Source organism: Protopterus annectens, chromosome 3.part0, assembly GCF_019279795.1.
Source record: "Protopterus annectens isolate FY-2018-M chromosome 3.part0, PAN1.0, whole genome shotgun sequence".
Classification (NCBI taxonomy): domain Eukaryota; kingdom Metazoa; phylum Chordata; order Ceratodontiformes; family Protopteridae; genus Protopterus; species Protopterus annectens.
Genome location: NC_056731.1, coordinates 1540761469 through 1541338184, shown reverse-complemented (window position 1 = coordinate 1541338184; position 576716 = coordinate 1540761469). Strand labels below are relative to the sequence as shown.

The 576716-nt window shown below is 40.1% G+C and overlaps 1 protein-coding gene and 1 pseudogene across 1 annotated transcript; one reads left to right on the top strand and one right to left on the bottom strand.

Moving 5' to 3' along the window:
- Positions 1–233347: 233347 nt before the first annotated feature.
- On the bottom strand, positions 233348–512605 carry LOC122796832 (zinc finger protein 84-like). The gene is given in 5 exon segments (XM_044065575.1): positions 233348–233773; positions 233776–235914; positions 391987–392109; positions 475308–475434; positions 512512–512605. Coding segments are annotated over 5 exon segments (2511 nt in total). The 5' UTR covers positions 512524–512605; the 3' UTR covers positions 233348–233663.
- A 57446-nt stretch (positions 512606–570051) lies between these two features.
- LOC122797106 lies at positions 570052–571071 on the top strand (annotated as a pseudogene).
- Positions 571072–576716: the final 5645 nt, after the last annotated feature.

Genomic DNA, 576716 nt, shown 5'->3' with positions numbered 1-576716 from the left:
TATAAATAAATATAAAACTGCACACAACCTACAAAGCAGAAACTTTAATAAATAACAAAGTAAAATAAAATAAAATAGGTAAGCGCTTAAACGACTCACAGGCCGCTTCATCAGACAATACTAAAATTAAGGTCATATCCTTATATAGTGCTATGCATTTATCATGTTGTACAAATAAGCCTTTAAAGAAATAAATACTCATCATAAGCAATAAAGATAAAACATTATAAAACAGTTAATACTAGAGTCCATGTATAATACATCAATAGATAAATAAATATTTAAAAGTCTCTAAATCTGTCATGAATATTTCACAAAATATATAATACATGTTTAATGCTTGTGTTTAAGAGGTTGTGCTTTTAAAAAAAGGTTTCAGGGAGGACATATTATTTAAGCCTGGAGGTTTCTCTGCATTAAGTAAAAGAATCCAGTTTTGTTCAGCGGCCTCTGTACGATTTTCTAAATCACCATCTCTGATAGTATTATAAATAATTTCTAGAACTAAAAATTTAAAAATGTGAAGAATCCGTGTGCATAACATGGTTAACTAATGCATTAGTTGCCTTTTTATTTCTAATGTCTCTATTATGATCTAAAATTCTATCTTTAAATAACTTATTGGCTTTCCCTACATAATATGCATGACAAGTTTGGCAGAAAGCAAAGTAAATAACATTTTCAGTTTTACAGTCAGCAAAATAATGTATGGAAATTTTAAAATGACAAGTGGGGTGTGTATAAATAGCATGATTATAAACGTACTTACATGCAGAACTAACTGTAGAGAGACAGCCACAACTTCAGTTGAGTTAATATTCAGTGAAAAACACAAATAAATTAATTAAATACAGTACTATATGCAAAAGAGCAGATAAAAGTGTACTTAAATTCACTTGTACATCCAGCTGATTCCAGGTAGATGTTAGCCGGCCAAAGTTCTGATATTAAGCAGAGATAACTAAAATGTACCACTTGTATAAGGCAAGACAGGATGTCAGTGATGAGCTGAAACTACCCCCCCCCCACTGCTATCAATGGCTACATAAAAATTACCTGCTGTTTGTGGATGACAGAGCATTGTGTGGACAATATTGGCCTAGAATCAGCCTTGAAGGGTACTATGTGTTACAAAATATATTTAGCAGCCATTATATTTGCATTCTACAGCTATTACAGTGTTATGCTTCACTGCAGCACCTTACCTTACAGCCTGAATGCATACAGTTGTACTGCAATGGTGAAATCAAGACAAACCTGATGTACAAAATTTACCTTGTTATTATTGGTAGTGGTTCATGTGTTATTGCAGAACAGTTGGCATTATTCATTTCTTGACAATCAGCTCTAATTCCACATGTATTTCACTACAGACTTTATTGTATATGCTTTCATGCAGGTTCTGCTACTGTCTCGAGTTTTTATTCCACAACAGTTGTCATTATTCAGGTCTTGAAATACAGCTTTACTTCCACAGTTATTGCACTACAGACTTTCTTGTATATACTTTAATGCAGGTAATGCTATTATTTCATGTTTTTATCACACTACAGTTGGAATTATTCATTTATTGCACTACAGCTCTAAGTCCACATTTATTGCAATACAAGCTTTAATGTACATAGTTTCTTTCAGGTAATGCTTTACTTTTTCTGGCTTATTTTGCTACAGTTAGCATAATGCATCCATACTCACCACACTCACTATGCAACCTGGCCAAGTGCCTGGCATATGCCTTGAGGATGTGAGCCCTCTCCTCTGCAGTTGCTGAGAGAGAAGCACATCATTATGCATACCAGTTTAACATACATTAAGATTAGATATTGGTGGTACAGAGTTAAAAGTACTTACATAAATGTGGGACATACCCTGCCCAAAATCTTTGGACCCAGGTGTCCAAGAGATGCCACTTATGTCTCTTCAGGTCATCATGTTGGTGTCATCACTGCTCACCTGTGCAGGGGATACCAATTGTACTTGTGATTTCCCTTGCCAGCCAGTCCCAGACCTCCACCTTGCACTCTGAGCCCTGGTAACCTGCCTGTAGAAGCCAGCCTTCATGTTTTTTTACAAGGAGTCCAGCCATGACTCTGGACTCCAGGATTCCCCAATGCTGCACTTGAAAGTGTGAACATTCACCAATGCCTGCCATAGTATCACTCAGAGACAGAACTCCAATGGATTACACTGTATTCCCACCTATTGGGGTTAATATCACCTGTTTTCCTGCCCTTACACACCATTGGGCAACATTTAAAAATGATGCACGTTGCTTAGCATCATGCAAACCACCACAGCTGAGTTAAGCAATGCGAAAACCTGAAGACTCATATGCTTAGCAGTTCTTAGTTCTGTGTAAACCAGTCAAGCAGAGCCAATCAATGCATAAGCATTTCCAGCCATTATTGTGTTTATGCAGTGCTTAGCATGGCTTACTGGAGTGCAGTGGCCCAGAATTTAAATATAAGTGGTATAATTTGTAATTCAAAAATAGATGCGTATTTCCCCTACCATGTATTCAAACCATGCACCTACTGCTCATGAGGCCATACCTCTATCCATTTAGCTACAAGGATATGTGGAATTCAGCTATACCTTTACATATACCTCTCAGCTGGATATAAGCACTGCTGAGCACTGCACCGCAAAGCGCAAACCTGCTCAGCTATGCTTAAACATGACCTTTAAATAAATAACTAATTGCATCCAGTTTCTATTTTTAGATGTCTGGCAGGTGTCTCAGCACTGATTAGCACTGCTGTGCTCTATGCTGTGCAAACATCCTTTAAAAAAAAAAACAATAAAATACACAATTGACATTATACAATTAGACAGTGCAGGGAGTGTCTTAATCCTCTGTGGATAGAGTTGGCACTACACTCCATACACTGATTCAATAACCATGTTCTACAGCTCCCCTTTGGCAAAGAGCCATGATTAATATGCATGGCACGCTGCTGAGGGGGAACCATGTACACGGACATGATAGCATTCCATTTAGGCTCAACTCTGTGCCTACATAGAGTTTATTAAACTCGTGGGATAGTCTATCAAAGTTATAGATAAACACAGATGGCATGGTTAATGAACATTGGCTACATAGACTGAACAGGCCTGCCATTTGCTACTTTATAATTAACTGTTGCTAGTTTGTAATCAATTGTTTATGTTGTCTTGGGTGTTTCCATTATCTTTCTCTGCTTGATTTACAGCTTACTTACAATAGCTTGCATTTATAACTTGGCTGTGGCTGAAAGGGGCTCTAGTGGTCAAGTTCACTTATCTAATAAGAATAAATAAAAAAAAATGGAGACATAACTCTGTACAAAAATTAATCAGTCAACATTTGCATGTTTAAGCTTAAACACATCACAATATATAAAAGCATGCAGCAATATCATTCAAACCTAAATGCAGTAGTATAATAAATAGTTGATGGTAAACTACAACTTTGTAAAACTATACAATCCTGCGTAATGGATGCATCCTCTCCATCCACCTAAATAAACAAATGTTTATTTTGGGACCTCTGAAAACAGAGACTAATTTCATTCATCAATAAATGATGCGATGTCAACTATGCCAGAGAGAACAGGGCAGTGCATGTATAACATATGCTAGCATAACTGGTGTTTTGTAAAGAACTCCATGTCATTTGAATGTCAGACTGATTTGTACAGATGCTTGTGTTAAAATGTATCTGTAAAGTTGCTTGTGTTAAAATGTATCTACAGTGGGACCTGCTGGACAAAAAAGAAATATACATGTATGCCAGACTGTATTGTAACTGTTGAAATGTATATATGTTAACAAAAGATGCTAGAAGGGAAGGGGTTAAGCTCAGCCCAGCTAACCTTAAGCAAATAGGCTAAAATTAAAAGACTTTGTTTAGGCCATAAAGATTTTATCTCACAGGCATGAATGCAACTGGAGATGTGATGTCTGGGCTGCTCTTATGGTCCTTAGTGGTAAACTAATTGCTACCCTGAGTGCCAACGAATGGTTGGTTAGTCTCTAGAGTAAGGATGAAAGGGTTGGAATTGTTTTACAGTCTCAAGATGATGGAATAAGCCATATCAAAGTTCTAGATGTATATTATGAGATATTTGTGCTAGATCCTGGCTCAGCTCCTAGTTAGGGGGTAGTGTTGGAACCACATAATCAGGTGATCAGATGTGATGTCATTCTGTAGCCAGCATGGAATTGTATTTAGATACTAGTGAGAGATCAAAACTAGACTCCAAAAAGAACATACTAGTGAGAGATGTGACAGATGACACTCTGCACTCTGTTTTGGAACTGACAAGACCACTCACCCACTTTATCTTGCTTTGCTTTAGTAAGTAATTTAAATAGGGAACATTAATTCTTTAGTCACTTAGGAAAATATAGTGAGGATTAGCTAAAAGTATTGTTTTGCTGAATCTGTCTGAGTGTTTCTATCTGTGCTATGTTTTATATTTCCTGTGAACTGAAACTCTGGCGTTTATTGTGAATAGATATTCAGAATTGCCATGTTTATTTGTTTATTAAATATATCTAAACATATCATTGTGGATGGTCTTTTAGAAAAATATTTAACCTTTGAGCGTAAGTGCATTTATGTAGTGGCACTGTAGCATCACACTCCTGAAAGTCTTGCCGATTGGTTAACACTAACATTTGTATATGTATTAATTTTACTAAGAGTAATTGGATACCTTATAGTCTGGGTGGAGGTGGTATAATGGGTAAATCCATGCCAGCCTTTCCCAAGTGTGTGTGTGTGTGTGTGTGTGTGTGTGTGTGTGTGTGTGTGTGTGTGTGTGTGTGTGTGTGTGTGTGTGTGTGTGTGAAAATCAAATCTCAAAAAGTGTTTGTGTCACCTACTTGGAACAAAGTCATAGAGCACTGATTTCTGCAGAGAGAAAGGTGAAGTCATATTTGGGGACTGGCAAAAAGTCTAGCCCCAGGACTGGACTGTGCTCCCTGTGTGCTCTTAATAAAACTGTGCCTGGTGGAGAGATGCATCTGAAAATACTGTGTGTATCTATTTTTGTCCTAAGTGAACATCACCACAGGTGTCGATAGTGAAGATTGAAGCTCCTTGATTACTGGCCTAGAGGAGGGATGTCACAGATGTGTTAGTGAATTTCACAAAAGTAGGCCATGGTACCCAAAAGATCACAAATCAGGGCCAACGCCATGGCATACAGGGTTAAAAACCTAACAAAACATAGACAACCTGGGTTTGATTAGAAGACTGAGTCACTGGCAGGAAGGAACGGGCATGCCCATCCTTTGGTGGGGACATCATTCAACTAGCTGCTTCCTGTGGGGAGGTGTAGTCCATAGCAGCCCTTGGACATAATAGGCAAATGTGGGAGAAGGAGACTCGAGTAAAGTCATTCAAAAAATTAAAGGTAGAAGCAGTTGCCAGCATGATGATCTTAAGATCCATGCCTCCCCTTGCCTTGAATCAAAGAAAATATGGGGGTGGAAGGAGAAGCTGGTATACCCAGCAATCAGTAGTGCACTGGAATGACTAGAAAGGATGAAGCAAAAAGATGTGTTTGGGGATCACAAGCCAGATGCAATTAAATGAATCCTGGAAATATAGCATAGTGAAGTACAATGATAAGACAGACCCAGGTTTGTCACACGACCATTACAATATCTATTTATTTATGTACGTATTTATTTACTTACTTGTCTGTCTTTGTTTACTATGAGTGTCTGACTGGGCAAAACCCATATTCAAAAGAGGGTCATGGAGAAAAGCTCCAACAGATACATTTAAGATACTCATGAAAAAAAAACATTTTTTTTTAGGATGATAAATTACAGATAGTTTTTAGGACATCTAGAAACAAAGAGGTTGTAAATAACAGAGTGAAATGTAGAAAGATTCTTTATAAAAGAATAATTGACAAATGATATTTAATTATGCCTTGGCAAGAATTACAACTGACATGGAAAGGACAAAAAATGCAAACAACAATATTTAAGTAAATTTATGAAATGGAATATGTATGGAGATTAACATTTAAAAGGATGCATGCAAAAGCAAATGATATATAAGAAGAACTGTGGAGTGGAAGAAACAACTGAACATGTTTTTAAATGTGCAAACAAGTCAAGGAAGTATGTCAGTATCTTAATAAAGAATATGGGATGTAAATATGGGTATGATTATTTATGGTGTATATACAAACAGTTGTAGTTATGAGACTGATAAGTAAGATACAAAGTATATAGTGCATAAGGTGCAATGAACTATCATTACAAAAAATTGTGGGATGTTCAAATGATTATGGAAAAACAATGACAAAATGGTTATGGCATAAAGGGTGGGCTGATCAATAAGACAGATGTAATATGTATGAAGGAAAGTTAAATATATATTGGTACTGTAAATATGTGAAATGTACATGTTAATAAACTATGGTAAACATTCTAAATACTGTACTGAAGAACAATAATTAAGCAATAACCCATGGATGGGTCTGGGCAATGCTGGATTTACCTACGGTTGGTGTGGTTTGGTCACGAGGGGGAAGCCCAAGTGACCAAACAAAGGCAACAGTGGGTAAATCCAGCATTGCCCCACACCCAGCTGTGGGTTATTGCTATTATACAATGACATTATTTAAGAAAAAAAACCTTACTTTTCTTAAATAATGTCATTGTATAATGACTCCGTGCTACCCTTCTGCAGGTATCCTGGGGCATTTCTGATGTTCTGCACATATGTAAGGGTTGTGTTTCCATGCTTTCGCAGTACATCAATGCTGTACAGAGGTAGCAACGGAGAAAGAAGATCTCCATTGCTTTTTAAGTATCTCACTATATTAAACGAGTTTAACATAACGAGATATCTTTACAAAAAGCAACCAAGAAAGGAAGATCTCTGTTGCTTTTTTTAAATCTATCTCGCTATGTTAAATGTAACATAGTGAGATATCTTTAAAAAAAGCAACAGAGAAAGGAAGATCTCCATTCATTTTTTAAGCTATTAAAGCAACGGAGATCTTCCTTTCTCCATTGCTACCTCTGGACAAAAAAAAAATAAAAAATCAGGGGATATACTAATGGAAAAATATCTGATCGACCGGACCATTTTCTGTTAATATATTCTTTTGGTTTACAACGGGCACGCTGGTTGGGTTGGCCAATCAGCATGCTTGTTTTTGAATGTTTAGGGCCAGTCATTGTATAATAAGTATAAACCCCCATGCTCTAAGCGCCATGGGATCTTTTACATCTACCTGAGCTATTTCCAAATAAGGAAAATGCAGCCTTAGTTTAATGTCTCATCCAAAGGGTAGCACACAGAAGTGCAGCCACTCTTAATGCTGCACTGCAGTATTAGTAATAGGACATGAACCCAACTACCTAGGGTGGGAAACCCATTACCCTCTGATCTTCCAGCACAACAGGTGAGTGTGTTTCCTTTTGAGCCACTGATACTCATTGACAAAGATGTGCATATAATGACACACCATACCTCACAACAGTCCAGATTTTTGCCTCATATTTTTGTCTCTTCCTCATAAAATGTATGATTTTCTGTCAAATTACTGGGATGATCTGAGGACTGAACTCACTAAATAATGAAATGCATTTATGTTTCAGACTTCATACCCATTAGAAAAATGTATGCCAAGACAAATCCTGTTATTCTAGCAACTTTCTAAGTTTATAAGAGCAGTATTTAAAATCTGGCCCTATTTTTGGACTTTTGTCCCCCCATTTTGTTAGGCTTTGTCCAGATTTTTTGCACTAAGTGGTTGAGGGGTATGTGACGCACTATAAGAGATCACAATTGTAGAGGAGCAAAGAAACTGTCAGGCAGCTGTGACAGTTCATTACATTTATTGTCAGGCACATGAACATAATAAGCCTTCAATAACCACATCTTAAAAACAAATGAAGGGGAAGAAACAAGAAAATAGAAGGTTTGAACAAAAGGGTATCACTATAATAGATTCAAGATACACAGCTATTGCAGAAGTATACAAATCTGGAGCAAATTTCAGGCCACATATTATAACCACATTAATTTGTCTTCCCTGCAATGGGATTCCAGAAAAGAATAAATCTAAAATGGTCAACCTTGACATTATTAAGTTCAAATACACCAGTTTCATGGAAATTTATGAAGATACCCAGAAGTCTAATATGTACAATAAAAATAGTCATATACACATCCGTATGCACATTATTAATAGAATATTTTAAAAACATGACCACATTCCTGATATCTGGAAGCAAGCTATTATAGTCCTCATCTAAAAGAAGGTCCTACCCTCATCGTAATAATAACAGAAAGATAAGTCTCAAATGCATTCTGTGCAAAATAACTTTGCCAAAAGAATGTCTTGTATGTTTAACTTCATTTTTATTATTACTGAGAAGGCAACTATCTCTCTTTGTGAAGGTTTATATGGTCTGTGCGGCTTAGGATGATCTGACTAAAGAGTGTGTAACAATTCCCTATGATGGAATTATACATAAAGTCAAGGTTCTGCAGGCAATTAAGCCAAAAATGACTTGAGGTCCACAACTGGCCTCATGCTCATACACACCAGGTAAGAATTATAATACTCCTATTCTTCCCATCATCATTTGAGACTCTGTGACACTTGATATTCTTTTATGACAATTTTTTGCTCAGAGGTCAGCACTGCCTCCAGTAATTACCTCACCGAGTATGCAGTTGAAGGTGCGTGCGTGTGTCAAAGGCAGCTGAATTGAATGTCATTTCAGCAAAAATGTTTCAGCAAAGCCCTTACAGTAACAGTTAAGAATTCCCTTTTCTCCCATGTTGTGTGACTTCAGAGTAGGTATATTTAAGTTTAGGGGTGAGGGATGTCCCCCTATGTGGGGGGTGCATGGGGACTTGCCACACTGCAGAGGAAAATACTTTGAGTATCACTGAAAGTTCTTTGGTAAAATATTTTCAGAGTATTTACATTAACAGTCACATAATTTCACAGATGGCTGCAAACATGGAAGCTTAGCCTTTTCCCACTGACATGACTTCCCTTCTAACAATATTTAACAGTACAGTATAAATGGTGCAGTAAAAATGGCCTTGCTTCAGTGTTACAAATGTACTATTCAGGCAATTAGGGGAAAATAAGCAACAGTTTAATACACTATCAATGGGCAACAGTTGCAGATTGACTATATAGTTAAAGACATTAAAGTCCTTTAATATGATGACCTTGCCTTGGATTCCCCCATTAGCTGATACCATCCAAAAAAACACATGTATTTTTTACCCACCTGCTCTTTTTTAGAGAAGAGAGCTGTGCCACTGATGTAAATTACCTCTTTATTTAATTATTTTTAGATAAGTTATAAAATACCGTTCCTTATTCTGTAACCATCAGGGAAAAATAATGACCATGGTCCCCAAGGCATGAAGAAACAGTAAGCAATATAGCAAGTATTAACAGCAGACTGCCCACTAGGTATGCTAGTGGCTGTAAAAATGCAATGCACAATATGCAGTGCCATTACTATGGGTGCATTAAGACTATTACCCTCTTCATAGTGCTTAGGTCACATTACCTAAAACTCATACTGTAGCATAAATTTGACTAGATTAGCATGCAGGATTTCTTCCATGCTGTAGTGCACTTCTACAAGTTGTACTTATATAAACACGTACTGTACACCAAGCACAACATACATTAGTTCCCTTGCCCATATGTACTTTTTCTTGAAGCTGTGGGCATGGTGCTGCATGCTTCTGTTTGCCCATGGGAAATTTGCCACAGCCAAATGTTTTTGCATCTGAATGACACTTCAGTTGTGTATCTCCAACCAACTGTACCTCAGGGAACTATCTCACTGCCTAGGAGCCTAATACCACACTGTCAACATCCATATGGCAGTTATAGTACTTTTGCCAGTAGTAAATACATACTGATAGCTGAACATAAATTATATTTAGTGCTGAAGACTAACAGATGCCAGTGAATGACGTTTTAACTAAATTTTTAGGGAAACAGAGAATTGGAGGAGAGTCAGAGAAAGAAACCATGGAGAGAATATTTTGGGTGACTAATGCAGTATCAACCGTGGAAAGGGAGCCCTATAAAGAAAAAAGTGGCTACGAATTGGATAGTGCATAGCTGTGCTTTTGTTTTGGGGGGAGGTGCTGAGGAGTACTGTTCCATTAGGGTAGAGCTCTGGTATTTCTTGCAGCTGTTTCTTGTTGAGTTGGATTCAGATGCTTTTCCTTGTAAAATGAGGGCTCCATATCACAGAATCCCTCTACCCCACTGCTGGCTTCTAGTACACCATCCTAAGAACACACGGTTCTAATCCAAAATAGTGCCAATCCAAAAATTCCAATAGTTTGGCAGTGCAGATGTATAAAGCCTGGGCTATTAATGAACTGCTTCATGTGCCCAAGCTACATGGTTTGATTCCTTCCACTTTAATTTGTTTCGTGTATGACCCTGAGTAAGTACCTAAACCATACAGTGCTTGGGGGACCCACCTGAAAAAAGGCAATTTGTCGAGTAGGCTTACAAAACACATAAATAAAATAAAATAAATAAAAGCATAAGATCCTACCCTAGTAAGAAATATCCCATAAAATACATGCACAGTATCCCAACCACATTCAGCCCACTAAAGTATGAGAACACTACCCCAACAGCATTAATCCCTCATACAAAAGCACTAGGCCCCTACCACAACAACAAACAGAACTCAAAACATTACTACACTAACACAAAAATCCACCCCCAAAAAAGCACTAGGGCACAACCTAAGCACACAGCCTTTAAAGCACTAAAATATTACTCTAGCAACACAAAACTGCCCACCAAAGAAGCAGCAGGATTCAACCCTAACAAAAAGCAGCCACACAAAGCACCAATTATTCACAACACCCCCAACAAAAGTAGAAAGACTCTGTGTAGCTTTTATATTTTATCTTCACATTCTTCAGTCAACAACAGAAGGGAAGCTCGGTGGATAGTTAATAAAATTAGCTGTTTGCTCCATCTCATCACCTATCTATTTGTTTGATTGTCTTTGCGTGATATGCTGCTTTCTTGTTAAGAATTGCAAAGAGATGCTTCAGGATCACATTGCCACTGACAGAAGTGAAACCAAGCCTCAACATTTTTGTCTGTCACTGTTTTGTCAGAACACTAACTTAACTCATATTTATACCATTTGCATGGAACATTGTGCCCTAAAAATGATCTTGGGGCTTTCAAGTTCCATTTCCATATTTCAACATGGCTTGCTGAATCAAACGGTAATATCATTAACATATTGTTATCATGACTTGTTTCAAAAAATCTGCTCTAAACAGCAGATAAGTATGAATTTCACATCCATTTCCAACATCTCCGCACCATAAATTTTTCCAGAATGATAGGGTCATCACAATATACTGTAGCTTTTTCTCCAGTTTCTGTAGCCATTAGTGTCCAGTATACATCTGTTCCTCTTTTTTGATTACTCAGCATACAGTAAACCAAAGTTCAATGTGCCACACCCAAGGTCCTGCTCCTCCACATGACCATTTCATAATGCACAACCAAAACAGACTGCTATAAAAGCATGAAAGCTTTTTGCTGCAGGAAGTAGTCATTTCCTGAACCTCAATGTGAACTCTCTCTCCCCGGAAACTACCCCCATTGAATTCACTACCTTCAAAGCTGCATAACTCAGAATGAAAGCAATAACTGTATTTGCCTTTTATCTTAAGTACTGTAACTTCAGAAGCAGCATATTTACAAACTGTGATATATGGGCAGAGATCCCAATTTATTGACACAAAGGGGAACAGCTCACCTGCAACAAACATTTCATTTTCTACTGTTGTTCATTACATATGCATTGATAGCATACCAGGTGTCAGTATGCTGTTTCTCTGCATGCCAATCATGGCAAGTATGAGTTCAGAAAGCTAATGCAGATGCATTAGAAAACATGTTATAAAACCAGTAGTGAGAAATGCACCTCTTTTCTTATTGTTAGAAATGGTAACAGAAATTAAGCAGGCAAATAAGACAGCAGCATCAAGAGATTTTCTGTGCACTAGGGCATTGTTTGTGTTAATCCATAATGGCTTTTCAACATTAGAACTATAACAACCATTGGTACTTTAAGCTTGTCTCTGGCATTGTTTGCATACATCAATAGATTTTCTATGCACTATAGCATTGTATTAATCAAAAATGGCTTTTCAACATCAGTGATATAATAGTCATTGGTACTTTAAGCTTGTCTTTGGCATTATTTGCATGTTATCCAGAGATTTTTTTGTGCACTAGGGCATTGTTTGTGTTTATCCATAATAGCTTTTCATCATCAGTGATAAACTGTCATTGATGCTTTAAGCTTGTCTTTGGCATGTTTACACATATCTGGAGATTTTCTATGCACTATGGATTTGTTTGTGTTATCAGTAATGGCTTTACAACATTGGAGATATAACAGTCAATCATTGGTACGTTAAGCTTGTCTTTTGAATTGTTTAAATGCATCAGGAGATTTGTTAATTGCTATGGCATTGTTTTTGTATATCCAAAATGACTTTTCAACATTGGTGCTATAACAGTTATAGGTACTTTAAGCTTGTCTTGGGCATTGTTTACAAGTGTCCATACGCAGAGTAGTTAATGTTGCTGCACCATAGTGTTAGTTTCACATTACTTTGAATGGGGTGCCTTGCCTATGGAATTAGTGTATCCACCCCACACCTTTCAATCTATAAGTGCAATTAATCTGGATAAAGCAAAAAATAATGTGGGGATAAAACCCTAAAAACGAGACACATTTTAAATATTGTTGTTGTAAACTTAGAAAGTTGTTAGAATAATAGGATTTGCATCATCGTATATTTTCTGAAGAATAAGAAGTCTGAAACTCAAATGTATGTCATTATTTAGCAATATCAACCCTCAATGATTTGCCAAAAAATCACAAATTTTATGAGGAACAGATTAAATATATGAGGCAAAAATCTGGACATTTGAAAGGTATGATCAACCCTGTGGCATAGGTGGTTTAACAATCCCACAAATTCCATGTAGGTGTGTTGACTAGTGTGTGTGTGTGTGTGTGTGTGTGTGTGTGTGTGTGTGTGTGTGTGTGTGTGTGTGTGTGTGTGTGCGCGCGCGAGCTTGGGTCTATATTATGTCCACAAAAAATGAATTAGCTGAACTGCATCTACATTGAAAATGCAGTTCAGTGAATTGATAATAGTGAAATCGCAGTACAGTGAGGATCAGAAAATTTGCCCTTTCCTCAATGTAGTGCGATCTTAGAGTTGGTATATATAATTAGTGGGGTGTGGGGGGCTGAATTCACTGAGCTGCATTTTCAATGTAGATGCAGTTCAGAAAATTAATTTTTCGCTGACATAATATAGACCCTGTGCACGTGTGTGTACGTCTACATGTATATGTGCATGTATATAAGTGAGTGGGCTATCACCCTATCCAATGTTCTATGACTTACAATAATTGAGTGCCATGATAGGCTTCAGCTCCCCAAAGATCTCAAACTGGATTAAGTTGTTAATCAGATAATGAATGATATTCGGAAATGCTATACTTGCAGCAAAATTTAAGCAATAGGACAGTTATCATAGTCTGTACTATTTCATGACCTTCAGGCTCTTCTGGGTAAAATCTGATGTAAAGTAATGAGACACAATGCAAACCTGTGGATGTCAAAGCATATTCAAACCTAGCAAATCTGCTGGGTATTGTCTGTACTTATACAAGGTTGCTAAGGCCTGGAACTCCTTAACTATATCCATCAGGTCTGTACCCTCCCTCCCATCTTTTAAAACCACTCTGAAAGACTTACTATCTAAAATATGGCTTTGTTCTTGCTCAAAACCAGGATATACTATATCCTTAAATGTGAACTAACATCATTTCATTCCTTATACCTCCTTACTTTCCCTTCTTCACTTACTTCCTTACTGAGTTTCTCTCTAAATATACCATAATCCTGTTTTTCCCTCACTTCATATTGCAGTCCATATTTGTATTAGACTAACTTACCTTTAATTTCTGCAGAAATTGTCTAAAATTTCTCTAAATATTAAATGATTATCATATACCTTGCATCAATTCTTAACCAATGTTTTTATATTCTGTCTAATTTGTTATAATTATTTAAACTGCAGATGTTTTTGTTTTATTTTCAAAGATTGCAAAATTACTGTTTTTAAAATGTTTTGCAATAATTTGAAGCTTCTCTCCCTAGGCTTCCACTGAAAATGGGCTTCTACTCAGTCAGACTTTCCCAGTAATCAAATGTCAATAAATAAATAAATGTTTTGTACTATATTCTGAAAAGTACCAAATAGTCTCCAGTATCATTTCAAAACTTTCTTTGTCTACAAAACTGTTACTCTGTAAGTGTTTGTAGTGTACTGTTACCATGCTGATTACCATGCAAGTCTTAACTTCCTTGTGACCATTTTAAAATTATGCAGATTGCATTTAATTTAATGGAACACCTTTCCCACTCACTCTCATCTTGCTTATATGTAAATGGAGAGCAAGAACAATTTCATTTTCATATGCTCATGCCTATATTATCTGTTGTGGAATATCCATACTTGGACATGCATTGTGCTAAACATCCACTAACCATCTTAAATGACATATATAAATTCATACTTATGATTTCTGTTATACTAGAATGTATATATTGGGCAGCAATGTGGCACAAGGTGATATTTAGAAGCACAGTATGCACTGTGTACCAATGGTGCACATTAGAAATCCTGGACCAAACATAAATGCAGTCCATAAACATGCCCCAATAGTACTCAACATTAACTTGTGGATAAGTACACAGCCACACAATGGCACCTATTACATATATGCAAATGAGTCCAGTATGCAAATAAAGCCAGTGCAGCATTGATGACTTGGAACACAACTCACAAAGTATGCTAATTAGGTACCAACATGCTGCTTATAGCTGACCAAGTGCAAAACCATCCATTAATAATAGGAAATACTATCATGTCTTATGTTCCAACAGTGCCACCAACTTAGTGCTGTATCAACTATTTACTAGGCAGTGTGCATAGCAAAGATTAATGAATATCATGCTGCCAAGGCAGGAGAGGGTTGATTTCTTCCAAATTGTTTGAAAAATACAGCACATCCTGTGTAACATGTGCAGAGAGAGGAGATACATTGTGGTATGTGGCAGTCAAGAATCCTGCAGCCCAGAGTTATAATGGTAATGACAATCTTACCTTTCATAGCATTCGAGAGGTTTACTGGTGATACCACTTGGATATTACAGACAGCTGTCAGGTTAATCCTACAGCAGTGCTTTCATTATCTGATACCTGATGTAGGGACATATATATGGATGCCACAGACACAGCTGTAGTGGCCAACAGTGATACAAGGATTTCACTGAGTATACCACTTGTGAACTATACTTGGCACAATGAATGCTATGTACATCATGCTCAGGAAGTATAAGCAATGATACATCTGTCTATATTAACTAGCTGGACATTATTCCTTCACTTGTCAAAAGGCTTGTGACCACAAAGGTCACATCATAGATGGATACAAATGTCATCCACATTGTAGTTCATAGGTTTATAGTTTATAGGTTCATACTAGGCTAACTTCCCTTGTGGGTCATTTTAAGCCTAGCCAATTACCCCATGTGAGAAACAAACCCTGCACATTGTGTTCATAAGGTAAACACCTTAACCATTATGCCAACCTCCCTCCCCCTGCCATGATGCCAATATGTGGCACCTTTGACAATAATCTGACCCAATATGGTCAGTTTCTAGGTGATATCAGGTATCCCTTGGAATCATAGTTGCTCATCACAGTATGACCACCCCAAAGAAACTATACTATAACACAAGAGGGATAAGGATATAACTGAATACATGCTTTGCAACCTTAAGCAAGCTTCCATTGCCTGGACCTTTTCTACAGAGACATGCAGTAACCACTAGACAAGGCATGCAAGATATTCAACACGTCACACATTATATAATGTGACACACACTCCCCTCATAGCACACTTCATAGCAGATGATCAGAGATACCCAAGGGATGTGCAGGATGACCCACCACCTCCAACACAGCCTTGACTACTGTCATGACAAACACAATCACACCAGATGAACAATATATTGATTCAGCACCTATTTGTATAGTGCATACTGTCAAGAGTAAAACAGCAAAGCTATGTACTTTACCAGTAGACACTATATGGACAGTACATGCATGCAGTTGTATGTAGTAAATCAATGTAATTGCAGCACATATGTTAAGGTAATACATAACAAAAGGGTTAAGAGTTAGCACAACATCATTCCAAAGATATGTGTGGTATAAATCAAGGATAACACGTACAAGTCCCACAACTTCACAAGTCCCTCAGTTTGTGACTGATCATAAGTCCAGTAAAAGCAGATCTGTATACCACACTGATTAAATTTGTCTACTGGTGATCTACCATCTCCATGCCCTCTAGGTGTTCCATTAATTCAAGCGTTTTTGCGCCACGGACCTCGGGCTTCTCCAAAGAATGCAGAAAATACAAAGATTCAAGTGGAGCAAACAGTTAATAATGATCCAGTACAGGAAGTGACATCGTACATCCTAAGGTGTCACAACTTCTACTACTATAGTGTAACCTCAACAGTGTATCATATAAATAAATTTCAATCATGCATTTGTATAAGTACATGCAGTATGTGATAAAAAAAAAAAAAAAAAAATAAAATTCAAAAAAATAAATAAAAAGCAGCCTAATAACGACCACATAAAGATGACAGCAAATGTCAAGTAGCAACTCTAGGCAAAAATAACAAGGTATACACATATGTCAGTCTGTTAAAACGACAAGTGTTAGCTAAAATAACCTTCATGTTAATATATAATTGTAAGACTACACTAAGGCCAACAGCCTACTTTAAACAAATTGTTAAACCTGTAGGTAAATGCATAAGGAAGTAGAATAGTAACAAAATAACAGAAAAGTCTAGGTGTTCCCTTTTATGTTGGAGAAGGCCACTAGGCCCTACCTCTCTGAACTTGTATGCTAGGTATGGGAGCAGCACCCATGCAACATAAAATGACACAATATTTCACAATATTTCACATTATTTATGTTATTTGCATAACATGGAGATGAGTGTTGTGCATATTGACATATGTTTAGTGCTTAGAATACCTGTATGTGAAGTACCACCAGAAATAGCCCCCAGTTTGATCCAGAACACTATTGTACAAGGACATCACCTTTGTTGTCACCTGGGACAGCAACAGATTGTCATCTATGAGGATGTACACATTGTATAAATGTCGCAGCATGTTCAGATGTAGATGGTGTGAAGATTGGGGAAAGATGGGCGAAGGCTACCAGCCTAGTCAAATATAATTTGATACATAATTCTATCATTTGTATATATAAATGTAAAATACAGGCTTGTGTTCTTAGTAAAGAAAACCCTATAAAATGTGAACTTCAAGATTGTTGCAACATTGCCATCTGCTGTAAGGAAAACCAAGCCAAGCATTTCAAATGTTCTTTGAATTTACAATTATCTAAATGGTGGTGCCAAAGTGGCTAGCTGAACACATTTTTTCTATTGTCTTAACTTAAGCAATGACTGCTGGAGTGTTTTACTGTTGTAGTTTCCTGAGCAGGTGTTAGATTGCTAAATAATGCAGTTTGTTGGCCTGGGAACTCCAGACTAAGTGTCAGCATGATGTAATGCATATACTGGGAAAACCTAAGAGTCAAAATGATGTAATTTGGGAGGGACTTAGCAGAGCTGTTTGACAGTGAGTTTAAAAACTATTGTTGAGTGAGAGACTGTAAACATTTTGTTATGGACCATCAACCCCATCACTGCTTATGCTCTATATATGTATGTAAGTATGACTGTAGCACTGTGTTTTCTCTTAAGAATAGCTGAAGATTAGAAAGTTAGATTGTGTTTTTTCTTTGGCATCAGACCTGTCCTACTGTATTATGTTAAGTTTCTGTGTGATCTCTGAACACTTTAGATATATCTGTGGTGTAGTAGTATTGTCTTGTGTTTTAATTATTTATTATTAAATATTTTAAAAACCTTTACCTGTGGCTGGTTTGTGTAGAGATAAGTAGGCTCTAGTGTACATTGCATATTTATAGAGTTTATTGTAATAAGCCACTCTAATAAGCCTTAGACTGAACAGTCACCTTACCAATTGGATAATAATATTGCACAGTAATAATTGGACACCCTTTCAAGGTCCTTTGAGTAGCTGATAATTATTAAGCTCGTGGTGGCAGTAATTACTACCATATAGTCTGGGTAAAGGGGCACAGCTGGAGAATCTGTGTCAGCCTCTCCCAGGAGTGTCTGTGAAGTTGTATAAATACTTATCTCAAAGTGTGTGTGGTGTGTCAGCTACCTGGGCAGGGACATGAAGCACTGGTGGGACAGAGAGGGTACTGGAGGTTAGCTTGCCAGCTAGGCTGAGATTTGGACCCTATAGCTGTGCCAGTGGGGAGTCTTACTGGGGACCTGGAGAGCAAGGGAGCAACCAGCCCCAGACTGACTGTGATCTCTGTATGTACTTAAGGGAAATTGTACTTCACTGTGTGTATTTGTTATCCTTTCCTCTTATATGAGACACCCTCCCTGGTGTTAGTGGTGAGGATTGAGGCTCTTCAATTGCTGGGCCAGGGCATGGTCGTCACAGATGGCATCACTGTGCACATCAACATGGTTGGCTTCAGATGTTGAACTACCACACTGTGGGCTTTGCTCATGTGTTGCTACTCCCATCATGTCTTGTCCTGTCTCTCTAAGGGTCATCACAGCTAAGAGACAGGGAAGCACTGTTGGTGAGCTATTCACTTGAGAATAAAGTGCATGTGGTGGGTCATCGCCTGTCTGTGACCCATCCACTCTCTGTTTCAGAGGCTTAGCAAGATCTTCATGTGTACTGCTGCAACCATGACCACATCCATCTGTGACATGAGACTCTACAGCAGACTCTGACATGATGATGGTAACAGTTGCTTCATCAGACCAGTCCAGCTCCACATCATCCAGGGAGCTGCCCCTACCTTGCTATGCAGTAGGTGCAGTGCAGCAGAATCTGTGAGGAGTTGCAGTAGTCAATCAGGCAGATGTTGGCCACTTTAAAGATAGATACTAATCTAGACCCTAGACAGCTGTCTGCTGTGGTCTTTTAGGTGATCATGTGCAGTTTGTGACTGTATGGATGGGATGTGCAAACATATCATAGTATACCATAGAGTAGTGATATGAACAGCCACACTATCCTATCATCACCTGGTTTACCAATACCTGCACACACAGGAATCCTAGTGTTGGAGACCCCTGGGACAAAGTTCAGCAGAAAAGTTTCATAATAATAAGTTCCTTTGAGGCCTTGATGTCCCACTACCCAGTACCTGGAGCAGGTGTGTGTCTTATGTCTTACAGCTGGTCTTTCCATCATATTACTTACCATCTTCTGATATTAATTTCTGAGATAATCATTATACCAATGCACTTATACCAGCTAGTACCTCAGTTTATCTTTTCTGGAATAGTTCTGGTTTATTCTCCTTAGACATTTAAGAAGATTTCATCTGCCCAGAGAATGTTCACTAACCCCCGTTTCCTACTTATGAAAGTTAAACTTCCATTTATATCCATACGCTGCAAAATAATGTACACAAAGCCATTCCCATCTACTGAATTGGAATAGATCTCTAATCTAACACTACTAATACTATACAACTATAAATATACATTACCAGCTTATTTACCCATAAAAGCATAAGAGTGCTGAACATCTTGTAGTTGTTAATATATGTATGCATACACATAGTATTTTTTATGGCTCAGTAGTAAGTAAATTGGATTTAGATAGCTAGTAATATGCATAGAATACCCAATCAGGCTAGTGTTGTAAGAAATTTTATGAAACATTCAAATAGGAATGGAGGTTGGCATAATGGTTAAGGTATTTGCCTCCCAGACACAACATACAGGGCTTGATTCTCACCTTTGAAAGCAAACATTTGCTAGGTTTAAAATGGCCCACAAGGCAGCTAGCCCAGAATGTACTTACTGAACCTGTAATTTGAAATTGCAGATGAGAACTTTTTAGTTGAGTCTGTATGAGACTGACATAAACATATTCTGTGTTTTACAATGCAAAGCATAAGTCAAGTAAATGTGCACACCTGGGCTGGCACATCAACTGCATGAGCCAATTGTGCACACATGCTCAGCTCACACTACCACTGGTCAGCAGCCAGTAAGGGATGACTGGTAGTACAAGATACATAATAAAAATTGAGTCCACAATATACCCACATGTTTATATCTGCCATAGCTTTGGAACATATCTTTGTAACAGATGCATCAGTTAGCTTGCTTATTTATATATGTATGTATGTATGTATGTATGGGTCCCCTTAAGATTGTCAAATTGCTGTAATGTCAAACCATAGATCACCAAGAAGAAAGCATCGTTATTTTAGAACATTAAACTGTTTGCATGGAGCTTGCCGTAGGGAGAAATTCCCATTCACTTCAATGTAAGTGCTGTCTCGGAGTTGGTATATTTAAATAGCAGCGGGTATGGGGGGGTGCAGGAAGGTGTAGCCCCCCCTCCCAGGGTTTAAATCTAGTAGTAGTCCCAAGTAAGCAGTGCATTTGTGACAGATACACTACTAAATAAATGAATCATTTAGAAATTTGACAGTATAATAGTGTATGTGTTATTATTTACACATTTACATGTTTATAACAGTATTACCTTTATTCTGCCAACTGTAAAGTAGAGGTGGGACTTTGTTATAAATATTCCACTTATCCAGTCACTCTTTTCTGTGCAATGATGTCCTTATGCATAAAGTAATTGCTACACATATTTTTCTTTTACCTGAAAAGTGATTACATAAGGCAGATCATTGCCTTGCAACATTTGTTTGAAGTAACAGTATTTTTAGAAGGGTGGTAGGAATGATTCTAGTTGGCAGAAAAGTTTTAATAGAACATTTCAAAAATATTTTGGCTGAAGGGGAGGACACAAGAATTGCAATGTATTGTCATCCTGAGTGCTGAAGGATTATGGGGAGGGCTTGGGTTTTATCTTAACTTTCGGAAACAGGCAGCATATATGTATTGTTTAGTAATTATAAAGGTAAAGGTGTAAAGGAGTAAAACTGCCCTAACTGTGGCAAGGAAACATTTAGCCCTTTGGAGGGAAGTGTAGTCGTGTTCTGTTCTTGTAGTGTGTTTGCATAAAAAAATGAATACAATAAAATAATCTGTTTATTGTGGCTTGAATATAGATTACATTTTGTGTAGAATTTAGGGTAATTTGTGATGCTGAAGGCACAGCAATAGCAAACATTATTTTGTATTGTTCAGCATATTAACATAGTTGGCATACTATCATATTTGCATGCAATATGTTTGGCAGGTATGACCATTTATGGACATGTTTACAGGGGTTCATTGTGTACAGTATATGTCGTGGGACATTTTGCTATATGGGTTGTCCAAGTATATGTCAACATATTACATCTGCTGAGCACAAGTATCCTACTGGACATAACTGTGCACAGGGTTAGTGTTTCTTTGTGCTTGGGTACTGCAGATTATAATCAGAAAGAAAGGGTAGCCTGCTCCCAAGAGCAAAGAAGTGTTTCTGGGTGCAGTACAAGATGAGTCACAGAGGGCTGTGAGGCCTGTACAGACAGCTGCAGGAACATCAGACAGAGTGAGTAGATAACATTTTCAATAAGATATATTCGATACAAACCTGCCTGCAACAGAATAAGCAATCATTACTAATTAATTATTTTATTTTGGTTAGAATCTTGAATGCCCTCATAGGGGAGACATCCTGATGGAATGGTGTTTCCTTAGAATTTATCCATAATGCAGTGTGAGGGCCCAGCTCATGGGGTTAAGTTACCTTACAATGTTTTGTCAGATCCTAATTCCATTCATTTTGAATGGAAACCTTGAAAAATACTATTATCTTTGAGCATTCTCAGTACAAATCCATTCAGTAGATTGCAGTGACTCTATCAAATGTGTTTCCTCATACTATGTTGTGTTCCACATTCTGTTAAAACAGCTTACAAAAATGTTAACAAATTGACTGCTAAGATAACACAGTTTTTTTATAGACATATTTTGTGAGTTTTCAGTTCCTGGTCAAGTTACTCCTCCCATCTGCCCTCCCTCAGTCAGCAAAGAGTATCATATGCCCTGCCTTGCAAGGTTCATCTAGTCATCTATGCATAACAATTCACTTAGCCGGGTGTGCTGTTAAAGAAGTGTTGTATTTCTCTTCAGTCCTGTCAACTGATAGCACTTTTGTATAAAATAAAGTTATAAATGAATGTGTCAACTCACTGTATTGGCAAATCTAACCATACCTTCAAACAGGGCTGCCAGATTTCTCACAGGACAGGTAGGGACAAAAAAAAAAGGTCCTTCACTAATTGAAGACCAAAAAAAAAAGGGACTTTAATGCGGAACACCAAGCAGTTCCGCATTAAACACAATTAGCTCCGTATTTGGTGATTTTTGATTGGCTCGTATGCCGGTATACAAGCCAAACAAACAATCGCACAGCAGACCCTCTTTTGTTCAATGCATTACATCAGGCAGTTCTACATTAAACAGAAGTAACTCCATTTTGTGATTTTTTGATTGGCTCGTATACCGGCATACGGGCCAATCAAAAAAAAAAAAAAAAAAAACAAAGTGGAGGCTGTTTTGCTGGGATTTTAACCTGCAGTGCAGGACTCAGGAATCTGGCTGATGATCCCGGGACATTACCGCTTGCCTGACAACCCTGCCTGCAAATGTGGTGGCCAGTAAAATGTTCAATTTGAAATGCATACTTGCTGCACACTTAGTTATATTTACACATAGTAACACTGTTTTAGCAAGAAGTCAACTGTTATTTCACCCAGCGCTTTCCATAACAATGAAATGATATTGTGTGGTTATTAATGGATACATCACAGGCATTTGATGTGAACCTCTACTTGTGTATATCTTCTTAGAAGATGTTTTCATTATGGAATATCTTTGAGGTTAAACACAATGAAATGATAATTGTCACCGTTTCTACTTATACGCACACAAGTTATGACAATGTTAACACTGACTTGCAATGTACGCTGTTAAAACTATTTAAATTTACACTTAGCCAAACTTCTGATTGTCACTTGCAAAACAAAAAAGCCTAATGCAAGTAGCACATGTTGCAGCATTGTCTTTTTTGAGCTACTTAATGTTAAATGAGCAACAGTTTAACTTTAGCCCATCACACCTGTTTGAATTCTATCAATCACTGCTCAGTGTATCCAACTCCAAGCTATGCTCACTTTATTTATGTATTTTGTGTAAGCAACCCACCATCTCATTCTATAATCCTCCATTACTAACCCCTCTCATATCATATAGATATGTTCACAAGTCTCTGGCACACACTTATCAAACGAGTACCATGAAGCATGGAGCACTGAGCACATCGCTACATTCAGATGATTTAGTGTCTTATGGGAAGCAATGCATGAGCTACTGTAAGGTCACATGACCACCAGAAGTTGCAGCATCAAACACATAACAACAACATCTGGCAAACAACCGGACATATAACAACAATGTACTTACAAACCATAAGACAATATGGCTTAACCTGGTATGTGACATTAATAGAGCCTACTGGAGGGACAGATTTGTCTCCCAGAGGCTACCACACCTTTTGAACAAACTTCCACTTCATGTCAAACAGAGCACCTCACTGACCCTCTTCAAAAACAATCTGGATGATTGGATGGGTAACCATAAATTCACACCGGGAATTCCACCTGTGTCCCTCTTGGATACGGGCATTAGGTGGAGAGCATTGAAATAAGGGCAGAACTTGGCTAGGTTTGTAAGGGGCCTATGGCCATTAGCCTAATAACTTCCTATGATGCTATACTTCTATGCATCTTTCTATAAAGCAAAGCTTTGGCTGCAAGGGACCAAAGAAGACACCTCAAAGCAGACTAATCAGCATATAACTATACCAGCAAACAGAGTGCACAGGCAGCCACCACATGTGTAACACACCATACAAGGACAAATTCTACAGTCCAAACACACACACACACACACACACACACACACACACACACACACACACACACACACAGTGTTTGCCAACACCCACAAACACATATACAAATGCCCTTTTTGTAGTACCACATACCCACTGACACATGCATATGCACACATCATAGATGCATATAGAGATATGGAAAAATAATCACATGAGGGGAAAGGAAAGTTTATTGCTGATGTGACTTAACTACCTAATCAACACTATCATAGCCTTTTGAACAAAGCCCCATTTTATGGACAGATGTGCAGATCCTGTGATTCACTAATATATGTGGTGTGTGTGTGTGTGTGTGTGTGTGTGTGTGTGTGTGTGTGTGTGTGTGTGTGTGTGTGTGTGTGTGTGTGTATGTGTGTGTAGCTGTGTGTGGCCAACTGTGTGAAGATGGGTCTTTCTATATGAGATATAGATATTAAGAATAGTGAAGTAGAGATTTACAGAAAAAAAACTGTGGTGAAACTTGACTGATACTGTTGTGGTAATCAACAAGTGTCAGTGTAGTGAGTCAGCTCAGTTGGTTACCACCTTACAGCCAGGTAGGCATTGCAGTGTGGAGAAGCAAACAGTTCTCTGATATGCTAATACATTGCATATATATGTGTTTAGCACAGATGGTGCAAAAGTGCTTAGTTACAAGTGTACCAAGGCAAGATGATTGTAAACAACACAAATTAGTTTTAACTAACTGGAGAGGGACCTGAATAACATAATGAAAGAAATGGCCAAATAAATTACTGTACAAGACCCACATTGGTTATGGGCCCTGCCATAACTTTTGATTTAAGTTAGGCCATCTTTTTATTTGCCTAATAACAGTTGTTCTGAAGTCTTGCTTTTAGTAGAAAACGTTATGTCAGTATAGATTAGAAAACATATTTCACACGAACAGTATCATTTTCCTTTCCATTCTATGATACATTTTTTTCAATCTTGCTGTTTGCAGCTGTGGTGTGTGCATCTGATATGTGGTATATGGTACAAAATGGTATTTATATGCATGTCTGCGGGTGTTGTATACTGCAAGTATGTGTATCTTAGTAGGTAATGATCATACAACCAATCCATACACACACACACACAAGAGAGATACGGAGGCTCTGATCAAAAATACCAAAAAACAGCAGAGGCCACAAAAGCAGACACCCAAACAACTACCACAAACTTGGTTTTTGACTTTTGAAATCACCAATTGATGAGGAAAGGCAGTCCATACAGCCTACCTCGATCTGGCGAATCTCGATACAATAATACCACTCGGGTCGGGTATCATTGAAAATCAATCAAAATGTTATTAACCACATCACAACAAAGATGGCTGCAACTGGCTGAGTGACAGAACCCACAGGGTCACTCTTACTTGGCATCTACTTTCACCACAGTACAGGTTATGACAGAAGATGTTTGCAGATGACAGTGAACTGGGGCGCCCGTAGCCGAAAACGAACATCTGACACAGATATCCTTCAGAAGGGTCTCCACAGAAAGGATAACTGGTGCCAGAGCCCCAGCCTAAAAGTTAAATGTATTGAGTACAATGCCCCTTATCTGACCCGATGCCCACAGCAGTTGGAGGCCACAAAGCAAAAGTTCCTCACCAAAAGGATAATGGGAAAATCTGTCCTATGCCTATAACTGACCACTGAAGAACTCCATTCAGTCGCAGTCCGCTGCTCGCTGAGGTGACCATGCCTGAGCCTGACATACAAGGCCAACTCCAACAGAGATGATGAATATGCTTCACCCTCAAAAAATCAAAAATCATCAGAGCCACAAGGCGGAGGCTTTAAATAATTATTAGCTATAATTGGGACGCGCTGGGGGATGAAGATTCATCACCCAACTCTCCCTATGCTGTGGAACAAATGTCCCGGTGTATGGCAGAGCACTGCTGGCCTTTCAAGAGAGAGAAATTGACCAATGGATGGGAGATCGTCGGATATACCCCAGGGATTACCTCAGTGTCACTGCTCGACAGAGGCACAGCAAAATAATGGTATTTATGGGGTCATTAATGTTTAGTTATTGATGAGTTGGCATGAGTTACAGTGCTTTGTTTAGTCTCTTGCTATTGCAACATTGCTTTATTGAGAGATGTAATTCGTTGTATAGTTTGTAAGCACATTGTTTGTGTGTGCCCATTCATTTCCCAGATGGTGCTGAGGTTGTTGTTGCATGTTTATTGCTCTACCTGCTGGAGTAATGACCTATGCCTGTGCATTAGTCCTCATTAAACAGTCAGGCATCACAACATAGAAATGTGGCTAGTGTTCTGTATTTCTTGTACTCTCAATATGTGCGTGTCAGTCAGTTTTACATGTCTGCCTGATTCAGAGGGATGATGCAGAACTGAAGAGTGGGCAAGGTGGGTTGCCTGCAAGAACTAAATAAATATAGTGTGCACAGTCTGGAATTGGATACACTGAGTAACAGGGAAATAAGTTTACTACTTATCCCAAAGTTGCAACAAATGCTGCCTGCCATAGGCTTTTATTTCAGTTTGCAAGTGATATTCAGAAGGTTGGCTAGTAGTAAATTTGAATGGTTTTAACAGAATACAATAGCAAAGCACTATTAACATTAACTATTAACATTAACTGAACAAAGTGCATACAAAGCGCATACAGATAGGGTCAATGGCAATTGGTATTCCATTTTGCTTTATAAGGAATGCATTGAGTGACCTCCAAAATATTCAGTAATACACATATCTTCTGAGATATATAAAATAAGGAAACTGGAGGTTCACATTAGAGACCTGTGAGATACAGATTACTAAGCACACAGAAGCATTTCACTGCTATGTAATGCTCGGCATAGAATAACACAGTTGAATTCTTGCTAATGCAATATCACTGCATGTAAAGATAACCATGTAAGCAGGCATTTCAAACTGAACATTTTACTGGCCACATTTTCAGAATGGTTATATATGCCTATACAATGAGCTGATACATGCATTTATGACTATTTGCACACCATGCTAAGTTTATTGTTATGCATAGGTGGTAATTTAATTGAACCTTACAAGGCACAACATATGATACTCATGGTAACTGAGGGAGGAGAGATGGGAGGAGTAACATGGCCAGGAAGTGAAAACCATGGCCGGACTTATGCATATGCCAAATAGACAACAATGTAAGGCACTATGCTTGGAAAGGCATTTTATGGTGAATTTATTTTTTACAACAACAAAATATGTAGTTCCATTGCGCTAAAAATAAATAATTAAATAAAACACGGCAAATAGATTCCACAAATCATGCCTGTACATTAGTGTGATGGCACCCTGCAGGGGAGGTGATTCACTTGACTTGACCATAAAAGTCAATGAATCCATATCACATTAGACATTCACATTGTAAAGTGATCATGCTGATTAGAGAGAGGTATTTACTCTAGTCAGACAGAAACCATCATTTTTTAATTTATTTATTTATTTTTTTAATTTAAAAGCACATCTTCTTCTTTCGGCTGCTCCCATTAGGGGTAGCCACAGCAGATCAACTGTTTCCATTTCTTTATTTAAAAGCACATAAAGTTTCTAATAAAAACATTGCAACTTTCTGCCTTACTACTTGACTGTTTAGGGAAATAGAAGGGACATACAGAATTCTGGGAATGAATGGTGTGAGACAGTAGCAGTGAGTTAGGTAAATTCTATTTTTTTGTGATAATGGTAGTGATCGACTAGATATTTTCGGACAATATTTATGGCTTTGCAATGTGTGTGTAGCAACCTGGAGTACTGTAATGTGTGGCAACTTACATGTGTAGACTGGGATAGCAAGGTGAAACGCATTACAGGGCCATCAGATCTCATGATTACAGCTCCTGGGTAGGGGTTGGGCATACCTCTCAACTATCCCTTATTCTGGTGTAGAATATTTCTTTATCTCTCCTCATCCCTAGTAAAACTGGTAATTTGGGGAGAAATGTGGTAGACTACACTTAATGACAATATTTAGAGTTACAAACTTCTTTTGCTTCAGAAAATGCATGTCATTTCACATTTTCTTATTTACTTCAACTCATGATGTCAACAGTACTAATATTTTAAAAAGTTATTTGATTATTTTTAGATTTGTCCTGATTAGCATTTCTGGAGCATTTCTCCCCGGGCCTCCGCTGAAAACAATTATAGAGATAAGAGTTTGTGGTTGGCTGGATGAAAATAGCATGTCATGTGAACAGTTTTAAGCAGTCAGTACTATCTGGTTTAGAAGGATTGGAGTGTATTTGTGAGAAGTAACGCTATTCACGGGGAGAGTATGTAGATGTAACTGCTGAGACTGTCTGTGGAGGAAAATGACTAGCTGTCTGCTGTTGCTTATTATTCTGCTTTGCTGGACTAGTGTAATTTATGTGAAGCAACTTGGAATATTTTAATGTGTGACAACTATTTTATTTCATTTTTTAAAACAAATGTGAAATGTGTCCCAGTTGCAAAAAAGGTTATCCTTTTTTAGCACAATCGGACATCTGAAATGAATATACTATAACAACTTGCTGAAGGTTGTCTGAATGAAAGTATTTGACCTCTTGTTAATTTCTCAGTTTATAGTCATTTCTCAAAGGGATAAATGTGTCACAGAATATCCAGATCTTCAGAGCTCTTAGGGGCCTGGTGGCCCCCACACATCCAGATTGTATAAGTTGATTTTGACATAGGCTAAGTTGTGGTCTCCATCCTGTATCTCACCTAGTATAAAATTAGACCTGCTCAGAGGCATGCCCAAAAGGTAACTGCAGCTTGTATGGAGAGCTGAGGTTCATAGGTTCAAAGGTTCATAGGTGTGTACTAGGCTAATGGCCCTGGAGCCTTTACAAGCCCAGCCCATAGGATTACCCTGGCATCGTGCCACCCGACCTTAGTTCCTAGTGCCTCTGTCGAGTAGACCCACTGGAGTGATCCCCAGGGTGAATTTTCTATTTCCCATTCACTCATCAAGATTTCTCTTGAAGAGAGCCAATGAGGTGCTTGCTTGACATGTAGGGGAAGTCTATTCCATAGCTTGGGCAGTCTCTGGGTTATGAACCTGTCCCTCCAGCATGTTCTGTTGATTGTGATAATGAGGTTGAGGTCTCTAGAGCGTGTGGTGTGGAGGGATTGGGATTTCTTTAGATGCAGCATTTCTAACAGAGCTGGGTCAGACATGGCTTTGTAAGTCAAGCAGTGATGCCTCTAAGTAGGCAATATGAGACAGAGAATAGTTGGAGTTTTTTGAGTCTGTCCATATAGGACAAGTGTTTAAGGCCTAGGATCCTCTTTGTGAGGTACTTTTGTGGCATCTCCAGTTGTTTCAGGTGTATAGTGAGGTAAATGCCAAATGGGACATTGTACTCAATGACTGGCCTAATGAGGGAAGAGTACAGGGAGACAATAACCTCTTTCTTCCTGGATGCAAAACCCTTAGTAATGAGATGTACCACATAGAAGGACTCTCTGACCACAAGGGTTACGTGGTGGTCAAAAGAGAGGTTGCTGTCAACCTGTGTTGCCAGATCTCTTATAACGCCTTCTGTGTTCAGTGGACTACCATCAATGTGGGAATTCAAGGGAACCAGGTTTTTCCCAAGGGGGATGACGACACATTTTTTGGCATTGGGCTTAAGGCCACGGTTCAGACACCAGTTGTTGATCTCATTGAGGCCTTTCTGTAGGATGTCAACATCACTTGTGGAGTTAATAATAGCTTCTAACTTGCAATTGTTTGTGAACTTTGTCAGCCAGTGTCCCTTCGTGTTGGCCTGAACTTCAGAGAAGTAGATACCAAACAGGACAAGACCCAGAACTGAACCCTGTGGGACTCCACTCATGACTGGTCAACAGTCTGACTTGGAGTTAGCTACTTTCAAACTGTGGGTTCTATCTGTGAGCCAGTTTGCAGACACCTAGTGATATAGGTGTTGATGCTTAACTTACTGAGTTTTTCTATGATTCCTGAGTGGGGAATGGTATCAAAGGCCTTGGCCAGATCAAGGTAGGCTGCATGAACCACCTTACCTTCATCTACAGCTCTGGGGACTGACTCAGAGAAGTCGACCAAGTTGAGCAGGCATGATCTACCCTTCACAAAAACAAACTGTGTAGGCTCCAGAGTTTGGAGATTCCCTATATCCTTGTTTATTAGGTCCATGATGATGTGTTCCATTGCTTTGCATATCAGACTCGTCAGGCAAATAGGATGATAATTCTCAGGGTCTGTAGTCATTCCTCCATTGTGGAGATGGATGACTATAACAGTGTGCCATTCGGTAGGGACAAAGCCTGAGGTGAGGCTGTGATTGAACAGGGCACACAGGTGAGATGCCAGTTCACTCTGTAGTTCATAGGTTCATGGGTTCATAGGCTGGTACTAGGCTATCCGCCCTAGGGCCTATACAAGCCTAGCCATAACAATTCCCTGGCTATTTCTTCACACACTATTTACTTTCCTGGACCCCTGTCTAGCAGGGCAACTGATGTGATCCCCAGGGTGAATTTCCTTTCTCCCATCCAATCGTCAAGGTTCCTTTTGAAGAGGGCCAAAGAGGTGCTCAGCTTGACATGTATGGGCAGTCTATTCCAGAGTCTGGGGACTCTCTGGGTCAGGAACCTATCCCTCCAGCATGTTTTGTTTATTGTGCTGACAAGGTTTAGCTCTCTGGAGAGTGTGGCTCTGAGGGATTGGGATTTCTTTAAGTGTAGCATGTCCAACAGCTCTGGGTTTGACATGGCCTTGTATGTTAAGCAGAGATTGCCTCGGAATAGATGATATGCGACAGAATATAGCTGGATTTTTTTAAGGCGGTCAGCATAGGGCATCTGCTTTCATTTAGTGAGGTATTTCTGTGGCCTTTCTAGTTGTTGCAGATGTCTTGAGAGGTACATACCAAATGGGGTGTTGTATTCTATAATGGGTCTAATGAGGGATGAGTACAGTGGGACAATGACCTAACTTTTTCTTGATGAAAAGCCCTTAGTGATGAAGTGTGCCACATAGAAGGATTTCCTTACTGTTGTGGCGATGTGGTTATTGAAGGTGAGACCACTGTCCACCTGTGTTCCTAAGTCTCTTATCACACTTTGGTGTTTAGTGTACTGTCACCTATGTGGTACTTCATGGGTACATGTTTTTTCCCAAAGGGGATAACTATACATTTCTTGGCACAGAGCTTCAGCCCATGCCTCTGGTACCAAGCATCTGTTTCTGTAAGGCCCTTTTGTAGAATATACACATAATTTGGGGATTCAATAATGGCTCCCAGTTTGTAGTCATCTGTAAACTTTGTTAGCCAGAGTCCCTCAGTGTTGGCCTGTACTTCAGAGACGGAGATGCCAAACAAGAGAGGTTCCCAGGAATTGAACCCTGAGGTACTTCACTTGTCACTTGTCTGGAGCTGGATTTGGAGTCAGCTACTTTTACAGTGTCTTTTATTCATGTTTTGTAGTATGCCATCTGTTAGGGGGTATCTATGAAGAAGGAACTTGCTAGGAAACATTTATTCATATTTTGTAGTATGTTGTCTACCGAAGTGTATTTATGAAGAGGGAGTCAGGTAAGAAACCTTTATTTGTGTTTTGTAGTATATCATCTGGTAGGATGTATAAGGCATCATCTATTAGGGTATATAGAGCAGTTAATGTGCTCCTGTCACACCAAGAACAATGTTCATGTCAAGACAGAACCATGTATGATTGAGTATATATTTAAAGAGGTGGTGACAACTTAAGTTTTCAGCTATTTTCTTAGGGGATTAACAAAACTGATGTGATCAAAAGTCCTTCAGTTTTGAGGGTATTTTTTTTTTTTTTTTGCTATAGGTTTTACGATAGGTATTTTCCATTGGTTAGACATGCATATATTCAAGCACACACACACACACACACACACACACACACACACACACACACACACACACACACACACACACACACACACACACACACACACACACACACACACACACACACACACACACACACACACACACATGCATGCACACAGTAACATACCTGTCCCTGGGTTAAAAGAATCTCCCTGAAATGACCTCTTATTTTTCTCCATTCCTCATAAATCATGAACAATCAGTCAGTAATGCCAATCATTATAGTTTCATTCTCTTATTGTTCAGAAAATGCATCAGGATGCAAGGCCTGTTGCTCTATTAATGCCCTGATGTCTAGTGCCCCACGATATTCCTATTATGCTGCAAATCCTGAAGTAATTTAGTGTAATATCTAAAAGTTCTTGGTAACAAGTGCCCTCTCCCTAGAATCGCAAGAGTTTCTCATTAGTTAAGCAGAAGTTAAAGCTTACACAATTTTTTATGTATGTACATCGTGTGGGCATGAACAATTTTAGATTCAATAAACTCCATGTAGCAGTGTGTATTCGTGCGCATGCACATAAAATTACAGAACGTTTTGTGCAATGCAAATTTTGGCTTTGGTAGCTGAATTTAATGCAGATTAACCAAGTGGAGTGATCCAATAACCCATAATGCATCTGTGTAGACTCTGTGTCCATGTTAGTAGTATACGTGAAAATGTTCTACATACAGGAGTGTACACGGAAAGAAGGGGGATTTAAAAATCCACAAATATGGAGAGAATTCTCCCGAAAAGGTAAGATCCCATACATAAATGTTTGATTCATACACTGTGGATGCCTGAAAACAGCAGGGATTATGTCAAATTAATATTATTATTTTTTTAATTTCTGCATGTTTGTGTTATGTGCCACATTGAGCAAACATGCTTAACATAAAAAATATGTAAAAGAACAGTATAATGTACTTTAGAAAAAAAGTATAAGACCTTGCCTCGGGTCTGCACAAACTTGTCGTCCTGTTAACCTGCTTACATGGCTACGAACCATGTAGTTTCTAAGCAGTCAGCACGAGTATTATGCAAATAAGGGGGACATGCCATGGATGTGTTGAATACCTAAAGGGAGCAACCATGTACAGATATCCACTTCGTGTAGGTTCCTACATGGTGTTTATATTCCCAGTGGATGTGGACAAGAGTTTTTTGTGCTTAATGTACATGTTTGAGCAGTGTGCAGCTTGCTGTAAATGGTTTGGCCATAGCTTAGTTTTTTGCGGGATCAGACCACCCACATCCCAGTCATGAGCTAGACAGCTATAAATAGAAACCGAATGTATTCAATTAATATACAGTTATACATAGCTATAGTGCATGACATTGGAGTACAACCCAGCAAGGCACACCAAAATAGGGCTTTTAAATCATGTCAATTATATCCTAAGCAGGTGAACTGCATCATAATTAGTCAATCCCACATGGTGGACCTACTCCAGAGCTGTATAAGGTATGCATACACCCTACATACTGATTCTCCCTCAATACCTCTGAACCATTGGAGTAGAAACTTGGAAATGTTAACTGAGATAATGCTAGGGGCTACTGCAGATATTCTATATTTGTATGTGCTAGATGCTGAAGTCAATGGTGCTTGTGCTGCAAACAATAGGCCTAGGCCAAAAAGGAGAAGGGTGTTCAGGCCCAGGGTAACCTTCCAGGAGTCACATGAACTGGAGATTGTAGAGCACTACAGGGTAGACAGGGACAGATTACAAGAACTCAGAGAGCTCTGCCGGAATGTGTAGCCCTTAAGATACTAGCTACAGGTACTTATCAAATACCAACTGGGGATATGATGGGGGTGTCACGGGCATCAGCATTCAGGATACTCCACCAGTTCCTGGATGCTAAGTTCCCACATGCCAGTGAGCACATATCTTTTCCTATTTCCCCTGAGGTGAGGGCTAGCAATATGCAACAGTTCTACCATGTAGCACACTACCCTGAAGTAATAGGTGCCATACATTGCACTCATGTATGCATCAAGGCAACACCTGGTGAGCAGGGTAGGATCTAGGTTAACTGCAAGGGATTCCACTCCATCAACTGCCAAGTCATGTACAATGCCAAGGGGATTATCATGAGTGTGTGTGCTTGCAACCATGGCAATTATCATGACTCCCATATCTGGCACACATCACAGCTGTACCAGATGTTTGCTAGGGGGACATCCCACAGGGCTATTTATTGGGGGATGCTGGCTATGCATTGGAACCATGGAGGATGACACCCATCAGAAATGAACACACACACACACACACACACACACACACACACACACACACACACACACACACACACACACACACACACACACATGGAAGTTTGCAATAATGAGGCACACGCACAAACTAGGAACAGCATTGAGAGTGTATTTGGGCTTCTCATGGTTCCAGTGCCTAGACCTATCTGGTAGAGTCTTGCAGTATACTCCATGCACATGTGCCCAAATATTCACAGTATGTGCTACACTACATAATCTGATCATGGTTAAACAGCTGCAGCTGGATCAGCAGAGGGAAGGGATACACAGCCCCCCCCCAACCAGTACCCCACAGCCACAGTCACAGAAGGACACAGAGGAGGAATCCCCTGCTGATGTCCCTGTAGGCAGACTTAGGTTTGCTCTGTATGCCCTGGTGTTAGCTAAGAGACAATGCAAAGCACATTCTCTGACAACCTAGAAACCTAGGGACTAATACCTTTCTCCTACTCACATACATATATTAAAATTGATACCAGGCAACTCACGCATCCTGTACCTAACCATGTATTGGCTGTGTACTGCTTGCATCAAAGAGAGAGTCATCCTTGAACTAAACTTGTGTCAACTGCTGCATTTGCAAGGTAAGTCTGTAACCTACACAGTATTCTGGTGGATTATTATATGGCATTGTAGCTAAGGACCTGGTACATTATGCAGGTAACTATAGTGGGGTATCTGGACAAAACTTATATTCACATGAGAATGCAGACACCTATTCCCCAATCATGTCTTCATTTGTAATCAGTAGGCCTTATGCATGGAATATTCATGCAGTCCTACTGCAAAAGATTACTTGTACATCACTCAAGACATATGGTAAAAAGTGAGGTTAAATGATAGTCAGACTAGGGTGTATCATAACAGAACATGTGGTTTGTTCCCCATCCCACAAAGCAGCAGTGTCCCTTGTGATGGTGAGAAGGGTTCTAATCCAGAGGTAAGCAGATATTTTGGATGTGAACTAGTAATAAGTTGCATTTTACAGACTGATTCTGTGTGTGCTATACTATTATTAACATATTTCTTTTATTAATTCCACATTTGCATGCTGCGCCACATGTCTACAACCTATTTAATACGTCTTAGCCAGTTTGTGCGAAGCGTAGTAGTGGAGAAGCAGTGACAGAAGTCAGATTGCAAAACAAACAAATCCTGGCCTAGAGTTGAGTTAGGAGTGGGCTGGAGTCTTAGGTTATGTAATAGTAAGTCTCTGATGTGAGCAGTGTGCCTCCCATTTGCACACTGCTTAGCAATGCACAAACAGGTCAAACTCTGCCAACGTGCATGCCCATACACTTAGTTAAGCAGACACAAATCCATTGCTCCTCGCACAATTAAAAAAAAAAAATATATATATATATATATATATATATATATATATATATATATATATATATATATATATATATACATATACATATATATATATATATATATATATATATATATATATATATATATATACATATATATATATATATATATATATATATATATATATATATATATATATATATATATATATATATATATACACATACATACATGGGTCTACTTCATTTAATTGAAAACTCATTTCACTGAAACTCAGTTGCCTGAGCACAATTCACTGAAAGCTCACTTCAGTGAAAACTCATTTGATGGAAACTGATTTCATCGAAAGATATATATGGCCTTTTCCCCACTGTAGTGCGATCCTGGCGTTACTATATAAAGTAAGAGGGTGTTGGGGGCACAGCCGCCACACATTGGAGGGTGTAGTTTGGGTATATATTTTCTTCTGGTAAGAGTTATCCATTGGACTTGTATGTATCCATGTCTGTGGTTTAAAACATTTTAAATAGGTGGGGGTCTACGCTCCCCACCCTTACTTTGATGTTGATGTTAGTCAGAGCATTTTACAACAGCCTGTGGGACACTGTTCACTTCTCTTCAACAGACCCTTGCTTGTGTATACGTCACAACAGGCCATGGTTATGCATTGGCCTGACAGATGCATACATGTAAGACATTAGTGAGTTTATGGTGTCATTCTAAGGTAAAACAGTACCTGACAGTGTGGGATAACATGGTGGATTGAGTACGCTGCTTTGCCAGGCATATGATACTTGCCTGAACCATAATCCCTTTATTAGTCATGGTCGCAAGAGCTGACTTACATATTTGACAATGTACAACTCGAGCAAAATAAGGGTCATGCTGCTAAAGCCTTGGGATTCACAGCATAAAACACTCTCTGTAGGCACTCTTTGCAGTGAAGATGTGGATGTCTGTGCAGTCACAAAAACTTGTTCAAGTTTGTAATAGGTACTTTGGCCTTGCAAGGCTACAATGCCTTTCAAACAACCAGACAGCAAATGAAAGTTGTGTGAACTAATGTGGGACTACAATTACATGTTCCAAGAACTTAAATGTACAGTATGACATGCATAGGACTTGCTGGAGAGACAGGAACATCTCTCAAATGTTGACACTCCTGTGCAGTAGGCCTCACATCCATGTCAAGCAGAGCACCTCCATTACCCTGTTGAAGGGCAGGCTGCATGAAGTGCTGTAAAAATGTTATCTAACATGGATCACTGCTGCTGTGGTCCTTGCTAGACAAACCTTGGCCATCTATGTCATCTGATTTTGGAACATTATACTGTGATGCAACAGCTATGCTCATAATCTCCATCAGATTGCTACTCTAGTCACATCCTATGAACCTCGGAACCCTGGGCAAAATACAAGCAAAGCTGAACATTATACTGTATTATTATTTTGATGACATTTGTCTTTTGTGCTGACATACAATCCTGTGCTCTGACGTTGATGGGTTGATTGTAGATGTGTGCCCATAGGTTTGTACTACACAATCCTAAAAGAAAAATGTAGATAGTTCCATGAGACACATTTCATTGTCTGACTCCACAGCCCTTACAACAGCAACCATTTTAACAGACAAACTATTATACTATCCACAGTATAAATGGCTAAGTACAATATCTCTAAATGACCTTTATAAGTAACATGTAAACAGCACCAGCAGATGAAAGCCTTTCATAATTATGCAGATAGTCACCCTGTGCATCAGACACATAGCTTTATTTCCCTGCATCCATGAGATACATGAGAGGTATGTGGCAGTTATCATCACTTGCACATGATGTTTTGTGGGGGGGTGCAGGAGGCCTAGACTGTCACAATAGGTTGTCAAGCGTGTGTGTGTGAGCAAGCAAGGGAAGCAGGCAAGATGGACCATGGTAATGGTGTGTGTGTGTGTGTGTGTGTGTGTGTGTGTGTGTGTGTGTGTGTGTGTGTGTGTGTGTGTGTGTGTGTGTGTGTGTGTATCTGTAGGTGCCCTCAATATGACATTGGTGTGTTACTGTCTGCATGAACACAGCCAAGCTCAGTGCTAGCCTTACATGTCTGTATGTTTAATAGCTGTAACTGTGAATGGTAGAGCTGACAGTTCATAATTTCCACCTCCCAAATATAAGAACTGGCTCTGCCAGGAGTTGCACTGGCACCATACTTCTCAACTGTACACATTTGTGCAGAATGTCCAGATTTTGCCTCATATTTTTGGTCTATTCCCCATAAAATTTGAGTTTTTTTTGACAAATCACTGGAATGATCTAAGGATTAAAGTGACTAAATAATGACATGCATTTGAGTTTCAGACTTCATATCCTTCAGAAAATGCATGCTAACACAAATCCTGTTATTAACTTTCTAAGTTTATAAGAGCAATATTTAAAATTTGTCCCTATTTTTGGGCCTTTGTCCCTCCTTTATGGCAGGCTTTGTCCAAATTTCTTGTGCTAAGAGATTGAGAGGTATGACTGGTACCTTCACATCCAGGTTAAGATGCTGTGCTACTACCTGAAGGTGACTGATGTCTATTGGGCATGTGCCCTTCATGGGAATGCCAAGGATCATAACTCCATAAGCTGCTATGTCTTGGTGTGGACAGCACACTCGTCTCTGAAGCACTGGATGTACTGCCACTACAGAAGCATGATTGGGCTTGGCCACATTGACTCATCAGATGCATTTTCTGACCTACACCCATGAGGCCGAAGTTAAACTTTAATCACACATTCCATCACAGACAATGTGCGTTCCATGGTAGATAGGTCAGACCTATCTCATTCCACTGTGTCAGTCAAATGATCTAGGGTATCAGCAACACAGTGGAGGCAGACACAGATGACAGACTGTGCTGCATCCATAGCCCTGAGCATTCACCTCGACTTCCTTTCTGAATGTGCCTGTGCCTCCATGACATCCCTAATCATATGCTGAGTGACATGGAATGAGACACCTACAACAGGTAGTGGAGGGAAAGCAGGCATACTAAGAGCACTCTTATCAATATGCCTGTTTAGAACCTCATCAGCAGTTTGGCTATGGCCAGTGTCAACAGTCACTGAAGCCACAATAGCCACACCTCGCTGTTCAATGTCCCCCAATCTCTGACTGTGCAATATCTGTGGCCTCAGGGGACTGGGTATGCGTAGGCATACTGGCTGTCTGTGGTGATAATGTGGGTAGCCGAGGGATGTAAACCTCTGTGTCAGATTCAGCCTCTGCAACCCCCAGCTGTGCCTCAATTTGGCCATCATCATCAGAGTCTGAAGAGACACTGGCATCAACCTCCATAGTCAACTGTGATAAAAAGGAAAAAGTAATACATTAATACCGGCACTACTATGCTCTACACTACTATGGTGCAATATATGTTAAGCTGTATACACTGCTGTCACTACTACAGACTTTTTTAGCATCATAGGAGGTTTCTAGGCTATTGACCCTGAGGCCCTTATAAGCCTAGCCAAGAGTTGAGGCCATGTTTAAACAAGTCAGCACCCAATGCCCCTGTCCACCAGGGTCATGGGTGGAATCACAGGGTTGTATTTTCTGTTTCCCATCCAGTTATCCAGGTTGCACTTAAAAAGGGGTAAAGAGGTACTCTGCTTGACATGTAGATGGAGTCTATTCCACAGATGGGGGAAATCTCTGGGACACAAATCTGTCCCATCAACAAGTCCTGTTGATGTCACAGACTAGGCTGAGGCCACGCATGCAGGTTACTCGAGTGCAGCTTGACTTGCGGATATAAAGTAGTCCCATCAAGGATGGGTCCTTGAGCACCTTGTATGTCAGACAGAGGTCATCTCTGAGGAGTCTGTATGAAACTGTGTAGATGGATAGGGCTTTTAGCCTATATGTGTATTGTAGATGTTTGTGTCCTTGTATTTTCCTGGTGAGGAACCTCTGTGGTCTCTCCAGCTGCTGCATGTGCTTTGTGAGGTACATGCTGAAAAGGGCATTGTACTCAATAATGGGCCTTATAAGGGAAGAATACAGGGATGTTATGACCTCCTTGTCTCTGGATGAGATACTCTTACGTATGAGGTGCGCCATATAGAAGGCTTTCCGTACAACAGAAGGAACATGGTGCTCAAATGTCAGGTTGCTATCAACCTGGGTGCCCAAATCCCTCACGACTGATTGCATGCTTAGGACATTTTTATTAATGTGATAATTTGTGGGGACATCACTCTCCCCAAAGGGGATGATGATGCATTTTTTGGTATTCAGTTAGAGGCCATGTTTCTGGCACCAGGCATTTGTCTGAGTGAGATCCTCTTGGAGGATGTCCACATCATTAGGAGAACTGATGACAGCACCCAACTTGCAGTCATACGCAAACTTGGTCAACCATAGCCCACTGGTTTTGGTCTGAACCTCAGAAAAGTATATCCCAAATAACAGAGGCCCAAGACCAAACCCTGGGGTACGCAGTTCGTTATGGGTCTACTGATAGAGGTGACTTCCCCTATTTTGACTAGATGGGTTCCATCAATGAGCCAGTTTGCTACCCATCTGGTTACATATGGATTGATGCCTAGTTGAGAGAGTTTATGTATTATGCCACAGCGAGGACAATTGTCGAAGGATGGCCAGGTCAATGTAGGTGGTGTGCACTGTCTTCCCCTCCTCCATGGCTTTGATGATTGTTTCAAAGAAGTCAACTAAATTTAACAGACATGATCTCCCCTTGACAAAGCCAAACTGTGTGGGATCGAGTGTTTGGAGGCTGTCAGTGTCCTTGTTAATGAGGTCCATGATAATCCATTCCATGGCCATGCAGATCAGGCTCGTTAGGCTGATGGGTCTATAATTTCCCAGATTGGTGAATGGTCCACTTTTGTGCAAAGGGATGACAGTGGCTGTCCTCTACTTAGCTGGGACAAAACCAGTACTCAGGCTTTGGTTGAACAGGGTGCCTAATGGTGCTGCATGTTCCTGCCAAGTTCATGTAGGATGCAGCCTGGGATGTTATTGGGTCCCATGGAGGCTGTATGTTTTGTGTTTGAGAGAGCAGTGATGACCTGTTCCCTAGATATAAGGGGAAGGTGGCAGGTACTGGGGATGTCCTGATTTACTGATGGAGGGACAGAGAGGTGAAGTTTTTGCTGAATTTGTCAGCCAGCAATATTGCTTTATCTATGGCATTTGCATATGTGGTGTCCTTGACCCCTAGTTCTGAACAGATTTGGGTCCTTCCTTTGAGGTTGTAGACATATGTGAAGAAGGTCTTATGATTGTCTCTAGTAGATGTGGCCAATTTGGACTTGAAATTTGCTTTGGAGGATTTCTCTAGTGCTCTTATTTCCTTGTTTAGGCAAAGGAAACATTGCATCCAACTGGGCACCTGCTCCTTCTTGGTCTTGGACAGCAATTTTTTCCTTTTGTTATAGAGGTTATTTATTGCAGATGTCCACCAGACAGGTTTACTTTTCCTTGTGGAGGATGATTTAGTCCTGTCGGGTATTCCTGATTCCATGCAGCTATATAAATGCTTGTATAGTGCGCTGGTGTAGTTTTGGATATTGGTGCCAGTTCCTACAGAGGGGAGGGGGCTGTGAAGCTGTTTATACCATCCCTCAGGAGGCTGTAATCAGCTTTGCAGAAGTTTTTATATCTGACCCTAGCTAGATGGAGATTGGGGGAGATGGTGACTTTGAAAGTGACTGTTTTATGGTCAGATCTTACCAGGGACGGTGATACTGTATGGATGCTGCAGTGGTTTCTCATGTTGGTTAATACCAAGTCCAGAACATTTTCACCTCTTGTGGGGGTATCAACTAGCCATTCCAAGATATTGCATTGACAAAAATCAAGGAATCTCTGGGCATTTGCGTTCTGGCATGTGTAGTTCTTCCAGTCTATGTTTGGGTAGTTAAAGTCACCCAGGATCAGGGTAAAGGGTTGAATCTTGATAGATTCGAACAGGTCCAGATAGGCAGAATGGGCATCTTGAGTCAGATTTGTGGGCTGGTAGCTAGTTATGATTTGAATAATGGTCCTGTCAATGGTAAACTGCACCTGAAGTGTCTCCTCTGCATCATACTGTTTGACCAGCCTGGAGGTGTGTATGTCTTTAATATATATTGAAACTCCACCTCCTTTGATTTTCCTGCCCACAGTTTAGGGTTTGAATGTATGATAGGATGAGTAACCAAGTAACGCTGGTGTGCTCTCCACAGCTTTGAAGCAGGTTTCTGTGACTGCACAAATGTCAACATTTTCCAGAGTTAAGAATGTTTGCAATGGGTGCAGTTTCATGTTTAGACTCCTAGTGTTTAGCAGCATGACCTTTAATTTGTGTTTTGTTGAAATTTTTATGTTGGTAGTTTTAATCTCATCACTTTTCCCAAAAAAGGCATTATGGGGTGAGACAAGAACTTTTACCAGATGCCTGTCTGATGCAGGCCATCTCTGGCAAAGCATCGTGGACTGTCGAACCTATCTTCCCAGGCTGTCAGGTACTGGATCCCCCTGGAATGACACCAGAAACTAAGCCAATTGTTAAAGTCAATCATTTTCTGTTGTACTGAGGCATCATTCTGGGTGATGGCAGAATGTTGCTTAAGGCTAGGGACATACCTGCCTGAGACACATAATAAGTGAGCTCAGTCATGTCTCTCTTCATATAGTCCAGGGAGGTACATCTCAAGTCATTTCACACCAACATGGACTATGACCTCTCATCCTCAGATAATAGGACATGTGGACATTATTTTCTAGCTCTAATCTGTAATGATTTGGAAATAATTAGTCAGAAAACAACAATTTTATGGGGAAATATATATATATATATATATATATATATATATATATATATATATATATTAGATATATAGATATATTATGTAAATGTGGACATTATGTAAAAAATCTGTACAGTTGACAGCTATGACAATGTCCTGACAATAGTTTGCAAATCAGTCACTATGGTCATACCTATGAGGCAGACATATGTTTGTAAACTAGGGACAGTCAGAAAATATCTGTACAGTTGACAATTATACACACACTACATCAATTCAGCCAGCAGGCCTACATTTCTGACATAAAAGTATTCCGCTTACCAGCAAGAGGAGCGTGGCCTCTTCCAATTCCTGATGGTCCTGAAAAAAGTTGAGGGAGAGGTAATAACAACAGCACCGCATGTTAAAGTATAACAGGGTGTAATGCATCCAATAATCTCATATCTACAGTAACTGCAATGTTAAAAGGTATGTGGGTAACAATCTCTATATGAGCTAACTGCAGCTAACTTACCCCCCTCCCCCAAAAGAACTGACACTCATGTAAAACTATATACACCATGACAGGATGAATGCACCAATATTCTACTGCTGATTTAACTAAGCACACCTGGACACTTTTCTTGAAAGGAACGGGTGGCACCCATGTCCACAACATATTGGCTGATGGATGTCTGGGAGCTGTCCTGTGTAGCAAGGTTTGCCAGAAGTTCCTCTGTGGCAGTGAGAGGAAGTACTGCTGCAGGCCCATAACCAGTGACCTGACGATTCTTGGCCACATCAGCTGCACATTTCCTTGCTGCATGGATCATGTCTGTGGCACGGTGTTGTACCTGCTTGTAGCTATGATTTTGATGGCACATGGTATTGACATTGTGCACCAGTTCATCACACAGGGCTGCATGTTCTGACCTATTTGCCCTCCCTCGAGACAGCAAAACTTGATAATGTTGTCGCAATGCCTCAATGATGAGGTAATTTTCTGCCTCAGAAAATGGTGGCCTTCAACGTGCATGCATAATGTTTACTTGAATTACACAGAAATGAAAAGACATATAAGGATCACATATGCAGTGTGAAACTATGTAGAGATGCAGCAATAAAGGAAGGCTCTCAGTATTCACTGCTTGATTACACATCTTATATTCAGCTCTGGGCCAAAAATAAAAAAAGCTGTGGATGCAGCGAGGATAGTAGCAGTAGTGAAATATTCCTTTTTGTGCCATGACAGATACTCACTATGTTCACACATTCAACATAGCAGTCTATTGTAGTGTGCCCCATAGCAGGAAATATACCCCCCAAAAAAAAGAAAAACAACAAAATTGAAATCACCCAGTATTAGGGTGTTTGGTTTGTTAGAGATTATAAATATAAGGCTGAAATTAATTCTGTTGTAAATATGCTGAAAGGTAAGGCATAGGCTAAAAAGTGTACTTGAATATATGTATACAGTTTAGCAATGTAAATTGGGCATTCATACTATATGTATAACAGACAGGCTTCTCTTCACAGCATCAGAAAAGTCTAAGAAGGCAATACTGGAAAGCAAGAGGATGGCGCACCTGTGGTCCCCCCTCCCCACTCCACAAGCTTCTCAAGCCACCTGCCCTGGTAAACCCCACCTGCAAAGCTACCCAAGCCTGGTCTGCAAAGCTATGGGAAGGCCAATAAATGGAACTCATAAATAGAGACATAATGGACCTCAGACATTGATCCTATTGGACAATTAGAAGCTTTGTCTATGGGCAGGGTTGAACTTTGTTGACTTGCCTCTTGAAGTCACATGAGCCATTGATGAGGTCAAGAGTAAGGCAGTTCCACACAGCCTACTTTGACCTTGCAAACACTTCCTCAACCTCGGTATCATAGAAATCCTCATAGAAAGTAAAACTAAAACTATGTAACACCAAGATGGGCTGTAAACTGCCACAGGACAGAAAGGACACAACAGTTAGGGGTGGTGCTCAGTCTGCTGTTGTCCGGGTCACAAGGTCACGGTCTCACGGGGTCCAGGGCTGCCTCCTGGGCCCCCTGGCATCTATATTTCAGAAGTGCAGGCAAACATAAGGGATTAGAGGAAGTTGACTGAGAAAGTTTGCAGATGACTGAAATATAGTTGATCCATCAGACACAGATATTATTCTAGAAGAGTCTCAGAGAAAACAGATAACTGGTGCCAGAGCCATGGCCTTAGCCTTACGCAAAAAAAAAAAAAATGTATAGTCATACCCTTTAAAAAAACCAAGAACAACCAGTTATACATAGGTGGTCAATCATTAAGCACAGAAAGGTTATCAGGGGGACTGGGGACCAAGTTGACAGTAACCTTTTCTTTGACACTCACATTGCCAAAGTGGTTAGGAGGACCTTCTACATTGCCCACCTCCTATGAACCTATAAGTATCACATGCTTTTCTCATATTTGCAGAACAAATATCTAAACGCAGCAATATGTGATGTTTTTTCAATAGGAACAGAACAGATGTTTCCTTTCATACTTCTGTTATTCTGATTGCGTGTATTTGTGCATTTTCACATCAGCAGAACTGCTAACAGGACAATAGAAAAGTCTAAAAACAGACACTATGTGACTTCCCACAAAAGGCCAAAAAAGATACCTAGAGGAAATAAAGTTATAATTCATATCTGTAATGAAGGAATATTTTGTAAATATGTGCTACAAACTGACAGAAAGAGTATGTGTTGTTTGTTATAAAAATAAATTATCTGTAACTGTGCTTATAGCTGCAAAATATATTTCATTATCAGTGTGCAATTTGAAAGGCTTGGTGCTTTAAACAGACTACAGATGGAGTCATGCAAAGCTCTGTGTCTCTGATTCAGCAGTAAACAGCACAGCAAGACTATGTGTCTTAAGACTTTGGATCCGGCACAGCATAGAAGCAGTGCAAAATAAAATACATTTTTCATGGTTGTATATTAATATTTTCCAGTATGTTTAGAAAGGTGTAGTGAATCTTGGGGCATGGTCGGGGATCTGTAGCAAGCTACAATTTGGATTGCAGTCTTACCTAGTGTTAGTTGCACCTGGAGAATTTCAGACACATTGTGTTGGGCAACTAACCTGGTGGTGTGAATATCCTTGGTGAATATGGACACTCCTCCACCTTTATTGCTTCGATCCTGGTTTGGTGGCCGAAAAGTGTGGAAACAGGCCACAGTTACTGCACAGATATCAATGTTCTCCATTTTTAGGAGTACCTCGAGAGAGTGCATTTTGAGGTTTAGACTTCTAGCATTGAGTAGCATTACCTTCAGATTTTGCATGCCTGTACCTGTTATGGTAGTGGATTTGTCCTTTGAACTTTGCCTAAAAAGGCACTATAGGGGTGGCAAGAGCCTTAACCAGTAACCTGAATCCCAGGGGTGTCAGGTGCAGACCATCTCTGGCAAAGCATCATGGTCTGTCGATCATGTCATCCAGGCAGACAGATACTGATCCCCTTTGAATGACACCAGAAGCTTAGCCAATTGTTGAAGTCAATCATTTCATCCTTATATTGTGGTATCATTCTGGGTGAAGGTAGGATGCTACTCAGGGTTAAGGTCATACCTGCCTGGGCCACGTGATCCAAGAGCTCTTCCATGTCTCTTTTCATGTAGTCCAGGGAGGTACGTCTCAAGTCATTCAATCCAACATGGACAATGACAGAGTCATATTTGTACTTGTTGTGGAGTGACTTGAGTGCATGAGTTATGTGGTGGATCCTGGCACCCGACAGGCAGCTCACTGTAATTTTCTCCTTGTTCAGTCTGGTGAGTGGGACATCAGTGTGGCTAACTATAGAGTCACCTATGACTAAAGTGTTAGGTACATTGTTTTGCCTTAGGGGCTGTTGCTGGGTGACACACTTGTTGTGAGCTATGTGACATTTTGGTTGTGATTGGTGTTTGTGTTTCAGCTTTGGAGGTCCTTGTTGCTTGGGCAGGTTACAGTTAAGGGCCTCTGCATATGTGGATTTAGTGTTGCTATGTGTGGTGTTGGTGGTGTGAGTTTAGAAGGGCTATGTGTTGCTTGAGGTGTAGTGTGGGTGTTAACCTTCTCCTCTGGTCTTGTGAAGTTCAAGTAAAGTTGGGGCTGAGCAGATGAGGGTGGAGTCATTTGCATACTGTATAAGAGAAGCATGCTTGGTGGCTGTGAATACATCTTTGGTGAAGAGTGAGAATAGTAAGGGACCAAGGATGGAGATATTCCTAGGGTGTTAGGATTTGTACAAAGAAAAATGCATGCAATGAGTAAGATGATTTAAAAAAGGGATGTTATTTGGGTGTAAATAATGGTGTTTTTAAGTGCCTGTTGTAAGGGTGTACCTGGATTTAGCACTAAGCATCTACAGAGCAGGAGAATGCTTAGAAGTGAGGTAAGGCATATTGTGAAACTGAAAAAAAAGTTTAAGTGGCAATGTTTGGTTTTAATTGCTGTTAAATTGTTGATTTTATGATGTAAAAGAGTGACAGGTGTTGCATAATCATGGTTTTGTTGCAAGTTGATGTTTGTCGAGGGTTAATGTTAGATGAGGGTACTGATGAATGCCTGGTGGGACTTATGCTATCACTAGATGATGATTGTGTATTTTGATGGGTAGCTTTCACGTGCAAAAAAGTGTGATTAGATTTGGGGGCATTCAGAAACAGACAGCACACTGCATTCAGAAAAAGCAGTGCTTGAGTTGTGATGTGCAAGTAGGGTCAACTCAGAAATACATGGAGCGCAATCATACTAGTGAAAAACATCACAGTATGCATCACATTCAAATGACCACATGATGCAGTTGTGTGATAATATGCTAATAAGAACCACTGTAAATGCTAATGGTGAAATAAAACATGGTATAAACATATACAATTAGTGTGATGAAGCACAGTGATCATCTTTTCTGAATATCATAATTTTTTGATAGACAGGTATATCGTTTTCACTAAGTTGCTATCAGAAGCATCTGTTTTAGTAGCTGGTTAGCATGACTTAGTTTTTGCCTTGGGAGCCAATGCCCATGCTGTTGTGTGTCACAACCCTCTACACGACTTAAGAGTCTCACAACAGCTGACATACCATCACCTGCATAAATAGGACATAGTAGATCACTACTGTGTAGACAAAGACATCATACAGGAGCTAGTAAACATTTGCTGTCCTTATTTGGAATCAAGGGGACATAAAGGCTTTTTATACCAGTGGACAAGAAAGTATGTTATAGGTTCATAGGTTCATAGGTTGGTACCGGGCTATCTGCCCGAAGGCATATATTAGCCCAGCCACATTGTGCAGTATTTACTGCCCCTTTAGTAGTTCCATAGACCCTTGTACTAGCAGCTAGTACCCTTGGCCCCTATCTAGTAGTGCTGTTGGTGTGATCCCCGGTGTGAATTTTATGTTACCCATCCACTCATCAAGGTTCCTCTTGAAGAGTGATAGTGAGGGGCTCTGTCTTATGTCGATCGGGACCCTGTTCCATAGTAAGGGAAGTCTCTGCGAAGGAAATCTATCCCTCCAGCATGTTCTATTCATTGTTGTGTTGAGGTTTATATCCCTAGAGCATGTAACTCAAGTAGATTTGGTTTTGCTAAGATGGAGCATGTTCAACAATTCTGAGTTGGACATGGCTCTGTACGTTAGACAGAGATCACCTCTGAGAAAGCGGTATGTAACAGAGAACAGTCTTAGCTTTTTCAATCATGCTGCATAGGGCAACTGTTTGAGGCCAGTAATCCTCTTGGTTAGGTACTTCTGTGGTCTCTCCAGCTGCTGGAGATGTCTAGCCAGGTACATTCCAATTGGTGCATTGTACTCAATAATGGGTCTGATGAGGGAAGAGTAGAGGAGCACCATTACATCCTTAGATCTTGATGCAAGCCCTTTCGTGATCAGATGGGTCACATATAAGGATTTTCTAACCACTTTGGCAACATGGTTATCAAAGGAAAGCTGACTATCTACTTGGGTCCCTAGATCCCTTATTTCTTCTTCAGATTTCAGGGGATTACCTCCTATGTTGTAGTTTGCGGGTACTCTGTTTTTTCCAAAGGGGATTACTTCGCATTTTCTTTGCATTTAGCTTGAGACCATGGCTTTGACACCATGCATCAGTCTCATCTAGGCCCTTCTGGAGGATCTCCATGTCGGCCGGAGTCTGTATAACATCAACTATCCTTGCTATGGAGGCATTTAAGCATCCAGTGGGAGAACCTTCAAAAAGGATGTAAACATTAGCCTTGCAAATATTACAGCAGTTGATTGACATAATCCTGTAGCATGTGCAGGAGAATATTTCATTTCCACAGACAGCAGAGGAGAGAACCACCATTATACAGACTTTCTATGTCATTGCTCATTTCCCTGAGGTCCTAAGGGCCACTGACTGTACCCACAATGCTGTCAAGGCCCTACCTGCTTCATATGTCATCTAATATATCATCTAGGAGTGCTTCAACTCGATCAACTTCAAGGTAGTTGGCAGTGCACATGGTATTATGTACAGTATGACTGTACACCATCCAGGTAGTTTCTATGATACTAATGTTTGATACATATGCAAACAGTAGTAAGGTGACTATTCATAGGACCATCTAGTTGGTAAGTGTACTCATTGCCACCCATAGAGTCCAGTATAGCCCAGCCCCATGAACATGGGTAGCAGATCATTCATAATGGTGTCCACAATTATATGTTGTGGATCATGCTGGATATGACTTAGAACTGTAGCTACTGAGCTACATCCACAGCACCAAGACTGTGGTGAGGATAGCATATAATGTTGTAGTGTTGCAGACAGGTAGCATCATCAAATGCATGTTCAGAGTGCTAAAGTCCTGTTTCCACTGTATGGCTACATCTTGTAGTGTACTGCAGTATGCTCTAGAAACTGAAGCAAAATATTTGTAGCCTGTGCCATGCTTCATAACAATGTGCACTGAAAACTCTTACAGCTGGAGAGATGATAGCAGTGTCTGATATAGCTGTAGAAATAGCAGAGCCTCATGTGGTGGGCCTTCTTGTGAGACAGTATTGGGCACAATACACTGCAGCTCTTGTAAGGAGGTGGCATGTGGTCTAGACCTGGCCATGAATGATTAAGAACAGAATAAAACTTTTGCATTCATTAACGCACCCAGCCTGGGTATTACAGCACATTTACAGGTCACACTGTGCATCAAACATTACCATGCCTATATAAACCACTGGATTGGGACTGGCACAGATATCATCATTGGTACAGGTGGGATGGTACACAATGATAGAGGCAAACAGTACTAGCATTGATGGAAGGGCTATGGCAAGAGTATGCAGTAGCCACAAACATGGTTAGTATGTCAGGGTGGTCAGGGATCATTCCTATATTGATGAGGTGGGGCTTTCATGCACAGAATGCTGGCTGGATGTAGCCTGTGATCCTATAGTGTCAAAACATGAAGCAGCTAATCCATGTGATGGTGTAGCACATCATGTGCATGTACATAAATGTTGCCATAGGGTTCCTACATAATTGTTGAATCCACAATCAACTAAATGAGCACAGGGATGTGTTATCTATAGTAAGTCTGCATAAGAGCAGGCTGGCACTGAACTGCAGGATGCTGAGTGGCTTGTTTTGTGAGGCATGCCTGCAATGGAGGTGGAATGGCATCATCCATGTCCATGGGAGTGTCTTAGGCCAATGCTAATACTGAACATGAACAGTGTGAACAGGACAGCCATCTACAGAAGAATGTGTGTCACCCATATAAACCTGGAGTTTGGTCCTATAATGCATCATCTAGCATAACTATGGTGGCTGTTTCCTCACATGCACAAAGATGCACTAATGGATGCTTACTGGGCCACCACTTACTTAGCATGAGTGTCTGCAAGTTCCTATATACCGTGTCCCTCTACATGTTTTGCAGAATGTCCTGCAGTCCCTGCAGTGTTTGCAGGTGCACACTCAACATCCTCTGGAATGGTGTGATGTGTATCCAGCTGTGTGTGGATTACCGACTTGCATATCCAGTAAATGATGCCAAAGATGAAACCTAAATCAAGGAATGCTTTGTAGCCATGATGGTGATGGCCATCTATACACCTCACTCCCATGCTGTGTGCATACATTTCAGAGGTATGCAGTCTTCTAATGCCATCTGTTGTGGTAATACTTGTATAGCAGGAGTGGGACTGATGTGGATGGGATGGCCTTTTCTAAACACAAGTGATGCTGCATTCATAGGTTCATAAGTTCATGGGTACTTGCTAGGCTATTGAGCCTAGTAGATCTTTAGAAGCCTAGCCATGCATTCCATGGCATTGTAATTTTACCACAAAATAATATAGAACAGTGAAACATTTACATGATTCCTCATTCTGAGCTACACAGTCAGCTTAGCTGTGGGTGACATGAGTTTGCCTCCATTGTTATGATTGCTGAGAGTGTCACTGTGCCATCAGACTATGCCATATGCATGGTGCCATCATCAGCAGCCTCCAGACACTTGCTGATATCAGGCATGTGTCAACCTGTTGTGCTGTACCTTCTGTCAGTGGCATCTATGAATACATACAGATAACATACCCGTGACAATACTGATACATATTTGTAACTCCATGCACTATGTGACACACAGACTGTAACATGTCAGTCCTATACAAAGCCTATGACCGCAAGCATACCTTGTGGTGCAGATCTTCTCTGTTGCAGCCTTTATGTTTCTGGATGGAACGTGTGTGTGTGTGTGTGTGTGTGTGTGTGTGTGTGTGTGTGTGTGTGTGTGTGTGTGTGTGTGTGTGTGTGTGTGTGTGGATTGTTTGAGTAAGACATTCGGTGTCTCACATGAAAGGCACATGCCACTATTCATGTCATACATCCAATAAAGATACTCAAGTAGTCATCACCAGCACATCCTGCACAACCAAAATACTGTCAGGTTTCAGGGTTCTCTCAGTTTCCTTATTAAAGGACACCAGGATTTCCTCCAGCTTTGTGAGACACCTCTCTGGCCAATATGTTTTGACAATCTCTTGTGCCTTGGACTTGAAATGCAGTGACATATCAGTGATCTTACAACACATTTGATACATCATCCTCTTACAAGTGCTCACTACATTGATGTCCTGCACCAGTTTATGTCAACTCTGATTCTTGAAGGCCTTGGCTTCTCTGCCATTTCAAGGATTCACCTGTCATGTGTGCATATGGACTAGAGTAGCACCTCTTTTCTTGACTGGTAAACTTCTCCAATCATTAATGTTTCTTTGGTACTATGCTAGGGCAGACTTATCTGTTACATTTGTGGATCAGTGTTAGCATACATGACCATGCATACTAGCCAATGCTTGCCTCCAAACAGTCCCCAGCACACATGTTGTGAGCAGATCCTGGTCTGCTGTTGTAAGATAATTGTTTTGACACTGTGCCATACTGTGCAGTGGCTGGCATGTTCACCATGCTTTACTGCCTTTGCACATGTGCCAGTAGCACAGTCTGTTTCTGCCATACTGGAGGACCAACACTGTGTGTAGGATGTCATGCTGTGTGCATCTGCCCCCGTGTATAGTACAAACATGGCAAGATTGTACCTGAATCTGCCCTGCCAAGATGAATGTTCCTTTCACAGAACTCTAAATGTTCTGCCTGCCCTTTGTACATTATCAGGATGAACCATCCCCCCAGAATAAAGCTACCTGTCCTACCAGCTTCCTTTTCCTGATTAGATTGAGCCACAATGTACTGTTGGTCCGCTGACATGGCCTGTGTAGTACTGCCACACATACTGTAATGCTGTATGTCAGTGTCTATTGCTGTCATACCCCAATGAATTGTGACTGTAACCCTGAGGTCCATTACCAGTTATCCTATGTGTTGTCAGCTTTATTACATGGCCGTAGGCTCCAGTATTCACTTCATTCTGATTCTCTATGTTTCTTGCTATAATGAGATCACCCGTAAAATAATAACCACATTTCATATGGTGTTAAACATGGGATCTTAGCACAACTGTTTATCAATGGGTAATTTAATGTGACATTTTATAAATCATGCCAATAAAGTAATTAGTCATGGGCTGGCAGATCATGTATGATGTGTGCACCTGAGGATCCCAGCTGCACTAATTGCACTTTGTAACATACTAATGACCGCAGCCATTGTATCACTTGGTTATCCCTTTTGCCTGTTCATGCGTTTTGAAGTGATGTAGGGTGTTGATGCCTGTGGTGTCTAGTTGCACTAGTATCACTTTGCAACAACATACTAACAAAATGCATTGCACTACTATTAATGGGCATTGTGCCATCTGCTGACAATCAATGCACATCATGTGGTGTCCCTAACATGTGGCCTGACACTTCAGCTTCCATTTTAAGACCTGGACTTGACCATATTACTGGACATAGCCTCAGCAGAATCATAGGTTCGTAGGTTTATAGGTACTTGCTAGGCTACTGATCTGTGAGCATCTCAATAAGCTTAGTCTTACATTTGCATGGTAGTTCTTTGCCCTTATATTTTACAAAAGAATAGCCCAGAGGCAGTCAGAAGAAGGGCATTTGCTTGTCACTGTCCATGAAGAGCATGGGTACTAAGCCAAGAGTGAATTTTCTGTTTACCATTCAATCATTCAAATTATATTTTAGTATTATATTTAAATAGAATAACAGAATTACTTTGCTTTACCTGGAGTAGAAGACAGTTGCATAGAAGAGACATTCTCTCCTCTTCAATGTGTTCTAATTATATTGTAAAAGAGTTTGAGATCTCTTAAGCAGGTGTTCACACTACCAGTGAACTTTTAAATGTGCAATAGGTCTGACAGTATAGGGTTTGTTGAGGATCTATATGCAAGGCACCGGTCACCTCTCAGTAGCCTGTATGATACTGAAAAAGTGACAAGGTTTTGAGATGGTCTGCAGTGTTGTTGATTTTTCTTTTTTTTACTGAGAAAGCACTGTGGCCACTCTGATCATAAGAAGTGTTTGGACATGTACAAACCAAACTAGGCATTGTATTCAGTGGTCAGCATGGTGCGAGCCAGGTACAGTAGAATGATTACATCCCTGGACACAATACCTTTAGATATAAGCTGTGTGATGAAAATTGACTTCCTTATATTAGTGCTAATGTGGTGATCAAAGAGCAGTTTGTTGCCAACCTAGGTTCCCAAACCCCTGACTATGGGATTAACTTTAAGGAGTGTGTTGCCAATGTGAGAGCTATAAGAGAAATGATGTGTACTGATGGATATGATTATACTATATATCCTGAGCAGTCACAATGTAAAGGAATAACAACTTTTGTCTGGCTTGCAGAACTTGTATGGTCAGAACAACTTTACTGTACTAACTTTACTATTTAGTTGTATATTGCTGGTGAAATTTTTTTGTCATATAATTTTATTTAAGTTCTCTTTGAATTCTGTGGTTACTGTTTTTGATGATTCTTTTCTTTTACAATATTTTATTCATTTGAAGCCGAATATGGATTCCCTAAATGAGTATGCAATTAATGATTTGCTAATGCACAAATATCTAGTATAGTGTACTAAATTATATGCATATTTAAAGGTAAGAACTGATAACACTGGTGATCTGTTCCTCATGTCAAAAGTTGGATAATTTACTTACCATTGTTATAAGTAAATCTAGACTTGATGATGATTGCACTTGTGCAATTGGCATGGCTTGGAGAACTGTTGTTTCATATATTAATGACTGGACTGATTAAATAAATAATGTTAGGCCTAGAACAAATAGAACAGATTTAGGAAGTGATGTATGTATTGTCTGCAAAGATCATTCAACCCCCATGAAACAAGACAATGCCAAAGACAACTTTGGAATTCTGTATGCAAGTATTTAGCAATTTGAGGATCCAGTTTGTTAAGAAGGAAACAAAAAAGAAAGAAAGGAAGAAGTTCACAACAAATAACAAGGAAGAAAAAGAAACTGATTATTGACTGTAAAGGAAAACCTTCAGTCTACAGAAAAAGGCATCATTTTTAAAAACAGAGAAGGTAGACAAAAGAGGCAAGGGGCAGGTGAAAAACAAGAAATCAAAACTGAATGTGAAAGGATTGAAGAACATTACCGTAAGAAAAAAAGAAGAGAAAGACAGATGTTGACTTCATGACTCAAGCTATGGATTTACAATACCAGCTGGATGAGAATTTAATACACAATGAAAACAGTGGGATTAATAAGACTAATGGTGATGAAGATCTATCCTTCATAACAATTGATAGAGCAAATATTACTGTATTAGAAGCTAAAGATTCTTCAAGTTGGCAAGCAAAGATATTTTTGTAATTGGAGATTCAGTTATTAGAGGAACTGATACTTATATCTGCAGAGACAATAATGAACATTGAATAGTGCTATCAGGGGCAAAAATAGGAAATGTGAGACAAGCCCTGGAATGCCTTACTGGAAGGAAGTATGGATCATTTTTTATTCATGTTAGCACAAGTGATATCATCCACATTTAGTAGGGAATTGACAGCCTTCTTATATGGTATAGCTTGTACTGGCATTAGGACATATTTTTCACAAATCACCTATAGAAAGGATACTGAATACACCGTGAATGGAAAGATTTTTGGGGTAACTACCTACATGGAAAAAATGTCCTCTTTTAAAAAATGGAAATCTGTAGAGCATCCAAGCCTAGTTTTGGGCACACGTGTTCAGACAAGAAGTTGTGCATTTGTCAAGATAAGGGAAGAGAATTTTTGCAGCAGATATTTCACAATATTTGACAAACGCTAGGCAGGATTTTTGCCAGGTTGAAAATCTAATAGTTCACAGATAGCAACATTTGATGTAGCTCTGATACTTGTTAATGCTAGGGGCATTAATAATAAAGTTTTTTTTATTGGAAAATTTGCTACGTTCCCACAAGATTGATGTTGTTATTGTTTGTGAAACATGGTTAAAGAAAAATGACTGGAAACTAGTTTAGTCAGGGTATAAATGTTTTTACTGTAACAGACATTCTAACAAAAATCAGGTGGAGATGTTATGATGGGGATTAAAGATAATTATAAACCTGTAATTATTGCATGTTCAGTGATAACAACAATAGATTATGTAATGAAAAGACTTTTGGGGTAAATACATACATGGAAAAAATGTCCTGTTTTAAAAAATGGAGATGTGTAGAGCATCCAAGCCTTATTTTGGGCACAAGTATTCAAACAGGATGGTGTGCATTTGTCTAGATCAGGGAAGAGAATTTTTGCAGCAGATATTTTGCTACGTTCCCACAAGATTGATGTTATTGTTTGTGAAACATGGTTAAAAAATGACTGGAAACCAGTTCTGGCAGGGTATAAATGTTTTACTGTAACAGACATTCTAATAAAAATTAGCTGGAGGTGTTATGATAGGGGTTAAAGATAGCTATGAGACCTGTGATAATCACATGTTCATTGAAAACATCAATGCTATAGACTATGTAACTGTGACAATAAAGACAACCCTGGAACATATAACAATTGTTGGAGTGTATAGACCACCAAAGTCAAGTGCAGATGACCTAAAGGAATTCATACATTTCTTGCATGAAACACAGGAGGGAAGAATAATATTAGCTGGGGACTTAAATTTACCAGAAACAGACTGGAATAATATTGATTCAACAACATTAGTAAGGAAATTATTCACAATGTATATTCAGGAACAACAATTGCTTCAGACTGTAAAAAAACCTACCAGGGGATGGAACATACTAGACATTGTTTGTGTTTCTAAAGAAATTACTGTTACTTCAAGTCAAGTTTTACCACCACTGATGCGCAGTGATCATGGGGTTATAAAGGTTAATTTGTTGCTAGATAATTCTGCCAAACTGAAATCTAAACCACTGCACAGAAGGTTAATTACAGATTACATGGAAGCAAAATAGTCACTATGTAAAACTGACTGGAGTGAAGTGTTCAGTAGAAAAACTGCAGATGGAATGTAGAACGTTTTGAAAGAGAAATTGTTTGTTTGAGTGCAAAAATTTAAAAAATGTTTAACATCAGGATCTAGACATACAACATCAAGGGGATATATTTCCACTAGAACAAGATATCTGATTAAGGTGACAGACAAAAAATATAAGAAATGGAAGACAAGCCGAACTACAGCTTTGAAAACTGAAATAAACAAGCTGGACAAACTGATTAAACATAGTGTGAGACAAGATCAAGAAAAAAGTTGAAGAAAATGTATATAAAGATATTGAGCATAATAGGAAACACTTTTATAGATATATAAGATGTGGAAGGAGTAAAGACACACACATTGATAAACTGTGTGCAGATTCTAAAATTTATTCTCAGACACAACAGATTATCGATATATCTTATGCAAAACAGTTTGGCTCCACAAAAGGTGAGATAAGTCATTCTAGTTACATCCAGGTAACCCCAGATACTGGAATCAAATTAGATTATATTGAAAAAGAACTGCACAAACTGTATCCAAACAAATCACAGGGAGGAGAAGGAATTAGTAACAATGACCTGAGAACACTTCAGCAATGACTTACGGTACCATTATATCTATTATTCACCAGATCATATAAATATGGGAAGATTTCTCAAGATTGGAGACATGCACTTATTAAACCTGTCTTCAAGTGAAAAGGAAGTAGGACAAACCCATTGTCATATAGACCCTTAAGTCTACTTTCATGTTGTGGAAAAATAATGGAGAAGGCAATATTGGATAAGTTATTGTCAGAACTAGACAGGTTGGGACATGAAACCATATATCAGCATGCATATGTTGAAAACAGATATATTACCCCCTGTAACATGACTATAACGATATAATAACAGCTATGAATGAAAAATTGCGCTGTGATGTAATTTATATAGATTTAGCTTCAGTATTTGACAGAGTCATACACAAAACACTGATCAATAAATTAGTACAACTAGGTACTCTTGATAAGATGGATAGCTGCATGGCTTACAAATAGGACATGTCAAGTATCATACAGCAACTGGACAGGTGAACTCCTTGGTTACAGTCAGGGTGTCCCACAGGGCTCTCTCCTAAGCCCTTACTTGTTTTGATTGTTATCTTTCAGACCTAACTTTTTCATCTGAGGTGTTCTATAGTCTATATGCAGATGGCTTGACATTGGGTAAACTGATTACATGTGTTACAGATAAGGCATGTATGCAAAATAACTTGACTACATTCACCATTGGGGCACAGGAGAAAAATATGCTGAAAAACTAATCAAAAACTAAGCATATTAGATTTGGGAGACGCAAATTGAAAGGTGAATATTTAATACAGCACACAGTGATTGAAACTGTAGACTCATTTAAGAACCTGGGTATATGGATAGATTCAGCTATGAGTTTTTCTAATCATATCAACCAATTGGTTAATGATAGTTATAGAACTACAGGTTGTATAAAAACATTTATAAAGTCTAGGGAATCAAAAATGATGAAGTCATTGTTTGTTAGTTACATTTCCCCAAACTTGAGTATGGAATGACAATATGGAAACCTTATAAGAAAACAAGCATGAGTAAAGTGGAAAGAGTACAGCAGAAATATACCAAGGGCATCCATGGATGTGAAAATTTAACTTATTATGAAAGACTAAAACATCTGAACGTGTGCAGTCTCTCTTATAGATAGATATCTAAGAGGAGATATTATTCAAGTATATAGGACATTTAGAAAAAACTACCTCTTGGACTGTTTGGGGTTATCAAAAACTACTAGAGAATCATCAGACAACCTATATAGAAGATTGTTGCTAGGATGGCCCCCCTGTTGTAGAAGGAAGTAGTAGTCCACAAAAACAACAAAAATTGATTGGCCAAAGAAGAGCTATAAAGACAGCAGAGTGGACTATTCAAGATAAGAAAGAAATTATGTATTGTTACTATTATGTAAAAAGCCCAGAATTTCCAGACACAAGATATACAAAACGATTAAGAGAAAAATTAGATGAAAGAAAAATGATCCCGCAAGAAAAACTGTCACACGCTTCAAATAAAAATTTGCTTTCATTAATACAACAGATTTTTTAAAAACAGTGTATAGATCAAGAAACTTTGATCTCATAGATTTGTAGATTAGTACTAAGCTAACTGCCCTTGCAAGCTATTTTAAGCCTAGCCAATTATCCCTTGTGAGACTCAAACCCTGCACTTTGTGTTTGCAAGGCAAACACCTTAACCATTAGGCCACTCTCCTAACCCCCTAAATAAAAGAGCCTCTGCAAGGCTCAAACCCAGTACCCTACACACTAAAGACAAAGTGATCTACCACTAAGCCATGCCAGATATTTCAGAGGCTTCTCTTTGGAAAAAGAAGCCTCTGAGGAAGTGAGAAAATATAAACAACAAAACCTAGAGATATTTGAAAAATATAAAAAAGAAATATGGACATGGAAAAAAAGAGAGATTTGATATGGTGCAATATTTATGCAAAGGAGAAAGCCAAGTTAATTAACATACAGAAGGCAGTTTCAAAGATATTCAAAGAAAAATACAGGCAAAGGCATCCAGATATGGAAAATTTCACAACAAAAAGACTAAAAACACAAAGATTTAATGTAGAAAAGACAATTAGTTAAGTAGAAGTTAAAAAAATAGAAGTTGAAGTTATGGTGCCTGCTAAGTGAAGGATTTGATGTAGAAGGTTTAAAACAGACTACATCACAGCATGATGGAGTGAGTCCCAGAATAAGGAAAAGCAAGGAGATCAGGAGACATGTAAAGAAGTAATATGCACAGTGGAAAGGAAAAGAGATTTAATATGGTGCAATATTTACGCAAAAGAGAAAGCAAAACTAACTAATACAAAAAGAGCAGCACCAAAGATATTTGAAGAAAAATATAGGTAAAGGAATCTGGATATGGAAAATTTTACAATACAAAAATAAGAAGACTAAGAGGAAAAGGAGAAAAAGAGATTAGTAATGGAGATGTCAAAGAAATAGAAATTGAGGTAATGGAACAGCTGCAAAGAGAAGGATTCAGTGTAGAAAATCAAATTGCAGAAAGCACCACAACAGGATAGAGCAATGGATATCCAAATTAAGGGGAAACCAGTGGAACTGGAAGCAACAGGTCACGTGCCATATCAAGATATTTTGGAGCCTTCCACAGGAAATCAGTATAAAAGTTCACTTGAAGCTAGAAAGGAAGGAAATGAACAGGAAACTGTGGGAACTATGATGCAGTCAATGTTGAGGAGAGAGAGGCCAGTTAGTTCCCATATGACAGAACAACAGATGACACAGGATGAAACTGAAGAGAATGTGTCACAAGAAGATGCTATAGAACTTTCTATAGAATGCCTGCAGGAAATGGAAAACAAGGGATGTGCTCTCAATATGGAAGAAAAGGAGTTAAGAGAAGAGTTGCTTGATTTAATAGACAAAGACAAATATATCAAGATCAATGAGAGAAATAGGCTGCAGAAGGTTAATAAAACCCCAAAAGGCAGAAGCTTGATAAAACAAATGAACACAGTAATTACCACTGTCCATAGAGACCCATGCGATATAACAGAAGTAAACAGAATATATTACTGTGCTGCTAAATTAATAACTGATAAAATTCAACCACAGGAACATAGGGTAGAGAGGGAAAAGGGGGGGCAAAAGCGAATACCATCATGGAAATATCGAATAGAGAAAACTATAAAGCAGCTAAGACAAGAAGTCTCGTTGTTAGAAGATTATAGAAGAGGGAACCGATCAACAAAAATATTAAGAAAGATAAATGTGATAAAAAAAATGCACAGTATTAGAACAGACCAGGATCTATTATGTACTATTGGAGATAACAAACTAAAAATTTCAAAACAGGCGGAAAGACTCAGAAGATACAAAGATAAATATAAGGGAAAAGCACAAAATAAGCAATTTACTGATGACCCAAAAAGTTTTTATAGAGAATTGGGAAATAAGGTAAAAGGAATAGATAGACCGACGAAAAAAAGAGGAAGTAGATACATTTTGGAGAAGTATCTATGAAGATCCTGTGGAACATAACAAAGATGCTAAATGGATAGAAGAAGTAAAAGAACGAATAAGAAGTTTAAAGGTGCAGAATATGAAATGGGATGAAATAACAGCCAGAGAGATTGAAACAAAGTTGGGAAAAGTCTCTAATTGGAAAACCCCAGGCCCAGATGCAGTATCCAACTTTTGGCTTAAAGTATTAACTTCTTTACATGAGGATCCCCATAGCCAGCAAGTTTGCCTTTTAACATGCTTTTCATTGGCAGGTGATTGCCTCTTAACCAATCTGTGGTTCTGAAATGCTAATTGCAGCCAACACAGCTGATTTGCACTATCATCAGCAAATGACATGCAACCACTGTACAAGATATAAGTAATTCATGTAGATTAGAAGCCCTTTCTGCTATGTAGTGCTGTAAATTACTGGAGTGAGGAGATTACATCATCGCAGAGAGTAGGTCTGTAGCCACTACTTTTACATAGAAATTTGTGTGCTACAGGCTGCAGCTGCTGCTGCAGGTAATAGGCATAGGCAGTGAGTGTGAACACTTTGGAGGACAACAAGCTGTGTCAGCCTTGTTGTAAAGGTAGAGCAGGGTACCCATTCCACTCCAATTAAAGCATGTGTTTAAGGTATGTATGTTAGACAATGGTATCATTAACAGAGTACTAAGCAACATGTTTGTTGTGCCCTTGAGCAGCATAGGGGATAAATATAACATTATGTCCACCATTTGGGCAACTGTCAGGCCACATGTTACAGTCTGGTACTCATATGGAAAATGTATGCTGGCAGTCCTTGTTACAAGGGGCTTCAGATGTGTATGTTAGTTGTGCAGCTCTGCTAATCTGCACTTTGAGTTTGAAAGGATTGTGTACTGCACTCTGATATTAGTGGGCCTCATTTGTGTTACCTGATTTAAAATCCTCTGTGAATGCATATTAATGCATGACGTGACACTTTATGCACTTATAGTTTTGCTATAGGTACATGTGAAGTGTTTTCCTATCTATAGGCCTGTGACTTCCATCAGTGAAAAGCAGACATTTCATTTGAAATGCATTGTGTGGATAAAGAGTGCATGACTCAGTCATTAATTGCTAGCTTCACAATAATGTAATTAAAATGCTACACACCACTGGATTTGAACCCAGGACTGCATGTGTGGCAAAATGTACTGTTTGCAAGACATTTAACAGACTGAGATACTGAGTCACTACAGTAGGTGTATTTCCAAGATATAAATACACACATACAGGCTGTGACATACTTTTGTACAACCATCATTATGTGCATGGCATTATATGGATGTATTTCTGCACCATGGTCCCAGTTGAAAATGTATTTTGCCAGTAAATGCCTTAGCAGGTGTATTTATAAATTTTGCTGATAAAAGGAGACATTTACCTGCTATTAGAGACCTTGCTTATATCCATTATTCTGTGTTTGGCTTTCTAGTGGTATAATCTTGTACCAGACTCCAAGGTACTTTCCCAATTTTTCCATTACTTTTTAAGCATGTTTACGCGATGTGGCATGATGCACAGCTCTGCTTATATACACTTAATGAGTGTAACTTGCAATTATTGTTTTGCTTAAACCACCTGTTTTAATTAACAGCTGTGTGGTGTGGCAGGTTAATGCAATGGTCTACAGGTGCAATAGTCTTGGGTTTGAAATACAGGACAGGTGTTTATTTTGTACGTGTTTATTATATTTAAAACATATACATCAGTATAGCTCCATTTAGCTGAGCTTAGCAAAGCCGAGTGATGCACAGCATTGAGCAGCGTCATGCTAAAAATATATAAAGAAAAGAAAAATGGGAGATAGAAAAGTGTTGAAATGGTGTGCAAGCAGGGGAAAAATATAGTGAAAAGCAGGTAGGTATGTGCAGGAAGGGTATAGGAAAGAATCATAGCTATCTATTTCTTGTACAGCAACATCTGTGCACTTTGACAGAATTTGTAGATGACTTTGGACTCTCACCTGCAGAGAGAGTGGTGAGGACAACATAGTTGCATTGTTAAGCCATTTGGACCAAATTATGTGTGTCCAGCAGACGTGTGTAAAATGGAGAGCTATGTATAGGACAATTTTTTTTTTGGGGGGGGGGGGGACAGGTGCCTTTTTTTTTTTTTTTTTAATTTGAGAGTAGAATGTTGGGGAAAGGACATAGGTACATGTTGGCGGAGGAAAGTTGGGTAGGTAAAGAAGCTTTTGCAGACTGACAAGACAAAAAAGACAGCACACATAGGTGGTGTGCGACACAAGAGGGGGTGAACATCTTGGATGGGGATGGTGTTGTGGAATCTCAGTCCAATGTGCCTCCACAAGGTAGCAGCATAAGTCACATTCCACCCATGGGACTGTCAGCACTGATCCATCACTGACCCGAGGAAGGAAGTGGTGGAGGCTGGACTCTGGGGGCTGCCTGCCCCACCAGAGTGGCCAGCATGCTCTCCATCTGATGCAGGCATCATCCAAAACCATGGTAGATGATCCCATGAACCAAACCTGACAGTTCATCATAGGTTACAACTCCCCCTCCACCATCGCTCCCAGAGGGGGGGGCGGCCCCGTCCTATGGCACAATACTACCTGACATCACAAGTAGTGCAGGGACAGCAGAGGGGGCACCACCAGGCTGAGTTCCAGATGTGCTGGAACCCACTGCCACAGCCAGAGGAGCAAGGTAGACTGATAATGAGGAACCAGCCAACCTTGACATGCTGTAGTAAAGTAGTTATAAAAAGAAGTTATGTACTCACCATAACGTTCCATCTGAGTAGATACTTCATTTGTCTGCAACCTGTGGGATGTCGGATCCGACCTCGGATCCGATCCGGCAGCTTTCCAAGCTCCAAGATCCGAGCTCCTAGCTCCTCCCCCCTACCCATAATCTCCTACTACCAACCACATTACCTCAGATCGGTTATTTTGACTTATCAACTGAAGACGGAGACTAACTCCAAGGAGTAGAACACCTTACTGAGGTTCGGGGGATGGCAGGGGGGGGGTTGGTTGCAGACAAATGAAGTATCTACTCAGATGGAACGTTATGGTGAGTACATAACTTCTTTATCTGAAGTAGTTACTTCATTTGATCTGCAACCTGTGGGACAGAGTCCCCTATAAGAACCTGGGTGGTCCTTATGGAAGGATATTCCGAAGCACCGCAAAGCCAAAAGAAGCCCTACTTCTGGAGATCATATCCAGTTTGTAATGAGAAATTAATGTGTGGGATGAGGACCAGGTAGTTGCTGAACAAATATCGTCTACTGGAACTCTAGACCAAAAAGCTGTTGAGGTAGCTACAAATCTCATAGAATGAGCACGGACGCCAACTGGGGCTGGCTTCCCAGATGAAGTGTATCCCAGTCTAATGCACTGACAGATCCAATTTGCCACAGTCACCTTAGTAATTGCCTTGCCCATGGCTGATTTTGCATAAGAAATGAACAACTGGTCCGACTTGCAAAATTCTTTAGTCCTGTGCAAGTAGAAATGCAGTTGTCTGTGTATGTCCAATTTATGCAACGTGTATTCACCCTTATTGTGAAAATTTGGGAAAAATACAGGAAGATTTATAGATTGATTGATGTTTGATTCTGTAGCCACCTTAGGCAGGAAGGACGGATTAGTCCTGAGGGACACTCTATCTTTGTGAAAGATAAGGTATGGATGTTTGACACACAGAGCTTGTAATTCTGACACCCTTTTAGCTGAAGTAATCATGACTAAGAAGGCCGTTTTCAAGATAAGAACTTCAGCGGAACCGAGGCCGCAGGCTTGAAAGGTGGTCTCGTTAAAGCTTGTAAGACCAGGGTGAGATCCCACGGGGGAACTACCGTCTTGACAGGTGGCTTCAAAAGAAAGACACCTTTTAAGAAGGTTTTGCATAATTTTGTGGACGCTAAGGAGCCTATGCCATCCCCTACGTGAAAATGGGAGATGGCCGCCAACTGCACTTTAACTGTGGATGCACTTGCTCCCTGTCTAAAAAGTAGGGAAAGGAAGTCCAAAATAGTAGGAATAGGGACCATAAATGGGTCCAATTCTTTATCCTTGGCCCAAATGGAAAAGCGTTTCCATTTACTGTTGTAAAGTTTTCTGGTAGATGGTTTATGAGCCACCACCAGAATGGCCTTAACAGGGGATGAGATACCGGGAGTCCTCGCCATTAGTGGAACTGGATCAACCAAGCAGCCAGTCTGAGATTGACCAGGTTTTGGGTGTGGCATCTCGTTGGGTGCGAGATTAGGTCTGGACTGGGGTCCAGAATCCATGGGAGAGCCACACTGTGAGACTGCAGAAAGGGGAACCAGATCTGTCGAGGCCAGAATGGGGCTATGAGGATAACTCTGCTCCTCAACTGACAGGCTTTCTGGATGAATTTCATCATAAGTGGGAGGGGAGGATAAGCAGAAAGAAGACCGGGAGGCCAAGCATGGACTAAAGCGTCTCTGGTTGTCTCCCCCCTGGGGGGAAGTATTGCGAAGTACTCGCTGCATTTTGTGTTTAAAGGAGAAGCGAAAAGGTCGTAGCGAGGTTGACCCCATTTGAGGAAGATCTGCTTCGCAACAGACAGATTCAGAGACCACTCGTATGGAGTGAGGAATACTCGGCTTAGCTTGTCCGCTAATATGTTGGACCGTCCCGGAATGTGCATTGCTATCAGAAAGCGGTTGGTGGAGATTGCCCATTCCCACACTCTCATGGCTTCTCGACACAGGGGGTAAGATCTGGTCCCTCCTTGTTTGTTTATATACCAGACTACTGACATGTTGTCCGTCTGGATTGCAATAGTCCCTAGAGGAAGAAGGTCGTGGAGAGCTTGCAACGCCAAGAGCACTGCCCTTATCTCTAGTACGTTGATATGCAATGCGGTCTCTAGGGGAGTCCACGTGCCTTGGACGGATTTGCCTGAATAATGCCCCCCCCACCCGAGGCAAGAAGCGTCCGTGGTCAGCGTGGCTTTGACCGGGGGAATCACAAAGGGTCTCCCTTCTCTGAGTTCCTGTGTCTGCAACCACCACAGGAGGGAGTACCTGCATACCCTGCTCAGGGGGATTGGCATGCATAAGGGATGGACTGACAGGGACCATGGGACTTGAAGGGTCCATTGTAAAATGCGCATTCGCAGACGGGCATGCAGAGAAAGACCGATAGCCACTGACATACACCCTAGTGCCCTCAGGACTAATTCCGCTGGAGGAGCAGGACTTCAAAGGAGGGCTAGTACCTGAATCGATAAACTGTTCAACCTGACTGGTGTTAGAACAACTCTGGAGATTCGTGTGTCTAACCTGGCCCCTATGAATTCTAGGGCTTGAGTGGGGCACAGGCAGGATTTCTGTACATTCACTGAGATGCCTAGGTTGTGGGCCAGAGACAGAGCATAATCCCTTGCTACACAAAGCTGGTGCTTGTTGGTGGCGGTGAGGAGCCAGTCGTCTAGGTAAGGGAAGACCTAGATGCCCTGGAGTCTCAGGTGGGCTGCAACCACTGCCATGACCTTGGTGAACACTCTGGGGGCTGAGGTGAGGCCGAATGGAAGAACCCTGAATTGATAATGACTGGCTCCGAGCCGGAAGCGGAGAAACCTCCTGGATCGTCTGCCCATTAAGATGTGGTAGTACGCATCCTTGAGGTCTAACGAGCACATCCAGTCGTTCTCCCACAGAAGGAGAGTGACCATCCGGAACTTTTCCTTGGGTATGAACAGGTTCAGGGAGGAGAGGTCTAGGATGGGTCTGAGGTCCCCCATTTTCTTTGGCACCAAGAAGAACCTGGAGTAATAACCCAATCCAGACTGATCTGGGGGGATGGGCTGGATGGCTCTTTTTCTAGCAGCTTTGAAATTTCCAGAGCCGCCGACTCCCTCTGATCAGGTGGGACATCGGGGAGACGTCTGGGTTTGGGGGGAAGATTTATGAAAGGAATGGAATAACCTCTGGATAAAATCCAGAGCACTCATCGATCCATTGTAAGGGACTCCCAGTTTGATAGGTGCTCCGACAATCGCCCCCCCCGACTGCCTCCAGAGAGGGACAGTCTGGCAAGCCCTCAGGGCTGTTGCGCGGGTCTGTTCGAGAAAGGTTCTCTGGACCCGAAATTACGCAGCCCCCCTCTGCCTCTGGGCCAGCGTCCACCTTGTCCTCCTCTGCCTCTAGAGGACAAGTGGTCCGCAGCAGGATGGGATTGCTGAGATTTACGGAACCACAGCTTCTTTTGCCCCCTCTGATTCTGGGAGAAGGATCTTTGGGGACTAGAGAAGCGGACTCCAATGGTCAACAGCGTCTTCCCATCCTTTTCACTTTGGACCAGAGTGTCGTGAACCGTACTGCCAAACAAGGCAGAACTGTCAAAAGGGGTGTTCGCAAAGGACGCCTTGAAGGGTTCCATGAAGTTGCACAGATGGAGCCAGGAGAGATGTCGCAAGACGACCCCAGCTCCACTAGCTCTAGCGGCTCCTTCCGTTGTATGGGAGAGCAGCCGCATAGACATATTGGAGATAGATTTTAGAGTGGCCATTCAAGTCTCAAAAACCTTTTTGTCTGGGACCGACATGGACTCTGGGGGGGGGCTGCAGCATATTCTTTAATCAAGTCTCGCTGTAGCCTGATAGTATGTGCCATGTAGTTCAGCACCCTTATGGAAAAGGTCGCTGAAGCAAACATCTGCTTCCCAATACAGTCAAGCACTCGAGATTCCTTATCCGGTGGGTGAACCGAAGAACTGTCCTGTGCAAGTTCTTTCTTGGTGGCCGCCGCCACCAACATAGCATCAACGGGGGTTCCTTTGGACCATGAAGGTCTGTCTGCTGGTGGGCTGAGGACCTTATCAGGGCATCTAGGGATTGGCTCCACGGTGTTGGGCTCCTTCCAAGCCCTGGTGGTAATTAAGTCCACCAAAGGGTCGGCTGGAGGGGACACCCAGGAGGTAGATGGGCCTGCCTCAAAGGCCTCCAGGAACACAGACTCATCAAGGGAGGGCTTTTGGGCAGACCACCCCCCTCTGATACGCAACATTTCCATGATGTCTCGAAAGGAGACATCTTCAGGGGGTGACCTTGGGGAACCCTCAGAATCATCTAAGTCTGGGTCAGTGGTAATGGACTCGGGGGAGTCCAGGTGCCTCCTTTTGCACCGATGTTTCTGAGGGGCCTCCTCGGCGGGACTGTCCGAAGAGGACTCATCCACGGGGTGCTGTTCCTCTATGGGAACTAGCTGGATGGCTTGGGCAGGCTGTCCAGACAGACGGATAATGGAAGACAGACCCTCATACAGTGGGGGTACGGGTAGATCCGCAGCTCGGTTCGGGGATCTGGAGGATCTCGACAGTACCCTCTCCACTACCTCGAAAGCCAAAGGAGAGCCACTCTCGCCAGCCTCTGAAAGTAATCTCCTCGGCTCCGAGGAAGGGATCGGGGTCGGAGCCGACGCAGTCGGCGCCGAGGCAGAGGTGTGCTCCGATGCCAACAGTGCCGAAGACACAGCAACTCCCTCGGATCCAACGCTCAGCCCTCGGCCCTGAGAGCTTGGATCCGACAAGCTCGAAGGTATAGATGGAGTCAAAGAGACTACAGCTATCGGCGTGGACAATTCCCCAGGTCCGAAGGGGCCTGGATCCGATAACTCCGAGACCCGAAAACGAGTAGGAGAAGGAGTGATCGGGGCAAATATGGGGGGGGAGGCAAGAGCATCCCCATCTGCATTTGGGTCTGTAAAAATCTTCGCATCATCCGATCCATGTCCGCTTCGGAGATGCTACGGGTCGATCTCGATGAAGTAGTTGAGGCGGGCCGGGAGGGCCGCCTCGAAAAACTCGAGGGAGACCTATCCTCCTCCTCTGGCTCCTCTGAAAAGGAGGGTGAATGGCACTGAGAGGAGGGGGATCCGGAGACCCTAAAGGGAGATTTTAATAATTTCTCAGGCGGAGCCGAAGGATGAGGTTCGGCTCGCCTCTTGTGGGACTTATGTCCCTCCCTGTCTTTGTGCCTTTTCTCTATATGAGAAGAGGTACCAGTTTCCCCAGAGCTTGTACCCGACAAGGGAGGTTGAGTCCTGGGTAAAGCTAAGGGGATAGGTGGCGCTGAAGCTGCTGTAGCAGCTGGAGCCTGAACGGGAGAGGAAGAAGAAGCTGATTCCTGGGGGAGCTTTCCCGCCAGGATCAGCTTGTTCCTCCTATCCCGAAGTGCCCAAGGGTTGAAGGCCGCACAGACCTGGCAGGCCTCTGACAAATGGGCTGCCCCCAGACACAAAACGCACTGAGTGTGGCCATCAGCAGGAGAAAGCTTGCGGCCACACTCAGTACATTTAGAGAAAATGGCCTTGGGCCCTTCAGCCATTTTTTACACACACACACACACACACACACCCAAACACTAGGAGGGGGAGGGGCGTGAAGCTACACAAAGTTTAACCAAAAGGGGAAAAACTAGTTTAAAGGTGTTTAAAAGGGAATTTTAACACACACACACTTGAATTTTAGAAGTTTTTGAAGAAAAAATTAGCAAAGATCTCACCAAGCCAGGAGCTCTTCACAAGGATGCATCTTTAGCTGCGGCAAAAAACAATCTGGGGTAATGTGGTTGGTAGTAGGGGATTATGGGTAGGGGGAGGAGCTAGGAGCTCGGATCTAGGTATATTATGTGTAACACAACATTAAGTAACATAACAGGAAGTATAGCTATACCACAAAAGAGCAACTCCAATGCAAACCTGGAACATTTTATTCCATTAGGTATTCAATATGATGAAATTGACAAAAAGTCCACACAATTGTCTCTCTCTAGTGCCTCGGCAAACTTGCCTTTACAGAGTAAAGATTTTTGCCATTATTTTCACTCCCCTTTTATACAAATGAATAAAAACACTCCCCTTCAATTATTCAATCAATAAGACAATTTTAAACAGAAAAATTAAAGACATACTGTTATTATAAAAACCTAAATAAAATTATAGTCTTTATAACAAACTTTTCCAAGAACAGTCATGATTCAGTCCATTAGGTCTAAGCGTGTTAAATTTTAATATAAGACATAATTCTTTTTTTCTTAATAATTGTTTTACATACTGTTCACTAAAATACATATTATTTTTCTACATTATCCAGTACTGTAACATTTAACCCATCTGGTATTCCCCCATGATAATTATAAAAATGTAAAGTCAAGGGACTGCTTTCTTTATTATTTTTAATATCTCTGACATGTTCTTTAATTCTACACGCTAGAGATCTTTTCGTTTCACCCACATAAAATTTTTTACAAGGACATTCAATGCCATAAATAACTCGTACTGTATTGCAATTAAATGTTCCCTTTGTAACAAAAGAAACCCCATTGATTGTTTCAAACTGTTGGACTATATATTTACAGATGGTGCATTTTCCACATTTTTTAGTACCCTGATATTTTATTTGCCTCATCATTGGCATATTTGGTATCTTAAAACGGCTATGTACCAGAAAATCCTGAATACTTCTGCCCCTTTTATATGAAAAGCTGACTCTCTTATTTGTTAAAAAATCCACTTCTGTATTAAGTAGATTCCAACTACATTCAACTCACTCTTTCACACATTCTGATAATAAAGAGAAAGTTGAAACAAAATGCACAATATCTTTAGAATGACTACATGAACTAAAAGGTCCTGTTTTTCTATGCTTAACTTCATTTTTGACCTTTTTTAAACTTTCTTTTAGATTCTTATCTTGATACCCTCTTGCTTTAAATTTATTATAACTTTGTATATATTCCTTCTCTTTTATAATGGGATTACTACACAATCTATTCACTCTATCAAACTCCTTATATTGAATAGCCTTAATGGTATGTAATGGATGATAACTAGTTCCATGCAATACTGATCCAGCTCCCTGAAATTTCCTGTGCACCTGATATTGCACTGATTGCCCATTGTGTCCTGTTAAAGTGACGTCTAAATAACCAACTGTTTTTCCAATTTGCAACCCATCAAATGTAATACCCATGATATTACTATGCATTTCCTCAAGAAACTGCATTACATCTTCTTGACCCCCTTTACAAATTAAGTCATCAATGAAACGATAATACCTATAAACATATTTTTTAAAAAAAGGGTTAGTATATATATACTTGTTCTCAAAATAACCCATAAATATTTTGGCATAGCTGGGGGCAAAAGCAGCCCCCATTGCCGTGCCCTGTTTTTGTCTGTATAATGTTCCATTGAATTCAAATATATTATTATTTAAACACATATTCACTAACTCCAGAATATATTCCACTGCTGGAGTATTACCCATATAGTATTTGATTGCAAATAATCCATCTTCATGTTTTATGCTGGTATATAGTTAATAAGTTAAGGTTAGTAATAACCAAACCAATATTAGCATTAACAGAATGGAACATAATATTTATCAATCCAAATACATATTAAGGTATATTATGTGTAACACAACATTAAGTAACATAACAGGAAGTATGTTAACAGCAAGCCAGTATGAATTAAACCACGAGACCAACAAAACAGTTAGTTTAACAAAATATGTTAATATTAAATCATAATAATAAATAATAATAAATGAAAGAAGATAACGGGGAGAGAGAGAGAAAAACATGCCATTAGTTACCTTGCATGCAATATCACTAAACAGTGTACTACTTCATACTTCTGCAGGTGTGCAGTGTCAGTTGTGAGTACAGTGACTACAATTCTCCTATAGCTGATGTAGCATGTACATACCTCTCAAGCTTTTAGCATGGGACAGTATTGGCCAAGCACTAGCAAATGCAGGTACACAACTACACAGAATTGTTTCACATAATGCAGACTTACATAACTACCAAGGTGTTCTGTAAATGGATTTGAAAATATATTGCATTCCAGGTAATCATTTAACTTGTAATCATGAAACAGACAGATTAGGAAGTTGTAATTACATTAGGAAAAATTGTGACAGTTGAGACGTATGTTTGTGTATATTAAGTAAACTAGACAACCGTCATGCCTTAGTTGGCAGGCATGGGTGTAGAACCCAAAAGCTGTGACTGCAGGGGACATCTGCAAATAATGTAACAATTGGCTGCAGCAACTTAGAACAGAGAAGCAATAAATACAGCCATAATGCAAATATTAAGACAGATTTATTTAGGAAAATACAATGCTGCTTAATACTTTATAGGTATTGGTGTTTATTATCTGTGAAGACTACATACAATATCTGCCCATAAAGTGGGCTACCTCACCCATATACCTTTTGTTCCTGGAGTCAGAGGAAAAGAGAGCATTGTGTAACTGAAATTGGCCTGGAGACAGCCTTGAACTATGCTATGTGTTGAGCAATACGTTTCTCAGGCCATTACTTTTGCATTCTACAGTTATTATAGTTTTACACTTGACTGCAGCAAACTTACTGTACGTATAATGGAAAACTCTAGTGTAATGATGTTATGACACCACAATCCTGCTGTACACCATTTTGCTTACTGTTATTGGTATTGTTTAGTGTTTAATACAATACAGTTGTTATTGTTCATTTATTGCACTACACTTTAAATTGCCCATTTATTGCACTACAGTTTATATTGTTTATTCTTTATTGCAGTACAGTTTTTTTATTATGTATTGTTAATTGCACTACAGTTAGCGTAATATATCCATATGTACCACACTCATGGTGCATCCTGGCCAGGCACCCGACATGGGACTGGATGTTGCAAGCCTTCTCAGCTGCAGCTGCTGGGAGAGAAGCAGAACATTATGCATACCAGTTTTGCACAGATTCAGCTGGTCTTTTAGTAAAATATTGGAAGAAATACTTACATATGTCTGGGACATGCCCAGCCCTTGCCTCTTGGACCCAGGTGTCCAAAGTTCTCCTCTTTCTACACTTCAAGTCATCATAGTGGTGATAACACTGCTGACCAGTGTGGGGGGATACCAGTAGTACTGGCAAGGTCCCTGGCCAACTGATCCCAGGCCTCAGCCTTACATTCTGATCCCAGGTAATTGCCCTGCAACAGCCTAGGTTCATAATTGCATATAAGGAGCCCAACAAAAACCTTGGACTCCTACATACCCCATCTCTGTGCCCCAAAAGTGCGTACCCTCTAACACCACCTGACATATTGACAGTTTGAAAGACTCCAACAAGTGTTGCAGAATTCCCACCTATTGCCCTTAATATAGGTTATTTTCCCACCCTTACACATCATCCAGCAACATTCAGAAAAGCTCCTTGGTGCTGAGCATTGTGAAAACTCTCACAATTGAGATTTTAGAGAAGCTTAGCAATGCACAGATAATAGTAGCCTTTAATCACTTTTAAGCATTCCTAAGGATCACGCAGCTCTTACAGATGCAAAAGTTATGTTTTTAAATTGAACAAAAATGTAGATTACATTAAATAAATGGTATGTTTGTTAGGGACTCGAACCTAAAACCTACAAAGCTTTAGGCTGGCAATCTATCAATTTAGCTACTTGGATAGTATACAAACTAATATACTTCACATATGCTACTAAGCTACAGTGGTGCACCACACAAATGGGCTTAAACAAAAACAGAAATAAATAATAAATTACATCCAGTTTCTATTTTTAGATGTCTGGCAAGTGTCAGCTGTCAATGTGTTAGCATGGCTTGGCATTGCTGCACTCCATGCCCGGCAAACAGACATTAAACTAAAAAAAAAAAAAATCAACAAAAATTAGACATTTAAAACACAAACTACTAATTCACAGCACATTTCAAAAGCAGCAAGGAACATTACAGGGAGCTTCACCATGTACATAATAACATCTGATCAGCCTCAACGCTTCTACCTACATGGATTCAATATTGCTTGTTACTATGCTCTCCCTCTACAGCATGCCATGATTAATATGCATGGTGCACTACTGAGGGGGAACTGTGGCCGTGTACATGGGTACATTCCATGTAGGCTCTACATGGATCATATATGGATTTTATTGAATCCTGGGGATTGTCTTTGTAGCATGTTGCTTTCTGGGGGATTTGTTTTTCTCTATTTCCTCTGTTGCTGTTATAAAATGTAGCACATATGACTGACCATGTGCATCTGTGTCCTTTTTTTTTTCATTTTCCATTACTTTTCATGTCAGTTTGTTGCTTAGATATTTCCTTTTATTTATTTTTTTCCTGCAGGATTAACCATGGTGCACATTGAGGTAATGCAGCAACTGCCATGCTCTGCACTAACTGCTGCATTCTGTGTCCCCTCAATCCTCAGGCTGTCTTTCTGCAGGATGATGAGGTTCACCTCATGGAAGGTGACCTGAAGGGAATGTTGGTGGCCTCCATTATCACTTCATTTTTGTGAGGTGTAGGCTCTTCATCAAAGACTAGTATGGAGAGACTCTTCTGAATCATCTAGAATTAGGTTTGGTGACTGATGAGCACAATGTGGAGCAAAACCTGAATATCTGTATTGGCTGCCTGGAATACCAGGTAGCTGGCTTTGTCTAACCATTAGGCCATCAGAGGATGAACTTTTCCATGATGTCAGCCACTGAGATAACTGATTGCTAGGTAGCTTTCTTTCTGAGCCAGTCAAGCAGGCTTTCCTTATACCACCCTATCCCAAATCCTTCTGCTCTCTACCCTTATGTATCACTCCCAATCTCTTATTTATACAAGCCTTCCCATCACCAGTCTTCCAACATCTATCAGTTTGCATCTCTCCATTGCTGCCCTCCTTATGTGTCAATATCTCTTCTGTCAGTCTTTGTGTTAAGTTTGATTTTTGTCCATGCTTCCCTCTTTCCTTGAATCTCCTTCCTACCCAAGACATCCCCATGCTATCTTCCCCTCTATCTTCCTTTAGGAAAAAATAAAAATGGGCCACAAAAATGTACTTCTTTTGCCACCTCCACATCATTCTTTCCATCTAATTATCCTACTGAATGCCCTATCATTCAGTCTCCTCCCCATTTGTGTAATAAACTATGCTGGCACTTTGCTGTGTAGCCTTGTATGGGCTCCCAGATGTGTCCATGTTGTAGCTATAGGGCACTTTGATGCACTTGTTAACCTGCATAGCATTAAGCATACTACGTGCATGCTGACGGCCCTGGGTCGTGTGATCACTCATAGTGTAGTTGGCTCAGTTTTAAAGGTATTACCATTTTCACAACTACAAAGATGCATTATGCAGCACTATCCCCACATGCCATTACTTTGTCAGCACTTATGATGCATGCCTAATTTTGGCTGGATCACACCGAGTTAACATCACAATGTGAATTACAGAAGAATGCTCCCAAAAGATCTTTGTGAAAGTCATTGGCATGGTTTGCAATATTAGAAAATAATTTGAAAGGGTAGATAGTAAAGACTGAGTTCATATAATAATGTCTGGAGAAGTGAGGATTAAGAAGTAACATTATCCTAGGTGAGAGTGGTAGAATGTAACTACTATTTTCACAAACTACTTAAGGAGGTAATTAGCAAGATTGTGTTCTATTAATCTTTTGTTGGGCTTGAGTTTGTAGTAGTATTTGCTGGTAGACAGCTTGAAATCATTATATGGAAATAATTATTATGTTACATTAGTAGCATTACTTATGTTTTAGACTGTGATATGTAAAGTATATATTGTATAATGAGGGATCAGTCTGTTGATGTTTAAGAAAATGTTTCTACTGACTGATTTGTATAATTGAAATGGTTAAAATATGTCTAGTGGTTTGGAATGATTTGGTTTGGATTGTTATATTTCCAGTGCTAGATATTTGTTATGATATATCAAGTTGCCGCTTCTTTAAGACTGAGTCATATTTGGGGATTTGGTGAGATAGCGACAGTATAAAGATGAAGATTAATAGGATGGATGGGGGATTGTAGTGAGCCACACTTCCTCTGTCAGCATTAATCCATTTGCATGCTCAGTACTGAGACTACATTGGTAAAGCAGTGATAACCAGCTAAGGAAGTATATATGTTCCCACATTAACAAGCCTAATTAGATAAGGGGCAGAGTTTTTTTTTTTTTTGTCAAAAATAGAAGGTGCTATAAATGCAGGTCATGGTCAAAATGAGCTAATGATATTCAGAAAATACGAGGACCTAAATGACATTGAAATGAAGGAAAGAATAACAAATGAAATGAAAACAAGAAGACAGGCAATAATTTGATTGCTCCTCGGGCAACTGAAAAGGATAGCTGTGCAAGGAATTTACCATAAGAGTAGATGTTCGAGTAGGGTTACTGTTGCAGTAATCATCACTGCAAGCAGAAGCCAAGTGTCCAGCCAGATGCTCAGATATGTACAGTCTTTTCCAAGATCAAGCTGACTCCACCTTCCTAGTGACATTGATGCATTCCTAGTATAAAGGTGATATCAACCCTCACCATCTTTGTTTCCTTCTTGCCACAGAAAATGTACACGTCGCATGATCAGTGGTTGTCTGTCTGATGAAAAGATCAGACTTCGGACTTCCACAGTGGGTGGATAAGTACTGCATTGGAGATTTTCTTTCTTAACATATACTCCTAGTGTTTTAACAATGTGAATACATAGAATTGATTTAATGGTTAATATGAAACCAATGTTTGCTGGTGGCAAATGTCCACCTAAGAAAACAGAACTGTATGTACATGCAAGTGTCAGATCTCTCATAAGTATTTCATCTCTCTTTCTGTTTTGAAGACTCTGTCATCTATTCTTCTTCCTGGCTATTGTTTTCTAGACTGAACCAGATATAAACGTCCACCTGTGTTTACACAGCTTTGGTGTTCTCTTCTCCCCCCAAAATCACTAGCCAGTTTTCAGTGAAAAGGTCGAGAAGAGTATTGCCCAAGGCAGTAAATATATACAAGTCCTCAGATTAGAAATGGTCCTATACTGACTAGCTGGCAGGAAATAGACTGTTAATATCACTGAACTGCTATCACATTTTACTACTGTGTGATTTCTTGAGTTTCTGTCAGTAATTGTAAAGGCAGCTACAACTTCTACTGTCCTATTTTAGGTGATCTCATTATGTAAGGCAGAGTTCAACCTTCAGTAGCATGTATGATACCGAAAAAGAGTACTGAGGCTTTGAGATGGTCTGCAATGTTTTTGTGATTCAGGCTCTTGAGTTTTCAGTAAAACAGTATCGTGACGACTCCAGTCATGGCAAGTGTTTGAACAGGTGCAAACAAAATTGGGCATTATATTATGTGGTCAGTATGATGCAGGCCAAGTACAGTGGAATGATTACATCCCTGGACCTGGACACCACACCTTTAGGTATAAACTGTGTGATGAAAAAAGATTTATTTACAGCTGACATCTAATAGACAGTTAACATTAATGAATTGCTATCAAATTGCAATACTGGGTGATTTTTTTTTAAGTTTCCATCAATAATCGAAAAGGCAGCTGCTCCCTTTGAAAGGCTGCTTTAATCCACTCTTGTTATAATGAATCCCAGCCCAAATCCCATGGAAAACCTTCCAACTACAACTTCTACACAGTTAAATGACCTTAATAAAGGCAGCCAGCCTGTGGAAATCAGTGATTATCGTTAGTATCCATCCTTAGTCTGCATTACCTAGACACCATGTTATTATAGCAGTGTATCACTCAAAATGACAAGCAGCTAGGTAAGCTGCTATATATTTTAAGCATGAAACCACCTTTTCACTTACCAGATCTTGCTGACTTTAAAGGATTGAGCAAACACTTCACTACACAAGTGGACACTGATTGGCTTGCACCTGCATAGAGCTGTACTCCACTTCATTTCCCCAATTCATGAGGCACTTTCCATATCATTTAATTTATGCACTTCCATATCCACCCCAAAATATGACTAAATCAGTGCCCTTTAAAAGCAAACTACTACAACTAACAGAGCACATTCCTTTACTTCTAGAACACTTTCATTCATGCTTAAATCTATCCACAAACTGATACATCCCATATAATATCCATACAGCTTTAGTCTACTAAAACAACCTATTCTTTTTACCCCTTTATAAACCCAACTCTCTTAATTCAAATCCAGCTCAAAAAACTAAACCCTAACTGCCACAAATCACTCTTTCTATCACGTTATGACTTTACAACACATAACTGAAACCCCACTCAGAAACAACCTGTCTTTACCTCACCCTTTCAAACATCACTTCCCAACCGTCCCATACTTAAAACTGCACTAATTTTCCAGATCAACTTCCTCTTTCTATACACACACTACATCCATCCACCCACTCCCAATATACATCAAAATTACCCCGCATAGTACTACTTGACACTCACCATAGCAATCAATCCCCACTCCTCCCCAACATGTATACATAGCCAAACACCCATTAACTACCAAACCAGGAAAACTCTCCACCTGGCAAACATCACTACACCAACCTCACCCAATTCTACATACCAACTAAATTTACTGGTTTTGTCCACTTTTTAAAATCTATCACAAAATCTACCTTATCACTTTTATGATATACATATTACTTTTTCATTCCATCACTGAAGCCAGTCCAGGCCACACTACCATAACCATTCTCCACACACTATCACCTGGTCACTAATTAAAGCACAGCATCACTAACAAACTAGAATACTGGATTAGAGCAGGACCATATCCAGGATTTGGATCACAATTCTTATAGGGAGAATTTGAAGGACTGTTTATAGTTTGTTCTAATTGCTAGTGGTAGGGAGTTCCAAACGTTTGCTATGGATTAGGAATACAGAGATTGACATGAGGATTTTGTATGTTTGTATACTGAGAGCAGTTGTTTATCTTCTGATCTGAGAGATCTATTAGGAAGTATATATTAAGAAAGGAGATAAGAGCTGTACAGGCTGTTGGTTTGTTAATGATATTATGTACAGTTAAAATATGAAGGTAGGAAAGTTGATGGTGAAGTTCAAGCCATTTAAGGGAGTGGAGGGCAGTACAGTGATGGGTAAAGGAAGTTGCATTAGTGGCAACCTTAGCTATTTTATGTTAGCAGATTTCTAGTTTCGTTTTTAGGGAGGAATGTAAGTTTGTTAGGATTGGAGCCTTGTAAAGTAGGGTAGGAGGTACGTTTTGGCTGGAGTAGTTTTGGTGGATATGTTAAGGAAGTGTTTTTTCCTGTAGAGTATACCAAGTTTCTGGTGTTTATTTGTTTATTTATTTTTATGCTACTTTGGATATGTACAGAAGCAGCTCTTAAATGCTTTATCCCATGCATGGCTCCCCTCAAAACTATTTATATGACAATTCCATTTATTCTCATTAGGGGTAATAAATAATTATCAGCCATGGGATGGGTAAAGTTGATTTATAACTAAGTGGGATAAGTTATTTTCAACACAAAAAGGGAAAGTGAATAGGCTTAAAATTGCCCGCAAGAGCAGTTTGCCTAGTACTTGCAGTACCTATGACCCTAATAACATATGGACTTCAACAAATGACATATTCCTTAACACAGACAAAGGCAATCTCATTGAAGCTCGCTTCCCAGACCTGACAAAGGCATTTGACAGTATTGACCACTTCTTCCTACTTGAAAAACTTTTACAAAATAGGCATCGGCCCAAGATTGTACCCTTGCCCATCTAGTATCTCTCATTTTTGTCATTAAATTAAGATGTAACCTTAATCATCTACCTCTGATCCCATACAATGCTGACATGATGATTTTCAGATCCAGCCCCTACATTATAAGTACACAATCACTCCTTCAGTAACACCTTCACTCATTCCAGCACTGGCTCATAAATCACAAATTACTACTTAACCCTTACAAAACAATACCATGCTTTTTGGTACATCCCCTAAACAGTCACACACCTCAAGTAACATCAGTATATCAGATCTAAACAACGCCGACATATAATCCACACCGTCCTTCAAATACCTTGGAATTTGCTTAAACCAAATTCTCAATTTTTACTTACAAATTGAAAAAAATGAATACAAATTATCTAACTTCTCCTCTGGGCCAGCACAGTTTTGCTTTACTTGAACTCACCAGCAAGAAAAGTGGTTGGAGAAGAGATCCTTTTATCCCAGCTTGAATATAGCCTGACAGTTATAGTTGCTAACTACAAAAAGAACTTAGATGCTCTCTACAAACAACTGCCAACAGAATCTGCTGCTACATTATAAACTCAGTCTAGACAGAGCATCATTGGCTCACTCTGTCCAAAGCCAAGTGGCTCCCCATAAAACAAAGAACAGATCTTCTTGTTTGGCAACTCTTTAAGTTACTATATCCAGAAGCATACTTACTTCCTGATGCAAAACTTACTAAAAAATTCAACATATAGCTTTAGGATTCGCTAACAATTTACTTCTGAACTACATCCTACCAACTTGCACTACACTAAACACTCCTTCTCCATCCTAGTCCTGCATTCATCCATCCTACCAGTATAGGTAGGTATAAAGAAAAGTCTAAAAATTCTGGGAAAGGCACTTATCCTTGCACTGAGTGTAATTGTTGCAAGGATATAGTCACTGACTCTTCCTTTGCACTAGTTTACTTGGCTACTTGGATATTATGTCCAGCATTTTACGTGGGGAAATGTTCTAGAATGCTGAAAGAATGAATTCTAGAAAACAGGTCTACGATTAAAAGGAATATAGAAACAAATGCTTTGGCAAAACATATGTTGGATAAAGGGGCATGCATAGATCCAAGTTTAGGGTTATAAAACTGTTGCAGAAAAAATATAAGAGGTGGGGATATGAACAATAAGTTTGAAAATGCTGAGTTTGCTTGGATTTTAGAGTTGAATGCTGATAAGACTCCAGGTCTGAACGGAGCAGTAAATCTGAAACTGGTTTTGCAAAAAAAGCAAATTATGTTGCATTGATCTGCATTTCTGTATTGCTTAATTATTTAAATGATTAACTGATTTTTTGTTATGATTATTGGCTGTGTCAGATGTGTATATTTAAAAATGGTTTTGAAATCATGTTTTAATGCAATGAGGAAGGGGAAACCTGAACGCTTTGCTTTTTATGCTTATTAAATTAACAAACATTTCTGCTGCTCATTTTTTTGTTTTGTGACTCAGCTATGTAAGCAATTTGCTGGGTCTGTGTTATAGAGGTTTGCAACCTTGACTGCATTTACGGATATTCATGTTTGAAAAGTGGCCTTGGCACTAGATGACCTGTCTGGGTTAAGAGGGAAATCTTATGGCATAAATAGAATAGAAAAGACGTGTCTTGGAGATGCACACTGCAAGTATCAATTATTCCACTAGAGACTATGAAGAATTACAGGTGCACCTGCTTGCAGGGTGTGCAAGGCATTCTAGGAGCATGTCACTTATGGAAACGAGCAACTCCTCTCCATCATGTGCCCATTACATACCAAATCCTTGAGTAATACTGAGACATAATTGGGAAAAGTTTAGGCTTTAAAACTATAGAAAATATATTGATGGCTGCTTGGGTGATGGTATTGTGTGTCAGGGTTCTTTGACTGGTTGCCCTTTGTGGGGAATGAATAGGAGTTACATTTCAGTATTCGTGGTGAATGAATGAGTGTGCAGCTACAGTGATGGACATAAGTGTGAGAAAGAACAAATAAGCAATTATTCAATTTACTGTCTTTCAAATTCAGTGATATGAACTGCTGAACAGACATTATGTTACACTATCCAACTGTATCTAATTTAACAAACACAGTTTTGTAGTCATTTGACCTTCACTACTGAGATTTCTAAACTGATCCTCCTGTTTCAAATGTTCTGTGTCACTTGCTTACCCACTATAAATACCTTGTTGGTTTTAGCACCTATTTTGCTTACAATCAACTCACCTCATGGCTTTGATCCATCACATGCATTCTTTTTGGCTATAATTTTGTTTCTCACTTTTTACAATTTTATCAAAATGATTTCTCATATTATCACTTCTGCATAACTGTTTTGTGACACTTTTCTTATTATATTTAAAACTACGTTTAAGTAAAACTTTTCAAAGATGTTTCTAGTGTTTTTCATGTGTTCAGTAATTTGTGAGGCTTATTTTCTGCCTTTCCCTAGGATTCAGAAAGATCCTCACCATTCATTTAAATTGTGTACTACAGGCAGGTCAATTTATGTGGAATTCAAAGACAGCTATGACCACAATGAGAAATGCCTCATTACTGGCTCATTAACATATCTCTAAATCACACATGTTTAATACTTGCACTGTCAGATCTGACTACAGTAGTATTCTTTGTGGCAGTCCATGCATCACATTGACAAACACTCTCCCCTATACTCATGCACACATACCTTCCGACATCAATGTACAGATGCATGCACACATACATACAGACACACACAGACACAAAAAACAAGCCCATCCCACAGTCAAGCATTTGAAAATATTCACCCACATTGATGTTCCAACCCACATACAAATACCCAGACTCTCCATTCCCTACCAAAACCCCTAGTGCAACCAGGCAGACACACAGTCTCACACACACACACACACACACACACACACACACACACACACACACACACACACACACACACACACACACACACACACACACACTACCAAAACCCTAGTGCACCCAGGCAGACACACAGTCTCTCTCACACACACACACACACACACACACACACACACACACACACACACACACACACACACACACACACACACACACACACCTATCCATACACAAACATACAAGCATCCAAAACACCCCACACCCCCAAATCTTTGCTGAACCGGCTGCACTGCAACAGCTTCCATAGAAGTGAATGGGTGGCTGCAGTCTTTTGATGGCATTTACTTTTTCCTCCAACAGTTGCAATTTATGAACTCAAGTGATTCTCTGAATCTCTCATCAGTGTAAAGCAGGAGCATTTCCAGGTGAGAACACATGAATAATTAGTATAAGCTGCTCCCCTGGATTGCATGCAGCAATGTCAGTGGGACTGCCTACCATGTTTAATCTTCCACTAGTTGGAAACTCAGCAGTATTGCAGCCTAAGAATTGGAAGGATTTACAACAGGTGGAAAATGTCAATTTTTAAATCATCCAGCCCACAGAAACTCTTTCTGAAAAGTTAGTGATAAATATATATATATATATATATATATATATATATATATATATACACATATGTGTGTGTGTGTTAGCTTTTCCTTTGTTTTGCAGGTGATTTTACATGGTTTTCCTTTTTCTGTCAGCCTAATCAACTGACATGAACTAATTTCACTTTGATGTTAAATCTGATTCTCTGAGTAATCATTCTTGATATATCATATGATTTTGTGTTTTATTAAAGAGACACATAAATCCTCAGACTCACAATCTTTGTCCATGTATTTAATTCAATAAATAGGAATAAGTATTTTTGAGTTATTTACTACTTACTAAGAGCTTACTGATTTAAGGTTTAACATATCAGATTTGCAGTTCTTTATAAATGTGATATTAAATATCACATATGGCTGATTCAAATCTGTATAGTGCAAAAAGCAGAATTCTCTGTATGTATATCTCAGATTTTGTTAATGTTCTTAATTCGATGTTTGAAGGTCTATATTTTTCTATATGCTTTGCTTCTGAGTTTAGTGTTTAGTAGACAAACCCTGAGATTCAGAAAGGGTAAGTGCAAGCAGTAAAACCTAACACAAGTGGCCAACCCTTCATAGTAACCCTTCCTGATTCAGAAATAAGCCCACTGCAATAATTTTACATGATCAGAAGTGTCACCATGGTGGCCCATGATCACTCTGTAGCCTGAGTGATTCTGAGGAGGCAACTCATACTAATTAGCTATGTGCTCTCTCCCAGAAATGCATGTGGTAAACAATTTGCACTGATGTACAATTCAGAGAATCACTTAGCTGTGTAAAATATCATGATTAAAATACTTTAGCCACCAATTAAACTCAATGGGAGAGGCAATGTTATGGATAAACGTATCGAAGTTTAGTGGAGAAGTAGTAGTGGTGAGGGGTTGTGAGTGTGTTTTTGTGTGTAGCAGTTGCAGGGTTATGAATGGACTGGAATGACTGTGTATGTATGAGTGTGTGCCTTCCTCAGTGGTCCCAGTAGAGGGGTTAGGTAGGGGATCAAGAATTCAGATGTGGAGGGGGAGGTTGTGAACAAGTGTGTGTGTCTGTAGGTAGAAAGCGAGACAGAGTGTGTGTGTGTGTGGGGGGGGGGTTGAATGTCTGCATATGTGTGTGTGGGAAAGTAAATGAGGGGGGAGCCTGTGTCAAAACAATGTGTGGGCTGCCACTGATAACTCCACAAAGTGCTTATAGCACTGGTTGTAATTATGGGCAAGATATCCAAATCAGCCAATAAAGAAGTCATCTTCATTGCAGGTAGAGCTGTCTCTGGATCATATTTTACTCAATTGTGTAAGTTGATCTGTCTGCAGTAGTCCATTATGCAAACATTAGGGATTCTTTCTGAATACAAGGGATAGTTTTTGTGTTTAATGTGCTTGCTCAGCCTAAAGAGGGTTTATGCATCAGACAATACTTGTATGGTCTACATACAAGGTGTGTGTGTGTGTGTGTGTGTGTGTGTGTGTGTGTGTGTGTGTGTGTGTGTGTGTGTGTGTGTGTGTGTGTGTGTGTGTGTGTGTGTATCTATCTCTCTCTCTATATATATATATATATATATATATATATATATATATATATATATATGTGCATGTATACAAACATACATATATATTATCATCATCATCATCAGCCCCCTTTTTCCCATTGTTATTTTCTACATGGGGTCAGGGTATCATGAGACTGTCACTAGCTCTCTCTCGATTCAATGCCACATTCCTGCCTTCTTCAAAACTCATGCCTGACTGTCACAGATCTTCTTTTACACAATCCATCCACCTTTTTGCTGAATGTCCTCACTTCCTCTTACCTTCTTCCTGTCTGTCTCAAATCTTCCTCACAAGATTGTCTTCTGCTTTTCTGTAAATGTCCAAACCACCATAATCTATTCTCTTTGATCTTTTCTGTAATTGGAGCTACTTTGGCTTCTACTCTTATGTCCCCATTTTTTTCATCTGTTCCATAGTGTGCATCCTACCAGCCTTCTCAGGCACTTCATTTCCATCACTTCTAACTTCTTCAACTGTTCTGATTTACTGCCTAGGTTTCTTTAAAATACAGTAGTACTGGTCACACCACTGTCTTGTACACCTTACTTTTTAGCTTCTTTGGCATTCTTCTGTCATAGGCTACACCTGACATTCTATGCCAGTTGGTTGCAGCCCCTCTTATTCTAGCTTTGACCTCTTCATTCAGACGTCCTTTCTCCTCAACCACTCCTCCCAAATACTTGAAGCTGTTTACGTGTTCCATTATCTTCCCTTCTATCTCTATTTTCAGCTTCTTCTGATTTCCTCAATTTGCTGCCATTAACACCATCTCATCTGTGCATAGTTTCATCCCATGTGCCTTCAATTTTGCATTCCATTCTCCTATCCTTTGATGAAGTTCTAGCTCAGAGTCTGCCGGTAATGCCACACTGTCTGCATACAGCAACTTTGTTAATCTGTCCTGCTAATGTAATCCATAACAAGTAGGAACAGCAGTGGGCTCAGAGCTGAACCCTGGTGTACACCCACTCCCACTAGGAACCCCTCTGTGATGCCAAACACTGCTCATATATGAGGCATTGGGACCTTGTATATAGCCTGCACTAATTCTACCAATGTTCCTGGGACTTCAAACCACTGCAGTACTGCCCAGATCAGCTTTCTTGGGACCTTGTCATATGCTTTCTCCAAGTCTATGAATGTCCAGTGGACTCTCTCCTCATCTCTAGCTTCTTCTCAAGTATCTGTCTCACTGCAAAGATCGGATCAATTGTCCTGCATCCTGATCTGAATCTGAACTGCTCATCTCCCATGTTATATTCCTCTACTCTGCATATCTATTTATCAATCACCCCTCTAGAACATCTCCCATCTTATATTCTAGTACTATCCGTTAAGCAATCAGCCTCTCCAGAACTTTCATGCAATGTGATAGGAGTTTGATACCTCTGTACTGCCCACAGTTGTGGGTGCCCCCTTTGTTCTTGTACACTGGCATGAGTATGCTTCTTTTCCAGTCATTTGGGATACCTCTTTCTTTTCACACAGCTATTAGAACCCTCAGAAGCCATTTCTCACCTATCCCACCCAGCATCTTTATCATATCTGCTGTTACCTCATGAGCCTGCTGCTTTCCCTAACTTCATTTTCCTTAGCGCTGATCTTACTTCTTCTAGGGTGGGCCCCTCTTCTTCTCTCATCTTAGGCTGTTTCTGGAGCAGTACAGCTTCTGTGGGGTTTTCTTCATTCAGAAGCTGCTGGAAATACTCCTTCCATCTGCCTTTGATGGTGATGTCCTGTGAACTGGTTGTTGCTGGCATCTCTTATGAGGGGTGTCTGACTATCTTTTTTATCTTGCAACCTGATATAGTTTCTTTGAGCCACTTACTGGGTCACTTTCCAGAAGTTGGTAGAGTGCCTCTAATGCTATTGCAACTTCTTTCTTTGCTTCTTTGTTAGCCAACCATCCTATCTTGGTCAGTCTTTTCTATCTCCCACTTCTTCCTGCACTCTATCTTACTTTTGATGACTTCCTGGACGTCTGCATTCCACAACCAGATTTCCTTATGTACCTTATTTCAATACATGGCTCAACCACACTTTGTTGACCTTAGAATCTTCTCTGACCACTGCTTGCAGATGATTGTGCAAACTAGAGGTTCATGCTGTGTGCCGACTGTTTCACTGAGGATGACCTTTTCCTTACTAGGAGGAAGTCTACTTGAGTTGCATGTTGGCTACTCTTGTATGTGATCTTGTAACTGTCTTTCTATCTGAACCATGTGTTGGCTACTATCAAGCCATTTGCCAGTCAGAAGTCTAGAATGGCCTCTCCTTCTTTATTCCTGTTGCCCCACTCATGTAGAACCAGGCAGTCCTCATATCTTGTTCTGTCTGTCTGCCCTGATAAGTGCATTCAAGTCACCCATTATCAACACCAATTCATGTTGTCATGCTTTATCTAGTAAGTCCTGCAACTGCTGTCTGAATGCACTGTTTTCCTCACTATCACAACCCTTCTCTTGGGCATAGGCTGAGATTATGAATACTGTCCTAGCATTACACTTGGGTCTGATTGCCAGGAGTCTGTCTAAAGCCTCTCTCTCACCGCAATTCCTACACAATTTCTAGCCTTTCTCCTTCCTGAGTAGAAGGGACTAGACACCAGTAGTAGGGGCACATATACCCCTCAAATTATTAGCAAGAGTCCCTGGCATAGGTCAGAGTAGGCCAGGTCCTCAACCCACTTATCACCGTTAACTACCCATGCCCATTTTGGCAACATTAGTCAACATGACCAAGTCACCTAGAGCTATATTTTATACTGTTGAGTGGTTGTCTTTGCTATGGCATGCAGTCTGTGATGCATGTTTTGCTATCTTGAGGATACTGCGCACCACAGTAGATGCCCAAAGTGGTTGGTCTGTACAACACTTCCCCCTATAAGGCACCATGCTCCATTCATTGATCAGTTTGAGATGGAAACACTCAGCATGTTTTTCAGATGTGGGAAAAACCCCATGGAGACACAGGAAGAATGTGCAAATTCCAAACAGGCATTGGCTGGATGTCAGGATTGAACCTTGCACCTTGTGCATGGGAGGCAAAGAGCTTAACAATATACACACATATATATGTATATATATATATATATATATATATATATATATATATATATATATATATATATATATGTATATATACAAGCTTTCTCTAGTCAGGTGCCCTTCAACTGAAGTCTGAGGAATACAAAAAAGGACAGTTCTGATTCTCTGGCTGGAGCTCTTAACCTCTGGACGCAATGTGGGATAGATCTGTACACCCCTCAACTTTGAAAAATGAAGAACTACTACTGCTTTCAAAACTGTAGCAAGGGGCTAGAGGCTTGTTATTATACCACAAAATAAGTTCTTCCATACTGCAGTCCTGTCCTCAAGACCAAAAAAGCAGTACCAAAATTAATTTCTGCACCAACATTCAGAAATGTTGGTAGAGAAATAAATTATGGTACTGTACTATAGACTGATCTGCATCTCCCAATACTGCCCACCTAATACTTTGCTTCTGGGTTGACTGCCCTCTCTGCCATATCCTAGATACTCTGTTGTGTATATATAGATATATATTTCTGAGGATTTAGATAGAATGAGTTAATTATCCCTACTGCTCAAGAACCTGGAGATGTTACGACTTTATAAAACAAAATGCATTTTATATTTTTTGCCAGGTACTGCACCTTAAGTATCCTTAACCTGTCTGATATTTAGTTTAGTAAGGCATGTTAGACACCTCAGAAAGGAAAAAAGTCTGAATAAAATAATACAAAAGCAAGACAGAATATGAAAAGAAGAAAATAGGTTGGAAGAAAGGCAAGAAATTCAATGGGCCTGGTATGTTATGTGTGCTATGACAATGTTGATTAAAGACGTGAAATAAAGTTTGGTGCACAGCCAACAGATAGGCTGGGGTGCTATAAGCTGAGGTAGTTACCTGGAGAGCTTACATTCTCTATCTGTTGTAGACAAATAGATACCAAAATCAAAGTAGATGTCGAGAGATGAGGACTAAAAAGGATACTGGGCAGGAAAGTGGAGGTGGACCACAGAAGAGGAAGTCTAAAGAAACAGACCATGGGGTTTGGCAGAGTGACAGGTCAGTGCTGAAAGTTGAAGTGTAAAAGAGACAGAACAAACCAGGAGGCATCAATTTCTCATAAAGCCTATCCTCAACAATTGTCTGTCCATCTTTCAGCAACTGCTGCACCAATCCCACTGTCTTCTCTGCTAAAAAAATTGCCTCTTTTACCACCTACCAATTCTTTTGACAAAGCAAAGAAACATACCTATTGCTAAAGTTATTGACAAATGGCTCTGTGTCACAACAGAAAATGACTATAGCATTAATCTAGAACATCTTTATAAACCTTACTTCCACTACAAGAAAGAGTCTTTCCTGGAAAATTTACTGATTACAGTTTACCACTACACTTGGCTATTAGTTACCACTAACAAAAGCTATTCAAGAAAAAAAATGATGCTTGCAAAAATCTTTAAAAAATGTAAACACATAACAGAGCTGACATGCCTTTTACAATGTCAGAAAGTTAAGCAAAAAAGGCAATCAAATCTTATAAGATTTTAAAGAAAAGCATACTGCCCACCCCTAGTAACAGATGTGAGTTCATCTTGCGGGATCCTCATGAGATCTCAGGCAAGCTGAGAGCTATAATCCTTGCTGACATATCTTTGGTGTACTAGATCCTTATCCCAGAGGGCTTAGTCTCTAGTATACCAGTTCTTGGCACATTTCCCATGGGAGGTACTCAGGGCGGCATTCTCACAACATGGGTAAACCACCTGGTCATCCTAACCCAGACAAGTAGTGGCTAAATTCTGGGATGCTACAGATTTGCTGAGATCCTCAGATAATAATGGGGAATGAGCCCAGCCAGCTACCTCCCCCCACTTATATCCACAGTCTCATTATTTCAGTCATTACCACGTGCATGATCATAACGGAGGATATGAAAATAGACTGGTTTCATCCTCTGTTTCTGTTTTTGCTTCACAGTCACAGTTCAGCACAAGTCTACATTCATGCCACCATTGTGTTCCTTCAGTGGTCAGTCTCCTGATCCCCTCTGCCTTCACTCATGAACAAAATCCAAAGCTTACTTAAACTCATCCACTTGAGTTAGCTGCTCTCCTCTCACTTGTACAGTGCAATCCACACTTTATAAGAAAGAGATAATCACAACACCTCTTCACATTCAGCAGTGAGTTGGTTTAGTGTAGGCTGGAGATCACATACACATGAGAATGAGGTAAAGACAATGTTGTCCTCTGGACTTAACACAAATAATTAAGGCTATGAACTTTTTTAAGAAAGAGTTACCTAGTAACCACAGTTTGATTATCTCTGTTTCCATTTTTTTACTGCATGACTCTGAGTAAATCACTTATCCAGACGATGCTCTGGGACAGTTGGGAAATTGGGTTAGGACACTCGGTGGTCTCCTGAACTTAATGCCTATTAACTACCTATGAATTTATGAACCTATCTGCAAATAGCAAAGGTGTAATCCTGAAGTCCCCAAACTGGAAACTTTCCAGAATTTTGCCTTGAATTGGTATCCTGTCTGTGAAAATCAAAAACATGGTGAAGACAAGACTCATCCTTGGCTGATTCTCATGCATAACTTGCATTTGTTCTGCTTAATGCCAAGAGCATAGACAGTACTGTCACTCATCTCAAATAAAGGAATAAAAGTGACACCAATTTTCACACATTGTTCTGTTGTAGCACTTCTCTTAAGACATTCCAAGTTTCATGATCATATGCCTTCCCATTGTCCACAAACATATTCAGTGCCAGCAATCATCCATGAGACCTCCAAAATTTATACCTGGAATACGCATTGCTTCTCCTGCATCACAGGCTCGACTCATGGATGAAATCTTGTTTCCAACAATCTGCCATACACTTTCCCAGAGACGCTAAAGTTTTGACCCCTCTGCAACTGGAACACAACCACTAACCCAGTTCACTAATCCAGAGATACTGTTTCAGCCTGTCATACGGCAGTGAAAGTTTGGTCTTCAGCAAACTATAAAAGGCTTGTTCTGTAATGGCAACAAATTGCAGAAAGTGTTACAATGGAAGAGCAAAATCCATGTCCAATTCCTTAAACTCAAACCCCACTGCACAGCCCTTAAAACAACCAGCCTTCTACCATTCACCCAAATGCCATCCATCTTTTAATCCATTTTATTCTTTAAAGCCCTAAATAAGAAACACTACCTAATTCAGTGCCTTTCTTTCACCATAAAACTTTCATCTACAGCCTGTGTCCTCATCATCTAACCTTATCATTTTTGTTGTTCACCCCCATAATTTTTTCAGTATTTTGCATAAGATCTTTCTTGTATGAGTCCCAAAAAGCCTGTCATGCCCCTTTGCTAGATGTCAGGAGTTTAATAAGTTTTCACCTGTTAAAACTCCAACTTACATGATATGGAAATGCTTTTTTCATTAATACTTAATATTCTGTTTATCCTTGCCAATCTGCTTGCCTGGCCATGTATATTAGGGTCTAAATTAGATCAGCAAACGCTTAAACAAGCGAACGCTGATTGATCATCCTTAATTTAGTGAAAGTTAGAAATATCGAAGCAACAGAAACTCAATTTTTTTTCCTAGGGAAAGAATTTGGTTGTCCATTTCTGTTGCTTCAGTATTTTCAGTGCTGTGGTGGAAAGTTATAGGTCAGATTCAGGTAAATGTGCGATTGTGTGGATGTGAGTGTTAGGGTGGGTTAGGTGATTTAGGGTTAGGGCTCAGGTTAGGTATGTGTGCGATTGTGTGCACATGAGGGTTAGGGCGGATTTAAGTGAGTTAGCGTTAGGGAGCGAGTGAGGTGAGTGTGCGATAGTGACGGACCTTAGGGTTAGGGTTTGGGTTAAGGTAAGTGGATAGTTAGTGGTGTGCGCATAGTTTATTGTCGGGTTAGGTGTCAGATTTTAGGTGTATTTGTGTGGATTTCTGTTTGCTTGGTTTGCTTGTATTGTGTGTATGTGTTTTGGATCAGCAATTTTTTTCACTAGGAAAAAAATCACTGATCTGACAGTTCGAGATTGTAAGCTTTCGTTTACATAAGGTTGATTAATCAGCGTTCGCTGATCTAATATAGACCCGTATATTATAATTCATGCCATGACTACTAAGGCACCTACTTGTGATATCTGCTTAAAGCATGCTATGCATCTGTAATATACTTATGTAATAATCTGTATCCATACATATAGGATTCCCCATTTCTGTAAATAAGTGTAACTCACTTTGTTACAATGTTATAGCTGGAAAGGGGACTTTTTTGGTCAACCGCAATTACATTGAATAAAAACAAATGAATAAAACAAGGAGAATGATTTTTCAAAGGTGGGCAAAAATATGGCATCTTTCTAAGGAGCTGCTTAACCAGCGAGCTTTAAGACACATTTCCTTTTTCACAAGGTCAAGATGGGCAGAGATACCTGCAACAGACACGCTTATATTGAGTGAAAGAGGAAACCGTAACAAACTAAGTTGGCATGGAATATCTCTCTGTTCACTTAGCTACAATGGATAATGAGTGAAAGACTTCCTGCTGACTTTAACTTCCTCTAAAACTCTGACCAAGAGGTATAGCAGAAGCAGAAGCTCTAGAGAAGGATCCTTGCCTTGAACTAAAACTAGTTGTTACCACTATTTCAAAGAATTCCCCTGTTATATAGTGGGATAGTTGCCTGTACTGCCTGAGACTTGGTATCTTGAATGCATACCTTTTTCTGTAACCATGAGACGATGAAGATGAATCCTGTTTTCAATTGTTGATCTTTTTGATAAGGTATGGAATCATAGAGAACAAGGAAGGTATACAAAACTATTGCACACCATGAAATAGAACTGAGGCACTAATAAACTCCTCATTCGTTATTGGATATAGCAAAAGAAAAGAATGACCATTATCTCCTGCATGAAAAATAGGTCAGTCTTCCAGGTGTCACATTTGCTAAAGACTCTGCTCAGATGAAATGCAAATGTCCATAACTCCAGGCCAGAATTGGACATGTGACTTGGAGAATCAATCATCGTATTTACTTTGGCAGGATGTGAACAGTTAAGATGGCACTTTAGTTTATGGTACATTGCCATACCTAAAATGCCTTTCAACATATGAGGTTTGAACATATGCTACCCTGCTTGCTTATGTGCCAAATCATGACTTTGTTTTCTGACCAGAGCAGGAATGACTCTGGTTTAATTTCTACTGCTTCCTCCTATTCCAAAACTTTTAAGGCATCAAACAATGTCAGTAACTTCATCTGATTTATATGAAGCCTCATCTTTTGATATGTTCACGTCCCTTATATCAAGGAAGATCTAATATGGTCTCTTGATCTTGCTTCTGAAACACCCATGATCTAGGTATGTGAAGAGTCCTAGTGCAGCAAGGCTATCCAATTGGGAAGTCTGACAGGAGTATGTAACATCCTACAGCTTGGTGAAACAGTCTGAGACCTATGCATTTAGTGTATCTATTTTCACTGACAGTTCACAATCCACTGCACTTTTCACATCCTCAGTCATGCAAACGGCTGACATATTGCCTTAAATGCACAGCAGAGAATACATTTATCTTATACTTTGTTTATACTTAGGAAGCCAGTGTCATGAATTCATTGGCCCTCTCTGTAAGCAGGAGAAACCAGCAATGAAGAGTGTTTAACTAAGCCCCATAGGATGTAAGTCTTTCAGTCAGACTCAGGAGGACCTCTTTCACTTTATGGAGGTCCTGGTGCCTCCAATGAGGTAATCAGACATCAGTCTTCTACAAACGGGAAGATGTGGAGATTCTACCCTTATAAAGTGTCATCCACAATGGTTAGCTAAATATTCTGGGTGCTGCAGAGATACAGAATGACAGCATATGCTACAATCAATGCCATACACATCAGACTGAAGGAACCTCCAACAAATATCTCAGACACCAATGTGCCCGAAGACATCCATGATGCCTAGTGAAGCTATTAAGGTGCCCTGCTGCAACAGTGGCATGTCCATCCTGTAAAATCACCACACAAAATTTGAAATGCCAGAGGCACTCATTCAAAATGCTGCTGTCCATGATGAGAAAAAAGCTTCCAGTCCAGTCTGGAACTAAGAAAATTTTGAAGTACAATACTAAGCCTAGATTGCCAGAAGAAAATGCAGAACTTATTTTCCTTAGATGAAAAGCATGTGAACCTCTCCCATGAATGCTGTAGCAGTGGAACTATTCCAGACTGTAGTCATTTCTAACAGAGGACCAAGAATTTCCAAGTTGTGACTAGTCATGCAAATGTCTAGCACTGAACAGTCCTTTGCAAAGGCCCAGCATGCTGTGGCCACCTTCAGGAACCATCTTCTCCATGAATAACCCTGTAGATTACCCAAGACTGCAAATGAGTCAGCAGAATAGCCTTCTAGTTCAACCAGGACAGACAACAGTGCCTGATACTTATGGTCATAGTCATTCTATGTGGGTGCTTCTTCTTCCTAAAGAAGTGAGTATGTATGTATGGAATTAGTGAATAAAGACAATGACATCATAGAGATTTTTAGCAGTGTTCAGTGTCTGCTTTCCTAATTTGAAGGACCTCAACCATATCTTGAGAGATCTGGGCAAAGAAAGACTCATCCTGAAAGACAACGAGAAATGGCCTATCTAAAAACATCTTTAAAGTCTTACAGCCTTTTACAATTTGGTCAGTTGCTGTTGGTAACAATTTATTCTTCTAGACTTTCCAGGGGTGTAAACAGAAAAACAATGTGGAAATGTGAATCATAAAAATACTGGTAAAGCAAACAGCCTCATGTAGTGACACAGCTCCAGGATCAGAAGGGAGTCACTGGTCTTGGCAAACACACCTAAATCCAGTTCAGAAAAAAAACAAGATGCAAAAATAATCACAAATCTTGGTAAACAGGTACAAATCCAACTCACAAATCTTGTTCCAGGTACCACATGTATTTATCTGGACAAACATTGATAGAAGAGATAAAAACATAAACCAGGCCAACCACTTTCATCTCTAGTACTTGGGACTTCTTCAGAAATCTGATTACAAAGTTCAATTTCCTTTTAGATCCTTCATTTTTTCAGTTAACCAACTGCCTCTAAATTTAAAATCACAGTGTGTAAAAATGCAAAATGAAGGCTCTACTTAATAAATGATGAATAATACAAATAGTAATAATCACTGACAAAATATACTACATTGAAAGAAATAGAAAATGAAAAGATAAAATATAAAAAAGGAATACATACACTTAGTAAATTCAGAAACTGTGAACATGGTCCACCAGGTAAACTCTACATTAAAGATATGTACTATTTGCACTTTTAAAAATAATACATACAGTGAGTTCAGAATCTGTGAACATAATCCAACAGGTAAGCTCTGTATAAATGTAAAATGTCAAATCATAAAAACAGACATCACAAACTAAGAATACAAAAGTCCTAAGTACTTTGTCTAGAGACGCCAAACTTTCTCAAGGTGAATTAAAACATATCCAAAACCAACAAGTTAATCACCACCAGTATAAGATTTATAAAAAATGTATTAACAAAAAAATGTGTTTTCAAGTAAAAACAAACAGATCTGTGACCCAGAAGAATAATTAACCCTAAAACAACTGATTTTATAAATCTAATGCTTTTAACCTCAGTATGGAGGCAATAGAAATGCTGTCATTAATCCCTGGTTCAGTGGTTGAATTGAGTCTCACCTGCCAGATAAGTTCACTTTTTTCAAGTTGGGCTTCCCACCAACCTCCCCTAGGGATTTTCTTTATAATGTCAAGAATGACACATTTCTGGGTCACAGACCTGTATTGTTTTTACTTGCAAACGTTTTACTTTTGTACAGAGCTTACTTGTTGGATTACGTTCACAGTTTCTGAACTCGTTAAGTGTATGTATTCTTTTTAAAACTGCAAATAATACATTTTATCTTTTATATAGTGTTTACCTGGTGGACTATGTTCACAGTTTCTCAATTTGCTAAGTGTATGTATTCCTTTTTTAAAAAAACTACAAATAGTATATTTTATCTTTTAATTTTCTGTTTCTTCAGATGTAGTGCATTTTGTCAGTGATTAATATGATTTGTACTATTCATCACTCATTAAACTGAGCTTAAGTTTTGCATTTCTACAGATTGTGACTTTAAATTTGGAGGCAATTGGTTATCTGAGGAAATGAAGGGTTTATAAAAGAAAACTAAACTTTGTAATCAAGTTTCTGAAGAAGTCCAAAGTACTAGGGAGGTAAGCCCTTGACCTGGTTTATGGTTTTTATCTCTTCTATTGGTGTTTGTCCAAATAGGTATGTTTGGTAACTGGAACGAGAATTGTGAGTTGGATTTTTGCCCATTTACCAAGATTTGTGACTATTTTTGCATCTTGTTTTTTTCAAACTGGATTTGGGTCTGTTTGCCAAGACTAGCGACTCCCTTCTGATCCTGGGGCTGATTTGAGGCTGTTTGCTTTATCCAGGAATGTAACCATCACCTTAAGGACAAAACTGCAAAAACATCCTATCCTGACGTTGTTCTCTTACAGCCTCTTGAGGTTATACACATTACCTTAACTAACGTGAACTTCAGAGTCACTTATATTGGTCAACATGAATCTGGTGTAATGTATTGCTATAGTTGCATTAAGAAGAATTTGTAACTTCACACTTGTCTGCTACTATATGCATATCTGAAGTATTTCAAAACATTTGCAGACCATTACCTTTGCTTGTGTGCTAATCACTTATTGAATCTACGACTTCTACACATACTTCTGTATCCAAATCACCTGTATATAGCCAGGCAGTATATGTCATTTCTTAACTGCTATATTTCTTAATATTTGCAAATATTTCTTCTCCTTTCAGCAAGGGCAGTTGCTGATATGAGTAGTTATGGATCTTTCCTGTACCTCAATCAGCAAACAATAAATAAAAAAAGGAGAAGCTAAGTCATGTCTTCTTGAGCAAACATATTACTGTAACTGCTTCACTAGCCCTAGGACCAGCATGCTCAAAATTAAAGCAGACTATGTGATAGCTAACTGTAGAAATTTTGTGACAGTCTTTTCCAAATACTCCTAGATCCCAGATTCAGGAAGATCTACAGGTGTCTTCTTCCCATGTTTGCCTGTGATGTAGCACTCATTTTTTGCCTTACTTTATCACCTTATTACATAGTTAACGCTATAACTTATTAATTGTACTATTTCTGGCCACATCCAGGAATTAAAAGGGCAATTAAGACAGCTCACTCACTTGGTTATCAAATAAATTATGCAGTAGTCTTTGCTAGAAACCCTTGGGCATAGACAATATCTCAAATGTAGTATTATATTCGAATTGAGCGGTTAGGCCTAGTAACATCCTATGAACCTGTATATATATATATATATATATATATATATATATATATATATATATATATATATATATATATATATAAAACATATATAACACACACACACACACACACACACACACACACATATATATATATATATATGTGTGTGTGTGTGTGTGTGTGTGTGTGTGTGTGTGTGTGTGTGTGTGTGTGTGTGTATGTAAAACTTAATACATACTCCATAAGCATTTCTGAACAACAGGTTTCATTTGCAAATTCATAAAAATAAATACATTATTACAAGAAACATACAAGAAAATCAACATCTTCTTCAGTGTAATAAACAAAGCCAGCTGTTACTAAGTTAATTATGCTGACAGGTGTTTGATTAGATGTGTCTCAAACAATATCTGTACTTTATCACCTTATTATATATCCCATGACTATAACACAATACACATCAAACAATACACTATGCTGATCACATTACCAAGAATAGTATTTTTTATTTTCAGTCTGGTCCCCTAATCTTGCTATGACCAGCATTTATTCCTCACAGCCTTTTAACTGATGTTATAAGACCATTTTTTTCAAACACGGCAATGAATGGCCATCACTGTAAATACTGTACAAATCTAGTGACAATGAGTTACAGATTCGGTTCTGCCAGTGATTAACAGGGCAATGTGTTTTCTGAGTTTGGGATTTCAAATGTTATATATTGAGTAAGACACATTATAAAAGAAAAAAAATGGACAGCTGACACCACAAACATTTAAAATGTATTTTTTATTAAAATCTTTGTTAAATAAGTCAAATGATCTTGCAGATGCTTTTCAATAATAATTCACTTTACAAGATTGTAATACAAAAAGGACATATAGGGACAATTCAAAAAAGCTAACCAGTGGTCAATATCAACATTACTATGTGATTAGAAAATATTACCATAACAAAACAAGATGAGTGTGTGTATTTCAGTTTAACATTTTATATTAGAGGAGATAACAGAAGGCAGAAGGATTCATACCATAGCAGACAGATAAATGAGTTAACAGTGCTGCAGTTTGTTGAATGCATTTAAAAGTCTTTGCTACTCTATAAATTCCTGTCAAAAGATATAATGCAGCTCATGACCTGCTAAAGTGACAAATACTTTGCTGAGACAAAGACATTACTGACTGAGTGAACTGGAGTCAGACAGCTAAACATGTAGTGATATGGATTCGGTGTTACTCACCCAAGAAACATTCTGATTAATTAAGAAAGGTGAACTTGCTACCCCCATAGTGCCTTTTTTAGGCAAGGCTCAAAAGACAAACCCACCTCCATAGGTATCACAAGGGATAAGAAACTAAGAGTAATGCTACTCAACGCCAGAAGTCTAAACCTCAAGATGCACGCACTCGAAACTCTCCTTAGCATGGAGAACATCGATATCTGTGCAGTAACAGAAACCTGGTTCAGGACTCCCGAGAGCACCCCAGCACTACCAGGTTATACCTCATACCATGCTTTTGGTATCGATATTCATCAAAGATACCCACACCTCCAGGTTGGTGGCAAAGCATCAGAGACTATCCATGTGCAACTAACAGAGGGTAAAACTGCCTTCCAGTTTATAGCCTGCTACAGACCACCCTCCCAAACCCAGAAACCCCACTCGGCCTTCCTGAGAACACTGGAAAATATGAAGGTCACTCTGAACACCATTATATTCTTCCACTACCCAAACATAGATTGGGAGCATTACTCTAGCTCCAACACCCTTGCCCAAAGGTTCCTAGAATTCATAAACTCAAATGCTATGGAATAACTTGTTACCACTCCCACAAGAGGGGAAAACATACTGGACCTGATCATCACCAACATGGGGACTCTATGCTCCAGACGTATCCTCACTGGTAAGATCAGACCATAAACTGATCTCACTGGATATTCACATCCCACCCCACCCCCTGCCCAGAAAACCAAGGAGAAAAACTCTAAAGCAAATTTCACACTCCCCAAAACGGGGGGGGAATCCTTCAAAGCCCCGGCCTGTGGAAAATACAGCCCAGACCGCAGAATCCTTTATAAATGCATTCTATGAACACCTTCAGGAATGCATGGATCATGCAATCCCAAATAAAACCAAGACCCAATCCTCCAAAGGCAGACGACCTGTCTGGTGGACCCCAGCCATAAACAAACTATACAATAGAAGGAGGAAGCTACTACATGATAGAGCAAAATCCCAAGGAAGGCATCTCTGATCAGTATTAGCAAAAACTAAGGGCATTCAAAAATCGTCAAAGGCCAGCGAGAAAAATTGCACAGGACACTAAGGATAATCACAAAGCTTTCTTTAATTATGTTAGGAACCTGGGTGGGAATTCCCAGATATGCTCAGAATTAGTCCAAAATGACAAAAAATACACTGATCCCACAGACATTGCCAACATCCTAGCTGACAGGTTCAGCGCATTCCCCCCCCCACCAAAAGGGCAAATATCTATCCCAGCAGAGTGCTGCCCCCTGACATCTCAGATGCTCAGGTGGAAAGCAAAAACACAGCATCAATGGGACGAAGAGCTAAACCCAAACATAAAACTACTGTTCAATCTCAGCCTTACTACAGGATATGTACCCAGCAACAGTGGTCCTCTCCACAAAGGTGGTGCCTCAACGGACCCTGGAAACTATCGTCCCATAAGCCTGACTAGCTTGGTCTGCAAAGCTATGGAAGGATCATCATGGACCTCATAAATAAAGATATTGAGGACCTACAGACACTGGGTCGTTAAGGGCAGATCCTGCCTCTTAAACCTGGTTGACTTCTTTGAAACAGTCACCAAGACCATTGACGAAGGGAAGGTGGTCCACACAGCCTATCTGGACCGTCTTGATACAAGACATTATAGATAAGCTCACCAGCTTAAATATAAACCCCTATGTCACTAGATGGATTGCAAACTGGCTCAAGGACAGAACCCACATGGTTAGAATTGCTGGAGTCATGTCAGACTCCAAACCAGTTATAAGTGGCATCCCACAAGGCTCAGTCCTGGGACCTCTCTTGTTTTGTATAAATTTCTTGGAGGTACAGGCCAACACGGAAGGACTGTGGCTGACCAAGTTCGCAGATGACTGCAAACTGGACTCTCCAGCTGACACAAGCATCCTCCAAAAGGGCCTCATAGAAACAGACAACTGGTGCCAGAGCCATGGCCTCTAGCTAAATGCCAAAAAGTGTATAGTCATCCCCTTTGGCAAAACAGTGCCCACAAATTACCACATAGGTGGTAATCCATTATACAGAAGAAGTAATTAGGGACCTGGGGACCCAAGTTGACAGCAATCTCTCATTTGACAACCACGTGGCCAAAGTGGTTAGAAAAACATTTTATATAGCCCACCTAATCATGAAGGGATTCACATCTAGATTAAGGGAGGTCATCGTGCCTCTTTACTCATCCCTCATCAGGCCCATAATCGAGTAAAATGCCCCTTTTGGGATGTACCTTACCAAACACCTGCAGCAACTGGAAAGACCCCAAAAGTACCTCACCAAGAGGATCAAAGGGCTCAAACAGATGCCATATGCTGCCCAGTTAAAGAAACTCCAGCTCTACTCAGTGGCATACCGCCTGCTCAGAGGCGATCTGTGCCTGACGTATAAAGCCATGTCCAACCCGGAATTAATGGACATGCTGCACCTCAGATAAGAGACTTGAACCTCAGCACTGAAATAAACAGGACATGCTGAAGGGACAGATTCATAACCCAGAGGCTCCCTTCACTATGGAATAAAATCCCAGTCCAGGTTAGGCAGAGTCCCTCATTGACTCTCTTCAAGAGGAGTCTTGATGAGTGGATGGGAGATCATAGGTTTACCCCGGGTATCACTTCTGTTAGACAGAGGCACAGTATACTAACCTCGAAAAAGGGCATAGCAAAATTAATTTAAAATGGGTGGCGAAAGCCAAACATACTCTGGCTAGGCTTATAAATGTCCTAGGGCACTAGTATGAACCTATGAACCTATGAACCTAAGAGTTTCTGTAATGTACAATGGTCCCTTCATTTCATGCAGAGGGATGCACCCTTTGGACTCCAAGCTATTCTGATCTATTATATGGTTGCTTGATTTTGGGTGAGGATTCCCATTAAAGATTTTTTATCAGCCATGTTGTCCTTGAGAGGACTGTACACTTTTGGCATAGTGGTTCTCGACAATTACTTCTGCTAAGAATTCAAACAAAACAGAAAAAAGATGCCGCACCACTTTCTAAGTGTCATGTGTAACCTCAAAGTAGAAATGAAGTGAATATATATGTGACCCTTTAGATGAAACATTTATCCAGACCTGTCAACTCTATCTATTTTAGAGGTACACCTATTTTCAAGCCTGATTTACCTCTGCACATGACGTACCTATATTTGGTGGTATGTCCTATTTTCATGTGTGATTTACACCTCCACATAACTTTCTGAATTCCCCATTGCACAAGATTTTTCAAGCTGCTTAGTAAACAGAAAACACTACATGACCAATGTACAAGTGGCAACAATAATCTAAAGAAAGAGGGCACAGATCTTACATCACGTATTTTCAGAAACAAACATAAATGACTTTGTGAGCTAGATTTTTGCAATATCATTCTTTAAGGTCTACAGATTTTACAGTGTCTTTAAAATTATGTATGCATTTTCACATCATTTTTGTCACTCTCAGTTTCCCAGACTTGTGCTTCTGAAGTAGTCCACATTCCTATTGAAAATGGGGGAGTCATGTGCTTGTTGGTATTCACATTTTGCTAATTAGATATCCAGATTTTTGACTATATATGCATACTTTTCAAGAGCCTTTGTACCTATTTTCAGTGGCTACAGTTTGACAGGTATGCATTATGCCTAGCACAGGAGTTGAAAAACATATGCTGCCTAAGCAGATGGGTACACATTCCAGTCATACCTCTCACCGTCTAAGCACAAGGAATCGGGACAAATCCATAGATAATGGGGAGGCCCAAAATTACGGACACATTTTAAATATTGCCCTTATAAAGATGTCTCACAATAAACACGTCCAAGGCAATACAAAAAACTTCTAGTTTTCGGCATTGTCTCCTGTTGCACTGAAACTGAAAGATAACATTTCTTGTCCCAGTCCCCTTCAATAAACACATCACACAGAATAACATTTGATGACCTTTACTAAACTTTTATAGCATAACTTTGTTATCCAATATTTATTAATTACAACTGAAAGGCAACATACCTGATTGAATTCCAACATCCACATCCATGTAATGTTAATCAGGACAGCGTGACCTTGCTCATCCTGACCCAGTCAGCAGCGTCCATATCTCCAACTCACTTACTTACAAAGCAGAGTTCCACTACTCACTTCATTTACCACTTATTGAATTAACATCCAACTAAATAAGCAGTGTCCTTACCCCCACTTGCTTATTTATCGAGCCACCTTCACATACTCATTTTCCTTTCCCAATTCATTGGATTGACCATCGAAAACCATAGGGGGAAGAGAAGAGGGCACACCTGCCCCTCTTCTCAGCCCTACCCAATATGACAAATATCCACAATCTCCACTATTCAACCAAAAGAGGGAGGGAGGGTGGGTAGCAAGTTCACACCAAAGTGGGATTCCTTACCCCGTTACACTTGCATAAACCCCTCCCTACACATACCTCATTTCCTCCCTTTAACCATTTCCCCCTACCCTCCACTCCTACTAATGTATTTATCTAACCCCACTCTGAAGATGTCCCTGGACAAACTGGTTTGTTACCAAACCTCATTTATCCCAGTCCTCTTCAATAAACACATCACACTGAATGACATTTGATGACTTTTATTAAACTTTCATAACATAACTTCGTTATCCAGTATTTATTAATTACAACTGAATCTCATTTTAGCTGATTGAATTCCAGCATCCACATCCATGTAATGTTAATCAAGACAGCATGACCTTGCTCACCCTGACCCAGTAAGCAGCATCCATACCTCCAACTCGCTTACTTATGAAGCAGCGTCCCACTACTCATTTCATTTACCATTTTTTGAATTGCACATCCCACTTATTTTACTTTTGAAGTAGCGTTCCATTACTCACTTCATTTACCACTTATTGAATTAACATCCAACCAAACAGGCAGCGTCCCTACCTCCGCCTACTTATTTATTGAGCCACCTTCAAATACTCATTTTCCTTTCCCAACTCATTGGAATGACCATCCAAAACCAGAGGGGGAACAGAAGAGGGCACGCCTGTCTCTCTTCTCTGCACACCAGCTTGATAAGGCTGTTCCTCCCTCTTGCTGATAAACTTCCAACAACCTAGCGACCATTAAGACATTAGGTCAAACATCATTCGGTGTACTCCATCTTTTCTAACCAAGTTACATCCAAGTCATCACCTCCTAAAACCTTATCACATAATTAATGAAAATTGTCAGATACGTAAACAGCTAAAGCCCAACCACTGATCCCTCTCTTGTGCTAAAGTAGCAACCATAACCTCAAACCTAGCATAACCACTGCATATGAACTAAATCCTTACCTCACAACCAATGGAAGCCTTGCAATGACTCCTAGGGCATTACAAGCCAACTGGACAGCCAACACTAAGCCTACTGCCACTGAAAACCTTGCAAAGGCAATTGTATACCATCGTGCCACATTGACACCCAAATTTTTCCACCCAATGAATGTAAAAGCCAAATGAAATCTCTTTAAAGTCCATGCAATAACAATCTGACATCACCCTCACCAGCCATTATGACAAACTGTTTTAAATGGCCGTCATGGCATTTAGCCACCCAACCCCCACAAACCCTACAAGTTCTTTATTGACAACTGAAATGAACTGTAATCCCCAACAAACCCAAATTAACCTCCTACACCAGCTTAATACAGAAAGCAATTCCTCAATATCTCCTTAATCAAGTCCCCCCCACACAAGCCACCAACCCAACCCCCCCTAACATATAAACCCTATCACATACATAACAAAATATAAGCACCGAAAGCTGACACTTGACTAACACAACTGGACCCCTAACTGTTAAATAAACCAATGATCCCTTCAATAATGAAATAATAGCCATATGTTACAACTTCTGTATATTAACTAACTTCTCACTCAGTCTGACTACCAAAGTTAACTGTGTAATGATGCTTGAACATAACCTGCCTTAGACAAAACCAAAAACCTTAAATCCAAAGCCACATGACACCATACAAGGTCAAGTGTCTACCATCATCCTAACAGCAGCCCTATATAATAATGTCCAAAAGCAATCCTGCCATCACTCCAACTATCCAGTACAAGCATAGAATGTAATGACCATCCTGCCCTTTGCTGCATGACTAAATACCGCCATAACATAAATCCCTCAGAAGTTGTAATGCCCCTGAACTCCATATCCCAACATCTTTCCCTGCAGCAAAACCCTATCCTGACAATAGTCTAAGGCTGTCAATCCTCCCTGACCCCTTGCCCCCTACTAATCCAAACTGCACCAATACTGATATGACTTAATCATCTTTAAATGAAATCAAATTACCTGTAACCTTCTTATGCACCAGTCCAGCAACCGGAAGTCCCACCCCTGCCGAATCCCTTACCTTTGAAATTCACTTCTGTTGCTCCGTTTGCACTCCTCCTGTGTGACATCACTGTACTACTGACAACCATGACATCCACTGCAAACTGCCTCCACCATCTGCAACCTCACTGTGTAGCATTGCAGCAGCTAAAACCCCATCACAGCACCATCATCTGCAAAGAGAAAGACAACTGTAAATCCTCTGAAACGCATTAGTGAAGGTTCCCTCTTTTACCCATTTGATTCATAATATAGAAGTAAAAATGTATATCTTGGCAATGGAAGGAGAGACAGTCAAAGCTAACTCTGCCAATACATCATATCACAGAGCCTGTAATGGCGACCATGTTAAAGAAGATACTAAAACAGTAATTTCCATAACAATTGTCCAAGTTGTTCTTTAGAATATCTAAACTAGTTTTGGCATAAGTATAATCTGGTAGTCAATTCCATATATCAGCTACTCTCTCAGAGAACTAATCAGTACATCTCCTATTCCTATAAACCTTCTGCAGAGGTTGCCTGCTAATTCTCTACTACTTTTGATAGCTCCAAATATTCCCAAAGATAACTGTCTCTAGATGCCCTATATACCTGAATAAGGACTTCTGTTAAAATCTGTATGGGACACTGTACAAGTTCAGGTATTTTAATCTTTCATAATAACAAATGCCCTTTGTATATTCTACTGTGCTCTTTCCAATTTACTCATGTTTGTTTTCTTATAAGGTTTCAGTTTATTATCCCATACTCTAGTTTGTTTCTAATGGAACTTCTCCCTTACCTCTCTTCCCCCTTATGATGCTTGATGTTCTTAAGAGTGGAACAAAGGCTCAGATAAGGACCACTCCCAACATAACTCTAAACTTAGAAGACAGGGTTTGCCTCAACATGAATTCACTGACCGGAATGAAGTCTGGACCTCCATGCCCTGCCACCCACAAGAATACCCCTGACCCTCACTGCCTTAATCAGCACAGTCAATCCAATGAGATGCACACAGTAAAAACTGCTACAGTTTTCCTTAGCAGCTGGGCCCCGCCAAGATGTAAAGTAAGCAATAACATCACAACCAACTCCTCGCTATCAGCAAACGGCACATTACCAGGCTAACAATCCTTCAATTTACCCTATTACTTGCAGCACGTCCCAGTCTAAACAGCGAAAGACACCACTGTTTACTCAAACCACACTACTACCTAAGCCCCCTGCCACTGAACCCTAGCAGCTGGAAGAAACTGCAATGTATGCTTTGGCTAATGATTGCACTTCTCAAATCCTCCCAGTAATTTGTCAGAACAATAACTTTCATGAGGAACAGGCCAACACCCTGAACCAAAAGCTGGACAATCTGCCAAATTCTGGGCAATTGAGAAGCATCTCTTTACCTAGCCTTTATGTGTGAAGGAGGGAAGTGACCCTATATCACTTCCAAAGTGTGCCAACCCCCCCCGGTGACTGTTATGGCTTACTAAATGTTCATCAGAAACAGTCTCTAATTCCTGGATGGCTCCTGATTTCAGTACCCACATGAAACATACTACTTCTGTTGCCTCTCACCTCTTAGTGAAGCAGGAAGCCTGAAACTCAAACGTATATAAGCGTGCTCTGACAGCTACCCTCAGTGATTCACCAAGATGTGCCAGAAGACCATAAAATATGAGAAAAAAACAAAACAATAATACAAAATGTAGACAGCTCCAATATCTGTATGGCAGAGAGATATGTCAGTCATGCCTCTCACACCCACCCACCAACAGCACACTCCTCAGAGAAAAAAAAATACCACACATCACCATCACACCAAGGAACCCACACAGACCATGGCTTAGCCTTCCACCACCATCGTGAGTGCCAAACACCCATAACCGGCCAACAACCATTCTTCCTGGGGAATTCAGCACACAGTCTTACAATGCATGCACTGTGGCAATCATAGCTGTACCTCACTCTCATCCCGTGAAAAGCCCCCAACCACTGATGCTGAGGGAATACACCAAGAAAACTCAAATTCCGCTGATAGTATAAATTAAGGCAAATTCTTTCAACAGTCCTGCCAGCACTCCATATACTATTTCTGGCCCTTACAAGATGCTTGAAGTCACAACCATCACATTTAAGTGAATTAGAGAACAACTCAACTTTAAGTCAATAATCCTGATAAGCACACACTCTTCCCTTCTGCCTCACCCAGCAAATCCCAATTAAAAAAAAAAAAAAAAAAAAAAACAACCCAAGCCCCTGCAACACCATGGCCAGTGATGAAAAACCCAAGCCCCAACAATGTTGCTGCAGCCACTAGCACTGCAGGAGTGAACCGCTTTAGCATTGGATCCATTTTCCACATTCGGCTGCAGTCATCAAACAACAGGGAATCAGCTATCAACACAGATCTGCACAATCAGCCATACTTGTGCAACTTAATAAGGCACCTCCAGTACTCCATTTATTGCTCAAGAACAAGCTTATTTTATGAGTCACAAAATAAATAGTGTACCTTGGGTCCTTGATGTAAATCTGAGGCAAAACATGGGCTTTTGTGAGCATTTGCACCTTCAGCACTCCCCCCCCCGCCTTTTATTTTATATCTATTTAAAACAACATTATACCATGCATGCATGGTAGAAACCTTCTCCTCCCATGAAACTTGCAGCCCATGTAAACAGCCATCATGGCTCCCTCCAGCCCCCTAATCACCACTGAGAGAAACAGAAACAACTAACCTTTTCATTTTCCCTGTTGTATTATTTTACATATATAAGATGCTGCCGTACCGACAACTCCTCTCTCCACCTGAAACAATAACAGAAGCAGCGTCTTTTTTTTTTTCAATAAGTCAGTGATTTTTATCTTTATTAAGAGCAAGAAGTGTAGGTCTGTACCTCACATGAGCAGGATCAACCGCAAGGAGCCCATATACATTGTCTGTATCTTTCACTACCACTGATCAATTCAAAATAAAATAAATAAATAAATAAAAAACAGAATGGGCTTGTGATTTGGAGTGACAGCTAAAAATCCACCGCACATGTGAAGTGATGACCCATTACTCACGGGTGCCTCATGGTCCACAAAAGCACCTGCACCAATACAGAACCAGCAACCATCCTGGAAAAAATAATTTCCAACAACCCTGACAAGTGCGTATAATGGCACAGTAAAACAATACACTGGATTAGTTTCTTGAACCCCATTTATATAGAATTTTTTGATGAACAAGACAAATATTGAAGTATTTGTAAGCAGTAAAACTAGCGGACAGTTTTCCTCCACTAGTGTAATCTATGTTAATTTCACAACACTTCCCTAAGCATTTCCAAACTAGAAATTTGCTTTTACAGACAGACCGTGCTCCACTAAATGCACCACTTCTGCAGAAGCTGCAAGTAGTGTGCCATCACCACTATGGACATAATTACTGCGACAGAGGGAAAAAGAGGTTAAAAGGGGGACCCTACCTAACGAGCGCTGGAACAAATAAACTGACGTCACCCAGAGAACCTCTGCCTAACCAGTGCTGCTTTGACAAGCAACACCTGCACCAGCCCACAACACACTCATGCCCCATGTTTGAACCTGAGGAACCTGTACTCCCTCCAAATTGTGGATGGGCAGCACAAATCAGACCCTGTACCCTTGTGGTTAAGAAGCATCCAACTTAATTGGATGCCAAACCTGCCTCCCTGAGACCAATTGAAGATCAAGAAACCTTGCATCTCAATGGAAAGAAGAAGAAGGATTAAATAAATAAATAATTTATATACACACTCTATCCCCTTACTACTCACCTCCTCATGCTCACCACAACCAAGGCCTACCTGACCAAAGAACCCACTGGTCATTACAAACATGAGCCTGCAATATAGCTACTTCACGCCAAAGTGTGATTCCTTACCCAGTTACACTTGCATAAGCCTCTTAGGCCCCTCCCTACACATACCTCATTTCCTTCCAATCATCCTTCCCCTTTTAACCCATTCTTCCCCCCACCCTCCATTCCTACTAATGTATTTATCTAACCTCACTCTGAAGATGTCCCTGGACAAATTGGTTTATTACCAAACCTCATTTTTTCATGGTCCAGCCATAAAGTGCTTCAATCTCAACTATTCCTCTGAAGGTAACTTCTTGTGTTGCATTGTCCATTGTTAGAATATATACATCTAAACAGTTACAATAGTGTATATACAGTTCTGCTCAGTACTTTACAAAACATTTCTTCAGCAAACATCTGTACAATATGACATACAGTTCTAATAAATCTGTAAAACAAGCATCTTACATAAAGCATGCTGATATTCACAAATGACACACAACCAGTTACACAATTCCAGACAGCTTGGCTGGCAGTATCTCCTTCGGTCACACTTCTGTGTAAATCATATTAATATTCACAAACGATATATAATTATTTACAAAATACCAGATAGCTGGGCTGGAAGTATCACCTTTTGTTACACATAGTTATAAAGCAGAAATAAAAAAAAACACTTTACATACTGATTTACATATTCAGTGCACTATGAAACCTAAAATAATTATATTTACCATTTAAGGTATATCACTGTTTGTACAACTTACTGAATATTAAACTGTTTTTAACAGAGAATGTAGAGACACAAGACCTACAATTTGTAATAAAAAGGGTTACTACAAAAGAAGACACTATGTTGGAACAACTCTGTATACTCAGATTTATATATTTACTGTGATGAGCAAAGGCAATAGCAATATCAACAGTCATTTTCCTTAAAATAGGCAGCTATGTGAATCCTTAATAACATATCAAATGATGAGTGTGTAATGCACACACACAATACCTAGTGCAAACGTTATTTAATAAACATAAACCACTCACTAATCTGTAGATTTCTAGCCATTACAAATTTTCACAGGTAGTCCTATAAGCTAGAACACGTGTTTGTAGTTGACAGAAATGTTCTGGTAAATTTCAATGGATCCAAACATAGCCTGATATGAGTATCATAAGATAACTACAATGTATTGTCTTCTTAGCCAATTCTTGGCCACAAAAAAAAAGTTTTACCCATGATGACATTAAACAGATTAAGAATTATCCTTCTGCAGAAACACTTATTTACAAGGATACCCAGTAGACATTGATACCATTTGCAATCATGGATATTAAAGGTAAATCAATGTGTATACTGATTCTTTAAAATATGAGATTAGATAGTTTTTGTTGGGATTACAAAACCAAATTATATGTAATAGGTGTGCAACACCATTATCATTACATATGATAAAATTACAACATGTATTTACAACACGGTAAGGGAATTTAACAATTGCTGATACCATATAAGGAAATAAAAACAATGAAATAATAAAGTGCGAATAAATTAATTTTGGATAAGGTAATAACTCATACAGGTTTTGCCAAATAAATTTCTGCGTAAAAAATCTATGCATTTCTTTCAGGAAAGAACCATATTACCTGCCAAATATTATTTAGAATCTGTAATTATTAAGACATAAGAGAAAATCTGTTTTGCTGGATTTATTTTAATACAAAATAAAATGAATTCAAATATATATTTATTTTAATTGAGAATTGAGTTTAGCTTTATTTTGGTAATCTTGATCCAGCTCAAGAGAGGTGAAGCTAAAATGTTCAAATTCCCCTTTGACAGCATCACACTATTAGTGACTAGAATTATTTTACTTTTTATTGAATGTGAAAGGTACACATTCACTACAATAGGAAGCTGTTTAGCACAAAGTGTTTCATTTTTATTGTGATATCATAGTTCTCTAAATGTGTTTGTGAAAGAATGAACTCATTAAATAGATCTATTTCTTTAACACAGTCAAAGTCTGGAATAAGCAGTTTTATATAAGACAATAACAAAGTAAAATGTGCAGATTTTTAATCAAGAAATTAAATTGCATTAACTGAGCAAATCAAATCTTTGAGATCTTATTGCATGTGCACCTGTAACATCTTACTGGATGGGATGGATTGATAACATCCTCTTTTATTTTATTAGCACACTGGACTAAACTGAGATGGGTGAGTGATAAATATTTTGCATGAGTCCTACGTGTTTAATTTCAAGTTATATTTTTTAAGACAAAGTCCTTAGAATTGAGTAAGTCAGAGGATGTTTAAGGGAAATGTGGTAAATGTTAAGCTTTATTGTACAGTTAGAAGCACTACAATATTCCTCCACAACTTTAAATAAATATCTGTTATATATTTAGTATTATATAAATGGAACAGTCCATCTGCAAAAGAGGTGTTATTCATTTTTGTTGCATCAGACTTTATGCCCACATGGCTTACACCTTGCATAATGAGTGGTAGAAGATATAATAGGAACAGACATGGAGCATCCTTACCTAGTTCCTATTGTGACAGGAGCCATTTTCTTTTAACAGAAATTATATTATTGAAACTATGACTGAGTTCTTTTACATAGGCAAGCAACTTAAAGGAACACTGCCTTATTCAGTATATTTAGCAGTGATATGGATTTAAAAACTAATTGCAAGCCAAAAACCAAACAAAAGTTTTTTTTTTAATTTACATTGGACTTAAAGTTGAAAAGCAATTCCTTTTCTATTAGGATCATGGATCAATATGGGTCAAATAAGTCATTTACATTCACAGTATTCTTTAGGAAGGTAGTATCTTGTTTGATAGGAAGAAGTTTCAGATCCTAACATATAGGTTCATAGGTTCATAGGTTGGTACTAGGCTATCAGCCCTAGGGCCTATACAAGCCTAGCCATAACAATTCCCTGGCTATTTCTTCCCACATTATTTACTTTCCTGGACCCCTGTCTAGCAGGGCGACTGACGTGATCCCTGGGGTGAATTTCCTTTCTCCCATCCAATCGTCAAGGTTCCTCTTGAAGAGGTCCAAAGAGGCACTCTGCTTGACATGTATGGGCAATCTATTCCAGAGTCTGGGGAGTCTCTGGGTCAGGAACCTATCCCTCCAGCATGTTTTGTTTATTGTGATGACAAGGTTTAGATCCCTGGAGTGTGTAGCTCTGAGGGATTGGGATTTCTTTAAGTGTAGCATGTCCAACAGCTCTGGGTTTGACATGACCTTGTATGTTAAGCAGAGATCGCCTCTAAGTAGATGATATGCGACAGAGTATAGCTGGAGTTTTTTAAGGCGGTCAGCGTAGGGCATCTGCTTTAGGCCTGTGATTCTTTTAGTGAGGTATTTCTGAGGCCTTTCCAGTTGTTGCAGACAGGATCAGAACCCAATGCTAAGTTTGAGTCCCCAGCAAAAATGTAGGCATGGCTATCAAATGTTAATAATGTGTTACTGTTTGTCTAGCAAGGATAATGCTACTACCCTCAATCATAATACATTTCCCATGTGGGTTATTCTAAGATTGGATAATTTGAAAGGGAGATTTTTCTTGATGAGGATTACTGCATAATTCTTACTGGTACAGTTAAGCAGATATTAGCGTCCATTTGATAAAGAATATACCAAAAAAAAAGTTTCATTTTTAAGAAATCTGTACAGCAAACAGATTCCATGTTGAGATTTATTTGTCATTTAATAAATTATTTAATAAACCCAACAAGGTATAAGTTACTTTTACAATATAAGACGCACATAATATTGAACTGTATACTAGTTATAAAAGCAGTATGACATATATACTTAGATAAAGCTGACATGAGTATTCGGTGATAATACAAAAAATATAAATGGCAAACCAAGAAGCTATTGGGCCATCATGCAGATTACAAGAATATGATTCAAAATAGAAATGAGAAATAACTCAGCAACATGCTACTATCAAAGCTTGCTTATCAGGGCAATGTCTGAGTTCTAATTAAACTAGCAGTAAAAAAGTGCTTCCTTTAAACATGAAAGTAGTTAATGTCAATTCCAGTATAGAATACAATGGAGTCTGTGTAAATGGCAAAATTGTGACTGAAATTATCAAGTTAATACTGTTGTCAAACTGACAAATCATCAGACTCACTTTTGATAATACATAGCATCAACTGAATAGAAATCTAATATTAATAAATAATACTTTACAATATACACTAGAGTCTTGTACATATTCATGTGACTTTTGGAAGTAATGAGGCCTATGGTAGTTAATAGTTTTGATAGCCTTCAATATTACATGAAAAATTATGCTTCTTCATCTGGTCTTATCTAATATCAGATGCAATAATATAATGCAATTCACCAACACTCATTTTGAATACTATGTCAACCCATGAATGCTGCCAAGATAATCATAAGTCTTTTGAATACAATACCAAACATTTTTAAGTTTCAAATCTGCATTACAGTATCTTCCAACATTTATGCCAAATAAATAAAGAGCAGGAAAATGTTGCTGTGTCCTACAAGTAAACAGAATCATTTGGCAATCCAGCCAAATAATGATAGGTATTATACACAGACATTGGTGTTGTCCATTCCATCGGTTGACGAAAGTCCAAATGGCTAGGGTAACTGCCAACATTTCTTTCATGCTAATGTACTGTCTCTTCTGTCAAGCCCTCTAGCTCTTGACCATTAGTTTATCTATATGGGTTCCTCAAGCAAAGTGTAAGACATTGGTTTATCAGTGATTGGCATGGTTTGGGTGCAGGAAAAAGAAAGCCTGTGTTGTTATACACCCGTTCTGTAGACTGGTTGAACTTCTAGACAAACTGAATCACCAACATGCTGTTCAGGGACTGGGTGGCTGATTCCAGGATACACTGAAATTCCATAAGAACTTCCTACTGTATAGCCACTCTAAGGGAAACCATCATGACTGAGGCCATATACCACAGAGCTTTAAGAAATTGCCTCAGTGATATCAAAGTTAATCATGGCCTATGACAAAACAAGATCTCCAATGCAAGTCTTTCTTCTTTCAAAAGAAAAATACTTTGTTTTACACTGTATTAAAAGTTTCCCTGAGGTTTTATCTGATAAGACTAAGTGAGAACCCCAGTCCCTGCAGGTAAACATTTCTTTGTGATCTCCAGCTTCATGTGAACTCTAGTTCTGCTGGGGCCTGAAGAAGGCAACAGTCCATATATGGGTAGATGTGCACCCCTTGTCCTCAGACCACAATGAGCTTCAGGAACTTTTTAAATACTGTGGGTGCAACAGAGACTAACGGGCAAGGGAATCAATTACAAATGGTAAACCCCCAACCCTGAATATGAGATGCTTTTAGTAGTCTTTCCTACTTGGGACATAAAGATATACATGTTTCAGGTCTAACACTACAAAGAAAGCCCCGGGCATGTAAAAAAGAAGGCAAGGCTACATGACAGTTTTTGAATTTAGAACTTTCAAAAATAGGTTTGTTCAACTTGCCTTTCTGGTTACCAGAAACAGGTAGGAGTAGAAACCTATCGGTTATTATTCTCTAGAGACCTCTTCAGTGGTTACTTGGTCTAAATATTGCTAAGGAGTGAAGTACCAATTTAATCCGGTCCTTTGCAATGAGAAGCATCCCCATACAAAGTGAGACAGAAGTGAACTATTTTCTCTATCCATGCAAAATAATATTAATTCCCTGCTGAAATAATGTCTGCCCATTAGTGCCATAAATGGCCTAATCCGTGATCTACTGTGGGGCCAAAGAGCTGGGGAGATGGAAAGGTGGGACTGAGGACAAGATGGTTAAGTCAAGATTGGTCAGAAGGAATCACTGGGCTGCTGACCACAGATTTCATCACACTGTGCATTTTCTTCCACATCATCTTTGTTTTTCAGATGCCTTTTTTGGTTTTTGCCTTCTAGGCTTTAACCTTACACTTGTGTAAAAGGACAGATTTGAAAGGATTGCTTATGTTATTTCCGGGTATAGGGGATTGAAGGCTGCTTAATACTTGCTACCACTATCATTTTCTTTTCCTTAAAAATATTTTGTGTCAGGTTCCCAAACAAGAAATTCTTATTCAGAAGTGCAATGAATGGTTCCTCTTTAACAACTTTGCAGGATGGCATGTTTTCTTAATGTTTAATTTATAATAGTCACACAGAATGATGAATCAATCACACTGCAGTCACATTTAATAATACATTTCTGTACTTTCAAAGTCATTTATGAAAGCCTTACAACTTGAGTCTTATGCGAGGAAGTGCAGGATCAGCACTGAACTTTTCTAGTTACCTAAAGACCTCTTCTTATCTGGTCATGTGTGTCCTGTAGTTAATAGTTATGAAGGCATGGGTGGCTGGTAACACAGCATTACCCACCCCAGAAGTGGGTTATTATTATATTATGACATTATTTAAGAAAAGAAACTATTACTTTTCTTAATAATGGCATAGTATAATGCCTGTTTATGCCCTTCCAAGAGATGTCTGGCATCTACTGATGTACATAGGTACATCAGAGTGTAGCAAAAGCAACGGAGAAAGCAAGATCTCCGTTGCTTTTTTTTTATTGTTTTTGCTATGTTAAATGGGTTACCCATAGGATTACCCTGGTATTGTGTCACCCGACCTTAGTTCCCAGTGCTTCTATCAAGTAGAGCCACTGGAGTGATTCCCATGGGATGAATTTTCTATTTCCCATCCACCATCAAGATTTCTCTTGAAGAAAGCCAGTGAGGTGCTCTGCTTGACATGTATGGGAAGTCTATTCCATAGCATTGGCAGTCTCTGGATTATGAACCTGCCTTCCAGCTTGTTCTGTTGATTGTGGTAATGCGATTGAGGTCCCTGGAGCATGTAGTGTGCAGAGATTGGAATTTCTTTAGAGGCAGCATGTCTAACAGAGCTGGGTCGGACCCGGCTTTGTAAGTCAAGCAGAAATTGCCTCTAGATAGGCGACATGAGACAGAGATTAGTTGGAATATTTTGAGTCTGTCCATATAGGACAAGTGTTTAAGGCCTAAGATCCTCTTTGTGAGGTATTTGTGTGGCCTCTCCAGTTGTAGTTGTCTAGTGAGGTACATGCCAAATGGGTCATTGTACTTGATGACTGGCCTAATGAGGGAAGAGTTGATGGAGACAATGACCTCTTTTTTCCTGGATGCAAAAGCCTTAGTAATCAGATGTGCCACATAGAAGGACTTTCTGACCACAGTGACAATGTGGTGGTCAAAAGAGAGGTTGCTGTCAACCTGTGTTCCCAGATCTCTTATGACATCTTCTGTGTTCAGTGGACTACCATCAATGTGGCAATTCATGGGAACTGGGATTTTCCCAAAGGGGATGATGACACATTTTTTGGCATTGAGCTTAAGGCTATGGTTCTGACACCAGTCATTGGTCTCAGTGAGGCCCTTCTGTAGAATGTCAGCATCACTTGGGGAGTTAATTATGGCTCCCAACTTGCAATTGTTTGCAAACTTTGTCAGCCAGAGTCCCTTTGTCTTGGCCTGAACTTCAGAGAAGTAGATACCAAACAGGAGAGGACCCAGGACCAAACCCTGTGGGACTCCACTCATAACTGGTCAACAGTCTGACTTGGAGTCAGCTACTTTCACACTGTGGGTTCTATATGTGAGCCGGTTTGCAACTCTCCTAGTGATATAGGGGTTGATGCCTAGCTTAGTGAGTTTTTCTATGATTCCTGAGTGGGGAATGGCATCAAAGGCATTGGCCAGATCAAGATAGGCTGTATGAACCACCTTGCCTTCATCCACAGCTCTGGTGACTGACTCAAAAAAGTCGACCTGGTTGAGCAGGCATCATCTACCCTTCACAAAACCAAACTGTGTGGGATCCAAAGTTTGGAGGTTCCCTATATCTTTGTTTATTAGGTCCATGATGATGAGTTCCATAGCTTTGCATATCAGACTTGTCAGGCTAATGGGGTGATAGTTTCTAGGGTCTGTAGTCACTCCTCCTTTGTGGACAGGGATGACTGTAGCATTGCACCATTTGGTAGGGACAAAGCCTGAGGTGAGGCTGTGATTGAACAGTGCACAAAGGTGAGGTGCCAGTTCACTCTGTAGTTCATGTAGAACACAGCCAGGGATATTGTCAGGTCCCATAGAAGCTGTATTCTTGGCCTTGGACAGTGCTGTTTTAACCTGTCCAGCAGTAATACTGGGTGCCTGGCATTCTACTGGTATTGTGATTGGTCCTTTGGTGGGGAGAGAGGGATAAAGTTGGCACTAAATCTGTCGGCCAGTATATTGGCAATATCTGTTGGCTCAGTATAGGAGGTGCCATTGTGCAACAGATCCATGCAAATCTGGCTATTGCCATGGAGATTCTTTACATAACTATAGAAGGCCTTGGGTTGTCTTTACTATCTGCAGAAATTCTATTTTCATAGCTGGCTTTAGAGGATTTGATGAAGGATCTCAACTTTTTGTTGAGAATGATAAGGGAGTTTTTCCAGTCTTGGGACTTCACCTTATTTTTCATCAGTTTCTTCCTTCTGTTGTAGAGTTTGTTCATGGCAGGGGACCACCAGATTGGCTTCCTTCTTTTGGAGAAGAGCATCTTGGTTCTATTGGGTATGGCGAGATCCATGCATTTGTGTGTTTGTTCATACAGGGCATTATTGTATGATTTGGCAGTCATGCAGCTGTTCTCCAATTCCATGGGTGCCGTGAAGATAGCCATCTCTGTTTTTAGGTGCCTAAAGTTAGCTTTGGAGAAGTTTTTCATGGTGGTTAACTTTACGGGGGGGGGGGGTTTCCAAGGTGATTAGATTGTGGTCAGATCTAGCCAAGGAGGAGTTGATTATTGGTACAGAGCAATGGTCACCCATGTTAGTAATGACCAGGTCAAGGATGTTGCTACCTCTAGTGGGGTAAGAATTAGCTGGTCCAGGGCATTGCAATTAATGAATTCAAGGAAACATTGGGCAAGTGTATTGATATGAGTAGTTTTCCCAGTTAATGGAGGGGTGGTTGAAGTCGCCCAGTATGAGAGTGTTAGGTTGGACCCTAATATTCTCCAGGGTGCTTAGGAATGTGGAATGTGAATCTTGGGTCATGGTTGGGGACCTATAGCAGACTACGACCTAAATCGCTGTCTTACCCAATGTTAGCTGCACCTGAAGTATCTCTAATTCGTCATGTTGGGCTACCAGTCTGGAGGTGTGTGCATCCTTTATGAATATGGAAACACCACTGCTTTTAGAGCTTCAGTTCAAGTTCTGGGACTGAAAGGTATGGAATGAGTTATCTCCTGGTAGTGCAGAGGTGCTATCTGCTGCCTTGAACCAGGTTTCTGTTACAGCACAGATGTCGATGTTCTTCATTTTAGAGTGCTTTGAACAAGAGCATTTTGAGATTTAGACTTCTATCATTGAGCAACATGACCCTCAGATTGCATTTGTTTGTAGCTGTTATGGTGGTAATTTGGTCTTTGGAACACAACCTAAAAAAGGTACTATAGGGGTGGCAAGAGCTTTGGCCAGTATCCGAAAACCCAGGAATGACAGATGCAGGCCATCTCTGGCAAAGCATCTAGGTCTGTCAATCATGAAATCCCAGGCCGACAGATACTGGATCCCCCTTAAAATGACACTAGAAACTTAGCCAATTGTTAAAATTAATTATTTTCTGCTTGTATTGTGGTATCATTCTTGGTGATGGTAGGAGTCTGCTCAGTGCTAGGGTCATACCCATCTGGGCTATACAGTCTGAGAGCTCCTCCATGTCTCTTTTCATGTAGTCCAGGGAGGTACATCTCAGGTCATTCACACCCGCATGTACAATGACAGAGTCATATCTGTACCTGTTGTTGAGGGACCTGAGTCAATGAGTTATGTAAAAACAAAAACAGCTTACAGGAAACACATTCAGATTCAAGGTTTACTTGTAATGAACACGATTATACAAAACGTTAAGCACAATAATAAAAACATTTTTCATTTGCACTGAAGCAAACTTCCTCTGAAGACCTTGTGATTAAAAGCACCACAAATTTAAATTAATTACTCTGCTGACATCACAGATTCATTCCCATACTGCATTGTAAAATTTAAAGTTGTAGTTCATAAAATTCTTAAAACCACTCAACGTCTCTAAAACCCACTTTAAATTGTCAAATACCAAATATATTTTACAAATTATACAAACAATATATTTAAAATTGTATGGAAAAAATGTATATATGTAATACGTTTGTAAGTAAACATAAGTAACTTGTATTTTGAAAAATAAAAATATGTGCAGATAGTATATCTGGCACAAAGTATACAATGGAAATTGTGGGCCAACATATTATTAAATTTCAATGTAATATTAAGTCTATGTATATGCAAAAGTGAAGTAAAGTTAGGTGAAAGATTTTTACATATACATATAAAATTATATATTTTTTTATATATTTATATAAACATATATAAATTCTTATGTTTACTTACAAACATATTACATACATACATTTTTTCCATACAATTTTAAATATATTGTTTGTATAATATGTAAAATATATTTGGTATTTGACAGTTTAAAATGGGTTTTAGAGACGTTGAGTGGTTTTAAGAATTTTAAGAACTACAACTTTAAATTTTACAATGCAGTATGGCAATGAATCTGTGATGTCAGCAGAGTAATTAATTTAAATTTGTGGTGCTTTTAATCACAAGGTCTTCTGAGGAAGTTTGCTTCAGTGCAAACGAAAAGCGTTTTTATTATTGTGCTTAAAGTTTTGTATAATCGTGTTCATTACAAGTAAACCTTGAATTTGAATTTGTTTCCTGCAAGTTGTTTTTGTTTTTTCTTTACTAGTTTCTGTTTGAGTTTTTAGTAAATGAGTTATGTGGCAGATCCTGGCACCTGACAGGCAGCTGACTGTTACTTTCTCCTTAGTCAACCTAGTGAGTGGGACATCAGTGTGCCTCATTATCGAGTCACCTATGACTAGCAAGTTGGGCATGCTGTTTTGCCTTAGGGGCTTTGGTCGAGTGGCACACTGTTTAGTAGAGTTATGTGTCTTAAGATTAGTGTTGTGTTACAGTGGTCAAGTGCATTTCTGCCTTGGAGGTCTCTGCTGTTTGTGTAGATTTTTCTTGAGAGCCTCCGCAAAAGTGGATGTGTGGTTTGTGTTTTTATGTGAAGGTAGTGCTGGTGTGTGTTCTGGAAGGCTATGTGTTCCATGTGGTGTAGTGCAAGCGTTGACCTTCTCCTCTTGACCAGCTATTCTGGTCTTGGCGGCAGAGTGCATGGCTTCCAGTTTGGATATATAAGTGCATCTCTCACAAGTTTGTGTTGGGAGGTAAGAGGGCTGCCAGTGTACATGAGGCATTTGCTGCATTGCCTCAGGATGCCCAAGCTCAGCAGGCTAATAGGAGAAAGCACAGGGAACTGACCTTTAGACATGCCTGGAGGGGAGAGCATTAATAATAAGTACTGGAGCTGTTTCCTTGTAGAATGTTTAGTGCTGATAGCACTGTTGTGTGCTACAATAATTGCTACATGAAGTCTGCTAAAGTGCTAAACTAATAAGCTAGTAAAAGTGCAGGAGAGCAGAGAACTAGCAGAGTACTGATGAATGGAACCAGCTTAGTAACCATTGCTTCATTCTGGGCAGTAACCATGGGAACCACAACAGGTTTACGGCAGAGGTATGGAAATGCCCCTGGATCTGGTAAATTTAGTCAGATTTCTTTGATGTTGGGGGATCTGTCATCATGAAGAATGTTTTCCCAAAGGAAAATTTGTCTGGAGGGGACTCTGATGTGATAGATTGTACTTGTTTTCATTGTTATCATCATCATCATAATCATCCTATGCCAATGAAGACGAGCTGAGTAGTACAAGTTACACCCTCTTCCACTTGAAGAATCAAGTAAATCCTCTGTAGCTCAATTTTTTTTTTTAACTTAAGGTGCTTGGCAGCTGAAGGTGGAGGCTCCATCTAGGCTTCATTCTGAAAATAATTATTCAATTAAGTTGTTAAAATCTTGCAAATCCAGGCCTGCTGACACTTCAGATGTTTGATGTAAGTAGTGTGTGGCATTCCAGTGTCTATATTTCTGGGGTAACCTAGTATGTGCAGAAAATAATTCAAACTGCACCACTTATATAAGGCAGAAACTGAATAACAATGAAGTGAACTACCCCCAGCTGTGCTTCCTCATTAAATCATCCAAGGCCAACTTCGAAAGAAAAATAGCCAATGACTCTAAGGAAAACCACAAGGCCTTCTTTAACTATGTCAAGAGTCTAGGGGCAAACTCTCAGATATGCTCCGAGCTAGTGCATAATGGCCATAAATACACTTAACCAACCGACATTGCCAACATCCTGGCTGACAAATTCAGTGCAAACTTCACCCCCCCTCCACCAAAGGGGCTAGCACCCATCCCAGAAGAATGCGGCGCTCCAGATATCTCAGACATACAAGTAAAGACAGCCCTTGCAAAGGCCAAAAATACAGCATCAATGGGACCAGATGCTATCCCAGGTTGTGTCTTACACGAGCTTCAAAATGAACTAACCCCCCCCCATCTCAAATCACTATTCAAACTCAGCCTCTCTACAGGCTATGTACCCAAAGAATGGCATACAGCAACAGTCTTACCACTCCACAAAAGTAGTGCCACAACTGACCCAGGGACCTATCACCCTATAAGCTTGACTAGCTTGGTCTGCAAAGCCATGGAACGCATTATCATGGAGCTCATTAACAAGGACATTGGGAACCTCCAGACACTGGACCCCACCCAGTTCGGCTTTGTTAAAGGAAGATCTTGCCTCCTGAACTTGGTCGACTTCTTCGAAACAGTCACCAAGGCCATAGATGAAGGGAAGGTGGTCCACACAGCATATCTGGACCTCCCTAAGGCGTTCGACACCATCCCACACTCAGGAATCATAGACAAACTCACCAGCTTAAATATCAACCCCCATGTCACGAGATGGGTTGCAAATTGGCTCTCAGACAGAACCCACACGGTAAGAGTGGCAGGTGCCGTGTCTGACTCTAAACCAGTCACAAGCGGAGTCCCACAGGGCTCAGTCCTGGGACCCCTCCTGTTAGGTATATATTTCTCCAAAGTACAGGCAAAGGTGGAGGGACTGTGGCTAACCAAGTTCGCAGATGACTGTAAATTGGGTGCAATAATTGACTCTCCAGCTGACACAGACATCCTGCAAAAGGGTCTCACAGAGACAAACACCTGGTGTGAAAGTCATGGCCTCAAGCTAAATGCCAAAATATGCACAGTAATACCTACAAACTACCACATAGATGGGAATCCACTAAGTACAGAAGAAGTAATTAGGGACCTGGGTACCCAAGTAGATAGCATGCTCTCTTTGATAACCACATAGCCAAAATGGTCAGGAAATCCTTTTATGTGGCACACCTGATCACAAAGGGTTTCTCATCCAGATCCAAGGAGGTGATTGTGCCCCTTTACTCCTCACTCATTAGGCCCATAATAGAGTGCAATGCCCCATTTAGGATGTACCTCACCAGACACCTGCAACAACTAGAAAGACCACAGAAGTACCTCACTAAGAGGATTAAGGGCCTTAAACAATTACCCTATGAATCACAACTAAAAAAGCTCCAGCTCTTCTCAGTCGCTTACCGTCTGCTCAGCGTTGACCTATGTCTGACTTATAGGGCTATGTCAAACCCTGAACTAATGGACATGCTTCACCTCAAAAAAATGAGATCCCTCAGAACCACTCGTTCTAGTGACTTGAACCTATGTACAACAATAAACAGGACATGCTGGAGGGATAGATTCCTGTCCCAGTGACTCCCCTCACTCTGGAATAGAATCTCAATCCATATTCGACAGAGCTCCTCTCTGACCCTCTTCAAGAGAAATCTTGATGAGTGGATGGGTAATCGTAAGTTCTACCCTGGGATCACTTCAGGAGCCCTGTTGACAGAGGCCCAGGTTACTAATCTAATGGGGAGGCGAATGCCATCACTCTGTGGCTAGGTTTATAAATGCCCATGGGCAGATAGCCTACTATTTACCTATAAACCTATGAACCTATGTAGGGGATAGACAACTCCTCATCAAGGGTCTCTTTACTCATTCTGCCACATTATTGTGGATTATCTGAACTTGACAATGGAGGATCTATGAGTGTGGTCTACATCCTTTTGCCTTAACTACATCATCAATGCCAGACTAAGATTTACCATTCATAAGAATGCAGATACAAGAATGCTAACTTTGCAGCACTTGGCCTGGGAAGATGACTTTGTTACTAAGTACAAGTGTGCCTCTACTGTGGTACAACAGAGTCTGGCTGGAGGAATAGCTGCCCTGAGAGGATGTGTTAGTTGCAATCTGTGAGTATGCCTTACAGAAGTATGACAGAGGCTGGCTGGTGGCACAGCCACTTTCAGCAAAAAACAGGTAACCATATTCAGATCTTGTGATGGATGAAGAGCAATATGCTACTGTTTAACATCCATCTTGGGTGTCCTTGCTCCCTTGCCCTCCTTGTGGTGGTGCTCTTTTTTCTGCATTTTGTTTGGAATGGTTTATGCTGAAGCCATTGAAGAAAGTTCAGCTTTCTGCAAAGCAACCTCCATTTTTTTTGTAACAACCTTGGTCTCGACACAGATTTTTCTTCTCTGGTTTTCATATTAAAGGTCACACAAATTTGGCAATCATCTAAAATGTGAAGGCTAGTCTAATGTTTAAAAAAGACTTTATATGTGAACCAATCTATAAGATCCAATGCCTGCATTCAAGAAAAAAATGCTATTCAGGCCTACACAATGCACATCTCAGGTAACATATAAAGTTGCACTGGAAATTTCACCAGCATAAAAATGGAAGAATATGGAAATATATTAGCCAGCTGGGTACTTTTCTTTTCTTTTCACATAACTCTCAGGAAGGTAACTCAGGGGAAGTAGCCAGACTGGAAAAAAAATGACATTTCTTGCTGTGATGCATATACACCTGTGGTAAACTAAATATGGTATAGGTGTTTTATCCAATATGACAATGCATCCTTGCAAAGGGAAGGGTTAGCCTTTACTATTATGTCAGCAGTGTTCTAGAAGTTGGACTGCTCAGGCAGATATCCACCTTTGGCTAATTCTCATATATCAGAATTTCTATTACAGCAGTGATCTTTATGAAAAACATCTATGCAGTTTTATATCACTCACAAACAAGAAGGTGGGGTATCACATGAGTGGATTGTTTTCTTAAATTCCATAATTTATGTCCTTAGAAAATAATATAATTCATTAAGTACAAGACAAAACCTAAGGCAATACAGTATCATATTGGACTATACATCTTTGGATTTGTAAATTTAGAACAGTAGTTTTATCATTGTTATAGTTATAGTTCAGCTATAAAGTAGTATACTACTTTGACAGGAAACTACAATGTAATTTATTATTGCTTAGCTAATCTTAATCTTAAACATAAGCATGTATTTTTTAATCCGGGAATGCAGAATGCTATTAAATGTTATTTTTTTTAATCTATCCATGTGACATTGAAGTTCCATCACCTTTTGCAGTTCTCCATTACGGCTTTGTCTGGTATATTGGTCCTTTGTAACCTATGATTTTATTACTTTGCTTTTGTTCCACTTTCAATGCCTGAATTTTGATCTAAAGGATTGTAGAATATGTACAATTTCTCTATACAACTTCCTGCTGAAGGACGTTAACTTATCAGCTGATAGGTTTCAGTGATATTGCAAGTTCACTTTTTAAGGAAGGGTCATTGTCAGTCATTGGTATTAATTTATATTGTAAATAATCTGTCAATGGAGCTTTTCTCCTCCACTGAAAATGGGTCTAACACCCAGTCAGATGTTTCCAGTAAATGTCAAATAAATAAAGTAAGGTTTTCCTTCTTGTCAACCATGATTGTGTCTTTTTAGGATTTAACCAGGGAGTGCTTTTAGTCAAGACCAAATCATTATGAAACTGTCGCTAGGCAGAAGCTGTGTTCAGCATCTGAACTTGGGGAGTTTCATCTGGAAATCTTTCCTTAAATTGTCTCTGTGTGACTGATTATTCCTTCATTGTCTATCATATCATATATAACAACTACTGAAACTGAAGTTCTGATTGTATGGGATAATCCAATACCAACAGAAAACCAGATCTTCCATTCAAAATAGGGGTAGGATTGCATTAATCATTGAAATTGCTATGGCTAACAAGTACAGTGACATGTGTACTGAGATATAAAGTTATAAAATACCAGGATATGCAAGCAGAAACTAGAACAATAAGGAATAAGGACACCAGTGAGTTCCAATAGCAGTAGGAGCAAGAGGGTTAATAAAAAAGAATTTTCAATCATCTATAAATATACTGCCAACACATGTAACTCCATACCAACTGCAGAAAGTGGCAATTCTGGAAACATTAAAGATGTTGAGAAGAGAAATCTTAATAAACATCAAAGACTGTTTTATCTGTACTCTGACTTAGGAATGGGGTCCATTTCTATTATGGTGCTGCATAAACCTTAAACATTTTAAGAAAGACTTATGTTCTGTTTCATGTACTTAATCTATTCAGCATCCTACTTATGTTCAGTCAGAACTTCACAAAGCATTTCTCCAGAATGCCTTAATTTCTTCTGTTTATGTTGGCAGCATTTCTACTGTTGTTTTCTTATCCAGTTCCCTGGAAAATTTTTTGGGTCATCCCTAAACTGCTGTTTTTTTTAATCTTTTTTATTCTCTGTATATTTGCTAATGTGTGTGTATGTATGTGTGTGTGTGTGTGTGTACACACACACACACACACACACACACACACACACACACACACACACACACATATATATATATATATATATATATATATATATATATATATGAGTTTACTTTGTTTCGTTGAATCTCATTTCACTGAAATTCATTTCACCCTGAACACATCATTGAAGACACAAACAACTGAAAACTAATTTCACTGAACTGCATTTAGTATGTATGGTACTGTGTAGATTACTGTAAGGCGAGTAAAAGGTATATGCCCTTTTCCCCACTGTAGTGCAATCCTAGAGTTACTATATATAGTTGGGGGGGTGAGGGGCACAGTCCCCCACATTGGGGGGTGTGGAGGGAATTGCCCCCACTTATTCTGAGTACACATTGTCTTCTGGAGAATGTTAGCCAGTGGTGTTGTAACTATGCATGTGTATGGTTTAAAATGTATCATTTTGAAGTTTTTTGGTAAAATACAATATAAAACAAACAAGGTGAGGGGCTATGCCCCAACACACCCCAATGTGGGGGTCTGTGCTCCCCACACCTCTCTAACTATATATACTAACTGAAGGATCGCACTACAGTTGGGAAAGGGCATGCACTTTTTACTTGCCTTACAGTGCCATATATTACTAAGTTCAGTTCAGTGAAATTAGTTTTCAGTAATTTGAGTTTTCAGCGATGTGGTCAGGGTGAAATGAAATTCAGTGAAATGAGATTCAACAAAACAAAGTAGGCCCATATATATATATATATATATATATATATATATATATATATATATATATATGTGTGTGTGTGTGTGTATGTATATATAGTTTAGCACATATCTGGAACTGTTTTATTACTGAGTTTGTTTAGCTTTTCAAAGAGATTTCAGCATTCTTGATGTAATGACATTTCTGTCATAATGCTTTTACACTTGGTCTGTAGCTAGTGTTTCCATGGTTGCATTCTGTTTAGTACTTTTCCCCCATTACTGGTCTGTGCATTACTGATAGTACTTCATTTGCTTAAGAATATTCTTATACTTTATTTAATTTGTATAGTAAACAAAGAAACCTAGGTTCAGATCATACCAACTGCTTCCAAAAGGAAATGTTATGTCAGTATTTTGTTGTGAAGAAAAATCAGACTTGTATACAGCTTTGCATGTTATTTAAGCAATAACCCATGCTGGGGTGTGGATAATGCTGGATTTACCCACGGTTGGTGTGGCTTGGTCATGAGGCCGAAGCCCAAGTGGCCAAACAAAGACAACCGTGGGTAAATGCAGCATTGCCCAAACCCAGAAGTGGGTTATTGCTATTATACAATGACATTATTTAAGAAATAAAAATACTTACTTTTCTTAAATAATGGCATTGTATAATGCCTCCTTGCTGCCCTTCCACAGCTGTCCAGTATTCTGCGGCAGTTCTGATGTACTGCACACGCGTATGGTTACGCAGTACATCAGAGCTGTGTGTGGAACAATGGAGAAAGGAAGATCTCCGTTGCTTTTTAAAAGGTGTCTCGCTATGTTAAAAGAGTTTAACATAGCAAGATATCTTTAAAATAAAAAGCAACAGAGATCTTCCTTTCCCTGTTGCTTTTTGTAAAGCTGTCTCGCTATGTTAAATGAGTTTAACATAGTGAGACAGCTTTAAAAAAGCAATGGAGAAAGGAAGATCTCCGTTGCTTTTTTTTTTAAGATATCTCGCTATGTTAAACTCGTTTAACATAGCGAGATAACATCAATGGAGCTCTTCCATTCTCCTTTGCTGTCCAACAAAAAAAAAAAAAAAGACTTGTACTAATGGAAACATTTACTAATATCTAACAACCATAGACATTATATTTTATAACAAGCCAAGTTCTTATACTACTGTATTTATGATATGAAGTACAGTCATATACTCTGTTACATTTCTGGTTCATAATAGCTTCAGTGCTAAATTATTCCATTAATCACAATTTGCTTGTCTGGTTACTTGTTCATGTTGAGCCTTAATAAGGAATTCAATAGCTGATAGCAAAAGAATGTTGTTGTCATAAGACTAAACTTCCAAAAGAAAATATTAATATACTACAACTGACTATCTGGATGTCTGCTCCTGAAAGCAAAACAGCAGTTAGACCTTTCAACAGACATTAATTAATGACACCACAAGCTCCTATAAAATGCATTTTTTTATCAATTTTGCATGACCAAGCACTATTAAACTTAGGAAAACTGCAGCGGTACCTATGCAGTTATACTTGTTAAGTATTACTGAAATGTTTCCAAATATGGCAAAGGGGATAGAATCCATCTGTTTTCACAATAAATATTGTATCATCACCTGCTGAAAAGCACCTGGCCATGCTTCTAATGCCAAAGTGTGATTACCTAATATTTCAATGTAATGACTGACAGAGAAAATTTGAAGTTATGATGTGGCCCTGTACAAGTCTAAGCAGTGCATATATATTATAGTATTGACAAAGACATTTTAATAATAATGTGAAGCACTGAGAAATATGCCTATACTATAATTTATTAATTTGTAATTGTAAATAACCAGCTTGTGTTATAATGTGACGTTCCAGACTGGAGTGTGTGTGTGTGTGTATGTGTGTGTGTGTGTGTGTGTGTGTGTGTGTGTGCGTGAGTGTGAGTGTGTATGTGTGTAGGAGGAATACTTCCCTGCGAAATGGAATACTGGCTTGCTTAAGAAATACAAATGAGTAATTAAATGGAAAATGTTATTAAGTAAATTTGCCAAAAGTGTTACACAGAAAACAAACAAAAATGTGTACAATTTCAGAAGTATATATATATATATATATATATATATATATATATATATATATATATATATATATATATACACACACACACACACACACACACACACACACACACACACACATATATATATATATATATATATATATATATGCATGTACATATATATATATATAGAGAGAGAGAGAGAGCACAAAATGTAGTATATAATAATTGTTGCATTTCTGGGATCCAAATATGTTGTTTAACTTATAGTACAACAGTTAAAAGCAGCTACCAGTATGTTACTAGCCATTTTAAAGCTATGCTTAAACAAGTTATGGTATAAGCTACATGCCAAAGATCAAAAGAATAACTTGAACAATTATATACAGTCTACAGGCATGTAAACTAGTCTTTATTTTATGTCTCTTTTCATATTTTTTGCTACATTCTTGCTCTTAGTAACAAACATATATATTGACTGTTAATGTTTGTGGCTGTACCAGCAAAACCATTAACAATGTTTTTATTTATATTTGTTTACCACTGTAGTTTGGCTGGGTCAGCAAAAGATAAACAAAAGTAATGCACTTACCATAAATCTAAATCCTTTCATTCATGTTTGTCTGACATGACCTGTGGGTCCTTATCTTGCCTGTCAGATCCAACCCAGCAACATTAGTGCTCCAGCCTCAGGTCCCTTTAAGAATTTCCCTCTCACAATGCTTTGGTGCTCTGCGTTACCACATATCAAGTTTAATACCTTGTCAACACTCATACCAGCATAATAAACAAATACAGATATGCCAAAAGAAGCATTTCCATTGTCATCAACACAATGTTAAAAATTCTTCAGGTTCTATAAGATCAAAGATCAAGAAAGAGAGAAGGAGGGAGAGTTGTCATATTCAGACAGGAATGAAAAGCTCTAGGATTATAGCAAGTATATAACTTTTATAGTCTGTTCATTCAGTCAATCCAGTCTGACTTGTGGGTCAGAATCCCAAGCTACTAGAAATCCAGGCTGGCATCATGATGAGAAACTCTTGAGGAGCGAGGCACCAAAGGATGCTCTAGACCTAGAAATAGTCTATAATGCTTGACAAAAGTGTGCATGGAGAGACAAGTATTCACTGTACATACTTCATCTATCAAAGAACACGTGAAAAAGGGAGCAGAAGTTACCACTGCCCTGGTAGAGCCAACCTTACATTTACCAGGAAAAGGCTGGTTGTGTGAGGCACAGATGAAAGTAATGCAATCAGAAAGCCATCTGAAAAGTGATATTTTGCAAACTTTCTTAATGAACTTGTTCAGCGCAAAAAAAATAAAGAGCTGCGGATCCTTGTAGAAAGCAACTATTCTGTAAAGGTAAAAACTTAGTTGTCTATGCACATCCTTAGTATGGAAAATGTATTTGCCTTTGTTAGAATGATTCAGAAAAAATACTGGCAAATGAATGGCTGCACCATGTTTGCTTCAGAGGATATTTTAAGAAGAAAGGATGGATTGGTACTGTCCTTGTGAAAACAAAATAAAGGGCTGATAAGGAAAGGTCCTGGATCTCAGAGATCACCCCCCCAGTGGAAGTAATGGCTACCAAGAAAAGTGTCTGACATGACAGGGACTTTAATGTTCTTGAAGAAGATAATGCAAATTATATCTTTTTCGAAGGCTTTTAGTGCAACATTCAAATCCCAATGAGGAACAGTTTCTCTGATTGCAGGACTGAGTAAGAATACTCTTTTTAAAAAGGCTTTGCAAGGTTTATGCAGGGCAGTTAGAAGGTCTCTAATCTCCTGTATGAAACTTGAAATGGAGAACATCTGGGGATACTATACCGTATACCCTCACCATTTTTATTAACAACAATTAACCCCCCGCCACTAATAAAACCTAACAATTCTTATAAATTATTAATTATATCAGATAATTATGTATATTCCACATACTAAAGTATTCACATGTATAATATTTTGAAGTATATTCTTATTTTCTTAAAACACATAAAACAAATGTTATTTATAAGTTATTTTTAAATTTATATACAACAGCTAAGACAACAGTGGTTCGTAGATGTATTACAGAATTAAAACACAGATGGACATTAGTATCATTTCAGAATAAAGATCAATCTAAATTAAAATGCATCACTATGCTGTTTTGTTTGTGTGAAAATGTCTCCATTGGGTCTCTTTTGTATTGCAAAAAACAATAACGATACAAATACATAGATTCCCATAAGTCTAGATGAAAAGTAGTTTCCAATATTTTATCCTATACAGGAACATCACACTTTAGCATATTTTAAAATGCTAGTTATTTTCTAGTGATAGTAGGAGTAAGCTTTGCTGAATACCAATAATTTAATCAGCTTCATTGCTGTGTTGCCAAACACTAGAGAAAATACTACTTTAACAAAACTAGTAATAGTTCCAAAAATCAGCCACAAAGAGGCTATTTACGTACAGCTACAGAAATGTGTATTACTATTATACTAATTTACTAGAATAAGATACGGAAAATAGATACCCTATTAGCAGACAAACTTATGCAACAGAGGATATATATATATATATATATATATATATATATATATATATATATATATATGTGTGTGTGTGTGTGTGTGTAGAGAGAGAGAGAGAGAGAGAGAGACAGTTTTCCATTGTTAAAATGATTAGGTACCTGTACATCATAACTTCTTTCCCTTCTTTTTTTATTACCTGTATTTTCAAAGCTGTATGTCCTTGGTAAAAGTATCCAATAAATATATTAAGAATCAGTAAACTAGTGTTTATTAGATGCTATTTACTATCTTAAATAGCTCACAAAATAAACTACTATTTAGTGTAAGACCAGTAGGATGTAGTCTGTAGGTTCAATTCATAGACATCATTAATGCCATCAAAAACACTGATAAAAGAATTCAACACAATGCTTTTGAAGTTAGTGTGGTACTCAAATAAACCCAGAGCAGATCTTACTCAACATATGAGATTGGTCCTTAGGAGGGATAGGTTTACCCGATATAGAATTATTATTATATCATCAATGATTAAAACCTTCTGTTACTAATTAATGAAAACAATTCAGCCAGATGGAAACATTTTAAGAAGTTCTTTGTTTTAATATCAATACAGGATCCAATTCTAATAAACTCCAAATATTGAATAATCCATTTATTTGGATCTTAAAAAATATTTTCTACTGAATAAACTTCCAAATAACTTTCCCTACTATATGAAACTTTTATTAAAGGATTTCCAAAATTTTATATATTAAAATATGACCTATTGTTTGTGTTTGTGTCTTTTGGCTTTTCCCGATTAGGGGTCGCCACAGCGGAACTCCGGTCCGCTAATGATTGGCAGTTGATTTTTACATACCGGCTTGCCAGGCCTGACGCACAACCTTCAACGAAGGTACGCCCACTGACGCATGTCTCCACACCGAAGACGCTCTAGCTGAGAATCAAACCGGACAGCATCTTACTGTGAGGCGACAATGCTACCGCAGCACCACTTGATTTCTTATTGCCTACACAAAGGATGTTATATCCACTTCAAATTTTTCTGATAATATCTTGTTGAAAGACAAACATTTCATTTTCTGGTTTCAGCTCTTAGAAGGTGATAAATTAATCTCATTGGATTTCTTAACAACAAATTATGATTTAAACATAAATTCATGGTTACAAATCCAATTATATGGACAATTCATGATTGACAAAATCAACTCAATCCTTCCAAGTTCAAGAACACTAACACCTAAACTAATAAAAATGTTAACTGTTTATTCACTATGATACATCTACTAAATGTAAACTTTCAATTATATATAAAATAATCAACAATGAAACAAAAATATAATAGATAATTATTGGAATTATTTCATATCAAGTATATATACTATATATATATATATATATATATATATATATATATATATATATATATATATATATATATATATAGTATCAATATATATAATATACTTATATATATTTATCCATTGCTGGACGCTGCACCATACTGCACAAACACATACACACACACACACACACACACATACACACACACACACACACACACACACACACACACACACACACACACACACACACACAGAAAGAAAACTTAAAAAATATTTTATTACATATGCATACATTGATATCCAGCACTTTGACAGTGCAGGGAGTGTGTTACTCATCTTTGGACAAAGTAACATACTCCCTACACTGATTCACTAACCATGTTACACGGCTCTCCCTCAATAATGCACTTTCATTAATATGTGAGGCACGCTGCTGAGGGGGATCGTATACTTGTCCATGGCACCTTCCGTGTAGGTGTTCCACTATTTTAACATGGATTTTATTAAATCCCCAGGATCTTAAACACCCATGCCTCATCATCTTATTTGAATACGAGACAAGTGACAGCAAGCACTGAATAAGTTGTATATATATATATATATATATATATATATATATATATATATATATATATATATATATATATATATGTATATGTATATGTATACGTATATATATATATATATATAAGTCTCCTGATTATGATAAAAAATAATGTAGGAATCATCTAGGTGGACTACATCCTCAACTTAGATGGAGATTATATTCATGGAAATATATGAATAGAGCTTTTTATAAATTGGAACTGATCAGCAAAGAAAAGGTATTGCATTGGAGATGCAAAACAGAAACCAAAGCAAATTGGTCACATTTTATGACTGCATAGCTTTAAAGAAATTTTGGGAAAAATTAATAATTTTCTTCAAGCTTTTTTACAGACAGATTTAATTTATCTAAATCTTTGATTTTTTTCAATACCCCAGTTCCTAATTGTGTTAGAAGAATTAAACATGCCTTATTATGGTCTGTTTTGACAGTAACCAGAAAATAATAACAAGAAATTGGGAATCTGAACACCCTTCTCTATTTGCAGAATTCAAGAGTATTCTTACTGAACTATGTCAACTGGAAATGATGACTATTAAATTAAGAACTGCTAGAACATCATTTTCATACAATCTGTGGTCCAACTTAAAAAAAATTATTAGATAATTCACACATTGCTTAATGACATTATTTGTTTTATAGTGATTTCTTAAATGTATTTAACAGACACCGATGCAAATACTTTAGCTGTTCTTAATTTTATGTTTACGTTCTTTGTTTTAATAAGCAATTTCTTTATTGTATTTATGCAACTGATGTTGTATTGTTAAAAACCTTAATAAAAAATATTTTTTTTAAAAAAAAGGAAGAGTGGGAAGTGGAAGGACCAGCAGAGCCCTCTAGGAACCCAAAAAGAATGGCCCTGGTAAAATAAGCTCTAGCCCTAGATATCATATCCAACTTATAGTGCTTGGTAAAAGTATGCACAGAAGTCCAGGTAGCTGCCTCAAAAATTGAATTAGTATCTAAACCATTGAAAAAAGCACCAGAAGAAGCCACAGCCCTAGCTGAATGAGCCTTAACAGAAGAAGGAAGGCTCCTGCCATGAAAAGAATAACAAAAAAATGGGTTTAGATATCCAAGAAGAAATAGTTTGCTTGGATACAGCCAGTCCTAAAGATCTGGGATGAAAGGAAAGAAAAAGCTAATCAGATTTGTGAAAAGCTTTGGTTTTATCCAAATATAATCTGAGTTGCTTATGCACATACAAAGTGTGCAGCACCTTCTCATTAGCAGATTGTGAAGAAGGAAAAAAAGTGGGCAAATGAACAGACTGATTAAGAGACAACTCATTCACCACCTTGGGTATAAAATAAGGATTAGTATGAATGGGCAATCCGTCCTTATAGAAAATTATAAAACAAATGTGGCTGAGAAGAAAAAGATAGCCACACAGCACAAGGTTTGTCAGGAAAAGGACATTTTTGAGCAAAACGAATCTGGGTAGCCTTAGCAGAAATGGAGGGTGAGACTGCCTATGAAGAAAGGACAGGATATTAGGATAATTCCTGTAGGGACTTAAATAATTCTGTAGCAGCAGCAACATGCTCATATAGATCTTTATGGGGTATCTGTCTCCCATACTTGCTTACCCTTTCTGGATGACATGAACCCCACAAGCAACAATAAAAAGGGAAAAAAACAATAAAAACAAAATCCCAATGGGACACTTATCTGAAAATGGCTTGGTGAACCAGCAAACAAAATGAGCATTCAGACTGACGATTGAAGATGGCTTTCAGACTGGTAGCAAAGAAGTTCTGAGGATGGTTTGTCCAGATGTCACCATGTGCTGGCAGCATACATGTGATGGATGGCACACCCTTAGCAACCTAAAGTCCTTGGTATACTGGCCACATATCAGACTGCCCTTGACAGAGGAGTCCCTATTGTATGGAATATTGCAAAAGTGAAATGGAAGGACATCATTATTACCTCTTAGATTTTTAGTTCACTGAGACAGCTTGATGTGTAACATAACTTCCAGGTCTTCATCCTCTGAATTCTTGAGTTGAGTGTAATAGGAATGTTGTATACTCTTCAAAGCTAATAAATCATTCTTATGTAAGCAGAAAATAATGAATTACATTTAAAACTGGTCTGATGTAAGAATTAAATAATGTACAATAGTTTGTGGTAATATTTACACTTAAAATATATAAAACCTCATTTTCTTCATTGTTTGCATTTAACCTAAATGTCAAATTGCCTAACATTATAATATGGAAGTCCTTGTACTGAATAACTTTACTCAGGTTACAGTCTGCTATTGGAATAATATATTCTGGTCCAGCTGGTCCAAATAGCATAATTTCAAGTTTGCTATAATTAATATTCAATCCCATATCACCAAAACATTTTGACAGCTGTGTTTAATAATTATTAAATAGTAAACTGTCATTATTAGATGTTAAATAAGCACCAATCATATTATCACTAGCATATTTTAAGATCCAGTACTGACTACATGTTAGCAAAAAACAAAACATGTGTTTCAATAGTATTGGGCCCAATATGGAACTCTGTGGGACACCACTAACTATGTTATATTAAATAGAATACTATCTCTGCACCTTAATTCATTGTTCTCTACCATCCTTTAAACCATTCCACACAATGTTTGATATTCAGATTTACAACAAAATTGATGACAGCATGATTGGGCATTCTATCAAATACATTAATAAGAGCTAAGAAAGTTATGCCCACTCTAATATCTTAATCTTAATCAACTGCGTCACTAACAGAGTCATAACATCTATTAAATTATTGTGGATCTTCTTTAGTAAAGCCATGTCAGTACAGCAATCTATTGGCCTATTTTTTTATCATCTTCAAGAATTGATAGAAAGCATCTTTTAAAACTCATCCCAAATAATGTCATTAAATTGATAGTCCGATAGTTGTTAATCCTATCAAAGATTCCTTCTATATGTATAGGACTGTCATTAGCCAGCTTCTAGGCCAGAGGAACAATTTCTTTCAACAGCAATTTATTAAATATAACTGTAATAATACTCATGCATTTCAAAATAAAACTGCTTGGTATATAATCTGGACACATGCTGCTGTTTTTTTCATTCTTTTCATTAAATTTCAAGGCATATATTCAGTAATAAAACAGCCATAATTTATTTTATTAGGCAATTTAACTAACTCTTGTTTAGTCTATAAGTGACCTAACTTTACAAAATATTGACTAAATACTTTAGTTATGTCTTTATCTTCTCTGATATAATTATCAATAAGAACTGGGCCAATATGATTAGTATTTTCTTTTACAGTGGTAATTTGCATTAGGAAAACTAGACAGCTTTTCTTCATATGTACTTTTAGTGTGGTTTGTTTCTTTTGTTCCACTAACTTTGTTAAATGATTATGCCACCATGGTTGTATAGCATATTTTGATTTTTCCAGTAGTTACTGTTTACATTAGTCCAAAATCATTGTACAATTATTTTCAAATGTCTCCAAACAGTAAATAGCATTATATTCACAAACAGCATTCTATCTACTCAGTTCAAATTTATTTAATGTCAACTGGTCATTAAATTTAGAATAATAATGTCATATCATCACAGTATTAAACAAACCACCACAAAAAGAAACAGAGCACTGAAATGCTAAATGGTCAGTTTTCCAAAGGTTCTAGGGGGATGATGCTGCATGCATTACTTGGTATGTTAGTGAATAATGAATCCAGTACATTGTTCTACCTTGTGGGAAATTGTATCATCTACCTAAGATTCTTAACCAGCATTATGTCAAGGAACTCACTTCTGAAGCTGAGCTGTAGATCAAGACCCACTGAATATTAGGATAACTGAAGACCCCATAATAACTACACCCTTAGTGTCCATGTTATTAACACATTCAGTGAACTGCAAATGTTGATCAATATTCATATTAGATCTCCTATGGGGTGCCACTAAATTTAATGGTTGAGCTCCAAAACTAACAATTCATTAGCAAGGATTTCTGAATGTTATCACCAAATAATAATCTTGATTGTGTTAATTCATGAACAAAAATTAAACACTCCCATCAGTGGTCTCTGGTCATATATATGAAATTCGGTGACACAGATTTCCTTTCACTGCCAGTCCTCAAGTCATGACTAATATGTTGCATTGATACGGACAAGCCAAAGTAAACAATTGATCCATCTTACTGGGGAAACGTCATGCATTAGCACAATAAATAATCAAAATACTTATAGATCCATAATTTCTTCACTTCCTTTTCTTAACTGAAGAATGAAACCTAAAAAAATATTTCACCATATGAAGTAATTTTCTTATCGCTGCTTTCTGTCCTGTAAAACTTGAATGAAATTGATGCCACTCAAAATGTGCATTACTCCTATTTGCAGTTTTCCCGGGTAGTTATTACATTTAATGATTTATGTTCACACAAGTGTTTTAAAACCCATCTTATTCAGTAATTGGTTGAGCAAGATTTTACTTAAAGGTTTACCTTTTCCATCTTACATATCTAATAAATACCATCTATATATCGATATATATGGCTTGCCAGGCCTGACGCACAACCTTCAACGAAGGTACGCCCATTGACGCATGTCTCCACACAGAAGACACTCTAGCTGAGAATCAAACCGGACAGCATCTTACTGTGAGGTGACAATGCTACCGCAGCACCACTTGATTTCTTATTGCCTACACAAAGGATGTTATATCCACTTCAAATTTTTCTGATAATATCTTGTTGAAAGACAAACATTTCATTTTCTGGTTTCAGCTCTTAGAAGGTGATAAATTAATCTCATTGGATTACTTAACAACAAATTATGATTTAAACAGAAACTCATGGTTACAAATCCAATTATATAGACAATTCATGATTGACAAAATCAACTCAATCCTTCCAAGTTCAAGAACACTAACACCTAAACTAATAAAAATGTTAACTGTTTATTCACCATGATACATCTACTAAATGTAAACTTTCAATTATATATAAAATAATCAACAATGAAACAAAATTATAATAGATAATTATTGGAATTATTTCATATCAAGTATATATACTATATACTTATATATAGTATCTATATATATATATATATATTTATATATAGTATCTATATATATATATATATATATATATATATATATACTTATATATATTTATCCATTGCTGCACACTGCACCATGCTGCACAAACACACACACAGAAAGAAAACTTAAAAAATCTTTTATTACATATGCATACATTGATATCCAGCACTTTGACAGTGAAGGGAGTGTGTTACTCATCTTTGGACAAAGTAACATACTCCCTACACTGATTCACTAACCATGTTACACGGCTCTCCCTCAATAATGCACTTTCATTAATATGTGAGGCACGCTGCTGAGGGGGATCGCATACTTGTCCATGGCACCTTCAGTGTAGGTGTTCCACTATTTTAACATGGATTTTATTAAATCCCCAGGATCTTAAACACCCATGCCTCATCATCTTATTTGAATACATGAGACAAGTGACAGCAAACACTGAATAAGTTGTGTGTATATATATATATATATATATATATATATATATATATATATATATATATATATATATATATATATATATATATATATGTATATGTATATATATATATATATATATATATATATATATATATATAAGTCTCCTGATTATGATAAAAAATAATATTGGAATCATCTAGGTGGACTACATCCTCAACTTAGATGGAGATTATATTCATGGAAATATATGAATAGAGCTTTTTATAAATTGGAACTGATCAGCAAAGAAAAGGTATTGCATTGGAGATGCAAAACAGAAACCAAAGCAAATTGGTCACATTTTATGACTGCATAGCTTTAAAGAAATTTTGGGAAAAATTAATAATTTTCTTCAAGCTTTTTTACAGACAGATTTAATTTATCTAAATCTTTGATTTTTTTCAATACCCCAGTTCCTAATTGTGTTAGAAGAATTAAACATGCCTTATTATGGTCTGTTTTGACAGTAACCAGAAAATAATAACAAGAAATTGGGAATCTGAACACCCTTCTCTATTTGCAGAATTCAAGAGTATTCTTACTGAACTATGTCAACTGGAAATGATGACTATTAAATTAAGAACTGCTAGAACATCATTTTCATACAATCTGTGGTCCAACTTAAAAAAAATTATTAGATAATTCACACATTGCTTAATGACATTATTTGTTTTATAGTGATTTCTTAAATGTATTTAACAGACACCGATGCAAATACTTTAGCTGTTCTTAATTTTATATTTATGTTCTTTGTTTTAATAAGCACTTTCTTTATTGTATTTATGCAACTGATGTTGTATTGTTAAAAACCTTAATAAAAAATATTTTTTTTAAAAAAAAGGAAGAGTGGGAAGTGGAAGGACCAGCAGAGCCCTCTAGGAACCCAAAAAGAATGGCCCTGGTAAAATAAGCTCTAGCCCTAGATATCATATCCAACTTATAGTGCTTGGTAAAAGTATGCACAGAAGTCCAGGTAGCTGCCTCAAAAATTGAATTAGTATCTAAACCATTGAAAAAAGCACCAGAAGAAGCCACAGCCCTAGCTGAATGAGCCTTAACAGAAGAAGGAAGGCTCCTGCCATGAAAAGAATAACAAAAAAATGGGTTTAGATATCCAAGAAGAAATAGTTTGCTTGGATACAGCCAGTCCTAAAGATCTAGGATGAAAGGAAAGAAAAAGCTAATCAGATTTGTGAAAAGCTTTGATTTTATCCAAATATAATCTGAGTTGCCTATGCACATACAAAGTGTGCAGCACCTTCTCATTAGCAGATTGTGAAGAAGGAAAAAAGTGGGCAAATGAACAGACTGATTAAGAGACAACTCATTCACCACCTTGGGTATAAAATAAGGATTAGTATGAATGGGCAATCCGTCCTTATAGAAAATTATAAAACAAATGTGGCTGAGAAGAAAAAGATAGCCACACAGCACCAGGTTTGTCAGGAAAAGGACATTTTTGAGCAAAACGAGTCTGGGTAGCCTTAGCAGAAATGGAGGGCGAGACTGCCTATGAACAAAGGACAGGATATTAGGGTAATTCCTGTAGGGACTTAAATAATTCTGTAGCAGCAGCAACATGCTCATATAGATCTTTATGGGGTATCTGTCTCCCATACTTGCTTACCCTTTCTGGATGACATGAACCCCACAAGCAACAATAAAAAGAGAAAAAAGCGATAAAAACAAAACCCCAATGGGACACTTATCTGAAAATGGCTTGGTGAACGAGCAAACAAAATGAGCATTCAGACTGACGATTGAAGATGGCTTTCAGACTGGTAGCAAAGAAATTCTGAGGATGGTATGCCCAGATGTCACCATGTGCTGGCAGCATACATGTGATGGATGGCACACCCTTAGCAACCTAAAGTCCTTGGTATACTGGCCACATATCAGACTGCCCTTGACAGAGGAGTGCCTATTGTAAGGAATATTGCAAAAGTGAAATGGAAGGACATCATTACACTGAGACAGCTTGATGTTTAACGTAACTTCCAGGTCTTCATCCTCTGAATTCTTGAGTTGAGTGTAATAGGAACGTTGTATACTCTTCAAAGCTAATAAATCATTCTTATGTAAGCAGAAAATAATGAATTACATTTAAAACTGGTCTGATGTAAGAATTAAATAATGTACAATAGTTTGTGGTAATATTTACACTTAAAATATATAAAACCTCATTTTCTTCATTGTTTGCATTTAACCTAAATGTCAAATTGCCTAACATTATAATATGGAAGTCCTTGTACTGAATAACTTTACTCAGGTTACAGTCTGCTATTGGAATAATATATTCTGGTCCAGCTGGTCCAAATAGCATAATTTCAAGTTTGCTATAATTAATATTCAATCCCATATCACCAAAACATTTTGACAGCTGTGTTTAATAATTATTAAATAGTAAACTGTCATTATTAGATGTTAAATAAGCACCAATCATATTATCACTAGCATATTTTAAGATCCAGTACTGACTACATGTTAGCAAAAAACAAAACATGTGTTTCAATAATATTGGGCCCAATATGGAACTCTGTGGGACACCACTAACTATGTTATATCAAATAGAATACTATCTCTGCACCTTAAATCATTGCTCTCTACCATCCTTTAAACCATTCCACACAATGTTTGATATTCAGATTTACAACAAAATTGATGACAGCATGATTGGGCATTCTATCAAATACATTAATAAGAGCTAAGAAAGTTATGCCCACTCTAATATCTTAATCTTAATCAACTGCTTCACTAACAGAGTCATAAAACCTATTAAAGTATTGTGGATCTTCTTTAGTAAAGCCATGCCAGTACAGCAATCTTTTGGCCTATTTTTTTATCATCTTCAAGAATTGATAGAAAGCATCTTTTAAAACTCATCCCAAATAATGTCATTAAATTTATAGTCCGATAGTTGTTAATCCTATCAAAGATTCCTTCTATATGTATAGGACTGTCATTAGCCAGCTTCTAGGCCAGAGGAACAATTTCTTTCAACAGCAACTTATTAAATATAACTGTAATAATAGTCATGCATTTCAAAATAAAACTGCTTGGTATATAATCTGGACACATGCTGCTGTTTTTTTATTCTTTTCATTGAATTTCAAGGCATATATTCAGTAATAAAACAACCATAATTTATTTTATTAGGCAATTTAACTAACTCTCGTTTAGTCTGTAAGTGACCTAACTTTACAAAATATTGACTAAATACTTTAGTTATGTCTTTATCTTCTCTGATATAATTATCAATAAGAACTGGGCCAATATGATTAGTATTTTCTTTTACAGTGGTAATTTGCATTAGGAAAACTAGACAGCTTTTCTTCATATGTACTTTTAGTGTGGTTTGTTTCTTTTGTTCCACTAACTTTGTTAAATGATTATGCCACCATGGTGGTATAGCATATTTTGATTTTTCCAGTAGTTACTGTTTACATTAGTCCAAAATCATTGTACAATTATTTTCAAATGTCTCCAAACAGTTAATAGCATTATATTCACAAACAGCATTCTATCTACTCAGTTCAAATTTATTTAATGTCAACTGGTCATTTAATTTAGAATAATAATGTCATATCATCACAGTATTAAACAAACCACCACAAAAAGAAACAGAGCACTGAAATGCTAAATGGTCAGTTTTCCAAAGGTTCTAGGGGGATGATGCTGCATGCATTATTTGGTATGTTAGTGAATAATGAATCCAGTACATTGTTCTACCTTGTGGGAAATTGTATCATCTACCTAAGATTCTTAACCAGCATTATGTCAAGGAACTCACTTCTGAAGCTGAGCTGTAGATCAAGACCCACTGAATATTAGAATAACTGAAGACCCCATAATAACTACACCCTTAGTGTCCATGTTATTAACACATTCAGTGAACTGCAAATGTTGATCAATATTCATATTAGATCTCCTATGGGATGCCACTAAATTTAATGGTTGAGCTCCAAAACTAACAATTCATTAGCAAGGATTTCTGAATGTCATCACCAAATAATAATCTTGATTGTATTAATTCATGAACAAAAATTAAACACTCCCATCAGTGGTCTCTGGTCATATATATGAAATTCGGTGACACAGATTTCCTCTCACTGCCAGTCCTCAAGTCATGACTAATATGTTGCATTGATACGGACAAGCCAAAGTAAACAATTGATCCATCTTACTGGGGAAACGTCATGCATTAGCACAATAAATAATCAAAATATTTATAGATCCATAATTTCTTCACTTCCTTTTCTTAACTGAAGAATGAAACCTAAAAAAATGTTTCACCATATGAAGTAATTTTCTTATCGCTGCTTTCTGTCCTGTAAAACTTGAATGAAATTGATGCCACTCAAAATGTACATTACTCCTATTTGCAATTTTCCCAGGTAGTTATTAAATTTAATGATTTATGTTCACACAAGTGTTTTAAAACCCATCTTATTCAGTAATTGGTTGAGCAAGATTTTACTTAAAGGTTTACCTTTTTCATCTTACATATCTAATAAATACCATCAATATATTGATATATATATGTTATAATGCTGATTCCAAGTTGGTAAATAGATTTCAGACTGTTCCTGCTGCATCTGCATTATTGAAAAATTGCATTTTCCTCTAAAAATGATAAAAAAATCAGTATATGCCAAATGGTCCATTAATAAAAAGAAAACAAAATCTATTTAAAAACTTAATTAAACTAATCTCCTTCTCTGTTTGTTGCTCCTGCTGCATCACATACAGCTCACACATCTAATTGCAGATGCAACTGTTTATGTACTTGGAGCCCACCCAGTTGTTAGGCTACTGCCCAAAAAATAGCAGTAGCACTTCACAATTCATTTGCACTAGCACAACTGAAATAAAAAATTGTAAACTATTCCTGCATCTACACACATACACATTATTGAGATGTAAGACGTTGCCACACTCAGATGTGGAGTTGTTTATGTATTTGCCCCTATAAGGGGATGGCAGTGTGTCAGTGTACCCACTGCTGTACAACCTCGGAGTTGGTATATATAAGTGTCCCTCCACATGAGGTACGCATGGGGGCTTGTCCCATGAAAAAATAAAACAATGGTTTCTTCTGATGTTCTCTGAAGGTAGTTTTGATGGAAAGTTTTCAATTTTATTTTGTTCAGCAAAACTAACTTTGGAGAGTTGGAATAAAGTACAAAGTGGGATGTAGTACGCTCACCTAGTTAATAAATGATTAAAAATAAAACAAATACCTAAGTGTTAGCGACACAATAAGTAGACTACTTTAAACAGAAGCACAACTGTTATATGGTGCTTTATGTTCCTTTTCAAACTGTAGGGTATTGCATATGAAATCAAGTTGTCATTATGTAAAAGTCTGTTATATTATAATGCAGCAAAGCATTAGTTCCATCATCCAGAGGTGACTGAAAAAGAGAAGGGTCTAACAATGTTAAAAACAACATAAACTGTTGTGTAATAGAACATAGTTAAGAAAGCATAACATATCTTTATTACCTGTTTTGACAGGACTGACCACAGATTGTGTAAACATGTACGCACTTCTATAGTATTGCCATAAAATTATCACTGTGGTAACTAATGGGTTTTAATAGGTATGGCAAAGCAGATGTTGCAGTATGCTAGTATAACTAGACAGCTGTCATTTCACAAAGTTTCAAGTTTAAAAAAAATCTGTCAATGAGTAAAAAATAAAACTGACAGTGAGATGTTAAACCATTTATAATGACACATGATATAAGCACTATACTAAACTTCTTAAAAGGCATGAACTTTGCTGTGCACCATTCATTTTCATTATGTTCTAGTCAAAAAGGCAATAAAGGCACCTTACAAAAGATTCAGGAACACCCTTGTTCAAATAATATAAGCAAGAAATGTTCACTGGAATGGCTTATATTGAACACGTGACACTATGTTGCATACTGTGCAATAGCAGCATATACCCAGGGCTCACTGTAAAAAATATATATATTGTGACAATTGACAAAATGGTATAATGTAAAACAAGTGTATGATATAAAAATTCCAGTTTTGAATAAACGTCCACAACTGTATATGCCCAAATGTGACTTTTTTAACAAGTGCTTGACACATTGAGATGCACACTGTATTTTTAATGTCAATTCCTAAGTGGTAAAAGACATCCTAAGTATACACAACATGCTTACTACTTAAAATGACATCAGGTATTGCTTTGGTTTTATCTGTTCTCACAGTGTGAAATGCTGTTAGTCAGTTAGTAGACAAGTACTGCCATAAATAAGCTTCATAAAAATATATGTACTACAGTAAAAAAAAAGTACTTGTTTTTAAATGAAATGTATGTACAATCAATTCATGTATCTGGACATTGTATATGACTGTTAGTTTTGCAATGTCATTACCAAAAGAGGCATATAAAGCATGTTATGGCTGCTGGCATGCAGAAATGTGGGCCTACAATAATACAAATTTCTATGGTTGAAATTCCTGATATGTCCATGTTCTTTGTATTAACTTTTTTCATAACTTGTACTTCATAAGTCAAATGTTTGTATATCTAATAATGTGTCACCCATTGCTGTTAATCATATATATTGTACAAATACAAAACTCCTCCAGCAAGGAAGGGGGTATTGCAAGTCTAAAGTCTGGTACCTCTTTATCCTGTTTTCTCTAAGTGGTCAGCTAAGGTTACATATTTCTTAAAGCTTCCAATTGGAAGCTTGTGTGTTATGATCAGAGGGAGGTTAAGGACTAGCAAATACTGGTATCCTCCAAAGCAGATGTTCTTAAATTTGTTGAACTGTTCTAATGCTACTGAACAAAAATACATTCTGTCTTTATTTACATAACACAGATTATGCACTGTGTGACAAAATAGATAAACTAAAAGATATATACCTAGAGTCAACTCAGCCTGCGGTGTAAAAAGATAATATGAGAGAACAGGAACATTGTATTATGGGTATGCTTTCATTTGATGGTTGACAAACTTCAGTAAATTATTTTGTATCTATATATGAGCATGCTTTTATTATTGCAGAACCTGTTACTATAACTATTGTTTTGGTTTGTGCTAACAGTGAGCTTTGTTAATAAAGCAATAAAATTTAGTATATTTTTTAAAAAAAAATATGACAAGTCTTGATTTTGGCATTAAGTAATCTGGCCAAAGATCATGCCCTAGCTTGTGTAAATCATGTTCCAGAAAAGTATTCCAGATATTTGCAAGATCAGATTTCACTTAAATGTAGTTGTTAGATATAAATACAGTACTTTCTTTACTTAGGCCGAGAAATGCAGCCATATTAAAGCAGATGTGTACATTTAACGTAAACACAGTCAGTGTGTATGTCACATACAGATTTTCTAGACAGATCAAAAAGCAAACATTGGCCTCAAGTTCACAGTATTTCAAATACAGGTATTCAGAATGTAATAAATTCTAGTTTATTCTTTTCAGAAGCCAATGCAAACTGGGGGGGGGGGGGATAAGAGTGCAGGTTTTGATTAGTTTGACAAAGGAAAGACCAGCATAAATGATACATAAACTTCAAGGCAAAATAAAGAAAAAAGATGCATACCATAGCTCAAGTCAATGGTGGTACTAGCTTTTCAGGGCAAAATAAAAAAAAATAAATGCTTACCATAGCTCATGTCAATGTTGTTACTAGTTCTATAATAAAGGATTTCCAACATACCTATAAACAGTGTGGACATCTAGCACCAAAACAGATTATTTATCTGCCATTGTTTAAGGTTGAAAGAAATGATAATATTTCACTGTATACAGAAAAACATATGGAATAATGTACTGAATAATACGCATCAATTTCAGTTACAAATAGACCTTTACTATAGGGCATGAGTACAGTTATAATGTCAGGATTTGAAGGGGCAAAGGTTACAGCAGTGAAAAATTCTGAATGCAATAGTACTAAACTAGGTATGGAGATGCTGTCAGAGACTTCAATAAGATTTTATGGAAAAATAAAAATACTACAGAATGTACAGCAGTGACAACAGATGACACTCAAGTATTTGTGTGCAGTAGTTTGTGCAAATAATGCACATAATTTGAAAATTTGGTCATGACAGGAACAAGCAGATTCATGGGTTAAATAAAATAAAATCAGGTTCAACTGCCACAGCTGAGGTGAAGGCAGACAAGAATCAGAAACAGTATCTTATTCATAGGAAAACAAAGACAGACTGGAAAGGATATTTGAAGTCACATGTATAGCCAATAAGAAAAAAGGCAACAGTTTCAGACTAGTAGTAAATTTGCCATTCTGGAAACACGTTATGTATGGGATACAAGAAATGACAGTCAAGTTAAATTTGTAGAATAAGTGGTTTACAGTTACAAATCTGACAAATTCATTTTTATGTTATTGTTTTGGTTTGGCAGACATTGATAAGATCTTTGACTTATGGCAATAAGGTATTGCAATGCATAAATAATATCTTGATACAGATAGAGAGAAGAACATTTGCAAATATCAAATGGTTTGCAAGTTTTATAGACTGTAGAATTTAAAGTCAATGTTACATTTTAAAAGTGACAGTACAGTCAAAAAGTTCAGATCCCATGCAAGAAAGAGTGCAGCAAAAATATTATATGTCATTAAAGCCATAGGTTCAAACTTCACCTCAGGAAAAGAATCAATTTTACTATATGAGGAAACTTAACATACTCATAAAGAACAGACTAGTAACGTTCCAGAATCAGTTCAGTTCCAGCAATTAATGTGTATATGTAAATGGTTCAAGATTTTATATATTTCATGCAGAAGTTGCAGTTTACCAGAACACAACAGCTACACTAGAAAGTATCAGGGTACAACCCGACACTCTAATAATGGGTGATTTGAACTAGCCCACCATTAACTGGGAAAACTACTCATGTACCAACTCTTTTGCTCAACGTTTTCTGGAATTCATAAATTCCAGCACCTTGGATTAACCTATTCACACCCCCACCAGGGGCAGCAATATCCTAGACCTGGTCATTACCAACATGGGCAACCAGTGTTCCACACCAGAGGTCAATTCCTTGTTGGTCAGATCCGACCACAAGCTAATCACCCTAGACATCCACATCCCTCCCCCACACCCAAATAGGGGAAACCACCATAAAAAACTTCTCCAAAGCCAACTTCACACTTCTTAAGACAGAAGTGGCAAACTTCATGACACCCATGCAGACGGACAATAGAGGTACGACTGCTGAATCCTACACAAATGCACTTTATAAGCACTTACACGAGTGCATGGATCATGCTATTACTACTAGAACCAAGATGCTATCCTCCAAAAAAAAGGAAGCTAATCTGGTGGTCCTCTGCCATAAACAAACTCTACAAAAGAAGAAAGAAACTGTTGCAAAAAATGAGTAAAACCCCATGACTGGAGGAATTCCCTAGTCAACCTCAGTAAGAACCTGAGATCCCTCATAAAATCTTCCAAAGCTAGTTACGAAAACAAAATTGCCACTGACTCTAAAGACAGCCATAGAGCATTCTATAGCTATGTCAAGAATCTCAATGGCAACACTCAAATATGCTCTTGAGTTACAGCACAATGACACTAAATACACAGAACCAACTGATATTGCCAACATCCTGGCAGATAGGTTCAGTGTTAACTTTACTCCCCCCCCCCCACCCCCTGGAGGGCCCATCTCTATACTGGAAGAATGCAAAGTTCCTGTAATCACGGCTGCACAGGTAAAAAACACACTCTCCAAAGCCAAGAATACAGCATCCATGGGACCTGACAATATCCCAGGCTGCTTTCTACACAAACTACAGAATGAACTGGTACCCTATCTAAGTACCATGTTCAATCATAGCCTCACTTCAGGCTTTGTGCCCACTGAATAGTGCACCATGATGGTTATCCCACTCCACAAAGGGAGAGCCACGACAGACCCCGGGAGGTGGGATTACATCAAGGATTAGCTCTGAGCCCTTTCTTATTTGAAATGGTGATGGACAGCTTGACAGACGAGATCAGACAGGAGTCTCTGTGGACTATGATGTTTGCAGATGACATTGTGATCTGTAGTGAGAGTAGGGAACAAGTGGAGGAGACCCTGTAGAGGTGGAGATATGCTCTAGAGAGAAGAGGAATGAAGGTCAGCAGGACTAAGACAGAATATATGTGTGTGAATGAGAGGGAGGATAGGGGAATGATGAGGATGCAGGGAGTAGAGGTGGTGAAGGTGGATGAGTTTACATACTTGGGATCAACAGTTCAGAGTAATGGTAAGTGTGGAAGAGAGGTGAAGAAGAGAGTACAGGCAGGATGGAGTGGGGGGAGAAGAGTGTCAAGATTGATTTGTGACAGATGAGTTCCAGTAAAAATGAAAGGTAAGGTCTACAAGAGGGAAGTGAGACCAACTATGTTATATGGGTTGAAGACAGTGGCATTGACAAAAAGGCAGGAGTCAGAGCTGGACATTGCAGAGTTAAAGATGATAAGATTTGCACTGGGTGTGATGAGGATGAACAGGATTAGGAATAAGTATATTAGAGGGTCAGCCCAGGTTGGAAGGTTTGGAAACAAAGCCAGAGAGGCAAGATTATGTTGGTTTGGATGTGCTGATGAGGGATGCAAAGTATATTGGGGAAAAGATGCTAAGTATGAAGCTGCCAGGTAACAGAAAAAGAGGAAGGCCTAAGATAAGGTTTATGGATATGGTGAGAGAGGACATGCAGGTGATTGGTGTGACAGAGCAAGATGCAGAGGACAGGAAGAAATGGAAACAGATGATCCGCTGTAGTGACCCCTAATGGGAACAGCCAAAAAAAGAAGAAGATGACCTGAAGGTCAATGGGTAAACAAAGAAAATTCAGCAGTTAAGATTAATTTTGTAAAGGTGCAGAAAATAAAAAAATGCTAAAAAATTAGTACAGTGTCAGATTACTACTTTAGTTTCATGTGAGGTTATGATTAGGAAAAACAATGCCACTGAGGTTTCTGTTTAATTTAATAATGATGTTAAAGTGCTTGCATTTCACTGTAGTGGGTTATCAGTATGGTTACAGACTTACAAGTATTTATTAGTAACATATGTCTATTTCATTATACTACATTATCAGTAACATTCTTACAAGAGTTTCTTTATTAGCAACAGATTTATTTTGTGTGGAAAAAATAAACATAGTATCATGACAACAAGCAATGCTACCAGTTTATAATTTTTAAAGCTGCAAATGTTACTTTAATTACATAATACTGTTGTGTGTGTGTATTTGTGACTTTCAGATATTGCTACAAAAAGACATGCTGCCTGTTTTGGATATTTGAACAATTTCCAATTTGGTGTTCCTCAAATGCATGTTTTTCAATATAGTTAACAAATACCATTATATCTGCCACCCAGACTTGACCAGAGATGGGGGGGGGGACTGGAGAACCTAACTGTATGAAAGATGTATCAAGGGACTCTTAGACATTAAGACAGCTCTTCCAGTACTTCAGCAGTGACTGGGACAATGCAGAACAAGGCCTAAACTTGGCAAGAGCTGTGGTGCACAAGTCAAATGTCAACAGAAAGACAAGACCATCAAAGCCAGAAGTGAAGATTATTGTTTTTTTTCAATGTTTGTTGAATCAGTACATAAACAGTTAATGTTTTCAGTTATCTAAATAAATTATTCTTTACAGTTAAAATATAAAAACAATACTGTTAGAAACTTCTTGTGTTCTGACTGAAGAGTGCTCTCAAACAATCTGGAAATATAATAGCTAAGTATAATTCTTGGCACTTTAACTTTTCAGAGTTCTGCATTGTCTTAATTTTTGCCTGATTGAATTATTTTATATATTTGCTGACTGAAGTATTTTATATATTTGCTGGCATTATTTGTTGGTTTCTGATCTCTTCTGAAACTGCTCCTCCCTATTTCTGTGGTGGTGTTAAAGTTTATAAAACTGTTCTGACAGCTTTTTTGCTATCTGATTGCTTCAAGGTTTGCTGATTTAAATTAGCCCCTGTTTGTAAATTCCTGCATAGACTGTTAGAAACTCCTTGTGTTCTGACTGAAGAGTGCTCTCAAACAATCTGGAAATATAATTGCTGATAAGTATAATTATTGGCACTTTAACTTTTCAGAGATCTGCATTGTCTTAATTTTTGCCTGCTTGAATTATTTTATATATTTGCTGACTGAATTATTTTATATATTTGCTTTTTTTTTTTTTGTTTCTGATCTCTTCTGAAACTGGTTTTCTCACTCCCACCCACCCTATTCCTGTGGTGTTTGTTAAAGTTGGTGGCTTTGCAGTTGCCTGCCCCTACTGTAAATTAGATCTGGGACACTCCTCCCAGTCTAGTGTTCATTCTACCTAATACAGAGAGAATGTTTTAGAAAGCCAACCCACTTAGGCTCTTAACCTTGAATTATCTTCTGCTCCTCCTTCCTACCCTTGCACTTTACTAACAAAAAAAAATCTACTTGTGTTCTGACTGAGTGCTGAGTGTGCTTCTCAGTTGATAAATATATTTTTAGCACTTCTTAACTGTTCAGAGTTAAATAAAACAATTGAATTTAGTTCAGAATACATTTCAAATAAATTGCATTTATTTAAACTGTATTTGCTTTAATACTGCTACACATTCAAGTGTGCTAGCTTGCACTGCACTTGAATTGTTTTTAGTGCTGTTTTAGCTGCTTTCTGAAAAAAATCTAAGCTTGTTTCCTGCCTTTCCTGTAACTAGTCTAGTCCAGATGCAGATTTGCTGTATCCAGGACTGTTGGTAAGCTTTTGAGCTCCTCAAGCTGTTCTGTATTGGAGGGAAGCCTTCTAGCTTATCAGTGGGAGTGGTAAGCACTAGGTAACCTATCTACCACAAGAGGAGTGGTTTGTGGCCCATAAATTGTAGTTTATTGGCCATTTGGGCAGTTTTTTCCATCTCTTTCAACTTTCTGGTTTAAAAGCCCAAATTTGCACTTGTTTCCCAACTTTCCTTTAACTAGTCTAGTCCAGATACAGATTTGCTGTATCCAGGACTGTTGGCAAGCTTCTGAGCCCCCCAAGCCCTTCTGTGTTGGAGGGAAGCCTTCTAGCTAATCAGTGGGAGTGGTAAGCACTAGATAGCCTATCTACTACAAGAGTGGTGGTGTTCAGCCCAGAAATTGTAGTTATTGGCCGTTTGGGCAGTTTTTCCATCTCTTACAACTTTCAGGTTTAAAAGTCCATGTTTGCATTGTTCCCCACCTTTCCTGTACCTAGTCTAGTACAGGTACATATTTGCTGTATCCAGGACTATATTTAAACTTCTTAGCCCCCCAAACCTTTCTGTGTTGGAGGGAAGCCTTCTAGCTTATCAGTGGGAGTTGTAAGTACTAGGTAGCCTATCTACCACAAGAGGAGTGTTTTTGGCCCAAAAATTGTAGTTTACTGACCATTTGAGCAACTTTTCTATCTCTTTCTACTCTCTGGTTTAAAAGCAAGCATTTGTGCTTGTTTCCTGCCTTTTCTGTAACTAGTGTACTCCAGATACAGTTTTGCTGTATCCAGGACTGTTGGTAAGCTTCTGAGCCCCCCAAGCCTTTCTGTGTTGGAGGAAAGCCTTCGAGCTTATCAGTGAGAGTAGTAAGCACTAGGTAGCCTATCTACCACAAGAGAAGTGGTTTCTGGCACAGAAATTGTAGTTTATTGGCTGTTTGGGCAGTTTTTCCATCTCTTTCAATGTTCTTGGTTAAAAGCCTGCATTTGCGCTTGTTTCCCACCTTTCCTGTAACTAGTCTAATCCAGGTACAGATTTGCTGTATCCAGGACTGTTTATATGTTTCTGAGCCTCCCCAAGCCTTTCCATGTAGGAGGGAAGCCTTCTAGCTTATCAGTGGGAGTGGTAAGCACTAGATAGCCTATATAGTACAAGAGGAGTGGTTTCTGGTCCAGAAATTGTAGCTTATTGGCCATTTGGGCAGTTTTTTCCATCTCTTTCAATTTTCAGGTTTAAAAGTCCACATCTGCACTTGTTTTCCACCTTTCTTGTAACTAATCTAGTCCAGAAACAGATTTGCTGCATCTAGGACTGTTTGTAAGCTTCTGAACGGTGCCGACGTATGCTCCTCAATTTTTCCCTTAGACCTGCTAGTTCTCTCCTCTCCTGCACTTTTACTAGCTTATTAGTTTAGCACTTTACAAGACTTCTTGTACCAATTATTGTAGCACAGAAAAGTGTTGGCAGCACTAAACGTTCTACAAGGAAACAGCTCCAGTATTTATTAATGCCCACCCCTCCAGGCATGTCTAAAGGTCAGTTCCCTGCATCATGTACACTGACAACGCTCTCCTCTTACCTCCCAACACTCAGACGTGTGAGAGAAGCACTTATATATCCAAATTGGAAGCCTTGCACTCTCCAGCCAAGACCAGAATAGCTGGTCAAGAGGAGAAGGTCAACACTTGCACCACACCACATGGAACACATAGCCCTCCAGAACACACACCAGCACTGCCTTCACATAAAAACACAACCCACACACCCACCTCCATGGAGGTTCTCAATAAAATTCTACCCAAACAGCAGAGACCTTCATGGCAGAAATGCACCTGACCACCACAGCACAACACTAATCATGAGAGACATAACTCTCCTAGACAGTGTGCCACTCAACCAAAGCCACTAAGGCAAAACAGCATCCCCAACACACTAGTCATAGGTGACTTGATAGTGAGGCACACTGATGTCCCACTCACTTGGTTGAATAAAAAGAAAGTCAGCTGCCTGTCAGGTGCCAGGATCCGCCGCATAACGCATGCACTCAGGTCCCTCAACAACAGGTACAAATATGACTCTGTCATTGTACATGTGGGTGTGTGAATGACCTGAGATGTACCTTCCTGGACTACATGAAAAGAGACATGGAGGAGCTCCTGGATTGTGTAGCCTAGACAGATATGACACTAGCCCTGAGATGCATTCTACCATCACCCAGAATGATACCACAATACAAGCATAAAATGATTGGTTTCAAAAATTGGCTACATTTCTAGTGTCATTCTAAGGGGATTCAGTATTTGTCTGCCTGGGATGACATGATTGACAGACCTCGATGCTTTGCCAGAGATGGCCTGCATTTGTCACCCCTGGGCATCTGAATACTGGCTAAGGCTCTTGACAACCCTATAGTGCCTTTTTAGGCAGTGTTCCAAAGACCAAATTACCACCGTAACAGCTGCCAGCAAATGCAATCTGAGAGTCATGCTGCTCAATGCTAGAAGTCTAAATCTCAAAATCCACTCGCTCAAAGCAATCCTTAAAATGGAGAACATCGACATTTGTGCTGTAACAGAGAGCTGATTTAAGGCAGCAGAACGCATGCCTGCACTACCAGGCTATAATTCATTCCACACCTTTCGGCCCCAGAACTTGGACAGAAGCACCAAAGGCAGTGGTGTTTCTATATTCATAAAGGATGCTCACACCTCCAGACTGGTAGCCCAACATAACACATCTGAGATACTTCAAGAACACAAAACACAACATTTCCCCAACAACAACCAGGAACAGAATGGATGGCAAACATTGAAACAAGCCTGTATTCCACAAACACTGTCAGGCAATTAATCCTTGTAAAAAAATTTTTATTAATAAAAAAACCTCTCAAAGACCATAATAAAACACAAGCACCTAAAAGTGCAGTTTCATCTACAAAACTGTAGACATCTTCAGAATAAGTAGCACTGTTAACAAATCCATTTAAATACATAACTTTTGGCGCCAATGGGTACATTTGAAAAAATTAAAGCTATAGCTATCTAATTTCCATAAAATACTGTTGCGTAATATAACACATATTAAATACAAAGACAGTTTCGCATATTATACAAAACCAAACCATCTTAAAAAATCATCAATCAAATAAGATTAAATCAGCTATAAGGATAAACATATTAAGACATTTGTAAATAATTTATTACATCAAATAATCATGCCCTAGTTATTAAAATGGGCTTAACTGGAATATTATTGTTTAGTCCTGGGAAAGTGGTTGCATCCAATAGCAATTGCCATTTTACTTCCTTTGATCCCAGAATAGCCTTTATATTCCCACCTCAGGGGCTTTCCATAACCTGTTCAATAATACCAAATTTAAAACTATGATTATTCCCCCACTTCTCAATGTGCCTGTATAAGGCATTAGTTTTATCCTGCTTCCTGATCTTATATAAATGGTCATAAATCCAATTTTTGAGATGTCTATCAGTTTTTCCCACATAGTATCCTGGACATACCATACATTTATCTAAATAAATCACGTGTTTAGTATTACATTTGCCAATTTTAAATGCAACAGTAGTTCTATCCTTATTAGCCAAAACTACCTTATCATCCTCAAGTATGGCATGACATTGTCCACATGTCCCACACTTTCTAGTGTGGCCCACCCTATTATTCATCCTAGTATTCCCTCCACACTGTTCCAAAATACTTTTCAAGTTTCGTCCTGTCTTATACACAAAAACTGGGGCCTCACCCACCATTTGTATAATATTTTCATTGGTCATGAGGATATTCCAGTTGTGTGTAATGACTTTCTTAACCTCATTAACATAAGGACCATATTCAAGTATGCAAGCACGATTAAAATGTTTGTCATTGTTATTAGTTACTCTGTATGAAGAATTATGTACCATTCCTACACCAAGCAAAGGTTTACATTTACCTCCCCATTCTCTGATAATATATCTAGTAATATCATAAATTAACCCTTTGGGGTATCCCCTTTCACTAAACATTTCTCCACTATAATAAATTCCCTGTACCATATCCTCAAATTGTGAATACACTGTCCTTTCAAAATATTTCTCACTAAACCTCTTGGATGGTTACTGGAATATTCCAAGTAGGTATTGCTAAATTTCTTTTATATGGATATAAGACTTAAAGCCCGTAAGTGTATGACTTATCAGAGTATCCAAACATGCTATATTATTTAAATTGTAATTGTAAGTAAATTTCAAGTATACACTAGTATTATTTATGTATTCCATAAATTGTTTAAATCTATCTAAAGAATCATCCCATAAGATGAAAATATCATCCAAAAAGTGTGTGTAGTATCTAATGCTACCCATATACTCACTAGTAAAGACATGTGTATCTTCCCAATCAAGCATAACCAGGTTGGCAAAGATGGGAGCACAAGTGGCTACCCCTCTGGTTTGCCTGTAATGTTCACCTTCATTAAAAAATGTAATTATGATCCAATACAATAGACATAAATTCATCTAAAAGGCTAACATTATCCCGTCCAAGTCATTATATTTCCTAATACTACTGCAAAAGGCTTCTAAACCTTCTTGCTTGGGAATACAAGAAAGTAGATCAACCACATCTATAGTAATATATAATAACTCTTTTTTTCCATAAGTCAATTGTTAATCTACTCAAAAAGTCCCAAGTGTCTTCAATAATATGTAGGACCCTATTATAAATGTGTTTCAATCTTCTATCTATCACTACCCCTATAGGAAATGTCTTAGACTGACTACCCGACACTATAGGTCTAAAGGGGGGATCTTTAATATTCTTGTGGATCTTAGGTAAACCCACTATAGTGGCTAAAATGAGATGCTCAACTTTCATAAAATTGTATGTCTCTGTAGTAATTCTATTCTCTATATGATATTCTTCTAAATACTGGTCTATACGTCTGTATGCGATATGTAGCTCATTAATAGACACAACTACATAATTCCCAGTCTGATGCAGAATCTCATACATCTTGCTCACATACTCCATAGTATTGTATATATAACCACACCCCCCTCCTTTGTCGGGTTTCATAACCCATAATTTTTTCCTTTTTAAGTTGTTGTAAAACTTCACTTTCCTCCACGGTCAGATTATTTTTGAATGTTTTACTTTTTACACGCTGTTGCATCTTATATAACTCTCTAGTAACCACCTGATGATAGGTAGCAATACTGGGGTGTGTAGGGGGAGCAAATGTACTTCTTTTTCTTAATGCTCTGTCTTGCCCATTATTAAACTCACTACCTTTTCTGGGAGTTTTGTCATTAAAAAAATACTGCCAAGTTAAGCTTCCTCAAAAAATAGCTTAAATTCCATCAGAATGTCGACAGGTGCAGCTAACATTGGGTAAGACAGCAATTCAGGTCATAGCCTGCTATAGGTCCCCAACCATGCCCCAAAACTCACTCTTCACATTCCTAAGCACCCTGGAAAATATTAGGGTCCAACCTAACACTCTCATACTGGGCAACTTCAACTATCCCTCCATTAACTGGGAAAACTACTCATGTACCAATACACCTGCCCAGTGCTTTTGGGAATTCATTCATTCCAATGCTTTGGACCAGCTCGTTCTTACCCCCAGTAGAGGTAGCAAACATCCTTGACCTGGTCATTACTAACATGGGTGAGCATTGCTCTACACCAATAGTAAACTCCCTGGTTAGATCTGACCACAAACTAATCACCTTGGAAATCCACATTCCTCCCAGCACCTCACCCCACAAAGGTAACCACCATGAAAAACATCTCCAAAGCTAACTTTGGGGTCCTAAAAACAGAGGTGGCCAACTTCACGGCACCCATGCAAATGAAGAATGGTTACATGACCGCCAAATCATACACCAATGCACTGTACGAACACATACACAAATGCATGGATCTCACCATATCCAATAGAACCAAGATGCTCTCCTCAAAAAAAAAAAAGGAAGCCAATCTGGTGGTCCCCTGCCATAAACAAACTCTACAACAGAAGGAGGAAACTGATGCAGAATAAGGTGAAGTCCCAAGACTGGAAAAACTCCCTTATCAGCCTCAGCAAAAGGTTGAGATCCTTCATCAAATCCTCTAAAGTTAGCTATGAAAACAGAATTGCAACAGATAGTACAGGCAACCACAAGGTCTTCTATAGTTATGTAAAGAATCTCCATGACAATATCCAGATTTGCTCTGAGCTACTGCACAATGGTACCTCCTATACCGTGCCAACAGATATTGCCAATATAATGGCCAACAGATTCAGTGCTAACTTTACCCCTCTCCCTCCAATGGACCAATCACAATACCAGTAGATTACCAGTCACCCAGTATTACTGCTGCACAGGTTAAAACAGCACTGTCCAAGGCCAAGAATACAGCTTCTATGGCACCTGACAATATGCCTAGCTGTGTTCTATATGAACTACAGAGTGAACTGGCACCTCACCTGTGTGCTCTGTTCAATCACAGCCTCACCTTAGGCTTTGTCCCTACCAAATGGTGCACTGCTACAGTCATCCCTTTCCACAAAGGAGGAGTGACTACAGACCCTGGGAATTGTCACCCAATTAGCCTGATGAGTCTGATATGCAAAGCTATGGAATGCATCATCATGGATCTAATAACAAGGATATAGGGAATCTCCAAACTCTGGATCCTACACAGTTTGGTTTTGTGAAGGGTAGATCATGCCTGCTCGACTTGGTCGACTTCTTTGTTTCAGTCACCAGAGCTGTGGAAGAAGGCAAGGTGGTTCATACAGCCTACCTTGATCTGGCCAAGGCCTTTGATACCATTCCCCACTCAGGCATCATAGAAAAACTCACTAAGCTAGGCATCAACCCCTATATCACTAGGTGGGTTGCAAACTGACTCCAAGTCAGACTGCTGACCAGTCACAAGTGAAGTCCCACATGGTTCGGTCCTGGGTCCTCTCCTGTTTGGTATCTACTTCTCTGTAGTCCAGACTAACACGAAGAAACTCTGGGTGACAAAGTTTGCAGACGATTGCAAGATGGGAGCTATTATTAACTCCCCAAGTGATGCTGACATCCTACAGAAAGGCCTCAATGACACCAATGACTGGTGTCAGAACCATGGCCTTAAGCTCAATGGCAAAAAATGTGTCGTCAACCCCCATGGGAAAAACCCGGTTCCCTTGAATTACCACATTGATGGTAGTTCACTGAACACTGAAGGCATTATAAGAGATACGGGAACACAGTTTGACAGCAACCTCTCTTTTGACCACCACATTGCCTCTGTGGTCAGAAAGTTCTTCTATGTGGCATATCGCATTACTAAGGGTTTTGCATCCAGGAAGAAAGAGGTCATTGTCTACCTCTACTCTTCCCTCATTAGGCCAATAATCGACTACAATGCCCCATTTGGCATGTACCTCACTAGCCACTTGCAGCAACTGGAGAGGCCGCAAAGTACCTCACAAAGAGGATCCTAGACCTTGAACACTTGTCATATATGGACAGACTCAAAAAACTCCACTATTCTCTGTCTCATATTGCTCACTTATTGGTGATCTCTGTTTGACTTACAAAGCCATGTCTGACCCAGCTCTGTTAGAAATGCTACATCTAAAGAAATCACAATCCCTCCGCACCACATGTTCCAGAGACCTCAACCTCATCACCACAATCAACAGAATATGCTAGAGGGACAGGTTCATAACCCGGAGACTGCCCATGCTATGGAATAGATTTCCCATACATGTCAAGCAGAGCACCTCACTGGCCCTCTTCAAGAGAAATGTTGATGAGTGAATGGGAAATAGAAAATTCCCTCCGGGGATCACTCCAGTGGCTCTACTCGACAGTGGCACTAGGAAGTAAGGTCGGGTGGCACAATGCCAGGGTAATCCTATGCATTAGGCTTGTAAATGCCCCAGGGCCTTTAGCCTAGTACACACCTATAAACCTTTGAACAGATGTGCATTTATGCAGATTAGAGCTAAAGCAAGTATGCAAAGTATATGCTAACAAATTAGTGCTTTAATTTCAAGTTATGTTTTTATGTTTTTAGACAATTGTATAACAGTACTAGTTTTCAGTTTATGCTTTTATCTGTGTTCAGAGAATACTGGCAGGAAAGATATTCCTTTAGAGTTAGTTTAGTTAGTTTCCATACAGCCGTTTCAGGTGTCTGGTATAAATAGGTATCACTTTAGTATAAATTTAAGTGAGGTTTCTGAACATGACATTCATACTCAATTATAAATGTTCAGTGTAATACATTCCAGTCAGATTTTAGAATATAACATTTATATTCAGTTATACATTTCTATCAGCATTACTAGACAATTTACAACATGCATAAATAATGTGCATATATATTCAGTCATTAGTTTTAAGGGTAAAGTGGCAGAATTATTTGTAAGAGACTTGTTGAGATAAGTTATCTAAACGATAAGTAGTAATAGTTATTTAATACTCAAGGCATGACAGGTCAGGCTTAATTGGTTAATTTGTTACACAATACAGTGCACATTACATAATAATTAATGTACATTAGACCGAAAGTTAAAAAGATACTGACTGGGTATGCAAAGGTACAGATCAGAAATGCAGAAAGCATAGATTTTAGAAAATGTGCTTCTACTATTATAGCACATAGATATTTACAGGACATTTGCAACAAATTTAGAAGGCATACATCTATTACAGCACATAAAATTTAAAAAGGTAAATATGATTATTAGTAACAAATCTAGCTGAAGTATATGGTAATTATACTTCAACATACATATATTATAGGTACAAAAAGAGAATGTATAAATGGCTACATGAAATATTTATAATACCATTTATAACATGTTAATGAATTGCCCAGTTATAATTAAATCATAATGTTGAGACTTCAAAAGATTTTCAGATAATTAAGAGACCATAATGCTCAAGTGACAACTAGTGATCAAAATTATATTAGTTTGAGTAATCAGTATAGTGATAGTGCAGACTATATTAATAAATGTACAAAGCAATTACAGAAGTAAATCTGAGTTCAGTAATTTCAAAGTGAACTGTTATATTTCAATAAATCCCACATAAATACAGTTAGTAAAATAAATATTGCATAAGTCCATAAAATGTAAGGTCTGGCCTGTATCTTCATTTTATATTTCATATTTTAAAGTAACTACAAAAATAGACAATTCTTTAGGGGTCTCATAGGTAATTGTAAGATTAGATTTCACTTAAATGTAGTTTATTAGACATAAATAAAGTATTTGCTTTGAATAGGTCTAGAAATGCAGCCATATTAAGGCAGAGATATACTTTTAACATGCAGTTTCATAGGAAAAAATGTTTCAGCAACCTTCTGTCACAAATACTGATAAGAATAAAATGTGCTAACAGAATGTGCATTAGATTAAGTACAAACAGGCTTGAGAACAAAAGTGTAAAACTTGAAGAAAATTTACATTGTTTGGGTATTATTTAGGAGAAATATTTCAGACCCAGTAATTTAGTTAGTTAGTTAATTAGTTAGTTAGGACTGATACACAGAAAATCATTGCAGTGCAGTTATGAGAAGTTTGGTGCAGACACTCATGAGTGAGTGCAGAAGTCATGTCAAATATCCAGCACTCCAGAATGTTAATTATATTATTCAGGAGGAAAAGAGTAATTGTGAGTATAATGAGCGCAGAAGCTATGGATATTACTATTCAGTCTGTTTCAGTTTATCAGCATTGTTATTGGAGATAATATGATTTGAGTTGGATATTGCTGACTTCTACATCCACTGTACATAATAAAACATTCTTAACAGAACTACAGTGTATGCAGACTTTTATTTTGGAAGGATGAACAAAATATGGCATATAAAGGAGGTACTGGTACCTGTTCAGCACAGTTCTGGGTGATTAAAGACACTAACTCCCAGCCTCATTCCAGTTTCTTCCAGTTATTTTCAGTTTATTCCAGTATACTACAGTACTTTAAATTCTCACAACATTTTCAACAGGCATGCTTGTAAAACAAATCTTTTTGCTAGTATACAATCTGTGAAGGATGCCAGCCCAGCTAGGTATAATTTTGTAAACAATCTAGGTCATTTGTAAATATTAATATGATTTGTAGGCTATTTTTACAAATGTAAGAAAACTATATGTTATGATTAATCTATATGTTCTGTACTGAGCTTCAAGACTGTAACCACAGTGTACCCTGCTGGAAAACAGCAGAAATGTGTATAAACTATATGCCAATGCAAATGTATGTTTTCATGGTAGAAATTGGGACATACAGAGTTAACTTGCAAACTCTGAGAAAATAAGTACAGATTTGTATGACTGTGTGTTATCTCAGCTAGAGACAGAATGTCTGCAGCTGGGGCTTCTTTCTATTGTCTGGTAATAGATGTAATTACAGGTTTCCAAGGTAATTGTTTTACGACATCCAGCTTCAGGCAAGCTTCAAAGAAAGAATTGTCAGCTTCTGAGAGATAAGTATTCTTAACATAAACATGTTAAATTTTAAGTCCCTCCCAGCTTGGGAAACTTAAGCAGAGGTGAGAAGAATGATGTAATCTGAAATGATTCAGCAGTAATGTGTATTATCAATTTAAGAACTAGCTCAGAGAGAAAGTGCATTTTGCATTTTGTTCTGAATGCTTATAACATCACCAGCACTTTGCCTTGCTCTGTAAGTAATTTATTTAGATCCTAGTTTCTTTTTGGAGATAGATAGGAATATAGCATAATTAGTTAGATGTTTTCTGTTTTTATGCGAGACTGTCCTGCTATGTTATTTTAAAGTATTTCCTGTGAATTGTGAACTCTGCTGTCACTGTGCTGAGTTAATAAGTATTGTCTTGGTGCTTTTATTATTTATTATTAAATGTTTTTAAACCTTGTAATGGTGGCTGGTTTTGTTTAAGAGATATATAAGCTCTTAGAGTACTTGTATGTATTTGGTAACACTGTACAAGCCACTCTAATAGCGGTACACTTAGTCACACTTACTAATTGGATAATAGTATCATTGCACAGTAGAATTGGACACCCTTTGGTAATGGCCTTTATAGTAGCTGATACGAGTGGTTGGTGGCAGGTGGTATTACCATATAGTCTTGCAGAAGGGGAGATAGCTGGAAACCCTGTGCCAGCCTTCCCCAGGAGTGTCTGTGTGTTTGTATATACATCAAATCTCAAAGTGTGTGTGTGTGTGTGTCAGCTACTTGGGCAGGGAAACTGCAAAAGAAAACTTCAAATGCATTCTTTAAGCACTCTTTAGCATGCACTAATATGTCTTTAAAATTTTTTGTACTTGAACGTGTCCTTCTGGATCCTCGAGGAGGAGATTGGGAAAGTTATTTAGAAAGCAGAGAGTTAATTTGGCAGCTCAGATTAGATGCTTCTAAAAATCCGGGAATGAATGATAGCATTAGCATCAATAGTATATTGAAGGTGAAAAGAAACAAATTATGACTCATTGAATTTCAACATTATTGGTTCCCATTATATTAACTTTGTGGCATTAATATGAAAAATATTACAAAATTTTATAAAACAAAAATTATTTATTTAATGTGGATTAATTTGTTATAGAAAAAGAACAAATAGGAATTAATGCACCACACTTACATGCACACAATTTATGCAATGCTTACTATCTGTCTTTTTTAGTGTAAGAATTAAATGTAATACATTTTTAAAGTTTTAGTAATTTACCATTTTTTAATTATTTAAAATATATGTTTACACAAAAATTCAAGCAATCTACATTTTTTATGGTTTTAAACACATCAGTCAACAAGATGTATTTAATGTTTAATGTATAACATACTGTAATGCATTTTTTGGTGTATGCACAATTTACTGAGTGATGGAAGAACATTTACTAACTTCAAAATGCTCTTAGTAAAGCACTGTTGCACTTTAAATGTTGATCGTAATTAATTAATGATTTTAACAGGCCTATTAACCTGAATATATAAGCAGTACGGCCATAAACTCAATTTAACCTTGAAAAAGCCTGAGACTGCTCAGGCGAAAGCTCTTGGATTTATTTGAACTGTTTTTTGCCTGGTATCAAGAATAAAAGAATTGCGTGGAAGCTGTGTCCATTTGGAATTTCTATAACTTGTTCTTGTGGATTTACACTTTTCGTCACCACCTTTATTTTCCAACAGCAGGAAGGTTGGAGGACAAGCTCCTAGAGTTCACAATTCAATATTTTTTGTCAGAGTCTTGTGGTACTTCCTTTTTGGTTCATTTGGCTTGTTTTTTGTCTATCGGTTATTTACTTGGGCAGGGACACGAAGCACTGGTTGGACAGAGAGGGTGCTGGAGGTTTTGTCTTGACCACATGGCTGAGATCTTAACCCTATAGCTGTGCCAGTGGGGAGTCATTGGAGATCTGGAGAGAGAGGGAGAAACCAGCCCCAGACTGACTGTGATCTCTGTGTGCTTTTAAGGGAAATTGTACTTTACTGTGTGTGTACTTGTTATTCTCCCAATGTGCATGTCCCTCATTGGTGTTAGTGGTGAGGACTGAGGCTCCTTGATTACTGGGCCAGTGCATGGGTGTCACATATTAATTATTTGGCAGTGATGGGATATCCACATCAAATATTAAATTGTTTGATTGTGGTGAGGTAGCCACATCACATATTAATTGGCTTGTAGTGGTGTGGACACTGAATTCTTGTAGCTTGTGTACAGTGATCACTGAAGGTGTTTTTGTACTCTAAATCAGCCAAGCATTGAACATTTAGTTTGTATCACAATTGTTTTATTTCTTTTGTTAGCTTAGTTAGTCAGGGAGAGCAGGCAAGCATGTCCGCAGAGGAGTATGACAAGCTGACAAACAGACAATTGTCTGAGATGTGCCAGGCTAAAGGACTGGTACATGGAAATCTGACTAAAGCAGACATGACTGCAGCTTTAATCACAGCTGCATCTGAGTCTAGCAACCAGGAGTATGATCAGACTGGCCGTAGAGATGTACAACACTCAGGAATGGACAGCTCTACTTTTCTACAGAGGACTTAAAAATCCATCTGAAGCTAAAGGGACTCAAGTTGGAGGACAAGCATTTGGAAATAGAAGCAGCAGAGAGACTAGCGCATCTAGAGACTGAGGAAAATGAGAAACTGCAACATCTGCAGGTTGAGGAGAATGTGAAACTGCTACGCCTGGAAGCTAAGGAGAGGCAGAGGCAACATGAAAAGGAGATGCTGATCCTTTGCAAAAGTCATGGAGGTAATGGGGAAGGGAGTAACCGAACCCCAGAAGCAACAAAGGTGAGAAATTTCTTCCACAGTTTACAGAGGGGGATAACTTTGATGGTTTCATTCACATGTTTGAGAGAGTATGTAAACACTATAATGTTGACCAATGGCTCTGGGTATGGTTCCTGACCCCCTTACTCCATGGTAAAGCTATAACTGTTTTTTCCAAATTGTCTGACAATGACTTTTTAAATTATAATGTTGTAAAGAACTGTTTGCTAGAATGTACACTCACAGCAAAAGTTTAGAACTGAATCGAATTTCTATTCAGACTGCAGGACTAGAAATATAGTCTATCTTAATTTTTGCAAATATTGTAAAGTCTTTTATGTGGGCAACACTAATAGAATGCTCAAAGAACGCATTTTAGAACATATGAGGGACATAATAAACAAAAAGAAGAGTAGTGCCCTAGCAGAGCCTTAGCTAAACATGTAGAAGCTGTACCATGTTTTTAAATTTTCAATTTTAGAAGTTCTGGAAGACAATAGAGGGGGGTGACATTAGAAACAGAACAGAAGAGGCTGAGCAGAAATAGATTCTGCAACTAAATGCAGACAAACCCCAAGGCATTAATGAAAATGTTTCTTTGAAACCATTTTTAAAGGCAAGAGCCTTAAAGCAATACTTCCCTTCTACATGGTTCTATAGGCATTCACATTTGAACTTGCATACTTTTTTTAACAATTTTATGTCTATTTATGTTTTTTTCTACTATTTTTAAATTAATTGAATCTGATATAAATATTTAATTGTTTGTCTTAACTGATTGGTCACTTTGAAAGTATATATAGCAAGGAAGGCATGGGATGTTTTATTATGTCTGATGAAGTGACCTGGAAGGTCGTGAAAGTGCTCACTTTGTCCTTGCAATAAAGAATTTTCCTTCTACTGTGGCTGTTCGACTTTTTATACATACTATTTCTTCCACTGTTTACAGAGGGGGATAAATTTGATAGTTTCATTCACATGTTTGAGAGGATATGTAAACAGTATAATGTTGACCAATGGCTCTGGGTACAGTTCCTGACCCCCTTGCTCCATGGTAAAGCCGTAACTGTTTTTTCCAAATTGTCTGACAATGACTTTTTAAATTACAATGTTGTAAAGAACTGTTTGCTAGAATTTTTAAGCTAACACCTGAAGCTTATAGGAAAAAGTTTTGTGAGCAAAGATGCAAGGCAGATGAAAGTGTGTGTGAATATGTTGTCAAACTAAGCACTTATTTTCATAGGTGAGTGAGTGGATCTCAGGTCACCACTTTTGAAGGGCTGGCAGACCTTTTAGTGAGGGAAAGTACAGTTTTGTACCTACCATAAATGTAGATGTTCGAGTGAATACACTGCTGCAGTCATTACACTTGGGTTATCCTGCCGTCAGGTGGTTCCCCAGTCGGCCTGAGTTCCATAGTATTGATCCGGTGTCAGTTGCTGTCGCCTCCTCCCTGACGTCAGTGCGACAGGGGTATATAAGATGCAGCTGATGCCCTTTTCTTCAGTTTTTCTTGTCCCAGATGTCAGGTGCCTCTAAATAGGTAGGCAATTCCAATTGCTAATAAAACATACATAATAAAAGCAAAAAACAACTTACAGCTACCAGCAAATACTCCTCATAGGTAGTAAGGGTAGAAGACATAGGTACGTAGCAGCCAGTAAGAGGGGAAGGAACATCTACATTTATGGTAGTTACAAAACTGTACTATGTTCGTGTTACACTGCTGCAGTCATTACACTTGGGTAGAATCCCAAAGCTGAGGTAGGGTGGTTGGTTCTGAGGTAGGGGTGGCTATAAGGCCCTGCAGCACTGCAGTGGTGAAGCCAGCTCTGGATTTAGAGTATAGAGGAAGATGGTAATGCTTGGTGAAGGTATGTACAGAACTCCAAGTTGCTGCTTCCAAAATATCCTTGGTAGGTACTCCCCTGAGGTAGGCAGTTGAAGTGGCTGTTGCCATGGTGGAGTGAGATCGAATGCTGCTAGGTACAGGTTTTCCATGGTATGTGTAGCAGAAACGTATACAATGTCCTATCCATTTTGAGATAGTCTGTTTTGAAATGGCTTTTCCCTGTGCTCCTGCAGCATATGCTAACAATAATTGCTCAGATTTTCTGAAAGCTTTGGATTTGTCCAAGTAGAATCGTAACTGCCTGTGAATGTCCAAAGAGTGCAGTAGTCTCTCCCCTTTATTCTGTGGTTTAGGATAAAAAGTTGGCAGGTGAATAGTTTGGTTTAGAGCCACACTGGATACAACTTTTGGTATAAATGTAGGGATAGTTCTTAAAGACACCCTGTGTCCTGGTGGAAAATGAGGAAAGGTTCCACTGCCATTAGTGCCTGTAATTCTAAAACTCTTCGTGCTGATGTTATTGCCAGGAGCAGAGCAGTTTTCCAAGAGATATATTTTAATTCTGCTATGTTAGCTGTCTCAAAAGCAGGTAAAGTTAGTTTTTCCAAAACAAAGTTGAGGTCTCAAGTTGGAGTAGGTGCTCTACGGGGCAGTCTTATCTTTTTAGCCCCTCTGAGGTACTGTTTTAACAGAGGATTTGAGAAAATTGGTCGATCCATGTTGCAATGAGCAGAGATGGCAGAGGCATGGATCTTGATGGATGAGAAGGAGAGGCCTTTTTCCAGCATCTCAATTAAGTATTGTATTATCTGAGGAATGTTTGGGACAAGAGGGTCAAGGCTGTGAGCTTGGTTCTAGGCACAGAATCTCTTCCATTTATCAGAATAGGCTTTCCTGGTACTAGGCCTTCTGGCCTCCAGAATGACATCCATAAGTGCCTTGGAGAGAGGCATTGCTTGCTTGACTAAGGAATCTTCCATGCAGCAAGGTTTAAGGTCTTTAGCTGGCTGTGTAGTATTTGAGTGTTGTGCTGAGTCAGCAAATGTGGGATTTGAGGCAAAATCCAGGGTGGTGGTTGTGCTAAGCTCCTTAAGATTGCTGGTGTGGCCAGTTTGGTGCAATCAGGATCATCTTTGGCTCTTCTTGCCTGGCTTTTATGAGTACCTTTGGCAGGAGATGTGGTGGGAAAGTGTATACTTGTAGGTTCTCCCAGCTAAATGAGAGGGCATCAACTTTCAATGCTTGTGGATGGTAACTCCTTGTGCAGAATTTTTGTAGCTGGCAGTTTATTGGGGATGCAAACAGATCTATGTCCGGGCTCCACCATTTCTGTGTTATCATTCTGAATATTTGTGGATTCAATTTCCATTCGTGTGGATCCATGATGTTTCTGCTTAAGTCGTCTGCCAGTGTGTTTTTCTCTCCTGGCAGGAATTGTGCTTGCAGATGAACTTGAAGGTTTATAGCTGTGTTCCACAAGGTCATAGCTTGTCTGCATAGGGGGTAGGAGTGAGTGCCCCCTTGCTTGTTTATGTACCACATAACTGTGGTGTTGTCTGTCTTTAGCAGTAGTTGTCCTGGATGCAGCAGGTCTTTGAAAGCATTTTGTACAGCTAGCATCTCTTTTTGACTGATGTGAAGATGCCTTTGTTCTGCGGGCCACGTGCCCTGAATACATTTGCCTGCCATGTGTGCTCCCCATGTGTAATCCGATGCATCTGTTGTCAGTGTTTGCCTGGCTGTGGGTTGTGTAAAAGGCTGTCCCTTGTTGAGGTGACAAGCTTGAGCCCACCACTGAAACTCCTGTTGAAGGCATGGGATTAGTAGTATAACTGTTTCCAAACTTTGACAGCGTTGAGACCATACATTCTTTAGGTACCATTGTAGTTTCCTCATAAGCAGTCTGGCATATGGAATTAGCAGTATGCAGGATGCCATGTAACCCAAGGCCTGCAGAGTTTTTCTTGCAGGGAGTTGGGTCTTTGTTGCCATCAACTGAAAGTATTGAGTCAGTTGATCTTGCTTGTCTGGCATGAGATAAGCCATCTGGGCTGCTGTGTTCAAGCTGGCACCCAAGAATATAATCTCTTGTGTGGGCACTCGTTTTGATTTCTTTTCATTTACTGTGTACCCCAGGCAACTTTTTTTACAAACGCCCGATGCTTTAGAAGAATGTCCTTGCTCTCTGCTTGAATCAGGCAGTCGTCCAGGTACAGATACATTTGAATTCCTTTCTGTCTGCAAAATGCAATTACTGGTGCCAGGCACTTTGTAAAGACCCTGGGTGCAGTAGATAAGCCAAATGGCAGTGCAGAGAATCGGTAGTGCATTGAACCAGCTATGAATCTGAGGTATCTTCTGCAGTTTTGTCTGATAGGGACATGCAGGTATGCCTCCTTGAGGTCCAAAGTCACGAGCCAAGCTTTCTTGCCCAGCATAGGAAGAAGCTGCTGTAGTGTCAACATTTTGAATTTTGGAACATCCAGGTAAGTGTTTAGAGATGAAAGATCCAGAATCGGCCTCCAGGCTTTGTCCTTTCTTGGTACCAAAAAGAGTCCTGAGTAAAATCCTTGTCCTTGCTCCTGTGATGGTACCTGTTGAATAGCTCTCATATCCATGAGTGATGTAATTTGTTTTTGAGCCTCTGCCCATTGATTTGATGGCAGATTTGGCATTCCTTTTAACCTTGGCAGAGTGTGAAAGTGGAATCTGTAACCTTGAAATACAATGTTGAGAACCCATTTGTCTTTGGTGATCATTTGCCAATTGTGGTAGAAGAGTGCCAGTTTTCCTCCCAAGGGGGCTGCCAAGAGGGATGTGTTTGGCAGCTGTAGTGGGAAGTCATTGGAGCTGCTTTTTATATGATTGGGGCCTGTCTTCCCCCTCTTTCTGGCCTGATGCAACCCATTGTCAAGGCCTGTAAGGACCTTGTGTTTGACCTCTACCTCTTAGATGTCTGTATCTTCCCCTTTGAGGTCTGTCTGTAATTGGAAAGGAAACTAAGAAATGTCCAGAACCACTGACTGGTAAATACAAATGAGGCACCAGGTCCCTTCTTCACTGTAGATAAAACAATTTTTAATGTGCTTAAAGCGCGTTCAATTACATTACACTTTTCGTCAGTTAGTAGTAACCGACTTCTTCAGAAGCTCAAAAACAGTGGATACACATACTTCTGAAGAAGTCGGTTACTTTACCAGTCTGTAATTGGAAAGGACCAATTCTTAGTTGGCCAGTTTCTGCTAAATCTAGGAGGATGAACCTGTAAGAAATCCTTCACCGTTTGCATAGATTTTGCCTTATCCTCCATTTTCTTTAATACCTCTTCTGCCTTAACTCCAAATAACACATCCTGCTGCAAAGGTGCATCCAATAATTTTGCTTTAACATGATCTGGTAATGTATGTTCTTTTAACCAAGCATGCCTTCTAATGACAGAGCCTGTAACTGCTGCTCTGCAGGAGGCCTTTAGAGAATCAAAACCGCATTGCAAAGTATGCTTTCCCACTTGTTCAGCTGTATGCAATAAATCCTGCATTTCTTTAAAATTAGGAGGATCTGATTCTGGAAGCATTTTTTTGTTTTAACTGAGACTGTAAAATTGCTGATATTTTAGCATGTGAAACTGACAATTTAAGGCTCTCATTGCTAAAGTTGCAGACGTATATACTTTCTTTCCCCATCTGTCTAATGCTCTGGAATCTCTGTCAGAGGGAACTGGATTCTTGGCTAATGAGGCCTTAACTCCTTTGGGTCCCTGAGAAATAGTTTCAGGGTCAGCTACAGGGCCTTTATACAAAAATTTATGTGAGTCAGGGACTCTGTAGTATCTGTCAGGTTTAACAGGGGGTGGAGGTAAGGAATCAGGATTTAAGCTGGATTCAGTAGACACATCATCCACAATATCTAACACTGGTGGAATAGCAAGGGGTCTGTGTTGAGGTAATAAAAGGAAGTCTCTGAGCCTTTTCTTGGATTCTGAAAAATCCTGGCCTTCCCAGTGGAAATGCTCCCTCATGGTATGTAGGGTTTCCCCAAAGGAGTAGTCCTCAGGTGGTGAGGCTGATGGAATTGATTCCTCAGCATCAGAATCCTCATAAGGGGGTAAAGAGTATCCTAGGTCTGAGGATGAATCAGAAGAAATGGACACCTGGTCGGATGAGTCATAGTCTGCATCCTGTCTAGGCCTTTTATCAGGAGGAGGATGTGACCCCCTGATCAGAGTGATTAGGTCTTCAGCCATTTTGAGCATTTGTTTCTTAGGCATGGAGGCCTGCTCTGGAGAATGCTGTATTTGTTTCTTTGATTTTAAAGGAGGCTTAGACTTAGCTGAGGGTTTAATGCTTAACTGAGTAGGTCTGAAGACACCCTCTGAAGCTATGGGTTGCTCAGCCACTCCGGATCCCTCTGAAAGGTTAATCTCAGTAGGCTGAATAACATGTACATCCAAAGGCCCAGCCATCTCCACGTGGGAGTCAGAGGCAGCCTGTGGTTCTACAGAAGCAGGGGCTGTGAAGGCGCTTCGCTGAAAACTGGAGAACTGGCGACTGGCCTAGTTGAGGCTTCATCGTCAGTTTTGGGCCTCGGATGCCTATCCTTTTCTTTGCACTTTTTGTGTATTCCGGTCGTCAGAAGTTTCGACGGCATGGTATAATTGAATTTTCTATCAAACTAATGTTGGGCGAAATCAAACCGTTTATTTGTGCGCTTGTTAAACCTAGCACAAAACCGACAACCAGTGACATCGAGGTCTGGGCCAAGGCATGGCATACAATAGGAATGGAAATCCTTATGAAGTATTTGCTTCCCACAAGAAATACAGTTATTAACTTTTACTGACATTGGTCTGAGGCAAGAAAAAGTTTCCCCAACGGAGTACTTAGCTTTGTAGAAGACTTCAGTTCTGGATTCGGAATGAAATTCTCAGGAGACGGCTGACCAGCACTTGTGAACTGCTTTTGCTTCAGGCACCACGCGGCAAGAAAGACTGAAGAAAAGGGCATCAGCTGCATCTTATATACCCCTGTCGCACTGACGTCAGGGAGGAGGCGACAGCAACCAACGCCGGACCAAGACTTTAGAACTCAGGCCGACTGGGGAACCCAAGTGTAATGACTGCAGCAGTGTAACACGATGAACATCAAGCCTTTAGCACTTTGCCTGAGGACACAAGGATCTGGTTAGCTGATAGACAATGCCTTACTGTAGATGAGCTTGGGAAGAAGGGAGACCTATACCTAGCAACCAGGGCATCACTGCACAAGAAAGGGACACCCAGTGCTGTTCATGGGTCTAAAGGGACCTATGGATGGGCAGCCCAGACTGCCCCAACTGAATCTGTCAGTAGCAGGGGAAACCACTAGTTCAGGTACATGTCCAGGATCTAGGGTTAAATGTTTTGAATGCAATGAGTGGGGCCATGTAGCATATAGATGTCCATGGAGGCAATGTGGGGAACAAAAGGTGAGAGAGCCAGTAAGGGAATGACAAAATGCCAACAGTAGGTTGTCATGAGACAACAAGGGTAGTAAATTACCATCCTGCAGATGTCCTGATAAGGAAGGATTTTGATAATGCAGTGTGTTAATGCAGTTAAATGCAGTCAGGCTTGGAGACAAGCAAGCATGTGCATCTGGTAACCTGGAAGAGACCCAGACAGACCGCATACTTGCAGCCAGGACTGGTGAGGTGGTTATTTCAGGGAGGGAGCTACCCTATAGCACTGAGACTGAAAGTGAGCCACAGCTGCTTGTTGGTACTGATGTTTCCTTGGACAGAGTGACTGCAAGGGCAGAGGTGAGTAGTAGTACCCAGGCTAACAGTGAGGCACCATTGTCAGAGGATACCAGACTTCCTGTGGAAGGGAAGCTGAGAAGGATTACAAAGAGAGAGTTGAGACAGGTTCAGCTCTCAGACCCTACAATACAAGGCCTGATGCAGGTAGCTAGTGAGGCACTTGATTCGCAAGGGAAGGGGGAATCTCTATACTGGGACAAAGGGTTACTGTACAGAGAGTGAACACCTGAGGGAGGGCTAGAGGGTGAGGGAATACAACAGTCGGTAGTGCCTATAGCCTACAATCTGGCACTTCTAGCCATAGCCCATGATATTCCCTTTGCAGGTCATATGGGCATAAAACATACAAAGTGACATATTATGCAGAACTTTTATTGGCTTGGGATTTCCAGAGATGCAACAGGGTACTGCAGGACCTGTGAGCAGTGCCAAAAGGTAGGCAAGGCAGGAGACAAGGTGAAAGCTCCTTTGATGCCTTTGCCTGTGATTGAAGAGCCATTTCAGAGGGTAGCTATGGATATTGAGGGGCCTCGGAGTACCCCAAGTTCCACACGGAAAATGTATATCCTAGTGGTAGTAGATTATGCAACAAGATACTCTGAGGCAGTGGCTTTGCCCTCCATTGAGGTAGAAAAGGTGGCAAATGCTTTGTTAGAGATTTTTAGCAGGGTAGGTTTCCCAAAATGAAATACTGACGGACAGAGGTGCCAATTTCATGTCAGACCTGCTGGCTTTTCTGTGGAAGTACTATGGGGTTAAGCACTTAACGACCACCCCCTACCATCCCTAGACTATTGGTCTTGTTGAGAGTTTAAACTACACTCAAGTCCATGCTACGGGCATTTATATGCCAGTTTAAGAGGCATTGGAAGAAATATTTGCCCCATTTGTTGTTTGCTTACAGAGAGGTTCCCCATGAATCCACAGGTTTTTCACTCTAAGTTGCTGTAAGGGCATAGGGTGAGGGGGGCCCCTAGACTTAATTCGAGATGAGTGGGAAGGTGACTGTGAATCTCTCAAGGAGTCTGTTGTGGCATATGTCCTAAACATCAGGACAAGGCCCAGGGAACTCATGGGATTGGCCCAGGAGAACCTGGCAGAAGCCCAACAACAGAACAAGGTCTAGTATGACAGGAATGCTCATGCTAGAGAGCATGCTGTAGGGCAGCAGGGAATGGTTCTCATTCCTGTCAGACATAATAAGCTGCAAGCAGCTTGGGAGGGACCCTACAAGGTGGTAAGGAAGGTCAGTAATGTTAACTACATGGTAGAACTGCTAGGCAGGAGGCAGGGACACAAATTGTATCATGTTAACAAGTTGAAATCTTACCATGATAGGGAGGCCCTTGTGCTGAGTATTTGCTGTGGATTGCAGGAAGGATCTGAGGGAGATCTGGTGACTGATCTCTTCAGTGAGGCTCAGACTGACACTTCAGTGGAAGGGGTAGCAATGTCCCAGCAGCTATCTCCTACCCAGGTTCGAGAAATCTGAGCAGAGTTACAGGAGTTTGGGGATATGTTCACTGGGAAACCACGGTGCATCCATCTGGTGCAGCACCAGGTGGATACAGGACCCCAAAGGCCTAATAGGCAGGCCACTTATAGGGTGCCTGATTGAGTCAAACAGACTCTGAGGAAGAAGATAAAGGAAATGTTGGAACTAGGAGTAATTCAGGAGTCCAACAGTCCCTGGGCCTCCCCAGTCGTGCTGGTGCCAAAGAAGGATGGCAGCACCAGGTTCTGTGTGGACTACAGGAAATTAAATAGTCACACAGAGTCAGATGCTTACCCCATGCCTAGGACATATGAAGTCCTAGAGCAGCTGGGTGGGGCTAAGTATCTTACCACCATTGATCTTACCAAGGGTTACTGGCAGATGCTCTTGACTCACAGTACTAGAGAAAGGTCAGCCTTTGTGACTCCTTTTGGCTTGTATGAGTTCATAAAGATGCCCTTTGGGATGAAAAATTCCCCAGTAACTTTCCAGAGGCTGGAAGATTTTGCCCTTGCTTACCTATATGATATTGCCATCTACAGCCATTCCTGGCTAGAGCACCTTCAGCATGTCAGAGAGGTGCTGGGCAGACTACAGATGGGCAGAGTTGACCATTAAGCCCAGCAAATGTCAGGTGTGCATGGTAGAGGTCTCCTACCTGGGACACAGAGTAGGGAGTGGTAAGATCAGGCCAGAACTGGCCAAAGTGGAAGCCATTCAGGCATGGCTTGCATCTGTTACCAAAAAGCAGATGAGGGTATATAGAGAAATGCACCCAGTGCTTTATCTTTGTCATAGGCTCCAACCCAAGGAGGAATGCTATGTAGCTGTAGAAAAGGAATGTCTGGCTATAGGTATGGGCACTGCAAAAACTTTAGCCTTATCTGTATGGAAGGAAATTCACTGTAGTTACAGATCACAATCCCCTAACATGGTTAAATTGAGACAGACAGCAAAATGCCAAGTTGCTAAGGTGGAGACTAGGGTTGCAAGCACATGATATGACAATGCAGCACCACAGTGGGGTTAGCAATTTCAACGCAGATGGGTACTCAAGACAGGGAATGGGGTAAGGTATTCCCAGATAGGCTCAATCCTCTTAAGTAATGTTTGTCAAGGGTCACTTGAAAAACTGGCTTAAGTTCCCGGGGGAGGGGAATTGTGAAGGCTGCCAGCCCAGCTAGATAGAATTTTGTAAATAACTCTATGTCATTTGTAAATATTAATAGTATTTGTAGGCTTGTTTTACAAAGGTAAGAGAACTATATGTTATGATTAAACTCTATGTTCTGTACTGAGCTTTAAGATTGTAACCACAGTGCACCCTGCTGGAAAACAGCAGAAATGTGCTTAAACTATATGCCAATGCAAATGTATGTTTTCATGGTAGAAATTGGGACATACAGAGTTAACTTGCAAACTCTGAGAAAATAAGTACAGAATTTTATGACTGTGCTATATCTCAAATAGGAGAGTGAATGTATGCAGCTGGGGCTTCTTTCTATTGTCTGGAAACAGAGGTAATTACAGGTTTCCAAGGTAATTGTTTTATGACATCCAGCTTCAGGCAAGCATCAGAGAGAGAATTGTCAGCTTCTGAGAGATAAATATTCCTAGCATAAACATGTTCAATTTTAAGTTCCTCCTAGCCTGGGAAACTTAAGCAGAGATGACAAGAATGATTTACTCTGAAATGATTCAGCAGTAATGTGTATTATCAATTTAAGAACTATCTCAGAGAGAAAGAGAGTGCATTTTGTATTTTGTTCTGAATCTGACATCACCAGGACTTTGCCTTGTTCTGTAAGTAAGCTATTTAGAACCTAGTTTCCTTGGAGATAGATAGGCATATAGCAAGATTAGTTAGATATTTTCTGTTTTTATGTGAGACTGTCCTGCTATGTTAAAGTATTTCCTGTGAATTGTGAACTCTGCTGTCACTGTGTTGAGTTAATAAGTATTGTCTTGTGGTTTTATTATTTATTTTTAAATATTTTAAACTTGTAATGGTGGCTGGTTTTGTTTAAGAGATATATAAGCTCTTAGAGTACTTGCATGTATTTGGTAACACTGTACAAGCCACTCTAATAGCCTTAGTCACACTTACCATTTGGATAATAGTAACATTGCACAGTAGAATTGGGCACCCTTTATAGGAACTTGGTTGGTGGTAGGTGGTACTACCGTATAGTCTGGACAGAAGGGGGCATAGCTGGCCAACCTATGCCAGCATTCCCCAGGAGTGTCTGTGTGCTTGTATATAAATCAAATCTCAAAGTGTGTGTGTGAGAGATCTACTTGGGCAGGGACAAGAAGCACTGGTTGGACAGAGAGGGTGCTGTAGGTTTTGTCTGGGCCACTCAGCTTAGATCTTAACCTTATAGCTGTGCCAGTGGGGAGTCTTATTGGGGATAGAGAGAGAGGGAGAAACCAGACCCAGACTGACTGTGATCTCTGTGTGTTCTTAAGGGAAATTGTATTTTACTGTGTTTGTACTTGTTATCCTTCCAATGTGCATGTCCCTCACTGGTGTTAGTGGTGAGGATTGAGGCTCCTTGATTACTGGGCCAGTGCACAATCTATGGAGCTAGCCATATAAAAATAACTGTATAAATACTAGAATTCTTTGTAGAAAGGGTTCAAGTACAAAATCCAACTGGAACACGCTGCAATACTCTGTAATATCAGACTGTTCCAAAAATGCATTCAGAGAATAGAAGTCTTTATATTACAGAACAGTAATGCATTGACTGGCAACTTAATGCTAAATCACTGCCAGAAGTCTTAACATGTCATGCATAAGTATGCATCAACCCCTGACCTTATAAATGACACATCCATTAATGCTTTGTTCAGTGCCATATCCTGACAAAATATAACTGCATACAAACAGAAGCATTAAACAAACATAAAAGATATGTCACATTTCCTGTGCCATTTTCTGACAAGACAAAATTTTGCATTCAAAATATAAATAGTGCCAAACTGACCACAGCTTTGGTGGTTGGTAAGACCATGACTTCTGCTAAACAGGATCCTTTCTGGCATTCTCTTAATTGATTCCAGAAAAGGAACTGGACAAGCAATGAGATTCAAAAGCAGTTTTCACATTATAGTATCCGATTTTGCATGAACAGTGGATATGTGTTGGCTGGGGGTGATTCAGAGACACACCATGCACAATTCATAATAAAATGAGATTGACATGAGCAACAGTATTAAAATGAGGACAAACAACAAATGCAAAAAAAGTGTATAGGGGAATCCTAGTTTAACGCCTTATGAGCCCTTACAAGCCTAGCCATTATTGCCCCATTTGTAACTCACATTTTACCCACTTTTTGATCCCAAAGGGCTAAAGAATGGCTTAGATTTGTGCCTATGCCTCTGAGTATTTTACTGACTGTCCCTGCCCATAAGGGACAAGGGTGCCACCCCATGAGTGAATTTACAATTCCCTATCCATTGATTCATACAGTGTTTGAAAAAGATCGGGGAAGGGCTCTGCTTTATATGAATAAGAAGCCTATTCCAGATAAGGAGTAATCTCTGAGACACATATTGTTCTCTAGCATGTTTTGATCATGTTACAGATCAGGTTTAGATCCCTAGATTGGGTGACCCTTATACAGTTTGTTCTGTGAATGTGTAAGAGTTCTGTCAGGGCTAGATTTGTGACTGCCTCATAGGTTGGGCAAACAATGAAGATATACAATAAGGTGCAGTGATTTAGAAATGTATATTGCATGTAGAGAAAGTAATCTGAGAGTTGCTGGCCTCTGCAAAACCATGGGAGTTACAGGAGATATACCATTAAACATGTATAGGGTAGCTGTCATACTAGCAAATGTGTATGTGCAAGAGACTGATATCACTGCTGGCATTCTTAATGTTCTGTGCTGTTGCCCTTGGCAGTGTTAAGTAATCCATCCCCACCTAACATATCATGCCCTCCATGATGACGTGCTGAAGCGGCAGTTATTGTTCCGAGTGTTTGTTTCAATGCTAGTTATGATTACAGGCAGAAGCCTTTTCTTACAAGTAATTGTTGCATGGTTGTACATTTAGTGCTTTGCTGCCCCTAGAAGCATTTCGACAAGTGTGTAGTGCATATGCAGCTACTGCTCTGATATTTGTTTCAGTTCCTAATACATATAAATCCATTTCATATATGTAATTTCAGTTGTTGTAGAGCATACAAACGCTGCTCCTGTATATGCTAAACAGTTATACTAACCCAAAATACCAGCAGGAGTCAGAGAATTAATATTGCTAGTTTTCTGAGTAAGGCCTGATATATGTTAAAACACTGTAGCAGCACATGTGTTAGCTACACCTGCACGCAATGCACTCCTATGTCTAAAAAATGCTGGCAGGAAACTTTCTGCATTACTTATAACTTCTACCTTATTATTAACAGCTATATGTTAGTACTGCACTGTAAACCTCCTGTTACATCCTTATTTCCTTTTTTCCACAGCAGACAATCCCCTAATCTCTGTACTGCCAGCGCAAATCCTGAATTAAAATCCCACGGACCCAAATGCAACAAGAAATAACTTGTGGCCAGCTAGCTAAGCAGTCAAAGTGTATGTCTTCCTATATATTGCTAATATTAGCTACAACTAGTCTGTAACCAAACAGATGAAAACCTGTTAGTGGCATGTAAACACCTCTGAGTTGGCCTCCCCACCTTCCTCCCCAGGCCTACCACTATTGGACACTATTTGTGTTCCAAACATCCCCTTTTCAGCCCACAGTGAAACACACACTCTACTTTCACCTAATCAGTATCTCCTCCAGCCATTTTAAATACTGTAAAGTTAACTGCAGTGTAAGCCACTTTTTAAAAGTGATGGAGTCTACTCTGCACAAACTACTTTGGCACACAACAGCTCTACTACTTACAACCCAGGGCTGCTTTTTCACAGATTACTTTTGTAGCATAGTCTCAGGCAAGCTGCTCTTTCTGGGTTCAACCTGCTCCATTCACCCTCGCTGCACAAGGGTTCAGTCTGCTCGTCTACCATACCCCCATTCCCACCCACCCCCATTTTCCTTACATTTATACCTAACCAAGCCACACCCCTCATCCCCTCAGCCAACCATACCCATTACCAAATCACCACCCCTATTTTTCCTCCACTCTCTCACTTCACTAAGCCCACCCACCATGCCTTGGCTCTCTTTCTTACTATCCAACACTCTCCTACTCCACTTTCTCTACTTCTTGCATAACTCCACCTCCCCCACCCACACACTGTCAGTTGCTGCCATTCACCTACTCTCCAACTATCCCCCCTCCACCAACACACCCTCACCTATGCTATCAGCCCACAGCTTTACAACACACCAACCTCCTTACTCTTACCTCTCAAACACATACACACTCACTGCTCTAATCCCTCAAGTCTCAGATACAATAAACTCATCAGCAAGCTCAGACAACTTCTACACTGTATAGCACAACTTAAATTCCAGGCTAACATCCACCCCAACCCAGGACCTCAAACCATACCCCCTCTCCATCCATCAGCCTCCTCAGCTGCCCCACAAACAAAACCAAATCAGTTTACTAATCAACACCATCCCCTCCCCCCTCTTCCAAAAAACTGCAATACAGACCTGCTCTTTATCAATTTCAATCTCCACAGCATCCTAAATAAACATACAGAATTCCATGCTACCCTAAACACCTACTCACCTGACACTGCTGCAATAACTGAAACATGGTTAAAGCCCAATGTCATAGATAAAGACATTACTACTGGCTACATCATAAGACTAGACAGACTGAACAAAAGGGTTGGTAGTGTCGCCAGTATATTTAAAGACACCCTCAAAATTGAACAGTTAAACTGTGCCCCATCCAACCTACATAACTCGGAAATCCTAACAGCACGCCTTGAAATAAACTGAAACAAGTCTGTAATTATTATAACAGCCTACCCCCCCCCCCCGGTAACAACCTACCCACCATTGAAAATCTACTGTCTTGGGCAGCATCAAATTTCAACCAAGAGACTATAATCCCAGGTGATTTCAACTTAGATTGGCACTCCTGCTCATCCTCCAACCCCTCCCACTTCATAAACCTCTTCAATTTCACCTAAACCATATCCTGTCCAACTTGGATAGACAAGCATTCCAATAAGCAGTCAACCTTAGACTGGATACTAACTAACAAACTCAACCTAAGCTACCTAGCTGGCTGCCTTCCTGACTCTCTCAGTGACCACTCCCTAACCTTCCTGTACAAAAAATTGAGCCTACACTCAAAACAACATAATATACAAATTCATCTGTATCAAGAAACGTTTCTCCCCTTCTACTTTTAACCTACTACTACTACAACAAATAGACTGGTCACCACTCAGTACCCTCCCATATCATCAATCATCATGCTGTTCAGTACTTCAACAATACCTTTCTTAATAAACTAAACAATCTTGCCCCCGCTAGAAAAATTAGACTGAAAGCTAAGAACCTACTCTGGTTAACAAAGGACACTAAATTACTAATCAAACAAAGAGATAGAGCATGGTCAATTTATCATACCACCAAAGATTGAGCAAACCTCATCACATATCAACAACTCTGAAACTTAGCTAAGAAACAAATAAAATCCGACAAACAAAACTACTTCCATACATGCCAACAACACCACCAAAACAACACAAAAACTTCTGGAAAAACAAACAATCTCCTCAACCCTGGCCATACCCAAACCCCTCCACCTGTCACCTCAAATGCAACTGACCCTACTGCCACACAATTTAATGCACACTTTATTAATACTATCACCTCACTGCTGGGTAACCAGCCTAACAAACCTCTCTCTATCCCCACATCCTCCTCAGACTTCCTCAACTGATTCTCATTTACACCGATTCAAACCAACTACACAAAACTCACTCCTTTCCAAGCTTAAACCCTGCTGTCTAGCAGCAGACCAACTGTCTAATGAATTTCTTAGGATTGCCTCCCCCACAATTGTCTTCCGATATCTGTCCTGATTAACTGCTCCATTACAGAGGAATACACCCCCTGTCTCTGGAAAATATCACATATCATCCCCCTTCACAAAGGCGGACCCTCTAAAGAACTAACCAACTACCGTCCCATAGCCATTCTCTCTCCTCTTGCAAAAATTTTAGAAAAATGCATTCACAACCAGCTTCTAAACCACCTCCTCAATCTCAACCTCCTTTCCCCATTGCAACATGGTTACAGACCAAAACATAGCACTAGCACTGCCCTTCTGTCTTTACCTAACACCATCCAACATCTCCTAAAGTGTCATGCATTTTCCTTGATATGTGAAAAGCTTTTGCCACTTTATCCCATCAAATTCTTCTTAACAAACTCTCATCACATGGCCTTAGTTCATCAACTCTATCCTGGTGCCATAGCTATTTTACCAACCGACAACAAGCTACCAAATGGGAAAATAGTCTTTCTTCCTTACTTCCCACCTCTGGTGGGGTCCCACAAGGATCCATTCTAGGCCCTCTCCTTTTTACTATTTTTACAAACAATGTCAGCTCTGCAAAACAACTAGCTTCCATTGTCCAGTATGCTGATGATTCCACATTTATAAGCTCAGCCCCCACCCCCCAGGAACTCCAAATAAAAATGCAGATTTCTTTTCAAGACCTAGAAAAATACCTCACAGACCATCAACTTATTCTAAACCCAAACAAAACTAAGATAATAGTTTTGAGAAATAACAAACTCAAATCACAACAGTCCTCAATAGCAATACTCTCCTCAAATAGAACCATGATAGAACTCACAAACCAAACCAAACTACTGGGTGTAACAATGGATGACAACCTAAGATTTGACATTCACATTTCCCTCACTATCAAAAAAGTCCACTCCAAACTAGGTACCCTGTATAGAGCCAAGAAAATACCTTACAGAAAGTGCCAGACTAGCCACTGCATGCTCACAACTACTGCCCACCCTCCTTTACGGATCCCAAATATGTACTAATCTGTGAAACACTGACCTAAACAACCTAAAATCCTGTTACAACAAAACTGCTAAATTTGCCACAGGACACCCATATAGAACCCAACACTGCACTATTCCTTCCCAACTCAACTGGCTAGAACTCCCTAACCTCCTATCACTCAATCAGTTGTCCCTAGCCCACAAATCTATCCACTGACCAAATGATTGCCCTGCACTTTCTAAACTAATCCAACCCAGTGAAAACCTCAGCACTTAGATCCTCTAACAAACTTATGCTAAAGATTATTCAATCCGACAACTCCCATGGCACCTCCCTCTACTCTTTCAAAATTGCCAAGCTCTCGAACACTCTACCTCAAACCATAGCAAACAATCATATCACAAATTCAAACAACTCCTAAATGAACATCTAGCAAACTATTGGCTTTGCATTTGCCAAACACCTTGCTAAACCGACCCACTCCCAACTATATCTCCTAATTCTACTGCTTTGTATCTCTTGCTTAACCCCTGGCTTATGTTCTTACCACTTATCTAAATTTCTTTCAGTTTTCTATCAGCTACTAGTTTTTGGACAGTGATCCTAGGCAATCATACTGATTCTTACATCTGTAATCCATATCTAGCACTGTTATATGTTCTGTATACAACTTTATATCCTAATTTCACTGTATATCCCCCCTTCCTCTATATTCATCTTTTATAGCAATTAATATTGCAAGTTTCATTACACTGTGACTGGCTCAAAATTATGCCTATAGGCATAGTATTATAGAAACACTAGTTCACTAGCAGTATTTTCCTGCGGTTTTGTGAACTTGGTTAATTATGTTTTAGTATTATTTAGTCTGCAACTGTTAACTGTATATCTGGAGCTTTTCTCGCTGGATCTCCGCTGAAAATGGGATTTTGGCCCAGTCATACATAACTTGGTAAACAAATGTAATAAATAATAAATAAATGATACAGAAATTTTGAACCAGACGTGCCATGAAGGAGATGTTTGAGATGTGTTGTCATTATATGCAGGAACAAGGGATGCATGGAGTACTTACCCTTGTGGAAATCAAGGAATTTGTGACTTTGTGAATAATAACTAAGGGACTTTTCATTGACCAATGGGGCCATGCTAGTTGTATCCAATAAATATGACCCAAAAATAATTCATCAGCTCCTCAGTGCTATGCTACAGCTTGTGGAGGGTTGATATGTAGTTTCCACATTTTATAGAGAAGGAAGGCAACATCATGCAAGCTGCTTTATAACATAGTCCATTTTCCAGAGGTACTGGGAGCCACAGCCTGCACCAACATTTCAATAAAGGCCCCACTCATGGAGGAGAGATGAAGGTAGATTAGCCATAAGGAGTCCTGCCCTATCAACTGCCAGGTGGTCAGTAATGCATAGGATATAACATATATTGTGTGTGCAGGACACCTGGCCACTACCTATGGCTCCCACATATTGTAGATGTGTGACCCATACCAGTGATTTGTGTGGAGTGACTTTCCACAGGGACATCTTATTGGTGACACCTGATATACCTTGGAGCCATTGCTAATATCATCTATTAGAAACTCCAAGTCAATGACATATCTGGGCCATTGTTGAACATATGTTTAGCCTGCTTAAGAATTGTGTCTACTTTCTAGATGTATCTGGCAGTGTAATGCAATACAACCCTGCAACATGAGTAACATTTTTACAGTCTTTGCAATGATATGCAGCCTCCTAATATAAAAACAGTTATGAAAGGGCAGACACAGTCAGGAGGAGGAAATACCAGTCTCAGCAGGGAAGGATGTGCCAGAGGAATAACTTGGGAAGGAACAGGCTACAGAGGATCACTATGCCACATGAAGGCAGGATTTGTTAAGAAGCATGGTCTGGTTCACAACTATGGGCAAGATTAAAGCATTATACACAAAACTAAAAATGATGTATGCAAACCTACACTCAGGCTGTGCCATAACATGCCTAGACTGGTCACACTGTACATAAGACATAGGCTATCCAAGCACATTTATTACTTCCTTGCTTTTGCTTACTGGGATAATCTGAATGGACAAGACACCCTTTTCAGTGAAAGCCTAGGTAGAAAAGCTCCAACAGAAAAATACATTACAGGAGTATTATAACAAAATAGTAGTAGAAAAAAGCAAATAGCACCAAGACATAATGCTATTTCAGATGAAGATGTAGCATCACTACAAATTATCATCATGAACATTATCATCATATGCACAGCTGGAAAGTGTCAACAAGGGCCAGCATGTGCTTGTGTTGGGGTTAATGGGGTTGAGCATCACTGGAGGAGTGGGCAGAGCATGGCAGAGACTGACCAGTAAAGGAAAGTTGACACCATTGTTGTTCAAGCGTGTGATGGTAGGCACTGTGTGTGTGTGTGTGTGTGTGTGCGAGAGTTGTGAAATACCCTCTGCAGAAGATAACAGCATGCAGCACTGTGATGTGATCTGGTGGAAAAGTCCAGAGCATCCACAGGAGATGTATGGATTGTTTGTGCATGTCCCCATCAAGGAGCGCCCTCTCCTGGGAAAGTTACAGGCATGAATCTATACCACAGTGAAAGGGAGGAGTGCAAGATGAGTACAAGTAGTGTCACAGTTTTGGGTGGTCTCTATTGAGGATGGTGGTATGCAGATTACGCCACTATGGGTAACATATCTTGCCCCCACCCTCCCATGGAAGGCCTCCCCACAGGAGATGGATGGGCCATGGGAAGTGTAGTGGCTGTGATATGTGGTCAAACCAGGTAACCTTCTGTGTGCAAACTCCCTACGCAACATGACCATGATATTGCACACATGGTCCATGTAACTCCCTCAGCTTGTTATGCAAACCATGTACTACCCCAACCAGCTTTGCAATGTCTGTGTTCATGTATGCCTGTCCCTGTATTATGGCTTTGTACAAATGCTGGGTAGCTGCCACAGACAGACGGATCTTGGGAGGTAGATGGTACCCATTGCATACTTCCTGTCCATTGATGTCACATTCATGCTCTACAAAAGTTACAACCATCAAATGGGAGTGTGCCACTGGTGATGACACCACTCCCCTGGCAGATGTGTCTGCATTTTCATGGCTCTGGTTGTCATCCCAGGTATATAAAGGTCATTTTCCACAGGCAAAGAAGCTATGTGCATGGAATGAGGGTGTGCGGCCACCACATTTTCCAAGTCTACCACTGATTTTGTGACCCCTTACCATGTTGTGATGCAGCTAAAATCATCATCAGTGCCTGGCAGTTCCTCGCCATGAGCTAGGCCTATTTCCATGGTGATCGACCCTAAAAGCACACAAAATGACCTACAGTTGGTAAGAAGCATTCACCAGTGAATGCACTACTACAATTATTACTACTAAACAAAGCAGTAGATGAAAATAATGCCTTGAGCAGGGGGTCTCCGCAGACGATCCTTTGATGCTCCTACAAGAAAAAAAGTCATGGCTGTAAGCTGTATTAACTAAGTGAGGTACTGCGGCAGTAATTGTCCATGTTAATATATACAGTATCCACCTACAGTATTAACAGATATGAGCTGTGCCCTGTGTCTGCGCCTCTGTAAATCTCTCCACTATGGATGTCCAAACCCCCTACAGACATACAAAAAACATGTCCATCTCTTTAAGTGGTGGTTAAACTGAAGGACCTCCTCCCATGGCCCTCTGCTCCTGTGCTAGTGTCTGGACTAGTTCATGTGGCACTGATTAAACCCATGTTCTGTCATCTGACCTGATCAGAGTTTCTACTTTGGTCACGCATAGCATTTATGCCTGCTTTCATCTCCCACCAGGCTTGCTCACAGAAAGCCCATTCATATCTTTCCTGATGAAGCATTGACTGATTATGCAGTTAGAGGACCTGAAACAGGATCTCTTTCTCTGTGTGGGATAACTTACACTTTCTTGGCTGCCCTCATTATGAAATTGAAAAGCAATGTGACTAAGATGTGTTATGATCATAGCTTGCATTCCCTTATGCAGCTCTGAAATCAATGTGCCAGAGGTGGCAAGACCCACTTGCCACTGAAATATATAAGGGTGGTTATCCACATGTAAGTCTGGTAGCACACAGTTGCACAGTGCAGGGGCCAACAAGTAACTTACAGGATGACACAGGGAGCACAAGTGCCTGAATGTGGGACTACTTCTGGCATCTGTAGAAGCACAGGTCATGCAGTCTAACACACAGCTGCCCCACAGTCTTTACAGGATTTTAACAATATATTTTGACAAATTTATACACCCAGTGTACAAGGCACTGGCCCACACCAGTATCTGAGTCCTAATATTTGTTAACATAGTCCCACTATTTATAATGAGTCCCACTATTTGTTAATATAGCCATAGCTGAACACAGGAGTACCACAGGGGTGCATCTTAAGTCCTCTCCTATTTACCTTGCTGATGCATGACTGTGTGGCCAGGCATGAGTCCAATAAAATCAATTTCATGGATGACACCATGGTCATAAGACTGGTCAGAGACATAGAGGAGATGGCCTACAAGAACGACACTGAACATCTGTTGGTTTGGTTTGACAACAACTTAGTGCTGAATGTCAGCAGGACTAAGGAACTGATTATGGATTTCAGAAGGTCTCAAGAACCACACCAACCTCTAGGGATGAAAGTGGAAAGGGTCAAAAATATGTTTCTGGGAGTACATATCACTGAGGACCTGACCTCATCAGTCCATATATTGTACATGGTCAAAAAAGCTCAGCAATGCTTGCACTTCCTAAGGAAATTGAGGAAGGCAAAACTATCAAAGACCATCCTCCAAACCTTTTACAGGGGGTACCATCAAAAGCAGCCTTACCAATAACATAAAGGTTTTGGTGCATTTGTTGTGTTGTGATTGGTGCCCTTGCATGAGTCCTCTCCATCATATCCCCCCAACCTACATCTGACCTCTTTGGTTTTGATGGTTTGGTCCTTCTTTGGCATGGTGGGCAAGCCGCTGTTCTGGCTTCGTCTGAGCCCAACCCATATCAAAACTGGCAGGTGGTGAATCTCTGGCTGCCTTTGAAGGCAAGGAATAAGGCTGATCAGTGCTTCTATAATAGAGATGTGCTGTGTCCAGTAATAGGGATTTGACCATTGTAATGATGGATGTGAGAGTCTTGCTAGCAGGGCCTGCAGGATAAGGTGCTGCATGCCATATCTTGCCAGTCTTCTCAGAAGAATCGTATGATCTGAAAAAAAGTTTGTCTCTAGAGATTCCTGAATCCAAGGTCATTTTGGTGGTTGTCTTGGAGAGCTGCCATCAGAAAAGTGTGGTGTTGGATGGTCTGTGTGAGTTTTTGTGGCCTTTGAGATGGGAACCCTGTAAAGTTTGGTTGGCATAGACCTAGTCCAAGGCCAACAAAGTTTGTTTGTTGTCCACTCTGTGTAGGCAAAAAATCAGATATGGGTTCCTGTAACTTGTATAGGTAGTTGTCCCAGACTGTAAACTATTTTTGCATGCGTATTCTCAGTGGTGGTAACTGATGCCAGATAATATGTGAATATTCTGGATAAAGTAGTAATTGTCTAACCCCTGGGAAAAGGTCTTAAATGGAAGGGCTTTGTCAAGTCTGACATTTGCCCTCCAGCTTTCCAGAAGTCACTAGCCTCTTCTGCTACAGCACGGGTGGGGGACATTGCAGAGCTTGACCTTGCCCAGCAAAGCAAGGAGTTTTGTATTCATCAGGGACAAGAATTACAGACAATGAGGTTATTATTTTTTTTTGACAAGCTGGGATAAGCTGAGTAGTAATTTTCAGTCTGAGAACAAGGAGCAATCTGGAGTCTTAACTCTGGCCTTGAAATGATTTGTCTTAAGTTGCTGGCTTTCTTCTGAAATCTCTTTTTTCTTATTTTTCTGGCAGGTCTGGTATTGCTTCTTTTTGAGGCTGAGTGGTTGCAGATCTTTGGTCCTTTGTCTATTATGCCCTTGTATCCTTTGGTTTCCTTTTTAGTGTGTCCTCAATTTTGAGAATGCTGTGCCAATAGTGTGATGTCCCTTTTCTAATTGAGCTGTATAAGGCAGAGATGTCTAATAAGGGTCTGCAGAGTCATTGAGTGTAAGGGTGAGTCTCTGTATGGTGTAGCAGTTGCTGTTTCCTTGCTCTTGTGGCTGGGATCCCTCTACTGACGGCCTCCTAGGGACCTGCTTTTTGCCCCCTCCTGCTCTGGCAGTGCATCTGTTGCCTCTTTGAGATCCACCTGAGTCCGCCAATTTCAATTCTCCTTAGTATGCTTTGCTTGCATGAAATCTGTGTGCCTTCACTTAGAATTCTTTAACTGGGAAATTTGTTTAAAACCCTTTAATTCAAATTTCTTAAAAACCTTTTGAGCTGTGGAACTAAATAATTTTTGAAATTGTGCAGGAGCATTGGAGTCATATTTAACATGGTCTTCGTCTGTGAAAATGATCCCTGCAGGCATGCCTACGCCAACTCATGAAGTCATAGCTTATCTCATAAATGGTTCCTGCTCTGCATACAGTTCCAAACCCTGCTGGGAGTAATGCACTGGGAGGGGATCAGATTTAACCTGAAGATTTCCACATATCATAGTTCGATATGCACCAGTTTCTTATGCAATATGTCTTTGAGCAGAATTTCTATTGGTACTGTATCATATGAAATTGACAATTCAATGCCTCCAGTTTCTTGTTACCCAGTATCTACTTTCCTTTCTCATCTCTTCCTCAGATGGTCAGCTTTCAGAGTAGAAATAGCAGACCCAGCTGCAGCTTCTTCCCTTTTTTATGAACTGGGACTGTGGGCCTGTACAGGTGTACAGGTGTAGATGTGATAGATGAGTCAGAGGGTACTGATCAGGTTTGGCAGGAGCCGGGCTTGCTGAATCAGCAAGTACTAGCAGTACTAGCATCAGAGTACACATCATCAAAAACAGGGAAAATAAGGAGGGCCTAATAAGCTGAGTTCTGATAAAAAGAGGCCTAATCTTTTTGGAATCATGAATCTCCATCAGAATCTGCCATTGCCTGATGATAGCTCAGTCACTGTTCTCTCTGCAAATGAAAACTTCTTCAGATCTCCGTCGGAGGAATAGATTCTTCAGTATCAGAATCCTAGTAGGCCTAATAAGCCTCCTCCCTGGTGGTCTGACAGAGCAGAGCCATCCGTGGACCTCCGTGAGCTCTGGGGGATCAGATTCTAGACCCTGGGTCTTCAATCCCGAGGAGGTTGATTGTGCATTGTGAGGTTCAGAGGCTGCTGAGGGATGGGAATGAGATCAGATCCTCTGCTAGGGTAAGAAACTGAGAGCCAGTAGAAGGTAGAGCTGAGTAGTTCTTGGAGGCAAAGCCTTAGTAAGTTTAGCAGCTTTAGTCCCAGAGAGCCTTTAATGGAATGGGGTCTAGAGGGTCTTAAAAAGGGCAAAGAGGAGTAGACTTATCTCTGGAAGAGTAGTAAAAGGTTAATGACCATGGTTGGTTCCAGTAATCCAATGACAGGTACGGGGTTCCTCCGGCCGCAGGTAGTCGGGTGAGGTAGTCGGTATAATGGTTTCGGACAAGGGTTCATTCACGACCGACAGGTTCCGCCGTGGCCTGACCCCCCGGTGACCAGCGGTTGAAGCCGGGTCCACATGCAGTCCTTCCCCTGTCCTTCCCGTTTTTAACTAATGCTGAAGTCGGAGAAAACATGAGCAAAACTGGGCACTTTAGCCCCCAAAACACTCTGCAACCCGACCATGAATGGGAAGGAGATAAGCCGGCTGAAGACAGGCTGGCTGAACAGGCTGACTGCAAATGGTCTGGGGGAGGGCAAGAAAAGATGGAGGTGAGGTATGAGTTAGACAAGGCAACAGAAAACACAATTATTAACTTTACTTTCTCTGGCTGAAGTAAGAAGAGTCAAATAAAATCCCTGGCCTTGTTCAAGAAGGTCGGACCTTGTAGCACAGGAGCCTGCCGATGTGGCACCCGAACTTCTTTCTCTTCTGCCGGCACTACGCTGGCAGAAAGACTGGGATTTTCTTTTTGGCAATGATGCTTATATATACTTATACCTCTGGACGCCGGGGAAAGTGTGACATCAGCCGAGGCCAGACCCACCAATTTTTTGAGGCCGACCGAAGGGCTGCCTGAGGCAGGACAACTCATATGTGATGACTGCAGATGCATCCTTGAAGGACATCTGTCTGGTGTGGGGGCTGCAACACCTCCAATCGTAAGGCTCTTAGGTGAGTAAGGGCATCAGAAAAAATCATTGGTTCCTCTCTTGCACCTCTGGAAGACCTACATGAATCATGCTACATCAGTAGAACCAGGGAGACATCCAATGATCCTTCGCATCCTGCAAATGGTGTGTTCTCCTACAAAGTGTGTCTGGTTATTATGTTATTATTTTATTCTATTTTTACTTTTATTTTTAATATGTTATTATACTCTTCTTCTTCTCTGTATGTATGTTTTTGCAATGGGAATGAAGCATCCCAATTTTGTTCAGCGCATCTCTCACACCAACATGGTCTACAATAAGACATCATGCAGGCTGTGAATTCCGTGTCTACAGTATGTACACAGGCATCCCTGTCCATGGGTCTGTAGACTTTACCCCCACCAAATACCCCAATCCCCCCAAAAACACCAAATGGAAGTAGCATAGGCCAGACATACAATGCCTGCTCAGAATAAGACACAGCTGATGATCCTGAGTGTTACAGAGGCCATGAAGGGCACATACCCTATTCCATTTCCTTACTAAGCACAATCAGGTGTGTGTTTGTAGGAAAGTATGTGGACCATACATTATCACATACATGATTCTCTGAAAGTGTAACCTTTCAAATCACAATCACTTGACTAATACCCCAGATGTTCCCACAACATCTATGGTACTGGTGGGTTGTGGGGGAAGTATAGTATGTGGGGATAAAACCTGTTAACATTGATGGCCTGGATGCCAGCTACATAAGTTTTCTCAGTGCTCTGTGTTACACTGTGCTAGCCATTCTCCCCCTTCCTCCAGCAAACAAAATACATGCAGAATATTCACATCAACTTGAACAGTACTCCTAGCATCATGAGATGTAGTGGTTATATGTTGTCTACTGAGTAATATACACATCATATAATCCTACTAACAACATAGCACAGGCAGCACTGTAGCAGCTTTTGTTGTACTTACCACTTATTACAAGACCTCACAACACTTTCATATCAGACATTAAGTTAAACTCTCATTCTTTGGTCTACAGGTATGTACGAAATGTAACAATATACTTGACCACTCATAACAACTGGAATGTAGCCTGAAACCTCATTTTCCATCTATTTATCTGGTCAGTCAATGTAGCATGGCATGGCAGCACTACTAATGTCCATTGAAGAAAATGTAAACAAATACCACAGTGGGATTTTTTCAAAGATATAATGAAGCAACACAAAGGGATAATTCCATTTTATACAAGCTTACCATTCAGAAACAGCTGCTGCTTGTAAAAATCTTCTAAGCAATTCTCAACAATGCTTGCCCTCTTACTATGTAGCAAAGTACCACAGTATGATGAGGACCATGACAGACATGGGTGCTTATATCTTGTAATTTCAAAGCATCAAAGTTGGCCCTTGTACTAATGATTCACAATTGATAAATGTTCTGAAACATTTTTTTTCTCATTGTGACAATAACCAATACCATGCCAAGAGGCTTGCTCAGCTTCATGCAGTTGCAAGAGTAGCTGGAAAGTACATTGAGCATTTGAGGGATGGTCAATAACCACTGTGGGGATGTGAAGAAATATATTTTACTTCTGTACCCAAAAGATGTGCTAAAGAGCAAATCTGCTATTACAGTTAGACAACATGTAGCTTATACACAGTTTTCGATTATTATGTTTACACTTTAACACCATCATGCAATGCCATCTATTTCCATGCTAAGTAATGGTGGCACCATAATTAGTCATGAAGAATAAATGGCTGATGTTACACATCACGTCAATGACATAAACATACATGATGGTGAGACAGCTACAATAGTTCTCTAGAATGTAATGTGTTCAATGATCATTGCTTAGATGTTGTCTTCAATATGATAGATACAGGGGATATCATGCTTTCTATGAGACCATCATACTATGCCATCTATTTCCATATGAAGCAATGGTGGCATCATGATTAGTCATGAAGAATAAATATCTTGATGTTGTGCATCTTATCACTGACATAAACATACATGATGGTGAGAGAGGTACAATAGTTCTCTAGAATGTAATGTGGTCAATGTCCATGGCTTCAATGTTGTCATCAATGTGATAGATACAGGGGATGTCACACTTTCCGAGGGAGACTGCTACACATTTTTTGTTGTTTAGTTTTAATCCATGGTTATGACATCAGATATTTGTTTGGGAAAGGCCATTTTGCAGGTTCTTGGTGTACTCTGGAGAGTTTATGATGGTGCCAAGTTTACAGCCATCTGCAAAGTTTGTCAGCCATAAACCTTTGTTAGGTTTGACCTAAAAAAGTGGCTCAAGCACTGAACCCTAGGGTACACCACTAGTGACAGGTCTCTTGCAGATGGTAGAGCCATCTACCCTAATTTTCTGGGGTCCTATTTGTGATCCAGTTTACTATCTAATGAGTTACACAGGGATTAACATTTAGCTAGGAGAGTTTATCAACAACATTATAGTGTGGGACAAGGCTGCATGACTTTGCGAGGTCTAGATATGCAGTGTGCACTGACGTTCCCTTATCAATTGCTTCAGTAACCTTTTCCAAGAAGTCAACCAGATTAATCATACACTATCTGTCCTTAACAAAACCAAACTGGCTTGGGTAAAGAGTTTGTAAGTTATCCAAGTCCTTACATACTATTTTCATAATGATCATCTCCATAGCCTAATAAATGAGGCTGGCCAGACAGACTTATGGTCCTATAAATACCCGAGTCCATTGACACTCCACCTTTGTGTATTACGATAAATGTTGTTCTCCCCCATTCATTCAGTAGAAATTCTGTATTGAACAGCTCTCTAGGAGAGAAATGACAGGTCCTGTTTCAGGATGACCAGTAGGCAGTCAGGTAAATTATCTGGTCTCATAGAAGCAGTAATCTTGTGCTAAGAAAGTGCTTTGAGGACCTGTTCTTGGGTGATTTGAGGAGGTTGTAGATGAAGGTATGTGATCTGTGAATGTTTGTGTGGGAGTGTGAAGTTATAATCCAAATGTATCCGCTTGTAGATTGGCTATGTCTTCAGGGTGTGAGTGTGGGACATTGCTTCTGAAATTTTTACCATAGCTAAGCAAGACTCTGTGGCTGTCTTTTACCTGGGTGACTATTTTTACCTCAAATATAGCATCTGTTTATTTGAATATCTCCATGAAACATTTTAATAATTCTTTTATTCTAAAAATATATTCAGTTATATCATAACTGAGCTGCAGAGCAATAAAATAATTTAATAATATGTCCAAGATCATATGGACTAAATATATATTTTGTAAAAACTGGCACTAATAAGTGTCTTTATAAAAACTAAAGACACAAAATGGAAGACAAATGTATAGGTAACCTACCAAAACAGGTTAATATTTTACCGACTGCACTCAGAAATAAATATTACACTACTGCTGTCATTGAGAACAATGAGTTTTATATAACACTTTGTATAGTATTTTTCCTAATTTCTTACAACTACGCATTTTCCCATTAACATTATACAAAAGAGACCCCACCGCTGATCATGGTGAATACAAACCCATAAGCCTTACAAGCATTATCAGTACAATATTAGTACAGACCTCATAAAAGTGGACATTGGAAATCTGGAGTCCTTTGATTCAAATCAGTCTGGGTTTGTGAAATGGAGCTAAGGTCTACTTAACCTGTTCAACTTCTTCGAAAAGGTCACTTAGGCCTTAGACATGGGAAAGTTGATACATGCAATTACCATCACCTAGGAAAATCATTTGACACATTTCTTACTTATCACAGAAAAACCTATCAAACTAAATGTAAGCACTTAAGCTACCTGAGGAATAGCAAACTGACTCAGAGACAGAACCCATAACATTATGACTGGAAGTACACATTCTCACCAAAAAGGCTTTTTACCAGAGTGTCTCCTAATGAACTGTACTGCGTCTACTCTTATTTGGCATTTACTTCTTGGACATCACAGTTAATCTCAAAAGTCATTGGAAGAAGTCTGCTGATGACACTTAAAGTCATCTTCTACTTATATTCAACATACATGAACACATTTATTTATTGTTTACTGACATTTGATTACTGGGAAAGCCTGACTGGATAGGAGCCAATTTTCAGAGAAGGCCTGGGAAGAAATGATCCAAAGTATTTGAAAACATTTTAAGAATAATAATTTTACAGTTTTTTAAAATAATACAAAACAAATACAGGTTAAATAATTATATCAGATTAGACATAACCATGAAGAGAACTTTTACCCAGTTTACAGAAGAATTAAAGGTAAGTTAATACAATACAAACAGGAATTGCAATTACAAGTAAGTGAAAAGTATAAGGTATGTAAGGTATAAATATGTGCTTGTTCACATTTATGGATATAATTTATCCTGGTGTTGAGCAAGAAAACAGCCAATTTTTGGTTAGAAAGTCTTTCAGAATAGTTTTAAAGGATGTGATAGGTTTGTGGACAAACAGGAGTTTTTGGCCATTTGATCATAATTGACTAAGAACACAGCTGTGCTAAATGGTGTTCAAAGTTGGACAAGCAGATGGATTCTGGATAATTTATAGGTGGTAAGAAGCTGTGGATATGTTAGTTGACAGGATGGTTCTAATCAATTTAGGCTTTTTAGTGTTATACAGTGGTAGGTTCTCAAAGGGGTATTTACTGCAAATTTAGCAACTTTGTTAAAGCATTGTTCAAGTTTTGATTTTTATGATACCTGAAGGTTAATAAGGATAGTAGTACCATAAAGAATTGTGGGGAATAGATAAATAAGGGAAAGTGTAGCTTTAGTTGCGCTGGTGAGAAAGTTTTTGGCTCTATAAAGCATTCCAAGATTTTGACAAGTTCTTCTTACGCAATTTTGCATTTGTAGGTTGAATTTAAAAAAATTTGCTAAGAGAAATGACTTAGGCTGTATTGTCAAAACAGTGGACTTTAAATTAGTTTTTTTTCAAGGGACAGGGATTTAGGGAAAAAAGTAGTACTTTTTCTTAAGGGTAGAGCATACGTTGTGAGTTACAAAGCCATGTTTCAATTGCTGTTAAAGCTTCCTGAATAATTTTTTGGAGGTATGCCATTTTCCTGGATGTGCAAATGAGTGTGGAGTCGCATACTGTGTTAGGGAGGCCTGCTTGTGTGGATGTGTGGAGGGTGATGGCGAGAATGAGGGGGCCAAGGACAGAGCCTTACAGTACACTGGTTGTGACTGAGAGGTATGGAAGGAGGGTGGAGTGTTATTTTACTGACTGATACCTATTGGACAGGTAGCTTTTGAACCATAGAAGTGTGGGCTGAGAGAGATCTCATGAGGATATTTGATGTAGAGTTTGGTGTGACAAACTATCTTGAAGGTTTTAGACAAGTACAGAAATAAGGAGAACACTAGTTTGACATTATCTCTAGCTTTATTGACAGTATCTACATAGATTAGAAGTGCAGTGTTAGTACTATGGGAAGGATGGAAACCATGCTGTGTGGAGGATAGGAGTTCTTTCTGCAGGACATAGTTTAGCAATTGCTTTTGATAATGTTTCAAGTATTTTGGAGAGGGGAATAAGACTGCTACAAATCTAAAGTTAGTAATATCTGCTGAATTTCCTCCTTTGTGCAGAGGGATAATGTGTAAACTTTTTTAGACAGGAGGAAAGTACAGTTGTGTACACTTACCATAAATGTAGATGTTCTTCATGTTTCACTGTTGCAGTCATTACATTTGGGTAGATTCCCAAAGCTATGGCTGGGAGGAGGAATTTAGATAGCATTAGGACCAGCTATAAGGCCCTGCAAGACTACAGTGGTAAAGCCAGCTCTGGATTTAGAGAAAATTGGCAAATGATAATCCTTGGTGAAAATATGTACAGAACTCCAGGTAGCAGCTTCTAGGATGTCCATGGTAGGGACGCCTCTGAGAAAGGCTGTAGAGGTAGATGCAGCCCTGGTGGAGTGAGATTTGATCCCCTAAGGGATAGGTTTTCCATGGTGCTTACATCAGAAATGAATGCAATGGCCTATCCATTTAGAAATGGTTTGCTTTGAAATGGCCTTCCCCTCTGCCCCTGCAGCAAATGCCACTGGCAGTTGTTCAGATTTCCTTTGAGGTTTAGTCCTGTCCAAGTAGAATCTAAGTTGTCTGTGCACATCCAAGGAATGCAGTATTCATTCCCCTTTGTTCTGTGGATTGGGGAAGAAGGTTGTCAAATGAATGGACTGATTAAGAGCCACACTGGATACCACCTTGGACATGAAGGATGGATTGTTCTGAGGGACACCCTGTCCGCATGAAAGATGATGAAAGGCTCCACTGCCATAAGGGCCTGTAATTCAGATACTCTTCTTGCTGAAGTGATTGCTAAAAGGAAAGCTGTTTTCCAAGGAAGAAATTTTAAGTCTGCAGTAGCAGCTGGCTCGAAAGGAGGTAGAGTGAGTTTCTTCAAAACAAAGTTAAGGTCCCAGGCTGGGGTCGGAGCTCTCCTGGGTGGTCTCAAAATGTTGGACCCTCTGAGGAACTGCTTGAGCAGTGGATGAGAGAAGAGAAGAGGTTCTGTGTTATAATGAGCTGAAATGTCTGAGGTGTGAATTTTAATGGAGGAAAAAGACAGGCCCTTGTGAAGCATCTCAGTTAAGTATTATAAAATCTGAGGTAAATTGGGCGCTGCTGTGCTCATCCCTTGAGATTGGTTCCAAGCACAGAATCTTTTCCATTTTTCAGCATAAGATTTTCTAGTACTAGGCCTCCTTGCCTCTAAAATGATATCCATCACAGGTTTACTGAGGGATGGTAAAGGAGAGATTAGGTAATTAGCCAGGCTTCTAAGTTCTGTGTTAGAAGCTGAGGGAGCAGAATCTGGTTCACTTGCTGAGACAACAGGGAAGGAGTCTGAGGCAGGTGCCATGGGGATAACCATGACACACTGCACAGGAGGGGGTACCAGTGTTGGCGTGGCGAGTCTGGTGCAATCAAAATCATCCTTGGTTTGTCCTGTTTGATTTTTAGTAGTACTTTGGAGAGCAGAGACAGAGAGGGAAGGCATAGACTGAAGGACAGAGCATCCACTTTCCAGGCTTGTTTGTGAAGAGTCCTTGTGCAAAATTTGTCCAAATGGTAGTTCTGGGGAGAGGCAAACAGGTCTATATCTAGGCTCCCTCATTTGCTTGTCAACATGCTGAAAATCCTTGGTTCCATTTTACGCTTGTGTGGGTCCATGAGGTTTTTGCTTAGTCCGTCTGCCAGTCTATTTAATTTTCCTAGCAGGAATTGAGCTTGTAGTACACTTGGTAGCTCAAGGCTGTGTTCCACAATGCCAATGCTAGTCTGCAGAAGGGGTAAGAATGTATGCCCCCCTGCTTGTTTATGTACCACATAACAGTGGTGTTGTCCATCTTTACCATTAGTTGTCCTGGAAGAATGTGGTCCTTGAAGGCTGTCAGAGCATTTTGTACAGCTAACATTTCTTTTTGATTGATATGCAGGTGCATTTGACTTGGGTTCTATTTGCCCTGAATGCACTTCCCTGCCAGGTGAGCCCCCCATGCATAGTCTGATGCGTCTGTTGTTAGGGTTTGGATGGCAGGGGTTGGTGTGAAAGGTAGTTCCTTGTTTTGGTGGCAGGCCTCTGCCCACCAAAGGCACTCTAGACGTAGGCAAGGTATGATATGAATCATTGCTTCATAGGTTCATAGATTAGTACTAAGCTAACTGCCCTTGCGAGTCATTTTAAGCCTAGCCAATTATCTCTTGTGAGAATTGAACCCCATGCCTTGTGTTTGTAAGGCAAACACCTTAACCATTAGGCCACCCTCCCAACCCTTCTAGATACTGAGAATGTTGACACCATAAGCTTTTTAGATACCACTGTAGTTTCCTCATATGCAGTCTTGCATATGGAATTAAAAGAATGCAGGAGGCCATGAACCCCAAGGCTTGCAGTATTTGTCTTGCAGATAGCAGGGTTTTTGTGGCCACTTGTTTGAAGTAGGTTGTTAAATGAATTTGTTTCTCTGGCATGAGGAAAGCCATCTGGAAAGTTGTATTCAAGCTTGCTCCCAGGAATATAATTTGTTGACAGGGTACCAGGTGTGATTTATTTCATTTATGGTGTACCCAAAACAAGTTAGAACCTTTTGTACAAAGGCCAGATGATTCAATAGTATGTCCTGGCTTTCTGCTTGAATTAGACAATCGGTATATTTGAATATTTCTTTGCCTGGAAAATGCAATAACTGGAGCTAGGCAATTTGTGAATACCCTGGGTGCAGTAGATAAGCAAAAGGGCAGTGGAAAGAACTGATAGTGCATGTAGCCTGCTTTGAATTGTAGGTATCTTCTGCTAGATTCCCTGACTGGGATGTGCAGGTATGCTTCTTTTAAATCTAGTGTTGCCAAATAGGCATCTTTGCCTAGCAAAGGAAGCAACTGGTGAAGAGTCAGCATTTTGAATTTTGGAATCTCCAAAAAGGTGTTTAGAGTAGACAGGTCCAGGGTAGGATGCCATGAATTGTCTTTTCTAAGGAATCGAGTATAAACCTTGTCGTTTTTCCTCTTCTGGTACCAACTGAATAGCTCCCATGCTTAAGAGAGAAAGTATTTGGTTATCGGCCTCTGCCCACTGATTTGGGGGTAGGTCTGGCCACCCGCTTGGTGTTGGCAACATGTGGAAGTGAAATCTGTATCCCTGGGACACTATATTTAAAACACATTTGTCCTGGGTAATGAGTTCCCAGTTCTTTGCACGAAGAGCAATCTTTCCCCCCAAAGGAGCAGTCAGTTGATAAGTGCTTGGAAATTTTAAAAGGGAGTCATTGAGACAGTTTACCATGGGGGGAGAGTCTTATTACTTCCAGATTTGGAAGTGGAGGCTCCCAACTGCTTAGTCCTGTGCGTACCCTGGTACTGCAGCCTGGGAATTCTGCTGGATCTGGGTTTGGACTAAGAAGGTCTGGAAGAGGCAGGAAAGGACCAATTCTTGGAAGGCCAATGCCTACTAAATCTTGGAGGTTGTGCTTGTAAAAATTCTTTAACAGTTTGCATAGATTTAGCCTTTTCTTCCATCTTTTTAAGAACTTCTTCTGCATTGATGCCAAACAGGCAATCCTGGTTTAGGGGAGCATCCAGTAATTTTGCTTTAACATGATCTGGTAGGGATTGCTCCTTAAGCCAAGCATGCCTTCTAAGTACAGACCCAGTTACAGCAGCCCTGCAAGATGCCTCTAGAGAGTCAAAACCACATTGCAAAGTATGTTTTCCAACCTGTTTAGCTGAATGCAATAAATCCTGTAAATCCTTATTTTCAGCACAACCAGGAAACAACATAATTTTCTGTTTAAGTAATCCAATAATATTCTGCTGATACTTCAACATATGAAACTGGCAGTTTAAGGCCCTAATGACCAAAGTTGCAGAAGTATATACCTTCTTACCCCATCTATCCAGAACCCTGGAGTCTCTATCAGAGGGGGTAGGATTTTTGGCAGTAGTAGCTTTAATGCCCTTGGGTCCCTGTGAAATGGTCTCAGGATCCGCAGTAGGATTTTTGAAAAGGAATTTGAGAGAGTCAGGGACCCTGTAATATCTATCAGGTTTCCTGGGAGCAGGAGGTAAAGAGTCAGGGGCCAAGCCAGATTCTGCAAATGCACCATCAACAATGTCTAGTACAGGAAGTATGGCAGGAAGTATGGCTAAAGGTCTATGCTGGGACAGGAGTAAGAAATACCTAAGCCTCTTTTTAGAATAAGAGAAATCCTGACTTTCCCAACGAAAATGCTCCCTGAGAGTATGCAAGGTTTCACCAAAAGAGAAATCCTCTGGGGGGGGGGGCAGAGGGAATGGAGTCCTCAGCATCAGAATCCTCATAGGTAGATAAGGGTAAATCCTGGTCATCAGAGGAAACAGAAATTTCAGAATTCTGATCAGAAGTATCATAAACAAACTCAGTCCTAGGTTTCTTAGAGGGGAAGGTTGGCTTCCCCTGATTACAGTAATAAGGTCTTCGGCCATTCTTATCATCTGTTTTTTAGGCATAGAGGCCTGACCATGTGGGTCTGCGCATCAATTTTTTAGGCATGGTTTCAGATTTAGGTCTTGAAGAAGAAGATGGCATTGGTTTAATACGCAAGTCAGTAGGCCTGAATACACCTTCAGAAGCCGGTGCCTGCACAGTGGCTCCGAACACATCCAAGGTAGAGACATCCTCAGGTTCCACAGTTGAAGCATCTCACGGCATACCAGACTCCAAATGGGTCTCAGGCCTGTGAATCAGAAGTAGTGGGTATCAGGGGTTGCGAAAGCGCCTCACTGAGTACCGGCTTAGGAGAAGCGTCGCTGGCAGTTTTGGACCTATGCGGCCTGTCTCTGTCTTTATCTTTGTGTTTTTTTCGGAATGTCGGTAGTTGGAATGCTGACCGAAGACATATCAGGATAATTGAACCGAGCACCAAAATATTTAGAAGTGCAAATATACCAATGATGGACAGTTTGTGGTTTAAATAATGCACAGAACCAAGAACGAGGTACGTCATGGTCAGGGTCTAGGCAAGGAATACAGTATGAATTAAAATCTTTATGAGGTATTTGCTTTCCACAAGTAATGCAATTATTTACTTTTACTGACATCGGTTAAGAGCAAGAAAAAGTTTTTCCAACAGGGTACTTAGTTTTTAGTTGAAGATTTTGGTTCTGAAACTCGAAAATGAAAATTTCAGGAGTTGGCCGACCGGCACTTGTGAACTGCTTCTGCTTCGGGCATCGCATGGCAAGAAAGACTGATGTAATGGCATCGGCTGCATGTTTTACACCCCTGACATCATGGAAGAAGGGACAGCAACCGATGCAGGACCCAAGACTTTGTTAATCAGGCCAACTGAGGGCTACCTGCAAGCAGATAACCCAAATGTAATGACTGCAACAGTGAAACACGAAGAACATCTTGGGATTCCTGGACTGACCTATTTATAAAGATTGAGACATGGTAGGCAATGCTAGTGGCTGCTATTTTGAGGTATTCACTTGGAAGGTCATCAGCTAAAGTAGACCATGGTTTGTGTTTTATACTGGATGTGGGCACAGGTTGGATGGTGAAAGCAGATGTGGTGATACATCACTGCTGGGCAAGGTTAGGATTAGATGTAGAGGAATCTCTGCTTGGAGATGCTATACTATATATAAAATAAGAGATGAATTGTATTATAGTTTCAAATGGTGAGTTATTTGGAGAGGGATTATGGCTGAATTTATGGCTGGGATGCAAGATATCTTTAATGGCTGTCTAGAATTTTTTAGGGTGATGTTTATCCTTATTCTGAAAGTTATTGTAACTTGCCAGGTCAGGATAAAACACGTGAGCATCGTGGGCTCTTATTCAAACATCTTTATTGTATGCAAACACATCATAAATGAGTTTAAGTAATTTTAACTTATAAACAAACTAATGATCATGCACATGGATGTTAACATTCTGGCTACACCTTCAAAATGGCACAGAAGCTAACACGTGCTTGGTATTTATATGCACACACAGAGCTTGGAAATGCTTCTTAAAGGTAAAACACACGTGCTATTCTATAGTTATCATAGTATAGTTTTTTGTTTTCATTTATAATGATTGCAAAGCAATCTGACATTTTCAAGAAACTGTGTTTTATATTTTTGCCATTTGTTCCATGCTTTTTCTCTATTCTGCATTAGCATTCTACTGTTTTTGGACAGCCAAACTGCATTATTTGTTTTGGTCCTTTCCTTCAAGGAGTTGTAGGCTATTTAGGAAAGCTGCAGTGAATTAATTTACAGCATCATCTAAGGGGATGATTTTTAGGAAGTTCCAATTGATAGATGATGTTACTAATGAATACTTCTGGTTAAAGTTGGAAAGGTTGCATGTTGTTTTATAAATGTACTGTTCAAATGAGTATGTGAGGTGTCTGGTTGTCTAGATTGAGAAGTGCTCACTAAGACAGTCAAATATTGTACCCAAGGTGGTGTATTTGCTAGAGCCTGATACTAGGATCTAGTCTGATAAGGAATTTGATGTCTTGCTATAATGTGTGGGGCTATTAATTAGTTGTGTGAAACCAAATAAGCTAAAGCTAGATGTACAGGAGTTAGAGTTTATGTCCAACAAATTCACATTCACATCGTCTTGTAGTATTATTTCTTGTGGAATTCTTATGGATTCTGGATATCCAATGTAGCATATCTTCAGTATGGAAGCAGGATGATTTGACCCTAATGCGTTGTATACACTTTCATGTTTAAAGTTACATTTATTTTCTATGGGAGTAGCTAGTGGACAGTTTCACCCCAGACTATTTGACCCCAGTTATATAAAAGAAAGATTTTAAAGTCTCATAAATGCATTTCATTGCTTAATATTTCAATAATTGTTTTCACTGGAATTTAATATATTTAACTTCTCTATATGTACATGTTTATTAAACATTTTATTTAATTTGTAAATATAATTAATTTAATTGATAACAGTTTTTTTACTTAACTTTAAAATCAATATTATTTAACATTGCAAACATTAATATTATTTTAAATTAAAATTAATAATCTTATATTTCAAATGGAAATGTTTTAAACAGTTATATATTTTCATGACTTTTTTAGGCAATGTTTGACATTTTGTCAGTAACTGTGTGGATGCAAGAGCTGTATACAACATTTTTCTTTTCTTTATGTCAAAATGTCTGTGGTTTATTTTTTTTTCTTGCCTTGCCATTTCAATGGGGTCAAAATGTCCCATACCCTTCATTATAGATGTATTGTTGTCAGGAAGGACATAAAGAATAATACACATTTGAATTTCAGGAAAGAAATAAGAAGCACTGCTGAACTGAATTTAGGTACTGGCCTTTTGTAAGGGGAAATGTAGCAGTTGTTGGAAAATATTAAAGCAATACCACAACCTTTCCTCTTTATACAGTCATTACAGATGTTATTACAGCCAGGGGTTCTGCTGTGAATATTAGGCTTGTGTTGGATAATTTGGGCATGTATTTCCTCAACCGTATTTCATATGCTTCTAAAGTTTATGGCAGCAAATGTTAGATTACTGGGGTTGGGCACTGACCACAGTAGAGTTGGAGCAGTGTATGGAAGATAATTGTCTTGATGTTAGTTGTGATAGGTGGGGATAAGATTAGGATAACTATCTCCCCATAAAAGGATTTTAGTAAATTTGAGAATTACTGATGCTTGTTTTTGACAGTATTTTTCCCCCTTCATTTTGATTTAGTTTGAATTAAAATGTAGTTAATCAGACTATATTTGGAGTAAAGGTGAGGAGCATCATTAAATAGGTTTGCTGCATTGTGTGGAGAGTGTAGGGAGGAAGTATGAATATGTTGTATGTACAGAGTTGAAGATATGTTGAGAGCGATTATACAGACATTGTAGGAGAAAGATGGCCCAGTAGTAGGAGAAGAATAGAGAAGCATGATTAAGTACTGGCATATGTATGATATACCTGGAAGGTAGTGGGGAAGTAGGAAAAGAAGTTGGAGGGTAGAAGGATATTTACTGGTGGTAGAGTCTAAAACCTGATAAGAGGATAGGTAGGAAAGAACTACTGTCAATAAAGGAAGAAGGTTAGGTTAGCTTAGTATCTTCTCTACAATATAAGGAATGGGAGTGGGTTAAAAGGCTAGAGTATGAAAATATAGGTGAAATAGAAAGAAACAAGGCTTAATTGGGAAAAGAAGAAGATGCACTGTAGAATAGATATGTGCAGTTAATGAGAGGTATGACTATGAATGTATATAGTTCAAAATAGTGCAAATCAGTATGGGAAGCAGAAAAATAGTTTGGAATGGTGCTAAAAGATTAAAAAGAAGCTGGGAACAAGGAAAATGAAACAGGAGTGTGTATATGGTAGTAGTAAGGTTGTTTGTGGGGGTTAAAGAATAGGAGTCACAAGTGTAATATGTGTGTGTATGAACTATAAAGTAAAGTAAGAAGTGGTGGGTGGGAATTGGGGGTAGGGTAGGGGAGTGTAGTGAACTTCCACCCTCAGGTCAAATTATAACAGACAGTAATCAGTTTATAACCAATATAAAGCAATTAGCAGAGGTACAAAGTGGAACAGGTTTTCTTTCATTTCCTGAATGAAGAAACCTGTGAGTCAGGAAGACTAAGTAACTGGCATATATAATGTAATCTAATGATCAAGAGAAAGGACAGTGGCCAACTTTGTAATCTGTCAGAGGGGGATGTTAAAAACTAATTTCCAGCACAGACAGGCACATATTTTCTATATGAAGTTAATACACAGCAAGGGTATTCAAGTTAAATTTACTTACATTGTACAAAGACAAAGTTGTCAGTGAAAATGTTTAGGATTTGGCCCTTGTGGCAGAGCTTCTGCAGTATCAGGGTTTGATGTAACAATGAGGGATTCTGAGAGTAAAGGAAAGAGAAAAATTCTACTAAACTGTCATATTATACTGAGGCAATAAAGTTAATACTCATTATAACAAGAGATATAGGAAGGACCACAGTCAGTCACAGCAAGAGCATATGGGGAAACTATAAAAACAGAGAGATGGTAAAAAATGTCATAATTGTAAGCTGAAAGTAGGTTAGCAGGAGGTATAGTGATATACAGCCATAGCAGTACAATGTATAAACAGAGCTGTAAAGAACAAGTTATCATAACATAGCACTACAATGATAAAGCACAATATGAAACCATCACTTAGAAACACTAATGGGAATAACCAGTATTTCAAAAGAAAGTTTTAAATATAAAACCACCAGAAAATGACATTACATACTTTTTAAAGGGTGGATCATACATAAAGGACACATCATACATAAAGCTCATATGATATGAATGAAACTGATACAATATGACACACCAACAAGTTCTAATCATTGTTTTACACATTCTTAGAACAAATAGAAATGTAATAGCGTATGACACATACCTTTAATGTGAGGAAGTTGAAGACTAATGAAAGAGGATAGAACAGTGAAGGGATACTTAGCAATACATTCTACTACAGTGGCACTTCCACCCTCAGGTCAAAGCATAACAGAGAGTAATCTAATGCTGCAAACGACCATAGTCTCAATCTAAATGCAAAAAAAAAAAAAAAAGCACAGCATGCCATCTTTTGGCAAACAGGTGCACCCTTGCTTCTACCATATTAATGGTACCCCCCTCAAAACAGACACAGTTATCAGAAATGTAGCCTCATTCACTTCAAATGAGCTTGTCTTTGACTACAATGTAGCTATCATTGTTAAGATATAAAATAGTCTAATTTTTCATGTTCAAGAATTATCATACCCGTATACGCCCCCTCCTTTATAAGGCCAAAGCTGAATATATTACTCTATCTGGCATGATCAGACATACAATCCAACTTTAAAGACCCCCTAACTTTCTCACAAAGAAAATTAATGCCGAGTTCCATAATTTAAGCACAATATCTTAGAACTCTATCTCTCTTCTCTGTCTCATACAAACTCTGTAAAGGTAACGTCTGCTTGGTCAACAAGGCATCAAATGATCCCATCTTGAGAAACTTCCTTCATATTTGCAAAATTAGTAACACCATGAATACTCATGCTAAAGACCTTAGCCTTCACCTTAACATAAATCGAACCTGCTGGCATTATAAATAACTCACTCAAAGAATTCTCTGCTGTGAAAAAAACACCTACTTCACATTAAACTGACTAGCTCCCTCACCCTCTTAAATGTAACATGTATGAATGGATAGGTAACTGTAAATTCATCCCTGGTCTTGCCCCACAAACCCCTCTGAAAAGGAGCAGCAAATCATGTGAAATGATTAAGGTATAATGATCTACACAACCATTTGTCTAGCAATAATCTAGGAACCTATGGGTGTTATGTCACATGGTAAGATAGTAATTCTTTACACTGTTGTGTTGCATGGCATCTAGTACAGTCACAATGCCTTGGAATTCGGATTCCACAAAGCTTCAGATCTAAATTTTCAAAACACAATCTAACTGTTTGATTACTTATTAATCTAGAATCTTAGTCAGGTCTTTAACAGTTGATACTGAAATCATGTTGCTGTAATAAACCTACAGTCACAAAAGAAAATAATGCTATAAAAGACAGAAGTACAGCCCATAAGTCTAGTCCAGATAACAAAAGACCAGCCAATTCTTTCAAGACTCTGTCACATTAATGATACTGTAAGTTCCAAGAAAAATATATTACAGTTATGTGGCTAAGCATCATTACCTTAGAATATGCTGTGACACCTATTAGCTTTTTTATGTAACTTTTCTTCTAAATCCTGTAGACTGCCTACAGCTGCTATTACTAACGTGTTTCAAAATATGACAGATAAAGGTACTAGAAGAGATCTGTTTTCACAATAGTTTTAACATCACCTGCCAAAAATGCCTCATCATGGTAAATGCAATACTGCAAGTGTCAAAGTGTGACTCCTTAAGATGTAAATGTAATGACTGGCAAAGAGAAAAAAATAAAATTATGATTTACATATGCATAAATATAACATTTTAAATACAAGATGAATCCCAGCAAAATGGACCTAAAAAGAAGTTATGTAGTCACCATAACGTTCCATCTGAGTAGTTGTACTTTATTTGTCTTCAACCTTAGGGATTCAGCTCCATAATGGATCTGACATGGCTAGATAGCTAGCATCTCTGATCTGAGCTCTCATCTCCTCCCCTTACCCATAATGCCCCCATTTCCTTCCTTCCTTCAGGTCGAGTTTGCTGCTCATCACAAGACATATACCCGACCCAACAAAGCCTTACTACAATCTACTGCCCTACATTCCTGAGCCAAGTAACATAAGGAATGCTTGTGTGATGTTCATCCTCCCTATACATGGTCAGGAAAATAGTGACAATGCAGGGGGAAGGAAGTGAGGAAGGCTGAAGACAAATGAAGTACAACTACTCAGATCAGAAGGAACATTAAGGTAAGTACATAACTTCTTTATGTAAAGTAATTTACTTCATTTGGTCTTCAACCTTAGGGAAAGAGTCCCTAGCTACCTTGCATTTGGGAGGCCCTCATGGAAGGATATTTTGGAGCACAGCAGAACCAAAAGAAGCCACACCTCTGGAAATAATGTCCATTTCATAGTAGGAAATGAAGGTATGAGATGAGGACCATGTGTCGGCAGAACAAATATCATCCAAAGAGACCCTGGACCAGAAAGCCACCGAAGTAGACATAGACCTGGTAGAATGCACTTTTACCTGACTTGGCGAAGAAAGCACTTTGGCTAAATAAGCTCAGATAATGCATTGGGAGTTCCACCGAGCAATAGTAACTTTTGAAATTGGTTTGCCTAAAAAGGGCTTAGCATAAGAGACAAACAATTGATCGGATTTCATAAAGGATTTTATCCTGTGCAAGTAGAATCATAGTTGCCTATGCACATCTAATAAGTGTATCTTATATTCGCCTTTGTCTGGAAAGTTCATGAAGAAAACTGGAAGATCGATGGTTTGGTTTATGTTTGCTTCCGACGCTACCTTAGGCAAAAAAGAGGGATTAGTACATAAGGATACACTGTCCTTGTGGAAAATCATATAAAGAACATTCATAGACAGAGCCTGGAGTTCCAACACCCTCCTGGCAGAGGTAATGGCTACTAAAAAGGCAGTCTTCCAGGATAGGAACTGCAATTCAACTGAAACTGCAGGTTCAAAAGGAGATGAGACTAAAGCCTGCAGCACCAAAGTAAGGTCCCACAGTGGCAGAAGATCTTTCACCGGAGGACAGAGCAGAAAAGTACCCTTAAGAAAGGCTTTGCACAGTTTGGACAAAGCCAAGGAATTCATATTCTCCCCCACATGAAAGTTGGAAATAGCAGCCAGCTGAACTTTTACAGTAGACAAACTAGCCCTCTCATGAAAAAGGCTTGCTAAGAAATCCAAAATTGCAGACAATGGAGCACTAAAGGGATCTAAGGCATGTTGAGAAGCCCAAACCAAGAAACATTTCCATTTACTACGACAGGCTTTTCTGGTTGAGGACTTATGAGCCACAACCAGAATATCCTTAACTGGGAAAGACAAACCAGGAGTCCTAACGATCATGGGAACTGGAACAGCCAAGCAGTGAGCTTCAGACTGACCAGGTCTGGATGAGGCATCCCAGAGGGATGTGAAATAAGATCTGGGACTGGGACCTGATCCGGAGTCCAGGGTGGAACTACTGCACGAGACCATAGGGATGGAAACCAGACTTGACAAGCCCAGAATGGGGCAATGAGGATAACTGTACTCCCCAACCTGCGAGCTTTCTGAAGGAACTTGGAAATCAAAGGCAGAGGAGGATAAGCATAGAGCAGACTGGGTGGGCCAAGCATGAACCACAGTGTCTCTGGGAGCTTGCCCTTGAGGGGGGTTCAGAGCGAAGAAATCGCTGCATTTCACGATGAAAGGAGATGTGAAGAGATAGCAGGAAGGATACCCCACCTGAGGAAGATCCGATCCGCTCCGCCACTGAAGGATTCTGAGATCACTTGTGAGGCATCAGAATAGATCTGTTGAGCCTGTCCACTAGAATGTTGGACTGACCCAGAATGTGCTTTGCTACCAGAAAACATCCAGTGGAGATCGCCCATTCCCACACTCTCACATAATTGTGACAAAGAGGGTAGGATCTGTTTCCTCCTGTTTGTTGATGTACCAGACTATTGACATGTTGTCTGGATGGCAATCGTTCCCAGAGGAAGATGGGCATGGAAAGCTTGCAACGCTAGGAGCACTGCTCTCATCTCTAAAACACTGATATGCAAGTTGGCCTCGGGTATGGACCACATACCTTGGACTATCCTTCCAAAGCAGTGCCCCTCCATCTTAGCTGGGTGGCATCCATGGTCACTGCGGCATTGGCAATAGTGGAAGAAATTTTCGACCTTTCACCAGATCCGGAGACTGAATCTACCACAGAAGGGAGTCCCTGAAAACTCGGGATATTCATACCGGATACGACAACAGTTGATCCAGAAGAGACCATTGGACTGCCAGAGTCCCTTGTAGAATCCGCATGTGAAGGCATGCTAAGGGTAACAGGTGGATTGTAGCTGCCATGGACCCCAAAGCCCTTAGAACTGATTCCACCGCTGGGACATCTGTTTGCAGAACATACAAAACATGTATTCAACCAAGCCCCGATGAAGTCAAGAACCTATACCAGAGTCAGGGCTGATTTGGTAAGACTAATGGTGATGCCCATATTTCAAGCCAACAATAGAAATGAGTCCCTGGCTCGGCACAGTAGATGCTAGGTTGGGGCAGCAAAGAGCCAATTGTCTAAGTATGGGAAGATCTGAACACCCTGAAGCCTCAGGTGAGCCGCTACTGCTGCCATCACTTTGGCGAACACCGTGGGGGTGGTGGTGAGACCAAAGGGAAGGGCTCTGAACTGATAGTGATTGGCTTCTAACTGGAAGTGTGTATCCATCTTGATATGATAGTAAGCATCTTGGAGGCTGATCAAGCACATCCAATCGTTTGCCTGTAGATAGGGCAGGATGGAAAGAAGAGTGACCATCTGGAATTTTGTCTTGGCCACTGACAGGTTCAGGGAAGAAAGATCCAAAATGGGTCTTAGGTCCCCCATCTTCTTTGGCACCAAAAAGAACCTGGAATAGATGCCCAATCTGGAGTGGTCTAGGGGGACCGGCTGGATGACTTGTTTTCTTAGCAGCTTTTTTATTTTCAAGGCTGTTACCTCCTTTTGTGTGGGTGGAACATTTGGGAGTTATCTGGGGGAAGTAGGAGGCTGGGCGAAGGGGATGGAATAGCCTCTGAATATGATCTGCAACACCCAATGGCCATTTTTAACCGACTCCCAAGCCGCTGGGTGTAGCGAAAGACGTCCCCCGACTGCCTCCAGAGAGAAGCAGTCGGGCAGTCCTTCAGGGCTGCTGGCCGGGTCTGTCCACGAAGGCTTCACAAGACCTGGTATTTCTCGGACTCCATCTGCCTCTGAGCCGGCATCTATCATAACCCCCTCTGCTTCTGGGGGACAGAGTGTCCTGAGTGTCCTGGGAAAATACCTGAGACTTTCGGAACCACATCCTCTTCGGCCCTCGCGGAGTCCTGGAAAAGGATCTTTGGGGGGTAGTGGAGCCTGACGACAGACAGTGTCTTCCCTTCCTTTTCACATTGGACAAGTGTCTCTTTGACTGATTTCCCGAAGCGGGAAGAAACGTCATATGGGGCATTGGTAAAAGACGCCATGAAGGGGTCAATGAACTGACAAAGCCAGAACCAGGAATGGTGCCTAATGATGATTCCTGAGCCGGCCACCCTAGCGGCTCCCTCCATGGCATGGGAGAGAAGATGCATGGATGTATTGGAAATTGCCTTAACAGTGGCTATTCGGGCAGAGAACATGTTGTCCTCCGCCGACATAAACTCCAGGGTCAACTCAGCGACTTCCTTGACCAAGTCTCACGGCAATTGAGTCACGTGTGCCATGTAGTTCAGCGCCCTGATGGCAAAGGTCTCTGAAGTGAACACCCACTTCTCAAAATGGTCCAGTGTCTGTGACTCATGGCCAGGAGGGCGGACCGTAGAGCTCTCCTGAGGGAGCTCTTTCTTTGTGGCCACCGCCACAACCATAGCATCCACAGGGGACCCCTTATACCAATGCAACCTGTCAGAATGGGGGCTGAGGACATTGTCGGGATGCTTCAGGATAGGCTCCACCATATCCAATTCCTTCTACACCCAAGATGTTATGAGATCCACAAAGGGATCCGTGGTTGGGGACACCCAGGAAGTAGATGGTCCTGTGCCAAATGCCTCAAGAAACACTGCTTCATCAGGGGTCAGTTTTTGGGCAAACCACCCCCTTCTGGCGAAGGAGTTCCATGATGTCCCCAAAGGAGACATCCTGGGGGGGGGGTTGGGGGGAACCTTCCCCTTCCTCCAAATCAGTGTCTGAGGCGAAGGACTCTGAAAGGGAGTCCAAGTACCTCCTCTTACACATACATTTGCGAGGGACCTCCTCAGTGTGGCTCTCTGGGGAGGACCCGCAAACCTCCTGATGCTCTCTAACTGGAGCTTCTTGAGGCAAAGCAGGCACAGGCTGTCATTGAGAGAGCAAGATAGTCAGAGCCATACCCAATCCAGAGGGGGTCAGGGCGGAGTCCGAGGACGAGATGGTCAAGGGTCTCAAAGGCATCAAGAGAACCCTCTCCACCACGTCAAAAGCAGATGGAGAATGGACCTCCTTAGCAAATCCCATCAGAGTCGTTTCCCTGAGATACGCGGGACTCTAGGAGCTGAGATGCCAAGGGAGATACTGTGCTCCAACCCACTCAGAAATGACAGCACCCCCTTGGATCCGAACCTGAGACTATGACTCTGAGAGCTCGGATCTGACGGGTTCGGATCCGATGTCCTCAAGGCAATAGCCGGGGTCAAAGTACAATCGGCGTCAGCTCCGAGGGTCCAAGGATCCAAGGGCTCCATAACCACAGGCTGGATCGGAGAAGGACTTATCGGTGTGAAAAAAAGGTTGCAAGACACCCCCTCCAGGGGGAGAGGGTGCAGGCAAGACCATCTGAATTTGGGTGTGGATGAATTTCCGCATCATCTTGTCCATCTCCGCTTCACTAAGGCTCCGGGTGGAGTAGGATGATGAGGCCACTGAAGCTGGTCTAGAAAGGTGGTGAGGGGTGACAAAAGACCGCATTCTAACAACCTCCGGCTCAGGGGAGAATCTCGGAGAGCGGTGCTGGGAGGAAAACAGGCCTAGAAGACACCACCTTAGGGGGTGGACTGGCCAGAGCAGAGCAGTCAGGAGACCGCTTGCAAGGCCTTTCCTGGCCTTCTCTTTTGGCAACAGTTTGAGTTCCTGAGGCCTGGGAAAAGGAAGATGATGCTGCTGCTGCTGTCGAACTAGTGGACGGGGTGGGAATGGCCTTTCCCGACAAGGGAAGAAGACCCTTTACTATCAGTTTGTTCTTCCTGTCCTGAAGTGCTCCGGGGTTAAAACCAGCGCAGATAGGACAGGAGAAATCAAGGTGCGCTGAGCCCAGGCACATCACACACAGAGTGTAGCTATCAGCTGGGGAAAGCTTATGGCCACACTCTGAGCACCTTTTAAACCCAGACTTAGGGGCTTCTGACACAGTCCCCTAAATAAGGTCCAAACACACAATTAGAGAAAAAAGAACAAAAGGGAAGATTTTTTGTTTTTAATACCTACCGACCATTGCAAGGAGGAGAAAGGCAAGCAAATGGAAAATAGATTAAAGTGAGAGAGAGAAACTTAAGCACTCACAACCGTTTACAACCAAAATGATGAACATACTGCCAAGAGCTCAGACCATGCTGCTTGCTGTATCAGCGGCAAACAAGATCTGAATGGTGAAAGGAGATGGGGGCATTATGGGTAAGGGGAGGAGCTAAGAGCTCAGATCAGAGATGCTAGCTATCTGGCCATGTTGGATCCATTATAGATCCAAAGCCATAAGACTGAAGACCAAATGAAGTAAACTACTTCAATAAGACTGAAGACCAAATGAAGTAAACTACTTCAGATCTGTAATTTAGCAATGCAAATATACTTTAAGCAACTTTCCAGACTGGTACAGTGCATATAAAAGCTGCATGCATACAAAGCCAAGCAGTAATGTCATAGTACAATGTATATTTTAATATATTTTATTTTAGCCTGTGTTACCAGGTACTTAACACTTAGGATATAACTGAAAGCAGCTTGATGTTGAAAAAAACTGCTGCAAGGGTACAGAAATCCTTTCAGGTATTTTAACTGTATCCTGTCATCACATACAATTTTACAATGCGGACATTTTTACTGATTCTGATGAAAACTTTCATTCCAGTAAGAACTTCCTCAGATCATTTTTAACAGTGCTGACAGTTTTTGGGTTTATAAACCATAAGGGTATTTTGATGGGCAAGTATTGTGGCTTAAATCCCTTACCAGAGATATGTTAGGCTGGTTTAGCTGGTGTTCATTCAGGAGTCGAGAAGGTGTGAGTAATGGTGGTAGAGTTGCCCAGACATAGAAAAATTAGTTAGTACATTTTGTGTAGAATGCCAAAGAGATGTCAGCTGTCAATTATCATTATTATTATTTTTTTTGGTCTGGAAAGTAAAGTAGAATCTTTTTATGACTGATGGGTTTAAGATAAAAAATCAGTTCCAGCTTACAAAAAAAAATAGTCATAAAAAGTTAATGGTCTGGGCATGCTTTTAAGTGTTCTTTTAAACATGTAGCCACACTTGCAGTTGAGTTCTCAAGTACCGAAATAATAATTTGCTTATGGAAAAACAAATCTTTAGTAGATGGTTTGAAAGAAGGTTACATTAAAGGCTAAAGGTTAGATAAAATGCTTTGCCTTCAATAACATTTTATTTAATTTTCTTAAGAATGACAGTGCTGTTTCTTATTGTTATTGTGTTTCACTGACATATTCCACATGGATCGAGCTTAGTGAATCCAGTGACTGCATTGCTGTATTTTATTAATCTTTTGACAGCTTTTATCGTGCACACTTTCTACATCCAATTTCTTTTAAAAATTTTAACTTATTGATTTCTCTTAGTTTTGTCAAGTCTTCCAATAAACCATTCATTTCTTGGATGAAATGTCTTCTATAATTCATAAATTCATTGGTGTGTACTAGGCTAATGGCCCTGGAGCCTATATAAGCCTAGCCCAAGAAGATTCCCTGGCATTATGCCACCCAAAGTTAGTTCCCAGTGCCCCAGTCAAGCAAGGCCACTGAGGTGATCCCTGGGGTGAACTTCCTATTGCCAATCCATTTGTCAATATTTCTGTTAAAGAGGGCCAGTGAAGTGCTCTGCTTGACGTGAATGGGAAGTTTGTTCCAGAGTATGGGAAGTCTCTGGGTTAGGATCCTGTCCCTCCAGCATGTTCTGCTTATTGTGGTAATGAGGTTTAGGTCCCTGGAGCGTGTGGGATGGACGGATTGGGATTTCTTTAGGTGTAGCATATCTAACAGCTCTGGGTCAGACATGGCTTTGTAGGTCAAGTAGAGATTTGGCAAGTTCAACTCTTTTTTTCCCGATCTGCATAACCAAGTTTAGGTTTTGAAATGACTCTCCTGATAAAGATTTTGAAATGTTGTTTTGTGGATCATCTTTTGTACTGATATCCATGTTTTTGGTTCAGGTCTCATTTCCTGTGCATTTTGTATCAGACAGCAGGTTGGGGAGTTGCTTACATAAGAGATGCTACTTTAGATCCTTTACTTCTTAGCTGGTCTTTCAAAAACACGAGGAACTAAACGGCACTCAGGTGGATAGCTATAATGACTTTTATTCAGCGCTTTCGTCTGCAATAAGCATATGACTTCTTCAGATTACAAGAAGCTTGCTTTGCTTCCTACCTTGTAAATAATCAACATACCATGTGACTAAAACAATTAAAACAATCATTCAATTAAGAATTAATATTGGCAATAAAATAATAAAAAATAAACTTATAATTTTTTTTTCCATATAGAATTCATGTTACATTAACATAGATATAAATGTCACATCTATTTTTTAAAAAATACTCCCATTATGCTGAAGCAATGTACTTAAAGCAATGTACTGACCCCCTCCCGCAAATGTGTATCATTACTTGTGAGGTTTTGTTATATAGCTTAAAGATGAAACTCAGCTTTTAGTTTAAGATAGCTAGATAAAAACTATTTCATTAAGACCAAGGGGCTGGTTGGCATTTAGTTTTAACTGCCACATCAGCTCCCGTAATTCAAGGAACAATTCAGATGGACCCCCCCCCCATCCTTATGGCTAACCTGTCCTATAACAGTGAACTTACATTACAATATCCAAAGACAGGGATAACAATAAGTTTGTCACTACATATCGTAAATCTACCTATTCTAACACCCTTCTGCATTTTACCAGTGCTCATCCCATACACCAAAAAGATCTTTGGTAAAAGGGCAAGGAGTTAGATTGGCCCGAATGGTAAGTGACAACCAGTTGTTTTTAAAGGAGGTGGAGACTCTTGAGCATATGTTAACTGCGAGAGGGTACCCCACAAGTTTTATTACACTTATTTTTCAGGAAATCATTCATAAAAGAAATAAAGGTTATTTTGCACTGATATTGGGAATGGCAGTTAACAATAATATCACTACCCAGGTTTTACCTTTAAATAGTAACAATAAAACTTTTCATCAGTCTATGGTGCTAACATATAGTTCAGCATATGATAATATTAAGAATATCCTAAGAAATAATTGGGTACTTTTTGACAGTGAGCAGCAGTTTAAAAGCAAACTGGGAGATTACCCAGTAGTAGTTTACAAAAGGGACAAAACATTGAAAAACTTATTGGAAACTAACCCACTCAAAAGGTGTCGAGGTGTCATGAGGAAATGTGGGCATGGTAATCAATGCTCCTTTATTTTAGAGAACCAAGGTTTCACCATTCAGAGATTTGGTAAAATATACCCAAGGCAAAAGTACAACTGTGGGACTAAGAATTTGGTCTATATGGCAATTTGTCAATGTTGCCCAAGGTTTTATATAGGGAAAACAATTAATTGTTTCAACAAGCAGATATATCAACATTTATATGACATCAGAAGAGACAATGTGAATAACGCATTATTTAAACATATTAAGGATAACCATAACCATCATTTCAAGTTTACTGTTATAAAACCGGTTAGCCATAAGGATGGGGGGGGGTGGGGGGAGTCCATCTGAATTGTTCCTTGAATTACGGGAGCTGATGTGGCAGTTAAAACTAAATGCCAACCAGCCCCATGGTCTTAATGAAAGTCTCTTTATCTAGCTATCTTAAACTAAAAGATGAGTTTCACCTTTAAGCTATATAAAAAGCCTCACAAATAATGATAAACATTTGCGGGAGGGGGGTCAGTATATTGCTTTAGTATATTGCTTCAGCATAATGGGAGTATTTTTAAAAAAAAATAAATGTGACATTTACATGTAATGTAATGTAACAGGAATTCTGTTTGAAAAAAAAGCTCATTAACTACTCTGGGTATAAAGGAGGGGTTAGTGCATAGGGAAGCCCTGACTTTGTGGAAGGTGGTGTAAGGTGGGCAAGCCATCAGGGCCTGCAATTCAAACACTCTTCTACCAGAGGCAATGGCCACTAAAAGGATGGTTTTCCATGTGCACATTTGAAGAGATGCTGTGCTGGCTAGTTCAAAAGGGGGGAGGGTAAGCTTTTCCAGCATGAAGTTGAGATTCCTGGGAGGAGGAATGGACTTTCTTGGTGGTCTTATGTGTAAGACCCCTCTCAGGAAAAGTTTCACATCTAGTCAAGAGAGAAGAGGCGTCTGTAAAGGCAAGCATCCAGAAATGGCTGAAAGATGGACTTTAAGTATCTTTGCTTTTTTTTTCACTTGGAATAGCTTCTGTAGCTTACCCTGAACCAGCTTGAACTGTTTTTAACTGTTTGCTGCATTATTTTAAAATCTGCACTTAAAGTTACATTTTAGTCGAATTTGATCGAAAGTTTGTTTGTTGTTTGTTTAATTTAACTGTGGAGGCTGCCCATTAAAGTGTGCTAGCCTGTGTAACTAATTTATCACTGTTTCTGTATTTTCTGTGTGTTTCTACCAAAAAAAAACAATAAATAATCCTTGTTTTCCCACCTCTCCTTGACTAGTTTAGACCAGTTTACAGGCATTGCTGTATTCTGGGCTGTGGTGTAGTTCCTGTGTTGTCCATTACCTTACTTGGATAGAAGGAAGTTTCTTTGCTCACCAGTGGGTGTGGGGAGCCTTGAGCAGCCTACCTGTCCCTGTAGGAAGTGACCTCAGCACAAGAAGCTGTAGTAATTGGTTGTTTTGGACCATTTCTAGCTCTTTTGTAGTTCACTGTTTAAAATCCGCCTCTGGGCGTTTTTTTTTTTCTGGCTATACTGCTTAGGCAAGCTCCTCGTGGTTCTGCAGAGTGGTCCTAGCAGCAGGGAACTCAGAAAAGCGATTACTTTCTGGATTTAAGTATCTTTGCTTTTTTTCACTTGGAATAGCTTCTGTAGCTTACCCTGAACTAACTTGAACTGTTTTTTAACTGTTTGCTGCATTATTTTAAAATCTGCACTTAAAGTTACATTTTAGTCGAATTTGATCGAAAGTTTGTTTGTTGTTTGTTTAATTTAACTGTGGAGGCTGCCCACTAAAGTGTTCTAGCCTGTGTAACTAATTTATCACTGTTTATGCATTTTCTGTGTGTTTCTACCAAAAAAACAAAAAAAAATCCTTGTTTTCCCGCCTCTCCCTGACTAGTTTAGACCAGTTTACAGACATTGCTGTATTCTGGGCTGTGGTGTAGTTCCTGTGTTGTCCATTACCTTACTTGGATAGAAGGAAGTTTCTTTGCTCACCAATGGGAGTGGGGAGCCTTGAACAGCCTACCTGTCCCTGTAAGAAGTGACCTCAGCACAAGAAGCTGTCGTAATTGGTTGTTTTGGACCATTTCTAGCTCTTTTGTAGTTCACTGTTTAAAATCCGCGTTTGCACGGCTTTGCACGGTGGTGCGCATAGCGCAGCGCCGGTTAAACTTTTTCTGGCTCCCCCAAGTCTGCTCTTCAAATTTTCCCTTAAGGAAGCTCTACTCTTAGTATAACCAGACTAGTCACTATAGTATAAGCCTAGCACTTGTTCTCAATACTTCTCTACTAAGTAAGCACTCTCGTACTAAGTAAAGCACTACATCTACTTACCACCCATGTGAATATCCACTTCCCTTAAAGGTACAGCACTCCCTTATACTGTTCTATCATGTCGAGTGGTAGATTACTGGTGTCGTCTCCAATTCAGCTGGTCAATCTGGGTATCTTGAGACAATGCTACAATTGTCTCATGTACACAGACAACCCTCTCCTCCTCCCAACAAACACAAATACATGTGAGAGACGCAACTATATAGCCAAACTGGAGGCTGAACTTTCTCAACTCAGGGCTGGCATGACCAGACAGGAGGAGATGGCAACCACACACACAACAATCCCAGTCCCACATAGACCTACCACAACTGCAAACCAAACACATAAAAACACAAAGACATACTCGGAGGCTCTAATAAAAAACTTACCAAAACAACAGAGGCTCCCAAAGCAGACATCCAAAAATCCACCACCTCAAAACAAAACACATGCAACACATACTTCAATAAGTCAGTGTGTCAACCAATCATAGCCCTTAAGGCCAAACACCTTGCCAGATACACTAGTAATAGGTGACTCTATAGTCAGACACACTGATGTCCCGCTGACCAGGCTGAACAAGGAGAAGGTGACTGTGAGCTGTCTATCGGGAGCTAGGATCTGCCACATAACACACGCACTCAAGTCACTCCAAAGCAAGTACAAATATGACTCCATCATTGTCCATGCTGGTGTGAATGACCTGAGACGTACCTCCCTGGACTACATGAAAAGAGACATAGAAGAGCTCTCTGATTATGCAGCCCAGGCTGGTATGACCCTGACCCTGAGCAGCATCTTGCCCTCACCAAGAATGATACCACAATACAAAGACAAGATGATCAGCTTTAACAATTGGCTCAAGTACTGGTGTCATTCTAAGGGGATCCAATGTCTGTCTGCCTGGGATGACATGTTGGACAAGCCACGCTGCTTCGCAAGGGATGGCTTACACCTGTTACCACTGGGCTTCCAGATATTGGCTAAGGCTCTTGCCACCCCCATAGTGCCTTTTTTAGGCAAGGCTCAAAAGACAAACCCACCTCCTTAGAAAACAAAATGGAAAAAACTAAGGGTAATACTGCTCAACGCCAGAAGTCTAAATCTCAAGAAGCAGGCACTTGATGCACTCCTCAGCATGGAGAACATCGGCGTCTGTGCAGTAACTGAAACCTGGTTCAAGGCTCCTGAGAGCACCCCAGCGCTACCAGGCTATACCTCTTATCATGCTTTTCGCACCAATACCGGGCGAACCACAAAGGAGGGAGTGTCCATATTCATCAAGGACACCCACACCTCCAGGTTAGTAGCAACACATGAAGCATCAGAGACCATACAGGTGCAACTAACCATAGGCAAAACTGCTATACAACTGGTAGCATGTTACAGACCACCCTCCCAATCTCAAGAACCCCACTCAGCCTTCCTGAAGACATTGGAGGATATGAATGTATCACAAAAATACCATCATACTGGGAGACTTCAACTACCCAAACATAGATTGGGTACATTATTCCAGTCCTAATAACCTAGCCCAAAGGTTCCTGGAATTCATAAATTCAAATGCACTGGAACAACTAGTCACCTCTCCCACTAGGGGAGATAATATACTAGACCTGATCATCACAAACATGGGGACAAAATACTCCACACTGGAAGTATACCCCTCACTAGTGAGATCTGACCACAAACTAATCACCCTGGATATACATATCCCACCTCTACCCCCAGCACAAAAGACCACAGTGAAAAACTTCTCAAAAGCAGACTTCACTCTTCTTAAGACTGAGATGGTATCCTTTAAGCCCATTGTGCCAGTGGATACCACATCCCACAATGCCGAATCCTTCACAAATGCTTTCTATGGACATCTCCAAGAATGCATGGATCATGCAATCCCAAACAAATCCAAGTCCCTCTCCACCAAAGGTAAGCGTCCTGTCTGGTGGACCTCAGCCATAAACAAATTGTATAACAAAAGAAGGAAGCTACTGCATGTCAGAGCAAAATCCCATGAAGGGAAGACATCTCTGATCAACATTAGCAGAAAACTACGTTCTCTCATAAAAACATCCAAGGACAACTTTGAAAGAAAAATTGCTAAGGACACTAAAGATAACCACAAAGCCTTCTTCAGCTATGTTAGAAACCTGGGCGGAAACCCTCAGATATGCTCAGAGTTGGTTCACAACAAAAATACACTGAACCCACAGATATTGCCAACATTCTGGCTGACAGGTTCAGTGCAAATTTCCCTCCTTCACCCCAAAAGAAGAAATACTTATCCCAGCTGAATGTAATCTCCTGTCATCTCAGATGTCCAAGTGAGAACCGCCCTGAACAAAGCAAAAACACAGCATCAATGGGACCTGACGGTATCCCGGGTTGCGTGTTACTTGAACTCAAGAGGAGCTAAACCCACATAAAAATGCTATTTAACCTTAGCCTTACTGGGATATGTACCTGAACACTGGCGTACAGCAACAATGGTCCCACTCCACAAGGGGTGCCTCTACAGACCCTGGAAACTACCCCCATAAGCTTAACCAGCCTGGTCTGCAAAGCTATGGAAAGAATCATTATGGAACTCATAAACAGAGACATAGGGGACCTACAGACACTTGACCCCACCCAGTTCAGCTTTGTAAATGGCAGATCCTGCCTTTTAAACCTGGTTGACTTTTTCGAAACAGTCACTAGAGCCATTGATGAGGGCAAAGCAGTCCATACAGCATACCTGGACTTGGCTAAGGCCTTTGACACAATACCCCACGCAGGCATCATAGATAAGCTCAACAGCTTAAAAGTAAACCCTTATGTCACTAGATGGGTTGCAAACTGGCTAAAGGACAGAACCCATAAAGTTAAAATTGCTGGAGCAATGTCAGACTCAAAGCCAGTCACAAGTGGTGTCCCACAGGGATCTGTCCTGGGACCCCTCTTGTTCGGCATTTATTTCTCAGTTGTTAAAGCAAACATGGGAGGGCTGTGGCTGACAAAGTTTGCAGATGACTACAAACTAGGCGCCATAGTCGATACACCAGCAGACACACACATCCTACAAAAAGGCCTCACAGAAACGGACAACTGGTGTCGGAGCCACGGCCTTAAACTAAATGCCAAAAAATGTATAGTCATCCCCTTTGGGAAAAACAAAGTACCCCCAAATTATCACATAGACAGCAACCCACTGAGTAGGGAAAAAGTAGTCAGAGACCAGGGGACCCAAGTCGACAGTGACCTCTCATTTGACACAAACGTTGCCAAAGTGGTTTGAAAAACATTCTACCTTGCACACCTCATCATGAAGGGATTCACATCCAGATCCAAGGATGTCATTGTACCCCTATATTCCTCCCTCATCAGACCCATGATTGAGTACAACGCCCCATTTGGTATGTACCTCACCCGGCATTTGCAACAGCTGGAGAGACCACAAAAGTACCTCACCAAGAGGATCAAGGGTCTCCAACATATGTCTTATTCTGCCAGAATAAAGAAACTTCAGCTCTATTCAGTAGCATACCGCCTGCTCAGAGGTGATCTCTGCCTGACGTACAAGGCCATGTCCAATCAGGATCTGATGGACATGCTCCACCTCAAAAAATCCAAATCCATCAGGACCACGAGAGCTAAAGACTTAAACCTTGGCACAAGTATGAATAGGACATGCTGGAGGGATAGATTCATAACCCAGAGGCTTCCCATGCTTTGGAACAAGATCCCAGTTCGTATTAGGCAGAGCCCCTCACTGACTCTCTTCAAGAGAAATCTTGATGAGTGGATGGGAGATCGTAAGTTTACCCCAGGGGTCACATCTGTGTCACTGCTAGACAGGGGCACAGTAAACTAATTCTGTTATATAAGGGGACCTCCATTGTCACTATTAGACATTATTCTACATTTATTCTGTACATTTTTTGTACCATTTCATGGGGTGGCAAAAGCCACATCACTATGGCTAGGCTTACAAATGCCCCAGGGCAGATAGCCTAGTACTATACTATGAAACTATGACAGAAGAGTAAGCTAGCCCCTCCTTAATGAGTCTGCAGGTATAGTTCAGGACCAGGGGAGGATCTGCTAGAAATGGGTCCTTGTTTCTCAGAGAACACAATTTAGAGAATCTCTGCCATTTAGACAAGTAGTTGTTTTTTTTAGTTGTTGGTTTCCTGACCTCCCCTCAGGACAGAAAGCACATCTTCTGAGTAGTGTTGTCTAAAATGGATCAAAAGTTGATCACCCACAGAGTTAGTTGTAATAAAGACAGTTGTGGATGCAGGAGGGAACCCTGTTGCTGATTTAGTAGGTCCACCTGTGGGGTAACATGGTGATTGTCCTTGTCTAGTAAAAACAGAAGAGGGAACCAGTGTTGGCTTGGCCAATAGGGAGTCACCAGCAAGATTTTTGGTTATTCCTTCTTGATTTTCAGAAGGAATCTTTGAATTAGAGGGAAGGGCAGGAAGGCGTATAGGTACATTCCCTGCCATGAAAAAATGAATCGATCCACTCTCCAAGCTAGTGGTGAGTGGGTCCTGCTGCAAAATGTGTTCAGTTGTCTTTTCTGTGGGAAGACAAACAGATCCAGTTGTGGTGTGTGCCCCACTGGTGGACTATGTGTAGGAAGGTATCTCTATGCAACATCCATTCATGTTCAGAGATGTGGTTCCGGTGAGCAAGTCCTCTTGCTTGTTTTCCTGATTGGGGTGTATGAAGCTTTCAGGAAGAGGTTGTGTTTTGCTGCTATTTCCCAGATTAGTAGGGTAATCCAACATAACCGGTATGCCTTTGCCCCTCCTTGCTTGTTTAGGTACAATGACAGTTGTGTTGTCTGTCACAATGTGGTGTATTCCTGGTTGCAGCATGGGAAGGAAAACTTTTAGATGTAGGAGGACAGCAGTCATCACCCTGATATTGATGTGCTGTTTTTGCAGGGGAGGGGTTCAGCACTGTTGTACCCTGTAGCCCTGCAGGGTTGCTCCCCATCCTAGGTGTGATGTGTCTGTGTGCATGGACTGGAAAGTGGGAGGAAGTTGAAGAGGAATTCCCTGGTTGTTGCAACCCTACTGAATCCACCACTTCCGCTCTAATTTTAGACAGGGCAGAAGGGGGATGAGTTTGCCTAGAGGTTGCTGGCTCTAGGACCAAACACTCTTTAAGCACCATTGGAATTTCCTCATGTGCATCCTTGCTAGTGGGAGCATGGGAATGGATGCAGCCATGAGACCTAGAGTTTGGAGAAACTGTCTTGCAGTTAAATGTGATTCTGTCAATAGACTTAGAAAGTGAGTGAAGTATTGTACCTTGTCTGGAGGTAAGAAGGATGTCATTAGATCTGTTCGGATTTTGCACCCTAGGAAAACCTTGTCCTGTTGTGGGAGGACAGTGGATTTTTGGAGGTTGAGAGTGAAACCCAAATTGTTTAGAAGGGACATGGTTGAATTCCCTTCATTCTGCAGTGGGCAATGGCATGACCCAAGCACTTTGTATAAACTCTGTGTGCCGTAGTCAAGCCAAAAGGCAATGCAGTCAACTGAAAATAAGAATAGTGGCCAGAGAAGCACAGGAACCTCCTGTGGGAGGGTTTGACTGGGATGTGCAGGTATGAATTCTTTAGGTCAAAGGTAACCATGAAAGCTTGAGGTGGAATGAGGAATAAAAGAGTTTGAAGGGAGAGCAACTTGAAGGCGGGAACCTGTAGGAACAGGTTTAGGTAAGACAGGTCCAGGATAGGTCTCCAGGGGCCATCCATTTTGGGACTAAGAAGAGGCGGGAGTAGAAGCCTTTTCCCTACTGACCTGAGGGAACTGGTTCTATTGTTCCTTGAAAGAGTAGTTCCTGCAGGATGGAAGGAAGTAAAGGGAGTCGATTTTTGGAAGGGAAAGGAATTTTTATTGGTGTAGGTTTTTCTTTCCAGGAAAGAAAGTATCCTTTTTGGATGATGGAAATAACCCACTGATCTGTAGTAATGGTTTTCCAAAAAGGGAGGCACTGGGTAAGGCGGGCGCACAGGGGCACTTGAGCAAACCAGTCATGCAGAGGAGGGACCCCCTCTATCTGGAAATGGCTGTTTGTTGGGAGGTTGTGGTTAAGGGGGTCTGAGATAAGGTTGTTTCCGAGATTTCCTACATGGTCTGGCAGTAGAAGGCCAAAATGTGGAAGTGGCCCTTCTAGCAAAGGATGTTTTGGCTGGGTAGTTCCTGCAATATCTGGGCACTGGAGACACCAGCAAGTGCTTAATCTCCTGCAGTTCCTTGCAAGTTTTTAAATAGTTCTGCAGCATTTTTGCCAAATAGAAAGTTGCTATCCAAAAGTCATCTGGCAGAGGTTGTAGTCTGAGCCAGGAGTATCTGCGCAAGGTGGAAGCAGTGACAGCAGATCTGGCAACTGCTTCTGCAGCATCATAGCTGCAGCAGATAGAGTGTCTGGCTACCTGGGTAGCCAGTGACAACTTGGAGGAAATATCAGATTTGGCTGGACAGTCTGGGGTGGGAGCCAACAAGGTGAAGGCCTGAGAGACTACACCTAGGGCATACTTCACCATGTGAGTTTGGTAGTTTATAGCTCTGAAGGCCAGGGTAGAGGAGGTGCATACCTTTTTCCCCATCCTGCCCATAGCTTTGTTGTCTTTACTGCATGGCAGTAGGGAAGCAGACAGCAATTGCCTAGACTGTCTGTCTGGGGATATTGTAATAACAGCTGGGTTGGCCAAAGGTAGTTTTATGAGGAACGTGTAGTCATCAGGGACTTTGTAAAACTTATATGGCCTCTTAGGGGCAGGAAGTTGAGAGTCTGGGTTCTTGGAAACCGAAGTGAAGGCTTCCAAGAAAGCTGGGAGTACTGGAAGGCTGGTTAAAGGTGAAGGGGAGTCAAGCTGTAGAAACTGAAAGTATCTTTTCTGGGTTTCAGAGACTAAAGAGGCATCCCACTTGAAATAATCTTTCATTTTTGAGAAAGTCTCCCCAAATGATAATTCCTCAGGTGGGGAGTCCCCTTCAATAGAGTCCTCTTCAGGTGTGTCATAGTCTATGGGAGAGACAATCTGTGAAATATAGGAGACAGATTCCTCAGAGGAGGAATAAGACTGTTCTGGGTCTTCCTGGGTAACTGTACGCTGAGTAGATGCTAAAGGCAGGGAGGAGGCAGAAGCCGGCCTAGGACTCAGTACAGGGATGCTGGTGGGAGTAGGGCCTGTAGGCCTAAGAGACATAAAGGCCTGCATCAAGGAGGAAGTGAAGGACTCTCAGTCTGGGGCTGCCAGAGGCATCTGGCTCAATTATTTAGTTTTCTGCTTCCTTTTAGGAGGAGTGTGCATCTGGGTGGGTAAGGAAACAGAGGCCTGTGCTGGTGTGGGAGAGGTCTCGGTTGGCCGGCCCAGCGATAGTTCCCCCTCGACGTCAGTTATGATTGACGTCTGCATCAACTCCGCTGAAGTGCTGTCCATGGGTACTGACACGGCCTCTTCTAGAGGAGCCATTGGAACTGTTGGGAGTAATTGGGTGCCCCTCTGCCCCTAGAATGGTAATCGGCAGAACATCCAAAGGCGGAGCTACAGCTGGAGAAGGCCTGCAAACCTTGGTCTTCTTCTGTGGTTGCTTGGCTTGGGCGGCCAACTCGGGATCCATCCTAAGCTTGAGGCATTTAAGCCTTTGGTTTTCTAGAAATAGATTTAATGCGGACAGATGGCTGCATAAGGTCTTTGGTACGAAGGATTGGCAAAATAGAGCAGGCCTTATGGTCATGCTCCTTACCTAAGCAAAAGACACTGCGGTCATGGGAGTCTTTTTGCGGAATCTGGCGCCCGTAACTACATTTACTCTTTTTCTCCGACATCGGCTAGAGAAAAACAACTACAGCAACTAAGCTAAAGTTTAAGAAAGTAAGGAAAGACAAAACCCCAACAGGGTACTTATGTTTAAATGTCTTCAGATGTAAGAGCAAAGCGGTCAAAGAAATCATCGTCTGCGGCTGAAAAGTTCTAAGGTGTATGCTTTCTGACGTCACATTTAAACTCCAAGGTTTATGGCCCTACATGTGATGTCCCATGCACCTATGGAAGCCAGGCTTAAGCATTTGTATGGGAGCTGACGTCGGGTCACCTGAGGGCTGGAAATCTCCCACAGTATGAATACTGCAACATGGGAATAGAAGGACATGTATTTTTCAACATCTCCCACTTTTTATACAGATTTGTGAATGATCTCATATGTAGTTATACCAAATTAACATTATCAGCATTTCATCTTTCAGTTAAAACAGAAGCCTACTTAACCATTCCTGTGCCAAATTGCCATTAACAAGTGGTTGTTCCACCATTTTTATTTACAGTTGGTTGTAACTGGGTTTTTCAATTGCATTTTCTTCAGTTCATGAGCACTATATTCTTTCAGTTGCTTTTTAGCACCTGATATTGTTAGCTGTTCTGTTTATTTCTGGGATGAATTCTTCATTTACTCTCTTCTGAACTGTTTTATCTAGTCTAAGAAATGATATCATCTTAGATTAGTTTTATTTATGGATTAAAATTTCTATTATGAATGGATTTGATTATGCCAACAGGTATGCATGCATTTTCACAACTGGAGGCACAGACGCACATACACAAAGACACATACATACAGTAGTCAATTTCAAGGAAATACAAACCGCCTATAGTCTAACAGTTAATTAAAATTATTTTATAACAATAAAACAGAACTTCCCTTTATTTCTGTTTAAGTGATTAAACAGTTTTGCACACAGTTCATAATACTGAATTTGCAAGTCAGAAGAGGGTTGTCAAGTTGCTTTTTGCTATGAACTTTACTTGTGGATGTTAAGATGTCAGTCCTCTCAAATATTGCTTACTAAGCTTTGTTCTAATCTGTTCATATAATACTTCTGCCACAGTCATCCACTCCTAGAAATTTTGGTATCAGTTTGACCTCACAGACTGATAATTTTTGGTGCTTCAATTTTCCTGGTATAAATGTTGCTTTTCCATGTTTATCAAGGCCATACGTCATTCTTTAATCATTTGAAGAGGTCTCAGTCAGTTATTCTCAGCTGAATTGCCTTCTGTGTGATGTCTGCTTGTTCTCTCTGCGTTTGTGTGGGTTTTTTCAGGTAATACAACTTCCTCCCATCTCCCAAAGATATGCAGTAGGACTACTGGTGACACTAAATTCTCCTAGGTGTATGTGCAGTGTGTGAGTTCAGAGTGTTGCTATAAGAGTCAGATATGACATGTGAGAACAGATGGATAAATTTTACTTCCATTTGTTTGTTTTGTGAGCTATGCTGTTTTAGATCATCCACAAAAAGGACATGAAATGTCATTTTCAGGGACTATTTTTACAAGTCAAAGTATATTTATTGCCTAAGTCTATTAACTAAACAGCTTAGTGAAATAACAGCATGGCACAATACTAATGTTGATAACAAAAATTAAAAAGGAATACCCCATTATTTAATTTTTGCACCCAGGATAGCAATTTACCCTTTTTCAGGGCTCAGGTAGTTTTTATACTGACTGTAATGTAATTATCAATGTCTGCACCTTATGCAAATGAAAGCATTCCATTTTCCAAGGATGTCAGACAATGTTGAATATTTTTTGTAGTCCACTCATACCATATTGAGGTTTCAGTCCTTTCTGCAGTTTTCTATTATGACTTTTTTATTAAAAGATGAATGTTTATTCCATATGATTTATCTTATTATGTTTATGTTCTACTGCCTTGACATTTTCTCTCTAAAAGATTACAATCAATTCCTGCATGCAACGTACATACTGTCAGAATGCAATTGAGACATCCAAAAGTTCTTAGGATGGCTTGTAAGTTTATTTTTAAAGACAAGTTTTTTTTCCACTGCTAAACAGTCTGTCTGCTAGCTGTTTGAGATGTATATATAGATAATTTTTACTCCAGGTGAAACCATAGTGCAAAAATGCTAGTACCTTTAGTTGAAAGTGAATATATTATCTGCACATGGAACTTTACACTTGGGTGCTTTTCCTGTCTTGGAATCACAATGACAGTTACCTCACTCCATTTTTGTACCCTCCAAGTTAGTATACCTTGTTTGGTTTATCTGTTTCCTACATTCACTAACCTTGATATGCCCAACAAGAAATCAGAGATATTTTTCCAGAAATTAACTTCTGCTGTTTGGATGGTGCTGCTTTCTTTCCCTGTTTTCTATAAAATCAACAATTTGCTGTACACCTTTCTAAGTTCTTCTGCTTGTGCTGACATGTTTAATTTATTCTCATAATGACATAACACAGACTTTGATGTGTATTAATACTGTATGTCTCATTTATCTCATCTATGTTTTTATGAATTCTTAATGATGCTATCCTTTTAATATTCTTTTAGAGGTGACATGTTTTCCATTGTCTTATTTTTTCTCTATGTTTTTTTTCTTTTGGCAGCACTTCAACTGGTATAAGCTTAACTGCACTGTAACATGTTCTGGTAGATTTATTTTTATGGCACAAGGATCTTTTTTCAAGTTTACATTTACTGTGCATATCTGTTTTATTAATCCCATAAAACTATTTCTTATATATTTTCTGCAGGATACTTTTCTCACCTGGCCAGTTATGATATGCCATACAAGACTTTCTGAACATTATTCTCTGTTTGCTCACACTTTCTTCTTTGACTGATACTACAGTTAGCTGTATTTCCCTCATTTTCTATAGATTTTGCAAAGCAGCATGTATGCAGTCCACTATTTTGAGTCGCCATTAATGATAGTTTTTCTTTTGGTTTAAATTCAACTCTCCTTAGCCCTTTACGCATCAGCTTGTGAACATGTGCTTGTTGCAGCAGTTCTCTATATTTGCAACTACAATTGTAGACTTTCCTGTTTTTTTTTCTCTCTTTCTTTTACTTCTGACCAAAATCTTTACATTCTTTCATTTTTAGTACCTTATACTACTAGTTGATTTTTGTCCATGTCTGTGCTGGTTTCCACAGCCACTCCCTCTAAAATACTATGCTATTCTCAGTGAGGTTATCATCTGACTCATTTGCCTCTCTTCTCAGTCCTTGCATTGTATCCAGAATTGCCTCCCTTTGTACTTCATATTGTGTTACCTGTAGAGCTTTCACTATGTTTGGACCTGATGATGACAGCAAATAGTATGCAGTCCCATAAAGTACAGTTGTGTACCTATCATAAATGTAGATGTTCGAGTGTATTCACTGTTGCAGTCATTACACTTGGGTTATCCTGCTGGCAGGCTACCCGCAGTCGGCCTGAATTCCAAAGTCCTGGTCCGGCGTTGGTTGCTGTCACCTCTTCCCTAACGTCAGTGCGCCAGGGGTATAAAAGATGCAGCCAACGCCATTTTCTTCAGTTTTTCTTATCCAGATGTTAGGTGCCCCCAAAAGGGTAGGCTAAAAAAAACATTGCTTATAAAAGCATGCACTAAAATGAACAATACCTTCAACTACAAGCAAATACACCACATAGGTTGTATAGAATAGAGAAGTACAGACAAGTCCCAGCAAAGAAAGGGGGATGGTGGGTGGGTAACCTGGACTGCAACAGTGAATACACTCGAACGTCTAGATTTATGGTAGGTACACAACTGTACTAAGTTCATTGTGTTTCACTGTTGCAGTCATTACACTTGGATTGAATCCCAAAGCTGAGATTGGGCGGCTGGGTCTAAATAGAATTAGGAGTGGCTATAAGGCCCTGCAGAACTGCAGTGGCAAAGCCCGCTCTGGATTTAGAGTAAAGAGGTAAGTGGTAGTGCTTAGTAAAAGTGTGCACTGAAGTCCAAGTTGCAGCCTCCAAAATATCCTTGGTTGGTACTCCTCTGAGGAAGGCTGCTGAGGTGGTTGCTGCCCTGGTAGAATGAGGTCTAATGCCCTTAGGCACTGATTTACCATGTTGTGAATAGCAGAAATGAATACCGTGTCCTATCCATTTTGAAATAGTCTGTTTGAGACTTTCATTGTGATCCTGCAGCATATGCCACTAAAAGTTGCTCAGTCTTTCTGAAAGCCTTAGTTTTGTCCAAGTAGAAGTGTAGCTGTGTGTGTATGTCCAAAGAATGCAGAAGTCTCTCCCCTTTATTCTGTGGGTTTGGTTAAAAAGTAGGCAAATGAATAGCTTGGTTAAGAGCATTACTGGACACTACCTTAGGCATAAATGTTGAGTTTGTCCTTAGAGAAACCCTGTCCGGATGGACGATAATAAAAGGTTCCACAGCCATTAATGCTGTAACTCTGAGACTCTTCTTGCTGAAGTTATTGCTAGGAGCAGAGCTGTTTTCCATGATAAGAATTTAATCTCAGCTGTATTGGCTGGCTCAAAAGGAGGCAGTATGAGTTTTTCTAAGACAAAATTGAGGTCCCATGCAGGTATTTGTGCTCTCCTTGGAGGTCGTATGTTTTTGGCCCCCATGAGGTACTGCCTATGCAATGGATGTGAAAAAATAGGTGGGGGTCCGTACTGTAATGAGCTGAAATGGCAGAGGCATGGACCTTAATTGATGAGAAGAATAGGCCTTTGGTCCAGCATTTCAGTTAGATATTGTAAAATCTGAGGAATATTTGGAACAAGCGTGTCAATTCCTTGTGCCTGGTTCCAAGCACAGAATCTCTTCCATTTTTTCTGCATAAGATTTTCTGGTGCTGGGCCTCCTGGCCTCCAAAATGACATCCATAACCGCTTTAGAGAGAGGTGTATTCTGAATGGTTACACTATTCGCCATGCAGCTAGATTTAGGGTTCCGAGTTGGCTGTGCATGATCTGATTATTTTGTTGGGTCAGTAAATGAGGAATTTGAGGCAATGTCCAGGCTGGGCCTTGAGACAAGCTCCTTAGGATTGGGTACTAGTGTTGGCATGGCCAATCCGGGACAATCAATATCATTTGTGGCTTCTCTTGTCTGACCTTTAGGAGTACCTTGGGGAGGAGAGGCAGTGGAGGAAAGGCATAAACTGTAAGGTTGTTCCAGCTGAATGACAAAGCATCCACTTTCCATGCTTGCTTGTGATAAGTCCTTGTGCAGAATCTTTGAAGTTGGCAATTTTGAGGGGAGGCAAAAAGATCTATGTCTGGGCATCCCCATTTCCTTGTTATCATGTTGAAGATTTGTGGATCTAGTATCCACTCGTGAGGATCCATGAGGTTTCTGCTTAGTTCGTCTGCCAGAGCATTTGTTTTTCCTGGCAGGAATTGTGCTTGCAGGTGTACTTGGTAAGTCAATGCTGCGTTCCACAAAATCATGGCTTGTCTGCTGAGGGGGTAGGAATGTGTGCCCCCCCGCTTGTTTATGTACCACATGACTGTGGCATTGCCCGTCTTTATCAGGAGCTGTCCTGGATGAAGTAAGTCCTTGAAGGCTGTCAGGGCATTTTGTACAGCTAGCATCTCTTTTTGATTGATGTGAAGATGCCTTTGGTTTGCGGGCCATGTGCCCTGAATACATTTTCCTGCCATGTGGGCCCCTCAGGCATAATCTGATGCATCTGTTGTTAGTGTTTGCCTGGCTGTGGGTAAAGTGAATGGATGTCCCTTGTTGTGGTGACAGGCCTGTGCCTACCATCGAAACTCCTATTGCAGGCAGGGAATGAGTGAAGTTAATGATTCCAGGCTGTGGCAATGTTGAGTCCAAACACTTTTTAGATACCACTGTAGTTTCCTCATATGCAGTCTTGCATATGGAATTAGCAGCATTCAGGATGCCATGTAGCCCAGAGCCTGCAGAATCTTTCTTGCAGATAACTGGGTCTTTGTTGCCATGCTTTTGAAGTAAGACGTCAGCTGCCTTTGTTCGTCTGGCGTGAGATAAGCCATCTAGGCAGTTGTGTTCCCTCCAGTAATGCACTTTTGAGTGTGTACCTTTAACTCCTAGTAGGCGTGGCTTCAGCATTTAAAAATTGAAGTTATCACCTTACATTTTTAACAAATACTCATTGACAGAGGTCATATATCAATAAAAATGTGTTTGCTATCGTGTATGCTTCAAGATAAATTTTTCCGATACCTTGTATGTAACATGGTTTAGGAATTATTAATGCAAATATGAATAGGCAATATTTGACGCCTAGAGGAGCAGTAGGGTGTAACTGCAGAAACGCCTGGAGACGTCACTCGGCTGTAATGAGTTAAGCTTGCACCCAGGAATATTATCTCTTGAGAGGGTACTAGTTTTGATTTATTTTCGTTTACTGTGTACCCTAGGCAAATTAGTAATCTTTTTACAAACGCTAGATGCTTTAGTAGAATGTCTCTGGTCTCTGCTTGAATAAGGCAGTCGTCCAAGTAGGGATATATTTGAATTCCTCTTTGTCTGCAAAATGCAATTACTGGTGCCAGGCATTTTGTGAAGACCCTGGGCGCAATAGATAAGCCAAAGGGCAGTGCAGAGAATTGGTAGTGCATTGATCCAGCTATGAATCTGAGGTATCTTCTGCAAGATTGTCCAACTAGGACATGCAGGTATGCCTCTTTGAGGTCCAAAGTTACAAGCCAAGCCTTCTAGCCTAGCATGGGGAGAAGCTGCTGCAGAGTCAACATTTTGAATTTCGGAATGTCCAGAAAAGTATTTAGAATAGACAGGTCCAGAAATGGTCTCCATGATTTGTCCTTTCTTGGTACTAAAAAAAGTCTCGAGTAAAATCCTTGTCCCTGCTCTTGTTGTGGCACTGGCTGAATAGCCCTCATGTCCATGAGAGATGAAACTTGTTTTTGTGCCTCTGCCCACTGATTGTGTGGCAGGTCTGGCATACCTTTTGCCTTTGGAAGGGTGTGAAAGTGGAACCTGTAGCCCTGAGAGACTATATTTAAGACCCATTTGTCCTGGGTGATCATGTGCCAATTTTGTGAAAAAAGTGCTAGTTTTTCCCCTAAGGGTGCTGCCAAAAGATAAATGCTTGGCACTGGCAGAGGGAAGTCATTGGGACTGTTTCCTAAATGGCTGTGATTTGTCTTCTCCACTTTTGGAGGTAGAAGCACCCCATTGTTTGGGCCTGTATGAGCCCTGGGGCTGTTGTCTGCCTCTAGGGCGTCTGTATCTGCCTCTTTTTGGCCTGTCTGACACGGGAAAGGACCAATTCTTAGAAGGCCAGTTCCTGCTAAATCTGGGTGGCTGTACCTGTAAGAAATCCTTTACTGTCTGCATAGATTTAGCTTTATCCTCCATTTTATTCAACACCTCTTCTGCCTTAACACCAAACAAAGTATCATGTTGTAATGGAGCATCCAATAATTTTGCTTTAACATGATCGGGCAGAGTCTGTTCCTTTAACCAAGCATGCCTTCTAATGACAGAACCTGTTACAGCGGTCCTGCAAGAGGCCTCCAGTGAATCATAACCACATTGCAAAGTATGCTTTCCCACTTGTTCAGCTGCATGCAATAAATCCTGCATTTCCTTGTTCTCAGTATATTCAGAATTTGTCAACATTTTCTGTTTAAGCAGAGACATTAAGTATTGCTGATATTTAAGCATATGAAACTGACAATTTAAAGCCCTTACAGCCAAGGTAGCAGAAGTGTAAACTTTTTCCCCCATCTGTCCAGTGCCCTTGAATCTCTGAGGGGACAAAGTTTTTTGCAGTAGCGGCCTTGACCCCTTTGGGACTCTGAGAAATAGTTTCTGGGTCAGCAGCAGGGTTTTTATATAGAAATTTATGAGAATCTGGAACCCTGTAGTATCTGTCTGGCTTAACAGGCGCAGGAGGTAAACAGTTGGGAGACAGGCCGGACTCTGAAAATACATCATCTACAATGTCTAAACAAGTGGAATAGCAAGAGGTCTGTGCTGAGGTAGTAAAATAAAGTTTCTGAGCCTTTTCTTAGAATCTGAGTAATCTTGGCTTTCCCAGTGGAAATGCTCCCTCGTGGTATGCAGGGTTTCCCCAAAGGAGTAATCCTCAGGAGAAGCTGAAGGAATAGATTCTTCAGCAACAGAATCCTCATAGGGAGGAATAGAGTATCCCTGTTCTGAAGAGGAATCAGAGGAAATGGAAACCCGATCACAGGAATCATATTCAGTGTCTTGCCTAGGCCTCTTATCAGGAGGGGGATGGGAACCCCTGATCAAAGTAATTAGGTCTTCGGCCATTTTGAGCATCTGTTTCTTAGGCATGGAAGTCTGTCCTGGAGAATGCAGTACTCGTTTCCTTGTCTTTAAAACTGTTTTAGACTTTGTCTTGGACACTGAAGTTGGCTTGATATAAAGTTGTGTAGGTCTGATAACACCCTCAGAAGCCGATGCCTGCTCAGTGGCTCTGGACCCATCTGAGGGATTAGTTTCCGAAGGCCCAATTTCTTGAGTATCCAGAGGCCTAGTTGTCTCCACGTGGAAGTCGGAGGCAGCCTGTGCCTCTGAGGTAGTGGGAGTCAGGGGATGCGAAAGCGCCTCACTGAGAAATGGCGACTGGCCTAGAAGAGGCTTTGTCGTTGGTTTTGGACCTCGGATGCTTGTCCTTTTCTTTATCCTTGCACTTTTTATGAGCTCCGGTCATCGGCTGTTCCGACAGCATTATATAGTTAAACTTTCGGCCAAAGTAATGAAAAGCAAAATCATACCGACGCTTAATAGTGCGTTGGTTAAATCTAGCACAAAACCGACAACTAGCAACGTCATGGTCAGGGCCTAGGCAAGGAATACAGTGTGAATGAAAATCCTTATGAGGTATTTGCTTCCCACAAAAAATACAATTAACTTTTTTTGACATCGGTCTGGAGCAAGAAAAAAGTTTCCCCAATGGGGTAACTTAGCTTTATTGAAGACTTTGGATCTGAAATTCAATTTCGAAAATCTCAGGAGTCGGCTGACCGGCACTTGTGAACTGCTTTTGCTTCGGGCACCGCGCAGCAAGAAAGACTGAATAAAAATGGCGTTGGCTGCATCTTTTATACCCCTGGTGCACTGCCATCAGGGAAGAGGCGACAACAACTGATGCCGGACCAGGACTTTGGAATTCAGGTCGACTGCGGGTAGCCTGCCAGCAGGATAACCCAAATGTAATGACTGCAGCAGTGAAACACGATGAACATCTGCACACCTATACATGTGGCCAATTTCTAGAAGGCCCATACATCTTTCAGACTGAGAGACTTACAATTTTGTCATACACTACTTTTATTTATCACTGGACAAGCATGGAACAACTTTGTTTTCCCTTTTTGAACTTCTCCAAATCTTGTGGGTCTCTAATACCATGACAGGAATGGATTCCATTCCTAAGTCAAAGTATGATTAAATTCATGAAATTAGTATTGTTTCAGTCTTTGATGTCAGCCAGAAATGCTAAGTATGGGTTTTCTCATGGGCTGTGAGGTGGCCCTTTTGTGCAAAACTCTTGCCACAAGCTGCACATTTATATGGCTTCTCCCCGGTGTGAATTCTTTCATGAATTTTAAGTCACCTCTCTGTATAAAACACTTGCCACATGATGTACATTTAAAGGATCTAGTTCCACTGTGGATTTTCTCATGAACTGTAAGATGACCCTTTCCTGTAAAGCTCTTTCCACACGTGTTACACTTATATGGCTTTTCTCCACTATGGCTTCTCTCATGCACTGTAAGATGGCCCTTTTCTATAAAACACTTCCCACATGTGGCACATTTATAGGATTTATTTCCACTGTGTATTTTTTCATGGACCCTAAGGTTGCTCTTTTGTGTAAAGCTCTTGCCACAAACTGCGCATTTGTAAGGTCTTTCTCCACTGTGGCTTCTTTCATGCACAGTAAGTGTGTCCTTCCGTGTAAAACTCTTGCCACATGTGGAACAGTTATATGATTTACTTCCAGTGTGAATTTTCTCATGGACTCTGAGAGTACTCTTCCATGTAAAACTCTTGTCACATATTTCACACTTATATGGATTCACCCTTGTGTGGATTTTCTCATGGTATGCAAGGCTACTCTTTACTACAAAGCTTTTTCCACATGTGGCACATTTGTAGGATTCACATTCAGTGTGAGTTTTCTCATGCACTTTAAGTTTGCTCTTTTGTGTAAAACTCTTGCCACAAACTGAACATTTATATGGTTTCTCTCCACTGTGACTTCTTTCATGGACAGTGAGATTGTCTTTTCTTGTAAACTTTTTGCCACATGTGGAACAGTTGTAAGATATTATATTTCCGGTATGGATTCTCTCGTGAAACCTGAGGTCATGCTTCCATGTAAAACTCTTGTCACATGTTGCACATTTGTATGGCTTCCCACCAGTGTGGATTTTTTCATGCACTGTAAGGCTACGTTTCTGTTTAAAGCTCTTGCCACATGTGGAACATTCATAGGATTTATTTCCTATGTGGGTTACCTCATGTACTGCACGACTGCTCTTCTCTGTAAAACCTTTCCCACAAACTGCACATTTGTATGGCTTTTCTCCACTGTGACTTCTTTCGTGGGCAGACAAGCTTCCCTTCCATCTAAAACTCTTGCCACAAACTTGACATTTATATGGCATCTCTCCACTGTGGCTTCTTTCATGGGTAACAAGGGTACTCTTCCGTGAAAAACTCTTGCCACAAATTGCACAATCATGCAGCATTTCTCCACTATGGCATCTTCCATGAGCTGTTAGTTGGCCCTTCTGTGTAAAACACTTGCCACATGTGGCACATTTAAAGGGTTTATTCCCACTGTGGATTTGCTCATGGTCTCTAAGACTGCTCTTCCGAGTAAAACATTTGCCACAGGCTAAACATTTGTATGGCTTTTCCCCAGTATGGGTTTTTTTGTGGACTGCCATGTACTGTTTCCACATAAATCTCTTGCCACATGTGGCACATCTATATTGTTTTTCTCCTCTGTGAAGTTGCTCATGAACTGTGCGGTTGCCTTTCCATGCAAAGCTCTTGCCACATGTGTTACACTTATATGGTTTCTCCCCTGTATGTATTCTCTTGTGGACTGTTAGTTTGCTCTTCAGTTTAAAGCACTTGCCACATGTAATACATTTAAATGTTTTCTTGACTCTGTGGATTTTCTCATGCAGTGTAAGGGTACACTTCCATGCAAAACTCTTGCCACATGCTGCACACTTATATGACATCCCTCTCGCATGCACAGCTGAATGTTGCATGTCTTTGTATTTATCACACGTATCAAATTTAGAAGGCCTCTTTCTACTGGAGAGCTTCCTGTTTGCTATTTGTGCATCCTTATACTTCTCCCACTTCCTAATTCCTTTATATTTTCTAGAACTATAACAGCTGTGATGAGAGTGGAACACATTCCTTAATCCCTCTTTAATTTTAGCATGGTAATGTGTTTTGAGGGCTAATGGAAACAGGAATTTCTTTTTAAAGTTTCCATATGTGTACAAATTCTTTGGCTTATGAAGCTGCCGATGGCATCTTAGTCCATATTTCTGAATAAAACTTGCATTATACTCTTCACTCATTTGGTGTTTGTTTCCTGTCTGAACAGTCTCACATGTTGTGATGGTCATCTTACTGGTGATGCTTTTGGCGCATTCAGACTTTATAAGGTCCTTTGAAGGTGACGTCTTACTCTGAATGTAAGTCACCCACCTGCAGACTTAAAAAAGAAATATGAAATTAATGTCATATCCCGACTCAATAATATTCTGTTTATAGTTCTATTTTCCCTTGGCATTAATATTCTGGTATTAACTTTGCACAAAGCAATACTGCAAGTACGTTTCACTATTTTACACAAATACAACTTACTGTTTGCAATGATAGCATATATGTATACATACTTATTTAAAAAATCATATGCATTTCACCAATGATTCAATAGTCAGGTTTTTAAAAAGAGTAACATAGCCCATCTCATCATGACTATACCCTTCAGCCAACACAAGGATTTGCACAATTTTTGACTCCAAGAATTATAGCCAGCATATACTGCATTTCACATCTCCATGTCTTGCAGCCTTAACATGTCACATGTGGCATATTTCAGTGAGGTTTCCTCACATACCTTACCTCTTTTCTAATGTTAATATTTATTATTTGCCCCCAGACTGTGATTTGTTCATTATTTTAAAGAAGCTCCATTCAGAATGCTGCAAAGAGAAGTTTTTATACACATAATGTTCTCCTCTTTAACTCTGGTTACAAGAATTACTACTGTCCACATGGAACAATGGAGTGTGGGTTTAAACCATGGTTTATTAATAAAACAATTACCATAATGAAAATGGGATGGGATAACATACATTACTGACTAAAATAGCATACCAGAGCACTCTCTCTTTAAAGCTGTTAAATTACCTATGCCTGCCAGGCTGATCTGAAAGGCACACAGCAGCAGGGGACAGACTGACGAAACAGGGCAGTATATTACGAATCACTATGTGGATGAAGAAGGGTGTTCAGGCTAAATCAGAGTAATCAGAAGACATTAAGAGGGTCTCTGAGGCTACTTCAACAGAATGAGAACGGTGGCTAGGAATCAAATTCTGCAGAAGCAAGCTGGCTGAGATAGAAGAATGAAATTGACAGACTTTATATCTGTGGACTGGTGTCGTTTAGTGCACTGTACTGTGTGAAAAAAAAAAACATGCTTTTTATATCCAAGAATTGCCAAGGCTTCGAGTCAGAAGTAAACAAGTTAGTTTTCAAAACAAAATCTGTCATTGTTAGTATAACTTGCATAAACCAAACCGGGTAGCAAAACTAATGGGCCAAAACACAACATGCTTACACCAACAAAGTCAGTCTGAAGTTGTCACAGTCATGGACAATAGTATGATAAAACAGTCCCCAACCACATATAAAAGGTTATACCAAGTGTGTTTTTGCAGATTAAGGATAATAATTTTAAAATAAAACTTTGGTTGTAAGACAAGCAAATTCTGTAAAAGCAATTCTACTGCCCAGCAATATGTTGGGGAAAATACTTATAAAAGCAAAATGGCATCTTTGAAATTAAAGAAAAGATAGATGTTCTGGTGTTTGGGTAGCAGTGTGGTAGGGAACCAGAGAATTTGTACCCCACCCCCAAAATGAAAGTTAAATTGTCTAAAAGTGATCTACCTAAAGACCAGAAGTTTGATTGTGAAAGGCAAATACTGCTCGATTATGTAAAAAAATGAAGTTTCTAAAGTGGTCAGTGATAAATAACATTGCAGTAATTTTATTTATTTATTTATTTTGAGAACAGAAAGGTGAGGTATCAATATAAAATAAAGTCAGAATAACAGTTTGGCAGAATTTGCGTGGTAACTTCCAACATGTAAAGAACAACTGAATTGGAGAACAAACAACCAAAATGGCTAACTGTATAAGTTACAGGTAGGTCAGTATGCAACTCAATAAGTATGAAAAAATAAAATGCCTCTTTAAAGTCCAGTATGAAATAGAAACCTGGTGACGTGCTTTTACTAAAGCAAGATCTGTGATACTTAAGTATGGAAATACAGAGAAAACAAAGAAAAAAGGGTGCTAATGCTTGATTTTTGTTCATATTTCTGAAAGGCTCTGTCTCATTCATATTTTATTACTTCTCCACTTCCTCCTTCCTTGTCATCATCTTGTTTTATGCCTTCTTCTGCTAGAGTTTTCTTTATCCCTCATATAGTTTGTATATTTTTAAATATATAGCAGATGTCCCAGTATCAGTTGAAAAAAGAGACAACATAACTAAGGTACTGCTTGCTGCAGGTGGACCTGTGCTCACTCGCTTAAGCAACCTAAAAACACAGATCTGTTTCAATAGTTTCTCGAAAAGTGTACTAAAACATGTAAAAATGTAACAGAATTTGAAACTAAAAAGTCCAGCAAACCAAAAATATAAGTTGAAAAGAAAACTTCTCATGAAAAGCAAAAACAAGGAGAAGCAATTTTTCAAAAACAATCGGCCGTAGCTATTTTACATTCAAGTTAGTGATATGGTAATCTATACTTTAAGAATGGCTGGGATGAAGAGGCAAATAATTTTACACTTCATTTTAATGAAACTGAAACTGCCTAAAAATGAAGGTAAAGACCACAAACCAAGAGACTGTCTGTGGTTAGAATTAAGGCAGAAGTATTTCAGAAATAATGCAATCCGAAGATATTCATAAACTGCAAATCCTTAGTATGGTTTTGGGTTTAATGAAGAAACATCCAGACTTATGTGAAGTAAATGTCTTTCTCAAACAGTAGTGCAAACTTACAAATTTAGTAAATCTGTGAACACAAAATATAACATGGAATCTTTTAATTTTGTGAAGAGTACCAGAGGAAATGTTATCATGGGAATAGAGTTTAAGACGAAATAACTGGTTGAAATGTACAATCTTTAAGCCTAAATTTGTGAAACCACTGTAGAGGGAGATTAAATAAAAGTGTATGTTTTCTGTAGAAGGGCATGAGTATGTGACAAAAAGGCACGTGCAAAAGAATACAAAGAACCAAATATTTGTAAAAAGCTGACTGTTCTGTATTCTTCAGGGACAATCTTATGTCTCAGAATATAGGTGCCGGAAGCTGTTAAAGGCTGGGGGGGGGGGGGTGGTAACAGGGGCACTTAGTGAATTAAAAAGGGTAATTTTTTTATAACTATTTGCTACCACAACATAGGTTCACTTGGAGGACATTTTAAGCTTAGCCAATTCTCTTTTGGTGCTTGAATTACCATTTTCTAATTGGTCTTAGCTATCCCCGTGACTGATCAACTGTATATTAGCCCTAGTGAGAACAACTGTGATCATACCATTAATAATTTGAGGGGCCATGTAAGGGATGCAGCATTTAGTAACTGCCTCTATCCATTAGTGGCATGAGGGGAAATCCTGGAGTACATTTTCTATTACCCATCCTTAGATCCAAGTTGCATTTGAATATGGATGGATGAGCTTTGCTTTATTTTTATGGATAGTCTGTTCCGGAACAGTGGTAGCCTCTGTGATATATATCCATCTCTCCACAACATTCAGTTTAGATATCTGGACTGAGTATTTCTGATGCCATTTGACTTGCTGATGTTCAGTAGAGCCATCTGAATTATGTCAGAGGATGCTTTGCATGCCAGACATGTCACCTCTAAGCACTCTGCAGGATGCTGAGTATAGTAATAAATCTTTGAGGTGGTCCATGCAAGACCTATTGTTTAGGACTTGTATCCTTTTAGTAAGGTGCTTCTGAAGGTATTCCAGTTGTTGCATGGGGCTGGACAGATACATGCCAAAGTGGGCATTATACAAAATGATTAACATAATGAGAGCTTTGTAAAGGGGGACAACAACATCTCTAGATCTAGTCACAATCAATTTGCTTATAAGTTGTGCAATATAGAAAGGCTTTCATATGATTATGGGCACATACTGGTCAAAAGTTACACACAAGTTCCCAAATGCCAAACAATTGGATCAGTTCTCAGAGGGCATTGTCATGATTTTGACACCAGTTATTATTTGGGGCAAACCTTCCTGCATGATGTTTAAGTCATTTGGGGATTCAATAACTTATGCTAGCTTGCAGTTATCTCAAACTTAGCTGGCCAAAGCTCTTTGGTATTTCCTTTTACTTTTAAGATGTATATGCCAAACAAAAAAAAAGTCTCAGCACTGAACCCTGCGAGATTCCATTGGTGATGGGTCTCTTCCCCTGTTTTGATCTCCTGCATCCTGTGAGCCACGTTGGCAATGCAGCTGGTGATGTAAGTGTTTGCTCCTACATTATTCATCTTTTGTATTACACCTGAGTAGGGGATTGTGTCAAAAGGCTTGGCTATGTCAAAGTAATGTGGTGTGAACTGTTTTAGCTTCATCCATTGCTTTGGTAACAAGAGTAAAGCTTAAAATTTGCCCATGATTTTGAGCCTTTCACTTTCCTCTGGGCTGTTTTCAAACACATTTTTAGGGTCATGCATAAATGTATGCATTCCTTCATTCACCTTCCTGATTGTATTAAATTATGTTCCTTGCATAATACAGCACCAGTTGTTAGAATGTGTTTTAAATCTGTAGTTTTGACCTGCCTTCCAAGCAGGCGATGAAGCAAAATGCATGCACCAATAATGACAAAACTTCCCTATTCAGAACATTTCCATGATAACAGTCTACTTCTACACACAATATATAAATTGGGAATCATAACAGTGGAAGCCATAGGCATGTTGCACAGCTTCTTGAACTTATTTTCAATTGGGGGGGGGCAAAAACCAGGGACACATTTTAAACATTGCTTGTATAATTTTGGAAAGTTGCTTGCATAAAATGTGTTACCGCCATGCATTTCACTGCCGAGTCTTGAACCCAGAACCCTGTGCACTGCAGTCAGAGCAACATACCACTAAGCTAAACCAGCAGTTTCTTGAAAGCCAGGAAGACAAACTTAAATGGCTATCATATCATTTAGTGAATTCAGTTCTCACTTCTCACCATAGCTCTCAACCTCTTAGCACAAAAATACAGAACAAAGCCAATAATAGGGGAATACAGCCCCAAAATAGGGACACATTACAAATACTGATTTTTATAACCTTAGAAAATTGCTAGAAAAAAAGGCTTTGTTTTACCACTCCTGAAAACCAGAGGAACAGAATAAAAATGTGAGGCATAAATTCACATGTGATGGTGGCTAGGGACTTTAGGCTTTTTTTACCTGTAACCAAGGTACAGGGTTTGAGCCTGAGTACCTCTAGCCACCAGATGCATCCTGTTGGGGGCATTCACACACACACACACACACACACACACACACACACACACACACACACACACACACACACACACACACACACAGCAGCTTACTCACTCTGGAAATAATATACGTCACACACAGCAGCTTACTCACTCTGGAAATAATATACGTCTCACATACAGCAGCTTACTCACTCTGGAAATAATATACGTCTGTGTTCAGCTTCTCTGTGGTACGTCTCCCAGTAAATCCCAACAGCCAGTCCAGACTCCATCCTCAGTCCTCTCAGTAAATAAGCAGCAGTTTTCATCCTCAGTCCTCTCAGTAAATAAGCAGCAGTTTTCATCCTCAGTCTTCTGAGTAAATAAGTAGCAGCTTTCACGTAGGCAGCTTCTGAAAATAAATCCTTCTGGGATTCCGAGTAAATAAGCAACAGCTAAATAAAACTGTCCATTTCCGCTTGCAAAAGCATTTAAAACCAGCCGGAAATACATGCACCGCGAGCTCAACTTCGACAGTCTGGTAAGCTTAAGCGCGAAAAATGAAAATAAAGAAGTAATTCAGGACAGTTGGGAGGTATGGATGATCTGCAAAAGTGGGGGGGGGCTCCCCTCCCCCCTCACTCTATGGTTCCGGTGCCCATGTCTCAGAAGTATTGTCCTTACTTGTGTATGCAGTTACTTAAAAAGTAATGATAAGCATGTTTTTCTCTTTAAACCAAACTGCTGACTGTTGGAATTTAATGGATAAACATGTTTTGAGGAAGTTATATATTCTGCTTAAGACACCAACAACAGGGGAACTGAAATGTACTGGTCTAAAGATGTGTACAAATCTACATGGTCAATTGTCCAAATCTGCCTAGCCTAACAACAGGATCTTATTGTATGTGAAGCTATATGTTTTGAAACTTGTTCAAAGTTTATTGGTCAGTGTTACATTCCTTTGTCTATCTAACAGCTGACAATGCATATTAAAAGTATATAAGCTAGTGATTTTTAAACTTCGGGGAGACTTTGTTCCTGAAACTTTGTCTCCCACATGCATGTGTATAATAAAGATTTTTGGACCGCTGCCAAAAGACTGGACTCAGTTATTTAGCAACTTAACAGTTGGTGCCGTGACTCGGATTTTCGGACTCTGGGAGCTTTGGCCATAGACAAATGGATGATTAAAAGGGCCCTAAGGAGAATTTTCTGCTATATGTTTGCCTGCGGAACTAGTTCAAAACTGCACATTTCTTTTGTTCCTCTCTTGGCAGAATTTTGTAGGTGATGTACTCAGGTAAGTGTTAAAGTTATTTGTTCTTATAAACTTGATTTATGCATGACTATGAGTTTGGTTGTACAGAGTGATAGTGGGTTTTATTAGGCTACATATTTTTTTTTTTGTATGTGAGTGGGTTTTCTTTTACATTTTTTGGTAGTAGCAGAGACTTCTTGGCAAACTCATAAAAATGGGTGCAAGTGTGGGTAGTTTTGTTAAAGAGCCTAAAAACGGTCCTCCTGCAGGTCAAATGTTTGGAAATATTCACCTGAAAGTTGCAAGCATGTTCGTTTTTGGAAAAGATTGACTAAAAATTATGAAAATTTGATGTTCCAGAAAAAGGCAGTTTTGCCAAAAATATATTAAACGACTTATATAAAAGACTTACAGAAAAAGGTAAAAAAATTCCCTTAGGCTGCTGGTCAGTCTTTAATTCCTGGATGCAGGAATCTAAAGAAAGAGAGAGTCAGTTGTTAGGAGTCTAAAAGATAATACGGAAAAGCTAACTACCCAACTGCAATCTGCCACTAAAATAGTGAACTCCAACAGCAACTAATTCTACTGCCCTTTACCCACTACGAGATTTGGAAAAATTGAAGGCTACTCAAATAATCAGAGAGGAATTGTCCGACAACAATTTTCAGTTTCCGCCACCACCACCACCAGTACATTTCCCTCTATATCCTTCAGCACCTCCCATAAGCCAGTCTCAGCACCCTCCTCCCTACTCACCAGATATGACCATACTACATCTACCTGTCTCCTCGAAGAAACAAAAACTTAAAGAAAACGTAAAGCTCAGAGTGCATCGGCTGAGGCAGCTCCAGCTTCTGCGGCCGATAAATCCCAATTCTCCTCTTTCAACCCAAGTAGAAAAATAAAAATCTTGATCCAAGAATGCATGGATACAACTCACAGCATGGGGCTGCTATCCTAATAAGAGATGAGTCAATCAAATGCCCCTTGTACTGGGTAAAAAAGAAAAATATTACGGGCCGGATATGTTTAATCCAGATGAAATGTCTCCTTCCTTCCCATTCATCCTCAGAAAATAGTGACTCAGAAGATGACAGCTCAAGGTGTCCCGTTGCCCATTGCGCCAGGCCCCATTCCAGCTTTTGGGACCGTACAAGGAGCTAACCAAACTATGCAAGTGGTTAGGGCGTGGTCAGCTGTAGATTTTCAAGCCACAGTACACTCACTACCTCCAATTAGACAAAACCTTGCAAAGTTTGCAAAAGTTTTAGCTGGCCACGTTAAGCTGCAAAACCCAACCAATGAAGAGACCAGAGCGGTACTCAAATATGCTCTACCCCCGACCTCCTAAAGAGTGTCTGGGAACATGCAGGAGTGCCACCCCAAATACCGGAGCACAGTGACCAAGATTGTCAGACATACGGGAGAAAATATTACAAGCCATCACAGTTGAGTGCCCACCAGTGTCAAACTGGTCTAAAATTAAGGCAGTTATGCAGAAGAAGAAAGAGACTATTGATATATACTTAAAACGCATGACTGAAGCCTTCAAAGCCTATTCTGGTTACTCTAAGCTAACGGATGGCCCCACACCAAGTGGGTTATCAGCTGCACTTGTAGAAGGCCTACTGCCCTCCATATGGGACCAGCTAAAAAAAGGTCTGCTTAAACTGGCCTAGTTTAGGTTTGCATGAGTTAGTGTCCCAGATGCAGGAGTTAGCTGATCTCATACATAGGGAAAATTGAGAGCAAAAAAAAAAGAACAGGTGGATTTACAGGTGCAACAGCAACATACATGCCCCAATTGGTGCCCACAAAATAACATGGGAGGAAGATTCCCCTAACCAACCTAGGTTTATGTCCCCACAGCAGCAGGGGTTTCAACAACAAAACCCAAATCCATATTTTAAATGTGGTCAGATAGAGCACTGGAGAAATAATTGCCCTTATCTGCAGCCTATGTCTCAGTCTTGGCAACAGCTGCCTGCACAAAATTCGCAGAGCTGGCAGCCAACTACTACTCAATAAAGTGGGTCCCAGTCAGCTATGCAAGCTATGGCCCCTTCTTTTCAGCCATCACAGCCTCCTGTAATTACTATTCAGTGGCAAGCACCTACTTGACAGACTAGCCAATAGGACAGCCTAGAAAGTACAGTTTTGTACCTACCATAAATGTAGATGTCCGAACTGGATAGCATCTGCAGTCATTACAGCTGGGTTGTCCTGTCGTCAGGCAGCCCTTCAGTCGGCCGGATTCCAAAGTCCGGGTCCGGCTTCGGCTGATGTCGCACTTCACCCGACGTCATCTCTGTTGGTCTTCGGGTATAAAAGCATCAGCCGACGCCATTTTCCTCAGTGTTTCTTGCCCCAGATGCCAGAAGCCCTCTAGGAAGGCTAAAATTTTTGGATAGAATGCCAATGTTTCCAAAAAAGTTATAGGTAAACACAAAAATAAGCATGTATGTACATATATACAAACAAATACACCATAAAAAACTCCCCACCAGTTAGCTATTAGGGGGTAAACACCTAGGAGTACCACAGAGGGGAAGGAGGGAGGGTAATCCTGACTGCAGATGCTATCCAGTTCGGACATCTACATTTATGGTAGGTACAAAACTGTACTATGTCCTTCATGGATGCATCTGCAGTCATTACAACTGGTAGAATACCATAGCCAACTAGGGGAGGAGGATAAAGGAAGATTATGGTGTGTTTAGGATCCCTTGCAGTACAGCAGTGGCAAACCCTGCTCGGGATCTGGAATATAGAGGCAAATTATAATGCTTGGCAAATGTATGCACGGAGGTCCAAGTAGCCGCCTCAATAATGTCTTTGGTTGCCACTCCTCGTAAGAAGGCTGTGGTAGTGGCTGTTGCCCTTGTAGAATGAGGTCTTATGTTCTGTGGAATTGTTTTTCCATGGAAAGAGTAACAGAATCGAATGCAATTTCCTATCCATTTGGAGATTGTCTGTTTGGAAATGGCTCTTCCTTCCCTTCCTGTTGCATAGGCTACAAAAAGTTGGTCAGTCTTTCTGTTGCTTTTGGTTCTGTCCAAGTAGTAGCGTAGCTGTCTATGTACATCCAAGGTATGCAATATTCTTTCCCTCTGTTTTGTGGGTTGGGAAAGAAGGTAGGTAGGTGGATTGCCTGGTTTAAGGACACCCTGGATACCACTTTAGGCATAAAAGTTGGATTAGTTCTCATGGACACTCTATCTTGGTGGAAGATTAGGAAGGGTTGCACTGCCATTAAGGCCTGTAGTTCTGAAACCCTCCTTGCTGAAGTAATTGCCAGTAGGAAAGCAGTTTTCCAAGACAGGTATTTTAGGTCTGCTGTTGCTGCTGGTTCAAAGGGTGAAAGTGTCAACTTTTCTAGTACGAAGTTTAAGTCCCAAGTTGGCAATGGTGGTTTTCTTGGGGGTTTTACATTCTTGATTCCTCTGAGAAACTGTCTGAGTAAAGGGTGTGAAAAAACAGGTGGATCAAAGCTGTATTCTGCTGAAATAGCTGATGCATGTATCTTGATGGAGGAGTAGGACAGGCCTGAATAAAGAAGTTCGGCCAGGTACTCCAGAATATTAGGCATATCTATGTTTGACACATCTTTTCCTCTTTCAGAACTCCAGGTGACAAACCTTTTCCATTTTCCAGCGTAGTTCCTTCTTGTTGAGGGTCTGCGTGCTTCAAGAATAATGTCTTTAACTCTTTGGGAAAGTTCTTGATTAGCTGCTGCTATGTGATGTTCCATGCAGTCAGTTGTAACGTTTTCAGGTTTGGATGTATGGTGCTGTAGTTGTTCTGAGTTAGCATCAAGGGCATCAGTGGTATTGACCACATATTGTTCGAGACATGCTCCTCAGCAGAGGGTACCAGTGTTGTCTTGGCCAGTTTGGAGCTATCAGGATTATTCTTGGCTGTTCCTCCTTGATTTTTAATAATACTTTGTGTATCAAGGAAAAGGTGGGAATGCATATGCTGTTAGGCCTTTCCAGCTGAAGGAGAGAGAGTCCACTTTCCATGCTAATGGGTGGAATGTCCTTGTGCAAAATTTTTGAGCTGGTGATTGTGGGGTGATCGAATAGATCTATCTGAGTCATTCCCCATTTCTTTGTGATGGTCTTGAAGATGTCCGGGTGCAGGTGCCATTCGTGGGCATCGGATGTGGTTCTGCTTAATATGTCTGCTAGAGTATTTTCTTTTCCTGGTACAAATATTGCCTGTAGCTGGATGTTGTAGCTGAGTGCCAGGGTCCACAGTTCCAAAGTCAGTCTGCATAGGGGTGCGAATGAGTGCCTCCCTGTTTGTTGATGTACCACATGACTGTGGTGTTGTCTGTCCGTATCATCAACTGACCCTCTTTGAGAAATGGTCTGAACCTTTGGATTGCCAGTTTTACTGCCAGCATTTCTTTTAGGTTGATGTGCAGGTGAAGTTGATCCTGAGTCCACAATCCTTGCGTTTGTCCATCATGTGGGCCCCCCATCCTAGGTCTGAAGCGTCTGTTGTGATGTTCTGGCTTGCTTGACCTCTGCGAAAGGGAAGGCCTGGGTTTGACTGGCATGCCTGAGCCCACCATAGGAACTCCTGTTTTATGCATGGAATTAGTGGGATTTCTGTTTCTAGGCTGTGCCTGTGCTGGGACCATAAATTCCTTAGGTACCACTGTAGTTTTCTCATATGAAGTCTGGCAAATGGAACCAAAATTATGCATGATGCCATGAAGCCTAAGGCCTGCAGTACCTTTCTTGCTGTTAACTTGTTCAGTTTTGTTAGTGCCAAGAAGTAAAGAGGAGTTCTTTTGTTTTTCTGTAGTTAGGAATGCCATTTGTCTTACTGTGTCCAATTCCTCTCAAGAAAGTCCTTGTTTGGGATGGTATCAGCCTTGACTTTTTTAAATTGACTGTGTATCCCAGTGCTTGTAGCAAGTAAATGACCCTTTGTAAATCTGTTGTCAACTTGCTTTTGTTGTCCCCTTGTAGTAGGCAGTCGTCCAGGTATGGGTAAATTTGAATTCCTGTAGTCTGCAATGGCGATTACTGATGCCAGGCATTTTGTGAATACTCTGGGCGCAGTAGATAAGCCAAAGGGCAATGCTGAGAATTGATAGTGCTCTGATCCTGCAAGAAATCTGAGGTATCTTCTGCAGATTGGTCGAATAGGGACGTGCAGGTATGCCTCCTTGAGATCTAGAGTTACCAGCCAACACTCCTTGCCCAGCATGGGAAGAAGTTGCTGTAGGGTCAGCATTTTGAATTTTGGTACAATGATGTATGTATTTAAGGTGGACAGGTCGAGAATTGGTCTCCAACTTTTTCCTTTCTTGGAACTAGGAATAGTCTGGAGTAGAACCCTTTCCTTGCTCTGCTGTTGGTACTTTTTCCACAGCTCTCATGTTTGCTAACTCCATTATCTGTTGTAGAGCTTCTGCTTTTTGATTTGGAGGTAGATTTGGCATTCCTCTTTTGACTGGTAAAGTGTGGAAGTGGAATCGGTAACCTTGATCTATGGTTTGTAAAATCCACTTGTCTTTTGTTATGTGGTGCCAGTTCTTTGAAAATAAAGTTAACTTTCCGCCTAGAGGAGCTGTTATTTGTTCCCTGGTAGGCGGATTTAGGATTAAGTCACTGTGGCTGTGCTGTTGTAGTGGCAGTGGTTGTGTCTGAGCCTCTGTTGTTACCTTGCCACTGTCGTCCTCTGTAGGCACCACCTCTAGATTGGTTTCTGCCTCTGGGACGCCTATTCCTGCCCTTTGAAATCTTGTGGAGTCTGGAAAGGACCAATTTTGGCAGGCCAGTTCCTGCTAAACCTTGGGGTTGAACTTGCAGGAAATCTTTAACCGTTTGAACTAATTTTGCTTTTTCTTCCATTTTCTTTATAACCTGCTGTGCAGGTGTACCAAACAAGCTTGTCTTATCCATAGGAGCATCTAGCAGCTTAGCTTTAACATGATCCGGTAGAGGTTGCTCCTTTAGCCATGCATGTCTTCTTATTACTGTGCCAGTCATGGCTGATCTAAATGAAGCCTCCAGTGCATCATAGCCACATTTTAAGGAATGGTTACTAACCTGTTGTATGTTATTTACCATCTCTAATACATATTTCTTATCAAGAGATTCATCAATGGTTAGTTTTTTAGTTAACTGATCAAGCATAAACTCTTGGTATTGTATCATGTGGAATTGACAGTTTAAAGCTCTAGCTGAGAGAGTAGCTGAAGTGTAAACCTTTTTACCCCATCTGTCTAGTGACCTTGCTTCCCTTTCAGAAGGAATAGGGGTTTAGCTATGGTCGCTACTGCCTTGGGACCCTGGGATATAGATTCGGGGTCTGCAAGAGGGGCCTTGTAAAGGTGGTGATGAGTATCTGGCACCCTGTAAAATCTGTCTGGTTTGGCAGGGGCTGGGGGCAGTGAATCTGGAGCAGAGCAGACATCATTGAAAGCATCATCTACCACAGAGAACAGGAGGTATAGCTAAGGGCCTGTGCTGTGGAAGGCGTAGAAAGGTTCTAAGTCTTTTTCTGGAATCTGAAAAATCTTGTTGCTGCCATTGGAAATGCTCTCGCATGGCATGTAAGGTTTCCCCAAAGGAGAATTCTTCTGGAGGAGAAGCAGCTGGAATAGATTCTTCAGCATCAGAATCTTCAAAATTGGAGAAAGGGGCCTCTGGCTGGTCAGTTATGTCTGATTCATCAGCTGAATCATCGGAGGACACTGGCTCAGGGGGCTCTGCCCTAGGTCTCTTCTCTGGGGGCTGAGAGGCCCTGTCTGGGTGAGCTTGAGATCCTCTAATTAATGTAATTAAATCTTCTGCCAAAGTAAGCATTTGATTACTAGAAGAGGGCCTGGTAGAGGGGTTTAACAGGCACTTTTTAGAAGTCTTGGCTGCTTTAGCCCTGGCGAAGGCCTTAATGGACATGGCTGCTGGAGGCCTAGCAGCACCACGTGCTGGGGTAGAGACATCCAAGGGAATGGTGTCTGATAAGTCATTGGTAGTCGATAAAACTTCTGAGGTTGGTTCAATAGCAGGGGCATCAGCTGTAGATATAGATTCAGCTGTACTTTGATCAGTTTTCTCGGTTTCAGCGAAACCGAGACACTCATGATTTGTTTAAGCATGGTTTCGGCGAAACCGCGGACCCGAGTGTCGGTCTTTATCTTTGCGTTTTTGGCAGAGTGTAGTCGGAGGATCCGGCGACATAATGTCGCAAAATCAGTACCAAAAACTGTTCTGCAAACTCCGACCGGCCTAAGCGTTCGTCGGTTGAAGGAAGCACAGGCTGAACAGGCTGCTACGTCGTGGGCTGGGCCTAAACAAGGCAGACAGTAAGAGTGGAAATCTTTATGAGGTATTTGTTTCCCACAGGTTAAACAATTATTAACTTTTTCTGACATCGGCTGAGGCAAGAAAGAGTCCCCAACGGGGTACTTAGCTTTAGAAGTCTTCAAAGTAGTATTCGGTAGAAATAATCTCTGGATCCGACCGACCGGCACTTGCGAACAGCTTCTGCTTCGCAAGAAAGACTGAGGAAAATGGCGTCGGCTGATGCTTTTATACCCGAAGACCAACAGAGATGACGTCGGGTGAAGTGCGACATCAGCCGAAGCCGGACCCGGACTTTGGAATCCGGCCGACTGAAGGGCTGCCTGACGACAGGACAACCCAGCTGTAATGACTGCAGATGCATCCATGAAGGACATCAGGAATCACGGCTATTACCTCTGCTTCCAGTACGACAGTCTGGACCATATGTCCAGTTACAAGTGCAAAATTCTTCTATTCCTTTTTTAATAGATACTGGTGCTGCACAATCCATGATTACTGCTTCCTCAGCTAATTCTTTACCCCTTCCTTCTAAATCAGTAACAGGAATTGAAGTGTCATGCACGCAAGCGGATTACACTGTTACTGAACCAGTTAGTGTAACTTTCGGTCCTTTATCAGCTGAACATGCTTTCTTAATAGGGACCTCAGCACCTCTAAACCTGCTAGGCAGATCTATTGTTTAAATTTAACTGTACTATTTACTGTACTCCTCAGGGAGTTTTCATAAATGTTCCCGATACCCATGTCTTGGCAAATATCCCTAGACCCCATGAAAATGTTATTTTTTCTTTTCTTGACCTTGGTCAATCAAAATACCATAGTAGAGGATTTGAACCTTTTGAATCGGATCAGTCTTGACTTTTTAAATTGACTGTGTATCCCAGGGCTTGTAGTAAGCAAATGACTCTTTGTAAATCTGTTGTCAGCTTGCTTTTGTTGTCCGCTTGTAACAGGCAGTCATCCAGGTATGGATAAATTTGGATTCCTGTAGCCTGCAATGGCGATTACTGATGCCAGGCATTTTGTGAATACTCTGGGCAGTAGATAAGCCAAAGGGCAATGCTGAGAATTGATAATGCTCTGATCCTGCAAGAAATCTGAGGTATCTTCTGCAATTTGGTCGTATGGGGACGTGCAGGTATGCCTCCTTGAGATCTAGAGTTACCAGCCAACACTCCTTGCCCAGCATGGGAAGAAGTTGTTGTAGGGTCAGCATTTTGAATTTTGGTACAATGATGCATTTGTTTAAGGCGGACAGGTCGAGAATAGGTCTCCAACTTTTCTCTTTTCTTGGTACTAGGAAGAGTCTGGAGTAGAATCCTTTGCCCTGTTGTGTTATTGGTACTCTTTCCACAGCTCTCATCTTTGTTAATTGAGCTATCTGCTTTAGAGCTTCTGTTTTTTGATTTGGAGGTAGGTTTGGCATTCCTCTTTTTACTGGTAAGGTGTGGAAGTGGAACCTGTAGCCTTGGTCTATTTTGCAAAATCCACTTGTCTTTTGTGATATAGTGCCAATTTTTCGAAAATAAGGCTAACTTTCCGCCTAAAGGTGCTGCTATTTGCTCCCTGGTAGGCGGTGTCAGAGTCAAGTCACTGTGATTGTCCTGTTGCAGTGGCAGTGGTTGTGTCTGTGCCTCTCTGGTTATCTGTGCCTCTCTGGTTATTGCCTTGCCACTGGCATCCTCTATAGGCACCTCCTCTGGATTGATTTCTGCCTCTAGAGCGTCTATTCCTGCCTCTTTGAGATTTTGAGGAGTCTGGAAAGGACCAATTTTTGGCAGGTCAGTTCCTGCTAAACATTGGGGGCTGAACCTGTAAGAAATCCTTAACTGTTTGCACAGATTTTGCCTTCTCTTTCATTTTCTTCATTACTTGCTGAGCAGGTGTACCAAATAGACTGGCCTTATCCATAGGAGCATCTAACAGTTTTGCTTTAACATGATCCGGCAAAACCTGTTCCTTCAACCATGCATGCCTTCTTATCACTGTGCCAGTCATGGCTGATCTAAATGAAGCCTCCAGTGCATCATAGCCACATTTTAAAGAATGGTTACTAACCTGCTGAATGTTATTCACCATTTCTAAAACATATTTCTTATCTAAGGAGTCATCAGAGGACAGCTTCTTAGTTAACTGATCAAGCATAAACTCTTGGTATTGGATCATGTGAAACTGACAGTTTAAAGCTCTAGCTGAGAGAGTAGCAGAGGTGTAAACTTTTTCCCCATCTCTCTAAGGACCTGGATTCCCTTTCAGAAGGGAGGGTTTTGCTGAGGTCGAAGCTACTGCCTTATGCCCCTGGGATATAGTCTCAGGATCTGCAAGTGGGGCCTTGTATAGGTGGTGATGAGTGTCTGGCACCCTGTAAAATCTATCTGGTTTGGCAGGGGCTGGAGGTAAAGTATCAGGAGCAGTGCAAACATCATTAAATGCATCATCCACAACAGGCAGAACTGGAGGTATAGCTAAGGGCTTATGTTGTGGTAAGTGCAGAAAGGTCCTAAGCCTTTTTCTTGAATCTGAGAAATCTTGTCCCTGCCATTGGAATTGTTCTCTCATGGCATGTAAGGTTTCAAAGGAAAATTCCTCTGGTGGAGAGGCAGATGGAATGGATTCTTCAGCATCGGAATCTTCATAAGTAGAAAAAGGAGCCTCTGGCTGATCCGTAATGTCTGAGTCATCCGAAGAATCATCAGAGGACACTGGCTCGGGGGGCTCTGCTCTAGGTCTCTTTTCTGGAGGCTGAGAGGCCCTGTCTGGGTGAGATTGGGATCCCCTAATTAAGGAGATTAAATCCTCTGCCAGAGTAAGCATTTGTGAACTAGAAGTGGACCTATGTGAGGGGGTCTTAACAGGCACTGATTTAACAGTTTTGGCTGCTTTAGCCCTGGCAAAGGCCTTTATAGACATGGCTGCAGGAGGCCTAGCAGCACCACATGCTGGGGTAGAGACATCCAAAGGGATGGTGTCTGATAATTCACTAGGAACCACAGTAGTAGGCAAAATTTCAGAGGCCGATTCAACTAAGGTAGCAGGAGCCTCAGTAGTAGTCATGGATTCGGCTGAAGATTGACCCGTTTTCTCGGTTTGGCGCAGAAACCGAGACACTCGACTTGCTTAACGTGGTTTCGGCGAAACCGCGGACCGTGAGTCGGTCTTTTCTTGCGTTTTAACAATTTGGGTAGTCGGAGGATCCGGCGGCATAATGTCGCAAAATCTGAGCGAAAAACTGTTCAGCAAACTCCGATCGGCGCCTAAGCGTTCGTGGGTTGAAGGAAGCACAGGCTAAACAGGCTGCTACGTGCGTGGTCTGGGCCTAAACAAGGTCGGCAGTAAGAGTGGAAATCTTTATGAGGTATTTGTTTCCCACAAGTTAAACAGTTATTTACTTTTCTGACATCGGCTGAGGCAAGAAAGAGTCCCCAGGTGCTTAGCTTTAGAAGTCTTGAGTAGTATTCGGTAGTAGTAATCTCTGGATCTGACCGACCGGCACTTGCGAACAGCTTCTGCCGGGTGCCAGAAAGACTGAGGAAAATGGCGTCGGCTGATGCCTTTATACCCGAAGACCAGCAGAGATGACGTCGGGTGAAGTGCGACATCAGCCGAAGCCGGACCCAGACTTTGGAATCTGGCCGACCGAAGGGCTGCCTGACGACAGGACAACCCATTTGTTATGACTGCAGATGCATCCTTGAAGGACATCATGCCACTAAGCTAAACCAGCAGTTTCTTGAAAGCCAGGAAGGCAAACTTAAATGGCTATCATATCATTTAGTGAATTCAGTTCTCACTTCTCACCATAGCTCTCAACCTCTTAGCACAAAAATACAGAACAAAGCCAATAATAGGGGAATACAGCCCCAAAATAGGGACACATTACAAATACTGATTTTTATAACCTTAGAAAATTGCTAGAAAAAAGGCTTTGTTTTACCACTCCTGAAAACCAGAGGAACAGAATAAAAATGTGAGGCACAAATTCACATGTGATGGTGGCTAGGGACTTTAGGCTTTTTTTTACCTGTAACCAAGGTACAAGGTTTGAGCCTGAGTACCTCTAGCCACCAGATGTATCCTGTTGGGGGCATTCACACACACACACACACACACACACACACACACACACACACACACACACACACACACACACACACACACACACACACACACCCACACACACACACACAGCAGCTTACTCACTCTGGAAATAATATACGTCACACACAGCAGCTTACTCACTCTGGAAATACTATACGTCTCACATACAGCAGCTTACTCACTCTGGAAATAATATACGTCTGTGTTCAGCTTCTCTGTGGTACGTCTCCCAGTAAATCCCAACAGCCAGTCCAGACTCCATCCTCAGTCCTCTCAGTAAATAAGCAGCAGTTTTCATCCTCAGTCCTCTCAGTAAATAAGCAGCAGTTTTCATCCTCAGTCTTCTGAGTAAATAAGTAGCAGCTTTCACGTAGGCAGCTTCTGAAAATAAATCCTTCTGGGATTCCGAGTAAATAAGCAACAGCTAAATAAAACTGTCCATTTCCGCTTGCAAAAGCATTTAAAACCAGCCGGAAATACATGCACCGCGAGCTCAACTTCGACAGTCTGGTAAGCTTAAGTGCGAAAAATTAAAATAAAGTAATTCAGGACAGTTGGGAGGTATGGATGATCTGCAAAAGTGTGGGGGGGGGGGCTCCCCTCCCCCCTCACTCTATGGTTCCGGTGCCAATGTCTCAGAAGTATTGTCCTTACTTGTGTATGCAGTTACTTAAAAAGTAATGATAAGCATGTTTTTCACTTTAAACCAAACTGCTGACTGTTGGAATTTAATGGATAAACATGTTTTGAGGAAGTTATATATTCTGCTTAAGACACCAACAACAGGGGAACTGAAATGTACTGGTCTAAAGATGTGTACAAATCTACATGGTCAATTGTCCAAATCTGCCTAGCCTAACAACAGGATCTTATTGTATGTGAAGCTATATGTTTTGAAACTTGTTCAAAGTTTATTGGTCAGTGTTACATTCCTTTGTCTATCTAACAGCTGACAATGCATATTAAAAGTATATAAGCTAGTGATTTTTATACTTTGGGGAGACTTTGTTCCTGAAACTTTGTCTCCCACATGCATGTGTATAATAAAGATTTTTGGACCACTGCCAAAAGACTGGACTCAGTTATTTAGCAACTTAACAGTTGGTGCCGTGACTCGGATTTTCGGACTCTGGGAGCTTTGGCCATAGACAAATGGATGATTAAAAGGGCCCTAAGGAGAATTTTCTGCTATATGTTTGCCTGCGGAACTAGTTCAAAACTGCACATTTCTTTTGTTCCTCTCTTGGCAGAATTTTGTAGGTGATGTACTCAGGTAAGTGTTAAAGTTATTTGTTCTTATAAACTTGATTTATGCATGACTGTGAGTTTGGTTGTACAGAGTGATAGTGGGTTTTATTAGGCTACTTATTTTTTTTTTGTATGTGAGTGGGTTTTCTTTTACATTTTTTGGTAGTAGCAGAGACTTCTTGGCGAACTCATAAAAATGGGTGCAAGTGTGGGTAGTTTTGTTAAAGAGCCTAAAAACGGTCCTCCTGCAGGTCAAATGTTTGGAAATATTCACCTGAAAGTTGCAAGCATGTTCGTTTTTGGAATAGATTGACTAAAAATTATGAAAATTTGATGTTCCAGAAAAAGGCAGTTTTGCCAAAAATATATTAAACGACTTATATAAAAGACTTGCAGAAAAAGGTAAAAAAATTCCCTTAGGCTGCTGGTCAGCCTTTAATTCCTGGATGCAGGAATCTAAAGAAAGAGAGAGAGTCAGTTGTTAGGAGTCTAAAAGATAATACGGAAAAGCTAACTACCCAACTGCAATCTGCCACTAAAATAGTGAACTCCAACAGCAACTAATTCTACTGCCCTTTACCCACTACGAGATTTGGAAAAATTGAAGGCTACTCAAATAAGCAGAGAGGAATTGTCCGACAACAATTTTCAGTTTCCGCCACCACCACCACCAGTACATTTCCCTCTACATCCTTCAGCACCTCCCATAAGCCAGTCTCAGCACCCTCCTCCCTACTCACCAGATATGACCGTACTACATCTACCTGTCTCCTTGAAGAAACAAAAACTTAAAGAAAACGTAAAGCTCAGAGTGCATCGGCTGAGGCAGCTCCAGCTTCTGCGGCCGATAAATCCCAATTCTCCTCTTTCAACCCAAGTAGAAAAATAAAAATCCTGATCTAAGAATGCATGGATACAACTCACAGCATGGGGGCTGCAATCCTAATAAGAGATGAGTCAATCAAATGCCCCTTGTACTGGGTAAAAAAGAAAAATATTATGGGCCGGATATGTTTAATCCAGATGAAATGTCTCCTTCCTTCCCATTCATCCTCAGAAAATAGTGACTCAGAAGATGACAGCTCAAGGTGTCCCATTGCCCATTGCGCCAGGTCCCAAATTCAGCTTTTGGGACTGTACAAGGAGCTAACCAAACTATGCAAGTGGTTAGGGCGTGGTCAGCTGTAGATTTTCAAGCCACAGTACACTCACTACCTCCAATTAGACAAAACCTTGCAAAGTTTGCAAAAGTTTTAGCTGGCCACATTAAGCTGCAAAACCCGACCAATGAAGAGACCAGAGCGGTACTCAAATATGCTCTACCCCCAACCTCCTAAAGAGTGTCTGGGAACATGCAGGAGTGCCACCCCAAATACCGGAGCACAGTGACCAAGATTGTCAGACATACGGGAGAAAATATTACAAGCCATCACAGTTGTGAGCCCACCAGTGTCAAACTGGTCTAAAATTAAGGCAGTTATGCAGAAGAAGAAAGAGACTATTGATATATACTTAAAACGCATGACTGAAGCCTTCAAAGCCTATTCCGGTTACTCTAAGCTAACGGGTGGCCCCACACCAAGTGGGTTATCAGCTGCACTTGTAGAAGGCCTACTGCCCTCCATATGGGACCAGCTAAAAAAAGGTCTGCTTAAACTGGCCTAGTTTAGGTTTGCATGAGTTAGTGTCCCAGATGCAGGATTTAGCTGATCTCATACATAGGGAAAATTGAGAGCAAAAAAAAAGAACAGGTGGATTTACAGGTGCAACAGCAACATACATGCCCCAATAGGTGCCCACAAAATAACATGGGAGGAAGATTCCCCTAACCAACCTAGGTTTATGTCCCCACAGCAGCAGGGGTTTCAACAACAAAACCCAAATCCATTTTTAAATGTGGTCAGATAGAGCACTGGAGAAATAATTGCCCTTATCTGCAGCCTATGTCTCAGTCTTGGCAACAGCTGCCTGCACAAAATTCGCAGAGCTGGCAGCCAACTACTACTCAATAAAGTGGGTCCCAGTCAGCTATGCAAGCTATGGCCCCTTCTTTTCAGCCATCACAGCCTCCTGTAATTACTATTCAATGGCAAGCACCTACTTGACAGACTAGCCAATAGGACAGCCTAGAACAGGAATCACTGCTATTACCTCTGCTTCCAGTACGACAGTCTGGACCATATGTCCAGTTACAAGTGCAAAATTCTTCTATTCCTTTTTTAATAGATACTGGTGCTGCACAATCCATGATTACTGCTTCCTCAGCTAATTCTTTACCCCTTTCTTCTAAATCAGTAACAGGAATTGAAGTGTCATGCACGCAAGCGGATTACACTGTTACTGAACCAGTAAGTGTAACTTCCGGTCCTTTATCAGCTGAACATGCTTTCTTAATAGGGACCTCAGCACCTCTAAACCTGCTAGGCAGATCTATTGTTTAAATTTAACTGTGCTATTTACTGTACTCCTCAGGGAGTTTTCATAAATGTTCCCGATACCCATGTCTTGACAAATATCCCTAGACCCCATGAAGATGTTATTTTTTCTTTTCTTGACCTTGATCAATCAAAATACCATAGTAGAGGATTTGAACCTTTTGAATCGGTTGCCTACCTCCTTTTGAACTACTCATGATAATCAAGTTGGTTGCATAATAGATGCAGAACCTGTTCAAATTATTCTAAAACCAAATTAAAAGCTACCCAGAGTAAATCAATACACTTTGTCAGCAAAAGTTGAAAAGGGTATACAAACCGTAATCCAAGCCCTCTTACAGCAAGGCATAATAGCGCCTGTTATCAGTCCCTGCAATACTCCAATATTACCCATAAAGAAACCAGGAAAAGAAACCTACAGGTTTGTGCAGGATCTTCGAGCAGTAAACTCTATAGTAATACTAGCATTTCCAGTAGTTCCAAATCCGGCTACTATTCTAAGTTCTATACAACCCACAGCTACGACTTTCTCGGTCATAGATATTTCTTTTGCTTTCTTCTCTATTCCACTACATCCTGACAGTCAATACCTTTTTGCATTTACTTACCATGGTCAATGGTATACCTGGACAAGATTACCGCAAGGCTATGAAGTGTCCCCCACTCTTTTCTCATGAGAAATGAAACACCAGTTAAATAAAGTAACTTCCCCATACCATTCTACTTTAATACAATACGTGAATTGCAAGCCACGCAATCAAGTGGGAAAGTGACGATAGCAAAAAATAAAAGAAAAAAAAAACGGGTTTAAGCACGGAAAAGGTGAGATAACAGTGATACATTCCCAAAAATATACCAAAACTGTTATTTTACAAAAACATTTAACAAATGAAAAAATGGGAAAAAGCGGAATATATTCGAAAATTCAAAAAAAACATAAGCTTTTTAAATATTTAACAATTGGAAAAGGCTTTTAAAATACAATAAATTATTATTCTTTATAATTAATTTTAATTTAATAATAAAAGTTCTTTAAGGCTTATTATACTGCAGAAAAGTTGTTATGCACAATGTTGGGGATGAAGAAGCGTATGTGTTGCAATTACATATGGTGTTCCTATCCTTTTGTGAATCGTTTTCGCTTTTACTACTAATTCATCACTGTTTCCTCACTGATCATCGTGGCTGGAACTCCTGTTTGGTCTTTTCATTTAATACAATACGTAGATGACTAGCTATTTGCTTCTCCTTCACTTGATGCATGTAAAACTGACACCCGTACCTTGCTTCAGCACTTGGCTGAATTGGGTTTCGAAGTAAATAAAGAAAAATTCCAGCTATGGAAACCTCAGGTTCAGTATCTTGGTCATCTTATTTCTGCTAATTTCTGACAGGCACTTCCATCTAGTGTGTCAGCCATACAGTCAGCTCCTCGCCCTACTACATTAAAACAACTTCGGTCTTTCCTGGGCCTTACTGGATATTGTAGACAGTGGATTGTAAACTATGAAGAAGTAGTAAAACCCCTTCTGGAACTTTTAAAGAAGGATATTCCTGAACCTCTTCCTTGGAATGATGACCATGAAAGCGCTTTCTGTCAGCTTAAAACTCTTCTATCTAACCCTCCAGCTTTGGGATTGCCAGACTATTCCAAGGAATTCTATCTTTTCTGCTGAGAGAAACCGACTTGCCCTTGGACTATTGGCACAAAGACGGACAGATGGATTCTGTCCGGTGGCCTATTTCAGTGCTGCACTTGACACTGTGGCCACTGCTTTGCCTCCCTGTCTGCGCGCAGTAGCTGCAGCAGCATGTCTATTTGATATGGCATCATCATTAACCCTTGGCCACAACACTTTCCTGGCCATACCACATGCGGTGGAATCTATACTTTTAAAATCTAAATTCCCAGTATTTGTCTACCACACGTCTGACTAAGTATGAATTAGCACTATTAAACAACCCTTATCTTCGGGTTATTCACTGTTCACCTCTGAATCCCGCTTTCCTAATACCCACAGCTGAGAAAGGAGACCTGCATGATTGCCTTTCTGCTGTTAACCTTATGCTTTCTCCTAAAAATGATCTGCAAGATACGGTACTGGAGAATCCGGATTTGATCCTCTTTGTAGACGGTTCCTGCCTGCGAAGAGCAGATGGCCAGCTGGTAGCAGCATTTTCTGTCTGTACTTCTGAAAGTGTACTTGTAACTGGAATCTTACAGGATAGGTGTCGCTCAAGCAGCTTAATTAGGTGCATTGACCGAAGCTTGTAAACTTGCTAAAGACAAAACTCTTACTATTTTATCAGACTCCAGGTATGGGCACAGTGTTGTGTGTGCACTACTTTGGAACATTATGGAAGCAGAAAGGGTATTTAACATCCTTGGGAAATTGAATAAAAAAACTCTTATTTTGTACATCAACTGATAAATGCCTTGCTTCTGCCAAAGCAAACAGCTGTTGTAAAATGCACTGCCCATAAATCAGATTCTTCTTTTGAAACTAAAGGAAACAATTTATCTGACTGGGCAGCAAAACAGGCTGCGTTCCCATCTCCTTTCAGGCAATACAGTTGCAGCCATTACAAACTAAACAAATCTAATATTGTTTAACTGATTGTTTGACTAACGTACTTTTATTTCAGAATGCCACAGATGACCAAGAAAGGGTAAGGTGGATTAAAAATGGCTGCACTCGGTCAACGGCCAATTTTTGGCACCATCCCGATGGCTGACCTGTGGCCCCACAAAATTTTCTTTATCAATTGGTTAGAGCATACCATTTGCCAGCTCACATAGGTAAAAATGCCTTAATCAAGCAAATTTTATCTGACTGGTATGCACCTTAACTTTACAAGGCTGTTCTACATTTAATTCAAACATGTTCTGTTTGTCTAACTTTTAATATTTGCAAAGCTACTCCTGTATTCCCACAACATATTGCTAAAACATGGGGACCATTTTGTACTGTAAAGTGGGATTTCATGGGGTTCCCACAGTGTTCTAGGTTTCGGTATATTTTAGTAGTAGTTGATGTATTTTCGGGGTGGGTTGAGGCCTACCCCTCTGCTAAAAATGATGCCATAACTGTGGCAAATAAACTGGTTACTGAAATTATTCCCTGTTTCGGGGTTCCTTGCAAAATACAGTCGGACAGAGGGTCCCACTTTACTGCCAAGATTGTTGATGTTGTTTGTACTATGATGAATGCTAAACTGTCTTTGTACTGTCCATACAGGCCACAGGCCTCTGGAATGGTTGAGAGAGCAAATCAGAGTATTAAGAGCAAGTCAGCAAAGATTACGGCTGAAACAGGTTTAAAATGGACTGAGGCTTTGCCTTTAGTATTGTTTTCTATTAGATCTGCAGTAAGTGCTATGAGAAACTTTCTCCACATGAGATATTAATGGGCCGCCCTATACGACTCCCACACTTTCCTCCAGTAAACATAGATACTACTTTGACTGATGACTCTCTGTTGAGTTACTGCCAAACCCTTGTTTCTCTTTTGCAGTGCTACCATAAGACTGTTGTCTCCTCCTACATACGCCTAACCCAGATTTCACTCATTCCATCCAGCCTGGTGACTGGATCTATGTAAAAAAAACTTCCGATGCAAGAATTCACTGCAGGCCCAATGGAAAAGCCCATTCCTGGTGCTTCTCACAACTACTTCAGCTGTTCGCCTGCAAGGGTTTCCAACTTGAATCCACGTATCCCCTGTGCGTAAGGTACTGCCAAGAGATGACCATCAGCTGCTTCCTTTCACTGAGGAAAACATTATTGAACCAATTGCTCATAGCACCAGAAGTAAAAAGCCAGGTAATCATGAAGACGACTGATCAACTACCTCTGGTCGAATCTGTTGTACTCATCTCAGCTACTCTATTCAAACCTTTTGGCATCCCAACCTCTGGAAAATTGGCAACACCGACTTCTTTTCCACAGTGACACTGGGTATTTGCCCTTACTTTTATTCTTGTATTTCTACTTGTACAGCTGTGGCCATTTTTACTTCCCGCCGCAGCCATCCATATCTATTTGCCTGGTGCTGACTAACATTCACAATTCTAAAAGAGCTACTTCTTGGCATCCTGCTTTTAATACCTACCAGGCTATAAAACTGACTTATGCCTCATCATTAAACCTCAGTAATTGTTGGGTGTGCACTGCTATACCTACTGTGCATAGAGGATTGATGGTTGCTACAGCACCACTAACTGCAAATGAAACATGGACTAAATTATTAAATGATAGCATAAATATTACTAGTGCAAGAACAGTATCACTTCTAACAACAATAAACGCACTGCAGGAGGTGAAAACTAAAATGCCGGACTTCCAACCGTTAAAAAACGAAATTTATTAATTAACTGACAACAATGGCAAAACGTTTAACGAATCACCGTGTTTTTCATCTATTCCATACAGACTTTGAGTTGTTGCTCTATACATTCATCCATTAGCATTCAATTCATCAAAGCGGTTGGATTAATATATTTTAATAGAGTAAAATATGGTATCCAATACAAATGGAAAAAAGTAAGAAAAAGTTTTGAATATGGTATGATTAACACGGCTTTTGCCTTGGTGTCAGTATTTGTGAGGTATGTTTACATATTAATGAGTTTCACAATATTCTGATGCCATTGGATAATTTAAATGTTTAAGTTAGTATATAAGTGGTTAGTAATTATATGTTTGTCTGATGAAGTCTGTATGGAATAGATGAAAAATGTGGTGATTCGTTAAGCGTTTTGCCATTGTTGTCAGTTACTTAATTAATTCTGTTTTTTAAAGTCCGGTGTTTTTGGCTTTCACCTCCTGAAGTGCGTATATTGTTGTTATAAGTTTATTTTCACATTTGTATCTCCTCATAACTGGTTAACAGTATCACTTTATCTACTCAAAAGGCAAAATGGAACTGTGTGTTTTCAAAAAGGCAGACAAATAAAGGTTGGCAACAGTTTTTGTAATGTGACTCTTGTGTACCAGTGTTATAACAATGGCCTGCACTGTAATACAAGTTCATAGGTGGGTACTAGGCTATCTGTCCGAAGGCATTTATAAGCCTAGCCAGAATGTGTTGGCTTTCACTATCCGTTTAGATTAGTTCCTTGTGCCTCTGTCCTGCAGAGCCACTGAAGTGATTCCTGAGGTAAACTTTCTGTTTCCCATCCACTCGTCAAGGTTTCTTTTGAAGAGTGTTAGCGAGGAGCTCTGCCTAATGTACACTGGGATCTTGTTCCAAAGCATGGGAAGTCTCTGGGACAGGAATCTATCCCTCCAGCACGTCCTATTTATTGTTGTGGTAAGGTTTAGATCCCTAGAGCGTGTGGCTCGAGGGGATAAGATTTTCTTTAGGTGGAGCATGTCCATCAATTCTGGGTTGGACATGGCCTTGTATGTCAGGCAGAGATCACCTCTGAGTTGACGGTATGCCACCGAGTACAACTGGAGTTTCTTCAGTCAAGCTGCATAGGGCATCTGTTTTAGGCCATTGATCCTCTTGGTGAGGTACTTCTGTGGTCTTTCCAGCTGTTGCAGGTGTCATGTAAAGTGCATCCCAAATGGGGCATTGTATTCTAAGATGGGTCTCATGAGTGATGAGTAGAGGGATACAATGACCTCTTTTGATCTGGATGCAAACTCTTTTGTGATTAGGTGGGTCACATACAAGGATTTTCTAACCACTTTGGCAATGTGATTATCAAAGGTGAGATTACCATCTACTTGGGTCCCCAGATCCCTTATTACGTCTTCCATATTTAGGGGACTGCCACCTATGTGGTAGTTTGTGGGTACTTTGTTTTTTACAAAGGGAATGACTATGCACTTTTTGGCATTTAGCTGGAGGCCATGATTTTGACACCAGGTATCCGTCTCAGTGAGACTCTTTTGGAGGATGTCTGTGTCAGCCAGGGAGTCAATTATAGCCCCTAGTTTACAGTCGTCTGCAAACTTGGTCAGCCATAGTCTTCCTGTGCTTGGCTGTACCTCTGAGAAGTATATGCCGAACAGGAGGGGTCCTAGGACTGAGCCCTGGGGAACACCATTTGTAACCAATTTAGAGACAGACCTAGCTCCCGCAACTGTCACCATGTGGGTTCTGTCCGTGAGCCAGTTGGCAACCCATCTTGTGACGTAGGGGTTTATGTTCAGGCTGGTGAGCTTGACTATAATACCAGAATGGGGAATGGTGTTGAAGGCCTTAGCGAGGTCTAGGTACGCTGTGTGTACCACCTTTCCCTCGTCTATAGCCTTAGTAACTGTCTCAAAGAAGTCCACCAGGTTTAGGAGGCATGATCTACCCTTAACAAAGCCAGACTGGGTAGGGTCCAGTGTTTGGAGGTTCCCAAAGTCTCTGTTAATGAATTCCATGATGATGCGCTCCATAGCCTTGCAGACCAAGCTAGTCAGGCTTATAGAGTGATAGTTCCCAGGGTCTGTTGTGGCTCCACCTTTGTGGAGCGGGATAACCATTGCTGTGCACCACTCTATGGGTATGTAGCCTGTGGAGAGGCTGAGTATGAACAGTGTGTTTAGGTGAGGGGTTAGTTCATTTTTGAGCTCGTGCATGATGCAGCCTGGGACACTGTTTGGTCCCATTGATGCCGAGTTTTTGGCTTTGGAGAGGGCTGTTTTAACCTGAGTGTCTGTGATTTCATGGACTCTACATTCTTCTGGTATGGTTATGGGTCCTTTTGGTGGTGAAGTTTGCTCTAAACCTGTCTGCCAGGATGTTGGCGATATCGGTTGGTTCAGTGTATTTTGTGCCATTCTGCACCAACTCCGAGCAGATTTGAGCATTGCCGCTTAGATTCCTGACACAGCTAAAGTTGCGAAAAAATGTATGCTCTCCTAAATAACGAAAACGAGACCTCCACCGTCATAAAATGACTATTAGATGAAACTATGATAATACATATGAAAATGTTCCATGGAAAACTGCAACAAGGATAAGGGTGGTATGCCCCTACAAATGTTTCAACAATGACCACAGACCGTGGTAAAAAGGCTTACAAATGGTTGCCAGAAAATTGGTCAGGTAGTTGTTTTTTAGGCTATTTGATTCCTGCTATCAGACTAATGCTCTACCATCGGGAAAAATTCAGAATGTGCAAGAAGTTAAACCTGCTAATAACCTAGTAGGGAAAGTGGATGCATCCTAGATATACCACCATGATTTAGCCCATGCAGCATTTAAGGATTTAGCCCACATGGACATAGGGTATGCTGTTATTTCTGGGGCTGGTACACTGCCCTGGTATTGTGCACCAAAGGCAATTAGGAAATAATGTAAACTGTCTAAACTGTTAGAAGTACTTGCAAATGCTACCATTGAGAGTGTGAGTTTAATTAATGCCAAAATGACTGCAATGAGAACAGTAGCACTGCAAAACAGAATGACACTTGATTTAGTGCCTTCTTCTAAAGGGGATCTGTGCGTGCTCGTGTTGTACATTTATTCCTGATAACGAGCACGCAATAGAGCCATCTTAATATTTTACAAAAAGTAGCTGAACTGTGACATGCTAAAGAAGCAGATAGTTCTCAGTGGGCTTGGCTTACTAACCTATTTTCCAGATGGGGAGGTGTAACATTAAAGTTTTTCATGTTAATTGCGATTATTGCTATAGTATTATTTGTTTTACTGCTCATATTAAAAGTATTATGCTTAAAGCTATTAAGTGCAAGAACTCCTGTAAAATTACAGCAAGTAAATGTTGATGAAACTAAAACTATGTTATGGACTGTGCAAAATGCTAATGAAGGATATGTTGAAATGGATACAAATGCTGATGAAGTAATGAAAGATTTTGGTAAAATGTATGAACGAATGCATAGCAGGAAATGTAAGGTTGATGCTTACACAGCATCAAATGGGGGATTGTAGAGGGAGATTAAATAAAAGTGTATGTTTTCTGTAGAAGGGCCTGAGTATGTGACAAAAAGGCACGTGCAAAGGAACACAATGAAACAAATATTTGTAAAAAGCTGAATGTGCTGTATTCTTTAGGGACAATCTTATGTCTCAGAAGTATTGACCTTACTTGTGTTTGCAGTTACTTAAGAAGTAATGATAAGCATGTTTTTCTCTTCAAACCAAACTGTTGACCATTGGAATTTAACGGATAAACATGTTTTGAGCAAGTTAGATATTCTGCCTAAGACACCAACAACAGGGGAACTGAAATGTGCTGGTCTAAAGATGTGTACAAAGCTATATGGTCAACTGTCCAAATCTGCCTAGCCTAGCAACAGGATCTTATTATATGTGAAGCTATATGTTTTGAAACTTGTTCAAAGTTTATTGGTAAGTGTTACGTTCCTTTGTCTATCTAACAGCTGACAATGTGTATTAAAAGTATATAAGCTAGTGATTTTTATACTTCGGGGAGACTCTGTTCCTGAAACTCTGTCTCCTACATGCATGCGTATAATAAAGATATTTGGACTGCTGCCAAGAGACTGGACTCAGCTACTTACCACAATACCATAAACGACTGAAAAAACAGGGTAAGCAAAGCCAAAAAACTCCAAACCTGTGTAGTTGGTTTACAGCCAAAAAATTACCAGCTGAGTAGTAAAAGGCCAAATAACTCTAAAAAATGCTTTATGTTCAGGGATATACTTGGTTTGGATTGGACTGTTGTGCTGTGTTAAGTGCTTTTCATGTGTACGCTAAATGTGCACATTCAGTTTGGGTTAAGAATTTTTTTTTTTATTTTTTAGGGATTTATTTTATAGTTTGCATTGTATATTTATCTATCTACTAATTATTTTATTCACTTGTTTACAAATGAAATTACAGTGGTTGTGGTTTACAAGTCACGTTTGTAACAGGCTGACTTAAGTGTTTAATTTGGTTCAACAGAAGTCAAGGTTTAATTGAGAATGAAAGTGCTAAACCAATAAAACTTTTCACACATCCCAGCATTTTTGGAGTTTTTTGCCTACTGCTTCTACTCAGATGGTCACTGGTTTGTTGGCTCTACACCTATTATGCAAGTTTTGGATTTCTAAGCCTAAATGTGAGCCACCACATTTCTAATAATGAAGACTAAGTGTCAATTATCTATTTATTTGAAACAGTATCAGATACAACAGCAAAGAAAAAAGAAACAGCAACTAAGCAGAGTTTGAAATTATGCCCCCAAATGGAAGCACACCTTAGTATCATATATGACAGAAATTATAATGAAAACCTGTTTAAGAATGTACCTCTGCACAAGCTAAAACAGAAAACAGAGGTAATCCATTGGGAAGAGTGAAGTCTGGTATCCCACCTGTGACCCAGTGGGTTACAGGACTAACCAAAAACACAGAACAAATGATTAGTCCAGATAAAAATCACTTTAGCTTGCAGATCTAGGAGACTGTCTCTCTGAAACCCTCCCTGTGGGAGGAATAAAGACATCTTGTTGAAGTTTCCAGTAGTTTAATCAGTTATGGTAGATAGACAAATGTTCTTGTTCTAAATCTGAAGATTGTAGCACAAAGAGTGCAACACAGTGGCTAAAAGATTTCTGATGGTAAGCAAAACACCAAAAGGATCTTAATGTTGTGTCCTATACTCTCCAGGAGAAGGAAAGCATTAAATGCACACACCTACATCTTAGAAAGTAATTACCAAAGACAAAAAAATACACATTTAAGTTACCTACTGCTAACACACGAGACATAATGCTAGTGTTACTTATTGTAGTACTGAACAAATCAAATGCAATTGTTGACACGAATAGATTCATCCACTGGTATTCACAGCAACTTAGTAAAAACAAGTAATATTGGAATTGAAACAAAGGGTGCAGTTCTTCAGATTAGGAAGTTATACACAGTACTGCCTTAAACTGAGGAACACTGGAATGATGTAAATTTTTATGCTACAAAGGATAAGAAAAAATGCTTGCAGGATAATGTTGGACTATACCTGCACTTACTGACAGGGTGCAGCAAAGAGCAAAAGGGATTCCAAAAGCATCATTAGCCAAAACCAGTAAATACTGCAGGAATAAGACAGATGCTTTCAGAGTCTAAAATGGCTAAAGGTGTAGCTAAATATTTCAGCGATCTCTAATGTACAAAGATAGATATTTCCAGAGATTAAAGGGACTGAAAGTGTAGCTATATTCAACTGTCTCAAAGTGAACACTGCTAGTATGACTGGGATGCTGAGATACATAGTGTCACATGTGAAGGACAGAATTTAAGAACTGGTAAGTATATGGCACTAAATATAAATGTGAAGATGTGATTTAATAGCATTAATTCATGCATCTATACAACAAACAAAACAAGCAAGTTGAATGCATAAAATATACCTTTACAGACAAAGACAGACTAGGAAAGAAATCAGGAATGAGTCAGGTTGCAGAAAACTCCACCTACACAGTGACTGAACCAAAGACTCCAAATGGGTGTTTGAATCAGAGGCTTTAAACAAATGTAGAAAAGACAGCTGTATACACTATACATTGTACATGTATATTCACGTATAGTAACTGACTGAACCCCAGTATGGGTGCAGACCTGATAAACCCATTAGCCTACTAACAGACCCAGAGCTTCTAAATAAGTGCAGAGCTGATAAAATGCACGGCCAATGCCTTATTCTGACAGCATCACTATGTGCAAAATAGGCAAGATCACTTAGCATGCCTCTCAACTGTCTCTGGTTTTCCAGAATATCCATAATTTTGTCTCATGTTTCTGCTGTATCTCTTGCAACACTTCTGATTTTCTAATAAATCACTGAAGATTATAGTCAATAATGTCAGGCATTAAAGTTTCATACCTGTTATTGCTCAAAACACGTTTGTAAAGAACAGATACATAGTCTCACATGTAAAGGAAAGAATTTAAGAACTGGTGTGTATTTTAGTACTGAATGTATGGTTTAGTAGTATTAATTCATGCATATTTACAACAAACAAAACAAGCAAGTTGAATGCAAGAAAATATACCTTTCCAGACAAAGACTGGCTAGGCAAGGAATCAGCACTGAGTCATACTGCAGTCAGATGCAAAACCCTTTGTTCTACCAACTACTTAAAAGATTCAGAGTAATATTTAAAATTGCCCTTGATTTTGGACCTTTGCCCCAACATTATTTTTGGCTTTGTCCCTGATTCTTGACGCTGCGAGCAATGTCATATAGCCAGAAGCTGAGGCAGAGAAGGAAGACATGGTGAAAGTGAGAAAAGAGATATAAGGAAAAGAGAAACTGATAATGCTTTGTGAGCTATGAGGCAGAGAAGGAAAAAATGCAGTTCCTCAAGAAAGAGGAGATGCTACTGCAAGTAAATGACCTCCAGGTCTTAGATGGTGAGATTATGAGGCATAGAGAAGGTTTATAAAACCTGTGGTGAGATTATGAGGCATAGAGAAGGTGTAAGACCTGTTATTCAGTGACATGTTCTGTAGGTGGAGCTAATGTAACCCTAATTCTTCTAAAAAAAGGGAATGAAAGCTGCTAGAATAGAGAAGTTTGTCTCACACAGCACTGATTTCCATACGAATTAGGAGGGGGGAATAGTGCAGGGAGCAATACATTCAGGGGCATGGTACTCAAACAAGGGCCTATCCAAACAAAGTCAGCCCTTCACAGCATAGGGACTACAGTGGGACATAGGCATGGGCCTGATCGCAAAGAATTACACAAACAGGAAAGTGACACTCAATCAAGGCTGGTTCAAGACAGTTGCACAGGTGGAAGCCTACTGTATATAAGACCAAGTAGACTAGGGGGCCTAAAGAAAGATCAGAGACACAGGCAAGGATGACTTGGATGCTCAGTAAGAAAGAGACTGAGGAATACTGTTTTGCTTTCTTTTTTTTAATGAATGATTTAATTTTTGTCATTTAAGTTTTAGAATTACTACCTTGTACTCCTAAACACACTAGCAAAAATGTCTTAGTGACTGAATCACAAGACTTGACAAGGATAGGATTACAGTTAGTTGCCCTTTGGATGCCAAGATCTCTGACATTACAAGAAGCCTTATGGACTCTTTCCCATGGTAAACACAACTATAACGTGGTGGTGGTCAGTGTAAGAGTGAATGACCTGGGACACAGAATCATTAGGAACATGCAGAGAGATATGCCAGAAATTCCAAGCAAATGGAAGTAAGACTCTGGTCCAGAGTAGGGTCCTTCCTTCACTAAGAATAATTTCTAGATACAAAGAAAAAAGAACTGTTTTCAACTATTGGCTAAATAGTTTGTCTCCTACTAGGGGGCACACTAAGTATCAGCATGGGACAAGATGACTGATAGTCCAAATTAGTTCTCAAGGGATCGCCCGCATCTATTATTCAAATATATCTGCATATTCGCTAAAGACATTTGCTGCCCCCTGTGATAACCCCCCCCCCGGGCCAGTAATCAAGGAGCCTGAATCCTCAACAATGACACTGAGGAGGGACGTTCACTTGGAACAAAGAATAGATACATGGAGTTTTTTCAGATGCGGCTCTCTGCATCAAGCACAATTACGCTTAAGAGCACACAGGGAACACACACACAGTCCAGGGTCTGGATTTCTCTCTCTATCTCCTTCCAGGTCCCTAATAAGACTCCCCACTGGCACAGCTACAGAGATGAGTCCTTAGCTGAGTGTCCAAGCAAAGTCTTCCAGCACCCTCTCTGTGAAACCAGTGCTTTGTTTCCCTGCTCCAAGCAGCTGACACACACACACTCTTTGAGATTTGATTTTCACACACACACACACACACACACACACACACACACACACACACACACACACACACACACACACACACACAGGTAAGGCTGGCACAGATTTACTAGCTATGCCTCCTTTTGCCTACACTATAAGGTAGTTACTGCCACCAGACACTCCAAAGTCAGCTACACTAAGGCTCTTACAGGGGTAACCAGTTATACTGAGTGAAATTAATATTAGTACAAACAGTGTTTTGACCACTGCAGTAAGGCTTTCAGGAGTGGCCACAGATTCACCAGATATACGTGCTCTCAAAGGTTAAAATAGTCTCTAAAGGACCAGCCACAATGAAAAGTTTAAATATATTTAAATAATAAAAGAACATGAAAATACTAAATACCTACTTACAATAAACACCACAGCTTCTGACAAAGGAAATATTAAAATAACACAGATGAACAGATTCACACAGATACAGAAAAACAGTACTTAACTAATCTTGCTATATTTTCCTGACTGATCAAAAGAATTACTATTCCTTAGTTCACTTACTAGAGCAAGGCAAGATGAAGTAGGTGAGAGGTCATTCTTTGTCAGGTTCCAAAGACAGACTGGCTTGAGACTTCAGTTTCATCTAGTATTAAAATACCATTACAGAGCTGGCATACAGAATGACATCACACACATCTGGTCATGTGACTTATGGTTCCCATACTATCGTACTGCCGGACTGCAGCCCCCTCAAAAGAAAGAAAAATAGAAAAAAAAAAGATTTTAAAATTTCGCGCATGCGCAGTAGTCCCGACTACTGCACGTCTATGCACATGCTCCAGGCAGTCCGGCAGTCCCCATAGGGGGGACACAGGGAGACGTCTGTGCACTTTTAAAGTGCACAGACTCGCTGGGATTATGTATAGGGGCCAGACTGTAACAGCAGCAGTCAGGACAGTCTCAAGTCTCGTCGGGAAGGAAGTAAGTTTGATTTCAAGTTTCAGGGATCTGGCGGGTCTTTGGAGTATTGCGCGGGTAGCTGGATATTATGGAGAAGTGAGAACGGACAGGTAAGTGTATGGTGCTTTCTACATTTAATGGTACTTGTTGTTTGAATGTGCTTTTTACCTTTACAAGGGTGTGTGTGTGTGTGAAAATGCCCCAGGTGCTCATGGTGGTGTGGTAGGGAATACCTCAGGCTTGAACCCTGTACCCTGTATGCAGGTGTTAAAGACTTGAGTTCCCTACCCACCACCATTTGCAGATTTTTGCCTCATATTTGATCTGATCTGTTCCTCATAATATCTGTGGTTTGTAAATGTTGCAATGCTTGATATTTGATGGTGTAGTAGTAGCATTGTTGCCTCCCAGCTGCAGGTTCTCAGGTTTGATTCTTGGCTGGGGTTCCTTCTTTGTGGGGTCTGTTATCTTCTCCCTGTGTTTGGGTGGGTTTGCTTTTATTTGATGGTGCACTGGTAGCATTGTTGCCTCACAGCTGCAGGTTCTCAGGTTTGATTCTTGGCTGGGGTTCCTTCTTTGTGGGGTCTGTATCGTCTCCCTGTGTTTGTGTGGGTTTGCTTTTGTGTCCTCCCATGTTACAAAGACATGTCTGCATTATTTCTTCCTGGGCCTCTGCTGAAAATTGTTCTTTTGTTCCAAGTCAGACTGTCCTGATTAACAAATGTTAAATAAAATTGATAGGCATTTGAATTTCAGACTTCAGGTTTCTGAATGTTTAATTCCTTGCATATTTGATGGTGCAGTGGTAGTATTGTTGCCTCACAGCTATAGGTTTTCTGGTTTGATTCTTGGTTGGGGTGCCTTCTGTGTGGAGTCTGCATCTCCTCCCTGTGTTTGTGTGGATTTGCTCTGGTGCCTTGCCATTTTACAAAGACGTGTCTGCAGTATTAATCCTCGTCTCTGCTGAAAATTGTTTTTGTTCTGTCCGCAGTAAAATTGACAGGCATTTGAATTTCAAACTTCAGGTTTCTGAATGTTTAATTCCTTGCATATTTGATGGTGCAGTGATAGTATTGTTGCCTCACATCTATAGGTTTTCTGGTTTGATTCTTGGTTGGGGTGCCTTCTGTGTGGAGTCTGCATCTCCTCCCTGTGTTTGTGTGGATTTGCTCTGGTGCCCTGCCATTTTACAAAGACGTGTCTGCAGTATTAATCCCTGCGTCTCTGCTGAAAATTGTTTTTGTTCTGTCCGCAGTAAAATTGACAGGCATTTGAAATTCAGACTTCAGGTTTCTGAAAGTTTAATTCCTTGCATATTTGATGGTGCAGTGGTAGTATTGTTGCCTCACAGCTATAGGTTTTCTGGTTTGATTCTTGGTTGGGGTGGCTTCTGTGTGGAGTCTGCATCTCCTCCCTGTGTTTGTGTGGATTTGCTCTGGTGCCCTGTCATTTTATAAAGACGTGTCTGCAGTATTAATCCCTGCGTCTCTGCTGAAAATTGTTTTTGTTCTGTCCGCAGTAAACTTGACAGGCATTTGAATTGCAGACTTCAGGTTTCTGAAAGTTTAATTCCTTGCATATTTGATGGTACAGTGGTAGTATTGTTGCCTCACAGCTATAGGTTTTCTGGTTTGATTCTTGGTTGGGGTGCTTTTGTGTGGAGTCTGCATCTCCTCCCTGTGTTTGTGTGGATTTGCTCTGGTGCCCTGCCATTTTACAAAGACGTGTCTGCAGTATTAATCCCGGCGTCTCTGCTGAAAATTGTTTTTGTTCTGTCCGCAGTAAAATTGACAGGCATTTGAATTTCAGACTTCAGGTTTCTGAATGTTTAATTCCTTCCATATTTGATGGTGCAGTGGTAGCATTGTTGCCTCACAGCTATAGATTTTCTGGTTTGATTCTTGGTTGGGGTGCCTTCTGTGTGGAGTCTGCATCTCCTCCCTGTGTTTGTGTGGATTTGCTCTGGTGCCCTGCCATTTTACAAAGACGTGTCTGCAGTATTAATCCCTGCGTCTCTGCTGAAAATTGTTTTTGTTCTGTCCGCAGTAAAATTGACAGGCATTTGAATTTCAGACTTCAGGTTTCTGAATGTTTAATTCCTTGCATATTTGATGGTGCAGTGGTAGTATTGTTGCCTCACAGCTACAGGTTTTCTGGTTTGATTCTTGGTTGGGGTGCCTTCTGTGTGGAGTCTGCATCTCCTCCCTGTGTTTGTGTGGATTTGCTCTGGTGCCCTGCCATTTTACAAAGACGTGTCTGCAGTATTAATCCCTGCGTCTCTGCTGAAAATTGTTTTTGTTCTGTCCACAGTAAAATTGACAGGCATTTGAATTTCAGACTTCAGGTTTCTGAAAGTTTAATTCCTTGCATATTTGATGGTGCAGTGGTAGTATTGTTGCCTCACAGCTATAGGTTTTCTGGTTTGATTCTTGGTTGGGGTGGCTTCTGTGTGGAGTCTGCATCTCCTCCCTGTGTTTGTGTGGATTTGCTCTGGTACCCTGTCATTTTACAGAGGTGTCTGCAGTATTAATCCCTGCGTATCTGCTGAAAATTGTTTTTGTTCTGTCCGCAGTAAAATTGACAGGCATTTGAATTTCAGACTTCAGGTTTCTGAATGTTTAATTCCTTGCATATTTGATGGTGCAGTGGTAGTATTGTTGCCTCACACCTATAGGTTTCTGGTTTGATTCTTGGTTGGGGTGCCTTCTGTGTGGAGTCTGCATCTCCTCTCTGTGTTTGTGTGGATTTGCTCTGCTGCCCTGCCATTTTACAAAGACGTGTCTGCAGTATTAATCCCTGTGTCTCTGCTGAAAATTGTTTTTGTTCTGTCCGCAGTAAAATTGACAGGCATTTGAATTTCAGACTTCAGGTTTCTGAATGTTTAATTCCTTGCACATTTGATGGTGCAGTGGTAGTACTGTTGCCTCACAGCTATAGGTTTTCTGGTTTGATTCTTGGTTGGGGTGCCTTCTGTGTGGAGTCTGCATCTCCTCCCTGTGTTTGTGTGGATTTGCTCTGGTGCCCTGTCATTTTACAAAGACGTGTCTGCAGTATTAATCCCTGGGTCTCTGCTGAAAATTGTTTTTGTTCTGTCAGCAATAAAATTGACCGGCATTTGAATTTCAAACTTCATGTTCTTCAGAATACATAGTAACACAACCTTTTTTTCTAGCAATTGTCTAAGTTTATAAGATGAATATTTTAAATTTGTCCCTATTTTTGGGACTGTATTCCCCCATTATTGGCTTCGTCCGGGTTTATGTGCTAAGGTTGACAGCTATGGCAAGAACTGAATTCACTGAATATGTTTGAGGGCTGTATTCCCTCATTACTGGGTTTGTCCAGGTGTTTTGTACTAAGAGGTTGACAGCTATGGTGAGAACTGAATTCACTAAATGATAGCCATTTAAGTTTCAGTCTTCCTCTCTTTTACAAAGCAGCTGATGTGGCATAGTGGTATGTTACTCTGACTGTTTTTTGCTCAGGGACCTTGGCAGTAAAATGCATGGTGGCAACACAACATTTTATTCTAGCAACTTTCCAAGATTATACAAGCAATGTTAAATGTGTCCCTGGTTTTTGGGCTTTTGACCCCCAATACATTTTGGCTTTCCAGTTTTCTTGAGCTGCAGTTGAGATGCAGTTGAGTATTGAGTAGATTTTACAAGGGCTGAGAGCTGCAGGGAATAGAAGTTTAGTGTTTTGCCTAGTTAATACTATAGCACAACAGGTTGTGTACTTGCTTTTGATGCAGAAGGCTGTGGGTTCTACTCCCACAAGGAGTGGATGCTGCCATACTGAGAATGTTCTCCTTGGTGAAAATACTAACTATGAGTCTGTTATCAGTTTGCCATCCATTTCCTCTTGCAATATTATTACTAGCTTATCATTTTTAATGTAATATAGGCAATTTATTCCTGAGGGGCAACAGACACTTTATTTTTCGATGAAACCATGAAATATAAAGGTGATTGCTAGCAGCAACCGCTTCATTAGTTACAGATTTCTTTAATGTGGAATTATTTAGATGACTTACTTCAGAGATTGTGCATATTTACTGATAATGGACTGTAGAATTGTGCATATTTACTGATAAAGGTGGACTGTAGAATTGTGCATATTTACTGATAATGGTGGACTGTAGAATTGTGCATATTTACTGATAATGGTGGACTGTGGAATTGTACATATTTACTAATAATGGTGGACTGTAGAATTGTGTATATTTACTAATAATGGTGGACTGTGGAAGTCTGAGTAGACTTTTACATGATAAATGTTCTCAACTGGGCAGTTTGCCATTATGGGTGCATATGGTTTGTTTCATTGCTTACTGAAAAAATGTTCAAAACAAATTTAAAACACCCTCTAACAAGTGTACTGTATTGTACAAGGAATATAATTTTAGTACAATGAGGAAGGTGTATCAAAGAGCACATGTATGTTTCATATGCAAGGGGTCTATGATTTGAAAACAGCCCAAAATTAATCTTTATCTGCCACTGGCAAAATGTATTTTCTTTGAATGTGGGTTTCAATGCTGTTTCAATGAATGTGAGTTTCAAGGGCAGAGAAGTTTTAATGCTAAGTTTTCATTGTGAGACTGCATTGCTTTGTTTAACAGATGACTTAGTGTTTGTGCTGTAAAATACAAAATAAAACTTTCAAATGAAGTCCAACTCATCATAGAAGTAAAGCAGTATGCACATTAGTGTTTATGGTAAATGGAGTGAAATAGCCAAGTAATGGTTCATTGGAATGGCTGCAGAGGCTCCATTCAACCATTATTTTGTCAGGGGGGGAAGGGCAGCAAACTCAGACAGGCCCAGCTGAACTATACCTCCCAACTGTCCAGATTTTCAAAGAATGAATAGATTTTGCTTCTTTTTTTGGTTTGTTCTTCATAAAATTTGTAGTTTTCTGGCAAATCATTTAGGAATTAAGTCACTAAATAATAAGTTTCAGACTTCATAACCTTCAGAAAAATGCATGTTAAAGTAAGAGCTGTTCTATCAACTGTCTCAATTTATACAAGAGCAATTTTAGTACTGTTTATATGTGCCCCAATATATTTGGCCTTGTTCAGATTTACTGCATTAACAGGTTGAGAGGTACATGCAAATAAATTGCTTTATAGAATTAGGCATAGCCAACCTCTCAACTGTCCCCAATTTTTGGCTCAAAATGTTGCTCTTCCCTAATAATCCCTCCAAAAATAGCAATTTTGGAAGAAAACATGGAGGGTTTACAATTAAGAAATAACTGTAATAATCAAAGTTATAGATTACTTGAAATGCATGTAGATTCTTTTATTTTGTCAGCTGCTCAAGGTAGCAGGACTAATATTAAAGTGTCCCTTCTTTGACAGGTAGCAGCTGTATTGTGTGTCTATTTTATATTTTTGCATCACATTTTGGTCCATTTTTCATAAAATTGTGTTTTGGCAAATTAGTGACAAATCACTAAAGACTAAAGTTAGAAAATGACAGACATTTGAGTTTCAGATTTTATACCCTTCAGAAAATTCATACTAATGCAAGACCTATTCTATTATCTTTCTAAGTTTATTAGAGCAATATTTAAAAATTGTCCTTATTTTTGGGCCTTTGTCCCACTTCTGTGTATGGCTTTGTCCAGATTTCTTGCTCTTGAGGTTGAGAGGTATGACAAATGTGTCAGGGCCATCACAGTCAGCCAGAGAGATTTCAAATTGTGACATGCTTGTTGCACCCCACTCCCCATGTAGTGACTCTGGATGTGTCCAAGCAAGGCAAGGAGTAGTTGTATCTACCTTGGATGGGGAGGACACACTGCATAAGTACTACAGTGGCTTTTCATCTGTCCTTGATTTTGCAGAATGGTCTGGTTTCTGTCATATTTTTCTACTGTTGATTTATGCTTATTACTCAGATTTATGCTTATTACTCAAAGTGCCTGTTGCTCTGTGTTTAAGTAGCAATGCTTTAATGACCATAAGGTAAGCTTGCCTGAGATCGTAAGATGCAAGTAAGCTTTAATAAGCATATTGTTAAAGAATTGCCAACATTGAAAGCCTTTCTGTTGTTGCCATGCAGAGAATACTTGACTAGATAATGTATAAGCCTTGGGTATTAAATGACAGGATTCCATTATTTTAAAAAGCTCATTACACTTGTTGGAGACTTCCAGTCATCTCTACAGACTTTACCCGTAAACTAAACAGAATGCCAATCATGTGTGGTCCATAACCTGTACAGTAATCCTTTAAGCAATGTATCTTCAGCTTGTTTCTTGTTTGCTTTTATCATGTTTTCCCCATGAAACAAGTTGTCAGGCAGCAGGTCTTTTTTGGATAAGAAACATTTTTACAAGTGGGGGCATCACATAGATTTCTACTTTCAGCATGTTACTTGGTACTTTAATAAAGCTGAATATATTATAATTAGAACTGCAGTGCAAGGAGAAGTGGTTTGAGTTGAGTGCTTCTGGTTTTTCTTATACTTGATTTTGACTGGCATTCCAGTAATGTATTTAAGAAGTAATTTATTTTTTCATGCCTCACAACCTTTTGTTTCCATCTAGATATTAAGTAAGCTGTCATGCAGCCAATGCATTGAAATATTTTTATTCTTCTACACTTACTTTTGTCTTGATTGGACTTTCATAATGATGGTTTGTCACCCAGGGCAGCGTATTTAATTAAAGTTAGTTTTTTGTGGTTTTGTGCATAGCTCCTCCCCTTTCTGGTTGACCACACCCCCCCCCCTTGACCCCACCCATTCAGCTGTCTCCTGCAGCCCCCCTGTGATTTGAAGTCACCAGCCGCCACTGCCCCTTGGCCAGAAGCTGCCAGGATTTAGCACATATGCGCCAATAATATACACACACAGAGCTTTGCTAAGATGTGCTATAGCATCTGGAAGCCATAAAATAATTTCAAACTTCTACCTTTCTAGAGTAACAATTAATTCACTGCTAAAGACAATACAGAAGGCTTCCTAGTACTTGTTTTCGTAGACATTTTGTCTCTGGCTGCAGTCAGAACTGTAAGATAACAATCTTTATGGCCTAAATTAAGTCATTTAATTTCTTACTATTTTTTCAGAGTTACCTGGACTGAGATTACCTTTTCTTTTCCAGTACGATATTTACAAGAGTACAGTCTAACATAAATGTATATTTCTTTTCTGTCCAGCAGGACATACTGTTGATACATTTTTAACACAAGCAAACTTTACACATACATTTTCAACAGAAGCATCTGTACAAATTAGTTTGATATACAAATGACATATAATTCTATACAAAATTCCAGCATTGCTGGCATATGTTAAACATCTACTACCTTACTTCTACTGGAATAGATGGCAATACCTCACATTGTCACACCTCTCCCCCTTTGAAGACTTGAGCTAGATTCTCAACTGACCCTGGAGAAATTCTGCTTGAGAGGAATAAGCCTGTCTGGAAATACATTAATTCATACCCTGTCTTCAGAACCCATCTGCATTGGCATTTTGACCCCACTACAGTGCTGTACTGTCATGTCATATGCCTGCAATTTTAGGTTCTACCTTAGTAACTTGGGATTTTGCTGGCTGACTTGATATTACCACAGATCTCTCTCAGACTCCTCCTGCCTCCTTCTGCAAATACTTAGCACAATGGCCTCCCTATCACGGTAAGGTTTCATCATGTTAATACTGTACAATTTGTACCCCTGCCTCCTGCCTAGCGGTTTTACCATGTAGTTAACATAACTGACCTTCCTTAAAACTTTGACGGGTGTCTTCCAAGTTGCCTGCAGCTTTACGCATCTGAAAGGAATGAGGACCATAACCTGTTTTACCACAGCATACTCTAAGGCATGAGAATTCCTGTCATACCAGACTTTTTTTTCCTGCTGGGCTCCTGCCAGGTTCTATTGGGCCAAGCCCATGAGCTCCCTAAACCTTGTCCTGAGGTTTAGGCCATATGCCACAACAGAATCCATGTGGGATTCACACTCACCATCCCACTCATCACAAACCAAATCTAAAGGCCCCCTCACTCTATGCTCCTACAGCAAATCAAAAGGTGAAATATGTGTGGATTCCTGGGGTACATCTCTGTATGCAAACAGAAGATGGGGCAAATATTTGTCCCACTCCCTCATAAACTGGTCTGCAAATGCCAATAGCATGGTATTTAGTGTAGAATTTAACCTCTCTGCAAGACCATTAGTCTGGTGATGGTAGGGGGTGGTCTTTAGGTGTTTCTCCTCACAGCATTTCCACAGACAAACCAGCAGGTCTGCCATGAAGCTAGCACCTCTGTCAGTAAGTATTTCTCTTGGGAAGCCTACCCTGCTGAAAATCTCTAGCAAAGCATTTGCCATCTTCTCTGCCTCGATGGAGGACAGATCCATCTTTTCAGGTTATCTAGGAGCATAATCTACTACCCCCAGGATATATTTCTTTCTTGTCTTGTGGAAAATGGGGTACTCAGAGGCCCCATAACATCCTCTAAAATAGCTCCTCAATCACAGGCAAAGGCAATGACCCTGTCTCCTGCCTTGCCTACCTTTTGCACTGCTCAAAGGTCCTGCAGTACCCTGTTACATCCATTGCAATCCCAGGCCAATAAAAGTTCTGCATAATACATCTCTTGGTAAAGTTTATGCCCATATGACCTGCAAAAGGAATGCCATGGGCTATGATTAGAAATGCCAGACGGTAGACTCTAGGAACTACCAACTGCTGTATTATCTCACCCTCTAGCCCTCCCTCAGGGGTCCACACTCTATACAGTAATGCTTCGTTCCAGTATACAAACCCCCTTTTCCTTCAGAATTAAGCACCTCCCTAGCTACCTCCATCAAGTCTCTTAGTGTAGGGTCTGACAGCTGAGCCTGTTTCAACTCTATCTTTGTGACCCTTCCCAGCTCCACTTCCACAGGAAATCTGGTATCTTCTGAAAGTGGAGCCTCACTGTTAGCCTGAGTACTACCACCCACCTCTGCTGTTGCAGTCACTCTGTTCAAGGGAACATCAGCACCTGAGGCTCAACTTCGGGCTCACAGCTACAAGGTAGTTCCTCCCAAAAACAGCCACCTCACCAGCCTTGGCTTCAGGTGTGGGGTATGTATGGGTCTCCCTCAGTCTACCAGACCTGTGTGCCTGTCTCCAGGCCTGACTGCATGTAACTGCATGCACACAAAGTACTTCATTATCAAAATCATTCCCTATCAAGACATCTGGAGGGATATACTCAAACACACCTACTTGCTTTCTTCCTTTTCCATCCTCCCAGTTAAGGTGAACCCTGGCCAAAGGCATTTGGAATGGGGTCCCTCCTAAAGGTCTGATTGGGGTGGACTGCCCAAGCAAGTACTGCTCCTCTTTAACCACTTCAGGCTTCACAATGGTTATGTCAGAGGCTGTGTCTCTCTTAGCAGTGGCCTGTTGTCCATCTACTAAGACTGGATATAAACTCTGGTGATAGTATGATAAGACTGTTGTCAACAGACAACTTACCACTGGCATACTGTTATTTTCACTTGCTGGCTTCCCCAACTTTTGTTCCCCACCTTGCTTCCGTGGACATCTATATGATTCATGGCCTCACTGGTTACATTTAAAACATTTATCCTTGATCCTGGCCATGTACCTGAACTAGTGGCTTTCCCATTTACCTGTGGACTCTGTTGGGGTGGTTTAAGCTGTCCACCATGGGTTCCCTTACATCCATGTGCAGCACTGAGTATCCTCTTCCTATGCAGTGATGCCCTTCTTGCTAAGTAGATAACGCCTTTTTTTCCCCAGCTCATCTGCAGAGTTACGCTCTCTGCCTGCCAACCAGATTCTCATGTCCTCAGGCAAAGTGCTAAGGGCTTCCCTCACCAAAAAGTCTGCCAGCCCTTCAAAGTGGTGAATTGACATCTACTCACCCACCTATGAGAATAAGTGCTTAACTCAGCAATATAATCACACACACTTTTCTCTACCTTGTGTCTATGCTTACAAAACTTTTTTTCTGCAAGCTTCTAGTGTTAACTTAAAGCATTCAAGTAAACCTTGCTTTACTCTATCATAGATTAAACAATCAATATCGGGCAATTTAGAAACAGCAGTTATAGCTTTACCATAGAGTAAGGGGGTCAGGAACCGTACCCAGAGCCCTTGGTTAACATTACACTGTTTACGGACCCTTTCAAATACATGCATAAACCTATCAAAATTATCACCCTCTGTAAATCGTGGAAGAAATTTACTGACCTTTATTGCTTCTGAGGTTCAGTTATTCCCCTCCCCATTACCTCCATAATCCTGGTGAAGAGTCAGCATCTCCATCTCATGTTGACATTGCTTCTCCTTTTCTTTTGTCTCCAAATGCTGCAGTCTCTCTGCTGATTCTAATTCCAAATGTTTGGGCTCCAGTTTAAGATTTATAAGTCCTCTGAGGAAAAGGTGAACTGTCTTGTTTCTGAGGGCTGTCAATTCCCATCACTAGACTGGTTATCCTCCTGGTTGCCAGTGTGAGCTGCGACTAAGGCTGAAATTATTTCCTCTTTAGTCAGTTTGGCATGCACCAGTCCTTTGGCCACCTTGGCCAACTGGTTCTTTGTCAGCTTGCTATAATCCTCTGATGACATCTTTGCCTGCTTTCCCTAACTAAACTAACCAAATAAATAAATAAATACATAAATAAAACTGTTGTGAAATGAAACTCTGAATGTTTAATTTGTGGCTGCTGAAAACAAACACACCTTCAGTGACAACTGCCTACAGGCTACAGAAGTTCACCTAATATCTCCACCACTGCTCACCAATATGTGCCACCCCCCGAGCCAGTAATCAAGGAGGCTGAATCCTTACCAATGACACTAGAGAGGGACATTCACTTGGAACAAAGAATAGATACACACAGTATTTCCAGATGCAGCTCTCTGCATCAAGCACAATTTCCCTTAAGAGCACACAGGGAACACATTCAGTCCAGGGAGTGGATTTTTCTCTCTGTCTACCTCCAGGTCCCAATAAGACTCCACACTGGCACAGCTATAGAGTTGAGTCCTCCAGCACCATCTCTATGAAACCAGTGCTTTGTACACACAGACACAGACACACACAGACACACACAGACACACACACACACAGACACACACAGACACACACACACACACACACACACACACAGACACACACACACACACACACACACACACACACACACACACACACACACACACACACACACACACACACACACACACACACCTGAGAAAGGCTGGCACAGATTTACTAGCTATGCCCCTTCTCCCCAGATTATAAGGTAGTTATATACTGAGTGAAATTAATATTAGTACAAATGGTAGTGTTTTGACCAGTGCAGTAAAGCTGTAAGAAGTGGCCACAGAGTCATCAACTTTTCTCAAAGGTAAAACTATTCTCTAAAAGACCAGCCACAATGAAAAGTTTAAATATATTTAATAATAAATAATGAAAGAACATGAAAATACTAAATATTTACAATAACACTAGAGTTTCATTCACAGGAAATATTAAAATAACACAGATGAATAGATCCACACAGATACGGAAAAACAGTGCTTAACTAACCTTGATATACTTTCTTGACTCATCTAAAGAATGACTATTCCCTAGTTCACTTAGCAGAGCAAGGCAAGAAAAGCGGGTGAGGAGTCCTTCTTTGTCAGGTTCCAAAGACAGACTGCCTTTTGACTTCAGTCTCATCTAGTATTAAAATATCATTAAAGAGCTGGCTTACAGAATGACATCACACACATCCAGTCATATGACTTCTGGTTCCCATACTACCCCCTTGGCTAGAAGCTGCCAGGATTTATCAAATATGCGTCAATAATACACATACATAGAGCTTTGCTAAGATATGTTACAGCATCTGAAAGTCATAAAACAATTTCAAACTTCTACCCTTCCACAGTAGCAATTAGATCACTGCTAAAGACAATACAGATGGCTTGCTAGTACTGGTTTTCACAGAAATTGCATCTCTGGCTATAGTCAGAATTGTAAAATACAATCTTTATGGCCTAAATTGAGTCATTTAATTTCTTACTATTTTTCAAAGTTAGTTGGACTCAGAGTAACCTTTTCTCTTCTAGTATCCTATTTAAAACAGTACAGTCTGAGATAAATATCTATTTCTTTTCTGTCCAGCAGGACACACTGTCAATACATTTTTAATGCAAGCAACTTTACAAATACATTTTCAACACAAGCATCTGTACAAATCAGTTTGATATACAAATGACATGTAATTCTTTACAAAATTCCAGGTAGCTGTGCTAGCATATATTAAATATCAACTTCCCTAATTTTCTTGGCATGGCTGGCAATACCTCACATTGTCACATCCCCATACTGGCTTTCTGATATAATTTGGTTATCAGAAATTGCAATATAGCAAATTCATCAAACCCCAATGCAAAGAACATTATAGTGGCTCTTCTAATTGACAGAAGTCTCAGTAACAAACTACCTAATCTGTCATGCATCTGAAACATATCCATGTTAATGTAATTACTGAAATACACCTGCTTGTTTGGCTATCATACCTTCAGACCTGATTTCAACTGTGGTTGTCTCTCCACGTTTGTCAAGGAAATCATCTCTGACTAGATTACTCAAGAACCACAAACAGAACTGATAAAACTCAGATAACCATAAATAAGACAAACCATCAACTTACAGCCTGCAACAGAACAACTTCCATGTCCCCAGGTGATTATGCTAGACTCCTGAAAGTATTGAAGACACAGAATCAAGTCCAGATGTAATGCCTAACTTCTGGCTAAAATTATTAACATCTTTACAAGAAGATTTAGTCCTGAGTAAGACGTTCTTATATGGGCATCCCAAACAGATATTTAACCTGGTTAACAACAGGAAAAGCGATATTACTACTTAAGATTGAATCTACAAGCTATCCTAAAACTGTAGACCAATAACTTGCCTTCTGATGATGTATAAACTATATACTGGAATTGATACTGATAGAGTTTATAGTCATTTAGAAGAAAACAAAATCACAGCAATAGAAAACAAGGGTAATAACAGAAAGTCATATGGAGCAAAGAATTTGTTGTTAAATAAAATAATGAAGAATTGTAAAAAGGTGAAGAATCTAAGTATGACATGGACAGACTGAAAAAAAGCATTCAACAACATCCCACGTTCATGGATAAAGAAGTGTTTATAAATGTGCAAGATACACCCTACATTGATCGATTATACTACAGAGACAATGAAACAGTGGCAATCCACTCTACAGCTAAGTCATTACAAAGAACAAATTATTATCCAAGGGATAAAAAAATCAAAGGGAGATATTCCAGGGTGACTTTCTGTCACCACTGTACTACTGTCTTGCACATACTCCATTAAGCTGTCTACTTAACAGGTAAGGTCATGGTTACAATTTCTCTCCCACAAAATAACAAAGTGTAACGACTCTGGTCTTTTCCTTTTGTGGATGATTTAAAACTGTATAGTTCATCAGATGAGGAACTGAAAGCACAACTGCAAGTGGTCAAAACTTTCTCAGATGATATAAAAATGTCATTTGGTCTTAATAAATGTGCAAAAGCAAACCTTAGGCAGGAAAGCTGCAGCACAAAGAAATCAGTCTGAGACAGGAATGTGATATAAAGGAACTTGAACAGGACGGAGTGCATAAATATTTGGGAATTGATCAAGAATCGACAATAAAACATGAACAAATGCAAATAAAAATTAGTAAGGAATATCTTGAAAGACTAAAATTAATACTGAAAACAGCCCTGACATGTTTGTTCTTGAACACTGGCACTAAGGTGCTTATTCTCCAGTCTTCCAGGATATGCCTTTTTCTCCATATTGGTATGTGTACCCTCAGATGCCATTTCTCCCCTAATTCACCTAACACCTTGATCATATCTACTGTGACCTCATCAGACATGACTGCCTTCCCTGATTTCAATTTCCTTAGTGCTACTCTTGGTGGACTCTTCTTCCTCTTTCACTACAGGCTGTGTATGGGTCAGTACTGCTTCTATACAATGCTCGTCATTTATTAGCTGCCTGAAGCACCCCTTCCATTTTCCATTGTACACTGGTGAACAGGTTGTTGCTGACATCTCTTAGAAATAAATGATGTCTGATGACAACCTTCTTTATCTTTCTGTCTTTGCTTTGCAACTTGATAAGTGTTTTTTTTTGTGCTATCTAATAAGCACTATCCAGAAGGTGGCAGAGTTCCCCTAACAACTTGTTCTTTGCTAGTGGAACTGATCTCTTGGCATCTTTTTTAGTTGACCAGCATTCCTTCTTAGCCTTGTCATCCTTCTCTAGCTCCCATTTTTCCTGCACTAATTTTTTTCCTGACCGCTTCTTGGTCGTCTGCATTCCAAAACCAACTTTCCCTCTGCACCTAATTTCCATACCTGGCTTAATCACATATCAGTTCTATGGTCTTCGCATATGCTGTTTGGAGATGCTGCCATTCTTATCTGACTACACCAATTTCTTCTTCTGCCAGATGTGCTAGAGCTCTGAGTATTTTTGTTCGACTAGTGTGCTTTCAGTCCAGTCAATTATCAGGTACTCAGAATAGCCAGTGACGATCTTAGAGCCTTTTCTGTCCATTATCTGCAGATGAATGTGGCCACCGCTGGATTATACTTTGGGCTGTTTCACTTGGGATGACTTTGCAAGTGCTGATTTCACCCCAGTACCCCTTCTTTACTAGGAGGAAGTTTATCTGCGCTGCATGTTTGCCACTCATGTATGTGATTTTGTGACAGTTTCCCCTTGCTTAGTCACCATCAATCAAACAAACAAGAGTCCAACTAATAACCACACCAGAAATCTGGAAGAAACAGCAAAATTACAGATAAAACTCCACAGATTTATTACAGAGTGTTAAGCACTTTCGTCCCCAAGTGGGACTTCTTCAGAACTGTCATTACTAAAACACAAACCATTTAAATACATCTCAAGCTAATCATGTGACATCCAATAAACCAATCAGTTTGATAAAACAATTAAAGCCTTAAGACTGTGTACATAGAACCTAGTGCTTAAACTGAAACACAAATACATAAAACAGTGTAAGAACAGATGCATATGACCCTGAATGATATATGGATTCATATTAGAACAGCAGCCCCATAATTTATTAGTTATTGGACATTACACTAACTTTACAAATATATATAAATAATATCTATTCTAAAAAATACTAAACATATAAACTTTTTAACTTTAATAAAAAGGTTAATAGAGCAGGCTTAATTCAACACAGGGGGGCTGTTGCATTTAATTTCAAATGCCAAATAAGTTCCCTAGACAATAGGTGTTCTTCAGTAATATAGCCCCTTGTGTCTCTTTTTATCTGCTCTAGAATTGTAAATTTAAATATGTGACTAAGGCAAGCCTGTATATGCCTATACAAGACATTAGTAGTTTTTGCCTTATTAACCTCCAGGTCATGTTCATAAATTCTCTCCTTTAATTTTCTAGAGATTTTCCCTATATAAAATGTAGGACAGTCAATCTAAACTATCCATCAAGACTCACAGTTGAAGTACCCTTTAACTTTAAACTTGTGCCCTTTAATATAAAATGTATCACCCACTAATATAAACTGGCACTGCCTAAAATGCCCACATTTAGACATACCACTATTACTGGGCTTACTCACATTCCTGTTTTTTCTTTCCAATAGATTCCTGAAACATTTGTTTTTTTTTTTTCTATAAACCATTTCTGGCCTGTCACCCAACAACCTCCTCAAGTATTCATCACAGGATATAATGAGCCAGTTTTCTATAATACAATCCACTATTCTGTCGGTGTCAATGGTAAAAGTTAGAATAAAGGGTTTACCAAAGTCTACCCCTTTATCCACTCTCACCATGGAGTGCTTTGCATTGAGTGGTCCACCACAAATACTAATAGGTTTTGGTAGCAAGGGCATATAAACCCCCTCTGAATTTTCCCCACTACTTCATTCTTAATGTCCAATAAAATTTCAGTTGGACAGACCGCTTAACAAACATTTCCAACAAACTGTCACACTCCACCAAAAATACAGAATTGTTTGATACCATTCTGGCAAGTCTTAATAGCTGGCCTTTGACGACAGCTTTTTTCTGAAATTTTGGGTCCCGGCTATTGTAGTGGAGGTAACTGTTGGAGAAAGTGGGCTTCTTATGGATGTTAGAAATTAAACATCTATTCACATAATCTTTAGACAACATCACGTCCAAAAATGTGATACCGTCAACGTCATAAGAAAAATAAATTTTTAGAAAGGAGGTGGAAACATTAATATACTCCAAAAATTCACTCAATTTCTCCACAGTGTCAGTCCAAACAATAAAGTTATCGTCTAAAAAATGGGTGTAATATCTCCAACAATTTTTGTAGGAGGTGTTAAAAAATATAATTCCATTTCCAATTAGCCATCACTAAATTAGCAAAACTGGGGGCACAGGCTGCCCCCGTAGCCACTCCACTAAGCTGTTTGAACAACTGACTCTCAAAAAAAAATGTTCGATAGTAACAAGCCCATTAAGGTCACAGCTACACTGACTATCAAAACCTAGTACTTCAATATCAAGCAGAATTTCTTCCAACCACATGAAGCCCTCACGGTGGAGGATAAAAGAATACAAGTTGTGTGAATATATGAATCCATATATCATTCAGGGTCATATGCATCTGTTCTTAAGCTGCTTTATGTATTTGTGTTCTAGTTTAAGCACTAGGTTGTACATACACAATCTTAAGGCTTTTATTGTTTTATCAAACTGACTGGTTTACTGGATGTCACATGATTAGTTTGAGATTTATTTAAATGGTTTGTGTTTTAATAATGGCAATTCTGAAGAAGTCCCGCTTGGGGATGAATGCACTTAACTGTCTGTAATAAATCTGTGGAGTTTTATCTGGTCTCTTGCTGTTTTTTTCCACATTTCTGGTCTGCTTAGTCACCATCAAGCCATTTTTGTCATTTCTTTTTTATTCCTAGTTCCCCAGTTTTCATATCCTGTTCTGCCTATCCAAATAGGAGCATTTAGTTCACCATTATCAAAACCAACTCCTACAGTTTGTTTTACTTAGTGAGTCCTGCAATTTCTGCTTAAATGTACTCTTTTCCTTGGTATCAACCCTTATGGGGAGAGGGGGTCATTGGGAGAGATTCTAAATACTGCTCTTTCTTTGCACCAGAGTCTGAATTCTGACGACATTCCTCACTGTTTTCAGAAGTCTCTCAACGTATCAGAATTTCCACATTATAAGTTGTCTGTAACTCCCACATCAAGTAGTATACTCCGGATCTCAAGCTTTGTTGCAATGCCTTCCACCTTGTCTCCATGATACACAAGATGTCCCGATTACTCCTTAGCATAATGTCATCTTTCACTGAACATAAACAGTTCACGTTTGGCAGATGAATTGTGTTTTTGTCTATTTTTTTTTGTTTGTTTTGCTCAATAGAACTGGACACCATCTGCTGGGCTGTATGGAGGGAATGCACTGGCCAATGTAGGCACAAAGACCCAAGGTTGGATCCAAAATGCACTTAACATCAAATACCAATACCTAATTTTGTTGACATTAGTCAATGTGATCAAATGTGATCAAATCATTTAGGAGACATTATGGAAAAAATACAGTTAATAATTAAGTTTTAAAAGACAGCATCCATACTTTATAAAGAAAAATGTTATAAGAGGCCAGTTTTTCAGACTAAGTCATATACAAGCGGAACTACTAAGTTTGAAAATGAAGTTATTTATGTAAAACAGTTATTTTTGAAGTAGGTTATTCAGCTGACGAACTGGATAAAATAATTTGTGAAGTTCTAAGTTTAAGAGAAACTACATTCTCTCCTATCATTATAAAAGGCTTTAATAAAGCTGGAGAAAGATGCTTACCTTGCTACTTGTGAATCCTGTGAGGAATTCTACATAGAAAAAAACTAGAAAATTGTCAGAGAGAGTTTATGAGCATGTTTTGGTCATTAAAAATAAAGATTTTACAAATGCATTAGGAAAACATGCTTCTTCCTGTCTTGGTTTTCATAAATTTTATTTTTTGTGATTGATTATATTGTTTGTCAAGTTTAGGGTGGGGATTTAAATAATGGGCTAGAAGTTAAAGAAGTTGACTGGCAAATTATGTTGCAAGCAAACAAAAGTACAGGGTTGAATGAAAGTATTAATATTAAATGCTTACTAAAATTGCAATGTATTTAATGTATTTTAAAACTTTATGTGCACTGGCTCTTTGAATATGTAAGTCACATGGTTAATTAATTAACTATTTTTAAGGTATATAAATGTCCTTTTAATTTGTTTGTGTTTGCTCTGATGAAGTCTATTAAACTGAATGAAAACACTCAGCTTACAAACAGTTTTGCATGTTGGTTCTATAAATTATTTAAAGCTTATCCAGTTTCAGTATTTATTAAGTTGCCATTCAGTTTCAGCTTTGCATTTATAAGTTTTTATATGCAAATCCAGTCCTTCGGCCATTCAGTCTCCATATTTTGAGACTCACTCTAGCAGGTCCTGACATTTCAAATGTTAAAGGAAAACAGCCTGAAGTGAGACCAGAGACAAAGTCAAGGAAGGTCTAGACAATCAGTATGAATGAAACTAAAGATTATCATGATTTATTCAGTTTTAATGAACTACTTAAATTCTGTAATTTAAATTTGAAAATTTTATTTGAAAACATTTCAAAATGTTTTTCAAACTTGTATATTGCTATGACAAGTTTATTTCAGTAATGTCATAATTTAGGCAACAAATACACCCGTTGTGTTCCCTGTGATACATACGCTTTATTTAGTAAAACAAAAATAATGATTATGGATGCTGTTTGAGTGAAATTTCCTAATGTGTGTCTTGGCAGGGGCTTCAAAACATGACACACACACACACACACACACACACACACACACGCACACACACACACACACACACACACACACACACACACACACACACACACACACACACACACACACACACACACACACACACACACACACCTGGTGTGGCAGATCATGCCAAATGATGAAGAAAAGCGAGAGTGTGTCATGTACTAATAACAGCACGTTTTAGTTAATTGCTATTAAAGTTGTACAAAAGGAGAGTTGAAACTTCCTGAAGAAAATGAGTCTGCCTTTTTGAAAGGGGGACTTCATACCTGTAGCAGGAGTTGTGAAAAGAGACAGCATAATGAACTGGAAGAATGCATGGACAGGAAACTGGAATTTGTTCCAGTTAAAGGAGTTCTGAAAAACTGAAAGGAAGAGAGAGACACTTACTGAAACAAACTGCAACCAGCAGCATGAAACTATTTTGAAGGTACCGGTTTCTGAGCTTGCTGTTAGTGCAAAGTCTTTTATTTATTTTATTATTTTACATTTGTTTACTGGGAAAATACGAATGGGCATGGATCTCATTTTTAATGGGCCCGGGGAGAAAAGCTCCACAAAGATTAGTACAGTAAATACAACACATGTTAATAAAGTACAGCACAGAGTCAAACAGTTAATAAGGTAGAATTTCAAGGCCAATCAAGGAGCAAAAAGTAAATATACTATAAGGAGCACAGTGTGTTACAATAAACAATACAGGTGAAAGGACATTTTGTTCAGTTATTTGGTTACACTCATCAGTGGCTAGTACAATAAACACACACTCATTGAGTAAGAGTATAGAAAGGAATTGCTGCAAGTTTTCATAGAAGTTTTAAGTATATGATATGATCTAATTAACTGAAGCTACCTAGGGTCAGAACAATTACATTACCAGGAAAGTACAGTTTTGTACCTACCATAAATGTAGATGTTTGAGTGCTCATACAGCTGCAGTCATAACACTTGGGGTTATCCTGTCGTCAGGCGGGTCCTCGGTCGGCCGAATTCCAAAGTCTAGGTCCGGCGTCAGTTGTCGTCGCTTCTTCCCTGACGTCAGTGCGGCAGGGGTATAAAAGAGGCAGCCAATGCCATTTTCTTCAGTTTTTCTTGCCCCAGATGTCAGGTGCCCCCAGAAAGGAAGGCAAAACATAATATTATGCAAACATACAAAGTAGATAAATCAAAACAGTAGTTGCAAGCAAATACACCATAAAGGAATGCCCCAAATAGGTTGTATGTTAAAGATGTTTGTCATAAGCCCTGTCCTAAGAGGGGATGGAGGGAGGGTAACCTGGACTGCAGTTGTATGAGCACTCAAACATCTACATTTATGGTAGGTACAAAACTGTACTATGTTCATCGTGCATACAGCTGCAGTCATCACACTTGGGTAGAATCCCAAAGCAAAGTAAGGGTGGCAGGTACTAAGCGGAATTAGGAGGGGCTAGAATGCCCTGCAGGACTGCTGTGGCAAAGCCCGCTCTAGATTTTGAGTATAGTGGAAGGTGGTAGTGCTTGGAGAAAGTGTTCACTGAACTCCAAGTAGCTGCTTCCAAAATGTCCTTGGTAGGGACTCCCCTGAGGAAAGCTGCAGAGGTAGCTGTAGCCCTGGTAGAGTGGGATCTGATGTATACAGGCACTGATTTTCCATGAAATGAATAACAAAAGCATATGCAGTGGGCTATCCATTTTGAAATAGTCTGTTTGGAGATAGCCTTTCCTTGAGCACCTGTAGCATAGGACACAAAGAGCTGCTCGGATTTCCTGAATGACTTTGTTCTGTCCAAGTAATAACGAAGTTGCCTGTGAATGTCCAAGGAATGTAGTAGCCTCTCTCCTTTGTTCTGTGGATTTGGATAAAAGGTAGGTAAATGAATAGTCTGATTCAAAGCTACAGTGGATACTACCTTTGGCATGAAGGTAGGGTTGGTTCGTAAGGAAACCCTGTCCTGATGGAAAATGATGAATGGTTGCACAGCCATGAGGGCCTGTAGCTCCGAAACCCTGCGTGCTGAGGTAATAGCCAAAAGGAAGGCTGTTTTCCATGACAAGTATTGTAGCTCTGCTGAAGAAGCCGGTTCAAAAGGAGGCAGGGTCAGCTTTTCCAATACAAAGTTGAGGTCCCAAGCTGGGACTGGTGGTTTCCGTGGGGGGTTTATATTTTTTGCCCCTCTGAGGAACTGCCTTAATAGAGGATGTGAGAATAAAGGAGGATCTGTATTGTATTGTGCTGAAATGGCTGAAGCGTGGATCTTGATGGAGGAGAAGGAAAGGCCACTGTTTAACATCTCAGCTAGGTATTGTAGAATTTGAGGTATATTTATTACCCAAGGATTCTGGCCCTTTTCTTGACTCCAGGAACAAAATCGTTTCCATTTGGCGGAGTAGGTTTTTCTAGTAGAGGGTCTCCTGGCCTCCAAGATGACATCCTGCACCTCCTTGGAGAGGAGAGTCTGTTGGGAAATTAAGGTATTCTCCATGCAGCTAGATTTAATGTTTTGAGCTGGCTGTGAAGGGTTTTGTAGTTGTGCTGGGACAACAGAAGAGGAACTCAAGGTAGGATCCATGGTGGTGAGTGAGACAGGCTCTTTAGGAGAGGATACCAGTGCTGTCTTGGCCAGTCTGGAGCAATGAGAATCATTTGTGGTCTCTCTGCTCTGGTTTTTAATAGAACTTTGGTCAGTAGAGGTAGAGGTGGGAAGGCATAGACTGTCAATGTTGTCCAATTGAAAGAGAGTGCATCCACTTTCCAGGCCTGTGGATGATAGGTCCTTGAACAGAATTTCTCCAACTGGTAATTTCTGTGGGTAGCAAATAGATCTATGTCTGGCTGTCCCCATGCCTGAGTTATCTTTGAGAAGACTTGAGGATGCAACTTCCATTCGTGTGGGTCTGTCATATTTCTGCTTAAGTTGTCTGCCAGTGTGTTTTCCTTCCCTGGCAGGAATTGTGCCTGTAGTTGAATTTGTAATTCCAGTGCTGTGTTCCACAGGGTCATAGCTTGCCTGCACAAGGGGTATGAATGAGTCCCCCCCTGTTTGTTTATGTACCACATGACTGTGGTGGTGTCTGTCCTCATTAATAGCTGGCCTGGATGCAGTAGGTCTTTGAAGGTCATAAGAGCACTTTGCACGGCAAGCATCTCCTTTTGGTTAATGTGTAGGTGCTTCTCTTTTTGGGACCATTTTCCCCTGAATGCACTGATCTGCCATGTGTGCTCCTCAGGCGTAGTCTGAGGCGTCTGTTGTGATGATATGAGTTGCTTGTGGTAAACAGAAAGGGAGACCTGTGTTTCTTTGGCATGCTTGAGCCCACCACAAAAATTCCTTTTGAAGGCATGGAATGAGTGGTATAATTGTTTCCAAGCTGTGGCTGTGTTGAGACCATAAGTTTTTTAGGTACCATTGTAGTTTCCTCATATGCAGCTTTGCACATGGTATTAGTAGGATGCAAGATGCCATGGACCCCAGAGCCTGCAGGACTTTCCTCGCAGTTAGCCTGGTTAAAGTTGTCATTTTGTTGAAGTATTGTGACAGTTGCCCTTGTTTGTCTGGCGTGAGGTAGGCCATCTAGGTTGTTGTATTTAAGCTGGCACCCAGGAAAATTATCTGTTGAGAAGGTATTAGTTTTGATTTCTTTTTGTTAACTGTGTAACCCAGGTAGTTTAACAGTTTTATTACAAACGCTAGATGCTGCAATAGAATGTCCTTGCTGTCCGCTTGGAACAGGCAGTCGTCCAGATATGGGTAGATTTGTATTCCTTGTTGTCTGCAGAAGGCAATTACTGATGCCAGGCATTTCATAAACACTCTGGGTGCAGTAGATAAGCCAAAGGGCAATGCAGAGAATTGATAATGGGTTGAACCTGCAAGAAATCTGAGGTATCTTCTGCAATCTTGTCTGATAGGGACATGCAGGTATGCCTCCTTGAGGTCCAACGTTACCAGCAAAGACTCCTTGCCCAGCATGGGCAGAAGCTGCTGTAATGTAAGCATCTTGAATTTTGGTACCTCTAGATATGTGTTTAGAATAGAAAGGTCTAAGATGGGTCTCCAATCTTTGTCCTTCCTTGGTACCAGAAATAGTCTTGAATAAAAACCCTGACCTTGTTCTTTTACAGGTACCTCTTGAATTGCTTTCATATTTATGAGAGCGGAAATTTGTCTTTGTGCCTCTGCCCATTGATTTTGTGGCAGGTTTGGCATGCCTCTCATTTTTGGAAGGGTGTGAAAGTGGAACCTGTAGCCTCTCTGTCTATAATATCCAGAATCCATTTGTCTTTTGTAACATTGGGCCAGTTTTTTGAAAATAAGGCCAGTTTTCCGCCCAAAGGTGCTGCCATTATAGCTTTGTTTGGCAGGCATAGAGGGAAGTCATTGTGTCTGTTTTCTAAATGACTGTGGTCTATCTTCTCCACCTCTTGGGGTTGGTGCTTGCCACTGTCTAGCTCTATTGAGGTTGTCCTCTACCCCTTGGGCGTCTGTATCTGCCCCTTTGGGGTCTGTCCGTGGCTGGAAAAGACCAATTTTTTGAAGGCCAGTTTCTGCTGAAGCGTGGAGGTTGCACCTGCAAGAAATCTTTAACTGTTTGCATAGATTTCACTTTTTCTTCCATTTTCTTTAGTACCTCCTCAGCTTTAACACCGAACAATACATCTTTTTGAAGTGGTGCATCTAATAACTTTGCTTTGACATGATCTGGTAAGGTTTGCTCTTTGAGCCAAGCATGTCTACATATGACAGACCCTGTGAAAGCAGCTCTACATGAGGCCTCTAAAGCATCAAAACCACACTGCAAGGTATGTTTCCCCACTTGCTCTGCTCCATGCAACAAATCCTGCAACTCTTTCAAATCTGGTTGTTCTGTTTGTGTCATTTTGCTTTTCAGCTGAGATAGCAAGAACTGTTGGTACTTTTAACATATGAAATTGACAGTTTAATGCCCTCATGGTTAAAGTGGTGGTTGTATACACCTTTTTCCCCCCACCTTTCTAATGCTCTGGAATCTCTCTCTGAAGGTAAGGGGTTTTTACCAGTAGAGGCCTTAATCCCCTTGCGACCCTGTGAAATTGTTTATGGGTCAGCAGAATGGCTTTTATAAAGGAACTGGTGAGAATCAGGAACCCGGTAATATCTGTCTGGTTTACCAGGAGCTGGAGGTAAAGAGTCTGGATTAAGACTGGCTTCTGCGTACACATCATCCAAAATATCTAAAACAGGAGGGATAGCCAGGGGTCTACGCTGGGGAAGCAGTAGGAATTCCCTGAGCCTTTTCTTGGAATCTGAGTAATCTTGGCCTTCCCAGTGGAAGTGCTCTCTCAATGTATGCAGGGTTTCCCCAAAAGAGTAGTCCTCAGGGGGGGAGACCGAGGGAATAGACTCCTCAGCATCAGAGTCTTCAAAAGGAGAATAGGCGTAATCCTGGTCCTCAGAATGGTCTGAGGTAATAGAAGCCTGGTCTGAGGAAGGGTAGTCTTCCTCCAACCTGGGTCTTTTGTCTGAGGGGGGTTGAGAACCCCTGATGAGAGTTATCAAATCCTCAGCCATTTTAAGCATCTGTTTTTTAGGCATGGGGCCTTGAGAGGAGGTCTGAGGACCCTGTTTTTTAGTTTTCATTGCAGCTTTAGATTTAGTGAAGGATTTAATAGAGAAGGTGGTAGGCCTGAAGACACCTTCAGAAATGGCAGGCCTCACTACATTTTCGGTTTCCCCGCCAAGAGTGGCATCGGTATCTGCAGTGGGAATGGAGACAGTACAGTTGTGTACACCTACCATAAATGTAGATGTTTGAGTGTCTTCACTGTTGCAGTCATGACTGTAGGGTTCTCCCCTGCCGGCAGGCAGCCCCTGGTCGGCCAGAATCCCAAAGTCTGGGTCCGGCGTCGGCTGTTCAACCATGCTCCCTGACGTCAGAGCGCCAGGAGTACAAAGCTGACAGCCGACGCCATCTTCTCCAGTTTTTCTTGCCCCAGATGTCAGGAGTCCCAAAATGAAAAAGGTCCCATAACCTTTGCAAATACACTTCAGAAGAATGGTGAAAAAAGGAAATACACAAAAGTAAAAATAAGAGGGGACAGGAGGAGGAAGCAGACTGCAACAGTGAAGACACTCGAACATCTACATTTATGGTAGGTGTACACAACTGTACTATGTTCATCGTGTTTCACTGTTGCAGTCATGACTGTAGGGTAGAATCCCAAAGCTGAAAGAAAGGGAGGTGGTCATAAAGAGGAAGGTGCGGCTAAAAGGCCCTGCAAGACTGCTGAGGCAAAGCCTGCCCTAGACTTAGAGTAGAGAGGGAGATTGTAGTGCTTAGAAAAAGTATGCACTGAACTCCAAGTTGCGGCTTCCAAAATGTCTTTGGTAGGAACTCCCCTGAGGAAGGCCGCAGAAGTGGCAGCAGCTCTGGTGGAATGAGTCCGTATACTCCCTGGGATTTGCTTTCCACGATGAGAATAACAAAATCTGATTCCATGAGCAATCCATTTAGAAATGGTCTGTTTTGAAATGGCTTTACCTTGGGAACTTGAAGCATAAGAAACAAACAATTGTTCTGATTTTCTGATGTCCTTGGTTCTGTTCAGGTAAAAACGTAGTTGTCTGTGTACATACCCTGTCTTGATGAAAAATAATATAAGGTTCCACAGCCATAAGAGCTTGTAACTCTGAAACTCTCCTGGCAGAGGTTAGAGCTAACAGGATAGCTGTCTTCCAAGATAAAAACTTGATGTCAGAAGAGGCAGCAGGCTCAAAAGGAGGCAAGGTTAGTTTTTCCAAAACATAATTGAGATCCCAAGCAGGAATGGGAGGAGATCTAGGAGGTCTTAAGTTCTTAGCTCCTCTGAGAAACTGTCTCATGAGCTGGTGGGAAAAGATGGGAGGGTCTGTATTATAATGAGCAGAAATAGCAGAGGCATGAATCTTAATGGAAGAGAAAGAGAGGCCCTTATGTAAGAGATCTGTCAAGTAAAGTAAAATTAAAGTAATGTTAGGAAGAAGAGGATCAGAATCCTGAGCCTGCATCCAGGAACAAAATCTCTTCCATTTTCCTGCATAAGATTTTCTACTGCTAGGACGTCTGGCTTCTAAAATGACATCCATAACCTGCTTGGGTAGTAAAGAAGAAATCAAAGGCCCTGGATTAACCAGGCCGCCAGGCTGAGAGTTCTGACATGAGAGTGTAGAACCTGACCCTGATGTTGGTACAAAAGGTTCGGAGACTGAGGTAAAACCCAAGGGGGCTCCAGGCATAGGTTTTTTAGTGTTGGATACCAAAACTGCCGAGGCCAATTTGGAGCCAGCAAGATTATCATCTTGGGCTTGTCCTGTTTTATCTTCAATAAAACCCGTGGAAGAAGAGGAAGAGGCGGAAAGGCATATCCCGAGAGGTACCTCCAACTGAATGACAGGGCATCCACTTTCCAAGCTTCTCTGTGGAAAGTCCTGGTGCAAAAATTCTGTAGTTGATGATTGAGATGGGATGCAAAGAGGTCTATGTGAGGACATCCCCAGACTGCTGTTATCATCCTGAATATTTTGGTGTCCAGCATCCACTCGTGTGGATCCGAAAGGTTTCTGCTCAGACCGTCTGCCAGGAAGTTTTGTTTCCCTGGTAGAAACTGAGCTTGAAGATCCAGATTGCAAGCTAGAGCTGTGTTCCATAGATCCATGGCTAGTCTGCAAAGGGGGTAGGAATTAGATCCCCCTTGCTTGTTTATGTACCACATAACTGTGGTGTTGTCTATCCATATTAGCAGTTGTCCTGGTTGTAAAAGATTCCTGAAGGCCAATAGAGCTTTCTGATGGCTAACATTTCCTTTAAGTTGATATGCAGGTGCTTCTGATCCTTTGTCCAAAGGCCCTGCAGACAATTGCCCTGAAAACAGGCTCCCCAAGCATAATCCGAGGCGTCCGTGGTTAGAATCTGAGTGGCAGGAGGCAGACGGAAGGGTTTCCCTTTGTTTAGAGCACATGCCCTGGACCACCAAAGAAATTCCTTTTGAAGGCAAGGAAGGACGGAGATTAGTAGGTCTAATGGCAATGCTGAGACCATACACTTTTTAGGTACCACTGTATTTTCCTCATGTGTAGTCTTGCATATGGTACGAGAAGGATGCAGGAGGCCATGTAACCCAAAGCCTGCAGGAATTTCCTTGCAGATAGTTGAGTTAAAGTTGCCAAGGTTCTGAAAGTTGAAGCCAGCTGTAATTGGTTTTCGGATGTCAGAAATGCCATCTGGGTTGTGGTGTTTAGAAGTGCACCCAGAAAAGTTATCTGTTGTGAAGGTGTCACATTTGACTTTTTCATGTTTACAGAGAATCCCAGGAACTTGAGGAGGTTCTGTACAAATTCTAGATGCTGGAGTAAGACATCCTTGCTGTCTGCCTGAATTAGACAATCGTCCAGATAAGGGTAAATTTGAATTCCCTTGAGTCTGCAGTAAGCTACTACTGGAGCCAGGCATTTGGTGAAGACCCTGGGCGCAGTAGACAATCCAAAGGGCAGCGCAGAGAATTTAAAGTGCCTCGATCCGGCCTTGAACCTGAGGTATTTTCTGTGATCCTGCCTGATAGGAATGTGTAAATATGCCTCCTTTAAATCCAAAGTTACCATCCATGCATCTTTGGACAGCATTGGAAGTAGCTGCTGTAGAGTAAGCATCTTGAATTTTGGAATCTCTAGAAAGGTGTTCAAGACCGACAGATCCAGAATGGGTCTCCATGAGTTTTGCTTCCTTGGGACTAGAAAGAGCCTTGAGTAAAAACCTTTTCCCATCTCTGAAAGAGGAACCAGTTCTATGGCATTCATAGCCAAAACAGCTTCCACCTGGTTTAAGGCCTCCGTCCATTGATGTTTTGGAAGGTCTAGCCATCCGCTTGGCCTTGGCAAAGTATGAAAATGGAATTTGTAACCTCTTAAAACCACATCCAAAACCCACTTATCTTGGGTTATTTGAGTCCAATTTTGATAAAGAGAGAGTTTTCCTCCGAGAGGGGCTTCCAGGCAAGAAGTTCCTGTAGCCCAACAGAGGGAGTCATTGAGTTTGTTTCCTTTGAGATTGTGACCTGTCCTCTCCTCCCCTAGGGGTGGAAGCAGTCCACTGTCTTGGTCTATAAGCAGCTTGTGTTTGAGGCCTCCCTCTGGAGCGTCTATATCTACCCCTCTGAGGCCTGACTGAAGTGGGAAAGGACCAATTTTTTTGAAAGCCAATTCCTGCTAAATCTAGGTGGCTGTACTTGTAAGAAATCTTTCGCTGTTTGCATGGATTTCGCCTTATCCTCCATCTTTTTAATCACCTCTTCAGCTTTTGATCCAAACAAAACATTATGCTGAACAGGAGCATCCAATAATTTAGCCTTTACTTGTTCAGGCAAATTTTGTTCCTTTAGCCATGCATGCCTTCTAATGACTGTGTCAGAGGCCGCAGCCTACAAGAAGCCTCCAAGGCATCAAATCCACAGTGCAGACCATGCTTCCCAACCTGTTCAGTGGCATGCAATAAGTCATGTAATTCCTTATCATCTGCACAGGCAGAAATGGAAGTAAGCTTTTGTTTTAAGACAGACAAGAGAAATTTTAGCATATGAAACTGACAGTTTAAAGCCCTAATGGACAAAGTAGCAGAAGTGTACACCTTTTTGCCCCATCTTTCTAAGGATCGAGAATCCTTTTCAGTAGGAATGGGATTTTTGGCAGAAGCGGCCTTAACTCCCTTAGGACCCTGAGAAATGTTTTCAGGGTCAGCAGAAGGGTTCTTGTATAAACACTGATGGGAATCAGGAACCCTGTAATATCTATCAGGCTTAACAGGAGCAGGAGGAAAAGAGTCAGGGTTAAGTTAGCCTCCGAAAAGGCATCATCCACAATATCCAAAACAGGAGGAATAGCCAGGGGCCTATGTTGGGGAAGACGAAGAAAATCCCTCAGTCTTTTCCTGGATTCCGAATACTCCTGTCCTTCCCAGTGGAAATGTTCCCTCATTTCATGCAAAGTTTCCCCAAAAGAGAAATCCTCAGGGGGAGAAGCTGAAGGAATGGATTCCTCAGCATCAGAATCCTCATAAGGAGGGAAAGAATATTCCTGATCAGAAAAAACTGAAGAAACAGAAGCCTGATCAGAGGAATCATAATAAACATCCTGCCTTGGCCTTTTATCTGTAGGGGGCTGTGAACCCCTAATCATAGTAAGTAAATCCTCCGCCATCTTGAGTAACTGTTTCTGTGACTTGGGAGACAGTTCAGAAGAGGCCTGTGTTGCAGTCTTTGGTTTTGAAGGAGTCTTTGCCTTTGGCTTTGCCTTTATAAGAAGCTGAGTAGGCCTGAAAACCCCTTTGGAAGCGGGTACCTGCACAGCAGCTCCAGACCCATCCGAAAGAGCATTGTCCGAAGGTCCTGCAATTGAAATATTTAAAGGCCTGGTTGGCTCCTCATGAGAGTCCGTTTTGGCCATCGGTTCTGAAATGGCCGAGGACAGGGGCTGCAAAAGCGCCTCACTGACGATGGCCGAACCTGAAGCTGGCTCCGCTTGTGCGCTATCATCAGATTTGGACCTCGGAGGCCTGTCTTTATCCTTGCGACGTTTGTGAACTCCAGTAGCCAGAACCGTATCCGACGACATTTTGTAGTTAAAGCGCCTACCGAAGTAATGAAAAGCAAAACCGTACCTTCGCTTAATTGTACATTGATTGAATCTAGCACAAAACCGACAACTAACTACGTCGTGGTCAGGGCCTAAGCAAGGAATACAGTAAGAATGAAAATCCTTATGAGGTATTTGCTTCCCACATGAAATACAATTATTAACTTTTTCTGACATCGGAGTGGAGCAAGAAAAAAGTTTCCCCAACGGGGTACTTAGCTTTGAGTGGAGAAGAAAGTCTTCGGACCGAATATATCAGAAAAAATCATCAGGAGTCAGTCGACCGGCACTTGCGAATTGCTATCACTGCACGGCAAGAAAGACTGGAGAAGATGGCGTCGGCTATCAGCTTTGTACTCCTGGCGCTCTGACGTCAGGGAGCATGGTTGAACAGCCGATGCTGGACCCAGACTTTGGGATTCTGGCCGACTAGGGGCTGCCTGCCTGCAGGGGAGAACCCTACAGTCATGACTGCAACAGTGAAACATGATGAACATCGAGGAACCTGCGACCTCAGGTACTGAAGTCACCGGTAAAATAGTTTCATCGGTAGTCAGGGGCTGCGTAGGCGCCTCGCTGAGAACCGGAGAACCGGAAGTCAGCCTAAGCATGGTCTCAGTACTCGGTGCAGGCCTCGGATGTTGGGCCTTATCTTTGCGTCTTTTGCCTAAAACTGGCGTCGGTGTATCCGACGACATGATATAATTAAATTTTTTTCCAAAATAATGAAGGGCGAACTCCGCCCAGTGCTTAATAGTGCGCTTGTTAAACCTGGCACAAAGACGGCAGGCCGTAACGTCGTGGTCTGGCCCTAAGCAAGGTATACAGTAAGAGTGAAAATCCTTATGCGGTATTTGCTTCCCACAAGAAATGCAATTATTAACTTTGTCTGACATCGGTCTGAGGCAGGAAAGGTTTCCCCAACGGGGTACTTAGCTTTAAAGAAGACTTCGGCTGAAATACTGTTCGTAAATTTCAGGAGCTGGCCGACCGGCACTTGCGAACTGCTTCTGCTTCGGGCACTGCGCGGCAAGAAAGACTGGAGAAAATGGCGTTGGCTGCCTCTTTTATACTCCTGCCGCACTGACGTCAGGGAAGAAGCGATGACAACCGACGCCGGACCTAGACTTTTGAATTCGGCCGACCGAGGACCCGCCTGAAGGCAGGATAACCCCAAGTGTGATGACTGCAGCTGTATGCACGATGAACATCTACATAAATGGGACGGGAGGAGTTTTTTGAAATTATTTTTGTTTTCAGTGGTCCTAATACCTACTGGGATGGTATTCCATGCTTTTGCAACAGAAATGGAAAACGAGTCCCCAGAACTATTGTTGCTTTTGCCTATGTCTGCCAGTGCTTTACTGGTTGATCTTAATAGGCATTTGTTAGAGTAGATATTAAGTAGACCTTGAAGAGCAGGAACTCTACTGGAATAATATAGAATATGGTGGGCTACTGTAAGCTGGTTATATGTGAGCGGGTTGGGTAATTCTAGCCAGGACAGTTGCTTGCTTGTTATGCAGTGATGTGTCTTGAAGGGTGAGTCAGTAGCAAACCTAGCTATTTTATTGTAACAGGTGCTTAGTTTGTTAAAGTCTGCTTTGTTTAGGTTGATGAGTATGGGGAAGACATAGAGGAGTGCGGATAGTATGTGGGTTTTTGTGATAGTGGCTTTACTGTCATTGACGAGGTACTTTTTGCATCTATTTAGGGTTCCGAGTTTTTTATGGACTTTCTTTATTGTCTATGCACTGTGCATACTGAATTACATGTTGTGCTCTATGATAATCCCTAGAAGCTTGGTGTGTTGGACAGGTGTGATAGAGTTGTATTAGCTGATAATATTGCGAATGGTAGTATGGGGTCTAAGGCTCTTGTGGGATAGAATATCATAAACTGTGTTTTATTGGGGTTAAGTATTAGTTGAGAGTTGGCTAACCAGGTTTCAACAGTGGTAAAGAACTCTAGTGTCAATTCCTGGAGTTAAGGGAGTGATGGGGCAGAGCAGATTAGAGTGGAGTCATTGGCGTATTGGAGTAGAGTTGTGTGCTGTGTGCCTTTGTGGCACTGGTTGGTAAATATGCTGAAAAGAAGAGGTCCAAGAATGGATCCTTGGGGGACCCCTAGGGCGATAGGTAGGAGGGGAGATAAGGTGTTTTTTCCATTTTACTGCTTGTTGGCAGATGGTTAGATAGTCTTGAAATCACGTTAGTGTGGAGTGGCTGACATTAAGATCAGTGAGAGCTGGAAGGAGTTTGGGATGGGATAAAGTATCGAAGGCCTTGGAGAGATCTAGGAATACAGTGGATACTAGGTTACCATTGTTTCGATGTTGGTTTACTGTGTTGGCAAATCTAATAAGGGCTATGGTAGTACTGTGATTAGGAAAGAATCCATACTGGGTGTTGGTTAGCAGTTTATTAGTGAGGAGAAAGTGCATTACTTGGCAATGTATACATTTTTTTGAGGATTTTAGATAAGGGGAATAGAATGGCAATTGGATAGTAATTAGATAGTTCCACAGAGTTAGCTCCTTTATGGAGTGGTATTACACACAAATTTTTCTATACAGAAAGGACGCAATGTTCTGATAAAGAGCCATTAATAAGCATGGAGACTGGATAGGCAATGGCTTTGGTTGCAGTCAAATATTCTGCAGGTAATTTGTCGGCTGCAAGGTTTGTAGGTTTAAATCTATTTAGGTATTTATATATTGTGCTAGTTGGGACAGGGTGTAAGGAGAAGAGGTTTTGGTCTGCTGGTACGGAAGATGGGTTTGGACGTGAAGTGGGAGAACTATTATTGGTGAGGGCTAGGATGGATCTGCTGAAGTGTTCATTGAATTGGGAGGCAATATTATTGGTGGTGGTGGTGTCAATGTTAGGGGGTGCAGTACTGGTCTTTCCTGGTTGTTGGATTTTATTAATGGCAGCCCAGACTTTTTGTGGGTTATTTTTGTGTTTGGTTTGAATATCTATATAGTGGTTCCTTTTGTCTGTCCTAATTTGTTTTTTGGATTTGTTTCTTAGTTCCTGGTATGCCTGTCTATTAGTTTTGAGTTTTATTTTGATGCGACAAGTCCAGTTCTTCATCTCTCTGTTTTAGCAGTAGGTATCTCTGGTCAGCCGGGGGGCATAGTTGGATTTAGTTTTGACAATTCTGATAGGGGCAAGATTATTTAGAATATTTAGGAAAATATTACTGAAGTAGTCTACAGCACTTTACATGGGGAGAAATGAGATCTCCAGTTGCATTGATTAAGTGCAGATATGAAGTCATGGGTTTTGAAATTCTTTGTGCACTGAATTTGTTGGAGAGTGGAGGATTTTAATGGATTCACTTGGTGTCTAGTTATAAAAGTATAAAGGTGGGAAGGTGGTCATTGAGGGTGTTTGGGAAGGAATCAGAGAGGTAGGATGGACTCCTTTTTTGATGCTTTATCTACCCTTGTTGAGGTTTTAATTAGTTGAGTGAGACTGTGTAAGTTAATGTGGTTACCTGGGTGCAGCGAGTTACAGGAGGACCAGTCGATATTAACATTATCTAGTATGACTGTTTCTCTGTGAAATTTTTGGGATGCCCAGTCTAGAATGGATTCTACTGTATTAATGGTATTGTCGGGCAGGGTGTATAGATACTAATTATACAAAAGTGTTTTTTTGAGTTGATTTTCAGCTTAGTGAACATAGTTTCTGTATTACTGAACTTGGGTTGTTTGTTGACTAACATTTCAATGGTCAGGTTGTTTTTGAAGAGGAGATCAATGCCTCCACCTCTTTTGGATAGTCTGTAGTGTCTAAGAATGCTGTAACCAGGTGGAACAAATTCATTATTATTGTTTAGTGGTTTTAGCCAGGTCTCTCTGAGAAGGACTATGTCGGGGGAGTAGAGGGCCAGGGTAATGTGTAGCTCTGGGATTTTCTTCACTTTGCTCCTTATGTTTTTGTTGAATACAAGGATATCTGTTGATTTCCTGGGGGAGGTTAGAATGTTATTTGTTTAGTAGCGGGGGATTGTTATTGTTTGTAGGGCCAGGGTTTGGATGTACATCTCCACTAAGTATGATTTTGGATACTAATTGGATTACAGTTTTTAGGCATTTGATTACAGATGTGTTATATTTTGAGGAAATGTGGTTGTTTAGTTGGCGTCGGACTATTTTGAATGCGGCAAGGTCATGATTTGAGATGTTGGAAAGCGATGGTGAGGCTTATTATTAGTGTAAAGGTTAGGGGCCACATTTTGCTCTGACAAAGTGTTAATGTACTGTTGTGAATTTTTAGTAGGTATCATAACAGGAGTGTGTAGGGATGTAGGTGTGGCTATACTTTATGTAGGTTATGGTCAGAATGGGGGATTAGGAAGGCGGTAGAAGCCTAAAGAAATTGTACAATTTGGGTATTGTGTGAGTGAGGTGATGTGGAGTGAAGGCAGATGGGGATGTGGTTAAAGAGAGTGAGAAGAGGAGTGGCTACATAGAAATGAGGTTGGTGTGACAGTGAGGCTTAGGGGAGTGTGTAGTTATGTATAAAGGTCAGAATCCTGGGGATGTGTGGGAATGGGGGTAGGGGAGTGGAGTGAGCCTGAGCATAGCGAAGGACGAACGGAGCAGGAAGAGCAAAATTCTATAAAAACAATCAACTGCTCTGAACAACTGACTGCTTAGTAGTAAATTTGTTCATTAGGCTATAACAATGGACGGCGCAGTGTTGCAGCGGTAACGCTGTCACCTCAGAACAAGAGGTACTCTGGTTCGATTCTTGGCTGGAGTGCCTTCTGTGCGGAGTCTGCATGTCCTCCCTGCATTCATGTGGATTTTCTCTGGGTACTCCAGTTTCCTCCTATGTTACAAAAGACATGCATCTGGAGCGTTTATTCCCAGGTCTCCACTGAAAATTGTCTTTGTACCAAGTCAGACTTTCCCGGTAAACAAATGTTAAATAAATAAAAAATAAATAAAGCACTTGTTACTGCAGATATTAATGAGATTGTCTTGGTATGGGCAGTTGGGAGCCTAAATAAATTTGTATAGTAAGAGGGCTATGGTTAAATACAACGATGAAAAAGGTGAAACAAAATGCATTTAAGTTGGGAAAGGAGTCTACAGGGAAGATATAAAATTCAAAAAATGTCTGGTGACCAATCAAACTACTATAGGGACTACAGAAAAAATATATATAATCCAGTACCACATGCAAGCTACTGTAAAAATATTGGATGAGGAAGAACTAGTGTAAAAAAAAATCCGTGCAGCTGGCTCAGGCATTTGTATTTAGCAAGTTAAGGATTATCATAAAATACAGCTTTCAAAATAACCTTTATGTGGTGAAACATACATATAATAGTGTTTGGCTCTTCAGGGCAGCATAAACTCCCTATATCTTTTAGATTTCACAGAGTTGGATTTTTGTTTAGTAAGAGGAGCTGTAGTAGTCTCGCGAATGCTGGGAATGCACAACAATTTAGGAAAAGAGCACGAGGGAAAGATAATGGTAAGAAGAACACAGGAGAAAAATAAACAGTAACTATGTAGAAGAGCAGTACCATCCACTAAATAAACACAGTAGTATTATTTGTAGACTATTATTTCAGTTGTAGGAATCAGTATAATGCAACATATAAGAAATATGTATTACTGGCTACAACAAACCTCTAGGCACCTTAAGGCAAAAAATAGACAAATTCAGTGTTGCTCAACCTACGGTACATACAGCGAGAGATAGCACCTACAAAAACACACTCCAGCTCAGTAGAACACAGAAGGTAACAAACAGATATCATTTAGAACAGTTCTAAGACAGGTAATTTTGCACAGAAATACACATTGATTAGCTGCAAATTCACATAGTTTCATAGTTTCATAGTATAGTACTAGGCTATCTGCTTTGGGGCATTTGTAAGCCTAGCCATAGTGATGTGGCTTTTGCCACCCCATGAAATGGTACAAAAATGTACAGAATAAATCTAGAATACTGTGCCTCTGTCTAGTAGTGACATAATGAAGGTCCCCTTATATAACAGAATTAGTTTACTGTGCCCCTGTCTAGCAGTGACACAGATGTGACCCCTGGGGTAAACTTACGATCTCCCATCCACTCATCAAGATTTCTCTTGAAGAGAGTCAGTGAGGGGCTCTGCCTAATACGAACTGGGATCCTGTTCCAAAGCATGGGAAGCCTCTGGGTTGTGAATCTATCCCTCCAGCATGTCCTATTCATACTTGTGCCGAGGTTTAAGTCTTTAGCTCTCGTGGTCCTGATGGATTTGGATTTTTTGAGGTGGAGCATGTCCATCAGATCCTGACTGGACATGGCCTTGTATGTCAGGCAGAGATCACCTCTGAGCAGGCGGTATGCTACTGAATAGAGCTGAAGTTTCTTTAGTCTGGCAGAATAAGACATATGTTGGAGACCCTTGATCCTTTTGGTGAGGTACTTTTGTGGTCTCTCCAGCTGTTGCAAATGGCGGGTGAGGTACATACCAAATGGGGCATTGTACTCGATCATGGGTCTGATGAGGGAGGACTATAGGGGTACAATGACATCCTTGGATCTGGATGTGAATCCCTTCGTGATGAGGTGTGCAAGGTAGAATGTTTTTCTATCCACTTTGGCAATGTGGGTGTCAAATGACAGGTCGCTGTCTACTTTGGTCCCTAGGTCTCTGATTACTTTTTCCGTACTCAGTGGGTTGCTGTCTATGTGATAATTTATGGTTACTTTGTTTTTTCCAAAAGGGATGACTATACATTTTTTGGCATTTACTTTAAGACCGTGACTACGGCACCTTTTTGTAGGATGTGTGTGTCTGCTGGTGTATCGACTATGGCGCCTAGTTTGCAGTCATCTGCGAACTTTGTCAGCCAAAGCCCTCCCATGTTTGCTTTAACATCTGAGAAATAAATGCTGAACAAGAGGGGTCCCAGGACAGATCCCTGTGGGACACCACTTGTGACTGGCTTTGAGTCTGACATTGCTCCAGCAATTTTAACTTTATGGGTTCTGTCCTTTAGCCAGTTTGCAACCCATCTAGTGACATAAGGGTTTACTTTTAAGCTGTTTGGCTTATCTATGATGCCTGAGTGGGGTATTGTGTCGAAGGCCTTAGCCAAGTCCAGGTATGCTGTATGGACTGCTTTGCCCTCATCAATGGCTCTAGTGACTGTTTCGAAAAAGCCAACCAGGTTTAAAAGGCAGGATCTGCCCTTTACAAAGCCGAACTGGGTGGGGTCAAGTGTCTGTAGGTCCCCTAAGTCTCCGTTTATGAGTTCCATAATGATTCTTTCCATAGCTTTGCAGACCAGGCTAGTTAAGCTTATGGGGCAGTAGTTTCCAGGGTCTGTAGAGGCACCCCCCTTGTGGAGTGGGACCACTGTTGCTGTACGGCAGTGTTCAGGTACATATCCTGAGGTAAGGCTAAGGTTAAATAGCATTTTTATGTGTGGGTTTAGCTCCTCTTGGAGTTCACGTAACATGCACCCCGGGATACCGTCAGGTCCCATTGATGCTGTGTTTTTTGCTTTGTTTAGGGCGGTTCTCACTTGGACATCTGAGATGACAGGGAGATTACATTCAGCTGGGATAAGTATTTCTTCTTTTGGGGGTGAAGGAGGGGAGAAATTTGCACTGAACCTGTCAGCCAGAATGTTAGCAATATCTGTGGGTTCAGTGTATTTTTTGTTGTTGTGAACCAACTCTGAGCATATCTGATGGTTTCCGCCCAGGTTTCTAACATAGCTGAAGAAGGCTTTGTGGTTATCTTTAGTGTCCTTAGCGATTTTTCTCCCAAAGTTTGCCTTGGATGTTTTTATGAGAGAACGTAGTTTTCTGCTAATGTTGATCAGAGATGTCTTCCCTTCATGGGATTTCGCTCTGACGTGCAGTAGCTTCCTTCTTTTGTCATACAATTTGTTTATGGCTGAGGTCCACCAGACAGGACGCTTACATTTGGTGGAGAGGGACTTGGATTTGTTTGGGATTGCATAATCCATGCATTCTTGGAGATGTCCATAAAAAGCATTTGTGAAGGATTCGGCATTGTGGGATGTGGTATCCACTGGCACAGTGGGCTTAAAGGATACCATCTCAGTCTTAAGAAGAGTGAAGTCTGCTTTTGAGAAGTTTTTCACTGTGGTCTTTTGTGCTGGGGGTGGAGATGGGATATCTATATCCAGGGTGATTAGTTTGTGGTCAGATCTCACTAGTGAGGGGTATACTTCCGGTGTGGAGCATTTTGTCCCCATGTTTGTGATGATCAGGTCTAGTATATTATCTCCCCTAGTGGGAGAGGTGACTAGTTGTTCCAGTACATTTGAATTTATGAATTCCAGGAACCTTTGGGCTAGGGTATTAGGGCTAGAATAATGTACCCAATCTATGTTTGGGTAGTTGAAGTCTCCCAGTATGATGGTATTTTGTGATACATTCATATCCTCCAATGTCTTCAGGAAGGCTGAGTCGGGTTCTTGAGATTGGGAGGGTGGTCTGTAACATGCTACCAGTTGTATAGCAGTTTTGCCTACGGTTAGTTGCACCTGTATGGTCTCTGATGCTTCATGTGTTGCTACTAACCTAGAGGTGTGGGTGTCCTTTATGAATATGGACACTCCCCCTCCCTTTGTGGTTCGGCCCAGGTTTTGGGGCCGGAAAGCATGATACGAGGTATAGCCTGGTAGCGCTGGGGTGCTCTCAGGAGCCTTGAACCAGGTTTCAGTTACTGTACAGACGTTGATGTTCTCCATGCTGAGGAGTGCATCAAGTGCCTGCATCTTGAGATTTAGACTTCTGGCGTTGAGCAGCATTACCCTTAGTTTTTTTCCATTTTTGTTTTCTAAGGAGGTGAGTTTGTCTTTTGAGCCTTGCCTAAAAAAGGCACTATGGGGGTGGCAAGAGCCTTAGCCAATATCCGGAAGCCCAGTGGTGACAGGTGTAAGCCATCCCTTGTGAAGCAGCATGGCTTGTCCAACATATCATCCCAGGCAGACAGACATTGGATCCCCTTAGAATGACACCAGTACTTGAGCCAATTGTTAAAGCTGATCATCTTGTCTTTGTATCGTGGTATCATTCTTGGTGAGGGCAAGATGCTGCTCAGGGTCAGGGTCTTACCAGCCTGGGCTACATAATCGGAGAGCTCCTCTATGTCTCTTTTCATGTAGTCCAGGGAGGTACATCTCAGGTCATTCACACCAGCATGGACAATGACGGAGTCATATTTGTACTTGCTTTGGAGTGACCTGAGTGCGTGTGTTATGTGGCGGATCCTAGCTCCCGATAGACAGCTCACAGTCACCTTCTCCTTGTTCAGCCTGGTCAGTGGGACATCAGTGTGTCTGACTATGGAGTCACCTATTACTAGTGTATCAGGCAATGTGTTTGGCCTTAAGGGCTGCGATTGGTCGATACACTGATTTATTGAAGTATGTGTTGCATGGGTTTTGTTTTGAGGTGGTGGATTTTTGGATGTCTGCTTTGGAAGCCTCTGTTGTTTTGGTAAGTTTTTTATTAGAGCCTCCGAGTATGTCTTTGTGTTTTTATGTGTTTGGTTTGCAGTTGTGGTAGGTCTATGTGGGACTGGGATTGTTGTGTGTGTGGCTGCCATCTCCTCCTGTCTGGTCATGCCAACCCTGAGTTGAGAGAGTTTCAGCCTCCAGTTTGGCTATATAGTTGCATCTCTCACATGTATTTGTGTTTGTTGGGAGGAGGAGAGGGTTGTCTGTGTAGCATTGTCTCAAGATACCCAGATTGACCAGCTGAACTGGAGACGATGCCAGTAATCTACCACTCGACATGCTAGAACAGTATAAGGGAGTGGTATACCTTTGAAGGAAGTGGATATTCACAGGGGTGGTAAGTAGATGTAGTGCTTTACTTAGTATGAGAGTTCTTACTTAGTAGAGAAGTATTGAGAACAAGTGCTAGGCTTATAATACAGTGAGTAGTCTGGTTATACTAAGAGTAGAGCTTCCTTAAGGGAAAATTTGAAGAGCAGACTTGGTGGAGCCAGAAAAAGTTTAACCGGCGCTGCGCTATGTGCACGACTGCGCAAAGCTGTGCAAACGCGGATTTTAACCAGTGAACTACAAAAGAGCTAGAAATGGTCCAAAACAACCAATTACTACAGCTTCTTGTGCTGAGGTCACTTCCCCCAAGGACAGGTATGCTGCTCAAGGCTCCCCACTCCCACTGTTGAGCAAAGAAATTTCCTTCTATCCAAGTAAGGTAATGGACAACACAGGAACTACACCACAGCCCAGAATACAGCAATGCCTGTAAACTGGTCTAAACTAGTCGAGGAAGGCGGGAAAACGAGGATTATTTTTTTGTTTTTTTATTTTTTTGGTAGAAACACACAGAAAATGCAGAAACAGTGATAAATTAGTTACACAGGCTAGCACACTTTAGTGGGCAGCCTCCACAGTTACAAACAAACAAGCAAACTTTCGATCAAATTTGACTAAAATGTAACTTTAAGTGCAGATTTTAAAATAATGCAGTAATCAGTTAAAAAACAGTTCAGGCTAGTTCAAGGTAAGCTACAGAAGCTATTCCAAGTGAAAAAAAAGCAAAGATACTTAAATCCAGAAGGTAGTCGTATTTCTGTGTTCCCTGCTGCTAGGACCACTCTGTAAACCCACGTGGAGCTTGTCTGAGCAGTATAGCCAGAAAAAAACGTGCAGAGGCGGATTTTAAACAGTGAACTACAAAAGAGCTAGAAATGGTCCAAAACAACCAATTACTACAGCTTCTTGTGCTGAGGTCACTTCCCCCAAGGACAGGTAGGCTGCTCAAGGCTCCCCACTCCCACTGGTGAGCAAAGAAACTTCCTTCTATCCAAGTAAGGTAATGGACAACACAGGAACTACACCACAGCCCAGAATACAGCAATGCCTGTAAACTGGTCTAAACTAGTCGAGGAAGGCGGGAAAACGAGGATTATTTTTTTGTTTTTTTATTTTTTTGGTAGAAACACACAGAAAATGCAGAAACAGTGATAAATTAGTTACACAGGCTAGCACACTTTAGTGAGCAGCCTCCACAGTTACAAACAAACAAGCAAACTTTCGATCAAATTTGACTAAAATGTAACTTTAAGTGCAGATTTTAAAATAATGCAGTAATCAGTTAAAAAACAGTTCAGGCTAGTTCAAGGTAAGCTACAGAAGCTATTCCAAGTGAAAAAAAAGCAAAGATACTTAAATCCAGAAGGTAGTCGTATTTCTGTGTTCCCTGCTGCTAGGACCACTCTGTAAACCCACGTGGAGCTTGTCTGAGCAGTATAGCCAGAAAAAAACGTGCAGAGGCGGATTTTAAACAGTGAACTACAAAAGAGCTAGAAATGGTCCAAAACAACCAATTACTACAGCTTCTTGTGCTGAGGTCACTTCCCCCAAGGACAGGTAGGCTGCTCAAGGCTCCCCACTCCCACTGGTGAGCAAAGAAACTTCCTTCTATCCAAGTAAGATAATGGACAACACAGGAACTACACCACAGCCCAGAATACAGCAATGCCTGTAAACTGGTCTAAACTAGTCGAGGAAGGCGGGAAACAAGGATTATTTTTGTTTTTGTTTTTGGTAGAAACACACAGAAAATGCAGAAACAGTGATAAATTAGTTACACAGGCTAGCACACTTTAGTGGGCAGCCTCCACAGTTAAATTAAACAAACAAACAAGCAAACTTTCGATCAAATTCGACTAAAATGTAACTTTAAGTGCAGATTTTAAAATAATGCAGCAATAAGTTGCTTAATAATGCATGTCAGGTGGAAAATATGTTACACTACTAAACAATGAACACTTTAAACAGCTGAAAAGCAGAAGTATGCATACAAGTAGCAATCATTCTCATAAAACAATTATTCTTACAATGCACAACAGATAGCTGAAATATGCATTTACAGTATATACAATCACACCGCAAAGCAAACAGTTGAAAATAATACACTTACAGCAAGTGGGCAAACACACTCTGGGGCCAGCAGGGGAGAACTACCTATTTAAAAAAATGACACCAGCTGGTTTAGACGTATACGTAAACCTCACACCAACATGGGTGGGAGTGGGGGTGGAACCAGACGAGAACTAGTAAGAAAAAAACAAATGGTTCTTACTTGTTTGAAAAGAGCCTGTGTTTTTAAAGGGGTTTTGTATAAAGAGCACAACTTTTACAGGTGTCTCTGATGCCTGCAAATGTTCCATATAGGTGGAAATTGTGGGCATTTATGGTTAATTTTTTTATATCAAACTGACTGTACCAACTGCTGCCAACATAAATCAGTCACACATTTGATTATACATTTCCCCAAAGACAGAGAGAGAGAGTTTTTTTTGGCATGTGCTGGGAGCTATGGTTTGCTTTGAGTGCAACGGTACAAGCGTCTGTTCACTTGAATGATAAATGAGAAGTAGCTACTTCAGACCATCGTTGCTGCAGCTGAAGGTATGGTGACAATGGCCACACCAATGGCTTTAACTACAGATTACCATGCCACCTTTAAGCGGTATGCCTGCCAGGAAGGATATGACTGAGAAGACTGGGTTAGGATCCTTTTAGCCTAGCTGATCAGGGAACTATTGAACATGTTTATCTACATGAATAGAACTGAATATCAGGTGCACAAAAGGTTAAAAGACCATTACCTGTTAAAACTGATGTTATCTTACAGACACAAGCTCAGAAGTTTCATAACTGGACTTTCATATAATAAAAGATCATAGTTATGTGACTATAATCATACAATTAATTTAGGGTTACATCCTTAGGATTAATGTACTAAAAGTAAAATGATAGGATTAAATTCTGAGGGTCAGCAAACAAACTAAACTGGTAGAAACAGTAGCCAGAAGAGCTCTTTAACTACAGCTTAGTGAAAGTGAGTGGGTCAAACTGACCCTAAAGACATTAAAAAGTTGTGTTGCTTCCTAAGGACAATGGCAGTTTTGTTGCTTTTGCAGAAACATTGTTAGGCCAAGAAGCCACATACAGACATGAGCAGACTAGACCTGTAAAACCTGTGTCAAATGTTAGTAAAAAGCAAAAAAGTATTAGCTGCTGAGATGCACTATTTTAACAATATTATAAAACTAAAAAGGGTCACATAGCTAGATTTTTTACTAGTGACAATAACACTGTTAAACCTGTGAAAACTATGACTTCTGAAAGAAGTATGCAGATAGTGATGTCACATCTATGGAATATGATAATTACCTGCTTGAATGGGTGAGACTGCATTCTATTACTGTAGTACTGCACAGACAATTAAGTACAATATCTTATCTGGAGGCAGACAGCTGCAAATATTACTTGACTCAGGCAGCATATGTGTAAAAAAAACTTTAATAATGAAGCAGCTGAAATAGTACACATTTGTGAAGATAAACAGTACATCACTAATCGGCTAAAATACAAACAGTGTTTAAGAATTAGTTCATCCTTTTGCTGCAGTCCCCAATATAATACATGACAGGATAATAGGGAAAGTCTTTCCCCACCCTAAAGATGTGAAGAGAAAATGTAAGATGTGAAAAAAGTTTAGTGTACACATGATATTTTAAGATGGGAACAATGTTTAATGTACAGGTAATAGTTTATCTTTTTGGCATCCATCTTGCTTCAAGATGCAGCCTGACAGTCTGGGACGGTCTCAAGTTTTCTTTCACTGCCAATGTGGATATTATCAACACGAATATTGCTAGCATAGAAAGTTCCAACGTGGAAGGTTGTAACTTGTGCCTAATATGGAAAGGCACAGAAAAGGAGTCTGCAGATTCTCAGTATGCAGAATAATACAAGAGAGTTCATTTGCAATTGGTCAGTAGCTACAGTTTAATTGATACAAAATATTCTGCCTAGAAGTATTTGCTTGGTATCCCAGATACGTGTGTTCTTTGAAATAAATGAGATTATTTTACTCTTCTGAACTATGTTGTATGAAGTTATTTTTGGACTAAACACGGATTAGTAGAACCAATGGAAAGAAAACTTTTTTTTTTTTAATAATATACTGTATCTGTGTGGGGAGGGAAATGAGAAAGTACATAAACCTACAGATACGCCTCTGCTTAACTTAGGAAAGATCATTACAGTGTATGAAATGGACAAAAATCAAGGCATATTGTTAGATGACCCAAATGGTACAAACCCTTGGTTAAGGATGCAGAGAAAAAAAGAGGCTATACCATTTAAAGAGTTTTGCCCATCTACACCTATGACAAAACTGCCTGCAAGTAAAGAATTGGTAAAAGAAAGAAACTTACACACTAAAATACTACAGACTAAAAGTAGTGGATAACAGACAGTAAAAGTGATCCTGCAGTCTGGATGTGTTGCAAAATGGGGAGTAGAAGTGATTAGCAGAACTAAAGAGATGGAAGTCTAAATGAAACGGTATATTCTAGGGAAATGAAATTAGGATGTATGAAAAGTTCACAACTTGAGCCAAATTCCATATATTCTGTAACACTAAAACATAAAGCCACAGTTGTGGTGAATTCAAAGCTGCAGGTGAGTGTTGAGGAGGAAAAAAAATATCAATAATAAAGAGCTCAATGGTGCAGTTATAGAGGAACAAACAGTGCATGGGCAGAGTTTTCCACCCAGAACTACATACAAATGAAAGGTTGGAATGTTCTAGATGACAACAAGCATCTATACTCTGAAATATGACTTATCAGGACCCCTGGGGTTATTACTTAACTATAGTCTTAAAACAGGCATTGTGCCACATAAATGGAGGACTGCAATGGTCAGTCCCCTTCATAGGGGAGGATCTTCAACAGATTCTGGAAACTACAGACTCATTAGTCTGACTTGTCATATTTACAATGCCATGGAAAGAATTATCATGAAAATTATCAACAAGCAAATAGGAGACCTCCAGACAAAGTATCTACCCAGACTGCCTTTGTCAAAGAAAGGTCATGTTTACTGAACCTGATGGACTGTTTTAAAAAGATCATTAAGGTAATGGATGAGAAGAAAAAGGTGCATACTGCCTACCTGGATCTGACTAAAGCATTTGATACAATACCCCACTCAGGCATTGTTAACAAACTTGCAGAAATAGGTATAAATCCCTTTATAAATGCTGGACAGCCGGCTGGCTCACAGATAGGACCCATGAGGCTAGAATCAGTGAGGCCACTTCCACTAAGAGGCTGGTCACCAGGGGAGTCCTCAGGGCTCTGTGCTGGGTTCACTTCTCTTTGGCATCTACTTCTCGGATGTAAAAGCCAATGTCAAAGTCCAATGCCTGACCAAGTTCACAGATGATTGCACACTGGGAGCAGTCACTGAATCCCCCCAAGATGAGAATACCCTTCAGGAAGGTATAATACAAACTTTTGGTGCAAAAGCCATGGCTTAAAACTCAATACCAAGAAATGCATTATAGTAGCTTTTGGGAAGTCTACCACACTAAGTAACTATGTCATCAACAAAAAAACGTAAAAGTTGATACACTACTCGGGATCTGGGAACTTATACAGATAGTAACCTAGCCATCGACCAACATGTGTCCACTGATAGTAAGAAAATCTTTCTATGTTGCCTAACTTATAAGAAAGGACAACAGCATCTATGTTCACAGAGGTCATGATGCCACTGTACTTGGCAATCATCAGACCCATCACAGAGTATAATGCCCCCTTTGATATGTACTTGACAGACACAAGCAGCAATTGGAACATCCACAAAGGCTCCTTCCAAAAGGAAAACATGGAGTAAACACAATGTCCTATGCTGTGTGCCTCAAAGTCCTGTCTCTTTACTTAGTATTATACAGACTCCTGAGAGGTAATTTTTACCTGGCATAAAGGCATCTCTGGACCCTGTTTTGATGAAACTTTTGAACATCCACAAAACAAGCAGCATCAGAACTACTAGATCAGGATGTGTTGGAGAGACCAGTATGTTTCTCAAAGAATTCTCATTCTCTAGGACAGGGTCCCCAGCCATGTGAAGCTGAGTTCTTCCCTATCTTTATTTCAGCACAACTTGGACCAACTAACGGATAACTGGAAATCCACCCCTGTTCTGGCTCTTATATCTCGGCTGGATAGAGGTGGTCAGTAAATCACCAACTATATAAATAAAATGTGTGGGCCACATTTGGGCTGCACAGCTAAGCTAAAAAGGGTGGTAGTTAACCTAATAAACACCTATGAAACTATAAGTAAGTAAAAGGGTAAAACTGACAATAAAAATGTTAGAATGCACCCTTTTCGGAGGGAAAATAACTTACAGAAGAAAAATAAATTTTGAGGTTGCTGTTCAGTCCCTCTAAGACAAAGGATAAGCCAAAGAAAGAAAGAACGGTGTAGCGTGTACTGAAAGACAAGAGAGTCTTGAATAGTCTCCTAATGACAATCATGTTACGCCCAAATACAGAAGCTCTAAACAAAGGAAAGAAGAAATAAGAAGTTATGTAATCACCATAACGTTCCATCTGAGTAGGTAACTTCATTTGTCAGCAACCTGTGGGTATCGGATCCGACCTCGGATCCAAGCTGGCAGCTTTCCAAGCTAAAAGATCTGAGCTCTCAGCCCCTCCCCTTTACCAATAATGCCCTGCTGCCTCCCTCCAGTCCTCAGATCAAGTTTGCCAAATATGCACCAAACAAAAAAGCAACCATTTAAGACCCTCGACAGAGGAACACTAACCTGATGCATGACAAGGGAAAAACCCTCGGTCATGGACAACCATGAAACAGGTGGGGGAAGGAGGGGGGGTCAGCAGCTGACAAATGAAGTTACCTACTCAGATGGAATGTTATGGTGAGTACATAACTTTTTAATCTGAAGTAGTTAACTTCATTTGATCAGCAACCTGTGGGACAAAGTCCCCAGCTACCAAAAAAAACTTGGGCGGTCCTCAAGGAAGGATATTCCGGAGCACTGAGGAGTCAAATGCTGCCCTACCTCTGGATATCAGATCCAGCTTATAATGAGAAATGAAGGTATGAGAAGAGGACCAAGTAGCCGCTGAGCAGATGTCATCTAGAGGAACGTTTGACCAGAATGCTGCAAAAGTAGCCATAGAATGGGTAGAGTGGGCATGAACCCCCTAAGGGTTCAGGCCGACCAGAAGCTAAATAAGTGTGAATGATGCAGTGTGATATCCATCTCGCTAAGGTAGCTTTCATAGGTTCATAGGTTCATAGGTTCATACTAGGCTATCTGCCCGAGGGCATTTATAAGCCTAGCCCATAGTTTTGTGGCTTATGCCACCCCTTAGTTTGGAGAAACTATGCCCATTATTTAGCTGTGCCTCTGTCGAGCAGTGACACTGAGGTAACCCCTGGTGTATCTGATCTCCCATCCATTGGTCAAGATTCCTCTTGAACAAGGCCAGCGAGGTGCTCTGCCTCACATAAACCGGGATTTTGTTCCACAGCATAGGGAGTCTTTGGGTGATGAATCTATCCCTCCAGCACGTCCTATTAATAACCGTGTCGAGGTTTAAGTATTAGGTTTCGTATTAGGCTTCCCCAAAGATGGCTTCGCGAAAGACACGAAGAGCTGATCCGACTTCCGAGTAGCCTTAGTCCTGTGCAAGTAAAAACGCAATTGTCTGTGCACATCCAATAAGTGCAACCTGTATTCCCCTTTGTTCTGAAAGTTGGGGAAGAAAACAGGTAAGTTAATGGTTTGGTTGATATTGGATTCGGAGGCCACCTTAGGCAAGAATGAAGGGTAGTCCTGAGAGACACTCTGTCCTTATGGAAGACCAGATACGGGGGTTTCATACACAGGGCTTGAAGTTCAGATACCCTTCTGGCTGACGTAATTGCAATCAGGAAGGCCGTTTTCCAAGATAGAAATTTTAATTCTACCGAAGCTGCAGGTTCAAAGGGTGGGCCCGTCAGTGCCAGAAGAACCAAGGTTAAGTCCCACGGGGGAACCGCATTCTTGATCGGAGGTCTCAACAGAAAGGTGCCCTTCAAAAAGGTTTTGCATATCTTAGTGGATGCTAAGGGACCAAGGTTATCCCATATGTGGAAATGGGAAATGGCTGCCATTTGGATTTTGACTGTAGAAGCACTGGCTCCTTGGTAGAAAATATGGGACAGGAATTCAAGAACCGTTGGAATGGGAGCAGTAAAGAGGTCTAAATGCCTATGTTTGGCCCAGATGGAAAAACGCTTCCATTTACTTCTGTAGATCTTCCTGGTAGAAGGTTTATGTGCCGCCACCAGGATAGACTTTATGGGAGACGAGATACTGGGAGTCCTAGCTATCAGTGGAACTGAATCAATCAAGCCGTGAGCTTGAGGTCGTCCAGGTTCGGAGGATGTAATCCTGTAGGATGAGAGATCAGATCCGGAATGGGATCTAAGAGCCAAGGGGGAGCTACGCTGTGAGACCGCAGGTAAGGGAATCAGACCTGGCGAGGCCAGAATGGGGCTATGAGGATTATTTTGCTCCCCAACCAATGAGCTTTCCGCAGAAATTTTGTCATTAGCGAGAGTGGAGGATAAGCATAAAGAAGACTGGGGGGGCCAAGCATGAACCAGAGCATCTCTGTGGCTCTCCCCTGTTGGGAGTATCAGAGTGAAAAAGTCGCTGCATTTTACGTTTGAGGGAGAAGTGAAAAGATCGCAGCGAGGTTGACCCCATCTGAGGAATATCTGATTCGCTACTGATGGGTTTAGAGGCCACTCGTAAGGTGTGAGGATCGAGCGACTCAGCTTGTCCAATAGAATGTTGGACCGACCCGGAATGTGCATTGCTAGCAGAAAGCGGTTGGTGGAAATCGCCCATTCCCAAACTCTCATCGCCTCTTGACAAAGAGGGTAAGATCTGGTTCCTCCCTGTTTGTTGATGTACCAGACTACTGCCATGTTGTCTTTCTGAATTGCAATAGTACCCAGAGGAAGAAGGTCTTGAAGGGCTTGCAATGCTAGAAGCTCCACCCTCATCTCCAGGACACTGATATGCAGAATGGTCTCTAACGGGGTCCACATGCCTTGGACGGTTCTGCCCATGGAATGCCCCCCCCCACACCCGAGGCGAGAAGCGTCTGTGGTCAACGTGGCTTGGGGTTGAGGCATCACAAATGGTCTCCCTTCCCGCAGCTGTCAGGAATGGAGCCACCAAAGAAGGGAGTTCCTGCAAACCTTGCTTACAGGAATCGGATAATCCAATGGGTGAAGGAGGAAAGAACATTGAACCTGAAGAGTTTATTGAAGGACTCTCATATGTAATAGTGCCAGAGGTGAAAGATTGATGGCTGCCGCCATGGAACCTAGGGCTCTCAGGACCAATTCTGCAGTTGGGGCTGGGGACTGTAGGAGTGCTTTTACATGTAGCGACAAGTTGCGGAACCTGTCCACTGTCAGAAAGGCTTTGGATTGGAGCGTATCTATCCTGGCCCCTATGAAATCTAGAACTTGCACAGGATGAAGAGACGATTTCTGAAAAATTATGGTAATGCCTAAATGCCGGGCCAAGGATAAGGAATAATCCCTGGCAGAGCAGAGCAGATGCCTGGTGGGGGCGGTGAGGAGCCAATCGTCTAGGTATGGAAAGACCTGAATTCCCTGAAGTCTCAGGTGGGCTGCTACAACTGCCATGACCTTGGTGAACACCCTGGGGGCTGTGGTGAGGCCGAACGGGAGAACTCTGAACTGAAAATGACTGGCTCCCAGCCAAAAGTGGAGAAACCTTCTGGAGCATCTGTCCATGAGAATGCGGTAGTACGCATCCTTGAGGTCTATGGAGCACATCCAGTCATTCTCCTGTAAAAGGGGAAGAATAGCTTGCAGAGTGACCATCCAGAATTTCTCTTTGGCAATGAACAGGTTTAGAGTTGACAGGTCGAGAACTGGCCCTAAGTCCCCCGTCTTCTTTGGCACCAAGAAGAACCTGGAGTAATTGCCTAATCCGGATTGCTCTGGGGGGACGTGCTGGATGGCCCTTTTTTCTAGCAACTTCTTTATTTTTGAAGCCACAGCCTCCCTCTGACTGGGTGGGACATCAGGAAGGCGCTTTGTTCGTGGGGGAATATTCAGAAAGGGGATCCTGTAACCTCTGGATATTATTCGGAGCACCCAACGATCTGTCATAATGGACTCCCATCTTTGTAGGTGCTCCGAAAACCGCCCCCCCCTGACTGCCTCCAGAGAGGGACAGCCGGGCAAGCCCTCAGGGCTGCTGCTCGGGTCAGTCCGAGAAGGGTTCCCTGGACCCGAAATTCTTCAGCCCCCCCTCTGCCTCTGGGCCGGCGTCCACCTTGTCCTACTCTGCCTCTGAAGGATGAAGGGTCCTGAGTGGGACGGGACTGCTGGGACTTCCGGAACCACATCTTCTTTTGTCCTCTCTGGTTCCTTGAGAAGGACCTTTGAGGATTCGAAAAGCGGATCCCGACGGCAGACAGCATCTTTCCGTCTTTCTCGCTCTGGAGCAGCGTGTCGCGGACGGTTTTGCCAAATAGCATAGAACCGTCAAAGGGAGCGTCCACGAAGGATGCCTTGAAGGGTTCCGCAAAGTCACAAAGGCAATGCCAGGCGTGGCGTCGCAAGGCGACCCTGCCCCACTGCCTCTAGCCGCTCCCTCCATGGCATGGGAGAGAAGCCATATGGAAGTGTTAGAAATTGACTTTAGAGTGGCCATGCAAGCAGAGAAAGTACATTTATCCTCGGCCGCTATGGACTCTGGGGGAGCTCCAGCATATTCTTTTATCAGATCTCGCTGGAGTCTAATGACATGTGCCAGATAATTCAGCGCCCTTATAGAAAAGGTGGCTGAAGCAAACATCCACTTTCCAATAAGGTCCATCGTCCGAGACTCCTTATCAGGAGGATGGACCGAGGAATTTTGTTGAGCTAGTTCCTTCTTAGTGGCAGCCGCCACCACCATATCATCTACTGGGGACCCTTTACTCCATGCCTGTTTGTCAGGGGGAGGACTAAGAATCTTGTCCGGTCTTCTAGGGATTGGCTCCATGGTGTCCGGCTTCTTCTAAGCCCTGGTAGTAATCAAGTCTACCAGGGGATCACCCGGGGTGGGGGGGCACCCAAGAGGTAGACGGGCCTGCGCTGAATGCCTCCAGAAACACAGACTCATCCGAGGAAGGTTTTTGGGCTGACCACCCCCTTCTAATACGCAGCATTTCCATAATGTTCCCAAAGGAGACGTCTTCAGGAGGTGACCTTGGGGAACCTTCCCCTTCCTCTAAGTCCGTGTCCTCCATGAGGGACTCGGGGGAGTCCAAGTGCCTCCTCTTGCACTTAAGTTTGTGAGGGACCACCTCGGTGGGACTGTCCGAGGAGGCCTCAACAATGAGGTCCTGTTCCCCTACAGGAACCAACTGGAGCATCGGTGCAGGCTGTCCCTGGGGCTGGACGATGGATGATAGGCCCAAATGCGAGGGAGTGAGGGGTGGATCCGCAGACCGGACCGGGGACCTGGAACTCCTTGACAGCACCCTCTCCCCTACATCAAAAGCCGAGGGTGAGCCACTCTCCCCTGGCTCCATAGTAGCCCCCTCGGCTCCGACGCACAGACCAGAGTCGGAGCCGACGCGATCGGATCCGAAAGGGTAGTGCACTGACCGAAATGGAGCCGAAGACACACTGACCCCTGTGGATCCGAAGCTCAGCTCTCGGCCATGAAAGGTCGGATCCAACATGCTCGAGGGTATGGTCGGCATCGAAGTAGCCACGACTGTCGGCGCTGACTCCCCGGATCTGAGATGGCTTGGGTCCACAGACTCCGAAACCCGATAGTGAATCGGAGAAGGAGTAATTGAGGCAAAGAAAGGGGCCGAGCTCCCCCCCGGAGGGGGATGAGGCACAAGCTCCCCCATCTGCATTTGGGCCTGCAGGAATCGACGCATCATTTGGTCCATATCAGTGTCAGACATACTTTGAGTAGATTTTGAAGAGGTCGTCGAGGCGGGCCGGGAAGGCTGCCTAGACGACCTTGAGGGAGACCGAGACTCCTCCTCCGGCTCCGGAGAAAAGCTGGGTGAATGGAGCCGAGAGGGGGAAGAACTGGAGACCCTCCTGGGAGAGAGCTAACTAATTTAGCAGGCAGAGCAGAGGGGTGAGACTCTGCCCGCCGTTTGCGGCTCTTATGCCGGTCCTTCTCCCTGTGCCTTTCATCTTTGCTAGAAGAATCCTCCTCTCCCTGGGACACAGAGGGGGTTGAGTCCCTGCCAGGGGAGGGGAAACTGAAGGCTGGACAGCCGCAGCCACGGTTGGTGCCTCTGAGGGAGAGGAGGAAGAAGAATCCGGGGGCAAGAGTCCCACCAGGATTAACTTATTCCTCCTATCCCTCACAGCCCGGGGGTTAAAGGCTGTGCACACTTGGCAGCCCGAAGACAAGTGGGACACCCCCAGGTAGAGAACGCACTGAGTGTGGCCATCCGCTGGGGACAGCTTATGACCACACTCAGTGCAATTGGGGAAAAATGGCCCTAGGCCCTTCAGCCATCGCACATTGAAACGCGCCCACTCACACAAGAAAGGGGAGGGAAAAAAAACTAAAACTTTACACAATTTACCACACAAATTACCCGAAAATTACAGATATAGAACACTAAGGGCCAACTAGACTCACACACATGAAAAAACTTTAAGAAAAAAAGGTTTTAAAATAATTTCAGATACTCTCACCAATGCCAAGAGTTCGTCACTTAATCTGTCAGAAGCTGTGGCAAAGGAGATCCTGGGATTGGAGGGAGGTAGCAGGGCGTTATGGGTAAAGGGGAGGAGCTGAGAGCTCGGATCTTTTAGCTTAGAAAGTTGCCTGCTTGGATCTGAGGTCACATCCGATACCCACAGGTTGCTGATCAAATAAAGTTAACTACTTCAGATCTATGCTTTACCTTCAAAAAGAAAGAGAAGCAGAAAATTAAGGCAGAGATAGCAACTGACAACAAGGAAAACAGCTTTAGTTACTTTCTTTTCTGAAAGAAAATTTAGATACTCCCCAAGCCCCCTGTAACTAAGGTCAGTAACCGCACTCATTAGTGCTTGAATATAATCATTTTTGTTTTTTTCTTCCAAATACTTTACAATTTTTGATGCACAATGTATAGTGTAATACTCATGCACTATACACATTTAGTGAGACAACATATATTCATATAAGAATGTTTTTCAAGTGATATATTAGGGTATGGCTTGGAAATAGTAGTCCTGGAATGTTAGTATATTATTGAATTAATATTTGCTTGTATCAGAATGCCTTACCCTAAGTTATGCACCGCAGAGCTTTGCTACAGTACATTACTGTACAAACTGATTGAATGCTAGTACTACTGACTATTACAGGTAGTGAGCCTAACAGACTGCATATGTTGTAGATAATAGTCAAATGCTTATGAGTGGAAAGAAAATGCTTATGTATAGAATAGAGAAATATTTGCTGCAAGATTCTGTTTGTCTTGAAATTCTGTGTAGTGCTGCATAAGAAAGTGTGCTTATCCCATGTTCTCCTTGTGTAATAATTCAATCTTTTCTGTCTCTTCCAGCTAAAATTCAGGACTCCCTCCCTGAAGCACCATGCGATCTGCTACCAGAAATCAAAAACAAAAGAAGCTTCACTGCTTACACATTCTGAGTTCTTAGCTCAATCAAACAGGTACATTTCAACAGAAAAGTAAGTGTACCACTGCAAAGTTGTTTAGGGGCACTGTATTATTCACTTAAGGCTTACAGTGGACTGCTGTTCTACTTGTTATTGTATGTTGTCTTACAATAGTGAGAGAGAGCAATGCCCTACCACAGAACCCATGCTTGCAATCCTAAACTATATTTATTATATTACTGGCTGTTTTTTTTCCTTCAGGTATTTGGTTACACTGTTACTGCTGCTCTCTCAGCCAAATTTAATATGTTCCACTCTTCTGCAAACTTTCCTGCACTCACTTTGTTTGCTGCGAAATGGTAAGTGTTTGAGAAAAACTTACCTGTAGATTCATAATGTCTTGCAGTACCTGACTCCTTCTAAACAGCTCTGCTGTAACTCTAGTCTGGAGTAGCGTATCCCTTGTGTTTCCAAAGCATGTGTTAGCCTAATGTACCTTGTTGTGTCTTTCGGCTTCTCCTGGTTAGGTGTCAAATAAAATTGTTCCAATAGCAGCATAACTGATAAAGACTCCTTCTGCTGTTTTAGAAGCTGCTTCCCACTATGTTCCTTTCTCACCACCAATTTTCAAGCCACCCCCCCCATGGCATTACATTTATAGGGCTTGTTCTCCACCCACACCTCCAACTACTTTCCACCCATATCCAGGGCACAAGAACACATGCACACAATTCCGAAACTATCAGTCTGCATTTAAGTACTTTTAACTTTCTTTCCTCTCTTATATTTACTAACTAACCATAGTGATCACAACTTACACCATCCCACTCGCTCAGCTATCTACTCCTGCCCCTCCTATACTCATACCCCAGTGTTCTAGCTCCTCATTCTCGGACATATCTTTCTACAAAGCCTCAAATCATGTTTCTCTTAAATATTGCTGCACCCTTACTCTTCTTGTTTCATCACCTTACACATTACCATACATCAGTCTTCTGCACACTTATTCCACTATATGCTCCACCTCTAACCATTCATATTTCCCACTTTACCACTAATTTCTTCCAGTATACACAAATCACCTAATCTTAATTTCAAATTCAAACTACTAAATCCTTAACACCTACCACACGAAAATAAAGCTCACTGCTACAGTTAAGCCAAAACAAGGTTATAAAACATATCCATTTTTTTTCTCTCTTACCACTCTCTGAGGAAATTCACACCAACCAGGCCCCTCCTTCCATCCTGACTCACAGTAGCCTCTAAAACTCACCCCAAGCCAACACCCCCTCCTTTTCAACGTACCTATCTCCTTCCCAAACAGGACCCACACCACCATCATCAAAACCCAGCCACCCTATCTCAAACTCACCAAAAACAGCTTAAATTAATTTCCTTAAATGCTCATAGCATCTATAATAAAAATTCAGAACTCCATGCTTGGATGTCCCACAATAAATCAGTTATTCTTGCCATAACTGAAACATGGCTAAGCCCCATATGCTTGACTCTGAAATACCACTCTCTTGTTATATTATCATCAGGGTGGAATAAAACTCAAAAAAAGAGTGATGGGGTAGCTTTACTATACTCTGACTGCCCTGAAATGCTACCCTACAATAAACCTATTCCCAAATTTCACAACTCTAAACTCATCTCCCATCTTAAACTAAACAACCATAACCAACTATGTATTATAGTACTCTATATTTCTGCAGGTAATAATGCTGCAACCCTGGAAAACATCCCAAACTGGATCTCACATACAATTTCTAATGAACAGATAATCTTAGGTAATGTTAATTTCGACTGACAGATTATCTCCATAAAATATCCATCAACTAGCCTAAATATATTTGGACTGACTCAATTCATTTCCTTCCCCAAACATTATAACTGTCCCAAAAAGAGTGGTCAATTTCTTGACTGGATATTGTCCAATTCCACTAAGCATATCCCCAGCAGCACCCTCTCTGATTCCCTCAGTGATCACCTACCTCCGTGAATATGCAAACAACTCATCACCCATCATGTAAAATAACACTCCGAACTTAACGTAACCTCACTAATTTTAATCCTGATACATTTATCAGAATTTCACTTTTTCTGACAAACTTCAACAGTCTTGCTCTAACTGGAACAAAAAGAATAAACAATAACCACACTCCTCGGTTATCCACTCAAAGCAGGCACCCAGTATATGACAGAAGACAGGGCTTGGAAAAAAATAGTTAAAATTCAGACCTCCCCAAAACCTGCAACACTTTTAAAGTATGCGACTATACTAAAAGACAAATTACCACATATAAGAAAATCTAATTCAGTAACCCCTTACTAAATCAGTCTTCAAAATCTAAAAAATTCTGGTCTTCTATTAATAATATACTCCCCCAGGAACAACTGCTACTTCTTAAACTGAAACCCTGTTCACATTCAGTAGATATCCTCCCATCAGAACACCACAAGCTGGCTCCCATTTACATAGCCTGTCATGTGGGTCTTCTAATTAACAGATCTATCAAGGAATCTTACATTCCTTCTCTATGGAAAAAAAAAATCATCACCACCCCCTTCATAAAGGAGAAGCCATATTTGATATAACCAATTTCAGAAAAATTTTACACCTATTGCCATATTATCCCCCTTTATCAAAAATTCTGGAGAAGTGCATTCACAAGCAACTTCTTCAACATATTCTTCAGGAAAAGCTACTGACCCAACACTGCATGGTTTTATACCCATCCATAGCACTATCATGGCCTTATTAACCTTCACTATTAACAAAGCCAGGGACTAGGGCAAACTTGTTTCCTACGCATTCCTTGACCTCTCTTGTTTTTGATCTAGTCTCTCACCAAAAACTCCTCTACCAACTGTCTTCCCTCACACTACCACAATCTACACTACTATGGCTTAACAACTACTTAACCAATAGATACCAGTTTGTTAAATGTCTCTCCACTTTTTCTTTCGTCTTTCCTTCCTGTCAATACTGGTAAGCCAGAGGGCTCCATTCTCGGCCCTCTACTCTTTGATAAATTCACTAACAATTTACATAAATTCTCTCAGCAAGCTTCCCAGCAAGCTTCCCTTACACAATACACTGATGATTCTACCCTAATATGCATTTCTGACAACCTATATATTTCAGAATTACTCAAGAAGCCTTTAACTCTGCTGACACGCTACTAAATCCCAAAAAGTCTAAACTACCTCTCACCTTTCCAAAATACAATTTCTAGGACAAAAAAGCCTTTAAAATTTCTTCATTAAATAATACCATGATTGAAGTTACCCCACATACAAAACTATTTGACATGAAAATCGACAACAATCTTAAATTCAATCTACATATCCACAACAGCATCAAGAAAACCCATCAAAAATGAAGCACTTTACATAGAGTAAAGAAATTCTTCACAGACTCTGCAAGGTAACTCTAGCTACCACTTACCTTTTACCTCTCTCCTATATGGAGCCACTACTATGACCAACCTAAAAGCCTCATTTAGTTTTAAAATTGAACAGTGCTATTACAAAGTCACCAAATTCGCCTGCAATAAACTTTACCACACCCACCACTATTTAGCACTAAAACCAGTTAACTGGCTTAGGCTCAATCACCACCTATCTTATACTCACCTCAGCTTAACTCATAAAATCATCCATAACCCATCTACCTGCAGAGCAATTAGACCCCCATTCTAATACTATCTTCTAAACTGTCACCTTTGGTCAAATATTAAATAAGTGTTTACCATCTACAAACTACAAAGGGCTGTTGGAGCCACTTTCCTTTCCAATAGTGTAGCTAGACCTTAGAATAAAATTCTTCTATCAATCAGGTCTATCAAACACCTTCATCTTTTCAAACCATTACTAAAAGACTTCCTCTCTGCCTCCTTGATTTGTCCCTGCTCTTCATTTGGGACATAGCTCTCCAGCACCCTTTATCACCTTTCTTATACTGCCCTATAAAGCACTACTTAACCTACTTATCCCTTGGTAACACCTCACTTTACTGTACTTCTTAAACTACTATACCTACTTCTAATTAGCACAACCAAATTTCTATTCTATCACTATTTCTCTATTAACACTCAGGCTTGCTTATCTCCTCTAATGCCTCACTCTACTGTATTTCTTAATTTAATCCTACCTATCTTGTACACCAGTCTGTCTGTAAAGTTGCAGTAAAAGGCTTGTAAATGTAATGTTTGTGGACATCAATACAAATTTTAATATACTACTATGCTATGTATTCACTGAAACTACATTATAAAATATATGATTGTAAATGTTGATTGCATTAAATGCAATACCCTAGAGCTTTTCTCTCCTGGCCTCCAGTGAAAAAGGGCGCCTGCGCCCAGTCGGACTTTCCCAGTAAACAAATTCCAATAAATACATAAATAAATGAAACCAGAAGAGGCAAAAATTCCTAAGTCATGACAGACTGACCCTGAAGAAACTTCAGTGTTGGCTGGTCTCCAAGGTGGCTGCTTACATGTTAAAAAAGGCTTTTGACACCATCCTCCATTCTGGAATTATAGCTAAACTCACTAAACTAGGTATAAATCTCTACGTCACAAGATGGGTTGCCAACTGGCTCACTCACTGTAAAGGTTGCACACTTCAAATCTGACCTCAAACCAGTGACAAGTGGAGTAACACAGGGTTCAGTCCTGGGACCTCTCCTGTGTATCTACTTCTCTGAAGTACATGCTAACACAGAAGGCCTCTGGCTAACTATGTCCGCAGATGACTGCAAACTAGGAGCCATAGTCGAGTCCCCAAATGATGTGGAAATCCTACAGATGGGCCTCACTGAGACAAATGCCTGGTGTCAGAGCCATGGCCTCAAGCTCAATGCCAAAAAGTGTACTGTCATCTCCTTTGGTAAAAACTCTGTACCCATGAACTACTACATAGACAGCAGTCTACTTAACACCGAATGTGTGATAAGAGACCTTGGGACCCAGGTGGACAGAAGCCTGTCCTTTGATAGTCACATCACCACAGTAGTCAGGCAGTCCTTCCATGTGGCACACCTCATCATAAAAGGGTTCTCATCCATTTAAAAATAGGTCATTGCTCCCCTCTACTCGACACTCATTAGACCCATTACAGAGTACAATGCCCCTTTTAGAATGTACCTCACAAGACATCTTCAGCAGCTGGAAAGGCCACAGAAGTACCTCACAAAGAGGATTACTGGCCTCAAACACATGCCACAAAACAACCAAGTAGACCAGCAAGAGCAAAAAAGGAGGTAAATGATAATCCTTTATTGAATACAGACCGGTTTCGGCAAATGTTGCCTTCTTCAGTGTAGGACAAAACAACAATGTCCCATCCATCAAACATTAAATAGGAATTTTCAGCCAATAAGCCAACAGAAATCATGAATATTAATGATATATGTCCAGAGCCCAAAAACATTTTTTAGTTTGAAATATTTCAATCCTAATTACATAAATATATTGCTGTATCATGAAAAAATACATTACTGAAACATAAAAATATATCATAATGACCTTCCAGGAACCCTGAATTACACAAAACCAACCAAATGTGAAATAAAAAACAAGAATAAACATATATTCCATAAATAAGTATATGTTGAAAGAAAATACGCATTGCATGTATGAAGCCCCAAACACCAGTCTATATGTTGCATATGCATAGTATATAACACAAGGAACCATCAGACACCCAAGATAGAGAAAATACTACAATATGTGATCATAATACTGAACAATAAGAGGTACAAATCCTCCATATCATAACTATCCATAGTACCTAAAGTGCCTAAAAGTATAATTATATACTAAACAGATGCCCTACACTGACCATCTCAAAAAACTCCAGATTTACTCCGTAGCATATCGTCTACTCCGAGGTGATCTCTGCCTAACATATAAAGCTATGTCAAACCAAGAGCTGTTGGACATGCTACACCTAAAGAAATCCCAATCCCTCCGAGCTACAAGCTCTAGGGACCTAAACCTTGTCACCACAATAAACAGGACATGCTGGAGGGATAGATTCCTGTCCCAGAGACTTCCCATACTATGGAACAAGCTACCCATCTATGTCAAGCAGTTCTTCATTAGCACTCTTCATGAAAAATCTTGATGAGTGGATGGGAAATAGGAAATGCACCCCGGGGATCACTTCTGTCTCTCTGCTCGACAGTGGCACAGGAAAATAACTTTCTTGGGTGGCGTAAGTCAGGGAACCTTGTTGGCTAGGCTTATGCAGGCCCTCAGGCCAATAGTCTAGTGCCTACCTATGAACCTATGACAATTTTATCCGAGCAAGGAAAAAACAGCTATAGTTGTAGGGGAAGCTGCTGAACAAGATGTTCCAACATATTGCCCATACTTTCAGTTACAAAATGACTTTTTATACAGGGTAAGTAAAGGTACAACAAAATACCCTAGTGGGATTCTAAATAGGCTTACAAGTTTCTACCAAAACACAGATGAGGCAGATTGAGTTTGTAGTCAAGGAAATATGCCCCTCAGACCAGTAAGCCACAGTCAAAATAACAAGATGGAGGATTAGCAGATGGATGAATCCATAATGTGTAGCAGGCCCGATTTATATAATGAAGCAAACCTGAGATTTATAGCTGAAGTGAGTGACAAGACATACAGTGCAAAAATCAGAGACATTCACAGCATACCAATGGTAAAGAATAACATTCAACAAAAAAGTGATGTCAAGAAGAATATAGAAAATTAAGCCAGAGTGTCTGTATTAATTATGCAGAGCAGCAACGGTCAGGTCAAAGAAGAAAGTGCTGAGGTTATATGCTATGATGTATGTACCAAACCTGTAAGCAAGTAAAGCCACAATGACAGTTCAGTACATATAACAAAAAGTCACTCAAATGGGCAAGATAAAGACTTTCATAGGCAAAAGTTTGCCTCCCTGAATGTCACAGTCTATTGAATTTACTGAAAAACACAGACAGTGTGATTAAGGCAGACATCTGCAAGCAAAGCACCTTTAGTCAAATCATGTAAAAATGTGGTAAAGGTTATTCAGAAATTTTGCAAACAAACAATTATTCAGAAGATAGAAGTAATGTGCAGTACAAAATGCACAGTGTTTCTGCAGCAGACATTACAGCAGATTTAGGAAATTTTGATGCAGAACAGATTGTTTTTGTGAAATGTGCACTGGAAAAATGTCAACCACAAGAAATGCTTGCCATTTTTCCAAATGACCAATGAAGACCTTAGCTGTTGGGAGGCAGTATAACACCATCACAAGTTAAAGGCAACCTAAGTGCAGAAGGATTAATTTAAAAATAACAAAGCCATAAAAAGTCTATACAGGAAGTACCAAAGAAATGTCACACACTGGTTATGCAGAAGACAAAAAGTGAGTGCTACAACATCATAGTGTTGGTCCCCACACATAAAGGAATTCTCAGGATCTGTAGTAATTTGAGGAGGCTGAACAGTATTTCAGACTTGGACAGCTGGATAGAGGAAATACTAAAACTAACAGAGAAGGCAACAACAACAGTCATTTTATGCAACAGCAGCTGGAATGACAATCCAGCACAGTGCCGATTGTTTTTCAGGGACAACGATGAGCAACTAAAGTTTGACATCCACCTACAAACTATCATCAATAAAACCCACTGGAAGCTCGGTATGCTCGACACAGTTGATACCTCACCCCTCAAGCAAGCGTACCCTTGCTGTCATGTACCTCCCTCCCTATCTTATGCATGGAGCCCCTCTCCTCACTAACCTATAATCCTCCCTAAAGACAAAACTTGAATCCTGTTACAATAAAATCTTTAAGTTTGTTACCACCTCCAAGTCCTATTCGCACCACTGAGATGCCCTACTCTCCTTGAAATGGCTAGAACTCCCCAACTATCTCTCTTATATTCAACTCTCAACTGTCCTTAAACTCGTTTTCAGGCCCTCTAACTGCCCCCCCCTCCATCCTCACCCTGCTTATTCCTGACAGATCACTCAGATCCAAAAATTAGAATGTCCTTGAAGTATACAAACCCATACGTACACCTGGGCAAATTCTATTGTCATTCTCCCTAGCATGTAAATGGGACTCACTCCCACCTCACATCCGAATTACCAAGAACCACTCTTGTTTTAAGACTTTACTTCATTCTTATCTTTTGTTTAAGTGGGAATGCTCCTGCTCTCATCCTGCCTAACTTCCATATACTTCACCCCTACCCCTTCAAACTTTCTTTCACTAATCTAAACCGAACACCTGCTATGCAATTACCACCTTACTATTTTACTTACTATAACAACTCCTATTATGTCTTAATATAGGCATTTGCATATCTTGAACTGCAAAATGCTTTGTTATCCCATGTATTCGCAGAAATGCTCGTCATGCCATTCATCACGACATGTTTTTATTATTATCATCATTATTTCTATGTGTTATATAATGTAATATTTTTAGTAGCTTTAATAGTTTTTTAAACATAGTAATATTGTTTCTGTAGCTTTTCTCCCTGGGCCTCCACTGAAAAAGGGCTCATTTAGGCTCAATGGACTTTCCCAGTTAAACTGCAAATAAATAAATCTCACCAAATGATACATAACTGGTACAAAAATGTGTAAATACTGATGTAAATATTCTATACATATACACTTCAAAACTTTACTAAAAGCGCACCTAAAAACATGCTGGCTATGCCCTTGCAACTCCCACTCTAATATCACCCACCCCATCCAGCCACTACCTTTCTTTCCACTCAACTAACTACCTTAATAATAGCAAGCTCAGATGCTCATAAGCCTAGTACTTATTATACAGTAGGAACTTCTTATTGTAACATTTGTTAATGTTTGTTATGTACTTCACAGATAAAGATTCTAGTTGTCTACTGATGTACTATGTTCTTCATCTGTAAATATGTTGCAAGTAATTGCTATGTAATCCAATGTAACTACTGTCTGTTTATTTTAACTGTGGAGCTATTCTCCCCGGGCCTCCGCTGAAAATGGGCCTACGTCCAGTCGGACAATACCGGTCAACAAATATAAATAAATAAATAATAAATATATAAACAGTTATAATGAATGTGGTATGAATGAACAACGTTGCTTTAAGTCTGAGTGTTTCTTTACTTTACTTGAACATATTTCTTTAAGAACAGAGAGAATGGGTTGTTGGTAAGAGCAACTTTTTTAATGAGACAAAATACAAAAGTAGGGCCGAAGAAATTCCCTGAAGAGCACCTGTTTGCCTTTTGTGAATGGAGGATCAGATGCCAGAACCGTGACTGTGGATGTGAAGCAGCAGAGACAGCAGAGTGAAGTGGAAGAAGTCATGAGAGGGGAAGGGGAATTGTTTCCTTTTAAAGCAGTCAAACTACTGAGAGAAAGAAAGAAAGACATTTATTGAAACAGACTGGTTTGTAACCCAACAGAAATGAAATATTCTGGAGGTATTGGGTGTGAAGTTGGTGTTAGCATTTGCTAAGTGCCTGCATTTAATTTCTTTCATATAATAAAAAAAAAAAAAAACAGTTTTCTAAGATGGGTGTCTCTGCTGCCCTTAATTTCTTTACAATACGTGTATGTGAGTGTGTGTCTTTGATGCTATCCAATCACCATGCCTTGGGGAACTGGGCAGAAACCAGATTACCTGTATTAAAACTATAGAAGCACAAGCAGTGCATCTAAACTCTATACAGTGTCCAGAAGTCAGGTCTAAGCTGGGGACGATGGAGTTGAGAGTCAGTCTTACCAGTAAGCCACCATAATGTACACACTTCAGTTTGACTCTACAATGCTCCTAACATCACAAACTGCTTTTCTTCAGATAAGCACACTGTCAAAAATAAAAGCCATTTGATTTAATATGCCTGATTATCACAACTGTTCTTAGTCTATGTGTTTTACAAACCTTTGCACATTTTTATTTCTCCTCATTTTCTGTTTCATTTAATTCTTTACTAATTGACTCCAAATATTTCTGCCTTTATCATCTGAACTTCTGGTCTTCCATCTCTGCCCTTCCCAGGGTGGGAAGATGACATAATGGTTAAGGTGTTTACCTTAACATGGGGTAACTGGCTAGGCTTCAAATGGCCCAAAAGGGCAGCTAGCCTAATTCTAATCTGCACCTTCAGATGTTTGATCACAGGCTATGCAGTTTGGACCTACATGTCTTATAGGTTCATAGGATGATACTAAGCTATTGGCCTGGAAGCCCTTATAAGCCTAGCCAAGGATTTTGCCCATGTTCCCTCAAAGTCAGCACCTGTTTCCCCTGTCCAGCAGGGACACTGGTGGGATCCCTGGCTACATTTTCTGTTAACCATCCAGTCATCCAGGTTACTCTTAAAGAGGGCTAGAGAGGTAACTATCAACCTGGGTGCCCAAGTCCCTCATGATTGATTGCATGCTTAATACATTGTTATTAATGTGATAATTAGTGGATATGACATTTTCCCCAAAGGGGATAATGATGCATTTCTTGGCATTCAGTTTGAGGCAATGCTTTTGGCACCAGTCATTAGTTTGGTTAAGGCCCTCTTGGAGGATGTTCACATCACTAGGGGAATTTAAGACACCAACCAGCTTGCAGTCATCTGAAAACTTGGTCAGCCACAGACCACTGGTTTTGGTTTGCACCTCAGAAAAGTATATCCCAAACAGTAGAGACCCCAAGACTGATCCTTGGGGTAGACCGCTCGTTACGGGTCTACTACTAGAGGTGGCTTCCCCTACTTTGACTGACTGGGTTCTATCAGTGAGCCAGTTAGCTACCCATCTGGTAACATGCGGGTTGATGCCTAGCTGTGAGAGTTTGTCTAGTATGCCTGAGTGGGGAATAGTGTCATAGGCTTTGGCTAGGTCAAGGTAGGCAGTGTGCACTGCCTTCTCCTTGACCATGGATTTGGTGACCGTTTCAAAGAAGTCGACCAAGTTTAACAGGCATGATCTCCCCTTTCACAAAACCAAATCCTTATACCTACCCGATATGGCCCAGTAGTAAGATCTACAAGCTGGGACCCTGATCTTTTTTTTTTTTTGTCTTTCATTATTTCTCCACTTACTTCTGTTTCCTTTGAAAATTTCTTTATGCACTCTTCCTTTAGTCTCCTTATCTTTCTTCTGCCATGTTATAAACATAAATCACCTTTAATAGCTGAACAGCTTTGACAAGAGTATCAGACTTCACAGAGGCGGCAGTAAGAAGAGACCCATCAAGTATAATCGGGCAAAAAATGGAGGCTACGATGGTGTTGTGACCCTAGTCAGGGGTGCAGTCTCAAAAATGCTTTAAAGGTATACAGGACATTTTGGAATTCACTGCTTTCTGGTTAAACTGCAGTTTTCCCTTTGAAATGTAAGAACTTTCAGAACTGGGTCTCACACTTCTGACTGGTAGCTCTGTTTTCCTTCTCAACAGATACAAGCATGGGTCTCTCAAATGCAACTTCTCTAGTAACATACACAGAGCACTGAAATGTCCATTTCCATATTCATTAACATGGCCTGCTGAGGTAACTTATGCAGTTGAGCAATTCTCTTAATAGCTTGGCTGAATAATTGCCTTACTGCAGACATTTCCAAAAGGGGAAAGAAAGAATATTTGTGTAAAATCTTACCATAACCATAGATGTCCTTTTCTTCTATATACTGCAGTATTCACAACATGAGGGGGTTCGCCCTGGCTGACTTGTATGTCTGGCCAGTATAAAAAAGTCTTAATGCTACTGTGTGTACTTGTGATGATGCACACATCAGCTAGCGTACATCGGCCATAAACAGACATTGGATATAAAGCAGATAGCAACATGTATGAACCTCAGAACTGAATGCCGCAAATCACCAGCCTGATCTTAGGTGAGGAAAACACTCCACCAGGGGTCAAGCAACCATCAGGATGAAGGCAGAGGTGGTAGGTAATACTGCAGCATACAGAAGAGAAAGACATCTATGGTTATGGTAAGATTTCACACAACTATTCTATGTTCTTCTATTCATATTCTGGAGTATTCATAACATGAGGGAGATTGCCAAAGCTCATGCAGAGGAGGAACTGGGTGGAGGAGCAGAAGCATTTTCCAGAAAATCATGCAGAATAGCTCTGACATACCCAGCCCTGGACCTGGAGATGACATCTAGTATATAGTGTGACCAGGTAGCTGCCTCCAGGACAGAGCAAGTGTCCAAGCTTTTAAAGAAGGCTCCACAGGAGGACATGGCCCTAGAGGAATGTGCCCTCACAGGAGAATAAATGTTCTTCCCATTGGCTATGTAAGAGAAAGAAATAGCTTTAGAAATCCAAGAGGAGACAGTCTGCTTGGAATCGGGTTGCTTGATTGAGGGATAACTCATTAACCACCTTGGGCATAAGAGAGAGATTAGTGCATAAACAGACCTATCCCTGTGAAAGGGGAGGTAGACATTACAGCCTGTAACCCAAAGCCCCTTCAGGCAGAAGTAATTGTCATGAGAAGAACAGTTTTCCAGGTGCAATGTTGTAGGGGAGAGGAACTTGCTGGCTCAAATGGGGCCAGGGTAAGTTTCTCCAAAGCAAAATTGATATCTCTAAGAGGAGAACTGGTTTCCTTGGTGGTCTGATGTGAAGGACACCTTTTAGGAACAATTTAACTTCCAACCTGGAAGCTAAAGAGGGAGACATAGGCAGACATGCAGAGATGGCAGAAAGATGGGCTTTAATTTGAAGAGTAAGACAGCCCACTCTTCATCAATTCATATAGATAGGACAAAACCACTGGTACTTCCACTAACAGAGGTTGTAAATCCTTCTTGAAACACAAGATAGAAAACCTCTTCCATTTGGAAACACAGGATTTCATAGTAGTGGGTTTTCTTGCCTCCTGCAAAACTTGAAGCACTTCCACAGAAAAAAAGGCATCTGAAGGGAATCAAAACCCTATCACCAACAGGATCAGGGTTAGAGTTAACATCTGTGGATGTATTAGAGTTCCCTTGTCCTGTGTGAATAGGTCCATCCTGTGAGGTAACTTGTGGTGATTGCCTGTGAATAACGCAGGAGGAGGGAGAATCAATGCTGTCTTGGCCAAAAGGGGGTCACCAATAAGACTTTTGGTTGTCCCCGCTGGATTTTCAGCAGGACCTTTTGGAGATGTTGGGGGGGGGGGCAAACATAAACATTACCTTCAAAGAAACAGATAGAGTGTCCACCTTCCATGCCAAGGGATGTGGGATCCTGGCACAAAGTTTGGGAAGTTGTCTGTTCATGGGGGAGGCAAAGACATCTATTTGAGGTTGTGATGACCCACCACTGAACCAGTAATCATGTCTATATTACAGCATCGAAGCTTTAGTTCATTAAATCGACAGCTAAAATTGTTGAACGGCCAAGTCAACCAAGGGAAATACTTCCCTTGGCTGAATCAAAAAAAAAAAACTTTACATCAGAAATCAAGTGAAGGGCTTCGCCCCTCACAATGCCCTACCTAAATAAATCAACTCCGATATTGCTCCAAATTGGAGAAATGGGCATACTCTACAGAACAGCCAAGGGAAGTGTTTCTCTGGGTTAAATTGGCCATTCGACAATTTACTTTTTCGATATTACAAGTTTGAGCTTTACTTGTTCGATTAAGTAAAGCTTCGATCTTGTAATACAGAACCCAGTAATCAAGAAGCCTCCATCCTCAACACTGGGTTGTCACATATTTATTGGTTGGCAGTGGTGGGATCACTACATCGCATATTTGGATTCAGTGGTATGGATGTAAAAATGAAACACCAAATGGGTAAAGTACCTCCAAACAAATCAAAAGTAGACCAAAATGAAGAATAGAACGTCCACCACAACAATCGAAGCAGACCAAAAGTATAAAACTCAATTATTTATTATTTTCACAAAATAAAGTAAGCGCTTTCGCATTTCCAACAATGCTTCATCAGACTTTTAAATTCAATATATAAAACCACCATTTAAATACTCATTCTCATAAAAAAGCAACCAATAAAGAGTATAAAAATACCATATAAACTTTAAAGTGCCAATGCATATGTATACCTAACATACATAACTTCATTTAAAGGGTACTTAATAAATAGCTAATACATACTAATACAAAAATACATATGTATATACATACAAATGCCTAAAACATTAAACCATGCTTGAATTAATATACTGAATCAGAGGCTCAATGTTTCAAAGCACGGTCCATGAGAAATGGTTTCAAAGAAACCCGCTCATTCAACCCATGTCCCCTGTCAGCCTGCAGTCAATGATCCATTTCCCTTCTTCTTTTTCAGTATAATTCCTTAGGTCTCCTAACCTCATGGTAGGATATATTAACTCAAGAACTAAAAACTTAAAACTATGTGTAGTGTCATTATGGATTACATGTCTAGCTATTGCATTGCTTTCATTCTCTTTATTAATGGCATAAATATGCTCCCTGATTCTCTCTCTCAGGGTCCTATTTGTCTTTTCTACATAAAAGCCATTACATTTTTGGCAAATAGCTAAATAAACTAAATTTCTTGACCTAGAATACGTACAATGATGAAATTCATATGTTAAGTGCATATCAGGATGTATAAAACTATTTGTATTAGTTATAAAACCACACTGATCACACTGTTGACAAGAGAAAGTCCCTTTCCTAGTAGAATGAAGTTCTTTCTTATTGCGCTTCTCATAACATAAAATCTGCTTTAGTGATTTAGTATTTCTGTAGCTAAATCTAGGACCAGCACCTACTACTTCCTTTATCTGATCACCTAACAATAACATACTCCAATTCTTTTTAATTATCTCTGTTACCTTATTATTGTTGCTTGTATATGGAATTACTAACCTGTTTACCCTTGGGGCGGCAGTAACTCCTTGTTTCTTTTGTGTCTGGCCTCCCCTCCTAATGTAAGGTTTGCCAAAACTATCACGTTTTGTTTCTTGTATTACTTCTAAATCACTTGGGTGATATCATCTCTCAATAAAATCCATCTTTACATCACTAACAGCCTTATCAAAAACACAATCTTCGCTTACTAAACGAGAGGTCCTTAATGCTTGACTTTTAACAATATTTGTGTGTATATGTGAAGGGTGCATACTATTTCGAAGTAGAAGGGCATTCCTTCTGCTAGGTTTCTTAAATATCTCAGTAGCAATTTGGCCATTATGTTTCTTAAGTAATACATCCAAAAATTCAATCTCTTTCTGGGACCATTTTCCAGTTAAAGTTAAAAAAGTTGTCGTCCCATTAATGTAGGTAATGAAATCACTGAGTGTCCTTAAATCTCCTCCCCATATGAGGAAAACATCATCCACAAAGCGTTTGTAATACTTAATAAATCAAGAGAAAAACATGTGTTCTAAAATATAAGTTGCTGTTGTATCTTTTGGCTTTTCCCGGTTAGGGGTAGTCACAGAGGAACTCCGGTCCGCTAATGATTGGCAGTAGATTTTTACGTACCGAGTTGCCAGCCCTGACACACAACCTTCAACGAAGGTATGCCCATTCACGCATGTCTCCACACAGAGGACGCTTTAGCTGAGAATCGAACAGGATGTCTTACTGTGAGGTGACAGCGCTACCGCATATAAGTATGTTTCCAATATGCCAAAACAAGATTTGTGTAAGAGTTAGCACAAAGTGTCTCCATTGCTACACCTGTGGTTTGTAAAAAATATCTATCATCATAAGTGAACACATTGTTAGTAAGAATTAAGTCCATCAACATTGCAATTTTAATAATTTGATCATTACTCATCCCTTTCTGCATCAAACACAATCTCAGGTATTCAATACCAGTATCATTGGGTATACAAAAGAAGAGTGACATAACATCTAGCGTAACCATATAATCAAATCCATTTATATGATTAATGCCATTATAAACTGAGAGAGTTTCCAAATACTGTTGGGAGTCCCTTAAAATTGAACTAGTTGACTCCACAAACAGTCTCAATTGCTTTTCTATATAGATAGATATAGATTTGGTTTGCCAACCTCTACTAGAGACAACTGGTCTAAAAGGAGGGTTCTCCAGAGTTTTGTGCATCTTAGGGAGACCCCTAAAGGTGGGTATTAAGGGATTTTCTATAAGAAAATACTTATACAAATCAACATCAATAATATTGCACATCAATACATGTCATATTTATGGGTCTAATGTGTGACAGTCATAACTGCTTCTCCATAAATGGCCCGAACATTTTACAGCAGGGCTTTCCTATACCAGCCAACAATTTCAACATCCTATACTATCTGTTTTAGGCAAAGTGTGCCTGCTTCATTTACCACCCTAGCAAAACCACATCATGCCAGTATACAGGTAGCACTGATCAATGCTAGAAGCCTGAATAAGAAACTGTCCTCCCTAGAAGTCTTTCTGTCTTCATAAAAGATTGTCATCTGCACTGTTAGCAAAACATGGTTCCAGTGCTCTCGTGTGGCACCCTTACAAGGGATCAGCTCTCATCACTCATTCATACCCTCTGCTTTAGGTATTTCCATATCCAGTGGTGGTGTATCAATTTTTCTCCACAAATCTGTTTCAAGACTTGTATGATTAGACAATAACCTCAAACTCCTTTACATTTTAGTAACTATTAACAATCCCCACACCATGGCCAGGCCAACTGCAGTACACCTTCCATGCCACCTTTAATCATGCCATATCTAAACAAACTTGATTCTCTCAGAATTGAACCAATAAATTTTTCTCTTGGGATTGTAACCATCCATGTATAAACTGAAGCACTTACACTACCACTATTAATACATATGCTTCTTCAAATTTATCAGTGCACATTCATTAAATCAGAGTGCACTTATCAATGCCTTTATCATCATTATTTTATTTTAAACATTTGTTACAGGTAAAGTCACACTTGGAACGAGCCAATGTTCAGTGGAGGCCCAAGGAGAAACACCCCAGACCCATGTCTTTGTAATATGGGAGGAAACCTTAGCCCCCATGTGAAATACTCCTACAATTACAATTTCTATGGTTATGTCAGACCATCATGAAGTGGTTTTCATCATTAGAACTTAGACTAAAACCCCAACAAACCCTACTATCTTCGGATATTTCTGCAAGGCCAGTTTACTTCAACTGTATGATGATCTAAGAAGCTTTACAAATCCTCCTTCCCTTGGGAACCAATAGTAAACACAGCTGCATTCACTGAAAACTTCTATTCTCACATGCATCAATACCTCAGTCCTGATTCATAACAAATACAGCATGGGGTTCAGAAATAAAACTCTTTGGTGGAACTCAAACATAAATAATCTACATAACAAAAGGAAAAAAAAACTTTAGGAAGAAAGTGAAAGCATTACATCTCACAATTAAACTCAGGAAGGAAAAACCAAGAGCTTGAGAACAAAACAAAATCATTCAATATAAGTATGAACTCAAAGGTCAAACATATCAATAGACCCTTTTTCAACTATGTTAGCAAACTCAGAAATACTACCCAACACTGCTCAGAACTGGTACATAATGCACTACCTACTCATTTCCAGAGGACATAAGTGGCATGCTAGCAGACAAATTTAGTGTAAGCATCTCCTCCTTGCCTATATATCCTTGGCCCTCTGCAGGCATCCTACCAGCAGGCTCCTCAGGGCCCTCCATGGGGTGAAAAACATTAGGTCCATGAGGCCTGATAACATGTTGGGGTGCTTCCGTACCAGTATGAAGCACTAGCTCATGGACCCACTCATTAATCTGTTTAACAATAACCTCTCATCTGGCTTTGTGCCTGAGGCATGGAGAAACAGCTGTTGTCATTGCCCTTCACAACGGAGGTCCCATCTCTGACCTTTGCAATTACAGACCACTAAACTTTGCAACTAGAGACCACTAAACCTTACAGGCCTTGTCTGCAAAACTAATGGAATGCATTATTGATAACCTCATAAATTCAAACATTGGGAAACTGCATTCCCTTTACCCATTCAGATTGGGTTCATGAAGGGTGGGTTTTGCCTTCTTAACATGGATGACCTCTTAGGCAAATTGGTATACACAGCATACCTTAACCTTGATAAGGCCTCTGACAACATTCCGCGCTTGGGAATAACAAGCAGGCTAGCTGAACTAAATGAGAAACCCTATATTATCCAGCAGACAGCAAAGTGGCTCACAGGCAGAACCCAGTAAATTAAAATGAAGGGGCACATTGTCTTCCAAAAGGCCTTTTGCCAGTGATGTCCCCCAGGGCTTGGCTCTCAGGCCACTTCCAGTTTTTATATATTTCTTAGGCATCAAAGCTGATGTCACGTGCCTCTGGTTGAACAAGTTTGCTGATGTTTGCACATCAGTGGTAGCCCCTCAAAACTGAAACTGTTATCACAAACTTGGGCATATTTGAAGACAATGAGCTTGACATTGTTTACCATCTACCCACAATCACTAGAAAATCCTTCTGACCTGCCCAGCTGACTATCAAGGGTACATCCTCTAAATCCAAGATTGTTACCTTTCCACACATTCCTCATTGGGTCCATTATTGAATATTTCCTTTGGTAAGTGTCTGTCTAGAAACTTGATTCATCTTGAGAGATCCAAAAATGTCCTTACTAAGAAGATAAAGGGCTTGAGTTCCAATAACTAGTCAGACCACCTTAAAAGCCTATTCTTCTAATATGCCTGTAATACACTCATAAGGGATCAGCTCATTTTAGCATCCAGTGTCTCAAATGACCTTGTCTTGAGTGATCTTCTTCATGTTTTCAAAACTGGGAATACCATGTACACCAGCACAAAAGACCTCAACCTTCATCAAAAGATAAAACAGAACCTGCTTGCAAAACAGATTCAGTTCCTATGGCATACACTTTCCTTTTACAAAGTAGCTCCGTTACCATCTTCAAATGCAACCTGGTCAAATGTAAATACACCTCAGATTCTCTTATGGAAAGGGGATAGCATGTTGTGGGTAAAAAGGGGTAGCATGTAGAAGGTTATTGATGTGGCTAGCCTACAAGTAAGCTAACATATAAAATACCTTGTAATAACATAAGTAGCTCTGATTTTTAGTTTATATGTTTGTATAATGAGAATCGAAATTTTATCATCTCACACTGGTAATACATGTTGATGACCAGCAGATGGCCTGCAACTGTTCGGCCACTGTACTCCTTAACCACATCATTACATGCTATAGCATAAAATTAATACACATAACAATGGCATGATCATCAAATGTGCAACTACTGACATAAGAATATTCAGTTGACCAGTCTGAAACCTTTTGTGTGTGTGTGTGTGTGTGTGTGTGTGTGTGTGTGTGTGTGTGTATATATGTGTGTGTATATATATATGTATATATATATATATATATATATGTATATATATATATAGATGTATATATATAGATGTATATATGTCTATATATATATATATATACATATATATATATATATATATATATACATATATCTATATATACGAACCTTTTTGAAAATGAACTTTCATCACTCTGGGGTCTGAATATTTGATGTTTATAAAAACAGACCCCTCTAGGTGCTCAGTAGGTAACACTTTAACTTTCATGTTGTTGATACTCAGCTGAATGCACACACACATTAATCTTTCTGGGAAAGGTGCACTGAGCCGAACATTTCTTGGATTTATTTTATGTTATTTACTTGTTTATTTATTTATTGTATTTCTAAAGCTGTAGTACATGTTTCAATTATCTACAAAGAGGTAAAATATTAAAATATGAAAGGAACCATCTACGCAGATGCAGGCAAAATAATTTCCGTTTTCTTGTGTTAGGTAATCTATAACACATAAAATGTGTTGCTTAATATCACGATTCCCAAAATAAAAAAGCATTAGCTATAGGAATTCAAATCTGTTAAACATTCAACCTTTAATGTAAGTAAATGAATAACTACTTACATTTTCTTCATTAACCAGTGATAAGCAGCCTTTCTAACTCAGGGAGGTTTCTACAGAAGTGGCTACATGCATAAATACAGGTTCACATTAAACACGTTTGCGATCTCAGATGGCTTCTACAAATGTTTGTGGGTGAAAGGGATATAAAATGGGGACTTCTTTGTAGGGCAAAGGGCAGATACCTCTTGTGTGCAACACAAACAGTATGTAGTTACACAGTTATATATGTTACAGATAGTACAGTAACAGGTCATACATGGCGGTCAAAAATTGATGATGCCCCCTGTGCAAAATTTATGTCTGCCTTCCATGGTAGTACTGACTTTCTGTGCATGGTGCAATATTAGGGTGATTCCATATTGTGAATCATGCTAATGTCACAGGCATTTACTATTCCAACTGTGCACAGTCCATTTAAGGGACAGTACTTGATGTTTATGAAACCTGATTGGATGCCTTACAATTCTGATGGCTGCTTGAGAAACAGAAGAATTTATGGCATATACAAGCATCCAATCTAAATCAGCATTTATCCAACATGTTCTTACAGAAATGTAACATCACAGTCCAAGTGCAATCTAGACCATAGCTCTTCAGGCTATGTCTACAAACGTAAATGTGCATTAATGTCTGCCTGAGACTCCTCAGAGATCTTTACTCAGTCTTCAATTGCCTGATCCTTACTGGCCAAAGTAAATAGGACTTTGCCAATCCTTTCATTCAGGAAATTGTGGGACACGTATGATTCAACATTTTCAGTTGTACTACATGACCCCAGAGAAGAGCTATGACTCTCCGTTCCCAGATTATACACTTTTCTCTGAAACTCAACTATTGTTCTGGAATAGTGTGGAATAAATAGTGCTTCAGTTACTAAAGGCTAACATTGCAATACATGCTCAGGAAAGTTTAGTAAAATTAAATCTCATGCAGCCCAGTATTAATTTGTTCTGTATGTAGTACTGCATTGTCTGAGACCAAAGATTGTACAGTTGTGTCCCACTTACCATAACTGTACATGATCAATTATGTCAATGCTGCAGTACTGATTCTTGGGTCTTCCTGCCATGCAGAAGCCAAGGACTGTCCTGATTTCCAGAGACTTTGCTCATCCCTAGCTGACTGATGTACAAAAACTGACATCTGGATGTAAGGTATAAGAATGGCATATGCTAGTGCCATCGTCAGGTCTTTCTAAACAGTGAACAAGAATTCTTATGCCTGAGGGCAGCATGACCTCTCTAGTTGTCTGGATTTAAGTGAGAAGGAGAAAAATCATAGAAGGCAGAGAGGGGATGATAGACATAAGAAGGCAATCTACAGAGAACTCCTCTATTCCTTGCATCTGGCAAGGGGGAGAATAGTGATCAGCAGACAGAGGGGTTGGAGGGTGGAAGTATGTACTGTAACACTGATCTACTCAAACATCTACAATTATAAGTGGGACACAACTGTACAATGTTCTTCATAGTCAATGTTGCAGTACTGACTCTTGGGAGGACATACCCTGCTCTAGCCTTGGAGACATTGCCTAAGTTGTAATGTTTTGCAAAGATGTGCACCGAGTTCATGTCTCTGCCTCTAGGATGGCTTGGGTAAGGACTCCTTTGAGGAAAGCAGTGGAAGTTGCCCCATGCCTGATGCAGTGGGCTTTAACATGCCCAAGTAGAGTTTTTCCATGGTGAGTGTAACAAAACTTCCATTTGGAAATACTTTGTTTGGAGTCAGGTCTGCAATGGTTATCCTCTGCAAATGCTCCCAGTAATTGCTCTACTCTAGTAGGGTTTTTTTTTTTTTGTTCTGTCTGGATAGTACCTGATTTGTCTGACCACATCCAGGGGATAAAAGACTTGCTATGCCCTGTTGTGTAAATTTGAGAAGACTGGCAATTGAATAACGTGGTTTAATGCAAGTTCGGATACCACCTTAGGCACAAAGGCAGAGTTTGTTTTAAGAGCTTCCCTATCCATGTGAAAGGCAGTGAAAGGTTCTGTACACAAGAGGGCTTGTAGCTCTGAGGCCCTCCTTGCTGATGTGACAGCTATAAGGAAAGTGGTCTTCCAAGTGAGCATCTTTAGAGGTGATGGTAGCAGGTGTTGAGTTCTGGAGCAGAACTTCTGCAGTTGTCTGTTCTGGTTAGTGGTAAAGTTAGGTCCAGGACACCTCTCTCTTCAACATCCATTTGTTGGGGTCTAGAAGATCCCTACTTAGAGAATCTGCCAGGATATTGTTTTGACCTGGAATATAAGATCAGAGTTAGCCCAAATTCTTGAGACAGCATCCAAATCTTCCTCATGAGGCTGCACAAAGAATAGGAAAGGATACCCCCTAGCTTGTTTACGATCCACATCATTGTGGAGTTGTCTATCCAGACCTGCAAGGTCCCTGGGCTCAAATTTTGCTAAAAAGCCTTTATGGCCAGATAGACTGCTAGTAGCTCCTTTGGATTTTGATGCAGTTTTCTCTGCTGGGTGTCAAGATGCCCTGCACTTTCAGAGAACCTAAGTGGGCTGCCCATGCTATGTCTGAACAAGTCCATGGTGATGGTCTGGTCTTCTTCTCCTAAAGAGAACTGGGCCTTTGTTGCCAACATTTTGAAATAGGTAGTCAGTTGCCTTTGTTTGTCTGGCGTGAGATAACCCATCTGGGCAGTTGTATTTAAGCTTGCATCCAGGAATATTATCTTTTGAGAGAGTACTAGTTTTGATTTCTTTTCGTTGACTGTGTTCCCTAGGCATGTTAGAAGTCTTTTCACAAATGCCAGATGTTGTAGAAGAATGTCATTGTTCTCTGCTTGAATTAGACAGTTGTCCAAGTAAGGATGTATTTGTATTCTTCTTTGTCTGCAGAATGCAATTACTGGTGCCAGGCACTTTGTAAAGACCCTGGGCGCAGTAGATAAGCTAAAGGGCAGTGCAGAGAATTGGTAATGCATTGAGCCAGCCTTGAGTCTGAAGTATCTTCTGCATATTTGTCTGATTGGGACATGCAGGTATGCCTCTTTTAGGTCTAAAGTCACAAGCCAAGCGTCCGTGCCCAGCATGGGCAGAAGCTGCTGCAAAGTTAACATCTTGAATTTTGGTATATCTAGGAATGTGTTTAAAATAGATAGGTCCAGTATTGGCCTCCAGGCCTTGTTGAAGACTTTGAATCTGAAACTCGAACATGAAAATCTCAGGAGTCGGCCGACCGGCACTTGCGAACTGGTTCTGCGTCGGGCACCGTGCAGCAAGCAAGACTAAAGAAAATGGCGTCAGCCGCATCTTTTATACCCCTGACGACCTGACGTCAGGGAGGGGGCAACAGCGACCAACGCAGGACCCAAGACTTTGGAATTCAGGCTGGCTGAGGGCAACCTGCCAGCAGGATTACCCAAATGTAATGACTGCAACAGTGAAACATGAAGAACATCCTCCCACTCATCTCGAATCAAATCTAGAGGTCCCCTCACCCTATGCCCATACAACAACTTAAATGGTGAAAACCCTATGGATTCTTGGGAACATCTCTGTAAGTAAACAACAGATGGGGTAGATATTTGTCCCAGTCTCTCTTAAACTGGTCTGCAAATGTCCGTAGCATGGACTTGAGTGTAGAGTTTAACCTCTCAACACGACCATTAGTCTGGGGATGGTAGGGGGTGGTCTTTAGGTGCTTCACCCCTCAGTACTTCCACAGACAAGCCAGCAGGTCAGACATAAAATTGGCACCTCTGTCAGTCAGTATTTCTTTTGGGAAACCTACCTTGCTGAAAATCTCTAACAAAGCATTTGCCACTTTTCTACCTCAATGGAGGACAGAGCCACTGCCTCTGGGTATCTGGTAGCATAATCTACTACCAATAAGATATACTTATTCCCTGCAGAACTTGGGGTACTCAGAGGCCCCACAATATCTATAGCTACCCTCTGAAATGGCTCAATCACAGACAAAGGCATCAAAAGAGCTTTCACCCAGTCTACTGCCTTGCCTACCTTTTGGCACTGCTCACAGGTCCTGCACTACCCTGTTACATCTCTAGAAATCCCAGGCCAATAAAAGTTCTGCATAATACATTTCTCTGTACGTTTTATGCCCATATGACCTGCAAAGGGAATATCATGGGCTATGGCTAGAAGTAACAGACGGTAGGCTCTGGGCACTACCAACTGCTGTATTCTCTCACCCTCTAGCCCTCCCTCAGGGGTCCACTCTCTATACAGTAACCCTTTGTCCCAGTATAGAGGTTCCCCCTTCCCTTGAAAATCAGGTGCCTCACTAGCTACCTGCCTTAGGCCTTGCAATGTAGGGTCTGAGAGCTGAGCCTGTCTCAACTATCACTTTGTAACCTTTCCCAGCTCTCCTTTCACAGGAAGTCTGCTATCCTCTGACTGCGGTGCCTCACTGTCACCCTGGGTACTACTATTCACCTCCGCCCTTGCAGTCACTCTATCCAAAGGAACATCATACCCACAAGCAGCTGTGGCTCACCTTTAGTCTCACTGGTACAGGGTAGCGCCCTCACTAAAGTACCACCTCACTAGTACTGGCTGCAAGTGTGCCATCTGTCTGGGTCTTCCCCAGGCTACCAGACCCACATGCTTGCCTCCAAGCCTGACTGCGTGTAACTGCATTATCAAAATCATTCCCTATCAGGACATCTGCAGGGATATCCTCAAACACACCTACTTGGTTGCTTCCTCTTCCACCCTCCCAGTCAAGGTGAACCCAAGCTAAAGGTATTTGGAATGCGTTCCCTCCTAAAACTCTGACTGGAGTAGACTGCCCAAGCAAGCAGTGCACCTCTGTAACCATTGCAGGCTTCACAATGGTTAGGTCAGAGGCTGTCTCTCTCTCTTAGCAATGGCCTCTTTCCCATTCACTAAGATGGGAAAAAAGCTCTTGTGGTAGCTTGGTACCCTTGTTGTCTCAAGAAAACCTACTGTTGGCATTTTGTCATTCCCATTTAATGGCTCTCCCATCTTTTGTTCTCCATCTTTCCTCCGTGGACATCTATATGCCACATGGCCCCACTGGTTGCATTTAAAACATTTAACCCTTGGTCCTGGACATGTACCTGGCTAGTGGCTTCCCTTGCTACTGCCAGACTCTGTTGGGGCAGTCTGGGCTGCCCACCAGGAGTGCCCTTAGACCCATGAGCAGCACTGGGTGTCCCTTTCCTGTGCAGTAATGCCCTTCTTGCTAGGTATAGGTCTCCCTTCTTCCCCAACTAGTCTGCGGTACTGCACTGACTATCAGCTAACCAAATTTTCATGTCCTCAAGCAAAGTGCTAAGGGCTTGTTCCCTCACCAAAAGGTTTGCCAGCATTTCAAAAGTGGTGACCTAACATTCTCTCACCCACCTATGAAAATAACTGCTTATTTTAGCAACATATTCACACACACTTTCATCTGCCTTGCATCTGTACTCACAAAACCTTTTCCTATAAGCTTCAAGTGTTAACTTAAAACAATTTTTACAAATACTTCTTTACAACATTATAATTTAAACAGTCATTATCAGGCAGGTTGGAAAGAACAGTTACAGCTTTACCATGGAGTAATGGGGTCAGGAACTGTACCCAGAGCCCTTGTTTAACATTATACTCTTTACATACTCTATCAAACATATGAATGAAACTATCAAATGTATCCCCCCTTTGAAAATTGTGGAAGAAATTTACTGACCTTTGTTGCTTCTGGTGTACCTTCCCCATTACTTCCATGACTCTGGTGAAGAGTCAGCATCTCCTTTTCATGTTGCCTCTGCCACTCATTCTCCTCAGCCTGCAGATGTTGTGGCTGATGTCGCGGTTTCTTATTTCCTCAGCCTCCAGATGTCTCAGTCTCTCTGCTGCTTCTATTTACAAACAGATAGTCTCTAGCTCAAGTCTATTTAACCCCAGACAGATTTTTAAGTCCTCTGTGGAAAGGTTGAGCTGTACATTTTCTGAGAGTTGTACACCTCCATGACCAGTCTGATTGCCCTCCTGGTTACTATTCTGTAATGCAGCTGTGACTAAAGCTGCAATCATGTCTGCTTTAGTCAAGTTGGCATGCACCAGTCCTTTAGTCTGGCACATCTCAGCCAACTGGCTCTTGTCAGCTTGCCATCTCTCCCTGACTAACTAAGCTAACAAAAAAATAAAACAATTGTGATATGAACTATGTACTCTCAGTCAGCCACACAGTGAACATTCAAACACCTTTAGTGACCATTGTACACAGGCTACAATAATTCAATATCCACACCACTACAAGCCAATTAATATGTGATGTGGCTATCTCACCACTATCAACCAATTAATATGTGATGTGGCTATCCCACCACTGCCAAACAATTAATATGTGATGCCCCTGCACTGGCCCAGTAATCACGGTGCATCAATCCTCACCACTAGCACCAGTGAGGGACGTGCACATTGGGAGAATGACAAGTACACACACAAATAAGTACAACTTCCCTTAAGAGCACACACAGATCACAGTCAGTCTGGAGCTGGTTTCTCCCTCTTTCTCCAGATCCCCAATAAGGCTTCCTCACTGGCAAAGCTATAGAGTTGAGTCCTTTAGCCAGGGTTCCAAGCCAAGTCCTCCCAGCACTCTCTCTGTCCAAACAGTGCTTCATGTCCCTGCCCAAGTAGCTCACACAGTCGCACTTTGATTTGATATATACCCAAACACACACCTGGGAAAGGCTGGCACAGGTTTACTAGCTATGCCCCCTTCTGCCCAGACCATAAGGCACTAACAGCAACCAACAGCAAGCAGCAGAAATAATAAAACAAACCACAGGAACAGGATACAGGATACAACAGATTTATTCCGGTACCTCGGCTCAACAGCCTTCAAAGGAATAAACATCAAAGCACCAGGTGCATTTTATATACTAGTGCAACCCAACAATCAATCAATAATTCAATTGAATTAGATTCAATTAAAACCATGATACAACTCCAGAGAGTTAAAGGTACAAAACAGGTACAATACAGGTACAATGCATCACTGTTAGAAATATAAAATACAAAATATTAATTTCAAACAATAATAAATATTACTATTAATGTAATTTTAATACTAAATATTTTTAATACTAAATATTTTTATTACTAAATATTCAGGTTTACTTCCAAATTCAGGCCTTTAGGTTTGAGAGTGCCAAACTTTAGAATAAATCTACTTTCTAGATTTAATAAACTCTGCTGAAAATTACCTCCACAATGTACATTAGGTTTGGCTAAAGCACAAAAAAACAATGAGTCAATCAACCCATTGTGTATTGCATGAAAATGTTCAAATATAGGGCTATCAATCCTATCATTATGAACATCACCAATATGTTCTAAAATACGAATTTTCAATTGGCGTTTCGTTTGACCTATGTAATATTTTGGCAAACCACAACCACAACCAATTATGTATACTACACCACAGGATCTACAATTGAAATTATTTTCAGCAATATATTTTACCCCATTGATAGTGCAACCAGATAAATTTCTTACTCTCACACATACTTTGCATTTACCACATTTTGACATGCCATAATGAATACCAGAATCCAACAAAGAAACATTACTTAACAAGTGTTTAGGTTTCAGAATTTCCTTAAGATTAGCATATCTGCCATATGAAAAAGAGACATATTCAGGAAAAAGATGACCTATCTCTTCATTTTTATAGACGATAGGCCATAAAAAATTAACAATATTGCTTAGAATGCCAGAAAAAAGAGAATATTTTGTAACAAAAAAATAAACTGTCATAATTAGTACTCGTCTGTTTATGACCTAAATTTTTACAAAATATCTTTGTAACTTGATTCTTTTTTAAATTGGAGTCTAATCTTACACGACTTTTCCTGATTAAACTTTCAGAATAGCCCCTATTAGACAATCTCTTACAAACATTATCAAATTCCAATTCCAAAAACATATGCTCAGAAGTGTGTTCGTTTGAATTCACCATAGGGGAGGGCCTCAATCAGATGTAAAGGATGTGCACTAGTTGCATGCAAAAAATTATTAGAAGCTACCTCCTTCCTATAAGGTCTAAATTGAACTATTCCTTGTTTATCTACATATAGCAAAATATCCAAAAATTGGATTTCTTGTTGATTCACAACATGTGTAACCTCTAGTCCAAACTTATTTTGATGAAGACCAACCATAAATTTATCAAAATCTGAAATATCTCCTTTACAGATAAAAATTAGATAGTCAATAAATCTATAATAGGAAATAACACTTTTTTGAAAAAATTCTAACGTATATAGAAAATTGGTTTCAAAAAATGACATGAACAAGATCTAGCCCCATCGCAGTCCCATCTACCTGAAGAAATATCTTATTGTCAAATACAAAGTAGTTGTGGCTAAGTGCAAACTCTAAAAGATAAATAATAAAAGAAGTGCGCAGACCCTCACCCAAGATTTTCATGATAGCTTCCAAACCTAATTTAGTACTAATGTTAGTGTACAGGGACTTTACATCAACTGTAGCCCAGTAAAAACTAGAATTCCATTTAAAGTTTTTGATCAAATCACAATACTGATTAGTATTGCTGATATGACAGGCAACATATTTTAATTCATTCTTTAATATACTATCCAAAAAAACCACCACAACAGGACACAATAGGGTGACCAGGGGGTCTTGGATATTTTGTAGGGTCCTTAGGATTAGCAACATATAAGCGTTTCACATCTTACTACTTAAAAATCTCTCAAGAATTTCCAAAGGGCAGAATTATATTCATTAATAGGATTCTTAGGCAATTCAACATAAACATGATCATTGCATAGTAAATCATAATTCATTTTTAAATAATGACACCTTTCCATAACTACCCATTTGCCCCAAAAAGGCATACTTTTGCACACCATTCAGACTTACTTAAATTGAAGGTAAAACTGCTTTAAAAATATAACATATTCAACTTCTGCCTTTTTGCATAAGACATTTTCAAATGTCCTCAAAACAGTAGAATTTTTTGGTGGACAAAAGGAGCTTCGATTAGGTAGTTGAGGTAGAAAAAACGCTCTGAATGAATATCAGAAGGCCTTGCCTCATTAATATTAACAACTGAGCCACTGACCTCCTGATTATCACTAACTAGTACATTTTTAGCTTCAACATCATGAATAGAAAGATCCAATAAAGGATCCAGTAAGATAGAAAAATCATCTGAATCAAAAGAACAAAAAGAACTATTCTAGAGCGCTGCAAAAAGAATCTGCAAAAGCATTCACACTGCTTCCAACAGTTGTCACAGAATTATTGCTATTAAGATTAGACTCCAATTTAAAAAAGAATCAAGTTACAAAGATATTTTGTAAAAATTTAGGTCATAAACAGACGAGTACTAATTATGACAGTTTATTTTTAAAATATTCTCTTTTTTCTGGCATTCTAAGCAATATTGTTAATTTTTTATGGCCTATCGTCTATAAAAATGAAGAGATAGGTCATCTTTTTCCGGAATATGTCTCCTTTTCATATGGCAGATATGCTAATCTTAAGGAAATTCTGAAACCTAAACACTTGTTAAGTAATGTTTCTTTGTTGGATTCTGGTATTCATTATGGCGTAAGAAATTTATCTGGTTGCACTATCAATGGGGTAAAATATATTGCTGAAAATAATTTCAATTGTAGATCCTGTGGTGTAGTATACCTTATTGGTTGTGGTTGTGGTTTGCCAAAATATTACATAGGTCAATTGAAATATTTTAGAACATATTGGTGATATGCTAGGATTGATAGCCCTATATTTGAACATTTTCATGCAATACACAATGGGTTGATTGACTCATTGTTTTTTTGTGCTTTAGCCAAACCTAATGTACATTGTGGAGGTAATTTTCAGCAGAGTTTATTAAATCTAGAAAGTAGATTTATTCTAAAGTTTGGCACTCTCAAAATTAAAGGCCTGAATTTGGAAGTAAACCTGAATATTTAGTAATAAAAATATTTAGTATTAAAAATATTTAGTATTAAAATTACATTAATAGTAATATTTATTATTGTTTGAAATTAATATTTTGTATTTTATATTTCAAACAGTGATGCATTGTACCTGTTTTGTACCTTTAACTCTCTGGAGTTGTATCATGGTTTTAATTGAATCTAATTCAATTGAATTATTGATTGATTGTTGGGTTGCACTAGTATATAAAATGCACCTGGTGCTTTGATGTTTATTCAATAAATCTGTTGTATCCTGTATCATGTTCCTGTGGTTTGTTTTATCATAAGGCACTAACATCAGAACCCCTTATCAGCTACTTTAAGGCCCTTCCCAAACACGGACCAAATCTACTGTGCCATGTTACTATTATCCAAATAATTGTGACCAAGGCCAAAGCTACTGGAGTGGCCCATACAGTGTCACCAAATGCATATAAAAGTACTTAACAGCTTAAATATCTCAAAACAAACCAACCATAATTAAAAGGTTTAAATACATTTAATAATAAATAATAAAAGAACAAAACAATACTCAATAACTCAACATAGTGACTACAGAGTTCAGAATCAAAGGAAGTATCTTAAAATAACATTGCAAGACAGTCTCAAATAAACAGTCTCAAATAAATACAGAAAGCATGAAAACTAATCTTTACTAGATGCTTATCTATATCTAAAATATATCACTGTACCCTAGACTTACTTACAGAAAGTACAGTTTTGTACCTACCATAAATGTAGATGTTCAAGTGTTCACACTGCTGCAGTCATCACACTTAGGTTATCCTGCCGTCAGGCGGTCCCACAGTCAGCCAAAGTTCCAAAGTCTTGGTCCGGTGTCGGTTGTTGTCGCTTCTTCCCTGACGTCAGTGTGCCAGGGGTATATAAGATGCATCCAACGCCATTTTCTTCAGTTTTTCTTGCCCCAGATGTCAGGTGCCCCCAAGTGGGTAGGCAATACATATTGCTAATCAAAAATATACATATAAAATAAAAATACCTTCAGTTACCAGCAAATACACCCCAAAGGTTGTATAGGATAGAAGGGTATAGATAAGTCCAGCTAGTTCAGAGGGGATGGAGGGAGGGTAACCTGGACTGCTGCAGTGTGAACACTCTAACATATACATTTATGGTAGGTACAAAACTGTACTATGTTCATCGTGTCACACTGCTGCAGTCATCACACTTGGGTTGAATCCCAAAGCTAAGTTTGGGTGGCAGGTCTATAAATAGTTAGGATTGGCTGAGGCCCTGCAGAACTGCAGTGGCAAATCATGCTCTGGATTTAGAGTAAAGAGGCAGGTGGTAATACTTGGTGAAGGTGTGCACTCAACTCCAAGTTGCAGCCTCCAAACTTTCCTTGGTAGGTACTCCTCTGAGAAAGGCTGCTGAAGTGGCTGTTACCCTGGTGGAATGAGGCCTAATGTTATTAGGGACTGACTTTCCATGCTGTATGTAGCAGTACCAAATACAGTGTCCTATCCATTTGGATATAGTCTGCTTTGAGATAGCCTTGCCTTGTGATCCTGCAGCATATGCTACAAACAGTGTATCAGTTTTCCTGAAAGCTTTTGTTTTGTCCAAGTAGAAGCGTAGTTGCCTGTGTATGTCCAATGAATGCAGAAGTTTCTCCCCTTCATTTTGGGGGTTTGGATAAATAGTAGGTAAATGGATGGTTTGGTTAAGAGCCACACTAGATACCACTTTTGGCATGAAGGTAAGGTTTGTCCTTAAAGGTACCCTATCCTGATGAAAGATTATAAAAGGTTCCACTGCCATTAATGCCTGTAGCTCTGAGACTCTTCGTGCTGAAGTTACTGCCAGGAGCAGAGCTGTTTTCCATGATAAAAATTTTAGATCGGCTGTATTGGCTGGCTCAAAAGGTGGTAGGGTCAGTTTTTCCACAAGAAATTGAGGTCCCAAGTTGGTGTTGGTGCTCTCCGGGGTGGTCTTATGTTTTTAGCCCCTCTGAGGTACTGCTTTAGCAAGAGATGAGAGAATAAAGGAGGATCCGTGTTGTAATGTGCAGAAATTCATGAAAAGGATAGGCCTCTGTCCAGCATCTCAGTTAAGTATTGTAAAATCTGAGGAATGTTTGGAACAAGAGGGTCAAGGCTGTGAGCCTGGTTCCAGGTGCAGAATCTCTTCCATTTTTCTGAGTAAGCTTTCCTGGTGCTAGGCCTCTTGGCCTCCAAAATGACATCCATAACAGCTTTAGAGAGGTGTTGCCTGTTTGACTAAAGTATCTGCCATGCAGCCAGGTTTAGGGTTTTGAGCTGACCGTGCAGGATCTGATTGTTTTGTTGAGTCAGAAGGTGTGGAATTTGGGGCAAAATCCATGGTGGGCCCTGAGCCAAGTTCCTTAAGCTAGGGTACCAGTGCTGGCATGGCCAGTCTGGAGAAATCAGGATCAACTCTGGTTTTTCTTGTCTGGCTTTTAGGAGTACCTTTGAAAGAAGAGGCAGTGGTGGGAAGGCATAGACTTTTAGGTTCTTCCAGCTGAACAGAAGAGCATCCACTTTCCATGCTTGTTTGTGATAAGCCCTTGTGCAGAATTTTTGTAGTTGGCAATTCAGAGGGGAGGCAAAAAGATCTATGTCTGGGCATCCCCATTTTTGTGTTATCATGCTGAAGATTTGTGGGTTCAATTTCCATTTGTGAGGGTCCATGATATTTCTGCTTAGGTTGTCTGCCAGAGTATTTTTTTTTCCTGGCAGGAATTGTGCTTGCAGGTGAACTTGGTACGTTAGAGCTGTGTTCCACAAGGTCATGGCTTGCCTGCATAGGGGATAAGAGTGAGTGCCCCCTTGTTTGTTTATGTACCACATTACTGTGGTGTTGTCTGTCTTTAGTAATAGTTGTCCTGGGTGTAGGAGGTCCTTGAAAGCTGTTAGGGCATTTTGAACAGCCAACATCTCTTTTTGATTGATGTGAAGATGCATCTGGTCTGTGGTCCACTTGCCCTGAATGCATGTTCCTGCCATGTGTGCTCCCCAGGCATAATCCGAAGCATCTGTTGTTAGAGTTTGCCTGGCTGTGGGTTGGGTAAAAGGCTGACCCTTGTTTAGGTGACATGCCTGTGCCCACCATCGAAACTCCTGTTGTAGGCAGGGAATTATTGGAATTACTGCTTCTAGACTGTGAGAATGTTGAGTCCAAACACTTTTTAGGTACCATTGTAATTTCCTCATATGCAGTCTAGCATATGGTATTAGTAGTATGCAGGATGCCATGAATCCCAGGGTCTGCAGAATTTTTCTTGCAGGGAGATGGGACGTTTTTGCCAGTAGTTGAAAATATTGAGTTACTTGCACTTGTTTGTCTGGCGTGATGTAAGCCATCAGGGCCATTGTATTTAAGCTGGCACCCAGGAATGTAATATGTTGTGAGGGCACTAGTTTTGACTTCTTTTCATTTACTGTGTACCCTAGAGAAATTAGCAACCTTTTCACAAATGCCAGATGCTGTAGAAGAATGTCCTTTGTCTCTGCTTGAATGAGGCAGTCATCCAGGTATGGATATATTTGAATTCCTTTTTGTCTGCAAAATGCAATTACTGGTGCCAGGCACTTTGTGAAGACCTTGGGCGCAGTAGATAAGCCAAAGGGCAGTGCAGTGAATTGGTAGTGCATTGTTCCAGCTTTGAATCGGAGGTATCTTCTGCAATTTTGTCTGATAGGGACATGCAGGTATGCCACTTTGAGGTCCAGAGTAACAAGCCAAGCCTTCTTGCCCAGCATGGGTAGAAGCTGCTGTAATGTCAACATTTTGAATTTCGGAATATCCAGGTAAGTATTCAGAATTGAAAGGTCCAGTATAGGCCTCCAGGCTTTGTCCTTTCTGGGGACCAGGAAGAGTCTTGAGGAAAATCCTTGTCCTTGTTCCTGTTGTGGTACTTTTTGTATAGCTCTCATGTCCATGAGGGCTGAAATTTGTTTTTGTTCCTCTGTCCATTGATTTTGTGGCAGGTCTGGCATTCCTTTTAGCTTTGATGAAGGTAAGGTTTGTCCTTAAAGATACCCTATCCTGATGAAAGATTATAAAGGTTCCACCCATTAATGCCTGTAGCTCTGAGACTCTTCGTGCTGAAGTTACTGCCAGGAGCAGAGCTGTTTTCCATGATAAAAATTTTAGATCGGCTGTATTGGCTGGCTCAGAAGGTGGTAGGGTCAGTATTTCCACAAGAAATTGAGGTCCCAAGTTGGTGTTGGTGCTCAGTCTTGTGTTTTAGCCCCTCTGAGGTACTGCTTTAGCAAGAGATGAGAGAATAAAGGAGGATCCGTGTTGTAATGTGCAGAAATGGCAGAGGCGTGAATCTTAATTGATGAAAAGGATAGACCTCTGTCCAGCATCTCAGTTAAGTATTGTAAAATCTGAGGAATGTTTGGAACAAGAGGGTCAAGGCTGTGAGCCTGGTTCCAGGCGCAGAATCTCTTCCATTTTTCTGAGTAAGCTTTCCTGGTGCTAGGCCTCTTGGCCTCCAAAATGACATCCATAACAGCTTTAGAGAGCGGTGTTGCCTGTTTGACTAAAGTATCTGCCATGCAGCCAGGTTTAGGGTTTTGAGCTGACCGTGCAGGATCTGATTGTTTTGTTGAGTCAGAAGGTGTGGAATTTGGGGCAAAATCCATGGTGGGCCCTGAGCCAAGTTCCTTAAGCTAGGGTACCAGTGCTGGCATGGCCAGGCTGGAGAAATCAGGATCAACTGTGGTTTTTCTTGTCTGGCTTTTAGGAGTACCTTTGAAAGAAGAGGCAGTGGTGGGAAGGCATAGACTTTTAGGTTTTTCCAGCTGAACAGAAGAGCATCCACTTTCCATGCTTGTTTGTGATAAGCCCTTGTGCAGAATTTTTGTAGTTGGCAATTCAAGTTATTGGATGCTCCTTTACAACATGATACCTTGTTTGGTGTTAAGGCAGAAGACGTGTTAAAGAAAATGGAGGATAAAGCTAAATCTATGCAAACAGTCAAGGATTTCTTACAGGTACAACCACCTCGGTTTAGCAGAAATTGGCCAACAAAGGAGGTGAGGACAAGTCTCAACCTTACAGGAAATGGTCACAATGACTTTGCGACGCTTAAGCACGTAGCCCTTAGGGGAAAAACTAGCACTTTTTTCTCAAAAAGACATGCTTGGTTAAAAGAACAGAGTTTACCTAACCAAGCATGTCTTTGAATAACAGAACCTGTAACTGCGGCTCTACAAGAGGCCTCTAAAGAATCAAAACCACATTGCAGAGTATGTTTTCCCACCTGTTCAACTGCATGCAATAAATCCTGCATTTCTTTACAATCAGGAGCTTCTGAGCTAGCAAGCATTTTCTGTTTTAACTGAGCCATTAAATATTGTTGGTACTTAAGCATGTGAAACTGGTAATTTAACGCTCTTAGTTGCAGACGTGTATACTTTCTTCCCCCATCTATCCAAAGCTCTGGAATCTCTGTCAGAGGGTACTGGATGTTTTGCAATGGAAGCCTTAACCCCTTTTGGACCCTGGGAAATAGTTTCTGGATCAGCGGAAGGGTTTTTGTAAAGAAACTTGTGAGAGTCAGGGACTCTATAATACCTATGTGGCTTGGCTGGAGCAGGGGGAAAAGAGTCTGGAGATAAGCTGGATTCAGAGAACACATCATCCACAATCTCTAGTACAGGCAGAATAGCCAGGGGCCTGTGCTGAGGCAATAAGAGGAAATCCCTGAGCCTTTTCTTGGATTCTGAGTATTCCTGACTTTCCCAATGGAAATTTTCCCTCATGGTATATAAAGTTTCCCCAAAAGAGTAATCCTCAGGAGGAGAGGCTGAAGGGATAGATTCCTCAGCATCAGAGTCCTCATAGGGGGGTAAAGAGTATCCCTGGTCTGAAGAGGAATCAGAGGAAATGGAAACCTGATCAGGGGAGTCATAGACTGTATCCTGCCTAGGCCTTTTCTCAGGAGGGGGATGGGAACCCCTGATTAGAGTAATGAGGTCTTCGGCCATTTTAAGCATCTGTTTCTTAGGCATGGAGGACTGTCCAGGAGAATGCTGTACTTGTTTCTTTGTTTTTAATGGTACCTTTGTCTTGGCTGTTGATTTAATGGTAAGTTGTGAAGGTCTGAAAACACCCTCAGAAGCCTGTGCCTGCTCAGCGGCTCTGGACCCATCTGAGGGACTAGTTTCCGTAGGCCCAATACCTTGAGTTTCCAGAGGCCTAGTTGTCTCCACGTGGGTGTAGGAGTCAGCCTGTAGCTCTGAGGTAGCGGGTGTCAGGAGCTGCGAAAGCGCCTCACTGAGAACCGGCGACTGGCCTAGAAGAGGTTTCGTCATCGGTTTTGGACCGCGGATGCCTGTCTTTATCCTTGTCTTTGCGTTTTCTCGGAATTGCAGTCATCGGTTTATCCGACGGCATAGTATAATTGAATCTTCGGCCAAAGTAATGCAAAGCAAAATCAAAACGTCTTTTTATAGTGCGTTTGTTAAATCTAGCACAAAACCGACTAGTGATGTTGTGATCAGGGCCTAGGCATGGAATACAGTAAGAGTGGAAGTTCTTATGAGGTATTTGCTTCCCACAAGAAATACAATTATTAACTTTTTCTGACATCGGTCTGAGGCAAGAAAAAAGTTTCCCCAATGGGGTACTTAGCTTTATTGAAGACTTCGGATCTGAAATTCAACTTCGAAAATCTCAGTAGTTGGCCAACCGGCACTTGCGAACTGCTTCTGCTTCGGGCACCGCGGCAAGAAAGACTAAGAAAATGGTGTCGGATGCATCTTATATACCCCTGACGCACTGACATCAGGGAAGAAGCGACAGCAACCGACGCTGGACCAGGACTTTGGAACTCTGGCCGACTGCGGGACCGCCTGACGCCAGGATAACCCAAGTGTGATGACTGCAGCAGTGTAACACGATGAACATCAAGGCAAATGCAGATGAGAAGTGCTGAATGGATGTTTCTAAATCCAAGACAAGATACAAAACGCACATTCTCTAAGAGAGTTCCCAAATTAATATCAAAACATTACTGCTGGATCATCTGGATGACATCACTCTTTGTCACCTGCCCTCCATTCCCAGGCTAACAGAAACCAACATCTCTGTGTCAAAAATACTTCTTTCAGATGTGCAGCTGCTAGGAAGTAACAGAGGAATAATTTGAAACCTAGTGATTATTTCTGTTTCAAGACAATAGAAAGAACCCTCTAGCTGAAGACATCCTGTCTCCTTAAGTGAAACTGGGAGATAAACACAGTCATAAAAACATTTACTTATTTTCTTAGAGTTTGCAAGTTAACTCTGTTCTTTTCCAGTAGGGTACACTGTGGTTACAATTCATGAAGCTCAGTACACAACATACAGTTCAACACACACTTCTGCACCAGTAGTTTAATATACACATAACATATAGTTCTTTTACATTTGTAAGGTAAGCCTATAGATCACATTAATATTCACAAATAACATACGAATATTTACAAAATTCCAGACAGCTGGGCTGGCAGCCTCACAAGATATATGGCATTTATCCATCTGGAACATACTCAGCAGCCACATGGAACTTCTTAAGCCACCAGTAACATGCCAAATCAACCATGTACTCAAGTCATTAGACCACAAATACCAGTTTGACTCAGTCATAGTCCATGTGGGTGTAAATGACCTAAGACGTACCTCCCTGGACTATATGAAGAGAGACATTATGGAGCTCTCAGACTATATGTGCAAGGCTGGTATGTGCCTAGCATTGAGCAGGATTCTAACTTTACTAAGCATGATAACATAATATGAACAAAAGAAGACTGGCTTCAGCAATTAGCTTAGTTTCTGAAGTTATTCCAAGGAGGTACAGTATTTTTCAGCATGGGTGGATATGGTCAACAGCCCATGCTGTTTTGCCAAAGATGCTCTGCACCTGTACCCTCTAGCCTTTTGAATATTGGTATAAGCAATGTCTTCCCCATAGTGCCTTTTCAGACAATGTCAACAAACCTTCTGAATTAGCAAAACTAACCCAAGGGAATCTAAAGGTGTTACTATTCAATGCTAGGAGCCTAAACAAGAAACACCAAACCCTCTAGGCTCTCTTTACCTTAGAGAATGTGGACATCTGTGCAGTTACTGAGACATGGTTTAAAGCAGTGGACAGCACCTTGGCAGTTCAGGGCAACAATGCCTTCCACTCATTTAGGCCAGCTAGTCCACAGACATCAAACATGGAGGTGTCTCAATCTATATCAACAACAAACTCACCTTGATATTAGTCAAACAGGATGATGTTCTTAAGCTTCTCCATGTTTGGATTTCCATAGGTAAAGTCTCACATCAAATACTTGCACGCTATAGGTCACCCTCTATGACCTATGCAACCCATAACTCATACTTGGACTTTCTGGAGGCCCTCACCATTCAAACGAATACCAAATTCACGGGTGACTTCAACTTCCCCACTATAATCTGGGATACTTACATGCCACCAGTCATAGAGGCCCAGAGATTCTTGGACTTCTAAACACAAAAGCCTTCAACCAGATAGCCCATATGCCCACTAGGAATGCAAATATGCTTGTCCTGGTAGTCACAGACATGGGAGAATACTGTACCCCCCTAGTGTAATGTCCACTCTGGAAAGGTTAGACCACAAAGCTGTCTCTTTCATAATAAAAATCAATGTTGTGACCCTTACTAACCCATTAACATTTAGGAGCTATTCTACGGCAAACTTCCTACTGCTACGTGATAACTTTTCAAATATTCAAGCCCCTTCAAACCCAGAGAACACAACTGCATATGCAAAATTATTACTAGAAACCCTGTTCAGTCATGTCAATCAATGCATAAAGACAGCTGTGCCTACCAGTAATAAGCCCAGAACTAACTCAAAATCCAACTACCCTGGTGGAATCCCAACATACACAGGTTGTACGAGAAAAGAGAAAAAGTCACAGCTAAGATTAAGAAGTGCTACTCTCAACATGATAAAAACATTCAAATCAACCTTAACAAACAATTAAGAGGGCAAATTAAGTGAAGTGAAAGTCAAATTTAAGGTTAACATAGACTCCCAGGCAAAGGACAGCCACAAGGCTTTCTTTAGCTATGTTGGAGACCTCAAGTGCAGCACACAGTGGAGTGCAGAACTGATTGTATATGGTGCCACCTAGATGGAGCCAGAAGATAGGGAATATCTGCTGGCCAAGAAATTCAACTCCACCCCCCCCCCCACCACCACCAACTATCAGTACGGAGAAGGTCCTAGTTGTGTTCTCTAAGGCCAAAACCACTGCCTCGATGGGCCCTGAGAACAAACCTAGATGCCTCTTAAATAGCCTGAAACATAACCTATTGGGACCACTGGAGTCACTGTTTAACCATATCCTCCAGGGAGGGTTTGTGCTATGTGAATAGAGAACTGCAACAATCATGCCTCTGCACAAGGGCTGGCAATCAATGGATCATGGAAATAGACCGGGAAACTAAAAACACACAAGTATGACTAGTCCCATATGCAAATCCATGGAATGGATTATCATAGAAATGATTAATAAGGACACAGAAAACTGTCAAAACACTGGATCCAACCCAGTTTTGTTTCATCAAGGGTAGATCATGCCTAATCAACCTGATGGACTTCTTTGAGACAGTCACCAAGGCAATGGATGAATACAAAATGATGCACACTGCTTACCTTGCCAAGCTAAGGCATTTGATGCAATACTCTACTCAGACACTGTAAGCAAACTCATGGATATAGGCATAAACCTATAAATAAATAATGCTGGTGGGTATGCAGGCTGTGTGTTAGTAGCCCGCTCTACAGATGTGGATACTGTAGAAGGATTACTTTGTGTACTGGAGATACATAATACTGACACTAGCTAGACTGTCTAGATGAGAGCAAATTCAATGGTACAGATTTTATACCTGAAATTAAAAATAAATGATTTTCCTCAGTGGTAGTTTATTATGCCAAAAACATAGCTGGAGTGATGTGTGGCCTTGGTCATAATGTAGATATGCTGATGTCATACATTTATCAGTTAACTTGGGGTTACAGAAAAAAAATATCTGTAATGCATTGTGACACATGAAAGTATGTATTGCACAGACCATAAAGATTATTTTCTTTAAATCCTTTGTTTCAGGTTAAAAACACCACTGGAAAATTGGCAAGCCACAATATTTAAAAGTTTACTTTAGTTATTAATTGTTTAGTGCAACACACAATCAGTATTGTTCTGTCTTTTAAAAAATGCATGTATAAAAGTCTTGTTCTAACACTTCCTATGTTTATAAGAGCAATATTTAAAATGTATCCCTATTAGCTAGGTCTCTGCTCTATTTTTTGGTTTGTTGTTCATAAAATGTGTTTGTCTGGGAAAGTATGCTGTTTTAGTTTAGCATCACTATGTGTTAATCATTTTGGATTCAGATTTCATATCCTTTAAACATGCATGTACAAAAGTCCAGTTCTAACAGCTTTCCAGGTTTAAGAGCAATGCTTAAAATGTATCCCTATTAGCCAAGTTTTTGCTCTATATTTTTTTTGGTTTGTTGCTCATAACAGTTCTGTTTGTCTGGGAAATTATGCTCTCTAATTTAGTTTAAAGTCAGTATATTAAGAGGCATTTAAGTTTCAGATTTCCTATCCTTTAGAAAATGCATATACACAAGTCCTGTTGTTGCATATACACAAGTCCTGTTGTAACAGCTTTCCAGGTTAAAAAGAGCAATATTTAAAATGTATCCCTCTTTTCTGCATTTGTCCACAAAGTATAAAGCTTTGTACAGATATCTTGTCCTAAACAATTGAGAGGTAGGGTTTATTTTGCTTGCCATACTGGTTTTACAATGCATGGTCATAATAGCAAGACCTAAGACCCTATGCTTTTTTGTCTTGTCAGATGTTTACAGAGCAATTAATGTAACACTTCTGCTGATGGTTCTTTTGGTTACTATTATTTTGTCTTCAGAATACATCTATTTTACTGTACAGGCATGCTACTTTTTATGAAGGGGTTTGCTTTGCAATATTAGTACAAGTAATGCAGTGTATCTTGTGTTCTCTCACCCAGCAGTGCAATACAGCCACTTACATGTTGTAAAAGGGCAGCTACTATGCTTTCATTGTATTTTAAGTGCTGAAGACAGACTACCGCAATGAGTTTAGATATTTATAAGAACAGCCTGAACACTTATTATGGGTACAAATGTTTTGGTATATTGGCAGGATAGAAGTGCATTACTGGTCATGCTTGAAATATTTTTATGCAAGACTTTCAGGATTTGTTTTGTTAGCTGTGCACTAGGCAATTAAAATTGTCTCTACTCTGTTTATGTCTCAGTTTTCACTAATGCTTTCAGTGTACCTATCTCTAGGTTTGTCCCTATTTTGAGAGCTAAACTGGCGTCTTCTGGAGAAAATGTCAAGCATGTCACTTTTATACAATTCTACTTCAGAACATGTTTAATGCATTCTCAATTTGTCAGTTCCTCAGGGTAACAGTAGCAATATCTTGTAGCCCATTTATGTCAGTATCACTGCAGCCATTGCATATAACCTTTTGAAGTTAGTGTGCTATTTGGATTTTACAGTACAATATTGGGATTTCTTGATCTACAAATGTTTGGGATATGTGATGTTTGTTTTTGGTGAATAAAGATGTGAGAGCTTACATTCTTTGGTCATGACTGTTGACATGTCTGAAATGTCACATTCTTGTAAGTACTAAGTGCCATTCTTTAACTTTTCAAGGCACCTTTGCCAGGTGCACACCTGGGTGTAAGACAGGACTAGAACACTTCTGAAGTGGTGCAGGTAGTATTGTCATGATGTAGTGCTACGGTTATGTATTGTCATGATGCAGTACTGCAGGTAGTATTGTCATGATGTAGTACTGGAAGTAGTATTGTCATGATGTAGTGCTGCAGGTAGTATTGTCATGATGTGGTGCTGCGGTTATGTATTGTCATGATGTAGTGCTGCGGTTATGTATTGTCGTGATGTAGTGCTGCAGGTAGTGTTGTCATGATGTAGTGCTGCGGTTATGTACTGTCATGATGTAGTGCTGCAGGGAGTGTTGTCAAGATGGAGTACTACAGGTAGTATTGTCCTGATGTAGTGCTGCAGGTAGTGATGCTATGATGTAGTGCTGCAGGTAGTATTGTCATGATGTAGTGCTGCAGGTAGTATTATGCATTGTCATGAAGTAGTGTATATATTTCATGGTACAGTGTGAAGTGTTTAGCAAGTAAGTTAAGCTGGGTTTGTTCATCCTTAAAATGAATTTTGAGATCAAGAGTGCTTTGACACTGAAAATGTCATTTTGCAATGAATCTCTACCTTCTTTAACACTTGTTAGCACTAGAGGATTGCAAGTGTCACTGTTGAAGCATGGGAGTGAGTCGAGTAATCATAAAGGCCTTTATAATTAGCAAAAGGAGCAGATATGAGCAGGAGAAGGTGCGAAGACCAGAAGTTTCCAGTGATATGGGTAGGTAGTGGGCCTGTTGCCCCATATCAGATGTTCAGGAGATGGTTATTTTTTTTCTGCAGTACAGCCCCACTTCTTTCTTTGTTCAGTAACACCACTGATTTATAAACCTAGGTAAAGACTTTCCAGATTACAATGAAGACAGGGATATGGCTATAGACAGCATTCCAAAGAAGAGGAGATACACAATTTTTCAGCCAAGTTGGGCAAGTGCCTTTGACTGGCTGTCTGTGAGTAGGAGTGGAGTGAAATATGCTTTCTGAAAGACCTGTAACACAGATGTCACAATCCATCATGGCAGCCGACATGATCTGCAACGACATTCCAACAGGAAGAAACACAGACAGAATTGCAAGCATGTAGCTGGAAGGACTACGGGAGACTTCTTTGGATCTCAGAGTTTAGCAAGTACAAAGGTGGTTGAGGCAAGGGTTGGTTTTGTGTCGCTCCTTGCAAAACACAACTTGCCATTTGCAGCAGGACAGCATATCCTAAAGTTTATGAAGAAATGTGGTGAGGATCAGTGCATTCTCAGGAAAATGACACGTGGAGCAATGAAGGCAGCCTGTATTGCACGGGATGTTCTGGGGCCTAATTACCAGAATGACGCTGCTGCTGCCTGCCAGAAATCATCATTCTGTGTGTATATGGACCAAAGTACAGGCATGGGTGATGACAAACTGTTGGTTATCCGGATGAAAAGGCTGGCAAAAATGCAATACGGTTCCTTAATATGCCAGAATGTGTGTCAGGACCTGTGCAAGCACTGTTTGATACTTTAATGTCCTCTCTGTCACAATTTAACATTCCAGTTTCCAGCACTGTGGCCTTTCCTTCAGATAATGATGCCTCAATGATTGGGAAATACAATTCTGTGTTATCTTGTGTAAAGGAGGTGAAGCCTACCATTGTAAATGTGTGGTGTCTGTGCCACTTGACAGATCTATGTAGTAAGGCTGGTGTAAAAGCACTATAGTCACCAAGTGAAGAACTTATATCTGATGTGTACTGTCATTTCAGTTCCAGTGCATAAAAACAACAAAAACTGCACAAATTTACTTTATTCACAGACACTGACCCCCTCAAGATTATCAGACATGGACCTACTAGATGGCAGAGTCTAGGGAAGGTAATTAACAAAAGCTTGGCTATGTGGCCAGCTCTGAATTTGTATTTTTTGTCTGTGGAGCCACGGTCTACTAAGATTGACTTGATCTCTAAACACCTAGAGTCATGAAGTGCATATGATTTTTATGTTTCTTGCACTGGTATGCACTGGAACCTTTATTCAACGTTCAGTTTCAAAGCCGAGAAAATCAGCTTCTTACAATGCATGACACTGTGCATAAACTCCTGCAGCAGTACGTTGGCAGACTCCTTAGACCTGCAGCTGTTGTCAGACTAAACAATGTGATGGCTCAGTGTTGACTGACTACCTCTTTTTTGCCAGACGGTGAGCTGCATATTGGCTATGAAGTTGAACAGTACATGAGTAGCCATGAGGAGCATATTGCTGGCACAGTTATTGAATTTAACTTTTACAAAAAGTTATAGCACTCTATGGTGCAGTGCTGCAGAAAATGTTTAAAAACCTTCCATGTAGGATCACTTAATGAAAGATACTGCATTCCTTATTAATCCTGCCAAAAAAAATGGATATTTCTTCAGGACTTGTCAGGGATGTTGGTTTCCGTCTGGGTGTCTGTGAAAATGATGCTGAGGCTGAACAATTAATTGAACAGTTTACCCAGTATTAGACTGAGGACACAGGGAACCTGACAGGTCAAGTGGATGAGCGCCACTCACATGTGTCCAAGTAGTGGGCACACCTTCTAAGGGACCTTTGCATTGATGGGAAACATTCAAACGTACAAGCTGAGAGAGCATTTAGCATGATGTGGAAAGTGAAAACTGAATTGTGACAGTCTCTCAGAGTAAAAACATAGAACTCACTATTAGCAGTGAAAATGAATGAAGAACTGCACTGCTGTGATCTTAAGCTACCAAAACATGTATTAGATGATGCTAAGAAAGCCATGGCAGTATACAATAAATGTACGTCTAGTGTATCTCATGTATGATGATATGTAGTGCAAGAACAGCATCCTAACAGGTCTGTTTAGAGAATGTAAATGTAGCAAGTGGATTAATGACAATGTGATTTTATTTCTGATTTGTACAGAAGTGTTGTTTATATACTTATGGCATGGTAATGGTATTGCAGCTTGTAAAATAAATGTTTTATATCTGAATCAAGTGTGTTATATTCAATTTTACAAACGTTCTAGGCCCCATGGGAATGGCATGTTTCATGCAGTGCAAAAATAGTGTGTACTACATTTTGACTGATTGTCACACACTGCTACGGTTTGCGCTCCACATTGGCCTCTTAAAATGTTGAGACCTATGCCAGGAAGTGAGGATTGGAGAGACCACCTTCACAAATAGGCTGGTCACTACTGAAATCCCTCAGGAGTACACGTTCATTCTGCTCCCCCTTTTTTACATCTACAGCTGCTGGTTGACCAAAGTTTGCTGATGATTGAAAATTAGGAATGGGAGGAGCAGTGGAGTAGCAGTTAGAGCTGTCACCTCAGAGCAAGAGGTTTTCCGGTTCGATTCACAGCTGGAGTACTTTAGAACAGAGTGTGTGTGTATACTTTTAAGAAGCATTTCCAGATGTAGGCATGTTCATATAAATAGTGAGCATGTGCAAGCAGCAGTGCCATTTTGAGAGAAAACCCAGAGTGTTAATATGTATGAGTGTAGTAGTAATTTTAAGTTAGTAAGCCTCAGTCCTGATGTGTTTGTCTGTAATAAAGCTGCTTGAACCGAACGCACAACTGCTCATCTGTTTTGTCTTGAATGGACAATCACATGGTGTCAGAACCGGGACAGAGTCAACTTCTTCAAGCCACGAAGTGCAGAGTTGACAGTGAAGGTATATTGAGCAGGTTGGGTGGTACAGTTCTCAAAAAGGGCCAGAAACAAACTTCAGGTAACCAAAACTTGCAAAGATGACTTATCTTGCAAAGAAAATTAAACGGAGCATTTGTTGTTTGTCTTTCGGCTTTTCCTGGTTAGGGGTCGCCACAGTGGAACTCCAGTCCGCTAATGATTGACAGTTGGTTTTTATGGTGTTGAGTTGACAGCCCGATGCCCAACCTTCAACGAAGGCATGCCCATTCAACGCATGTCTTTCGAACGCCCACTTGACCGCAGGGAGGGCATGCAGACTCCACACAGAAGGCACTCCCAACCCAAGCCGAGAATCGAACAGGAGAACCTCTTGCTGTGAGGCAACAATGCTACCGCTGCACCACTGCGGTAATGAAACGGAGCATTTGTAAGTCACAAAATGCATTATTAATGAAATGAAAGGCACAAAATGCATTATTAATTAAATAAAGTGCTTAAAACCACAATATTTGATCAAACTATCAGAAATATTTATATGGGGCTCAGAATTACCTCCGGTTTGCATAACAAGCATTTTTCAAGTAAAACAAGCACAAGAAAAGTACAGTAAGCATGATAAGAGGTTAAATGGGCATAAATAAAAATTAAAAAAAAAGAAAGCACTGGATACACTCAAAATCTTTATATGAACCGATCAATAAGACACCCAGTTAGAAAAAAAAGGAGTTCATATTACAGTAACTTGGTGTATATGGCTAAGTGTGAATTATGTGAATGTTACTATGTGGGCATGACGAATACAAGAGTCAAAGAGCGTATAGCAGGCCATCTTAGTGATATTAAACATAGGTTAATGACAAATGCATGGAGCAAGCATATTATGGAAAAAGGTGAACAACATGTTTTTAAATTTTTGATACTGAAGGTGATCTATAAACCAATAAGGGGAGGGGATGTAAAAATGTTATTAGAGAGTGAGGAAATGAAATGTATCTTACGGATGAAGTCCCATATACCATCAGGACTAAATAATTGTTTCACTTTAAAACCTTATTTAAGGGAATTGCATCACAGCATTTGAAATTGTGTCGTGCTTTTAATGACCATTTAACTTGATGACTGCAACTGTTAAGATGTATTCGCCTGAGGAAGCCTTATGATGAAAGTTTTATTTCTGAAGAGAGGTTTTAACTTGCGACTTTTAATAAAAGATGTTGAGTGTATCCAGTGCTTTCTTTTTCTTTAACTTTGCTTGGATATTAAGCACTGGTTAACCATCAGCTCATCAGTTTTGTTCTGGACACAAGGTTAAATGGGCATAGCAAGTACAATAAAAGGGCAAAATAAGCTTGAAGAGCAAGGCAACTGCATGTTTTTAATAAAAGACCATGTTTGGACAAAAACTACTATTTTGTATTGACCAAAGCCATTCAAAGCATAACTAGGGTAGTTCAAAGTATATCAGAGTGTGCAAAGTGTTTGCAGAGTGTGTGCTTTATTACAGTGCAATTATTTGAAACAATTTGCTGTGCAAAGTACAGTTATTTTGCAAAGTACAGTCAAGGTACAGCCATTTGAAAAAGTTTCTTGTGCTGTGTACATTTATTTGCAGAGTGCTGCCATTTCGAAGTGTTTCTTACACTGTATTGAGTTATTTCGCAAACTACAGCCATTTTGAAAGGGTCTTGTGCTGTATGCAGTTTGTTTGCAAAGTACATTAATTTGAAAAATGAGTTAATAAAGGAAAGGTTTGTGTATGGTGTTAATAATGCTGCAGTTAGAAAGATTTTGCTTCATGACAGTGATTTAATGAGCTCAAGGAAGATAAGTGTTAAGAGCTTAGTTTCAGCACACAACTTATTCTGTGAACAAACTATACACAACAGAAGAAGCTCAAACTACAGTCATTTCAAAGCATTTCTTACACTGATAAGGAGTGAAGGGTCTATATTATATCCTCGAATGCTTAAAAAAGCGAACGCTGATTGATCGAACTTATTTACGCGAAACTGCAAAATATCGAAGCAGCAGAAACTTAATTTTTTTCCTAGGGAAAGAATTCGGTTGTCCGTTTCTGTTGCTTCAGTATTTTCAGTGTTACAGTGTTATGGTGGAAAGTTACCGGTCGGATTCAGTTAAGTGTGTGATTGTGTGGATGTGAGTGTTAGGGTGAGTTAGGGTTAGGTGTGTGTGCGATTGAGTGGACATGAGGGTTAGGGGGGATTTAAGTGAGTTAGAGTTAGGGTTAGGGAGCGGGTGAGGTGAGTGTGCGATAGTACCTTAGGGTTAGGGTTTGGGTTAAGGTAAGTGGGTAGTTAGTGGTGTGTGCATAGTTTAGTGTAGGGTTAGATATCAGATTTTAGGTGTATGTGTGTGGATTTCTGTTTGGTGTGCTTGTGTTATGTGTATGTGTTCTGGATCAGCGATTTTTTTTCCCTGGGGAAAAAAATCACTGATCTGACAGTTCAAGATTGTAAGCTTTCGCTTAAATTAGGCCGATCAATCAGCGTTCGCTTTTTTAAGCGTTTGATGATATAATATAGACCCGGAGAGAATTCGTAACAGTGATTTTAAAGCATTCTTGTGCTACGGAGACTTATTTAGCAAAGTGCAGTTATTTCAAAGAGTCTGTTGTGCTACTGGACATAATTACAAGTTCTGGCATATATTTGTGTGTGTATGTCTGTATATAATTCCAAGAACCTTCACTACTGTGCGTTGATATGACAGAGGCATTTCACAGACCCAGTCCACTTGTGTTTCCTCATAATATTGCAGAGAATTGGGAAGTATTTGAGCAGGAATATGATATTTTCATACAAGTAGCTTTTTCTGACAAAGAGGCACATACAAGGGCATTCATTTTGCTTAACTTAACTGGGGTCAGAGGCCATTGAAAGATATCGTTCATTTGTGTATGCACCAGCAGTATATGCAGGAGAAGGGGAAAACTGCCATGCTGTTGTGCTGGCTGAATATGGAGACAACCCTGAGTGCTTGAAATGTAAAGTTACATTAGAGGGGCACCTGTTTTATATAAGAGACCAAATGCCAGGTGAAACTTTTGCAGCTTATATCACTGGCTTGAGAAATAAGGCTAAAATGTGCAGATTTGGTGATTTGAAAGATGAGTTAATAAAGGAAAGGTTTGTGTATGGTGTTAATAATGCTGCAGTTAGAAAGATTTTGCTTCATGACAGTGATTTAATGAGCTCAAGGAAAGGCACACGAATATGCTTGCAAGTGATAAGTGTTAAGAGCTTAGTTTCAGCAGTCTCTAGAGCAAGCGTGGACAGCACATGGCAAGCAGAAGCAGGCCTAAGTACATGGCAGCTGCAGCCCCTAGAGGTTCCCTTGGGAGATTCCGTAACTTTCTAGCAAGTTCCAAGACTAGTTCAGGAAAATGAACATGCTCATTACAGTATAAGGGTGAGTCAGCAAAACCCAAGTCAAGTTCTATTGTTAAGTGTTGCAATTGTTGTGCCAATCATGAGTCTAAAAGAGAAAAGTGCTTAGCATTTGGTCAGCAATGCCACAACTGTAAAAAATTGAACCACTTTCAAATGTTTTGTAAACCAAGCAAACCTCATTCAGTTATTAAGAAAGGTCATTCAAAAAAGCAAGTTGATCATGTGGAAAGCTGCAACCCTATTTTCTATGTAGATAGTGTATCAGTGATTGGTGAAAAGGTTAATGTAGTAGATTTGCTGACAAAGAACTAAGTATTTTGTACTGCCCTGATCAATAGTAAACCCACAGTGCTCAACAGTAAACACTGGTTCAAAGTGTAATGTAATGTCAGCAGAAACATTTGCTAGAGCAAGAGCTGGTGAGCAACTTAATTTGACTAATTGTGCAAAGCTTATTGCTTATGGAGGTGAAGAGATTGAAACCAAAGGCTCAGTAGTGCTTTCATGCTATTTGGCTGGGAACAGTTATAGCTTGCAATTTTATGTAGTCAGAAGCCTTGTGCAGTCATTATTAGGTTTAAGAATGAAACTGGTTTCTTTTACCAAACAAGTCCATCATGTAAACACATGTCCCAGTTCCAGCTTGATTGATGCTATTTTCTCAGAGTATACTGATGTTTTCGACGACAAGCTAGGCAAACTTCCAGTTATGTACTCCATGAAAGTAGACCAAGAGGTCAGTCCAGTGAGAAGAGTTCCAGTAGCTATGCAGGACAAAATCAAGGTCCAGTTAGACAAGATGGTGCAGCAAGGCATGATTTGTCCAGTCACAGAACCAACTGAGTCGAGGTCTTCCAGGACAGCTGCCCATAAGAAAAGTTCAGCTGAAATCAGAATATGCACTCACCCAACAGACTTAAACAAGGCATTAAACAGACCTCATCATCCTATGCATACAGTTGAGGAGGATGCTGCCCTCATGCCAAATGACACTGCTTTTTCTGTCTTAAGTGCAAAGAGTTAATTTTGGCAAGTAATGCTTGATCACAAATATTCACTACTGACTACATTCAACACACCATCTGGTAGATACAGATTCCTCAGGATGCCTTTTGGAATAAATTCTGACAGTAGAGTCTTTCAGCATGCAATGGAGCAAATTTTTTCGGGTTATCCGTGTGCTATAATAATTGATGATTTACTGGTTGGAGGTAATGCTGAAACAGAGCATGACAGAAACTTCAGGAAAGTTTTGGAGAGACTGCGTGAAATGAACTTGAAACTTAATCCCCTGAAATGTAAATCCAGACTCCCAGAAGTTACTTTTGTAGGTCATTTACTTACCAGTACATGTTTAAGACCAGAACATGCAGCCTTTCTTGAGATGCCGGCTCCAGACAATGTCCAATCCCTACAGCGTTTGCTTTGTATGGTTAACTATTTGGGCAAATTTGTCCCTGCCTTTAGAGAGTTATCATCGTCTTTGAGAGCTGACATGCAAAAATGTTGCCTCGTCATGTTTGGAACACCAGACAGCATTTGATAACCTCAACCAGCAAACTGCCAACCTGCCTACAATGAGATATTATGATGTCCACAAACCAGTAATTCTTTCCTGTGATGCTTCATAGTTCGGTCTTGGTGCAGTTATTCTTCAAGAAGGCAGACCTGTTGCTTCTGCATCTAGAACTCTTACCCTAATTGAGATGCAGTATGCTCAAATTGAAAAGGAACATTTAACAATTGTGTTCGCATGTTCGAAGTTCCATAATTATATTCATAGTCATGCTATCCAAGTCGAAACTGGTCATCAACCTCTAGTCACTATTTTAAAGAAGCCTATGCATACCACTACAAAGAATGATGTCTAGCTTACAAAAGTATAACTTCAAAATGGTCTATACAAAAGGCAAACTTCTTTATCTGGCTGATACCTTATCCAGATCATCCAGAAATACCACAGAATGGTTCCCTATTAGAAGACCGAAGACGCATTCTTTCGAATGCATCTTGGTCGAACTCAAAAGCCTGAAAGGGCGAAATATCGAAGCGGCTCTTGAGTGAATTCTTTCCCTGGAAAAGAATTCGCTTGGCCGCTTCGTTACTTTGCCATTTTTGGCACTGTAGTCCGGTCTCAAAGTTGGTATATTTAAGTAGGGGGGGTGTGTGGGTGGCGAAGCCCCCCACTTAATGTTTAAAGTGTTTTTTTTTTTTTTTTTTTTTTTTTGGAACAGCGATTTTTTTCCCTAGGAAAAAAAAACACTGTGCTGACAGTTCGAAATTGTAAGCTTTCAATTACATAGATTAATCTCCATTCGCTTTTTTAAGTGTTTGGTGATCTAATATAGACCCCACAGAACTGCTTGATGCAGAGAATTCTGACTTTTATGTCATGGAAGTATGTAATTTTTCTACCATGAGATTTGATGAGCTAAGAGATCATGCAAAGACTGATCCAATTTTGCAGAAGTTCAACCACTTCATCAGTGTTGGATGGCTGTCAAAGCAATCTTGTGTACCTCCAGATTGTTGGATGGCTGTCAGAACAATCTTGTGTACCTCCAGAAGTACAACCTTATTTTCCATACAGAGATGAGACGCTGATGGAAGGTGGTATCATTTTTAAAGATCCAAAAGTTATTGTTCCTATTTCATTACAACATGAATGCATTCAGATTTTGCATCGTGGCCACCCAAAAGAAGGGTGAGAGGACTAGTACTATGGCCTTCTCTGTCAAAGGACATTGATAAAGTGCTTTCATCTTGTTCAGTATGCAATAGTACTAAATGGAATTTCCAAAAAGAGCCACTTCAGCTAAGCCAGATTCCTGAACTACCTTGGTCAACAGTAGCCACTGACATACCTGTATGGAACAATCAGCATTTCTTAGTGTTAGAAGACTCTTATTCAAACTGGTTTGAGATCGATTTTATACCTAATTTAACATCCAGTGCTGTTATTATTAAGATTAAACATAATTTCTCAGTCCAAGGTAGTCTACACAGAGTTTTTTATGACAATGGTACCCAGTTTACCAGTCAACTGTTTCAGAAATTTGAAAAAGGATGGGACTTTATACATGTTACTGGTAGTCTGGAATACCCACAGTCAAACGACCTTGCTGAACATGCAATACAGAGTGAAAAGCAATTACTAGATAGGTCAAAGGATGACAATACCGATATTTTCTTGAATTTCCTTAATATCAGAAATATACTCCATGACAACCTATTAGGCTTGCCTGCTCAGAGACTTCTGTCTAGGCAAACCAGAACAACCTTGCCTATCAGTTCTAGTTTGTTGGTGCCTAATGCTAAAAACACCAGAGAAATCAAAGCCCAACTCTTTCAGAAGCATTTCTTTCAGAAGTCCAGCTATGATAAAATATGCAGATTTCTTCATCTGTTAAAAGGAGAGACAGTGAGGATGCAAATGGCAAAAGGCTGTGATTGAATTGGTCAAGTGAAAGGCATATGTGCTGAGCCAAGATCCTACTTAGTGGAATCTGAGGGTATAGAATACAGGAGAAACTGCATGCGTCTTCTTCAGGTATCTGAAATGATACTGCATCATTGTACCTGTGATACAGACTGTAGATCAAAGAGCAACCCTGACAATGTTCATACTGAAGAACATGTCTCAGTATCCATTCCCATTCCTAATGATGTCCCAGATGTCCTCAGAGTTGAACATTCGATGAAGACAGTCCCTGTTGCTAGATCCAGTTCTGATTTTTATGTTACATGATCAAGTGGTACTTCTAGACCTAGTGTAAAATACACAAGAACCTGGACATGATTGTTTTATATGTGTCTAATTTTGTATGACTGCATGTCAAAGAATTAGTTCTGTATAATCACATGTCAAAAGATCATTTCTGAATAATTGCATGTCATTGAATACTGTCTTTGGAACATGATCTATTTCTCAAAGACGGAGGATGTAGAACAGAGGGAGAGAGAGAGAGAGAGTGTGTGTGTGTGTGTGTGTGTGTGTGTGTGTGTGTGTGTGTGTGTGTGTGTGTGTGTGTGTGTGTGTGTGTGTGTGTGTGTATGTGTGTGTGTGTGACTAAGAATATTTCCCAGATGTAGGCACGTGCATATAAATAGTGAGCACAATGCAAGCAGCAGTACTATTTTGAGAGAACAGCCAGACTGTTAATATGTATAAGTGTAGTAGTCAATCTGTTTATAAGTTTATTTAAGTTTAAGTTACTAAGCCTCAGTCCTAATGTGTTTGTGTGTAATAAAGCTGCTTGAACTGAACCCACAACTGTCTGTCTGTTTTATGCTGACGGACGAGTGACAGGTGCCTTCTGTGTGGAGTCTGCATGCCCTTCCTGTGTTTGCATGGGTTTCCTCCAGGTGCTCTTGTTTCCTCCCACATTCCAAAGACAGTAGGGGGACTGGAAACACTAAATTGGCCCTAGGTGTGAGTGTGTGTGCGTATGTGTGTGCTGCACCCTCTAAGTAAGGTTGGGTCTTGGGCTAGCAACCTGAACCTGCAAAACCTGTAACAGCTACAGAAACGATGGTGAGTAAACAGGGAGAGAGAGAGAAAGAGAAAATTAGGAACAATTACAGAATACCCCCAAGATACTAACATCTTACAGGAAGGACTAATACAGACAAATGACTGGTGCCAAACCATGGCTTAAAATTTAGTGCCAAAAAATGTATACTACTACCCTTAGGGAAGACAGCCACCCTAGGAAATTAACTCATCAACAGCCACATCCCCCAAGAGTAGAATCAATAGTCAGGGACTTGAGTATGCATGTAGACAGTAACTTAACTTTTGACCAACATGTGTCTAAGGCAGTAAGGAAATTATTCTATAATTCATGGCGTCTAGGTCCAAGGAAGTCATCAATCCAATGTATTTGGCCCTCATAAGGTCCATCATTGAGTACAACACCCCTTCAGTATATATGTGACCAGGAGCATGTAATAACTAGAATGTACACAGATTCCTCACAAAAAGAATACAGGGCATAAACAGCATGTCCTAGTTAGATCTCCTCAAAGCCCTATCTCTATACTCTGTTTCCTACAGACTATTGATAGGCAATCTATGCCTACCTTACAAGGCATCCTTAGATCCCGCACTGATGGACCTTTTGCATATCTGCAAAATGAAGAGCATTACAATTACTCGATTTAGGGGTTTAAGCTTTGCTTGTGATATAAATAGGACAAATTTGAGGGACAGGTATGTGTCTCAGAGAATTCTCCTTTTCTGGGACAGGCTTCCCATCTACGTGAAGCAGAGCTATTCCATAACCCTATTCAAGAGAAACCTGGACCACTGGATGAGAAAACTGAAATACACCATGTGTCTTGCACCTATGTCTCTTAGCTTACATAACCCCCTCAAAATAACCTCTAAGGCACATACACTTACAGATTACAACTGATATGCTTGGCTAGGCTTATACAGGAACCAGTGATTGTTAGCCTAGTATACACTTATGAACCTATGGTTGCATGTATTACAGCAACAATGGAAGGTTCTTACCTTCATACTGGTGATACAAAGTAGAGGGCGTACAAAGTTTCAAATCTAACATGAAATGTTTAATGGATGGGAAACATACAGCAAAAAAAAAAAAACACATCCAAACATTCTGCCACCAGGCTCTCACATACCCAGTGAAAATTTAGTAAACATTTTTGTGCGAGACAAACTTGAATTTCTGTACTGTTTTATTAGGTTTAGGGCTAATATGATTTTCAGTAATCTAAACAAATGTATGCAAGTTTCTTTCATTGGGTTTTACAGAACCCAAGAGGAGATGTATTATAAGACTAAGTCATGGTTCCGCAAGAAATGAAATGGATAACCCCTATTCCCAGAGTCATTCACAACAAAAACTTCAGGTATACTTCACAAAGCTGTTTTTTTCACACTGTGTGCAGTTACAATACCCAGTTACTTTTTTCCCTTTCATTTCTTCTTCTTCTAAATTTCTTGCAAGTCCGTGAAATTATTAAAAAAGTTGCAACTATCATCACCAATACACAGGTGTTATATTTTGAGAGAAAGTCAAGCATCTTTATGGACTCAAAAGCTACATGTGATCCGGACACTTATAATGAAACAGCAAGAAGTCTCGACAAAATGAACAGCTTGTAAGAACTAGAGCATAACTAAACCTTAAACATAATTTTATTTCGCCACCTAGTGGCCTTTTGCCATACTGCATTCAAAATAATGTAACAAATTAACATATACAAGATACTACACACTCTATGATCTCATTTTATTACGTTTAAATGGTACTGTTTTGACTCAGTCTTACTTTAACTCCAGCATCAATGTTTACTACCTCCCTTTTGCCAGTCAAACACTTCTCCATGTTAATTCAGTTAAATCAACTGTCACATTACCTGCCTTAAATCTTCACAATTATGCTGCCTGTGAGCATACCTCTCAACTGTCAAGATTTTTGCAGAAAGTCCAGACTTTTGTCTCATATTTTTGGTCTATTCCTTATAAAATTTGTGTTTTTTTTCTGCCATACTACTGTGACGATATCAGGATTGAAGTTACTAAATAATGACATACATTTGAGTTTCATACTTCATATCCTTCAGAAAATGCATGTTAACACAAACCCTGTTTTTCTAGCAAATTTGCAAGGTTAAAAGAACAATATTTAAAATATGTCTCTATTTTGGAGTCATTGTCCTCTCATCATGTCAGGCATTGTCCATATTTCTTGCACTAAGAGGTTGAGAGCTATGTCTGTGAGTACACATTTGGTATACAAAACTGTCATTATCACATATATATTAAGTTTTGCATATATTTTGTCTGTCATATAATCACTGTTATACTACAGAATGTTGTGCATTTAAGATTGTAGGTAACTCTACAATTATGGCTTATTGACTTGTTAATTTCTTCAGGGATCGTGTGTTGCTTGTCAGCCTTTTTTTTCAAAACCCATTTAAACTACAGAATGCTTTGTTTATGTCATTTATTTAAAGTACTTAATTGACCATCTATACATGTACTTGCATTGATGACTTGTAGTTCTGTTCTTTTTTATAACATCACTAATCAAAAATATAAAAAAGTTGCCACTAGTAAGAGTCCACAGTTTTATTTTCTTACTATTACACTTAAGCGCTTTTGTTCATCCACAATTAGGAACTTCATCAGAGCAAAAATAGCACTGTTCAACACTTCCTTTTTAAATTAAAACACGCAATCATGTATTAGCATTTTATCCAATAAAATATGTATGTATATAAAAATATATAAATACATCAGGCAACTCGATTGAAATAAATTATACCATTAAAAAACACTCAACAAGCAATACATTATATCATTTTCCTTATTAAAAAAATGTTTTATATTACTAGCCAAAAAATGCTGCAGTGGTGGTGCTGCGGTAGCGTTGTCGCCTCACAGCAAGACGTTGTCCCGTTTGATTCTCAGCTAGAGCGTCTTCTGTGTGGAGGCATACGTGAATGGGGAGTGCCTTCGTTGAAGGTTGTGCATCAGGGCTGGTAAACCGGTACCTAAAAACCCACTACCAATCATTAGCGGACCGGAGTTCTGCTGTGGCGACCCCTAACCGGGAAAAGCCGAAAGACACAATTACTAGCCAAAAAATGTGACCACATGAGTAAATAATACTATGGACTCTAACCAGTGACAATTGTTTTCTTTATACAAACCACATACTTGCAGTTAACTTGATGTATGTTCCGCTACTTGCTATGAACGTATGTACAGTACATTGGTTTTGGGCCAAGGCTTTGAATGAAAATTATGGGTATAATCAGCATACACAAAATAACACATGGTGCCGGTGTTATATTTTGTGGAGGCTGCATATTTCAAAACTTGCATATATCAGGTTTTCCAAGTTTGACACACAAATAAAATAAAAATGGTGAAAGTGAACCAAGAAAGACAGTAAATTAATTTCAAGTGGCTTCTGCTAAAAGTAATTTAGTATTTGCCCTTCAACTAAAATAACACATAGCTGAGAGACTGTATGCGTGTATGCGTGCATACATGTCTGTTAATTATTGCACATATACAACAGAACAAAGTCTTCCTAGGGGGTATACCATCAGTCCAGAAGTTTGTGTACAATTCCAAAAGTTCTGGCTACATCTCTGCTAACAGCCTTCAAAAGAATAGCTCATGTACCCACTTAGATCAAAGGTTCATAGTTTCTTACTAAGATTACAGCCAAGGAGACCATCAAGAAGATCAATCACATCACCCAATACTACTGGGAGACAAACAGTGCCCTTCATTATGCAGATTTTCTTCACATATCCCAGGAAAAATCTGTGATCATCCATCCCATCATCCAGATTGGTTTTAAAGGTTGCCAGTGAAGCTCTCTGCTTGATATGTTCATAGGTAGGTGCTAGGCTATTGGCCCTAGGGCCTATATAAGCCTAGCCAAAGGTACCCTGGCTTTAGCCACCCAAGAAAATTATTTTCCTGTGCCACTGTTGAGCAGAGCCACAGAAGTGATCCCCGGGGTGAATTTCCTATCTCCCATCCAATCATCAAGATTTTTCTTAAACAGTGTTAATGAGGAGCTTTGTTTGATATAGATAGGTAGTTTGTTCCAGAGTATGGGAAGTCTCTGGGACAGGAATCTATCCTTCCAGCATGATCTGTTTATTGTGGTGACGAGATTTAGGTCCCTAGAGCGTGTAGCTCATAGGGATTGGGATTTCTTTAAGTGGAGCATGTCTAAAAGCTCTGGGTTTGACATAGCTTTGTGTGTCAGGCAGAGATCGCCTCTGAGTAGGCGATATGCAACGGAGTAAAGCTGCAGTTGTTTGAGACTGTCTGCATAGAGCATCTCTTTGAGGCCGGTAAGCGTCTTTGTGAGGTATTTCTGTGGCCTTTCCAGTTGTTGTAGATGTCTTGTGAGGTAGATACCAAAAGGGGCATTGTACTCTACAATGGGTCTAATGAGTGACGAGTAGAGGGGAACAATGACCTCTTTTTTCCTGGATGAGAAACCTTTTGTGATGTGGTGTGCCACATAGAAGGATTTCCTGACTACTGTGGCGATGTGATTATCAAAGGAGAGACTACTGTCCACCTGTGTCCCAAGATCTCTTATCACACTTTCGGTGTTAAGTAGACTACCACCTATGTGGTAGTTCATGGGTACTGAGTTTTTACCAAAAGGAATGACAATGCACTTTTTGCCACTGAGCTTGAGGCCATGGCTTTGACACCAGGCATCTGTCTCAGCAAGGCCCTTTTGTAGGATGTCCACATCTTTTGGAGTTTTGATTATGGCTCCTAGTTTGCAGTTATCTGCGAACTTCATTAGCCAAAGACCTTCTGTGTTGGCCTGTACTTCAGAGAAGTAGATACCAAACAGGAGAGGACCCAGGACTGAACCCTGTGGTACTCCACTTGTCACTGGTCTGAAGCTGGATTTGAGTCTGCTACTTTCACAGTGTGGGTTCTGTCAGTGAGCCAGCTGGCAACCCATCTTGTGACATAGGGATTTATACCTAGTTCAGTGAGTTTATCTATAATTCCAGAGTGGGGGATGGTGTCAAAAGCCTTGGCGAGATCTAGATAGGCTGTGTGAACCACCTTACCCTCATCTACAGCTTTGGTGACTGCTTCAAAGAAGTCTATCAGGTTTAGGAGACATGATCTGCCTTTTACAAACCCGAACTGGGTGGGGTCCTGAGTTTGGAGATTACCAATGTCATTGTTTACAAGTTCCATGATGATACGCTCCATAGCCTTGCAGAACAGGCTCGTTAGGCTAATGGGGTGGTAGTTTCCGGGGTCTGTGGTGGCTCCCCCTTTGTGGAGTGGGATAACTGCCACTGTGCGCCATTCAGTGGGCACATAGCTTGAGGTGAGGCTATGATTGAACATGGTACTTAGGTGGGGTGCCAGTTCGTTCTGTAGTTCATGTAGAACACAGCCTGAGATGTCGTCAGGTCCCATGGATGCTGTGTTCTTGGTTTTGGATAGTGTGTTTTTTACCTGTGCAGCCGTGATTACAGGAACTCTGCATTCTTCTGGTATAGAGATGGGAACTTTAGGGGATGACAGAGGGGTAAAGTTAGCACTGAACCTATCTGCCAGGATGTTGGCAATATCCATTGGTTCTGTATATTTAGTGCCATTGTGCTGTAACTCAGAGCAGATCTGAGTGTTGCCATTGAGATTCTTGACATAGTTATAGAATGCTTTGTGGTTGTCTTTAGAGTCAGTGGCAATTTTGTTTTCATAACTAGCTTTGGAGGGATTTTATGAGGGATCTCAGCTTCTTACTGAAGCTGACCAGGGAGTTTCTCCAATCATTGGATTTTACTCTTTTTTTCAACAGTTTCTTTCTTCTGTTGTAGAGTTTTTTATGGCAGGGGACCACCAGATTGGCTTCCTTTTTTTTGGAGGATAGCATCTTGGTTCTGTTAGGGATTGCACGATCCATGCACTCATGTAAGGGCTTATAAAGTGCATTTGTGTAGGATTCAGCAGTCATACCTCTATTGTCCGTCAGCATGGGTGTCGTGAAGTTTGCCACTTCTGTCTTAAGAAGCGTGAAGTTGGCTTTGGAGAAATGTTTTACTGTGGTTTCCCTAATGGGGGGTGGGGGAGGGATGTCTAGGGTGATTAGCTTATGGTCGGATCTGACCAACGAGGAATTGACCTCTGGTGTGGAGCACCGGTTGCCCATGTTTGTGATAACCAGGTCTAGGATATTGCTGCCCCTGGTGGGGGTGTGGATAAGTTGATCCATGGCATTGGAATTTATGAATTCCAGAAAACGTTGAGCACAAGAGTTGGTACACGAGTAGTTTTCCCAGTTGATGGTAGGGTAGTTGAAATCGCCCATTATTAGGGTGTTAGGTTGTACCCTAATATTTTCCAGTGTATTAAGAAATGAGGAGAGGGAATCCTGGGGCATGGTGGGGGATCTGTAGCAAGCTACAATTTGGATTGCGGTCTTGCCCAGAGTTAGCTGCACTTGGATAATCTCCGATGCATTATGCTGAGCAACTAGCCTGGAGGTGTGGATATCCTTAATGAATATGGACACACCTCCCCCTTTAGTGTTTCGGTCCAGGTTAGGTGGCTGAAAGGTGTTGTATGAATTATAGCTTGATAATGCAGGGGTACTCTCTGGAGCCTTGAACCAGGTCTCTGTCACTGCACAGATGTCGATGTTCTCCATTTTATGGAGTGCCTCGAGAGAGTACATTTTGAGGTTTAGACTTCTAGCACTGAGTAGTAATACCCTCAGATTCTTCTTGCCTGTACCTGTTAGGGTGGTGATTTTGTCATTTGAACCTTGCCTAAAAAATGCACTATAGGGGTGGCTAGAGCCTTAGCCAGTATTCGGAATCCCAGGGGCGACAAGTGCAGGCCATCTCTGGCAAAGCATCGTGGCTTGTCAATCATGTCATCCCAGGCAGACAGAAAATGGATCCCCTTAGAATGACACCAGAGGCTTAGCCAATTGTTGAAGTCAATCATTTTGTCCTTGTACTGTGGCATCATTCTGGGTGATGGCAGGATGCTACTCAGGGCTAGGGTCATACCTGACTGGGCTACAAGATCGGACAATTCCTCCATGTCCCTTTTCATGTAGTCCAAGGAGGTATGTTTCAGGTCATTCACACCAACATGGACAATGACAGAGTCATATCTGTACTTGCTGTGGAGTGACCTGAGTGCATGCGTTATGTAGCGGATCCTGGCACCCGACAGGCAGCTGACAGTAACTTTCTCCTTCTTTAGCCTGGTGAGTGGAACATCAGTGTGCCTGACTATAGAGTCACCTATGACTAGAGTGTTGGGTATGTTGTTATGCCTTATGGGCTGTGGTTGAGTGGCACACTGAGTCTGTGGGCTATGTGTTATTTGGGTTGTGTTGGGGGGGGGTGGAGGTTGTTTGTGGTTCTGCTTTGGAGGTCCCTGTTGCTTGGGCAGGTTTTTACTGAGAGCCTCCGTGAATGTAGGTGTGTGTTTTGTGTTTCTATGTGTGTGTTTTGCTGGTGTAGGTTTTGAGGGACTATGTGCTGAGTGTGGTGTGGTGCAAGTGTTTACCTTCTCCTCTTGACTGTCTAGTCCAGTCTTGGGTGAAGAGAGCTTTGCTTCCAGTTTGGCTATATAAGTGCATCTCTCATAGATTGTAGTGTTGGGTGGTAGGAGGAGAGGGTTGTCTGTGTACATGAGGCAATTACTGCATTGCCCCAAGATGCCCAGATTCATCAGGTAGACAGGAGAAAACACTGGGGTCTGACCCTTAGACATGCCTGGATAGGTGCTTATTTGTTAAGTACTAGAAACTGTTTTCCTCTAGACAGTGAGGAAAGTTGAGTGCTGTAGTAATTTGTAGCTTATTTAGTGCTTACAATAAGTTCTGAACAAGTGCTGAAACAAAAAACTGGCTAGTTCTAAGAAACAAAATTAAGCTAGAAGGCTTCCCTCCAACACAGAAAGGCTTGGGCCCTAGAAGCCTACAAATAGTCCTGGACACAGCAAATCTATATCAAGGCTAGAGTACCCACAGGAGAGGCAGGAAACAAGCTTAGAAAAAGTTTTTGTTTTTTTTTTTTTGAAAGAGAGAAAGGAGTAGCAGAAACTAAGCTGATTGGCCTTCTCAAATGTTCTCTCTGTACTGGGTAGAATGAAGTAATGACACTAGACTGGGAGGAGGGTCCCAGATCAAATTTACACTAGGGGCGGGCAACTGCAAAGCCACCAACTATAAAAAACACTATACCAACAGGGAGGGTGGGAAACAAACTGCAGAAATGTTTCTCACAGCTGAAAAGCAGCAGTGAGCCTTTAAATGAAAGTTCAAACAGCTAAAGGAGCCTCTAGAATTTGCTGTAAGGGCAGTGTATTCCAGAAATGGGAGACAGGGTGAGTTAGGTACATCTCACACCATCTGTTAGCCTAGGTTTAGGATTCTAGAGCAGATGTTTGCTTTACCACTGGATTTACTTAAGTGAAGGAGTTGAACAAGTGCTGGCTCATTCATAGCATGGAAGGCCAAGCAGAAACAACCCCTCTGGAGACTGTATGACACTGAATAGAGGGACAGGGCTTTTATTCTATCACAGTAGCTGAGGGACTGGAAACCAGACATCTTTTTGTTGAGGAAACACTGAGGTCACTGGTTAGTTTTATGCTTAGCAAGGTACATACTGAAGTGGGTAGGGGGCATTACATGCAGTGATGGGCCTAATAAGGGGGAATAAAGTGGAACTATGCCATTATCGGCCTTTGTAGCAATAGCACAACCACAAACAATAAGCTGGGCAATGTAGAAGAGTTTTCTAATTATGACAGAGGTGTAGTGGACAAAACAGAGTTTGTTACCAATATAGATATCCAAGTCCCTGATGACGGTTTCAGATTTTTGGGGAGTTATCCATATAGCATACTGTGCTAATGTTAGGTTTAAGAAAGGAAACTATCACTCTTCGTGGCACTAATAAGCCCATAAACAATAACCCAAGCATTTTCTTAGTCCAGCTCTTCATAAAGAATCTGAGTATCAAAATAGGATGTGGCAACCACCTAAAGTTTGCAACTATCCACAAATCTGGTTACACAAAGAACCTTGACAAGAGCTTTTGTGTCAGATAAGTATATACCAAGATGAGGAGGCACAGGATACAGCCCTGGGGGACACCACTAGTGACATATTTTTGTTAGAATCAATACCCTCAAGCTTAACAGTATGGGGTCTGTCAGACATTCAGTTACCCGTACAGCAAACTATGTACGAGCTAATGTTAAGAGTGCTTTTTTTAATAATCTCAGCATGGGAGACAGTGTCAAAGGCCATGGCAAAGTCCAAGTAGGTGGTCTGCACTGTATGTTCCTTATCCATGGCCTCAGCAGTCTTTCTAAAGAACTCAATATCTTTGAACAGGCATATGTGCATCCAGGAATACAAGGTCACCTCTATTAGATGCATTAGATAAAGTATAATGCATTCCACAGCCTTGCAAATAATGCTAGTGAGACTAAGAGGTCTGCAATTCCCAAGTTCAGTAGAGAGAGCACTTTTATTAATAACACTAAAACAGCTGTTCTGCACACCTCAGGGATGTATAAAAAGGAGAGACCCAGAGTGAAGAGTTGCCAGAGTGATTTTAATAGGACAAATTTAGCTCTTCTCAGCAGACATCAAGGAATACTGTCAGGACCCACAAAACTATTTTTTAATTTTCATGCACTTTGTTGAAAGGGTTAGTCTGACTCGACCAATGACCTCTTTTCAGGGGAGACTCGAAGTCGTATTCATGCTAACTAGGGGGGATTTGGCTAGGGCACCAGGGAACTTCCCAACTGTTTTCATTTACTAGGTTCTGCCAGGCAGCTATTGCTAGTGCTTGGAACATTCCAAGACGGAGGAAGTTGTAAGCATTGCTGTTGAGAAATTTGGTACAGAGAATCAGAGCAAGATAAAATCCTAGTTACAAAGCTGGAGATCAGAATCTGGATACAGAAGTATTGGTAAAATTAATGCAGGAAGAAGAAGAAACATTTCAGAAGAGGAGGTGAGCTGGAGTGCTGTGAGAGACTGAGTGTTGCAGATGTAGTCAGATAATGAAGCCAGTAAAGTGGTAGAGAAGTGGATTGCAGAAGTTGAAAGTACAGAGGAATGTTCAGCTGATGGAATAATCAGTTTTAAGAATATGCCTCTGATACAGGGTACTGTGGATTGTAGAAATTGAGTAAATATATATATATATATATATATATATATATATATATATATATATATATATATGCAAGTGTTGTAAAGCAAAGAAGTAGAAGCAGTGTACAATGCAAAGAGAGGCATTTGTCAGGAACAGAAGGGAAGTAGGTTAAAAAAAAAAAAGACTGGCGGTTAGTGTGATGCCCCAACACTGGCCCAGTAATCGAGGAGCCTCAATCCTCACACTGGCAACAGTGGCGGATATACACAATGGGAGGACAATAAGTACACACACAGTAAAGTGCAATTTCCTTTAAGAGCACACAGAGATCACAGTTAGTCTGGGGCTGGTGTCTTCTTCTTTCTCCAGATCCCCAAATAAGACTTCCCACTGGCACAGCTATAGAATTGAGCCCTTAGCCAGGTTTCTAATCCAAGTCCTCCAACACTCTCTCTGTCTGACCAGTGCTTTGTGTCCCTGCCCAAGTAGCTGACACACACTCTTGCAGATTTGTTTTACACACACACCTGGGAAAGGCTGGCACAGGTTTACTAGCTATGGCCCTTTCTGCCCAGACTATAAGGTAGTTACCACTGCCACCAGAACCCCTTATCAGCTACTTTTAAGGCACTTAACAAAGGGTGTCCAATCCTACTGTGTAATGTTACAAGCAATCCAAACGGCAGTCTGACCAAGACTTGCAAGGCTGTTTAAGAATTACCTGTACAATGTCACCATATGCAAGTTCTCGAAGAGCTTAAATATGTTTCATTATCAGCCACAATGATAGGTTTAAATATATTTAACAATAAAAAAACAAGATAATACTCACTAACTCGAATCACAGGAAGTATTTAAAACGACATTGTACAACAGTCTCAAATAAATAAAGAAATCATCTAAACTAATCCTTACTATATCCCTATCGAAGTCTAAAAAAGGTTACTATGCCCTAAGAACTAACAGAGCAAGGCAAGTGCAGATGTGATGATGAGTGGATGTTCTTGTTAGGTCCAAGACAAAATACAAAATGCATAGTCGCTCTCTGAGAGAGTTCTTAAATTACTATCAAATATTACTGCTGGGTTAGCTTGGATGACATCACTTTTTGTCACCTGACTTCAGTTCCCAGGCTAAAACATCTCTGTGTTAAAAATACATATCTCTCGGAACTGCACAGCTGCTAGGAAGTCATAAAGCAATAAAATACTTTTTACATTTTAAATCTAGTAATTACTTCTTTTTCAAGACAATACAAAACTTCTATCTCTAGACACTGTGTCTGCTACACTGAAGCTGAGAGAGAACTTTTATAGCACAATCCTAAAGCAATCGAATTTCAACTCATTTTCTTTCTAAGTCACCAGGGCATGCTGTGGTTACATTTTAGCTCAGTACATAACATACAGCTCTGTATAAATCATATCAATATTCACAAATGACATAGAATTATTTACAAAATTGCAGATAGCTGGGCTGGCAATATTTTCCTATATCACGGTTAGAATAAGCAACAAAACCAGTGGTCCCACTGACAGATACAACATTATAAACAATGATATTTTGCCATTAAAGTTTTACTTTAAAATATTCAGTTGGAGTTGGAGGTAACTTCTGAGAATTTTTCAGGTGCCAAAAAGTTTATTAGTGAAACAGAAAAAAGAAATTATACATCACTTTGGAAAGACTATCAGAACTTTGTCTTGCAGTTAAAAAAAATGACTGTGTGACTCAGTACTTCCGAAATGGAGGAATTTTAATGTAAAACTTTCTATCTGACAATATATGATAAAGTGCAAGACAAATAAAATGTATGCTAACAGAAATTTATGAACATAGAAAAGTTGTGGGTTACACTGGATATGCATGACGGAAAACTATAGTATATTTCAAATAGTATAACAGTGAATGGAAAAAGCCAATATTGGGTATCGGTTCCAACTGAAGACTTAATGTTACTGCAGAAACGAAAATTTGGTTCAGTAATACACAAAATAAACTGAAAATGTGTCAAATCTAGACAGCAAGGCCATACTGGTAAAAACTGCAGACTATTTTGTAGGAAGCATAATGAGTCTGGACATTTTTTTTGTTTTTGAATGTGCAGTAATAGAAAAAGAAAAGGCACATGAAAAAAAGCTGAAAGGGAGGAAAGACAATAATGTAGAAAACAATAGATAGGGAGAAAATGAAATGGCAGAAGAAAGTGAAGGAAATATGACTCAAAGTGAAGAAAAACAGCAAGAGGAAGGACTGACAGAATCGATTCAGATACAACAGAAAGTAAGTATGAGGGGGTGGGCAAGAGAACAGGAAGATGGTGACTCAAAAATAGGCAAAGAACAAGATCAGAAAGAAGTTCAATCTATTAGATGAAGGTGAGGAGAAAATAAGAATAGGAGGAAAAATGATGCAACAAAGGAAAATATATGAGTTATGTAATCTGGAACTAAATGTATACAGTATAAGAAACAAATCGAGGGGTTTAAGAGTTGTTGAATGATGCAAAAAATGTATGGATTATGTTTCTGGATACAAGATGTGTTAAACAAGAAAAAAATGAGAAAATTGATATCTTCATAGGAAAAAAGATTATATTGTCAATTGGATATTATATGTAACAACTGTGATATCAGGAAGAATATTGATAGATGACCTGAGGAAGAAAATGAAAATTGTGTGAGGGTAATACTAATATATGCATATGAAAATATGTCAGAAAAACGTTTGAAGAATTAAAAACATATGTTATAATAAACATGTCAGTAGTAAAACAGGGGATAGGGAAAAAAAAGGAAAAAATAAAACACAAGGTGTAGAGGGGATAAAAGACATGATGTGATGTGAAAACTTAGGAAACAGCAGACAGTATATGTACAAAAGACGATTTTTTTAAGATTTACAGGTTCAGGTGGTGGGATCAGTCTAGTAGAAATTCAAGAACTTGCTTTTTTGAGCAAGTATGTCAGATACTACTAACCGTTGGGCTCTTGTAGTAAACAATAAATTAAAGAAGGAAAAAAATTGTTGTTTTAAGAAAAATACAGATGCAAGTTTGGTTGCACAGGTCATAGCAAAAGCATTAGATTCAGTAAGTCATGATGCAGTGTGGAGTATTTTAGAGGATTGTGGGGTTGGAAAAATAAAAGTATTAAAATGTGTTAAAAGATGTCTTGGGTGAATTACCGCTGGTTAGGAAAGAAAATAAAAATTGAAACATTTTGAAATGGGGTGTTCGATGAGTATGCATTTATTTGTACTAGTAATGAATGTAATAATACAAACATGCATTGGTGAAATGAAAGAAACAGGATGGGAAATGGAAAAAGCTAGAATAATAACTGTGTCTTTCATCTGCAGATAATTTACTTTAACAGAAATGTAGTATGGGTGAGGGAAACTGTGACAAGGATGGAATGGATGTTGAGTATAGCTGGATAAGGTTAAACAGGTCAAAAAGGAAAAAGTGTGGTGAAATAAAAAAAAGATAAATGGAATATGTTTCAATAGAAATTAGATAAACATAACAGGATCAAGTTTGTCAAAAGTGGAAAAAATAACAGAAAATGGAGAAAAATTCTGGGTGAAATAAAGTCAGTTTGTGGAAAACCTTCTATTTATCCTTTAGAAAGATGGTACATATGTCAAATATATGAATACTGGAAAAGACTGGATATTTGGGGAGTGTATATATGTTTCCTGGTAAATTGAAAAGAAAATAGAGATTTTTTTCAGTTTTATTTGCAGATCAATACTCAGTCCAGTAAGATGGGGAATCGCATATAATAAGAAAGAAGAGAGTGCTATGTCTGCAATAAAGACAGGTTTTGTAATTCCACAAATACTGATGCCTTCTAGGTTAAGGTTTAGAGCAAAGAAGGACTCACCTTCACAGATTTTGTTGTTTAGGCTTATGGCACCCCAACAGCTACCTTGATAATATCCAGATTGGAATTTAGTATGAAGGTATGTCCATCAGGTGAACTCTGTCGAAAAATAGCACTATGGGGTAGCACAGGAAAACTGAGGACAGACAGGCATAGGCCATCCTTGGCAAAGCAATGCGGTCTACTGACCATTTTATCCTATGCAGACACATACGGGATTCCCCTAGAATGGCACAAATATTGAAGTTAAGTATTTTAACCTTCAATTTAAGCGTAGTTCTTGGGAATACAATGGATGCCCTTCAATAACACCACCTTTTACTTCTTTATTTTATTCTTTTTTAGATTTCATGTTTCATAAGATGCTTACCTCAGTCTAAAAGTAAGAAAAGTAAAGCCAAACCCTTTGTTAGCCAACTACTTACTTACTGGTTTGGATGACTGCAAAAAATGTGCACAGCTACAGAAATTAGAAGAAGATAATCCAAAATCACTCACTATGAAGCATTCCACTGTCAGAACTCTTAAATATTTCACCACAGATTTGTTCAAAGACCTAACAAGTTTGTGAACAACAGTCAATTTACTTTATATTTTTGGGTATAACTAATATGCACTTGCTCCTCAGTTTTCTTCAGTTGCTTAACTCAGTTTTATATATGAAGTGAAATGCTTCATAACTTACCAGGTTGTTTGATGTCAGAAAGACCCATCTGTAGCCTGGTCCCACCTTCCTTTGTAACTTTAAATGGAAGTTCGTCAGGTTTTTCAATCAGCAGCAACAGCTTCTGTATTGGGATATTGTAGCCTGCATGACAATACAAGCATAAACTCTGTGTTTACAGATACTTACGCCTTCCAGTGTGTGTGCTAACATGATGGGTAATGTTAAAAACACAATAACAAATCAATAATGTAAAGACTGCTCATTAAATTAAAAAAAAGTGGAATATAGCTTTTTCACTTAAAAGACTCATTTAAGTCAAAAGACTCATTTAGAAAGTCTCCATACCAGTAAAACAAATTTACAATCATAGCATAGCAGACTCAGTGTGAATGGACTATGGTGAGTATGCTGGCAACAGTAAGAATCAGTGCACACCTAGAATATGCCAGTCCTCATTCTTACACAATGAGTCACTGACTAACCATGGTGGTGACAGCAGCAATTAGTGTACACCTGGTACATGCCTGTCTTCATTCACATATCCTGAGTTAGTGGGTATTCATGCTTGTGTTGTTATGAGTTAATGTATACCTTGTATATATCAGTCTTCATTCAAATATCCTGAGTCAGTGGACACTCATGATGGGAAGGGTACAAGCCAGTGCACACCTGGAACAGGTCTGTCTTTATCTCTGTTTTCTGAGTCAGTGAGTGCCCATAATGGTGATGGTATGAGTTAGTACATGCCTGCCTTCATTCTTTTACATATATCCTGAGCCACTGGATGTATATCATACTGATGAGTCAGAGCATACTTGGTATATGTCTGCCTTCATTTGCACACTGAGTCAGTGGGTAAGAGGCTAGTGGCTATATTACTGTATAAGCTGGCTGTTCTGCCAAAGGACAAACAGTCCTTTCACTACTGTTTTGACTTACATGTTTAGTGGGAGTGTGGGGGGCACAGTCCCCGTCCCTTCATTTATACTGAAATGATATACTCCATTTCTTAGGTTTGTTCCATCAAAGACATTATCAGACACATTTGTGTTGTCCAATTTGTTGTTTTCCTAGCCATAAAGAATCAATCTCCTGGCATTTGGTTTATAATAATCTGCAGCAATTTTATATAATATTGAATGCTAAATTGCTATAATGTCTAGGACTGTGGTGTTAAATGGCTCTTTACCTTGTGGCCATCTTTTTAGTAACTTACTCAGTTTTTATCTAAAACATGCCCTCAACAGTTTTCTTCTATGTGGAGGTTTCTATTTCAATTATAACAAGATGTTTACAAACAGCTACCCAACTATATGAATGAGGAAAAATGGAACATTTACAAATAACATAGAAATCCGAACCATCGAAAAGAAAGTGGGCTTTTCCTTTCTTTTATTTTGGTTAACTGGGTAGCTGAGGTTGGTCTGTGGAGCCTGTTAAGCAAATCCAGACATAAAATCAAATGATACAAAGATTACATAACAAGACCAAAGGTTAACAACTGTGGAACACAGGTTAAATTAATAATAAGCATAGACGAATGATTTACAGTACTAACACAAATATAATATTTCATAAAAAAGTACATTCATTTATTTTAATATAATGGCTTTAGTGACTCAGTGGAAAAATTTTTGAGTCACAGCTCAGGAGTGCATGGATTAAGCATGTCTTCTGGTCATTGTCTGTGTTGAGTTTTGATGTTATTCTCATGTCTAAACAGGCTTTCTGTCTAAAAAGGGTCTACGGACCAGCCCACTTATACATCTGCCTGAGACACAGTGCTTTTCCAAACAAGCCCTTGATTAATATAAGATTTGCTACTTGCCTTTAGTCTATATAGCACAGAAGCAAGGAGCTTCATTGCGTTATATAAATGGGGTGGGATCTGCAGATATCCTTCTTTAGTAAGCAGTTGCAATACTGGCACAGTTAGACATAAGGAAAGAAAAATGGAGTTTGTAATGGAATGGAAGCTTGAACACTGGCCTGTTGTTACTTTCCATTCTTTATTATTTTTTAATTGCTTGAGTGAACTCAGCCAAAGACTCGTTTTCAGTCATAACCTATTTGTTTTCTTACTGGAGAAACTATGATATATCAACATTTTCTCCAAAAAACTCATGAACAGACATTATCATCATGACTGTTATCTTAATCACCAATGTTACATTTGTTTAAACTCCAACTAGATGAGCTTTCACACTCTCAAAGTACATCCAGTTCTCCTAACTGCACCCACTATCTTCTTCAGCTGAACATCTTCAGGTGACACACCACATTTAGAGAAGAAAAACAATTCTATGAGAATTGAAGAGATTACTCTCTAAAATTGGAATAGCTCCCCCCATCACATGCATTTCTGAATTCCTTTAAAATTTTGACTAAACAATATACACATGAAATATATTTCATGAATTCAGCATCCCAAATGAAAGAACATTTTCTCATCTTCCCACTGAGAACCACTTCCCGTCATCATGAAATGTTGCCCCTTTTTGCATGAATAGTTCTTTTCTAAAAATATGACATCATTCTGTCTACAGAGCACCTTAAACACATTTCAGTGAAGCACCTGTAGCTCCTCTCCTTTTTAACACACACACACATATAGATATATATATATATATATATATATATATATATATATATTTATATATATATGTATATAATTATTTTATTTTATATTTGTTTACTGGGAAAGACCGACTGGACCCAGGTCCTTTTTTAGCAGAGGCCTGGGGAGATAAGTTCCAGAAAAAGGAGAAATGTTAAATACAAGTACAAATATACTTACAAATTAGAAATACATAATTACAGTACAGAATAGAACTACATAAGCATGTAAGAACGAAGCAGTAAATTTTACATCAATGTGTGGGAGAAGCAACTTTAAAGATAAAGATTTTACAGAGATTAACAGAGCTGTAGTAAGTCAAATACTTATTAATATATTAGTAATACATAAATTAATGTGTTTGCTAGTTAGAAGTATTCACATGAGGATTCAGAAGCATACATCTTCTGCAGTAAGGTACAGATTAGTGATACTGAAGGTTGTTTACCTATAGTTGTTGTTGCTAACATCAGTGTTATTTTGTTTTACATTATTACTATGGATAAATAACTAGCAGAGGGACTAGGGAGGTCTATCGAAGAGTGTTGCATGTACATATCCAAGTGTCTTCTAAGTGTGACTTAAGGAGTTTTTTAAATTGTATAATACAGCTGTCTGAGGTTATTAGGGTTGATAAGTTACTCCATATTTTAGGAATGTAGTTAGAATAAGGAATTCCCAGCCTGGTTGTTGTTACTGGAGTGAAGACAATAAGAACTTGTGTATGGGAGTATAACACTCTGGACAACTGGAGTTTTATCAAGTTGATTGAGGACTTTATGTGCAAGGGTTAATTGGTTAAAGTGTAGAAGCTGACGAAGTTCGAGTCAGTTTAGTTGTTTAAGAGATTCACAGTGATGTGACCTATAGGAGGCACCAGTTGCAAACTTTACTATTTTATTATAGCAGGTTTCTAGTTTGATTGTCTGTTTTGCAGAGGGTTAGGATTGGGGGGTCATAGAGGACGGTTGATACCAGGTGAGTGAGGGCTATGGTAGCTTTTGTGTTTTTTGTTAGAAATTGTTTATTTCTGTATAGAAGACCTAGTTTTCTGTGGATCATCTTGATGGTTTGGGCAATGTGTACATCAGATTTCAGGTTACTGTCAATTTCTACCCCAAGCAGTTTAGTGCGAGTTATTGGGGTGATCATGGTTTTATTTATAAACAAGATAGTGAATGACTGTGAAGCTGAGTGGGATCTAGTTGGGCTAAAGAGAATGAGTTTAGTTTTATTGGGATTCAGAATGAATTGCGAGTTTGTCAGCCATGTTTTGACAGATAGGAAAGAATCTTGGGTTATGGAATAAAGGTCTTGTAGTGTGGGGGCTGCACATATTAGTGTAGAGTCATCCGCATACTGAACTGCAGAGGCATGAGGAGTGGAGTGACTAAACTGGTTGGTGAATATACAGAAAAGCTGGGGCGATTCACAGGAAGGGCCCGGCGCGCGTCCAGAGTCGCCGTCGCCGTACCCGCTGGCCCCCCTGGGAGGGGGGAGTGCGGCGAGGGCCGGCGACGCCTCGTCCAGCCACGACGCATGCCCAGCCCCGCTTCACGCCCGAGCCCAACCGACCCAGCCAATCCTTATCCTGAAGTTATGGATCTGGCTTGCCAACTTCCCTTACCTACATTGTTCTAACATGCAAGAGGCTGTTCACCTTGGAGACCTGCTGCGGATATCGTCTTAACGTTTTTTCACTTACCTGGTGAGGCGGGGGGGGGCGAGCCCCACCGGGGCTCTCGCTTCTGGCTCCGGGCACCCAGGCGCAACCCGCTCCGGGGACAGTGTCAGGTGGGGAGTTTGACTGGGGCGGTACACCTGTCAAAGAGTAATGCAGGTGTCCTAAGGTGAGCTCAGGGAGGACAGAAACCTCCTGTGGACCAGAAGGGCAAAAGCTCGCTTGATCTTGATTTTCAGTATGAATACAGACCATGAAAGCAGGGCCTCACAATCCTTCTGGCTTTTTGGGTTTTAAGCAGGATGTGTCAGAAAAGTTACCACAGGGATAACTGGCTTGTGGCGGCCAAGCGTTCATAGCGACGTCACTTTTTGATCCTTCGATGTTGGCTCTTCCTATCATTGTGAAGCAGAATTCACCAAGCGTTGGATTGTTCACCCACTAAGAATGGAGCCTTGTGGAACATCTAGGAGAACTGAGAGCAGAGGAGAGATTTGACTTTGCCATTGGACAGCTTGCAGACACCCAGTCAGGTAGCTCTGGAACCATGTAATAGTAGAGGTACTAAGGTTTAGGGTGGAGAGAATGTTAATAAGTTTATTGTGATCTAACATAACAAAGGCTTTGGACAGGTCCAAGAATATGCTAGATACATATTGTCCATTGTTCTATGCTGATTGACAATATTAGTAAATTACATTAGTGCGGTAGTGGTACTATGAAATAGACAAAAGCCATGTTGGGTGTGTGATAGAAGATTGTGTGTGAGAAGGCGACTCATTAATTGGGTATGCACTACTCTTTCTAGTACTTTAGATAAGGGAGATAAGATGGCAATAGGGTGATAGTTTATGAATTCTGTGGAGTTGGCAATAGGGTGATAGTTTATGAATTCTGTGGAGTTATCTCTTTTGTGCAGTGGAAGTATGTGGGAGGTTTTCCATATACTAGGTACATGGTTCTCAGATACTGGCCTGTTGATGAGAATGGCTACTGGATAGGCAATTGCTTTAGCGGCAATTTTTAGAAAGTCAAATGGGAGATTAACATGGCTAGTGTGGTCAGTTTTCGTTTTTGAAGTAGTGTTTTATGCATTTAACAGATACTGGGTGTATGCTAAATTGTGGGTTATTATTCTGGGAAGTGGGATTGAGTTGGGGGAGAGAGGTCGGGTTGATGATGTTGTCTTGCGAGTCTGAATTGTTTCTGTGAAGTATTTATTGAATTGGGTTGCTATATTGTCAGAGCTGTTAATTTTTTTTTGTTTTGTTACAAAGCTCTAGGTATGTATATCTTGCTAGTTGGGTTTTATTTTTGTGAAGTTGTTCCCATGCCTTGCCTCTGCCCTTTATCAGGGATTGACATTCTTTAGATAGCCAGGGTGCATAATTGGATTGAATTCTAATGGTGCATGGTAATTTAGTATGTCTAGGAAGGTATTGTTAAAAGTACTTAGTGCATCTTCTAGTGGTAGCTGTTTTAATGAATCCAAGTTGCAACTATTTAGTGCAGAGATGAAACTGTTTTGACTTAAGTTTTTTTTTTTTTCAGATTAGGTGAAAGGTGGTCTGGACTGATTGGGGAGTTCATGTCCAAAGAAGAAATGTTGGATAATGGTCAATTAGGCTATCAGGGAGTCAGCCTGTTTGAGATGCTAGGGAGGGGTTGCTAGCCAAAATCCAGCCAAGGATTGACTGTCATTTATAAGATTTGTCAGTCCTTGCTGGGGATGTGATTAATTGGGAGAACCTGTGGAGGTTTATGTGGTCTGTTGGGTTTTGTGAGGAACAGTTATGCCAATCAATATTGAAGTTGCCTAACAAGATTGTTTCTTATGGTAGGGATGTGGAGATCCAATTAAGTAATTTTTCCAAGTTGGGGATATTTCTGCCTATTATGTTAATGTGCTTTTTGGGGGTAATTTTTGGCTTGGCAATAGAAGTTCAGAATTATTAAATTCAGGGGTAGATATATCTAAGTGGTCAACTATTAGGTGATTTTTGAAGAGGATTGCTACTCCCCCACCCGTTCTTATTAACCTGTCCTTACATAGAATACTATATCCAGGAGTTATTGTTGTTAATGTTGGGTTTTAGCCATGTTTCAGTTAGCATTACTATGTCTTGGGAGTATAGCGATAGTACGACATGCAGGTCGTGAACTTTAATTTGCAATACTCCTAACATTCATGTTAAGGAGAACTAGGGATAACTTGTTTTTTTTGTTGCAGTGGTCCTATTTTGTTAGCGTTTGAGCTGCTTGTTATGTAAGATGGTAGCACGGGAGCAAGGTTGGGCTATTCGTCCCTAGATCATTGTAGATCACTGTAATTTACTAAGAATGTGTAAATAGAGTTTGATACGTTTGTTAAGTAATTTGTCTTATTTTAGAGAGGTGGGGGAAAAGTATCTTAGATGATGCAATCTTTTTAGGTGAAAGTCCATATTGGTGGTAGAGAAAAGGGTGGGTGCTATAGTATAGTGTGAAGGTTTGTTTAGGTATGTAAGTGCAGTAGTTTACCACAGAGGAGAGTTGCTGTTTTGTAGAAGAGTGTAGTATGATGTGAGGGAATATAAAAGTAGTAAGATACCGGTAGTGATAGTTTGGAGGAGAGTTATTTGAAAGTACCTCATGGTGAGGGAAGGTAGTGTGTTTCAGTAGTTTGGAATTTAATGTGTTGAGTGAAATGGGTAGGTTGTGTAAACAGACTATTATATATATATGAAGAGAGTAGTGTGCGAGTAAGAGGATAGACTGGAAGTGCAAAGTTTGTGTGTGAGTAAGAGAATGTTTGCAGCAGAGGGTATGGTTAATATGCTTAACTATTAGTGGTGAAGAGTACAAGTGGTTAGAAGTGTGTGCAGCTGAGTGGCTTAAATAGGTGAGGTCTGAGTGCTGACTGGTAGGAATGTGGGTGTGTTTGGTAAGTATAAATTTAACTGAAAATGGGGGTGGGTGGGATAGGGGGTAGGGTAAAGGAATGGAGCAGGATGGCCCAGTCCCCTTGCACATCACTGTAAGAAGAAAAACAATCAGTATGGTAAGGTATGTTTGAAAACAGAGCCTAAATAATGGAGGAGAAAGTATAGAGGAGGTGTTTTGATAGGCAACTGCAGGACAGAGATGGAAGGGGAAATAGTGTAGGTAATGTGAGCAGAGAAAGAAACATTTAAGTGACTTAAGTCTCCTGTACAGATGGGCAATAAGCTAGAGGTAAGGAGAATAGTATTGTCAGAATCCTACACTAACTGTTTACGAAGGCTACCAATTAAAGGGTATAGAAGGCGTTAGGCTGAAAACAGGGGAAATTAGGGAGGTATGGAGAATAGAGTGCTTGAGAAACAGGAGGGGGGGTGATGTACGATGAGAACTGGGAGTAAGAGACCAAGGTACAGAGACAAGAATTTGTAAGACCAGTACTAAATAACATACATTCCCTGTTAGAGGAGAAGGCTCCAGGACAGCAGGTGCAGTCTTCCACTGATCGTGCTGTAAGTCTCAGGGATCAGGCTTGGCTTGGGATTCACTGTATCAACCAAGGTGGAGGGAGAATCGGTAATGGGAGTACCTCCTAATAACAGTATGTTAGGTACTGGTCAATGGGACTAGCTGGGCAGTTGAGACAGAATGATAGTGAGAAAAGCTTAGCTAATTGTGTGGCGTATACAAGATTTAATGCATACAGAGGTTTATGTGGGCCACAGATAAAAATCATAATAGGAAGTAAAATAGACTGATAACAGCTTATTGCAGACAAGAGATGGTTGATTTACCTAATTCACGATTAACTGTATTTACTACATTTGTAAAGAGTCTGCAGTAGGAAGCTAAGATACTACACCAAAAGACAGCCTTACAAGTTAACTTTGTGAGTGCTTTAAAAGATATTGTCTAGCCTTGATAAAATTCAGTATAGAAGCACCAATTACATACAGGGATATAGCTTTAATGAAACTCTTGAAATGTTAACTGAGTTGGTATACTAAGCTAAATTTGAGGGAATAAATAAGTGTAAGGAAGTAGAATACAGGATATTTTTAGCTGTAGGTGTTGGGCATACCTTGTAGGTTAATAGCACCATTTAGAGGGCATTTCAGATAACGGTGTGCATTAGAATTGGAAAAAATCAGGTAAAGGGAAGCTACTGGGGGATTTAAAAGATCTTTCCAATATAGATTTACTAACTCTATGCAATCACAAGGTAATAACATATGTTCATTTCAGAGGGACTGGCACAGCGACACAAACTATCTTGCAAGCAGTAAGCATGCACAGAGTAAATAGCAGCAAAGATAAACAGAAATTTATATAGGTCCGACACAATTTTGTTGTGACCTTAGGTCAAATACAGCATCTGCACTACTTAAAATATGGACAGCAGTTTGCTTTTGGTGTAGTTGTGTTGCTCCAAACTTCCCCTCAAAAGTATGTGACCACCGCTATATCCAAAGAGCTATACCATCTGTCTAGGTATGCGGTATGAGCATGCAGAAAACAGATGAGGTAAAAGTTTGTCACCTTCCCAGAGTCACTACAAGTTGCAAAACTATCACTGACAACAAGAGAAATAAAATAAACAATGAGTGTTAACTATAACTGCATGGCATAGAACACTAGTGGTAGTTCATAAAATGCATCACAATATGGCTGTGGTTCCTGGTATGTATGGGCCAACAAATATGGCAAAAAAACAAAATACTTCAAGCTATTTCACATGAAACATTGTTTTAGCAGCTTAGGTTTCCGACCCAACAAAACATTTTTAGCAAAAGACAAGTTAAGCATATGATAAAAACTGATATACGTAATAGGCTAGAAACCAATAACCAGAGGCCTAAACGTTTAACATCAGCCATAACGCTTGAAATGCGTTAAAAGTAAAAACCCAGTAAACAACTGGTGCAAATACAAACTTAATTAAGAAAGCTATTTAACAGTTAAAAGGACTCAGTGTCTGGATCGGCACTCATACATCACCTCGGGCATACAAGATGGCTAGTGGGATAGTACAGTGGTACAGGGAAGGTATCAAACCGAAGACATTTTTTAAATGTCGCAAGGCATCATGGGAAATAGCATCTGCAGTCATAACAACTGGGTTGTCCTGTCACATCTACATTTATGGTAGTACAAAACTGTACTATGTCCTTCATGGATGCATCTGCAGTCCCACACAACTAGGGAGGAGAAAAAAGTAAATTATGGTGTGTTTAGAGAAGGCTGTGGTAGTGGCTAATGAGGTCTTATGTTCTGTGGAATTGGCTTTCCATGGAAGAAATAGCTTTTCCTTCCTTCCTGTTGCATAGTCTTTCTGCTGTTTTTGTTCTGTCCAAGTAGTAGCGGCTGTCTATGTGTACATCCAAGGTATGCGTATTCTTTTCCTCTGTTTTGTGGGTTGGGAAAGAAGGTAGGCAGGTGGATTGCCTGGTTTAAAGACACTCTGGATACCACCTTAGGCATAAATGTAGGATTAGTCCTCATGGACACTCTATCTTGGTGGAAGATTAGAAAGGGTTGCACTGCCATTAAGGCCTGTAGTTCTGAAACCCTCCTTGCTGAAGTAATTGCCAGTAGGAAAGCAGTTTTCCATGACAGGTGTTGTAGGTCTGCTGTTGCTGCTGGTTCAAAAGGTGATAGTGTCAATTTTTCTAGCACAAAGTTCAAGTCCCAAGCTGGCAATGGTGGTTTCCTTGGAGGTTTTACATTCTTGATTCCTCTGAGGAACTGCCTGAGCAAAGGGTGTGGAAAACAGGTGGATCAAAGCTGTATTCTGCTGAAATAGCTGATGCATGAATCTTGATGGAGGAGTAGGACAGGCCTGAATGAAGTAGTTCGCCAGATACTCCAGAATGTTAGGCATATCTATGTTTGATACATCTTTTCCTCTTTCAGAACTCCAAATGACAAACCTTTTCCATTTCCCAGCATAATTCCTTCTAGTTGAAGTTCAAGAATAATGTCTTTAACTCTTTGTGAAAGTTCTGTATTAGCAGCTGCTATGTGATGTTCCATGCAGTCAGTAGCATGCTTTTAGGTTTGGATGCATGGTGCTGAAGTTGTTCTGAGTTAGCATCAAAGGCATCAGGCCTCAGCAGTGGGTACCAATGCTGTCTTGGCCAGTTGGAGCTATCAGGATTATCCTTGGGCGTTCCTCCTTGATTTTTAGTAGTACTTGTGTATCAAGGGAAGAGGTGGGAATGCATATGCTGTTAGGCCTTTCCAGCTGAAGGTCCACTTTCCATGCTAGTGGGTGGAATGTCCTTGTGCAGAATTGTTTGAGCTGGTGATTGAGAGGTGATGCGAATAGATCTATCTGAGGCATTCCCCATTTCTTGAGATGGTCTTGAAGATATCGGGCATCCGATGTGGTCCTGCTTAACATATCTGCTAGAGAGTTTTCTTTCCTGGCACAAATATTGCCTGTAACTGGATGTTGTAGCTGAGTGCCAGGGTCCACAGCTCCAAAGTCATTCTGCATAGGTAGAATGAGTGCCTCCCTGTTTGTTGATGTACCACATGACTGTGGTGTTGTCTGTCCTTATCATCAAGTGGTCCTCCTTGAGAAATGGTCTGAACTTTTGGATTGCCAGTTTTACTGCCAGCATTTCTTTTAGGTTGATGTGCAGGTGAAGTTGGTCCTGTGTCATTTGTCCAGCATAATCCTAGGTCTGAAGCATCTGTTGTGATGGTCTGGCTGGGCAGGCCTGGGTTTGACTGGCATGCCTGAGCCCACCATAGGAACTCCTGTTTTAAGCATGGTATTAGTGAGGCTGTGTCTGTGTTGGGACCATAAATTCTTTAGGTACCACTGTAGTTTTCCCATATGTAGTCTGGCAAATGGAACCAAGATTATGCATGATGCCATGAAACCCAAGGCCTGCAGTACCTTTCTTGCTGTTAACTTGTTCAGTTTTGTTAGTGCCAAGAAGTAAAGAGGAGTTCTTTTGTTTTTCTGTAGTTAGGAATGCCATTTATCTTACTGTGTCCAATTCCGCTCCCAGGAAAGTCCTTGTCTGGGATGGTATCAGTCTTGACTTTTGTAAATTGACTGTGTATCCCAGTGCTTGAAGCAAGTAAATGACCCTTTGTAAATCTGTTGTTAGCTTGCTTTTGTTGTCTCCTTGTATCAGGCAGTCGTCCAGGTATGGATAAATTTGAATTCATTACTGATGCCAGGCATTTAATGCTGAGAATTAATAGAGCTGGGATCCTGCAAGAAAACTGAGGTATCTTCTTCCGATTGGTCAGGTATGCCTCCTTGAGATCTAGAGTTACCAGCCAACACTCCTTGCCCAGCATGGGAAGAAGTTGCTGTAGGGTCAGCATTTTGAATTTTGGGACAATGATGTAAGTATTCAGGGTGGACAGGTCTAGAATTGGTCTCCAACTTTTTTCCTTTCTTGGAACTAGGAATAGTCTGTTTCCTTGCTCTGCTGTTGGCACTTTCTCCACAGCTCTCATGTTTGCTAACTCCATTATCTGTTGTAGAGCCTCTGTCTTTTTGATTTGAGATTTGTGGCATTTCTCCTCTTTGTCTGGTAAATTGTGGAAGTGGAACCGTAACCTTGATCTATGGTCCACTTGTCCTTTGTTATGTGGTGCCAGTTTTTGAAAATAGCCTAGAGGAGCTGCTATTTGTTCCCTGTAGGCGGGTTTAGATTAAGTCACTGTGGCTGTGTCTTGATGTAGTGGCAGGTGTTGAGTCTGTGCCTCTGTTGTTACCTTGCCACTGTAGGTCCTCTGTAGGCACCTCCTCTGGATTGGTTTCTGCCTCTGGAGGTCTTGTGAACTGTCTGGACTGATTTTGCCTATTCTTCCATTTTCTTCATAACCTGATGGGCAGGAGTACCATACAAACTAGTTTTATCCATAGGAGTATCTAGCAATTTTGATTTAACATGATCCGCTATAGCTTGCTCCATTAGCCATGCATGCCTTCTAATTACAGTGCCAGTCATGGCTGATCTAAATGAAGCCTCCAGTGCATCATAGCCACATTTTAAAGAATGGTTACTAACTTGCTGTATGTTATTTACCATTTCTAATACATATTTCTTATCAAGAGATTCATCAGTGGTTAGCTTTTTAGTTAACTGAGGTATTGTATCATGTGAAACTGACAGTTTAAAGCTCTAGCTGAGAGAGTGGCTGAAGTGTAAACCTTTTTACCCCATCTGTCTAATGACCTTGCTTCCCTTTCAGAAAGAACAGGGTTTTTAGCTATGGGACCCTGGGAAATAGTTTCGGGATCTGCAAGAGGGGCCTTGTAAAGGTGGTGATGAGTATCTGGCACCCTGTAAAATCTGTCTGGTTTGGCAGGGGCTATCATCCACCACAGAGAGAACAGGAGGTATAGCTAAGGGCCTGTGCTGTGGAAGGTGCAAAAAAGTCCTAAGTCTTTTCCTGGAGTCTGAAAAGGAGAATTCTTCTGGTGGGAAGCAGCTGGAATGGATTCTTCAGCATCAGAATCTTCAAAATTGGAAAAAGGCCTCTGGCTGGTCAGTTATGTCTGATTCATCACAAACGAAGCAGTGGAAGAAGTGTTAGCTGCTCAGACGACAGGACACAAGTGTATATCCAAAATAGATTTTATTTGTAGATCAACAAGCACGCCATAGATCAAAACAAAACTGGTTAAGGCTTCGGCTGTACCCCAGCCTTCCTCAGAACAACTAATGAGGTGTGCTAAAGGTATATATATACATCCAGCTAGTCACAATTAAGTAATTAATTAATTAATCAATCAAGCCAGCTGAAAGCCCGCCAAAACCAACAAAACTGAATAAAAATCTGAATAAAACTGAATTGCTTTAAAAATTACTTTAAAAGATGTCTGCTAGGCTGTAGTGCAATACTGTGTTGTTTTAAAAACTTTTAAAATATTTACAATAATATGTGCCATACATATACTAGTTTCAATAAGTTCAAAAGTTAAAATGTAATAAAACAAGTGTTGGATGTAACATTACTACAAAATCTATTACATTCAGCGGACCAATACACATGTCCTTACAAATATCCCAATCATTTATGCTTGTGTTTATTCTAATGCTAAAAGGGTTTTAAGCTAATGAAATCATTGAGGCCAGGAGGTCTTGTAGAATCTGTTATGATTTGCCATTTACTTTCACAAAATGATAGTTTCATTTTCCAATCCCTCCAAAAGGTGTACAATCAATCTGTTCAATAATGGAAAATAAGAAGCAGTGGTCTTCCCTTTGTCTAGAATGTCTGTATAGTGCATTTTATTCTGTACACATGTTCATAGATTCGCCTGTTAAATTGCCTCTCTGTTTTCCGATATAATGTGCATTACATTTTGTACAGATAGCCACATACACAATCTGTTTTGTTTTGCAGTTTCCTCTTCCACATCTAATAGTTGTGTGACAGATGTCTCCAAGAATAATGGTCTTACTTGGATTTATGTATTTGCACTGCTTGCAACTTCCACATTTCACTGTGCCAAGTTTTTTATTGGTGTTTTGTTTGGAACAGCTGTCTCTTTTCACAGCCTTTTCAATTGGGGGCTGTTTTAAAGACACATCTTGGTGCTGGGTCCAATATGTGGTCCTTGTCCATAACCATCAAGGTGTTCCAATGCTTTTCCAAAATTTCTCTGATAATATATGTACTAGGATGGTAGGTATGAACCTAATAGAGGTGGATATTTCCCCATTCCCCTTGTACAAATTTAATAACCTTATTGACCATTTTAACAGGAATGCTCTTCTAAGAAACATGTCCTTGATAGTATTAAGTTCAGATTCTAATATGTGTGTGTTGGATGACATCCATTGTTAAAAAAACTGTGGAAAACGCGTGTGGAGGATGTAGGTTTTCTGTATATTCTCGAAGTGAACCCTAGTTCATTACTGCTCAATAGTACATCCAGATATGAGATCTCCTTATGACTGAATTCATGGGTAAATTGAAGAAACTCCACAGTATTGTTCAAATAATTCATGAATTCCTGTAGTCTATCTTCGGATGCCTTCCATAAGATAAAGATGTCATCCAAATATCTGATGTATAAAGCAATGTCCTTGTAGTAGGGGCTTTTGAAAACGTGTTCTCTTTTTCTCTCTGCCAGACTAGATTGGCAAAAATCGGGGCGCATGCTGCCCCCATGGCCACTCCTCTAGTCTGCCTAAAAAATTCTCCCTGAAATGAGATGTAGTTGTAGTCCAGTACAAGAGACATCATGTCACAAATGAGGCTGATCTTTTCCCATGAAAAATCGGTGAACTTGGTAAGGCTTCTTTCAAAAATTCCAGTCCCTCTGTCCTGGGTATACTTGAAAAACCACATCCACTGTTAAGTAAATCAAGTTGGTGTTCCATATATCCTTGGTGATGGCCCCAAAACCTCCATGAGTCCTTGATAATATGTTGAATGTTGTCATAGGTCTTCTTGAGCCAACTGTCAATCAATCTGCCGATATTGAATGTTTTGGACCTGGAGCCTGATACAATAGGTTTGTGTATCTTGGGGATACCCACCATCTTGGCTAAAACTGGATGGTCCACCTTGATGTAGGAATATGTGTCGTTGGTAATCCTGTTGTCTATAAGGTATTCCTCTATGATGAGGTCTATGCGCTTGTGGCCTATGTTCACCTGATTGAGGGAAATTCATCAGCAGAATCATCAGAGGACACTGGCTCATGGGGCTCTGCCCTAGGTCTCTTCTCTGGGGGCTGAGAGGCCCTGTCTGGGTGAGATTGAGATCCTCTAATTAATGAAATTAAATCTTCTGCCAAAGTAAGCATTTGAGAACTGGAAGAGGGCCTGGTTGAGGGGGGTTTAACAGGCACTGTTTTAGTAGTCTTGGCTGCTTTAGCCCTGGCGAAGGCCTTAATGGACATGGCTGTGGGGTAGAGACATCCAAGGAATGGTGTCTGATAAGTCAGTGGGATTTCTGAGGCCGATTCAAGAGTGTTAGCAGGGACCTCAGTTGTAGAGATAGATTCAGCTGTATTTTGATCAGTTTTTCGGGTTTTGAGAAACGAGAACACTCGCGGTTTGCTTAACCATGGTTGCAGGCAGTAAGAGTGGAAATCTTTATGAGGTATTTGTTTCACAGGTTAAACAATTATTAACTTTTTCTGACATCGGCTGAGGCAAGAGAAAGTAATCTCTGGATCCGACGAACCGCACTTGGCGAAACAGCTGCTAGCGCGCGCCACGCGGCAAGAAAGACTGAAAATGATGCTTTATACCCGAAGGCCAACAGAGATGACGTCGGACTGAAGGGCTGCCTGACGACAGGACAACCCAGTTGTTATGACTGCAGATGCATCCATGAAGGACATCAGCTAGGTGAACAAATAAGTGATAGCGTGGGAAGGGAGGATGAAAGAAGAGAAAAGGTAAGAGAGAGGGGCTGGAATATTGTGGTTTACTATGCGCTTTTGCAGAGGGTAGGGGAGGGGAAAGATGGTTGGCCCAGTCCCCTTGTGCAGCACTGTAAGAAGGAAAGCAATCAGTACGGTAAGGTATGTTTGAAAACAGAGCCTGAATAATGGAGGAGAAAGTATAGAGGAGGTGTTCTGATAGGTAATTGCAGGAGAGAGATGGAAAGGGAAATAGTGTAGGTAATGTGAGCAAGGAAAGAGACATTTAGGTGACTAAGATGTCCTACATAGAGTAATAAGCTAGAGGTAAGGAGAATAGTAGTGTCATAATCCTATACTAACTGTTTATGAAGGCTACCAGGTAAAGGGAATAGAAGGTGTTAGGCTGCAAACAGGGGAAAGTAGGGGGGTATGGAGCATAGAGTGCTTGGAAGACAGGAAGAAGTGACATATGATGGGAACCGGGAATAAAAGACCAAAGTACAGAGACAAGAATTTGCAAGGCCAGTATTAATTAACATACATTCCCTGTTAGAGGACAAGGCTCCAGGATAGCATGTGCAGTCTTCCACTGATTGTACTAGACGTCTCAGGGACCAGGCTTGGCTTGGGATTCACTGTATCAACCGATACATATGCCTTGTTGTGGTCTTTCCTTTAGGTGACCTAACATGATAAGTGCACCACATTGCAATAACTTTTTTGCTCTAGTCACTTCTTCCCATTACGTTTATTCTTTTTCTCAGTTTATGTTTCACAGGTGCATTATGTAGCATAACACTGCAATGAATTTAAGCTTCATGTCAGACATCTCTTCCCTTATCATATTTTCCCATACTTTCCTCTTCTTGTGCATTAACCCTATTGTCAACTTTTTGTCACTTGAAAAGGGATAACTTTCACTCAGGATGGGATTATTATGCCATGTATAAAGATACTAAAAACTGCAGGATCAAATGGCACTGGAAAACATTTAGCAGGTTAGTGTCTCAGTAGGTATCACACTTGCCTTTGGTGCAGGAAGGTCATGTATGTGAGTTCTATTCCTACTTCAGGTAACTGGTTTAATTTTCATACTGCTAACACTGTAGTGCAGCATTATGATGTGCTATACTCCTGAGTATGTTATTCTTTGGATGAGATGCTAACGCGAGACCACATCGGCTCAGGTGGATGTAAAAGATCTCATGGCACTTGTTGAAGATGGGTTGTTTTATTTATTTAATATACTTAAACATCCTGATACATTGTACCCCTTTTGTTCTATTTACACTTTTAAAACTATTTTAACTATTTACAATACGTATTTCTACAAACTCACAACCATAGCATGTCGTAAATTTCCATTTACCCCATCCTTTCATCTATAACTACCCTTTTATATCTGCTAACACAGTTTTATCATTTCCATTTGTGTTATACTGTATGTCTTCACATCTCCCTTTCCATAAAACAATGGACAACAAGTCATAAACAATCTTATCTTATTTAACGTCACACTTTCGTCTTTCATATTTTCCATAAAATATTACATGCATACTTATATTTTCAAAAACCTTCCCATTTAAATTAATCTTGATTTTCCTCAAAAGAACAAAATCCTTTTTGCATTCCAAATAATACTTTTTATTTATCCATTACAAACACTACACAAACTTTTCTTTACTGCTTTAGATTTCATGCTATCTTTCATTGGCAATATTCTCTAAAAAAAAATATTCAGTCTCAAACCACTTCATTGCTTTCTCTTCTACTTTTCACTGCAATTCCATCATCTTCTTTAAAATGATTCCATTGATAATATCAAATTATGTTTCTTGATTATCATGTGATATCATTCTTTTTCCATTTCTGCTAATTTTCACAACCTTTATTTCCCAATTTTTACTAATTTTTACAGCCTTTATTTCCAATAATTTAATCTTTTCATCATATTATTTTCCTTTAATCTTCTCCTGATTTCTACTACTTTTTCTCTCTCCTTCTTTTATAATTGATACACACTTTACATACAGCATTTTCCTATCAAATTAATTTCTTTCTTTTTCACGTTTTAATACCAAAAGAATACACAGACACCAAATATATGACCGAATATTTTTAAATGCAGACATTGATCTCTCTTTCTTTTTTTAGTTTTTTTAATTTTTTTTTACAACAGCCCTTCTAACTAGATGCAGTTTTGATCCTCGGACAAAACTAAAAAAATGTCTAACTCTTTTGTTGATTTTCCCAGGAAACATTATTACACCCACCAGATATCTCAAATTCCCAATACATATGCATTTAATATATTAACCTTTATTCTCAAAATATATATAAAACATTTTCCCCAAATTAACTAACATCTTCTGTAAATTATCTCAATTACACCATTATTTAATCACAATCCTCAAACCTTGTTCGAAATATGCTTATCTCACTTCTAGTAAAATATATTCAATTTACATTTTTATTTCACCAAACCTTGTTTTTTAAACTGTTTTATCTTAATTTAGTTTTCTTTAATTCCCTTTCCATTCTTATCATAGTTTTCCTTTTCCACTCGATAATTTTTGTCCTAATCTACACATGAAAGACACACAGGCATTATAACCTCTTATAATCTGTGTTTTATTTACCCACCATGCTTCTCTTATATCACCTGTAAATGTTTGCATAACTGCACTCATCTCCAGCACAAGAACGCATATATCATACCCCTGTTTAACACCTATTTCAATTCTTATTTTCTTCCATTATCAACCATTTACCATGACCTTCAGACCTAGCAATTCACATAAGTTTTTTAACATTCCACTTTTTCCTTTCAACCACTTCCTTATTAAACATTTTCCTACAACTTTTTCTCCTAATGACATAATTGCTTCATTTCCATTTTACTTTCCCATTATCAGCTAACACTGCATCCATTTTTCCTTTTTTTACCTTTTACTCCTTTTAAGAAATATTTCTGTCTCTAACAATACTGTCTTAACATTTTCTTTATTTTTCTTATACCATTCCTTTTCTAGGTCTCTTAAACTTCTTTTTCCATTAATTTTGCAAATTATTTCACAATGTTTCATAATCTACAACACTCCTTTTTAATCTTTCTTTCCACAATGTGTGTGTGTGTGTGTGTGTGTGTGTGTGTGTGTGTGTGTGTGTGTGCGTGCGTGCATATAATTTCTTTTTATAGACTACCTACCAATGTGCCTAAATATTACAGAACATTATCACCGTCATATGCTTTGAAAAACATACTATTTTACTCCATTTTCTTCTTTTTGCTCACCTCCCCAGTTAACCTTTTTACTCCTCTTCCTTCATTCTTTTTTTACCACCCACTAACACACACCATATCACTCTATGGTGTGAAAATTCCACTCCTTCTATCCCACCTGTAACTTCATTTAATTTACTTGAGTAAATAACAATCTGTTTCTGTTTTAAATATTCTCCTTTTATGTCACTCTTTATACTTTATTATTCTTAAATTTCCACATCTTATCACTTCTATACCACTTTCACATTGTGTTTTTTCTTGCTTTACAGCTGAAATCTCCAATCACTACTATTCCCTTGTTTATTATCACATATTTATTTAAGTCTTTAAACGTGTTTTTTCTTTCCAACATATTCATCTATGTGTATATTACTATTACCCTCACACATCTTCCCCTTTCTCTTAAGTCACAAATTATCAACCTTCCTGGTATTAGTACTGCTACAGCCAATATTTTTTATTTCATCATTTCATATTAACACTCCTATCCCAGAACATGTTTCATGTCATACTGACAAATGTATGTTTTTCTCCACAAAGCCTCAGTGTTTTCCCATTGTTTCTTTCTTAATATACCATCTATCAATCATACATAACACACCCATTCAATAACTATCAACTCCCTGTACCGCATTTCTTATAGAATTCATGTTTATTCCTAGAATTATCTAATCCCTTTTCATTCTTTGCATCTTTTCCTCCTATTCTCATCTTTCTCCTTCTCACCTTCCTTCCAATAAATGTTACATTTTAATGCTCTTCCCCTGTTTCTGATTCACCCTCATCCTCCTCTTCTTCTGCCAAATATCTATTTACTGTCTGCATCTCAGTCTTTTTTTTACTAGTACCTCACCCCTTGCCCTTTCAATTCTTCATGCCCTGTGTTCTTTACATTTCCTTCCTCACTTATCTCTCTTTCTTCCTGAATATTTTCTACAGAATGCCTTTCTTCCCTCTCACGTTCCTCTTTAACTACCCTTTCTTTTTTCAATAATCGACAACCAAACCAAAAATGGCCATACCAATTGCATTTTCTACAAAATGTTCTGCATTGTCACCATATTTTAGATACATTCCTGAAACTAATGTGTTGCAGGCTAATTATAAAAACAAGCTTTCCATCTGCCCTAGTGCCTAGCAGTTCCCCTTTTCCCATTCACTGTTAATACATTTGAAATATGTTGTAATTTCCCATCATGCACATCTAATGTAATCCATACTCCCCCACCTCTGTCCATACATTTATTTCATCATACATTTTCTTTATATCATGTATATTATTACATACTGACATTTGGAATTATGCATTCAGTTTTTTTTCTTAATTGCAAATCCAAGTTCTGAAAAATAGACTATTTCCAAGGAGATAATTATTCCTTTTTTCAACTTCATTCCTAAATCACTGTATTGCAAACAAAAAAATGTTACAAAAATCACTTCAAAACAATCTTCTAATCTTAAATGTAACATCTCCTTTATGTCTTTTAAACCGAAACCACTAGCAAAATCTCACTGTTCCTAACTTCATATCTGTCAATGTTAACATTGCTTTTTCTTTTAATTCTTACCACTAGTCTTCTTTTTTCTGAAACTGCAGTGCTTCAGCTCCTATCAAACACCACTCTTCACAATGCATATTTTCCCTTTCTTGCCTTACATTTGCATATCATTATTTCCTTTATTTCTATTACCTAAACTACCCTGTTGCTAAAGTATGCTTTTAAAATTATTTTCTCCACATGCCTTCATGAAATCTCCTTCAGTTACTACGTCATTACCCTCCACCAAATTACTGACTGTTTCATCTTAAAATTAAGTATTCCTTCAGTACCTGACCCATTACAGCACTCCAACTCAACTTGTCTCCCTCATTTGGTTCTCTTTCCTTTATCATTACCTCCAATACCTCTAGCTCAAGACCTCAGCTTTTCAACTCCATAACCAAAATTTTATTTTCCTCGTATTCACTCTCCATACTGTCTTCTGCAACCATTGTCAGCACGTTTGCTCATTCCTCCATCTTTGTTTTCTGCTAGTGCAGACAATTGTCCTCTGGCACCACCTAGTGGATCAAAAAGTGTAGGGGAAGTTCTACTACCATCTTGGTCCATTCCGGAAAATAGGTCACTAACCAAGTGGTACTACACTGGTAAACTAAGGATGACAAGACAAAATACATACTATATATTTGCATATGTAAGTACACATGTTTTTTTATAACAGAAGAGCCACAGAAACTTGATTTTAATGCCTATTCACACATTCTGGGTAGCCTTAGTATTTTTTCTTCTGCTTTGTGTGTGGCAAGTGTGAGGGGATGAGGGTAAAACACAGGTCTTCATTAACATCTCCGAATTAACACTCATGGATGATGCAAAACTGTCTGCTCTTCAAAAGTTATAGTGGGATCCTTGGCAGACTTCTGAAGATATGGGTAAATTCTGAGTAGCTGTGTTAAGAGGTTGAATTGGCTCTTAATAGTACAGTAAGGTGCTAATGGTAGGCTGCGTCGCTATAAGGAGTCTGTAGCCAAGTGCATCTCCTTTTTGTTACACAGTGAGATACTTGGATCAAGGAAGGAAGTTCCACAATTCAGAAGGTCAATAAGAGTGCTTGCATTTGTTATTCAGAGCACAGCTGTCATAGCTACAATCCATGTCAAGTACATATCACTTCTGTGCTACTATGCATTTTGCTTCTTATTTGTAGTTTAGGATTACTTTCTTGGCTACAAACAGAGGTGGATTCTTGGTGTTTTCTGCACTGCAATTAAACTTACTTTATCAAAAAATTTTAGTTAAGATTTTGTTTTTGTCTTGCAACATCATTTTGAGGTAAAGAAATTCTGCTTCCCCTGTTTCTGTGTAAAAAAACCTGAGAAAAAGAAAAATATACTCCGCAGACCAGTGCAGACTGGACAAACTAATCTATTAATTAGGCTAGTTAACTGTAAATTAATCTACTGTTTTCTTTAAAAAAAGAATGTTTCTGTTTGATAAGGTTTCTTGGATATCTACTGACTGTTGTAAGCATGAAGAGATTTACAGAGTCATGTAATTACTCATTTCTGCAATCAAACAGATTAAAGGATATCAGAGAAACTACTGTTCTCTTACAGATGGGTGATTTAAGTCATCTTAAATGACTAGTGGCAGGTGATGTTATGAGGGTGATGCTGAGGCAAGTCAGCACCATTGGCATAGAGGAATAAAGCCTTTACTAAGACACACTTGATAAGAGACTACTGCACTTGTTGGAACTACTGTGTGGAAGGCAGGGGAGTGACACAGCTTGGCAGTCTTTCTTTAGGAAGAATGGGTCGAGTGCAATTCAGGGTGCTCATTTCAAATGCACTGCAGAATCCCCATCGAAGACTATAGCTCCAATGGGATTGCTGGCTTTGAGTGAGGCAAGGCATTCTTGAAGGGTTATGTCAGCAACAGAAGAAGTGAAACACCGTCATTGATGCCCACTGCAATCTGAACCTTGCACAGTTATGATCTACCTAATGGGCATTAGACTTTAAAGCCAATAATATCTCCCACCCAAAAGCAATCAGAATGGTGACCACTCCACACACTATTGCTCGGCTCTCAAATCCTAAGGGAACGGGCTGGCTGTATGAAGCAGCAGAGAAAGGGCAGCTTAATAAACACTACAACCAGCAGAAAAAGGAAGAAAAAAAAAGTGATGCCATGGCAACAGATGGATTTCCTGCATGTGTAATTGCACAACTGATGTGTAGAAGGCACCCCCTTACTGATAACCTAACACCAGTGGAAAACTGGAAAACTGACAAGTATAAAATGCATTCCTTTATTACTCACAGAGGTAGGAGGTATGATAAACTAATATCAGGGGACCACTAATTTGTAAAAGGCACTCTCTGATCACTGGCAGGTGTAGAAGGCATTGGGAGCATGTCAATCCATCAAAGATGATTTCAGCAAAAACAAAAAACTGCAGCCAGATCACTGAAAGTGGAGACTACCTTTTCCATCAATGTTATGCAACCTCAGAATTGGTATATATAATTCCAGGGGTAGGCATGTGGGCTGTACCCCCCCACGAGGGGAGAAGTGGGGCTTGCCCCTGCAAAAAAAAAAGTTGTTTCAATGTTTGCCGAAGGCATTTTTGGTGAACATGTTTCTGTTTATTTGTATTCATCAAAACCACCTTTGATGGATCAACATGAATCCGAAGGCATATTTTGGTATGATAAGTAACTTCAGGAGATCAGTGACAGGTGTAGAAAGCATCCCTTGATCACTGGCAGGTGTAGTAGGCACCCTTCGGTTTGAACTAACATCAAGAGACCACTGACAAGTATAGAACTCATTCTCTGATTAATGGCAGGTACAGAAAGCAATGACAGCATGATGAACTAACATCAGGAGACCATCAAGAAGTGGATCCCCTGATCAGGCAAGTTAAATGGTAGTTATGTGTTTTACCATAATGATCCATCCAATGTGACTTATGGGTCTTTGAGCCTCTTGTCAGATTCAAAATGGCAGAACTAGTGCTACAACTTTTCAGAACATGTTTCTCACAATGCCCTTGTGTGAGAAGATACCTCAGGTTGAGTTATGTGTAGATGGATTCGAGATTGTCAGTGATAGGAATGGAAACGTCCTTCAGGTCCTACAAAATGACAATCTGGAAGGGGGATATAAGGTAGGTTCTCATAAGTGACAAACATTAATGAAAGGATCCAGAGTTATGTTAAGTACATAACTTCTGTACCCTATACATTCCAAATGTCCATTCTGACATGCAGGTCAGAATCCCCAGCTACAGGATATCCTTGGATAGTGACTTCATAAGAATCGAGATATAGCAACTAATTTGTAACGTTTAAGAAAGGTATGCAATGTAGACCATGTTGTCATCATATGGAGAAATCTTAAAAAATTACAGTTGAAGTGGAAGCAGATCTGATGGGATACATATAAGAAATGCAAACTGAAAGCCACTTAGGATGGATAACTTTGGACATTTTTGACTTAACTTTATTTATTGTAAAGGATGCAAAGAGCTGTGAGTCTTTCCTGAAGGATTATGTTCTGTATAGGTAAAATCTAAGTAAATAAGTGTAAGGAGGGGCTAGGGAGATGAAACATTTATAAGCAGGCACCTGGAAAATGACCCATCTAGAGGCTGCCTGTGTCCATTAGAGACAAGGATAAAGTTTCTGTTCCCCATCCAACTGTCCAAGTTACACTTGAATTAGGTTAGGGAGGAAATCTGCTTCACATAGATGTGAAGTTCCAGAGAAGAGGTAGTCTCTGGGATACATACCGGTCTCTCCAGCAGGTCCTATTTATATCACAAGCAAGGTTTAAAGTCATTAGAATGTGTAAACTGGGTGCTGTTTTGTGGCTCTGCAGAAGTGCAGAAGATCCTCCAGACTGGGCTCTGACAATACATTGCATGATAGGCATTGATCACCCGTCAAATGCCTGTAGTAGACAATACAGGGATAGGGCCTTAAGGCGGTCTGCACAGGACTTGTTACTTATGCCATATATTTATTTAGTGGGGAGTCTCAATGGATGTTTCAACTGTTGTATATGCCTGGTTAGGTATATACCAAAGGGGGAATTGTACTCAATGATAAGTCTGATGAATGACGAATTCAGTGGTACAATGACTTCCTTGGCCATAGATGCCACACCTTTCTTTATAAAATGCACAATATAGAATTATTTCCTCACTACTGTAGACACAAGATGGTCAAAGGCTAGATTACGGTCTGTGTCTGTCCTCATGTCCTTGACTACTGGGTCAACTTTTAGGGGTTTGTGTCAATATGACAGTTACCAGGGGTGGTTGGCTTCCCAAAGGATACTATTATGCATTTCTTGGCATTTAGTTTAAGTCCATGGCTCTGACATCTGTTATTTGTCTCTGTTAGCCATTCTTGTAAAAAAAAAAGTGTTGGTGGGGGATTCAATGACAGCTCCTAATTTGCAATCATTTGCAAATTTAGTCAGCCAGTGACCACTGTCACTGGCCTTGACTTCACAGAAGTAAATGCCAGAAAGGACCGGTCCCAGGACAGATCCTGGAGGGACTCTGCTTGTGATTGCCCTCTTTGTAGAGGTGGATTCCCCAATTCTAACTTTCTAGGTCCCGTCTGTGAGGGTGACAAAAGGTTTTGCACCTAACCTCTTGAGTTTGTCAACAATGCCTGAGCAGGTTACTGTGTCAAATGCCATGTCCAGGTCAAAGAAGGTACTTTGGTGACTTTCTCAAAGTCCACTAGGCTGAGTAAGTATGACTTGCCCTTGACAAAACCACATTGGATTGGTTACCGTGTCTGGAGGTTTCCTATGTAATTATTGGTCATTTCCAAGATAATTCTTTCCATGGCTTTGAATACAAGATTAGTAAGACATACAGGTCTGTAGTTTCCAGGGTCTGTAGATGGCCAACCTTTGGGGAGAGTGATGACTTTTTTTTTCTCCAGTCATAAAGCACAAAGCCTGTTTGGAAGCTACAGTTAAGTAGGAATTCCATCTGACCTGATCGGTCATGTTTTATGTTATTTAGAAGGCATACAGAGATATTGTCTGGGCCCTGTGATGCAATGTTCCTGGCCTTAGAGAGACCATTAAGGGCTTGTTCCCTAGTGATAGCAGGGGGAGTTATATTTGATGGTATTTCCTGGAGAAAGGTTAATGGGGAGAGAAGGGTGAAAGTGGAGCTGAATTTTTCAGCCAGTAGGTTTGCTGTATCTTCTGTCTCAGTATAGGTGGCTCCATTAACAATGAGTTCTGCACAACTGTGTATTGCCTTTGAGGTTGCAGACATTGCTAAAGAATTCCTTGTGGTTGTTCTTGGCCTGGGAGGCCAAATTTACCTCAAATTTGGCTTTGGTAGACTTTACTTTTCATCTGAGTTGTTTGTTTATTTTGATGACAGTGCTTTTAACCTGCTGGTTGCTGCACATCCTAATTTTTGCCATGATTTTCTTCCTGCTGTTACACAGCCTATTGATTTTGTGATTCCACCAGGGTGGCTTGTTTTTTGAGTTAGTTCTGCACTTCTTCCTGGTGGGTACAGCTGCCTCTATGCAGCTATTAACATGCTTGTATAGGGTTTCTATGAACAGTTCCATGTAAGCAGAAGTGTTTTAAGGGTTTTGGGGGCTTGACATTTTGCCAGATTTTCATTTAATAGTAGAAAGCTAGCCTTACAGTAGTTCCTAAATATTCAAGGGTTAACTGGGGTTCCAGGTTTTATTTTTACTTCAAAGAAGACCATTTTGTGGTCTTACCTTAGCAGAAATGACATTATACTAGGGGGTGTGCACACTCTCCAATATTAGTGAGGACCAGATCCAGTATGGTTGCACCCCTCATTGGTGTGTTGACAATCTGATCCAGGGAGTTTGTGTTTACATAATCCAGGAATCTCTGTCTGTACATTTAGCATTGTATAAGATTCCCAGTTAATACTGGGCAATTAAAGTCACCCATGAATACTGTATTGGGATGGATGGTGAGTGTTTCCAATAAGTTTAAATACATGTTATGGTTTCCTTGGATTATAGGTGGATATATAACTTGCAAGTAAAAGGTATGGGATATTGCTTATGTTGATTTGAACATGGAGAGGCTGAAGTGCATTCTCCAGTTTGACTAGCCTTGAGGTATATTTATTTTATATATAAATCAAAGACACCTTCACCTTTATTCCCTGCCTGTACAGTAGCAGGGTCTAAATGTGTGGAAGGCATTATAACCTTGTACTGTCAATTTGCTCTCCATGGCTCTAAACCATGTCTCAGTGACTGAACAGATGTCAGCATTCTCTAGGGTGAGAAGAACTTCTAGGGAGTGGAGTTTTTTTGTTTAGACTCCTAGCATTGAGTAGCAACACTTTTAGCTTTCTTGGTTTTGATTTGCCATGTCGGAAGTAATTTCAGTTTGGCATTGCCTAAAAAGGCACTATGGGGGAAGACATATTTTAGCTAATATTTGAAAGCAGCATGGTCTGCTGACCATCTCCCTTCATGCTGACAAATATTGCACCCCCCTTGGAACGACACCAGAAACTAAGTCAGTTAATAAAGTCAGTAATCTTTTGATGTTCTTACATTCACTGCTGCAGTATTCTTAACTATATGAAGCCAACGTCTGTCCAGTCTTCCAAAGACTTATGGACTTAAAAGGTATGCCGAATATCACCATATGCACCCTGTGTAATGTAGGACATAAAGGAGACGTTCAGCTTACCAAAAACAGAACGTCTTTGTCACCAGTCCCTCCTATGCCTGTTTGCTGTTTTTGCAAGATAAGTGCCCCATTGAGGATTTTGGTTTTTCTTGTATTTTTGTTCCTTGAGGTTAATTTCATCCAGGAAGGGTAAATGCCAGTGTGGGAGACAAATTCCCCATAGAGACTGCCAAGATATGTGCCTTTTTAGCTTAGGTGCTTCTTATGACCATACATCTTGTTCTATTTGTCAGGAGTTTGTTCCGAAAACCCTTCGCAGTAGAGTTTCTTCCCTTTCCCTGTATCTTGAGAACCAGCATCGTAGGCTATTCGCTAAAGATACTATGGATTGGGGAAGAAAAAACTGAAAAAGGTATGACTGGAATCTTCCGCTGTCCAGCCTCTGCCAGCTGTTTCTCCTGAGGTCATTATGAACCCGGAGACACATCCGGCTGTGTTGCCAGATTTCTCTACCATGACCATGATGTTCGAGGCCAGTGAGAATCTGGCTGGCAGCATGTCTGAAGACGGTTTGCAGGCATCCATCTCGGATGTTCAGAAGGAACCACGGCTGATTTTTTCTGAGAGGCCTAGGAGAGTTTCTTTGTTTCTAGGTGGGGGAGAAGTTCCTGCTACAGTTCTCAACTGTCATCCTGGATCTAAGTCTTCTCAGGACGTTCCCTTAAAAAAAGAAGCAACAAATTAGGGTCTATATTAGATACTCGAATGTTTGAAAGTTTAACTACCACATTGTCAACAACGTATGATCAAACATGCAAAAGTTCGAAAATGTAATAAACAAAAAAATTGCACAAAACACCTACCTGAATGCTCTAAGCAGGGGGGCAAGCCCGCCTGCACCCCCACACCGCCCGCTCTTTAAATATACCAACTCTGAGACCGCACTACAGTGCAGAAAAGGGAAATCTTCCCATTCATTGCTGTATGGAGATGTCCGTTACAATGTTTGAACATTCAAAAATCCGATCATATGGTGTCGTCCATATGAGATTCAGAATTTTGAAGGTTCGAACATTCAATTTGGACCCAAAAATTAAATGTGTTTCTTCTTCTTCTAGGAATCCACAAAGTGAGAGGCAGACTTTTACTCAGGAGATATTTTCTGCTTTAACGTCATGGGGTTTCAGTTCCTGCTCCTCCTTGGTCCTCTACTCCTCTTAACAGGCCTAGAGACCAGGATTCTTCTGAGGACGAGTCAGATTCTGCTGATGAATCCCCAACTTATTCTACTCAAATTCCATCTTTTTTGGATTATGGTCAGAGGAGGAGGCATATATTTGCCCTGATGTTCCTTTGGAGGAAATTTCCTATGGAGACTCATTCTCTAGGACGATGGATTTTTTTTTAAGTGGGATTGTACTCAGGTCTCTGATATCTGTAAAAGGTGCTATGAGTTGTTGCAGTTTGACTTTCCTAAACCTGCGGCTATTACTCCTGTCTTGGCTGCTTTACTGGATCCTTTCTCAAATGCCTCTCAGGCACCTGATTCCCCCCACACATGCACTCCCAAGAAGCCTAATAGGTTTTACACGGTTCCTGAGGATTGTTCTTTTTTATATAAATGTCCCGCTGCTAACCTTTTAGTAGTATCTGGGTTCTCTGATAAGCAGTCTCAATCTCAATTGCTTTTTTCGCCCAAGTTTTTGCCTTCTGATAAGGACAGCAGAACTGTGGACAGGCTGGGAAAAAAAAGGTTTACACTTTTGCTACCCTAGCTTTCAGGGCTATTAATTATCAGACTCATATGTCTAGGTATGTGTTGGCTCTTCTTTCTCAGGCCTGTCAACTTATTTTTGATTTTCCAGATGAGGGTAAAACTTCTGTTCTTTCCTTGCTAGGGACTTCCTCTCAAGTTGTTCATCATTCTATTAAATGTAGTTATGATGTGGCAGATGCCTCTTCTAGGGCTGCTGTTTTTGGTTCAGTTATGAGGAAGTATTCTGTCTTAGACTTCAACCTCTACCTGATTATATTAAAGCTAAGCTGATGGATGCTCCTCTGGACTCTAAACTTTTTTTCGGGAAGCTGCTGCTCGTTTGTTTAAGTCCCTGCAGGATAAGGGTAAGACCTTACAGGAATTTAAATGTTTATTTCTCCTGTGCGTAAATTTCAGAGAAACTATCCTACTAAGCCTGCCTTTGTTTGTAGGCAATCACGTCCTTCTACTAATGGTAGGAAGAGTGGCAAACGGACTGCTCCTACTAAGGCTAATCAAGTTTTGGGGACTCCAAAGCCTTCCTTTCTGGACAAACCACACGCTGTGTGACTTTCCATCCATATTCCTCTTTCTCTTCCAGTTTGGCTTCAGATCACTCAGGATTCTTGAGTTCTGTTGACCATTCATCAAGGGTACTTCATGGTGTGGAAATCTCATTCTCCATTATGGGCATTCCTCAGTCTCCTTGGGAACATCTTCCCTTTTTACCAGAGGTTCTTCAAGATCTCTTGTCTCAGGGTACTATTAAGCAGGTGCTTGTTTCCTAAAGGGGGAAGGGTTCTACTCCCGAATGTTTCTAGTGCCCAGAAAAGAGGGCACTTGGAGACTTATTCTAGACCTCTCTCATCTAAACATTTCCCCTAAAGGTACCTTCCTTTTGGATGTTGTCCCTTCAGATTCAGTTTCCTGTCTTGCTCCCTCAGGCCCATATGATGTCTCTGGATCTCAAGGATGCTTCATACTGCGATCCATCCTCTTTTCAAGAAGTTTTTGCATTTTTCTGTTGCTTCCTGGCATCTTCAGTTCTCTGTTTTGCCCTTTATCCATTCTACTGCCCCAAGGGTGTTCACCAAATGCCTTGCTCCTGTGATTGCCTTTTGCAGACTTCAAGGAATCCAAATATTTCCTTACTTGGATGACCTATTGATTCAGGCATCCTTTCAAAAGACCCTTTTGTAAAATCTTAATTTTGCCATATCCCTTCCTCAGAGCCTGGGATTCACTATAAATTTCAAAAAGTCTTCTCTGACTCCTTCTCAGGATCATGTTTTCTGGGTTGCTGGATTCACACGGTGCCAATGCTTGCACCACTGTCCCATGCAAAGGCCTTAACTCTTAACTTCTTTCTTTCACACTCTACTCCCTCTGGCTTCCATTACTGCCAGGGAGTTTCTCAGAGTTCCGTGTTTCATGGCATCCAGCATTCTGAAGTTCCCTCTGGCCAAAGTTCATATGATAAATTTCAGTGGTTTCTGAAGTCAGTGTGGCTACAACCTGCTCATCCTCTAGAATTTGTAGTTCCTCTTCTTCCTTGCATTGGACAGGAACTTCTCCGGTGGATTTAGCAGTTGTCTCTGAATCCAAGGATTCCTTTTCATCCCCCTCTTCCCTCTCAGGAATTGTTCACAGACACCTTAGACATGGGATGGGGGGCCACATTTGGTTCCCTAAAGGTACAGGTGGTGTGGTCGCCTTGTCAGCAGAAGAAGCACATCAATGTCAAAGAGATGAGAGCTCTTCTGCTGGCACTTCAGGCCTTTTAGTCTTTCTTTTCTCCACGGTCTCTCAAGATTTTCACAGACAATACCACAGTGATGTGGTATATCAACAAACAGGGAGGAATGAGATCTTATCTTCTTCGCCGGTTGGCACTTCTGGTATGGGATCATGCTGTCAAGTGACTCTTCAGGCAATTTATATCCCTTCCGGTCAGAACATTTTGGCAGACACTCTGAGCAGGTTCTTAACTCAGTCACATGAATGGATGCTTCACAGGGATGTGTCTCTGGGCATTATCCACCAGTGGGGTACTCCTCAAGTGGATCTTTCTGCCTCCCCTCTGAATAGACTTCTTTTGTGCCAGAAACCTAGGTCCTCCTAGAAGAGAATATTTCTTTATCCATTCCCTCCCCTTCCTCTCATTCCAAAAGTCATGTTCATAATTCACCAGGATGCTCCCAAAATCTTGTTGGTGACTCCCTTTTGCATGTAACAGCACTGATTCCCTCTTTTTCTGCATCTAGACAGAGGCAATCATCACAAGTTACCTCACAGGGTGGATCTAATCACACAAGACAAGGGATCTCTTATCTATCCCCACCTGTCCACACTTCATCCGACACTGTGGATGACAGGATTTTGATTCTCATAGACACCCTTTTTTTTTTTTTTTTTTTTTTTGAGGATGTGCTGCATGTCTTGCTGGAGACCAGGAAACCTATGACTAGGTAATCCTACTTATCCAAATGGAAGAGATTTTCTTTTTGGTCTCTCTCATAGCCTGGACCCACTTACTGTGGATGCTCCTTTGTTTTTCTCATACTTGTGTGAGTTGCTCAATGCTGATTTGGCCTATTTTTCTATTAAGGCCCACCTACTGGCTATCTCTATTTGTCTACCTTTTTCACCTCTTTTAGTGGCTAGATTTGAGGTGAAACAATTTCTTAAAGGCGTCCTTAAAATTAGACCTACCAGGAAGCCTGTTCCTCCTCCCTAGAATCTTAATTTTGTTTTGGAGAAGTGGACTAAGGCTCCCTTTCAGCCTGCTGCTTCAGCTTCCTTGCAACATCATTCCTGGAAGACTGGTTTCTGAGTTGCTGGCCTAAATGGCTTGTCCTTCTGCTTTGATTTTTCATGAGGACAGAGTGTTCTTGCACACTAACCCTTCTTTTATGCCAAAGGTGGTTAATGAGCTGTTAATCAGTCTGTTACTCTGCCTACTTTTTCCCCTCTCTACAAACTGACTGTGAGAGGGTGCTGAATAGTTTGGACGTGCATAGGCAACTTAGAGTTTATTTGGATATGACCAAGGTTATCAGAAAATCTGATCAGTTATTTGTTTCTTTTCCTCCTAGATCTTTGGGGCTTGCTGTATCAAGCAGACTATTTCTTCTTGGATTTCTAAAGCTATTTCCTTTTGTTACACTTTTCAAGGCAAGAGCCTTCCTTTTTCAATTAAGGCTCATTCTACTAGAACTGTGGCTTTTTCTGGTAGTTTATTCAAAGGCTTAGATACTAATTTTATTCTTGAAGCAGCTACCAGGACTTCTGTGCATGCCTTTACCAAGCACTACAGGTTGCATAGTATCTCTAGAGCTAGGGCTGGTTTTGCAAGTTCAATTCTTCATGTTTTTTAGGGGATTTGTCTGCCCCTTCATCCTCCCTAATTTCCTCTTGAGCTTTGGCATTCTCCTATATAGTTAAGAATACTGTAGCAGTGAATGTATATACATAGTACAGTTGTGTTAAATCTTACCATAACAGTAGATGTCCTTACCTTCACTGCTGCAGTATTTGCTCCCTCACTCCATCCCCCTAGTTTTTTACCTTCCTGGATGCACATATTACCTCTTGGGTTCCTTGGACTGGTGCTCTTCCTGGGGCAAACAGGTCTGTCTTTGGTAAGCTTGAGCATCACCTTTATGCCCTATATTTTACATGGTGTGTATGGTGACGTCTGTCATACCTTTTAAATTCAGAAGTCTTTGGAAGACTGGTCACACACTGGATTTCCGTGGCAGAAAATCTCATATAGGTAAAAATACTGCAGCGGTGAGGGCAAGGATATCTGCCGTTATGGTAAAATTCTACATATTATAATGTGGCATCATCCTTGGAGAAGGTAAAATGCTGGTCAGTATTAGGCTTATACCATCCTGGAACATATATTCTGAGAGCTCCATGATGACTCTCTTCATATAGTTTAGGGAGGCACATCTCAGGTCATTTATACTCACATGGACTATGACTGAGTCATACTGGTACTTGTGGTCCAATGACCTGAGTGCATGCATAATGCGGTGGGTCCTGGCCTCTGATAAGCAACTCACCATGACTTTCTCCTTAGTCAAACTGGTGAGAGGGACATCAGTGTATCTCACAATGGAGTCTCCAATGACCAGAATGTTGGATTGTGCGGTGACTTGCTTTATGGGCTTAGAAGAAGAGGCTCCATGAGATGGGACTGTATGTGCTGATGTGGGTATTGTTTTGAAAGACTGCATTCAAGGGCTGCTGAGAGTGTTTGTTATGTTTATTTCATCTAAGAGGTCTTTGGAGTTTAGGAAGGTTACATTTAAATGCCTTAGTATATGTGGGTCTGTATGTCTGCTTTGAATTGTGTGTGATGGGTGCAGCATGAGTACCACTACCAACCTGATTTACATTAAGAGTGCTTTTATGTGAGAGCTTTGCCTCCAGTGACATTGTGTAAACAGATCTCTTGCATAACATATCAGCTTGTTTGAGAATTAACTGTCTGTCAATAAACATGGGGGAATTTCTACATTGCCTCAGGATGTCCATATCCACCAAGCTGGTAACGGAGATTGTGGAAAAGTTCATAACCATGACAACAGACCTTTTTTACTAATGAAACGGAGTGAGAATATAATGTAATATCAGAAGCATCAGGTACGCAACTCTGGGGGCTGCGCTTGTCACTGCAAACTAGTTATACTGTGTACAACTAGGTAATGGTGCTTTTACAGGAAAAATGTCAACTCAAGGTGTCTACCTCTATACAAGGCACTGCCAAACACTTGAGGTGCAACTAATAAGTAGCTGTTATGGATGAAGTATTTAGGCAGATAATCTAAAGTTGGGTTAGACAGCAGCAAATCAAGCAGTACTTCCTGAAAAGAAAGAGTTTGCTTGTCAAGAATGATGAAAAGAGGGGAGGCGTCTGAATGGCTATTGTCTGGCTACTTCCAGTGCTGGTCTTACCACAGCTTCATTCTGTTGGAATCAATGCTCCTTTACTTCTTTTCTCACCAGAAGCAAAACAGTAGCACCAATCTTAAGATGAGAAGCAGGCCACAGGCTCTTTGCAGATCAACAATCTTGTCCCAGATTGTGCAAGCATTTGTAGGCTAGTTGTAGCCTTTTCCTAGTAGATGGCTTGAATAGCAACCAGACCAATCAGGAAAGTCAAACACAGATACTCATTGCCCAATCAGAAACAGTCAGGAATTAATGCACTCTGCTCCTTCTCTAACCAGGAGCAAAATATAAGCACAAATTCCAAGATGGCACCAATGGCACGGTCATTAGGCTTTCCAGTGATCAGCAGTCTCCAGGAAAGAAATGTCCCTATGCTCCTTCTCTCATAAGAAGCACTAGTCCCAAGATGACTACTGAGAGGCAGAATGTGAGCTCTCCAATAATTGTTGCTCTTGTGGTAGAAGGGTAAGATGGAAAAAAATGGGTTAATATCCTAAAAGCTGCAGCATGCACTAAGCAGTTAGATATAAAAAAGGAGGTAACGTAAGCCTTAGCTACCTAAATGGAGAGTCACTAATTTGTAAAGAGCAAGACAGGTTGTAAAGGGGTACGCACGATGTATTTTGGTTCTATGGAATACAGTGGGATGGCCAATAAACTTAAACAGCTGAAGGGGGTGATTTCACAAAATGGTAATTATGCGCTTACTCACAATAACCAATGAGGGGGGGGGATATGTGATCAAATTAAAATAAGGGGCAGGAAATTCGACATTTGAGTTTAAAAACACAACAGCACCGGGGTAGGACAGTGGGGGAAAACAATTACTGTGTGACTCAGAAGAGACACAACTATGGCCTCTTTTCTAGTTTAAATATGCAATTAAAAGGAAAATACAACTAAAACACACTGCAAAGAAAATAAATCACAATATACAAAACAGAAAAAGGCAACAAAACAATACAAAATACAAGAAAGTAAAAACAAACTAACCTTTCCCCTCACAGCAAGTTGTGGCAGAGTCTGGGTGAACTTTTCCAGTAAAGCCATGAAATGTTTTATTATACTCTTTAAATAGAAGGTTTGGCTCCTATCTTCACCCTCAGTTCACAAGTAATTAACTTTAATGGAGCTGTTCTAATTTCTGTGTGGCTCATATGCAGTTAAAAGCAGAATAAAAGTAAAACACAGTGTAAAGAAAATAAATCACAATATACAGAACAAAAGAAGGCAACGAAGCAATATAAAATACAAAGAACAAGACAGAGTTGTAGCAAGTAGTCCATGGTACATGACTCCATAACTTGGGCAGCTAGGTGCCACTTGTTCAGATGGGGGAAATCATATCCCCTGCAGCCGTAAGTATGCTGCTACAATGACCAGGGGGGCAGTAAAGATGAGCAATGACCTGGAAATGGCTGGCTAATAACTGGAAGTGAAGGAATCTCTTGAGATGCTTTGGCAATTTTAATGTAGAAAGAAGCATCCTGAAGATCTACAGGGCACATCTATTTGCCATTAAATAGTGAACTGTGACAATCCCAAACAGGGTTTTTCACAAAATTGTTCAGATGACTTGAGTCCAAAATGTGTCTGAGGTCCTTGTTTTTCTTTGGAACCAAAAATAATCAAGTAAATTCCTGATCCGGTGGGTCCTGTTAGGTAGGTCTTTTTTGGATCAAAGACAGAAACTTTCTTTTGGCCACCTTTAGATGGCAGGGTGGAATATTTAGGGGCAATCACTTCAGTTTGGGGGATGAGGGTTGGGAAAAGGAAACTATATAGACATTATTCTTATTACGCATTATTCCTGGCCATCTACACGGGAGATTAGAGGGATAACTGATCCCCAACTACCTCAAGAAGGGAGTAGTCAGGCAATCATTCATGGATTGTCGGGTTGGATGTAGGAAAAGGGACCATGGTATCCCTGGTTCTGCAGCCCCCTACTGCCTCTGGACCTCCATCCTTTGAAGGGGCCTCCTCAACCTGACATTACCCCTGTCAAAAGCATACCCAAATGCCTAACACTTGGCTTTCCTAAACCAGGATAATTTAGGACCCTTTTGGTTCCTGTTATATGATCTTTGCAGGGTCTCCACTCTAACTACCATGGCAGAAAGCATTTTGCCATCCAGATTACACTTTTACATTCTCTCTTGAACATAAGGACTAAATAAGGATGATCTGTTGTAGGGGGCATTAGCAAAGGATGCCTTAAAGTTATCTACATAGTCACATAGACAAAGCCAGGAGTGACGTCTTGTTGCAATGCCTGCTTCCATATCCTAAGCACAATACTGGTTGCACTGTGCATGAGTCATACGCTGGTAATGTTTTACATTATGCTCAGTTACGTTTCCACTTGCTTCCTGAAACCCAATGTAGGAGGTAGTCTCAAAGTGGTATGTGCCTGTTGTGCCATCTCAGTCTGGCAGTGATTTGTATGAGTGGGATACTTCAAAGCCCTAAGTACAAAGGTCTCTGAAGCATATGTCTGCTTCCTTCATTTGTCCACAGCCAGGGATTCCTTACTGGATGGGTAGACAGAAGCTGTATCCTCATTCAGCTCTTTTTAGTAGCCACTGTCACGATAATATATTAACACACACACTCAGAGATCGCTTATACCTCAGACAAAAGTAAATATTACGAGAAATGTCAATCTTGAACTTACTATATGTAACTCTACATTTTCAGCTATTCAGTCTCCATATTTTGGCACTTGTAATTTAACTGAGAAGACTTCAACAGTTACCATAACACTCACCCTGAGCCATTGACTTTGCCACATTGCTTGTTCTTTGTAGATGTGCAACACACATTTACCTGCTGTAGCAGGCACCGAAGAAGGATGTGCTCACCTCTGAATGTAGTTTGTGATTATTTAGGATGCTTGATCTGAAGGTCAGAAACTGATGCTGTCTGTCCTCCATTCTTTACTACAGTTGTGCTCAGTCCCTTCCCTAAACCTTTTCATGGTTAATTCTTATCTTCTTTTTGAGTTCATACTGTAGCTGAGCAAAGGGCAATCTTTTCACTTCACTGCATTTCTTTCCTCCTGTATGGTCAACTAACTATGGGAGTCCTTCACAACATTTTCCTAAAGTAAGAGAAATCTTTCCCTATTTCAAACTGTGGGAGTCCTTCATAGCATGTCCCTAAAGTAAGAGAAATCTTTCCCTATTCCAAACTGTGGGAGTCCTTCACAACATGGCCCTAAAGTAAGAGGAATCTTTCCCTATTCCAAACTATGGGGGTCCTTCATAACGGCTAGACTAGACAATCTCGAAGTACTGAAATGTCGAAATTCAGTACATCGAGACCGAATAGTGGAAAGTGCAGTTAACCAAAACTACACTATGCCAAATCCACAAATGTCAAATCCGCCGCTATTGTGGTGTCGCGTTCGTGACGTGTGGTGCAGTTTGTGGATTTATCTGGGGTTTCAGGTAAGTGTTGTGTGTTTGAGGATAATGGGTAGGGATTTTAGTGTGTGTGTGCGGTGGTGCTTGTGTGTTTGTTTGTTTAGTGCAACCTCGGAGTTAGAATATAAGTAGGGGGGGTGTGGGGGGTGCAGGGGGTGCTTCCCCCCTGCTTATAGGTAAGTTAAGTGTGTTTGTGTATGTTGTTATGTTTGTTTAGTTAGGTAGGTGTGTGTGTGTGTTGTTATGTTTGTTTAGCTAGGTAGGTGTATGTATGTGTGTGATTATGTCCTGGTTTGTGTGTGTGAATGGTCGCAATTGTAGTATTCGTTATTGTGGGTTTTCGTGTATGTGGTTTTTTGACTATTCAGTCTCGAAATACTGATATTCGACATTTCAGTATTTCGAGATTGTATAGTGAATCCCTTCATAACACGTCACTAAAGTAAGAGAAACCCAAGTAAGAGAAATCTTTCCCTATTCCAAACTAAATGGGTCCTTCATAACACGTCACTAAAGTAAGAGAAACTTTTCCATATTTCTAACTTTTTGAGTCCTTCATAACATGTCACTAAAGTAAGAGACATCTTTCCCTATTCCTAACTATGGGAGTCCTTTACAACATGCCCCTAAAGTAACATAAATCTTTCCCTTTTCCTAACTATGGGAGTCCTTCATGCCATGGCTCTAAAGTAAGAAAAGTCTTTGCCTATTCCAACTAACGATAGGAGTCCTTCATAACATGTCCCTAAAGTAAGAGAAATCTTTTCCTATTCCTAGTTATGGGAGTCCTTCATAGCACGTCCCTAGAGTAAGAGGAATCTTTCCCTATTCCTAGCTATGGGAGTCCTTCATAGCATGTCCCTAGAGTAAGAGAAATCTTTCCCTATTCCTAGCTATGGGAGTCCTTCATAGCATGTCCCTAAAGTAAGAGAAATCCTTCCCTATTCGTAACTATGGCAGCACTTCCTAACATGTCACCTGCATTAAATATATACAAGGTAATAACACGAAACAAACTTCAGGAACCACACAAAGGAAACCAACGGCCTGTAAACTCCCAAAGGAAATCAAACAGTAAACTCAGCTGGAGTACACCCAAAGTAAGCAGCTATACAAGCAAAAAAATCCAATAAGCGAAAAAATGAAAGCTGAAAATTGGAAAACTGGAAAAACTCTGGCAAAACTGCTTTATTTAAGCCTTAAAAATATAGCTTTTCGTCAGTCCACAGACTAACTTCTTCAGAAACAATGTATCCAAAAAAGTTTCAACAGTAATCTAAGCTTTAAAAACTCTGAGTAATGACATCACTTCCTCAAATTGACTTAAAGGGATAGCGCACCCTCTTTCCATCACTATGATCATCACACTCAAGTATTCATACAATAATATAATTCCACTTAAAAATTAGATGAATGGAATTAAAAATACAATAATAAAAGAATATATATATAAAAAATAATATTATAATGAAGTCAAATATGAACATTATAATTATAAATGTACATATTCTAACTAAAAACCCGATGCAGCAAATACAAATTCCCAAACTGCATAAAATTCACTGCTCCGTTTCTATATGTGACTCCTATTTACCAAGTGTGATGGGGTTCAACATCTAAAAAAATTTTTATAAAAATTATATAACATTTATGTAAAATTTATATAAAATTTTATTCATGTAAACATGCATAAATATAAACTCATTAAAATACCCCATATTGGATTTAGCTACCTCTCCAGGCTCTTTAACTTTAAAATGCATGAAATGGACAACATGCCATTGAGACCTGGAGAAGCAAATGCTCCGAGTCTCAATTGCCAAAGCAATTCCTTCCTTTCTAATAATAATGAATCCTTCCCTTTTCCATGTCTGGTATTTATATGATCAATAGCCATAAAGCCAAATCCATGCTCAGGATGCTCTTGAATGTGTTTAGCTAGGGCATTTTCTTCCTTGTTCTTTTTTATAGCATAATCATGTTCATATATGCGTTGGCACAGTTTCCTGTCCATTTTCCCCAAATAGAAACACGGACAAGAAAGACATACTGCCACATATACAACATGAGAACTTTTACAGTTATATCTTCCTTTTACTGTATAGATGTTGTTCCGGATAGAAAACTGTAGCCCCGTTTTGACAAATCTGCAATATCGACATGAATTGCAGGTATACATACCAGCCCTTATATTTGTACCTCCCGACTGGCCTTCCAAAATGTTCTTTAGGCCAGGGCCCTTCCTATATGTAAACTGAACTAGGGGACCCAATTGCTGCAGCCCGTCAAACTCACTGACAGTGACTGCCCAAAATCTTTTTATAATAGAGCTGATTTCTGGGGCATCCAAACTATATGTCATTACATACCTCATGGACTGATTAAAGGACTGAGGATTCTTATCTGTCCCCTTATCTACATTCAGTGACCCCTGATGGAAATTCAATAGCGGTTGGTAAAATCCAACCCTTCTCTTCTGCTGTACCTCCATTATTAGCTCTACCAACATGGGGGTCGGGTAGCCTCTATTAGAAAACAATTCTTTGATGTTTTCCATTTCTACCACAAAATCATCATCTAAGGTCACCATTCTAGCAGCTCGGACTAACTGTCCTTTCACAATGGCACGTTTTTGGTGATATGGATGATTACTATCGAAATGAAAGCAGCTATTGGACCATGTCGGCTTTCGATAAATCTTGGCTACCATGCACCCATTTTCAGGTGATTTTATTAACTCCACATCTAAATAAGACACCCTCATTTCATGATACTCCCAGGTGAATTTCAAAAACTCAGTGGAATTGTTGAACTCCTTCACCAAACTGTCCGCCACCTCCCTATTTCCTTCCATAACGATAAAAATATCATCCAAAAACCTCGTATACAGATGGACCCTCTCTGCTAAAAATGGATGCTTGAACACAAAACTGCTCTCCAATGATGCCAAAACCAAATTGGCAACGCTCCCCCCACATGGTGACCCCATTGGGACCCCTTTTATCTGATGATAATATTTCTGATTGAATGTCACAAAATTGCAAGTGAGAATTATGTCTAAAAGCTCTCTCACCATTAAGATCTCCTCTTTTGGGGTGCCCCTTGCCCATAACCTTTCCTCTACCCATTCTAACGCAATGTCATGGGGTATGGAAGAGTATAAGTCAACCACATCTATGGTTAAAAAGACATCACCTGGTTTCAGGGTATAAGAATTCACCCTTGCCAGAAAAGACCATGAATACTTAGATATCTGCTCTTCAAGTTTGACGTACTTTTTCAATATGGTATCCACCACCTTGGCTGCTGCATACGTTATGCTCCCTTTCGCACTAACCAGTTGTCTCATTGGTGGATCATGGACATCCTTGTGGATTTTAGGATTTCCAAAAAACACTGGTATTCTCGGAGATACTATAGTTATATAATTAAAAACACTCTTGTTTATAGACCCATTCATGTACATGTCTTCAAAGTACATCTGGATCCTAGTTAAATGCCCATTCAACTCATTCAAGGAAATAGGCACATAACTCTCCGAAGACAAAATTGTCTCAATTCTCTCATTATAATCCACCAGTTCCATCAATACTAGCCCACCCCCTTTGTCTGGCTGCATCACCCGAACTGAAGAGTCTTTCAGGAGTTTCAATAACCCTCAACTCCATAGAGCGGCAAATTTCCACTTCACACATTCTCTCAAAGAGTGACAGTGATGGATGTATGGGGGGGTTGAAAATACTGGGAATGTGAAAGGGCGTTAATGTGGTACCTATGTTCCCCAACATCAAACTCAAATTACATTTCCTAATGAACAACTTCAAGTCCAATAATGACTCTGCCAAGTCTGCTCTTTTACTAGGCACGAAGGACATGCCTTTAGCTAATAAGTCCACCAACTCTATCGGAGGCTGAAAAGAAGAAAAGTTATATATTTTAAAGTCCTTCTTAGAGTTAAACAGGATTTTAGGCTGATCATAATCAGACCGGGAAATGTCTAGGTCTTCTTCATCCGAGTTTTGTTTTTCGATGGTTTCTTCTCCGGTGATGGCTCTTGGGTCGAGGCCACCCCCTCATCTTTTCTGCCCAAGATTCAGTCATCACTGCTTGAGATGTCATTTTCGGTTTTGTGTTGACATAAGGCCCTCCTTCCCGATCACATGTCCCATGTTGGGTCCCCGGTATATGCGTATCTGGCATCAACGAATTGCCCTGAGATTTGGGGGGTATGGGGCACGCTACCCCTTCTTTATATGCCTTTATGTCTCTCTGCAATTTTTTTGTTTTCAGCATGTTAATCTTGGTCATATGCTGGTCTATACTTTTAAAAGTCCGATCGTAATCAAACTTAAACTTAGAAAATTGGGCAGAAAAGATGAATATGGAAAATCAGCCCAATTTGTTTAATAATGATGAGGATGAGGCAATTTTTCAGGGGGTGGCCTCGACCCAAGAGCCATCACCGGAGAAGAAACCATCGAAAAACAAAACTCGGATGAAGAAGACCTAGACATTTCCCGGTCTGATTATGATCAGCCTAAAATCCTGTTTAACTCTAAGAAGGACTTTAAAATATATAACTTTTCTTCTTTTCAGCCTCCGATGGAGTTGGTGGACTTATTAGCTAAAGGCGTGTCCTTCGTGCCTAGTAAAAGAGCAGACTTGGCAGAGTCATTATTGGACTTGAAGTTGTTCATTAGGAAATGTAATTTGAGTTTGATGTTGGGGAACATAGGTACCACATTAACTCCCTTTCACATTCCCAGTACTTTCAACCCCCCCATACATCCATCACTGTCACTCTTTGAGAGAATGTGTGAAGTGGAAATTTGCCGCTCTATGGAGTTGAGGGCCACTTCTAAGTACAACATCACGAAAGAAGAGTGGGAGTTATTGAAACTCCTGAAAGACTCTTCAGTTCGGGTGATGCAGTCGGACAAAGGGGGTGGGCTAGTATTGATGGAATTGGTGGATTGTAATGAGAGAATTGAGACAATTTTGTCTTCGGAGAGTTATGTGCCTATTTCCTTGAATGAGTTGAATGGGCATTTAACTAGGATCCAGATGTACTTTGAGGACATGTACATGAATGGGTCTATAAACAAGAGTGTTTTTAATTATATAACTATAGTATCTCCGAGAATACCAGTGGTTTTTGGAAATCCTAAAATCCACAAGGATGTCCATGATCCACCAATGAGACAACTGGTTAGTGCGAATGCAGCAGCCAAGGTGGTGGATACCATATTGAAAAAAATACGTCAAACTTGAAGAGCAGATATCTAAGGATTCATGGTCTTTTCTGGCAAGGGTGAATTCTTATACCCTGAAACTAGGTGATGTCTTTTTAACCATAGATGTGGTTGACTTATACTCTTCCATACCCCATGACATTGCGTTAGAATGGGTAGAAGAAAGGTTATGGGCAAGGGGCGCCCCAAAAGAGGAGATCTTAATGGTGAGAGAGCTTTTAGACATAATTCTCACTTGCAATTTTGTGACATTCAATCAGAAATATTATCATCAGATAAAAGGGGTCCCAATGGGGTCACCATGTGGGGGAAGCGTTGCCAATTTGGTTTTGGCATCGTGGGAGAGCAATTTTGTGTTCAAGCATCCATTTTTAGCAGAGAGGGTCCATCTGTATACGAGGTTTTTGGATGATATTTTTATCGTTATAGAAGGAAATAGGGAGGTAGCGGACAGTTTGGTGAAGGAGTTCAACAATTCCACTGGGTTTTGAAATTCACCTGGGAGTATCATGAAATGAGGGTGTCTTATTTTGATGTGGAGTTAATAAAATCACCTGAAAATGGGTGCATGGTAGCCAAGATTTATCACATGGTCCAATAGCTACCCTCATTTCGATAGTAATCATCCACATCACCAAAAACGTGCCATTCTGAAAGGACAGTTAGGCGGCTAGAATGGTGACCTTAGATGATGATTTTGTGGTAGCAATGGAAAACATCAAAGAATTGTTTTCTAATAGAGGCTACCCGACCCCCATGTTGGTAGAGCTAATAATGGAGGTACAGCAGAAGAGAAGGGTTGGATTTTACCAACCGCTACTGAATTTCCATCAGGGGTCACTGAATGTAGATAAGGGGACAGATGAGAATCCTCAGTCCGTTAATCAGTCCATGAGGTATGTAATGACATATAGTTTGGATGCCCCAGAAATCAGCTCTATTATAAAAAGATTTTGGGCAGTCGCTATCAGTGAGTTTGATGGGCTGCAGCAATTGGGTCCCCTAGTTCAGTTTACATATAGGAAGGGCCCTGGCCTAAAGAACATTTTGGAAGGCCAGTCGGGAGGTACAAATATAAGGGCTGGTATGTATATATGCAATTCATGTAGATATTGCAGATTTGTCAAAACGGGGCTGCAGTTTTCTATCCGGAACAACATCTATACAGTAAAAGGAAGATATAACTGTAAAATTTCTCATGTTGTATATGTGGCGGTATGTCTTTCCTGTCCGTGTTTCTATGTGGGGAAAACGGACAGGAAACTGTGCCATCGCATATATGGACATGATTATGCTATAAAAAAGAACAAGGAAGAAAATGCCCTAGCTAAACACATTCAAGGGCATCCTGAGCATGGATTTGGCTTTATGGCTATTGATCATATATATACCAGACATGGAAAAGGGAAGGATTCATTATTATCAGAAAGGAAGGAAGGAATTGCTTTGGCAATTGAGACTCAGAGCATTTGCTTCTCCAGGTCTCAATGGCATGTTATCCATTTCATGCATTTTAAAGTTAAAGAGCCTGGAGAGGTAGTTAAATCCAATATGGGGTATTTTAATGAGTTTATGTTTATGCATGTTTACATGAATAAAATTTTATATAAATTTTACATAAATGTTATATAATTTTTATAAAATTTTTTTTAGATGTTGAACGCCATCACACTTGGTAAATAGGAGAGTCACATATAGAAACGAAGCAGTGAATTTTATGCAGTTTGGGAATTTGTATTTGCTGCATCGGGTTTTTAGTTAGAATATGTACATTTATAATTATAATGTTCATATTTGACTTCATTATAATATTATTTTTTATATATATATTCTTTTATTATTGTATTTTTAATTCCATTCATCTAATTTTTAAGTGGAATTATATTATTGTATGAATACTTGAGTGTGATGATCATAGTGATGGAAAGAGGGTGTGCTATCCCTTTAAGTCAATTTGAGGAAGTGATGTCATTACTCAGAGTTTTTAAAGCTTAGAATACTGTTGAAACTTTTTTTGGATACATTGTTTCTGAAGAAGGTAGTCTGTGGACTGACGAAAAGCTATATTTTTAAGGCTTAAATAAAGCAGTTTTGCCAGTTTTTCCAGTTTTCCAATTTTCAGCTTTCAGTTTTTCACTTACTGGATTTATCTGCTTGTATAGCTGCTTACTTTGGGTGTACTCCAGCTGAGTTTGCTGTTGGATTTCCTTTGGGAGTTTACAGGCCGTTGGTTTCCTTTATATACAAGGTAATAAATAAACATCTTCTAACCCAATTTACACACATCATAATCAATGTATGTCTGTAAATCATCTATGTTCCTGTTAACCAACTTACTGGAGACCAAAGTCAACATAACTGCAAAAGTCTGAGAGCCTATACAGCATTCCATTTAGCAAGACTTTTTCTCTGCTCCATTAGCACATGTATCACAGTGCTCTGAATAATACCATGATCACAAATACAATTATTTTCAGAATTACTTATTTTACATGCAGCACTATAAAACATATATTTCTATCTTTACTCCTCTTACAGAAACCTGTTTCCACACAAATGTCTCTCCACTACATTTATTGCACCACTGATATGGACGTGCTTTTTACTGTATTTCTCAAACTCACATACCAAGTAAAACTAAACACTGGCTACCTGTTGGCGTTCTAAGCAGTGTACATGACCTCTCACCCCCTACTCTATGTGCCAGTGATCTCAGAGTTGGAATGTATAGAGAGCAGTGATATGGGGGTCACAGCCACCATACAGGGGTGTATATGGTGCAAAGATCTCATGCAAAAATATTTTAACAGTGTATCAATGTCATTTGAAATTTATATTTTTGTTAGAACTGCAGTTTAACTTTCACACAATCAGCACCTGACATACTGGGACTCAAGTATATGACATGGAATTGTTGTACTTGTTCTGATTCAGAGTTAAACATTTTTAATTTGGACATATTTAGTGAAACTCATTCCCCTTAAAAAAATGCACATTCTCCTTCTATTTATAACTACTTTTCAGGCAAATGTAATAGACACTGCAGCTGAGATTTTGCTGATATCTTCATTTAGAAAGTCTGCACATGTAAACACTGAGATTCACAGGTGGGGTTTGCTCCAAGCTACACTGCCTTCAACTTTATACAGTCAATTGTGACACAGGCGGGTGGTCAAAGTATGCCCTCTGAGCTTCTTAGATGGGGAAGGTGGCTTTCAGAGTCAATCACTCAATCAATGGTCACATGTCTGTCTTAGCTACAACTAAACATATCAGCAGCAGATGGTGCCACTTTTGAAAGAATGTGGATGAGACGCGTTAATCTTCAACCACCAGGAGCAGATGAGGGATGCATTTGCCTGAATGGAATGAGTAAAAAAATGTTTTTGTATCATAGTATGCTGCCATTTCCAGTAAATTGCAATAAAGGTGCTTTATTCCACCACACAGCAGTTTGGTTATTCTGTAAATTGCAATCCATTTATGACAATACTTTGAGGGCTTTCTCCATTTCTAGAAAATGGAATGCTACAATGATATCAGCCACAGAGCAAGCCAAAATGACTGGCTTCTCCCCGTTGCGAGAAGGTTGGCACCTTGTGGTGCAGCATCAGCTTTAACTTACACACACACTGCCATCTAGGGAACTGAATGAAGTGCACCTCCACCATGTTGTTTTTCACTTAATTGAAATGTATTTAATCAAAACAGAGTCTTCCTTCTTCAATTTAAAACACAACATTTTATTGCAGTACTGTGTGTTTCCTAAAGACACTGGGACAGTTCAGTTTGTCTCAATCTTCTTCAGTCTATGTCTTGATTAAATGGCAGCAAAAGTCAGCTTCTCACACATATCTCTAGACAGCAGGTATAACTGTCTCTGTCCCTATTTGACAGGCCCTTCTTTGGTTCTACTAAGCATATTTGGATTACTTAGAAAATATTGCCAAATCTATTCATAGTTCACAGAAATTCACTCTAATGAAGTCAGTTCTATTGGTGCACAGACTGGATTCTAAAACACAACACACAATCTAGGCCACACACTATCAATTATTTTGTAGCTAGACAACAGTATTCCATTAACATGTAACCCAGAACCAAGGCAAACATACTAATGTTTGGCACCCAATCTCACTTCATAGATTCTGATGGATATAATGTAAGACTTCCAACTATATGGCATTTAAGTTTTATAAACATCCTTTCTGATACGAAATAATGACTGATTTCCTATTTACAGAAAAATAAATATTATACCATTTGAGGACCCAGAATTCCACAGTATGTTTAAAACATACCTACATATATGCTAGGGCCCTCAACTTACTTTCCAGGTGGCCCTGCATGACTCACAAACAGCTTTATTTTTCAACTAACTGTCTTTAAAACATTTTCATTTTCTATCTTACCACTTCTGCAGTCATCAATTAACCTCCCCCCAAAAAATTCTGAGAGCCTCATGGCATGATCTAAAACTATGCACATTTTTATTCTCATAGTGACGCCAGACAATTTCTGAGTTATAAACAAGTAAAAAACTAAAAGGTAACAAAAGCAATATCATTTATATTTTCAAATGCCATCGACTTACTCAAATATTCAAACAATGGCTCAGATTCATAAAGGTACCCCATATACACCTCATAGAAATGTTTTTGAAGTCAAACACAGCCATAATGCTGTGCTTTTGCACAATGGGCTGTCTCTGCAATTGTGCTACTTACTAATGATGCAGCTTGAAGAAGAGGCATATGCTAATTAGTTGTGCTCTATACCCAAGATCTGTCTCAGGAAAAGCATCTAAGCATCATGCAATTCATTAATCTACATGGCTGAGTTCATAGGTATATAATAGGCTAACAAACACCGAGGCTTTTATAAGCCTAGCCATGCAACCCAAATGTATCCCACAAGTTATTCTGCCTTAGGAGTTATGTTAATTGGGACATGCTTTAATTAACATAACCCCTAAGGCACAATAACTCGTGCGATACATTTAGGTTGCATGGCTAGGCTTATAAAAGCCTTGGTGTTTGTTAGCCTACTATATACCTACGAACTCAGCCACGTAGATTAGCACAGCTACTCCTTTCTCATCATGGTAGTGAACATCATCCATCATGGTGGAGGCAAGTGCTGGGGAGTTTAGTGGTACAGTGGGGGGGGGGGCAGGTGTGTGCATGACAGTACACACAAGGATGCATATGTGACTGTTTGTCTGCATGGGAGGTAGCATTAGGGTAGTTAGGAAAGGGGGCAGTTTTTTCACTTGGAACAAATTTTGTTTAAGCTGGTGGACCACAAGAGTGGTTTGTCCTTAAACTTCCCATTATATATGCCTCCAGTATGGCTGTTGAGGTGGAGGGACTTATCTATGTGGTACATACCTACTTTGTTTAAATAAAAATTGCACTGATCTCTCGTCTTGTGATGTTGCAACTGACTGTGGATAACTTGCCATATAGTTTGGGAGGTCTGTCCTTTTGAAATCAGTGAATTTAGAATTTTTGTCTGTAGGGATTTCACAGATTTTGCAAGAGAATGTTACAAGTTTATAGCCAGGCTTAACCAAAGACGGAGAAACTAGAAGGGTGGTACACACAATGGATATATTATATCTTCTAATTTGTTTGCTAAATATCTCATTCACTGATTTTTTTAGAATTTTTAATTCGTGTGTCTAACAGCTTAAATTATTAGAAATATGTTAGAGAAGTAAGGGACTATTGAAGAAGGGGATCATTCTGAAATTTATAGACCAGACTTTCTAAATGTATTTTGTGATTCTGAAAGTATTTGCTTACAGGTGATGGATAATCAAGTAAAGGTTCACTGGAAAGAGACCCTCCTCTCTGAAGAGACACTAAAGATCAGCAAGAAAAGGAAAAAAAAAAGAAAGAAAATTAATATGAAAAGCAACACTGTCATCCCTAAATGAGATGATCCTAAAGAGATCTTTTGTAGTAGTAAATAATTAACCACAGTGACTGTTGGGAGACATTTCAGAAGATATATCACATAATTTAAATACTTTGCAGTCAGCAAATTTTAGATGAACAGAAGTCAAATACAGACAACAATATAGCTGTAGAAGCTGCATCTATGCCAGGCAGAAAGACATATACGATGAAAAAGAAAATGACTGCCCAGACAGTACTTCCTGCTAAGAAGATTAAGGCTAATGAAACACTGCTTTAACAAATGTGGAACAGGTAGTGCTTTAAGCATCACAAATAACTTCTCAATAACTACAAAAGAGTAAAAACTGTAGCAAAAAGATTCAGTTGTCTATAACACATTTAATATTAGAAGTGTAATACAGAAGTATATTACAGGCACTCTCAAACTTCTGTAGAACAGCACTTCTTAACATCAAAAAGATGTGACTAAGTCCCCTATTTCATACAGTCAGAGTCGGCTACTTATTTTATGTAATAGGAGGATGAAAAACAACACAAACCAACTGCAGTAAACACAACAGAATAGGCAAGCTGACACGACCACAATCCAATTTATTGTTAGCGCTTTCGTACAGCAAATGCTTATACCAAAGTATAAGTATTTACTATACGAAAGCGCTAACAATAAATTGGATTGTGGTCGTGTCAGCTTGCCTATTTTGTTGTGTTTTAATAGAGAGGAGGATGACAGGGAAGGTAAAGCCCAAGACACCATTCTTATCATAGGTGATTCTATAATATGGGTTGTGACACTTACATAAACACAATCAAAATCGGAGTGTTACTAGTTTATGTGTGACCAGACCTAGAGATCTCTCTGATGTTTTAAATAAATTACTTTTCCAGATAAAAGATATCCGACTGTCATTATATACATAGGAAATAATGATATACTTAAGACGACTTAGACATTTTTAATAACTGACTGTAGTCACGAATAAAGTTTGGGCTCATTTTTTGTGTGTGTGTTTATCAAGGCATGCATGATGTAAATTAAGACTTTAATATTTACTCAAGCAATATAAATGTCTACCTGAGTAAGGTACACTAGATGGATTTTTATTAGTCATCTTGCATTACATAATAATCAGGCCATGTTGTATGATGCAGTATTTGTCTGCATCTGAAGACTCTTGACATATTCATTTTTAAAAATCATTCAGGTTTTTACAAGTTTTTTTTTCACAAAGATCAGCAAGAAATGGAGATTACCTAAAAAAATGAAAAGTTAAAAAATGTAATAAATTATCACTAGAAGCCTAAATAGTAAATAGGTCTTGTGGGGTGGACATTTAGTAAAACAAGCTAGTCACATTGGTGTTGTTTTTGGCTAAAAAAGGTAACTTGGTACACATACTTTGGGGTTACAAGATTAGAATTTTTTTTCTTTTAACAGGGAGAGGAAGAGAACAGTGCGTACATAACAGAAGGAATGTAAGTCCTCTCTACTAAATAACTTTCAATACAAATTAATAAACCTGATGTATTCAATATTAAAATGGGCCTTGGTGCTTCTTCTATAAAACTTAGTTGCTCTTTAAAGACTCTCTGATTCAAAACTTTCTGATTTTTCAAACTTTGTTGAACAACTCTATTCCATGTCTGAAGGTGAAATTATTTTGATAGGTGATATCAACCTGCCCTCATTTAAATGTCCAACTTTCTCAAATCTACATAAACAAGAAAGGTCTGCTAAAAAGATATTTCAGCTAGACAGAACCAGGTATAGCTGTCCTAACTACAGTTAACAATATACTAGACTTCATTTGCCTTAAGACATCACACATTAGTTGAATGGATTCTCCTTCTTCAAATAGTGAGCAAGTGGTTTTAGACTGTAAAATTAACCATCAAAGACTGTCTACTGACATGCCAAAACAAAACACAAAAAATATTAAAGTTTCCAAGAACTATGATGAATTTATGAGATTAGAATATAATCTAATGAGGACGGCCGTGGTGGTGCAGCAGTTAACGTTGCTGCCCCACAGCAGGAGATTTTCTGGTTCGATCCTCAGCTGGGGTGCCTTCTGTGCGGAGTCTGCATGTCCTCCCTGTGGTGATGTGGGTTTCCTCTGGGTGCTCTGGTTTCCTCCCACATCCCAAAGACATGCTGTAGGTGGATTGGACACACTAAATTGACCCTAGGCATGAGTGCTTCCATGTGTGTGCCTTTTGTGGAAGGTTGGGTGCCGGGCTGGCACCGTAAAACTGTATTGCCAATCATGAGCGGACAGGTGATCCGCTGTGGCAACCCCTAACTGGGAAAAGCCGAAAGAAGAACAAGAATATAATCTAATAAATGACTACTAATCAAGCTTGTGAGGGTTTTAAAAATAAATTTTATCATTAAAAGTTATTAAAAACTTGAAATGATCAAAAAATAAAAAAAAGCAAATCAGACAAATACAAAAAATAAATTGGATAAAACTTGGAAGAAGACAACTGTAGGTCTACAAAAAGTAAATTACATAACACTATGTGAGGTGATAAAAACAACTGTCCAACAATTCACAATAAGGAAAGCTGAACCAAGATTATAAAGACAACAAAGCAGCTTTTTCTAAATATGTTAAGAAAGAAAAAAATCTGTAAAGCGTTCTTCTGCCAGAAAGGATTGAGGCACACAGTCAACATCTAAAAAATATCCGTGGGGGTAAACAGTCAAAAGGCAATCTTGTGTTTGTGTTGCACCTTTAAAAATCAAGAATATGCCTGATAAAACATCTGGCTTGATGAAATTAGTGACTAGAATTTGAGACAGTTTCTTATATTCTCTGCAGACCTTTAGCTACGATATGTTGTGACGTCCCCACTCTGGGCCAGTAGTTAAGGAACCTGAATCTTCACCAGTGACAATGGATACACTCAGTATTTCCAGATGCAGACATCTCTGCATCAAGCACAATTTCCCCAGGTCCTCAATATGGCTGCCCACTGGCACAGCTTTAGGGTTAAGTCCTCAACCGAGAGCCCAAGCCAAGTCCTCCATCACTCTCTCTGTGAAACCAGTGGTTCGTGTCCCTGCCCAAGTAGCTGACACCCACACTCTGAGATTTAATTTTCACACATACACACACCTGGGAAAGGTTGACACAGATTACCTGCTCTACCAACTTTGCCCTGACTATAAGGTAGATTCACTGTCACCAGACAGTTACTATAGGACTCTTAAAAGGGTGTCCAATTATACTGAGTGAAATTAATATTAATACAGATGGTGATTTTGACCAAACAAGCCAGGCTTTCAGGAATGACCAGTTATCACCAAATAAATATGTGCAAATACTCTCAAAACTTAGATATTTTCTAAAAAGAACCAGCCACAATGAAAAGTTTTAATAGATTTAATAATAAATAATAAAAGAACATGAAAATGCTAAATATCTATTTACAGTAAATACCAGAGTTTCAATCACTGGAAATACTGAAAATAACACAGCTGGAAAGATTCACACAGGTACAGAAAAAACAAAGCTTAACTACTATTGCTATATTTTCCTGACTAATCAAATGAATTACTGTTCCTACTTATCGAATAGAGCAAGGCAGGATAATTTGGGTGAGTGGTCCTTGTTGTCTTATCCAAGACAGAATACAGCATGCTGTGAGCAATCTTCTACTAATACATAAATACTATTTCTGTCTTACAGAATAACATCAGACACATCTGGTCATCTGACTCTGTTTACCGCACAATCCCCATCACTAGAAGCTGCCAGGGTTTAGCACCTATGTGCTACAATACACACTAGACTTTTAGTTACATTTTATTATCTGGAAGCCATACAACAATAAAACCATTCCACTCTTCCTACAGGAGCTACAACCCATTCTCTAGCACAAAGTTTGCATCTCTGGCTCCATTCAAAACTGTGGGATAAAATCTTTATGGCTTAACCCATAAAGTAATTTAATTTCAAGAATATTTTTTTCAAAGTCCGATGGATTAACCTCTTCTCTCCCAGTATATGCTGTTACAATGCATACATTTAAATAGTTACAATAATGCATGTACATTTAGTTTTCTGTCCAGCAGTAAACACTGCTGATACATTTTAACATAAGCAAACCTCACAAATACATTTTCAGCACAAGCATCTGTAAAAATCCGTTTGATATACAAATGACATATAATTGTTTACAAAATTCAAGCTAGCTGTGCTGGCATACATTACATATCCACTGCCCCACTTCCCCTGACATGGCTGGCACTACCTCCTATCATCACAACTCTCCCTCTTTTGAAGACTTAAGTTAGACTTTAAAGTGCCCCTTGAGAAACATTGCTTGAGAAGAATTAGCCTGTATTAGAAAACATCTTCCCATACCCTGTCCTGAGATTCCATCTGCCTTGGCACTGCTGCCCCACTACAGTGCTGCACTGTCACTTCATATGCCTGTAAGCCTAGGCTCCACCCAAGTAACTTGGGATTTTGCTGGCTGGCTCCATGTAGACATAGATCCCCTCAGACCTCTCCTGCCTCTTACTGCATATAAATGAAAAAACGTGTCCAGAAAAGTAGCAGTCAAAAAACATACGCAAACTGGAGAAATCACTTTATATAAACAGCAAAAAATACAGCAAAGCTTTCAGGCATAAAACCCCTTCCTCAGTGCATTACAAATCACTAATGAAAAACATGCTGAATATATAGAGGGTCATCATCACATGACCAGCAGTCCATTGGTCATATGACATACATATAAAAAATTTTTGGACAATAAGATGGTTTAAAATACATATTAAAACATTACAATACACATATTACTTTAACTTAGTATGTTGTAAATATTTAAGAACAGGTTTTAGTGTAACAACATCATTAAGTCCTGGTACTTGATCTGCCTCTAGCCTAATTATCCATTCGTATTCCTTTAATTCAAGCATATTATTAATGTCTCCTCCTCGTATTGTTGTGCCAAATATACAGATAACCCTAAAGGAAAATCTATGTTGACTACCATGTTCTAAAATATGTTTATATAATGCATTGGTGGCTACTGCCCTCCTAATTTCTGATCTATGCTCAACAATTCTATCCTTAAGCTTTCTTATAGTTTTACCTTAATAGAAAGATGAGCATTGGGAGCAAGTAGCCATGTATACAACAGAGGTGGTATTACATGTAGCTTTTAAATTAAAGGTATACAGTTTATTCGTTACTGGGTGCTTAAACTGATGGCTAGTTTGATCAAAAATATCAGAACAACAAGAACAATTAAAACATTTACAAGTACCTGGTTTATCAGGTACAGATGTAGAAATAAGGTTTAAATCCTTGTAGCATAATTTTTGCTTAAGAGTTTTCATATTTCTAAAAGAGAAATATGGTCTGTCACCTAAAACTTTTTTAACGTTCGTACAAGCCATTAAAATCAGCCAGTTTGTCTGTATAATTTCCTTAATTAAGTGTGTTTTTGCATTAAAAGAAGTGACAAACCTAATTTTAGTGTCAAGTTGCTTTCTTTCAGTCATTCTAGTCCCTTCTGTGTAGATGGGTTTAAGCGTAGTATTTCTATCGGCTATAGTTTTGTTTTTAAGTTCTAACAACAGCTTACTGTTATATCCACTGGATTCCAATTCCCTAAACATGGCATCAAGCTGCAAATTAAACTTACTATCCTCTGTGTTTAATTTACTTACTCTACCAAACTGTGAAGTTACCATGCTTCTAAACACATGTGGTGCATGCATACTGTAAAACTGTAAATACCTTCCCGAGTGTACTTCCTTCTGATGTACACTAGTATGAAAACAATCCTGTTTCCTATATAACATTAAATCTAAAAAAACTATTTTTTCATTTGAGCTTTCCATCTTAAATTTTAAAAACTCAGTAGTACTATTTAGATATAGTAGAAAATCATTTAATTCAGTCTGTGTACCTTTCCATAGCATAAAACAGTCATCTACAAACCGTTGGTAGAATACAATCTTATCAGAAAACTGATTACCATCATTTAATATAAACTTCTGTTCCCAACTATATAAAACTAAATTGGTGTAGGTATTCGCCATTGATGTACCCATGGCTATGCCAGATGTTTGTAAAAATAATTGTTTATTGAACAGGAATATATTGTTGCTTAAAACTATATCAAGTAGACTACATATATTCTCTACCTTACGTGATATTAAAGGTGACTGTGTCGTTAAAAATTCTCTAATGCTTTCAATCCCATAGCCATTAAGTATTACTGTGAAGAGTGATGCTATGTCTAATGTTACAAGTAGTACGTTACCCTTCACTATTTCTTTTGCTAATGGAGTATGGTACCATTCTCTTAACTTTGATAGAAAATCAGTTGTATCTTTTAAAACTGTACTACAATGATCCAAAAATGGATGGAGTTGTTGCTGTAAGTAAATAGATATTGGCTCGGTGATCCATCCCCCCCCTGACACTATGGGTCTCATGGGGGGGTTCACTTATAGATTTATGTATTTTGGGTACGCCATAGAGGCATGGTATGACAGGGCATGGAACAGTGAAAAAATTAAACAAATCTATGTCAATATCATTCTGTATTTGTAAATCATAAATTGCCATGTTAATGTTACTAATACACTTCTTAACATCACTAATATTAATACTTCTAAAGGCTGTATCATCATTAAGTAAAGACAATACTGAATCCACATATTTAGTCTTATCCATAAGTACAATAGCATTTCCTTTAACTGCTGACTTGATAATAATGTCTTGATTACTAATTAATGACTTTAGTGCCTTGTGTTCTAGGTATGTCAAATTAAAATTTGTAGGTGCTAAAGAATTTTTATATAGCTTCCTAATTTCCAGTTCACATATGTCATTAAAAGCAGTTAGCACTGGTACATTGCTTGGAATGAGCATTACCTTTACACAAGGCTCCAACATTACAAGTATTACCAAATAACGTTTTCAATGTTACTGTTCGTACAAATAACTTAAGGTCAGTCAATATATGCACAACATCATCATTAGCTGTTGGAATAAAGTTTAGTCCCTTTTGCAGTAATGAATAATGTGCTTCGTTTAACAAGCCAGATAAATTCAAGATACCTTGTTTATCTTCGGACTTGTTTGCTTAGTCCTAAAGGGCTCTCATTTTCCTCTTCACTGGAGTAGTGACCCTGTGTGTGTTGTCGTCGTCTTGGATGTACTTCGTTCCGCGACTGCTTCAGCCTGGGTTAGCTGGAAGCGGCTAGATTTAAGCGTTGTTTGTTGTAGTCTTCCACGCTGTTGGACTCCATTCTCCTTTCTGTCTAGTGGGCGTTTCTCTACTTCAAGTACATCTACGTCGACGTTATGCGGATTAGTGGGTGTCGCTATGATCGTACCCTCTGATTGGCCAGTATTCACAGCTGTAGCTGCTATCTCTCGTTGCTTGGAGCTAGTGGGTGTATCTTCAAAGATGTCAAGAGTATCGAGAGGTGTTCTTTTATTATTTTTATAATTAGCCCCATTATTAATAGAGCCCTGTGTTAAAGGTTTAGGCGAAGAGAAAATCTGACCTAAAGAAAAATCATTAATGTCACGTAACAGTTTTTTCTTCTTAGATTCCTCGAGGCGTCTATCTAAGGCACATACTCTATTAAACAACTGTTCATACAAGATTTTATTACTCTGGAATGCTTCTAAACCATGTAACTCGTTGTCAAGGTTACTTATTTCTTTTTTCAGATCTGCTTCTATTTCAGTAAAGAAGTCATTCATCAGAGTCATGTAGTCAAGACTCAATTTTATATTAAGTTGCTGCCAGCGTTTAAGTAAAGAAGGATAGACATTCCCATACGAAGGCATCTTTAATATCCTGAGGCCTCTGGGGACAATCCCTCTGTCTAAATAGGCAGAAACTAAGCGCTGCCATTGCAAGCGTTTAAAAGTACATAGTTTCTTTTCAAAATATTGTAGCTTCTTCACTAACTCAGTCGAACATTCAATATTCTTAGAAGTATTACCTTCCACATTAGAATTTTCCATAATGGCAAATAGCAACAGCAGGTTGGTCTCATTACTTATGAGAGACTTTATTGAAAAGTTAGTAGTTGTTGGTTCCATAATATCAACGATAAAGGCTGCAAATGACCTCAAGAGGTATCCCCGGAGTCAAAATGTAGATGAAAAAACGTGTCCAGAAAAGTAGCAGTCAAAAAAACATACGCAAACTGGAGAAATCACTTTATATAAACACAGCAAAAAATACAGCAAAGCTTTCAGGCATAAAAACCCTTCCTCAGTGCATTACAAATCACCAATGAAAAACATGCTGAATATATAGAGGGTCATCATCAGGCTCTGTTGTATACATGGCTACTTGCTCCCAATGCTCATCTTTCTATATAGGTAAAACTATAAGAAAGCTTAATGATAGAATTGTTGAGCATAGATCAGAAATTAGGAGGGCAGTAGCCACCAATGCATTATATAAACATATTTTAGAACATGGTAGTCAACATAGATTTTCCTTTAGGGTTATCTGTATAGTTGGCACAACAATACGAGGAGGAGACATTAATAATATGCTTGAATTAAAGGAATACGAATGGATAATTAGGCTAGAGGCAGATCAAGTACCAGGACTTAATGATGTTGTTACACTAAAACCTGTTCTTAAATATTTACAACATACTAAGTTAAAGTAATATGTGTATTGTAATGTTTTAATATGTATTTTAAACTATCTTATTGTCCAAAAATTTTTTATATGTATGTCATATGACCAATGGGCTGCTGATCATGTGATGATGACCCTCTACATATTCAGCATGTTTTTCATTAATGATTTGTAATGCACTGAGGAAGGGTTTTTATGCCTGAAAGCTTTGCTGTATTTTTTGCTGTGTTTATATAAAGTGATTTCTCCAGTTTGCGTGTGTTTTTTTGACTGCTACTTTTCTGGACACGTTTTTTCATCTACATTTTGACTCTGGGGATACCTCTTGAGGTCATTTGCAGCCTTTATCGTTGATATTATGGAACCAACAACTACTAACTTTTCAATAAAGTCTCTCATAAGTAATGAGACCAACCCGTTGCTACAATTTGCCATTATGGAAAATTCTAATGTGGAAGGTAATACTTCTAAGAATATTGAATGTTCGACTGAGTTAGTGAAGAAGCTACAATATTTTGAAAAGAAACTATGTACTTTTAAACGCTTGCAATGGCAGCGTTTTAGTTTCTCAGCTTACTTAGATAGAGGAATTGTCCCAAGAGGCCTTAGGATACTAAAAATGCCCTCGTATGGGAATGTCTATCCAATTCTATTAAAACGCTGGCAGCAGCTTAATATAAAGCTGAGCCTTGACTACATGACTTTGATGAATGACTTCTTTACTGAAATAGAAGCAGATCTGAAAAAAGAAATAAGTAACCTTGACAATGAGTTACATGGTTTAGAAGCATTCCAGAGTAATAAAATCTTGTATGAGCAGTTGTTTAATAGAGTATGCGCCTTAGATAGACGCCTCGAGGAATCTAAGAAGAAAAAACTGTTACGTGACATTAATGATTTTTCTTTAGGTCAGATTTTCTCTTGGCCTAAACCTATAACACAGGGCTCTATTAATAATGGGGCTAACTATAAAAATAATAAAAGAACACCTCTCGATACTCTTGACATCTTTGAAGATACACCCACTAGCTCCAAGCAACGAGAGATAGCAGCTACAGCTGTGAATACTGGCCAATCAGAGGGTACGATCATAGCAACACCCACTAATCCGCATAACGTCGACGTAGATGTACTTGAAGTAGAGAAACGCCCACTAGACAGAAAGGAGAATGGAGTCCAACAGCGTGGAAGACTACAACAAACAACGCTAAATCTAGCGCGCTTCCAGCTAACCCAGGCTGAAGCAGTCGTGGAACGAAGTACATCCAAGACGAGGACGACAACACACAGGGTCACTACTCCAGTGAAGAGGAAAAATGAGAGCCCTTTAGGACTAAGCAAACAAGTCCGAAGATAAAACAAGGTATCTTGAATTTATCTGGCTTCGTGTTAAACGAAGCACATTATTCATTACTGCAAAAGGGACTAAACTTTATTCCAACAGCTAATGATGATGTTGTGCATATATTGACTGACCTTACGTTATTTGTACGAACAGTGACATTGAAAACGTTATTTGGTAATACTTGTAATGTTGGAGCCTTGTATAAAAGGTGTAGTACGTTCATTCTAAGCAATGTACCAGTGCTAACTGCTTTTAATGACATATGTGAACTGGAAATTAGGAAGCTATATAAAAATTCTTTAGCACCTACAAATTTTAATTTGACATACCTAGAACACAAGGCACTAAAGTCATTAATTAGTAATCAAGACATTATTATCAAGTCAGCAGATAAAGGAAATGCTATTGCACTTATGGATAAGACTAAATATGTGGATTCAATATTGTCTTTACTTAATGATGATACAGCCTTTAGAAGTATTAATATTAGTGATGTTAAGAAGTGTATTAGTAACATTAGCATGGCAATTTATGATTTACAAATACAGAATGATATTGACATAGATTTGTTTAATTTTTTCACTGTTCCATGCCCTGTCATACCATGCCTCTATGGCGTTCACAAAATACATAAATCTATAAGTGAACCACCCATGAGACCCATAGTGTCGGGGGGGGGGATGGATCACCAAGCCAATATCTATTTACTTACAGCAACAACTCCATCCATTTTTTTATCATTGTAGTACAGTTTTAAAAGATACAACTGATTTTCTATCAAAGTTAAGAAAATGGTACCATACTCCATTAGCAAAAGAAATAGTGAAGGGTAATGTACTACTTGTAACATTAGACATAGCATCACTCTTCACAGTAATACCTAATGGCTATGGGATTGAAAGCATTAGAGAATTTTTAACGACACAGACACCTTTAACATCACGTAAGGTAGAGAATATATGTAGTCTACTTGATATAGTTTTAAGCAACAATATATTCCTGTTCAATAAACAATTATATTTACAAACATCTGGCATAGCCATGGGTACATCAACGGCGAATACCTACGCCAATTTAGTTTTATATAGTTGGGAACAGAAGTTTATATTAAATGATGGTAATCAGTTTTCTGATAAGATTGTATTCTACCAACGGTTTGTAGATGACTGTTTTATGCTATGGAAAGGTACACAGACTGAATTAAATGATTTTCTACTATATCTAAATAGTACTACTGAGTTTTTAAAATTTAAGATGGAAAGCTCAAATGAAAAAATGTAGATAATTGTTTATTCCTTCACGAACACAGAACACAAAGGTAGAAGGTTTAGCGCTTTCAACTGTACCACAGTCTTCCTCAGAGCGTTCTGAGGAAGACTGTGGTACAGTTGAAAGCGCTAAACCTTCTACCTTTGTGTTCTGTGTTCGTGAAGGAATAAACAATTATCTACATCCTTGTTGTACGAGCAGTATATTCAACTTCAGCACATCCAGGTGTGGTTATTGCGTTGGGTTCTATTTGTTTGGTTCAAATGAAAAAATAGTTTTTTTTAGATTTAATGTTATATAGGAAACAGGATTGTTTTCATACTAGTGTACATCAGAAAGAAGTACACTCGGGAAGGTATTTACAATTTTACAGTATGCATGCACCACATGTGTTTAGAAGCATGGTAACTTCACAGTTTGGTAGAGTAAGTAAATTAAACACAGAGGATAGTAAGTTTAATTTGCAGCTTGATGCCATGTTTAAGGAATTGGAATCCAGTGGATATAACAGTAAGCTGTTGTTAGAACTTAAAAACAAAACTATAGCCGATAGAAATACTACGCTTAAACCCATCTACACAGAAGGGACTAGAATGACTGAAACAAAGCAACTTGACACTAAAATTAGGTTTGTCACTTCTTTTAATGCAAAAACACACTTAATTAAGGAAATTATACAGAAAAACTGGCTGATTTTAATGGCTTGTACGAACGTTAAAAAAGTTTTAGGTGACAGACCATATTTCTCTTTTAGAAATATGAAAACTCTTAAGCAAAAATTATGCTACAAGGATTTAAACCTTATTTCTACATCTGTACCTGATAAACCAGGTACTTGTAAATGTTTTAATTGTTCTTGTTGTTCTGATATTTTTAATCAAACTAGCCAACAGTTTAAGCACCCAGTAACGGATAAACTGTATACCTTTAATTTAAAAGCTACATGTAATACCACCTCTGTTGTATACATGGCTACTTGCTCCCAATGCTCATCTTTCTATATAGGTAAAACTATAAGAAAGCTTAAGGATAGAATTGTTGAGCATAGATCAGAAATTAGGAGGGCAGTAGCCACCAATGCATTATATAAACATATTTTAGAACATGGTAGTCAACATAGATTTTCCTTTAGGGTTATCTGTATAGTTGGCACAACAATACGAGGAGGAGACATTAATAATATGCTTGAATTAAAGGAATATGAATGGATAATTAGGCTAGAGGCAGATCAAGTACCAGGACTTAATGATGTTGTTGCACTAAAACCTGTTCTTAAATATTTACAACATACTAAGTTAAAGTAATATGTGTATTGTAATGTTTTAATATGTATTTTAAACCATCTTATTGTCCAAAAATTTTTTATATGTATGTCATATGACCAATGGGCTGCTGGTCATGTGATGATGACCCTCTATATATTCAGCATGTTTTTCATTAGTGATTTGTAATGCACAGAGGAAGGGTTTTTATGCCTGAAAGCTTTGCTGTATTTTTTGCTGTGTTTATATAAAGTGATTTCTCCAGTTTGCGTATGTTTTATTACTGCATATACACAGCACCAGGGCCTCCCTATCATGGTAAGGTTTTATCATGTTAACATAGTACAATTTGGGCCCCTGCCTCCTGCTTAGCAGTTCTATCATGTAGTTAACATCATTGACCTTCCTTACCACTTTGAAGGATCCTTCCCAAGCTGAATGCAGCTTACTGTGTCTGACAAGAATGAGAACCATCACCTGCTTCCCCACTGCATACTGTCTGCCTTGAGCATTCCTGTCATACCAGACCTTTTTCTGCTGTTGGGCTCCTGCCAGGTTCTCCTGGGCCAAGCCCATGAGCTCCCTGAGCCTTGTCCTGAGGTTTAGGATATATGCCACAACAGACTCCTTGTGGGATTCACCCTCATCCTCTCACTCATGAATCAAATCTAAAGGTCCCTTCACCCTATGCCCACACAGCAACTCAAAGGTTGAAAAACCTGTTGATTCCTGAGGTACCTCTCTGTATGCAAACGGCAGTCGGGGCAAATATTTATTCAACTCTTTCTTTCTTAGACTAGTCTGCAAATGCCCACAGCATGGTTTTTGGTGTAGAGTTTAACCTCTCCACAAAACCATTAATCTGGGGATAGTAGGGGGTGGTCCTTAGGTGCTTTATCCCACAGTGCTTCAACAGACAAGACAGCAGGCTTATCATGAAATTGGCACCTCTGTCAGTCAGTATTTCTCTCAGGAAACCTTCCCTGCTGAAAATCTCTAACAAAGCATTTACCACCTTCTCTGCCTCAATGGAAGACAGAGCCATTGCCTCAGGGTATCTCGTAGCATAATCTACTACCACCAGAATATACTTCTTCTCTATGCAACTTGGGGTACTCAGAGGCCCCAAAATATCCACAACTACCATCTGAAATGGCTCCTCAATCACACAGGCAAAGGCATCAAAGGAGCTTTGACCTTGTCTCCTGCCTTGCCTACTTTTTGGCACTGCTCACAGGTCCTGCAGTACCCTTTTGTATCCCTTGCAATCCCAGGCCAATAAAAGTTCTGCATAATAAGCCTTTTCCTATGCTTTATGCCCATATGACCTGCAAAACGAATGTCATGGGCTGTGGCTAGAAGTGCCAGATGGTAGGTTCTAGACACTACCAACTGCTGTATTACCTCCTCCTCTAGCCCTACAATAAGAGTCCACTCTATACAGTAAGCCTTTGTTCCAGTATATTCCCTTTTTCCTTGAGAATCAGGTGCCTCCCTAGCTACCTCCCTCAAGCCTCTTAGAGTAGGGTCTGAGAGTTGAGCCTGTCTCAGCTCTACTTTTGTAACTTTTCCCAGCTCCCCTTCCACAGGAAGTCTGGTATCCTCGGATAGTGATGCCTCACTGTCAACCTGGGCACTACCACTCACCTCTGCCCTTGCAGTCACTCTGAGCAAGTGAACATCAGTACCTTTCAGCAGCTGTGGCTCACCTTCAAGTTCACTGCTACAGGGTAGCTCCCTCCCTGAAATAGTCACACCACCAGTCCTGGATTCAGGTGTGGTGTCTGTCTGGGTCTCCTCCAGGCTACCAGACCCACATGCCTGTCTACAAGCCTGAATGCATGTAACTGCATGCACACAAGGTACTGTATTATCAAATTCATTCCCTATCAGGACATCTGCAGGGATATCTTCAAACACACCTACTTGCTTGGTTTCTTTTCCACCTTCTCTGTCAAGCTGAACCCTGGCCAAAGGCATTTGGAATGGGGTCCCTCCTAAAGCTCTGACTGGAATGGATTGCCCCAGCAAGTACTGTTCCTCTTTAATGACTGCAGGTTTCACAATTGTTATATCAGAGGCTGTCTCTCTCTTAACAGTGGCCTTTTTTCCATCTACTAAGATAGGATATAACCTTCTGTGATAGTTTGGTACCCTTGTTGTCTCCAGACAACTTGCCATAGGCATACTGGTATTTCTACTTACTGGCTCCTCCACTTTTTGTTCCCCACTTTCCTTCTGTGGGCATCTATATGATACATGGCTCCACTGGTTACATTTAAAACATTTAACCCTTGATCTTAGCCATGTACCTGAATAGTGGCCTCCCCTGTTACTGATGGACTCAGTTGGGGTGGTTTAGCCTGCCCATCATAGGTTCCGTTATGTCCATGTGCAGCACTGGGTATCTCCTTCCTGTGCAGTGGCACTTTGCTTGCTAACTAGATTTCTATTTTTTCCACAGCTCATCTGCGGAGTTACATTCTTGGTCTGTCAACCAGACTCTCATGTCCTCAGGAAAATTGCTAAAGGCTTGTTCCCTCCCCAAAAAGTCTGCCAGGCCTTCAAAAGTAGTGACCTGACACCCACTCACCAACATATGAAAATAAGTGCTTAACTCAGCAATATAATCACACACACTTTTATCTGTCTTGCTTCTATGCTCACAGAACTTTTTTTTCTGAAAACTTCAGGTGTTAACTTAAAGCATTCAATAAACATTTCTTGACTTTTTCATAGTTTAAACAATCAATATCAGACAATTTAGAAACAGTAGTTAAAGCTTTATCATGAAGTAAGGGGGTCTGGAACCTTACCCAGAGCCCTTGGTCAACATTATAATGTTTACATACTCTTTAAAATATATGAATAAAACTATCAAAATTATCACCCTCTGTAAACTGATTAAGAAATTTACTGACCTTTATTGCTTCTGGGATTCGGTTATTCCATTCCCCATTACCTCCATGACGATGGCAAAAAGTCTCCTTCTCATGTTGACGCTGCTTTTCATTTCCTTCATCCTCTAAATGTCACAGTCACTCTGCTGATTCCACTTCGACTTCCAAATACCGTAGTCTCTCTGCTGATTCTAATCCCAAATGTTTGGCTTCCACTTCAAGTCTCTAAGTCCAGACAGAAATGTAAGTCCGCTGAGGAAAAGGTGAACCTTCCTGTTTCTGAGGGCTGCAAATTCTCATCACCAGACTGGTTATCCTGTTGGCTGTTGGTCTGAGCTGCAAAGTACAGTTGTGTATACTTACCATAAATGTAGATGTTCGAGTGTCTTCACTGTTGCAGTCATGACTGTGGGGTTCTCCCCTGCTGGCAGGCAGTCCCCAGTCGGCCAGAATCCCAAAGTCTGGGTCTGGCGTCAGCTGCTCAGACATGCTCCCTGACGTCAGAGTGCCAGGAGTACAAAGCTGACAGCCGACGCCATGTTCTCCATTTTTTCTTCCCCAGATGTCAGGTGTTCCAAAATGAGTAAGATCCCATACCCTTTGCAAATACACCTCAAAAGAAGGGTGAAGAAGGGAACCACACAAAAGAAAAAATAAGAGGGGACAGGAGGGAGGGTAACCCAGACTGCAACAGTGAAGACACTCAAATATCTACATTTATGGTAAGTGTACACAACTGTACTATGTTCATCGTGTTTCACTGTTGCAGTCATGACTGTAGGGTTGAATCCCAAAGCAGAATAAAAAGGGAGGCGGTCATAAAGTAGAGGCGGCTAAAAGGCCCTGCAAGACAGCAGAAGCAAAGCCTGCCCTAGACTTAGAGTAGAGAGGTAGATTGTAGTGCTTGGAAAGTATGCACTGAACTCCAAGTTGCAGCTTCCAAAATGTCTTTGGTAGGAACTCCCTGAGGAAGGCAGCTGAAGTGGCAGCAGCTCTGGTAGAATGAGTCCTTATACTCCCTGGGATTTGCTGTCCATGGTGTGAATAGCAAAATCTGATTCCATGAGCAATCCATTTAGAAATGGTCTGTTTTTAAATGGCTTTACCTTGGGAACTTGAAGCATAAGAAACAAACAATTGCTCTGATTTCCTGATGTCCTTGGTTCTGTCCAGGTAAAAACGTAATTGTCTGTGTACATCCAAGGAATGGAAGATCCTTTCCCCCTTATTTTGAGGACTGGGGAAAAAAGTTGGCAAGTGGATAGTTTGATTTAAAGCCACTTTGGAAACCACCTTAGGCATGAAAGTAGGATTAGTCCTTAAAGACACCCTGTCTTGATGAAAAATAATATAAGGTTCCACAGCCATGAGAGCTTGCAACTCCGAAACTCTCCTGTCAGAGGTAAGAGCTAACAGGATGGCTGTCTTCCAAGATAAAAACTTGATGTCAGATGTGGCAGCAGGCTCAAAAGGAGGTAAGGTGAGTTTTTCCAAAACATAGTTGAGATCCCAAGCAGGAATGGGAGGAGATCTAAGGGGCCTTAAGTTCTTAGCTCCTCTGAGAAACTGTCTCATGAGCTGATGGGAAAATATAGGAGGGTCTGTATTATAATGAGCAGAAATAGCAGAGGCATGGATCTTTATGGAAGAGAAAGAGAGACCCTTATTAAAGAGGTCTGTCAGGTAAAGTAAAATCAGAGGAATGTTAGGAATAAGAGGATCTGAATCCTGAGCCTGCATCTAGGAGCAAAATCTTTTCCATTTTCCTGCATAAGATTTTCTAGTGCTAGGACGTCTAGCTTCTAAAATGACATCCATAACCTGCTTGGGTAGGAGAGAATGAATCAAAGACCCTGGATTAACCAGGCCGCCAGGCTGAGAGTTTTGACATGGGAGTGCAGAACCTGACCCTGGTGTTGGGACAAAAGGTTCAGAATCTGTGGTAATACCCAAGGGGGCTCCAGACAAAGGTTTTTCAGTGTTTGGTACCAAAACTGTCGAGGCCAATTTGAGGCCAGCAAAATTATCATCTTGGGCTTGTCCTGTTTGATCTTTAATAACACCCGTGGAAGAAGAGGTAGAGGTGGGAAGGCATACCCCGAGAGGTTTCTCCAACTGAATGATGGTACATCCACTTTCCAAGCTAGTTCGTGGAATGTCCTGGTGCAAAAAATCTGTAGTTGATGATTGAGGTGGGATGCAAAGAGGTCTATGTGAGGACATCCCCAGATTGCTGTAATCATCCTGAATATTTCGGTGTCCAGCATCCATTCGCGTGGGTCCGACAGGTTTCTGCTCAGACTGTCTGCCAGGCAGTTTTGCTTCCCTGGTAGAAACTGAGCTTGAAGGTCCAGTTTGCAAGTTAGAGCTGTGTTCCATAGATTCATGGCTAGTCTGCAAAGGGGATAGGAATGAGATCCCCCATGCTTGTTTATGTACCACATAACTGTGGTGTTGTCTGTCCGTATCAGTAGCTGTCCTGGTTGTAGAAGATTCCTGAAAGCCCAAAGAGCATTCTGAACGGCTAACATTTCCTTTAAATTGATATGCAGGTGCTTCTGATCCTTTGTCCAAAGGCCCTGCAGACAGTTGCCCTGAAAATGGACTCCCCATGCATAATCTGAAGCGTTCATGGTTAGTATCTGAGTGGCTGGAGGCAGACTGAAAGGTTTTCCTATGTTTAGAGTACATGCCTTGGACCACCAAAGGAATTCCTTTTGAAGACAAGGCAGGACGGAGATCTGTATGTCTAAACTGTGGCAATGCTGAGACCATACACTTTTTAGGTACCACTGTATTTTCCTCATATGTAGTCTTGCATATGGCATGAGAAGGATGCAGGAGGCCATGTAACTCAAAGCCTGCAGGAATTTCCTTGCAGATAGCTGAGTTAAAGTTGCCAAGGTTTTGAAAGTTGAAGCCAGCTGTAATTGTTTTCGGATGTCAAATGCCATCTGGGTTGTTGTGTTTAGAAGAGCACCCAGAAAGGTTATCTGTTGTGAGGGTATCAAATTTGACTTTTTTATGTTTACAGTGAATCCCAGGAGCTTGAGAAGATTTTGAAAAAATTCTAGATGCTGGAGTAAGACATCCTTGTCTGCCTGAATAAGACAGTCGTCCAGATAAGGGTAAATTTGAATTCCCTTGAGTCTGCAATAAGCTACTACTGGAGCCTGGCATTTGGTGAAGACCCTGGGCACAGTAGACAATCCAAAGGGCAGTGCAGAGTATTGATAGTGCCTCGATCTGGCCTTGAACCCGAGGTATTTTCTGCATTCCTGCCTGATGGGAATGTGTAAATATGCCTCCTTTAAATCCAGAGTTACCATCCATGCATTTTTGGTCAGCATTGGAAGTAGCTGCTGTAGAGTAAGCATCTTGAATTTTGGTATTTCGAGAAAAGTGTTCAAGACTGACAGATCCAGAATGGGTCTCCATGAATTTTGCTTTCTGGGGACTAGAAAGAGCTTTGAGTAAAAACCTTGTCCCATCTCTGAAAGTGGAACCAGTTCTATGGCTTTCATAGCCAAGAGAGTTTCCACCTGGTTTAAGGCCTCTAACCATTGATGTTTTGGAAGATCCGGCCATCCGCTTTGTCTTGGTAGGGTATGAAAATGGAATTTGTAACCTCTTGAAACCACATCCAGAACCCACTTGTCTTGGGTTATAAGAGTCCAATTTAGGTGAAAAAGAGAAAGTTTTCCTCCGAGAGGGGCCTCCAGGCAAGAAGTTCCTGCAGCCCAACAGAGGGAGTCATTGAGCCTGTTTTCTATGAGCTTGTGACCTGTCCTCTCCTCCCCTAGGGGTGGAAGCAGTCCACTGTATTGGTCTATACGAGAGGCTTACGTTTGAGGCCTTCCTTGGGAGCGTCTGTATCTACCCCTCTGAGGCCTGTCTGAATTGGGAAAGGACCAATTTTTGTAGGCCAATTCCTACTAAATCTGGGTGGCTGTACTTGCAAGAATTCTTTAACTGTTTGCATGGATTTTGCCTTGTCCTCCATCTTCTTTATCACCTCTTCAGCCTTAGGTCCAAACAAAACATTATGCTCAACAGAAGCATCCAATAACTTAGCTTTTACTTGATCTGGCAAGTTTTGTTCCTTTAACCAAGCATGCCTTCTAATGACTGTACCAGAGGCAGCAGCCCTACAAGAAGCCTCCAAGGCATCAAATCCACAGTGTAAACCATGCTTCCCAACTTGTTCAGTGGCATGCATTAAATCATGTAATTCCTTATCATCTGCACAGGCGGAAATGGAAGTTAGCTTTTGTTTCAAAACAGACAGAAGAAACTGCTGGTATTTCAGCATATAAAATTGACAGTTTAAAGCCCTAATAGATAAAGTAGCAGAAGTGTACACTTTTTTGCCCCATCTTTCTAAAGATCTGGAATCCTTCTCAGTGGGAATGGGGTTTTTAGCAGTAGCGGCCTTAACCCCCTTAGGACCCTGAGAAATGGTTTCAGGATCAGCAGTAGGATTTCTTGTATAAAAACTGGTGAGAATCAGGAACCCTATAATATCTGTCTGGCTTCACAGGAGCTGGAGGAAAAGAGTCAGGAGTTAAGTTAGCCTCCGAAAAAGCATCATCCACAATATCCAAAATAGGGGATAGCCAGGGTCTATGTTGGAAGAAGAAGAAAATCCCCAAGTCTTTTCTTAGATTCCGAGTACTCCTGTCCTTCCCAGTGAAAATGTTCCCTCATTTCATGTAAAGTTTCTCCCAAAAGAGAAATCCTCAGGGGGAGAAGCTGAAGGAATGGATTCCTCAGCATCAGAATCCTCATAAGGGGGGAAAAGAATATTCCTGGTCAGAAGAAGAAACTGAAGCCTTATCAGAGGAGTCATAATACACTTCCTGCCTTGGCCTTTTATCTGGAGGGGGATGTGAACCCCTAATCATAGTAAGTAAGTCCTCCGCCATCTTAAGTAGTTGTTTCAGAGACTTGGGTGCTGGAACAGAAGAGGCCTGAGCTGTAGTCTTTGATTTGAAAGGAGTCTTTGCCTTTGTCTTTGGCTTTGCCTTTTATTAGAAGATGAGTAGGCCTGAAAACCCCTTGGAAGCCGGTAGCTGCACAGCGGCTCGGACCCATCCAAGGAACGCGTTGTCCGAAGGTCCTACAACATAAATATTCAAAGGCCTAGTTGGCTCCTCGTGGGAGTCCGTTTCGGCCATCGGTTCCAAAATGGCCGACGACAGGGGCTGCAAAAGCATCTCACTGATGACGGCCAAACCTGAAGCTGGCTCTGCTTGTACAATATCATCCGATTTGGACCTCGGAGGCCTGTCTTTATCCTTGCGTCATTTGTGAACTCAAGTAGCCGGAACCGAATCCGACGACATTTTGTAATTAAAACGTCTACCGAAGTAATGAAATGCACAATCGTACCCTCGTTTAATCGTACGTTGATTGAATCTAGCACAAAACCGACAACTAGCTACGTCGTGGTCAGGGCCTAAGCAAGGAATACAGTAAGAATGAAAATCCTTATGAGGTATTTGCTTCCCACAAGAAATACAATTATTAACTTTTTCTGACATCGGACTGGAGCAAGAAAAAAGCTTTGAGTAGGAGAAGAAAGTCCTCGGACTGAAGTCGTTTAGAAAAAATTGTCAGGAGTCAGCCGACCGGCAAATCACGAACTGCTATCACCGCACGGCAAGAAAGACTGAGAACATGGCGTCAGCTGTCAGCTTTGTACTCCTGGCGCCTGACGCCAGGGAGCATGTCTGAGCAGGGCGCCGGACCCAGACTTTGGGATTCTGGCCGACCGGGGACTGCCTGCCGGCAGGGAGAACCCACAGTCATGACTGCAACAGTGAAACATGATGAACATCTAACAGTTCACTGTTGCAGTCATGACTGTGGGTTCTCCCCTGCTGTCAATGTAGATGTTCGAGGCCAGAATCCCAGGCAGTTGGCACTACGTCAGCTGCCCAGAGATGTTCGAGTGTCTTCACTGTTGCAGTCATGACTGTGGGGTTCTCCCCTGCTGGCAGGCAGTCCCCAGTCGGCCAGAATCCCAAAGTCTGGGTCTGGCGTCAGCTGCTCAGACATGCTCCCTGACGTCAGAGTGCCAGGAGTACAAAGCTGACAGCCGACGCCATGTTCTCCATTTTTTCTTCCCCAGATGTCAGGTGTTCCAAAATGAGTAAGATCCCATACCCTTTGCAAATACACCTCAAAAGAAGGGTGAAGAAGGGAACCACACAAAAGAAAAATAAGAGGGGACAGGAGGAGGGTAGCAGACTGCAACAGTGAAGACACTCAAATATCTACATTTATGGTAAGTGTACACAACTGTACTATGTTCATCGTGTTTCACTGTTGCAGTCATGACTGTAGGGTTGAATCCCAAAGCAGAATAAAAGGGAGGTGGTCATAAAGTAGAGGGCTAAAAGGCCCTGCAAGACAGCAGAAGCAAAGCCTGCCCTAGACTTAGAGTAGAGAGGTAGATTGTAGTGCTTGGAAAAAGTATGCACTGAACTCCAAGTTGCAGCTTCCAAAATGTCTTTGGTAGGAACTCCCCTGAGGAAGGCAGCTGAAGTGGCAGCAGCTCTGGTAGAATGAGTCCTTATACTCCCTGGGATTTGCTGTCCATGGTGTGAATAGCAAAATCTGATTCCATGAGCAATCCATTTAGAAATGGTCTGTTTTTAAATGGCTTTACCTTGGGAACTTGAAGCATAAGAAACAAACAATTGCTCTGATTTCCTGATGTCCTTGGTTCTGTCCAGGTAAAAACGTAATTGTCTGTGTACATCCAAGGAATGGAAGATCCTTTCCCCCTTATTTTGAGGACTGGGGAAAAAAGTTGGCAAGTGGATAGTTTGATTTAAAGCCACTTTGGAAACCACCTTAGGCATGAAAGTAGGATTAGTCCTTAAAGACACCCTGTCTTGATGAAAAATAATATAAGGTTCCACAGCCATGAGAGCTTGCAACTCCGAAACTCTCCTGTCAGAGGTAAGAGCTAACAGGATGGCTGTCTTCCAAGATAAAAACTTGATGTCAGATGTGGCAGCAGGCTCAAAAGGAGGTAAGTGAGTTTTTCCAAACATAGTTGAGATCCCAAGCAGGAATGGGAGGAGATCTAAGGGGCCTTAGTTCTTAGCTCCTCTGAGAAACTGTCTCATGAGCTGATGGGAAAATATAGGAGGGTCTGTATTATAATGAGCAGAAATAGCAGAGGCATGGATCTTTATGGAAGAGAAAGAGAGACCCTTATTAAAGAGGTCTGTCAGGTAAAGTAAAATCAGAGGAATGTTAGGAATAAGAGGATCTGAATCCTGAGCCTGCATCTAGGAGCAAAATCTTTTCCATTTTCCTGCATAAGATTTTCTAGTGCTAGGACGTCTAGCTTCTAAAATGACATCCATAACCTGCTTGGGTAGGAGAGAATGAATCAAAGACCCTGGATTAACCAGGCCGCCAGGCTGAGAGTTTTGACATGGGAGTGCAGAACCTGACCCTGGTGTTGGGACAAAGGTTCAGAATCTGTGGTAATACCCAAGGGGCTCCAGACAAAGGTTTTCAGTGTTTGGTACCAAAACTGTCGAGGCCAATTTGAGGCCAGCAAAATTATCATCTTGGGCTTGTCCTGTTTGATCTTTAATAACACCCGTGGAAGAAGAGGTAGAGGTGGGAAGGCATACCCGAGAGGTTTCTCCAACTGAATGATGGTACATCCACTTTCCAAGCTAGTTAGTGGAATGTCCTGGTGCAAAAATCTGTAGTTGATGATTGAGGTGGGATGCAAAGAGGTCTATGTGAGGACATCCCAGATTGCTGTAATCATCCTGAATATTTCGGTGTCCAGCATCCATTCGTGGGTCCGACAGGTTTCTGCTCAGACTGTCTGCCAGGCAGTTTTGCTTCCCTGGTAGAAACTGAGCTTGAAGGTCCAGTTTGCAAGTTAGAGCTGTGTTCCATAGATTCATGGCTAGTCTGCAAAGGGGATAGGAATGAGATCCCCCATGCTTGTTTATGTACCACATAACTGTGGTGTTGTCTGTCCGTATCAGTAGCTGTCCTGGTTGTAGAAGATTCCTGAAAGAGAGCATTCTGAGCGGCTAACATTTCCTTTAAATTGATATGCAGGTGCTTCTGATCCTTTGTCCAAAGGCCCTGCAGACAGTTGCCCTGAAAATGGACTCCCCATGCATAATCTGAAGCGTTCATGGTTAGTATCTGAGTGGCTGGAGGCAGACTGAAAGGTTTTCCTATGTTTAGAGTACATGCCTTGGACCACCAAAGGAATTCCTTTTGAAGACAAGGCAGGACGGAGATCTGTATGTCTAAACTGTGGCAATGCTGAGACCATACACTTTTTAGGTACCACTGTATTTTCCTCATATGTAGTCTTGCATATGGCATGAGAAGGATGCAGGAGGCCATGTAACTCAAAGCCTGCAGGAATTTCCTTGCAGATAGCTGAGTTAAAGTTGCCAAGGTTTTGAAAGTTGAAGCCAGCTGTAATTGTTTTTCGGATGTCAGAAATGCCATCTGGGTTGTTGTGTTTAGAAGAGCACCCAGAAAGGTTATCTGTTGTGAGGGTATCAAATTTGACTTTTTTATGTTTACAGTGAATCCCAGGAGCTTGAGAAGATTTTGAAAAAATTCTAGATGCTGGAGTAAGACATCCTTGTCTGCCTGAATAAGACAGTCGTCCAGATAAGGGTAAATTTGAATTCCCTTGAGTCTGCAATAAGCTACTACTGGAGCCTGGCATTTGGTGAAGACCCTGGGCACAGTAGACAATCCAAAGGGCAGTGCAGAGTATTGATAGTGCCTCGATCTGGCCTTGAACCCGAGGTATTTTCTGCATTCCTGCCTGATGGGAATGTGTAAATATGCCTCCTTTAAATCCAGAGTTACCATCCATGCATTTTTGGTCAGCATTGGAAGTAGCTGCTGTAGAGTAAGCATCTTGAATTTTGGTATTTGAGAAAAGTGTTCAAGACTGACAGATCCAGAATGGGTCTCCATGAATTTTGCTTTCTGGGGACTAGAAAGAGCTTTGAGTAAAAACCTTGTCCCATCTCTGAAAGTGGAACCAGTTCTATGGCTTTCATAGCCAAGAGAGTTTCCACCTGGTTTAAGGCCTCTAACCATTGATGTTTTGGAAGATCCGGCCATCCGCTTTGTCTTGGTAGGGTATGAAAATGGAATTTGTAACCTCTTGAAACCACATCCAGAACCCACTTGTCTTGGGTTATAAGAGTCCAATTTAGGTGAAAAAGAGAAAGTTTTCCTCCGAGAGGGGCCTCCAGGCAAGAAGTTCCTGCAGCCCAACAGAGGGAGTCATTGAGCCTGTTTTCTATGAGCTTGTGACCTGTCCTCTCCTCCCCTAGGGGTGGAAGCAGTCCACTGTATTGGTCTATACGAGGCTTACGTTTGAGGCCTTCCTTGGGAGCGTCTGTATCTACCCCTCTGAGGCCTGTCTGAATTGGGAAAGGACCAATTTTTGTAGGCCAATTCCTACTAAATCTGGGTGGCTGTACTTGCAAGAATTCTTTAACTGTTTGCATGGATTTTGCCTTGTCCTCCATCTTCTTTATCACCTCTTCAGCCTTAGGTCCAAACAAAACATTATGCTCAACAGAAGCATCCAATAACTTAGCTTTTACTTGATCTGGCAAGTTTTGTTCCTTTAACCAAGCATGCCTTCTAATGACTGTACCAGAGGCAGCAGCCCTACAAGAAGCCTCAAGGCATCAAATCCACAGTGTAAACCACGCTTCCCAACTTGTTCAGTGGCATGCATTAAATCATGTAATTCCTTATCATCTGCACAGGCGGAAATGGAAGTTAGCTTTTGTTTCAAAACAGACAGAAGAAACTGCTGGTATTTCAGCATATAAAATTGACAGTTTAAAGCCCTAATAGATAAAGTAGCAGAAGTGTACACTTTTTGCCCCATCTTTCTAAAGATCTGGAATCCTTCTCAGTGGGAATGGGGTTTTAGCAGTAGCGGCCTTAACCCCCTTAGGACCCTGAGAAATGGTTTCAGGATCAGCAGTAGGATTTCTTGTATAAAAACTGGTGAGAATCAGGAACCCTATAATATCTGTCTGGCTTCACAGGAGCTGGAGGAAAGAGTCAGGAGTTAAGTTAGCCTCGAAAAAGCATCATCCACAATATCCAAAATAGGGGATAGCCAGGGGTCTATGGGGAAGAAGAAGAAAATCCCTAAGTCTTTTCTTAGATTCCGAGTACTCCTGTCCTTCCCAGTGGAAATGTTCCCTCATTTCATGTAAAGTTTCCCCAAAAGAGAAATCCTCAGGAGGAGAAGCTGAAGGAATGGATTCCTCAGCATCAGAATCCTCATAAGGAGGGAAAGAATATTCCTGGTCAGAAGAAGAAACTGAAGAAACAGAAGCCTGATCAGAGGAGTCATAATACACTTCCTGCCTTGACCTTTTATCTGGAGGGAGATGTGAACCCCTAATCATAGTAAGTAAGTCCTCCGCCATCTTAAGTAGTTGTTTCTGAGACTTGGGTGCCGGATCAGAAGAGGCCTGGGCTGTAGTCTTTGATTTGGAAGGAGTCTTTGCCTTTGTCTTTGGCTTTGCCTTTATTAGAAGATGAGTAGGCCTGAAAACCCCTTCGGAAGCCGGTAGCTGCACAGCGGCTCCGGACCCATCCGAAGGAACGTTGTCCGAAGGTCCTACAACATAAATATTCAAAGGCCTAGTTGGCTCCTCGTGGGAGTCCGTTTCGGCCATCGGTTCCAAAATGGCCGACGACAGGGGCTGCAAAAGCATCTCACTGATGACGGCCAAACCTGAAGCTGGCTCTGCTTGTACAATATCATCCGATTTGGACCTCGGAGGCCTGTCTTTATCCTTGCGTCATTTGTGAACTCAAGTAGCCGGAACCGAATCCGACGACATTTTGTAATTAAAACGTCTACCGAAGTAATGAAATGCACAATCGTACCCTCGTTTAATCGTACGTTGATTGAATCTAGCACAAAACCGACAACTAGCTACGTCGTGGTCAGGGCCTAAGCAAGGAATACAGTAAGAATGAAAATCCTTATGAGGTATTTGCTTCCCACAAGAAATACAATTATTAACTTTTTCTGACATCGGACTGGAGCAAGAAAAAAGCTTTGAGTAGGAGAAGAAAGTCCTCGGACTGAAGTCGTTTAGAAAAAATTGTCAGGAGTCAGCCGACCGGCAAATGCGAACTGCTATCACCGCACGGCAAGAAAGACTGGAGAACATGGCGTCAGCTGTCAGCTTTGTACTCCTGGCGCTCTGACGTCAGGGAGCATGTCTGAGCAGCCGACGCCGGACCCAGACTTTGGGATTCTGGCCGACCGGGGACTGCCTGCCGGCAGGGGAGAACCCCACAGTCATGACTGCAACAGTGAAACATGATGAACATCTAATGCTGAAATTATTTCTTATTTAGTCAGGTTGGCATACACCAGTCCTTTGGCTTTGCACACCTTGGCCAACTGGTTCTTTGTCAGCTTGCTATAATCCTCTGCCGACATCTTTGCCTGCTCTCCCTGACTAAACTAAACTAACAAAATAAATGACTAAAACTGTTGAGATATGAAACTCAGAATGTCTACCTTTTGGCTGCAGAGAGAATGCACACCTTTAGTGACAACTGCTTACAGGCTGCAGAAGTTCAATATCCCACCACTGCCACCAATATGTGACATCCCTACTCTGGGCCAGTAATCAAAGAGCCTGAATCCTCACCAATGACAATGGAAAGGGGCATTCACTTGGAATACAAATAGATGCACTCAATATTTCTAGATGCAGACCTCTCTGCATCAAGCACAATTTCCCTTAAGATCTCACAGGGAACACACACAGTCCAAGGTTTGGGTTTCTCTCACTGTCTCTCCCCAGGTCTCCAATATGGCTCCCAACTGGCACAGCTTCAGAGTTAAGTCCTTAATCAAGTACCCAAGCCATGTCCTTCACCACTCTCTCTGTGAAACAAGTGCATCATGTCCCTGCCCAAGTAAGCTGACACCCATACTCTTTGAGATTTAATTTTCACACACACACACACACACACACACACACACACACACACACACACACACACACACACACACACACCTGGGAAAGGCTGGCACAGATTACCCACTCTACCAACTTTGCTCTGACTATAAAGTAGATTCACTTCCACCAGTCCGTTACTTTAAGACTGTTAAAAGGGTATCCAATTATACTGAGTGAAATGAATATTAACACAAATGGTAATGTTGGCCAAACAGCCAGGATTTCAGGAGTGGCCAGAGTTATCACCAAATAAATATGTGCAAATACTCTCAAAACTTAAGTATTGTCTTAAAAAGGGCCAGCCGCAATGAAACGTGTTAATATATTTAATAATAAATAATAAAAGAGCATGAAAATACTAAATATCTATTTACAGTAAACACCAGAGTTTCAGTCACAGAAAATATTGAAATTAACACATCTGGAAATAGTCACACAGTTACAGAAACAAAAACAATTCTTAAGTATTCTCACTATATTTTCTTGACTAATCTAAAGAATTATTGTTGCAGCTTATTGAATAGAGCAAGAGTGATAATGTGAGTGAGTGGTCCTTGTTGTCAGATCCAAGACAGAATACAGAATGCTGACAGCAATCTGTTACTAATATCTAAATATTATTTCTGGCTTTCAAAATGACATCACGCAGATCTGGTCATCTGATTCTGTTTTCTGTACTATCCCCATCACTAGAAGCTGCCAGGGTTGAGCACCTATGTGCTATAATACACACTAGACCTTTAGCTAAGTTTTATTAAAGCATATGTACCTGAAAGCCGTAAAACAATAACACCATTCTTCTTTTCCTACAGGAGCTACAACCTACTCTCTAGCAAAAACACTGGATCTCTGACTCTATTCAAAACTGTGGGATAACATCTTTATGTCTTAACTCATAAAGTAATTTAATTTCAAGAATTTTTTTTCAAAAATCAGGTGGATTAACTTCTTCTCTCACAGTATATGCGGTCACAATGTACACATTTAAACAGTTGTGATAATGCATGTACATTTCTTTTTTGTCCAGCAGGAAACACTGTTGATACATTTTAACACAAGCAAATCTCTCAAACACATTTTCAGCACACATCTGCACAAATCAGTTTCATATATACAAATGACAAACAATTATTTATAAAATTCCAGCTAGCTGTGCTGACATATGTTACACATCTACTGCCCCACTTCTCCTGGCATGGCTGGCAGTACCTCCTATCGTCACAAATGTCATAAGACCTTAAATAACACTGAAATCTCCTTTGATTCTTGAAAGACAATCATTAAACTTATACATAAAAATAAGGCAGTCCCACTGATATTGGAAATTATATGTCTATTAGTTTTTCCTCCTGTTCTGTGAAAATCATTGAAAAATTGTATTTACCCAAGGACAACTTAATGAGGCTTAATATACAAATATTGACTGATTTGCTTTAGTTCAGGGAAATCAATTCCTATTCATAATTTACATTTTTAGAACAATATTACTGATGCCTTTGAAAAGGTTTTACAAGTAGATATTACATACTTAGATTTTTTCAATGTCTTTCTTTTATTTTACATTTGTTTACCAAAAAAGTCCGACTGGACACATGCCCTTTTTCAGCGGAAGCCCAGGGAGAAAAGCTCCAGTTAGAACAGTGACATAAATGACTAGTTCACTGGTAGTACGACCATGGTAGGACTTGAACCTATAATCTTCTGATCCGAAGTCAGTTTATCACAGTATATTAATCTCTAAATTTGCAAAACTTGGTACAAATGGTACCTTACTGAAATGTATTCAGTCTTGGTTATTTCACAAGTTTAGAATAAAACAGACTGATGACTATCTCTCAGAATGGTATCAGCAGGTAGAGGTGTTTACCTGGGTTCAATCCTGGGGTCATATTTATTCAATTTATAGTTGTCTGATCTTAGTTTCTAAGATATTTTTTTCTCGTTATGATGAGGATGACATTAAAATGGGGAAATACTATTCAATACTTCTGATATAATTTGTGTACAGGTGACTTATTTGAGTTCGTTACCAGGGGTGATCATATATAACCAATTTCAATCTCAGCCCAAGAGGAAGTAGTTGGGAGTATTAACATTATACAAGAACAAAGATGAACACAAAGATGTAAACAAAAAAGAGAAACAGAAGGAAAGCTTAATATTACAACTATGTATACATGATAAAGTTGTAATGACTCTTGTATAGTCTACATTGTGTGAACGCTAGAGCTGTAGTTTGGCAGGATAGTACATAGGCTAGAAAACATTATGTTGTAATTCTGTAAAGAAGCTAAAGGTATGGCATTAATGTGTAGCCATTTTACTGAAATTGGCTTTCAACTGTGTATGGAAACTTGGATAGGAAGATTTTGTTAAACTCTTAAGGGTATTAAAATTTCTTCCTTTACAGATCTTGGGGGTCAAAATATCAGACAACGTATCTTTTGAACAGCATGCAAATGATACATATCAAGTCAGTTGATATTGCAAGTTCAAGTGTGGTCCAAGATAAAATACACTGTGCAAGTCTGGAATCCTACTAGATCTAAACATACTAAACTGATAAACAAATGCAAACATTGTTTGCTAACAGAATACAAGGTTTAGTCTCTATCATTCTCTTATGAGCAGAGGACCCCACATATCGCCTGCCCGTCCATCTCTCCTCATTCAACCAATGAGATCCTTTATGTTAGCTACTCTAGGTATTGTTTGTGTAAATACAATTTCTTAAACCCAAGGTAATATGTTATCTTAACTACTGCTTTTAATTGAAAAGTATGCCTTAGGCCTCATGGATGGATGGATGTCCTATGTCTACAATCAGCTTGTATGTAACCTCAATTTACTGGATTATCTATTTTGTAATGCCTATAACTTAAGTGCTATGTTCCTAATATTTGTAATTTGTAATTTCTATATGTAATTTGGAGCTTTTCTCCCCGGGACTAAACTGAAAATGGACAAATATCCAGTCGGACCATCCCGGTTAACAAATGTAAAATAAATAAATAAAATAAATAAAAATAAATAAATCTAAGTCTTATATTCTATTGAAATAGTGGAAGTTAAGAGGTGATTTGATTTTAACTTGTAAAGTAAGCCTTTATTTCTGTGTGAAGTTTTGGGACTTATGTTTTCAACTCTTCATGGTCCTAGCAGATGTTTAACCTTGGTTGGAAAAAAGTCACTCATTAGAATCTTCTATAATGATACTACCTTTATGGAATCTTCAAGTGGGTGTTAAAGTTGTCAGGAATGTTGAATACTTTAAATTTAAACCTTGCAAATATTTTGGGGATACAAAACTTACTAAGTATTTTTTTTTTTTTCTTTTTCTTATGTCAGTTTTTTTGCCCATGTTTTATGTAAATATGTACACATATGTACTTGCAGCGATATACCATACATGAATTATACACACATGCATATGTGCACCCCTACACACACACACACACACACACACACACACACACACAATCACTTCAGCAAACTTACAGAAAATAGAGTTACTGGTCTTTTCAGCAGAAGAAAACTTACAGATGTCCAGGGCACAATGCCATGATGTGAAACTGCATATTAATTTTGCTTGTCAAAGTGCCTACAGAATTGTATTTATTTATTCTTTTTTAATTTATTATTTGTTTACCAGGAAAGTCAGACTTGGAACAAAGCCAATTTCAGCAGAGGCCCAGGGAGAAATGCTCCAAATGCATGTCTTTGAAGCGTGGTAGGAAACCCACACGAATGCAGGGAGGACATGCAAACTACGCACAGAAGGCACTCATGCAGAGAATCGAACTGGAGAACATCTTGCTGAGAGTGACAATGTTATTGCTGCACCACTGTGCCGTCCTAAGAATACCACCTCATTGTGCAGAGATTATAAAATCATATTCAAAACAGCTGTCAAATATTTTAAAATTGCAGGTCAAGCTGAGATCTGTTACTGGTACATATACATTTTATAAAAACAGATATACATGTGAGTAGATAGGTCAGAGCATTAAGGCCATGGGCTATTAATGTGCTTCTTCCCTAAGTTTGGGGTTTGAGTGCATGGGTATCTTTGCTTACCATTGGCTTACTATGTGACTCTGAGCCAATCACTTAGCCAGACAGTGCTGCTGGGGAACTTCAAAATTAGGCTAGGCCCCTCAGTTATCTTTTGGACAACATGCCTAGTAATTACTGATGAAAGTATGAACCTAAGAAGAAGCTACAATATGTTACAAACCCCTACACAGAAGAAACAAAGTTTTTTAAATGTCTATTAAACATTTACCAAAACATGACCCTTGACACTGTGCAGCAATACAGAAGGGTAGTAGATTGAAACCTTCTTCACACAGGCAAAGTGCAATTCAACAAAACATAAAGCAGATTTTGAATGGAGAAACAGTGATGCCTGCTTTTATAATCAGATAGTCTTAACTGCATTGCCCACCCAACAGTGACTAGTTCATAATTTCATTATAGTGTACAGGAAGAGGGTTAGGGGATATGTCCAAAGTGCCTGTGGTCATGATGCATCATGCTTAATGGTTCACAATAGGCAGAGCCAGGGACACTCTTGTATCATATACCTGTACAATGTCTGGTAGGAAAAAAATTGTGGCATTTTAATATGGGGTGGAATGTAGCACCATGGAAAATGACAGCATAGCTGAATATATGCCCAGCACAATCATTTCTGGGGAGGAATACATTTTTGGGCTGAAATAAACTGATAGCACTTCCAGGGTAGGATGTGACTGCACCACTTTCAAAAACAACATTGTGAAGACCATAAATAAAATTTGAATATCCCCTGTGGCATCTGAGTACACACATATACAACTAAAAAAATGCAACATTTCAGAGTTTCATCTGCCTTCATTACACAACCGATTACTACTTGTCTAATTCTGGTCCACTTTCTCCTCAACTTGTGTTAAACTAAAATGGCAGTTTAAAAAGGTAGTGTGTGTTTCTTTGAAGTCCACTACATAAGACTGACTGACTTATACTGAAACTCATTACAATGCGAAAAGACTCATATAACCAGAGGCAAGCTCCAGATCTCCCCATTTGGGGGAAGACGTGCTTTGTCCCCATACTTTTCTTAACCTTACAGAACAATTTCAAGATTATAGAACTTTTGAAGAGGTAACCAAAACCTAAAGGGTGCATAGACAACACTCAACATTGTCTCCCTTTTCTCTACCTTAACTACAAGTGAAATTTAGGGAACTGCACTTTCAGTCTCCAGAATTTACTAAACAGTAGTATCAGTCAAGTCATCTTCAGTGAACTAAACTTACCCTGACTCAGTGGAACATGTCTCAATAAAATGCCCATAACATGAGATCTATATACTGCGGGTTAAAAGCTAAACTAAAAAAGCATGACCTGACATTACAACGTCTTGTGCCTGTAGACTGAAACTGTGTAGGCCATTAAAAAAATAGGAGTCCAGCTACAGATAAAAGTGGATATTTGACTAAGAATGGTTTCAGGAAGACTATCCAGCAATGCAGACAAAAAACATCATCAAAAGAAAACTGATGATAAATCTTCCTGATTAATATCTGGAAAAAATTTCAAATATGCAACCAATATTACTGCAGTGTCTCATTTTGTTCACAGAAACAGCAAAAGAAAAAGAGTTATTCTTCAGACTATTGCAGCCATACTGTCAAAGTATTCAAGCTAAACTCAAGTTCTGTTCTGACCATAGCATGGTACAAATTATAGCCCACCTGAATTAAAATGCTGAGTTCAACTGTCACTCAGGGGTATCCAAAAGAATCCAAAGATACCCAAGCACACCATGGTGACCATGACCTTCACTGCATGTCACACTGTGACCAAATTGCCACATGTGTTCCAAGCATTGCTCTCAAGCCTCTTTCTCTGCCTCAGGGTATTTACAAGCAAATACTTGGGATGAGGTGAACTCAAGCCTTTAACTCAAGACATTCCACGACAGCCAAAGACCCCCATCTGAGCAATGTGCTTCATTAGACACTCACTCAGGGCATTTCACAACAATTACAATGTAATGCATGGGTAATGCTGAACTCAAATCCTTACTGAGGGTGTCCCACAGTATTTACAGTAGTCCACCTGAATGTTCACCAAAGCCTTGTGGCTCCAGTGGTAGTCAAAATTTCTTAACGTAATACACTAAAAAACTCAAATCAGACACTTAGGAAGGCTCAAAGTAGCTAAATTGTTTCATGTAGTAAATGTGGTGCAATGCACTTCCATTCAAGGTATTCTATGACAATCCTAATATAATACCTTGGTAATATCAGACCCTTACTCAGGAGGGTTCACTTAAGACTCGCTCGGAATTACCCAAGGTACCTATAACGTCCCAGCTTCGTAACATGAAGCGCCCAATACCCACTCTGTGTCTCCCATGGAAGACTTAGTATAACAGCTGGATAATGATATACTCAAACCTTTACACAAGGTGACCCGCAACATCCAAAATGTCCCATACAAGCAATTTGATGTAGTGGACAAACATTCAGGGTGCAGCACAGCACACTCCTCAGCACAGGGCTGTGAAGGGATTTGCCTTCCCAAGACACAGACACAGACTCACACACACACACACACACACACACACACACACACACACACACACACACACACACACACACACACACACACACACGCACACACACACACACACGCACACACACACACACACACGCACACACACACACACACACACACACACGCACACGCACACACACACACACATGCACACACACATCTGTGAATTTAATTCTGATTGCCATTCACACTAATTTTTACATCCCCTCAAATCTCAATCTGGATAGCGTAACTCTTCATTGTCACCTCCCAGCACAGTTACGACTGCTCTTCTTCTCTAATTACACAATGTAATCATAATTCTGTATTTCCTTCTCTCTATGCAGATTTCAAGCAATTCACCCTGCATAATAACATCATGTGCTCAAAGTTCTTCAGCTTCGCCTCCCAGAAGAACATTACAGCCATCTTTTTGTCTATTGACACTGTGTGGTCCTACTTCTGCAACATCACCCTGTGCAGCTCTGGAACTTACCAATAACTTTTGTTCATCATTTCCCTATACAGCCATGAAACCTTTCTACTTGCTGACTGACACTATCTGATCAGTTCTACACTTTACTTTACTGTGCTGCTCTTGTATCTGTGTTCTTACCAGCTACCACTATTTCCTCAAACATCTGCACTGTCACCGCCCTGTGCAGCTATGTGATGTTCTTCCTTAGCTAGTAACAACATGTTCTCATAGTTCTGAATCCTCACTTCCATATGTAGCTCTAAGTCCACAATGATGTGCACCATCATCTCCTTGTGTAGCTTTGGGACATCTTCCTTACTTACTGGCACCATGTACTAATATTCTTGCAACACCATCTCCCTGTCTAACTGTGTGACCTTCCTCCTTACCTAATGACACCATGTGTTCAAAATTTTGCACCATCACCTCCCGGTGGAGCTGTTTCTCTTCCCTGCTCAGGATCTTCCATTCTTCTCTTGAAAAGTCAACAGCAACATCTTCAAAGGATTCGAGTACCTGGAAAAAAAAAAAGACTTTGTTTAATCTCTGTTGTTCTGACTGTTAAGAAAGAATTCAAAGCAAGCAAAACGTGACATCATTTGCTACTTAAATTGTAATCATCAGTATTATTCTGCCAACAGATGCAGCTTCCTGTCCCTTTTCTTGCTGGAGCACAATATGGCCACATGAGCACATTAGCGAGCTGGTGGGGCATTTTAAAAAAATGGTAAAGTATAGAACATGCAAATGTCTTTCTTCAAGTAACTATGCGAAACACTTCACCAGCTTTCTCAGAATAATACATCATGACCCTCAGCTATAAAAAAATGTACTTAGGCAGTGATTTTTTTTTCAGTCTAGTTGTTAAGGAGAGTTGTCCTAAATAAGTGACTTATTCAGAGTTGCACAGTAGTCAGACCTTGTCCCCTTAACTACATGACGCAAATGTACAATAGCTCAGAGCTTTAACCCTTTATGCTAACTGGTGGACCGATTCCAGGTATAATGAATCAAATATTCTATCTTACTAGACTGTTCAGCAAGTCCTTCAAAATGTCCCACTTGACTTTTCTTGATCTAGCTTAATGTATACAGACAGCCTTCATCCTTACTTTCAAAAACTGTTTTAATCTTTATCTTTCTTAACCAGGCCACTGATCCCCTTAATAAATCATTCTCTTACCACCACAAACAGACACATATAAACTGACCACAGCAATATTTGCGTACCTCAAAAAATGGCTCTGACACTTCAAATCAATTGTTTTTCATAAATTAACTGCAGTTTTTTAGCATCCTTATGACAGCCTGTCACAAAACATATTATCTTAATAACAGAACCTTTACACATTCAAAATTCAAGACAACCTCCACCGTTTACAGTCAAAATTTACATGGCATCCTCTACAGAAGAACACTGCCAAACGGCTAGTGCCTAGGGATGCTTTCTGTTCATACAATGCATTAACTTCCTATTTCCAACATCAAAAGTACATTATATTCAGATTACCTGTTTTTTTTATAAGTGTTCCCATCACTCTCCAGAGTACATTTTGACAGAAGATGTTTAATAAGACTTGCACATTTAAATCTTGTAAACTTCCATCAGCTACTCCCAGCAAAACACACTAGATGTAAAACAGAGGTTCACCAGGGTGACATAACATAAAGATGAACATAAAAGGGGTTGCTAATCCAGGCTCAGGTGACACATCAAAACTTGTATTTGGAATTCAGAGCTGCAGTGCATAAAGGGAGACTGGGTTAAGGGGGTGCAGGGTTTCCATGAGACAGATGCATATTGGCATTTATATCACTGTCAGGAATGAAATGCATTTTCCTCTCACTGGGCCACTGGCTTTAACTAGATTTATTTTATGTAATTACTTACTTAAGAGTTTCTAAACCTTACAGGAAGACAACTCCAAAGTGATCCTTTTTAAGCTATGACATGGGCAACGAGGCAAATGGAGCTACAGACAAGCTATGGGAATCAATATAATATACACATAAAACACTGTTATATGAAGTACAACTAAAATACAGAGTACACAAAAAACACAGCTGGAGACAGATTAGATAATGTTTTTTTTTTCCAATGCACAGCAGTTAAACAAGAGCACAATATCAAAAGTCCAAACACAGAAAGACCAGAGTCCAAATGTCAAAATACTGGCAGCATATATAGCCTAAGCATAAAATATTGAATATGTCAGTAGTCTGTTATCTTGCAACACTACTTGACAACATGAGGGTATCATTTCCATCAGCTTCCCTACCTCTGGTCAGGTATAAACCCAATACAGTTTGCGCTCATCAGGTATACATTCTCTGAACTGCATCTCCTCATGGACTGTTTTCATCTGAGAATATCTGAAAGTACAGTTTGTATTAGTGTGCCAGCAGTGATTAGAAGTTTTTGGGGTCTCCAGTCTTTGAGGTTTTGCAATCCTGGAGTTAGAATTCATAAATAAGAAAGCTACGGCAGGCAAATCCCCCACATGGAAAATGTAGGGACTCTTGCCCTGATGAAAAAGAATGCTTTTTTCCATCTAGTTAAATTTTATTCAAATGGTTTATTTTGTTCTGCTGAAGCTACAATCAACATGGCCTTATCCAAATGTAGTGGAACAGTCTCTGCTAATATAGAGGACTGCAATGATGGCAAAAGCAAATGTGACTACCACAGTGACCTATTCACTCAGAAAGTATCATGAGCAGAACCAAACACTGTCAATAATTCACAACAATTAAATATTTAATGTGGACTGTGTACATCATTCATAAAACATCTCAAATGAAAAGTACTGTGGGGATGTGTTGGTCAAAATGTAACAGTGTAAAGAAAGATTTTCCACCACAAAACTGTATGAAAGTGAGTTAATGCAAAGAACTGCATACTGGCCTACAACAACAGAAGCAATAGAGGCTGACAAAAAATGTATTTTACTTTATGTGAATGAAGCCCAAAGACTATGAGTAAGTGCCCACAAATTATCATATAAAATGCACTAAATGTAAGTACAAAAGTTGCCAAGGCATTGCCAAGTAAGCAGTGAAACTCAAAACACAGAAAAAAAAAAAACAGAAAACTTACAAAAATATGTTAGTTTTTAAAATCTGAATAATGATCTTTGATGTCTGAACTACTCAAGATGAGTCATGGAAACTTCAAGGCTGAAAATGTACACAAAGATGTCACCACTGTGACAGATACAACAACATAGTTTAACTGCAGTGCATTTTCAGAAAGTCTGTCTTCAGAATACTGTTTTTGACTGTTTTACTGCTTAATTTAAAAGCACATTTCTTCAAAATGATTCAGTGATTGTTCATGAAACTATCAGGGGGTATCTGACAACTTACTGAATAGTGGTATACTGAAAGTCATAATACTGAATGCAAAATCATTGTTAGTCAAAATGTTGAAACTTTGCAATGTTCAACTCAAAATACTTGTATGCGTGCACTATGGTCATACACTGTACCAGTACACCGACAGTCACCTAACAATATCACTTTTCATTTAGTGACTCTTGGAAATTAACATGGGTCAGGTGAGTGCTTGTCCACCTCTCCACACATGGGAATAGGTATTTTGATTTCAAAATGTAAACATTACAGCATTTTGACATTTCAACACTGCACACTCAGTATTATGATTTTCTATATACTGCTTTTCATTAAGTTGACATGAACCCTTTTAAGGCAACATTAATGACATATGCTTATATGAAGTACAAGTAATATACACAGCATGCAATGATCATAGCTGGAGATGGATTAGCTATTTTTTTCAAGGCATGGCAGTTCAAACAGCACTGCTGAATCTCTAATATTGAAAGTCCAAATGCAGAAATAAACAGAATCAAAATGTCAAATATGAGAACTATTCAGTTACTGCCATGAATAAACATGTTCTACCTTAAAGAAATGGACCAGAATACCAGCACTGTAAGCATAGCTCCACCCCATATAGAAACAGAGGGCATGTTAACGCAGTTCTCCGAAATATACATGAATTCCAAGTACACAACTGTTGTTACTTAAACCCCATTGTACAAAAGCAGAGTCCAACTTCTTAACATATTGAGGAAGAATACATCTCCGTTCTCCCTTACACACAAGTGTCTAAAAGTAGATTGTCCAGGTCCCCTTCAATAAACACATCAAACTGAATGACATTTGACGACCTTTATTAAACTTTCATAAACATAACTTAGTTATCCAATATTTACTACTTACTAATGAAACAATACAGCTGACTGAATTCCAACAGCCACATCCATGTAATATTAATCAGGACAGCGTGACCTTGTTCATCTGTACCCAGTACACAGCATAAATACCTCCAACTCACTCACTTATGAAGCAGCGTCCCACTACTCACTTCATTTACCATTTCTTGAATTCTTCTTTTACCACTTACAGAATTAACATCCAACCAAATAAACAGCGTCCTTACCCTGCTTGCTTATTTATCGAGCCGCCTTGAATACTCACTTTCGTTTCCCAAGTTATTGGAATGAGCATCCAAAACCAGAGGGGGAACAGAAGAGGGCATACCTGTCCCTCTTCTCTGCCCTACCCAATCTGATAAATAACCACAATCCCCACTATTCCCCAAAAGAGGGAGGGAGGGTAGGTAGCAAGTTCACGCCAAAATGTGATTTCTTACCCAGTTACACTTGCACAAGTCCCTTAAACCCCTCCCTGCCCATACTTCATTTCCTCCCAATCATCCCTCCCCAATTAACCCTTTCCTCCTGCCCACCTTGTTTACTCCTACTATATAATTACCCACTCTGAAGATGTCACAGGACAAATTGGTTTGTTACCAAACCTCATTTGTCCCAGTCCCCTTCAATAAACACATCATACCGAATGACATTTGACAACCTTTATTAAACTTTCATAAACATAACTTAGTTATCCAATATTTACTACTTACAAATGAAACACAATACAGCTGACTGAATTCCAACAGCCACATCCATGTAATATTAATCAGGACAGTGTGACCTTGTTCATCCTTACCCAGTACACAGCATTCATACCTCAAACTCACTTACTTATGAAGCAGCGTTCCACTACTCACTTCATTTGCTATTTTTTGAATTGCACATCCCACTTATTTTATTTATAAAGCAGTGTCCCATTACTCACTTCATTTACCACTTATTGGATTAACATCCAACCAAATAAACAGCGTCCTTACCCCGCTTGCTTATTTATCGAGCCACCTTCAAATACTCACTTTCCTTTCCCAATTCATTGGAATGACCATCCAAAACCAGAGGGGGAACAGAAGAGGGCACACCTGTCTGTATTCTCCGCCCACCAGTCTAACAAGGCTGTTCCCCCTCTGCTCGATAACGTTTCAGCAACCTAACCACCATTAATTAATTAGGCCAAACATCATTCGATGTACACTATCCCCCCTAACCTGTCATCCCCACCAAAGCTCCATCACCAGGTTGTTACCTGCCAAATGCATCAAACACTAAAATTCCCAAGACATGCAAAACCATGCAAGACCAATTGCACCATCAAGCCTAACTGCTCCATTCTACTGTCCAACGCATCTATTACTGTCCAAAAGAAACTTCCTTTCCAATCAATATAATAATAAACCCACCAACACCTGCTACCCAAATCTAATCAAGGAAACATTTACTGCCATCATAGCATTTGCTGACCAACAATAACCTTCCGAATGATTTCATCACATCCATAAAAGGAAATGCCACATGAACTGTAGCCCAATACCACCATTGCCAAATCCAACCCTCAACACACAAGCTATCTTTCCAATAGCCAATGTCTGTCAATCCTACTTCAACCTTTCAAACCAATGAACAGCCAGCTGGGATTAAATTCCTCCCCCATAATCCCCGTGTAGCTATACTATGCCCAGCAACTATTTAGCTTATACTTTTGGTCTGTTCCTCTTAAAATTTGTATTTTTCTGGGAAATCGTCGAGAAGTGAATTCACTAAATAATGACAGCTCTTTAAGTTTCAGTCTTCCTATCTTTCAAGAAACACATGGTAACACAAAACACTTTATTTTAGCAACTTTCTAAGATTATACATGCAATAATTAAAATATGTCCATGGTTTTAGGCCTTTACCCCCCCCCAAAAATAAATTTTGGCTTTTTCCAGATTTCTTGTGTTGCAAAGTTGAGAGATTTAGTTGATCGTCAAGTGAATTTTACAGGGAGCTGAGAGCTTCAGGGGAAGAGAAATTGAATGTTACTTATGCTAAATTGTCTGCATTGTTAGTAGCACAACAGGTAGTATACTTGCTTTTGATGCAGAAGGCTGTGGGTACTACTCCCACAGTATGCAGATGGATCGCTGCTACTGTACTGTGTTGTACTTTAAATGGGAGTGGATGCTGCAGTCCTATGAATGTCCTCCTTTGGAGGAGTTACCTAGTAAATATGAACCTGTTTTCAGTTTGCTAACCATTCCCCATTGCAAAATTACTAGCTTATCATTTTTTAATGTAGAAAATAGGCAATTTATTCTTCAAGGGCAATAGCACTTTATTTGTAGATGAAACAATGAAATATAAAGTTGTTTGCTAGCAGCAACCTCTTCATTAGTTACAGATCTCTTCAATGTGGAATTATTTAGATGACTTACTTCTGCAGAGATTTTGTATATTTACTGATATTGGTGGATTGTAATGACAGAAGTTTGAATGGCCTTTCATGGCTGAAATTTTCTGAAATGGGTAGTTTTGTCATTATTGGTGCATACATTTTGTTTCATTGCTTACTAGAAGACTGTTCCAAACTACAAATTTAAAACACATTCTAACAGGTGGTGTTGCATTATAGAATTAATATAATTTAATACAATCAGGAAGGTAAATCAAAGAACATATACATGCATGCTTGCTCACAGGATGCAGGAAATCAAAACAGGGGAAGGGACCATTCACCAATGGTGTCCCCCAGGGTTATGAGATGTTTTCTGTTTGGCATATACATCTCAAAAATAAAAGGAAATACCAAAGGGTTTGGCTAACTATGTTTGAGATTACTGCAAGCTGGGAGCAGTTATTGAATCCCCTAATGACTTAAACATCATCCAGGAAGGTTTGTCCCAAACAATAACTGGTGCCAGAATCATGAACTGAAACTAAACTCCAAGAAATACATTATCGTATATTTTGGGAAGTCATCTACTTCAGGGAACTGCCAAACTGACAATGCCCCCTGAGAAATGACACAGTTGTTTGGCATTTGGGAAGTTGTGTGTATAGTGACCTAACTTTTGACCAATATGTGCTCAGAGTCATAAGAAAGTTTTTCTATATTGCACAGCTTATAAACAAATTGATTGTGACTAGATCTAGAGATGTCATTGTCCCACTTTACAAAGCCCTCATTAGGTCAATAATTTTATATAATGCCCACTTTGGCATGTATCTGTCCAGACCCATGCAACAATTGGAATACCCACAGAGATCCTTACTAAAAGGATACAAGTCCTAAACAACAGTGAAGAATTATGTACTGCCTTCTGTTGGTTACTTCTTGTTATTTACATTTGCATGCAAGCACACCACAGTATATTAACTCTTAGTATAACCAACTACTTTTAAATACTGGATTGTACTAAGTACAATAAATACACGGAGGCAAACTACTTCAGTAAACTGCTTTAGTTAGTATGACATTTTTGTTACATTTGACTTTTGGTTTTACAAACACGCAACGCATATGCTGTCAGCTCTCTATTGCAAATTCCCAACATCTGTTTAAGCATAGTTGCATTTATACCAGAAGATCTGGTATTTTTCCAGAGTCTGATGTAAAACAGTTCATTATTTGTATAACAGTTTTTCTTTGTTCTTCTAATTTATGATTTGTCCTTTCTTTAAGCTCAGTGGTCCAAGGAAACTCAGTTATCTGAAATGTAGTGTTCCAGCACTATCGGTGTTTCATCTTTATCTTGCATGATGTTTCATTTCTTTACTTCATAGATGTCCTTGCAGCTGCCATCTACACAGTTATTTTTACAGACATTGTTTCTCAATAACATACTCCTTTACATGGATGCCAAAATCTATTTAAGCTATTATATGTTTGCCAGCACATATACTACTTTCTATTTTCAGCATTTTATATTACTTTAGATTAAACCTTTATATTTCATACTATTTTTTGCAGCTTTTTATTCAAGCTAATAATCATGCTAGCAACAGTTTGAAAAGACAGTGAATAAAACAGAATAATACTAATCTTTCAAATAGGTCATGCATGGACTACCTCAAAGATTTATCACTATACTCTGTGTGACGACTGGGGAGAGATGGGCAAAGGCTGCCAGCCTAGTCAAATAGAATTTGAAATATAATTCTGGCATTTGTAAATAAATGTAAAATACAGGCATGTCTTCTTGAGTAAAAGAATACTGTGAAATGTGGAACTGCAAAATATGTGACAACATTGCACTCTACTGGCCCAGTGAAGCATGTTGTGACCCTTTCATGTTAGAATTCGGCTCCAGTGCGTCTGGATGAAGGTTTCATGCCCATTGTTTTACGGCTAAAGTTTATGACCAGAATTTAGATGTGGAATGTGCTTTATTTCTCTGGTTTCTGTTAGAATATACATGTGGATTATAATATTGCACAGTAATAATTGGACACCGTTTTAAGGGCCTTTTAGCAGCTGATACTATTAGCTGGGTGGTGGCAGTAATTACTACCGTATAGTCTGGGTAAAGGGGCACAGTTGGAGAATCTGTGTCAGTCTTTCCCAGGAGTGCCTGTGAAGTTGTATAAATACATATCTCAAAGTTTGTGTGTGTTGTGCCAGCTACTTGGCAGGGACACGAAGCACTGGTTGGACAGAGAGGGTACTGGAGGGTTCTAGGTTGCCCAGCTAGGCTGACACCTAGACCCTATAGCTGTGCCAGTGGGGAGTCTTATTGGGGACCTGGTGAGCAAAGGAGCAACCAGCCCCAGACTGACTGTGATCTCTGTGTGCACTTAAGGGAAATTATACTTTACTGTGTGTATTAGTTATCCTTTCCTCTTTTCTAGGAGACGACCACCCTGGTGATAGTGGTGAGGATTGAGGCTCCTTGATTGCTGGGCCAGGGCACGGTCGTCATACTCAGTATCCTACAGAGTGCTTAGAGGTGACGTGTCTGGCATACAAGGCATCCTCCGACCTAATACAGACTGACCTACTGAACAGCAGCAAGTCAAATGACATCAGAAATACTCAGTCCATTCAAGTAAAACAAAGCTCATCCCTGTCCATATTCAAATAAAACTTGATCTAAGGATGGGTAATAGAAAATGTACAAGCAGGTACACAAAGGCTTTCAAAATAAGCAGTAGAAGAAATCAATCAGCTGCTTGGTCTCCAATAAGATCCTTTAATATGACAAGGCAAAGTTAAAATCACAGTCTCTTCCCGGTTGGCGATTCCTTGGTTTGCATTCGTCATTAATAGAAAATGTACTCTAGGATTGCCCTTAGTGCAACTAGTGGATAGAGGCAGTTCCTATATGCTGCATCCCTTACATGGGTCCCCCTCAAATTATCTATAGTGTGATAACATTTATTCTCACAATTCACATTTCAATTATCAGCCATGGGATGGGTAAGACCAATCAGGACATATTAATTCAAGCACCAAAATGGAAATTGCTAAGCTTAAAATGTCCTCCAAGTGAACCTATGTTGTGGTAGTAAATAGTTTTAAAAATTGCCATTTTTAGATCATTAAGTGCCCCTGTCAACCTCTGCCCTCCCCCCCAGTCTTCAACAGCTTCCAACGCCTCTGGATATTAGTTTATTTCTGAAGTTAATACAGTTAGATTCATTCTTCACAGCTACAAACAGACGGACATTTCTAAAATGTGCATTCTCTTTATGCAGAGCTCTTCCATTTTAAAACCAACACCCGTAGTGGTGCAGAGGTTAGCGTTGTTGCCTCACAGCAAGAGGTTCTCCCATTCGATTCTCGGCTGGACCTCCTTCTGTGTGGAGTGTGCATATCCTCCCCGTAGTCGAGTGATGTTTAAAGACATGCAGGTAGGTGTGTGCATGAATGGGCGTGCCTTCTTTGAAGGTTGGGCATCAGGCTGGCAACTTGGTACTGTAAAAATCCACTGCCAGTCATTAGCGGACCAGAGTTCCACTGTGGCGACCCCTAACCAGGAAAAGCTGAAAGACTTTAGTGTTGGGAACTGACATGGCAGCTTATCTGAGGACTAGAAGTGGGCAAAAATAAATTGTGAAAAAGTTAAACTGTATGTGAAGAGAGAACTGAAGCACACAAAATGACTGGAAGTCAAACAGCTTTCCAGTGGAGGGTTGTAAAGTGGCATTCAGTATGTGGAGCTATAATCATACAAATTTTATTAGCATCACTATGACAGAATGCTGTGCACAAGCTATAACAGGAAGGCCTTGTTCTAGTTTTAGACTTAGAACATCAAATCTCCTTGATTCTGGAGTTAACAGGTTTGATAAAGACCAGCATGCCTTCAGCTGAGCTGTTACCTTATCAAACTGAAGTTCTCCATGTTCTCTGATGGATAGTGAGAGACACTCCAAAATCCAAAATACATCTGTAAATAAACTTGCTTGTGATGGTGCTGAGATCTGTAATGATGAGGTGGTGGATATATTTTAACTGCAGATGGTTACCAAAAAGAATACATGCAGTTTTAGCTGTGTTGATTGTGAGTTTGATAATATCAACCTATGGCCAAATTAGGATGAAGTCTGCTTATAAAGGAGTTTACTTATTTTGATGACTGGATTGGTGTCATTAGGTCAGTGGCAAATTCAGGGAGACTCAATGTGGTATTCTTATTTGGAACTTCCCCTATTCTTTTTGATAAGTGCTGTGGGATCTTTTAAATCCATCTGAGTTACCAACTCACAATATGGAACCTTAGTTTAACATTTCATCCAAAACCTGATGCTTAGATGGATGTAGCCATAAGGCTGCAATTAGTTTATATTGTAATGTAAAGATGCAGGAAACAGAAAATTTAGGTCAGGTTGAAAAATATTAAAAATCAGACATTGTGCTTCCAAACTGGAACCTGAAGATTCAGTTTGTCAGACAGTTTTAATAACTAGAAAACAGAGTCTACGTAAAATACAATGAGGTAGACCTTTATAAAGGAAAGTGCAATCAATGCTCCTTTAAAATTTACAAACGGGTTGGTAACCCAACCATCTCCATACTTCAGAATACCTGTAGCAGAAAAAAAACTGCACTAAAGATGATGTAGCATGACTAGTAGAGAGGAGGCAACGCTTTTTAATAAAATCAACAATATGGATATATACGACTATTGAAATATTAATAGGACTAAAAAAAAGACAGGTCACTAGTTACTGAAAGTTGAGAGAGAGCTTATTCTGGGGTGAGAATTGTAAAATAATGTTTAAATCACAGAGGATTATAACACAGATTATATTTATTTATTCATATTATATATATATATATATATATATATATATATATATATATATATATATATATATATATATACACACACATACACGGACACACAAACATACATGTATGGGTCTATAGGAGTAGATCGAATAACAACAGCAAAATTCCAAACACAAGCCAATATTAGCATACCTGCATAAAATAGAAATTACACATGACAGACGTCCACAACACTGAGTACAAACATCACAAGACAGACCAGACATAGTCAAGACTTCCATAACACTGACATAGTATAATATATTGGTGGAAGCACAAAGACATCCTGAGAATTTTGAGCATTCAAGAAGCTTCACTGTACCTACACAACATGCTAGAAAATTAAAAGAAAATACACATCCTCCAAAAGTGTGCTTTACCAAACCTGTGTTTTCTCACCTAAAATAAGTCAGAAAATATAGCAACTGCAGTAGAATGGGTAAAACAAAACAAACAAAACTTCTCTCAGACAACATGTGTAACCGTAAATGAATTAGCGACAAAGGCAAAATCAACATCACCATACACACACGCGCTCTGTCTCTCTCTCTATATATATATATATATATATATTTATGTATATATACACACACACACACACACACACACACACACACACACACACACACACACACACACACACACACACACAGTCTATAAGGATCCATAATTTTTTGACAAAAAAACTAAGGTTGAAAGGTAAGTTGTGTGATCTGAAAGTGTCGAATGGTAGTGTTTACGAGTGTGAATGTGAGTGTGTGCATGTTTCACCACAGTGTATGTATATTTTGTCAAATACTTGTCAGTACAGTTGTGTTTTAGTGGTGTTGTGGGAAAAAGCATGTTTGCCTGAGGAAGTCGAGTCTGTTTATTGAGAGTTTAATGCCAAATGTTTTGTATATTCTCAAACTTTCATCATAAAGATGTGTGTGTGTGTGTGTGTGTGTGTGTGTGTGCATGCGACTGTTTGAGTTTCAGTAAGGGTGAGAGAAAAAAAGAGGTTAATTTTCTTTAGTGTGTACTAGTTGGTGTTTTTGTTGGGCTGGAAGTTTAAGTATTTCTGTATTAGGGTTGAAGTGGCAGTTTTAAAGAAAAGGTTTTACTAAGGCAAACTGTAGGGTTGGGGGTTAAGATTAGCATACATTAAAGTTACCATAAAAGTGAAATAACTTTTGTCCTTCTGTCAACATTTGATTCACTAGAACAGTGTTTAAACCAAAATTCTGTATACTTATATGTGGAAAATGTCCATCCATTTTTTTACTTTTCAAAGATAGGAAGCAGATAGAGAACAGGTAAAAAAAAGACCTACTTTTAAGTGACAATGGAAGAGGTACACTACAAGATACAGAAAATATATTCATCATCTAAAAAAACAAACATTAAAAATACATTCACATACAATTCTGTTCATATGCACTTCCCACTCGAGGAGTCTATAAGAAGCTCCAAAATAATTTAAAAAAATAACTAAATTGTATTGTAGCTCTACCACAATTAACAGCATATACATAATGCTCCAGAGAAGGGGCTATGATTCCCCCTTTATCACCCGTAAAATTATTGTGCCCCATTCAATTTGATGGTGCTGTCTTCATCAAATACATTTTTAAAAAATGAATTTGACTGCAGTAACCCAGTCAGTCATGGCAGGAGTTATAAAATTTACAAGTTTGGTAGTGTTAATGGAAGAATCTTTAAAACGTTAACCAGATCCTGCAAAAGGGAAATATTGAAGGGATAATCTTAATTTTTTTCCAACAAACCTTACAGTTATGAGTAACCATTTAATCAAAAGAAAGTTTATACATTAGCCAAAAATGTCATAAAATATCAGGATTTGCAGGCAGAAATGACAGCAATGTGGAAGAAAGATACCCAGACAGTTCCAATATTAGAAGGAGCAATGGGTCATAAAAAAGAATCTACAATTGTATTTTTCATGTTAACCAGATTTTAACCCACCGTTATATACGTCTAAGTAAATTTCAGTGACAGACAGTTGTTTTCTAAGACAGTTTGTTAGTTCATTTTCACAGAAAATAAAAAAAAATTTGAAAAATTTAAATTAAGAAAAATAGTATAAAAATGTATACAATTTGAAAAAACAAGCATCAGATTCCTCATTCTTATTGCACAGTGCGATGTTGAGAGAAATACAGTTCTGGTTTGTAGCGGCGCTGTGTATTGTTCTGTGTATGTCTCAATACGGCAGTTCTTCAAGATGATGGGCTCAGTTTTTTGGCATTTCAAAACACTACCCTGCTACCCTACACTCTTCAAACCCTCTATAAATGGATGGCACACCATGAATGAAGGTAAGGTCATTTGGAATTGTAGAATGACTGTGTATCCAGAGTGACTTCATCTTTAAGTGGCTTTAACTGGAAAAGGTGGTGGAAAGTAAATGAAGTGTTTGTAACTACTGAATGGTAAATGTAAACACAAACAATGCAAAAATACAAAAAAAAAACAATGAAACAAAAAAAAATGCAAAAATAATGGCTTGAAAAGTGCTGAGAACACACACATGAAAGTACATATGAAGTAGACACGAGCAAGTACGCATCAGATGCTTACTACTGAGGAAGGGAATTTGTTTGCTGTTCCTCTTCCTCCATCTCATTACCACATTGGCAGAATAGCAATAGCAGGTAAGACCACACACCCCTTTTATGAACCTTAAAGATGAGATCACAGTAACAATTCACACCCATTTAAAAATCTGGTCTGATAGCAATACGTAAGTACCCGTTACCACATATGCTAACAGCACATGTAGCTCCATATGAATTACAGAAGGAGACATTACGGGTGCTGTGAAGAGCACTTCTGGCTGACATCAAAGACTGAAAGAATGTTAATTTCTTGAATTTTAATCATATTTTGACTTAGGAATGAGGTCCATTCCCATCACGATAATAGAAACTCAAAAGACTTGGAGAAATTAAAAAGTAAGAGACCATCCTAAAAAAAAAAAAAAAATGTTAGACCAAGGTCACATCTACCTGGGTATGTTGTAGCTCAGATGGATGTAAAAGACCCACAGCACCTATTGAAAAGATTAGGGGATATTTCCTGATGTCCTGGCCAAACTTTCTTCAGATACTAGGAATACCACCTTGAGTCTCCCCAGTAAAGATGCCATTAGCCTAGTGGAATTACCCAGCCATAAAAGTGCAAATGAAATAAAAAAAAAAGTGCAGTGCTTAGATCCAAACCATACTTGTCCTCATATAAAAAGATTCACAGAAGCAGCTTATTGGGATGTGCCATTTATCCAGCAGGACAAAAACAAACTAATAAATAAACTGTATAAATATCTAAATTTTGCAGTAGTGTACTATTAATAGTCAATTATAATCAGAACTTTAAAAAAATATTTGCTTAACATGGTCTACAGTAAGTATTGGCCAATTCTTCTTTTTTCTTAATTTTTTTTTATTCTATTTATTTTATTTTATATTTGTTTACCGGGATAGTTCGATTGGACACATGCCTATTTACAGCAGAGGCCCAGGGAGAAAAGCTCCAGATTCAGTACAGAAAAACAAATAGTTGAACAATATGATAACAATATGATCACCTATACAGAAGCAAAAAATTGACAATAGATAAACATACAACTTTTGACACAAAAAACAAAATTTGACCCTACATAAAAAAATACAACTTTCGATACAGAAACAGAAATTGACACTAGATAAGCATTATAACTGACTATAGAGACAGACAGAGACTACTTAGAGATTAATTATTGTAAGTTTAGCATGAGCTGGTATAACTATTAGAAACTTGAGCAGAAAATAAAATTCCTGATACTGCAGAAAATTACAGTAGGAATAATTGGATATGAAGCTATCTGGCATGGTAGAAACAGTGAAGGTTAGGTAATGCATGGACACAGCCAAGAATTCATTAAGTGTAATTTAAGTGGGTTTTGAACAGCATAATAGTGGAGGCAGAAGATAAAGCAGGGAGAAAGTTATTCCAGGATTTAGCTACGTTATGGGAGAATAGTGTTTTACCTGCAGTGTTGTTATCCTTAGAGATACAAAGGAGTGATTTGTCAGTGAAGTGAAGGGGACGATTTAATTTGTAGGGTGCGAGTAGGTGACTTAGTGCTGGGGTTCTATTGGGATGTCTCACAATATTGTAGGCAATGATTAGTTGATGGTAACTGAGTAGATGAGGAAATTATAGCTGTTGTAGTTCCTTTAGAGCCTGACAGTGATTAATAGTGATTAATTAATGTGGCATTCCCTTGGTTTGAAGAAAACATGACTCATTTGTAACAAAAAAGAGGTAAGTAGGTCAATGAAACACTTAGAAACCTCTGCAAACAATGTGGTCTTGGCTAGGACGTTTTCCTGCCTTCAAGATGCTTTATAGTTTCCGGACTATCTAGCCATGTCACATCAGTCTACGGAATTTCTACTTTTCCCACTGTATTTTAATGAACTGGGTACCTAATACAGTTTCTTGATGCATAAATATGCGATTTTACATTTCGTTAAAATGATTGTTCACATGCCCAGCTCTGTCGTATAGAGAAATAAAGCCTTGACTATAGACCAGCCAACCAGAGTTTGATTAGGACTCAAACACTGAAACAGACAAGAAGATGTCACTGAGCATACATTGTTGGCTCACGCACTATGGAGGTGGGAGTGGGGGATGGAGATGGCTATGGTCTGCCGTGTGTGTGACACCTACAGGGAACACTACATGTTGAACCAGATTTGGTGCATATCAAGCATGTGCTGACATGAAGGAAGTAGAAAAGCCAGGAAAATGGCTGAGGCATACCATCCACAGCAGATAGCAATGAGCGGAGCCCAGGGAGCTGCCACAGAGGGGGGCATCAAGAGGGATGGGAAGATTGCTGTGCAGGATTTGAAAGATGGCCCACTCTCCCTATTACCTACTTCTCATTACTGGAGAACTAATAGAACAATTTGATTACCTGGACAGAAATAAATGGGATAATAGAGTCTTGCTGAGCCTGGGGTTGTCTGGCTCCTGCCATAACGATCAATGGGACAACTACAAACACAAAGAGATGGACAAGTTCCTGTGATATAGCAAATAGATGGATAAATAAATTACTCATCACAATTTTTTGATGTCACTTTGATCAATCTGGTTAACATCACTATCTACTATGTTTAGCAAGGTAATTCTTAAAATTGGCGCTTCAACACTGAAATGTCGGAGGTCTTCATGAATTATCAAAACAAAGAAATCTATTCTTCTGATGCTTACCATTCCGGTAATTGTCATATTCAGTTTCAATTCATTTTCTTTCTAACATTATGTTTTTGCACAATGATTCATATTTTGATAATTAGTAGCAAGAGCTTTAGTTGTATAAGCAGCAGCTTTATCTACTTGCTTCTTATAGGTTCATAGGTTCATACTAGGCTATCTGCCCTAGGGCATTTATAAGCCTAGCCAGAGTGTGTGTGGCTTTCACCACCCCTTAGGATGAGAATACTATACCCATTAGTTTGCTGTGCCTCTGTCCAGCAGTGATACAGAGATGATTCCCGGGGTAAACCTACGATCTCCCATCCACTCGTCAAGATTTCTCTTGAACAGAGTCAGTGAGGGGCTCTGCCTCACATGGACTGGGATTCTGTTCCATAGTGTAGGGAGTCTCTGGGTGATGAATCTGTCCCTCCAGCACGTCCTATTTATATCCGTGTTGAGGTTTAAGTCTCTTGCTCTCGTGGCTCTGGTGGATTTGGATTTTTGAGGTGGAGCATGTCCATTAATTCCGGGTTGGACATGGCCTTGTATGTCAGGCACAGATCACCTCTGAGCAGTCGGTATGCGACTGAATAGAGCTGGAGTTTCTTCAGTCGGGCATCGTATGACATATGTTTGAGCCCCGTTATCCTTTTGGTGAGGAACTTTTGGGGTCTTTCCAACTACTGCAGGTGTCGGGTAAGGTACATTCTGAATGGGGCATTGTACTCAATCATTGGTCTGATAAGTGAAGAGTACAGGGGTACAATGACCTCTCCTGATCTGGATGTGAATCCCTTCATGATCAGGTGGGCAATGTAGAAGGTCTTCCTAACCACTTTGGCAATGTGAGTGTCAAAAGAGAGGTTACTGTCAACTTGGGTCCCCAGGTCCCTGATAATTTCTTCCGTGTTTAATGGATTACCACCTATGTGGTAATTAGGGATTACCTTGTTTTTCCCAAAGGGTATGACTATACATTTTTTGGCATTTAGCTTAAGGCCATGGCTCTGGCACCAGTTATCCATTTCTATGAGACCTTTCTGGAGGATGTCTGTGTGTGATGGAGTGTCAATTATGGTGCCCAGTTTGCAGTCATCTGCAAATTTTGTCAGCCACAATCCCCCTATGTTTGCCTGCACTTCAGAAAAATAAATGCTGAACAAGAGGGGGCCCAGGACTGAGCCCTGTGGGACACCGCTCGTGACCGGCTTAGAGTCTGACATGGCACCAGCAACTCTAACCCTGTGTGTTCTGTCCTTGAGCCAGTTTGCAACCCATCTTGTGACATATGGGTTTACATCTAAGCTGGTGAGCTTTTCTATGATGCCCGAGTGGGGTATTGTGTCGAACGCTTTTGCTAGGTCAAGGTAGGCTGTGTGAACTGCCTTACCCTTATCAATGGCCTTAGTGACTGTTTGAAAAAGTCGACCAAGTTCAAGAGGCAGGATCTGCCCTTGACAAAGCCAAATTGGGTAGGATCCAGTGTCTGTAGGTCCCCAATGTCTTTATTTATGAGTTCCATTATGATCCTCTCCATAGCTTTGCAGACAAGGCTCGTCAAGCTTATGGGGCGGTAATTTCAGGGTCCGTAGAAGCACCACCTTTGTAGAGTGGGACCACAGTTGCCGTCGCCATTCTTTGGGTATGTATCCTGTAGTAAGGCTAAGATTAAACAGCAGCCTTATGTGTGGGTTTAGTTCCTCATTGAGTTCGTGTAGCACACAGCCGGGGACACCGTCCGGTCCCATTGATGCTGTGTTTTTGCTTTAGAGAGCAGCTCTCACCTGGGCATCTGAGATGTTTGGGAGGCTAGACTCTGGTGGGATAGATATTTCTCCTTTTGGGGGAGAAATTTGCACTGAACCTGTCTGCCAGTATGTTGGCAATGTCTGTGGGTTCAGTGATTTTTTTCATTTTGGACTAATTCTGAGCATATCTGGGAGTTTCCACACAGGTTTCTAACATAGCTAAAGAAGGCTTTATGATTGTCTTTTGTGTCATTAGCGATTTTTCTCTCAAAGTTGGCCTTGGATGATTTTATGAGTGATCGTAGTTTTTGCTAGTATTGATCAGAGATGCCTTCCCATTTAAGGATTTTGCTCTGTCATGTAGTAGCTTTCTCCTCTTGTTGTAGAGTTTGTTTATGGCTGGAGTCCACCAGACCGGGCGCCTGCCTTTGGTGGAAAGGGTCTTGATTTTATTAGGGATTGCTTGATCCATACATTCCTGGAGGTGCTCGTAGAAGGCATTTGTAAGGGTTTCAGCAGCGTGGGTTGTGCTTTCCACTGGCTCGGGGGCCCTGAAGGATACCACTCCAGTCTTAAGAAGTGTGAAGTTTGCTTTTGAGAAGTTCTTCACTGTGGTCTTTTTGCTGGGGTGGGGGCGGGATGTGGATCTCCAGTGAGATTAATTTATGGTCTGATCTCACCAATGAGGATATACTTCCGGTGTGGAGCATTTTGTCCCCATGTTTGTGATGATCAGGTCTAGTATATTTTCTCCTCTTGTGGGAGTGGTGACTAGTTGTTCCATAGCATTTGAGTTTATGAACTCAAGGAACCTTTGGGCTAGGGTGTTGGGGCTTGAGTAATGTTCCCAGTCTATGTTTGGGTAGTTGAAGTCACCCAATATGATGGTGTTTGGAGAGACATTCATACTCTCCAGTGTCTTCAGGAAGGCTGTGTGGGTTTCCTGAGTTTGAGAAGGTGGTCTGTAGCATGTTACAAACTGTAGGGCAGTTTTACCTATGGTTAATTGCACCTGGATGGTCTTCGATGCTTCGTGCATTGCCACTAACCTGGAGGTGTGGTTATCCTTTATGAATGTGGATACTCCCCCTCCTTTTGTGGTTCGGTCTGGATTTTGGGGCCGGAACGCATGATATGAGGTATAACCTGATAGTGCTGGGGTGCTCTCAGGAGCCTTGAACCAGGTTTCAGTCACAGCACAGACATCGATGTTCGCCATACTGAGGAGGGCTTCGAGGGCGTGCATCTTGAGGTTTAGACTACTGGCATTGAGCAGTATTACCCTTAGTTTTTCTCCATCATTGTTTTCTAGGGCGGTAGGTTTATCATTTGAGCCTTACCTAAAAAAGGCACTATGGGGGTGGCAAGAGCCTTTGCCAATATCTGGAAGCCCAGTGGTGACAGGTGCAAGCCGTCCCTTGCGAAGCAGCGTGGCTTGTCAAGCATGTCATCCCAGGCAGACAGACATTGGATCCCCTTAGAATGACACCAGTAATTAAGCCAATTATTAAAGCTGATCATTTTGTCTCTGTATTGTGGCATCATTCTTGGTGAGAGTAGGATACTGCTCAGGGTCAGGGTCATACCGGCCTGGGCTACATAATCTGAGAGCTCCTCTATGTCTCTTTTCATGTAGTCCAGGGAGGTACGTCTCAGGTCGTTCACACCGGCATGGACAATGACTGAGTCATACTTGTACTTGCTGTGGAGTGACCTGAGTGCTTGTGTTATGTGGCGGATTCTAGCGCCTGACAGGCAGCTTACTGTGATCTTTTCCTTGTTCAGTCTGGTGAGTGGGACGTCAGTGTGTCTGACTATGGAGTCACCTATAACAAGTGTGTCTGGCATTGTGTTTGGCCTTAAGGGCTGTGACTGTTTAGCACACTGACTTTGAGAACTATGTGTTGCATGTCTTATGTCTTGAGGTGGCAGTTGCTTGGGTGTCTGCTTTGGAGGCCTCTGTAGTTTTGGTAGATTTTGATCAGTGCCTCGAGTATGTCTTTGTGTGTTTATGTGTTTGTTTTGCAGTTGTGATAGTTCTATGTGAAACTGGGTTTGTGGTGTGCATGGTTTCCTTCTCCTCCTGTCTGGTCTTGCCAGTCCTGAGTTGAGAGAGCTCAGCCTCCAGTTTGGCTATATAGTTGCATCTCTCACATGTATTTGTGTTTTGTGGGAGAAGGAGTGGGTTGTCTGTGTACATGAGGCAATTGTAACATTGCCTCAAGATGCCCAGATTCACGAGCTGAACAGGAGAGGACGCTAGCAACTGTCCCTTCGACATGCTAGAAAAAGTGAAAAAGTTTGCTGTGTAACTGAGTCAGAAGGGACCTATAGGGAAATGGGTACTCAAGGGGATTCTAGGCTAATGTAGTACTTTGTTTAGTATACAAGACTTTACCTATATAAAAATGTTTTAGGAGCAAGTGCTGACCTTTACCTATATAAAAATGCTTTAGGAGCAAGTGCTGAGCTTTTGAGATAGAGAATAGACTGTTTAGATTGCAAGTAGAGAAGTTCTAAGGGAAAAATTGAAAAGCAGACTTTACGGAGCCAGAAATACTTTAACCTTGTTTAACCGGCACTGCCCGATGGTGCTCTATGGGCAACTCCACGCTAAATCACGCTAAAGCGGGCTTTATAGCAGGGGGTTGAAAAGAGCTAGGAATTGACCCAAAATGGCCAATAGACTACAAGTTTCTGGCTGGAACCACTGCTCTAGGGACAAATAGGCTGCTCAGTGCTCCCCACTCCCACTGGTGAACAAAGAAGCTTCCCTTTATCCAAATAAGGATATGGAATAGCACAGGAACCAAGCCAAAGCCCAGAGATCAGCAAACTCTGAAGACTGGACTATTCTAGTTCAGTAAGGCGGGAAAACAAGATTTTATTTTATTTTTTTTTTGCAGAAAACAGAGGAAAAACAGACAGTAAATGCTTTTAAACGGCTAGCGCACTTGAGTGTGTTAGCCTACAGGTAGAATTAAACAACAAATAACTTTTTTTAAAAGTGCAAAACAGTTAATCAACACAAAAACAGTTTAAATAGAATGCAGAGCTGTATAAACAGGCGAAAATGCAGTCACTAAGCAGTAAATAATCAAAAGCCAGAAAAAATACTTAAATCAGGAAAAAGTCACTCTTTTGCTCTCTGCTTGTAGAACTCTGCAGGACACCACGGGAGCTGTGCCGAGTTGAATACAAGAAAAGCTAAAGCGGGCTTTATTACAGGGGCTGAAAAGAGCTAGGAATTGACCCAAAATGGCCAATAGACTACAAGTTTCTGGCTGGAACCACTCCTCTAGGGACAAACAGGCCGCTCAGTGCTCCCCACTCCCACTGGTGAACAAAGACGCTTCCTTTTATCCAAATAAGGATATGGAATAGCACAGGAACCAAGACAAAGCCCAGAGGTCAGCAAACTCTGAAGACTGGACTATTCTAGTTCAGTAAGGGAAAACAAGATTTTTTTTTTGTTTTTTCTTTTGCAGAAAACAGAAGAAAAACAGACAGTAAATGCTATAAATGCTTTTAAACGGCTAGCAAACTTGAGTGTGTTAGTCTAGAGGGAAATTTAAACGACAAATGACTTTTAAAATGTGCAAAACAGTTAATCAACACAAAAACAGTTTAAATAGAATGCAGAGCTGTATAAACAGGCGAAAATGCAGTCGCTAAGCAGTAAATAATCAAAAAGCCAGAAAAAAATACTTAAATCAGGAAAGTCACTCTTTTGCTCTCTGCTGCTTGTAGAACTCTGCAGGACACCACGAGGAGCTGTGCTGAGTTGAATACAAGCGAAAAAGCTGGCTAACGCTGGCTTTAATACAGGGGGGCTGAAAAGAGCTAGGAATTGACCCAAAATGGCCAATAGACTACAAGTTTCTGGCTGGAACCACTCCTCTAGGGACAAACAGGCCGCTCAGTGCTCCCCACTCCCACTGGTGAACAAAGACGCTTCCTTTTATCCAAATAAGGATATGGAATAGCACAGGAACCAAGACAAAGCCCAGAGGTCAGCAAACTCTGAAGACTGGACTATTCTAGTTCAGTAAGGCGGGAAAACAAGATTTTTTTTTTTTTTTTCTTTTTTGCAGAAAACAGAAGAAAAACAGACAGTAAATGCTATAAATGCTTTTAAACGGCTAGCGTACTTGAGTGTGTTAGCCTACAAGTAAAATTAAGCAACAAATAACTTTTTAAAAGTGCAAAACAGTTAATCAACACAAAAACAGTTTAAATAGAATGCAGAGCTGTATGAACAGGCTAAAAAGCAGTCGCTAAGCAGTAAATAATCAAAAAGCCAGAAAAATACTTAAATCAGGAAAAGTCACTCTTTGCTCTCTGCTGTAGAACTCTGCAGGACACCACGAGGAGCTGTGTTGAGTTGAATACAAGCAAAAGCACTAAAGCGGCTTTATTACAGGGGCTGAAAAGAGCTAGGAATTGACCCAAAATGGCCAATAGACTACAAGTTTCTGGCGGAACCACTCTTCTAGGGACAAATAGGTCGCTCAGTGCTCCCCACTCCCATTGGTGAACAAAGACGCTTCCTTTATCCAAATAAGGATATGGAATAGCACAGGAACCAAGACAAAGCCCAGAGATCAGCAAACTCTGAAGACTGGACTATTCTAGTTCAGTAAGGTGGAAAACAAGATTTTTTTTTTTTTGCTGAAAACAGACAGTAAATGCTATAAATGCTTTTAAGCGGCTAGCGCACTTGAGTGTGTTAGCCTACAGGTAAAATTAAGCAACAACTAACTTTTTAAAAGTGCAAAACAGTTAATCAACACAAAAACAGTTTAAATAGAATGCAGAGCTGTATAAACAGGCTAAAATGCAGTGGCTAAGCAGTAAATAATCAAAAAGCCAGAAAAAAATAAATACTTAAATCAGTTATAGCAAATACAGTTATAACAAATGCTCTGAAATATACTGTATATTTCCAAAATGTTTGAGAAGGACAGTCAGAACACAAGAAGGTTCAGGCGAAAGAGAGAAAAAAAAAAAAGTTTTGTTTTACTTTTTGAAAGGGAAAAAGGAGGAACAGAAGGCCTTATCAAATGCTCTCTCTGTATTAAGCAGAATGAGCTAATGACACTAGACTGGGAGGTGTGTCACTGTAGGGGCGGGCAACTGCAAAGCCACCAAGTATAAGAGCAAGACACCAACAGGGACGGAGGGTGGGACAAAATAAATAGCCTACAAGACAGCAAGCACTACAGAGACAAATGAAAGTTTTTAAACAGATAAGGATTTGTGAAGATACTGAATAGACAAAGTGCTTTATATATATTAAATTGTAAAAACAGTAATCTGTAAAAATAATCAAAAAAATCAAGATACTTATATTTTGTAGCTCAGTTGCAGTCAACAACCTCTCTAGTCTGCATTGTGTGCAAAAGACAGAAACTTTTTTTTTTTACAAGAACACAAAAGAACCAGCCCCCACTAGCCAAGAGATAATTACACAGAGGAGATGTTTCAGTTTACACAATAGCCTACAAGACAGCAAGCACTACAGAGACAAATGAAAGTTTTTAAACAGATAAGGATTTGTGAAGATACTGAATAGACAAAGTGCTTTATATATATTAAATTGTAAAAACAGTAATCTGTAAAAATATTCAAAAAAATCAAGATACTTATATTTTGTAGCTCAGTTGCAGTCAATAACCTCTCTAGTCTGCACTGTGTGCAAAAGACAGAAACTTTTTTTTTTACAAGAACACAAAAGAACCAGCCCCACTAGCCAAGAGATAATTACACAGAGGAGATGTTTCAGTTTACACAATAGCCTACAAGACAGCAAGCACTACAGAGACAAATGAAAGTTTTTAAACAGATAAGGATTTGTGAAGATACTGAATAGACAAAGTGCTTTATATATATTAAATTGTAAAAACAGTAATCTGTAAAAATAATCAAAAAAATCAAGATACTTATATTTTGTAGCTCAGTTGCAGTCAACAAACTCTCTAGTCTGTTTTACATTTTGACCTACACCAATCCTGTATCTACTACAGCAAATACGGTGGTCTTCATGGCATTCCATTTTATCCAAAGGGAAACTAGCTGAAGTTAATTATCTTACTAAAATCACAAAACTGTGGATCTGAAGAATGCCACTCTATTATTATCTGATAACCACTACATCAAAAAACATCTTGTATTAGTAATAGGTTTAGGCAGACCACTATTAAACTTAGGCAGTTTGGAATCACACCAAGGAAAATAAGATATCCCAACCTGGCATGCAATGAAATCCTTAAAGACCAGAAATTAGTCAATATGGGAACCCAATCCATCAGAATGAGATAAATGTGAAAACTGCCTGCTGTGTGAAAAGTTCCTGTCACATCATAAAGTGATTAGGCAAAGGCACATATCGAACCTTACAATAATCTTGCCTGAAATATGATTTATCACAGACAAAAGATAATATTGCATTCTAATCAGCTGCTAACATGGCTGCAAAACTACCTACTTCTGAACTTCCTGATCATTCAAAATTGTTACTTAACCAGAAAAAGGGGCATGCAAAGAACCAATGGTGATTCTGATCACAATGCAACAAGTCCTTGTAAAAGGACCTTTTAAATACACACTGTAGTATCAGTTATCAGAACCTAAGCTTCAAACCTGGGGAAAACTACTAGCCATCATAAATGACATTAATCGATTCCTTTGCTTTGTACTAGTTATTTGATTTATCATACACATTTCCTATAAGCAACAAATGTTTTCATTATGATTATCTTTAAACGTGCTCCTCTCTTTATGTAACACATGAAACCCATTAACATTCAAAGACTTTATTCCAAATTAAGACACACTTGCTTTCAGTATTACCACATTATACTACATGTTCTACGTAAATATTGGGCTGGATATAAATGATGAAAAAGCACAGCTGTCCACAAAAGTGTAAATTCTACATCTGCATTAAACTATTTGCAAAAACAAACTTCATGCTGCATATAATATGAAAGTATATATAAAACAAAACTATCCAAAAGTAAAAAAAGAATAGTGTAAACAAGTTCACGTCATTTTATAAAGTTGGTCTGAATATTAAGGCCTGAGCACAGCAATAGAATTCAGGTTAAAAAAAATGAGAAAGGATACTCACAGCAACTCTCTCTTAGACCCCCGCTGGAGTGTACTAAAGGTTTCTGGCATAGCGTTTCACACAGGGTGCAAGTGGAGTGGAACAAGTACAATATTTTCAATATTCTCCTAACTTTTTTTAATATGGGAGATAAGCTTTCCTCTTTTTGAGAACCACCGCAGGAAACTCAGCATACACCGGAACAGTGACACCTTCCATTATAACATGCAGAACTTTAATAATATCAGCAAAAGACTTGTCACTTTGGTGAAGAAACTTAAACTTAACTAAAACAGGATATGGACTGTACTGGAGTTGCTACCGTCTCATAACTCAATGGCATCTACCAAAAACAAATGCAGACAGCATCAGAGAGAGTAATGTTCATTAAATCTTGTTTTCCCACCTTACTGAACTAGAATAGTCCAGTCTTCAGAGTTTGCTGATCTCTGGGCTTTGTCTTGGTTCCTGTGCTATTCCATATCCTTATTTGGATAAAAGGAAGCTTCTTTGTTCACCAGTGGGAGTGGGGAGCACTGAGCAGCCTATTTGTCCCTAGAGGAGTGGTACCAGCCAGAAACTTGTAGTCTATTGGCCATTTTGGGTCAATTCCTAGCTCTTTTCAACCCCCTGCTATAAAGCCCACTTTAGCGCTTTTGGCTTGTATTCAACTCAGCACAGCTCCTCGTGGTGTCCTGCAGAGTTCTACAAGCAGCACAGAGCAAAAGAGTGACTTTTTCCTGATTTAAGTATTTTTTCTGGCTTTTTGATTATTTACTGCTTAGCGACTGCATTTTCGCCTGTTTATACAGCTCTGCATTCTATTAAAACTGTTTTTGTGTTGATTAACTGTTTTGCACTTTTAAAAAGTTATTTGTTGCTTAATTTTACCTGTAGGCTAACACACTCAAGTGCGCTAGCCGTTTAAAAGCATTTATAGCATTTACTGTCTGTTTTTCCTCTGTTTTCTGCAAAAAAGAAAAAAACAAACAAAAAAAAAAAATCAATCTTGTTTTCCCGCCTTACTGAACTAGAATAGTCCAGTCTTCAGAGTTTGCTGATCTCTGGGCTTTGTCTTGGTTCCTGTGCTATTCCATATCCTTATTTGGATAAAAGGAAGCGTCTTTGTTCACCAGTGGGAGTGGGGAGCACTGAGCAGCCTATTTGTCCCTAGAGGAGTGGTTCCAGCCAGAAACTTGTAGTCTATTGGCCATTTTGGGTCAATTCCTAGCTCTTTTCAGCCCCCTGTAATAAAGCCTGCTTTAGCATGCTTTTTCGCTTGTATTCAACTCAGCACCGCTCCTCGTGGTGTCCTGCAGAGTTCTGCAAGCAGCAGAGAGCAAAAGAGTGACTTTTTCCTGATTTAAGTATTTTTTTCTGGCTTTTTGATTATTTACTGCTTAGCTACTGCATTATAGCCTGTTTATACAGCTCTGCATTCTATTTAAACTGTCTTTGTGTTGATTAACTGTTTTGCACCTTTAAAAAAGTTATTTGTTGCTTAATTTTACCTGTAGGCTAACACACTCAAGTGCGCTAGCCATTTAAAAGCATTTATAGCATTTACTGTCTGTTTTTCCTCTGTTTTCTGCAAATAAAAATCTTGTTTTCCCGCCTTACTGAACTAGAATAGTACAGTCTTCAGAGTTTGCTGATCTCTGGGCTTTGGCTTGGTTCCTGTGCTATTCCGTATCCTTATTTGGATAAAGGGAAGCTTCTTTGTTCACCAGTGGGAGTGGGGAGCACTGAGCAGCTTATTTGTCTCTAGAGCAGTGGTTCCATCCAGAAACTTGTAGTCTATTGGGCATTTTGGGTCAATTCCTAGCTCTTTTCAACCCCCTGCTAGAAAGCCCGCTTTAGCGTGCTTTTGCGTGATTTAGCGCGGAGTTGCCCATAGAGCACCATTGGGCAGCGCTGGTTAAACTATTTGTGGCTCCGTAAAGTCTGCTGTTCAATTTTTCCCTTAGAACTTCTCTACTTGCAATCTAAACAGTCTATTCTAAACAGTCTATTCTCTATCTCAAAAGCTCAGCACTTGCTCCTAAAGCATTTTTATATAGGTAAAGTACTTATATACTAAACAAAGTACTACATTAGCCTAGAATCCCCTTGAGTACCCATTTCCCTATAGGTCCCTTCTGACTCAGTTACACAGCAAACTTTTTCACATTTTCTAGCATGTCGAAGGGACAGTTGCTAGCGTCCTCTCCTGTTCAGCTCGTGAATCTGGGCATCTTGAGGCAATGTTACAATTGCCTCATGTACACAGACAACCCACTCCTTCTCCCACAAAACACAAATACATGTGAGAGATGCAACTATATAGCCAAACTGGAGGCTGAGCTCTCTCAACTCAGGACTGGCAAGACCAGACAGGAGGAGAAGGAAACCACGCATACCACAAACCCAGTTTCACACAGAACTATCACAACTGCAAAACAAACACATAAACACACAAAGACATACTCGGAGGCACTGATCAAAAATCTACCAAAACTACAGAGGCCTCCAAAGCAGACACCCAAGCAACTGCCACCTCAAGACATAAGAGATGCAACACATAGTTCTCAAAGTCAGTGTGCTAAACAGTCACAGCCCTTAAGGCCAAACACAATGCCAGACACACTTGTTATAGGTGACTCCATAGTCAGACACAATGACGTCCCACTCACCAGACTGAACAAGGAAAAGATCACAGTAAGCTGCCTGTCGGGCGCTAGAATCCACCACATAACACAAGCACTCAGGTCACTCCACAGCAAGTACAAGTATGACTCAGTCATTGTCCATGCCGGTGTGAACGACCTGAGACGTACCTCCCTGGACTACATGAAAAGAGACATAGAGGAGCTCTCAGATTATGTAGCCCAGGCCGGTATGACCCTAACCCTGAGCAGTATCCTACCCTCACCAAGAATGATGCCACAATACAGAGACAAAATGATCAGCTTTAATAATTGGCTTAATTACTGGTGTCATTCTAAGGGGATCCAATGTCTGTCTGCCTGGGATGACATGCTTGACAAGCCACGCTGCTTCGCAAGGGACGGCTTGCACCTGTCACCCCTGGGCTTCCGGATATTGACAAAGGCTATTGCCACCCCCATAGTGCCTTTTTTAGGCAAGACTCAAATGATAAACCTACCACCCTAGAAAACAAAAATGGAAAAAACTAAGGGTAATACTGCTCAATGCCAGAAGTCTAAACCTCAAGATGCACGCCCTCGAAGCCCTCCTCAGTATGGAGAACATCGATGTCTGTGCTGTGACTGAAACCTGGTTCAAGGCTCCTGAGAGCACCCCAGCACTATCAGGTTATACCTCATATCATGCCCGCCCCAAAATCTGGACCGAACCACAAAAGGAGGGGAGTATCCATATTCATAAAGGATACCCACACCTCCAGGTTAGTGGCAACGAAGCATCGGAGACCATCCAGGTGCAATTAACCATAGGTAAAACTGCCCTACAGTTTGTAGCATGCTACAGACCACCCTCTCAAACTCAGGAAACTCACACAGCCTTCCTGAAGACACTGGAGAGTATGAATGTCTCTCCAAACACCATCATATTGGGTGACTTCAACTACCCAAACATAGACTAGGAACATTATTCAAGCCCCAACACCCTAGCCCAAAGGTTCCTGGAGTTCATAAACTCAAATGCTATGGAACAACTAGTCACCATTCCCACAAGAGGAGAAAATATACTAGACCTGATCATCACAAACATGGGGACAAAATGCTCCACACCGGAAGTATATCCCTCATTGGTGAGATCAGACCATAAATTAATCTCACTGGAGATCCACATTCCCCCAACCTCAGCAAAAAAGACCACAGTGAAGAACTTCTCAAAAGCAGACTTCACACTTCTTAAGACTGGAGTGGTATCCTTCAAGGCCTCCGAGCCAGTGGAAACCACAACCCACGCTGCTGAAACCCTTACAAATGCCTTCTACGAGCACCTCCAGGAATGTATGGATCAAGCAATTCCTAATAAAATCAAGACCCTTTCCACCAAAGGCAGGCGCCCGGTCTGGTGGACCCCAGCCATAAACAAACTCTACAACAAGAGGAGAAAGCTACTACATGACAGAGCAAAATCCCTAAAAGGGAAGGCATCTCTGATCAATACTAGCAAAAAACTACGATCACTCATAAAATCATCCAAGGCCAACTTTGAGAGAAAAATCGCTAAAGACACAAAAGACAATCATAAGGCCTTCTTTAGCTATGTTAGAAACCTGGGTGGAAACTCCCAGATATGCTCAGAATTAGTCCAAAATGATACAAAAATCACTGAACCCACAGACATTGCCAACATACTGGCAGACAGGTTCAGTACAAATCCCCCCCCCCCCCAAAAGGAGAAATATCTATACCACCAGAGTCTAGCCTCCCAAACATCTCAGATGCCCAGGTGAGAGCTGCTCTCTCTAAAGCAAAAAACAGAGCATCAATGGGACCGGACGGTGTCCCTGGCTGTGTGCTACACGAACTCAATGAGGAACTAAACCCACACATAAGGCTGCTGTTTAATCTTAGCCTTACTACAGGATACGTATCCAAAGAATGGCGTACGGCAACTGTGGTCCCACTCCACAAAGGCGGTGCTTCTACGAACCCTGGAAATTACCGCCCCATAAGCTTGATGAGCCTTGTCTGCAAGGCTATGGAGAGGATCATAATGGAACTCATAAATAAAGACATTGGGGACCTACAGACACTGGATCCTACCCAATTTGGCTTTGTCAAGGGCAGATCCTGCCTCTTGAACTTGGTCGACTTTTTCGAAACAGTCACTAAGGCCATTGATGAGGGTAAGGCAGTTCACACAGCCTACCTTGACCTAGCAAAAGCGTTCGACACAATACCCCACTCGGGCATCATAGAAAAGCTCACCAGCTTAGATGTAAACCCATATGTCACAAGATGGGTTGCAAACTGGCTCAAGGACAGAACCCACAGGGTTAGAGTTGCTGGTGCCATGTCAGACTCTAAGCCGGTCATGAGTGGTGTCCCACAGGGCTCAGTCCTGGGCCCCCTCTTGTTCGGCATTTATTTTTCTGAAGTGCAGGCAAACATAGGGGGATTGTGGCTGACAAAATTTGCAGATGACTGCAAACTGGGCACCATAATTGACACTCCATCAGACACAGACATCCTCCAGACAGGTCTCATAGAAATGGATAACTGGTGCCAGAGCCATGGCCTTAAGCTAAATGCCAAAAAATGTATAGTCATACCCTTTGGGAAAAACAAGGTAACCCCTAATTACTACATAGGTGGTAATCCATTAAACACGGAAGAAGTTATCAGGGACCTGGGGACCCAAGTTGACAGTAACCTCTCTTTTGACACTCACATTGCCAAAGTGGTTAGGAAGACCTTCTACATTGCCCACCTGATCATGAAGGGATTCACATCCAGATCAGGAGAGGTCATTGTACCCCTGTACTCTTCACTTATCAGACCAATGATTGAGTACAACACCCCATTCGGAATGTACCTTACCCGACACTTGCAGCAGTTGGAAAGACCCCAAAAGTTCCTCACCAAAAGGATAAAGGGGCTCAAACATATGTCATACGCTGCCTGACTGAAGAAACTCCAGCTCTATTCAGTCGCATACCGTCTGCTCAGAGGTGATCTGTGCCTGACATACAAGGCCATGTCCAACCCGGAATTAATGGACATGCTCCACCTCAAAAAATCCAAATCCACCAGAGCCACGAGAGCAAGAGACTTAAACCTCAACACGGATATAAATAGGACGTGCTGGAGGGACAGATTCATCACCCAGAGACTCCCTACACTATGGAACAGAATCCCAGTCCATGTGAGGCAGAGCCCCTCACTGACTCTGTTCAAGAGAAATCTTGACGAGTGGATGGGAGATCGTAGGTTTACCCCGGGAATCATCTCTGTGTCACTGCTGGACAGAGGCACAGCAAACTAATGGGTATAGTATTCTCATCCTAAGGGGTGGTGAAAGCCACACACTCTCTGGCTAGGCTTATAAATGCCCTAGGGCAGATAGCCTAGTATGAACCTATGAACCTACAGTAGTAATAATTCTGTAAACATCTTTTCTCAAACAGTAGTATCTACAACTTGGGCATACTAAAGAATTTCAAGATTATTTTCAGCAAGCTCTCATCTCAATATTGGCAAGCTTCTCTCTTTTGTATAAATTGTTTTCCTCTTCTAGAACTTTCAGCTTGTATTAGTAGAATGCTTCTGTGCTAATTACTATAACTCAATCTATTAAGCCATCAGATTTACTTCTGGACTGTCAATTATTTGGCTTCATTTGGCCTCTTGTTCACAGCATCCAATAATTGTCTAATAATAGGGTAAGGAGCTGCAATCTCTCAATATTTGTTGTGGGCACACATACTGCAATCAGAGAATGGAATATGATGAAGATGGCTGTGGTGATTGGACAGGTGGCCACATAAGAGGCTTCCCACTGCACACCGGACAGTCTCAAATCACTCATTTAACTTACACTGATAATCCAGGCTAGTGAAATGTAGAACAAGCTGTTTTACTCTTCAAAGTTCCTCAGCAGAACACCAATATTCTTGCCAAAACTTCTTCCCTTAACCGATTAGGCACAATTCTGTTACCTGCTTAAAATATCAGACCTTAGATAATTTATTGTTTTTTTTTTACTTTAAATAAAAACATACAGCTACATCTGTTTCCTCCGAACAGACTTCTGTTCTGGCTAAACTTTCCTTGCCATATCTTAACCCATCCTCATCCCCAAATGCATAGCTACAAACTTATCAATTTCATTTGCAGGTCCTCTTCAAGTAACTTCACTTACTGTTCTGGTAAATACGTACTATATTTCTCTTATATTACTTTATACTTAATTTCTATATCAGTGTTGTATAGTCTCATTCTGTACAGCCTTGGTGGAGCCTTCCAAAAGAACTTCTTTAATATGTAACATTTTACATTTTTTAACCTTTTTATCCTGATGATATCTATCCACCAACCTTACTACAATGAATCAGAGGATATATCCTTCCCCTGTGGGGTAGATGCCAGTCATAGGAGACTGTAAGCCTAGAAGTCATCAGGGCTTTTAGAGAATTTATGAGCCTAACTCCCACATTAAGTATCGACCTGCATCCTTGTAAATGCATGATTATGTAATGCCTCCCCTTAAGGCCATGCATGTTTGTGCACACTTCTCATGAAGGTTCCCATATATGTCATTTGGCAAATTAAATTAATCAATTTCACAAAAAACTTAAATGCTTCAAATAGTATGGGTAGTGGCACAAGCATCACAGGACGTTTAAACGTTACAGAGTCTTGCGATCATTACGCCTTGCAGTTCTCACCCTAGACTGTATCTTCCTTCACAGTGAGGGCTATACCAATCAACACAGGGTAAATTTTTGAAAGAAGATAGTGTATCATGCGGTTTTATCTGCAGTGGGAGACTAGTCCAGGGGTGACAGTGACACTCAGTAAAGAATCTGCCGAAGAAGGTTTGGTTCTCTTCTTCTGATATGTGTGACACTGTTTGATTTGTAAAGGTACAAAAGATCCTGGACTACTAGGTCTTAGAAGGCTCAGAAGTCAAGGTATAGGTCTCCTCTGAACAAGCTATAAGACACAGAAAAGAGAGATAGTGCTACGACTCTTTTCTGGAAGTTTAGAGACTTTAAACTTATAATCCTATGAACCTTGAGGTCTTTCCAACTGTTTATTATGTCTGGTGACATACATCCCAAAGAGGGCATTGTATTCTATAACTGAATTGATCAGTATTGAATACAAGGGAACAATAACATCTTTTGATCTGCATGAAACAGGAAGCAAAGGAAAGGACAGCTACTGTGGGGAGAGTGAAGAAAGCTTTGGTGTGGAAACTCAGTCAGAATGGAGTTGCTCAGCGGAAATGACCAGATACCAGTGAAATGGTCTCAAAGCATAGACCGAAGGAAGAGGTGACCACAGTGATCACCACAGAGGAGAGGTGGATGCATGTGTGCATCAATGATCTGTTAGTGTACATCATTGAGATGGCAGCAAGCAGGGTAAGGGAGGTTGCAGACAGATGCCAGGGGGTGGGAGGTATCATTCTTAGAAGTGCTACCTACCTATATCATCTGCCAGCACATGAGGAAAGTGAGGATTAGGCAGCATAACGACTGACTGACTTACTGTGAAAGTGAACAAAAAAGGCTTAAAACTTACACAAATATGGAGAAGACCTGGAAGTGACAGCAAATCCTATACAAGGGGACATGCTCTAGCTTAGCCCAAAAGGGACAACAGTAATTAGTGTGGGGTTATAAACATTTCAGCAATCATACATTCAGAGTATGACAGAAGGGAGGGAACAGAGAAAGAAGCAGAAGTGAGGGGAGATGAGGCAATATGCAGAAGGTAAAAAGTGGACAGAGAAACAAACAAGGTTGACTCACACTGTGTCTGGTCAGTGTTACTCTGCAATGCAAGGAGTCTTGTGCAGGACGAATGTGCAGCTACAAGCAATGATTTATGAGGGGAGAGTGGACACTGATATCATTGCAGAAATATAGGCCAGTGACAAGAGGAGGTGGAACAAGGAAGTTTCTAAATAGAAGTTGTTCAAGAATAACAGAACAGGAAAAGGTGAATGTGAAGGAGCAATCTACACAAAGAAAGACATCAGATCAAAAGTCAGAGATGGGGAAGAGCACAGCACCTGTAATGTGGAAAAGGTTCATCAACAGTTAAAAGCTAGAATAGCTTCTGTGGTAGTTACAGTAACGTGATACAGTGTATCATCCAACAAACAGAACAAAAAGGGGCAATGATAAACTAGAAGAAAGAATAATGGATAGGTTTAGGAGAATGAGAACAACATCAATGGGAGATTTGCATTTGTAAGTGGACTGGGAGATTCAGAGTTTCAAGGTAGAGAAGGAACAGGATTTGCTTGAGGCCCTGTATCAAGGAGTCCAGCCAAGTGGTACAGGACTGTACAAGATGGGAATCTGAGGTTTTAAATAAGTAGATTCTGTTGTGCTGGGTAAGGTAGTCAATGGTGAGTTAGAAGACTGACAGTAAACTGACGGAGAAAACAAGCTATGGGTCAGGGATAGACTACTTAGGACTATCAACAATGTTATGAGGATGAAACAAAAAAAGATGAAGGCTAGTGTGACTACATACAAATGCAGAAACAGAAACAGGAGAAAAGATAAGGCCTACAACAGGTGTAAAGGAGGTGGTGGGGAGGTGGTACAGGCACATCATCGGGAGTACATCACAGAGGTAGCAATTATGGGAAATGTTGAAAGAAAGATGAAGGAATCCAGAAAGAAAGCAATTTTCTTTTTACTTACATAGCAAAGATGGAAGGGATGTCAAAGAAGACCAGGAAATACTGAATAAATACTGTGACTTATTCTTCAAAAAAGAAAGCAAGAAGGAGCTATGCCAGGAGGGAGGCAGGGCAGAGCAGAATGAAGAGAACAGTGGCAATCACCAGGACAGAAAAGAAGGAGGTTCAGAAGCAAAAAGATACCCTTATGGAGGACAAACATAAGGGAAAGATGGGCTACCACTCAGAGTCCTCATAAATCTGGCAAATGTAAGGGCAAAAACCCTTGAATGAGATCTTCAACAAACTGCAGACAACTGGCTAGTGCAGAAATGTCAAAGGACTGGAAAATAGTAAGACGGATACCACTGTACAAGAACTGAAGCCATCCCTCTCAACTGTCCAGATTTTCACAGAATGTCCAGATTTTTGCCTCATATTTTTGGTTTGTTCTGCATAAAACCTACAGTTTTATGGCAAACAGCTTAGAAACTGAAGTCACTAAGTAATAACATATTTGAGTTTTGGACTTCATATCCTTCAGAAAAATGTATGCTGACATAAATATTATTATTCTAGAAAATTTTTTAGGTTTGTAACAACAATATTTAAAATCTGTTTCTACTTGTGGGCCTTTGTACCCCCATTATTTTAGGCTTTCTCCAGATTTCTTGCATTAAGAGGTTGAGATGTATGAAGGAAGCAGAAAAAGATATGTGGAACACAAGCCTGTTAGTTTACATACTGAGATGTAATGTCATATAGAGCACCCTGAGGATAAAACTGGCAGCATTTCTAGAGGATAATAATCTCCAAAACAGAAACAACCATGTTTCATGGCCAGAAGGAGCTAGTTAAAATTAACCTAGTTCAATGACATGCTTATAGGTGAAACTGACACAAGAGAACCGCAGGATATAATTTACCTGGACTTCAGTAAGGCCTCTGACAATGGTGCACACAGGACGCTGACAGGAAAATGACAGGCTGAGAGTAGGACCAAGACAGAGGAACTGTACGGCCATATGGTTGAATCATAAAACACAGTTAAATTGGCAATGCCAGTGGTTAGCAAGGTGACTTGCGGAGTACTGCATGGGTCTGTCCTGGGCCCCGTTTCTTCAGTTTGCTCAAATCAAGCATGTTTGAGGGAATATAAGATGATCAACCTCTCTTCTGATGACATAAAGACAAGTACAGCAGTGGAGGATGGGAGAACAGTCTAGCAAAGCACATGGAAATGCTGAACAAGCAGCCAAAAAGGTGGCCCTCAGGTTAAGTTTAAACAAATTCCGGGGACAACAATAAGGCCACAACAACCCAGACTAAAAAAATTAACTGCCAGAGCTGAACCAATGGCAAGAGAGCAAGAAAAAAGATATAGGGATGTTGATCACACTTGGAATGGACTGCAAAGGACATAGTGAGAGAGCAGTGGCAGCAGCAAACAGAATGCTGGAGTATCAGTGTCAGCAGCAAACAGAATGCTGGAGTATCAGTGGCAGCAGCAAACAGAATTCTGGAGTATCAGTGGCAGCAGCAAACAGAATGCTGGAGTATCAGTGGCAGCAGCAAACAGAATGCTGGAGTATCAGTGGCAGCAGCAAACAGAATGCTGGAGTATCAGTGGCAGCAGCAAACAGAATGCTGGAGTATCAGTGGCAGCAGCAAACAGAATGCTGGAGTATCAGTGGCAGCAGCAAACAGAATGCTGGAGTATCAGTGGCAGCAGCAAACAGAATGCTGGAGTATCAGTGGCAGCAGCAAACAGAATGCTGGAGTATCAGTGGCAGCAGCAAACAGAATGCTGGAGTATCAGTGGCAGCAGCAAACAGAATGCTGGTGTATCAGTGGCAGCAGCAAACAGAAAGCTGGTGTATCAGTGGCAGCAGCAAACAGAAAGCTGGTGTATCAGTGGCAGCAGCAAACAGAAAGCTGGTGTATCAGTGGCAGCAGCAAACAGAATGCTGGTGTATCAGTGGCAGCAGCAAACAGAATGCTGGTGTATCAGTGGCAGCAGCAAACAGAATGCTGGAGTATATCCAGAGATTTCAGAAGCAAAGAAGTAATGCTTCATCTCTACAGTGTTATGTTCACAACATACTGTTGCAATTCTGAAGGGCATACCAGAAAAAAGGACCATCAGGTTACTATAAGGAATCCCGAGGAAAGCTACCAGAAGGACCTAGGGGGAGGAAAGTAATATCAGACTATGGGAGCTACAGCTCTCTCTCTCTCTCTCTCTGTCTCCACACACACACACACACACACACACACACACACACACACACACACACAGGATATAAAATATAGTAAAGTGTACACACCCCTGTTAAAATGCCAGTTTTTGGTGATATAAAAAACTGAGACCACAATAAATCATTTCAAAACTTTTCCCACCTTTAATGTTACCTATAACCTGTACAAACAAACTGCTATTGTAGACAAACCCACAAACTCAAGTTCATATGCAAGAGCCCTACAGCTCCATATACATTATTTCCATCTTCAGTGTTCTGATCCTGTTTCAGTTAGTAGCAGAAATTGCAGTGTTCAGAGAGACAAACTGCTATATAGGAAGACACACAACAACTGACCAGAGAACATGAGTTTCCATGAAGCAGTATTATGTCTTCACATAACACCTCTTACCTCGTTATTCATGGTTTGGATCTTGGTTTATTCACTAACACTGATTGCAATGTTCAAGAGTATAAGCTACTGATATTAATTAACCTCCAATCTAGGAGCTTCTTGCAGCCACAAGGAAATTGTTTTGGTGACATAACTTCCGGTCTGACACTAAACTGTGTCCCTATCACTGTGCAAAACCAGTTATTAATATTCATGACCAAAGAGGAGGAGAACTTATAAATAATTAACTAGGCAGGCGGACTCATAACAACTTTCACTTTGCAATCTGTTAGCACACGTTTATTGTGCTACGACTCCGGCATATGAATATGTTTTTAAGCTTTGAAATTTAGCTTTGCTCTGTGTAGCCTTACTGAATACCATTAATGCACTAAGGACTTGTCTGAGTACAAGAATTATTAAATCACTCCCCTGTATCATTTCAAATTATAGCCACGGTGGTGGAGCGGTTATCGTCGTCGCCTTACAGGAAGAGGCTCTCCTGTTTGATTGTGCGGCATCTGCATGTCTTCCCCGCGGTCGAGTGACGTCTAAAGACATGGAGTTAGGTGCGGGAATGGGACCTGTTTTGAAGGTTGGGAGTCAGGTTGGCAACTTGGCACCATAGAAATCTACCGCCAATCGTTAGCGGACCGGAGTTCCGCTGTGGCGACCCCTAACCGGGAAAAGTCAAAATATTTTTTACTGTGTCATTTCAAGCATTGCTTATCGCTGAACTATTATCTTTACGTAAGATATGAAAGTGTTTTCTTTCTGTCTCTCTTCTGTGTTTTTTTAAAGTAAGCAATGAGATTTTTAATGCCCACAGTTGGAAAGATGTGCTGCCTTGGTTCAGTAGCCCTGATTATTTTATTTTACTGTATACTTTAAAAAAATAGCAGTTTTACAAAATATGTAACCACATCTTAACTAGCCTTACTAAAACTATGTACTTGTAAAAACTAAATGCCACTCACTGCTGAAGCAATAGTTAGGGTTACCACCTGTCCCTTTGGTAGACCTTATTTGGGTAGCTGTGTCCAATGAAAAGAACAAAACAATCGTGACTTTTCTCTGACTGTCGCATAAAACTGTTATTCTCTACTTCATACACCTTAATGTAATATAGAGTAATATGTGCAACTCAAATTCTACAACAGTGGACTTTGATGTCCAGTCATTTGCACTGGTTGTGGGTGTACTTTGTATTGCAAAATCCAGTGTTTCTGTGAAAAATGTCCCACTTTGGAAATTAAAAAAATGGTGATCTTTATTAGGCTAAGAACAATGTCCTGTAATGTTGGTCTGATGTGTTAAATACATAAGTTAAAATTTGCCAGGTAGTGCAAAAATGTTTTTCTTCAGTGACCATAAATATTTATGTCTAGCGAAAACAATGTTTACTTGTTAAATGCTTAGCAACTAACTCAAATTATATTCTCAGAAAAGTGGGCTAATTAAGTGCAGTAATGCCAGTTTTGAGGTCAAGATAGATTCCAAGGCAAAATGCAGCCATAAGGCCTTCTCCATCTACGTCAGAAACCTCAAAGGCTGAACTGGTGGTTAATAGTGCCACATTCACTGAGCCAGGTGATATAGTGAATCTACTGACCGACAACTAGCCCCCCTCCCCCCATGAAATACCTTTAACCATAACACCTACAACTATAAAAAGAGAGCATGCCCTGGCTGGTCTCAAGGCCAAGAACACAGCATCGATGGACGAGATAATATTCCAGGATGCTTCCTGAATAATATGACCTATCAGGGCCATTGGAGTTGCTATTTAACCAAAATCTGAAAACAAGCTTCATGCCACTAGAATGAAGGATTGCAATGGACATCCTTCTTCATGAGGGCAGACCATCAACAGATCCTGGAAACTACAGACCCAACAGTCTGACTAGTCTTGTATAAAAAGCCATGGAAAGAATTAGCATGAAAATGAACCAGGACAATGGATGCAAGCAAAAGGGTTACACTGCCTGTTTTGACCTGGCTAAGACATTTGATACCCACTGGACATTGTTAATAAACTTATGGAATTAGGCATAAACCCCTATATAACATGCTGGATAGCCAGCTGACACACAGCTAGGACCCAGGAAGTTAGGATTAATGAGACCACTTCCGCAAAGAGGCTGTTCCCTGAAGGCTCCATGCTGGGCCTGCTCCTGTTTGGCATATACTTCATGGAAGTCAAGACCAATGTCAAAGGCCTCTGGCTAGCCACGTTTCTAGATAATTGCAAAGTGGGAGCAGTGATAGAATCTCCCAAGATGTAAACTTCTTACAAGAGAGTCTTAACGCAGATAAACAACTGTTAGGAAAACCATGGCTTAAAACTTAATGCTAAGAAATGCATTATAGTATCTTTTGGGAAGTCGTGGGTGCCGCTGGAGTGCAGTGGTAGTGTTCTTGCCTCACAGCAAGAGGTTCTCCAGTTTGATTCTCGACTGGGGAGCCTTCTGTGCAGAGTCTGCATGTCATCCCTCCATTCGTGTGAATTTTCTCCGGGTGCCTCAGTTTCCTCCCACATACAAAGACGTGTCTGGAGCGTTTCTCTCCAGGCCTCCCCTAAAAATTGGCTTCATCCCAAGTCAGACTTTCCCGGTAAACAAATAATAAATAAGTAAAAAATCATCCACCCCAGGAAACTTTGTCATCAATAAAATACTCCTAAAAGTTAACTCCCAAGTCAGGAGTCTGGGACCATATATAGAAAGTAACCTGGCCTTTGACCAGCTTGTGTCCAAGGTAGTAAGGAAATCTTTATATGTTGCTCAACTTATAAGTAAGGGTATAGCATCTAGGTCAGTGAAAGTCATTGTACCAATATACTCATCCCTCATCTGACCCATCATTAAATATAGTGCCCCCTTTGGTATGTGCCTGACCAGACACATGAAGCAACTGAAATGTCCACAAAGATTCATTACAAAATGAATAGAGGGCGTAAACACAATGTCCTATGCAGATTGCCTCAAAGTTTTACATTTATACTCTATCTTCTCCATATTACTGAGAAGTGACCTATGCTTGTCATAGAAGGCATCCCTGAACCCCTCTCTGATGAAACTTTTGAACATCTACAAAACAAGCAGCATCAAAAGTATTAGATTTAAAGACCTAACTTTTGTTTGCAACATAAAAAAGACATGTAGGAGAGAAATATATATATATATATATATATATATATATATATATATATATCTGAGAATTCCCGTTCTCTGGAATAGGCTCCCCATCCATGTCAAACAAATGTAGCTTGGACCATTTAATGGGAAATCAAAAATTCACCTCTGGTCTGGCACTTATGTCTCTGATGGACCACGGAAGTCATTTAATTATGTCATAACTAATGGACCACGGAAGTCATTTAATTATGTCATAGCTAATAGTCACTCCCTGTGTAAACGTCTAAAACATGTAATTTGTGGGACACATTTGGGTTTCACAACTAGACTTATAAAAGCCCTAGTAGTTGTTAGCCTAGTGTACATCTGCAAACCTATAGGCAGTGAGAGTGACTGAAAGGCACTAATTGTGTCTGTAAGTGCAATTTTACCTTATGCTCATTTCAAAGACCCTGAACTGGCAGTACTGTGGGGGAAAATGCAGTCAGACAATGAGAAAATGCATCAATAATCTCCTTAACCCAGAACTCAAATAAACTAATATATTAGTCAGACGTTTTTGGAAGCATGGTCTAGTCAAAGTGCAGGAACGCCACACCATATTTTAGTTAGGATCTGAATGCAGACCTTCCAGTTTACCATTCTAGAAGTGTTACTGTTAAGATATTGAAGAAGCTGAATATTGCCATTGTTATAAAGCTTCATGTTCTACAAGACCATTTAGGACAGAGGAATACATTGTGTTTGGTACCAGGCAAGTGGCCTCCTGCCTATTTCATCCACAATCTAGCACATATTAAGTGCAGTAGCACCCCACTGCACTTAATATTTAATTCATAACAAGCTGGGGTTGTAGGTAAAAAAGGGATCTGAACTTACCAGGTAAGAGATGAAACATAGTTGTGCTTTCTCTGTCCTCACTGATCTGTTTGTTTGCTGATGAGCCACATATTTTAAGGAAAGATGAAGATTCAAAATGCTGTCATTTGTCAGTTGTATTAGTAAGTTAATGGTAAAGTAACCCACAACAATCTTCTGCGAAATTTGGGTTCAGTTTCTTGTAAAGTATGCATTTTGTTAGTGTGCTTCTAATTTTTTTACTAGCATTTGTGCTACTGTGATTTATCAGTATATCGGAATCCTGAGTCAGGGAGTTTGTTTATGTATTCTCTCATTTTCCTCTTTGCCTGGTTCTACTGCTCTTAATATGTTCTCCACAGTTATCCTAGGTTGAAAGTAAAAAGGGTCAGAAGACCAGCATGTTTGCCTGGTAGATTCTGCTTCTCCTGTTCTTATTCATCCACTTGCACGTTTTGTGTGTGTATGTGTGTGCGTATGTGTGTGTGTGTGTGTGTCATACCTTTCAACCTCTTGGGGAAAGAAATTTGGACAAAGCCATGAATAAAAGTGGGACAAAACCCAAAAAAACAGGACATTTTTAAATATTGCTCTTTCAAACTTAGAAAGTTGATAGGATAACAGGTTATGCATTAGCATGGATTTTCTGAATGGTATGAAGACTGAAACTCAAATGTCTGTCATTATTTTCAAACTTTAATGATTTGCCACTAACTTGCCAGAAAACCACAATTTTATGAAAAAAAGGACCAAAAATATGAGCCAAAAATCTGGACATTCTGCGAGAATCTGTACAGCTGAGAGGGGTGAGTGTGTGTGTTTGTGTATAAAATTCATTTTAGAGAACTGCTATTCATTGAATCAGTCATTGAAAAAAAATAATTGAATACACATTTTAATGAAAGCAGATTTGATTGAATCGCAATTCACAAAAAGCTATAGAAGGCTATAAACAATCACTGTTGGAGCTTAGCATATTAGGAGTTACAAGGCAAATTAGTGTAGAACACCATCTGTACCTTGTCAATACCCCCTTTCATTTTTGTAAATCTACCTATAGAAGTTTGCGTTTGGGTACCAGCAGTGATTCAAACTGTGAGTTGCTTTCTCTTTTCTCCACTAATGTGTAACTGTGGAGTTAGTATATTTTAATATGGGGGAGAAAGTATATTTTAATATGGGGGAGAAAGACCCTCAATTTATCTATTACCTTTGCTGTATTTAAAATTTTCTGTAAAATGCAATTCAATGATATGTGTTTTCAGTTAATTTTGTTTGTGATTTGCGATTTGAAAAGTGGGTTATTTATTCAAAATGATCTCTCTCTATATATACATATATATAGATTGATATATGAGAGATACATAGATATAAATTATAGACAGACAGGAAAATGAATACAGCTAATGCTAGGTGCTTTGTTATGAAACAGATTTATTCACATTATGAACTGTAAAAGTTGGATCATTCAAAATAAAATCAACATCTGTAGTGTTTAATAGTAAGCAAATCACAGTATCATTGGAAAATGCAGGTGGCAAACATAAATTTAAAGCAAAATCTCTAATTCTGTTCTTCTCCAGGCAAGCAAGTTTCAGATTACTCATCCCGGCAAAGTGGCATGTGGATAAACGTCTCTTCTCCAGGGTCATTGCCATGAGCCTCCAGTCCTCTTCTCCGAGGGTATAGCTCTCTTTTTAACTTTGACTACTGACTCAAGCCCCACAGCTCCTTGTTTTAAACACCTTTGCTGACATCTGTATTTTATTGTCTGTCATAGTCAATCCCCTTAAAGGAACACTTATTACACACAGACTATCTACAATTAAAATAGCAGTTCTATTTTTATAATTGTTTTCATATATTTTGACAATCCCATGCTAGAAAGTATTGGTTGTAGGCCATTGGGAGGGAATGAATGTCCTTGGCAGACCATCCTCAGTGTAGCAGTTTGAACCAGGCCTGTGTTATACTTTATTTGTAGGGCTGCTGTGACAAGGCCCATCTATGCAATTTCACAATGCCTTCCTTGTGTTACTGTGGCCTCTATATGATCAGTTGCAAGAATAAACTCTATACATAACAGGTGACCCAAGTACACATTTAATTTTTTTATCACTCATGTTCATTAGTAAAATTCTGTCCTGGCCAACTTCCTCCTTAAATAGTACATTCTTTAATTCTATGATTCAACAGAGTGCTTCGCCCGATACTGGATATATCTGTATATACTTTGAAGAGGTTGGTGAATTAAGGGGACAGCATGATTTGGGAGCATAGACTGTCTTTTAGATGTTGGAAACAATTTCTATTTTTATATTCCACTTGCCTTTTGTGGAAATCGTTCCCCTAATCAAATTAGTGAGAAAGGCATGCAGTTGTGATAAAATGGGGTATGAGATTTTTATAATGTCTGGCCACACCTGAAAATGCTGTAATTTTTTTTTTTTTTTTTTTTTAGTCAGTGGCAACAGACAGGTTTTAGTGCCTGTACTTCACTGCAGGACTCAATGGTTCCATCTGGGTTTGCAGTTTTTCCATTCACTAGTCGATTCTTCAATGACATCTAAACAGAGTATTCTTATAGTTCTTCTTGAACTGCCTTTCTTTGGGATTTGGAGATCTACTAAGGTTTCAAGTTCAGCCTTTCTAATGGGTTAGTTTCAGTATGCTGTTTAAATAGATTTGTCCTACTTCAGACAATAGTCTCTTGTGCTATATCAGGAACTCTTGTACTTCCTGCTTTTGACGTGATTACAATATGTTGTCTACTTATACCTTAGGAATGGAGAGTAAACTTCTGTCCTTAACAAATTCCTTAACCTTGTCTGACAAACTAGCCACTGTTGCATGTACATCTTTCTAGGATTTGATGTGATATGTTTGGACCATCTTTTCTCCAGCTGTTTGTATTTATAATTTTCATCACTTAGCTTTTCAGTATCCTCTGATAATCACTGCTATTTTGAAAAGAACTTGTTCTTTGAAGAAGTAACTTAGGCTTAATACTGGATACCCGACTTAAAACTCTCTTTTTCTTCCATTTCTGTTGTATGCCCCCCCCCCCCCCCAATTGAGCAGCTTATGCCCTTTCCATTTGCTTTCAGACTTTGTGCATTACTAATGATACTCAATTCTATATACTAGTAAAAACTTCTAATACACTTCCCACATCATATTGGTGATATTTGGTAGCCTGAAGAGATGCCTGCCATACAGTAACTCAAAAGTTCACTTTTACCTTCCTCAATATGCATTGCTGCTTTGACACCAAATGCTGTATTTTAAATATTGTGTTATTTTTAACAAGTGTAATATTCTTGAATATTTTTACTGGCAACTGAAAATCACAAAAGCATTAACTATTACACACTGTAAAACCCAATATTGAATTAAGATTTCACTGCCAAATTCTGTCTATTCATGCATTCAAAATATTGTTTGTAAATCTGCAGTTTTCTTTTTCTATCTGCATTGTAAATTTTTGTCTACTTAAAATATTTGTTGTAAATTTGCATTTTACTATCTCTTTCTGTCTGCACTGTAAACAGTTTGATTTTCAAACTAGTATGTTCTTTTTGAAGATTTGATTTATAAAACTGTAGCCATTATGGTCTAAGGTCGTGGCTGAAAAGGGTTTGGCAAACAAACCGCCTACCCGCTTATCACATTTCAATAAATGAGCAACAATAAATAAATAAGACTAAATCCAATTAAAGCTTGTGGCACATCTTTGATGGCAAATAATATAGAAGATAATAGTTGGCTCCACGTTTTTCCATCCCCCTTGAAGACCTTTCTTAATATTCCACTAATCCATCAGTCTGGGTAGGTGGTGCACTGAGGTTTTGATTTGTTTCTGTTTAAAACACTGGCATGGGTGATGCATTATTTTAGATAAGAATGGGGTTCCCTGATCAATAAATATTTCCTTTAGATATTCTCCAGTGTGAAGAACAATAGAACCAGTTCCCTTGCTTTATCTTCACCACTATAAATATATATATATATATTTTTTGTAATTGGATTTCAACTGTGTACTTTGGCATAATGTATGTTTACCAGTATATTTATATGAGTCTACTTCATAAGAACGAAAACCCACTTACCCAAATCACTAAATGTCAAGACGACTTCACCAAAAACTCAAATGAATGAACACTTAGATCACTGATCAGAAGCTCTGGGAAAGTAGCCACATGTCCGGTACCACAAAAAAAAAAAAAAATAAATAAATCCACTCATGCGGGGGATGGCACCCTCCCACACACACTCTCCTAACTAAATATACCAACTCCGAGATCTCACTACAGTGGGGATAGGGGCAAGGTTCACCATGGCGGCCAAGTGGTTCCTTTCCCACAGTAACTTTCCTGTCATCCAAGTGTTCATTAAATTGTGGTTTCGGTGAAGTCTTCTTGATCTTTAAAGATTCAGGTAAGTGGTTTTTCATTCTTTTCAAGTAGACCCATATATATATATATATATATATATATATATATATATATATATATATATATATATATATATTCACTTCATAACACTGAAAACTCGAAACACTGAAAATGAGAACTTCATACTATAGAAGACCAGAACACTGAAACTCAAAACACTGAAAATACATATACTGAGTTTAAACAAGACAAATCATAGCACTTTCCACCAAGTGTAAGCAGGGGAGCAAGACCACCTCCACTCCCATATGGGGGGGCTGCACCCACACACCCCCGCTACTTAAATATATCAACTCCCAAGATTGCACTTAGTGGAAAGTGCAATGATTTATGATGTTTAAACTCGGTATATGTATGATATGTGTTTTCAGTGTTTTGAGTTTTCAAGATTTTGAAGTTTCAGTGTTATGAAGTGAATATATATATATATATATATATATATATATATATATATATATATATGTATATCAGCCTAACTAGCCTGATCTGCAAGGCCATGGAGTGGATTATCATGGACCACATTAACAAGGACATTGGCAACCTCCAGACACTTGATCCCGCACAGTTTGGTTTTGTTAAGGGGCGGGCATGCCTGTTAAATTTGGTTGACTTCTTTGAGACGGTCACTAAGGCCATAGATGAGGGGAAGATGGTGCTCACCGCCTACCTTGACCTGGTCAAAGTCTTTGATACTATTCAACACTCTGGTATAATAGATAACTTCTCTCAACTAGGCTTCAGTCCATATGTTACCAGATGGGTAACAAACTGGCTCACTGATAGAACCTACCTAGTCAAAATAGGGGAAGCCACCTCAAGTAGTAGATCCATAACAAGCAGTGTACCCAAGGGATTGGTCTTGGGGCCTCAGCTATTTGGGATATACTTCTCTGAGATGCAGGCCAAATCTAGTTGACTATGGCTGACCAAGTTTGCAGATGACTGCAAGCTGGGTGCTGTCATCATTTCCCGTAGTGATGCAGACATCCTCCAAGAGGGCATCACCCAAACAAATGACTGGTGCCAGAAACATGGCCTCATACTGAATGCCAAAAAATGCACCATCATCCCTTTTGGGGAGAGTGACGTCCCCACAAATTATCACATGGATAATAAGGTACTAAGCATGTAATCAGTCATGAGAGACTTGGGAACCTAGATTGATAACAAACTGACTTTTGATCAAAATATTGCCTCCGGTATACGGAAAGCTTTCTACATGGCCCACCTCATTAGTAAGGGTATCTCATCCAAGGACAAGATGGTCATAACATCCCTGTACTCTTCCCTTATAAGACCCATTATTGAGTACAATGTCCCTTTCAGCATGTACCTCACAAAATACATGCAGCATCTGGAGAGACCACAGAGTATCCTCACTCAGAGAATTCAGGGCCTCAAACATCTACCCAACACAGATAGGCTAAAAGCCCTATCCCTCTACTCAGTCTACTACAGACTCCTCAGTGGTGACCTTTGTCTGGCATACAAAGCAATCTCAGAGCCTGCCCTGATGGTAATGCTGCATGTCTGCAAGTCAAGCCCCACTCAAGTAACCCACATGTGCAACCTCAACCTGGTCTATGACATCAATAGGACTTGTTGCTGGACAAATTTGTCCCAGAGACTCACCCTTTTGTAGAATAGACTCCCTCTCCACGTAAAGCAGGGTACCTTATTAAACCTTTTTAAGTGCAACCTGGATAACTGGATGGGGAACAGAAAATACACCCCTGGGATTCCACCTGCATCCCTGCTTGACAATGGCATAGGGTGCTGACTTATTTTAACATGGGCTAAATTCTTGGCAAGGCTTGTAAGGGCCTCAGGGCCAGTAGCCTAGCAACTTCCTATGATCCTAAGAGCCTATGATACTACAATTCATTATTGCACCTCACTAGTGGCCAAACAAAGTCTATTGTAATCCATTCAAATGGTACCTCTGTTATGGGAATTAGGGTATTTAAAAAAAACGGAGTTTGGAGTTATTGTTTTATAGCATTCAAGGCATCCTTCACACACATACAAAAAATGATTTCTGTCATTATATTCTCGCCAATGAACACTAGCTAAGATATTTACCTTTGTTTTGTCCATACCTAGGCGCTACCCAAGCACATGACTGTGTTGTAATCTCATTTATAGCATTCAAGGCATCCTTCACACACATACAAAAAATGATTTCTGCCATTATGTGTCACCAATGAAACCTAGCTAAGATCTCTACCTTTGTTTTGTCCATATCTAAGCACTTCCCCAAGCACATGGCTGTGTGCTAATCTCATCACTAAAGTTCACAGTGGTATGGGTACAAATAAACTGGTGTGCTATTTCATATTTTTCTTTATTAAACCAATACAGCAAGTAATTTTATATCTTAATACAGGAATAGGGGTAGAAATGTATGTGGTAGATTCCTCCAACTACCATGGTTATGTTTTTGCCTGCTTTACCCAAAGTCTCATCCATCCACTTAGCCTATTTAAAAATTAAAAACTCACTTTACCATCAACTAAGTCATATATACTTTCAGCAGTAGTTCCTGTGATGCTGGAGGGGTTAGCCTTTACCTACTAGTACATATACTGGTGTCTTAGGTGGTGCAGCGGTAGCGTTGTTGCCTCACAGCAAGAGGTTCTCCTGTTCGATTCTCGGCTGGAGCACCTTCAGTGTGGAGTCTGCATGTCCTCCCCGCGGTCGAGTGGCATTCGAAAGACATGCGTAGAATGGGCGTGCCTTCGTTGAAGGTTGGGTATCGAGCTGGCACCTCGGGACCCGGAAAGAAATCTACTGCCAATCATTAGTGGACGGGAGTTCCGCTGTGGCGACCCCTAATCGGGAAAAGCCGAAAGAAGAAGAACAACATATACTGGTGTCTTAGCACTCTTCTCCTAGGAGACCTGGTTTATCCCAATATTTGATGCAGTCACCAGTCATTTCTACTTCCCTATAATCTATTTTTCTGACTGAATTCTGGTATTCAAAATTCCCTTGTGTCTTTGTTAGCTGTTATAACCTAGTTATTCAGTGCCACCTATTTTCTGTTTATTGTCCTTTACCTTCAGTTTAGGACCACTTCCTAGGATCTACAGTCCTAGTTTTGGTTCTAGAAGGGTTGGATGGTCTTCCAGTCTTTGTATGCTCGTCCATAGCCTTGTACCTTTAAGCCTTTCTCATGCTTATGACTGCTGGCTGTTGGAGGCTGTATGCTAATTTCCATGAGGGTCAACCACGATAAGATGAGACTATGATTTATCAAACGCGCTATCCCTTTTCCACTGTTTCCATAATTCCCTAAAGTGGGGGAAGTCTTTCCCGCTTATATTGTTAAGCAGGGTGTTAGGGAAACAGGCTGTAAATCCTTCCAAAATTCATTTTGAACATCTCCTGAGCAATGAGGTATTGGTTCTTGTCTCTGTGAATACACATTATTTCCACAGCCATTTTCGTTATAGTCTTCTCTTTGCAAATATACTGTCTTTCTATAAGGCTAACCAGATTATCTGAATCCAGCAGTTTTTGTAGTTCCTATCGACCAATAAAGAGTACTAAATTAATTTAGCAGTAGCACACTAGCAGAATACAAATTCAGCTATTCTAGCAAAGGTCTTATCACATTCCATAGGTTTTCTATCATTAACATGTATTTCTGTAGTTTTCAGCTATTCTAGCAAAGGTCTTATCACATTCCATAGGTTTTCTATCATTAGCATGTATTTCTGTAGTTTTTACATGTGTGTAAGATTTAGACTCACTAACAGAACTTAGCAATGTGACCGCTTTACCTGCTCTTCAACTCTGTGCAATTGCCCTGACCCTTAACTAACTGCTTTTTCTGTCACTCTGAGTGATTTGCTATGATACAAACTTTGAGATATAATTCCCTGAACTAAAGAAACTAAAATACAAAGTCTTGTTTGAATTTGCCAATAACTAATGTTTTTATCATAATGTCTTTAATATTACGGCCCTTGTGAGTCCTACCACGTAGACTTTATATGTTTTAATACAGGGAGTTTAGACCTTGCAGTTCTGTTTTTGGAAAACATCCCCTCATGAAATTTCTGAGCTTGAGTCTCTGAAGTGATCCCCAGCTTGAGCAAGCAAGCCCATCCAGCACAATACCATCCTTTCTTGCTGATGAGCTACTTAGAGGTGACAATGTAAGCTTCCAAATTCTAATCCTGGTTCAGCAGCATCAGCATCTGCATGACAGTTGGTGTCACAATGAAATTTGTGACAAGTACCATTCCCGTGGCAGTGCAGCAAACATTTGAAGGAATTGTTGTATGGTAGTCTTATCAGCAGCAATATAAAAGCAGGTGGGCTATCTTGGGAACATGTCATACAATTCCAAAGCAGGTACACACTTTCAGGGGCAGCACAAGCCCTTAAAGCAGATACTCTTTTGTCAAGAACACACAACACAAGCCTCTTAAGCAGTTGCGCACTCTCAGGAATACAGCTTAACATACAGAAGAAGGTATCTTTTAGGAACATGGCATAAACTTTCACAGCAGCAAGTGAGGCTGGCTGTTCTTAGCTTTTGAAGGACTGAGGAATGCTTCAATGCAACAATTACTACCAAAGAAGTTTCTCATCTCCCACACACCACACAATATTTGTTTATGTGGAAAGCACTGCTCACCTAGCAGCAGTTAATATGGAACTGTAGGCTAATAACTTAGTTGAAAAATGTGCACTTTATCCACCAGTCTAAAAAATGAATGCAGCTGAAGAGTCTTTATACACAACAGAACTTAATGGTTGGAAAAAATTAACATCTGTGTTCTTTAGCAGAATGTAAATCTCAGTATCCTTATGAAACCTTGAGGCTCTGGCTCAGGTCTTCTCCAGATATAAACATGTTTGCGTTACTTTCTTTCTCTATCTCTAGTAAAACTGTCTTGAGGATAACCGTTTCTTCTCCAGGGCCATTGTTCTAGGCTTCCCATCCCCATATCCAAGGGTGTGATAGCTCTGTCTGTTTAACTCTCACTGACTTCTGACTTAGCTAACACAACCCTTCTTTCACACACCTTTGTTGACACCTGGATATGAATGAAAACTTTATTCAGCTCCCTTAAAGGGACACCAGTTATATGTAAACTATAAACAATTATCCCCACATCAGTTCCTGTTACAATTTTTATAAATCCTATTCATTTACAAGCAGTATTAAGGCAGTTTATTAACTTTGGCCACCTCATTATGTTACTATATATAAAACATGTTTGGTTATAACAGCTAATCCTTTCTTTTCTTAAGGAAAGTAAGCTGCCAAACAATCTACTGCTAATTTTTCCTACACCAGGAAGGAGATGCTGCCACCATGGCATGTCCCTTCCCCTCCCTTAAGGGAAGTAAGACAAGGGTCTGCTGTTTATTCCTCACTTCACTCAAATTCATTACCACAGCAATTAACCACAGAAGAGTAACACAAAGAAAAAGTCCCAAGGCAAGGGCACAGGCAAAAAACAATCAAATCCAACGGCAAATGACCCCTCGAACTGAAGAATCCAGCACAGCAACAGGAACACTTCAAGGCAGGACACCAAGATAATCCACCATAAAGAAATTTATTGAGAGACTTAGCGCTTTCACCATACAAGGCATCATCAGAGTCATATTGCTGTTACAAAAACCCTCTTATATACTATGAACAATCCATTAAATAATTAATTAATCAATAAAACAATCTAACCACTCAAAACCTTTTAAATCCATATACACTCACCCAAAGAGCCTATACATAAAACTTACTATCACTTTGAATCATAAACTAATTTTAAAAACTAAATTGTGTTGCTTATTTGTTACCACAATATATACTAATTAAATAATAAATAATAAATACATTTATTGAATAAATATATGATATATATAATATTCCCAGAAGAGATTGCTTTATGACACTTTCAGTAGTGACCTGGTCAGGGAGGTCATGATTTGCTTTAACAGGTCACCTGCAGACGTAGTCAAGAAACCCCTTACACAGAAGTGAGAATTCAGTACAGTAGCATCGCTCCACTATGTAGGACCACTTTCCTATAAAAACCTTACTATGTAGGGAAGCAGTTACTGTACACTAACACTTCACTGTGCAGGAATGCAATTCCACAAATTCCGTCCTACATCAGATGGTCTGAAGCAGGATTTATTTTTTAATGAGGACCATAATGCTTGTGCTCAAATGTTCAGTGTACCTAGATTCATAATATAAGTATCACTTAGCTTTCCTTGAATTGTTTGTTTGTTTGTTTATTTATGTGTTCATGTATGTTTAACGGGGTAGGTCAGCTGATTCCAGAACCATTTTCAGTCATGACTTGGGCCAAAAGGCAGTAACAAATGCATACAAGATATGTACCTGCCTGCATAATAAAATGCAGCAAACAGGCAATAAATTGTATACTTTTTAAAATAAAAAACAGCATGGTAAAGATTTCAGTATTATAGTGTGGTAACTGTAAATGAAGAAGAGCAAGAACTGTGTACTAAAGCAGATTTAGGGTGGTGAGCTCAACATACAAAGTATTGCTCATATACAAGACAGTAAAGACAAGGCAGCTTCCAGTGTAGTATATAGAGGTACCAACAGGAACATCCTGGAGCCAAGGACAGAGAAGTAGTAAATGATAAAGACAGAATTGGGTTAGCCTATGTCAGTATAGCAACTGCACACTGATTGCTTTCAAATATTATTCGAGCCCTCATCTTTCTCAGCATATGTAATACATACCTCCTCAACCTGCAGACATTGAAAATAGGAAAAAAGCCCTTGAAAAATAGGTTCATTCAGCTAAAACTATGGAAATCTGATTAACATAAAAATCTGAATACTAAACTGCACATAACTCCTCTCTTCCAGTACAACTGTGGGATACTGCTCAGAAACATGTTTAAAAAATGGAAAGTGGCAAAACTAATGGAAAAATAAAAGTACATTATTAAATAGACAGCATAAAATGTGGACACTTTAATGAACTGTGTTGCAAAAGTCTACAAAACAGTGTAATTTATTTTTGCTTCAGAAAAAAGGAGATGTCAAATGTGTCCCCTCTTTCTGCACGTTATTGTTGTCTCTTGAATGTTGGTCATGTAGTGCGATTTTCTCTGTACCAGACAGCTTCAAAAATCACATGATGAGGGGAGTTCAGAAAATTCTGTGAAGAGGTAATTCAAACTTGAAAATAGGGACATAACTCCAAAAATATGAACACTTTCTGCAAGAGTAAATCAGGCCTGAAAGTATGAACATTTCTCCAAAATATGGAGAGTTAAGAGGTTTGATCAAGTAGTGTAGTTTGCACAATACCTCTCAGCCTGCAGACATGGAAAGTAGGAACAAAGGCCCTTGGAAGGTAGGTACATCCAGCTAAAATCTGGACATCTAATTAGCATAAAATATGAACACCAAATGACACAACTCAACCTGCTTCCAGTAGGATTGTGGGATACCACTCAAAAACATGTTTACAGAGTGACAAAAATTATGGAAAATATAAGCAGATTCTCAGAGTGTGTAAAATCTGAAGACTTTAGTGAACTGTATTGCAAAATTCTACCACACAATGCCATTTGTTTTTGATTAAAAAAGAAAATGTAAGATGTGTATCTTCTTTCTTTAAATGAATGTAGCCACAAGATGTTGGTCATACAGTGAGGTTTTCTGTATACTAGACAGCTTCAAAAATTACTTGTGATTAGAGAGGATTTAGAAAATTGTGTGAATGGTTAAATTAAGCCCCAAAACATGGACGTGCCTCCAAAAACAGGTATATCACATACCTGATAAATCTGGCCTGACAATAGGAGCACTCCTCCAAAATAGGTACAGCTGAGAGGACTGGCCAGCACCCCCATGTGTAATTACTTTACTGTGACACCGTTTTTATTTGATCTGAAAGACATGTTAGAAGGTCATAGTTACAAATTAAGATACTCAAAGTAGAATGAAACCATATCGGCTGTAATATTTTCAGTTACCTATACTTTTATTCTTATATTTTAAATGTATAGAATGAAGGCTGTTGGTCCAGATGACATACCTGTGGAAGCTTGGAGGTGTTTAGGTGAAATGGCAGTGGAGTTTTTAATTAGATTGTTTAATGAAATCTTGGAAATTGAGAGGATGCCTGAGGAATGGAGAAAGTGTTTTGGTACCGATTTTTAAGAATAAGGGTGATCTGCAGAGCTGTAGCAACTACAGAGGGATTAAGTTGATCAATCACAGCATGAAGTTATGGGAAAGAGTAGTGGAAGCTAGGTTAAGAAGGGAGGTGATGATTAGTGATCAGCAGTATGGTTTCATGCCAGGAAAGAGGACTACAGATGCGATGTTTACTCTGTGAGTGTTGATGGAGAAGTACAGAGAAGGTCAGAAGGAGTTGCATTGTGTCTTTGTGGACTTGGAGAAAGCATATGATGGGGTGCCTAGAGAGGAGTTGTGGTATTGTATGAGGAAGTCGGGAGTGTCAGGGAAGTATGTAAGGGTGGTACAGGATATGTACGAGGGTAGTGTGACAGCAGTCAGGTCTGCGGTGGGAGTGACGGATGCATTTAAGGTGGAGGTGGGATTACATCAAGGATCAGCTCTGAGCCCTTTCTTATTTGCAATGGTGATGGACAGGTTGACAGACGAGATCAGATAGGACTCCCCGTGGACTATGATGTTTGCAGATGACATTGTGATCTGTAGTCAGAGTAGGGAACAGGTGGAGGAGACCCTGGAGAGGTGGAGATATGCTCTAGAGAGAAGAGGAATGAAGGTCAGCAGGACTAAGTCATAGTATATGTGTGTGAATGAGAGGGAGGATAGAGGAATGGTGATGATGCAGGGAGTAGAGGTGGCGAAGGTGGATAAGTTTAAATACTTGGGATCAACAGTTCAGAGTAATGGTGAGTGTGGAAGAGAGGTGAAGCAGAGAGTACAGGCAGGATGGAGTGGGTGGAGAAGAGTGTCAGGAGTGATTTGTGATAGACTAGTACCAGTGAGAGTGAAAGGGAAGGTCTACAAGAGGGTAGTGAGACCAGCTATGGTATATGGGTTGGAGACAGTGGCATTGACAAAAAGGCAGGAGTCTGAGCTGGATGTCGCAGAGTTAGATGTTAAGATTTGAACTGGGTGTGACGAGGGTGGACAGGAGTAGGAATAAGTATATTAGAGGGTCAGCCCAAGTTGGAAGGTTTGGAGAAAAAGCCAGAGAGGCAAGATTATGATGGTTTGGACATGTGCTGAGGAGGGATGCAGAGTATATTACGAAAAAGATGCTAAGGATGAAGCTGCCAGGTAAAAGGAAGAGAGGAAGGCCTAAGATAAGGTTTATGGATGTAGTGAGAGAGGACATGCAGGTGGTTGGTGTGACAGTACAAGATGCAGAGGACAGGAAGAAATGGAAACAGATGATCCCCTGTGGTGACCCCTAATGGGAGCAGCCGAAAGAAGAAGAAGAATGCTGATTGTTTAAATGAACATAATGCATATGTCCTGAGTGAAATGAATGCATAGTTTTTGGATGAATAAGACCACTTATTGAAATAGGCACTAGCCAAGTACATAGTGACAGATACCTGTTAAAAGGGAATTTTAAAATATCCACTGCACTGACTTTGTTCAAGAGACACACACAAGCCACAAAGTGGATCCTAAGGAGTATCTACCCAAACCAGTTACAGAGGATCTTCCCAGTTATTAATTGTACTCAATAAGAAACTATCAAGCATGTCTACCTGGCTGCAGGCTATGCTTATTGTGCTGTTATCTAAGATACATAGCAGTACAGGTACTAGATTCAGGCTGTAGGGAAATATCTGGTATATAACTTATATTAGAAGAAGAGATTTAAATTTATATCGGGTAATAAACAAAACTACATACACAAATAGGATCATTACCCATTGACTCACCTTGCTCTGGAATAGACTCCACTTCCATGACAAGCAATGTGACTACAGATCGGCCTTCAAACATAAGTTTAAAAGTGGAGGGTGCCCTAAAATACACTCCAGGACTTACAAGCCGTGCCCTCCTTGAAAAGCTTGGCAGAGCTGGATAGTCGTTATTGGCAAAGCACACATGACCTCTGTTCAAATATCCTATCTCCTATGATTCCCATGATTTCTTTGATAAAGTTTACGCTGTTTTCAAAATGGTAGGAGAATGTGTTTTTTTTCCAAATTTCCTGTGTAAAGGCATTTCTGGTGGATGATGTGATATTGGAAAGGTATTTTTCACCAACAGAAAGAAGGTAAGGGGAGAGTCTAATAAGGTGTAAACCTTCCCGATTGCTTAAAGAAGTGACAGTACTTATGCTTTCTTTGTAAATTTTGATGTCAGGCAGTGTGATTCATATAAATGTTTGAAAATTATGACGCTAAGGAAAAAAATCAGACTTTGAAAAGACAAGGAGACACTTTGTCCTTTCTAAAGTGTTTTTTTTTTTCCATATTCAAAAGTGTTTTTTTTTCCATATTCATTAACCAGGTTAGAAAGCTTTGCAGTCCCAAGGTGATAAAATTTCTAGCATAGTATATATATATATATATATATATATATATATATATATATATATATATATATATATATATATATCTACATGCGTATATATGGGTCTACTTTGATTCACTGAAAACTCATTTCACTGAATTTCAGTTCACCCTCAAAAAATTGCTGAAAGCTCATATCACTGAAAACTCATTTTACTGAATCACATTTCACTGAATGTAAGTACTGTTGGGCAAATAAAACGTATATGCCCTTTTCCCCACTATAGTGTGATCCTGGAGTTAGTATATATAGTTAAGGGGTTGTGGGGGGCGTTTGGTTTTATATTGTTAGCTTTCAGTGAAATGAGTCATAAATATAAAAGCTAAGTAGGTGGGTGGCTATGCCCCGATAACCGCCACCAGCATCACACTACAGTGGGGAAAAGAGCATATACATTTTACTTGTCCAGCAGTACTTACATTCAGTGAAATGAGTTTTCACTAATTTGAGCTTTCAAGGATTTTTTGAGGGTGAATTGAAATTCAGCAAAATTGATTTTTCATCGAATCAAAGTAGACCCATATATGATGGATGCATGGATATGTGCATGTATGTGTGTGTGTGTGTGTGTGTGTATATGTATATGTGTATATATATATATATATATATATATATATATATATATATATATATATATATATATATATATATATATAATAGTAGTAGTGAACAACAGTGATCAGACTAAGCAGAAATACACATGGCATTACAAAGAACCAGAGGTATTTAAGGAACATCTAAACTAGGAATTTGATAAGATGACACATGGATAGCCACTCTGGTCACAAGGTGTTAGGGGGTATGATTGGCAGATGACAATCCATTGGTAGTGCAGTTCAGTATTCATTACTATAACAGCATTTCTGAATAATAGTACATAAATGAGTACTGCATTTTATGATCAGGCCTGCAGATAAGTTGTAGCAAGCAGATTTTAACAGTTTAAGGGTGCCTGATCATGGAAAGGCATCTGCCACAGCTCTGCTCTTCAGTACAAGCACTGCATTCTCACAAATGCTTATTTAATTCAAAGAATACTGCTGTAATCTACAAGCCTTTTATAGGTTCATAGGTAGGTACTAGGCTATCGGCCCAAGGACCTAAGTAAGCCTAGCCAACAAGGTTCCCTGCCTTATGCCACCCAGGAAAGTTAATTTTGTGTGCTAGTGTGGAGCAGAGCCACAGAAGTGATCCCCGGGGTGTATTTCCTATTTCCCACCCACTCATCAAGATTTTTCTGGAAGAGTGCTAATGAGGAACTTTGCTTGACATAGATGGGTAGCTTGTTCCAGAGTATAGGAAGTCTCTGGGACAGGAATCTATCCCTCCAGCATGTCCTGTTTATTGTGGTGACAAGGTTTAGGTCCCTACAGCATGTAGCTTGGAGGGATTGGGATTTCTTTAGGTGTAGCATGTCCAACAGTTCTGGGTTTAACATAGCTTTATATGTTAGGCAGAGATCTCCTCAGAGTAGGCGGTACACTGCATAGTAAAGCTGGAGTTTATTTGAGATGGTCAGTGTAGGTCATCTGTTTGAGGCCAGTGATCTTCTTTGTGAGGTACTTCTGTGGTCTTTCCAGCTGCTGCAGATGTCTTGTGAGGTACATTCCAAAACGGACGTTGTACTCTATAATGGGTGTAATGAGTGCCGAGTAGAAGGGAACAATGACCTCTTTTTTCCTGGATGAGAACCCTTTTGTGATGAGGTGTGCCACATAGAAGGATTTCCTGACTACTGTGGCGATGTGATTATCAAAGGAGAGACTACTGTCCACCTGGGTCCCAAGGTCTCTTATCACACATATGGCATTAAGTAGACTGGCGTTTATGTGGTAGTTCATGGGTACAGAGTTTTTACCAAAGGGGATGACCATGAACTTTTTGGCATTTAGCTTGAGGCCATGCTTCTGACACCAGGCATCTGTCTCAGTGAGACCCTTCTGTAGGATGTCCACATCATTTGGGGACTCTACTATGGCTCTTAGCTTGCAGTTATCTGTGATCTTCGTTAGTCAGAGGCCTTCTGTGTTAGCCTGTACTTCAGAGAAGTAGATACCAAACAGGAGAGTTCCCAGGACTGAACACTGTGGTACTCACTTGTCACTGGTTTGAAGTCAGATTTGCAGTCTGCAACTTTTACAGTATGGGTTCTGTCAGTGAGCCATTTGGCAACCCATCTTGTGATGTAGGGATTTATATGTAGTTTAGTGAGTTTAGCTATAATTCCAGAATGGGGGATGGTGTCGAAAGCCTTGGTGAGGTCAAGATAGGCTGAGTGAACCACCTTACCCTCGTCTACAGTTTTGGTGACTGCCTCAAAGAAGTCGATCAGATTCAGAAGGCATGATCTGCCTTTCACAAACCCGAACTGGGTGGGGTCCAGAGTTCGGAGGTTGTCAGTGTCTTTCTTTATGAGTTCCATGATACGTCTCATGGCCTTGCAGACCAGGCTCATCAGGCTAATAGGGCGATAGTTCCCAGGATCAGTGGTGGCTCCCCCTTTGTGAAGTGTGATAACTGTTGCTGTGCACCATTCAGTGGGCACAAAGCCTGATGTGAGACTATGATTGAACATGGTGCTTAGGTGGGGAGCCAGTTCATTCTGAAGTTCGTATAAAATGCAGCCTGGGATGTTGTCCGGTCCCATGGATGCTGTGGTTTTGGTTTTGGAGAGTGCAGCTTTTACCTGCATAGATGTGATTACAGGGACTCTGCATTCTTCCTGTATAGATATGGGTCCTTTAGTGGGTAAGAGGGGGGTAAAGCATTCTTCCTGTAAGATATGGGCCCTTTAGGGGGTGAGAGGGGGGTAAAGTTAGCACTGAACCTATCTGCCAGGATGTTGGCAATATCAGTTGGTTCTGTAATTTTCATGCCATTGTGCTGTAACTCAGAGCAGATCTGTGTTGCCATTGAGATTCTTGACATAGGTATAGAATGCTTTGTGACTGCCCTTAGAATCAGTGGTGATTTTATTTCCATAGCTAGCTTTGGAGGATCTTATAAGGGATCTCAGCTTCTTACTGAGGCTGACCAGGGAGCTCCTCCACACATGGGATTTTACTCTCTTTTGCAACAGTTTCTTCCTTCTGATGTAGAGTTTGTTTATGGCAGGGGACCACCAGATTGGCTTCCTGTTTTTTTGAAGGATAGCGTCTTGGTTCGGTTTGGGATAGCACGATCCATGAACTTGTGTATATAGAGTACATTTGTGTAGGATTCAGCAGTTGTAACTGTATTGTCCATCTGCATGGATGTCAGGAAGTTTGCTACTTCTGTATTAAGAAGCATGAAGTTGGCTTTGGAGAAATTTTTTACTGTTGTTTCCTTAATGGTGGGTGGAGACGGGATGCAGATATCTAGGGTGATTAGCTTATGGTCGGAGCTGACCAATGTGGAGTTGACTTCAGGTGTGGAACCCCAGTCATTCATGTTGGTAATGACTAGGTCTAGGATGTTTGTTGCCCCTGGTGGGGGTGTGGATAAGTTTATCTAGGGCATTGAAATTTATGAATTCCAGAAAGCGTTGAGCAAAGGAGTTAGTACATTAGTAGTTTTCCCAGTTAATGGTGGGGTAGTTGAAATCACCCATTATTAGGGTGTTTGGTTGAACCCTAATATTTTCCGATATATCAAGAAAAGAGGAGTGGGAATTCTGGGGCATGGTGGGGGATCTGTAGCAAGCTACAATTTGGGTTGCAGTTTTGCCCAGAGTTAGTTGCACTTGGATAACCTTGGATGCATTATGCTGCACAACTAGCCTGGAGGTGTGGATATCCTTAATGAATATGGACACGCCTCTACCTTTGGTGTTCTTGTCCAGGTTAGATGGCCAAAAAGTGTGGTATGATTTACAGCCTGGTAATGCAGGGGTGCTCCTCTAGAGCCTTGAACCAGGTCTCAGTCACTGCACAGATATCGATGCTCTCCATTTTAAGGAATGCCTCAAGTGAGTGCATTTTGAGATTTAGACTTCTAGCATTGAGTAGCATTACCCTCAGTTTTTGCTTGCCTGTTCCTGTTATGGTGGTGAATTTGCCATTTGAACCTTGCCTAAAAAAGGCACTATAGGGGTGGCAAGACCCTTAGCCAGTATTTATTTAATCTACCTTTTGACAGCACTGTAACACCAACTTGACACTACTAAATCTTTTCACTTTCTCATGATTACCCAATAGCATGTGTGGCTTCAAGGGACCAGACTCAGTTTTTTAGTGTGCACATACTTCACAAATATAAGCTAACTTGATCCCTTCCTATAAGCAAAGTTATGAAGCATGATGCTAAGATTTGAAGGAGGGGGTGGTTCAGAAAGGTCATAGCACACTGTACTCCATGTCAGGATAGTTCAGTGCACTATGTGGGAGTATTACAAAGAATGCCGTAGTGCTACAGTGGAGTGATGTCTCTGGCAAATAGTGCTACATCAGTCTACTGGATAACACCACATGCTAATGCTGCAGGGGGTGGTTCAGAAAGGTCATAGCACACTGTACTCCCTTCATGTCAGGATAGTTCAGTGCACTATGCGGGAGTATTGCAAAGAATGCTGTAGTGCTACAGTGGAGTGATGTCTCTGGCAAATAGTGCTACATCAGTCTACTGGATAACACCACATGCTAATGCTACAGGCCAGGGTGTAATTACCTGTCTGCTCTGCACCAGTGTTTTATTCCAGGATTGAAATAATACAGTAGAATGATACAAAGACAAGCTCTTCTATGCTATATAGGAGTAGAGCAGTCAAACTGAATGCATTATTTTATGAAATTCATCTATTCCTGTCTATAGCATCAGGGAAACAGTTAACACTTTGGAAGGGAAGTTCTTTAAGGGTGTGTGTGTGTGTGTGTGTGTGTGTGTGTGTGTGTGTGTGTGTGTGTGTGTGTGTGTGTGTGTGTGTGCGTGTGCGCGTGCATCTGTGTGTCTGGGAGATGTACATGTGCAGATGCATGTGTTTGTATGTGGTGTGCTGAGTCAAAGCATATGTTTGCATGCGTGTATGCATGAGTGTTTCTCAGTGTGTTTACTCCCATGCATGTCTGTGCGTGTGTCTGTCTTTAGGTTCCACTTAGTTGCTTGGACTGGTAATGGGAACACAAATGGAGTTGTTCCAATTGAAACTAAGTGTTTGGTTTAGAGACATACAACGGAGCTGCTTATGAGTTTTTGATGCATATGATTCCTCCATCTCACAGACTATTTAGAAAGGTTCTATCACTAATAGGCACAGCAACAAACCACTAGAAGTGCTACAAAAATAACATTTCTTAATACCCCCACTGGTGAACCTTTGTGTTGTCACTTTTTCTTTGGATCCCAAAACTGCTTACTAGACTGCATTGTAAAGAGCAACATATTTAGATGTTTCTGTCTTGTGGAAATAAAATCTTAGAGAATCATTTTGTTTCTTTACCTCTGTTTAGCTGATATATAGTAGGCAGTTCATTATGTCTCATTAGAAAATGGCCCAAGATGCAGATGTACCTCAGAAGCTTTCATCAGTATGCTAACTGAAAATGCAAGCTTTGTAAATCAAATATCTGTTTCATCACTGATGCCAACTTCAAAAAAATTCCTTGAGCTTTATTACACACTATCAAAACACAGCTAACATGTATATTTTTATTTTTATTTAGCATTTAGTAAGCGAGTTTGGCAGTAAAGTACATCAGTATTACATTATCACACACAAAGCACAATCATACACACAGATACGTATATGTAGATAACTATATCTATAGCCATATATATATCTACAAATATATATGTATATATTAGCGTCTATATCATATGAGCGAATCGCACAAATTGCAAACGCTCATAATATCGAATATATCGGACCTCAAAGCGCATTTTCTGAGATCGTGGTAGAGTGAAGAATGGGATATTTGCACTTTCCTCACTGTAGTGCGATCTCGGAGTTGGAGTTGGAATATATATTTAGCAGGGGTGTGGGGGGCTAATGGGAAGTTCAAGGTCCGGTACGTTCTATATTATGAGCGTTCACAATTTGTGCGATTCGCTGATATGATATAGACCCATATATATATATATATATATATATATATATATATATATATATATATATATATATATATATGTTTATATTTATGGGTGCTAGTTACCTGGTCAAAAGAGTGTTATGTTGACAACTGCCTAGTTCATAGGATCATAGGTATATAGTAGGCTGATGATCACCAGGGCATTTGTAAGCCTAGCTGTTGCAACCCACGTGTGTCTCTATGTATCATGGGTATTTATTATGAGTGGATATGTTAGTTCTGACATTTCCAGTAGTTATCTTGAGGGGTTATATTAGTTTGGGTATTATTTTCTGCCTTTATCAGAGATATGGGGGCCAGACCTGAAATAAATTTCCATTTTCCCATCGATTGGTCAAGGATAGGCTAAATAGGGTTAGGGATGACCTCTGCTTTACTTGGATGGAGAGCCTGTTCCTGGCCATGGTGAGTCTCTGAAACACATACCTGTCTCACGAACATGATTTTTTATTTTTTTTATTTTTTTATATCGCAAGAAAAAATTAAATCCTTGGGTCTAGTGGTTCTGATGCTGTTCATTTTGTGGATGTGCAAAAGATCTGTCAGAGATGGATGCAAGGATGCCTTGTATGCCAGGCATACACTGCTTCTCACTAACCTGTAGGAGACAAAGTATAGAGATAGGGCTTGAAGGTGATAGAAGGACAGTGTTTTATACCCTGGATTCTTCTGGTGAGGAACCTTTGTGGGCATTCCAACTGTTCATACGTCAGGTCAGGTACATGCCGAAGGCATAAATTTGGCAACATAGAAGATTTTCTTTCTACCTTGGCCACATGTTGGTCAAAGGCCACATTACTGTCTACATACATTCTCAGGTCCCTGATGATTGGGTCAACTTTTTGAGATGTCTTATCAATGAGGAATTAGCTTTGGTGGCATTTTTCCCAAGAGGCACTATAATGCATTTCTTGGTATTAAGTTTTAGTCTGTGACTTTGCAACAGCCATTTGTCTTTGTTGAAACCTCCTGTAAGATGTTTGTCTCACGGGGGAATCTATGATGGCTCCCAATTTGTAGTCATCATTGAACTTGGTCAGTCAAAGGACTATGACAGTAGACTTTACCTCTGAGAAGTAGATGCCAGATAGTAGTCCCAGCAAAGAGTCCTGAGGTACCCCACTAGTGACCAGTCTTAGTGGAGGTAGTATCATCAGTCCTGACATCCTGGGTCCTGTCTTTGAGTCAGCTGTGAATCCAGTGAGTTATGTAGGGGGTTTATACTCAGTTTGGTGAGTTTCTCAACTATACCCAAGTGGGGTATTTTATTGAATTCCCTAGCCAGGCCAGGGAGGTAGTGATGCAACATTTTCCCCTCATCCATTGCCTTTGTCACCTTTTCAAAGAAGTCCACCAAGTTTAGTAGGCATGACCTTCCCTTGACAAAGCCCAGCTGGGTTGGTTCCAGTGTCTGAAGGTTGCCTATGCCTTTGTTGATCATTTCCATGATACTTCATTTAATAGCTTTGTATCTTAGACTAGTCAGACTAAAAGATCTGTAGCTTCTGGAGTTGGTTTATGGTCCGCCGTTGTGAAGAGGGATAACTGTTGCAGTCCTCCATTCTCATATTAAAAAGCCTGTTTTGAGGATACATTGAAAAGTGACTCAAGTGGTCCTGATAGCTCATGTTTCAAGCTATTAGAAGGCATCTCAGGATATTGATGGGGCTCATTGAGACTGCATTTTTGGCATTAGCATACACTGCCAGGACCTGGTCCCTGTTAATAGTTGGGAGGTTATGCTAGTAGATATTTCATGGAGGGAGGCAGGGGAGTGGGTGGGATGACATTTGAGCAGAATTACTCAGCAGCAAATTTACTTTGTCACTCTGCTCAGTAAAGGTGCCAGCGTTAACCATCAGGTTGGCCCACTGATGTGTGGACTGCCTTTGAGGTTACAGACATAGCTGTAGAAGGACACATAGTTGCCTTTAGCCTATGAGGCTAACTTGACCTAGTAAATAGCCTTGTTGGGCTTAATTAGCCCTCCTAGTTTCCTGTTTAGTTTAATTAGACAGCTTCTATCACCATGGGAGTTGCTCTTCTTGGTTTTAGCCATGACCTTTTCCTTTTGTTATTCACCCTATTAAGGTTAGGATTCCACCAGTGTGTTTTGTTTTCAGAGTTTGTTTTGGGATTACTTTTAATAGGTACAGCAGCTTCAACACAGCCATTCACGTGGTTATACAGGCTGTCTGTGAACTATTTTGCATAGGCTGCTGTGAATTTGGGGATAGTAAGGGCACTCGATTTTGATATACTATCACTTAATAGGATGTAGTTTGCTTTGGAATAGTTCCTAATTGTTACTTGGTTTGCTGGGGTTACCAAGGTGATTTTTATTTTGAAGGAGACAACTTAAAGATCCACCTCATCAGTGAGGAAGTGACACTGTGGCTGGGGTGTAACACACTTCCATATTGGTGAGTATCAGGTCCAGTATATTTGAATCTCTGGTGGGTGTGCACACATTCTGGTTAAGAGTATTTATGTTTATAAAGTCTTTGAGTATGAGGCAGTCTGTTTCCTGTCTATACAAGTTAATGTCTTCCATGACTAGAGCATTTGGTTTAATGGTGAGTGTCTCCAGTAAGTCTAGGCACAAGCTATGGCAGTCTACAGACACAGAGGGTGCCCTTAACTTGCTAGGCTATGGTATGGGACTTTGTCTATGATAATTTGCACATTTACCTGTTTAACCAACATAGTTATTTTTTTGTTATTATAGATTGAGACTCATCTACATTTTGTCCCTCTGTGCAACTCATGATCTACATGTGTGGAAGGTACTGAAGCCTTGCACAGCTGGAGTACTTTCTGAGGATTCAAACCATGTCTCAGTTACAACACAGATGTCTATATTCTCCAGAGTGAGGGGAGCTTATAGGGTGTGGAATTTCTTGTTTTGCTCCCAGTATTGAGCACTAACACCTTTAGGTTCCTCTGGGTTTTATTATGTTATATCAGTTTGGTGTTGCCTAATAAAGACTCTAAATGGAATGAAAAAGTTTTAGCTAATATTCAGAAATCTAGGGTAGAGAGCTGCAGACCAGCCTTTTCAAATTAATGTGGATTGCTAACCATATCCTGCCATGCAGACAAATATTAAATCCCACTGGAAAGACACAAGAGACTAAGCCAATTATCAAAGTCAAACATATTTTATTAGAGTCTATGTTCAGTCATCGAATGGAAAAAGCATCAAATGACATGTTTCATTGAACATGATGTTCATCAAGCTGTTAGAGTAAGATCGCATTACAGTAGGGATAAGAGAGTTAACCCTTTCCCTACTGTAGTGTGTCTTTGAATTGGTATATGTAATTAGTAGAGGGGTATGAGTTTCACTGAATGTCATTTTTAATGTAATGCCATTTAGCGATTTTTTTTTTCCATTTCATGACTGAACATAGACCCCTTTTATTAGTAGTGTGGCATCATCCTTGGTTTATGCAGAATGGCGCTCAATGCAAGGCACATACCTGCACATATTCAGAGATATAAGTCAGTGGAAGTGTGTCTCAGGTCACTAATGCCCACATGAACTTTGATAGAATCATACTGGTACCTTTGCTGTAGTAATTTGAATGTGTGGGTAACTTATCAGGCTGTGTTATCTTCTGCTTGTTCAGTCTGGTGAATGGGCATTTGTGTGTCATACAATGTGTCCCTTCTAACAAGATTCCTGGTTAATGTGTTTCCTTAACTTATGGACTTTGCTGTTTGCTGTTGGCGCTCCACTGGGTGTTGACGTATAGTATGTGTGGTACTGGAGTTGTTTTTGGTTAGTGCTTTACAAGTTGCTGAGGATGTCTTTGAGAAGATTGGGAAGGTTTGGGAAGATTACTTTTTAGTGCCTCGGTATAGGTTGGTCTATGTGTGTAGTGGACACTATGTGCCGTGAATGTAGTGTGTGTATTCTTGACAACCTTGTTTGTATGTGAGATTTTGTCACCAGTGAAATTGTTTGTGCACCTCTCACATACGGAGTTCCTTTAAGGATTAAATTGTTATCTGGGAACATGAGTCAAATGCTGCTTTGTCTCAAGATGCCCATCTCTACCAACCTGCCTATAGACACTTGGAAATTCCATATCCTTCTTGTCTGGTCCTAACTGGGTGGGCTACTGTAGGTCATGGACTGGATTATACAGAGGTTTCCTTGGTTGGTCTCTGGGGTTTGTCACTAGACTAATTTATATTGTGCTAAGATTTGATGGTAGTGTTATTAAATGTGCTGCAGACAGTTTGTAATAAGCGAGGTTCACTCCAGTGCAGTACTAGTTTGCTTGGTCAGCACTTAGTATTATGCATATATGGAAAACAGTGAGTGGGAAATTACTTAAACAGATTACACAGCAGATAAGAGTACTGAAAGAAGGGAGGGAGGGATGGACTTTGGAAGTCTGATTACTATAAGGGGCAGAAAACAGAGACACAACCTTTTAAATCCACAATTAGAGAAGGCAGGAGGGTTGGAAAATTCAAACTGAAGGTCTAGTCTTATGGTTAGAATTTAAAAAAAACTTTTAGCTTAATGTCTGAGTGTAGGTTGGTGCAGAACCAGGGAAAAACAATATAAAGGTAAATAGAAAGGCACTGGCATGTAACTTTAAGCATGCATATACAGTTGTAAAATGTACTGAAGTACGAATCCTGGAGCAGAATTCACAATACTGTCACTACTGCAATTTTACCACAGACTATGGCACCAAACTTCTCGAATACAACTTTAAGCAGGTATATACAGCTATGAAAACTACTGAAGTCCATATCCTGGTGTCAAATTCACACCACTGCCACTACTGCAATCCTACCACTGATTAAGACTCCAGATTACATAGAAATTTACCGGTAACACTGTAATAAATGCCTAAATGTGGAAATTCTACTTTTGGGAAATATACACATACTACAATGTGTAAACAATGCTGAAATCTTGCAGTAATATACAATCCTCACACAACTGTAAATGAAGCTACAGACTAATGCCTGAGAACAAACTAAAAAAGTGCAACAGATAACTTTTTTGACTAAACTATGGACAAAAAGCAGAGAAGTACAAAAAAGTATCACCACACATCACTGTAAGTGCAACTTGAAATATTTAAGCAGAATTTAAATAAAAGTTTTTTTCTTCCCTTTTGATGAAAAGCTCATGTTTCACACCTCTTAGAGTCTTGCACAAAAGACCTTGGATATATGAAGCTCTGTGCTAAATACATAGCTCTCAACCTTCCATGTCCAAAACGAGGAACACTAGCCCTCATAATGTGGAACAAATGGGCAAAATGTGGAACACATGCTAATGGCTTACTAACAACTTCAACTAGGAAAGTCATAGGATGGTTAAACTGTGCTTGTTATAAAGAATATCTTTTAATGAATTAATATGATTAATTTCTATTTACAATGGATTTCACTTAAAAATATCTTTTAATGAATTAATATGATTAATTTCTATTTACAATGGATTTCACTTAAAGAAAATTCCTAACACTGAATGTGTGACAGAGTCTTTTAATGTGGAACTTTGAGGAACTTCAAGGAACATTAACTTTTTAAGACCCCAAATGAGGTACGTTCCTCGTTATGAGGTACACTTGAGAGGTATGACTAAATACAGCAGACTTGCTAGAGAGGGATCCAATCAAATAAAGTGAATACTGGAACTCTAGTCCAGTGTTTAAAATTTCAGAAACTTTTAGCTTAATATCCGAGTGGGAGCTGGGGCAGACTTAAGGAACAGTGGAAAAACAGCATTAAGGTTAATAGAATAGTACTGGAATGCAACTTTAAGCAGGTATATATAGCGATAAAAAGTACTGAAGCTAAAACACTGGAGCAGAATTCACAATACTGCCACTTACTGCAATCCTACCACAGACTAAGGCACCAGACTATGCAGAAAGTTACCAGTAATGCTGTAATAAATGATTAAATGATGTAATTCTACTTTTGGAAATAGAAGTGCAATGTATAAAAATGCTAAAATCTTGCAATAATACACAAGCTTTACACAACTGCAAATTAAGCTGCAAGAGTAAGGTCTCAGATCAGACTAAAAAAAAAGTGTGAACAATTAACTTTTTTGGCTAACACAAAGCCAAATAGCAGAGAGGTGCAAAAAATTATTACCACACCGGTCACTATGAGTGCAGCTTGAAATATTTAAGCAGAATTTAAATAAAACCTTCCATCTTCCCTTTACTTGAAAAGCTTGCATCTTACACCTCTCACGGTCCTGAATGAAAGACTGCAGTTAGCTAGAGAGATGAGTGACAGGTATGCTAAATCACAGAAATCCAGGGGTGGAGATAATTTGCCCTTATCCCATTCTTGTGCAACATCAGAATTAGTATATGCAACTAGCAGGAGTGTGGGGAGCATGGGGGGGGGGGCTGCTTAAAACAATATTTTATTTTAAATAAAACAGAAAAGGTTTCAGACACAGCTGTAAGATAAGTAACCTTTAATAAACAATAAGCACTTTCGTGTGCAGCCTGGACACTTTCTCAAACTTGTAATAATTGCTTAAACAAAACAAGTCTACTTATATAAAGTTCTTTAAAATCGCAAATCATACAAATGCAACTTTCAAATACAGAGTATCCATTCATAGATTTCTTGTGATACATCACATCTTGCTTACTCCATCTTCAAAGAAACATTATCATATTAGTGTCATACATTGTTTCATCATAATTATTACAATCTCTCTCATACACATTTGAATAACAGAGACATGTACTTCCCATATAAATGAAAATCAAACAAATAAAACTTTTAAACAGTCTTAAATGCTTTAGATTACGCTGACAATCTCATGCTTATTTCAGCAGTGTTGTGTACATCCTAATAAAATCCTCTAGATGACAGTATAATACACTGAATGGATTAACTCCATTCACAAATTGAAATATTCTACATGATCCATTCAAACGTTTCTTCACCATAAAATCAGAGTACTACAATCATATAAGGAGAAGGGTTATACATATATAAAAATCCTTAAAACATATAAGCTCAAACAATACCGAAGAATTACTAATATTCTTAAAGACAATAGTCTACTGTTGAAATAAGAACTAATGTTCATCAATAAAAACAAAATCAATATAAAAGATTGGAATGCAAGGTCCAATATATTTTAACTTAATAAAAACATATAATTAATATACTGACACAATAAATCACTGATGCTACACTTCCTGGATTAAATAGTCTCCCTACAGTAAACATAGCTATTAGCCTATATAATATATCTACTACCAATCCTAAAACCAATTTATGGAACTAGGAATGTTACATATTTATAAAATAATCTTGCGTGACAATTAATTATCTCACCAAAGGTCTGTCCTTCAAAAGAGATTTTTATAGATACTGTGTCATTTAATCCAAATGCTTTTCTGATTGTAACTTAGTAATCCGTCTAACCTCATATTTTTAAAATTCTAATACTAAAAACACAAAGCTGTGTCCATTATTTATTGTTTCAGTATATTAATATATGTGATTTTCAGTTTTATCTAAAGCATTTAATACTGTTTAAAAGTTTTATTTATATGGGGAGTAGATGGGTTTGTTTTTCAAAGTGTATGAGAGAGTTTGTAATAATTGTGATTAGCCAATACGCAGGTTACTGTTTGGCAGAACAGAGGTCCTGTCAGTCAGCATTGGTACATCACTGTGTTTGATTAGTCTGACAGCAGCTGCAGGTCTGAGGAGTCTGCCAGCATACTGCTGCAGGAGTTTATGCGCAGTGGCATGCAATGTCAAAAGCTGATTTTCTCGGCTTTGAAGCTAAACGTTGAACTCCAATAAAAGTTCCAGTGCATACTTAAGAAACATAAAAATCATATGCACTTCATGACTCTGTAGGTGTTTAGATATCATGTCAGTCTTAGTAGACCATGGCTCCACAGACAAAATACAAATTCAGAGCTGACCACATAGCCAAGGTTCTGGTAATTACCTTCCCCAGACTCAGCCATCTAGTAGGTGCATGTCTAATAATCTTGAAGGGTCAGTGTCTGTGAATAAAGTAAATTCCTGCTGTTTTTGTCTTTGTGCACTGGAACTGAAATTACAGTACACATCAGATACAAGTTCTTCAATTGGTGATTGTAGTGCTTTTACACCAGCCTTACTACATAGATCTGTCAGGTGGCACAGACACCACAGTATTTTCTAAAGAAAAGGCCACAATGCTGGAAACTGGAATATTAAGTTGTGTCAAAGTGAACATTAAAGCATCAAACAATGCTTGTCCAGTTCCTGACACGCATTCTGGGATATTAAGGAACCATATTACATTTTTGTCAGCCTTTGCATCTGGGTAACCAACAGTTTTGTCATCACCCATGCCTGTACTTTGGTCTATATACACACAGAATGGTGATTTCTGGCAGGCAGCAGCAGCGTCATTCTAGTAATTAGGCCCCAGAACATCCCGTGCAATACAGGCTGCCTTCATTGCTCCTGAGAACGTATTGATCCTCACCACATTTCTTCATAAACTTCAGGATATGCTCTCCTGCTGCAAATGACAAGTTGCATTTTGCAAGGAGTGACACAAAACCAACCCTTGCCTCAACCATTTCTGTACTTACTAAAATCCAAAGTTGTCTCCCATAGTCCTTCCAGCTGCATGCTTGCAATTCTGTCAGTGTTTCTTCCTGTTGGAATGTAGTTGCAGATCATGTCGGCTGCCATGATGGATTGTGATGTCTGTGTTACAGGTCTTGCAGAAAGCTTATTTCACCCCACTCCTACTCACAGTCAGTCAAAGGCACTTGCCCAACTTGGCTGAAAAATTGTGTATCTCCTCTTCTTTGGAGTGCTGTCTATAGCCATATCCCTGTCCTCATTGTAATTTGAGAAGTTTTTACCTAGGTTTGTAAAACAGTGGTGTTACTGAACAAAGAAAGAAGTGGGGCTATACTGCAGAAAAAAAAGAACCCTCTCCTGAACATCTGATATGGGGAAACGGGCCCACTACCTACCCATATCACTGGAAATTTCTGGTCTTACCTTCTCCTGCTCATCTCTGCTCCTTTTTCTAATTATAAAGGCCTGCATGATCATTCTACTCACTCCTTGCTTCAACAATGACACTTGCAATCCTCTAGTGCTAGCCAGTTTTAAAGAAGGTAGAGATTCATTGCAAAATGACATTTTCAGTGTCAAAGCACTCTTGATCTCAAAATTAAGGATAAACAAACCCAGCTTAATTTACTTGCTAAACACTTCAAACTGTACCATGAAATATATATACTACATCATGACAATGCATAACCGCAGCACTACATCATGACAATACATAACTGCAGAACTACATCATGACTATACATAACTGCAGCACTACATCATGACAATACTACCTGCAGCACTACATCATGACAATACATAACCGCAGCACTACAATAATACGTAAATGCAGCACTACATCATGACAATACTACCTGCAGTATTACATCATGACAATATTACCTGCAGAACTACACCATGCCAATACTGTCTGCAGTACTACATCATGACAATGCATAACCACAGCACTACATCATGACAATGCATAACCACAGCACCACATCATGACAATGCATAACCGCAGCACTACATCATGACAATACATAACCGTAGCACTACATCATGACAGCACTACCTGCACCACTTCAGAAGTGTTCTAGTCCTGCCTTACACCCTGGTGTGCACCTGACAAAGGTGCCTTGAAAAGTTAAAGAATGGCACTCTGTACTTGCTAGAATGTGACATTTCAGACATGTCAACAGTCATGACCAAAGAATGTAAGCTCTCACAACTTTAATCACCAAAAACAAACAAATCACATAACCCAAACATTTGTAGATCAAGAAATCCCAATATTCTACTGTAAAATCCAAATAGCACACTAACTTCAAAAGGTTATATACAGTGGCTGCAGTGATACTGACATAAATGGGCTACAAGATATTGCTACTGCTACCCTGAGGAACTGACAAATTGAGAATGCATTGAACATGTTCTGAAGTAGAATTGTATAAAAGTGACATGCTTGACATTTTCTTCAGAAGACACCAGTTTAGCTCTCAAAATAGGGACAAATGTAGAGATAGGTACACTGAAAGCTTTAGTGAAAACTGAGACAACCGCGTAGAGACAATTTTAACTGTCTAGTGCACAGCTAACAAAACAAATCCTGAAAGTCTTGCATAAAAGTATTTCAAACATGAGCAGTAATGCACTTCTAGCCTGCCAATATACCAAAACATTTGTACCCATAATAGGTGTTCAGGCTGTTCTTATAAATATCTAAAATCATTGCAGTAGTCTGTCTTCAGCACTTAAAATACAATGAAAGCATAGTAGCTGCCCTTTTATGACATGTAAGTAGCTGTATTGCACTGCTGGGTGAGAGAACACGATACACTGCATTACTTGTACTAATTTTGCAAAGCAAACCCCTTCATAATAACATGCCTGTACAGTAAAATAGATGTATTCTGAAGACAAAATAATAGTAACCAAAAGAACCATCAGGAGAAGTGTTACATTAATTGCTCTGCAAACATCTGACAAGACAAAAAAGCATAGGGTCTTAGGTTTTGCTATTATGAGCATGCATTGTAAAACCAGTACGGCAAGCAAAATAAACCCTACCTCTCAACCTTTTAGGACAAGACATCTGTACAAAGCTTTATACTCTGGGGACAAAGGCAGAAAAGAGGGATACATTTTAAATATTGCTCTTATAAACCTGGAAAGCTGTTACAACAGGACTTGTGTATATGCATTTTCTAAAGGATATGAAATCTGAATTATTGCTGTTTCTGCATTTTCTGTGTGTTTTCTATCTAAAAACAAAAAAATAATCCTTGTTTTCCCGCCACTCCTCGACTAGTTTCGACCAGTTTAGGGCTGTGGTGTAGTTCCTGTGTTGTCCATTACCTTACTTGGATAGAAGGAAGTTTCTTTGCTCACCAGTGGGAGTGGGGAGCCTTGAGCAGCCTACCTGTCCCTGAAGGAGTGACCTCAGCACAAGAGCTGTAGTAATTGGTTGTTTTGGACCATTTCTAGCTCTTTTGAAGTTCCCTGTTTAAAATCCGCCTCTGAGCATTTTTTTCTGGCTATACTACTCAGACAAGTTCCTCGTGGTCCTGCAGAGTGGTCCTAGCTACAGAGAACACAGAAAAGTGACTACTTTCTTTATTTAAGTATCTTTGCTGTTTTTTTTACTTGAAATACCTTCTCTAGCTTACCTTAAACAAGCTTAAACTGTTTTTTAGCTGTTTGTTGCATTATATAATATCTGCACTTAAAGTTACATTTAGTCGAAAATTGGTCGAAAGTTTGTTTGTTTAATTTAACTGTTGAGGCTGTCCACTAAAGTGTGCTAGCCTGTGTAACTGATTTATTGCTGTTTCTGCATTTTTTGTGTGTTTTTGTGTTTGCGTGGCTTTGCGTGATTGTGCGCATAGCCGGTTAAACTTCTTCTGGCTCCGCCAAGTCTGCTCTTCAAGTTTTCCCTTAAGGAAGCTCTACTCTTAGTATAATCAGACTACTCGCTATATTATAAGCCTAGCACTTCTCAAAACCTCTCTTCTAAGTAAGCACTCTCATACTAAAGTAAGCACTACATCCACCTACCACCCCTGTGAATATCCACACCCCTTAAAGGCACAGCACTCCCTTATACTATTCTAGCATGTCGAGTGGTAGATTACTGGCATCCTCTCCAGTTCAGCTGGTTAATCTGGAAATCTTGAGACAATGCTACAATTGTCTCATGTACACAGACAACCCTCTCCTCCTCCCAACAAACACAAATACATGTGAGAGATGCAACTGTATAGCCAAACTGGAGGCTGAACTCTCTCAATTCAGGCTGGCATGACCAGACAGGAGGACATGGTAACCACACACACAACAAACCCTGTCCCACATAGACCCACCACAACTGCAAATCAAACACATAATAACACAAAGACATACTTGGAGGCGCTAATAAAAAACTTAAAACAACAGAGGCTCCCAAAGCAGACATCCAAAAATCCACCACCTCAAAACAAAACACATGCAACACATACTTCAATAAATCAGTGTGTCAAACAATCACAGCCCTTAAGGCCAAACACCATGCCTGATACACTAGTAATAGGTGACTCTATAGTCAGACACACTGATGTCCCGCTTACCAGGCTGAACAAGGAGAGGGTGACTGTGAGCTGCCTATCGGGAGCTAGGATCTGTCACATAACGCACATACTCAGGTCACTCCAAAGCAAGTACAAATATGACTCCGTCATTGTCCATGCTGGTGTGAATGACCTGAGATGTACCTCCCTGGACTACATGAAAAGAGACATAGAGGAGCTCTCTGATTATGTAGCCCAGGCTGGTATGACCCTGAGCAGCATCTTGCCCTCACCAAGAATGATGCCACAATACAAAGACAAGATGATCAGCTTTAATAACTGGCTCAAGTATTGGTGTCATTCTGAGGGGATCCAATGTCTGTCTGCCTGGGATGACATGTTGGACAGGCCACGCTGCTTCGCAAGGGACGGCTTGCACCTGTCACCACTGGGCTTCCGGATATTGGCTAAGGCCCTTGCCACCCCCATAGTGCCTTTTTTAGGCAAGGCTCAAAAGACAAACCCACCTCCTTAGAAAACAAAAATGGAAAAAAATCTAAGGGTAATACTGCTCAATGCCAGAAGTCTAAATCTCAAGATGCAGGCACTCGAGGCACTCCTCAGTATGGAGAACATTGACGTCTGTGCAGTAACTGAAACCTGGTTCAAGGCTCCTGAGAGCACCCCAGCACTACCAGGCTATACCTCGTATCATGCTTTTCGGCCCCAAAACCCGGGCCAAACCACAAAGGGAGGGGGAGTGTCCATATTTATCAAGGACACCCACACCTCCAGGTTAGTAGCAACACATGAAGCATCGGAGACCATACAGGTGCAACTAACCGTAGGCAAAACTGCTATACAACTGGTAGCATGTTACAGACCACCCTCCCAGTCTCAGGAACCCCACTCAGCCTTCCTGAAGACATTGGAGGATATGAATGTATCACCAAATACCATCATACTGGGAGACTTCAACTACCCTAACATAGATTGGGTACATTATTCTAGCCCCAACACCCTAGCCCAAAGGTTCCTGGAATTCATAAATTCAAATGCACTGGAACAGCTAGTCACCTCTCCCACTAGGGGAGATAATATACTAGACCTGATCATCACAAACATGGGGACAAAATGCTCCACACCGGAAGTATACCCCTCACTAGTGAGATCTGACCACAAACTAATCACCCTGGATATACATATCCCACCTCCACCCCCAGCACAAAAGACCACAGTGAAAAACTTCGCAAAAGCCGACTTCACTCTTCTTAAGACTGAGATGGTATCATTTAAGCCCACTGGGCCAGTGGAAACCACATTCCACAATGCTGAATCCTTCACAAATGCTTTCAATGGACATCTCCAAGAATGCATGGATCATGCAATCCCAAATAAATCCAAGACCCTCTCCACCAAAGGCAACCGTCCTCTCTGGTGGACCTCAGCCATTAACAAATTGTATAACAAAAGATGAAAGCTACTGCATGACAGAGCAAAATCCCATAAAGGGAAGACATCTCTGATCAACACTAGCAGAAAGCTACGTTCTCTCATAAAAACATCCAAGGCCAACTTTGAGAGAAAAATCGCTAAGGACACTTAAGATAACCACAAAGCCTTCTTCAGCTATGTTAGAAACCTGGGCGGAAACCCTCAGATATGCTCGGAGTTAGTTCACAATGACAAAAAATACACTGAACCCACAGATATTGCCAACATTCTGGCTGACAGGTTCAGTGCAAATTTCTCCCCTCCCTCACCCCCAAAAGAAGAAATACTTATCCCAGCTGAATGTAATCTCCCTGTCATCTCAGATGTCCAGGTGAGAGCCGCCCTCAGCAAAGCCAAAAACACAGCATCAATGGGACCTGACGGTATTCCGGGTTGCATGCTACGTGAACTCCAAGAGGAGCTAAACCCGCACATAAAAATGCTATTTAACCTTAGCCTTACTACAGGATATGTACCTGAACACTGGCGTACAGCAACGGTGGTCCCACTCCACAAAGGAGGTACCTCTACAGACCCTGGGAACTACCGCCCCATAAGCTTAACCAGCCTGGTCTGCAAAGCTATGGAAAGAGTCATTATGGAACTCATAAACAGAGACATTGGGGACCTACAGACACTTGATCCCACCCAGTTCGGCTTTGTAAAGGGCAGATCCTGCCTTTTGAACCTGGTTGACTTTTTCGAAACAGTCACTAGAGCCATTGATGAAGGCAAAGCAGTCCATACAGCCTACCTGAACTTGGCTAAGGCCTTCGACACAATACCCCACTCAGGCATCATAGATAAGCTCAACAGCTTAAATGTAAACCCTTATGTCACTAGATGGGTTGCAAACTGGCTGAAGGACAGAACCCATAAAGTCAAAATCGCTGGAGCCATGTCAGACTCAAAACCAGTCACAAGTGGTGTCCCACAGGGATCCGTCCTGGGACCCCTCTCTTTCGGCATTTATTTCTCAAAGATGTTAAAGCAAACATGGGAGGGTTGTGGCTCACAAAGTTTGCAGATGACTGCAAACTAGGCCCCATTGTCGATACACCAGCTGACACACACATCCTACAGAAAGGTCTCACAGAAACGGACAACTGGTGCTGGAGTTATGGCCTTAAACTAAATGCCAAAAAATGTATAGTCATCCCCTTTGGGAAAAACAAAGTACCCACAAATTATCACATAGACAGTAACCCACTGAGTACGGAAAAAGTAATCAGAGACCTAGGGGACCCAAGTCAACAGCGACCTCTCATTTGACACCCACGTTGCCAAAGTGGTTAGAAAGACATTCTACCTTGCACACCTTATCATGAAGGGATTCACACCCAGATCCAAGGATGTCATTGTACCTCTATACTCCTCCCTCATCAGACCCATGATTGAGTACAATGCCCCATTTGGTATGTACCTCACCCGGCACTTGCAGCAGCTGGAGAGACCACAAAAGTACCTCACCAAGAGGATCAAGGGTCTCCAACATATGTCTTATTCTGCCAGACTAAAGAAATTCAGCTCTATTCAGTAGCATACCACTTGCTCAGAGGTGATCTGTGCCTGACGTACAAGGCCATGTCCAATCAGGAACTGATGGACATGCTCCACCTCAAAAAATCCAAATCCATCAGAACCACGAGAGCTAAAGACTTAAACCTCAGCACAAGTATGAATAGGACATGCTGGAGGGATAAATTCATAACCCAGAGGCTTCCCATGCTCTGGAACAAAATCCCAGTTCATGTTAGGCAGAGCCCCTCGCTGACTCTCTTCAAGAGAAATCTTGATGAGTGGATGGGAGATCGTAGGTTTACCCCAGGGGTCACCTCTGTGTCACTACTAGACAGGGGCACAGTAAACTAATTCTATTATATAAGGGGACCTTCACTGTGTCACTACTAGACAGAGGCACAGTATTCTAAATCTATTCTGTACATTTTTGTACCATTTCAGGGGGTGGCGAAAGCCACATCACTATGGCTAGGCTTACAAATGCCCCAGGGCAGATAGCCTAGTACTAAACTATGAAACTTAAATGTCACTTAATATATTGAGTTTAAACTAAACTAGACAGCATAATTTCCCAGACAAACAGAACTGTTATGAGCCACAAACCAAAAAAATATAGAGCAAAAACCTGGCTAAAAGGGATATGTTTTAAGCATTGCTCTTAAACCTGGAAAGCTGTTAGAACTGGACTTTTGTACATGCATGTTTAAAGGATATGAAATCTGAATCCAAAATGATTAACACATAGTGACGTTAAACTTAATTTCCCAGACAAACACATTTCATAAACAACAAACCTTGTCTGATTGTAACTTAATAATCCATCTAACCTCAGATTTTAAAAATTCTAATACTAAAAACACAAAGCTGTGTCAGTGATTTATTGTTTCAGTATATTATATGTGATCATCAGTTTTATCTAAAGCATTTAATACTGTTTAAAAGTTTTGTTTGATTTTCATTTATATGGGGAGTGGATGGGTTTGTTATTCAAAGTATATGAGAGAATTTGTAATAATTGTGATAAGATGATGCATTACACTGATATGGTAATGTTTCCTTGAAGATGGAGTAAACGAGACGTGATATATCGCAAGAGATCTGTGAATGGATACTTTGTATGTGAAAACCCTGCAAATGTGGGGCTGTGCCCCCCACACCCACCCTAACTATATATACTAACTCCAGGATTGCACTACAGTGGGGAAAGGTGCATATACCTTTTACTTGCCTTACAGTACTCTACAAAGTGCCAGTACTTCAGTGAAATGAGTTTTCAGTAATTTGAGCTTTCAACGATTTGGTCAGGGAGAATTCAAATTCAGTGAAATGAGCTTTCAGTGAAACAGAATAGACCCATATATATATATATATATATATATATATATATATATATATATATATATAGATATAGATATATATATATATATATATATATATATATATATATATATATATATATATATATATAGATATATATATACACACACACACACACACACACACACACACACACACACACACACACACGGTTCTACTTTAAAATGTTGAATTAGCACAACGTTGAGTGTTATAAAGCTGACGAGAATGGCAAAACTACAATACATTGAAAATACACTATATCAAGCAGCAGAACACTGAAAACTAAATCTTAAAACAGTAACACGCAGAATGTCGAATGTAAACCTGCAGACGTTACACTGTAGTCCTTCCAGCTGTGCATACTCTGAAATAAATTGTGTACAAGTCTTGAAACTATAAAATCAAACCATACATCAAGTTGATGTGCCAGGTAATAAACCAGAGTGCAGGACAATACTAATACATTGTGGCATTCCCATTAGTATGCAGTTGATTCTTTTGTATTATAATATTCCTCCACACGTGCAACCATAACTACTTTGGGCCATCCATTACCAACAAGTACTGTGCGTGCCACATTCTACAATAGTAGGCTGAATACTGTATAAATTATAATATCAGCAAATTAGCAATTGCCTGCAGAACGTTTACTGTAGAGTAGGAAGGTTTGTTATTCAGGACATGTTGAAATTTTGAGTGCCGCCCAAACAGTTTTCGCTTCTTTGGTGATGGTTGACATACTGCGGCTAAACAAACTTGCAATTCCTCAACCCTGTCTTGCTTGCATGCTAGTGTAGTCAGTAAAACTGCTAAATCTGTTGCCTGACACCCTAGAAGAATTTTAAGTCTTCTGCACCATGCCTCTATACTATTTTGTGTTCTAGGCAGCCATTTCACACAGAGCTAATCAGAGGAAGGGCACTGAGCAAATCTCTTATCTGTGTTATATAACATTGTGTCCTGTTTTTTGCTTATTGTTACTAGTTATTTATAGCACTTTTATTGTCTGCTGCATACTTTTTACTGTATTTTATAGCTATAAACTAATCTGCACAGTTGCATTAAAATTGTCTGCCTCCCAGGGCCTTATAAATAAGGTTTTTACTGTCACACTGTTAGTGAAACTAGCTAGAAAAGATTTACAATGTGTGAGGTATTAACTGGACATTTTCTCCATTTGTTAAACATCTGTTTGTGTTTGTTTTGATTTCCTGTCAAGGAGTGTATCATATAACTGATTTGTTTTCAGTTAAAAGCATTCTCTTAGAGTCTCCTTGCTCCTTTATCTCTTTAAAACTTTCATTTAAAGGCTCACTGCTGCTTTTTTGCTGTGATAAATTTTTCTGTAGTTTTTTTTTCTACCTGAGTAGTGTAGGTAGTAGCTGTAGCATTGTCCATAGTCAGGCTTATGTTCTGGGCCTAGTTTGCTTGCAGAGGCTGTGTGTCTGAGCACATGTTCCAGGCCATCTTAGTTTAACAAAAGCAATTTTACATTTCAGTGGGAGTGAAGTGTTTATTGGCATTGACTGATTGGGGATACCTGGACTATGGTTTGGAGTAAGCACCTCATTGGATCTTTCGACCTTTTTTTTAAGTTGTTTCAGGTTTCAACTTTCTGTTACTTAAGAATTTACCTTGTGAGTGTTTCTGCCATTTCACACAGACCTAATTGGAGGAAGGGCACTGAGCAAACGTTTGAGCTGTGATATATAATATTAAGTATCCTGTTTTTTGCTTATTTTACTGGTTATTTATAACACATTTATTGTCTGCTGCATACTGTTTACTGTATTTTATAGCTATAAACTAATCTGCACGGTTGTATTAAAATTGGTCTCCCTCACATGGCCTGATAAATAAGGTTTTTAGTGTCACACTGTTCGTAAATCTTTTCTAGCTAGTTTCACTGTGTATGAGGTGTTAACTGAAACTTTTCACCATTTTTTAGACATCCGTTTGTGTTTTTGTTCTGATTTCCTGCCAAGGAGTGTATCATATAAATGATTTAGTTTTCCACCCTCCCTTCCTGTTGGTATCCTGTTCTTATACTTGGTGGCTTTGCAGTTGCCCGCCCCTACTGTAAATTTGATCTGGGATACTCCTCCCAGTCTAGTGTCATTATCTCATTCTACCTAATACAGAGAGAACATTTAAAAAGGTCAACCCACTTAGTTTCTTAACCTTACATTATCTTCTGCTCCTCCTTTCTCCTTTTCCACTACTAAAAAAAATTCTTAGCTTGTTTCCTGCCTTTCCTGTAACTAGTCTAGTCCAGATACAGATTTGCTGTATCCAGGGCTGTTTGTAAGCTTCTGAGCCACCCAAACCTTTTTGTGTTGGAGGGAAGCCTTCTAGCTTATCAGTGGGAGTTGTAAGCACTAGGTAGCCTATCTACCATAAGAGGAGTAGTTTCTGGCCCAGAAATTGTAGTATATTGGCTGTTTGGGCAGTTTTTCCATCTGTTTCAACTTTCTGGTTTAAAAGCCCATGTTTGTGCTTCTTTCTCACCTTTCCACAAACTAGTCTAGTCCAAATACAGATTTGCTGTATTCCAGGACTGTGTGTAAGCTTCTGAGCAGTGCCAAAGTCTGCTCTTCAATTTTTCCATTAGATCTTCTAGTTCTCTCCTCCCCTGCACTTTTAATAGCTTATTAGTCTAGCACTTTACCAGACTTCTTGTAGCAATTATTGTAGCACACAAAAATGCTACCAGCACTAAACGTTCTACAAGGAAACAGCTCCAGTACTTATTATTAATGCCCACTCCTACAGGCATGTCTAAATGTTTGTTCCTTGTGCATTCTGCTATTAACCTGGTGAACTTGGGCATCCTGAGGCAATGTAGCAACTGCCTCTTTACACTGACAACCCTCTTCTCTTACCTCCCAATAATCAGACTTGCTAGAAATTCACTTGTATATCCATATTGGAAGCCACGCACTCTCCAGCCAAGACCGGAATAGCTGGTCAAGAGGAGAAGGTCAGCACTTGCACCATACCACATGGAACACACAGCCCTCCAGAACATACACCAGCACTGCCTTCACATAAAAACACAAACTGCACATGCACCTTCGTGGAGGCTCTCAATAGAAATCTACCCAAAAACAGAGACCTCCAAGGCTGAAACGCACTTGACCACCACAACACAAAACAAAACTAATCACGAGACACAACTGTCCTAAACAGTGTGCCACTCAACCAAAGTCCCTAAGGCAAAACAGCATATCCAACACACTAGTCATAGGTGATTTGATAGTGAGGCATACTGATGTCCCACTCACTAGGTTGACTAAGGAGATAGTAACAGTCAGCTGCCTGTCAGGCACCAGGATCTGCCAGATAATGCACAGGCTCAGGTCCCTCAACAACCGGTACAAATATTACTCTGTCATTGTACATGTGGGTTTGAATGACCTGAGACGTACCTCCTTGGACTACATAAAAAGAGACATGGAGGAGCTCTCGAATTATGTAGCCAAGTCGGATATGACCCTAGCTCAGAGCAGCATCCTACCATCACCCAGAATGATACCACAGTACAAGCAGAAAATGATTGATTTCAACAATTAGCTAAGTTTCTGGTGTCATTCTAAGGGGATCCAGTATCTGTCTGTTTGGGATGACACGATTGACAGACCTCAATGCTTTGCCAGAGATGGCTTGCATCTGTCATACCTGTGCTTCTGGATACTGGCCAAGGCTCTTGCCAATCGTATAGTGCCTTTTTAGGCGGTATTCCAAAGATCAAATTACCACCGTAACAGCTACAAGCAAATGCAATCTGAGGGTCATGCTGTTCAACTCCATAAGTCTAAATCTCAAAATACACTCACTCGAAGCACTCCTTAAAATGGAGAACAGTTCAAATCAACAGAAATCACCCCTGCACTACCAGGCTATAACTCATTCCACATCTTTTGGCCCCAGAACTTGGACCAAAGCTCCAAAGGTGGTGGCGTTTTCATATTCATAAGGGATGCGCACACCTCCAGACTAGTAGCCCAACATAACACATCTGAGATACTTCAGGTGCAGCTAACATTGGGTAAGACAGAGATTCAGGGTGTAGCCTGTTATATGTCCCCAACCATGTCCCAATACACACACTCCACGTTCCTAAGCACCCTGGAGAATATTAGGGTCCAACTTAACACTCTCATACTGGGCAACATCAACTACCCCTCCATTAACTGAGAAAACTACTCATGTACCAATACACTTGCCCAATGTTTCCTGGACTTTATTAATTCCAGTGCCCTGGACCAGCTCATTCTTACCCCCAATAGAGGTAGCAACATCTTGACCTGGTCATTACTAACATGGGCAACCTTTGCTCTTTACCAGTAGTCAACTCCTCCCTGGTTAGATCCAACCACAAACTAATCACCTTTGAAATCCACATCCCCCCCCCAAAAGGTAGCCACCATGAAAAACTTCTCCAAGGCTAACTTTGGGCTCCCAAAAACAGAGGTGGCTAACATCATGGCACCCATACAAATGGAGATCAGTTGCATGTGTACACCAATGCACTGTACAAACACATACACAAATGCATGGATCTCACCATACCCAACAGAACCAAGATGCTCTCCTCCAGAAAAAGGAAGCCAATCTGGTGGTCCCCTGCCATAAACAAACTCTACAACAGAAGGAGAAAACAGATGCGGAATATGGTGAAGTCTCAGGACTGGAAAAACTCCCTTATCAGCAAAAAGTTGAGATCCCTCATCAAATCCTCCAAAGCTAGCTATGAAAACAGAATTGCAGCAGATAGTAAAGAGAACCACAAGGCCTTCTATAGTTATGTAAAGAATCTCCACAGCAATACCCAGATTTGCTCTGAGCTACTGCATAATGGTGCCTCCTATACCAAGCCAACAGATATTGCCAATATAATGGCCAACAGATTCAGTGCCAACTTTAACCCCCCCACCACCACGGGACCAGACAAAATACCAGTAGATTGCCAGGCACCCAGTATTACCACTGCACAGGTTAAAACAGCACTGCCCAAGGCCAAGAATACAGCTTCTATGGGACCTGACAATATCTCTGGCTGTATCCTACATGAACTACAGAGTGAACTGGCACCTCACCTGTGTGCCCTGTTCAATCACAGCCTCACCTCAGGCTTTGTCCCTACTGAATGGCACCCTGCTACAGTCATCCCTCTCCACAAAGGAGGAGAGTGACTACAGACCCTGAGAACTACCCCCATTATCCTGATGAGTCTGATATGCAAAACTATGGAACGCATCATCATGGACCTAATAAACGAGGATATAGGGAATCTCCAAACTCTGGATCCCGCACAGTTTGGTTTAGTGAAGAGTAGATCATGCCTGCTTAACTTGGTCAACTTCTTTCAGTCAGTCACCAGAGCTGTGGATGAAGGCAAGGTGGTTCATACAGCCTACCTTGAACTGGGCAAGGCCTTTGATACCATTCCTGACTCAGGAATAATAGAAAAACTCACTAAGCTAGGCATCAACCCCTATATCACTAGGTGGGTTGCAAACTGGCTCACAGGAAGAACCCACAGTGTGAAAGTAGCCGACTCCAAGTCAGATTGCCACCCAGTCACGAGTGGAGTCCCACAGGGTTTGGTCCTGGGTCCTCTCATGTTTGGTATCTGCGTCTCTGAAGTTCAGGCCAACATGAAGGGACTCTGTCTGACAAAGTTCAGAGATGATTGCAAGTTGGGAGCTATTATTAAACCCCCGAGTGATGTTGACAAAGTACAGAAAGGCTTCACTGAGACCAACGACTGGTGTTAGAACCATGGCCTTAAGCTCAATGCCAAAAAATGTGTCGTTATCCTCTTTGGGAAAAAACCCGGTTCCCGTGAATTACCACCTTGATGGTAGTCCACTGAAGACATTATAAGAGATCTGGGAACACAGGTTGACAGCAACCTCTCTTTTGACCACCACATTGCCACTGGTCAGAAAGTCCTTCTATGTGGCACATTTTATTACTAAGGGTTTTGCATCCAGGAAGAAAGAGGTCCTTGTCTCCCTCTTCTCTTCCCTCATTAGGCCAATTATTGAGTACAATGCCCCATTTGGCATGCATCTCACTAAACACCTGCAACAACTGGAGAGGCTGCAAATGTGCCTCACAAAGAGGATCCTAGGCCTTAAAACATTTGTCCTATATGGACAGACTAAAAAACTAACTATTCTCTGTCTCATATCGCCTACTTAGAGATGATCTCTGCTTGACTTACAAAGCCATGTCTGACCCAGCTCTGTCAGAAATGTTACATCTAAAGAAATACCAATCCCTACACACCACATGCTCCAGAGACCTCAACCTCATTACCACAATCAACAGAACATGCTGGAGGGACAGGTTCATAAGCCAGAGACTGCCCATGCTATGGAATGGACTTCCCATACATGTCAAGCAGAGCACCTCACTGGCCCTCTTGAGAAATCTTGATGAGTGGATGGGAAATAGAAAATTCACCCCAGGGATCACTCCAGTGGCTTTACTCAACACAGCCACTGGGCACTAAGGTTGGGTGGCACAATGTCAGGGTAATCCTATGGGCTAGGCTTCTAAAGGCCCCCAGGGCCATTAGCCTAGTACACACCTGTGAACCTATAAGGTATTTAATTCAGATACGTTCCAGAAGCTAACAGGAAATAATGGTAGAAAGCAGGCAAAAGGTGTACTTCAGGTGGTAAACTTTCTTGGCTTTCCCAATAGGTGCCAGTCGCTAAAGTACCTCAACTCTCTGCTTTCTACAGGAAGCTCATCCCATAATGTGTAAAATCCAGAGAGAACCTCCTCCTCTTCCAAGAAAGCTAATGCTGCTAGGCTTTTAACAGCAATTTGAAACTTCTGGCAGGAATTATATAAGGTGGACAACCCTAAAGCCTGCACCTTATGCCAAATATTCTGCTCAAAGTGAAAGAAGCAACCTTTGGGAGTAACACCGGTAATATTGCTGTGCACACTCTTTATGGCAGCAATTTCAAAATTGCAAATTACTTATTTTATTGATGTCTCAAACTGATGCTCATCTAACAGGTGGAAAATACAATCCCACATCACATTATACGACCACAAGGATTTTTTAGAAATTAAACAGTAAACCAGTGGGACTGTTTTATTATATCTGCCATACTGCACAATCCCGTGAATACTATATAATTGCCTGCATATTGTACCCTTATAAAATAATGTCCCATCTATAAGCCAGATGGTAGCGTGGCTTAAATACTACAGCTACAGATGGTTGTACACACTAGTACAGTTAAATCACTTGCAGAGTCTATTTCACGTTTCTCATTGAATTCATCTTTCAGAGGGAAATCACTCATGTTTACATTCTCAGGAGTTAAATTATTATCAGCCTGATTTCTGCTCATTTCCTACAAATTCTACCCCCTTGTTGCAGTAATGCTTTTCGACTGGGTATACTTAACGCAAACTTTACAGACATGGGTGCCATAATATCATCAACAATTAAACAAGGAGTATCATCGGACATTTCAGCCTTTTGCTTTAATTTATTACACACAAGCTATTTCTCTACTTCTACCGCATTACCCATATGATGGTGTGGAGAAGATTTACACAGCTGTTTGTTATTGGAGAGTGATACAGTAACCATTCTACCTTTACACTTCTCTGTATGTTTTATTTTACAGCACCAGTACTTTTTACTGTATACTCTTTTGTAAATGTATCCATCTACGATTAGGATGCTCTTACCCTTTTGGGATTTTGTGGTGGTGTACAGGTCCTACCACTCCAGGACTTCAAATGTAACTTCCGCCATGCTGCAGGTACTTGGTACAATGGCTTAAAGTAACAGTGAGCTATTTATACTAGGGAATATGACATTAAGAGTTTCGATGTTCTGCAAGTACACATTCTGCATTTTCAGCATTTTGAGCTTATTGTTTCGGTGATCTGCTGCTCGATGTAGTGTATTTTCAATGTATTGTAGTTTCTCCGTTCTTGTCTCGGCTTTATAACACTCAACATTATGCTAAATCAACATTTTAAAGTAGTCACATGCACACACATGTATATCTATATAGATAGATAGATAATGATATTTATAGTTCCATGGCAAAAAAGTTTGATGACATTACTACTCTCTGCTTTGAAAAACTTTGACTGTTTTAAGACTGCAATATCTTTTCAGTGGAGTTCCACTCCTTTTACTGATTCTTTTGTTTCAGGCTGTTTTGCCATGGTAGTATGTTGGTACAGCTCTTTAAACCATGTAGGTACTTCCTCCTTTGGTAGCATATCTATTACTCTACATTTAGAGCTTTCTAACACTATGCCTTGCTCTTTGTTGGTGTTATTCACCCATAGGAATGTGTGTGGCAGTTGATCCCCCTTATTTCCATCTTAAGCAGATGTAAAACCATAAATGTTATGTTGTCCTATCTCACTGTAATTCTTGCTGGTTGGGTTCGGAGCTGTTCTCGGCTCTGACTTGGCCGAATACTAAAGGTCGAGAGCTTCCAAGGGCACAAGGCTTACTCCTACTCCATTATGCTCAGGGCCAAATCCCAAGATCTCGTTTGCCGCTCAAGCATCGAGGTTGCTGTCTGGCTGGCTCATTGGCTAAGTAGACTAATTTTTATATTTTTTCACTGTTGTTCCATGATTTTTTTTGTCTCTCTTCTACTTTAACAGTTATCATGAGTCTGCATTAGGTCTTGTCTCTATCCTTTCCTAGTTTAGACAGTGCCATTTAAGTTAGAGGGCTCTCGTGGCCCGTTTGACTTAGAGGTCCACTCCCTTCCCTCTTTTCTTTTGTCAAAAAAAAAAAAAAATCTTTCCTATAAGATGTTTTTCTACTTATTGTGTTTCACTTCACTTGTCTTTAGCTGTTATAGCTTATATAATCTCTAAAGAAAAAGAGCATCGACAATCTGGGTTTAAAAAATGTGATAGATGTACACAGAAAATGTCTATCATCGATGGCTATACTAGCTGTATGTACTGCCTTGGTGAGGTGCATTTACAGGACCCCTGCACTATCATGCCTTCAGTATCATGGTGCTCCATGGAAGGAAGAGGAAGCTAATTGATAGAGGTTTAATGAAAAGGGCCTTTCAGGAGTCTTTAGACAAAGGACAGAGCTCCAAATCTTCCTCTCCTTCTTCTTCTAAGACAGTCTACCAAAAGACCGGCTTCTTCAGCTCTGTTGACTGAGCCACCTAAAAAGATTGTGACATTGGCACCAAGAGCTCTCGGTTCCGACACAACCATTACTTCTGCGGCTCCAACAGTATACTTGGAGCAGTCAGAAGCGTCAAGTAGAAGACACTCCCCAGAACTGGAGCCTGTCTTGCCTATCTTGAGATCACCCATTTTGGACCGGGGTAGATTTCCTTCCTTATCCACCCGTTCCTCCAGGAGCTTATCCGATGAGGACATGGAGCGGGTGGTGAATAGATTACTCAAAACACCAGCCCTAGCAAAAATGTCATCATCTCCGGACTAGAGGGTCTCGGAGCCGTCCATGCCTACATGCCCCATTGCGATTCCTCCTCCAACCACGTCAGTGTCTTCGGAGCCCGAGAGCTCAGATCCGATAGTAGTGGAATTGTTAGCATCGAGAGCCCCGTTGGAATCTTCGGTGCTGACTGCTCAAACTTCCTCAGCTCCTATCGGAAGTTGAGGGGTCTGGGAGCCGACGCTCACCAGTCGGGTCTGGGGGGGAGAGTCGGGTTGGACAACTCTTCCTGTCGGTGCTTCGACTAGGTTGAGTTCAGCTCAAACATTAACCGTTACCTTGTTTTGAGTCGAGTGTGTGTTGGGTTGAGGGCCCGCTCAGAGCAAGGCAGGAAGAGTTTTGAGCTGATGGAGGGAGAAGCTGTCACCCCAGACCACCCTGCCATCGGATCCAGGCTCTTGTCCCTCCCAGGAGCCAGTGATGATCTCTTCACCTCTGCCTCCCCCTAGGTGTAGAGACCCAGAGACTCAAAGAGCCCTTGTTGGTGGCATTGTCTCTTCTGAAACCTCCCCGGAGTAACCCTCTGAGGATGTCCCTCGGAAGAGACTGTGCAAGATGAAGCACATAGACTCCCCTGAGTCTGTCACCTCTGATACAGACTTTGATGAGTCCGAAAGGCCCCCAAGGTCCCCATCTGAGGATGTATCCTTTGCTGACATCCTGGAAATCCTAAAGCAGAGGGGTGACTTGCAACTCATCAACCCTTCGGAGGGCGAATTGGTATACCTGGAGGCTTTTCGGTCCCACCCTTCCACCTCCTGGGTGACTCCCCCTTATCAAAAATTGCTAGAGGTCATATCCCCTAAGGTCTGGACATCGCATGATACAGTGGAGCCTGTTCTGAGGAGGCCCAACAAGTTTATTGCCACCCCTCGGATAATGATTTTTTGACGAAAGGTGTCCCTGGAGATGCCATGGTGGTGGAGGCAGCGGCCACCAAGAAAGAACTCTCGGAGACCTCTTCATCTGTTCATCCTACTAACAGAGAGTCTAGGATTATGGACAAATATGGAAAGCATACCTTCTCTTCTGCGACCTTTACCCTATGGTCGCTGAACTACCTTACCCATTTTAAGTGACTTCAAAGGGATCTCCTACAAGAGCTAGGAGATTCCCTTCAAGGTACAGCAGCTTCAGGCTCCACATATAAAGTGTCTTTGCAGCTCTCCACACTCACTTCCATTGCAAACTCCTCCATGAGACTGATTTCTTATGCGCGTAGGATGGCAGCAGCAGGAATTTCCCTCAGGAGACATTCCTGGATGCGCCTTTACAATTTTGCTGAACCCTTTAGATCTTTCTTCACCAATGCCCCCTTTGATGGTTCATCCCTTTTTGGACTAAAGGTGAAAGATACTTTAACCAGGTGCGAGCAGGATGGGAAAACCTTATCTGCCATGGGAGCCCATTTTTCTGCCCTGTCTAGACCTTATCCCAAAGGTCAAAAGGGTGGAAAAATGTGATTCCGCAAGTACCAAAAAGGTTTTTCTGATGCATGTGGTGACTCTTTTCCCAGGGGCAGAGGGAGAAGTTATAATGGAAGAAGGCAACCTAGTGGCAAAGGGGGTCCGCAAAACCAGGGCGACAGAGATACGTTCTCTGACAGGCCATTCCAGTGCTTCTGAAAGAAGGTCCATCTGCTTTTCTCTGGAGTCAGTTGGGGGTCGATTGTCACTGTACCCAAATGCCTGGCAAGAAATTTCCCGAGACAAATGGGTACAAACAATAATATCCAGAGGTTATTACATACCCTTTTCTACGTCCCCACCAAAAAAATCGTTCCTTACTGGATGTCCCACTCAGCCAAAAGGACCATGCAACACGAGAGGTAATCTAGTTGCTAGAGAAAGAGTCATCCAAGAGGTCCCTGTAGACTAAATGGGATCTGGGACTTACTCAAGATTCTTTTTAGCTCCAAAAAAGACATGGGACTGGAGATCCATTCTAGATCTCAGCAAACTTAACAAATCAGGGAAGAAGTCAAAGTTCCAGATGGTAACTCTGCAGTCAGTTTTCCCATTTATTGGGAAAGACAACTGAATGTGCTCAACAGATCTCCAGGATGCATACTACCATATAAAGATGGACAGGTGATCCAGGAGACACTTGCATTTTAGGCTGGGAGCCAGTCATTACTTATTTCAAGCCCTGCCCTTTGGTCTCACTACAGTCCCCAGAGTGTTCTCCAAATGCATGGCAGTGGTCACGGCTCACTTGAGACGTCAGGGATTCCGGGCGTTTCCATGTCTAGATGACTGGCACCTTACTGCCACCACCAGGCATCTACTACTTCAAATGAGGGACAAAACAATGTCACTTTGTGCCAGACTAGGCATCACAGTAAACTTAAATAAATCTGCCTTATCACCGTCTCAACATATTACCTTCTTAGGCACAGATCTGGATTCAAAAAGCATGACAGCAAAACTTACCCCAGACAGAATTCAGTCCCTTCACCGGCAAATCAGGATTTTGATGTCAAAGAAAAAAGTTCAAGGCAGATTTGTGCTGCAAGTTCTGGGTACCATGGCAGCAGCTACCCTCCTAGTCCCACTACACATGAGAGCTCTACAATGGTTGCTCTTTTCTCAGTGGTCAATCCAAGATCTTCCGCTGTCACACCAGATTATCATCATAGAGTCATGCAAAAAAGATTTTCTTTGGTGGCTGCAGACAGATCAATTGTATCAGGGCCACCCCTTTGTTTTTCCTCAACCGAACGCAGTACTGACCATGGACACTTCCCAGATCGGGTGGGGGGTGATTATCTGGAAATGACGGTCCAAGGCCTATGGCAAGATAATGAAAGCCTTGCACATAAATGTTCTGGAGATGAGAGCAGTGCTTTATGCATTGCAGGCATTTCAGGACTGTCTTCCTAAGGGAATGGTTGCAATTCAGAGAGACATGTCAGTAGTATGGTATATAAACAAGCAGGGAGGAACCAAATCTTACCCACTATGTCGGGAGGCACAATGAGTTTGGCAATGGGCAATCACTTCTCAATGTTTTCTGATAGCAACGCACATGCCAGGAAAATTCAACGTGATAGCGGACAAGCTCAGCAGAGCGATTCTAATGCCTCATGAGTGGTCCCTGAAACCAGAGATTGTGGAAGTGATCTTCCAGAAATGGGGCCAGCCTTGCTGTGACCTATTCGCCACCTCCATGAATACCAAATGCAGCAACTACTTTGTCCTCATTCCCCCTCCGGGGAAGTCACCAAGGGATGCACTTGTTCGTGATTGGCCCCCAGGATTAATCTATGCCTTTCCCCCTTTCCTCTAATCCCCAAAGTGATTCAGAAAGCCAGATTGTTGAAAAGCACTATGATGCTCATTGCTCCTTACTGGCTTTGTCAAGTTTGGTTCCCCTTTCTCTGCACCAATCTGCTGGAGGAACCTTGGATTCTGGATCCAATTCCAGACCTCTTGACCCATTCTTCAGGGGAGTCCAAACCCTCAAGTTGACAGCATGGCTGCTCCGATTCCATGCATAGCCAGGTGTTACCCTTTTTCCCCTGCAGTGAGTCATATTTTCTCATTTTTTTCCATAAACCATCCACAAGGAAATTATACTCCAGTAAATGGAAAAGATTTTCATGTTGGGCTGCAAAACAGAACGTAGACTTTTTTCCAGCTTCCATATCTGCAATTTTAGACTTTCTTAATGAACTTTTTGAAGAAGGAGCTACTGCAGCTACCATTAGGGTTCAACTAACAGCCATTTCTAATTTCCATACTGGAGAAATGTGAGTCCTGATTATGTCTCATAGGTTATGTAAGGCTTTCCTCAAAGGTACCTTCTTACTCAGACCCCCAATCAGAGAACCCCCAGTCCCTTGAGATCTAAATCTTGTGCTAACATTGCTAATTTTACCACTCTTTGGTCCCGCATCATGTTGTGATTTGAAACTTTTGTCATGGAAAACTTTCTTTTTAGTGGCCATAACCTCGGCCACAAGGGTATCGGTTACAAGCTCTCTCTACTCATCCTCCTTATATCATTTTTCACAAGGATAGGGTCTCTTTGTGAACTAATCTCCCATTCCTTCCCAAAGTCTGTTCAGAGAATAATCTGACCCTTTGCATTGAATTGCCAGTTGTTTTTCCAAACTATACCGACAAGGCAGAATATAAGTTGCACCAGTTGGATAATCATAGACAATTATGCTTTTACCTGCACAGGACAAAAGATTTCAGGAAATCTGACCAGTTTTGTGTGTCCTTTTCAGACAAAAAGAAAGGATTGCCAGTTTCCAAGGTAACCTTATCTAAGCGGCTTACTGATTGCATTTCTTTCTGCTACAATAAGCAGGGTAAGCAACTACCAGGAAAGGTAAGAGGACATTCCACTACGGCACTCTCAACATCCTCTGCTTTTCAAGCTAGACTTCCTATTGATTCTCTTTGTGCAGCCGCAACATGGGTGAGACCTCACACCTTTATCACTCATTACAAAGTAGATGTGGCCTCCCGGAACAGGTCTTCCTTTGGATCCACTGTATTGAAGAGTCTTTTTTCCTGAGTCACCTTAGGATAAAGGTGCTAGGGACGCTGTCCCAAACAGCAAGAATTATGGCAAGATAGGACAACATAACATTAAGAAGTCATGTACTCACCATAACTTTCTATGTTTGTTGTCCATCTCACCTATATTCTTGCATCCCATTCTCCTTCCTCTATCCTGTATTCCTGGAGGATGCACATAGTTTTTTGATGGTTTGGAGCCTCTGTTCCTGTCCTTGTGTGTGTATGTATGTATGTATATATATATATATATATATATATATATATATATATACATACATATATATATATATGTGTGTATGTATGTATATATATGTATATATATATATATATATATATATATATATATATATATAAATGTAAATGTTCGTTTGTTCAAAATCTTAAATCTCCGAAAGTTCTTCACCGATTACTTTGAAATTTTCACACAATGTTGCATTCGAATACGCGCGTGTTTTTATATACCTACTATTGTATAGATGTCATACGTTGCATTCGAATACGCATGTGTTTTTATATACCTACTATTGTATAGATGTCACACGTTGCATTCGAATACGCGCATGTTTACCTACTATGGATTCTATATATTTGTATACAAATATGCAATTTTATATTTTTTTTGTTATAATTTTCTTTCTTCTTTTCTTTTTCAGTGCAATCGATCTGCTTTAGTTCATCCAAATAATGCCTCGCAGAAGATCAAACTTAGGTCGTCGTACTTGCAGAGCGGAAGCAGTGCGACGAGTAATTGCAAATCAAACTGAGGAAGAATGGGCATCAGCGAATGAGCAAAACAGGCAAAGAATGGCTCAAATACATGCTGAGGAAGCAGCAGAGTGACGTGCAGCCAGACTTGAGGATGCACGGTTGTGAGCACGGCATTCGTGTTCTGCAGCTTCAGATCTGCTTCGTTCTCAACAGAATGAATGCTACAGGCTGAGAGTGGCTGAAAGATGTCAGCAAGAAACAGCAGATCAGCGTCAAACACGACTCCGTGCTCAGCAATCATGCAATTACAATCGCCTTGCATTCCGGTACAACCCAGCTGATGATTATAGTTTGAACCGGCATGTTTTCATCGGCACTATGACTGAAGTGTGTCCTTATTGCAAGGCTCTGAAATTTAATGGAGAAACTAAAGGAATGTGTTGCGCAGCCGGAAAAATTAAACTGCCTCAACTTGGAGAACCGCCAGAGCCATTAAAAACTTTGCTTGCCGGATATACCGCCGAATCAAAGCATTTCCTATCTAACATCAGGAAATACAACTCATGCTTCCAAATGACGTCGTTCAGCGCAGAAATCGTAACAGCTCAATTCATGCCAACTTTCAAGTGAAATTGAAATTTATCATAAAGCCGGCTCCCTGCTTCCATTCCCAGATGGTCAACCTAAATTCCCACAAATGTATTTCATCGGTGATGGCAATGATGAATTGAATGCATGCTGCGGAATTTCTACCGGCATACAAAGGTCCATCGTTTCCCAACTGCAAGAGCTTCTTCATGAAAAAAACAATTTAGTGCGTTTGTTCAAAACGGCAATTGATATGATGCCATCTGATACACACAAGATTGTTATTCATGCTGACAAAAACGCCTGCTGGAGAACATGTGCAAAAATTCAATGCTCCAACTATAGACGAAGTGGAAATTGTTATAGTCAGAGATCAATTCCAACCTAGAGATATTGTTCTTCATCGGAGAAACGATCAATTGACAACAGTTGCAGAAACTCATCAATGCTACGATGCCCTGCAGTATCCAATCATTTTTTGGGATGGTGCCGATGGATATCACTTCAACGTTAAGATGATAAATCCAGTCAGTGGTGAAGAAACAAATATGAAATGCAGAGCAATAAACTATTATTCATACCGATTAATGATTCGAGAGAATGAAGACAATCACATTTTGAAATGCCGTCAGTTGTTTCACCAATGCATCGTAGATATGTATGCAAAAATTGAAACGTTTGATATTCATCCCTTTGAATCAGACCAAGCTTCGCTCTGAAGAATACGTTCATTTGCAAGATGCAGTTGTAAATGACAGTAATAAAACTAACGTTGGAAGACTAACGATTTTGCCATCTTCATATACAGGCAGTCCACGTCATATGCATGAGTACGCTCAAGATGCAATTGCATATATTCGTCACTATGGGCGTCCAGAACTATTCATTACATTCACATGCAATCCAGCTTGGGACGATATACAACAGCTCTTACTTCCTGGGCAATTGCCGGTGGATAGGCATGACATCACAGCACGTGTTTTCAGACAGAAGCTGAAATCGCTGATGGATTTCATGGTAAAACATGAAGTGTTTGGCTCTGTGCGCTGCTGGATGTACTCAGTGGAATGGCAAAAGAGAGGATTGCCACACGCACATATACTAAGCTGGCTCTATAACAAAATCACTTCAAACAAAATCGACGATGTAATATGAGCTGAAATACCCGATGCCGACGTCGATAAGGATTTGCATGAAGTTGTGACGAAAAATATGATACATGGACCTTGCGGTACACTGAATCCAAATTCACCATGCATGATAGACGGAAAATGCTGTAAGTGATATCCTTGAGCATTAGTATCCAACACAGTTACAGGAAACGATGGATATCCTTTATACAGAAGAAGATCAGCAAAAGATGGCGGTAAATTAGCAACCATACAAATGTGAAACGGTGACATCGAAGTAGATAACCGGTGGGTTGTTCCATATTCGCCTTTGCTATCAAAAACATACAAAGCACAAATAAACGTGGAATACTGTAACTCCATTAAATCGATCAAATACATTTGTAAGTACGGGAATAAAGGCAGCGACATGGCAGTTTTTGGTGTACAACCAGAAAGAAGTGATAGGAATGCGGTCATACATATCGATGAAATCGCACAGTATCAGGCTGGAAGATACATAAGCAGCAATGAAGCTGTATGGCGAATTCTTTCATTTCCCCATACATGAACAAGTCCAGTACGTGTTCACTTAGCAGTACATCTAGAAAATGGACAACGCGTTTATTTCACAGCTGCAAATGTGCAACAAATAGCCCTGAATCCACCGGCTACAACGTTAACTGCTTTCTTCACGTTATGTCAAATTGACGCGTTTGCGAAAACACTGCTGTATTCGGAAGTGCCTACGTATTACACATGGAATGCGAGTAGAAAATCATTTGAACAACGCAAACGAGGAGAGCGAGTCGACGGACAACCTGGCATATTCAAAGAAACTACAATAGGAAAGACTGTACACCGTGCATCCCAATCCTGATGAATGCTTCTTTCTTCGCATGCTGTTGGTAAATGTGCCCGGTCCAACGTCTTTCCAGCAATTGAGAATTGTCAATGGCGTTACACATGCCACTTTCCGCAGTGCATGTCAAGCTCTGAATTTATTGGAGAAAGACCGACACTGGGATGTATGCATTAATGACGCGTGCAAAACGTCACATCCAAATCAAATTCGTGCATTGTTTGCAATCATTTTGACTGTCTGCTCTCCTTCATCTCCAACAGAGTTATGGGAGAAATATAAATCGCACATGGCTGAAGATATTTTCTGTCGAATACGCAAGGAAAATTCAAATATGAACATGGATTTCACAGCAGAAATCTTCAATGAAGCGTTGATAATGATTGAAGATTTGTGCTTAGAAATCGCGAGAAAAGTTCTCAATCAATTTGGAATGCGATCACCGAATCAATCTGCTGCTGCTTCGTTCGATGTAGAATTGCGTTGTGAACAAAATTACAACACTGGTGATCTTTTGTCGTATATGTGCAATCAAATATTCCTAAGCGACCGCTTGAGCAAAAAGGCATTTACGATCAAATAATGCAAACTGTCAATAATGGGGATGGAGAAATCTTCTTCTTAGATGCGCCAGGAGGAACTGGTAAAATGTTCCTAATTACATTGATTCTGGCAGCAATTGGATCCCAAAATGGCATAGCCTTAGCTCTTGCGTCCGGAATAGCTGCGACATTGCTACCAGGTGGAAGAACTGCTCATTCCGCTTTGAAATTGCCATTGAACATGCAATTCATTGAAACTCCCATGTGCAACATTTCCAAAGCATCCGGCATGGGAAAAATATTGCAGAAATGCAAACTTATTGTTTGGGTTGAATGCACAATGGCGCACAAAAAATCGCTCGAGGCTCTTGATCGATCATTGCAAGATTTGCGTGGAAACATCAGACCATTTGGGAATGCATTAATATTGCTTGCAGGAGATTTCAGGCAAACATTACCTGTACTTCCTTGATCGACACCAGCGGACGAAATAAATGCTTGCCTGAAATACTCTACTTTGTGGTGACATGTAAAGACGTTAAAATTAACTACAAATATATGTGTCCAGCTGCAAAACGATCGATCAGCTGAGATATTCTCACATCAATTGCTGGAAACTGGGAACGGAAAGGTGCCGGTTGATCTGACCTCAGGACGAATTTCATTGCCTCATAACTTCTGCAATTTAGTGACGTCAAAAGAAGAATTGGTTGAAAAAGTATTTCTCAATATTCAAACCAATTATAAGAATCACGATTGGCTGACTGAACGAGCTATTCTTGTGGCCAAGAGCAAAGACGTCTACGAACTTAACAATATTATTCAGTCTAACATTCAAAGTGAGGCAGTCACATACAAGTCCGTCGACACTGTTGTGGAAGCAGATGAAGCAGTTAATTATCAAACAGAATTTTTGAATTCACTTGATCTTCCAGGGATGCCACCGCACGTACTGCAACTGAAAATCGGCGTGCCAATTATCATGTTGCGAAATATCAACCAGCCAAAGCTTTGCAACGGCATGCTGCTTGCAGTAAAAAAAATAATGAGTTTCTAAGAAACTAAGAGTAATGCTACTCAACACCAGAAGTCTAAACCTCAAGATGCACGCACTCAAAACTCTCCTTAGCATGGAGAACATTGATATCTGTGCAGTAACAGAAACCTGGTTCAAGGCTCCCAAGAGCACCCCAGCACTACCAGGTTATACCTCATACCATGCTTTTCGGCCCCAAAACTTGGACTGAACCACAAAAGGAGGGGGGAGTATCAATATTCATCAAAGATACCCACACCTCCAGGATGGTGGCACAGCACGAAGCATCAGAGACTATCCATATGCAACTAACAGAGGGTAAAACTGCCTTCCAGTTTATAGCCTGCTACAGACCACCCTCCCAAACCCAGGAACCCCACTCAGCCTTCCTGAGAACACTGGAAAATATGAAGGTCTCTCCAAACACCAATATATTGGGCGACTTCAACTACCCAAACATAGACTGGGAGCATTACTCTAGCTCCAACACCCTAGCCCAAAGGTTCCTAGAATTTATAAACTCAAATGCTATGGAACAACTTGTTACCACTCCCACAAGAGGAAAAACATACTGGACCTGATCATCACCAACATGGGGACTCTATGCTCCAGACCAGAAGTGTATCCCTCACTGGTAAGATCAGACCATAAACTAATCTCACTGGATATTCACATCCCGACCCCACCCCTGCCCAGAAAACCACAGTGAAAAACTTCTCTAAAGCAAATTTCACACTCCTCAAAACCGAGGTGGAATCCTTCAAAGCCCCCGAGCCTGTGGAAAATATGGCCCAGACCGCAGAATCCTTTATAAACGCATTCTATGAACACCGTCAGGAATGCATGGATCATGCAATCCCAAATAAAACCAAGACCCAATCCTCCAAAGGCAGACGTCCTGTCTGGTGGACCCCAGCCATAAACAAACTATACCATAGAAGGAGGAAGCTACTACATGATAGAGCAAAATCCCAAAAAGGGAAGGCATCTCTGATCAGTATTAGCAAAAAGCTACGGGCACTCATAAAATCGAAGGCCAGCTTCGAGAGAAAAATTGGACAGGACACTAAGGATAATCACAAGGCTTTCTTTAGTTATGTTAGGAACCTGGGTGGGAATTCCCAGATATACTCAGAATTACTCCAAAATGACAAAAAGGTTCAGCACAAACTTCTCCCCCCCCCCCCACCAAAAGGGCAAATATCTATCCCAGCAGAGTGCTGCCCCCCTGACATCTCAGATGCTCAGGTAAGAGCCGCCCTCTCCAAAGCAAAAAACACAGCATCAATGGGACCAGACGGTGTCCCGGGCTGCGTCCTACATGAACTCCAAGAACTAAACCCAAACATAAAACTACTGTTCAATCTCAGCCTTACTACAGGATATGTACCCAAAGAGTGGCGTACAGCAACAGTGGTCCCTCTCCACAAAGGTGATGCCTCAACGGATCCTGGAAACTATCGCCCCATAAGCCTGACTAGCCTTTCTGCAAAGCTATGTAAAGGATCATCATGGACCTCATAAATAAAGATATTGGGGACCTACAGACACTGGCTCCTACCCAGTTTGGCTTTGTTAAGGGCAGATCCTGCCTCTTAAACCTGGTCGATTTCTTTGAAACAGTCACCAAGGCCATTGACAAGGGGAAGGTGGTCCACACAGCCTACCTGGACCTCGCAAAAGCCTTCGATACAATACCCCACTTGGGCATTATAGATAAGCTCACCAGCTTAAATATAAACCCCTATGTCACTAGATGGGTTGCAAACTGGCTCAAGGACAGAACCCACATGGTTAGAATTGCTGGAGCCATGTCAGACTCCAAACCAGTTACAAGTGGTGTCCCACAAGGCTCAGTCCTGGGACCTCTCTTGTTCGGTATATATTTCTCGGAGGTACAGGCCAACACGGAAGGACTGTGGCTGTCCAAGTTCACAGATGACTGCAAACTTGACGCCATAATTGACTCTCCAGCTGACACAAGCATCCTCCAAAAGGGCCTCATAGAAACAGACAACTGGTGCCAGAGCCATGGCCTCAAGCTAAACGCCAAAAAGTGTATAGTCATCCCCTTTGGCAAAAACAAAGTGCCCACAAATTACCACATAGGTGGTAATCCATTAAGTACAGAAGAAGTAATTAGGGACCTGGGGACCTAAGTTGATAGCAATCTCTCATTTGACAACCACGTGGCCAAAGTGGTTAGAAAAACATTTTATATAGCCCACCTAATCATGAAGGGATTCACATCTAGATCAGGGGAGGTCATCGTGCCTCTTTACTCATCCCTCATCAAGCCCATAATTGAGTACAATGCCCCTTTTGGGATGTACCTTACCAGACACTTTTAGCAAATGGAAAGACCCCAAAAGTACCTCACCAAGAGGATCAAAGAGCTCAAACAGATGCCATATGCTGCCCGGTTAACGAAACTCCAGCTCTGCTCAGAGGCGATCTGTGCCTGACGTATAAAGCCATGTCCAACCCGGAATTAATGGACATGCTGCACCTCAGAAAATCCAAATCCCATCGAGCTACGCGCTCAAGAGACTTGAACCTCAGCACTGAAATAAATAGGACATGCTGGAGGGACAGATTCATAACCCAGAGGCTCCCTTCACTCTGGAATAAAATTCCAGTCCAGGTTAGGCAGAGTCCCTCATTGACTCTCTTCAAGAGGAATCTTGATGAGTGGATGGGAGATTGTAGGTTTACCCCGGGTATCACTTCTGTGTCACTGTTAGACAGAGGCACAGTATACTAACCTCGAAAAAGGGCATAGCAAAATTAATTTAAAATGGGTGGCGAAAGCCAAACACACTCTGGCTATACTTAAAAATGCCCTAGTGCAGATAGCCTAGTATGAACCTATGAACATCATAGAAGAAACAATCTTGACAGGACCTTTCAAAGGTGAAGATGTCCTCATTCCTCGCATTCCTATGATTCCAACGGATATGCCATTTCAATTTAAGTGATTGCAATTCCCAATTCGATTGGCGTTTGCAATCACCATCAACAAAGCTCAGGGCCAGTCTTTAGAATTGTGCAGTTTAGATCTACACACGGATTGCTTCTCACATGGGCAATTATATGTTGCGTGTTCTAGAGTCGGCTAACCAGACAATCTCTATATCTGCACATACAATGGAACAACAAAAAATATTGTATACCCACATGCATTGTGAAATTAAATATAGTAGAAACGTGTGCTTTCTCTTTTCTTTCTTTTCCATTTAACCAGACTGAGCCACAGCAACGCGTGGCTGGGTACAGCTAGTAATATAAATATATATATATATATATATATATATATATATATATATATATATATATATGTGTATGTGTGTGTGTGTGTGTGTATATGTTTTTTCTATATATATCTACAAAGTTCTGTGATTGTCTTTCTCTTGCAAACAAGATCTGGGGATTTGGACCAGTGCATCATGGGATAGGGGTAGCCTCAAGCCAGTGGAAACTCTTGAGCTTTCGTATTCAGCCGAGTCGGAGCCGAGTCACTCCAAACCCAACCAGTAAAAATATAGGCGAGATGGACAACAAACATAGAACGTTATGGTGAGTACATAACAACTTATTTTTTTCACATGCTTGTTCAAAACTCCATTCCCACCTTGATAATGTGGTCTTTCAAAATTGTTACATTTTTCCCGTTGTCTGCACAAACTTTTAAGAGAGAAAAGCCCCTGGAGTCTGCACCATCAAGATGGACTACATTTCCAAACATAGTTTTTTCTTACTTGAGTAATGAGATATTA